At 41.5% G+C, this 576,716-nt stretch overlaps 7 protein-coding genes across 8 annotated transcripts; 4 read left to right on the top strand and 3 right to left on the bottom strand.

Annotated features, from left to right (window-relative positions):
- Positions 1-22,253: 22,253 nt before the first annotated feature.
- Positions 22,254-102,626, bottom strand: Lrrc69 (leucine rich repeat containing 69). Its single transcript, XM_041656728.1, has 8 exons — positions 102,444-102,626; positions 92,952-93,078; positions 91,857-91,929; positions 84,811-85,006; positions 82,181-82,252; positions 53,188-53,289; positions 46,887-47,066; positions 22,254-22,364 (listed from the first exon to the last, which is right to left on the bottom strand). The coding sequence occupies exons 1-8, from the start codon at positions 102,624-102,626 to the stop codon at positions 22,254-22,256; spliced, it is 1,044 nt and encodes a 347-aa protein (XP_041512662.1).
- A 9,606-nt stretch (positions 102,627-112,232) lies between these two features.
- Positions 112,233-128,373, bottom strand: Otud6b (OTU deubiquitinase 6B). Of its 2 annotated transcripts, XM_041657556.1 has the most exons (7): positions 128,182-128,364; positions 127,463-127,614; positions 124,959-125,039; positions 119,774-120,086; positions 118,045-118,106; positions 115,177-115,283; positions 112,233-114,485 (listed from the first exon to the last, which is right to left on the bottom strand). In XM_041657556.1, the coding sequence occupies exons 1-7, from the start codon at positions 128,261-128,263 to the stop codon at positions 114,401-114,403; spliced, it is 882 nt and encodes a 293-aa protein (XP_041513490.1). In that variant the 5' UTR covers positions 128,264-128,364; the 3' UTR covers positions 112,233-114,400. The 2 variants fall into 2 exon arrangements, with proteins under 2 accessions (XP_041513490.1, XP_041513491.1); XM_041657557.1 differs by lacking the exons at positions 112,233-114,485; positions 115,177-115,283 and adding an exon at positions 115,301-115,828 and having other exon boundaries at positions 128,182-128,373.
- Positions 128,374-150,221: 21,848 nt separating this feature from the next.
- Pip4p2 (phosphatidylinositol-4,5-bisphosphate 4-phosphatase 2) lies at positions 150,222-199,823 on the top strand. Its single transcript, XM_041656726.1, has 7 exons — positions 150,222-150,484; positions 173,142-173,290; positions 178,477-178,583; positions 179,590-179,713; positions 190,832-190,884; positions 196,694-196,784; positions 198,306-199,823. The coding sequence occupies exons 1-7, from the start codon at positions 150,379-150,381 to the stop codon at positions 198,447-198,449; spliced, it is 774 nt and encodes a 257-aa protein (XP_041512660.1). The 5' UTR covers positions 150,222-150,378; the 3' UTR covers positions 198,450-199,823.
- A 5,158-nt stretch (positions 199,824-204,981) lies between these two features.
- On the top strand, positions 204,982-205,329 carry LOC121451916 (60S ribosomal protein L35a-like). The gene has a single exon (XM_041657726.1). The coding sequence runs from the start codon at positions 204,982-204,984 to the stop codon at positions 205,312-205,314; it is 333 nt and encodes a 110-aa protein (XP_041513660.1). The 3' UTR covers positions 205,315-205,329.
- Positions 205,330-210,171: 4,842 nt separating this feature from the next.
- CUNH8orf88 (chromosome unknown C8orf88 homolog) lies at positions 210,172-237,208 on the top strand. The gene is made up of 6 exons (XM_041657583.1): positions 210,172-210,186; positions 216,139-216,237; positions 220,326-220,399; positions 223,764-223,839; positions 233,235-233,341; positions 237,176-237,208. The coding sequence occupies exons 2-6, from the start codon at positions 216,159-216,161 to the stop codon at positions 237,197-237,199; spliced, it is 360 nt and encodes a 119-aa protein (XP_041513517.1). The 5' UTR covers positions 210,172-210,186; positions 216,139-216,158; the 3' UTR covers positions 237,200-237,208.
- Positions 236,805-379,120, bottom strand: Necab1 (N-terminal EF-hand calcium binding protein 1). The gene is made up of 13 exons (XM_041657582.1): positions 378,888-379,120; positions 370,811-370,835; positions 350,952-351,060; positions 315,999-316,024; positions 310,853-310,950; positions 272,055-272,191; positions 261,185-261,306; positions 258,363-258,439; positions 253,362-253,415; positions 249,217-249,329; positions 244,062-244,139; positions 242,551-242,642; positions 236,805-239,284 (listed from the first exon to the last, which is right to left on the bottom strand). The coding sequence occupies exons 1-13, from the start codon at positions 378,984-378,986 to the stop codon at positions 239,256-239,258; spliced, it is 1,059 nt and encodes a 352-aa protein (XP_041513516.1). The 5' UTR covers positions 378,987-379,120; the 3' UTR covers positions 236,805-239,255.
- An 82,687-nt stretch (positions 379,121-461,807) lies between these two features.
- Positions 461,808-481,944, top strand: Tmem64 (transmembrane protein 64). Its single transcript, XM_041657682.1, has 3 exons — positions 461,808-462,778; positions 477,677-477,832; positions 479,828-481,944. The coding sequence occupies exons 1-3, from the start codon at positions 461,963-461,965 to the stop codon at positions 480,017-480,019; spliced, it is 1,164 nt and encodes a 387-aa protein (XP_041513616.1). The 5' UTR covers positions 461,808-461,962; the 3' UTR covers positions 480,020-481,944.
- Positions 481,945-576,716: the final 94,772 nt, after the last annotated feature.

The raw sequence follows: 576,716 nt of genomic DNA on the forward strand, positions 1-576,716 counted from the left end.
TCTGTGCATGTGTGGTGTGCGTGTGTGTGTGTGTATCTGTAATACTATCTTTAGTTGGCATAACTTTTAGTAGAGTGTTGTCCTTTTAAGAATGAGTGTTACGTTTTATAACAAAATAGACTGTCAAAGATTTTATGATATTGTTATTTCCCACTGCCTCCAGAAGAATAAGCTAGCATTATGATCTGAACCATTGGAACTCACCCAAAAAGCCAATATTCTAAGTAAAACCGTAGAGCCAAAAAAAAAAAAAAGAAGAAGAAGAAGAAAAAGAAGAGCATGTGTGTGGTTTGCTGCAGTGCTTTCTAACGTGTTTGTCCAGAGACATCAGATGCTGGAGGTTGCTAGAGCCATACAGAGTTAGAGCCGTGGATTCTCTAAAGGACCCTGCTACGCTTTCTCCCATTACTTAAAATATGTGGAAGAGCCACTTTCTCAGCTTCAAAAGTACAATATCCCTTGTTTTATATCTACTTGGCAATACTTTTTTCATATCTAGTGAGTTCTAAATATATAGAGTGATATGCATTTTATATGAATGTATGGAATTTGTTCTGTTTTGTCGAATATCTACATCACTTCAGTTTCTAATACTTTAAGACATTTCTAGCTCAGGATGAAGTTAAAGGTTTATAAAGAAGGAGTCTTATCAGGACTGAGATGAAGCTCAGTGGTATGGTTTTTGCTTAGCAGGCATGAGGCCCTTGGTGCAGTCCCTAATAAAAGAAAAAGAGGGAGAAGGAGAGAGAAGGAGAAGTCTCAATCAGAGAGGATGCCGCAAATGGTAGCCTTTTAACTTGTTATTGAATATTCAAGTTTTTCAGAATACAGATGGAAATCAACACACTGGGTTGGCTCTCCTTTGCCATGGAGATCTCTCCCTTTGCGGCATGTGTTCTACCAGCACGTGTGCACAGTGAATATCAGAAGCTATGTGCACACTCGTTGTGTATCACTTTCCTGCTTAAGATAAACATGAAGTTTTAAAAATAAATCTAGACAATAAATTCAAACCTAGGCTGCAAAACAAATGAGAAGAAAAAATCATTGAAAAGTTCACTGAAGTCACCAATCTCTTACTTTCTGCTAAGTCCTAGAAACAAATCATTCACCTGAGCAGAACTTCTGTGAAGAAAAGTGAGTAAAAGAATCCACTCAGAACTACCTGTCCTGCATCAGGGCCAGTGACTGTGCTAAGTGATTCCTGCTCTCAAGGGTTTGGATTTGTATGAGAGATTAGTTCTTAGAAGTCTCATCAGACTGTCCCTAAGAGAATAAACCCTTCCAAAAAACCTTTTCTAAAGCTTAAACCTATCGCTCCACTTCCATTTTTTCCAATCCTGTGTGTAGACACGCTATGTAAAGCCTGCCAAAGCTCCACTCCACAGCGAGCTATCAGTCTTATTTGTAATCAGCAATGCCGAACAAAGAAAGCTTTATGCGGAATTTCTTCACACGCATGAAACCCTCAAAGTGATTTGGCCAGCCCCTAACGTTCTGTTAGACTAGTAACATTTATTTGAAAGTTCAGTGCCTAGGGTAATTAAGGTTCTGTCGTATATACCACCTATAGGGGCCATCTCTTCCCTGAATGTCCAGTGAGCACTGACAAACATTGAAAGATTCTCTGATTGTCTTCCTCTTCAGATATGGACCCAGGGGAAGCTTCTTCTTCCTGAAATATCACTTTGATCACATTACTGACATGTTGAAATTTCTGTCCTATCCAACATTAAACTCAAACTTATTAATGAAAGCAGCGTGAGTCTTCTGTTCCCCACTGCCCCCAACTACCTTAGCATAGACTCTAATTCAACAAGTTATGTCTGACACAATCACTGCAGAGGAGGAGAGGGGTGGAGAGAGGAGCTATTGTCTATACTTCAGGACTTAAAGAGATATTTAATGTAGGGGATAGGAAAAGGTATAACTAACATTCTCCCAGCCAAAAAAATATAGATAAATTAATAATGAAGTCACACAGGATGAGCTGTATGCTCAGGAATGGGGGGGTTTCATTATCACTGGGGATAAATTCCTCCCATTCCATCCAGACCCTATTTTCCAGCAAGTAACAGTTCTCAGGCTACAACACACTGACTCCCTAGTCACGTGATCTTCTCCTTCACATCTTCAAACTATTTAGTAAAAGCTACATCTTCCATGAACACTTTCCTGGACCCCTAGCAATCTGGTCATGCACTATGTTTAGTATTCAGGTAGCCTTCAGATATAGACCTCGAGTCTTTCTCATGATATGTTTTTTTTTCTTCCCTCACATCTTTTCTACATGATTTTCTTCTCTCTCACTCACATTAAATTCCTTATGAGTAGGGCTGATTCCTTTTCTCGCGATTTTGTAGGACACACTGTAGACATCGCGTCCACTAGATAAACACGCACACAGTCACTCTGGGGCTCAAGGATCACTGAGCCTGCTGCGGCATAATTGCCACCCTGTGCTCCAAGAGAGTGCGGATAGCGTACGGAGAGAAAACAAGCAGAGGTCGTAGGGGGAAAATAGAGAGAGCATTTGTCTTCTCTTGCTCAGCTTCTCCATGCCCTTTCCAAACCTAAGAACTGTCCTTGGTTTTTTAACAGAAGTCCTTTTCTTTATATGATAGGATCTGAACTATGGAGTGAGGAAATCCCAGATAGGATGTGCAGAAAAGAGTGAGATACCACAAGAGAGGTAGCCACCCTCCTGCTGGAGACTTCACAGAAGCATGGTGTTGGCCTTGAGCGTACTCAAGGTGATCATGAAGCACATGGGAACCGGGCCAGGCATGAGTGAACTCGGAGTCTTTGGGAAGTATGAAGCTTGTTATAGACAGGTTCACATTTACCGGGTTTTGAGAGATGCAAGTAAAGACTGGCATATGACTTTTGGTTTGGGTGTGAGGTGCAGGGACCAGGCACCTAAAGCACTGAAATGTATCCAAGTTGTACTGGAAATACAGACTCACAAGCCATGGGTAGCATCCTTTTCTAACTCATATCTACTACACAAAGTTGGTCTACAGCATTTCTAATAAAAAGACACTGCAGAAAAGCTCCATCTGAAGGGCAGAGGGGAAGCCAGGATGCAAGTTTTTCTCTGCTTACCAAACCACACAACAGGTATTGAGATGCATCCACAAAGAGGGGTCAGCTTTTCTTAAGTCATCTAAACATGGTACCATCTTCTAATCAAGGCAAATTTTTAGATAGACCGGCATAGCCCTTAATCCAAATTCAGTTTTAGTTTTTCTAATGACTGAAGTTAACAAGCTTAGAAAAACAGCCCCTTCCAATTTCTGGACCTGATTATTAGAACATTCTTTCCTAATTGGTAAGCCAAGACCCACTATTTAATATTTCTACTCTGGTCTTTGCCCTAGCCTCTGTACTATATTACAGACTCTCAGCTTCCAGCCTAATTCATTCAGAGCTACAATTTCTGAAAATAGTTCTTTGTTTTCCCCGGAACTGTTCATTTCCTAAATACCATTACACATGGAAGTCAATTGCAGTACTGAATTCCACAAGGTTGTCTCATAACAAGCCAGTCAGCCCAATGGTGAGCTCACCAACAGTGAGCGAGGTTGATATCAATAATGTGCTTAACTTCCTGCCTTTGATTGAACAGAGCTCTCCAGGCTCTTGCTTCACCCTCGTTCTGTGATTTTTGATACTATGAGATAATATCAACTGACAGCCCCAGCGCCGTAGTAAGGAATATACAGGAAGAACACTGGGGTTTTCTCACCACCGGCCTACTTTTAAGCCTGGGGGAGACCCTGTAACACAGGACATGTGACATTCTCCTCCAGCCACTGCTTGCGAAAAAAGACCATGCGGCATATTTACTAGCACCTATACTATAGAATAAAATTTCCTCAGAAAGAATTGAGAATGGTCAAATATGATAGATTTTTTTTTATTGTCTCTAAAATGAATTTTAAGAATTCATATTAAGTCAAGGATACTGTCTTCATCAGTCATGAAATTTTGATTGAGAAAAAAGAAAAGAGAGTGAAATTGGTTCCCCAGTTTCATTGGTTCTACCTCTGGATACGTAGCCACCATTTTAGTGAATAACAATCATAAAAAAAGAGAGATTATTTGGAACTTAATATTACTCAGAAAGGGAATCTCTAAAATACTCCATAAGCTTTGTGCTTTCACATAATGATCAGTCCCCAACAAAAATTTCCAGCATATAAGAGTGTTTGACTTACTTTTAAGGGAAATTCAAAATCAATATGAACCTTGCCCCATTAGCACATGAACTTGAAATAGCACCTTGTGGCCACCCCTAATTAAAAGATTCAAACAGTGCAGTAGTCATAGTTACAGTATTCTGGAAGGTGATCATTTAGGTTTTAATACAAAAGGTATAAAGCAGTACTAACACCCAGGACTTGAAATTCTTTTAAAAGCCTTCCTTCCGTTATGAAGTTTCATCAGAAGACAGAGAAGTACACAGAAAGGTGGCTTACAAAGTCTACACTGACCAAATCGTTCTCATATATGTCTAACACTAGGTCCCAGTATCAAAGGCAAACCTCAAGGTGGGCCTGGTGGTTAGGCTTCTAACCAAAATCGTGAAGACACTGAAACAGGAGGGATACTACAAGTTCATATTCAGTCTGGACAACTTCTGGAGGCAGACCCTCTCTGACAACAGAAAAGGGAAGAGAGCCAAGGACACAGCTGAGCAGTGGGCTGTCGTTAGGGTGTGAGGCCCCGAATTGAGCCCCGTACTGCAATCAATCAATCAATAAAAATGAAAATGGAAAGCTAACTTTCCTTTTTTGACTTTAAATCTTCAAGCCTTTGTACTCTTTGGGTCAAGATAAATGGAAAAGCACAGAGGGCTGGCGTTTGGATAAGAATTTTGATAATTTTGCCAATATTTTTCATTTTTCCAATAAGTCATCAAATTACTATTCTAAAATAAATTTTTGAAAGCACAGAAAAGTGTTTAATAAGCAAATATGTATACTCATACTGCTAGTTTCAATTTTTGCATTGATATCCCTATTTTTCTATGACATGTTTTACTTTGCACAGTTTAGGCATGATGGTCCATTGTGTGCATCTGCAGGGATATATGAGATTAACAACCCCCTCCTCAAAGGTGGACCAAAGTGCGCATGCTACATAAGCTTCGCTGTCAAGGAATGGACGCGCTGGGTACCTCCAAGATTTTCATTACTACAAATAACACTGAGGAAACATCTTGGTGAGAGCTTTAAACCCATATTTCCAATTACTTCCTTATAAGTAAATAGTTAGAGTCCCAGTGCCAAAGAGCCATTCTTAATTGTGCCTTTTTATTGGCAGCTATTTTTCCCATGATCCAAAGAGGGTTTTTTTTCTGGATCAAGTTTTACACAAGCCCAGGTCTACAATAAATCCATCTTGCAGTGCTGTCTGTTGACTTAACATTTCATGATGTCTAGCTTTCTGATCATTTAGCAAATAGCTCAAGTATTCATAGACTTTCCTGAGACCTTTAAGTCACAAACTATATTTTCGCTTTTGAGCTTATTTTTACTTGGCGGTATCTATTCCATGACTGACACATAAATCAGACATGAGCTATAAGTAGTGCCCAATTCCCAAAACAATACTTAAAACAATAACCAGAAGTTCTCAGCACTCATATTTGTCTACGAAAGCCAAATTCGCTGTCAGTGAGATAAAGGTAATATAAAAAGAGAACATGAATGATTATAGTAGTTATTTAAACATGGACAAACAAAGAGAGAGACAGACAGAGAGAGAGAGAGAGAGAGAGAGAGAGAGAGAGACAAAGACAGAGACAGAGACAGAGACAGAGACAGAGGCTGGAAAGATGGTTTCGCAGTTAAAAGAATATGCTGGTCTTTTATTCCCTAGCACACATATGGAGCCTTTCATAATTGCCCTAACCCCACCCCAAAAGGACTCAATGCCCTTTCCTGACGTCCACAGGCAGCACCATGCATGTGGTGCACACACCTTATATAAGCACATACACAGCTACATAAAATAAGAATGAGTGGATGAATAAATAATAAATAAATACACTTTAAAATATAGAAAAGTCCTCAAGCCATTTTAATTCAATAAAAATTCAGGACATTAAGGGAATTTTTTGGATCTTGAACAAAGAATTTTATTCAGTTCTGGAAACAGCAAACAGACAAAGCACAGATATTTTATTTCCCTCACTAATTAGTGGCACAACCGAAATTTACCCTAGAAATTTCAACGTTTACACTGCATATGGGCTGCAATATTCATTGCAATATCCTATATATTACTGGTAGTAAAAAAAAAATTCATCTGCTCAAGCAATAAATCAACCTGCAGGGAATATTGCTGTTTATTCATGTCAAAAGAAACATCTGAAGTGGTGCGCTGTGGAGCCAGACAACCAACGAGCACAACTTCGCCAAGCAAAGCTGAAACTAAATGCCAGCTTCTCAAGGTCTTTGAAAGGAACATTTAGATAAGTGGGCACCAAGGACAATGCTTGGCACACGGGAGAGGCACTGATAAATTCTAATTGTTAGCTCTCACAAATTTCCTTGACCATTTGCTAAGATAATTTGAACCATGTTTGAGACTTTCGACAGTTTTGAGCTGAGGTTTTGATATGCCTTTAAACATTAATATGTAAAGGTACAAAACCTTAAATGTCTCATTTTCCATTATTATTCAATTTGAATGAATTATTTTCTTCTCCTGAGGTGAACAATTGGACCGAGATTGTAATTTTCTGTAAATCTATCTACTTAGTCCCTGAGCTAATGACAACACAGATCTATTTCCATCTGAGTCAATGCAGATGAATTTGTTCTCAAACTGGAAAGCTGAAATATATGATGTCAAGATGAATACTAAAGCAATCAATCATTTCAGTAAAAAATTTGCATAAATCTATTAAAGGTGTGTGGCATAGGTATTAGGGGGAGTGCCCATGAGCACGGTGTGAATTTATGGCAATTATTCTGGGAGTTTTAATTTAAACAAAGGCCTTAGCAGAAATATTTTCCCTCATTTGATCTATACATCACGCCTAACAAATTGTGATTCTCTGTACAATCTGTGAAAATGACACTTTAGTATACTTTGAGACTAGTGTCAAAGTGAGAAAAAATTAATGTGTTCAGTAGCCTATTGTTCACAAACCTGTCAATCCTAGATACCAAAAAAAAAAATTTATTGAGTATGTACTAACATGTGCTCAAATTAATATTATTCTTAATATTTCCTATTCCATGATCATTCTTACTACTTTAACCCACTGCTCTGATAGGCTGCTTTATCAGTTTCCTGGATGATCAGAATGTTTTATAACACATCAGCTCTCCATGAACTTCTACAGACTAGGCAAACCTACAAAAGCCCCAAGAATGAGGAGACATTATAACTAGTAAATCTAACACAATTGAGATTTTAAGAGTCCTAAAACCAAGAGCTCAAAACATAAACCAACCCTCAAAAAATTGATGTCTGCATGACGCTTACTAGATTCTAGTCAGTACATTGAACAGAAAATGCTCCAAAATGAGAAAGAGAGTGACTATACCCCAATCCTCACTAGCGCCCTCTGTCGACTATACCCCAATCCTCACTAGCGCCCTCTGTCGACTATACCCCAATCCTCACTAGCGCCCTCTATGGACTATACCCCAATCCTCACTAACGCCCTCTGTGAACATGTGGACCCACTCTGCATATAAGGTAAGGAAAGCATTTCTTTCATGCATTCTCCATTCTCACAGGCACACCCCTGTTGGGAGCAGTGAGACCCCAGATCCTGAATTTCTTGTAATCCCCTGATCTGAGTGCCTACAGCTGCTCTGAGCATGAGACCTTCAGGAGTTCCTGATGGCAGAAGAGTGGTTTCTGGTGGGTTTGGCTGGGGCGTGGCTATCTCTATATAATCTACCCCTGAACACAATAAAGGGGGCATTCTTGGGGAATTCAAGGATGACCCGTGTCTCTGTCTGTCTGTGTGTGTCTTTATTTTAACCTCCAGCTCCCTTGCCTGAAGCTCGTGAACTGGGTGCCAGCGCACTGAGCGCAGACACGGGGGCGCGGTGCACAGCACTGCCCAATACCAATATGGTGATCAAAGTTTAGCAGATGAGTTGTAAATCCAAGAAGGAATGGCTAACCTCACAATGAAGATATACCTTTTTTTTTCTAGTCCCATGATGATCAATTCAAGAAACCGAGATAGGAAAATGGAATACAGTTCTTTTTCTATTTATCTCCAGGTCTCTGAAGAAATGTATTCCTTCAATTGATCAAACGATCAGATTGAAAAGCAAAAGTAGAGAGATTCACAAACAGAGCAGAGACCAAATCACAGGACGAAACATTTGCCATCAAAGAATGTTAATGAGGACTGTTGCCCTGCGATTGGTTTTGATGATACTGTCAGGAGAGAAATCAGAAATCGTGCAATTCACGATAAACATCATCAAGAAAAACAATATGAGTAAGGGCTTTGATATGGAACACGTTTAAAAGGGAAGGATTAGGGAAGAGAAGATGTGTGATTGAAGCAGCATGGAATTTAACAGCTGAGAAGTTGCTAGGTGACCTTGGGGAAACCAGTTTTACTGTAGTAATGGGGAAAGAAGACAGACTGGTTTGGCTGAAGAGAAATGGGTGCTAAGAAACATAGTGACTATTTTTTCCGTAAGTGTAATGAAGCTGGAAGATCTTCAAGACAGAAATCTGGAATTGTTATTTCAGATGTGAGAGAGTGACGGAGAAAAGAGTAAAAATGCTGAAGTATGTGAGGGATGGGCAGAGCCAGCTGCAGAGCCAGAAAGAAGTGTAAAAGACAGAGCTGCAGCAGCATCCTTTAAGACGCCAGGCAGTATGCCGACATGGGAAAGGAAGAGGGACTCTCTGGGACAGAAAAGAGAGAGAGGGAACTTGGTTAAACCTCCCAGATGACTTAGAAAACAGTTAAGGTGGCACTGTCAGATAATGTGAGATACATGCCTGGTAAAATCTGAAGAACACAAGGAATATGCTTGTGTCAGGAATGTCTAATAAAAGGTGGAGATGTATTTACACAAAAACCAAATGCACTCATTGCTTATCTGAAATTCAAATATTTGTACTGAGCATGCGATTTTGAAGTCATTTATCTGAGGCACAAATTTAAATGTGTATCCCCAGTATCATCATACAGTGAACTGAATCTGAGATACATTTGCAAAGTACAGGTTTTCTCCTGGCCACTAGTATGCTTTGTAACCAGATACCACTTCTCCCAGTGATGCGGCATAGTATCAATGATGGTTTGAATTCCAGTTCTGCCACTTCTCGGCTCTGTGATCTTCAGCAAATGTGTCTGGAAGAACAAAATGAAACCTTTGAAAGGGTACTGGTGCTTCCAACACTAACTCTTGAAGCAACAGTGCCACCTAGTGGTCGTGAAGCCAATGAGGAGCAACCACGATCACCTGTGAAGGATGCTAGGCTTTATCCACAAAGGACTTGTTGAGTGTAGGTCAGTAGCGATCTCAACAGTGAGCAATCGCTCCCAACGCCTGTGGCACACACTCATTTCATTGTCTCATCGAGGTAACTCATAGCTTAGCAACACAGGGACACAACGCCTCCTGCATTACCTACTTCCCCCTTTCTGTCTAGCTTACTCTTGAATAAAACTACTTCTGCTACCTGGGATATTTTAACTATGAAACTAGCCGCACGGACTTCAAATTTTTTCCATTTTTACTAACTGTATTATTCTCTAAAAACTGGCAGAAAGGACGAGAGGCACGGGCAGAGCTGGAGACATGAAGCTTGAGGATTTTCTCATTTACTAACTTCAATTTTTCCCTTCTGTTTAGGTTAGCAGTTTCTATTTTCTTTCTCACACTGTCAAGAGAAGACTATGTGATTTGGAAGTGGGTGGAACCCAGAACCTAAATTAATATATAAATATTCCAGTAAAAATTTTGCTTCTGGGTTAATTTAAGACCAATGTCTACCCTCAGCATTATATTGTGACTTCTGTCCTGAAGGCATCTCAATGAAAACAGAAATTTTGTGTTTTCAGAAAGGAATGAATCGGGCCGAGTTTTTGCACTTCTGGAAATATAAATAGTGGCTAACGATGCCAAGGAGCCTCTGGGGAAAGTTGTGCTTACGCTCAACTTAGATGGATTCCTTCCGTGAGAATATTCTAGTTGAGAATCCCATGGGCTAGTAAACTTTGCATTGAAACTGGTAATATGTCAACTCTGATATGGCTTGGCTTGAGACTGATTAATCAATGACTGGCAGAAGTATTTCCTGAGTTTGCTTTTGAGAAATATAAATATATCAAAAACGGGCAAGGAACATTCCTTTTAAAGGGCCAGTCTTTTTTTTTAAGTAAGTTTCTAAATTCTCAATGATTTTCAATTGCCACATATTTCTATGTCTCACAGCCCTCGTGTGTTTTTATTTTCCATCATAGTCTTCCCTTCACCCAAACCTTTCATAAGTTTCCCACAGGTGACATTGTTTTTTAATGTTCCCTAGGCTGCTGGGAATTCCAAGCCCTCCTGACAGGAAAGAATGAGGAGGTGAACATGCATAGCTTACTAGAAAAGGCACGTGAGCATTTAAATCAGACCTCCATATGAGCAAGGATATCCCTCCAAGAACACTTCTTTCCATCTCTTGAAGGCCTCTTTCCTCTCAGTGTCCATGTTTAAGGCTTGAGGAACTCCTGCAAGACTAGAGACAGGAAACATTGACACAGTCCCTCCATATGGAAGCCCCAGGCCCCTTGAATGAGCCAGTGTTCTTAGCACCCAAAGGAGCTGTGAGAAAGCAGGTCATGGGCACATGCCGTGCCTACGTGCAAGGCATCAGTGAACACCATGAGAAGAACTCAGGCTTAAGAAGATGCAACACGAGGCAGCGCCTCTTGACCTTGTCTGTGAATTAGCTGCTGAAAATAATGGCTCCATTAGAGTGAGCTTCAGGATGAATATATCTGGGGAAAGAATTGAGAAACGGCACGATGCTGCTTAGCAATGTCAACAGGTCTAGTCACTGAGTGGAAGACTGCTTTCAAACATGATCATTTCCCAGCTGAGAAAAGAAAACACCCTTCTCATTCAGGTTTGACTGTTTCTTTGAAGAGCATTCAACGTTTCGAAACTTAATGTCTCTGTTTCCTCGTGAGGCTTGAGAATGAGTGAGGTGTTTAACGAATCTGAAAAGGAGGTGAACCTGGGTGCCCGTCACTGACAGATCTGTGCAGAACTTGCACAGAACACGACGGCAGGGTTACAGAATGTATGGACACACAAGGACACAGGGACACAGAGAGGTCCCTAGCACAGAAGCCCATCAATCAGTGAAGCTTTTAAAAGTCCATCCTAAAAATAGCGGGTTTGACACTTTGAGAAACCATTTCAGAGGAAAGTTTGCCTCATCAGCAGCAGGTCTCGTTAAACCATATGAAGTCATGGAGTTCATGAGCTCCAAAGGAAAACTCTGTGTGAGTTAGACGTCATTTTTTGGAAAGAACAATTATGAGAACTTTTGGAGAACTGCAGATTGCATTGAAGGACACAAAATTCAAGAAGGTTAAACAAACATGAAAGAAAATCCAAAATTTTTAGCAAATCGCCATTAAATCCATTCTCATTGTATGGCTTTTTATGTATTTAAATAAGAAGTTGTTTGTAAAAATGTGTTCTTGACTGATGGAAAAGGGAAGAGTTAGGATACGGGAGGGCAAGCTCTTTGGAAAGATTGGTGCTGTAACAGTACTTCTGAGACGACAATAATGGCTCAAAGAGCTGTAGTGCCCCGGGAACTAACTCATTACATCCCAGAACGCCAAATGGGAGGCTTCTGCTTTGCTACCAGCATGTGCTGCGATTCGGGGAAAGTGCTTTGCCTTTGAAATTCCAGGAACACATTAGCAGAAAGGGGGAAGACCAAGGGTTTCAGGGTGCTCAACCCCATGCCCCAAGGGGGAGCTGCCTACTATCCTTTCACACTCTCTCATCAACCGCCATTTCCCCTGGACGATCCCTGTTCTCCCTTCTGGGCTCATCCCGTGTTAAGTTATTGCAAGAAGCATTTGATGAATCCTAACGAGGCTGAAATGAATTAGCCTCTGTTTGATGGTTTCTTCTTCATTAGAGTCCCTCCAGGATAGCAAAAGGAGCATTTTTAATTAAATAAAACCAGGCCAGACTGAGGAAATAGCTTGCAAACCTCAGGTCCTCTCCACCAACTTGGACTCATTCACAATATACTTCAGTTCCTCCCTGAGAACACGAAGCAGCATTCTTGGCCTAGAACTGCCAAGCTGTAATTTGCTGGTAATGGCCGGTTTTCTTGGAATCACACAACTAAAGAGTCCCAGGAGATCACCTCGCTCAATCATCAGTATTCTCTAAATGATTTTTTTTCCTTTAAAAAAACATGAGCATTTCATTCAGAATGAAGCTTCTCTGGGAGTCTTCTGGCACAGGAGTGCCTGCCTCTCTCATGTACTTCTTGGAGACACGTGCATGTCTCGTCAGCAGATGCATGCTTCTCAGGACAGGCCAAGGAAGCACAGCTGGCGACGTCTTCACCAGCTCTTCCAGGTGCTTGCTTCCTCGAGCATGCCAGCTCTCTGTGCTCCTCCATTTCTTTCCTTTCTTTCCTTCTTTCTTTCTTTTTATTTTATTTTTTGTTGTTTTTTGGGGGGGTATTGTTTTGTTTTTTTGTTCGTTTGTTTTTCGAGACAGGGTTTCTTCAAGCATTTTGGTACCTGGAACTCGCTCTGTAGACCAGGCTGGCCCTGAACTCACTGAGATCCGCCGGCCTCTGCCTCCCAAGAGCTGGGATAAAAGGCGTGCACCACCACCAGTGGCTCAGCTTATCTTGGTTTCTTGAATGATGCTCAGGATTAGTAAAATATGTTCAACCAAAATTAATGATCGCACAGCATTTGCCTAGAAAATTCAACACTGTGAGCAGAAAGGATGGCATGACATCATGAAAAGGAACATTTGAAACAATGAATACCCCCTTTTATGAAAAAGTAGTTTTCAACCAATGTAAAATACCTGTTGTCTATTTCGTAACAAACTGAGTTGACATAAATAACTATGCCAAGAGTCAATGAACCATAACTCTTGCTCCTGATACAAACTGTCATATTCAAGAAACTAAAAAAGAACACGTTCCTTTGATTAGAATAATTAGCCCCTAAAATGCACATATTCAAAGCATTTGGTTCTATAAATATTTTCAACAGATAGGTGTCCGTCTGTTCATTGTCCAGCTTTTAAAATGCATTCAGAGAAACCAAATTAACTCGAGATCAATTTATTTCTCCTAATGAGTAATTCTAGTCTGAAAATAATTTCTCAGCTTGGAAATCTTAGATAATTTTGTTATACTCTGTAACAAAATTATGCAACATAGCTGATGATGATTAAATATGCCTAATTTTGTAAAAGATGATACAAAGCCCCAATACTATATGACGAAGAAATTTTAATGAGATTTGAGAAGTCCGTGGTGCTGGGGGTACCAGATGCTTTTCTGGTCTCCAGGTCCTGCCTAGCAGTGAAAAGGAAAGAATTAGGGTGCACTAGTGGGTGTTTCCAACAATATCCTACTAGCATCCTTAATTTTTCATATCTAAAACTAACTCTACATGTTCCACCAAAGCCAATCTATTTCTGAACCCTTTACCAAACTATGTGGCACCCATGGTCAGTGATATGTTTTATTTCTCTTAGATAATCATTCATGCCCTTGCTTCTAAAATATGGCCCATTGAATTTATCCCCCATGCTCATTTCCTACCAGTATCATCTCAACTCGTGGAAATATTGCTAGGCTCTTTTCCTCTTTCCTTACATTCTCCCCTTTATTATCTCCCCCTGTGTTGCTGTTAAGATCAGTTTTTCCTCTTCTTAGTATTCATTATAAATCAACTAGTATAAGCTTCTAGAAATCCAAGACACTCCCAGAGACAGGATCGTGTATCTATTCCCTTAATCTTTACAATAACTACCTCAGAAAAGTTATACTGTGCCACAGAGGTGACAGAGACAAGCCCAGAGAGGTTAGGGAAATGTTTATGGCCCCATTACAGTAAGCAGAGAAAAGTATGTCAGAAATGAGCAGGAAGAAACAATGCTCCACTGAGCTCAAAGAACTCCAGTGAGCATTGCGTGGAAATTTCAGGACCCAAAAGGGATGGTGTGATTTGAATGGGAAATGTCCCATACAGGTTTATATGTCTTCCAACCCTTTGTTCCCCAAAGATGGTGGGTGCTCTTTGGTAGCTTGGAGCGTACTTGGGAGGTGAAGCCTTACTGAAGAAGTGGGGCAGACCTTCAAATGTCACAGCCCAGCTCCACTTCCTGTCCACTTTCTGCTTCCTGACCTCAGATGCTCATGGCTCTGCGCACTCCCTACTATGATGAACAGAATCAGTCCGAACTGTAAGCCAAGCTAACCAATTCTCCCCTCGTACACTTCTTTCCATGGACTTAGCACAGAAATGCGACTGATGCAGAATGTGACTCCATAAATGGGGCCATGACGAAAGAATGGCAGGAGGCAGACCAGAGATCTGCAAGGAAAGGCATATTAAGAAATTTAGGCTTCAGATCAACCAAAATTTTGTTAGAATAATAAAAATATGGTCTATGCATCTGTACTTGTGGAAGGCATAAAGGGTGGTGAGAGACAATTCCAAGGTAGTGAAAATACTGCCCACCCAAATGAGAGCTTCAGACTTCGTCTGTGAAGGCCATGGAGGCTTAGGAGTGCAAGCACACAAATGTAAGAAGGACAATGGAGAAAATCACTGAACTCTAGTTAGTGACGCACTTGCTGAACTATGGAAAGGGAGTAAGGTAAAGCCTCAAAGTTACTTCCACAGGCATCAAAATAAGATTTATTGGAAAACCAATGATCAGTGGCAACCGTGCATAGAGAGCTGGAATCTCTGCAAATGGACTAGTTCAGGAGCAGCTCTCCTGTGAAGTGGAAATGAGGGAAAACATTTCAGTGGCAAAGTCAAATAGCAACCTAGCAGACTTCACAAGAAAGATTCTTAGAACTGGTAAATACTTGAATCAAAGAAGCAAGATACAAAATCGACATTTACAACTCAATAGCTTTTCTAGATATCATTTGTCATATGTTAAATCAAGAAAACAATGCCATTCACAGCACCTTTTTAATTGCCTTGGTATAATCTGTGTCAATGAAATCAAGGAATTCGGTAATAAAAAAATCTTTAAAACTGTAAAAAAGAAACAAAAGAAGATACTAAGAATAATATTATTAATTTTGCAGATCCCACACTCATGGATATGCAGAATAATATGGAAATGGTTTCATTACCAAAAGCAACTTTGAGAGGCAATGAAACTGCCATCAAACACGATCTTCTTCACAAAAAAAGCTTAAAATTTACATGCATACACACATATATACATGTACACAAATACACATACAAACACACATATATGCACATGCACACAAATACACATACAAACATGAGAACACATGCACACATACACACATATGTGCACACATGTACATAAATACATACACATATGCAAAAGCACACGCACACACAATACACCTTAAGGCTTGCTGCAGCGATGAACTCACAGTAGCTACAGTCCCCCGCAGAAGACAGCCAGCAAAGCAGAGCGTGAGGAGCTCCTAAGGCTCCACACCTAGCCGAGCAGATACTGGAATGTAATGGCTACTGGGGAAAAGTGCAATCATCTTTCTTCATGGATGCAGGCTCATGCAAACACTTAGACTCAGTGGGTGATAAAGGAAAACGTAGAAGGTGACATGAAGATATAGGGGACACTTGCTGAAAAAATCCTGTGTGGGGGTAAATAAGAAAAGGGGGTTGTGGGATAGATATGACCAAGCTTGGTCATTTTTAAAAATGTTAGAATCATTAACAGTGTATGAAAACGTCATAAGGAATTGTTTTAAATTTACCAAAATTTCATATAAATATATGAGTCTAAATATATAAGTAGTTTCAATCAAGTTATGTTGCTTGGACTGACAAACTCCAGAGTGATGTAGATGAAGAAAAGGAATAGGGGAACAGAAGGGAAGGACTTCCGTGTTTGCAGGTGGGACCTATGGTTTTAACACGGAGGCTGGGAGGGCTTGCTGAACAATGTGGGGAAGCTGACTCAGCTGACATCAGTCCAGGCAGGGCATACCGCATTCCGAAACATGTACACCTGACAGGTGCGAGCCAAGGGAGACAGAGCGGGAGTCTTGGTTTTGAACAGAGAAAAGCTGTTCTGACTTAGTGCGAAGCACCTGCCAAGCAGGCAGCAGAACCCACCCACATCCTCGTTAGGGTAACATCTTTCCTATGGAGGTATCAATATATATTTCTTGGAGGTAGAATTGTTGGCACAAACTAGAAACACTTCAGAAGAGGATGTCCTTTAAATTCCTATACCCAGTATTACTTAATAAATATGTTGATCAAACAATTTTAATGTCTTGTAACACATTTTGTCTTCAATATACAATGATAAAGTGAGCTAATTTCCTTGGTTATGCCCAAAGAAATGACAGCCTTTATTATAAGTACAGTGAGCAGAAGAAAGCTTTGCCCAACTTTACTAGAAGAAAGGTGGCTACAATTCGCTTTCACCACTCCCAAGTGCACTTCATTTCTTCCTCTCCCTAAACATTTACCAGCCCACAGAAATAAAAGGGAACGTCCCTTAAGATGTCCTTGTGAGCAGGTCTGTGCCTGCTCTGGCTGGAAACCCACAATTTGTCCTCTGCCCTTCACCTTGAGTCTACAGTGATGCTCAGAAGCCCTCTCTCTGTGTGCAACTCAAAGCGCTGCCTCTCCATGTGTTCTGATCCCTCAGCAGCCCTCCATCCATCCCTCTGTGGCAGGATCCTCAAGGTTTTTTTTTTTTAATTTATTTCTTTGGGTGCATATGTGCGCATGGGTATTTTGCCTACATTTAAGTCTGGGTGAGGGTGCTGGATCCCCTGGAACTACAGTGAGAGTTGTGAGCTGCCATGTGGGTGCTGGGACCTCTGAGCCATTTCTTCAGCCCCAAGGTTATTTTTTCAAAGTGGGTCTTTCACCCTGAGAGTCCTGTGGCCTGAGAAGGCCCCCAGTGTTCCAGTGGTGGGTTTGAAGGGTAAACTACCCTGGGACTTTCTCTGAGCCAAGAAATGAAAGTTATTTAGCAAGACCAAATAACTTCTGGTCATTTATTTTTCTCACAGAAAAATACCCTAGACAAGGTCCATCCAAAGAGGTATTTTAGCAAGACATACCAAGAATATTTGCAATTATTATTTTATAGCTTTTATAAGCTTTATCAAGAGGCAAAAAATCTATCTTCATTAATGCTTCTTAGCTTAAAATGAAAACTCCAGCTTAATAAATATATTAGTACAAGACAGAGTTTATACATAAAAATTTCCAGCTAATGTTGTAATATGAGCAGCGGGGCTGCGTCCCCAGCACCCCGGCCGCCTCACTAGCTTATGTCCAAAATAACAACACACAAACTGTATTCATTTTAACACTGCTTGGCCCATTTCTATCTAGCCTCTTCTAGGTTAATTCTCACATATTAATTTAGCCCATTTCCAATCATCTGTGTAATACCCCAAGGTGCGCTTACCAGGAAGAATCTAACCTACGTCCATCCTGGGTTGGAGCTGAATAGCGTCTGCCCGGGAGAGGCGAACATGCGTCTCTGAGCTCACTTCCTCTTCCTCCCAGCATTCTGTTCTGTTTACTCCTCCCACCTATGTTTTAACCTATGAGGGCCAAGCAGTTTCTTTATTGCTTAACCAATGAAATCAACAGATTGATATATGACACTCCCACATCAAGCTAATACCCTAAAAGGGTTATTGCTTTGATTATAGAAAAATAATACTTTCATCAAATTAATTGGGTCTCTGATCTCTGAATCATCGTATACTATTTCGTAAACATGTAGACATGCTGAAGAGACATGTTTTTAGACTGCGCAGTGCTCTGCATGTCAGATTTGGTTGTAACTTGGATAAAAAGAGTTTCTGGGCTGCACGCTCAGTCTCAAAATTAAACTGCTGAGTGTGGCTCCAATGTGGACTTGCTGTGTGCCTGGAACTGTGCTCAGCTCAGGGGCACCAATGGATCAGAGGCAGGAGCAACTGCTCCATGCTGAACTGTGCTGACCTCAGGCAGGAACTGCCGTAATTACCATAATAACAGCGCAGTTAAGGTTTAGACTTGGCAGTAAACCAGCAGTACTGTATAACCCCTACATGGTGCAACTTAAGTTTTTAAGAACTGCTTAACATTTTAAGAAATGCTCCTAGGTAGTAAAAAAATGTTACAGATTCACAATAAAACAGATTCAGACATAAAAGACCACAGTGTTGGATGAGTGTACGTAGGCTTGAGAGAGAGAAGAAAAGAATATAGAGAATAAAGTTAATGGTTTAAAAAAAAAGGTAAAGTCTTTAAAGAGACAGAGTACAGATAGTGGATTAAAAGAAATAAAGAAAAATAAGCCACATAAAAATGGAAAATTCACAGAGAGTCTGGATTATGTACATTGTGTTTTCTTTAAAATTTTTGACTGTGAAGGAGCTAAGTACAGAGAGACATTTCATTACATGGGCTGCCAAGCTAAACAAGAATGGATATAAGGATATTACGATTTCAAAATTTGGGTCTAAGGATATGATGCTTTGGAGAGGGCCTTCTTTTGTTTTCACAGAGGACCAGACCCTGTGGATTTCTTCTATCCCAATTTGGTATGATAGACCATGACCTCCCGAAAAGTTGCTGTGAACATCTTCAAAAAATAACTTCACTCAACTGCCAACTGAGATAAACCTGGCACACAGGTTACACCCTAAATGATCTGATTAACAGCGCCCCCATTCAGCAGGAAGCAGTTTGGAGAGAAAAACTGCGCCCATGTTCCCAAAATATTGTTTGTAAATGGTCTTTTACATTTAAAGGGGGAAATGATATAGGTATGAATAATTTGCATTGGTATGGATTTTAAGGTCAATTTTGTTATACATATATATATGTATGTATTTCTGATCTTGAATAAGGTGTTATGATTGTGTAGTTCATTTTTAAAATGTAATGTATAACTAGGAAATATAGGTTGTTGATGGATAATCATACATAATAGTCAAGTTTGTAGTCATGTTACTTAGATTTTCTAGATATATAGTGATATATTTCAGTTAAATAGGCATTCTTCATATCTTTCAAAGACTGCAGAATATGGCATTTTAAATGTTTTAATAACTTAGGGCTTTTCATGACAATGAGACACATCTGCTCCTGGCAGCACCAATCTACTTCGAGAGGAAGATGGGCATCGAAGAGGATCCTTATGGAGCTTGATAGCCATTTGGGCAAGAAACTGCTCTTGCCTGGACTGATGCATAAACTGGACACAAAGAACCCGCAGAGAGAGGACTGCTAAACTTGCCTAAAGGTGAGATGGTCTTTTGGTGTTCCTGACTCATGAAAGAGTCTGCGAGACATTCTGCAGGACATAGCAGAAAGTGACTGAACTGTCTTTGGAATTTCCTGCTTGATGAAAATGTCTGCTGGATACTATGGGCCTGAAGGCTGAAGATGGATGCCCCAATGGTGCAAAAGAACTTTGGGTGACTGTCCAGGCAGCGAGATGTCTCTGTCATTTCTAGAGTTTTCTTATTTCTTGTTTACTTAGGTAGTATTATATCCTTCTGGAGTCTTTGATGGAGTTGAAGAATGAATAGATAGTTATAGTTTTCCTTAGTTATGATAAAAGATAAAATAGATATAAATATTGTAACTATAATTCTTGCTTGATAACTTTTTGTTATATGTAATTTTACTATGTTAAAGTTAAAGCCTTTCTTTTTTTGTTTAAACAGAAAAAGGGGAAGTGATGTGGGAGTGTCATATATCAATCTGTTGATTTCATTGGTTAAGCAATAAAGAAACTGCTTGGCCCTCATAGGTTAAAACATAGGTGGGTGGAATAAACAGAACAGAATGCTGGGAGAAAGAAGCTGAGTCAGGGAGTTGCCATGATTCTCCCATTCCAGGCAGATGCAGGTTAAGATCATTCTTGGTAAGCCAGCTCATGGGCTACAGCAGATTATTAGAAATGGGCTACTCCAGGTGCGAGAGCTAGCCTAGAAGAGGCTAGATAGAAATGGGCCAAGCGGTGTTTAAAATAATACAGTTTCCGTGTAATTATTTCCGGTAAAGCTAGCCGTGGGGGCGGCCGGGTGCCGGGGACGCAGCCCGCCACTCCTATTTCAACAAATATCCATTTAATCAATAAATAAATAGAAAAAGAACAGTCTGTATAGAAGAACTTCTGCTCTTATTAGGTATGTTGGAACTAAAGGACTTGGAAATACAGGTCAAAGGTAAAGAGAAAGAGTCACTGACGGCCCTGTTGCTGTGAGCGAAAGTAACTGATTGAGTAGGAGTGGGTGGACTCATTCATTAAACAAAAGGTGCTTGGAGAGAAGAGACTGAAACCTGACCAAGAATTTCACAGAACACCTGTTTTTAATGAAAAGCACAGAAAATAATTTAATTAAATGAGTAGGGAAGAAGGATTAATTTAAGGCTGTAATTCCAGGGAGATAGGTGCTAAGTGGAGCCTAACTCTGCAGGAACAACAGCCTCTGAGAGAAGCAGGGGGACCAGAGGAAATCGGCACTGACCCGATAAGGACAGACGCTGTGGAATGGTGAGGAGAGGCACGGCTGTAGTGACTTCACATATGAATTAAACATGACAGCAGGGGTAGAAAGGGTGTGCCCACGCCCACCCGTGTGGCACCTGAACCTCAAGAAAATGCCCGAACCGTTTGTTGAATAAACAGTATAGATGGGTGGGTAGACAGAGTTTTCTATTCAGGACCAAGATGAAGAGTTATAGCTGAAGTCATAGGACTGGAATGATAAACAGGCCATGTATAAACAGTCTAAACTGGGTAAAAAGTACTTCCCTAATCAAATACAGTTTGCTGAGTGATTTTTCTCTCAATAAGCATATATATTGTGTTTCTGGTGACTCGTGTTTAGTGAGCCCTGTGTTGTGCCCAGTTTATTTTTGTTTAAGGTACATTCTTATTTAATCGAGCATTTTCGATCTTACCTTGATATAACTTCGTTTGTGTGGAACCTGGGACTTGTTCCTTGGATCTGAGAGCTTTTGCTGTGCACCGTGAATCTCACTTGCCAATTATACCAGAGGTGACTTGGATGCACCAAGGAAGGACGACCTCACAAGGAAGTGGCATAGGATAAGGATAAGAGCGGAAGAGGCTCCACTCTGCCCTCTGGCAGGTGAACCATCAAATAGGTACATAAAATAATGTGATTTTTAAGGGAATTTAAGCATAAAATTATGATTAGGTTTCCTATAAACGCCACTCATTTGTGGTTCTCAAAATCAAAAACACAGACAGAAGGCGATGGCCACAGGAAAGACCTGGCCATCCTCACAGCTTCCGGTTCAGTGGTCTGAGAACAGCACCAGATAATTTGCTGGGTGGTGTTGAGTGAAAGTCATACTTTAAGAACCACTGATCTAGGCAAAATGTAACATATATTTTCATAACTTCTTTTCCTAGTTTTCCCTTTTTCCTCACAGGAAATGAACCAAATTCTCATTGCAGCAATTTTCCTTGCACAGATAAGTGTCTCCTGACCAAAAACTTACAAATAAAATAAAACTAAAAAAATCAAACTCTGTAGACAGTAATTGTGTTAGGAGACACTAACCTTGACTTTCTATCCTTCTACTTATTTTTAAGGTGAACGAAGATTCTAGATCTTATCAACGATATTACTGGCTCAAATGAAATTCTACAAATACAGTATAGCTACTTCACCGTAATGAGTACTTCTCTTTCAACTGCAAAAGGCTCATCAATGAAACAAGCTTCTCCGTTAAATTCTCTCAGAATTTTCTAGAAAAGAGAAGTGGAACTCATAAAGGTCAACATTCAGGTGCCATGCAGATTAATTTTCCCCACTTTGAAATTTGTTCTAAGCCAATAGAAACATCTAGAAACAGAGGCATCCTAGAGGCCAACTGCAGTGCTTATAGTGTGAGTTTAACAACTCATCTTCCTTTGTTTAATGACTTGGAAGGGAGCAGAGTGAGAATGACATTAGCAGTGGAACACGAGCTGCCCTTGAGGCTGTGAAGGAATATCTCAACTGCTCTACTCTTGAGCAATTCCAAAGAGATTAGGACCACGCTGGTTGAAGCATTGGTAGGAACAAAGCAATATCCGCAGAGGTATCAGATGTAGGTTTCTGCTTATCTTGCAGTTCTGAAAAGAAAGATGGACGGTCAAATTAAGATATTCCCAAGAAGTATGGTTAGGGGTGGGGTTATTTCGCTCAGTGTTTGAGAAAGATGAGTAATGCCCTTGCTCTCCTGGTTCTACTGCATCTACCTCCTAAATTCCAGGATTACAGAACCTGGTATCAGAGAGCGTGGTTGGTCTACTATTTTTGAGTAAAATATTCATTTTATCAGAAGTTTCAAAACACTGACTTCTAAATGACATGCTGTTCTATTTACAGGAAACTGTTCTTCTATCACACATAAACAAGAGTAACCATCTGACAAAGGCATATTTAACACTAAACAAAATCTAAATGATAAAACTTTATTTGTGCTTTTACCAAAACACTAACACATAATCTATAATCTGACTATACAGTGCTAGAGATGTCAATAAAACCTTACACTCTACATGAGAAAGAGTTTTAACCAGCAAGTATTTACTAAATAGCGTCTTGATTCTGCCTGTCTTGCATGCACTTGCTATATAAAAATTCTAAATTTATTTGTTCATTTTCTGTAATGTTCTTTAAGATCAACATGGGCTGAGTTTTAATCAAGCTATTCAATACATGAATTAAGGGACCTTCAAGTATTTCTCATCTTATTTCTCCATGCACAAAACAGGTAGTTAAAAACTGCCTGCCAACTTAGTGTACATATCATAATCCCAGCCTCGACCTCTGCAAGGCCTCGTATGACCCCATCATCTTAATCCCAGCCACAACCACAGCAAGGCCTCATATGACTCTATCATGACCAAAAGGGGAGAGAACAAATCCTCTAGACTCAACACAGCTCTCACTGAAGAAACCCAAAGCAGAGGTAAATGGCATGAGATTTAATTGGTTGATTCTACTCACTTTCATCATAAAATCCTCTGGCCAACATCATCCCAAACCACAGGAGAGATGAGATGGCTATTGTGTTCACTCTTTTACAGAATACGTTGAAATCCTATTTAGATGTTTGAAAATTTACCATCCACTCTGAGAGTAACAGCCTTCTAATGCTGGCAATGTCTGGTGGGAAACTGAACGCAAAGGTCATCCCATCGCCCAGCCTCACAGTGACTGGGAAGTGCTATCCTGCCCATATAGCATTCCGGATGCAGAAAGCTAAAGGTTTCCCACATGCTAATCAATGAGCAGGCATTCCGCGGACGCCCTGGTAAGCAGGCATTCCGTGGACGCCCTGGTAAGCATCTCTGTTTTGCCTTTCTGGGGCTTATTGCTCACATGGATGGAAAAGAACTCGTTTACTTCTTGGAACCATTTGTCCCTCCTCCAACCTTGCAGCATCGACTGGGAGAGAGCCGTCCATTCCACTGGCTGGCTCAGTCACAGCTCAACCTTCTGATAATGTGATCAGTCTATAAGCACATAGCACAGAACTAGTCAGTAATACCAGAGAACGTCAACTCTGGGCTTTGGGACCACTGAAAAAGTAGCACGCCCTCTTCCAAAGGGCACTGTTTAGGAAGTTCCTACATGATAACAAAGACAAGATGAAGAACAAGCAAAAGTAATAACTAGAAAGGGACAGATAATAATCAATAGATGACAAATTTGGGGTCCTGATCTAGTCATAGGTAAATATTATATTCAGCCAAACCCACTCTTTGCTACTTGAATTAATATGTGAACTTTGTTTCTGTAACTTGCAACCAAGAATACAGATAAATTATAAGTAATCTAAAATTTACATGACACTAGGCACAGTGCCAGGAATATAAAAATATGTAGGGAATAATCTCTGTCTCCAAGAATTTTCTTGGGAATTGGTTGGAAAGATAAGAAATAAAGAGACACAAAATAACTAGAAACATATGAGGAAGCCAAGTAGTAAGTTCTATAAGAACATAGAGAAAGGAACAACCACAACAGGCTGTGTAATAAGCAAGAGTTTGCAGCCTAAAGGAAAGGTGATCTGGTTTCAGAAGAATTACTTAGTATGTGGTTACCTGCAGAGTAGACAAAGGACATATTTAAAACTTAAAATGTCCTTAGTGTATCTGAGAAACAAAACAAGGAAAGCAATAGATGAATCATAAAATATTAAATTATGTGCTATTGATACTAAATATACAAGATTAGAAATGAAAAGGATTCCTGTTGTGGCTTTTGTAATATTAGCTGTATAGAAGATTTTAGGTCTACTCTAGGATGAGATTATATCACTTTAGATCGTGTTAGCTAAATGATGAAATGATGGTGTGAAATCTAACGGCAAAAATCAAAACTAATGTGGCTTTCATAAACTAGATGAGCCTCTAGTCTAAAGGAAACAGTTATTTTCTGCTCCATTATGATATATTAAAAATAAACCATAACACATCTATTTTAATCAGCACTTATTTGATATGCCAAAATAATTAAGAGATCCATAAACCAAGAGATTGTCGGAGAGACAACATAAATCAAGGAAGCTATACTGTGAGACTAACTAAAGTACTTTGTTTGACTTTCTCTGTGAAATAAAAAGTTTATAATAGAAACTCCTAATGGTATTTCCTATTCCACTGTGGTTTTTTGCCATGTCCCTCATGTCATTAAGAAACTGCCTGGGAAGAGTTTGGGTTGGCTTTTGCCAAAAGCAGGAATGCAAACTTTCTTTACCCCTTCTCAGGGGAATGATCATTTATTGTTTATTTATTTACAATAAAATGGATTGTTTACACATTCATGGTGAAAATGCCACTGTCAGTTATAATGTGAACTTCGCTGCTTATTATTCTCTGGTAATTTCTATTCGTGGCACAATACTTCTCAGGGATATGAACTGGTTTCTGGAAATTATATGAGAAAAATGAGTTGACAAAATTTCTTGGTATTGCAATTTTTGTATAGAATCACCATCTTCTATACTGTTTTATGAAATATTGACGTGATCCACGGGCTTCCAATGAATGCTCATCTAAATTCTTATCTCTATTTTCAGCATCCCAGCAGCTATTTCTACTGGTCTGACATACGCCATCTGAAGTGACCACGTTACAGAAGAACAATGGCACTCCTTCCCAGAAAGCACCTCTCTTCACAAATGTAAATTAAGAAACCTTGTGACTCTGTCAAAAATAATTATCACTCTGGTGGATAGCTGATAAAAATTAAAACACAAAATGTTACCATACAATGGAGACGATACTCCAACTAGATAACGTATGCCACCAAGTAAAACCTCCAGTGGCAGGAATAGGTTACACATCTGTTGGGTCATCGGTTAAAGGGGTCCCAGGATCCTGCAAATATCACAGGCTATTTCCAAGGATATTGTTTCCTTTCACAACCTGATGATAAGGCCCTATTACTGAAGCCAACATGTACTTATGTCATTGAAGAATTAGCTCTGGTGTCTAACTAGAAGATTCCCCTGCCCACTGCATAGCATTCATGGTGCTAGCAGTAATTCAGCATACTACCAGAGGGCAAAGGTAGTCTTCCATTTTACCTTGTAAAACATGCAACCTACCTAGAAGATATATTAGTATAACAGTAGAATGAATGTTTGGAGGGCAACCATACCTGACACTGCTGAAATTGTCAAGAACTTAAGACTAGATGGGCCTAGTGAAAATTCTATTATTGCACCAAACTGCTATTATTGCACTAAAGGAACATAGCAATAAAGTGATTCCTAATAACATATTGATATACCCGAATATCAGTGTTTCACTCAACCCTTTTCTGAGACACTGCAAGGAAACAATGTCTTCCAGAAACAACAGGATTTATGCACAGATGAACTCACAGAGACTATGAGAGCAAGCCTAAGACCTGTATGGGTTTAAGCTAGATGGATTACTAGAACTGACATGAGAAAAAGACACTGGTTCCTTCTGCTAACCAAGAACCTTATGTAATTGATACCCACTGGGAAAGAGAAAATCCATTTTCTCTAATGGAGTGTCACTGGGTGTATCAACCACAAACCAGGGAAGGCCCCATGCCCAAGAGTAGTTGGCCAACACAAAACAAATTCCATGCTTTCCTAGTGAAATTTTTGTTTCATTTTGTTTGTTTTGTTTTGAATTTTTTCTTAGTCGTCGTTTGGTTGCTTTAATTTTTGTTTGTTTGTTTGTATTTGAGAGAGAAAGAACAAGAAGTTGAGTAGGTTGGGATGTGAAGAGGCTCCTGGAGGAGATGAAGGGAAAGATAAAACATAAAAATACATTGTATGAAAAATAATTTAAAAAATAAAACACAAAACAAAACAGTGTTTTGACAAATCAAAATCAGAGAAAAGTTTATGATTAGACATGATTTTATTTTGAAAGGAAATCATGTTAGCAGAAGAGTGAAATGTTATAATGATATCTAGTGTTCCAGTTCTCAGTATGTATAAGGGGAAGCATATTTCCTAAAGCAAATAAACACAATTATAACATCTTCCTATTTTAGAAAAAGTTAGTTTTCCACTTAAGTTCTATGTTCGTTAAGTGGTAGCGCTGGTTATACTTACCCTTTCAACATGGTTGGTGATAATCACTGCCACATTTAACTTTAGGAATTCCAAGCCTATTGACATATCCAATTATAAAATAAGTGCCAAGCTAAATGTGGGTTATTCAATCACAAGTGGCCAGCTCTAAACACATATACGTCTTAGTAGGTTTTGTGTGTGTTTGTGCTCACACACACATGAGCCCATGAGCTCATGTGGAAAGACAGACAATGATAGATAAATGAATAGATAGATGATAGATAGATAGATAGATAGATAGATAGATAGATAGATAGATGACAGATAAATCTAGCAATAATAATTAAGATATCGTGAATTTGGGGAGTAGATGAGATATGGGAAGAGATGAGTTGAAGGGAGGCAAGAGAGAATGTGCAAATGATGAAAATACAATACTACATATGAAATTCTTTAAAAAAAAATAAGTAGAAGAGGGATTCGGGAGATAAGGTCCAAATGATGTAATTTAAAATGAGAAGGTATACCAACATTGGCTTGAAGAGGAAGGAAGGGCCACGATCCAAGAAATGTGAAAATCCTCTAGAAGTTAAAAAGAGCAAAGCAGTAGACATTCTTCCTGAGTCACATAGCCTTTAGCTTTAGCTCAACAAGACCCATATTGTATTTCTAATATACTGGAATATAAAACAATCCATTTTGTTGTTAAGCTGCCAAGTTTGTGGTAAACTGATACGGAATAGAAACCAATAGTCTCATGTTCCAAATTAGCAGGACTTGCAAAATCATAAAGCCTCCCAACCCCCAGGGAATCCACATACTTTGAAGCTAGAAGATACTTTAATTGACTAGATGAGGAAAACAGTCCATATAGAAGGCAAATGTTCTAAGAAAGGCTCCTTGCTTCTGACACAGGACTAGAATCCAAGATCACTAAGTCGTAGATTTGTTTTAGGCATAGTGTGTCTCCAAGCATCCTTCACTAACAAGGAATTTTGAACACCCATATAGTATGGTCTGATGGCATAAACAGTTGGAGAAATGTCCAGATGATAGCTATTAAGATGCTGGTCCCAGCTTATGGGGAAGCACACTCTAATCACTTGGCTCTCAACGTGTCTAAGATGAAACACATTCATTGGGATTCTGTAGGTATCACTTGAAACATGACCTATCTTTGCTCAGATTTGGGCTGTGCTTACAGAATCGCTCCCCTCCAGATGAATCTTTCTTCTTTGTAACCCTCTCAGACATTTTCCATGCTCAATGACTGACTTCTGCCACCCTTTCTTCCCAGAATGCTGGAGACTATTATTCTCAGGTGTGTGACTTTTGTTTACCCTGCATTTCTTTAGCTCTGTGAAGCTGTGTTACTGTGCCTGTCTAAAGCACCTAATGGTCTAATAAAGAGGTGAATGGTCAATAGTGAGGCAGGAGCAAGGATAGGCAGGACTGGCAGGCAGAGTGTATAAATAGAAAAAGAAACAAGAGAAAGAGGAGCCAGAGAACAAGGAGAGGAAGACATCAGGGGTCAGTCATCCAGCTACAAAGCCAGTCATGGAAAAAGAAGTTAAGGAAGGCATACAGAAACAGAGAAAGGTAAAAGGCCAGAGGCAAAAGGTAGTCAGGATAATTTAAGAAGAGAAAAACTGGTGAGAAACAAGCCAAGTTAAGGCCAGGCATTTATAAGTAATAATAAGCCTCCATGTGATTTATTTCAGATCTGGGTGGCAGGCCCCTCAAAAAGTCAAAAGAGTAAAAGATCACCCCAATGTGGGGTGCCAATTATCCTCTTTTTTAATGTTTGCTGCCTTTTAAGCAACATCTATCCTGGTCAGCAACTGCAACTCCACCACTACCTAGGCCACAAGAGCCTGAAAAAATTCTGTTCCCTCAGGCACTGACTTTTTCAAGGCTACTAAGAGAACTTATCTAGATCTCTGTCCTGCTAAAGAACTCAAGATTCAAAGGTTTAGGTTGAACCCTGCTTCCCAGGGCAGCTGAATAGCAAGCAGCTCACCCAGCTCTCCTCCTAGCCTCTGTCAATTAGTCTTCGTGCCTTTTCTCGCCCCTCCTCCACCTCCCTAGTACTTCCTGTCAGCTACATGCTGACTCAGGCTCCAGACCACAGGTGAATTTTATTTAATTAAACACATCTTTGCATCAAAAAACAGATGTTCCAGAGGCTAAACAAAAGTCACATACTTTAGGGGCTGGAGTGATAGCTCGGTGGTTATGAGCACTGGCTGCTCTTCCAGAGGACATGGGTTCAATTCCCAGCATCCACATGGCAGCTCATGGCTGTCTGAAACCCCAAATGCAAGGGATATAACACTCTCTCTCACACACACACACATGCAGGCAAAATGCCAATCCACATAAAATAAAATAATTATTGAATACTGAAAGCTACAGAAAACATTTTAAAAAATAACACACTTTAATATTCTACAACACAGGGATTTTTCCAGGCAGACGCAGGTTAAGATCTTTCCTGGTAAGCCAGCTCGTGGGCTACACAGATTATTAAAAATGGGTTAGATCAATATGTAAGAGCTAGCCAATAAGAGGCTGAAACTAATGGGACAAGCAATGTTTAAAAGAATACAGTTTCCGTGTAATTATTTCGGGTATAAATAAAGCTAGCCGTGCGTGCGGCCGGTGCTGGTGCCAGGAACATAGCCCGCCACTCCGCTCAATCAACCCCGCCGCTCCTATCTCAACACTCCCTCCATTTTCACTTCTGGCCCTGATCCCTGCACAAGATAATCAATAACTTTTTTAGCACCTCTCCTCTCCAGCTTCAACTAACCCACCACCAAAATGATCCTAAAACATACCTTATCTTTCACCACTGACTCCACAGAGAGGACTACCCTTTGAGAGGTTTGTAGTATTTAGACAAATTCTTTACAATATCTCCTCCTCCAAAATCAACAAATGAACCTTATTGCCTCACTCCTCGCTCCTCTATGCTGTTCTCTTGTCCTAACCCCGCCTTCTTGCTTCCTTAATCATGTATCTGAATTCTACCTATCTTAAGAACAAGCTTTCCAGACACTTCCTAGGACAGACAACAGGAGTGACCTTTTCACCCACATTGAAGCTTCTACATGATTGATGTCTACTCCTTGTGTAATACTTAACTTTCAGTTCTGGGGCCTTATACATCTTTAGAGTTTAAGCTCAAATTTGAAACTATTTTCAATTTAGCAGTTCCCCCGCAAAGCTGTTTTACACGTACCATCAGGATCTTTAGGCTTAAAGAATGGTCTCACATATTTATGAAGTAATTAAAAATAATTTCTAAAATCCAAGATGTATATTCAGAACAGCAAATCCTCAAAACCAGTACTGACAACACCAGCATTGTGTACTGTTCTCAAGTTAACCACCCTACCCTAGGACCATACACATACGCCAAGGACAGGTGAGCACATGCCAAGGACAGGTCAGCATAGTCAAGGACAGGTCAGCATAGCCAAGGACAGGTCAGCATAGTCAAGGACAGGTCAGCATAGCCAAGGACAGGTCAGCATAGCCAAGGACAGGTCAGCATAATCAAGGACAGGTCAGCATAGCCAAGGACAGGTCAGCATAGTCAAGGACAGGTCAGCATAGCCAAAAATAGGTGAGCACAGTCAAGGACAGGTGAGCACACGTCAAGGACAAGTCAGCATAGTCAAGGACAGGTCAGCATAGTCAAGGACAGGTCAGCATAGTCAAGGACAGGTCAGCACACATCAAGGACAAGTCAGCATAGTCAAGGACAGGTCAGCATAGTCAAGGACAGGTCAGCATAGTCAAGGACAGGTGAGCATAGTCAAGGACAGGTGAGCATAGTCAAGGACAGGTCAGCATAGTCAAGGACAGGTCAGCATAGTTAAGGACAGGTCAGCATAGTCAAGGGCAGGTCAGCATAGTCAAGGACAGGTCAGCACACGTCAAGGACAGGTGAGCACACGTCAAGGACAGGTGAGCACACGTCAAGGACAGGTGAGCACACAACAAGGACAGGTGAGCACAGTCAAGGACAGGTCAGCACAGTCAAGGACAGGTGATCATAGTCAAGAACAGGTGAGCACACGTCAAGGGCAGGTGAGCATAGTCAAGGACAGGTCAGCATAGTCAAGGACAGGTCAGCACACATCAAGGACAGGTCAGCATAGTCAAGGACAGGTCAGCATAGTCAAGGACAGGTGAGCACACGTCAAGGGCAGGTGAGCATAGTCAAGGACAGGTCTGTCTTCCTGGTATTTTTCCAACAATTAACAATGTTCATTTTTACTCTCAAAATAGTCTTTCTCTGAGGACATTCTTTATGCTTATACTTTAAGACATTTAGGACTGTTGTCGGGACAGAAAGTGGAAACGAAAACAAGAGTCAGCCATGTCTTCTCTTCACGACATTCTGATCCTGCCTTCCACCATTCTCCCCTGCATAAAGTTTGGGGTGATGGAAAGTTTTGCATGAATAAACTAAGTTGACCACAACTTCAGACCTGTTACAAGAAACAAATCAATAACACAAATATAATTATAAGTCTGTGCTACCAGTTTAAAAGGAAAAGGGAGAAAGAAAGCTCTAGAAGGGAAAGGGGATTCAGAGTTCTCAGGAATGGGAGAGATCAAAGCACACTGTGAGGATTCACTTACACTGTGATTGTCTTTTGCTATTTTGTGACTAAAATAATATGGAATATGCATTATCCTTTTAATTTTCCTGAGCAAAAAATATATATTACTTTCATGACCACTTAGAATTTGAAATGGATACATTCTGATCTTTTTGGTGCCTAATGAACATTAGATTTACTAACCTCTGCACATTTGTATTAAATTGACTAACCACTGCACAGATGTATTAAAACCCACATTCATTTCCACACTTAACTAGTTGAAATGACCAGCTTCACAGAGGAATGTCAGTGGTATCTTAATAGTAATAACTTTTTAGAGCAGAGTAAGACTTTGCTCCATAAGTAATGAGCAAAGTTATTAAATGCAATTTTATATTATGCCTCATTACTGGTAAGTTGTCATAAAAAGGAATTAAGGTTTAAAAGTTTCATTTATTTTCGTAAAGTAGATGAACGTTTTCACTCATTTATGCTGAGAACCCCTCCTGCTAATCTCTTCTGAGGATAGTATAAATTACATTACATCATTCAATAGAGGGCTGAGAGTTCATATTCCAACCCATTCCTGCCCTAAACTGTTCAACTTTAAAAGAATCTGGGGAAACGTTAAGTCCAACTAACAAAACTGTACAAAATGAAAACCCTCATACTCATATTGTGGGCACAGGATCACTCAAGAGTTTGGGAAAACTTTACAGGAATATTTAGGTTACTTGATCAAATGTGGCCCAAATTAATAGTAACCAAAAGGCATTAAATTTTTGTTACTGGTTCAAAGATTGACGGTGTAAGAGCAATTAAGTTGAAATTTCTTTATTTCTAAGGGCTAACAATTCAGATGAATTACAACATTTTAACAAGCAAAAAGCGTGCTATGAATAAAGTTCAGTACTGAGGTCAGGGACATTTTTCATCCATTATTTTCAGTTTGCCAGCTCACAGTCTCACACGGCAAGCATGACGTCATTGTGTGTTCCCCTGAATAGAGTCCATTTCAATTTGGTATTTTGGGTTTGTCAGGGTTTCTTTTTCAGTTTTAAGAATAAAGACTCATCTTTCCATTCAATGTCTCCCCGCTTTAAACATAAACTCTGTTGGATACAGAACATTTGGTGTGCCATGACAGCTCCCAGATGCTGGCCTTAACAAATGGGCTCTCCAGTCTTCATGAAGTATTTACTGTAAAGCTCGGCACTCTCCAAGATTAGTTCCTGAGTAGTTAATTAAGGAACTGAATTTTAAACTGTGTGATAGTGGCACATTCTTTTAATTCCAGCACTCTCGAGGCAGAGGTAGACAGATTTGTTGTGAGTTCAAGGCCATCCTAGTCTACAAAGTTCCAGGACAGCCAGTGCTGCTAAGACAAACCCTGTCTCAAAAAAAAAAAAAAAGCTTCTAGGCAAACTAGTTTATATAGATTATCATTTCACTAAGGTGGAAAAGCAGCATAAACCCAGAGGCCATTGCAAGCAAGTGTTCACTGTCTTAGTCGGTATTCTATTGCTGGAAAGAGACACCATGACCACAGCAACTCTTATAAAGAAAACATTTAATTGGGGCTCACAGTTCAGAGGTTTAGTTCATTATCATTATGGTGGGAAACAGTGTCATCCATGCAGACAAGGTGCTGGAAAAGCAACTGAGAGTCTACATCTATATTGGCAGGTAGTAGGAAAAGAGACACTGGGACAACTTGTGCATTTGAAACCCTGAAGTCCTCCCTAAGTGACTCTCGTCCTCCAACAAGGCCACACCTCCTCATCCCTGCCCTGAAGTCCTCCCTAAGTGACTCTCGTCCTCCAACAAGGCCACACCTCCTCATCCCTGCCAAGTAGTGCCCTAAGGTCCAAGCATTCAACCACGTGAGCTTATGTGGGCCATTCCTATGCAAACCACCACATTCACCAATATGGTTAATGTCATTATCACTCTGCAAACAAACATCGAGGCACTAATAATACTTGTTCTAATTGTCCAACCAGCCAGGAGCATTCAAATCCCAATTAGCTTTTTCAACTTTAATGCTAAATACCCTAAAAATTATTTATAATGATTAATTAGTTCATAATAAAGATGTTAACTTAACCCTTTATCATATACTTTTTCACTGTTGTACACTTACTAAATATCATGAGTTTAATTTTTTTACATTTTATATGTCTTCTTTCTTTTGCTGTGATAGCTATTGAGATGACACACTAGGCAAGAGCTCCTTCACGAAGCTACATCATCAGCCAACTTCCTAATTTTTAATAGGATTAAAATGAATGGTTGTTTCATGGCAAAACTGTTTTCTTTTGCAAATTTTTTTCTCAAAACTTTCTGACAATCCTATGTCTTTTATTTATCAACTCATCTGGAGATCTACCTATATAACTCCAGAATTAGCTTAATGTGGGGATACGTTGAGGGTGAGGCAGAAGGATGGTAGGGGATTCCAGAACATCCTGGTCCATGTGGCAAATATAAGGTCAGCCATAGCTACACACTGAGACCTTGTCTCAAATAAACAAAAACCAATAGCAACAACACCATAGTTCTAGATTTTGAATTATTTTTCCATTTTGCTCTAAAAGCATCATTCCATATATGCCTTGGGATGTGTTACTGAGAAATCCTAGTTTATTGTCATTTCTTCATGATATTTTTATTTATAATAATCTCTTCTCATTTATCTCTGGTTATATATAATTTTACTAAAATATGATTATATATGGAACTGTACCCTTTTATTCTCCTAGGCACTCAGTATGAACACAATGTCTTTTTAAGTATTTGAATATTTTCTGCCATCAGCTAGAATCAGTCTCCAGTTTACTTTTTAATAATTATATGTTTGAGCTATACTATATTCTCATGCCACTCTGTTATTACTGTTGTAATATTTTATGATATCCTTAGGCATACTCATCTGGTGAAAATGAATTTGAAACATCTTTAAACTTTTTTTTTTCTTTTTTGGATTTTTTTCGAGACAGGGTTTCTCCATAGCTTTTTGGTTCCTGTCCTGGAACTAGCTCTTGTAGACCAGGCCGGCCTCTAACTCACAGAGATCCACCTGCCTCTGCCTCCCGAGTGCTGGGATTAAAGGTGTGCGCCATCACCGCCCAGCTAAACTTTTTAATGGAAATCATAAAATCCTACAAAATTATCTGGTCTATTTGTCATGGATACCCATGGTCCTGTATTCTACTTCCCAAGTCCACGGAAATCCTTCTTTCAGGAGACAGGGCTGTTCCTCTGTGATAGCGATTGGGGGTGGGGGGGGAGCAGACAGAGGCAGGCAGGCCTTCCCACTCTTTCACGTGATGCTCTTCTGTTTGTAGGAGAATCTGAGTTAAGGATTGTCTATATATGTTTGGCCAACAGGCATACCTGATTTTCTGGGTGGGAATGCTTGACATGGGAAGACCCAATCCACTCAGGGTAACATCGAACCCTGGGCAGGTGTTCCTGGATTGTTTAAGAGAAATCTAGGTGAGCGGTCATCAAGTAAGCTATAAAATACGCATGCATTTGTTTCTCTCTGCTCTTAACTATGGACGTGATGCGCAAAGCAATTGAAATTTCTGCCCTGACTTTCCCGAGTGATGGATTATAACCTGGAATTGTAAGCCAAATAAGCCCCATCTCTCCTGTGTATTGATTTTTCCCATCTGAGCCTCTGTCACAGCAAGGGAAGCGTAACTATGAGAGCATAGTAGAACAGACAGGAAAGAGCTGCTCAGTGCACACCTGTGCTTTGGAGCTGGGGACATGTGCTTCCCCAGCTAATCTGTCGCTGACTTTCCTCCCTCCCTCTTTCTAACTGCGCCCTACCTCAGCCCAGCCTATTACACGTTAAAAAAAATGGCCGCATGTCAAGCCTCCAACACATTGATCTCAGATTTTTAGCATCCAGCAATCTCAGAAAAGAAACTGCTGTTCACCAAGTCCCTAGGACTGTTGGGGAGCTTTCATTTTCTTTTATAGCAGTCATAGAAAACTAATACAATAGCTTGTGAAATTATTCGAACTTCATATGCAAGAGCCTGGTATTTCATGCTACTTCTCTACTGCGTCTTCCATCGCTTCCCTTGTGAGCTCTCAGGACTCAGTGAGTTAACTCTTTGAACAATTTCACCACTGGCCGAGCAGTTGCCCACTGCTGAAATTCTAATGCCTCCTTGATGGAGGAAGGTCATTGGTTAAATAAAAAGAAACTGCTTGGCCCTCATTGGTTAGAAGATAGGTGGGAGGAGTAAACAGAACAGAACACTGGGAGGAAGAGGAAGTGAGCTCAGATTCCACAGCTCTCCTCTTGGGAGCAGATGCCTCAGAAGAGACGCCATGCCCCGCTCCCGGGCAGACACTCCGACCCAGGATGGACATAGGCTAGAATCTTCCCGGTAAGACCGGTGCTCACAGATTATTAGAGATGGGTTGATCCAGATATCAGAATTAGCCAGTAAGGGCTAGAGCTAAAGGGCCAAGCAGTGCTTAAATGAATACAATTTGTGTGTTGTTATTTCGGGCATAAGCTAGCCGGGCAGGCGGCCGGGGTGCTGGGAACGCAGCCCCGTCACCCCTATTTCAACAAATGGCGCCCGACGTGATGGACTAAACCCACTTAAAAAACCTGAGAAGGCTTAAAAATAAGGAAGAAAGAGTTTAACACGGATTTTTGCTGTTTGTTGGTGGCGTGCTGTAGAGAGATTTCCTGATTCGGCAACAGCAGCAGAAAAAACGCTGTGTCATTTTGGGGCGCGGCTTCTTGGGGCTGTGCTGCCAGCGTGAACTCTGGCTTTGAAGCATTTGTGGCACTCTGCTTGCTAGAGGCAAGCAAGCGCTCTCATCTAAGAGAAGCTTCCTGACTCAGCTTTAGCTGCAAAACCCTGCGGCTCATTGGGAGGTCCTGCCACGAAACACTTAAATGGTGTTGACGAAAAGCTGAACGCATGCTTTTCGGTTTTCAGCCGTAGCAGGAAAAAAGCTGCGCCGTTTAAAAATGCCGGCTTTCCGGGCCATCCTGCCAGGGCAAACTCTGACTGTTTGAGGCAGGAGGGCCGACTACAGAGAGAGGACTTGTGTGTTGTCTGTGGACATAATGCTGCAACTTACTTGCTGGCAGGAACCTTGAAATGCCATAGAGTTGTGGCAGTAAACATGGCTACAGCCAGTACCTCAGCCATGAGGCTGGAAAGCTAAGGAATGGGCTACATCTAGCCAGCAAAGCCACGCCTTTAATCCTACTGATATTGCTTGGTAAATTAAAGACTCATGTGGTCAGAAAAAGAGACATATACAGTAAAGAGAGATTCAAAGACAAAGAAAATTTTTAAATTTAAAAATATATGCAGACTAAAAGTTGAAGTTCTTAAAGTAAAAAACAAAAAAAAAAGGAAGAGAGTTGTTGTGTGTGGTAGTACACACCTTTAATCCCAACACTTAGAAGGCAGAGGGAGATTGACCTCTGTGACTTCAAGGTGTGGTAGCACACGCCTTTAATCCCAGTGCCTAGAAGGCAGAGACAAACAGATCTCTGTGAGTTCAAGGTGTAGTAGTGTACACCTTTAATCCCGAATGTCTGGGAGGCAGAAACAGGCGGATCTCTGAGAGTTCAAAGACAGCCTAGTCTACAGAGTTACTTCAGGTCAAAGATACAGAGAACCTGTCTCAAAAAGCAAAGAGTTAAAAGTAAAAATAAACAAAATAGAGGTTAAAACAAAGCTGCACAAAGATGGAAAATACACAGAGAATTTTGATACTGTATGCTATTATGCTCTCTTTAAATTATTTAAATGCTGAGGAAGGAGCAACAGATGCTAAAAGATATTTATTTATAAATGCTGCTGAACTAATCCAACATAGATATTTTGATGCCTTGACTTTGAAATTTGGATCTAAGGACATGATGCTTTGGAAAGGAGTTTCTTATTTTGTTTTCACAGAGGACCAGACCCTGTGGATTGCATCTGTCCTGATATGGTATGATAGACCACGACCTACTGAAAAGTTCCTGTGAACACCCTCAAAAAATTACTTCACTCAACTGCCAACTGAGATAAACCTGGCACACAGGTTACACCCTAAATGATCTGATTAACAGCGCCCCCATTCAGCAGGAAGCAGTTTGGAGAGAAAAAACTGTGCCCATGTTCCCAAATATGGTTTATAAATGTTCTTTTACATTTAAAGGGGGATATGATATAGATATGAATAATTTGCATTAGTATAGATTTTGCTTTATTGATAGAGATTTAAGGTCAGTTTTGTTATATGTATATGTATTTCTGATCTTTATTAAGGTATTGTGATTGTGTAGTTCGTTTAAAAATGTAATGTATATAGGTAGTTAATAGACAATCATAATAGTCAAGTTTGTAGTCATGTTAGTTAAGATTTTCTAGATGTGCATAGATATATTTTAGATAGGCATTTTCATATTTTCAAAGATTATAGAATATGGCATTTTAAATGTTTTAATAACTTAGGACTTTTCATGACAATGAGACACTCTGTTCCTGGCAGCACCAATCTACTTCGAGAGGAAGATGGGCATCGAAGAGGATCCTTATGGAGTTTGATAGCTATTTGGGCAAGAAACTGCTCTTGCCTCGACTATTGCATAAACTGGACACAGAGAACCCACAGAGAGAGGACTACTGAACTTGCCTAAGGTGAGATGATCTTTCGGGGTTCCTGATTCATGAAAGAGTCTGCAAGACATTCTGCAGGACACAACAGATAGTGACTGAACTGACTTTGAAATTTCCTGCTTTGTGGAAATGAAATGTCTGCTGGAAACTATGGGCCTGTAGGCCGAAGATGGATGCCCCAACAGTACAGAGGAACTTTGGGTGACTGTCCAGGCAGCGAGATGTCTCTGTCATTTCTAGAGTTTTAAAAGTTGCTTTTTTCTCGTTTGCTTAGGTAGTATTGTATCTTTCTGGAGTCTTTGATGGAGTTAAGAATAGTTACTTATAGTTATAGTTTTCCTTAGTTATGATAAAGATTATTGTAACTTTTACTTGATAACTGTTTCGTTATATGTAATTTTGCTATGTTAAAGTTAAAGCCTTTTTTTGTTGTTGTTGTTTAAACCGAAAAAGGGGAAATGATGGAGGAAGGTCATTGGTTAAATAAAAAGAAACTGCTTGGCCCTCATTGGTTAGAAGATAGGTGGGAGGAGTAAACAGAACAGAACACTGGGAGGAAGAGGAAGTGAGCTCAGATTCCACAGCTCTCCTCTTGGGAGCAGATGCCTCAGAAGAGACGCCATGCCCCGCTCCCGGGCAGACACTCCGACCCAGGATGGACATAGGCTAGAATCTTCCCGGTAAGACCGGTGCTCACAGATTATTAGAGATGGGTTGATCCGGATATCAGAATTAGCCAGTAAGGGCTAGAGCTAAAGGGCCAAGCAGTGTTTAAATAAATACAATTTGTGTGTTGTTATTTCGGGCATAAGCTAGCCGGGCAGGCGGCCGGGGTGCTGGGAACGCAGCCCCGTCGCCCCTATTTCAACACCTCCTTTTCCTTCAACACACATTTTCAAGTAGTGTACCTTAAGGTAAGTTTATCATCTTTATTATTATATTGATTCCCCATGTCCCAAACACTATGCTAGGCACCCAAATTGAAAACAATAACTCTAGTTGAGATGTCATCTTCTTGTAGGACTCTACACATTTACTAATTACAAGAATGCAACCAACCACCCTGTCTTGTCTTTCTCAGCCATTTACATAGAATTCCATTACTATGTACTTGCTATGCTAAGCAATACCTGCATAGCCCCTGAAGCCTTCTCCTCCATGGGCTGTGAGATGGGAGCTATTAATATTGCCACTTAACAAAGAGCTTTAAAGAGAAAATTAAGATGATTGCTAGTAATCTTTGAGGCTCGTCATCAAATCTAGATTGTGAGTTCCTGATATTCCTGGGAATATATGACTTCCTTTGGGACCAGGGTCCTACATTCCTGGCTGCTAATGGAAGATCTGGAATACCACAGAGAAAATTGAATTTGAGTGGATAAAGAAAGGATGAGCAAAGACACTTCAACATGAATGTCTTAAAGTCAGTTGAATAAACGAGGACTGGCTAGGTTGAACGAGCTAGTATCATGTCAGGATGAACAATGGTTGACACACATGGTTTCCTCCCCCGGTCTCCAGTTGCAAGCTTTGAGAACTTGGCAAAGTTACCTAACTTTTGTAAGTTTAGGGTTTCTCATCAGTGTCCTGGGGTGTTTTAGACATTAACTGTGGGATTCCAGGTGACAGCAAAGAGTTGGTTGTGGGTTTTTTTATTAGTTGGCAGTTTCTCCAAAAGGACCTGAAATGAAACTAGCAGTTCATCGGATGATTTTGCAAAGGAATCTGTCCAAGTGAAAAATGAACACGGCAAGTTGTACCAGGTGTTCTGGATGTGGCCAAAGGAAAGCAGGCTTTTTTGGCAACTTTTGCCGAGGAATTTGGCAAGTTTTTCTCTTTATAGTTCTTTTGACAGAAGTTATCCATTCCAGACGATGCTGTGAACTCCTCCAAATAGGTCACAGACATGCTTAGGATTTTATTCTCATCTCAAGCAACAGGACACATTTCTATCCTTTTTTTCCCAATTAGGATATCTTTTTTCCTCTCGGTGTCTGAAATGTTAGGCTACTTTGAGCTTCTACTTTTTTCCTAGTAATTACTTCATTCAGTGTTCTTTTCTTGCCTGTTACGATATTTTCAAAATCTTAAGCATATCCCTCATTAGCAGCAACTCAGGTATATTTCTCTCATGATACATTGGATGTAAATTCATTGGTAACCAATTAAAAAGAATAAGAAGGATCAATATTCAAACCCAGACTTTGATTCAGTAAAAATAAAATAGGTAGACAGCACTGCGCTATGCACTTTCTCCATAATAGTCAATAGAGAAAGCAGTTTGAATCCATTATGCTTACGTTTGGTGGTAGAAAGAGACAGCTAACATCAAGTAAATAAATAACTGCAAATTTTTTAAATGCCATGAAAACTCTAAAACTTTCTCGTACAAATGCTGACTTAACTGGACAAACTACAATGGTTGTTACCAATCACAGACTTGTGTGAACATGGATATTTTACAGGCATATTAGAGCACACTAGAAATGCAGATTGACTGAGAATCCATCTCTGAGTAAACATTTCCTTTTGTTTGTTTTTCTTAAACACAAGTGGATGTATCTAGTACAAGTGGAATTTGTTCACAGATGGACCATAAAGGAAAATATTATCCAGTTTGCTTCAAATTACTCCTGAAAAGGCCTTTTAAACACTTTCTCGAAAACTTCATGATGGCAGTAGTATTTCTTAGAGAAAATTTATGCAAGGAAAGTGATCGTCCTGAATTATGTGTCTTCGCACCTTTGTAGTATGATAAATGTTATCTGTGAAGAAACAAGTGACCATGTGTAACAATATCAAATATTTTCTGTCCAATACTGGCCAAAGATATGTGTGGTGGTTTGCACAAGAATGGGTCCTCATAGGTTCATATACCAGGGATTGGCACTATCTGAAAGGATTAGAAATACGAGGAGATGGGTGTGGTCTTGTGAGCTTTGAGGTCTCAAAAGCCCATGCCAACTCCAGTGCTCACAGTCCCCCTCTACCTGTGGATCGGGATGCAGCTCTCGGCTACTGCTCCAGCACTTTCCTGCATGCTGCCATGCTTCCCACCATGATGATAATGGACTAAATATCCGAAACTATAAGCAAGCTACCTTAGTTAGGGTTTCTGTTGCTGTGAAGAGACACCATGACCATGGCTACTCTTATAATGGAAAACGTTTGATTGAGATGTCAGTTCAGTTCAGATGTTCACTCCAGTATCATCATGGCAACAGCATGGAGGCATTAAGGTAGACATGCTGCTGGCTACAACTTGACCAGAAGGCAAAAGGAAGCAGACTGTCTCACTGGGAGTAGCTTGAGCATTGGAGACCTCAAAGCCCACCCCAACAGTGACACACTTCCTCCAACAAGGCCACACCACCTAACAGTGCCACTCCCTTTGGCAGCCATTTTCTTTCAAACCACTATACAAGCCCCCGATTAAATGTTTTTTTCCTTAAGAGTTGCCTGGGTAATGGTATGTCTTTGAAGCAATAGAACAGTGACTAATTGACAACATGAGAAAATTTTAAGACATTCTACACCACAAGTGTAGCTGGTTTATAGCACTGACTCATTGCTCTGTTGACGTTGGTAGCCTTTTGGATCAACATGTAGGCATGTCAGTATTGTGCAATCGCCAGTAACCATGCTCTGACTTCAGGTTACAGGACTAGAAGAAACCAACTTAAAGGGACCAGGTGAAAGGCTGTGCTGGAGCACAAATAATAAAAACCCAAAGATGAAAATTGGGATTCAACCTGAAGGTCAGAAAAGCAAAACAGCCAGCCATTGACTCTTACTTCTACCTCAGACTGAAGTGGAGATCCTGCCTCCAGGAATCTCAGAGTGAGATTGAGAGCTGTCTCCTCCCACCTCATCTTCCTCTCCAGTGCTCAGATAAAGTGCCTGCACCACCACCGCCTGGTTTCTACGGCAAACTATTGTGGTTACTGGGACTAAAGGTGTGTGCCACCACAGCCTGGTCTGGTCTGTAAGGCTGATCATGTGGCTGTTTTACTCTCTGAACTTCAGGCAAGCTTATTTATTAAAATACAAATGAAATATCACTACACTGCCTCCAAACATAAACAGAGAAATATCAGGAACTTCTTCAAGGTAAGTATATTTTAAATAACTATATATTTTCTGAACAAGAAGTACTTTGCCATCTGTGGATATCATAGATAAAAGCTGTTGCTGATTTAAAAAAATGCAACAAACTGCATTTGTTGTTGTTTTTTTTTTCAGTTACTCAAATACTCACAATCACATGCCACCAAGCTAAATTCTAGGTTCTAGACTCCTCAGAATTCCTAACAAGTCAGGAGAGCATTCAGGAGCTTTGTGTTCCTGCTTCCCTACAGGAACCGCACAGTTACCCTGGCCGAACAGAACTCTATCTGCCCCCACAGAATGGTTTCTCCTGCAATCATCCCAATTGTAGAAAACAAAAAGCACCGTGTCATGATTTAAGTCAGAAAACTGGAAGTCTTTCTTCTTCCTCCAAACACATCTCAAATGCGTCAGTTTTCTCTGCAGTCACTGACATGAGCTTTCACCACCATTGTTCCTCACCTGATTCTGACAGAACAGCCACCTGGCTCGTTGCCTTACTTTTGTGACTCTCTCTAATCCAGTCCCCATTCAGAAGTGACCTTTTAAAATACAAACCAGTATTGCTATAGGATAGGGTCATTTCAGGTTCCCTATCCTCAGCTGCCCAAGGAACTAACTGGGGACATCGGCTTGGGCACCTGGGAGCCACTCTAGGTTCAAGTCTCTTGCCAACCCTAAAGTGGCTCCCTTAACTAAGAATTGTGCTTCCGTGCTCCCCTATCCAACCTTCCTTTATCCCAATCCTCCTTTTTCCCCAAGTTCCCCCCATTCCCCCTTCTCCCTTTTCTCTCCCCATCTCCCCTTACCCCCTCCCACCCCACCCCAAGATCTCAATTTTCTCCCCAGCAACTTTGTCTACTTCCCATAGCCAAGAGGACAACTATATGTTTTTCCTTTGGTTCACCTTCTTACTTAGCTTCTTTGGGATCACCGATTGTAGACTCCGTGACCCTTGTTTATGGCTAGAAACCAATTATGAGTGAGTACATCCCATATTCATCTTTTTGGTTCTGGGTTACCTCACTCAGGATAGTGTTTTCTATTTCCATCCATTTGCACGCAAAATTTGAAAAGTCATTGTTTTTTACCGCAGCGTAGCAATACTGACGAATATCTTGCATATCATCATAGAACCTTCATCTGGTGATGGATGGAGATAGAGACAGAGACCCACACTGGAGCACTGGACTGAGCTCCCAAGGTCCCAATGAGGAGCAGAAGGAGGGAGAACATGAGCAAAGAAGTCGGGACCACGAGGGGTGCACCCACCCACTGAGACAGTGGAGCTGATCTACTGGGAGCTCACCAAGGCCAGCTGGACTGTGACTGAAAAAGCATGGGATAAAACCGGACTCTCTGAACATGGCGAACAATGAGGGCTGATGAGAACCCAAGGACAATGGCACGGGGTTTTGAACCTATGTAATGTGCTGGCTTTGTGGGAGCCTAGCCAGTTTGGATGTTCACCTTCCTAGAAATGGACAGAGGGGGGAAGACCTAGGACTTATCACAGGGCAGGGAACCCTGACTGCTCTTTGGACTAGAGAGGGAGGGGGAGAGGAGTAGGGGGAGGAGTAGAAGGGTGGGAGGAGGGGGAGAAGGGTGGGAGGAGGGGGAGGGAAATGGGAGGCTGGGAGGAGGTGGAAACTTGGTGTTTTTTTTTCTCCTTTTCTCAATAAAAAAAAGTTAAAAAAATAAATAAATAATAAAATAAAATAAAATACAAACCAGGACATTTCTTTCCCTTAAAAGCCCAAATGCTGGCAGTGGTGGCGCACGCCTTTAATCCCAGCACTTGGGAGGCAGAGGCAGGCGGATCTTTGTGAGTTCGAGACCAGCCTGGTCTACAAGAGCTAGTTCCAGGACAGGCTCCAAAACCACAGAGAAACCCTGTCTCGAAAAACCAAAAAAAAAAAAAAAAAAAAAAAAAAAAGCCCAAATGGTGCCTCATTGTTCACTACCTAGAAACCAAACCCATTTACTAGGACTGTGTCATACATTGCAATCCAGTTCCTGACGGCATCGGCCTTGCCTAGCAATGGGTACTGAAAACTGACCTGTTTTCCGTCCCTCAAATCATACGGGAATTCCCATTGGCCAAGTCTTAGCATGCTCTTCTCTAACCCTTCACCTGACCAGCTCCTTCTTGTCTTTTAACCATTGGTCAGACACCCTTTCCTCAGGGAGGACCTCCGACACCTCAGATTTCTAAACACGAGCTGTTGTGGGATATTATAGTTTTAACTATGTAAGGATGAGGATGTGTTACATTTGTTTATGCTCTGGAATATTGTTTTAACTGTGTAAGGATGTGTTACATTTGTTTATGCTCTGGAATATTGTTTTAACTGTGTAAGGATGTGTTACATTTGTTTATGTTCTGGAATATTACTTTAACTGTGTAAAGATGGGTTAAATTTGTTTATGCTCTGGAATATTTAACTGTGTAAAGGTGTGTTACATGTAGGTACGCTGTATTTGTATATGGGTGTAAAGATGTGTCACATTTGTTTGTGCGGTATTTGTTTAATTGTAAATGATGTGCTGCTATCAAGATTTGGGATGCTGGGTGGCATATTAAAAATAAAAGCCTAGTACAATGATCTTTCCTGTTACTTTGTGGATTGAACTGCATCTCATCCAGATTCACATGAGAAAAGCTTCAGTGCCTCCAAAAGAGGTCCTCTTTGGATAAAAGTGTTTGGTCAGTGATCAACTGAATATGAAGTCATTACTTTGGACCTTAACCTGGTTTGATGGTTCTGCTCAAAGGGGAGATTTGATTATAGATCCATAAGAAAGGAAGGCAACATGAAAGGATACAGCAAGATGGCTGTTGCCTTGGTTATCTTTATGATTGCTACAATAAAATACCCAACAAAACCAGTTTAGGAGAGAATGGGTTTACTTTGACAGTCCATCACGGTGTGTACTGGGGGGTCACATCACATAGCACTCAGAGTCAGCCAGCAGAGAATGGTAATGCCTGTGCTCATCTAGATTTTTTTTTTGTATACGATATTTTATGACACCAGCCAAGGAAATGAGGACACCCATTTCTAGAGTGTCTTCCAATCTCAATTAATCCAGTCAACATGACCCCCACAGGCATGGCCAGAGGCTAAAAAAATTCCTCAAGGGTGTGTCAGAAAGTTTATCTTCTGGGTAATCCCAGCTCCAAACCGGTAATTAAAACTAAAAGGGCAACAGGACTGGAGTGGAACAGAATACACCACAATTCAGAAAAAGCCTGGTCCTGCCAGTAACTTGACATTGGAGCCCCAAGCTTCCCAAGCCACAAAAACAAAAAAAAAATGTGTTGTTTAAATTACTCAATAGTCACATAAGTCCCAACACACTAATGCGTCACCCTTTTACATCATAATATGCCATGATTTACAGTTACATGCGTGTTCATTGGGTTTGGGTTTTGCTTTGCTGCTTTAACCAGATGATCATCCGTAGACCAGCAGGGAATGCATCTGCCCTCTGCTTAACATGGTCAAGTATGATACTCTTTTTCCCAGGAACAGCCCACTGCTAACCAACCCTAGATAAGAAACGAGTGTGTCAAGAAGGAATTCTGGGTGGGCTAGAACAGATGTTCTAGCAAACTGAGGTTCCCCAGGCACTGCCTGTCCCACATCCTGTTCTCATAATATATGAGTTACAGATGCTTTAATATTTTTAAGTGGTTGAACAAAAGAAATACATCTCACAATCTGAGAACATTATGTGTTATTTAAACATGAGGTTCACACTCATTTACATGTTGCCTACAGAGGTCTTCCGGCTACAACACAGTTACACATGTGACAGAGACAACAGCGAGTGCCTAACGCATTTGCTGTGTGGTCATCTGGAGTGAGAGAAGTCTTCAAAACCTTGTATAAAACTTGCTTCATGAGCTATGTGAACTGCCCAGTGACAACTGCCTCAGGTGACATGGTCCAAGAAAAGAATCATTCGAGGACAATTCTGAGTGCTTGTGAGAACACCCAACAAGACAAGAGTCCTGTGACTTCAGTTTCTTCAAAACAGACTTGTTCTTGGAACATGTTTTCGTGCTCCTACAAGGTGTAGCAGATGGTTGTTAGTTAAATTCAGATTACTCATTCTGCTTGCTGCTTTTAATCAATTAAATGTCTAAGCCATCCTTTCTAAGCCTCTATGGAAAAACATGTTTTTGCCATGTGCAGTTTGTCCTTGTGAATGTATATGGCTTGAACTCATGAGAACTTTATTCATGGGACCTTTCTTAACCCTCGGTATAAACAGTCTGAGGCAATGAATGAAGCCAGCTAAGGTCTTTAGCTTTAGTCTACCTTACTTATCACCTTCATTACCCCTGGTCCCACTGCCTCTACAGTGGTGACCTTTAAGAATGGTAAGATTTCAAAAATCTCCATTGAAACGTAAACTTGAACATGTGGATTTTCAACCTATGATTCCCATGTGCTGAAGAAAAAGTACGTGTGACCATGCCCAGTATTCGTGGAATTTGGATGGAATGTATGTAACATGATAAAGACTTTAAATTCAAATGGAATAAGAAATGATTATTATAAGACAGTTATCTGGATTTGTTTATCATCAACACTATCAAAGAAGTCTATCTTTAGTACAAATATCATTAGTAAGGACATAAATAGGTACTTTTATGCTCATATTCGCACAAAAAAAAACACTGTTTACCTTTGATGGGGAAACAAACTGGACACATTCCAGCCATTCGGATAAAAAGGGTTTTCCGCACAGTGCACACCGCCTTGCCTTGGAGAGTTTGTCTTCGGTCTCTGGATAACGCTCTATGGCATTCATAATCAAAGGATTCTTTTCGTCTAACTGATCGAGGACAAATCTTGCTGCTATTTCCTGAATTGAAAAAAAAAATGTTCTTCAAATTAATTCAAAATTTATATATTAAAGTAATTCCTATTTAATTCAAAAATCATGTCTAATTCCTTATTGTTTATTAATCTAAGATTCGAAAACACATATACATTGCATGAGGCTGCCATTGTAAAAAAAAATTTATCTTTCACAAATGTAGGATAAGTGGGTACCTTCCACCATATTTATATCCCTTACAAATAGGGCTCCAAGTCATAATAAATTTACATGATCTGTTTAATAAAATTAGCTGTCATTTTGCTCAGGTTTTGTACCTTTAATTATGATAAACAGGGACTACACACATATGCAAACTGGACTCAGAAAGATTCAGTCATATTCACTGAGATATAAGTTCACAGCCCAGTCAACTCTGCATCCCTTAAGGAGCATTGGCATCTGTGAGCCAAGCCCTACTTTCAATCTGCATTAAACTTAGTCATGTTGATTCAGACTTTGTTCAACAAAATAATAAATAATACAAAAGCAAAGAAGGAAAAGAAGTTGCCTTTCACCAGTATCTTCAGCTTCATCATCTTAATATAAAACACAGAATATGATGATACAATTTAATCTTCACTGACCCAGCAAAGAAAACAAACATTTGCCTAACTCCCCCAAAGCACCTACATCCAGTATTGCCAGCATGGCATAAACAATGCTTATGATTATGAAGCAACATATGTTTATATAGCATGAAGTCCCTCCTACACAAACACTGATTGAAATTTAAATCATGGATGGGGACAGTTGACATGGGACTTATTTTCCTGCCCAAAATGAAGGTTTTCTAATAGTCCATATCAGGCTCTGATCGTCATTTAAATACATATGATTATGTATATAAAAATCTCTCCCTAATTCATGCTACTTTAAGTCTTTAAAATTTTCAAGGAATTCCCATGAATTGGTGCGGGCCTGCTCCTTGCTGTGCCCATGCTTCTCAGTCAACGACCATCATTGCACAGCGAAGCACCTTGGGCGCATGCTCCTTGTGTGACTCATCCTTCACCAGACAGCCTTCTGAGTGAGGGGAAATATACCTGCTCAGTGCATGCTCCTTGTGACACTCATCCTTCACCAGACAGCCATCTGAGCGGGGAAATATACCTGCTCAGTGCATGCTCCTTGTGACACTCATCCTTCACCAGACAGCCTTCTGAGTGAGGGGAAATACACCTGCTCAGTGCATGTTCCTTGTGAGACTCATCCTTCACCAGACAGCCTTCTGAGTGGGAAAATATACCTGCTCAGCGCATGCTCCTTGTGACACTCATCCTTCACCAGACAGCCTTCTGAGCGGGGAATGGCCCTCTCAGCAGAAGGAAGAAGTCTGGAAGCACTATTGTGACTCCAACCATCAGATACTTAGTGTCACCTTTTCTCTGACTGTTTTCACAGAACATGGTTTGTGATTCAAAACAAAATGCTTATTTTAGAGGTATATATTAGCTAATTAAACAAATTGGGAGGATAGTCCTTAGTATGCTGAAAATACACAGACAAGGGTTCACTTTCCAAGCAGAAATGGAAGAATTTTCTTAAACATACAGACGTATAATTCATACAGACTACTTTTAACATTTATGATTTCTGGACCCATGAGTGTTGATTTCAATATATCACTTGACGGCTAATATATTAGTCATTATTTATATTCTTTTTGAAGCAAAAATATTACTTTGGAAGAATAATATACGTTATCAAAACTTAAATTTTTTTCTTGGAATGTAAATATACACAAAGCAAGATAACTGTTGATGTAACCAATACTATCTTTTTTTTCTTTTTTAGTTTTCTTTTCTTCTGAGACAGAGTTTCTCTGTGTAGCCCTGGACATCCTGGAATTTGTTCTGTAGATCAGACTGGACTCAAACTCAGAGATCCACCTGCCTCTGCCTCCCAAGTAGTAAGATTAAAAACACGTGCCGCCACCACCTGGTTAACAGTATCTTTTAGGACACCTCTTACAGAAAAATTGTGTGAATTTTCTGAAACTATACCAACTAAATATGAGATCATCCCAGTGTTATTTTAAATCTAAGAAATCTTTTACAAATAAGTAAGTTGTTTATTTTCAATCAGTTGTATGCTATTTTGTTAGAATATTTTATATAGGTCATGTGATATTCCTATTTCTAATCCACTATAAATTGAAAGCATATTCATGTGTATAAATTTTCTTACATACAGTCATTTGAACTATAATAGTATATAACCACAAATTATAAACTATAAAAAGAAGTACAAATCCTTAGGAGGAAGGATAGATTGGAAATAACGTGGAATGAGCTGCTATCGTGAGCACAGGAGGCAGGACACACAGCATCCTAAGCAAAGGCTCTGGCTCTGTTATTTGCAGAATTTCACACACTGGCTCAATAAGGCATTTGCTGCTTGGCCTTATTTGGACAAATTCTTAATTCACCTGGTCCCAAATATCTCATGTGCAAAATGAGAGCTTTTCCAGCACTGTGACAGAGATGATAGAGCTATAATAGCAAAGCACTGAGCCTGCATCTGCTGATGCACTAAATTGTCAGGATTGGGTTCTAGTTAGTGAATTTCTGAGGTGAGGAAGGTTCTCAAACCTTTTGTTGGTACTGCCAGCTACAGTGCATGCCTAACCTTCACTTCACTTTTAATTGTAACATAGTCTCACTAAGTTATTCAAGCTTGCTTAGAAATCACTTGGTACCTCAGGCCTTGAACTTGGGATGCTTCTGCCCTTAGCCTTCCATGTAGCTAGGATTTCGGACCTAAACAACAATGTATCTTTTAGAAATTCTCTACTAAGGCAGATACAGTTTCAAAGCCCTATGAACCACTGAAACCCAAAGGAATTTAATTGCTAATAGTAACCAAATGTCTACTAGAAATGCCTTTGAGTCCAAATATATTGTCAGCTTGAGCCACCATTCTGAGAAAAAAAATTATAGCAGGACTTTCAAAACTGCCTAAATCATTTATATGAGCAAAACTAATCATTTCTACTGTGTAATCTATTATATATATATATATATATATATATATATATATACATATACATGCATATACTCATTATGAATATAGCATTAAATTAACTCTAAACTCTTGGACCTTACAGTTTAAAAATTAAAAGGAAATGTTCTAATCTTCTTATGATACCACATCAGATTAAATATTCTTGCAGCCTCCTCCACAACCAAGAATCTCTTGTGCTCGAGCCCAGGACAATAAGCTTACCTTTCTGCACCCCAGCTGTTAGCAACACTGTAAGGTGGGGTCTGGAGGCCAACTGGAGAAGTTGGCATCAAGTCCAGCATGAACTCTGCCACTATGAACAAGTTAGCCTCTCCGGGTCTTAGTTTCTCTATCCATAAAAGGAGGTGCAATAAAGACACCTACCTCTTGATGGTAATCAAACAGCTTGTGTTCATAAGCACAGTACCTGCCCATAGAAACCTTAAAATAAGTAGTAGCTAGAATTATTACTCGGATATGCTTGATGCAGGAGAAAAAAAAGAACAAGTTATTGGGGCTTAAATGAGATACGGCAGTTTTAAATGTTTGATCAATTTAAGTTTCCCACACATGAGCAGGAAATAATGCCGCTTTTGGAACAATCTCCAGTAGAAAATTTGAAAAGAGCTGACTTTCAAAGAAAGCAGTTCTTACACCCTACTATTTTATTCATTGAGATACCATGGACATGAGAGCAATTCTCTGTGACTACAGTCGGTTTAGCCTCATTTGTAAAGACAAAATTGGGTGAGTATTAATGATCTAAACATCTAACAATGAGAAAACAGTTAAAACATTATGATGCAACAAAATAACATATGTTATCTAAAAAGATATCTTAATGTTTTTAATCTGATTAAAAAGACATTCACAATAATTGGAGTAAAAACCTGAATCTCTAAGTAGCATATAAAGTATTAATTCATCTTAAATTTAAAATATATTCTAAATGTACAAGATAGTCAGAGTGGAGAGTAGTGACACCTAATTAGATTTCTGTATTCTTTTCACCGTCATTGGCTTCTTTCTATTCATGCATCTATATTGCTTTCATGATAAGAAAACAATTTTTAAAGCATTATAACTAAATCTATGTTCTTGTATGTTCAGCCTTAGATTCAAATAAGTCTGGTAAATCAAAATTTGTGATAGAGAATCATATTCAACTCTAGAGAACCTGTGGGTTTTATCTTGTCTGGCAGTAAAGGCATCTTTCAACATGTTTCCCTAGTACTTCTTTTGATATCATTAACTAGTTTCACCAAACTGAACTCTGTGATTTCCGGATCACAACCATGCACAAGTAGAAATGAAACAGAAGCAGAAAAGAGCCCACTGGCAGCAAAAAGATGCTTAGAAGGCTAAAGTAAAAGTAAATTCCTCTTTTCTTTTCATCCAATGAAAAACGTTCCAGACATTAAGGGCAACATTGAATAATTGGGACCTACTTAAACTGAGAAGCTTCTGTAAAGCAAAGGACATAGTCAATAAGACACAAAGGCAACCTACTGATTGGGAGAAGATCTTCACCAACCCCACAACAGACAAAGGTCTGATCTCCAAAATATATAAGGAACTCAAGAAACTAGACTTTAAAATGCTAATTAACCCAATTAAAAAATGGGGCACTGAACTGAACAGAGAATTCTCAGCAGAGGAAGTTCAAATGGCCAAAAGACACTTAAAGTCGTGCTCAACTTCCTTAGCAATCAGGGAAATGCAAATCAAAACAACTTTGAGATATCATCTTACACCTGTCAGAATGGCTAAAGTCAAAAACACCAAGGATAACCTTTGCTGGAGAGGCTGTGGAGGAACGGGTACCCTCATCCATTGCTGGTGGGAATGCCATCTTGTGCAACCACTGTGGAAGTCAGTGTTTCGGTTTCTCAGGAAATTCGGGATCAACTTACCCCTGGACCCAGCAATACCACTCCTGGGAATATACCCAAGAGATGCTCTATCATATGACAAAAGCATTTGTTCAACTATGTTCATAGCTGTATTATTTGTAATAGCCAGAACCTGGAAACAACCTAGATGCCCTTCAATGGAAGAATGGATGAAGAAAGTATGGAATATATACACGCTAGAGTACTACGCTGCGGTAAAAAACAATGACTTCTCGAATTTTGCAGGCAAATGGATGGAAATAGAAAACACTATCCTGAGTGAGGTGTCCCAGACCCAAAAAGATGAACATGGGATGTACTCGCTCATAATTGGTTTCTAGCCATAAATTAGCGCCACGGAGTCTACAATAGGTGAACCTAAAGAAGCTAAGTAAGAAGAACCTTCATCTGGTGATGGATGGAGACAGAGACAGACCCACACTGGAGCACTGGACTGAGCTCCCAAGGTCCCAATGAGGAGCAGAAGGAGGGAGAACATGAGCAAAGAAGTCGGGACCACGAGGCGTGCACCCACCCACTGAGACAGTGGAGCTGATCTACTGGGAGCTCACCAAGGCCAGCTGGACTGTGACCGAAAAAGCATGGGATAAAACCGGACTCTCTGAACATGGCGAACAATGAGGGCTGATGAGACGCCAAGGACAATGGCACGGGGTTTTGATCCTACTTAATGTGCTGGCTTTGTGGAAGCCTAGCCAGTTTGGATGTTCACCTTCCTAGATATGGACGGAGGGGGGAGGACCTAGGACTTACCACAGGGCAGGGAACCTGGACTGCTCTGTGGACTGGAGAGGGAGGGGGAGAGGAGTGGGGGGAGGGGTAGAAGGGTGGGAGGAGGGGGAGAAGGGTGGGAGGAGGGGGAGGGAAATGGGAGGCTGGGAGGAGGTGGAAACTTGTTTTTTGTTTATGTTTTTTTTTCTTCTTTTCTTAATAAAAAAAAATTATTTAAAAAAAAAAAAAAGAAAAAAAAAAAAAAAACAGAGAAACATAAAAAAAAAAAAAAAAAAAAAAAAAAGAAAAACGTTCACTTCTCTGTGTCAAGTCAGTCTGAAAATCAGACAGATTGCTCTGAATTCTGTGATCAAGTCAAAAATGACGTGAAGAATCCACATTCTTAATGGACCAGTGCTACATATCTGCTGAATTGTCAGGAATGCTTTACGTCTTAAACCATGCGTATGAGTCACCCGTAGAGTCCAGACGTCTTTAGGTTGTGTGGCGGTGATTGGCCGCTTCAGGAAGAGTGGGTTTCCCTCACAGTAGAACTCCCTCAGTTTTAGATTCTGAAACTGCAAACAAAACAACAGACTTTACTTCTAAAGGCTGATTATAGTTTAGGATGTGCATACTATGCTAGTATTTTAACAATAGTAGATATTCTACTTGTTAGGAGCATTACGAGGTTTACCAATGGCGTGAATAGCCATGATCTAAGAAGACACTGCTCATATCTCCCATACTGAATAGCTAAGGAAGCCTGTTTAGGGTCACAGAAAGAGTCAGCAGCAGAAGAAGCTTTACTAAGTCAAATTCTGGAAACATTTGTAAATCTGTGTTAGGAAAAACCAAGCATGATGAAAACATTCTAAAACATGCCATATTGAACATATCAATGACTTTCTGAAAGTCAATTCATGTTTAACAAAGATAAGAGAAGCACAGAAACCTCAAAATCTCATTTTAAACTATTATAAACAGAAAAATGAAAATAAATAGCTGTGGCTATGTGTCAGTAGTACAGGACTGCATAGTACATGCAAAATCCTGAGACTAAGCAAAATAAAACAGCATGAAGCAGTGGGAAAATGGACAGTTGGCAGTGATACTTAACCCATGACGGAAATCCAAATCCTACTAGAATCTGCCAGTTAAACAGCAAATAAGGAATACCACTGTCTTCATATTCTGCTTAGCATGCCTCTGTGGGACCTATACAACTGCTGATACAGCTGAAATCACATGAGGGGCTACTTCTCTGAGACTAAATTCCTAGTGGAAAAAAAAGCAAGAAAACAAGAGCATAGCTTTCAGAGGTCTGCTAGAAAATATAAAGTCAACGAAGAGAGAGAAGGGAAGAGGGGCAGTGCTGAGCTTGGGGGTGAGTGGGGGGAACTGAGGGGAGAGAGCGATGATAATGATGTGTGTCAATTCTAAATATGGCTGATTCAATTCACTGACTGTGGAGTAAGACAGATATGAAAAATCAGCTCTTGTGAGCCACAATAAGCTGGCCTAGTCACACCACAGCATCTCACAGAAGTTATGAAGAACTAGAGATTTGCCATTTCAGCCAAGGATTTGAAAGAGCAATGATTAGTCTAAAAATAATTGACTTATGACATACTTTGGGGCATTATGATATTAGATTTACAAATTTACAGTAAAGCTTATATAACATATATACAATTTTTAAATGAAGAACTCAAGGCTACTTTGAATTGTCCTCTTCCCTGACCCAGATACTCCCCACCTCAGCCTTGAAGGATGTTTCCTCTTGGGTAGATTATTAGAATAGTAATCTGGAATTAGTACAAGTTTTTGTTCCTAAGCAAGTTTTTAAAATTAATATATGATTATAATGCAACCCTGGTTGAGATGTTAATGATTCCCTTTTATTCAGAATATATTCAAAAGTCCTAACATGTAATATTTGACTCCCTTCAGCCTTCTTCCCCAAGGTAACCTGGTGAGCACTCCTCACACCGAGGCTTTTAGACATTTCACACCAGCTCTGTCTTACTTGTTGTGACTCTCCAGTTGTGTGTTCCACCCGCCTAAGACTAAAACATCACCTATCTGTGTGTCCCCAGCCTTCACTCCATGTCCTTATTTGTTGTGACTCTCCAGTTGTGTGTTCCACCCGCCTAAGATTAAAACATCACCTATCTGTGTCCCCAGCCTTCACTCCATGTCCTTGCCCTGTGCATAAGTCAGCCCTATAAAGAGCAGGGACAGCCACTATAGAAAACTCCCCAGGCTTTGTTGCCTTTAAGAATGATGTCTTAAATAACAGCCTACTGCAGGCTCTAAAGGCGGTGTCAAATACACAGTAATTATTGATTACGTGGTAATTGATTACTGATACTCAGTAAACAACTGATATATAAATGAATAGCAAAGAAATACAGGCTTTCAAGATTTGCAGTCCTTGCTCAGAGTTGGTAAATGAAGACGGGGACTCCGGCAAGCGACAAGCTGCAGCAGCACTGTTCATGTCCGCCAAGTCCTGCCGTCACTTCAGACTGGCCTGACGTCACTGGGGGCTCAGCAGGGACAGAGTGCAGAAACAGTTTAAACAAAAGTGGGAGAAAAGAAGGCTGAGGCTTCACATGGACTCAAAGATAGAATTGATAAGCAATCTTAAATCACTATGAGCTCTTCAGACCATCCCGGCGCTCCTGGGGCTACGTTGCAATAAGATCTAGGATTTCTTAATAGACTCAGGATAGAGAAGGATAAAATTTTAAATACAGGAACTATGACATCCAACAATTAGACCCAAGGAACAATTCTTTTTTAAAGAATGAGTAAGATTTAGCAGCTAATGGAAAATTAAACACAGAATAATATGCCTGATTTATATTATATATTATATATATATTTGATTATATATAATCAAAAGTGTAGGGTGATGTGGCTGATGACATCATTTATGCATAAGGAATCCCAGAAAAGTCTATACTGAAACCCCTCTCTCACACCTTCCATAAGTAGTAGAAGGAAAAACAGGCAGAGAGTAATGTAAAGTCTTAATTTTTCATATCTGCCAAATATATGCCCCAAGAGAGGATCCTGAGAGAGAGTAAAGGGAGGAGGCTAAGAGCCAAGCCTGGCAGAAAGGAAACATCTGCATTTGCACATAGCGAGGGCAGGGAGGAGACTTTCTTCAGACCACAGAGATGCTGCTCAAAGTGCCGAAGCCCAGTTTCTCCCTGGGCTTCAATATTGTGGGCCTTGAAGAGTACACAGTAATTTAATACAGTTTATCAGTTTTGTCTTTGAGACACTCCCATAGTGTTTTCAGCAATCTCTCTCAACAGCACTGAAGCAGTAATTGCTACTGAAGGCCTGCTTCCATCACTGCACAGGCTCCAATCACAGGCCTTCTTCAGACCCCACTTTAGCCCTTGAACTACCCGAGAACTAAGAGCTCTACTCCCTCTCTGCGCTATCAATGCGCTCACAAAGGTATTTAGATCACCATTCCTTCCTCAGAACTGTCTGGCAGCAACCCACGTCACTAGAAATCACTCATGGCCTTCTGGCTGTCACTATGTGTACCCTCAGCCCTTATGTACTGGGCTTTGCTTTTACTCTTTCTGTATTTCTTCTCCCTCCACTGTGCTAAGATTGTTTTTTTTTCCTAAGCATTTCCCCCTTTTTGTGACACTTTGGCCCCAAAGTTATCCACTCCTTCAAGATAAGAATATATGGAAAAAGGTCTTAATACTTTGAAAAAGGAAACTTCTTTTTGTTCTCAAATGGAAAAACCAAACAAGTTCTCACTAATCTGGCAAAGAACAAGAGTGTCTTCTCCTATGGGCCTTAACCGTGGAAAATTATTCAAGAGATAGAGCAGCTGAAAGAGTTTGCATCGTAAGAACTGAATGTGTGCATTCTCTTTCCTGTCAAAATGCAAAGAACAAAGTTTAGAGCATCTACTGCCACAGTGAAAAAAAAAAAGATTAGGGAAACATCTTTGAAAAAATTAAGTGTCAGGGAAAAGCCTGAAAGCTCTTCCTGTGAGAGAACAGCTCTTCCGGGAGGTCATCCAAAAGCAACACTGGGAATGAGAACAGATGTTTATGAGTAAAATGTACATCCCGGATTGAAAAGAGCATCTTTTACATGAACAATAGTATGGTCGCTTACATTGTGTGTCCAAATCCTCCTGCTCTCTTTCACTTCATCTGCCTCGAAAACCTAAGCCTGGGTCATCCAGGCTGCAGCCTCGCCTGTCCCTGCACGCAACTGAGCAGGTGTCCTTTGCAGGGCTGCTCCTCAGAGCTCGCAGATTGTCCATAAATTCATCACCACCACCTTCCAGGTGCCCTTAGTGGTCTCTGGAAAGCTTGCAGCAGCCAACACTGACTTTAATTACTCAGGGTTCTTTTCCCAACTATGACCTAGTTCTCCCCAGAGTCACATCCTCTTTCCACTTGATCTTCACCCAGGGTAATTTCATCCACACCTAGGACTGTCTTGTAGAAATAATTATAACTCCGCATCTTACAACCAACCGTACACTCAAACATCCACTAGGTTGAAGCACAATTAATAAAAACTCAGAGATAGAAATTGGGGCTCAACCTGAAGACCAGAAAAGCAAAGCAGCCAAACACTGGCTTTTACCTCCACCTCAATTCAAAAATGGCGATCCTGCCTCCAGGAATCTCAGAATGAAACCAAAGACTGAGAGCTGTCTCCTCCAGGCCTATAATCCTCTCTAATGCTGGGATTAAGGCTGGGCACCACTACTGCCTGGTTTCTATAGCAAAGTAGTATGGCTACTAGGATTAAAGGTGTGTGCCATTGCTGCCTGATCAGTAAGGCTGGTCTGTGTGGCTGTTTTACTTTTCTGGTCCTCCAGCAAGCTTTATTTATTAAAACACAAATAAAATGTCACTACATTAGTATGCATCAACTCCCCCGCTCCAGAGAGAAAATAGGGCCTTGTTGGTGTTGATCTTATGTTGCTTTCTATCTCAACTCATAGGAATCTCACATCATAAGTTATATCGCTGTAGTTGTTTTAATGAGATGCCCTATAAGTCTCTGGCATCTGAATATTTGATAACCAGTTGGTAGAGGTTTGAGGAAGAAGGAAGAAATTTTATGAAGTACAAATCTATTACATCTCCTCTTATTTGAAACCCTTGAGAGTCCTGTTCTCCTTGAAGTAAAGATAAAAATACCCAGGATACCCTGAAGACTTTCCCACAGCTTCATCCCATCTGGGCATAACAAGATATGGAGCTCCATTTAGTGCCAGAAGATACCCGGTCCTCCCACCCAAAGGCCTTGCTAGTGTTTCCCCTCCTCAGAACAAATCTCAGCTTGTCTACCACTTCTAGGAAGCCTTACCCAACCTGTCTAGACTGTACCTGACAGACCGGAGTCATCGACTGTGAATACACTGGTTTCAGGATATAAATCCATGGCACTAATTGTTTGGTATCTGTTTCATTACCACACTATAGCTCAGAGGGAGCAGAGACCCTGGCAGGCTTCTTTATCGTGTTTCTTCTTTCCCAGTGCATGGCTTGGCATACAATGTTAGACGTGTGAAATAAAGAAGGTAGACTTGGGGGTCGGTTGCCTTGTGTAAATTCCAGTTCCATACTTAGTACCTAGGAGACCTTGTGCTGTTTCTCAATGGATAAATAAAAGAGCAATAATAATAGGCTACTTGTATGGTAAGCGTGGTTACTAGGTAATATAATCTATGTAAAGTGCTCAGAACAATTTCTGTGATCAAATAAATAAGCATAGAAAGCAGTGAGCAAACACTGTAACTATTAAAAATTTCAGCATGTATTATCCATTTTACAGTGTATTATACTAAAAGGTAGTAGATAGTTATGGTATATATCAATACTCTTTAGAATTCATTCAAAATTCAAGCTAATCAAATTAATGATGCTCACAAAAGATCACAAGAAAATCATGCTAAAATATTCAATAAGGGGAGCAGTATGCAAAGTTACTTTTAAAGGGTCTATTTTAAAGGTATCTCATAAATATTAAAGCATAAATATGTTAAAATGTCAATTGTGACAGTGTGGTTTTCTAGTTGTTTGGTGTTTGTGTTAACTGGGAACTGAACTCGGGGCCACACACATGATAGGCAAGCATCATTAGCTCTGGGTGGTGTCAGCAGCCCCATCGTTCCTCATACAATGTTACATTTTCCGAATTTTTAAATGTATAATTTTTATAATCAAAAGAAAGACTCCCTTCTTCATTTTCATGTTGGAAAGTAGACCAAAATTTGGCCTGCTGGTATAAGAAAATAAATAAGTAGAACTTCTCCTGTAGCCAGGTGACAGTGGCGCACACCTTTAATCCCAGCACTCGGGAGGCAGAAGCATGTGGATCTCTGTGAGTTCGAGACCAGCCTGGTCTACAAGAGCTAGTTCCAGGACAGGCTCCAAAACCACAGAGAAACCCTATCTCGAAAAACAAAACAACAACAAAAACTTCCCTGTAAACTTCAACTTTCATTGTTTTGTTGGCTTTTGGGTTTGGTTTTGGGGGCTGGAGGGCTGTTCATTTGATTTTGGTTTTGGGTTTGGTTTTGGGGGCTGGAGGACTGTTCGTTTGCTCTGTGCTTTCTGAAAAGCCGTCAGCGTTCTCTACCTCTAAGTTCAAACTGGAGAGTAAAGCGAGACTCCCACTCAGGGCCTCCACAAACTCTCGTTAATGTCTGTATTCGGCCTTTCACACTATCTGCATATTTTAATTTCCCTTCGTGATTACCCCAGCTAATTTTACATGAGGCTCCACTCACTGGCTTGATGAAATGTCTCTATGTGTTTATTCTAGAAGAGGGACTTCAGCAGTAAGAGAGGGAGAGAAATACCATATCAGTGCTGTCTTCTTTGGTATTGAACATTCATATTCTACTTTTTAAAGGCTTCTTCTGTACATAACTTGATCAGTAATGACTTTTTAGTGATATACTTTATCCCTACAAACTATTTTTTTCTGAATAGTTCATGTTAAAAACCTAGCAATTGTTTTTCTCTGGCTGTTTAGTCATGAATTACTCAGTCTGTAATCTTAACTCATTCTATTCCACACTTGAGCCCCTATTTAAAAAGGCCTCATAATAATCATATTCCCAAATTATACTACTGAGAGTTTGAAAATGCTTCCTTTTCCCACTTCCTAATGAATTCACTGCATTCATAATTTGGCAGCCAATTGACTGGTTTCAAGGGTGGTCCTCAGGGGTATTTTCCTTTCTTTCCTTTTCTTGTCCTCCTGCTTTTTACACAAAGATCTTTAAAATATCATTTAATTTTTCTCTTTTCTTCTTTTTCCCTTCATTATTTTTCTGATATCACCCTCCAATATGAAACTCTTTGGTCTCTCCGATTACTAAGAACATCAGCACAAAACATCTGCAGGCTGTGGATGCTCTTACCTTACCCCAAACTCCGGCTTCTAAACTTCACACATCCCCCAATTCGTACTGTTACCCTTTTCCTTACTTCCCATGCCTTTTTTGAAGTTGCTCTGTCAGTCTAGAAAGCTCACACAACATGACGGAACACACTCTGTGCTGTCAGTGCGTGGTGGAGAATGTATACGATATATCAATTCTTTTCTACTTTAATGGGTTCTAATCTAAGAGGGTCTAATTGTCCTCCCTTGATGACATGCTGGGCACCACGACTTGCTTCTAATGAATACAATATAGCACCAGCAATGTGTACAACTTCAGAGATTAAACCATTGCAATTCCTCCTAGTCTTCTCATTCTTAGATCACCTACTCTGAAGGAAGCCAGCTGCCATGAATAGAGGACACTTACGCAGTACACATAGTAACAAACCTAGGTTTTGTGCCAAAAGCCTTTTGAAGGCACCATCTTGGAAACAGATTTTCCAGCCCCAGGCTGCAGTCCCAGATGACTTGATTCCAGCTCATGAACAACAGAACACACAGCTGACTCCTTTCAACTCTGCAATCAGCAGACCTCATGTAAAATCGTCCACACGTGCTGACTTAAGTGACTGCATCTTCTGGGGCATCGTCATAATGATGCACGAATAATCAAAACTCAGAGGGAGAAGTGGGGTTCAACCTGGAGATCTGGGGAAAGGAGGGGCCGTGTTTCAGCTTGCAGACAGAAATAACAAAGGTCTCTAGTCCTGAGCTCTTTTCAACACATTTACTCCTCCATCCACCGTATTTCAACACTGTTTTGCTCTATCACAGAAATATCATGAATTCATGGAATGATAAAGGGGGATGAGAAACAAAAAAATCTTTCATTCTAGAAGATGGCAAAGCCTACAATGTTTGCAAACAGGTGGGAATTCACAGAGAAAGCAACTAACATTCCATTTGAATTAATAAGATGCCACATTGCTCTGCATAGGAAAAGTAAATGGAAATAAAGCTAAAACTTTCCCTCATCTGAGACTTCTAGGCATGTTCAAAAATAATTATTCAAGCATAATTTTCAGTAAATAATCAAAGCTAATGAACCTTATAAGAAATGGTATGCTGAGTTGAATATCACTTTTGTAGCTAGCCATGACTGACAGGGGTGAATGAACCTGAACTAACAACAGAGAAGCCAAGTGTAACCAATATGTACCCCAAATATTCTCCTCCATTATTGCATTTATTAGGCTTAGACGTTAAAGTCTGCAATTGCCATGTTTAACAAGTAAAGCCCATTTAAAATGTAAATAGCAGCACAGTAGATTTGAAAAAGAACCAACAAGAAATTGCCTACTGAATAAAGTTGAGGGGGAACAAATAAACATTAAAAATTTTAAATATAACTAAAAGTAAATTATACAATTATAAAAATGAGGATAATATAGAACGAAACACGAAGAGGAAAAGAATGAAACAGAAGGGGGCTAAGATCCAAAGTAGAGACAAGGAAAAGTTGTAAAATAGATGAAATTAAATTATAGTCAGAGAAAAGTCTATGCTAGAAGGAAGAGGACTGCAAACTTATCTGAATAATGAAAAACATCATTTCCTAGTTGGGTTTCTATTGCTTTGGTACATGCCATAACCAAAAGGAACTGGGGTAGGAAAGGGCGCATTTGGCTGGCAGGTTATAGTCCGTCACCGAGAGAAGCCACGGTAGGAGCCGTAAGACCTGGAGATGGTACGTTGCCTACTGGCTCCCTCTGCATGCCGCCCAGAGCCACCTGTCCAGGAATGGCGCTGTCTACAGTGTTTGGGGCCTCCTGTATCAATCAAGAAAAGGCCCCCACAGACTTGCCAATGGATTAATACGATGGAGGCAATTCCTCAACTGATGTTTGTATCAAGCTGATAAAATCTCACCAGCACAAAATTCATCCATGCGTTTAAGCAGCCTAATAAATTCCAGGCAGGGAGAACAAAATGAAATAAACATATAGAAACATCATAATTGAAATTAATAATAAAACTATGAGAAAAATCTTAGAAGTTGCCAGGAAAAGAAAAACAGATGTGTTTTTCTCCTGAGGAGAAGCATCGTGCCTGTGCTTTGAGCCTGGACCAGGCAAGCAGCCTCTGGGCCTTGCAGTGAAAGCTAGGAAACCCTGGAGAGACGTGAAACGCTGACATGGTGCAAGCCAGCATGCTAATTTGGATCCTACACACAGTAAAGGTTATTCCTCAAGAATAAATCTAGGATTGACGTTAAAGCTGAGACAATGTAAACTCATTGCCAAGGAAAGACATGGAGGTGTTTGGAGCTGGAGGTAAACAGGATTCCTCTCTAAGACCAGAGATGGGGAGAAATGGTTGCGATGAAAAGGTTCAGTCTGAAGGCATCCCACCTTCATGTAGAACAAAGGCGGAAAGCCTGGGAGGTACAGACGCAGTTAGGATTCCCAACAGAACATTCTGAAACAAGGGTGGGAAAAGAAACTTGCGGACCTTACACTCCCCAGAAGTGTAAATTAATAATCCCCATAAAGCAAGGGAATTTTTAATGTGTAGTCAGTTATAACAGTAAAATTTTATAAAACTTTATTATTAAAATTGCCAAATGGAATTATAAAAATCTCCGTATCTTAAAAAGGAAAGAAAGAAAAGTGGGAAAGGAGCACAGAAGAAATAGAAATCAGAATAAGATGCTGATTAAGCCCAGATTAATTCAGCAATACATCAAGATGAACTAAATGCTTGCTACTGCTTGAAGACAGAGCCTTTTACAATGGCTGCTTTAAAGTGAATCTCTATGCCTGTAGGGCCTCAGAGAGATGGGAAGGAATGAAAACCAGCATATCATGCAAACATGAACCCAGGGGAAACTGGTGTAGTGGTAGGAACAGCAGAAAAATCAAGCTTTATGTCTATATCTCAGAATATGTGAGCATGAGCCTGAGACATGAGAATTTAGCATCATCACTGATTATTCCTCTGCACTCTGGAATCGATTTGACAATTATGTAGTTTGTAATAAATAGATTTATTAATTTCTAGGATGAAAGTTTGGAAAACAGAAATGAAAATTAAGTAACAAATCCCTTCAACCAGGACTTCTTAACTTCAACATGAACGGTCTAGTCAGATGACATTTTGGGGGACTGTCCTACATTCTACAAATGTTTGACAGTATCTCTGGCCTCCAGCCCAGGATACCAATGGTACCCATCCCTGTATTCATGCAAATAAAATTGTCTCCAGCCAGGTTTTATTGTCTACTGCGTGCCAGGGGACTGTTCTAGGTGTTGGAAATACATCATTGAAAAGACAAAATATGCTTGTAATCATTGAGTTTTCTTGAGGAGGTGCAGCAGATGGGTAGAAAGGGTTCACCACCTAAGGAAGGGTAATAAGGTTTCAGGAGAGCCACTTACTGGATCTGACCAGAGCCTTTCTTTGCGGGATTTTGTTTCCTTATTTTATGCTGTCCTGGGGATCACACCCTGAGACATACAAATGTGAGCAAAGTGCTCTATATGTGAGCTAAACGCAGGCACGCTGGCCAGCTCGGGCATGGTGAGCACGGCTCTGGCAGGCCTTGCCTTCTCCCTACTTTTCTCTGCCTGGTTCACAACCATGACGACACATTCCTAGAGCTGGCCAGCAAGGTCTGCTCCCTTTAGCCAATAAATCCCTTCTCCTGAGGCTGATTACCAAAGTACAGCAATCAAAAGCCCCCTTTGACTCAACTAATTAACATGCCCAGTTAAAATTGAACACCTCATCCTAACACAGGGTTTTCCCAGTACCATTGTAAACTGCCCGCTGTGCCGTTGTAAACCAACATTTTCCTACGTGCCACCTCTGCCTCCTCTCTATCCAGAGGCAGCCCTTTGTTTCTCCAGGATAAATACCTCTCCCTTGCTGTCTTCCCCTTCTCCCGCATCCTCTGTCTCGTCTCCTGTCTTTGTCTTATTCCCTCCTCTTATTCCTCTGGGGCAAGTAAATCTCCCATGTGCCGAGCACCTGTTCTTGCAGGTTCTGAGCCTGTTCCATTCATTTCACTACACCGGGTCCCAGAGCCTCTCTTTAAAAAGCTTTTTATTTATGATCAGGGTTGGTCTCCAAAGCATACTGACCCTGAATTTCAGTCACCAAACTTCACTTTTATGGCAAGGAGATAAGCGAGACATCATTTTACTCTTCTGAGTCAGATCATTACATCCTAGTGAGAAAACTCAAATTCTCAAGCGTTTAACTGATGGATAAACATGGCTCTTCAACCACCAGGTCCCACGAGGCAGGGTCGTTTCAGAGATTTCTATCTTACCGGCATCCAGTATCAGCCTGTCTTTAATGCCAATAAAATCGCGTAGATATAAAAGGTCAGAATCCAGACTATTAAGTTCAGCCGAGCAGAGAAAAGTCAGCCATAACACCAAACTTAATTGGGCACTCCGTGTTTCAACTTGAGTTCTCACAAAATGATCACTGCCTCCGGAGTGAGGTATTATGAATTTTCTCTAATGCTTTCATCTCAGAAAGGCTATCTCATGAAACTTCAGAACTGGAGTAGTAAAAGCAGCAACAGCAAGTAACCCAGCGCACTTCTCGTCGCCGCCCCCACACGAGGAGCAGCGGGGCATGAGCTCAGGCTCGTAAAAGCGGTGACAGGAAAAGTGTCCAGTCAGGCTTTGGAACTCACGAGTCCTACATCACTTAGCTAAGCTTACATCACTCGCATAAAGCCTGATCCCACGAGGGCTTTGCGTCAGTAAAGCGCTGGCTCATGTCCCGCTTCTTTAAAGGTCACAGATTTTAAATGTATATCTCCTAATAAATCCGGCCGTGGGAGAGAGCGTTGGCAACTCGAGAAAAACACAATCACTTTCAAATCAAAGTCAAATTTTGTAAAGGCGCTTAAAGAGATTCAAGGACAGGATACAGCTTTCTTTAGTATTCAAGAGGCAAAAATAAATAAGCAAATACTCTCAGCATGGAGGCCAAATACCAAATATATCCCTAGAGTCGCTGTTGCAGAGGCAGAACAGCTAAGGGACAAGGTGCATGACTGGAGCCCCTCACAGCCCAGGACAAACTGGAGGCTCAGGCAAGCTACCACCTTATGGAAATATCTAACCGTTCTTGATCACAGCTCTATGAATATATCCTTGTGTGTAGATTTTTATTTACCACGGCTATTTTTTATACTTTAAAAAAAGTTTTTAAGCTTCAGATAGGAGTTTGGCTATGAAGTAAACACTTCAATTTCATTCTCTGAATGAGTTTCTTTCCCCTAACTCAGTTATACTTTCTTTCTTTCTTTCTTTTTTTTTGGGGGGGGGGATTTTTCGAGGCAGGGTTTCTCCGTAGTTTTTGGTTCCTGTCCTGGAACTAGCTCTTGTAGACCAGGCTGGCCTCTCTGCCTCCCGAGTGCTGGGATTAAAGGCATGTGCCACCACCACCCGGCTTCAGTTATACTTTCTAGACTACTTTATGAGATGTTCGATCACGGACATGGAAATATTTGTAATATAACAGCCATTCTCTGAGCACTTCAGTTCACAGTTCCTTATAGACTTATAAACTAAAACTAAATGGTCTTCCTAAGAATAAATGCGTGTACGTATGTCTTTATAACTGGTCATATAAACTAAATTGCTCTATTAAAGGCACATGAGCTCATTTTGAAATGATAAGAGTTATTCAAAAATAAAATGGGGATGCGGTGTTGAAGATGGCTCAGCAGGTAAACAGCTTGTAAAACAAGGGTGAGAAGGATCCCCAGCACCACCTCTATGCCTCCCTGTAATGCCAGCATGGAGAAGGCAGAGACAGGGGCTCCTCAGAGTACGCTGGCTGGCTAGACTAGCCAAACTTGTGTGAGTTCCTGATGCAGATGACATACCTTGACTCACATAAGGTTGGAATCATAGAGGAAGACATCTGACTTCAAGCTCTGGCCTCCACACACAAGCATGCACAGATGTATAAACACACACGTGTACACATACATACACAAATGCATTAGTTAAGAAGTCAGATTTCTTGACTTTGTAAAAGCACAAAAGTATAAAGTGACTAAAGGTACAAATCGCAATCCCAGAGAACCTAGACAACAATGAGGACTCCAAGAGAGACATGTATGGATCTAATCTACATGGAAAATAGAAAAAGACAAGATCTCCTGAGTAAATTGGGAGCATGGGGTCCTTGGGAGAGGGTTGAATGGGAGGGAAGAGGCAGGGAGGGGAGCAGAGAAAAATGTAGAGCTGAATAAAAATCAATTTAGAAAAAACAAAAAAAGAATGTGTTTAAGAAGACAGAGTCAGAGCTAACACACTTTCCCACAGCTGCAGCTGCGGCTTGTTTTCAGTTTCTAAGTCTTGACTTAACGCTCAGCCAGATCTGGAGCTTCCAGAAGCAGTTTGTGTCATAGTTAACAATTTTCAGAGTTAGTGCTTTCCCAAGGTTTTCAGGGACATGTTTTATTGTATGTGGGCAGGGGATGGGGAGGAAGGGGAGGAGGGAGGGAGGGACAGAGGGAGGGAGGGAGGGAGGGAGGGAGGGAGGAGAGAGGGAGGGAGGGAGGAGGGAGGGAGGGGGAGGGAGGGGGAGGGAGGGAGGGAGGAGGGGGGAGGGAGGGAGGGAGGGAGGAGGGGGGGAGGGAGGGAGGGAGGGGAGAGGGGGAGGAGGAGGAGGGAGGGGAGAGGGGGGAGGAGGGAGGGAGGGAGGAGGGAGGGAGGGGGAGGGGGGAGGGAGGGGGGAGGGGGGAGGGAGGGAAATGCTGTAGGCTCTAGCACCGACATGAGAAAAATAATACTTGGACTATTTGTGGTTATGTATTGATGGAGGAAGGTCATTGGTTAATTAATAAAGAAACTGCTTGGCCCTGAAAGGTTAGAACATAGGTGTGTGGAGTAAACAGAACAGAATGCTGGGAGGAAGAGGAAGTGAGGTAAGATGCCTCAGACAGACGCCATTTCCTCTCCTCTCTGGAGCAGACGTGATGAAGCTCCAACCCTTAATGGACGTAGGCTAGAATCTTCCTGGTAAGCGCACCTCTTGGTGCTACACACATTAATAGAAATCGGCCAAGCAATGTTTATATGAATACAGTTTGTGTGTTGTTATTTCGGGGCATAAGCTAGCCAGGCTGTAGTAATAAGGGCGGCGGGGCTGCATTCCCAGAACCCCAGCCGCCTGCCCGGCTAGCTTATGCCCCGAAATAATTACACAGACACTGTATTCTTTCAAGCACTGCTTGGCCCTTTAGCTCCAGCACTTACAGGCTAATTCTCACATCCCGATCAACCCATCTCTAACAATCTGTGAGAACCGGTCTTACCGGGAAGATTCTAGCCTAGTCCATCCTGGGTTGGAGCTTCATGCCGGGAGCGGGGCATGGCGTCTCTCTCAGGCGTCTTCTAGCCTATGTCCATACTGGGTCGGAGCTTCATCCCGGGAGTGGGGCATGGCGTCTCTCTCAGGCGTCTGCTCCCGAGAGGAGAGCTGTGTAGTCTCTGAGCTCACTTCCTCTTCCTCCCAGCATTTTGTTCTGTTTACTCCTCCCACCTATCCTCTAACCAATAAAATGGGCCAGGGCAGTGCCTTTATTAGCCAATTACCTTCCTCCATCATTTCCCCTTTTTCGGTTTAAACCAAAAAAAAGCTTTAACTTTCACATAGCAAAATTACATATAACAAAACAGTTATCAAGTAAAAGTTACAATAATCTTTATCATAACTAAGGAAAACTATAACTATAACCAACTATTTTTTAATTCCATCAAAGACTCCAGAAAGATACAATACTACATAAGCAAACAGGAAAAAAGCAACTTTTAAAACTCTAGAAATGATAGAGACATCTCGCTGCCTGGACAGTCACCCAAAGTTCCTCTGTACCGTTGGGGCATCCATCTTCAGCCTTCAGACCCATGGTATCCAGCAGACATTTCCATAAAGCAGGAAAATTCAAAGTCAGTTCAGTCACTATCTGTTGTGTCCTGCAGAATGTCTCGCAGACTCTTTCATGAATCAAGAACCCCGAAAGATCATCTCACCTTAGGCAAGTTCAGTAGTCCTCTCTCTGCGGGTTCTCTGTGTCCAGTTTATGCAATAGTCCAGGCAAGAGCAGTTTCTTGCCCAAATGGCTATCAAACTCCATAACGAGCCTCTTCGATGCCCATCTTCCTCTTGAAGTAGATTGGTGCTGCCAGGAGCAGAGCGTCTCATTGTCATGAAAAGTCCTCAGTTATTAAAACATTAAATGTCCTATTCTGTAATCTTTGAAAGACATGAAGAATGTCTATCTAAAATATATCTCTATATATCTAGAAAATCTAATTAACATGACTACAAGCTTTACTATTATCGATGATTATCTATTAACAACCTATATTTCTTAATTATACAGTACATATTTAAATGAACTACACAATCACAATACCTTAATCAAAATCAGAAACACTTATATATATAACAAAATTGACCTTAAATCTCTATCAATAAAGCAAAATCTATACTATTGTAAATTATTCATACCTATATCATATCCCCCTTTAAATGTAAAAGAACATTTATAAACATTTTTTGGGAATATGGGCGCAGTTATTTCTCTCCAAACTGCTTCCTGCTGAATGGGGGCGTCGTTAATTAGGTCTTTCATGTTATAACCTGTGTGTTAGTTTCATCTAAGTTGGCAGTTGAGCAAAGCAATTTTCTGAAGGCGTGCACAGGAACCATTCAGGAGGACGTGGTCCATCATACCAAATCGGAATAGAAGAAATAAACAGCGTCTCATCCTCTGTGAAAACAAAATAAGGAACTCTTTTCCAAAGTATCATATCCTTAGATCCAAATTTAAGATATCTATGTTGGATTAGTTCAGCAGTATTTATAAATAAATATCTTTTAGCAGCTGTTGCTCCTTCCTCAGCATTCAAATAATTCAAAGAGAGCATAATAGCATACAGTATCAAGATTCTCTGTGTATTTTCCATCTTTGTACAGCTTTGTTTTAACCTCTATTTCGTTTATTTTTACTTTTAACTTTTTGCTTTTTGAGACAGGTTCTCTGTATCTTTGACTTGAAGTAACTCTGTAGACCAGGCTGTCTTTGAACTCTCAGAGATCCGCCTGTCTCTGCCTCCCAGGCATTTGGATTAAAGGTGTAAACTACTACACCTTGAACTCACAGAGATCTGTTTGCCTCTGCCTTCTAGGCACTGGGATTAAAGGCGTGTGCTACCCCACACAACTCTCTTCCTTTTTTTTTTTTTTTACTTTAAGAATTTTGACTTTTAGTCTGCATATATTTTTAACACGCTGTAAATCATTTAGAAATTTTCTCTGTCTTTGAATCTCTCTTTACTGTATATCTCTCTTTTTCTGACCACACGAGTCTTTAATTTACCAAGCAATATCAGTAGGATTAAAGGCGTGGCTTTGCCGGCTGGATCCAGCCCATTCCTTAGCTTTCCAGCCTCATGGCTGAGGTTCTGGCTGTAGCCAGCAAGCGAGCTTCAGCAGCCTGTGCTTGCAAACCGCAGAATCGCCTGTGTAAAAGAGTCAGAGTTTGTCCTGGCAGGGCAGCCCAGAAAGCCGGCATTTTTAAACGGCACAGCTTTTTTCCTGGTACGGCTGAAAACCAAAAAGCATGTGTTCAGCTTTTCGTCAACACCGTTTAAGTGTTTCGTGGCAGGACCTCTTAATGAGCTGCAGGCTTTGCAGCTAAAGCTGAGTCAGGAAGCCTCTCTTAGATGAAAGCGCATGCTTGCCTCTAACAAGCAGAGCAGGCCCGAGAACACAGCGAGTCTAGTTGCCATCAAACAAATCGTAGCACTTTACTCCAAATGCTCTATTCAAAAGCTCTGTCCCCCACAGGAGCCAGACAGAGATCGCAATGGCGGCACAGCCCCAGGAAGTCGCGCTTTAAAATGACACAGCGTTTTTTCTGCTACTGTTGCCAAATCAGGAAATCTCTCTACAGCATGCCACCAACAAACAGCAAAAATCTGTGTTAAACTCTCTCTCCCTTATTTTTAAGCCTTCTCAGGTTTTTTAAATGGGTTTAGTTGTCCACACGTCTGGGCGCCAACTGTAGTAATAAGGGCGGTGGGGCTGCATTCCCAGAACCCCAGCCGCCTGCCCGGCTAGCTTATGCCCCGAAATAATTACACAGACACTGTATTCTTTCAAGCACTGCTTGGCCCTTTAGCTCCAGCACTTACAGGCTAATTCTCACATCCCAATCAACCCATCTCTAAAAATCTGTGAGAACCGGTCTTACCGGGAAGATTCTAGCCTAGTCCATCCTGGGTTGGAGCTTCATGCCGGGAGCGGGGCATGGCGTCTCTCTCAGGTGTCTGCTCCCGAGAGGAGAGCTGTGTAGTCTCTGAGCTCACTTCCTCTTCCTCCCAGCATTTTGTTCTGTTTACTCCTCCCACCTATCCTCTAACCAATAAAATGGGCCAGGGCAGTGCCTTTATTAGCCAATTACCTTCCTCCATCACCAGGCGGCCGGGAGCTGGGTGGCAGGAAGTGGCCGGCAACTCCTTCAACAGTGTATTCTGCTGTATGTGTGCAGAGATGAACACACACAAGTACAGAAGCTCTCAGAGACCAGCAACATCAGACTTGTCTAATATGGGCCTGGGAACCTTCCGATGGTAGGAATTTCTTTAATAATTAAGAGCAACACTTGGGAGGAAGTGGCCAGAGGAGACATTCAACAAAGTTTAGCTGGACTGAACTCTCTTCACACAGGACAGTTAGATCTGTTACAGAACAATACTAAGTTTTACACTCTATAAAAGTATCCTGGGGGGGGGGGGGTTGGAGAGACGGCTCAGTGGTTAAGAGCATTGCCTGCTCTTCCAAAGGTCCTGAGTTCAATTCCCAGCAACCACATGGTGGCTCACAACCATCTGTAATGAGGTCTGGTGCCCTCTTCTGGCCTGCAGACATACACACAGACAGAATATTGTATACATAATAAATAAATAAATATTTAAAAAAAGTATCCTGGGTTGAGAAGTAGCACCCACCTCAAAAAGTGTGTCTCAGAGTTGTGAAGATACAGTGAGCTAGGATTAAGTCACACTGAATCAGAGTGGATAAAAGTCCAAGGACTGCCCTTCTAAGAGGAAACAGCAGCAACATGTGACCTTTAGTTCACGCCATGGCGTGCACAGGGAACCACTATACCAACCATTACTGTGATTGCCAGTGTTCCACAGGTTGTCCATTGTGCATCACGGGTCACATTTTGGAGTCTCACTCCCTCAAAGAAAGATTAGCATAAAAGACACCCAGTTTCAGATAATCTTTAACCAGAGGCTTACTCATTCTGATCTATTCCAATAAATGAAAGTATATTAAAAAAGACCCAATGATTAAAATCAAATATCTTAAATATAGTATTTGAAGGGACGTATTCAAAATAACATATTCAATATTAAGTGAAAAGATACATCCTTTCATAAAGTATAATTTCAATTTTATTCATAAGTGAATATGTCAAAATTAAATACTGAAAGAAAACAACATATTGTCTCTGGAAGATAAAATTAAAGGTACCTTATACTTTGTATATACAATCTTATATACCTTTTTTAAATTATTTCTATTTTTGAGATTATAATATGATTACAACATTTTCCCCTTCTCCTGTCCTTCCTCCAAAGTCTCCCTTATTCCCTTGTTGCTCTCTTTCAAATGCACAGCCTCTGTTTTCATACAGATACGGATATACCTTTTATATGAGAAATGCTTCCATTATGTTTTACTTCTTGTTTTGTGTTTGTTTGACAATATCTCTTGCGTTCTAGGCTGGCCTAAGCTTGCTATGCAGCCAAGGATGATCTCAAATGTTTGATTGTCCTTGCCCCACTAGCATGACAGGTATGTGCCACTACACAAGCTTGGAAGTGCTGGGGATCAAACCGAGGCTTCAAGCCTGTTAGATGAGCACTCTACCAAGTGTACAACCTCCTCGGTCCCGAATTACTTCTAGAACCAGAAAAATGCTAAGCAGATTATGATGGCACACACTTGTCATATGGTTTTCAGTTAACATTCTTATTTATATAATTCTTGATTTAGAATAAAAGCTTTGGGGTGTGAGGAACTGGAAGACAGATAAAAGCACTTGTTGTTAGAGGACACAGGATCGATTCCCAGCACCCACACGGTTGCTCACAGATGTTCATATCTCCAGTTCCAGGAGATCTGGTGCCCTCTTCTGACCTCCACAGACACCAGGTGTGCACACAGGCCACACAGACAGACAAGCAGGCCAAACACTCACATACACAAATAGATAAATCTAACCAAGTCAGCTTCCAGGATTTAAAAGCTACCTCAATAAAGATCACACCCTACTGAAAACTAAGTATATTCTAGGTTGTGCCCCAAATTTTAGAACATGAAACAGCATAAAGCTCAAATAAAGACCATCTCTAAAAGAACAGCAGTAAAAGAAACCGAGTCTATTCTACAGGATGCAGTTACAGTGTTGTGGGAGTTCACGGTGTGCTTAAAAATAACATGTATACAACTCTCACTTTTCTCTTCCATTGTTCATACTTTTCAACATCTTATAGTAAAATCCTGTTCTAAAACACACCTTTTAGAAACTGCTTCCTATTACTACCTGGAGATTGTGAATGATCACTATAATTGAGGTGACTCGCATTGCCAATCATTTCAATATTACCACATATTTCACATATAATTCATTGTCAAAGTAATTTCTAGTCTTTTGACACTCCCTATAAAACAGTTGATAAACATTTACCAGCTTTGTACGCTCATGAGGTTAGTGGTTTTAAGCATCAACTCCAGAAACTTGTCTGAAATCATAGTTTTGTAAATAAGAATTTGGGGATTACGCTAATGTATAATGACTCCAAACAAGGTCTATATCCTTCATCCTTACACTGCTCAGTCTTCATTGTGGGTAATGTTCACGTGCCTTACTTTGAAACTGAACTCTATGACACTTAGGACCGTACTCCAGCCAGCAATTTATCTCTGCGTTTGTCATGTGTTCCATTAGTTTGCCCCATCTCTCAATCGTGGAAAACCAATCACACACCAATAATTTGTAGAAAATTATTACTGTCTTTGAAAATTCTGAAGCAAATAATTGGGAACAAAGATCAGATGGGTTTGTATATTATCTTATTTCAGAGGCTAATGGGAATGTCTGAAGCTGGATCTGGCATGTCAAAGACATGCTAAAATCATTGGAAGCAATGGTGTTTAAATACAACAGCAGATACAGAATCTCTTTTTAGAAGAAACTGTGAATTAACAGCAATACCAAGGTGGATGTTGAGTGCTGTTGAAGAACATTATAGGTTTGTTCACTTAGTAAATATATTAAGTTGAAATTCAAGGTATGTCTGATGGGAAAGTTCACATTCTAGCATCAACACAGACTTGAAAGGGTTATTCCTTTACATAGTCTATGCTATAGTAGTAGAAGTGACATTGGAAGGGGTTTTGGGAGTTAGGGTTGTACCACATTGTGCACAGAGTTAAATCAATACCCACAATATGAATAAAATTATGGAGTCTTTGCTGAAAACATTTATTCTTTCCTATAATTTGAAACCATAAATTTTTAACAACACAGTAAATCTTTAAAAAATAAAATGTGAGCTATAATGGTTAATATTTATTGCTAATTTATTAGGCTGTAGAATCATCCAGAAGGCAAGCTTTAGATGTCTGTGTCGGGTCACTTAGACAAGGCTACTTTGTAGACATGTTGGGAGGGGTTACTTAGTCGAGAGAGGCGAGAAGTGCCACTCTGAAGACGGGCAGCCCCATTCCGTGGGCTGGGTCCCAGATGCATAAAAGAATGAGCACGAGAATTCAATTACAGACACCTATAATCAGACACTTCGCCCTCCTGATGCCATGACTTAGCCACCATGATGGACTATACCCTTGGCCTGTGAATCAACAAACCCTTCCTTCCGTAAGATGCTGTGTCACGGCAACAAGATAACATAGGAAAGGATGATCTAATTCAGTGATTCCATTTCTGAATATGCATTCAGAGAAACTGAAAGTAAAAACTAAAACTTAGTGAACAAATCTTCTACAATAGTGGCAGCAGTCCTGCTCACAGTAAGCAAGAGACAGAAACATGCTCATGTGTTCATCCACGGAGAAACGGAGAGAAACGAACTGCATGCACACATGTGGTCTGAGAGACTATGATTCAGCCTGGAATGAACAAGGAAAACCCAACTCTTTATAGCAGGGACAAACTTGAGTGACATTGTGCAAAATAAGCCAGTTACAAAAGGACAAGTGTGAGCTAATTCTATCTCTGTGGACTACACGAAGCAATCAAATTCATAGAGACAGAAAGTAGAAAGAAGGAGAAATGCCTCATTTTAAAATGCTGTGGTAGATGTCAATAAGAGATAAGAAATTATCTGATTGGGAATTTGTCTAAAGACATCATTTCAGTTGGTAAGGTAACTAAATAAGTTCTAGAGGTAGGTGGTGGTGATGGACCATATCAAAGTACTGTGTCAAGACTGCTCTATTAGAAGATAAGGCTTTCTGCCCTTTTCTGAAGAGGAAGAAGGAGGAGTGGATGGTGGAGACAGAGGAGGTTGTGGGGAGAGACTGGAAGGAGGGGAGGGATTGACAGAAAACTGTGATCAAGCTGGAAAATAATTAGCTAATTAAGTAATTAATTAATACTTAAAAGATAAGCCTTTTATAATATATATTTTACCACAGAGTATTGCACACAGTTTTCTAAGGCATATTTTAACTCCTTTCATATATTTTTCCTTTTCAACATAAAACACTGTTTTTCCTAGATTAAAATGTCTGAAAACTACATTTTGAATAAATCAGTAAGAAAAAAAAGTAATGGGTTTCTATGGCCTGCCTGCACCAAGCAGGGTAGGCGCTTTGTTTGCGACCTGCCCACCAGCACGGAGGCCTGATCTCTCGGCGCCAGGAGACCCAGTGTTGGGGTGAGTCTCTGGCCCCGCGGCGCCAGCCCGGGAAGGGGAGTTCAGAGGTTCCTTGGTCTCCTATCCTTCTTGAGCTCTCGGCAGGGCCCCCACTCCCTGCGTACCTCCTCCTTCTTCCTAGCCCACCCAGCTTCCAGCCAGAACCCTCCCCACTTTGCCCCACCGCCCTCTTTCTGCACATAACATCACCCAGCCCAGCCTGTCTGGGCACTGGGTCCGAATCCTCAGGGCACCCAAGCGGGCAGGAGTTTCTTTGTTACTTTGGCCTGCCTGCACCAAGCAGGGTAGGCGCTTTGTTTGCGACCTGCCCACCAACACGGAGGCCTGATCTCTCGGCGCCAGGAGACCCAGCGTTGGGGAGACCGAGTGTTGGGGAGACCCAGCGTTGGGGAGAGACAACGTTGGGGAGAGCCAGCATTGGGTAGGCAAGGAGACCTGATCCGGTAAAGAAGATCCATAAGGGAGCATTTGGAAGAAGAGATGGGTAGACGCCAAGGCAAGAATTCACCCAACAAGCTGAAAAGCAACATGAAGCCACCAGAAACCAGCGACCTCACAACGGGAGGACATGAACACCTTAATCAAGAAGAAGTAGAAAAGATTGACTTCATGAAAGCGATTGACGCCCTTAAACAGCATGTAAAAAACGCCCTTATAGAAATGGATGAGAAATATAACAGAAAGTTTGAAGAACTGAATAAATCAGTGAATGATACCCTAGAAAACCAAGGAAAAACAATCAAACAGATAATGGAAACGTTGCAAGACTTGAAAACTGAAATGGAGGCAAAGAAGAAAACACAAACAGAGGGCCGGCTGGACATGGAAAATTTAAGTAAACAAACAGAGTCTACAGAAACAAGCATAACCAACAGAATACAAGAGATAGAAGAAAGAATCTCAGATTCTGAAGATACCATAGAGAAAATAAACACTCTGATCAAAGAAAACAACAAGTCCAACAAACTCTCATCACAAAATATTCAGGAAATATGGGACACAATAAAAAGACCAAACCTAAGAATAATAGGAGTAGAAGAAGGAGAAGAAGTGCAGCTCAATGGTCCAGAAAATATATTTAATAAAATTATAGAAGAAAACTTTTCCAACCTAAAGAAAGATATACCTATGAAGGTTCAAGAAGCATACAGAACACCGAATAGGTTGGATCAAAAAAGAACATCCCCTCGCCATATAATTATCAAAACACAAAGCATACAGAATAAGGAAAGAATATTAAGAGCTGCAAAGGAAAAAGTCCAAATTACTTATAAAGGTAAACCTATCAGACTTACACCTGACTTCTCCATGGAAACCATGAAAGCCAGAAGGTCCTGGATAGATGTACTTCAGAAACTAAGAGACCATGGATGCAAGCCCAGATTACTATACCCAGCCAAGCTTTCGTTCACTATAAATGGAGAAAATAAAATTTTCCAGGATAAAAACAAATTTAAACAATACGCAGCCACAAATCCAGCCTTACAGAAAGTAATAGAAGGAAAATCACTAACCAAGGAGTCCAACAATGACCACAATAACTCAGACATCTAGAGACCCTTCACCAACACAAATCAAAGAAGGGAAACACACAAACTCTACGACTAAAAAAGTGACCAGAGTTAACAACCACTGGTCATTAATATCACTTAATGTCAATGGACTCAACTCACCTATTAAAAGGCACAGGCTAAGAGATTGGATACGAAAACAGGATCCAACATTCTGCTGTTTACAAGAAACACACCTCAACCACAAAGACAGGCACCTACTCAGAGTAAAGGGCTGGGAAAAGGCAAATCAAGCAAATGGACCTAAGAAACAAGCAGGTGTGGCCATACTAATCTCTAACAAAGTTGACTTCAAACTTAAATCAATCAGAAGAGATGGAGAGGGGCATTTTATACTCATAACAGGAACAGTTCAGCAGGATGAAGTCTCAATTCTGAACATCTATGCCCCTAATATAAAAGCACCCACGTACATAAAAGAAACATTGCTAAAACTCAAGGCAGCCATCAAACCGCACACACTAATAGTAGGAGACTTCAACACCCCTCTCTCACCAATGGACAGGTCAATCAGACAGAAACCTAACAGAGAAATAAGAGAATTAATGGAGGTAATGAATCAAATGGACTTAACAGACATCTATAGAACATTCCACCCAAATAGGAAAGAATATACCTTCTTCTCTGCAGCTCATGGAACCTTCTCAAAAATCGACCACATAGTCGGTAACAAAGCAAACATCCACAGTTACAAAAAAATATTAGTAACCACCTGTGTCTTATCAGATCACCATGGATTAAAGTTAGAATTCAACAACAATGCTACCCCCAAAAAGCCTACAAACTCATGGAAACTGAACAGTCAACTACTGAACCATACCTGGATTAAGGAAGAAATTAAGAAAGAAATTAAAGTCTTCCTGGAATTCAATGAAAATAAAGAAACAACATACTTAAACTTATGGGACACTATGAAAGCAGTCCTAAGAGGAATGTTCATAGCACTAAGTGCCCACTTAAAGAAAACAGAGAAAGCTCACATTGGAGACTTAACAGCCCAACTGAAAACTCTAGAAAAAAAAAGAAGCAGACTCACCTAGGAGGAGTAGAAGACTGGAAATAATCAAACTGAGGGCTGAAATCAACAAAATAGAAACACAGAAAACAATACAAAGAATCAATGAAACAAAAAGCTGGTTCCTGGAGAAAATCAACAAGATTGACAAACCCCTATCCAAACTAATCAAACGGCAGAGAGAGAATTTGCAAATCAATAAGATCAGAAATGAAAAGGGGGACATAACCACAGACACAGAGGAAATTCAGAGAATCATTAGATCTTACTACAAAAGCCTATATGCCACAAAACTGGAAAATGTAAAGGAAATGGACACTTTTTTAGATAAATACCATATACCAAAGTTAAACCAGGACCAGGTGAACAATCTAAATAGACCTGTTAGTCGCAAAGAATTAGAAGAGGTTATCAAATTCCTCCCTACCAAAAAAAAGCCCAGGACCAGATGGTTTCAATGCGGAATTCTACCAGAACTTCCAAGAAGACCTAATACCTATACTCCTTAATGTATTTCACAATATAGAAACAGAAGAGTCATTGCCAAATTCCTTTTATGAAGCTACAGTTACTCTGATACCAAAACCGCACAAAGACTCAACCAAGAAAGAAAATTATAGACCAATCTCACTCATGAACATCGATGCAAAAATCCTCAACAAAATACTGGCAAACCGAATCCAAGAACACATTAGGAAAATTATCCATTATGATCAAGTAGGCTTCATCCCAGGGATGCAGGGCTGGTTCAACATACGAAAATCTATCAATGTAATCCAGCATATAAATAAACTGAAAGAAAAAAACCATATGATCATTTCATTAGATGCTGAAAAAGCATTTGACAAAATTCAACACCCCTTTGTGATAAAAGTATTGGAGAGATTAGGGATACAAGGGTCATACCTAAATATAATAAAAGCTATATACAGCAAGCCGACAGCTAACATTAAATTAAATGGAGAGAAACTTAAAGCCATCCCACTAAACTCAGGAACACGACAAGGCTGTCCACTCTCGCCATACCTCTTCAATATAGTACTTGAAGTTCTAGCAATAGCAATAAGACAACATAAGGGGATCAAGGGGATTCGAATTGGAAAGGAAGAAGTTAAACTTTCGCTATTTGCAGATGATATGATAGTGTATATAAGCGACCCCCAAAACTCCACCAAAGAACTTTTACAGCTGATAAACACCTTTAGTAATGTGGCAGGATACAAGATCAACTCCAAAAAATCAGTCGCCCTCTTATACACAAAGGATATGGAAGCAGAGAGGGAAATCAGAGAAGCTTCACCTTTCACAATAGCCACAAACAGCATAAAATATCTTGGGGTAACTCTAACCAAGGAAGTGAAAGATCTATTTGACAAGAACTTTAAGGCATTGAAGAAAGAAATTGAGGAGTATACCAGGAAATGGAAGGACCTCCCTTGCTCCTGGATTGGGAGGATCAACATAGTAAAAATGGCAATTCTACCAAAGGCAATTTATAGATTCAATGCAATCCCCATCAGGGTCCCATCAAAATTCTTCACAGATCTTGAGAGGACAATAATCAACTTTATATGGAAAAACAAAAAACCCAGGATAGCCAAAACAATCCTATACAATAAAGGATTGTCTGGAGGCATTACCATCCCTGACTTCAAACTCTATTACAGAGCTACAGTGATGAAATCAGTGTGGTACCGGCATAAAAACAGAGAAGTCGACCAATGGAATCGGATAGAAGACTCGAATTTTAACCCACAAACCTATGAACACCTCATTTTTGATAAAGGAGCCAAAAGTATACAATGGAAGAAAGAAAGCATCTTTAACAAATGGTGCTGGCATAACTGGATGTCAACCTGTAGAAGAATGAAAATAGACCCATATCTATCACCGTGCACAAAACTCAAGTCCAAATGGATTAAAGACCTCACTATCAGTCAGAACACATTGAACCTGATAGAAGAGAAAGTGGGAAGTACCCTACAGGAGATGGGCACAGGAGATCGCTTCCTATGTGTAACCCCAACAGCACAGACTTTAAGGGCAACATTGAATAAATGGGACCTACTAAAACTGAGAAGCTTCTGTAAAGCAAAGGACACTGTCACCAAGACAAAAAGGCAACCTACTGACTGGGAGAAGATCTTCACCAACCCGGCAACAGACAAAGGTCTGATCTCCAAAATATATAGAGAACTCAGGAAACTAGACTTTAAAATGCTAATTAACCCAATTAAAAAATGGGGCACTGAAATGAACAGAGAATTCTCAGCAGAGGAAGTTCAAATGGCCAAAAGACACTGAAGGTCATGCTCAACCTCCTTAGCAATCAGGGAAATGCAAATCAAAACAACTTTGAGATACCATCTTACACCTGTCAGAATGGCTAAAATCAAAAACACCAATGATAGCCTTTGCTGGAGAGGCTGTGGAGGAAGGGGAACCCTCATCCATTGCTGGTGGGAATGCAATCTTGTGCAACCACTTTGGAAATTGGTGTTTCGGTTTCTCAGGAAATTCGGGATCAACTTACCCCTGGACCCAGCAATACCACTCTTGGGAATATACCCAAGAGATGCCCTATCATATGACAAGAGCATTTGTTCAACTATGTTCATAGCAGTATTATTTGTAATAGCTAGAACCTGGAAACAACCTAGATGCCCTTCAATGGAAGAATGGATGAAGAAAGTGTGGAATATCTACACATTAGAGTACTATGCTGCGGTAAAAAACAATGACTTCTCAAATTTTGCATGCAAATGGATGGAAATAGAAAACACTATCCTGAGTGAGGTAACCCAGACCCATAAAGATGAACATGGGATGTACTCACTCATAATTGGCTTCTAGCCATAAACAAGGGTCACGGAGTCTACAATTGGTGATCCCAAAGAAGCTAAGTAAGAAGGTGAACCAAAGGAAAAGCATATAGTTGTCCTCTTGGCTATGGGAAGTAGACAAAATTGCCGGGGAGAAAATTGAGATCTTGGGGGTGGGGTGGGATGGGGGTAAGTGGAGATGGGGAGAGAGGGGGGATAGGGGAAGAATGGGGGGAGCTTGGGGAAGGGGGAGGATTGGAATGAAGGAAGGTTGGATGGGGGAGCACGGAAGCACGGTTCTTAGTTAAGGGAGCCACCTTAGGGTTGGCAAGAGACTTGAACCTAGAGTGGCTCCCAGGAGCCCAAGCCGAGGTCCCCAGTTAGTTCCTTGGGCAGCTGAGGATGGGGAACCTGAAATGACCCTATCCTATAGCAATACTGACGAATATCTTGCATATCATCATAGAACCTTCCTCTGGTGATGGATGGAGACAGAGACAGAGACCCACACTGGAGCACTGGACTGAGCTCCCAAGGTCCCGATGAGGAGCAAAAGGAGGGAGAACATGAGCAAAGAAGTCGGGACCACAAGGGGAGCACCCACCCACTGAGACAGTGGAGCTGATCTATTTGGAGCTCACCAAGGCCAGCTGAACTGTGACTGAAAAAGCATGGGATAAAACTGGACTCTGAGCATGTTGAACAATGAGGGCTGATGAGAACCCAAGGACAATGGCACGGGGTTTTGAACCTACGTAATATGCTGGCTTTGGGGGAGCCTAGCCAGTTTGGATGTTCACCTTCCTAGAAATAGACGGAGGGGGGAGGACCTAGGACTTACCACAGGGCAGGGAAATCTGACTGCTCTTTGGGCTGGAGAGGGAGGGGGAGAGGAGTGGGGGGAGGGGGAGAAGGGTGGGAGGAGGGGGAGAAGGGTGGGAAGGGTGGGAGGAGGGGGAGGGAAATGGGAGGCTGGGAGGAGGAGGAAATTTGTTTTTTTTTCTTTTCTCAATAAAAAAATGGAAAAGAAAAAAAAAGAAAAAAGTAATGGATCCACAGGTATTTGCTGAATTTTTCTGGATTAATGACTTGTAATTATTTATCTAAATATTCCAGCATGTTCACGTGGATATAAAAATGCAATATAAAAACAGCTATTTTCTTTCCCAAAGTTAGAAACTGACAAAATGAACTATCTCTATTATTTGAAATAAAGTCAAAACTCACTTCCAAATTAAAAGAAAAGTACATTTTCACAGCTGATGACTTTAAAACAATTAACAAAAGGGTCGCCTCTAGATTAATTATATGGAATAAAATTTTTGTCCAGGAAAGTAGTCTCTTCAAAAAATCAGAGGTGACCAAAAGCAGTATGCAATAACCAAGGAATCTAATGCTAACTGATAGATTAAATACTTTGATAACCATCATAATTCATTTAGTTCATGCAAGTTCAGCAGACACAGAACACAAGAGAAAGGATGAGAAAGAATGGGTTTTGAAATTCTAAAGCAAAGATAAAGATTGAGTCATTGTACAAGTCAAGGCTCAAATCCTGCACTTTTTACTGGCTGCTACATTTCCTATTCCCAACAGTATAAACAGAATATTTTTTAATTAGAGTAAAAATTAACTATACTTACACCTGCTGGAAATATCTGAATAATGTTTCCAGCTATGTCCAGGATTCTTAGTTTTTTAAGACGACAAAGTCCCTGTGTCAGAAGACAAAAGAGAGTTTTGAATATAAAGCTGTAAGTGTTAGCTTTTACTTCAGGGTGGATGGAGGTGTCCCTCCATCAAGACAGCCTTCCCCAGGGAAATCCCAATGGACTGTCAATAACTGTGACCTCTTGTCCCCTGGGCGCTCCAGAGCGGCATATTCTGAGTTACCGTCTCTAGCCCTAAACCCGCTTCTCACTCTTACTAAGTGTAGTCATAAGCCAGTTCCGAAGCGTCTCTCTGTCTTTTAATTTCTCCACTTCTTCAGACAGAAATGATACGTGTGTGGCATTGTTAAGTGGATTCACTGAGTTACCAAACTCACACAGCCTAATAGTCAATGAGAACTCTTAGACACTCTGTTATTAAAGTAGAACGCCTGTGAAGGAGAAAGCAGCTATAATCCTGAAATAGTCTCTGCAATGATAATTTCACCAGAACTTACAGTAAACCTAGCTTTTTATTAGTGCTTTGATGACCTTTCTTCATAAAAGAAATAAAACCCATGATTATATCTACGTGGTCAACACACTGTGCATCACCACAGTGACCACACGGTTGCCATGGTGCATCACCACAGTGACCACATGGTTGCCATGCTGCATCTTCTTTCTAGTATTTCTGTTAACCAGCACATGAAAACTAGGGCTTTAAAACCAACATTTTAAATTGAAAATTGGGGGTATAATTTATTAAATGACATCAACTATGGTAAAAATGTATCTGCCACACTATCATTTTGGTGGCAGCTTCTCCCTAGGGAAATGGTATGTATGAAGCCATATCCATTAGTCTTCATCTTTTATTGTTTGCTAGCACAAGTTGCATTCTCTGGGAGAAGATGATGAGTCTGCAGTACTGAGTGTACTTTAGATTTCCATCTTTGTAAATGCCAGGTCAGGAAACAGACTTGGACAAAAACTCTTCCATGAAGAGAACACTGTGCCCGGGATAGAACTATAGAAGGAAAAGAGTTAAAACAACAGAAAATAACCAAAAAAAAGACTGACAGAGGAGATGTCAGGTTACGAAAATTCTTTTAGATTATTATATATATATATGTGTGTATAAGTATATGTGTGTGTGTGTGTGTGTGTGTGAGTTTTGCTTGCATGCATATAAACCATATGTGCATTCAGTGTCCACAGAGAGCATAAGAAGACATCAGGTCCCCTGTAACTGGAGTTATGGATAGTTGTGAACTACAATGCGTGTGCTGGGAATTGAACCCGGGTCCTCTGCAAGAACAGCAACCGCTCTGAACCCCTGAGCCATCTCTCCAGTCCCTAGATGTGCATCTTCACTTCCTGTTTTGCAGACAGAAAGACTATATCTATTCCCATATATCCATCAAACTTATCACAGTTACCTAGTTTAAAAGCCTTATGTTGATCCCTGGGCAAATCACTACATCCGGTGTGAAGGACTATTCTGATGCAAGATGAGCTGAGTAGTGGGACAAGACAACACGAGGCAAACCTCAAAGACTCACAGGGAAGGGAACTTAGAAGGCTATAACACAACCTCAGTAGGAAAACAAAAAGAAATAGGTTCTAGACACAGAAAAGCAAACACAGTCCAAACTACACAGAAGGAACAAAGCTAAAGACTGGCATTCCTTATGACTAAGGAGAGAACATGAATGACATTGAAATTTTAAACTGTTTGTATTTGTCCACTGTGACCAGGCAAATGTCAAAATATTGCGTCAGGAAATTTTAATTTTACAAAGTTAAGAAGCTTGACTTCAGGACCTGTCAGTACTTTTAATATGTGAATATATTTTGTAAAGTTCCAGAAGACATAAATTGGTCTTCTGTGATGGAAAACTACAGATTGTAGCTGGGTCATGGTGGCACATGCCTTTAATCCCTGCACTCGTGGAGGCAGAGACAGGCAGGCAGATCTCTGTGAGTTCGAGGCCAACCTGGTCTACAAGAGCTAGTTCCAGGATAGCTAGGGCTTCACAGAGAACCCCTGTCTCAAAGAAAAGCAAAACAAAACAAAAACTATAGACTGAAAATCTTACAAACAATAGAATGTAGAAGAATAAGGTCAGGATGCCAGCATGGTAGGGCTATGACGGACTCTCTTCTCTATAAACTCAAAGCCGTCTCATACTGCTTGTGTCCATTTGTCTGCTTATCCCTACACACACTCAGATCCAAAGAGACTATTTTTTGTCTTCAACTATCACAAAGGCAGTTAAAGTTTTATGCTACAACTATATTTCAAAAGTCCTAGGTCCATCTTTTACTCAAAGGGCTCTTTTCATATACCCCAGACCTCTTCAGAGGAATTAAAATCGAGCCTAAGAGGAACATAACACAAATATAAACAGAAATTATACATTCATATGCATGTGTACATATACACGTAATCCAAATGTATTAGAAAAGGATTCACACTTTTTCTTTAAATGAACTTTGAAGTGCTTTATCATTTATAACACAGGCTAAAAAGAACGATGATATGGTTTAGCTTATAACCGCTTCCCGTCATGTTAAACGAGTTCTTCTCCAACAAAAATGAGTGGAGCTTTTTTCTTTACCTCTGGCAAAGCTTCAATGTTGTTCCTGACCAGAAAAAGCTTCTGAAGATTCTGCAAGAGCTTAATCTCTTCAGGGATGCTCATGAGCTGATTGTAGTTGAGGTGCAGTTCAGAAAGACTCTGAATGGAGCAAAGCTCTGTCGGGATCCCAGTGAGCTGGTTATGATTGATGCTTAGGTAGGTAAGATTCCTTAGCCTAAGACAGCAAACAAACAAGGCGTGTGACTGCAGCTCACCGGCCAGGAAAGCCCGCTGTGAAAATGTCACTCATGATTTTCATTTTCCATGGCGCCCCGCTGAATCTCATTAAGTCAAGTGTTTGCAACTACTGTAAAGGTCTTTAGTATGACTTAATTTTTAAAAATGATTTGGGGCTGGAGAGATGGCTCAGCAGTTAAGAGCATCGCCTGCTCTTTCAAAGGTCCTGAGTTCAATTCCCAGCAACCACATGGTGGCTCACAACCATCTGTAATGAGGTCTGGTGCCCTCTTCTGGCCTGCAGGCATACAGACAGACAGAACATTGTAAACATAGTAAGTAAATAAATTTAAAAAAATGATTTATAATCAGAAAGCTACGTAATATATAGTTTTAACCAAAAGAGAATTCAACCAGATGTGGTAGTGCATGTCTGTATTCCCAAAAACTCAGGAGGCAGAAACACGTGGACTCTTCTTAGTTTGAGGCCAGCCTGGTCTACATGGTGAATTCCTGGCCAGCCAAGGCTACATTGTCAGCTCAACAACAACTACAAAGTAAAAGAAAAAAGAGAGAAAAAACAGTAACAGGCTTAATGCTTAATTGCTGCAGAAGATGAAAAGATGGGTGGACCACAGATTTGCACTCTTTGTAGGAGACCCTAGGTAGAGACCAAAAGTAAAGGCAAAGACTGTTCCTCGGGTGTAAAGGCATCTAGGAGGAGGGAGATACAGAAAACATTGGGGGAAAACAACAAAACTAAATTTTACTTGAAAAATTTCCATAATGAAATGTAATTCACTGTAAGATCATAACCATTAGATTGTTTTCTATAAAAACATTAGCCCCTTCAAGAATAAAATTACATTTTAAAACTTTTCAAGTAATAAATTAGTGAGAGAACATACAAAATCAGCATTTTTTAAATCTATTGTATCTCTATATGTAGCAATAAATAATTGGATGAAAAAGGCTTAATAAATGTCATTTATGATGACATAATAATAAAAAATATATAAAATAAGACATTTAACAAAAGACATGAGAGACCTAACTGCGAACATGTAAAAGGCTGTATTGAAAATAATTATACCATGCTCATGTGAAGAAAAAATATTTATAGTACCAATAGACAGGAGGATTCAAGAAGAAAACTTAATTTTTGTACAGGAGAAATCAATTTTAAAATGTACACAGATAGTTAAAGAATCAAACAGCCAAAAATTCTTACTAAAAAGAATAATATACTAAAAAAAAAAAAAGAAACTCACACTTCTTGATTCAAATCTGACACAGGGACAGTGGCTTGAGTTTGGAATACTGGCAGTGCTAAGACTTGGAAGCCTGTGTCTGCCTGTCCATAAATGTATAAATGTATTAGATAGATTCTAACGACCAGTGTCTAAGCTATGAAACTGGGCCTGTAGGACGTCATGTGGGTGGCGTCTTCTTAAACGAGATCATCACCTTGATCAAAGAAGCCCCTTCATAACTATTCAATATAGTACTTGAGGTTCTAGAGAGAGCAATAAGACAACAAAAGGAGATCAAGGAGATACAAATTGGAAAAGAAGAAATCAAACTCACTATTTGCTGGTGATATGATAGTTTACGTAAGTGACCCCAAAAAATCTACCAAGGAACTCCTACAACTCATAAACACCTTCAGTAATGTAGCGGGATACAAGTTTAACTTAGAAGCCAGCACCTTCAAGTAGGAGCAGGCCGGAGTTAGAGAATATGTGCACGTGTTTGCAACAACAATGAATGGAAAAGAGGCCAGGAATTTGAGAGAGAATAAGAAGGGGTGTACGGGAAGACTTGAGACGAAGAAAGGGAAGGGGGGAATGATGTAATTATACTTTAATCACAAAAATAAAACAAAACCAAAAATAGGGAGGAAATTAAGTTGCTGAAGAGTAGAGTCAAAGGGGAATAACTAGACATTGAAAAGGAATGGAGAGAGGAGTGGTCTGGATGGGGGCTGGAGAAGGTGGAACCAGGTTGAGGGAGGATGGCAGAAGAGAGTACTGCAAGAGACGACTGGTGTCTGGAGGCATCTCTGGGATGAGTTAAAAGCATAGTGAAGGGGAAACTCCCAGGAATCGATGAGGGTGAGCCTCGCTAACACTCCTGGCAATGCTACAGAGCCTGAGCCAGCCACCTCCTGTAACCAAGCAAGACTTTCAGTGGAGGCTTTGGGACCCCCAACCAAACCACAAGCCCTTTGACCTACAATTTGTCCTGCCTACAAGCTAAGCTGGGGTAAAGATGGCACAGAAATTGTGGAAGTGACCAACTAAGGGCTGTCTCAGCTTGAGACCCATACCATGAGAGGGAGCTCACCTCTGTGGGCCAGGACACAGAGGCAAGATACCCCAGAGACCTAGGATAGAAACAAACACAACTGGCAAAAGGTAAGTCACTGAAATGATTCCTAATGCTAATCTTCTACTCATAGATTGATTGGTGTCTAGCCCAACTGTCATTAAAAGGCTACACCCAGAAACTGGTAGAAATTGATGCAGAGACCCACAGCCAAACATTAGGCAGAGCTCAGGAATCCTGCTGAAGAGGGAAGACAGATTGGAAGAGCCAGCGGGGTCAAGGACATCACAAGAAAACCCACAGAACCAACTAACCTGGGCTCAGAGGGGCTCATAAACACTGAACTAACAGCCAGGGAGCCTACATGGGACTGACCTAGGCCCTCTGCATTTATGTTACAGTTGTGTAAGTTAGTATTTTTGTGAGATGCCTAACAGTGGGAGCAGGGACTGTCTCTGACTCTGTGGCCTGCTTTTGCGACCCTTTCCTTCTGCTGGATTGTCTCATCCAGCCTTAATAGGGGAGGAGGTGCCTTGTCTCACTGCAAATTGATACCATGGCTGGTTGATGTCCATGGGAGGCTTGCCCATTTCTGAAGAGAAAAGAGGAGGAGTAGACGGTGGTGGGAAGGAGAGATGGAGAAAGGACTGGAAGGAGAGGAGGGAGAGGAAACTTTGGGATATAAAAACAAAAAGATAAATAAATAAGGAATGAAAATGTATAGATACGTCCTACAGCGAAAGTCATGGAGCACCTTCCGCACTGTTCAGTTACGGTGGCTGTTTCAGCTGAGCGCATTGGCTTTCCTCTGCTATTGTTTTCCCCCAATAACGCGCTCGGGCTTATTGCAAATGTGTCTGTTGTATGTTTAGGTGATCCAGGAGTCTAACACCCTTCTCCTTTCATGACAGCAGGAAGAGCACTTGGTAAAGTGAACCGGGAGAAGGGCTGCCCTTGCAGCTCCTCCTTGCTCTCCTCCTCCACAGAGTTGACAAAAAAACTTCACGAAGTAGCTTTGATGGGTGAAGCAGGGTGCTGCGCCATGCCCAGAAAGTCTAGTGTGTGGGATGCTGGAGCACAACTGAGCCGCCTGCAGCACAAGCTGCGTCACAAATAAAATTACTGAGGGGCAGGCTGCAGATGGAAGGATCCAAAAATTCTGGGCTGATCAAGTAGGATAAAGTGCACGTTTGCTGGAAAGGTGAGCACAATGAGAACCACAACCAACAAAAACCTTTACGGAATATTTCAGAAAAACTGAGTTCTGACTGGATATTTCAAGATGCTAAGGATGCTAAGATTCTGTTCTTTTCTGGAAAGGAAATGGAGTAGTAGATGTGGGGAAGAAAGGAGGTGGAGGGGACCTAGGAGGATTGGACGGAGGGGAATATATGGTTGTAATACATTGTATTAGAGAAGAATCTATTTCAATAAAAAAATTAAAAAGGAAAAAGTGGCTTTGCTGGGGGGCAAGTGAGAAGGGGGTCTTTGATCCCTTCCCCTCTCCCTCTTTCCGTTTCAGAGAGTCTGTGTGCAGGAGGCTTCTGTGGTCTTCTTTGCAGCTGTGCAGTTGTGCAGCCATGCAGCTATGCAGCTGTGCATTGCCACTCACAACAGTTATCTGAACTCTAAGCCCATGGTCTGTGAAGCTGAAGATATCTTAACAAACAAACTCTTCTCTGCCCTCCTGGGTCAATGAACAGAAGCCAGGCGTCAGCAGAGTTGACACACCCACTCCCTACCTCCCCTTCACTTAACTAAGCTTATTAACTCATAGCCTTTATTGATGAAGCAGGTGCTTAATTTCCAGACGGGCAAGAGAATGCCACACTACACGGGCCTAATGCTCTTCCAAAATTCATAGAAAAGATAGTCAATCTTTCACCTCTGGGAAGAGTGAGTGGGAAAAACATAAAACAGCTACAATAAAAAGCAACTCATAATAATAATAGCAAAAATCTTATTGAGAAATTAATTTTTTAAACTTTTTCTCATTTTTCTTCTTTAAGATTTATTTGTTTTTATTTTTATTTGAGTAGTGTGTGTGTTTGTGTGTGTGTGTGTGTTGCATGCAAGGGCGCACACATGCATACACTTGGCTGTATGCTTCTGTATCACATGCATTTGGCTACCCATAGAGGCCAGAAGAAGGCAAATCACCTGCTCTGAAGATACAGATTGCTGTGAGCTGCTGCACGTGGGTGCTGGGATAGGAACCCACATCTCTCTAGCTCCCAAGAACTTACTGAATCATACAAAGCCTTTATAGATACTGTTCAACCACCAAACCTTATAAAGTAAATACTATTATCACCTTCCTTGTGAAAATGGAGAGCTCTGAGGTATGGAAAGGCAAAGAGATTCTCCCACGGGATCCAGACAGATAGCTTGGCCATTAAGACTCACAAACTGCTCTTGCAGGTGATCCAGATTGTGTACCCAGTCAGCATCATCAGGTGGCTCACAGATGCCTGTAACTCCAGCTCCAGAGAATCCCATACCATCTACTGGCTTCCCAGGCACCTTAACTCATATGCACAAATCCACACAAATACACGTGTCTCAATGCTGGCCTATGGTCTCTAAACATACTGCTATACGCATGTGGATACACAATTTAAAAAGAAAATAAAACCTTTAAAATAAAAGGAACTTCTCCAGGATGAGCAAATGAAATTCTACTTGAAAAGATAGCCAATTAGCTTGTATCTTCAGCCTGCTCAGAACACAGATGGCCTAGAGCTTGCTATAAAAAAACACACGGACCCACAGGCCTGGGATCCACGTCGCTAATGCCTTCAGTGCTTTCATTTCCTTGTACATCACCTCTTGTTCACACGCGTCTTTAAGGAGTGCACACCCCACGTCAAACACAGACAGCTTCTCAAACTGCGGTCATAACACCACTGCAATGGCTCAGAAGTTCAGCCGTTAAAACTTCTCATATTACAGGGGGAGAACGTGAGATCTGGGGCAGTGAACTGACTAGTCCGAGGTCACAAGGCTAGATGTACAAAGATACATCCTAAACCTGAGTCGCCAGATCTCTTCAGCAGGTCTCATTTCTGTTCACTGTATCAACATCAGTACAGACAGCAATCGATGGGAAAGTTAGAACCTTGGAAGAGCAAGCAACTATTGGCATTTTAGTTATTGTGAAGTGTTTCACGATTGTTGATTTTTTTCAAATCTTATTTATTTATATTTTAGGTATGAGTGATCTGCATGTATACCTGCATGCCAGAAGAGGGAATCAGATCATATAATAGATAGTTGTGAGCCACCATGTGGGTGCTGGGAATTGAACTCAGATCCTCTGGAAGAGCAGCCAGTGCTCTTAACTCCTGAGCCATCTCTCCAGCACCCATTCATCTTTTTTTTTTTTAATTCCACTTAAAGTACTGCTTCCCCTATAAAAGGATTTGGGAAGAAGTATAGACAAGTGAGTTGGAACACAGTAGACTCTGAAGACAGACAGACAGACAGACAAGCCCTATGCTGAGGTGAGGACTGCTCCCCTTGTCATATTCTCTGAAGCCTCTAGCTGCTCTCTGTAATGTGTATGTTGCTGTACAATATGCAATCGAGATCTCCCAAGTCAACCTGACCAGAGTTCTCTCCATCTGTCAGAGAAACAGCTCAAGAGTAGACACTGCCTCGGAAGGACAGGGCTTCATCTGAGTCCAGAAACACTAGAATGATGGCCTGTCTGCACAGATGTTCTGGACAAGGGAAAACAACTTGTTTTGATTGTTGCTCATGATAATAAAATGTGCCAGATTTTATTTAATGAAAATGACTTCATAATTTTAAATCCTTTGCTTTTATACGACTTTTCCTCATCGAACTCAAAATGGTTTATGACAGCCATGAAATAAAATTTAATGTGCCCAACCTGGGTTTGAGCAAGCTCCAAGAACCGAGCTGGTTTATCAATAACATCACCTTAAGGCCTCCTATTTTACACCCCAACTTTTACTCTTATGTCACCCACTATTTCTCATTTCTCTCATGTAACTTAAGAATTATTTGCTTAAACTTAGTGAACAATGGATCTGTGGATAAAATGCTGAGGACCTGAGTGTGGACCCCCTTCAGTCTGGCATGGTGGCACACGTCTGTAATCCCAGAGCTAGGGGGCAGAGACAGGCAGATTTCTGGTGCTTGCTGCCACACAGTTAAGCATAAAGGATGAGCTCCAAGTTCAGTGAGAAACCCTCTCTCAATAAATAAAGAGGAAAGAGACTGAGGAAGACATCCCAACGTCAGACTGTGGTCTCCACACATACGACCATAACACATGTGTACACACATGCATATGCCTTACACACACAAAAGAGAAAGAAAGAGTCTGCAGTGCCTTGATTCACATTTCGGATCTCCCTGTGCTATTTGTAACCACCACCACCCCTACTCCTGACTACTGGACGCTAGGCCTAAGACCTTCAAAGGAATGGGATGGAGTCTGGGCATGGAGGGGAATGTCATGTTTAACCAAGCTTCACTATAAATAAATTTACCTGCCAATTTCTTGAGGAAGACTCTTAAGTCGGTTGTCGTTTAGATTAAGCAGAACCAACTCTTGCAAGCCATCTGTCAGAAAACAATAGCCATTTTAGCCACCTGGCAAGAAATAAGTTTTCTACACATCTTTGAATTCCTCTTGGATTCTCGCCTTGGTTCCGGTTCTGTTGGTTGCTGAAGACAGATACTCTCATAAGCTAGCTAAGGCAAAAAGAGGAAATGGGTCACATCATTACAGATATAAGCCATGGCATCTGAGGACAAAGAATAGAAGCAGGCTCACCACAAACTGGAGCTAAGAGCTAAAAGGCAGAACAATCGGGATGTAGCTCCCTTTCTTCTCAAGCTTCCCTCAGCTGTCGCACACAGCCCATCTGTCTGCCTCTGTCTTGCCACAACCTTTCTTTCTTTTGAACCAACTTTCTCTATATTCCACTCAAGTATAGTCACCTACACAACCCCTGCCATGTGACAGAGTCAATGACAAATTCCTCCACTAATCATGATATCCCTAAGCTTCATCACCCAGGGCTACCACTGTGCAATCAGCTCCTAAAAAGGGTTAGCCTTTAAGGATGAAACTACATTTCACCTTAATCTCTATTTGAAACAGCAAATAACAGGGCCAGAGATCAGGACGTCTGCTTTCCAACGCTCCAACTTGAGAATTATGACAGCCAACTCAAAACATTAAAAATACCAACAGAAAAAAGCAGTTTATTCACGAACTAGATATCCTATGGGTAAAAAAAAACAAATTAAACCATTTTAGTCTATAACAATCCTAAAAGAAGCTTACAGTTGACTTAGTTGTGGGATTGGCTGAATCTGCTCTGCTCAGTGGGGATATGGTTGTAAAACACAAGGGTTGGGGGAGAGGGCATGGAGGATGGATTTGATGAAATTATATTATATTCATGTATGGACTTTACAAAAAGTGTTGTAAAACAAAAAAGTTTTTTAAACACTGAAAAGTGTTGCTTCAGAAATTCCTTAATTTCTGCACAGTGGAATTCTTTTTTCATTTCTGTATCAAATTATTAAACTCTGGGGGTTAAATACAATGCTATAATGTTTCTTAACTAACTTACCACAGACTCCAGTAGCAATACTACAAATCCTGTTCCCAAATAAATGAAGTTTCTTCAGAGAGGTAAGGTATTTCATCTCTTCAGGAATTTCTTCGAAAAGGTTGTTTCCCAGATTAAGCAATGTCAACTGTAAACACACAGAGATTTAAAGTATTTGCACAGTATCTCCCACCAAATTGGGAAAGCAGTAAGACTCTGCTGAGATCTATAGAACCTAAGAAAACAAAGATATTATTTTTATCCAATTCCTTAAGTTAGCACACAAAGTATTTCATTATGGCATTTTCATTCATGTACGCCATATTAATTAGTTCTTCCTCATCCCCCTTCCCCACAGCCCTGCGCCTTCCTCTCTCCTCTCACTCTCCTGCTATCTCAATGCTGGCACATCTTCCCTTCCCTTCTAGAAACATGCACTCTTCTACCTTATTCCAACCCCAGCTGCTCCTCCTTAGAATTCTCTCTCTCTCTCTCTCTCTCTCTCTCTCTCTCTCTCTCTCTCTCTCTCACACACACACACACACACACACACACACACACACACACACAACTGAAGCCTATATTCTGCAGGTGAAATAAAATGTGGTATGTCATTCATAGGACAACTCATTTCATTTAAATGACCTCTAGTTTCACTTACGTCCCTGAAAATGTCGTGTTTCCTTGTTTCTTTATGGTTAAATAAAACTGCATTGTGTATGCAACACATTTTCTTTATCCATTCATCCGCTGAGGACACCCAGGACAGTTCCACTTTTTAAACTATGATTACTAATGCAGCAGTCACCACGCATGTGCAGTTCCTCTGTGCAGTTCCTTCACAGGCCTGGCAGGTGGAGATCATGCAGTGACAGAGCGGAGACATCTGCTACTTATCTTTGCACTTCCTGGAAAACCCTCCATACTCATTTCCATCAATGGCTACATTGTTTTATACTCCACCAACACTGAGTCGGTGCTCCTTTCTCCCACACCTTTGCCAGCAGTTAGTCCTGTTCTCTTAGTGACAGCCATTCAGAGTGAGATAAGCTGAACTCAAAAAGCAGCCTTCATTTCCATACTTTTTGAAGACTTTCCAAATATCTATATTGATTGATCATTTGGGTTTGTTCTTTTGAGAGGTGTCTGCTCAGTTCATTAGTTACTCACTGGTTAGATTAGCTGCTTCTGTGCTTCGTTTTACAGTTCTTTATACATGTTAGATGTCATCCTATGTTCAATGGAAGTAGTGAAGGGTTCTTCACAGTAGCTGTCTCTTCACTGATGATTAGTTCCTTAACCGTAATTATCAGCTCCTACGAGGCTTCTGGAGGAGTCAGTTATGTCGTGAAAATAAGAAAACTTTGACTTCTTCCTTTGCTTCTGTTTCTATCTCATTGATTTCTTTCTCTTGTTTCACTGCTCTGTTAATATTCCAAGCACTGGGCTGAGAATGGTAGCCCTTTAATCCCAGCACTTGGGAAGCTGAGGCGTGGATCACTGTGAGTTTGAGGCCAGCCTAGTCTACATAGTGAGTTCCAGGCCAGTGAAATCCTGTGTCAATAATTCATTCCTGAATTTAGAAGAAATTCCATTTCTCTTTTCATAATATCAGGTATAATTTTTTGCCTATAACTCTTAATATGTTAAGATACGTTCCTTGTAGTCCTGAATTTTTCAGAGCATTTAACATGAAGGATATTGAATTTTGTCAAAGGCCTTCCCTGCATCTACTGACATGGTCATGTGATTTCTGTGTTTATGTGTTGTGCTGTATTTACTGATTTGAATAATTTTTGAACCAATATTGCATTCCTAGGATAAAACCAACTTGGCCATGGTATATAATCTTTTGAATGTGTTCATGAATACAATGTGCAAAAGTATTATTGAAAATATTATTGCCATATTAGCAAACTTATTTTGAAGGTAGGGTTAAAATATAATAGCAATTTGAGGGAAATGATGTAATACAATTAATCCTTTAGAGTGTTAGTTTTATATTACTAATGTAACTCATTGTCACCACATATCTTTGCCTGGACTCTTCCCTGCCTTAGCAACACATTCTCTCCATGTCTCTGTGTGTGTGTGAATTGTGTGTGTGCACGTATGTGCATGTATCTATATGTGTGTGTGCGTGTGTGTGTGTGTGTATACACGGCTTTGGAAAGTGTGGGTTTATATCTGTACATATATACACACATATATACACATCTACACATCTACACACACACACACACACACACACACAATGCTTTCAAAAATACAGTGTCCCAGAATTCAGGAGGAAGGAAAATAAAAATTCTTCTAAAATGGAAGGTGTGAGTTAAACCACAGGAGAAGGTTAAATGAAATCCAAGCACAAGAAATAACCCCTGGATTTAGCAACACAAACGTCATTAGTAACTGTGATAGTAGGGGGAGAATTGAGGAAGAAAGTCTGTAGGAGTGGCCTGTGGAGAAAGCAAAAGAGCAAAGACAATGACTAATCAACTTTTGAGACACTTTTGCAATTGCAAGAAACAAGCGCCAATAAGATGGTTCTGGAAAGGCACTTGCTGGAAAGCGTGCCAAGCTGAGCTCAGCTTCCAAGACCACGGGGTGGTAGGGGAGAGGACTCCCGCTAGTTGCCTTCTACAATACACGGTGTACTCTGTGTGTGTGTGTGTGTGTGTGTGTGTGTGTGTGTGTGTGTGTGTAATAACAAAGAAAAAGAGGACAGGAAGCTAAGAGAGAGCAAAGGGGTAGTTGGTGGGGTTGAAGGGAGGAAAGAGAAAAAATAATTATGACCTCAAAAGTAGATTATTGTTTAAAAAGAAAGTTTTTTTCTTTTGTTTTTGGAGACATTTCAATTCTGTAGCCCAGAGTGACCTATAAAAATGTAGACTAGGCTGATCTCAAATTCATTGCAGCTGCTTCAGATGCCCACATCTAGAATTTCATGTGTGCACCACCATGCCTGCCCAAAAGGATGACAGTAGTTGTTTTTAAATATGTAACCATCTCCTGAATGCCAGGTAGCAACAAACTCTGTCTCCACGAAAATATGCCAAGGTTTGGCATAAATTAGTAAAATTATGTATCAAATTCCAAAGACGAAGTCAAGGATTGAATTATGGTTGAAAATTAACTCCTTGCCTAGATGTTTCATTAGTTCACTTGTATTTATTTTAGATTTTTACCTACTTGTCACTCTCTTGAAGGCTAGCAGTGATGTCATGAATAAGATAGCCAAGAACGTTGGAAAGCAGGACAGACAACAAGTTAAGAACTGATGTGGGAGTCCCCTCTGCATGCTGTGATTACCATTAGTGAATAAAGAAACTGCTTTGGACCTATAGCAGGGCAGATCTTAGGTAGGCAAGGAAAGCTAGGCTGAATGCTGGGAGAAAGAAGGGAGACACCATGGAGCCACTGCCAGAGATAGATGGAAACTTTGCTGGTAGGCCACAACCTCGTGGTGAGGCACAGATTAATGGGGATGGGTTAAATTAATATGTAAGAGTTAGCCAATAAGAAGGTAGAGCTGATGGGCCAAGCAGTGATTTAAATAATATGGCTTCTGTGTGATTATTTGAGGTCTAAGCTAGCAGGGTGGCCGTGAAGAACAAACAAGCGGCCTCCTTTCAAAAAAAACTAACTCATCTCTTTTGGTATAAGAAGAACACGGTAATGTAAAGGTGAATCTCTGGGAGTTGGATTAGAATCATTGTGGAGGTCTCTTTGTAAGGGAGTTGTCTGAGGTGAAAAATTGGGGGTTCCTTTTCAAAGCTGATCCTAGCAAGGGTTTCAGTAACACACCACAGTTACACATGGTTCCTAAAGAAGCATTTTAGGCAAACAATTTTAAGTTCTTTGGCTTGCATTCCTTCAATAATTCTCTCCAGAAGGAAGTTCTGATCTGGGTCCAAACCCCAAGGGACAGCACTGCCAATTTCATATTTCTTGTTAGGACATTATGAAGAAATCAGTGCATCCAAGAATTAGAACTGTGTAAGCCACCTAGTCTCCCATACACGCAGGTGAGCACCATATACCTCCTGATGAAGACAACATGCAGCAGCGATCCCTGTCATTCATATCTCTCTTCCATCCATCGTTTGTAATTGTGTATTATATTTAATTAATCGGGGGAGGGTGCACACGCCACAGAGTCACTGTGGAAGTCATAGGGGAACTAGCTGGAGCCATTTCTCTCCGTCTACTACATGAATCCCTGAGGCCAAACTTGGGCCATCGACTTCCACAAGTTCCAATTCGTAGATGCACTAACTCCTATATGATGTGCTAACAAGAAATATGAAATTGGCAGTGCTGTCACTTGGGGCTTGGACCCAGGTGGGACTGCAGAGAGGATACCAGTGGAACTTCCTTCTGGAGAGAACTACTGAAGTAAGGCAAGCCGATGCAGCAGGCTTGGTGGCAGGCACCTTCACTCTCTGAACCATCACTGGCCCATCTGTTTTTGTTTTATGATTAAACTCTAGCTCTCTGCACCTCTCACCCAGTTCTGCCCACAGCAACCATAAACAATCGTCTTGTTCCCACTCCTCTTACATAATATTTAAATTTCTGGAGGAATTGTTATTGTTATTCTCTGAATTTGATCCATCTTTCCCTTAACCATTTATTTTCCTTGGGACATAGTTTTCAGACCCTTTGACCACAATGGCCACTTTCTAATCACAGAGAATGCTCCTCTCAGGAAACACAGTGCCTAGGTGACAAAGACAATTAATTCATAACACGAATGCTGGGAATGGTAGAACCTCTGGGCAGATGAGTACACTTTCAATAATGTTGTCTAACACGTCATATATTCTCAGCAATGAGGCACATTACTTGTGCATAAACCACCCCCCATAGCCAAGAATAGCAACGACAAGCCTATGTTAACTCTCAAGCACATAACCCACATCCTGGGCTTGTGCAATGAATTCTTTTCTTAACCCAAATGTAGGAATTTACATTTATCCATGTAAAAGCTCTATCTTTTTCGTTTGGGCTCCTAAGACATCTCCAGTGGATGTCTTAGATCAGATTTTAAAACTTGGTGATACCCATGTCCATCAAAAGCTATGTTTCCGAACACAGAGACCCAGAGGCAGACATTATGCACAGAGTGACCTTGGAACACTCAGCCTGAAATGGGATGTCTCCATCAAATTTCTCCCCTCAGAGCTCAAGGAACCCCATGAAAGAGGAGATAGAAAGAGTAAGAGACAGAGGAGATACCATAAAAAAAAAACCACCAAGGGCCTCTGAACCAGTATGAGCAAGGCTCATATGCATTCACAGAGATTGAGGTAGCGTGTACAGGGATTGCATGGGTCTGCACCAGGTCCTCTGAGCTTATAGCATGCCTCCCATTCAGTGTTTTATGGGATTCCTGAGTCTGAGAACAAATGTGTCTCTGCTTCTTGACCCTTCTCTTGGACTCCTTGTAATCTAGGGCAAGTCACTCAAATTTCCAAGCCTCTATTTCTTCTAAAATTGGAGATGATTATGTCCATTATTCATCTTGTGTTGTGTTCAAGGATTACAGATAGTGCAGTGAGAGGCTTGGCAAACCAGAGCAATTATTTAACATTAACTATAATTTGTCAGGCTCAGAAAACAATGCATGGTATTAGAAAAGCAGCAGGCGATTAGTAAATATATACATACACGGTGACAGCTCAGTGACTCAGTTTTTAATCTTATTTATTGTCAACAATTTGTAAGTCTAACTCATCTTTTCATGAATTTCTGTAGCCACAGTCACTCTTTTATAAGACATTGTGACATTGAGTTTAATTAGGTTAGAAGTATGATTAGATTACAAACATGTGTTCGTTGTCCGTGAAGGTGAGCATCAGGAGTCCTACGTATGAGGGCTCAGCCAGCAGCAGAACTCTCATGTCCAGCTCAACCACGCGCTCCAGGACACAGGCAGTCTTGAGGTTATTTGCTACTCCACCATCAGCTTACTTGTGCCAACCCTAACCATAGAGACAGTAACTGGGACACGGTTAATAAAAGCTGCCCTAGTTTCTCCTAAGGTTTGGCAAATTCACAAGTCACACTGTTCTATAAGTTTTAAAAAGGAAAATATCTGATTGACACTAAGAGATACTTAAATTATTTTTGAAATGGACTACTTTAGAGCAGTGGTTCTCAACCTTCCTAGTGCTCCAATCCTTTAAAATAATTCCTCCTGTGTGGTGACCCCCAATCATAAAGCTATTTCAATGCTACTACACAACTGTAATTTTGCTACTGTTATGAGTCATAATGTAAATATCTGATATGCAACCCCCAAAGGGCCACTGCTTTAGAGGAACATTCTTGCATGCTTTAATCCTTATAAAGAAGTGGATTCCATCTACTGAATTATACCTAGAATTAAAGAATAAAAGTTGGATGTGGCTAACAGATACAATATGTTTTTAAAAGTGTCACTTGTGCCAGGCGGTGGCGCACACCTTTAATCCCAGCACTTGGGAAGCAGGGGCAGGCGGATCTCTATGAGTTCAAGGCCAGTCTGGTCTACAAGAGCTAGTTCCAGGACAGATTCTAAAGCTACAGAAAGCTTAAAAACAAACAAAAGAAAAATTGTCAGTTGTAACACTTTAAATACATAATTTTTATGGAACAACCATCCATTAGAGCCAGGTACTGTCTCGACTGACTAGATGGTCTCTATCAAAGATGTATAAACATATTCTCTCTCTCTCTCTCTCTCTCTCTCTCTCTCTCTCTCTCTCTCTTCCCCCTTTCTCTCTCGTCTCTCTGCTCTAAGAATGGCATTAGATCTGCTCGTAGGTTTCAAGTCTCTCCTCTCCCCCTCAATCTCTGCCCCGCTGCTTCCTTCCTGCCCTGCCTTCCCTTCCTTTCCCTCCACTCTCCTGTCCCTTCCTTGCTTCTCTCTTCTCTCCTCTCCCTCACTTTCATCTGCCCCTTCTATTAACAACTGTGAGATTGAGCAGTATTTTAAGAGAGCCATATATATATCCATTCCTTGGAAGTTTCCTGCACACTTTGCCTGCTTCTATCACTCCTCTTACAAAGGAGATAGAGACTTTTGGTAATTTCCTAACCTTGCACCTTTATATAAGAAACATTGCTACTTTATGAACAGCAAAACTACATAAAGCCATTAACCTAAAATACATAGAAAGCACTTAAAGACAGACCATAAGAACCTAGGATCAAGTCAGTTGACTTTAGAACAGTATGGTTTCTTCTTAAATAATAAGCACTAAGCTAAGCTGGTTCCCGAGTGAAAGAAATTGAAGAAAGTAACAAAAGTCAAAACATAGTCTCTCCTAAAGAATAAGGCAAATATAAGAGCACTTCAAATGTTGTGACATCTTGTCATGGTCTCTGCTCTGGAGGTTTCTTTCCTGAGGAAGTATGTTTTGTAACATGTGACTTTCTATCAATGTTTTTGTTTTTATTGCGCTATACATTTTTCTCTGCTCCCCTTCCTTCCTCCCCTCTCCCCTTCTAACATCTTCAGTGACCCCCATACTCCCAATTTACTCAGGAGAACTAGTGTTTTCATCCTTCGTATTAACATGTGACATTTCAGCTATACAATTACCACTCAAATATGAAGACATAATACAGATATTTGCAGAAATGCGAGGGACCTAAGTATTAACTATAATATACTCAGACCAGGATGGCATAGGTGGAGAAGAATGATAACCTGCTGGTGATGCAGGCACATGGCTGTAACTCTAGCAGCCAGGAGTAGCAGCAGAGGCGGAGGTAAAAAGGGAGACAGAATGGTGAAGCGGGGGGGAGGGGGGGACAGTGAAGAGGAAAATATGGGTTGCAGAAAACAGTGACTTCACTTCAGGATGACAGTAAATGATGTCCTGGACTGACAGCACCCAGCGAAACCAGAGGACAGTCAGCTTTCCTGAAGGAAAATGCCACAGAGAACAGGAGAGGTGAAAATTATATAGCACCACTTTGAAATAAAATGAAGCCATGTTAGCGCAGATGCAAGAATTAAGGGATTAAATATGGAAGCATAAAAATAGAGGGGTCTGATTTTTTAAGTATAAAGAAAAAACCATGTGAAGGACCAAGTGGACAAAAACACACTAACCGATTCTCTCTCAGTGACACTCATTAAGGGTGGACATTGTAGAATTCCCTGAGAGGTCGGGGCAATAACTAAACAAGTTGTAAATGCCATAAAGCTTATAAAGGTGGTGAGGCCACCAAAGCCAGGCCAGAGCGGACTGCACATGTCAGCTTACGCAGTGGGGAGCAAGGTGAGGCTGTGTAATCACACAAGTTAACAGGATAACTGCAGAGACTAAGCTTCTCATATACAAGCAATTGGTAGCTGAAGACTAGTAGTCAAAATGGACAACCCAAGAAAAAGAGCAAATTGAAAATAATTATATATGGAAATGAGGACTGGGACTAAAATTGTCACAAAAGATAGTTCAGTATAAGCTTCTAAACAATTGGGTTTTTTTGTAACAACATAAAACGTTATTTCAGTACAAAGAAGTTCAAGCAGGAAAACAAATCGGTTCATGATTTTTAGTGAAAGCTTGCATTCTTTTGAGCAGAAACTCATGTGTGCCATTAGAAGAGTGTGAGTTCTTGTCTTAGAGCCAAAACTACACCTTCTGAAGCAACTATTAACTAGTACTGCTACTAAATACTCGTCCATTTCTCCACAGGGTATTGTTAAGATCACAAGTGTAATTTATAAAGCGTAGAGGAGGCGTGGAGATGATAATTTATACTAACTTTTAATAAGCTGCAATTGTAAGTTGTTTATAGGTTTTTCCAATGTTGATGGCTGTGAAGCCAACAGAAAGAAAACTGCATGGCTTGCCTTCTCTTAACCTCAAGATTTTTAGCAGCTGGAATCAGACATTACCAGGCAGAAATGTTTACAGTAAGCATCTGGGACCCATCCAGGTCAGCTGCCTCTCTTTTAGATGGGTATTCTTTATTTTAAATATTAACCAACTTCTAAAGGCTGCTCTGTGGGGAGAGAGATTCCTTTCCTTCCTATTCCTATCAGTCCTGCACTTGAAGTTCCAGCCAGTTCTAGGAAATGAAAGAGTAATTCCCTCCCCAACATGCTAAATGTGTCCTAATTCCATATGTAAAGACTTCAGGATAGCGTGCCCAGGGGGGTGGGCACAGTCTTGCCTGGAACCTGAAAGCCTTCTTCCAGATGTGAGCCCCAAGGTAGACAGACTACCAGATCCAGCTTCCAACCTCTTTCCAGATGACAGCCTGAAGGAGGATGAGCATAGCAAAGATCTCATTCTGATTCCAGATGTGGGCCAAAGGGCACAGGAGTAAATTGCAACATCTTTCCTAGCACGTGTAATGCCCTAAGCAAGCCCTGCTACCCATGCTCCTCCAACAGCACTCCATACTGCCTCCAGAGGGCTAAGTCTCTGGAGATCAAAGGGCCATGGCTCCGACACTCACGGCTCTCATTTATTTTCTATCATCAACCCCAGCAAGAGCTGAGGTCCTCACCTTGGTCAAGGTTCTTAGCTCTGGGCACACTTTGTGGATGAGATTATTTTGAAGGTTCAGAGTCCTCAGACCGGGCAGCTTTTCTACTGCTGAGGGCATCCTTGTCATCCTCTTCCCGTTCAAAGTGATGATCTTCGTGTTACTACCGCCCTTCAGTGCTGTTAACAACAACCTCTCAGACATGATTTTTTTGAAGAGGAGACCATGATGGAGGAGAGTTACTTATTATATATCTTTTGAACATCTAATTGCAGAATTGTTGTGTCATAAAAGCAAAACCTCTCCCCATTATGATGAAGGTAGGAGGTAGAAGATGACTTCCTAGGTAGAGAGGAAAACAGACACAATACTGCAGGCTGGGCCAGAGAGCATACAAGACAGGGCTTGCGTATCTTACATCAGACACATGGAAATTAGCAAATACTGAAACCAGTCAGGAAGCAGGGCCAGCTTTAGGGGTCGTCTTCCACTAGTTTGAGTGACAAACGCTAAACATCCAGAGAGGAAAAAGTATCTTGAGTGAACTGAAACGTTTCCTTTGTAATAGCATTTTTAAAAAGAAAACGAAAACTCCTTAATCATACTTGGAGAGGGTGAGACATCGGCTCAGTCTGAAAACTAATAAAGGGGAAATGAGTCAAGCATTAATTACATCATCCTAGTACAAACTGCATGTCACCATATTCAAATAGCATCGTTTTCATTCATACAGAAATTGAAGCTAATAAATTATGAAAAAAATTTAGAAAAGTCATCATTTCTCCAAGTTCTAATGAAATAAGAACCTATGCAAAAATTATATTTGGCTGTTAGGTGGATAGGAATGAGGTCGATAACCCCATTAACCAGTTGTCCATTTACAACTGAAAACGCCATGTGGGATGAAAGCAGCTAAAGGGAGGCAGCGAAGAATCCTGATGACATACAACAAATCTGCATCTAACCATGGCTTTGTGGTGTAGCCAACACCTACAGACAAGTGAGGAAGGCAGAGCAAGCAGAAGGTACCCTCGGGGACTCATTTAGTCACACCAACAACATGGCAAGTCCTGAGTTTGCATTTGCATTAATTAACCAAAATTAACCTTGGGTCAGGAGGCTGAGTCAGCAACTAGTGACAGCAACTAGTTGACAGAAAGTAATCACGAAGCCTCAGAGAGCATTTGGGAGAGATGGAAAGACGTAGCAAGTTATAGGATGCGGTTTGGAGTGGCACAGCTTTCTCTGGTTTGGGGAAGCAGAAGCAGGTGTCCTCCATGGATGCCGGCGAGGAGAAAGGTTAGGTAGTAGTTACTCAGCTTCTCTGAGCTCAGTGTTTCCTCCAGTCTATCACTTGATGGGAAGTGAGAAAAATAAGAGTTGTCATATGTAGAAAATCAAACATAACCCAGCCTAATCTATTTTTTCAATAAAGATTTGCTTGCTTTGAATACTATATACAGATAAGATCATATGACCAGCTTCAGAGGATAACATCAGCATAGCTCATCATGTAAAAGCACACACCAATACTTAGCTGCTTTAGAATATTCTTTATTCTTAGAATATATAAAGAATATTCTTTAGAATATTCCATCCACATATCACTTTTTACTCATCTGTGCATCGGCTTGAAAGGCATTTGGGCTGTTTGAGCTTTTTGGATCTTCTAGGTAAAAGCATTGACAATGGAGATGGTCCTTCTGCGAGGGTCTGTGCACTAGGAGTGGAATCAGCAGCTGCCACGCTGTAGTCCTCAGTAGCTGCACCAGTTTGACAACCCTGCCAACGGGACAGTAAGGCTTATCTTTTGCATTGTTTCATTTCTATCCAAACTGACACAAATACTTTAAAAAAAAAAACTTCAGAAGGCCTTTCAAAAGTTTACAATATACTCTGTCCAGCAAGAGCTACATCACACTTGCCTCTGGCATGGGCACTCTCTATTTTTGACTTCCTGTAAAAAAAATTTTTTTCAATGACATTTAGTGGGGGATGAGGAGTGCCACAGCATACACGTGAGTGTCGGAGTCAACTCGTAGGAGCCAGTTCTCGCCCACTACGTGAGATGCAAGGACAATCCAGGCGACGGATGGTGGCAACACCTTTACTTGCTGAGTCTCGCAGTCCTCTACCTTGGGTTTCCATGGGAAACTGCCATGGAACTCTACCTTGAAGATTCCCTATTTTGTTGGGATTGTTAATCGTCCTGGGTGACACCAGCTTCATCCTCACACGTCCTCTTGAGTTTCCCGTATATGCTCTCTCTGGAAGGAGGCTCGCACTTGGAGCATCCTGTACGATCTGGAACTAGTTGTATCAGAGTTCTCTACAGAAACAGAACAGATGGAATGACACATGGGATGTATTTGGGTGGCTCACACGCTGTGGTCTGACTACTCCAACAACGGCTGTCTCCAAAAAGGAAGGCCAAGAATCCAACAGTTGTTTGGTCACTCCAGCATGAGGCTGGACGTCTTAGCTGCTCTTCCGTGTATGTGGGAATCCTTCAGAAGCAGACTCTACCACAAGTGAAGGAACGTCCTTGACAGAAAGAGCTCAGGCGAGCAGGGGAAGAGCAAACACTTCTTCCCTACCTTTCATACAGGCTGCCACCAGGAGGTGAGGCACAGATTTAAGGTGGGGATTCCTACCTCAAATGATCCTATCAAGAAATCCCTTACGGGTGTGCCCAGCAGCCTGGGCTTTAATTATCCCCAGATGGAGTCCATGTGACAACCAACCACAGCCGTCACATGAAATGTGACATTGTTCAACCTCTCAAAGCCAAGCTTCTGGGTATTTAGCATTTCTTCCTGCTCATCTCTCATCTTTTGATATCATCCTGAAGGCATTTCTGACAGAATACTTAGAAAGCCCCTTAGCTAGAGCATCCAGGAGGTGACAGAGGTTCATTTCTCACTGTCAATGCAAGTAGCCTTACTAAACCCTCTGCTGCACAACAGACATTACCTTTGTCTGAGCTTGACGTCTTCCTCACCTCTTTAATCCTCACCAATAGCCTCCTGGAATGACATGAGTCCTGCACACATGGCCTATTCTAGACTTCCTAACATACACCAAGGTCCACTTCGAAAACTCACTCAGGCGTTTTTGTTAAAGCAGCAAAAGAATTTAAATCAGAAAATGAGACAATATAGAGACAATAAGCATCATACAGAAAATGGGATTTGTTGTGTACACCTGAACTCATGTAATTTAGGAGCCATTGGGGGCTATTACTTGATGTCCAGTGCTGTATCTGTCCTGAGAGGCTGAAGGAGATCTGGGGGAAGTTACAGAAAATGCAAGCTCAGCATGAACAGACTGCAGTGGGTAAGCCGGCCAAACTGCAAGTGATGCCCTGCTTTACCAGACAGGCTTCTCTAGAGACTCAAAACCAAGCAACTAGATGTGAGTGTTACCAACAAGGATTTAATGGATTGGCTTACACATTAGGGACAAGGATTGTCTTCAAGATGAAGAGGCGGAGGCCAGGAGGCCACTCAGTTTATGGAAGAGGTTGCCTCAGCTGTCCCAGGCTGGTAATGAAAGCCTGGAAGCTCCCAAGAGAGTTGCTGGTATAGAGTTCACACAGGAAGGTCAAAACAGCTGGGATCTGATGGCAGCAGTGGTGGCAGTGACAGCAGCAATAGGTTCACAAAAGCAGGCAAGAGCTGCAAAGAAAGACAGGCGCAGCTTTTCCCTGTGTCTTCACTCTCAGAAGATGCCACCCTTTTAGAGGACAAGGCCAGAAGCATGCATCTAAGGTAGTTCTGCACCTGGTCAAGCTAACACTACAGATAAACCATAACACCCCTGCGAGAACTGTGCTGTTTCCTGAGCTGTAACTTGAGACTTCTAAATTTTGTGTGGAATGTCTTGTAGCCAGAACTAGCCTAAAACTACACAGGATTCTGTGCTAATATCTTAGCCTTGCAGAGGTAATTCAGTACCTTATCAAGCCCTACCTGTCTACTTCTCCTCCTAGTGCTAACAACAGAAGGCCACATAACTTCTCTCCTGGGCTGCTTTATATTTGCGCTGCACGCTCTCTCTCACACGTCTTCTTCCATTCTTTCTCTGGCTTCACACAGACTAGGCAAACACTCTACCAGGAGTCTACATCCCCAGCAACAGCTACCTTTCTGTTATAAAACCGGCAGGTCTGCTGTAAAACCTCCCCACTAGCGGACGAAAGATGGCTAACTGTGACACCATGCGCATCACGTGTAAGGCAGGCCATTCCTTTCGCAGCCCTTTGGAAGCCACCAGCAAGGGCACACCTCCCCTACTCATGCTGTTCATTTTGCTTAGGAAGCCTCTGTACTAAGCAGAAGCATTTCCATAAAGCAGACTTAAAATTTCACCTAGCAGGTTATACCTTCTAATTTTTGTTCTCTTTCTATTTCCCCCTTGCCATTAAAAACTAAGCCACATTTGAATGACAGTCTCTAACAGCATACATAATGGACAGAGAACACACTCAACAGATGTTCATTAAGCTTAGGTGAACAGGCAGAGAGTGGCAGTGGGGGGGGGGGGCGCACGCCTTTAACCCCAGCACTCAGAAGGCAGAGGCAGGGGAATCTCTGAGTTTGAAGCCAGCCTGATCCACAAAGGAAGTTCCAGGACACAGAGAAACCTATCTTGAAAACAAACAAACAAAAAAAAAAGTTTACATGAACAAAGAGAAATGAGGGTCCAGGGTCCACACATTTAAAGCATCCTGGGTCCACCCAGGCATTGTTCAAAGCACAGAGCGCAATCTCCCGCTGTTGCTCCCAGCCCTCCGTGGGGGCTTCTGCACCATTCAGGAGACAAAAGGAGATGGAGATGAGAAGTTATGAATGTGGGTAAGACTGACTGCAACTGGTCTTTGGCAGGTACATCAGAAAACAATGAGGGTATGAGGGAGAGTTCCGTAGCTGACAAGGTAGGACAGGTGTGGGAGTCCAGGTTTACAGACATGAGAAACCTAGGAAATGGAGGGGGAAGTGAGAGATGGAACAGATCATTACGGTAGTGCCATATTTAAACCAGTAAACCTCTCTAAAAATCAATTAAGACTTCTAAAAGTACATGAAAATTTGAGGTATCAGCTAAGAAAACAGAACAGCTGTAATTTTTACCTTGTATTACTCATCCTGACCACCTTCATTCCCCTGGCCTCTCAAAGTTACGATTTGTAAACTATCTTGAGTTTAGTTTTCCAAGAGATTACAGTTGTGCCTCACTTCCCAATGATCAAAACACAAACAAAAGTCGTTTTCATAAATATAAATCTCACAAAATATGCTAAAATGCTAGGTATATTACCTTCATCTTTTCTTTCCAGAAATGATAGTTTCCCAGGAAACCTTGAGGCTCTATGATCACTTATTTTAAAATTATGCAAATGTATGCACACCCATGTGAAAACATGAGGACAGCTGCTCTTTGAGGCCAGAAGAGGACCAAGACCCTTGAGCTGAGTTACAGGCAGTTAGGAGCTGGGAAGGAAACTTGGTCCTCTCCAAGAAGAGTGAGTTTGATTTTTTGTTGTTGATAATTTATTAGACTTTTTTTTAAAAAAAATACCAATCTAAATTCCCACTCCCTCCCCTCCTCCTATCCCTCCACACATCCTCCCACCCCACCACCATCTAATCCTGAGAGAGGGTAAGGTCCATTGCTTAGTGGAAGGTCCAAGGCCCTCCCTACTATATCTAGGCTGAGCAAGGTATCCATCCAAAGAGAATAGGATCCCAAAAAGCCAGTACGTGCAGTAGGGATAAATTCTGGTGCCACTGCCCGTGGCCCCGCAGTCTGCCCCAGCCATGCAACTGTCAACCACATTCCGAGGGACTAGTTGTGTCCTATGCTTGTTCCTTCCCAGTCCAACTGGAGTTGGTGAGCTCCTATTAGCTCAGGTAAACTGTTTCAGTGGGTGAACCCATCATGGTCATGACCTCTTTGTTCATATTTTTATTCCATCTTCAACTGGACTTTGGCAGCTCAGTCCAGTGCTCTGATGTGGGTCTCTGCCTCTGTTTCTATCAGTTGCTGGATGAAAGTTCTATGGTGATATTTAAGATATTCATCAGTCTGACTACAGGGCAAGTCAAGATGGGGCCCCCTCTCCTCTATTGCTTAGGGTCTTAGCTTTTTTTAAAGATTTATTTATTATGTGTTGACTGTGGTTTTTGTCCTGCCTGGTTCCCACAGTTAAGTCCCAAAGAGGTCTACATTAGTTATAAACTGATTGGCCCATTAGCTCAGACTTATTAACCCTAACAACTTATATTAACCCATTATACTTTTCTTTTTTTTTAATTTATTAAAGATTTCTGTCTCTTCCCCGCCACCGCCTCCTATTTCCCTCCCCTTCCCCCAATTAAGTCCCCCCCCCCCTCAGCCCGAAAAGCAATCAGGGTTCCCTGTCCTATGGGAAGTCCAAGGAACCCCCACTTCCATCCAGGTCTAGTAAGTTGAGCATCCAAACTGCCTAGGCTCCCACAAAGCCAGTGCGTGCAGTAGGATCAGAAACCCATTGCCATTGTTCTTGAGTTCTCAGTAGTCCTCATTGTCCGCTATGTTCAGAGAGTCCGGTTTTACCCCAGGCTTTTCCAGACCCAGGCCAGCTGGCCTTGGTGAGTTCCCAGTAGAACATCCCCATTGTCTCAGTGTGTGGGTGCACCCCTTGTGGTCCTGAGTTCCTTGCTCCTGCTCTCTCTCCTTCTGCTCCTGATTTGGACCTTGAGGTTTATGTCCAGTGCTCCAATGTGGGTCTGTGTCTCCTTTCATCGCGACATTGAGCCTATAATTAGGGATCCTAGAGAAGCTAAATAAGGAGAACCCAAAGAAAAACATATAGGCATCCTCCTGAATATTAACCCATTATACTTTTCTATGTTTGCCCTGTGGCTCGCTACCTTATTTGGCAAGGCAGTCATATCTTGCTTCTTCTGTGGCCCGGTCACAACTGCGGACTGCGTCCTCTTCCCAGAATTCTCCTGTTCTCATTGCCCTGATTTTACTTCCAGCCTGGTTGCCCCGCCTATACTTCCTGCCTGGCTATTTATTGGCCAATCAGTGTTTATTTAAAATATAATTGACAGGATACAGACCATTGTCCCACAGAAAGTATGTATAGAACATTCTGCCTCCATATATTTCTGCATGCCAGAAGAGGGCACTAGATCTCATTATAGTTGTGAGCCATCATGTGGTTGCCGGGAATTGAACTCAAAACCTCTGGAAGAGCAGCCAGTGCTCTTAACCTTTGAGCCATCTCTTTACCCACACTTAAGTTTTTACAGTTCTTGTGATAATGTCAACTTGACAAAATCCAGGATTACCCAGGAGACAAATCTTTGAGCACGCTTCTAGGGAAACTTCTAGAGTAACTGAGGTGGGGAAGCAGGGGTGGCACCATTCCACAGGTTAGGGGCTTCGAATCATAAACCAAGCTGGTCACAAGCCGTCATCCTCTTCCTTACTGTAGAGCAATGTTACCCACTGCCCCATGCTCCAGTCACCCCGGTATCTTGCAGTTGCCAACGTCATGAAGAGCAAAAAAGTGGCTAAGTGCTCAACTTTTGTTCCAGATTCCCTTAGGTTTTACAATATCAATGGCAGCATTTGTGACAGAGTGTGTGACTCTGGGCAGGCAGAGATTTTGTTCCCAGTGAGAACTTTTTGGTTCTTACAACTCAAGAGAAGGTTCAATTAGTATTTGATGCCTAGAGGCCAGGCATGCTCATAAACATCCTAAGTGCACAAGGGAACCCCTATAACAAAGAATTGGCCAGTTCAAACACCAAGAGGTCACTGCCAAGTAAATAAATGCTTCCTAGTTTCTAGCAATGATCGAGGGGTACGGAATAAAGAACACAAATTGAAAAGCAACTAACCTCTTAACACGGTCGTTTTATTTCTTACAAACTCACACTCTGGAGTTCCTATTTATCCCCACAGCAGTATTGTGTTTGCGGAAACTACAAACAAGGGTGACACAGAAAAATCACAAGAGACCGACTGGTAAATGACCCTAATTTAGCACATTACTAATCGGTCTTCCAGAAAGGCAATGATGTTCTTCAGCTGAAATAATTATTTTAAACTCGTGTGGCACACATGAAGCCAGAGGACAACCTGTGGAAATCCGTTTCTTCTTTCTAGCATGTGAGATCAAACTCAACTCTTCAGACTTGTGGCAAGCACTGTGACCAATGAGCCAACTCACTGGCCTCTAATCTTTTCTATGTGCAATCAAAAAAGCTTTAATAACTTAATATATTTGATCTGGACACTTTAAACTGTGAAGATTCATTAAAATCAGGCACTGTCTTCATTAGTAGAGTAATAGGTACATGTTTCAGGTTGAGGCTTCTTTTGAAATTTTGGATATCAGGCTCTTCAGAATTATGCACTGTTGGCCCATACATAGTCAGCTTGAGAATGAGTCCTGTGTGCACGTATGAATTCACCTATGCTTCATATCTATCATACAGACCTTCTGTAGTCTTCAAGTTTGTGTGCATGAAACCTAAAGTGTAATGGGTAGCTTGTTCTACCTATGGCATCAATGCTCAAAGCTTTAAATTTTGGATTTTCAGGGTAGGGATACCTGAAAAAGGCAAATAGAAATTATGTTGTTCCTTTTTCCCTTCCAAATGACCAAAAGACCAAAGAAAAATAAGTAAGGCAGAAAGCACTCTTTGTGAGCGAGCACAATTACACATTATCTCTACTCACAACTAGTTCTCAGTGTGCAGGCACTAGAAAGTCAACATCAGACAACCTAGTAACTAGTTCTGAGTGCAGGCACTAGAAAGTCAATATCAGACAACCTAGTAAATAGTTCTCAGTGTGCAGGCACTAGGAGGAGTCAACATCAGACAACCTAGTAACTAGTTCTCAGTGTGCAGTTACTAGAAAGAGTCAATATCAGCCAACCTAGTAACTAGTTCTCAGTGGGCAGGCACTAGAAAGAGTCCACATCAGTCAACCTAGTAACTAGTTCTGTGTGCCCTCACTAGAGTCAACATCAGCCAACCTAGTCCTGGTGTGAGGTCTAGGAACATGGCCAAAGGAGGGTCCATGTAACTTAGGAAAGCAGGTGAAGCAGGTAGAGCATTCAGGGAAGTGAGAACAAGGTTATTCAGTCAGGAGAAAACATGAGTGGATTCAAGGGAAAGAAACGATGCTACCGGAGTTTAAAGATGAAGAGGATTTTTAAATAAGATTTAAATCAGGACAGAATAAATGCATTAAACAAATAGAAAAAAAAACCACATTTGCTCAACTAATGGTAAAAACTCAAGTTAAAGTTATGAAACCATGAGTTACATTCCCAACAGTCAGCTGATCTGCCCTTCACTGGTTCATGCCAATCAGATCAATGTACTAGCAATTATGTGCAGGAACCAGTTTGCACAGACACCAGCCAGCACACAAGTGCCTCTTGCTGATTCCCATTCTTAGGAATTTTCTTATTAATTTGTTATGAATGAAAATCCCTTTTTAAAAAAAACACTCATGAATCTTCCAGTGTTCTTAGAAGCTACGACCCAAAGTACCCTCCATTGACCAGCGTGTCCTAAGCCCCCCCCACCTCTAACAGTAGCTCAGCTGGCCGTCACTCTCTTTACTTTAGGTAAAGTAATATGCTCATATATTTATAAAGCCCCTTAAATACAAAAATCTGACGGTATTACTCTCAGTATATAAAAATAAAGGTTGGGTAAAGATCTAAAACAGAATGAGTTTCATTCTAAATTTCAAAACTATTTAAAAAAAATGACAATGTGAACATAGACAAGTTGATTCAACTCCTTTATCATTTATTCTTTTGGCAAATACCAGATAACATGAGCAAAGCTACCTTGCTCATAATAGTTACACATTCTTTGTTTTACTTTTTATATTTTTATAGGCTGTAAACATATGTAAGTGGACAAAACTCTTGGCTGAAGACAAATTCCAGAATTCTGACATACACGTTTCCAATGAGGACTACAGAAAGCTTGTGGGATTCCCGTTAGACCAGCAGCAGCAGCAGACGTAATTCTCACATTGCTTTTACATTAGCATCTGCCATTCTTAAAAGACTTTTTTTTTTATTTAAAGCTACAATGGTAGAAGGTGGCCATACACTTTATTCATAAATACAATGGCCATTTTAAAATAAAACATATACACAAAAACCAGAAATACATAATTAAGTACATTTAAATTCTTATCAAAACAACAAAACATTAATGAGTTATTTTAGACTATCTTTGTTGAAAATGGAATTTGCAATAACTAAGTTTCACAATATTTTGCTTTGTTAATTGTCAATGCTGATATTTTAGCATGAAGATATTATTTCAGATAAACTCAAAGCATCAATTTACAACTTCATTCTTTTGTAAATTTCAAAGGAAAAAAACAGATCAGCAGTTACAAAGCAGGCACTGTGCAGGAGGCAGACGATGTCTTGTCGGCTGGAATGAACTCAGAGTCCTGACTTGCCTGCTGCCAAGCCTGCTAGTGTTTCCTGCTTTTAACATCATAAGCCCATTTTATTTACTCAGACAGTATACACTGATTGATCAAAAGCCCAAATATTATAAACGTGATGCTCAATCTTCTTATAGTTCTAACTGGGAAAAAAAAAAAAACAGATAAAACCAAAAAGTTTCATTTTCATAAATTTGTTTGTTGGTGCAAGAAATTGAGCCTTGAGCCTCATGCACTCTAAGCAAGGGCTCTACTGGAGCTGTGCCCCAGGCCGTGGCGCTGGGCTACAGCACAGCAGACACGTGTGTGGTACAACTCTCGCACAGAGAACTCTGTTAGAAGAGAGCTGCAACCCTAGTTACCTAAGTCAGTCCACAGAGAACTGTGCTGCACTGGTTTTCAGCTCGGCTCCCCAACAGTGGCCTCAGCTTTACCTGCACACACAATATAATAATCACACATTTGAGCGAAAAAAAGTGACACAACCTGGAGCAAGAAAACCTTCAGCCAAGGCTTTCTCTGAATCCTAGAGAGCGAGCACAGCGGAGATCTTGTTAGGACAAACTGGGGCAGGGACAACGGGAGGAGAATGTGACTGTGACCCTTCTGCACAGTGAGGAAGGAGAGGCCACTGGGTACTTCCCAGGGGAAAAGGGCTCTAGGAAAAGTAGAGCCACTGAGAAGGAGAAAATGTAAAAATTACCAGTTGTGAAGAGAATAAAGGTATGAATAACTCCAGCCTCAAGCTGGAAAAACAGCAATGTAGAAGTCATTGTTTTTAAAGCTATACACATAGCAAAGGAAAATCTCCTATTTGTTAAAAAGAAGTTCCAGAACAGGCTCCAAAGCTACAGAGAAACCCCGTCTCAAGAAAAAAAAAGATTGAAAATGGACACAGTGAACACCTATTTACAACTAATTTTCTTTAATCCCTTTGAATTCAACTGATTCTCATGTAAGGATTCAAAAATCCCTAAGTCGTTTCTCCTTAGCTGCAGAGATGTGCTACGTAAACAAGCTTCACCTTGCTGATCTAGGATACCAAAATTACTATGATCACGCTCATTCACAAGCATTAATAAACTTGCTGACATCACAATACAGTCCTACCATGACAGAAAAGGCATCTCCATACTTTAAGAAAAATTATATCAAATACTCACTTTGGAAATATAAATATGTAGGGCCAAAATTTAAAAAAAATTTATTCAAAATCAGAATGTCCTGGATAACTAATACTCACTAGTGAGAAGGTTAACACCTTGTTCTATGATGTTCTCCACGATTTACTTTAAGTTCTAGAAATGCCACTAAGAGGGCACTGGTTAAAATCAATCCAACGGATTTCTAAAAAGCCTGTTAGCAAGCTTATTCACTCATAAAACTGACTTAAGGTAGCTGTGTTTTTCAGAGACATTGCAACAATCTAGCACTTGATAGGAATATGCAGATTGGCACACTCTATAAAACATAGTGTTATATTTTGTAAACTAGTTGCAATTTTCAGTAGCCGAGTTCACCAACCGTGTGACAGAATTATAATGTTCTCCTAAGCCATATGCATGTCTCATGTACCTAAAATGGGGAAAAAAAAATGAGTCATTTTCAGGAGGTATTTACTACGTGCAAATGTATACAGCATACAGACATCCGTAACTAAGCACCCTGAATGTCCCAATCCAAAGGTATCATTAGCTGATATATGAGCATAATCACGGAGCACAACATCGTGTCCCAAGTGCTGCCAGTTAGCAAGTAGTCGTCCAATCACCGAGATGGCAGCTTGATGAGCTTAAAGTTTCACTGAAGTTGAAACCATTACTGCTAAGAATAGCAAATACACACACACACACACACACACACACACACACACACACACGAAACTGGAGAAATAAACCCTCCATACTGAATGTGAGGAGCCAATTCTCGATCATACAAATACATTCACAACATGATCCCACACTTTGTGCTAATTAAAACCTAGTTGACATCAATCAGGGCAAACACACAAAACTAGTGCTGAAATTTTATAGCCTTTTGAAAGGACTTTATTCTTAGTGCATACAAAAAATAGATAAATAGTATAAGCGATTATGTAAATTATACATTCTGATGCTTTCTAGTTCTGACTGCCTTTAACATAAGCAGATTTAATTTAGCTAATTATAGCATTTTGATTAGTCAGTATAGACAACCTAAAATCTTTTCACATCCCTTTTTGTCTTAATTATGAAAAATACAGTAGTAAACTTTCCTAGGTACTTACACTAGTACTAAAGGATTCCTCGAATATTCTTCACCAACTACAATAGGAGGAGCGTCTGCTTGTAGTACCTCGATTGGTGTTTGTAGAATGTGAGACAGAGCTCTTAACTATAGGGGAAACAATGGATTAGTAAGGGAAACAGAACTGGAAGTACAAACAGAACACAGCAGACAGAGCAAGGGTGAGCTGCTCTGTTCACAACAGTACCAGGGCCTCGGGTGAGCGGGTACTTAGCATTTGCTGAAGTGATGAAAATCTAAAAGTAAATACATACATAAGTAAGAAAAAGATTATATCAAAGGCAGAAGTTTCTCAAGCCTGGGATACACAACAGTTCTGTAAAAACACCAATGTCAAACGTGGTGAAGCAGGTGAAGGGTGGACTGATTATTACACCATCTCTGGGTTTGAAAACATTCCATTTTCATCATGATACAATTTTTAAGTACTAGTGGCTAAGCATCAGACCAAACCATTACCAGCCAAAGGACAGGGAATAGGATCTGGAAAAACACAAGGTTCACTTTTCAAAGCTTCTCGGACGAGGCTGAAGCGGTCAGCATCAAGAACAGCTGCTCTGGAACCTCAGCAGGAACAGGTGTGCATGAGAATGACGGTGGTGAAATCTCCTCTGGTCAGCATGCTGTACTGTCTTAATTTATAACACACAATATAACCTTGAATTTAAAGTCTAATGAATAATAGCCACTAATAAAAACGCTAATGGCCATTGACACATTACGACTAAACACTACAATCATGCATATACTTTATGGGAATTAATTAATCTGGTCTTCATAGTAACTTCATGAAGCTGATACTAGTGAGTTGGTTTTGGTTCTGTTGCCGGGAGGGTGGGGGATGTTGTCTCTTGATGTTGCTCTGACAGGTCTCACCATGCAGCCCAGCTGGTTGATAATTTGCTATGTAAACCAGGCTGGCCTCTGCCGCAGGAGAACTAGTGTTACAGGTGTGAGCGGTCACACCCACAGCCCTTACTGTTACTTAACACGTGGAATCTGAAGTGAAAGGATTCTGAAAGACTTCTCTGGGCCGAACAGAACTTGTGGAGCTGAGGAAGCTGATTCCATCACTGCCAGCCTTCCAACGTGGACTCCTAATGTATGCATCTGCCCAATTACAAAGGCTACACCAAGAACACACAGACCCTTTAGGAGGTTTCTAACCAATGTTAAAAATCACTTCAGGAACATGAAAAGGATTCTGTTACATAAAAAAATAAAAAAAAATCCCATATTCTTTTGAAAATATTCCTTTGAAAGATATTATCTTTATTTTTTTTAAACTAGCACAGAATAGTGCACAAAGCAATGTCTTCAAAAAGCCATGCAACAGGGACAGCGAGAAGGCACCAGCCCGACAGCCTGAGTCTTCCTCTGACTGAAAAGCGGTGAGGTGGCATCATGTGCACACACTACAGTATTTTCTCTCGGCTTCGGTCAACAATATATATTTATCCCACTGTGAGAACAACGTGTACTTCAAAGGAATTCACAGGCAATGAATGAGCAAAGAGCCTTCCAAAGACATTTTTAAAAACTGTCAATTTAATTATCTCAATTTAACAAGTCTCCAATACCATCAAATTACTTCGTGAACCTTTTAAAGTAGTTCAAGTCTCTTTATTCCTGTCATCAGAGTTGGTGCAACATTTGCAGAATGCCTAATCAGAAGAAGCGAATGGGGACAGTTCCCTCTGGTGGAGAGGTCCAACTACAGCACCATGTCTGTGTCTCGCCCTCAAATAGCAGCCGAGGGGTGAGAACCAGTCACCTTCACACAACACTAACACTGCTGGCGTCACTCATCCGGCACCTTAGCTCACAAACTCTCGTGAATCATGTACTCCCTACCTTAATGTCACAGCATTCGACTAAGTATGAGGGCTCTTACTGAGTCGTTTAAAACCAGAGGTCAGGAAGCTGGGTGGCCCACCCAAGGCACAAGGGAAAGTGTGGCCATAAGCCCAGGACTGGCCGCCTCACCCTTTCTCTACACCTCGCACTGGCGTCACTACCAGGCCTAACTGCATGCTTTATGTAAAGCAAGGTTAATAGTAACTTCAAACATCAGATCTTAAGGAAGTCATATTAAGCTTCTATGTGTGTCTGAATATTTGTTTCCTTATACAACAATGTAAAAACATCAATTTACTGCCTTCAAGTAATATACTAACAAACAGAATTCAACAGATAATTTTAACAAATGTGTTATACTAAGTTTTATACAAAATAAAACTTTTACTTTGCATATCCCAGGCTGGTCTTAACTCTTCATCCTCTGGCCTCAGCCTCCCTAGTGATGGGATTCCAGGCACTTAATAAGCCTGACCCCCTGGTTCATTTCTATTTCTGTTGTCAAGAAGCTATTTTTCCAACATGATCTACTAGATTAAAATTCACTTTTATGGAATAAAATGTACAATTTTTGTTTTTGGTGAAGTAGGATCTCTCTGTCCATGTAACTCGGGCTAGCATCTCAAGTGCTTGTATTACACGTGTGTACCACCACATCAAGTAAGTCTGCATTTTAGTGTTTTCTTTTTTTAAGATACAGGAAAATCAAACACGTTGGCTGTAGAAACATTTGAATAAAAACACTCAATGCGACATCAGCCTCTGTAAGTCACACATCCCACACTGGGCTATGTAAGATGAAACAGAGCTTCACTTACTCAAAGTGCATGGTCTAATCTCACACACAAGAATGTCAGTAGAGAAATAGCAAATGTAGAAAGGAAAAGGCATCTTCAAATAGAAACTGGCTTTATTTGAAAGCCTGTGAAACCTACCGGTGGGGTTCACAAACAATTTAGCACCCACCAGCACTGTGACAATACGCACTTACCTCAAGCTGACCTCCCCACGCCGCGGTGTTCACAATGTCATCACAGTACTTTCCAAATTCCTCTGTAGAGAAGACATCGGAATATCACTATCATCTCCCTTCTGTATCCCCTCCTTTCAAAGTGAAATCTACTCCCCAGTAGTACATGAAATATACCACCCCAACTTCCCACCATCTTTCTATCCAAGAGTGAAACAGTTCTACTTCTCACCTCAATCTGGGACCCAGAGAAACACGTTCTTAACTGACTTCTCTCATCATCTAAAGCAAGGACTCCTCAGAGTCAGCCAATTCACTATTCTGACAAGCGTTCTAAAGCCAAAGTTGCATGCAAAATGCCATACAAGATTAAAACAAGAAGCCTTTCTATAACTAGGCTACCATAAGAGCCTACAGAGCGTGGAAGTCCGATCGAGTCCGACCTCCCGGGGTTTCTCAGCTTGTCGTCTTACATGTCTCTATCTGTGTCACTTTCAGCACAGGGAAGAGAGCTTTCTCAGTCTCTGAAGAAGTAGAAGACCCAATCTCTGAGTTTACAAGAGGCACACTAGTGTGCACACCCACTTTTAAATGCAGCACAGTAAAACGGCTACATGAGGTGGAAAGATGGCTCAGGTGGCTCTCTTCCAGAGAACCTGGGATTAAATTCCCAGCATCCATGAGAGAGCTCAATCTGCCTGTAATTCTAGTTACAAATGATCTGATACCTTATCTTCTGGTCTTAACTATGCCAAGGACATAAGGCTCACACAAGGGGCACAGACATACATGTAGGCAAAACATACATACACACAAAATTGGGCCAAGCATACTTCCTGTCCAAGGAAGGGAACAAAAGTTATGAGAACTAAAGGAAAAATATGCCCCATGTGATAATCTCTTGTTATTAAGTCTGCATTTTTAAAAAAACAAAAACCTAAATACCATGCCTTTCAGTAAAAATGAAGTCACACTGGGGACCTAACTCAGGCCTCAGTCACCACAGACGGCCAGCTCCACTGCCCATGCTCACCCGTCCGTTCTGTCCGTTCTACTTTCCTCCATGGAGGACAGACTCCCTTTAAAGGGAAGTCAGCCTGCATCACCCTCCTGGCCACAGCCACAGACAGTGCCACAACTATGATCTTCCGTATTAACAGCCCTGAGTCCCTTTCAGATTCTGACTTGTTCTCACCCTTGTTTGTAAACTGTGCTGTGAATTTTATTTACTTTATCTTAAAAACTTGTTTCTTAATTATCAATTTATTTTTTAAAAAGGAAATATTGTTCAAGAAGGGTTGTGAAATCAAATTTTCCTTAAGCAGTAACCTTCCTAGCTACAGCTTATTGAAAGCAACATGCTACTTCCCTGAGCATGACTGGGTTTTCCAGTCACTGTTTACTCATGGCCTTGAAGCCCTGCACCTGCGCTCACAAACACTGATCAAAACTCACCTCCCTCTAACTCTGTTAAACATGAATTAACACACCTTTCAGTAATGACTAATTCTACTACTATTTTATTTTTTTAATGACTTACATATAGCAATTAACATATTTTAACTACAAAATTAAGTACTTAGGAGATAAAGTAAGATATAATTGCATCTACTCAAATTATAGAAAATAATTTTGCCTACATTTAAATGATCGTTATTCTTCACAAGAAAGGTCTTACATGCCATACCCAAGAAGCACTTGATTTGAAAACCAGAACCACGAGAAAATGTAGGGCAGAAAACTGAACTACCTGGAGTATACACGTTCCCAGTACTGGGGTTTGTTAAGAAGGGCAGGAAGTCTTCTGAATGGCTCTGCATGTACTCAGCAGTGCGTTTCCGGAGGGCAGCCACAGTCAGGGCACAGTCCTGCTCTCTCAGCTGATCCTCCAGCGCTCCATACATGCAATGGCCGTCAGATGGAATATGCTTGATTTCCAATTCTCTGGCAGCCAGTATCTGAGCGAGTTTTTCACTCTCTACATGCCTGGCTCCAGCTAGGTTCTCAATTTCAGCCTCAGCTATCCTTTCCTCCCGCTCCTTTTCCAGTGCAGCCTTTTTCTCCTAGGACAAGAATATAGGACAGTTAATTGATAATTATCAGGAATTCACATTTTGAAACATTTTGCCATTTTCTTTCTCCTACAGCATTGCCATTTTAATCATCTATTTGCAGAATTTTTTGACTACAACCATTAGAGGAAAAATCACCTCGTTCATTTGGCCCATGTTTCCAGCACCTCACTCTATACCAGCACATAAAACAGCCCGTCTTAAGCCAGCTACAGTGGCACGGGTCTACAATTCCAACTAGGGAAGCTGATCAGAAGGATCACATGTTTGAGGACAGCTTGGACTGGCCTGCATGTGACAGACGGCCTGTCCCACAAAACAAAACAAAACGGGAGGGGGGGAGCAAAGACCAGAAAGGACCAGAGAAGCGACGAGGGGAAGGGAGAGAAAAGGAAAAAGCAAAAGGAGACCCTCTTATGGACTCTGCTTATCTTCTGTTCACTTATTTGAGGCACTGTCTTACTATGGTAGCTGAGGCTAGGCTATACTCTCCATCATCCTATCTCAGTCTTCCAAGTGTTAGGATTACTGGCATTTGCATAAAGTCTATTTAAAAACATGTCAACATGGGCTGAAGGGATGGCGCAGAGGTTAACAGCACTGCCTGCTTTTCCAGAGGATCTGGGTTCAATTCCCAGCACCCACATGGCGGCTCACAGCTGTCTGTAACTCCAATTCCAGGACTTCTAACACCCTTGCACAGATAGAAATGCACATTAAAAAAAATAAAATAAAACATGTCAACAACTTGACTAGTTGATTTCAAATTACAATCTTAGGATTTAGTTATCTATTGAGTGTAACAGTGCATGTCCATGAGTTCAAGGCCTGCCTGGTCTACAGAGTGAGTTCCAGGACAGCCAGGGTTACCGAATAAAATCCTATCTCAAAAACATAAAAAGGTCCAACTGTTCTCAGCCTTAAAGTACAGAATCTTATTTAAACCCAGAATAACCCAAGGTTGTATGACTCTGCCAACACTACTTTGATCTGTTTTTTTAAAGTAGATATAACACCCATACATAGAGTTAATAAGCTCAAAGATCTTTTAAAAGCTTGCTTACATATAATTCAAGTACTACAGGTAGACTAAAATCCTCTAAATCCTAGCGCTCTTTAAAGTTCTGGGTACATATCATCCCAGATTATTCTTCTATGCACTGTAATAAACATAATACAATTACAGAAAATATGGCGTATCCTCTATAACAGAAATGACATTATTTTTTATACAGTATAATTTGCTTTCTTAAACAAGGAAATAGGAATTCTTGAGGTTTTCCCATGACTGAATATCTTGGCATGTTGTAGGGTTCAGCGACATCAACAAGACGTCTTACAGAGTGCAGTGGGAAATTGGGGGGAAGGAAAACACCCCAATAGTTGAACTAGTAAGAATCACAAGACAGAGAGCACCCATGTTTCACGGCGAAGAACAATTCACAGAACTAGGATATGAGAGGAAAGCATCAAGAGGTGAGACTGCTGGCTAGAGACAGGTCTGTCATTAACAAATACTGTAGGCGCTAAAACAGCACTAAACCTGAGACACAATCCCAGCGTCTGTGCTTCCTTCTGGACGGGAGGACAGGGTGTCTGGAGGCTATCACTGTGCTCTTACTACGTCCTAATCTCAACCACGGGTGGATTTATGCACTTGGAGGAAAACTGTCCTTCAAGAGAAAAAAAAAAAACTCACTAAATTTTTGCAATGTTTTTTTTTAATTTGCCTTATTGTATTGTATAGTATCATACTTGTGCCCATGTATGTCTACACACCAAATGCATGTAGTTCCCAGAAACCAAAAGGGTTGGGGTGGTGTGTGTGAACGAGTGTGTGTGTGTGTGTGTGTGTGTGTGTGTGTGTGTGAGAGAGAGAGAGAGAGAGAGAGAGAGAGAGAGAGAGAGATCCCTAGAACTAAAGTTACAGATGATTGATCCCTGGATTGGGAATCAAACCCAGGTCCTCAGGAAGAGCAGCTAGTGCTCTTGACTACTAAATCATCTTTCAAAACCCTAAACAAATCTTAATTTGGTAAATTACAGAGGGGAAAAAATGGTAAAGCAATCTTAACAAAAGGTATGGACTTGCACGCTGTCTTCGATCCCGAGGCAGAACAGAAGCACAAGTCCATAAACTGAATGACTGCCATGGTGTGCCAGCTAGTTCAAATCAAACAAGAGCAGTAACAGCTCACTAACAAAACATGAACCAGCACGCTTTAAACATAACAAGAACAGCATGCTTACCGCAGCGTGCACCTGGGTATAAAAACTTACACAAGGGGGCACTGTCACTTTATAAAAGACTAAAACCAGTGTGGGGAGAGGAAGAACAAGCACCTTAGACATCATCTAATCCGAACCCCCATTTTCCTCTTCTGAGGAAACAGCACACAGAAAGATTTCCAAAGGCCATACAGCTGCTCAGAGCACAGTGGGGACGGGGGACAACACCTGCTACGCAGGCCCCTGAACCAGAATCAAGGTGGGAGCAGATGGCACCTGAGTCATTCACTTTTATTTACTGACAGAATGAAACTTCAACCTATCTTCCAAGTTTTAAGTCTCTACAATACTAATTTCTATCATTATCTTCTCTTGCATAATGATCTGCTTCATAACTAAAAAGCAAATGGAAATCCATTGAATTCTTGTCTCTGTGGGAGTTTCCAACATTAGGTACTTTTCTACAAAGGCAGTACTTGAGACAGAATGGAAATAAAGTCTTAATTTTAAAAAAAAAAAAAAGAGAGATGGAAGACAAGAGCATGAAACTCAAGCACGCCGAGAAAAACTAGAGCCTCGCTGATGTGGGCTCTAGCCCACGTTTGCATCATACTTCCCCTCTCACTGAGATAACCGAGGTCTGATCTTATTTGTAAAATAAAGAAACTAGATTTCATCCTACCTCTCAAACTCCTTATTTTGGAAGCCAATTATTTTATTTCTACCTTTATTTTTGTTTTTTTTTTTTTGGCGGCGGGGGGGGGGGGGTGATTTGGTGGGGGGGGCAGTGATTTGGTGGGTGTGGGGGGTGGTGATTTGGTGTGGGGAAGGCAGTGATCTGAAGCAGCTTCTCTACTTCCACCATGTGGGACCCAGGGACTGAACTCACATCCTCAGGGTAGGCAGCAAGCAACACTATCCGCCATCCACAAATTCCTGAGTTTAATAAAATGCCCCTATGTTTCCCCAAATTAAAAGAGAGTCCAAGAGTCTTACGATAATCACCATAAAATTGCTGTGCTTTTCTTCCAGAATTGTCTCTCTACCAAAAAGGACCACCAGTGGTTAACTGGCACCTTTACCCTTGGTGCTTTGTCATAAGAACAATTCTAAAGAACCCGATGTAAAGTTTGCCCATTCTGAACTCAGGGTCCATTCCATTAAGCACTGTGAATGTGTAGAGCTCTCTGCTCCAAACGTCCAAAGACTAACAACGTAATAAACTGGGACAATTTTCTCTGCCAAGTGATAAAGCAGTAAACGATCAGTATTACTAAACTGCTCAGAGTATAATTGGAAAATGTACTAAGTTCAGACAGGAGAGACATAACCAATTTTTAAGGACAATAAATCTAGGTAGGGATAAACAGGTATTGACAAACAGAGGAGTTACAGCTTTGGCTTTTACAATTAAACAGGCTAATAAATGAAGCAATTAATAAATACAAATAATTTTTTAAAATTGTTCCTGGCACACAGAACACCTGTGTTGACGTACAGCAGGAAAGTGACAGAAAGAACGGCTATCAGAAAGGAAGCTGACCTAGAGCGACCCTTCGAGACAGCACGTGCACTAAGACATTCCTCAAAAATCCACAACGGCAACATCAATCAAGAGTAAATTCCATACAAATATGGTATGTTTGACTATTTGCAACATAGCTTTCATGATCGGGCCTAACTTTTTAAGACTATGATATACTTAAAATGGTAAACACACACACACACACAAAAGGTGAACACGCTACCATTTGCTAACATGAGTTCTCCAGGCCTTGTATTAATGGCCCTGGCCCCAAGCTATTCCTTAACACCCATAACAGTTCCATAACGTAGGTACTATTTTCCCCTATGTACTATTGAAACTGAATGCAAAGTCATGAGAATAGGAGAAGTTTCCCTTCTCTGAATTTTTAGTATAATTAACCATTACATAAATAACAACATAATTCTCTGAGAACTCTGGGTCTCTGCATGTTTTATTGTATTTCTAAGTTCAAATCTTCACTTCACCCCGAGCACTAACTTTTTAAATATTTTTTAAAGTTTATTTTTTAATTATGCGTATGTTGGGGTATGTGCATGTGAGTGCAAGTTCACATGGAGACCAGAGGCAGCAAGTCTCCCTGGAGCTGGACTTAGAGATGGTTGTGGGCAGCCTCACAAAGAAGCTGGGAATGGAACTCAGGTTGCCTAAGAGTGGTCTGAGGCTTATCCATTGAGCCATCTGTCCAGCCCTCTGAGCACTAATTTTTAAAAAGGGTTGTGCATCAGTCATATGACCTCAGTCTCTTAAACATCTAAATTAAGCTCACAATAATGTATTTGTCTAAGAAAAAAACAATCAATCCTCCCCTTCTAGAAGAACTACAAACTAGACATTCTTATTTTCACTGTCTTATACCTGTCTTCTTTAGAAGGGAAGGAAATGAAATCCGACCTCACAGGATTGTTGTCAGGACTAAATGAGATATCAATATAAATAGCTTAGAAGCTGCTATATGACAAGCACTTATTAGACACTAGTTCAGGTCCCTAGACAAGGAACTCCCATGTTTTTCTAATCTTTTCTCATACACCATCGAAGAAAGTATTGATCACTAGCTTATGTACTTGGTGATATGACTTTCATACCCGTCTCTTTTGTGCTTTGGAAATCCGAGGTGGCTGGTTCTCAAGTACCAAGTCTGAAATGTTAACAGCGACAGAATCTATCTGAAGGAAAAAACATTGGAAAAAAAAAGAAGAAAGATTAATAAAGAAAAGTTTAACTTATTTCAAGTGTTAGGCTATAAATTATTTCTGAAAATTTAAAGTGGTCCCAATCCCTTACTTCCAGTTTGAGCAGCAACACTAGACACAGTATTAGATAGCATGGTTTTGTCATGTTTCTCCATTTCCACAGATGAATTTGTAAAATGGCCGAGATTCTTCATAGCTCTCCAAAGACAAGGCTATTCCTACATACCTCTGTCCTTCATGAACCTACTCCCTTACTCTAAATACCTTACTCTCACTTCAGAGCACCTGTCATGAATGCTGACATATAAAATATAATTTGAGCTCATCACTACCTTTATGTTCTTAAAGGTGACTATAGAGTCACTTCCCCATGTCAGTTAGACAAAACATAATGAGCGCTAAATCTTGAGACTACACCTGGACAATTTCTAGCTATTTCTAGCTACAGACCGTCAACATCATAAACAATTATACTCAACCCTAAAATTCAAATGCTAACATTGCTAAAGAAAAGGTCTTCTACTTGAATAACCACGAGTACTTCACTACTGGAAGTCAAGCTAGCTTCTAGTATGATAAATATCTAAAACTCAAAGCATCGGAAACAGATGCACAAGTCTCCAAAGACTATGCCCAAGTGATAAAATTATCAACATCTGATAAACTTCAAGTAGCTGAACAACTTCACTGACTCTATCCTTTCTTCACTAGTTTATTTTTGATTTGTTGATTCTGCCAAAATTCACACCATATTAAAAAAAAACAGAATTTGGATTTGAGGAGACGAAACAAGTTTAAGTTAATGAAAAGGAGGGCAGTTAAGGCAGACTGAAGAATTTGTATCTTGGCAGGTAGTGATGGTCAAGAATCAAACTTTTCTGTCTCTTTGGAAATCTTGGAATTGAAGGCCTAAGAGAGCAAACAAAACACCCTGCTTCTAGAAAGCACAGGGAGACAATCAGGAACAGCACAATGCTCCCGTGACAGAGCACTTAAAATAGCACGTTTGTTTTTAACACTTACTTGTGTGCGTATGTGCACCTAAGCCAAAACAGCATGTGGCTGTCAGAGGACAACCTACGGGAGTCGGTTTTCTTTCTTCCATGTAGGGTGGGTTCTAGGGACAGAACTCAGATGATCCGGCCTAACAGCAAGCACCCCAACGCCCAACCTGGTGAGCTATACTGGCAGCCCCGACAAAAGTTTTCTTGTCACGTTCTGTTGCTGTTGATGGTTTTTGAGATAGGGGTCTTGCTGTGAGGCTGGCCTCAAACTCACAACCTCCTTGTTTCTGTGTACTCAGTGCTGGGACTATAGAAATGTATCACCATGCCAGGCTGGAGATAAAAGTATTTTAACAGTAAGGAATGCCAGGAACATGACTGGGTAACGCATTTAAAGACTTTGACACTGTACTTAATACCCTGTGTAAATGGACACACAGAAACTCCTCTCTTGTCAACGCAACAAAAATGAATGAAAACTTACACAAGATGAGATCGTACATAGAGCTGAGAAATTCCTATAGAGACTGCAGAATATATGACTCTTCATATTCAGAACCCACACAACAGATTACTATTATCACATAAAGTCTAAAAAGGGCCTGGTTTTGTTTGTATTCTCGAGAAAGGGTTTCCCTGTGTAGCCCTGGCTGTCCCGGTAACAGTTAACAGCATACTGACATATACTGGGTGTAGGATGACAGGCACTGAAGAGATGCATGTTAGCATGCTCCCATTTACACAAGAAGCATCTGTAAAACTCCATTCCTTACAACTGGTTCATAAAGCACTTCTTATAACTTAAATATGACTTCCCATCTGTTGGCCCGTTTGGTTTCTATAGGAACCTGTAACCATATACAAAAGCATTTGTGTCACTGTGCCGTATGTGGAGAAATCTATTCTCAGGTTGAGTAAGTAACTTTTCAGAGGTTACAATCTTATCCAGCAGTGATCCTGGGCAGGCAGTCTAGTCCTCCAGCTTTGACTCAAGAGAAACCGTCTCTAGCACACTTTATACATCACTGGGTTCAGTAAGTAGGTGCTTCTTTGCTGCTCTCCCTTAAAAAAATAAATAAACCAATCCGGTCACAAAATACTAAGAAAACAGAGCCAGCTGTGGTGGTGCATGCCTGTAATCCCAGGGCTTGTGAGGCCCAGCCAGTAGGAGCTGAAGTTCAAGGTTATCCTCCTCCTCTGCTGCAAAGCCAGATGGTCGGCAGCCTGAACTACACAACATTTTGTCTCAAAAACTAATAATGATGAACTGTGATGGGTGGGTGTGGCTGCATATCTGGATTCCACCATCAGTCTTGTGGATGCACAAAGTAAGCTGTTCGCCAAGTTCAGGCAGCTTTCCTAAGGCTCAGAGACAAGCGGCGTTCCCCATACCTTACTGTCCGCGAAAGCCAGTTTCAACTGCTCCAGCTCTTCCCTGTGTCTCTGCTCCATTTCTCTCTCCAACTTAGCTACATCTTCAACGAGCTGCTTGCGCCTCTTTTTGTCGTTTTTGGGAACAGCGTTCTTCATTCCCTGAATCTTGGCTAAAAAGTTACCAAAACCATCGTGTCAGAGTCCCGGGAAGGTAAAGAGGTGTCATTATAGAACGCAATGTAATTACAGAAGCAATCAGTCATGACACAACAATCAACCATAGAGAAAGGCCCGGATGCGGCTTGAGACCCAACACACACCTCATAAACAAAACTCTGAATCGATTTCGTTTGACAGGACAAAATGAAGTTAAAAAAAAAACATTATTCATATTCAGCTGTGGATTATAAAATCTCCACCTCTCTACTGTCTCTTCTGTGGCCGTCTGGACAAAGTGAAGCGATTCAGATCACATCACTGAGGCCAAGTGTCAGGAGTGGGAAGGGGACAGAGGAGGTCCAAGACCTCGGTCTCCGGGCGCATCACACAGCAGCACAGGCCGGCACCGGCTCGGGGTCCGCTGCAGGCCGCCCAGGGGGCGCCTCCGAGGACCGCACATGGGGGCCCGAGCGAGGCGGGGGGGAAGCCGGAGAAGCCCGGGCTCCGTGCCGGCGGCCCCTCCGGGCGCACGAAGACCGACGCCAAGCTCCTTTTAGCTCCCGGCCCTCTCCCATCACCTTGCAGCTCCTTCTTCTCCTTGCGATGCCGTCGCAGCAGCTGCTCCTCATCGTCCAGCTCCTCCGCCGAGATCTCCTCCATGACGACCGGGCACAAGCGCAGCACCAGCCGCGTACGGCAGGCGGCCCGGCACCTCCCACGCCTCCACCCTCACTAGGGGCGCCATTGGCCGCCGCCGAGGCCCAGCCCCGCCTCGAGGCGGCTCCGGATCCCGGGCTAAACCACTGAAACCCGGGAGAAGCCGGCTCGGCTCAGGGCGCCTGCGCGCGCCGAGCGCGCCGGAAGCCGCGCTGCCGCGACTGAGCATGCGCCGAGCTCCGGGGTCGCGTCAACGTCGAGCAGCGCGCCCGGTGATTGGCCCCGAGGAGAGGCGCGCGGAGATGGCGTCACGAGGTTTCTCCTCAGTTTTCAATTTGTGCTTTGAAACAAATGTTTGTACTCTTTGCGAAAACATTCTGAATTTTTTTTTTAAGTTTTTAATAAAAGCCTGAGGTGAGCTACGCCGTGGTGGCGCAGGCTTTTAATCCCAGCACTCGGGAGGCAGCGGCAGGGGGATCTCTGTGAGTTCCAGGTCTGCAGAGCGAGTTCCAGGACAGCCAGGGTTGTTACTCACAGAAACCCTGCCTCGAAAAAGCAAAATAAATAAAAGCGTGGATTGTTTTCAATAAGGGCTCTTACGTTGCATCGATCGTACTGTAGAGAATTGAGGTTTTTGTTCGTTTGCAACGTCATAAAAAAGGGAAAAGCCGAGGAATTTAAGAAATTCCTACTGTTGAAACGGACAAACTGGTGGCCGAGAGATATAAAAAGGATTAAGTGTTGTAAAATGCAGGGGCCACGTTTAATGATAAGACTTTAATTCAGTGATTAAGGTCAGATGATGTGCAGATAAGCAGACACATTGCCAATGGAGTACAACTGTAGTAAGACAGTCAGGTATGTTAATATTCTCTGGTGGTCTCTCCTGAAGATGATGCTACCTTTGATTAGCATGCACTCAATTGGGAAATAGGGCAGTGGTGGAGCACCCGTTAGTCCCAGCACTTAGGAGGCAGTAGCAGTGGATTAAAGCCAGCCTGGTCTACAGAGCAAGTTACAGGCCAGCCAGGGCTACACAGAGAAACCCTGTCTCAAAAAACCCAAAGAGGAATTTCTGTTGAAAGTCAACACCAACACCGTTTTTTTGTGGTAGTAATTACTTCTTTTCTACAGCAAGTACAATAGTAAGGACGAGGCACTAACTAATATAATTTTATGTTGCGCTTTTATTACCTGTGTAGAGTGTCATGTGACACTCTAATTTCATTTTGCTGAAAAATAATTCAACTGAAATTGTAAAAATAATGTGATTGTTATACTGAGTTTTTGAAGCCTTAAGGGCCCTAATTAAGATACTTCACTCATAGCTTTTCACCCAGACTGAAACTGGGTCATTAGTGGTGTTTAGAGTAACATGGCAAATGGAGTAAAGAATGAAAGCTCTGGAGAAAGGCGGGGGGGGGGGGGATGAAAACAACTTCAATTTTATTAAATTTATTTTATTTTACAAAAACAAGCAACAAATTTCCATATTTAATTTTAAAGATGATTTACAAATTACTGAACAGAAGAGTAAAGATTAAGTCACTTTAAACTATTAGTTTTATTTATAATCACTTGTCTAGTATTGTTCTTATTCGCTTATTTCTTTAGACCATTTCTGTATTTTATCCTTGTATAGTAGCTATTCTAACTCTTTAATATTAAGATGTTTATCAAATACTACTTTGAGATTCCCTGGGAATCCACCAGCCACACTAGCCAGAGAAGGTGATAATTAGATAGAACTAGAAAAAAAATCATCCTGAGTGAGTTAACACAGACCCAGAAAGAGAAGTATGGTAAGTACTCAGTTACATGTGTGTGTTAGCTTTTAGGTCAATGATAACTAAGTTACAATGCATAGAATCATAGAGTAGTTATAGAATAAGGGACTAAGAGTGAACAGATAGATCCCCGAGGGAAGAGAAATAAATAGATAGTTACGGATGGGTGATTGGGGAGGGACTGGAATTGAAGGACCAGATAGGAAGAGGAAGGGAACAGAGGTTGAGGAGGGAAATACAAAGAATGACGATAAAATAAAGGACCATTTGAGAGGTTGTCAATAGGAAAGCCAATATAGTAGAAACTTCTTAAAATATATACATATATGAAGGGAATCTAAATGAAATCTCCAAATAGCAAAGCCCCAACTGACATCTCGTCACCAAATAAAGCTTCCAGTACTGGAAACAGGTTACATCTAATTGAGTTATTGGGCAAAAGGGTCCAATGTAAAGCCCCAAACAGCCCAGGCTGTTTTCAAGACCATATGTTGCTCTTCACAAACTGACAGCAAGTTCCCTATAGCCAATGGCAATACCTACACAATGAATTGACCATGGAGAAGTTGAGCTGGTGCCTCCCTAGAACCTTCATTCCTACAGGGCTCATGTTTTCGGTACCTGAAGGTACTCTGTGTACTACCAGAGGAGAAATGTAAAGACCAACAGCTACAAACCCTTCCATCTACAATGGTGACCTCCCTGCAAGATAAGCTAGTGCAATAGTGGTACAAAGCTTTGGGTGCAGCCAACCAATATCTGAGTCAACTTAAGGTCCACTCCATGAAACACATATGCTGCTTTGTTTACCAAGAACCTGAGACTAGATAGTCTGGGGATGTAAAATAAAATTAAATAAGTCTGTTCTCCTACAGGAATACTGGAAAAAGATGACCCCTAATGACATTCTTCTGTACTTACTGATTACCCAGTCATCATCAGAGAAGATGGGAACACAGAGAGACGTCCACAGACAATCAATAATCTGAAAGTAGGAGACTCCTGAATACTCCACCCTAAATGGGATGTCTCCATCAAAGTCGTCTCCTCAAGGCTCAGACACCCTGAAGAAGAGGCAGGAAGAGTGTAAGAGCCGGAGTGGATAATGACACCGAGGAACCAGGCCTTCTAACACAACAGGACTAACACACGTGAACACACAGAGACAACACACACATGAACACACAGCCTTCACAGGGCCTGCATGGGTCTGGATGAGGTCGGGGTCCTGGAACTGAAAGGAGAAATGGACCCACATGCTCTCATCTGTAACTCAGAAAGTATCTCCAATTGACAAAACTTGCAAATGAAAATTACGTTTCTCCAGGGAAGTCTCACTGGGGAAGTAAACGACTCTCAAGGGTAAGACTCATGCCCAGCCTTAGACAGCCAATGGAAAATGAACTCAACAGCATCTTCGGAGGCTCCTTGCCTCATGAAGTCATGTTAAGAATTTTTCCTTTTCTAATTTTTTAACTTTTAATTAATTCTCATTCATATTCTCTCTCTCTCTCCCTCCCTCCCTCTCTCCCTCCCTCCTTTCCTTCCTCCCTCCTTCCCCTACAGGTCCTTTGCATATATACTATGACTTCTAGTTTTGTGTTTCTATGGGATTCCTGGATATGAGAAAGAATGGGTCTCTGCATGTATAGCTCTTTCTTGTGCCTTTTCTTGAGCTGTTTTCCTTCTTGCTTTGGTAGTTTTGTCCTTTTCCAGTGTGTGTGTGTTTGTTTTTGCTGACTTCATTTTATTAGTACCCTTGGAAGCCAGTTTGTTTTCTACCGAGAGACAGAAAGGGAGTGAATCCAGATGGGAGGAGAGTTGGGGAGAAACTTGGTGGAATCGAGGGAGGGGAACCCATAATTGGGATATATTATATGAAAAATAATCAATTTCTGACAAAGAAAAAATACTACATTGAAACTTCCATTGAATAGTACTTTTTAAAATAAGATCATTTGTAAATAAAGTTTGTATAGGTGGTTCACACTCCTTTTTTCTAATTTTAGTTCCAGACTGATCAGTACAAAACCACTTATAATTAATGTGTAGTAGAAATAGTAGCATTTTGATCTCACCAGCTCTATTTTTATATATTGGTTTGGCCTGCAAAAATAGAATGCTGAAAACTGGATGGTTTAAATGTAAAAAAAGAAATGTATTATCTCATGATTATGAAGACCAAAGTCCAAAATCAAGGTTTTAGGAATACTGTGCTCCCTCTGAAAACACTAGGACTGAAATTTATTATTTACTTTCAGTTTTTTTTATCCCTTTATATCTAGTCTCTTAAAGTAGAAGCTGTGGGTATTGATTTAGGACATTTTTTTCTAATATATAATGTTTCATAGGAATTTTTTCCCTAGAGTTGCTTAAACTATTCCAGAAATGATTCTATGTGTTTCATTTTGGGGCAAGGGAGTATGGTGCTTTATTTAGGATGAAGGTACTGTGAGGGTAGGGGGGAGGAAGGGAGAGATACAGAGAGACAGAGACAAATAGAGACAGAGAGGAGAGAGAAAGAGAGAAGGGGCAGAGAGACAAGAGAGCTGCCTCTTCAGAAGAACAGTAAGGGGAGAGAGAGAAGAGAGGAGGCCATGTAGTAATTAGGGCGGCGGGGCTGCGTCCCCAACACCCCAGCCGCCTGCCCGACTAGCTTATGCCCCGAAATAATTACACGGACATTGTATTCTTTTAAACACTGCTTGGCCCATTCTCTTCTAGGCTAATTCTCACATATTAATTTAGCCCATTTCTAATCATCTGTGTGTAGCACCCCAAGGTGCGCTTACCGGGAAGCTTCTAGCCTATGTCCATCCTGGGTCGGACCTTCATCGCGTGTGTCTGCCAGGGAGCAGGGCATGGCGTCTCTGCTGAGGCATCTGCTCCGGAGAGCTGTCGAGACTGAGCTCACTTCCTCTTCCTCCCAGCATTCTGTTCTGTCTACTCCTCCCACCTATCCTCTAACCAATAAAATGGGCCAAGGCAGTTCCTTTATTAGCCAATGACCTTCCTCCATCATTTCCCCTTTTTCGGTTTAAACAAACAAAAAAAAGGCTTTAACTTTAACATAGCAAAATTACATATAACAAAACAGTTATCAAGTAAAAGTTACAATATTCTTTATCATAACTAAGGAAAACTATAACTAACTATTCTTAACTCCATCAAAGACTCCAGAAAGATACAATACTACCTAAGCAAACAAGAAAAAAGCAACTTTTAAAACTCTAGAAATGACAGAGACATCTCGCTGCCTGGACAGTCACCCATAGTTCCTCTGTACCGTTGGGGCATCCATCTTCAGCCTTCAGGCCCATGGTATCCAGCAGACATTTCCATAAAGCAGGAAAATTCAAAGTCAGTTCAGTCACTATCTGTTGTGTCCTGCAGAATGTCTCACAGACTCTTTCATGAATCAGGAACCCCAAAAGATCATCTCACCTTAGGCAAGTTCAGTAGTCCTCTCTCTGTGGGTTCTGTGTCCAGATCTTTGACTGAGTTGAAGATTATATAATTGTAGTTACTCTTTACATTATTTGGACTCCTTGAGATAGAATGTTTAGCAAAACTTTTGTTCTCAATATTGTTTGTTATATTTATTATTTGTTGTTATTGTATGTAGTTGTATTTGGTTTAGTTCTGTCTTATTTAGACAAAAAGGGGAGATGTAGGGATAAGTCCCGCCCCTTAGGGGGCGTGTTCGCCTCGGGCTAATGTCTGCCTATAAATTTGGCGAGCGTGCTCCGAGCTGTCTCTTCTGCTTTCCTGGTCTCCGCGGGAACGGTGGTTCTGTAAGTCTATTTATACATTAAAACTATATATATATTTTTACAATCTGTCTGCATTCGTTTACGCCGCTACAAGGCTGAGTCGAGCTTGCCTCAGCAGGATGTGTTTCATTTTAATTTCTATTTTACTTTCTCTTAAGGCCAAACAGATAAGCCCTAAGCACCCGAAAAAGGAAGGCTTGCAGATTCAGTCCAAGATGGCATTGTGGCCTCAGCTGAGAGCTTCCAGTACTCTGAATGGTAAGCCCAGCATTCCCTGGAAATCTTATAAAGTGGGTTTCTGTGTCCAGGGAAAGCCATTAATTTCTTATACACTCCTATACTGCCCACCCTCTGGAAAGGGCGTCTAGTTCTCTATTAACTCAGACAAACTTCCCACAGACCAACGCCTGGTGCTGGTTCACAGGCTGCTGCAGCCGGTTTACCTTCCAGCCTCTACAACATAACTGGCAAAGCGCTCCCCTGCCCCAGGTGTGCCATCATTCTCTCTGAGCCCACGAGAGAGCCGCGAATTTCCCTAAATAAACCTGCCTTCTCGCCCATGGAGTGGTCCAGTTCGATGGTCTCACTGAGCCCTCGCTTACATCTGGTGCTGAAACCTGAAAACAAGCAATGTTTGTTTAAAATTGGGTCTACTTAATAGATTAGATGATGGCCCTCAAACCCCTCAGAGAGCTGCTGGATACGGTATTTAAGGTGTTTAGAGAGAAAGGCTGCCTTTGATAGACATAAATATCAACTTCTGGCCACAGCCATCTCCAAAGAAGCTGTCCTGTGGCTATCTCCCAAGAGGTGTGGCACCTGTGGACACCACCCAGCGATTGCTTCAGGTGTGGTAACACTGACTGCTGGACAAAACCTTGCTTGCTGCCAGGGTTTTGCTCCAACTGTAGACGCTATGGTTTGATTGCCCCATTTGCCACATCACGGGGTCAGTGTTAAGAATAAGAGCAGCTCCTCCGGCGCAAGAAATCCAATTAGGTCAAATCAAAATGTTATGGATTTGCAGCTGGCTGGGGCAGCGGGTCCCAAGAGATTCTGACACCTCAAAGTCCACCCCCTAGTGGCACACCTCCTCCAACAGAGCCACACCTATTCCAACAAGGACATATTCCCTAATGGTGCCACTCCCTCTAGCCAAGCATTTAAACACATGAGACCATGGGGGTCATTCCTATTTAAACCACAAGTACTTTCATAGTTGTTAATCTATGCACCACTCACTGAAGAAAAGAATTTTCTTGACCAAGGATGACAGCAAGAATAGTCTGTGAGCATAAGCAAGATTGCTAGAAGGTGAAGACAGACACGTCACACACGTGTAGCAAACAACCACAATGCTTACCCATTGGGACCTATGAGTTCCTATCCTCAGGCCTTTGCCCTGGTTTATAGGACCAGGTGGGAATTCCCTCTTGTGGAGCTGACTTTAAATCTTAGTAGAACTGGGTGTATTGGCACACACCTTTAATCCCAGCACTTGGGAGGCAGAGGTAGGCGGGTGGATCTCTGTGAGTTTGAGGTCAGGCTGGTCTACATAGCAAATTTCAAGACAGCCAGGACTACATAGAGAAACCCTGTCTCAAAAAAAAAAAATAGAAAGCAATTTATTGTACCCATATGAACTGTGCCATAGATATATTCCTATTTCACCAGTGGGCACATCTAGCCATTCGTGTTTGGAGTATAGCGCACAGGGTTCACAGGTGAGTAGGGTTATTGATGGCAATTTTCCCCATCTGATTATACACATTTTCTGGCACTATGAAGGCAGGCCAATAGGAAGTAAGAGTCCAGCCAAATTCCAGCTTGATTTCTTCATGTTCTGTAGCCAGAACGTGCATTATCTTCAGCAGTGTGGTCTTCATGCCTAGTTCTGTCGGGTAGCTCATACAAGTGACAAGAGCCTGTATTGTTTCAGGAATTACAGCATCCTCTGTGGCCAAAACCTCTTAAGAAGATAGCCCATCCTTGGCACTGGTACTTTTAGTAATAACCTTGTAGTTTCTGGGAGCATCTTTTTCTATCCACACAAGGTTCCTTCTTTCTGTTCTTTAACCATTGGTTTAATATTTTCAGTCACAGGCCCTTGGATGACTTTTCTGGCTCACCTTATTTCATATGCTCTGTGCCTTATTCAACCACAAAGTTCCCAAGGATTTTGCAGCTATGCCTGGTCCTTACAGCCTGTGTGCCTGGATTTCACTTCCTTTCAGATACTTCTCTAAGTCCACGAAACACCCAGAGTTCAGAGATGTGGGATTCTCCTCTTTATGCTGTGAATACCATTGGTTAATAAACTGTCCTGGCCTGTGATAGGGCAAAAGAGTAGAGCTTGAAGGAGAAAACTAAATTGAATGCTGGGAGAAGGAAGGCAGAGTTTGCAGAAGCCATGGAGCTGCTACCAGAGACAGATGTGCCAAAACTTTGCCAGTAAGGCACAGCCAAATGGTGATACACAGATTGTTAGTTAGGATATAAGAATGGTTAGTTTAGAATATAAGAGGTAGCCAGAAATACACTTACGCTACTGGCCAAACAGTGTTGCAAATAATATAGCTTCTGTGTGCTTATTTCGCGTCTGAGCAGTCGGGGACACACAAGCGTCCTTCCCACTACAGTCCAGTGTCATATCTATGAGATGAAACCATTCTGGGTGACAGTGAGGTGGTTTAGCAGACAAAAGCGTTTACCACACACGCCTGGTGACCTGTATTCAGTCCCTAGAACACACTAAAAAGCCGGATGTGGTGATTTATGTCTGAAAGCCCAGGCCTCCATTGATTACCTGCCCTCTCAGAGGACCCTGGGCTAGGCAAACAATTTCCACATGCAGCCCACTTTCCTGCTAGAGAGAAATGTACACAGTTTCCTGTGTGGGGGAGGGGAAGGGGAGGGGAGGAGCTGAGCATCTCTGCCTGGCCCTGGAAGGCGCTTAGTCTTTCCCATGCTCTGTGCTCTATGTTAGCACTTGCACCTTCGATAAAACTGGCTCAGGACTGAAGCCTTCCAGAGGCTGACATACTGAATTTGCTTTCTGCCAGCTTTTCCCTGAGAAAGTTGGAAGTGGTTCTGCCTTTGCTTTCACGTGACCTACACAGGACATTCTATCTGCACTTTCTCATGCTTGTCACCTCCTGATGATGTTAGCACTTTATAAACTTGATTACATGCCAGTCTAATTCATTCAGCTCTATCAGAATCTCTCCTACCTCGTCAGGATCTTGTCACAGGCTGGGGCTCAGCTGTACCCCTTCTGAACTCAGCGCTAAAGCAATCTCTTTCCTAAGTCGCCTGTGGACGATTCTGTCTGGTGTAGGGAACTGGCCATCAGATGCCACCTCTTGCATGTCTGATTCTCTGTTCTTCCTCTAATATCAGCATTTTATATTCGTGGAGACTTTAGCCAGCAGTGACTGAGTGTCCCTGACAGCTTTTATGAGGCGGTCCATAAGGCACTCATTTCTCTCATATTGTTTCAGATTACTTGTCTTGGATTTAACAAGGGCTGGGAAGATCCTTCTGTTGAATTATCTATGGGATCTGCTTTTGTTATTTAAAAATTTGTTCTATTTTCCATATTGTTATATTTAGAAAAAATAACTTTAATAGCTGTACTTGTTACTTTTTAAAGAGTGCTCTGTGATTTATTGACCTAATTTCATAATGTTAGAAACTAGGACTATTTCAAATATTCTGCTATTAAGAGGTTGCAAGGATTATGTTGCAGTAATTATGTAAAATGTAATTTGGGATATATAATTTCTATTAAGAAAGTAAAATGTTGGGGCTGGAGAGATGACTCAGCAGTTAAGAGCAGTAGCTGCTATTCCAGAGCTCTGGGGTTCAATTCCCAGCACCCACATGGCAGCTTGCAACTGTCTGCAACTCCAGTTCCAGGGGATCCAACACAGTCACACAGACATGCATACAGGCAAAACACCAACGCACAGGAGCTGGAGAGATGACTCTGGAGAGAGAGCACATTGACTGCTCTTCCAGAGGACCTGAGTTCAATTCTCAGCAACCACATGGGGGCACATCCATAATGAGATCGGATGCCCTTTTCTGCTATGCAGGCAAATATGCAGACAAAACACTACATATATTATAAATAAATAAATCTTAAAAGAAAAATGCACATAAAATAAATAATTTTTTAAAAAAGTGCAATTTCTGGATCTAACTCTTATGTTTGTGGTACTCAGATAATAAAACTCTTTAAAAGCTCTTCAAGAAATTATTTGTTTACTGTAGTCTGTGTCAAACAAATCAATAAGGTTTGTGTATATTTAATTTTACGTAAATTGGATAATTCTATCACGTTTTTCTGTATCATGTTTTTCCTAATTATTATGGAGGTTTTCAATATCGGCATATGATGGTCAGTGTCATTCTCTTTGGATCTGTGTCACATTCTATAAATATATTTAATATGTATGCCTCCAGTGTTGATACATCAAGTCTTTTCATTGTCCAAACATTGAAATACAAAAATACAGAATTGTGTAATAATAGTGTAATAAAATGTTAATGGATTTGTGTGTGATTATATATGCCATATATATGCATATATATATATATATATATGTCTCAAGGAGTTAAGGGAATTTTATTTTTAAAGTCATATTGGGGCTAGGGATGGAGGTTATTGTTAGAATTGCCTAGAATACATAAGGTTTTGGGTTTGATCCCCAGGACGTGTAAAAAAATATTTGTAATGTTAATCTTACCTTTGAGTATTTGTTGTTCATTTTGAGCTGCCATAAAAAAAAATATGATGCAATTCAGAGTGTAGAAAGTTCCAAGATAAAAGGCAGCAGGTTTGTGTGTAGGTAAAAGCTCTCCTCCTGACTTGAACGTGATCCCAGTTACATTACCATGTCTTTAAGAGGCATTCCCCTGGCATACTTGATGAGAGAGTAAGCTAATTAGTGCCCCCGTGCCTCTTCTTAAAGATCGCTAATTCAAGCCAGAGCGAAGGCCCAGCAGTTAAGACAGGAGGCTAGGAGGCAGAGGACCCGAGTTTGATTCCTAAACCTCTCATGGTGGACAGAGAGAATTGATTCCTGAACAGTGTCCTCTTACACACATGTGTACCCACAAATAGGTAGATGTAACTAACTCTTCACCACACACACGCACACATACGTACAAATACACACACACACACACACACACACAAAAATTTTGTTCAATTAGGGCTCCAACTTATCAACTCATCAGCCTCACCACATCCTAAAGGTCCTTTTTTCTGAATATATGCACCATGGGGTTGAGGCAATTTGGAGGAGAAAGCATTATTCAGTCATAGCTACATTAGCTCATTCTTTTTTTATACAAAATAAAACCTGTTTTTAATGGTGTCCAAGGGAAGTTTTAAAAAGCTTTCTTTGTTAGGTTTTCAACATCAGTCAACTCCATATGACAAGTGAAAATTCAAATCAAATTCTGCATTAACGTGAAGCGTATTATTACAGTCACTCGGATGGTATGCATGATGCAGTCAAGGTAAAGTACCAGTTTTCTGGGCTTTGTTGTTTCTGGCTTTGGGTTTTTTGTTTGTTGACAGGGTCTCATATAACTCAACTGGCATTGGATTCTCTATGGGGCTAAGGATGACCTTAAACTCCTCATCTACCTCCCTCTGCCTCTCCAGTGCTGAGATTATAGGTACAGGACAGTATATGTTTTGTTTAATGTCAAAATAGTACAGTTTTTTAGTACTGTATTTGGGTGGGTTAAAAGTAAAGAAATGTATTTCTATCTCCTTGACTAGCATTGTACTTTTTATTAGCTTAATTCCCAAGTATTTCTAAAGATTTTGAGAACACAATAAAGTAAACTAATACTCAACAAGAATGCTATTCAAATTGAAAGCATTTATTTGGTGACACTAACAAGAGGCCAAGTGGTTAACAAATAAACATCAAAAGCAATTTGTGAATAAGAAAAATCTACTGTTCAGAAAGTTAAATACTTCCATAAGTAAAAACATTTCTTCCTACCGATTCTTTTAAGATAGGTATGGTGGTTCATGTCTACAATCCTAGCATTTAACTATCAGAAACAGACACAGATATACCATTTACTAATTGGGATTCTCTAAAGAAACAGAAGCAATAGAAATAAAAAAGCAGTGAAATAAACCTCAAACAACAAACAACTTGAAACCTCAAACAAAAATCTCTTATAATTATAAAGCATAAACACAAATTTCTCAGAGAAACATATTTGAGAGGGAAGTTGATAAAAATCCACGAAGCCAGAAAGAAAGAAAGAGAAAAAGAAAAAAAAATCCTTCAAGTCAAGAGTTATAGTCATAATAATTACATATAAAACTGGTAGTTTAATTGCTTTTTGGTTTTGGTTTTTGACATAACATCCTATGATGTAGCCCAAGCTGGCCTTCAACTTACTGTACATCCATGGTAGACCTTGACCTCCTTAATTTTCTGTCTTCACCTCCCAAGCCCTGGAATTAGAAATGTATGCCACCATCCTGGACTAGCCCCTCAGGTTCTTGAAATGAGGTCCTTTTCTCTGAATTGTGGCTGCCTTTTAAGCCGTGGCTATCAGATCAGCAACTGCAACTCTGCTACCACCAGCAGTGGTTATGCCACAAGGAATTCTGTTCCCTCGGGCACTGACTCTTTCAAAGCTACAAAGAGAACTTATCTCATTCTCTCTTCTAAAAAACTAAAGATCCAAAGGTGAGGTGGAATCCTGCTCCTCAGAAGGGCTGAATAGCAAGTAGATCACCTGTCTCTCCAGAAACAATGCTTCTCCTCGTCTCTCCTTGAAAAACCCTTCCCCACCTATCCCCCCCCCTTCAACTAGGTGGTGACCTTCTGACTGCAGTTGAATGTTATTTAATCAAACACATCTTTGCATCATTAAACAAATGTTCCAGAGTGTAAACAAAAGTAACACACCTTAAAATAATATTGTACAACATTGAAACATCACTGTCAAGACACCATGGTGCTATTGTGTTGAAGATTTGTTCCTCATAAGAAAGCAAATAATTTTGTTACCTTAGCTCCTTATGGCTGTTGATCTTCTTGGAGTGACAAATATCTGGCAGAAGTAACCTAAGGGGAAAATGGTTTATTCCGACTCAAAGTTGGGGAGGCAGTCTCCCCAGCCTCTATTGCGACTATAGTGATCTCCATGATGCGAAGTGATTTGGTTTCCGTGTTGGCCTATGAATAGAAAGGTGAATATTGAGAAAGTGGTTTGACAGTGTCTCCTCTTTTAGCAAGATAATAGTGTTAGGGCCTATGATCCCTCCCCTATCCACAGGATCTTAGTCAAGTTTTTAGAGTATCAGGCATCCATTCCCTCTTGGGGTGTGAGCCTAGCAACCGACCAGAAAGCTTTGTTCATCCCATAATAATCAGGCCTCTACTAAGCCAGTGGGCTTATCTTGCCAAGCCAGTCACAGTAGCTCGCAGGATTAACCCTGCTCACGCCATTTCTCCCCCAGCTCTCTGCAAAACACCTTCTGCCACGGCGAGAGCTCATCACAGCCACCTCTTGAAGAAAATTGTATATAGCTTGCTGTCAAAAGTCCTCAAAGTTTTTCACAGTCCCAACACTATTTAAAAATCTATTCTCTTCTGAAATGCAAGACAATTTCTTAACTCTGATCCCCTTTAAGAAATTTACACATTTTCAACACACAATGAAACAGAACATACCTTATTGTTCCTAGAGGGAAGAACGGGCACAACAGTGAATCTGGATCATAACAAGACCAAAATCTGGCAGTGGAAAGACCAAATCCTGCACGTTCTTGTCTGACATCTAGTGCTCATAAGACAATCATTTCAGTTTCAAAAGGCTTGGGTGGGTGGTCCTGCCTTTCCAACTCTGCTTCCAGAGGACACAAAGCTCCTCTTCTTGGGTTGCTTCCACTGCATGTTTAGAGCTCTCTTTAGGAGATAGACCATAATTCTACTATCTTGAACATCTGTAGTCTCCAGTGAAGATTAAGAGTTCACTCCCAGTGTCACAAGGTGGCCTCTTCTGGCCTCAACCCCTTCAATATTGTATCATTGTATCTTTTATTCCTGCAGAACCTGAAACACACACACACACACACACACACACACACACACACACACACAATCACCAAGTTCTTCTGCTACCTTAAGATGGAATCTGGTTCCCTTGGGCCACAGTTTCATCAGCTTCTGTATGCTGATCCTGGGGAAACAATCCTCTAGGCAATTGCTTTCCAGAATCAGGAAACCTCACCTGCATTCTGAGTTTAGGGTCCTTTCCTTTCAAATAAATCTGCACATTTTAAATTTCTTTTTGTTGCCCATTTCCTGGATCTATAGCATTGAGCAATAACTATTTCACAGTTTGAAAGATGTCCTGCTTTGAGATTTCCTCTGCCATGCAACTCAGTCCAGTCCCTTCCTCCTGAACATCAGCCTCACTCCTGCTCTCGTGACACTGCAGAGGGATGGTCTATGCGACTTCCTGATCAAGTCTGTTCCTGCTCTGCATTCATCCTTTGCGGCCTTCAGGTATAAACAGAAGGGGCACTTTCTCTTCTCAGCCACCCAATCCCGAAATAATCACACAGAAGCTTAATATGAATTATAAACTCTTTGACTGTTAGCTCAAGCCTATTACTAACTAGCTCTTACAACTTAAATTAACACATTTTTCTACCTATACTTTGTGGTGTGGCTCGTGGCTTGTTAGTTTACTTTTTACACATCTTGCTTGCTTGGCTGCTGGCTTGTGTCTCCTCAGACTCCATCCATCTCCTTACCACCATCCTTAGTCTGGTTGTGTCTCCTCAGACTCCATCCATCTCCTTACCACCATCCTTAGTCTGGTTGTGTCTCCTCAGACTCCATCCATCTCCTTACCACCATCCTTAGTCTGGTTGTGTCTCCTCAGACTCCATCCATCTCCTTACCACCATCCTTAGTTTGGTTGTGTCTCCTCAGACTCCATCCATCTCCTTACCACCATCCTTAGTCTGGTTGTGTCTCCTCAGACTCCATCCATCTTACCACCATCCTTAGTCTGGTTGTGTCTCCTCAGACTCCATCCATCTTACCACCATCCTTAGTCTGGTTGCCCCACCTATAATTCCTGCCTGGCTACTGGCAGGAAATTGGTTTTATTAAACCAATTCGAGTGACAAATCTTTACAGTGTACAAGAGGATTATTCAACAGCATTCAGGCCTTTCAAATTCCAATGATGACATCCCATTAAACTTAGCTGACAGCATTTTTCTTTTTTAGCAATAAGTTCAAAACTCTTCTACATTTCTCTCCAAAACTGGTTCCAAATCCCGAAGACCAGATATTTAGGTCTATCACAACAATGATCCAACTCTTGGTAATACTTTCTGTATTCAGCTACTTTTCTCATTAGTCTGACAAAAATGTCTGACAAGAAGCAGCTTAAGAGAGGGAGGGGTTACTTAGACTGACAGTTCAAAGGGATACAGTTTATCCGAACAGAGAAAGCATGCCAGCAGAGGCAGGAGGCTTCTAGTCATAAGGCATGGAAGTCAAAGGATGTGAACTTTGGGAGTCTGATGCCAGGCAGTTTATTGGCAGCATATTTAAATACAGTAAAATTTGGAGAAAAAATTCCTTACGTAATAGAATCCCTGGTGCTCAAGAAGATATAATTAAATTGAAACTCCACTCAGGGTATATTTTATGTCTTCCAAGAAGATGGGTTCTAAAGATAGAGTGCCTCTATTAGCTTAAGGTTCTAGGGAAGGATCTGGTGTGGTCTCAGTGATAAGATAACACAGAGGTCATTTGGGCTATTAGTCCTGGTTGTGGGAGCTTGAGGACGTCACTGGCTATCCAGATAATGTAAGGTCATTTGGCTACGAGCCACCTCTGGTCCTGGTTGTGGGAGCTTGATATGGCCTGGCTCTACTGATAAAGTAGATTTCCAGGCGATTAATCACCCCCAATTCCCAGCCTTCTGGATGAAAAAAACCAGTTATACCTCTTTTTCTTTGAAAGGACAATCCCGCATACCTAACATTCCTGGTTTCCTTGGTGATCTGTGGGCTCAAGGACCTTCATGCACCCAACAGCAGGATGAACAGGAAGTAGGATAAGTTTATGAAATATCACGTTCTACCCCAAGTAACCCCCTTCCTCCAAGACAGCACCACCCCGTAAATGTTCAGCAGCATTCTCCAAAAGCACCACCAGCTGGGGACCATGTTTGAACACATGAGCTTATAGAGGGTATTTCACATTCAACAGGGAATTATTTAAAGGGACAGTATCAAATAAAAACTGTCCTTTTTGAGTCCAATTCTCTTTTGGCAGTAGGCAGGCTGAAAAGTCCACTCAGTTGTCCACAGGGCATATCGTAAAGGAAAGAATGGATTCAGTGAGAGGCCAAGAGAGATGACGAGCAGTAGACAGAAAACAGAACAGCAGAGGTGGCAGAGTTGTGTGCTAATGAAGGCGATCCTGTTCTGATCCACACAAGTGACCAGGAACACGCTCCCCAGTACATTTCAGAATTCTGCTCTATCCCAAGGGGCTGAACATGCGGAATCATATCAAAGAGCTTTGTGCGAACCTAGACTTGACACAGAAGGCAAGATACATGAAGTTGATTTGGGTTATTTTCTTAGTTTATTTTCTGTTTCTATAACAGAATACCAAAGAATGAAACATTGGCAACAAACAAATAAACAAAAATAAATACCAAAACTAAACAAAACAAAGTTTATTTTGGCTCATGTTTCCGAGGCTGGAAAGTCCAAAGTTGAGGTTCGGTAAAGATAACCTTGCCTGTGGGAACTTACAGAGGCCTAAGCTAAACTGCTTCTATACTAGATCAAATCTGGGATGGCACTAACCTTTAATTCATAAGTGGATTCTTGCATAGGCTCATAAATATTGAACTCCTTATACCTCTCTACCTCACAATGGGGACTGATTAAATCGCCACATTAATTTCTGTAATGTCTTGCAAAACATAGTAGGGGTACAACAAAATTTTTAAGTTGGAATCTAGTTGCCTTTTCCTGAAGAGGATGTAAACCTTTGGAAAAGAGAACAAACTGCACAATGGCTTCAAACAATCCTGTTGTCTTATACTCCACACCCCTTTGCCATGTGGTTGCGGGTCCTCCCACGAAGAAACAGTGTCAATTCCTCCACAGGCCTTGTAGCTTCGAAGGCGAGGACAGACCTCCTGGTGTCCAACGGTAAGCCCAAGGCAAGCTGAGAAAGCAACCAATGGTGGAGGCATGTTACAGAAGCGACATTGTCTTGATTTTCCGCGCTCTTTGGCTTCCTCTTGGAATACCAGCAGGCACATGAGAAAGTCTGGGACAAGAGTTATGTGGAGATTCCCAACAGCCTCAGAGAGCCCAGTGAAACCAGCCACCAGCAAGCTGGCAGGCTTCGCTCAGCTGTCTCGGTTCAAGCAAGTCTGACCAGATAACTACCAATGACGCTACAGAAAGTCATGAAAACAAGTCCTGTTGTCTAAAGCCACCAGCTTTTGATACAGTTATTATGTAACAAATAATTAGGGTAGTAGCCTCGTGCCATAACATCTCACATGTGGACAAAACCTTTTATCCTGACAGATAGATTAACTTTTCTTATGAACAAAGATAACACATGTCATAAAAATGAAATACCGTCAATTTGTGAGTTATTTAACCTTTTTGAGTAACCATAAACCACAGTGTTATCTTAAAACCAGAATGAAGTGACACACATATAAGAAATCTTTTGATGTCTGATTTGGCATTACCGTAAATCCAACCTCTATGTATCTACTAACTTTTACAGTGTAAGAGTAACTGCCATTAGCTTCAAATGAGTTTAATGGGGAAACTGTATGACAAAATAAAGAAAGATAACCATTTCGATTGATTTATGATGAAGTAAAAGGGGAAACATTCTTCAGACATCACTCTTCTAGGTGCAACTGTAGTTGTAGAGGCATATTGTAACAATAGAAAATATTTAATTAAATGGCAACACTGTCATCTTCATTAAAAAGCCATGAAGGATCTGCAAAGATAGCTCAGCACTTTAAGAGCCCATACTACTCTTGCAAAGGACCCAAGCTCCATTCCCTGACAGGCATATTGATAATATTGATAACTCCCACTCCCGGGGATCCGACGCTTCGGGACTTTTCCGGCACTTGCCTGCATGCACATATGCCCATGTAGATACAGAATTTTTTAAGTCATAAAATGAGCTGGGCACAGTGGTACACACATGTAGTTTCAGATACTTCAAAAGTTGAGTCAGGATATAGAAGGATTGCTGGATCCTAAGACCTCTCAACCACTTTTGCACAGGGGATGCCTCAACCCTTACCCTGAGACAGGATCTCATCACATAGTTCAGGTTGGCCTGCAACTTGTTATGTACTTGAGGCTGGCCTTGAACCTCCTAAGTGCTGGGATTACAGCCCTGTACAAATGCACCCAGTTTATGTGGTACTGTGGATTGAACCCAGAGCTTTGCATACGGTGAGCGAGAACTCCATCAACTAAGCTACGTCCCCAGGTCTCTCTGTTCTTGACTCTTTCATGTTGAAGAATTCTATTAAGATTCTGGGATTATACAGTATTTGTTTATTCAATCATTTTCATATTTATTTGGTAAGAAACATATGCTAATTTATGCGCTAGTCATTGTGTTGGTCATCGGAGATATATTGTGAATAAAAGATACACAGCTCGCTGAACATAGCGGACAATGAGGAATACTGAGAACTCAAGAACAATGGCAATGGGTTTCTGATCCTACTGCACGTACTGGCTTTGTGGGAGCCTAGGCAGTTTGGATGCTCACCTTACTAGACCTGGATGGAGGTGGGTGGTCCTTCGACTTCCCACAGGGCAGGGAATCCTGATTGCTCTTTGAGCTGGTGAGGGAGGGGGACTTGATTGGGGGAGGGGGAGGAAAATGGGAGGCGGTGGCAGGGAAGAGACAGAAATCTTTAATAAATAAATTAATTAATTAATAAAAAAAGATACACGGCTTCTTCCTCCTCAAGGACTAGCTTTCGTAGTACTAGGAGGTGCTCGCTATGCAAGCTGCCAAGTGGGGGGAACAATCAATAGCAATACCCAGAGAAGACATCTCGGACCTACAACAATGACCAGCATGGTTAGAAGTTTCAAGACTACAGTTGTAGTGCTCATATCTTGGTGGTAAGCAGTAGAAGTCTGACTGGACTTAAGGTACGTTCAACAAGAGGGAAATAAGGCTTGGTACTGGAAACTACCCTACTACCTGAGGCTAGTGAGTTTCATGGACCTTAGTGGAAACCGTACATCTCCACTTTATTAGACCAGTATGATTTCACGCTTTGTTCTAAATAATAATCCTTATATACACATATGAAAGGGATTCTCAGTCCTCATCAAAGAAGCTTCCCGTGCAGCCTACAGAGACTGACCACCACAACAAACCACCAACGGTCACAATACAGAGAACTGATGGTGGGTGCCCAGCCCTGAGGGATACAACTACATAACTCCTGTACCCTGGGCTCAGGGAACATCTCAGAAGAGGAGGTAAGCAGACTGCAAGACCCAGAGGACAAGTGAGATTATATATCTTAGAAATGACAGAGAACCTACACCCATGATACTTCAGCAATATGTCTGTCTAAACAAGATCCAATCAACGACACTAGTAGATATATTAACATGGAAGGGTAAAACCCAGCGGGCCCTATTCCTAGACAAAGAACCACAGTCAATTCTGAGAGGGAGAATTAGTCTTCCCCAGGGATGAGCCACTAACTGACTATATAATACCAATTGGTTGGCCCCCAAATCATGTACATACAAATAGTAAACAGACTCAGCTAGTTGTATTTATAAGTTATGCATATATGCAGTAATAATAATAAAAGAAAAAAGGACCATGGATTTGAGATGAAGAGACGGAGGGTATGGGAGGGACTTGAAGGAAGAAAGGAAAGAGGGAATGATGTCATTACCATTTTAAAAAGATACATATCTTCTGACTGCATTTGTCAGCTGGGGACAGAGTAGGAGGATAATACAAATGCGAATATACGATTAAAATGGAGTTTGAGGTGGGTGGAGATGGTGCACGCCTTTATTCCCAGCTCTCAGGAGGCAGAGGCATGGGGATCTCTGTGAGTTTGAGGCCAACCTGGTCTACAGAGTGATTTCCAGGACAGCCAGAGCTGTTACACGGAGAAACCCTGTTTCAAAAATCAAAACAAAACAAAAATTGTGTTTGTGGAACGACATGACAGAACATTAGACTTTTTGGTCATCTTTGTTTCACTGCAACCGAATTCCTGTGACAATTAACTTACAAAATACACTTAAGTGTATTTTGCTCATTTTGGAAATTCAAATACAAGGCATTAGTCGTCCTCTGGTGAAGGCTGCGGACGGCAGTAGAAAAACCCACGTTGGGAGTAACTGTCTATCATCACATAGGAAGCAGAGTGTGGAGACCAGTAATTTATAACTCAGCAAAGCAATTTCTTTAAAGGGTACATGTAAAACTCCACCTCCCAATACTGCTACTGTGGAGAACCTGTCATTTACAAAGGAGCCTTAGTAGGACAATCCAAAGTAGGGTAAAGGTAGGGTCCTGTGGATTAGTTTTGTGATTTTCTTCAACTCAGTAGTCTTCAGACTCCAACTATGAAGTACTACCACTCATTGCATGGGATTTTTTTTTTTCAGGGAGTGCTACATCTTGAGTGTTCACATCCTAGGCTACTAGAGACCCATCTACACCCATAGGGATCGTACCGTATGGGGATCCTTATATCGTATTGTATCTTCTTGTTATTGGCCATCCAGAGATGCTGCATGAAGAAAGCATCATTCTTTATCTTCCCTTCAGGTTTCCAGCAGGTACTCAATAGACTAAGCTAGAAAGAGTGCGTCTTCAGAGAGCAATTTGAGGATTGTAAGTGTGATTTGAGTAGTTTCAAGTGTCTGATAGCTGCAGCTTATACCCGTGCAGCTACCAGTCCTCTCCATAGCTGTTTGACTGAGGAGCCTTTCAGCCACTTTGAACACAGAGACCACTGAGTAAGTGACTCTTCCCAAGTGACTCAGAACCATAGCAGGAAAGCTATCATCCCAGGATACATTTTTTTATTCCTCTTGAACTTTTATTTGGATGTGTTCTAAATATTGATTCGCTTTTTTGTATCCTAAATTTTGATGGTTTGCCTTTTTTTTTTGTAAAAGTAAACCACACTGGAATCATACGGCAAACCATCAAAAGAAGAAAAGAAGGTAACAAAAATGCAAATAGAAAATAGGACAATAAGTTCACTGAGTATTTTTAAAAGATTATGATTCAGGTAGGTGAATCATACCAGGTCCGAGCACTTAGGAGGCAGAGGCAGGTGGATCTCTGTGAGATCGAAGCCAGCCGGGTCTACAAAGTGAGTTTCAGGACAGCCAGAGCTGTTACAGTGAGAAACCCTGTCTCAACAGCCCTCCCCTCAGCCCCCAATTATGTGTGTTTGTGTTTGTGTGTGTGTGTGTGTGTGTGTGTGTGTGTGTGTAGGACATTGCATTCCGTGCACTGGAGTTACAGGTGTTTGTGAGCCACTTCATGTGGGTGCTGAGAACTGGATTTCTGTTCTAAGCAAGACCAGTGGGCACCTTAACCATCGAGCCATGTCTTCGGTCCAATGGCTTAAAAAAAATTATCTTTCGTGAGAAAAAGATTGACTTGTCTTACATTATACATAAGCCTCATTATTGTAAAAACTAAAATCACAGTCTATTTTGTAAAACGGAAGTTGCGAAAGTCAACACCGATGCTTAAAGTGCCAAAATCAAATGCCAGCACTCACACTGCTAAAAACTCATCAAGGAAAAGAGGAAATCCCAACGTGTGCGCACAAATCGTCCTTAGCCAACTGGACCGTGATTCATAACAAAGAAGAAACGTCCAAGGAGGAATTGGTACCCAAGAATAAACTTTCTTTACCCAACTGCAAAGTTTATCTGCAAAGTTAGGCCCTCCTCTTTCCCGGAGAAGCAGAACTTGATAGCTCTAATTTCCCTGTAATCAAGTACAGGCCTTTTCTTTTGGTGCCTTTCAAAGCTGCTCTTTATCCTTTCTCTTAGTTTAAAAGATTCCTCACTCTCTCTTGCCATTGGCCCCTCCTCGTGCTCACTTGACCTCTTCCCCTCCCCCATTTCCTAAACAGTCCTAATCTATTCCCCCTTTTCTCAGACTGGCTGGGTGCCCCTCCATCCCTTCCCTTCCTCCTCCTCCTCCTGGGCTCTTCCTCTCCTCTCCCCTCCCCTCCCCCAGCATGCTTCCCGGCGTGCTGCCCTTCCCCCCCCACCCCGCCTCTCGGTCCCGCACCCTCCCCTCCCCCGCCTCCTGCCTTGTGACACATCCTGGGCCCTCCCGGAGGCCGTAGCCGCGGCTCGGCGGCGGCAGCGCCGGCCACCACCTCCTCCCGAGCCGCAGCCCAGCTCAACCTGCGGCGGCCCTGCTCTTGCTGCTGCAGCTGCTGCAGTCATGGCTGCTGACGGGGTGGACGAGCGTTCGCCTCTGCTGTCAGCATCCCACTCGGGAAATGTCACTCCCACAGCCCCGCCGTACTTGCAAGAAAGCAGCCCAAGAGGTAAGGCCCGCATTGAGCTTTCTGCTTCTCACGAAAATGTCTGGAAGGAGGAATGCCGGGGAGCCCTAGCGCCGAGGCGGAGGAGAGCCTCTCACTTGGGCCGGGGGGTGGGGGGGAGAAGGATGCTGCCTGCTGCCTTCCCAGGCGGTGCCTGCGTGCCCGAGAGCCCCTCTGCAGGGCTTCGCTACTGCTGCTGCTACTGTGGAGAGTGTGTGTTTGAGCACTTCTTACCCGGGTTTAGGATCTGACGTGAATTTCCCAAGCTCTGTGCTGCTCTTTCCAAAGCAGCCCCTAAGTGTAGCTGGGCGGTGGTGCAGATCTCCAGTCATTCACAACTGCTTTGGGTGGCTGAAAAACCCGGGGTACTGCTCACCTTGGCATCCGTCCTTGAGAGGACTAGAGCACCAAACATCTTTGTCTCCTACACTCACCCCAGAGCCCAGTGCAAGAAGGGAAGTGCCTAACCAGGAGGGACAGAGTTGATCAATATTCGTAATATGTCTGAAATCCCTAAGCTTTGAGTAATAGTCCTGCCTCTAAGTGTGTGTCGCAGCCTCAGTGCTGAATGAAGAACTTGCAGATAAAGGGGAGTTGGCATATTTTTAATGCATATGTGGCTGAGGTTGAAATTAACTTCCAAAAAGTTACCCAAGTTTATACTGTCTATATTTTTATTTTTGTTTTCAGTGTAGAACATACAATAATTTGGGTAAATGCTATGGTGAAGGAAAAGAAGTCTGTTTACCAAAGGGTTCGATTTTTTTTTTTCAAAGATCTGCCTTTGTTCACAGCCTTTTGGGTGACTGCTACAGCAGTCTGGAAGGCTACCCTTGCAGAGGTCATCAAATACGGCACGTGCAAGCGTAGCTTACTTCCTCTTCCTCTTTTGGCTGAATACGAATGAAGTCTAAGAACACAAGGAGGCAGAAGTTAACGCTTTTGAAAGCGTCAGCAGGTCATAGGTCTTGCCACACAACTTTCCCTAAGTTCACATCTGAAACTGGAGAGACACTGAGCAGTTTGGAGTTGTCTGGCGTTTCTGTTTAACACTTTATAACTAGAATATCAGCTGTGTGGGTCTCAGTCCACCGGTAAACAGAAGCAGGACAAAGGAAAACTGTGGCTAGCTGGATGTGATTCATTGTGATTGACAGCTTGCTTGCAAGGAAGGTGGCGAAGTCCATCAGAACTTGTAATGACCTGTCCTGTGTTTGTGGTATGGAAATGTCTGCTTTACCACTACAGAACTCCCCACAGGAAACCTACGTGGTATACTTGTTGGTCAGAATTCACCAGACACCAAGTTGGGGGGTTCCCTTAGTGGGCCAGCTCAGTATTAATATTGTACTATCAACATTCATTCATTGGTTCCTTAATCAATGTTTTAATTTCATTAACTTAGTTGTTTAAGACAAAATATTTGACAGTTAGGGGGCTGAGTTTGGACTTAAATAACTAAGGGAGAACATGTTTTCATGCTCTTTCATGGAGTCAACTTTTCCTACTTTTAGTCAGTTCGTGGTTACAACAAACACAAGATTGATACTCATACGCACAGACCTGTATAGACCGTCATTGATTTCTATAGATTTCCTTCATTGATCAGTTTTCTCATACTTATAAATCAACCAATGAAAAGAAGTAATTTCACTCTGGAGAACTTTTTAACAACCACTTTTTAAAAAATTATTTATTTATTTTGGTTGTTCGAGACAGGGTTTCTCTGTAGCTTTGGAGCCTGTCTTAGAACTCTCTCTGTAGACCAGGCTGGCCTCTGCCTCCCGAGTGCTGGGATTAAAGGTGTGCATCACCAGTGCCTGGCCTTGACAAACACTTTTAAGGGTGTGTTTAATTAAAAAGCTCATTTGGCCTTATAGTAGAATAATGATTTTGGTGCTAATGAAGGAGACAGGTAGGATATTTAAAATACTAATTTCATATGTGTAATTCTTATGAAGCAAGGAACGTAAGTGAGAAATAAAGTCATTTTGTTTGCATCTTGACTGTATTTTTTGTTGATTAGTAACAAATAATTATTTGCACACATTCTAAATCTTGAACACCATCGGCATTCATTCATTCCACAACTTAATGGGGTACCACAGTGTGCTCCATGCTATATGGCTCTGAGTAAGGCTGACCCAGAGTGTGCCTTCATGGAGCTCATAGAGTGGGAGAAAGAATACATCAACTTCTGGCTGTGGCAGTTCAGAGTTTTAAGACTTCTGTTATCACCAGATTCTGTTAAGAGTTGCAAACAGTAAAATTCTTAGTTGGAATCCAGAGAATAAAATTGAATGCACGTTTTGATGATTCACTTTATGATAGCATTTATAGTTATTCAGACTGCGTGTGTGTACGGTATGTGTTTGTGTGTGTAAGTGCCGCACGTCCACATCATGTGATTCTGACACTCTGCTCGTCAGTTATGGAGACAGAGCTTTCACTGAGCCTGGAGCTCATTGGTTTAGCAAGACTAGACAGCTAACAAAGGCTGAGTCCTCTTGCCTCTGACTCCTCTTGACTGGGGTTACAGTGTGCACTCCTCCCCCCTGCTTTATGTGTGGGTCCTAGGGATCCAGTTTCAGGGCCTCATGCTTTCACAGCCAACTCTTTACCAGATTTACTGTCTTCCCACCCTAACTACTCAGCCGTGTAGTAGGCTAAGAAGAAGAAAAAGGAGGAGGAGGAGGAAGAAGAAAAATCTTTATAAGGATTTCTAATATTTTCTAATCCCTTGCTTTTTGTCACCTCCTTTTAAAGATTTATTTATTTTTGTTTTATGTGTACTTACGTGTATGTGTATGAGTGTATATGCACCATATCTGTGCAAGTGCTTGGCTGTAGACGGACACTGCTTGTTCATTTCCCAGCCACCCAGACCTGAATAGTAACACAGAAACTATATTAATTACAACACTGTTTGGCGAATGACTCAGGTGTATTTCTAGCTATCTCTTACATCTTAAATTAACCTTTTTTCTATTAATTTGTTTATTGCCATGAGGCTATGGCCTACCGGCAAGGTTCCAGCATCCTTCTTCAGCAGCTACGTGGCGTCTCCTTGACTCCACCTATTCTCTCTCTATATCTCTTCCAGACTGGCTATATTCTGTCCTGCCATAGGCCAAAGTAGCTTTATTCATTAACCAATAAGAACAGCAAATATACAGAAGGACCTCCCCCATCAGTTGACAATGCCAGAATAGAGTACTGGATGCCCTGGAACTGGAATTCCAGTTGATTGTGGGTAGAAGTAACCAAACTTGGGCCCTCTGCACGAACAGGATGTGCTCTTGGCCACTGGGCCATTTCTTCAGCTTTTCCTTTCATCACTTTCTTTCTTCCTCTTCTTCTTCCTCTTCTTTTTTAAGATTTGTTTATTATGTATACAATGTTCTATCTGCCTGTAAGCCTGCATAACAGAAGAGAACATCAGATCTCATTACAGATGGTTGTGAGCCACCATGTGGTTGCTGGGAATTGTGCTCAGGACCTCTGGAAGAGCAGCCAGTACTCTTGACCTTTGAGCCATCTCCCCAGCCCTTCCTCACTTTCTAAGGAACATATATTTTAGTTCCTATCTCAAAAAATAGTGCGTTTGGGATTGAAAATTATGGTGTGTTTGTTTCTAGGTAGGCTATTGATAATGCAGAGGAAGGCATTTATCATTAGGTTAAATTAGGTTTTGCCCAAGAAGAAAAATCACATATAGTTCTTGAAACTATGCACCTGGGTTTCTGAGCAGAAAGCTGGTGGCCTCCACGATCAGTACTGGATAGCCACAGAGTGTGACTCCTCTCCTGTCTACAATATTCCTTGTATATCAGCCAGCTTTTGTCCATGCATAGAAACTCAAGTCAAAGGCAACCTTAGTCTCGTTTGAAAGGACAGAAGGAAAAAAATACCACAAACTTGAATAGTTTGGATAGATTAATTGATTCTCCTCCAGATCTAATATTTCAGACGATAGATGGGGGAATGGAATAACGTTTACATTTGCATCCTAGTTTGCCTCTCTGTTGATGGAATAAAATACCACGACCGAAAGAAATTTGGGAGGAAAGGGTTATTTCTAGTTTACAAGGTACAGCTTGAGGTAGGAATCAGGAGGCAGAGTCTGAAGCAGAGGCCATGGAGGAATGTTGCTCATTGACTTGTTTTTCATGGCTTGCTTGACTTGCTTCCTTTTACAACCCAGAACCACCTGCCCAAAGGCGGCAATGCCTGCAGTGGGCTGGAGACGGAGGCTGCTCGTTCGTTTCTCGGCTGCCCAGACCCGAAATAATTACACAGAAATTGTACTAATTACAACAATAGCTTAGGCTTCTTATGAACTAACCCATTTCAATTATTCTGTGTATCACCACAAGGCTTGTGGTTTACAGGATCTGTCTCCTTTTGTAGTTACATGGCATCTCTGACTGCCTTCTTTTCTCCTCTATCTCTGTTTGGAATTCCTGCCATTCTCTATTCTGCGCTGCCATAGACCAAAGCAGCTTTTTTATTACCCAAAGGTAATAAAACATATTCACAGCAAAGGGAAATTCCACATTAGTGGGCTGCTACTTCCCATATCAGTTATTAATTAGGAAAATGCCCAACAAACCTGGCCATAGGCCAGTCTTGGGGAGGCAGTTCCTCAGCTGAGGTTCCCTCTGCCAGGTCAAGCTGGCAGAAATGAATCAATTCACTTTGCAAAATCTGTGAAAATGTTTTGAATTCCAGGTTGTCGAGTTGTGCAAGGTATGGACAATGGGAAGGTGACTTATGGCTTGAGGGTTGTTCAGAAAGGGAGGCGATTGTTGGTTCTGTGCAGAGGGACAGGTTTAGTAGGTCTACTTCTTTCCTTTATTCCTGAACAAATCCTGCCATGTTAGCCAAGCTGTGGTAGGAAAGGGAAAATGGACTAGTTTCCTTTTCTCTTATGATGGGACGGAGGATAAATCGCACAATCGTTGACAGAAACATAAAATGCAACGGGGACATAGACCGTGTTAGAAACATGTCTAGGTCCTTGACCACAAGTGTTGTGCTTTAGCCTGGTTAAGGGAGACTTGGAAAGGCTTTCCTGAACCTTGCTTAAGATCTAAAGGTGGAACAGAGGTAATCTAGATGAAAAGCAGAACTGGGAAGGGCAAATCCAAGTGGGGAAGGAAGTTCAGTGTTGGAAGTGGAGATAGATGTAGGCTACAAGCTGTAAAATGAGCTTAGAGAGGAAGGTGTGGTTGACATTTTCCATAGGCTCTCTCTCCTCCCTTTAACTTTGTTTTCAAATATCCAAGCCCTGTGGAGTCTCTCTGCTTCACTGTGGACTGACCCTCTGACTTGTTTTTGACCTCCAGAATAAGGTAGAAGATTTGCTGAATGAGTTTAGATGTTAAATGAGAAGAGATTATACAGTTTTTGCTTTGGATATTACAGAAATATACCATGGGGAAAAGTAACTTGTCATGTAAGAAATGGGATGTCTAGAGACAGTCATGAGTAGAGAGAGCCGAAACCATGTAGAAAGGCTACATATGTCTGACCAGCCCTTAGACATGCCAGCGAGAATCTTGAATACGCCAAAGAGATGGGTCTTCAAATGACACCAACGCAAGCCAAACTATTGTTATATCTACCTAAGAGACAGTAAGAAACAACAAACCAGCTGATGCTGACCAAGTCACAGAATTGCTGGCACTAACCTTTTTTTGTTGTTGTTTAAGATATAATTTTGAGTGATCTGTTTTTCTGCACCAAGGGACCTTACAAAGGATATGAGTTAATTTTAGGGCAATACAGGTCATGGGAAAGAAATTTTGTTTAAACCAAAAGCTACTGTGTCAATCATTATTATAAATCACTCTACAGAAGAAATGAATTAAATGATCGACCAGAGCACATAAGGATAACTGTCTTATGAACTGCAGCAGTAATTCAGGCAAATTTGATTTAGGTTATTTTAGAGATAGAAAGCCCGGGGATGAGGTTTAGGAGGGAAGCTAGAGCCAAGCATTGGGGCACAGACTTGATATCCCAACCACTCAGGAGAATTGCAACATTGGGGCTACCCAAATCAGTTTAATCAAATTAGACTGATTTGTCTCAAAATATGTTGTCTCAAAAATATATTGTCTCAAAATAATTAAAAAAAATAGCAACAGTGAAAAAAGAGATGGAAATCAAGCCCAGTGGCAGAGCATTTGAGTAGGAGACAAAAGTCCATAGGTTTAATTCCCAGCCCTGTCAAGGGCCAAAGCAAATCAAAGACTATATTGAATTGAACTTGTTGATGGATTGCTCGTGGGGGTGATTTCAAAGATTTCTAAGAATTCTGCTTCTACAACTCTATGTTTATTGCTTGCACTAAAACAGAGAACACCAGAGACCATGTTTTGGAGAAGACAGATCCCAAACTTGGCTTTAGATGTGAGGTATTTTGGATGCTTCCAATTATCTAAAAAGAGATGAGATGACTTTATCTATAGGATCTGTGAACCTGGAACTAAGAGGCCTGATCTGGAAACCAAAGTGTGCCATTTGTGTATTGGTCAGAGCTAAATGGTTGAACCTCGATTCGGAGCTCCGCAGGGCTCTATGAGTGTGCCAGGGCATATGTGTGTATCCACAAAGAGAAGATATGCCATGTGAAAAAATTTCCCATTGCTTGAGTGTTTACAGCTGTAGTTGGTGGCATGTGGGGACCTAAAAATGAGGCGTACAGAAGTCTCCAGCAATAGTCAGCTTTATCCAGAGAATCCAGCAGTACTCTGGGATGAAGGGCATTGGTGATGCTCGCCTTGATCTCTGCAATGGGGAGGCAAAGGCAGGAGGATCTCAGAGCCTGAGGCTAGCACAGTCTCCAGATTGAGTCCAGGACAGCAGGGCTCTTACAAAGAGAAACCCTGTATCAAAGAACAAACAAATAGAAAACAACAACAACAAAAATCACACAAGTAAAGCATTCAATGGCAAGGATAGCCCACACATGGCAAAATGTGTTTTTCTGTAGAAGCATATGAATAACAACAGCTGCAGTCAGCTCACTCCTATCTGATACCCTGGGAGGGGCCCAAAAGCACATTCCAAGAACTGAAGAAACTGAAATCACAAGACTCTTTTTTTTTTTTCTCTTGGAGCTTCCTCATAAGCTCTCAGAAGTTCCCTCACAGGCGCCATTCCTGAGCTGAGGTCTGACAGTTGAGGCCATGGTTTCAGTGATACAATGGAAAGTTTATTAATCTCTCTAGTGAGAGTAAGACCACGACCACCATCTTGAGCCCAGTTTGAAACGAGTTTTCATTAAACACTGACCAGGATGGTGGACTCTGGCCATGTCCACTCCAGGATTCCCAGAAAATGGTGAAAAGTCACTTTTCAGAGGCTCAGAAAGACAAGCACGTAAGGCATATATCTCCCACCAGATCCAATCGGGCAAGCATATGCCTGTTATACTTCCTGCTGAATACCTCCTGTCCACATGTGATCAAGCATGCCTGGTGTAGTTGGGTCAAACAAGCTTGTTTAGGGGATTGAAAACATGTGATTGGTTATCTTATGTAAAACAGCTTCCGTCATCTCAGGAAGTCCCATCCTTGGGCAAGCTCACTGGTTAGAGACATTTTTGGTTTATGAGTCTTTAGCTCTCACAAGTTGTCATTTAATGCATTACTGTGATCTTTTGGAAATACCGCTTGGTTAGGAACTATGTCTTTAGTAACCCTCTTATGGCTTATCCTCAGAGACATCTGAATTTGGAGATTGTGCCTTAGTTAAAACTGGATGTGTAATTTTGGTCCTTCCTGCACTACATTTTTCTGTATTTCAGTAGACTGAGCGATCGTCTTTAGATGCTTTTGTCAGTCTTAGATTTCTGAATCTCCTTACATACTTGAAGAGCCGGGACTGGTTATGTGTTGGTAAGAAGAAATGATTTTGACACAAGGATCTTTTCTTCACGCAACCCTGGTAAAGTTTATTTAAATGTCCATGTTATTAGCCAACGATTCTGAGACCCACCGGAAGTCACATTGTCATGATGAGCAGGAGAGCTGCCAGGATGCTTCTTCAGTGTTCCGGCAGAGCACATACCTTCTGTGGTGCTGAACAGATAGAGTCTGGATGAACACGAAAACTTGATTTTAGTGTTAATATGATCGACTTACTCCATTTAAGGAATGTCTTCCATATTGTCCCTTAAGTCATACTTTGCTTCACTGAGGTCAAATCTTCCTTAAGGATGAAGTGTCTCTGCTTCTGTCACTCCAGTGGAATGCCAAGCCCACTTCCTGTTAGATTCCTTTCCCCTTGTTCTCTAAGCACTGGCCTTCAAGGTTCTTTTATTCTGTTTTTTTATAATCCTTGCGTTTCACTCAGGTTCTTTCCAGTATCTTTAAAATGTTAAATCACGGCCCCCTCCTGCTCCCGTCCATTCCGCCTTCCTTTCAAATATTTAAGTGCCTACTTTGCTATTCATATACCGAAGAACTTCCATTCATTTGAGCTATGTACTGCAAGCCCTGTAATTTCAGAATAATAAGGAAGGAACAAAAGACGGAAAGTATTTCAGATGGGCGATCAGGAAAGACATTTCAGAGGTGACAATCAGAGTCCTGAAAAATGATTCAGAATCAGCCCTTGAAATTTTAGGGTCGAGAAGAGTTTTCTATCCAGTGGGACAGCAAATGTAATAGCTGCAGTTTTGCAGAGCTGGGGATCCTATAGGTTAGAGCATGGAGATTGGGGAAGAACAGTAGAAGAGATTACAGCTATAGGCTGAGAGAGACCAGGAGGCAGGAGACTGCGTGGGTTACCATCCAGAGAAGAATTACACAATGAAGCTAATGAGAGTAAAGGAGAGACCTAAAACTTTCACTTTTTAAGACTGTCCTGATTTGCATATGAAAAATGAGTACTTAGAGAAGATGAGAAGAAACTAATAAGATGCTATCAGTTGTGGAGTGGTGTTCTGAACTGCGGTGGGAGTGAGGAAAATTGAAAATACTGAAATGAGGTTGAATTCAGTATCGATCATTCACTCGTGTTTCGTTGGAGACAGGGTCTCACTAGATAGTGTAGGCTATCTTGGAGCTCGTGCTTTTCCTGCCTCAGCCTCCACACCTGTCTCAGGAGCTATGAGCACCAGGCGCTGGCACTTGGTGAGGGTGCCGGCGGGTGGAGCGGATAGAGAGCGGTGGTTCGGAAGAGAGCTAGCACAGTAGAAGGTCGTAACTGTCTTCCAGGGTAGTTGGTCCTGGGAAACGATCAGGGAACTTCTCCAAATGAAAACTGTGATCCTACTCTGGGGGGTATATGCAATTCTGGAGAAGACTTGGGCTCAGCTCTTTTGCACTGTATTTTCATAATCACTGAGAGTGTCTTATAGAACATTCTTAGTTCTCGGTATAGACACTTTGCTAAGCTCAGCATAAGTTGGATTTGCGACCAATCTCTAATGAGGACAAACGTCATAAAATCTCTAAGACATGCTTCAATATAGGATGCTCCAAGTGGAAGCCAGATAGTTTGTATGATTGAGTCCAAAAGTCAAATGATCATCCTATCTGCCAACTTATTGTTGAAGCAATTATAAATCACCTGGATTCAAAGTGGAGGAGCTTCATCTTTTCATGCTAAGAGTGACGGGTAACTCATAGCCTTGTTATCAAACCCCCATGACATACATGCAGAACGGTATGCTATGCAGCTGGAAAATGAAGAAGTTTTTGTTTTGTTTTTCAAGACAGGATTTCTCTGTCTAACAGCCCTCGCTGTCCTGGACCATGCTTTGTAGACCAGGCTGGCCTCAAACTCGGAGATCTGCCTGCCTCTGCCTTCTGTGCTGGGATCACCACACCTGGCTTGCAGCTGGACGTGTAAATGAGGCATGTGTATATACCATTAGAATACTAGTGGGGAAAGATTGCCAGAATATACTATAAGGTCAAAAAACACATGATGAAGAAAATGTAAGGCACACTGTCTTGTGTGTAAAAATATAGGGCAAATAAGAATATGCAGACGTGCATATTATATACAATAGCCTAGAGAAACAAGGGAAGGGTTTAAGAGGTGTGGCCCCTGTGATCTCCATGAGAAGCTTCTCATATTAGTATAATAAGTGACATTGATATGATTTCATACAGTACAGTTTTCTTTTTCTCAAAATAAAAGTTATGGCCATATAAAAATCATAAAAATATAAAAATTTTCGTGGCAAGGAAAACCCATCGTTACTTATAAGCACATGATAATATATGATAATACTGACTCTCAGCATCAGAGGGATACTTCATCACTGTAACTTAACAGACATTAACTTTAAGGTATTTGCACTATCCCCCCATAATTATGAATTATAACAAGTTCAGAAGTTCGTGACGTTTTCCCTTCTCATCTTCTTCAGGTTGAGATTTACACTTTCCTTCCTGCAGATAGACAAATGGGAAGGCAGCTTTGGAACTGTTAAAACTAAACCTGCAGCTGCCCAGGTTTCTGTTTTGTAAATACATGTTCAGAGGATACGTGTCCCCTCAGCAGTGTGCGTCCAGTTTGTATCATAACACGTGTGTGTGTGTGTGATCCTACAGAGACAAGGCGGGACGTAGGAGTCCTGTGTCTGCCATCTGCTGCATGTGACCTACATCTTCCCATCGAGACACTCAGCCACCAGTCTCCATCACTAACGTGTATCGTCATGTGAATAAATGGATGCTAGACTGAGGTGTTGTGTTGACACTGGCTTCTCTAGGGAAGTGAAGCTGCAGGGAGTGAGAGGAGTGTGAGAGCAAAAGGCAGTGTACCCAGTGGAACCTGTGGTCACATTGGTTGCTTCCCCAGAAACCTCCACAGGGCGGAGGAAGGCACTCCGAGGCTGTCACTGCTACCGTCAGTAGTGAAGAATTGCCACTTTAATTGCTTCATTTCTTTGGCAATTTTTATATTTGGAAATGAAATTTAGTTAATCCATTAGCTAAACATGGGATTTGCTCACTGATATGTTTTGGCAATTACCGTATGCCTAAACAATAAATATTGATCCTGAGGGTCTTATCAGCTCTCATGTGTCCATCTGATTTTTCTAAGATGCAGAGTCAATGTCTCAAATTCTAAAGTTATCTAATTATTGATTTTTTTAAATCTAAAACTGGTTAACCATTGATTCACTTAAAAATCATGAAAGGTAATAATTCGTAATTAGAAAAATGCAGAGTAATATATTAATTTATATATTCATACTTTCTAATACCATGAGAGCCTAATAGAATGCCATCTTTAAGCAAACAAAACCAGTTTGGCTGTTTCCTTTTCCTACATACTTACTTTATATCTCCCCTTCCCCATATCCTCTCTTGGTCTAACACGTCTGTAAACAAACCTGGGATAGATAGACTTTATTAGTAGTGACTTATGAACGCCTGTGGTTAGTTAATATATATATTATATATATTATAATATATAATATATATATATTACATTAGGTATATACATATACCTAATGTCGTAGGGTTTCTACTGCTGTGAAGAGACCATTCCCATGTTAGCTCTTATAAAGGAAAACATTTAATTGTGATGTCTTATAGTTTAGGCTAGGTCCATTATCATCATGGCAGGACACGATAGCTTGCAGGCAGACATGGTGCTGGAGGAGCCGAGAGTTCTACATCTTGATCTGCAGGCAACAGGAAGTGGTCTGTCCACACTGGGTGTAGTTTGAGCCAAGGAGACCTTTGAGGTCTCCCACCCACACAGTGACAAATTCCCTACTCCAACAAGGCCACACCTTCTCAGAGTGCCACTCCCTTTGGGACCTGTTCTCTTTAGAACCACCTCGTCCAGTTATATACAAAGGGCTGTCATAGTTTCTCTTGGAAAACGCAGTTTGTGATCGTCAGTGAAATGCAGTTGGTGAGAACAAGAGCAGAGGAGCCCTTCACCTGATTAGGCTGTAAGAGAAATTTCTTTTTGGTCATGGAAGCAATTATTTGTTCTGTACGATAAAGGAGCACCTTTGGATTTTTTTTTGAGACCTGTATTCTGAAAGCAATATTACAAATGTCAAACTGAGAACAGAGCCATACAAATAATCAGTGTGATTTCGCATTAATCAATGCCAGAAAATTTTGTATCTGGAAATAGCAGCAAAGGAAATCATTGAAAAGTAAGATAAAAATAAATCATCAGCCATTACGCCCTGGGAGCAGTAGCAATGCCCAGGTGAAAGGCCTTACTCAGGGCAGGCCTTGCTGGCCTTACAAGGGAAGGAGAGGTCAGAGCAGAAGCCATTGTCCTCTAGGAGTTGGTCATTGCAGGTCATTAATGTTTCTTGCCAGGGTCTCCAATTATGTGGCCGTTCTTTGACATAGTCTGTATATCGGTCTGAGGCCCTGTGTGAGACAGATGATAAGGGTTGATAGAGAAATTTCATATTCATTGTTGACTGATGGAAATACCTGGCTTGTTGGTGCCTCGTGGTCTCCCCTGGCATCGTGTGAGCGCCTGTACGGAGGATTAAGCCCTGGGATGTAAACTGATGTTGGTCTCAAGCTGATATTGCAGTTGCACATAAGATGTGGCTGTTCTTCTAGAGATGTTGATTGGAGGAAGACGTCGATGGTAAAATTATATGGAAGTGTTGCAGCAGTTAAAGAAATAAATAAGTTTTGCTCAAAGATTGGACCCACATCCTTTTCCCCTTCATTATAACCCTGGCACACACTCTGTCTTCATCAGAGTTTTCTTTGTTAAAAATAATTATATTTCTGTTATCATACAAAGTAATGGTTGCCATTGTGGCGTTGTTACACATATATAATCATGCCTTGCTCTTGTGTGTTCTCTTACTGCCTTCAGCCAGCCTTCCTTTCCCAAGTGCTTTAATGACACATACGTTCTATTAGCTTCTCTTGATCTCTTACCTTCTCCATTTAGACCTTCTCTACCTCTTCCATTGGCCTGTTTCTGTCCCCAGCTCATCTGTGTGTGTGTACATGTATGTGCATAGATACACATATATTTAAAAGCTAAATTCTGTAAATGAAAGAACATTTGTCTTTCTGAATCTGCTTTATGTCACTCAACATAATGATCTCTAATACAGCCCATCATTCTGCAAATGCCAGAATTTCATTTGCTTTATGGCTACAAAAAATTTGTTTTGTACATGTGCATTTTCTTTATTCATTCTTCTATTCAAGGACAACTAGACTGATTCTGTATCATATCCAGAATACTGTGAACAGTATAGCAGTAAACATGAATATCCAAGTACCTCTTTGTACTAAGCTGACTTAGGATCATTCAGGTACATACCCAGGAGCTAAATAGCTGGGCCATATAGCCATTTTAGTTTTAGTTTTAAAGAACCAACTGATTTCCACAGTGGCTGCACCAGTTAGTGATATTCCCACCAACAGTGAATGAGGTTTCTCTTTCTCTAGATCCTCACCAGCCATGCTGTTGCTTTCTTCCTTCCTTCCTTCCTTCCTTCCTTCTTTCCTTCCTTCTTTCCTTCCTCCCTCCCTCCCTTTCTCCTTCCCTTCCTTCTTTCCTTTCTTTCATATTTTTATTTCATCACCACCTCTTCAACTTTCAAGCCTACTGTAATGGCTTTCATGCCTGCTATCTTACAAAAATGTGGTATTGCTTTCTGTGAAAATTCCAGAAATTTCCATTAAGCCTTCTTCATGAGCCAGAGAATAACGTTGACAATTAAGTGGTTGTCAAGATGTTTGTTTAAATTTTGTTTTCAAGAATTAGTAAAATACCTTTAGAATGGGTCCCAAGATTGGAGCCCCTGTGAGCTGTGTCCAGTAAAGACTCCACTATCACTTGAAGGCCATTTTGAGTCTGTTCACAGTGAACATTATCTGAAAGTGAGTTTAATTGCATTTTCTTTCCTCAGTAAACAGACTGGTTACTTTAGCTTTCTTTGCAGAAGTTCGTAGGGAGACTCACAGTGTATAGATGAAGGCAGGTGCTCCCTCTCAAGCTCGCGTCACCCTGCCCATGCAGACGCTCTGATTCTGTGAACCCACTCTTACTGGATACTGGCTGAAGGACTGTGGTTCTGCAGTAGCCACTCAGGTTACATTGCTGGTTAAAATACCTAGACTTCCTTTTCTATACAGCCAAGCAAAATTTTTGCAGGTTACCTAGCCTTTTCAACCCCAGCCTAATCTCAGTTACTCATTGCCAAAGGTCCCTGTGAGTCAGTATTTGAGAACACAGTGGTTTAGGAATAGTGTTGAGTTCTGCTAGTGTACTAGTCACTCTATAGTCTTGTCTCCCTACTGACACTGGACATCTCATTTCCGAGGGTCAGTGTTAACTGTCAACGTTATGAAATCTAGACTCACCTCTAACACTCTGGACATATCTCAGGGGATTATTTTGCTATCATGAATTAAAGTAGGAAGACCCACCCACTGTGGGTGGCACTGTGGCCTGGATAGACCCTGACTCTCTCCATGGGAAAAAGGAACTGGGCTGCAGGACTGACTCATTGCTCTCTGATTCCTGATGTTGATACTATGTAACCAGCTGCTTCAACACCTGCTGTCTGTTCTTCCCTTCCACGCTGTCGCTATTCTTGAACTTAAAGTCAGAGTAATAAACCTTTTCCCCTTATGGTACCTTCACCACAGCACACACAGCTAAGACATATTCTAAGTGCATTGTGCCATGTAATGTTTGAATGTTTTCTCTGTATTGAAGAGCAAATGCAGGAGGATGCTCAATTTTTATAAATAATATTTGTTTGTTTATCTATCTATCTATTATCTATCTTCATCTATCCATCATCTATATTTAGCTGTCTGTCTGCCTGTTTATCATCTATCTATCTATCTATCTATCTATCTATCTATCTATCCATCCATCCATCTATCTATCTATCTATCTATCTATCATCTATATTTACCTACCTACCTATCTATCTATCTGTCTGTCTGTTCAACGTAGGGTTTCTCTGTGTAGCAGCCCTGGCTGTCCCAGAACTTGCTCTGTGGACCAGGCCAGCCTCAGACTCACAGAGATCCACCTGCCTCTGCCTCTGGAGTGCTGGTTTTAAGGCATGCACCACCACTGCCTGGCAAATGATTTTTGATGTCATAGTGGAGGGAGCATGCTGTGAGCCGTCTTAGGAGATGTAGCAATGCGCAGCTTTAAGAATACTTAACATGTACAACTTTCCTGTGAGAAATCCACTTTAATGTCCTCAACTCTCCAAATCTGTGGTTGCTTCTTCAGAATCATAGTAGGAATATTTTGGAATCATATCAACAGCAAAGTAAACTCTTAGAGCCAATTCTAGTGATACACATATATATATATGTATATATGTATATACATATATATATATTTAAAATTGAAAATAAATTCTTTTTCTTACAGTATGTTCTGATCACAGTTTTCCTTCATCCCAGATCCTCTCCACTTCTCCACCACTCAACTCCACAATGTTTCTTTCTCTCTTTAGAAAACAGGCAACAAAACAAATAAAAACCAAACAAACCAGAATAAAAAACAACAAAAACAAAGAACAAGAAATGAGTGAACACACACACACGTGTGCACACCGTAAAAGCACAAAATTGGAAACCAGAAGGTACAAACAAAAGGCCAAGAAGACAATAAAATACTCAAACAAAATCACATGAGACCAAAAGTCTACAGAAATAATATTGAGTTTATTTTGTATTGGCCAGCTACTGCTGGGGCCTGCCTTTGAGTGTGGTTAATTTACTCAGTGACACTCCATTGGCGTAAACTAAATTTTTATTTGCAGGTGGTTGTCAGTTGGAGAGAACTTCTCGGTGAGGGGTGGGAGTTATGTCTGCTTCCCTCTCTCAGTTCTGGGAACCCATCTGGGTTGAACTTACACAGGCCCTGTACATGCTGCTACAGTCTCTGTGAGCTCATATGTACCTTAGTTAATTCTGACTTTAAAGCAAGGAGCGAGCCTAGAAAATCTGGCTCAGTTCAGCATTATGTTTTATCTTTTGCTTGTTCCTTGAAGATGTATTCAAAAATATTTTTAGGCTTGAGGTGATACATATTATCCGAAATCTTGCAGTTCTTTTAATGCGTAAGTCAATTCTGTTTTAGAGTTTGTATTTGTTTATTAAATTATTTTTAAGACTCATTTAATTTTATGAGCATCAATGTCTTCAATATTAACATACATATATGCATATTCGTGTGTGTGTGTGTGTGTTTTGCCTCTGGAGGCCAGAAGAAGGTGTCGGGTCCCCAGAACTTGAGTCACAAATGCTTGTGAGCCACTATGTAGATGCTGAGAACTAAACCCGGTCCTCTGCAGGAGCAGCAGTGTTCTCAGTCACAGAGACATCTCTCCAGCCCCGATTTCATTCTTTTGAAGCATCCTGAGATTTTGCCCTCATCCTGGATCCTGAGGCAATAAGGGGTCTTAGTGGTTGATCATAGGGAAAATGTCCAGCCATGTCTTTGTAGGCTACTGCCTCAAGGGAGGTATTTATAAAGGAAAGGCTGATCTCCACAGATAAGGAGAAAGCTATTTTGTACTTGTGAGGGTCTTAGGGTAAGGGGTGTAATCTCAGCTCTGCTTGCATACATTCCAAGTCCCAGAATCTCACTCCCTCGTAACTAGCACTCTTCCTGGCCATCAATGGCAGATTCAGGCTGACGTGGTCTTCCATCACCACAGCTAAATTCTGTGTTTAGTTTCTAATAACAGCCTCAAACTTGCTTGCTTTTTTTTTTTTTTTTTTTGAGACAGGGTTTCTCTGTGTTGCCCTGCCTGTCCTGGAATTCACCATTCTGTAGACCAGACTGGCCTTGTACTCAGAGAACTAGCCACCCGCCTCTGCCTCCCAAGTGTTAGACTTAAAGGTGTGCGCCACCAACGCCCAGCCCCAGGAATCCGTTGAAATGACACAATTTCTTTGGTTTCTGAAAAGGGGAGGAACAGGAGTGGCCGTTCCTCTTCTCTGCACTGAGCCGTGTTGGAGAGAGTTGACACCACAAGCAGATATCCCACAACAGCTGAGCTGACTTTAACCCACATTCTCCCGAGGACCGCGAGGAATGCCGGGGAGAATAGTGCAGGCCTTCCGGTCCGGCAGCTCCTTCTATAGTGGGATCCTAGCCCATCTCAGATTTTACTCTGATGTCATTTTTCTGTTAATGTTGCATTTTTGTCAGGGGCCTGCAGGGCTGGTTACAGCGAGCGTCTGGGTGAAGTCGGTGAGTTCGATGGACAGGCATTGAGGAGGCTTACAGAGAAGTGGTTGAGACGCCACAGGTCAGACAGCCGCGAGACAAAGCCAACCTTTAAAACGCAGAGAGATGAAGCTCTAAACAGAGAGTGCAGATTAATACGCTGGGATGAATTAGCTGGCACAGAATCCATGAACGACGCTGACGCCCGTGACGGGAAACTGTAATCTGATCACCCGTGGGTCTGCAGGGTGGTTCCGCTTCCTCCTGCCTGTTTCAGGAGCAGCACGATTCGTGTCTGTCCTTTGATCCCAGGAATCCCGGTTTTGCTATGAAGTTTTTATTACCATGAAATGATTGCTCCATACTGTTCGATTTTCAACAGCTCTTTCATCTGTTTCTTTATCCAGTGAAGCTCAGCTCTGATTCTTCAGAAGCCTTCACTCATAGGTTCTTGCCTGCTTCCATCATCCCCCTTGTCTTTACATCTTTCCCCCCACATACAGTCTTTGCCTATTGAACCGTGACTGTGTTCCGGGAGTGGCAGATCTCCAGATCCTGCAGTGGTCAGCCTCTCTAGGCTTTGGCTTCTTTTAAGAGGAAACCTTAGACTTCATAGATTGATTTCAATTCTGATATGGCGTAGTCCTGAAGATTTGACAGGGCTGTCTAGAATTAAGGATACATACATAGCAAGAAATAATTTTTCATCTAATAGAACCCCACAGAGGAAATGCTCATTATTTAAGAGTCTACCAACACTCTTAAAAACAAAGAGATTTTTTTACTTAATAATGAGCGGCAATTCTGAGATCACTGTAGCTTTTGTCTAGAAATTTCCCTGAGCTACGAGTGGTTTCTTGGCTGTTTAAACAGTGATAATAGATGATGTGAGAAATCTAAATCATAATTATTATGGGAGTAACTGACTAAATTTCCAAAATTGCAGGTCTCTTACAGAGGAGATAGAGCTGTGGGCGAAGTTTTCCTCGCGCGGGGTGGGGGTGGGGTAAATTCTGAATGAGAGCCTCCAAGAGTACAAGAAGTGTTCTAAATGGCCGTAGGACATGAATGATGGGCAGACAATTGGAATGAAAGGCCGGAAAGTGGATGTGGGGTAGCTGTAGAATGAGCTAACAAGTTGGCTATAGCTTTGTGGGAGAATCTGGATACCTTTTACTGTTAAACTGACATTATACCTGCCCTAGCCATCAATACTATCAGATCCTAAAAGGATAAAGTGTATCTGAGTACAGACCAAGTAGTTTCTGAATCTATTAAAAATGAGCCCATATACAGTTAGTCATACCCAGCTCTCCATAGCATTGGAGGCAGAAATATTTAGAACAGCAGTCTTACTGTCTAAGCCAGGCCCATAAGGTGAATTTTTCTTTTTCTGTGGAAGAGGGTCATGGAAAAGACTGACCTTATTTTTTCTAGGAAAAAGTGGTACAGTCAATTCTCCAAGGTCCTGCTGTTTGTCCACGGTCTGGACCGGGTCCTGGCAGCAGGTGTTGCACTGGGACATCTAGCCCAGTGGTTAGCGCCTTCGTAATCCAGGTGGAGACATCATTGTGTCTCATAATCTTCTTTGGGGACCTTGGGTTACTGCTAGGATCTTGGAGTCTCTGTCTAATATAATAAGCTTTTAAATCATTATTTTAAATGCCATATTCTGCAGATCTCTGAAGTATGAGGGGTGTACAGATATGTCTGATTAGACAAACTTTGTTTCTCATTACTTGTTAAGTTTGACTTTGAAAACATATACAGGGAACTAAGTAAGGCTTATTCCTGTAATTAATTATATCAGTACTTTAAGGATGACTGACTTCTATTTCCTAACAGTCTATAATAAGTTATCAGCTTTCACAAGACTAGAACTTCATACTCTGTAATAATTTTGAATTAAAGCTAATAAAGAAACTGAATTAGTCATTCTGAGGGTAAACATAGAACAAGTTTATATCTAGCTGTGAATGCTGTCTCCTGCAAAGGCAAGAAATGGATCCCAGGGTGAAATGGGAACAGGAGGGAGTTTAGAGCTAGCATTGCCCTAGGGCAAACTGAGACTCAGGTCTACCTTCCTGCTGATCTATAGAACCAACCCATCTTGGCAGGTGTGTACAAAGTTGCCCTGGGAAAGCTGCCCTGGGCCCTACATTTTCCCCCTTCACAATTACCGATGACAGGACTCAATCAAGGGTCCTGTCTGTCCAGGGTCTCAATTGGGTGATACTGGAACCTCAATACCATCAGTCGAACAGTATTGACTCGTTTTTAAACAAAAGCCATCAGTCTGTCAATAAGAAAAAGCAAGATCATTAGGGGCCTGTTAGAGCTGAAAGTAAGGTTGTTAACCAAGGAGACCAGTTGAACAAGTTTTTATCCAGCTTTTGTTTGAGTGTTTTGTTTTCTATCTTTAGCAAGGCCATTGAATCTCTAATTACCCCAGAGTAATTGACACAGAAACAACATTCTTTCCCCAGAGCAGGAGGTCCAAAACTCTTAGTATCAATACAACAAGTTATGGCTCAGTTTATCCAAATAGCTCAAACCCAACAAAGTTATCAAAGACAAGGAAGCTAAACATACATTTTTAAGCCTGAATAGACCTTAAACAAGGAAAAATACTTTTAAACAATTAGTTAACCAGGCCATTTTTGTCTCAGCTCTATGCTTGCAAGAAAACTTACATAGACTTTTCAACTTTTCAACAAAACAAGCATACTTAGTACATGTGTGTTTAATGACGTTGTTAAAAGTTTCTCAAGCCACGTACCACGCCCCCGTGTCTGCGCTCTGTGCGCTATTACCCAGTTCGCGAACTTTGGGCCAAGGGCCTGGAGGTTAAAATACACAAACACACAGAGAGAGAGAAACACGGGTCATCCTTGAATTCCCCAAGAATGCTCCTTAATTGTGTTCAGGGACGGCTTACATAGGGATAGCCACGCCCCAGCCAAACCCACCAGAAACCACTCTCCTGCCATCAGGAACTCCTGAAGGTCTCGTGCTCAGAGCAGCTGTAGGCACTCAGATCAGGGAAAAACAAGTTGCTTACAAGAAATTCAGGATCTGGGGTTTCACTGCTCCCAACATCCTTAAATTTCTGTGTAGAAGGAGACCCGAGTTTATGGGAGAATTGCTTTCTGTAACTTTATAACTCAAGGGAAGGCACAAGCAGAAATCTGCTTTTACTATTGCTCCTCTAATGCCCATTAAAACAGCTGTGCATCTTGAATTTGTAGGGAAGTGTGCGTTCTTTTCCTCAGACCAATGTCTCCTTCCTTCAGATCTCACAAAACCACCTGTAAATTACAAGGCCTTAAGTATCTTCTACACTTACTGCCGCTTTACCCTGCTTTGTCTTCTTCAAGCTGGATGGGTTACTCGAGACCAACCTTAACGTTCTTCCAAGGATTTCAAGCTATTTTTATGATTTAAGACATGTACAGTTCCCTTTCATGCTTAGTGTTGGCAATGCTCTCTTACAAGCTTCCCAGAAACGTAAGCAGTAGTGTCATTTCGAAATGGCCACTTATTTAGAACCGTGGCTGCTTCAGGAATCCAGCTCATGAATCACTGGACTGCATGGCACTTGCTGCTAAATGTCTGAAAAATTCAGAGTAATAAGGCTGTGTAATAAAGAGACCGTGTGTGGATTTTAAATGTGCCAACCGTGTTGTCCTCTTGAGACTTTGAAGAGTGTCACGTGATTCTGAATAGGAATTTCAGAACTATGTCATGATCAGCTGTCGTTGTGCATGCCAGTTCTCTTTGCTGGCACTCTGGTCATGTGCTGGGTGAATCTTTGTAGAAGTCCTAAGATAGTCCCTAACATCACAAGGGCTTTCGATCCTAGAGGAGAGTAACTCAGGGATAGAGTGCTGGCCTAGTGCAAAGCCTTGTGCAAGGCTTTGATCTCCAGCACTGTTAAAACCTAATTATGTAGTTAGAACCAATTTGATGGTATTGTAATCCCAGAATTTGAAAGGCTAAGGAAAGAGTCCTGAGTTCAAGGCCAACTTGGGCTAAATAATGAGTTGACTCTTGGGTCTAACAAACATGCTAAGGCGCAAACAGAAAACACACAGAATGGGGCCAGTTACTTCCTATGGAGCCCCTGTCTTAGAGAGCTGGGTCAGGACCCCTTCTGCACCTGATTTTTTAAAAGTGATGTGTATTTTGATTGCTTTAAATTAAAATACAATTGTATTATTCTCCTTCCTCCCTTCAACTCCTTCTATATACACCCTCTAACTACCAACCTCTGTTCAAATTCATGATCTCTTTTCTTTGTTCTTTGTTACATATATTTATACACACACACACACACACACACACACACACACGGACTGCTAAGTTCATTTAGTGTTGCTTGTATGTGTATGATTACAGGGCTGACCACTTGGAACAGGATGACCAATCAGGGCCTCCCTTTTCCTAGGGACGACTCTTTCTTATGTTCTCAGAAGCTCTCAGTTGCCTGTTGTTCTTTGTCTAGGGGTGTGGTCCCGTGAGATTTATTTCTAGTATATCAGGTAATTTTAAAGTAAGCGTAAAGTTGACTTTTCACAGAGCCAAACTAAACAGCAAGAATAAGCTATGTGTCTGCTTGTGTGTGTCTTTGAGGTATGTGGATCTTCAAAGCTTTTACTTTGGTGGGTACTTAGGTTTTTAAACCTGCCGCCTTCTTTCCTCTGTGTTTGGAAAGAAATTGGACAACAAAATTTGGTAAAGGGGAAGGGATGTGTTTGCAGTTTGTCCATCGGTAGGTAGGGATGGCTAATTGCCTCCTTATCTCACCTTGAGCATCTTGCCATTTATAAGAAGCCTTGAGAAAAGGGTAGATTTATCCATGAGATGGGCTCATCAGTTCCTGGAGGATGGGACCCAGACCCCAGACTCTCTCAGTTTTCTATAATGAGATCAGCTTTTTATTTAATCCAGGGTCAAAGAAAATGGGATCCTAAAGATGCTTCAGTTTGAGGGAGTAAAGAATCTAGGGCCTTTGGCGTTCATAAGATCCCTGTCTATTCCCAGAGCACCCATGTTTTTCAGCTTGGCAGAATTCTTTGTCTTGTCCCTTCCTTCCCCATGCCTCCATTCACATGGAGAAAAACAAAGAAAGACAGGCGATGACTTTTGATAGCAGAAGGGAGGGGCACAGGTCTGTCTTTAGAGTGTCTTCTTCCCTGCCAAGTCTTTCATGTAAGATCAAGCTTCAAAAAGTATGTATGACGCATGTCATGTGCTCCTCTGTGTCATTCTGTCCATCAGCTGCCATTTGTCACCCACCCATTTCCCAACATTTTCCAACATTTACTCTCTGCAACTAGGACAAGGCAGCTAGTGTTAAATCTGAAATATGGAGGAAATATTTTCAAAGTTTCTCCTCCATGTCTAATGCTTCTGTACCCAGACAAACCACAGTGATTCTGAAGACTGATTCAGTGTAAAATCTTTTCAGCTGAACTCCCGCCTCCGTACACCGCCATCGCCAGTCCAGGAGCCAGTGGTGTTCCTGTGATCAACTGTCGCGTGTGCCAATCGCTAATCAACTTGGACGGTAAACTTCACCAGCACGTGGTTAAGTGCACGGTTTGCAATGAAGCTACGGTAAGTTTCCCATTAAAAAGCAGAGCTCACTAATGGAGGTCTTGTTTCTAAAGGAAGTTCTTTAATGGTGTTATTAAGTGCCAATGTAGACTGTGTACGAATATGATGATTCTTTTCAATTTTTCTTCTGCCTATCTTTCTTTTATTATATAAGGATACCTCTACATGTCTAGAATAACCCCAATACAAATTTTTCTTGGTTAGCTTAACTATAATGTCCTTTTGTTCTTTACATATGGTAGGTATTTATATTTCTCTTTAGTATCTGTCCATTATTATTTTACTGGACTTTACTGCAAATGTGGTCTTTATTATGTAGAAAACTATTTAATATCCATATAATGTCAGCATTCCTTTTCTTTGATTATAAATTTATTATTGCTTTCAAATAGCTTAGCATTTAATGTGCTTGTTAGATATTATACAATGAAAATTTTATCTTATTTTATACTTATTTTTATTTAAATTATTTCATGCCATATATTGTGATCATGTTCTTTCCTTTTATTTTAAGAATGATTAGACACAGGAGAGAAAAGTGTAGATAAAGCACTTGCTGTACAAAACTGAAGACCTGAGTCCAATCCCTGAATTCCCACCAATGACCCAGTTGTCCTCTGATCTCTGGAATCTATACACACACGCACACAAACACACACATGCACAGACAATAATAACAATAATGCTTAGCCCCATATATATGAACTTGCAACTGTTGTTTAGAATGCAACTTTTAAAATGAAGAGAAAAAAATTATAACCAGGATAAATATCATAAAATTTCAAGCTGCTTATTCTCAAATGGCTTAGCATTTAATATGCTTGTTAGATATTATGCAATGAAAATTTTAGATAGTTGAAGGGCACTTTTAATAAACTGATCTTTGGGAAGAATAACTAAATCTAAGCAAGATTTTCACAGTTTCAAATAATAGCTGTTAAGAAATGTACTGCTTAGTTGATATCTGTTCCTACTTGTATAGTTAGACTTTAAATCTTTTCAGTCCCTTTTGAAATCTACAGTTAAACATGAATCCAATATTGGTGTTTCTGTTTTCTCTTGTTTTGGAAAATGGTAAAGAAGTCTGATAGTGATCATTGCCTATAAGAATCACAAGTCATAGATACTGGGCTTCCTATATCTGAGGGAGAGTTGTAAAATAAAACTCTAATTCATAAAGCAATTTTTTTCCCCCACAAGGGATAGCCCATCATTTAGATAAGTCTGTCATTATGCACAGCCATAACTATGGATCTGGCTACCACGTAAGTTGATCAATGACTCGTGATTTAATTAGGATCGTCTTCTATTGGGCTCTTTGTAGACGGTAAGGCATAAGTTCTGATTTTAAGAGGCAGAGCTTTGAAGCTTTCCTTGGATTTAATAATATCTTCTCCCATTCTGCTGTATCTATTCATGTATATTTGTTGGGAAGAGACACCATGACCACAGCAACTCTTCAATTATTTAATTGGGGTGACTCACTTACTGTTTTGGAGATTCAGTCTATTATCATCATGATATGGAGCAAGCAGTAGTTCAGGCAGACGTGGTATTGGAGAAATAGAGTGTCCTACACTTTGCCGGCAACAGGAAGTTAACTGGTCGTCATACTGAGGGAAGCTTGAGTAAAAGAGACCCCAGAGCCTGCCCCCACAGTGACGCACTTCCTCCAACCGGGCCACACCTCCTAATAGTGCCACTCCATTTGTGAGCTGTTTTCTTTCAAACCACCAGTGTCTTTGTGGGTGTGTAGTGGGGAGGGGGCACATGTACATGTGGAAGCCAGAGGGGGATTTAAGGTGTCTTCCTCTATTTCTCTTGGTCTTATTTCTTTAAGACAGTATCTCTCACTGAAGCAGAAGCTCAGCCTTTCAGCTAGGCTGACAGTTTAGAGAACCCTTTACCACTGCTATCTGTCCCTACACCCCGCAATGCTGGGGTTACCGGCGTATGCAGTCACACCTATCTTTTGATGTAGATGTTGGGAATTTGAACTCAGGTTTGGATTCTTGCACTACAAGTACTTCCCATGAGCCATCTCCCCTGTCCCTTTAGGCACATCATCTTATTGCATAGTCCAGGCTGCCCTCAAGGTCATGATTCTTCTGCCTCAGCTCCTGGGAATGCTGGGATTGCAAGATGTATCACCAAGCCTGGCTTTTGTTAATGAATAGGAACACACACACACACACACACACACACACACACACACACATTTTTAGGCTTTGTGTTTACTCTTTGGAAGTATACAGAACAAAGTAGGTCATTTATGCTGAAACGAAGCTTCTGAAGTTCCAGCAAACAGGGTCATTCAGTCAGTAATTCATCTGTACAGGAAGGACCAGTGCAGTTTGCTGTAAGAAAACAACTTTGGGGCCTAAAGGAAACGATGGCGATTTTTTTCATGGTTCTTTTCCCCATAGAGTAAAGAAATGTAAATAATTATGGAGACATTAGACTAGCTGATAGCATTTACTCAGATTGCCTTGTATCCTAACTCTAACTTTACAAAGGAGGAAAGCTGTGAAAAGGAAATTTTGAGGAGTGTTGTGACATGTGACTTGATAATATCTCAGCTCTGGCTGTCCTGGAACTCATTGTGTTGACCAGGATGACCATAGAGATTCACCTGCTTCTGGCTTCTGAGTGCTAGGATTAGAGGCATGCATCACCCAGCTAGGCAACTTTGTTTTGCCAAATACTGATTTTAAAACATGTGCTTGGGCTGGAGAAATGGCTCAAAGGTTAAGAGCACTTGTTGCTTTAGCAGAGGACCTGGGTTCAGTTCCCAGGACCCATTTGGCAGCTACTAACGCAATATTGTAACTGCAGGTCCACGGGACCAATTGCTGTCTTCTGGCCACAGGCACTGCAGACGTGTGGTGCACAGACAAACCCGCAGGCAAATGAGCCATATACATAAAATAAAAATGAATAGGTCTTAAAACAACACATAAAAAATAGGCTCCCGGGATCGTCTCTTCCCCTTTTCCCTTGCAGACCAAGCAGGACTTGAAGAGGGTAGCACCGAGGAGCGGTGCTCAGAATCTGGCTTAGTTGCCTGGTGTTATGAGTGAAGGGACTGACGTCTAGAAGTGAGAAAGGAATAAATGTGTGTGGAAGATCTTAGCCATTGTCAAACAGACATTTATTTCATGGTAAACTTTGAATAACATAAATCAGTAACAAATATAAATAAGGCCCAGTTCTGTTTTCCTGGGTGCTTTTTATACTATAGCCATATACCCTTGACGCTTGTGAATTTGAACATTCAGATTTAGTTACCTCCAATATAATTTGATAAAGTATAGATTTTTTACTAACATTTATGTATTTCTATCACAGATATTTACTTAATATATTTGGAATTCTTTTTTGTCTTTTAAAGAATGTGTTAAAAAATTACGCATGGATGCTTCTCGATTTCCATGGGTTATGTAACGAAATGCTCTTAAGAAACATTTAGCGCACCTAGCATACTGAGCATCACAGGCGGCCAGCACAGTAGGCTCACTGTGCAGTGTAGCGCATTTCCCCTGCTGATCAAGGGGCTGCGAGCTGTGGCTTGCTGCTGATGCCCAAGAACTCCTTCCGAGACTTGCATACTTCATATTGCTAGCCCGAAGAAGAAGAAAAAACCCCCAACATTCTAAGTATGCTTTTTACTGAACACAGATGTCTTTCTTCTCATCACCCAGTAACTGAAAAACTGGAAGTGGGGCTATTGTAATTTAAAGACTCCCTGCAGATAAATATGAAGCATTCCCAAATGCCTGTCACCCTTCCTCTACAAATGTTAATACAGATGCTTTCTTTTATAAATAAATTTTGCTAGTATAAATTTATCAAGTGCAGAAAGTTAATGTCGACATCCTACTGATGTCTAATCTTTTTAATTTTTTGAATTTTATTTATTTTCTTTTTCTTTCTTCCTTATTTTTTTTTTAAATGCGTGTGAGAGTTTTGCCTTCTTGGGTCATTTGTATAGTGCCTGTACAGGCTAAAAGCGGGAGTCAGATCCTCTAGAACTGAAGTTCTCTCCTCTATTTCTCTTCTCTCTCTCTCTCTCTCCCCCACCCCCTGTCTGTCTGTCTGTCTCTCTTTGATTCTCTAGAACTGGAGTTCTCTCTCTTCCCCTCCCTCCTCTCATAACTAGAGTTCTCTCTCTCTCTCTCTCTCTCTCTCTCTCTCTCTCTCTTACACACACACACACACACACACACACACACTCACAGTTTTTTTGAAGAGTAGCTATTGCTCCTAAGTACTGAGCATCTCCCTGACCCCTGCATCTAATCTTATGTCCAAATTCATGTTTCCCAACTGTCTCATTATTGTCTGTAGAAAAGAAAAACTTCAACTGCAGAAGTAAAGCCGGAATCACATGTTGCCTAAGGTTGCCATACTGTTTTAACATTCTTGTATCTGTGATTTGCTCCTTTTTGTCTTTCTGTTGCTTTTATGTTCTGGTCAGTATATACAAGATATTTTGAAGACTGTCTCCCAGGTCATGCTGTCTCCTGTTTCCCCATGCTTGGTCTCAAGTCATGTGTTTTGGAAGGAGTGCCTCAGACGAGCTCTGTTCTTTTCAGTGTGACTATCTAGTTTGGCAGGCTTACGTTCTCATATTGCAAGGAGTGTTATTTATTCTCATTTTAAATTTACTGTAAATTAAGAAATATATACTATTATTGGTACGATTGCAAATGTTTAAGTTAGATATACCATTAAAATGAATCACTTCTATGCTATTGAGTAGTTGAAGGTAAAAGGAGCTCACTCTTCTCTAATGTTGCTTCTGTTGAGCTTGGGCCAGGTCTGAGAGTCCTGTGTATGCTTCTACATAAGTGGTCAGGTATATGACCTTATTTTGTGAACTTTAAGGAGAAAACAACGGGCATGCAATAACTATTCTCACCCTATGAAAGTACAAACGCACTTTGAAATGGGTTCTTTACTATCAAATCCTCACAGTCCCTGAAATTCCGAGTGCTCTCCAGTCAGCGTCTTCCACCTTTGGAGCCATGTGTGTGCACTTGTGTGCACTCTTTCTTGGGCTGAACCTTGATAGCACAGTGGGGCCTTCCGGTTTCAACTCATCATTTCCTCCTTAAGCATAAACAATTTTTGACAGTTTGTATTTTGGTTGACTTCCTGTGTTTGCATTTTCTTCTATTATCTAGCCAATCAAAACCCCCCCGACAGGGAAGAAATATGTTAGATGCCCTTGTAATTGTCTCCTCATATGTAAGGACACATCTCGGCGAATAGGATGCCCGAGACCCAACTGGTAAGACATGAAGATTCCTTCCTTCATTTATTTGTTCATTCAACAAGTGTTTATCAAGAATCATTGCGTGCTAGGCTTTGCTCCAGACAGTCTTTGTCCTCAGTCACTACAGAGCATAGATTTTCTTGTTATTGTTATTAAGCTTGTAGACTTAGAACTTGACAGTCAGGAGTTTTGGTAGATTTGTAGAATATAATGTTTTTGAATGGACAATGGCAATTTTCTTTTTCTTATGGGGGTATTTAATGAACTGTAATAAATCGGTGGTTCACTTACTTAAAAATAATTACTTAGGTTACCTTTGACTTAATTAATTTTAACCCAGGAAGCTTATTGTGAATCTCCTTGCATGCTACACGAATATCTGTGTATTTATGATAATGCCTGGGGTTCTTTGCCCATACCAGATGCTATTATGCGTGTGCTGACATGCAAAGATATAAACACCTTTACTGTTTCCTTTTCCCTGCAACGTCTCCGGCTGTTTGACCATCAAATACATCATCTGATGATTGGCTGGAGAACAGAAAGGAAACATGGACCCTCCACTTTACTTTTGTTCCATTTCCGAGTGAACAATTATCAAGGAATACTAGGCTTTTAGAGAAATTCAGTTTCACCTCAGCACTTGGTACTTTCACGACAGACATATTTATTAGTGTGGAAAATATTTTGTGCATTCCAACTCCTACCAAATTCAAGTTGCCTGTTAGATTAAGAAAAGAAATGACCTTTGTGATTTGAAATTATAAAAGTTTGGAAATGGCAGTTCAGTGGTTCCCAAGATCACTGATCAGAACTGATGCCATAATATGAATTGTATCTGAAAAACATACTTTTGGCTTTACCTTTGAATGATTGCTGATGCTTTCCGTGATTTGAGGTCCAGGGTTTGATGCTTGATTCAGTTCGTTGACCTTACTGTGGTCTGTTTCTGACCACATGTTCCAGTTGGCTCTCAGTCTGCCTGTGGGTTCATGGGTTTGCCTGCCTTCTCTTTCCACAGTCGACGCATTATTAACCTTGGTCCGGTAATGCTCATTTGTGAGGAACAGCCGACTCAGCCTGCATTGCCAGTCCAGCCAGAAGGCACAAGAGTGGTGTGTGGGCACTGCGGAAACACATTCCTGGTAAGTAGCTCTGCTGTGGTCATTGGACACTAATCTGTAAGTCTAGGTCATGATCTCATGGATTTGAGAACTGTTTGTAATTGTATAGTTTTAATCCAAGTGTACATTGGTTAAAATAGAGTCTTATTTGTGAAGCTAATGAGTTCAGTGTATAGCAGGGATATATAACATCCTTTGTACATTAGACAAAAGATGCATCCACTTTTAGCTCTGTGGGTATCGGTGAGCAAATAAATCTTAGCTCTCTCACCTTACTTAGTGGCAAAGTGCACATGTTCAAACCCAGTTTATGGCTTCTATATTTAAGAACAATTCATATTATGATTTATAAAAAATTTTCTGACCTTAAAAAGTATACTTGATGCCATGCAGTGATGGTGTACACCTTTAATTCCAGCAATTGGGAGGCAGAGGCAGGCAGATCTCTGTGGGTTTGAGACGAGCCTGGTCTACAGAGTGAGTTTCATGACAGCCACAGCTACACACAGAGAAACTCTGTCTTGGAAAATAAAACAAAACAATATAATAACAACAAAAAGTTTATTTGGAGTTAAGGAAATTAATTCTGATACCCATGATTAGGCAAACTGATAGTGAAAGTTTTCCCATCCAGCAACCTTTTTGCAAATAACCAACTCAGAGACTTAATATAAATTATGAATGCTTGGCCAATAGCTCAGACTTATTACTAGCTAACTCTTACATTTCAATAAGCCCATATTTCTTGTCTATTCTCTGCCACATGGCTTGGTACCTTTTCTCAGTATTGTCTGTCCATCTTGCTTCTCCCTTCATCCCCATTCTACCTCTCTAAGTCTTCCCTTCCTCATCCCATCATCCTCAGTTTGGCTTTCCTGCCTAACTTCATCTCATTCAGCTATTGGCCTGTCAACTGGTTTATTAAACCAATCATAGCAACATGTATTTGCACAGTGTACAGAAAAAATTATTCCATAGCAACAAACCATTGGACAAAATCTAAAATAGAAGGATTCGACATGAACAAATCTATAGAAGTAGTTTTAATACTTCTGACTTCACCTCACAGTTGATTTTTAAAAAAATTAATTTCATAAAGACCCACTCAATCTAGAAAGGTAAGAGAGGATTTCTATTGTTATTCAACACCTAGGAGAATACAGTTATTTTATGTCCTTAGTATTAGATACTTTCAGAGTCTTAGCATAACAAGGATGTCTATGAATGCCTCCATGGCAGGAACAAGCTTTAGAAGTGTAATTGGCTCTTTGCCTTTGGTTTATTGTAGGAAAGCAATTTTATGCATATGTTCTAAATATCAAATCAGGCTTGGAACCTCCTCATCTACCTGATTACCAGCTAGTGTCCCTCAAATGCTTTAAATTCAGCCAGCTACTTGACTGAGGATGGATTTCTGTGTTCAAATTGTTTCATTGTTACATTATTCTGTAGTAGATGTAAGACACAACGTGAACATCTACACTCACACCTTCTTAGTATTTCCGCCCTCAATTCCTTTCCCTCTTCCTAGCGGATTTATTGTATAACTTAGTGTTTGATACGTTATAGGATTAGGGCAGTGGTGTTCATGGCTGAACTACGTGATGCAGTACATCTTCCTCACGCGACTCTCAGCATTTTGTTTAATGTGTAAATATTTGCCCCTCTGCTGTGGTTTCTTTAGTTTTCTATGTATACATTCTTATTTCTTTACAGGGTGTTTTGGATCTATATAATTTCTATTTCTAGTCAGTTGTGGCTAATTTCTCCTATTTGAGCTCTCTGCTCTGTAGCTGTCACCTTGGGACCTCCTTTACCACCATCCGAAAGGTGTTTTTCAGACTTCAGATTTGCATTTCATGCTGCCTTTGAGACTGTGGACTTTGTCCTGAGAAGAGACAAGGAATAGCATTTATTTCTTAGGTGCTTTTTAATCTAACATTAAATTTGCATAATGATTTCTTAGATATTGAATTTGAAGTTTCCAATTGCTCTTTCAGAAAATTGCAGAGTTTTCCCACTGATGATGAGATGTTTAGTGCTTTAATTCCAGGTCCTACGTATTTGACCTATTCTTTTCTATTTCTCCTTGTTTTTCCTTCTTTTTTTTATTGATTTTATTGAGCTATATATTTTTCTCCACTCCTCTTCCTCCCCCCTCTCCTTCTGCCCTCTCCCATGATCCCCACGCTCCCAATTTACTCAGGAGATCTTGTCTTTTTCTACTTCCCCTGTAGATTAGTGTTTTCCCTCCTTTTTTTTCATTTTCTTCATTGATCTGAAATTTCATGAGGACATGTCCCAGGGAGAGTATTTAATGGGCCTTTGGAGTTATTTCAGATGATCTAGGATTCTCTAACTTCAGAGCTTTTCAAATCCTGTTTCCTTTTGATTGTAATCTCTCCCCCATGACTTTGTCCAGAGAATGCAAATCACGGTTTCTATGAGGTGTTATTTTCTCAATGACTTCTTTCTGCTTCTTCTTCACTTTTCTTTGCGTTTCTTTCATCACAGAAATTTTACTCAAGTGTTTATTTAAGTCTTCTCCTCCCCCCATTAGACTCTACATATAGTTAGAGGCTAGGTGATTTCTTTTCCATTTTCTCTGAAAACTTGTCCTTCATTAATACTTGTAAATCTTCCGAGGGGCCAGTTTCTCTGGAGGAAGACTCTCTGTTCTCCTGGGGAAGCTGGATCTGGGCTCCACCATTCTAGGCACTGATAGTAAGGTGTTCACCTCCTGTTCGGGCTGCAGACTGTAACTCCTTTCTTTTTAGAGCTTCACGGCTTTCCTAGGATTGACAGCTCAATGCCTTTTCAAAAGAATTCACTCAACTCTTGCCTGTGGTGAGGGAGGAGTGCTTCTGGCTTTGTAGCATGGAGAGAGAGCTTACCAGAAACACTTGGGTATTTGGTTTTCAGCCTGTGGTATTAGTGACAAGAAAGCATATATTTAGTGTACACAATTATACACATGTGTACACTAAAATCATCACACTCAAACAAGTGAACGTCTAGATCACTTGGTATATATCCCCCTGATTAGTATAAGTATCTTAAAAACAACACTTCAGCACTTCATATCTGCTTTCTTCATAATTTCAAGAAGACAGGAAAGTACCATTAGCTGTAGTTCCTTAGCAGACTGTTCGCAATTCTTGCTTATCCGTCTTGAGCCACTGGAACAAGGCTTGTCCTCTCTGCCTCCACAAGTTTCGCTGTTTTTGGTTCTGGATAGATATCATGCAGTGTTACTCTCTCTGCGTCTGGCTCGTGTTTAACATCCTCCACGTTCACTTACGTTGCTATAATGTGCCGCAGTTGCCTTCCTTCTTAAGTCTGAATTATTCCATTTCATGTGTGTACCACCTTTTCTTGGTCTGTCAGTGAGTTGACGAGTGGCTTCTGCATTTTGGCTACGGTGACTTCAGCGAGCATGAAAGTGATGCTCCTTGCTTTTACCACACCCTCTAACATCTGACTTCGAAAGTAGTTCAAGTACCTGAACTGAGAAAAGATTCTTCAGTGGAAACCCGCCTGCTTTCTCTGGCAATTCCCTCTTTCAGCATCTGGTTCACCAGGTCACTTGCTAAGACTTTGGTTTCTACTGTACACACATTGGAAGCCATTTTCCTTCTGCTTTTGTTGTTGTTATTTTCCCTTACAGTGTCTTGCATTTTTTAATATTAATTTTATTTTATGTACATTGGTGTGAGGGCTTCAGATCCCCTGGAACTGGAGTTACAGACAGTTGTGAACTGACATGTGGGTGCTGGGAATTGAACCCAGGTCCTGTAGAAGAGCAGCCAATGTTCTTAAGCGTTGAGAGAGAGACTGCTCTTCAGCCCCATGTATCTTACATCTGTAAATTTCACATACTGTTACTAGAGTGATGGTTGGAGAAGAAAATAGAAATTTCTTCACTCATCTATTTATGTATATTTCATCATAATCACTTGGATTTTTCTGATCTAGGATGAAATATAAATTTCTTTCTTTAAATTGTATTTTATTAATAAGAACAATGCTTCCATAAATTATGGAATATTCTTGGGATAAGCCACAGATTTCTGTTTACAGTCACTTCATATTGACTTAGTACAGATTAGTATACTTTACAAATGTCAACAGATAAAGTAAATTGACTTGGCTAAATATATATTAAGCACATTTATTGCTCTTTGTCTCACATGAAGAAACTTGTTTGAATGTAATACATTTAAAACTGCAGAACAGACTTTGTTCCAACTTACTCAGGAATCTCCTTGCATTCTTTATATTTTATATTCCTACTCTTTCTATGAATTATCTTTGCAGCTACCCTACAAAAGAGCTAATGTGATTTTGTAACCCGAAGCCTCTCTCTGGCCCACCAGTTCCCAAATAATCACTTTCAGGCTTATATTAATTATAAATGTTTGAGCAGTGGCTCAGACTTATTACTAACTAGCTCTTACATTTATTAACCCATTTTTATTAATCTGTGTATCACCACGTGGCCCATGGCTTACTGGATGCTCCTTCAGTGGCTGCTGGTGTCTCCTAGACTCTACCCTCCTCACTCTATCTCCGTTTGACTTTTCTGCCCAGCCTTATTTTACTTGACTATAGGCGAAATCGGCTTTATTCGTCAACTAATGAGAGCAACGCATATTCAACGTACTGAAAGACATCCCACAGTATAATTTATTTAACAATATTGAGAGCGTGTGTACCAGGTACTGGGCAAATCCCCTGGAAATCGTGGCAAACAAGAAAGCCATCTCTATTTTCATAGAGTTTTCTAACCTATTAGGAAGGGAAAGATAATTAAAAATCAAATGAAAAGTGGGGTGTAATGGTGTATGGCTTTAATCCCAGCACTTGGGAGGTAGAGGCAGGCAGATCTCTGTGACTTCAAGACTACCCTTGTCCTCAAAGTGAGTACCAGGACAGCCATAGCTGGTACACAGAGAAACCCTGTCTGGGAGAAAAAGAAGAAAAAGGAAAGAAAAGAAAGAAAAAGTATCATGTGGCATAGAGCATGGGAATGCATTGTTTGAGTGCAGAGATGTACCTAGCCTAGAAGGCATGGCCCTACTCCAGGAGAAATGCAGAACTAGAGAATGCTTTCTGTCAGGTGACAAGGTGGTTGAGCAGGGAAGGGCATTTGCTGTTGCTAAGTCAGAAAACCCAGGTTCATGGGCTGGAGAGATGGCTCAGTGGTTAAGAGCACTGCCTGCTCTTCCAAAGGTCCTGAGTTCAATTCCCAGCAACCACATGGTGGCTCACAACCACCTGTAATGAGATCTGGTGCCCTCTTCTGGCCTGTATACTTAATAAATAAATAAATCTTAAAAAAAAAAAAAAGAAAAGAAAACCCAGGTTCAATCTTAGGAAGCCACACAGTAGAAGGAAAGGATCGATTCCCACAAGTTGTCTTCTGACCACTACAATGTCAGTGCACAGAAACACACGCACACACACACACAGACACACACACACACACACACACACACACACAGTGAAACAATTTTAAACAATGTGAAAGACTAATAAAACAAAGGTGCTTTACACTTTAGATCTATGGATGTCACACATAGAGCAGGCTGTACAGGGGTGAACAGGTGTTCAACTTTCTTTATTCAGAAAGGTAACGATGTTGATTAGAAAAGTGTTAAGAATTTAAGTGTTAAGAATACATATATAGATATAGATATTTAAATTTAAATCATGATGTAATATGTTAGCTATCATTATAGCGTTTTCAAACAAAGTTTTTGTTTGAAAAACTATGTGGTTCTTCCTGTCATCTCTCCATGTCCCTGTTACTCCTGCCCCCTACCAGTGACTCCCCTCCCCCTAATCTTTATTCTTTTCCTTCTTAATGTCCTCGATTTAGCACTAAGGTGATCATCTGACAGTGAATTCTAAAGAAATGATCCAAATTGAGAATTTAAATAGATGTGTAGGAGGGGAGTTTTCATAATCTTAAAATATAATTTATGCATTTAGGTATTTGGCTATCATAGACACCATCTACGGCTAAATCTTCTCCTTAATATTTAGGCTAGGCACCTGCGTCAGATGACCAAACTAGCATATCTTGCACAATAACAATAATTAAAAACTTTAAGGTGCAGAATGTAAAGATGATTTCAGAATTTCTGGAAAGTTATTTTTGGTAATATGGGAGGACATTATTGGCATTTACAGGATGGGAGTTGATTTTTATAGTTTCAGGTTAATAAGAGAAGCCAGGGGGCCGAGAGCTGAGAGACAATTTGTTATATTCCCTTACTGGGGCTTTCTGTGGTCGTGGGGCCTTGCCTGAAAGTTAGGAGCCTTTAGTTCCATCCCCAGCACGCCAGGGATTGGGGGAGGAAAGATCGCTCAACGTTCATAAGAGAACATGGACTTCCTAACTCTCCTTCCTGCTTGTGGCCTCAGCATTATTGTGCTAGACATGAATAATCTTGGCTCTTTTCTACTCATTCTTTGTCCTGAGTGGAGAAAATCAAGAGGAGAAAAATGTGTCAGGCAAGTACGTGGAGTCATGTTTAGAAATAAAATTATGCAGATATTTAATCCTGAAGAGATGAAAAGCTAGGCTGAACTGTAGTTGAGTTTTCTAGAGACAAACAAAAGAAAAAGAAAAAATATTACCTTAGAAGAGAGCTATGACCTTTTAAGCCAATAGATAATAACAACATTGAAAAAAATAAGGCTGTTTTTGGCCTCCTGAGGCCAGAGGGCCCATCCCTTTTGTGGATTAAATTTCGGTATGATGAATCTGTTAAACAGCATCCTTCTGTTTATAGTGTCATCTTTTAATAGGGTTATAATTCCTAGGTTAACTTGCTTAGGAGTTTACTATTTGACACTGCTTCAAGACCTGCCTGAACTCATTGACACAGTTTAGGAAAATGAGAGTTGTGTTTGCAAAGTATATTTAATGCCATATTTATGTAATGGACCATCAGTTATTAGTCCATAAATACCTTTATAACTATAGGTTAGAAAAATTGGGCAGAAGTTTTTGTATTCTTTAGTGTATTCTTTAGTATGTTTCATGCGCATTGCTGTTAACATCTGAAATGGAGTTTTTATGTTGCATGTCCAAATACTGTTGGTCATCCAAACTATTTTGAGAGAATCCTGTGGTCAGAGAATAGTGATTATTTTGAGGAACATCTTCAGATAACAATTTCCTAGAAGAATAAAGTGAATAAGCAGGGTTAAACCAGTCGACCAGCCTGCTTGAATTCATTCTGAAGTCTGAAATTAGCTGTCTGTGTGAAAGACTGCCTTTGTGACTGAGAATTCTTCTATCTCAGTCTCAGTTATGAAAAGTATTCTAGTATTCATCAGAATTATACAGCAGAAGCAGAAGCTATCTTCCTGACCATCCACAGCTGTGTGTGTCCAGGAGCTTGAATATATACATGTGATAAACTCACAAGCAGTAGGAAGAAACCATAAACAGCTCATAGGGAAGAAATGCAGTTCTTAGGGATGAAGTGGCACATGGCAGAAATGACAGAGAACAAGCAGTTTCCACAGCCAGTAACCCCACGGACCTTGCCTAGTGGGCCTCCCCAGCAGAGACTTGCCCATCTGGTGGGTTGGCCTGTTGAACACTAGTTGTCACCTACTGTATACCCCCATGGCAGCTTTCAGCAGGAAATGATGGTTTCAATGTAAACCTATTTCCAGGTGCTTCTCATTGTCTATTGTATCCACTAAAATATATCCCAGCGGGGAAATAGTAAGTGATTGATTTTACACAATAAAGCCGTGTTTATGAGCTTTCTTAGAAAAACATACCATGGGGCCCCTGTGTTTATCTGATCAGTAGAATGGGTTAGAAACAAATGCAATAATTGAAAGGTGTCTAAAAATGATGACGTTTTGGACTTGAATCCTGGGAAGAAATGCTATACAATGGACTCTTCTGTGCAGCACAAAAGAGAACAAATAAGCATCCCTTTATAGAGACCTTGGCTGTGTTGTTATCTTAGGGTACAGTCAGGCCAGAGGAAGAAGCAAGGGCAGGGGACAGTCTGAGCATCTCTCAGGATTAACACAGAGCCCGTGGTTGCCATCACAAAGGCGATGACATCCAAAGAGGCATGGGCCTGGACTGGCTAGGCTGCAAGTTTTTCTCAAGTGTTTAAGTTTGAGATTAAGGGCTGCTTAAAGTCCTTTCTTCTATTCCCTACATGTCACTTTTAGCTTATAGATTGTGGATTGGGAGCTCCTGCTTGGGAACATATGCAGTTCCCTCATAATTTCATAATTCTCTCATCTTCCATCAGGCAGGGAGTGGAGCGTCTCTCTGTCTGTGCACGCCTGTGCCTACAGGATGTCAGACAGAGAGTTCTCTTGACCAGGTCCCTCGCCAGGCCGCGAACCTCGTCCACCAATTTGATGATCTCAAACTCTCTCGGGAGCAACACTTGAGAGCCCTCACAGAGTAGTGTGATTGAGGTTGCAGGAGTTTGATCACAGATATAGATATGTTGCTATAGTGTTTTCTCCTTACAAATTGATAACATCAAACTTGGAGTCAAAGTCTACCACATGCCCTTTCCCATCCACCACTGGCAATGCTGGGACTGGGCACTATACAAGACGCCAGCACCATGGAGATGAGGATGATGGTAAAGACTGTACCATGTGGACATAGGTGCCAAGCTGTAGCTTTTCTAAAGATGGAGTCATGAATTCTAGCATGAGAACTGAGTGGTTGGGAATTCGAGGAACTGAGGATGAGCTTTGAGTAAGGCATTCCTTGATCCTGGTCCAGTTGCCATACATCTTGTTTTAATTAATGAAGAAATAGCATCAAGCAAGCTTGTCTTCTGGCTTCTGTGCTGTGTTTTCCCAGCTCATGGATGGAACCCATGATGGTTTAGCTGCAGCAGTGCAGCATCTATAGGAAACCATGACGGTCGGCAGGCACACCAGACCTTGCTTCTTACCGTTGCACAAACACTATTCGTCATCAGGAAAGATGTTCTCTTCTCCACCCAGGAGCACTGAGGAGTCAGGTCAGAGCAGGGCTAGGTATTCATGAAGGAGGTAGACATGCTAGTTTTTAGATTCTGGGGTCTCTTGCAGGTGTCTTACCCTAACTAGGGAAGAAGTGACCAAGATACTGGAACAAAAGTTTGCTTATTTGTTTGTTTTCTATCAGGACTTCAAGGTCTAGCCATTTGAAGAATACAGACTCAACATTTTAGATAGTGAAATTGCAGAAAGTCAAACTTTTGCAAAAAAAAAAAAATTAACACAAAATCAACCCCAGCTCTGAAGTTTTTTCTTGTTTGAATTTGCTGCATCTGAGAGACCGTACTCGGAGACAACACCTCTCATGTCAGGCTGTTGACCGTACACTTTACGGTCTCAGCAAGTCTCAGGTGTTGGTTATAAATGAATTTGCCAAGGTTAATCTACACTGAAATGTACACTTTAAGATAATGATGCTGAGATAAATGATCCTCTTTGGCCCATCACCTATAATTCATATCCTGCAATGTGTCAATCTCAAGTTGTAGGCTTGGCCTTGACGGGAGGGTTTTTAAATTGCCATCTCATGCCGCTGTCTTGTTTCATTTATAGAAATCATTTATGAAAAGCTGTTTATAAATAGCATCTGAAATGATATTGCAAGCTCAGCAACTCATCTAACTTTGCTATGAAAATACAAAAGAACACTTAATTTTGTGTTCTGTTCTGGCTTCTGTGTAAATCTGTGTAAATGTCTGTTTGGCACATTAATACAGTAATCTTTTACAGATAAGAATAACGGAAATAAACTAACATGTGACAAAGTGTAAGAATTGAGGGGAAGTTGGTTGCTGCTTGAAAATGACGCGTTTGGTTGACGTTCTCAAACGTGGAAAATAATCTCTCCAAAAATCCTGAACATTCTTGTGGCGTCATTCCAAGTTTATTTCCCTCGGGGCTGGGTGCCCTGTGGTAAGGGATGAGTATGTGGAGGTTCTGATAGGTTCGCAGGGCTTCATGAAGTTTGAGTTAAAATGAAGAAACACAGCACAGGAAATCCACACACCCCTTCACTCATTTCCTAAACCTAAGGATGAGAGAAAATGTAGAAAGGAAAACAAGTAAGATACTTCATTAAAATTACCTTTTGTTCTCTGGAAAACATTGGAACATGCACAAGTTATTGAAAACACAACAATTAGAAATTGGATGCCTAGAATCCTAAACAAAAATTATTATTTTTTTTATATGGGAAACTTGTTTGGGGACAAATTAGTGACATATTTATGTAAAACCATGAAAGAAATATACTGTCATCTTATTTACAGCGAGAGGAGCCACTAGAAGCCTTTGTTGGGGTATCACAGAGAACCCCGGGCCCCACGCCTGTTCAGCATTCACAGAAAGCCAGAGCAACGGCCACACCCCTTGAGAAAGGCATCTGAAAAGACTTTCATGCAGCAAAGGTTTTAGCTTAAGTGTACGGGAACTTTCCTTGAAAGAGTTTGTCTTAAGATCTGTGTGCTATTTTGAATGTCTGAATGATGGTTTTATGAGAAAAGTTGCGCATTCTCTTACCCCATTTACCGGCGGATGGAGGAGAAAATTGTACCACTGTGTTTTTGTCACATTTCACACACAGGGAGGGAGGAGGGTAGTTTCCTTGCTGCATTTCTGTTAGGGGCTCCTCTGGTTAGGTTATTATGTATGCCATGGTCTCTCACACAAGTAAAAAGAAAGGCGAAGGAAGTTATCAATCAAAATATCCAACTATTTACAAGTTGGTCCTCGGGGCTTAAAGGAAAATAAAGCTTGAAGGTACCCGATAGACTTCATCCGTGAGCCGAGAGCACAGAGGAAAAGAGCTGACGAGAGTACAGGATTGCCTTCTGTTTTCCTGGTGAGGCAGATCTAGCTGGCGTCAGAGCCCTGACAGAGTCATGGGAACCGGTTCAGACTGGGATCTCAAAATACGTTCTCAAGGGATGGGAAAACCGCTCGAGGTGAAAAACTGTGGAACCACGAGAAGGCAATTGATGGCTGCTGTCGTGATTCCTGCTGACATTTAGACTAAAATAAACATTCTCTCAGATTGGCTGGTTTTTAGTTGTTTTTCTTTTCAAATCCCTCTCTTTATTTATTTTACAGTGGATGGAACTGAGGTTCAACACTCTGGCAAAATGTCCACACTGCAAAAAAATGTAAGTTCTCTACTGCTGGAAATACCGTGGAGAAATCTACAGTTTGGAATCCTCACTTAAGTAGATTTGAATTTTAATATGTGCTATGAAGAGAGTGAATGCCTAATATATTTATCATTCTCAAGACAAAGCCAAGTCATCTTTAGGCTAATATAGTCGATTTCTAAACTAAAATGATTGGGCTTGATTGTCTTTAAAGGGAAATCCATTTCTAGGAGAGTAAAGTTAATAGATTGTCAGTTACCTGGAGAGTTTTCCAGTGTTATAAAGGTTATAATCTCTTGCAGCTAATCTACAGTTTGTAAGAAATCTTGTAATCAAGGAGAAAAACCTATTGTTGGTGAGTCTGTAATTAGTTGATGGTTAGTTTTTCCACTCCCTTCCTAATGAGATTATTACTGTGACAAAGTTTATGGAACTCTCTGCTTTATCTGTAAAGTCTGTTTATTTATGTTTCTAACTGGTTTGCCTAGGGAAAGGGTAAAAAGCAATATGACCATGGGAAACCACAAAGATATTTTGATTAAAAAATATGTTCTACGGCTTACGTGTTGGGGGTTCTGAGGACCAAGATTCTGTCCCAAGGAGCATACTAGGAATCAGTGAGACTGCAGATAGGAGTGTATTCTAGCTGAGGAATATTAAATACTCAGCCAAGGGGGAAGACAAACGGGAGCAGACCTTGGAGACGTCAAGCAGAAGCTTCAAAGAGGCCTTTCCTTTGAGTCCTCGGTGAAAGAATTGTTAGTGCATCTGCAATGTGTGTCTGCCAAGGGCAGTCACTTGAGACTTGGTGGGGGATCATAGGCACCTATTGCCAGCACATACCCACATTCCAGGTGCCCAACAGGACAGTTCGTATTTGGTGTAGCCAGTATCACTTACAGAGAGAATTTATACCCTTACACTCTTAGTACTTATGGAAAGCTAGCAACGTTTTAAAAACCAGAGTGTCCAGACAGCAGCTGAGGACCAATCTCGTGAGAAGGGCTTTTTAATGAGAGTAGTCTTAGGTTGATGTGTTAGCCTTGCTGCACAACATTAACTTTGACAAGGAAAATTTAATTAAAAGTAATCATCCACTTACATGTGTGAATTGTAATGTAAGCAAAGTCAACTGGACTGGAATGTTTTGACAACTTGATTTTTAAGACAGAAAATATGGATTCATACTTTATATGTCTTTTTAGTGTGATCTAATTAACTTTGTCTGTTTTGAAAGTAGAAGAATCCCATGAATGGTTTCTCAGAGAAAATAATTAAAAAGTATCTGTAAAATTGAGAATACATAATGAAATGTCTCCATTCCTTACTGCTAAATGATTTCAATTAACTATAATCCCGGGATAATTTTCTTTATCATTCATTTTTAACTTTAAAAGAAGAGATACTTAAAATTCATGAAATAATTCACCTAAGCCCTTTGTTTTATTGAATTTGGTGGAAGTCCATGCATGGAGAAGGAAAGTAGACAACCCCAAATACATACATGGAAAAAAAGTCATGTTGGGGAGGCCACAACTCCTGAAACATGAATATGCATGCTCTCGATCCATGTCTGTGCATGTATCACGATATACACAAAATTATGTGGGACATACTTTAGCCAAGGACATCAAGTAGTATTAAAAAGCCACAGAAAATAAGAAGCAGAGGGTTAGATACTCTGAGCACAGCAAAGAGTGGTCTTGTAGACCCCAGTGCACGTTAGCCAGAGCTTTTGCAGGAACCTGAGAATGCAGAGATTGTTGGAATAGTTTTACAAGTTAGAAACCGCTGCGAGGGGTAAGGGTTGTGCTTAAGGAACTTGTTTAACTACTTTAGAACAATGTCTCTATTTTTCTGGTAAGAATGTCAAGATTCTGACTGTATTTCTGGCTGTATTGATATGAGGCAGTGTTTGTATCAATACCTTAGGGAATAGTGTGCATAGAAGTTCACGTGGACGGAAGCAGCTTAACCATCGTTCTAAGAAGATGGTCTCTAGAACTGGAATCGTACGCTGAGCATGGGAGAGTCAGGGCGTTTGTTGCTTGTGGGCAGAAGCTGTCATCATATGGGCACCCATAGCTGCTTTCCAGATCTCTTTGGGCACATTTTTCTTCCTAGCAGCATGACGGGTCTCTTAGGAAGCTGAGATAGCGTTTTGTTTCATCAAACATAACTATCCTAGAATTCCTTTTTGTTTATAGGAGTTATGACATCATTACTACAACTCTTGTTTGCCGTGTGTTAATCTCACAAGCATTTGAGGACAGCTTTACCCGTGGCTCCCCAGTCAAGGAAATGTATTCCCCTATTCCGTTTCCTTGTTAATGCAGAAGTGGGGGCTGTTGTAGCTGAGGATGTGTTTTCCTTTCCTTGCAGATGGTGGTTGCCACCCGGATGTTCAATTCTAGCATTCTGAAAGTACAGTTGGGGCTGTAGTCCCCAGCTGAGATGCTATGGTGGATCTATGACTAAGAGAGACATGGGCTTTTCATCTAAATTCTCATTGGATGTCAATTCGACATCACCAGGAACTCCTTGGGAATACCTTTCTACTGTTTTAAGTTATTACAGACTTTTCTTCTTGGCTGCCGCCCTTTAGATTTTCTGAGTTAGCCCTCTTACTTCAGCCAACACTCCGGTGTTACTGGGAACTTCAAAGATAAACGTCTTAACGGTGATGCCCAGTAGCTTGGTAGGCGGAAGGTGGGGAAGGAGCAAGAGAGAAAAGTACATTAAGACTTCTCAGTGCTACCATGGCAATGTGTGCTGTGCTTTGCAGGTTGGTGGGAAAGTGATCGTGAGCGGTGCCTTCAGGAGAGGGTGAATTGTGGTCGCAAAGAAGCCAGTGTGGTTCAGTGCAGAAGCAGTCACTTGTATAGAGACCCCGGGGAGGCAAAGCATTGCCATGATGTCAGGACCCAACTGAGAGCACTGGGCATCGATGCAGGCAGGCCGGGGCCAATGATGACCGTCCTTCCTAGATGCTCTGGAGACTTTTAGGAGGAGCCTGGGATCTACACAAGATGCAGCTCGCAGGAGATAGTAATTCTAGCATCTAGATGACATCACATACACCTTAAACAACTTCCTGACCCCACTCCACACACCAGTATTCCTTATGGAGAATGCATATGTCAATGAGTCTTACCTCACCTCTCTAGTGCAGCCAGAATTCTGATTGTATCTTTTCTTTCTAATCCATATATGGATGCTGATATTGTAACAATTATGTCCCTTGCCATTTTACTTTCCCTCCAAGTTCTTCCTATTTCACCTTCACTCCACCCATTCAGCATCCTGTGTTAGTGCTGTGATGGAGGCTTTCAAAAATTACCCTTTGGCCCCAGCCTTAAAGTTTTCAACTAGCTTCCTAGAAAAACAGGCCCATATGATTTTATAGTCTGACTTCAGATCTTCTAGTGGTTCCCAGAGCATGGAAATATGTGAGTTACCTGCTGTGTGGCTCAAGAAGATGCCATGGCCCTTCTTCTCCTTTCTCCTCCTCGTCCTCCTCCTCCTCCTCCTCCTCCTCCTCCTCCTCCTCCTCCTTCTCCTCCTCCTTCTTCTTTTGTTTTGGAGACAGGGTTTCTCTTAACCACTAAGCTTACTAAGTTTGTAGGAAACTTTATATGGTCCCTAGATTTAAAACTCTGCCTACGTTCTAGAGCTTTCATTGTTTCCTCCGGTACATACAAACAACCCCTTTGTGCTACAACAACACATTCTTTACTTCTATAAGCACCCTGTACAGTTCCTTGATTCTTTCCTGTATCCTTGTGTGTGAGCCGTGGGATGGCCTGTCTGCTTCACGTCCTTTCTCCTGGCTGCCTCAGACATACCCAGTAAACCCCTCAAACTAACTGAAATCTCTTTTGCTTCTCTTGTTTGCTTGTGCAAACTTCCTGTGGGAGAACGGCTAGAGTATTGTTTTTCTCTCATTCTTGAGCCACACTTCTATTATAAACTAGAATGGCCCATCCTTCTACCTATTTACATCTCCAATGCCTTCAAACCTCCCTGTATTGGTTCATTATATATTGCAGTAATGAAATATTAAAGACTTCAGCATTTTAAAAAATTAAATAAGGCTTGTCACAGCTCCTATGATCCAGAAGCCTGTATGTGGCCTTCTTGCTGACCGGATTTTGAGGTGGTACAGAGTTTTACATAGCTAGTGATGAGGAATGTATAAACTCTCTGGTCTTTCTGCCTGCATAAGATTCACTCGTGGGGTATCGCCCTGGTGACCATATCTAGTCCGAATTACTTGGCACCAGCCACACATCTCTACACTCTTCCTGTTAAATCCCCATCCTCTTAAGACTTCTCGGTGAAGATTGTACTCCAATGTGAGTTTCAGAGGGGAGAAGCAAATGTTCAGACCATGGCACTTCCATTCCCCCATTGCCTCTTCTGAAGTTATAAAGAACATTGCTTGGTTTCCCATGCATGGTAAGTCAGAAACCTCCAGATTGCTATACAGGTGGTAATGAGAAACAAGACCCAGCTGTGAGCTCTAAGCAGGACACCTATAACAGGTTATATAAGAGTTAAAACCAAGAAACAGGCAAAACAAAGTATTAAGGCATTGGACTACACATGTCCTGGAGACTGCAGACAGCCGTCTGCACAGTGGCACAATGCGGTGTCTATTGTCCCCAACACACCAGGATGTTTGTTAATGTTTAGTTCAGGAAAATCGATGTACCTATATTTGCAGCAAAATTCATTAACTCATGGGAAGATTTGGGCACTGAAGGAAATTATTATGCAGAATTAACCTCTTTAGGGTAGCATGCTTATAAATTATGTTTAATAAGTGGCCTGTTCCTCTCTTTCACTCATTCAGTAGACAGTCATTGAAAGAGTCTACGTGCTCTCGATACTGGCCATGCCGAGGTGACACCTCTTTCTGTCATCTCACTAACGGTGCCTTGCATATGGTGTGTGTAATAAATATGCACATATTAGCAAACGCTGCCCGCTGGCCTTGGGCTTCTTGTTCTCTGCTATACTTGCATCATTTAGAAAATTACCAGAATTGGAAGTGGAGAGAAGTAAATATCGGATTTTGGGTTTCACTTGAGAAACCAGTCACAGTATGTGCTCTGATGAATTTCCTGCAGGCTTTCGACAGTGCTGAGAAACCTTAATATTTTAATCCCTACAGTGTCATACTTCTAATTGTAAAAAGCTTAAGACAAAGATGAGAAATAAGCACAGTGCTTTAAGTAACGCTTAGCTGCCAGTGTTTGGAACAATGAAAACCCTCAAGTGTGAATGAGGGGAGGTGGTTGAGTTTGTCGATTACATCATAGAGCTCCATTTTGAGAATGCTTGATAACAGGGAAATATTCACGCTGCCTTTGGGTCAGGGTAAAGACTGGCAGGAGAGAGTAAGCGAGGGCCCTGGGAGACTTTCAGGGCAGGAGAATCACACGTGCTTTCTCTTTTCATTCATTTCTCCGTTTTCCAAATTTTTCACACAAAGCATAAACCATAAGCAAGCCAAAGGCTGCTTTTAATCTGGTATTTCTCTTCTGGATAAGACCTGTGGATATGGACATCTGAAGGATGATCAAGGACCATAGTGATTTATTGTTGTTGTTATTATTTATTTATAAATGTATATTGTCAGTGAGCAGGGCACCATTTACCTTTGTCATTTGTTGAAAAATGTCATTTATGCATACTGTTTGTCATCGTGAAGAAGCAAATGAGCCAGTATGTTAGTGAAGGTGGACATAACAAGTCATGAAGATGTGATGAAAAGTCTTGACATAAATATTAATGTGTCCCTCTGCTCTGCCCCTTACAGCTCTTCGGTTGGTAGTGCACTTCCCCGGAGACGCTGCTGTGCCTATATCACCATCGGAATGATATGTATTTTCATTGGAGTTGGACTAACAGTGAGTACTGCCTTTGTTTGTTTCTTTGAAGGGTCTCACATAGCAGAGGGTGGCCTTTGAGCTTGTGATCCTCTTGTCTACTGTAATCCCAAACCCTGGGATTACAGGTGTATCCTACCACGCCAAGAGACTGAAAACTACTATTAGATGTTTTTTCTCCATCTTTAGTCTGTTGTGAGATTTGGGACAGTTATCAGAGATCCCCAAGAGGGTGACCACTCAGCCTGACAGGTTCTAGAGCTTCTGAAGGACTATGGTAAACCAGATGTCCAATCCTTGGATATGTATTTTTTAAGTAGTTAATTTTTTAAATATCTTAAAAAAAAACTTTTTAATTTTATTTTTTGTGCACAGGTGTTTTGTCTGCATCCCTGTTTGTGCACTACTTGAATGGCTGATGCCCATGAAGGCCAGCAGGAGGTTCCAGAGAATTTGGAACTGGGGTTACAGATGGTTATGAGCCCTGGTGTGGGAGGTGGAAGTCTAATCTAGGTCCTCTGGATGAGCAGTCAGTGCTTCTAACCTCTGAGCCATTTCTTCAGCCCATTGACAAAGATTTCATGACATTATATTAATTACATAAAGTCAAAATTTCATTGTGCCTGAACTGTTTTTGATGGAGTCTGCCTACCCAGGAAAAGGTTGTGATTGTGCCACTCTGAAAGTCTTTAGCATTGAGAAATTCATTATTCGTTTTTCAAAAGCCTTTTTTACTTTTGTTGAGTGGGCAGAACCAACTTTGCATGATCATGGAGTATCTTTTTTTTTATTATTTTAAATATTTATTTATTATGTATACAATATTCTGTGTGTATGCCTGCTGGCCAGAAGAGGGCACCACACCTCATTACAGATGGTTGTGAGCCACCATTTGGTTGCTGGGAATTGAACTCAGGACCTTTGGAAGAGCAGGCAATGCTCTTAACCTCTGAGCCATCTCTCCAGCCCCGATCATGGAGTATCTTATATCCAAATCAACACTTGCTCATTTATAGAGATTTGAAAAATCAATCTCTTTATCTATGCCAAGCAGAGATTTATGTTTGCTCTGAGGATGTGTTGATTTCAGAGAGACTGAAGTTGAACGGTTGGCACTGGGATTAGGCCAGGAGAAGGGAGTAGGGAGTTGATCTGTTTTGCTTTCCGTGCTGTGTTCTTTGGTCAGTACACCTGGTCCCATCTTATGAGCAAAGTTTACTGTGCCATTAAGAGATAACAATGTGAATTTTCATCTTCATTGTTATTTTTTTCCCTCTTTTGGTACTGGGCCCTAGGATGCACAGGTTTTCACCACTATGCCGGGCAGTGTACTTTTCTATTTACTTCATAAAATATGGAGTTAATGCAAGTACCATTGTTGTATGTTAATCAGTCAAGAGCCACGTGTAATCTTAGAAGGCCTAATTGGCTTCAGTTTGCGGACGTGTTTCATATAATCCCAAAGAGGGAGGGCCAAGCCAAGTTTTCCCAGCAGACATTTCCTTAAAGTTTCTAATCTCTTGTTTTTGTTTTTTGTTTCAGGTTGGCACACAAGACTTTTCAAGGCGATTTCATGCAACCTACGTGTCTTGGGCAATTGCTTATCTCTTAGGTTTGATTTGCCTTATCCGAGCTTGTTACTGGGGTGCAATAAGAGTCAGTTATCCAGAACACAGTTTTGCTTAAAGCTACCCCTGAATCGTTGATGCAGGTGAGAGTGTCCAGTAGCTCTTGATAAGCTCTTTTGGACGCCTTCAGATCATTTATCCTCGTGGATTCCATCCTGCTTTGTATAGTAGTTTCAAGACTTTGAGTCTTTTCTCAACAGATGCTCACTACAGTACAGTATATGCAAGTTCATTTTGCTGCTAGGTTATCAGACGTGGAAAAATAAAGTGCATCTTTGTTCTTTTAAATCATTTAGAGGTATTTTTGTGTTTGTCATCACATGTTACATCTAACACCAGTCTTTTATTATGTTTAAACCAGTAATGTCATTACTCGCTGATCTGTGGCTATTCCCAAGAAGTGTTTATAAATGTTTCTACAATAGGTTCACGTTTATACTTACATTTTCAACAGAATCGCTTGCTTTAAAATCTAAGCAATATGCATTTTTGCTTGAACTGCTTACTGTAATTTTAACCTAAGATTATAGTTACCTTATTCAGGAAAAAAAAATTGAGTGTACTTTCAAAAACTTGACATTCTTGTCAGAGAAACATTTCTAGATATTATATGCTTGTTTTTTTGTTGTTTGTAGAAAGATACAATATTTTGGTAGTAAATTAAAATACTTAGGATGAACATGTTTGTCCACAGTTGGATATGTTGGATAAATGTCTTTTCTCTAAGATTACAGAAACTTTTGCCTTTTATTTTTGTCTTTTTATTTAGCATTTACAAAAATCTGGTTTATGGAACTTAGTGTTAGTCTGCTGGATGTATTCCGTTGTAGGCTGGAGGAGGTATTACGGAAAACATGCTTTATAAGGCTTCATCATCTCATCACAGACACATTTACACTGGGCTGCTTTCCCTCTCCTTAGATCATGGCAAACTTTTCTTTGTGAGATCCCTGTGTGCCCGCTTCCCTGTGCAGAGAACCTATGGCATCTTGCCTTAGCTGAAACACTAAAGTTAAAGATTCTCTTACTGTCTCTCAGCTGACCAGATAAGGAATGAGTCAGCTTACTCCAGGAAATGGATCAGAGGTAACGAGCTTCACGGCTTTCTAAGATTCACCCGGGGGTCTGTGGAGTCAGCTCGTGCACTGCCCACGTGTGCAGCCTCGATGTAATTATTTGAGAGTTAATGGCTTAAACTCTTTCAAATTGTTGATCAGACAATTGAGTGACCTGAGTAAATTAGTAGGTGGTTCCGAGGGACACGACTAATATTTTAAGTCATTTATGTTCCTGGTTAATATACAAATGCACTTAGCGCGAAGTTTGAAGTGAAATACATGTAAACCTCAAAGAGAAAATGATAAATGTATAAATGCAGTAGCTCAGGATTATATGTATCTTTGAAAATACACTAATAAAGATGATTATTCAAGAATGGCCTTGTTTAATTCATCTTAAAAAATAAGATTTAATTTCTAAAATTTACTTTGAGATCTTGCTCTGAAATACTCATATTAAAGAAGACATGTAACTTTTATAATGTTCTTTTATTGGCTTGTGCTATTTTTATAACTGTTTTCCAAGACTTCTTTGCATGCCATGGTGTTGGCAGCACCCTTGATGTGCAGTATAAAATAATCTCCTTCGTCTTGCACCCTTGACGTGCAGTATAAAATAATCTCCTTCGTCTTGCCTTCGTGGTAGTTTTGTAGCAGCGCTGGGTGGTGATTGTCCCCGCTGGTGGGACCTCTCACATTGCGTTATATGCTATTTGACAAGATCCTTCTGAAATACAGCTCTGGGAGATGCATGATGGCTTGTTCACATGTTCACCCCATGTAGATCCTGCTCCTGGTGCCTGTGTGCTCTGTCTAAGTGAAAGAATGAAGGTGGGTGACAGATAGGTGACCGGGTTATTCTTAGTCCTTATGTGTACTTGGGTCAGTACTTAGTATTCTGAGCTACAATCATTATCTAAACATTATAATGGTAGGCTAAAGAGAAAAAATACTACCTAGAAGGAAAACATGTCAAAGACTGGTGTAGTAAGTAATGAAAACCAGGAGAGATACCTTAAGAGCTCGCACAGAAAAAAATAAAATTTACAGATAAAAGCAAAAGACAATTTGGTGAAGATATTTTCAAAACAGTTGAATCAATTTCTGAAATACGGAGAGGATCTAAGGGCAGGAAGAAGCAGTTTATAAGAGGAGAAGTAAAGGCAAGCATGATGGCACACGCCTTTAATCCCTGCACTCGGGAGGCAGAGGCGGGTGGATCTTTCAGAGTTCAAGGCCAGCCAGGTCTACAGAGAGTTCCAGGACAGCCAGGGCTGTGACACAGAGAAAATTAGTTTTGAAAATCCAAATAAATAAATAAGATTATCAAGTAAATAAATAAAAATACAATAGAGATGAAGCGAACTCAGTCACAAAGTAATGCCTGCATTTTGATCCCGTTTGGGGGAAAGTGTGTGTATGCACACCGACCACTAGGGGGAGCAACACAATGTTACCTGTGGACGGTGAGAGACAAAAGGTTCAAATATTTTTTAACTACATTAATAGTTGGAAATTTTGCTCTTGACAAATATGGCATGATCACACCAATATTTGTTACATTTTCACTGAGATTTTAATACATATTAAAGCTTAGTCTTAAGTGAATTATCACAAGTTTACTATCAGTTTTACGTTTTGAGACTTCATGCAATACTTTTATGTGTGCAGCAGCACAGTTCTCTGTGCCCTGCGTGTCTGTGGCTAGGTTTAGAAGTCCTCATCACAGTGACGAATCACAGCACAAAGAATTTGTCTCCTGGTGCCCAAACTGCTAAAAATTCCACTTGTGTTTCAGAGGGGAAATGAACCTATGATTAGATACTTTCTCTTTCAAAGTGTACAATGTAAGTTTCTCTTACATTGTTGTGTGTATGTTGTGTGTGTTTGTTAGTTCATGCGCCTTGATGTATATGGTGGATTCAGAGGATAACTTTTGGGAGTCGATTCTTGCCTTCATTATTCTGTGGATCGAGTCGGGTGATCTGGTTTCTGCAAGCAAGCGTTTCTACCCACGGAGCCATCTCACCAGCCCTGATTGGGTATCTCTGACCATTGTTTGTGATTGTCCTTGTTATTTTGGAACAAAGGAATCTAACAACAACTCGGGCCAGGTGCTGTGCTAATGTCACAGAACATGTTGTGTATTTACAGGCGCCAAGGAGGGGACCGAGCTTCTCTTTTACACAGAACAGGGGCATGCTCTTCCAGAGTCCTTCAGAGACGGATTTTGTCAGACAGTTCTGCATTCAAAAGAATCATTGCTAAGTAGTTCTGATATGTTTCCAGATTACTCTGTTTAAAATACTGTACACCAGATTGAACCCCCTCCCAATTTCCTAATAAGTAAAAACTTCTAATTGCATTTGAGTAACTAATATAATATCCTTAGTTTTGGCATGGCTGTTCTTGACTGCCTAGACCATCATGAAATGCTATGGCCATTTTCATAGTCATAATCCACATAATTGCTCCAAAAAAGTCGACATTTTCAGTTACTGTTTGTAAGCTCTGGCATGTGCATAGCTATATGTGTAAGAAGCAATAAAGAAAGGCCTAGTGCTGAGGGTTACATATGCATGTGTGTCTGTATGTGTCTGTATACACACATTAAATGCCCGCCATACCCATGACTCTGAAGGGGTTGAGTTGTTTAAGATAGCTAAGTGATAATCCCAGCTGGCATTGGTCGGGCTGCTTTCAAAGCACACCTGTTTTCTACTGTAGATTTCTTTTTTTGTGGGGGTGGTCAGTGGGTTTCAAGACATGGTTTCTCTGTAGAGCCTTAGCTGCCCTTGATCTCTCTCGTTAGACCAGGCTGGCCTCAAACTCAGACATCCGCCTGCCTCATCCCAAATGCTGGCATTAAAGGCGTGCGCTGCCACCGCCCAGTTACTGAATGTGATTTTTACTGTGCTTCCCTTTGTAGCTAAAGACGTTTGGGCTGTGTGCTTTTTATCACAATTAATAGGCATGTTTAATGGAAGTAGCTATTCCAGAATAATTAAAAATCTATGAATTTGAAATATACATCAATTTAAAATTATTTAATTTATATTTTTATTTTAATAAATAATGGAAAGACTGAGTTGAAACCTGAGAAAACTGGTGTGGATTGAGCCTTAAATAATATAACTAAGTTTTATTCTTGTAATGCTAGCTAAAATGGTTATCGAATAGTACAAAATGCTTAAAAATGAGTCTGTAAAAGGTTTTCAATTTACATTTTATCCTTTATGTTTTGCTAAATGTGAATGACTTGAAGTGAAATACTCTTAAAAAATGTGCAAAAACAAAACCAAGTCTATTCTTGAAGGCTTCCTCTCTGTACTGTGTCAGACGCATCTGAAGACCATGAAGGTCAGGCAGCTCGCCCCCTGCAGGCCAGCGGTTTCATCTCCTGGAACCTTGATTTGTCAAGGCTTGCTGGGTAGCTTTCTAGACAGAATCTGCTTATGTTGAGGTTTTGAGCAATTCCCAGAGGTCTATTGCCAGTTGTGTGTTTGGATTTAAACTGTAGAAAGAAATCGAAGGAGTGCTTGGTGGTTAAGAGTGTTGTTTTGTGTTTTTGAGACAGGGTTTCTCTGTGTAACATTCTTGGCTCTCCTGGAACTCACTCTAGAGTAGGCTGGTGTTGAACTCAGATAGCCACCTGCTTCTGCCTCCCGAGTGCTGGGATTAAAGGTGTGCGCCACCACGCCTGACAATTAATTCTTAATGGCCTGGCATTCATTTTCCAGCTCTCATGATTGCTAGCTCACCCAGGTTGAGCAACTCATAAGCACCTGTGGTTACAGCTAGAAGGAATCCAGCACCCCTTTCTGCCTTCTGAGGACACACACACACAAATTTTAAAAAGTCTTAAAAATATTCAAAGTTTTCTAGTGTATTAATAAAATTTTCTTCAAACCTTGGGATGTCTGGTATTTCCATGTGTCTTTGGTGTAAGGTTTTGGGCGTTTGAGCAATCCGGAGACTTTTCAGACTTAGGTCTGTAATAGCACACGTGTGGAGAACTCCTGAGGCTATGTAAGGCTTTTCTTCTGGTCTCTTCAGTCACACCCGCTTCCTCTCTGCCAACCACTTGCCATCCACAAGTCCGTTCACATCGTCATAGTTAGTAGAGAGTTCGAATGTGGCCTTCGCCCTTGTCACATGGCACCATGTCATCTGTGGGTGCTCCAGTCATCTGTGGGTGCTCCAGTCATCTGTGGGTGCTCTAGTCATCTGTGGGTGCTTGTTGTAATAGTGGCGGCGGGGCTGCGTTCCCAGCACCCTGGCCGCCTGGCTAGCTTATGCCCGAAATAACAACACACAAACTGTATTCATTTAAACACTGCTTGGCCCATGTCTATCTAGCCTTTTCTAGGCTAACTCTCTAGCCCATGTCTAATATTCTATGTAGCACAGCTAGGTGCGCTTACCGGGAAGATTCTAGCCTACATCCATCCTGGGTCGGAGCTTCATCACGTGTCTGCCCAGGAGCCGGGAGCATGGCGTCTCTCTGAGGCGTCTGCTCCCTAGAGGAGAGCTGTCTGTCGAGTCTGAGCTCACTTCCTCTTCCTCCCAGCATTCTGTTCTGCTTACTCCACCCACCTATATTCTAACCTATGAGGGCCAGCCAAGCAGTTTCTTTATTTTTTTAACCAATGACCTTCCTCCATCAGGTGCTTCAGTCATCTGTGGGTGCTCCAGTCGTCTGTGGGTGCTCTAGTTGTGTTGTGGTCTAGACCGGCGCCTCTCACAGTTTTCCACTCATGAATCCTTTTCTCCTGAGAGGCTTTCATGACACAATATATAGACATATAAAATAGACATACAAATAAAACAATAAAATATGAAAAATTTGATTTTGGTGCGCATAAAAACTTACCATGTATTAATGAATAAATAAAGAAAATTTACATATGAATGAGATCGATGTGCTTATTTTTACATAAAAAAACTTGGATATTTGTTAGTGCATGGCAGAGAACACTCAGGATTTCAGCTGATTTGACTCTATAATTGTCAATACTGATAGCAGAATGCTGCTTTCCCAAATATATGCTCCAGCATGGTGGAAGTATGTTTAGAGTATTCTCAAAAAATGTCAATTCTGTCCTAATATGAAGACAAAATGTTGATTTGTATGTGTGTGTGTGGTGTGCATGTATACAGGTGTGTGTACCCCTCTACACACAGGAGAGAATGGTGTCAGGTGTCTTGCTCTCTCATTCCCCACCTTACCCTTTGAGAAAGGGCCTCCCACTGTATTTTTTGGTTAAGAGCCAGCAAGTGCCAGGCGTCTTCTACCCAACCATCACCCTGTGCAGAGGTTAAAGAGCCCTTGGCAACTCCTGGCTTCTATGTAACCGTAGTGTTTACCAAACATGAGCTTTTGACTACTAAGTCACCTCCCTAGTCTGTGAATAATCTATGCAACTCGACTCAGCAACTTAAAACTGAAAATCAGAGGAGGACCGTTCGTGCTGCTGCGCTTTGGGGTGCCGTTTTTGGGGCCTGCTGGGAACAGGACTTCTAAAGGACAGTATGTCTGGAAGGCTGTGGTGCAAGGTCACTTTTGCTGGCTATAAGCGAGGTCTCCGGAACCAGAGAGAGCACACGGCTCTCCTTAAAATTGAAGGCGTTTATGCCCGAGATGAAACTGAATTCTACTTGGGCAAGAGATGCGCTTATGTGTATAAAGCAAAGAACAAAACAGTGACACCTGGAGGCAAACCAAACAAAACCAGAGTGATCTGGGGGAAAGTAACTCGGGCCCATGGAAACAGTGGCATGGTCCGGGCCAAATTCCGAAGCAACCTTCCTGCAAAAGTCATTGGACACAGAATCCGTGTGATGCTGTACCCATCTCGGATTTAAACCAATGAAAAGTAAATAAATAAAAGTGGATTTGTGCTCTTGTATTTTTTTTTTTCACCAGAACTGTCCTAAAAGTTTTCCCTGTATTTAAGGTAGTGGGAGTTGTCTGGTATTTTCAGAGTGGAAGGAAATTCTATATAATGGTCAGTATTGGGCAAATGCGTATGTTTAGAAGATAAGTTTTCACCAGGTGGTGGCAATCCAACAGACGGACTAAAGGGGAGGCAGCGGCAGATGGATCTCTGACTTGGCCAGCCTGGTCTACAAGAGTGAGTTTCAGGGCAACCAAGGCTACACAGAGGAACCCTGTCTCGAAAAATATAAAAAACGAAAAGTTTTGCTGGGTGAAGTGGTGTACTCGTTTGATGCCAGAACTGTGTAGTGAGAGCCTGTTTCAAAGTTTTATATGCTTAAATGTTGGGCATGCTGGGTGAATAAACTGGGGAAGTAACTTCAAAAAAAAAAACTGAAAATCAGATATATAATGCAGTAGATTACAATATACGAATATGATACATGTTGAGGAATGGTAGTAGAAAAATATTAAACAGTCTTTGTTTTCTGCAGTCCAACTATTGTTTACATAAGAACAGAAAACTTTAATATTACTTTTATGTGTATGTGTTTGTGTATAGACTTGTGCATATGAGTGCCAGTGCTTGCCAAGGCCAGAAGCGTCAGATACGGATCTGGAGACGCTGGCAACTGTGAATCGCTGCTGCGGGTGGTGGGTGATGGGAACTGAGCCGGGTCACCTGCAAAAGCAGAGCACATTAACTGCTGAACTGTCTCTCCAGCCCCCAAAGCCGGGAGCTTTTCCATATGTTAAAAGAATACAACTCAAAGCATACTACATGGACATGTGGCTTGAGGACATGCAGAGTGTGGCGTGCACTTGCTGTGTGTTCAGCGCTAAGGCTAACATAAAGTTACGTATTCAACATGGCCGAGTCCCAGCAGATATGCCTCAGGGTATGCTCCGTTATAAGGGGTTTTTGGCCATCGTGCGTTAGAAAACCTTCCGTTGCTGTCACTTGTTTTCAAGTCTGTGTGAGACTGTGTGGGTCCTCAGCCCATGGCTTAAGTCTCTGGCTCTAGACTCACAGGTCTTTGCTTCTGTTGGAACAGCAATCTTATTCCCTTTATCATATGTATGCATATTTATCATTTGCAACAATATTCTGGTAACATTACTTTAATATGAACAAAATTTGATAGCCCTTGCAAACATTTTTTAAAAATTATTGAAATTTCATTTCAGTTCTACAGCCGTTTACTGTAATTTAATTTTTACTACTGCTACATTTGGTGAAACCTGTTGTGAGCTTTTTGAGCTCTGCGATTTCAGGGCAAGGCAATTCTATGGTTTCTCTTGGAGATAGAATCTCACTTCGCAGCCCCAGCTGGGCTCAAAGTCAGGGTCATCTTGCTTCAGTCTCCTAAATGTTCCGATTATAGGTCTGTGCCTCCGTACCTGGCTCGTTCAAACTCGGGACAAACTAAACTTTGCTCCTTTAGTTGGAGCCATCTGTTTATTGTCTAAGTTTCATGGTGGATATTTGAATGTTAGACTATAGATGTTTATCTCTCGTGCTGAAGCAATAAGGGTTTCTAAGGGTCCACAGCATTGCATGGCTCATTTTTATTAATTATAAAAAATTCAGGAGTCTCTTAGTGGAATTTAAAAATTAATCTTTCCATAAATTCCTGATCTTAGTTTTATGTGAAAATGGTTTCCAATTAACATTTTTGTCATAACAATTTCTATGGCTTTTATGTAGTATAATTAAAACAATTTTAATGTAAAGTTATACATTGTTCACTGTATTTATGAAAACATGTTTTGAGTAGATGCTGAAAGTTGACAAGCTAGTTGTCTACACAGGGCTTGGAAGATATTCTGATTGTGCTGCCCACAGCTTCTTGTGCTGTCTTCACAAGTCACACTTTTATCATGGTAAATCCATCACCTGACCTGAACTTTGACCTTTGATGTCAAGTGAGTTATGTCAGTGGCTGGTAAAGAGTGTCTCAAAGCTATTTCTACATCAAGATAACTAGCGATACATCGGTTCTACATAGAAGTGTGTACCAGACTTTTTCTTTTTGGGCCATCAACCAGTTCTCAAATCATGAGAGGGAGATGTGGTATTCGTTATAAAAAATCATGAGAGGGAGATGTGGTATTAGTTATAAAAAATAATGAGAGGGAGATGTGGTATTAGTTATAAAAAATCATGAGAGGGAGATGTGGTATTAGTTATAAAAAATCATGAGAGGGAGATGTGGTATTAGTTATAAAAGCTTAGCCTTATCTTCGCTCTCATTTTTTGTTAGCTCTTATAACTAACCGGTTTCTCCTTATTTATGTTTTTCCTCAGGACTTTTTAACTCTATGTCTTACTTTCCTGCTGTCTCTACATTTGTCTGTCTGGTAGCTGCCTGGCTGGCCCCGGGCACCTTCAATTCCCTTCTTCTCTTCTTCGTCTTGTTCCCTTGAGCCTAGATTTCTCCTACTTATTCTGACTGCTGGCCCTGCCTATCCTTTTTCTGCCTAGCCAGTGGCCATTCAGCTCTTTATTAGGCCAGTCTGGTGTCTTAGGCAAGCAAGGTAAAACAGCAATACATCTTTTCAACATTAAACAAATGCAGTATAAACAAATCTTATGCTGTTAAATAAATGCAGCATAAAAATGTAGCACGTTTGCACAGTTAAAGTAATATTTCACAGCATAAACAAATGCAACAGATCTTTACACAGTTAAATATTCCACAGCATAAACAAATGCAACAGATCTTTACATAGTTAGTCCACAGCATAAACAAATTCAACACATCTTTACACAGTTAAAGCAACATTCCACAGCATAACAAATGTAACACATCTATACATAGTTAAATAGTCCACAGCAAAAACAAGTGTAACACATCTATACATAGTTAAATAGTCCACAGCATAAACTAATGTTAACACATCTTTACATAGTTAAATTTCTAAAACAAGAGTTTTATGAGCAAAGGGGTCAAGACCATGATGGGGAACCCACAGAAACACCTGACCTGTGCTGGTGGACGCTGACTCTGGACTGACAGCAGGAGAACCTGCATAGGTCCAAATTAGTCCCTGTAAATGTGGGTGACAGTTGTGTGGCTGGGGAGCCACTGGCAGAGGGGCCAGGATTTATCCCTAGTATAAGCACTGTAGTTCAGATGGGAAAGTATTCTGGCAGTTGGGAGCTGGGGAATACTGAGTGTTACAGCTTGGGTGGAGTATTCTGGCAGTTGGGAGGCAGTAATCAGCACAGGTCACAGTAAGCATAGCAGCTTACAGCCCTCAAAGTCACAGCTCTGCTTGGTTCCCTACCGAAGTTGTTACAGTTCGACTCTAGGGCCCCAGGAACTCCGCTCTGCTAGGGGAAGATTTCCCCAGCCAAAGTTACAGCCCCACTGGGCTCCAATCCTCTATCTCTGGCTTCCCCAGCAAAGTTGTAACAACTCACATGGCTAGATTTCCCCAGAGGAAGTGTTTACAGCCCTGCACGGCTCTGCTCTGTTCAGGCGAAAAAAGTTCTTCACACAAACCTCATTCGAGAGAGATTTATTGGGAAGGAAGAATCCAGGAGTGGCTGCCTCTCTCAGGGTGGAAGACAGCAGCAAACAGAACAGGCACAGGATTTATACAGGGCTTCTTAGGGGCAGAGTTTTTCCATGGAGTCTAAGAGGTTAGTTTAGTTGGTCAGGGGCAGAGATGGCTGATTTCAGGGCCAGACTGTGTTTCTTTCACTAGCCTGTTTTAGCTTTTAGGGTCTAGTTTTGGGAACAGGGCATATTCTTTTACTGTCTCGAATTCTCGGGCCAAAGTGGGCTTGGGGCTAAAGTATTTCTTTCGCTGGCGGTGGTCTCAGAGCCAGGGTGGGTTTCTTTGGCAGGCCCTTTGCCCTACACCTAGTGTTTGAGCAGGCTTTTTGGAGCCCATTCCTATGAAGGGATACCTTTCTCAGCCTAGATGTAGTAGGGAGGGCCTTGGTCCTGCCACAAAGCAATGTGCTAGACTTTATTGACTCCCCATGGGAAGCCTAACCCTCTCTGAGGAGTGGATGGGGGGGGGTGGGAGAAGGGGAGGGAGAGGGAACTGGGATTGTCATGTAAAATGAGAAAAGCTTGTTTTAAAAAAGAAAAAAAGGTAGAAAAATAATATCCAAAACAGAAGTGTCACAGATTTATCTTTTCAAAAGGTAAGCCACGTATTACTGTAGAACTCGGGCGTCGCTCTCCTATACTCCTGACCTAACTATTCCAGAACTTACCTGGCTCCTCTCAGGTGTTGCTTATGTCAAGTCCTGTGAGGGCGCGGACACACACACACACACACACACACACACACACACACACACACTGTGTCCATCAGCGCAGGTCTATGGACAGCCTGAGACGACAGTGAGAAATATTTCACAAGAGAATGAAAACGAAGGTAGGAAATAATGGATTTGGAGTCAACAGAGTTTCCTGAACTAATCTTGATCTTTTTCAGGACTGTAATCTGCTGAGGGTGATATTGTCAACTCTATTAGATCTACAATCGTCTAGGCAACAAACCTCACAGCACGCCCTGAGGGAATTTCTAGACTGGGTTGAGGTAGAAAAGGAGCTGTAAGCGCATTGGGCTTGTAGGACTGAATGGGTGGGGCGAAGAGCGCTGGGCACCTAAAGTCACCTCTGCCTCTGACAATAGATGGAATAGGAGCAGCTACCTCAGGCTCCCGCCACGCCGTCTTCACCTTGACAGACTATACCCTCATGCTGGGAGTCCAAAGAGACCTGCCTTTTAGTTTTTGCCACTTTTGGGGGTCACAACAACAGAAAAGGAATACGGTGAGCATTTGTATTCCGGCTGGATGGACACGATCCTGGTGGATAGCTGGAATCCAGACCTACCAGGTCAGAAAAAAGGCTTTGGGTGCCGGCAGCAGAGCTCGGGTCACAGCCCTGGGACTCCGCGCAGCGCAGACCGCGTCCCCGGGTGACCAAGCGGGCGCGCCCCGCAGGGGGCCAGCACCTGCTCGGGGTCGCCGCTCGCCCTGCGCGCATCGATCGCGCGCCGCCCCAGGGGCCTGGCCCGCCGCGTGCCGCCGGTTTAACGGTCCCGGCCCCGGGGCCCTGCCCGCCCGGACCCCGCCCCCGCCCCGCCCCCCGCCCGCTGCGCCGCCGACTTAAGCCGCGAGGCGACGCGCGGCGGGAGCCGTTCTCCGACGGCAGCCGGGCGCTCGGCCGTGGCCGCCGTGTCTGGGCTGAGCGCCGCGACGCCGCGCCGGAAACCCTCCCGGGTCTTGAGGCGGTAGGTGACGGGCGGCCGGCGCCGAGTGGGCGGCGGGCACTGCGGGGCGAGCGGGCAGGGCGAGCGGAGGCACCGAACCCCCTGGCGGCTCCGCGCTCGCCCGCTGGCCCGCTGGGGCTAGCTAGGGAGAAGGTCCAGACTGCTCGCCACCCACCTGTTGCCTGGGCAGCTTGTCTCAGCGAATCGTTAAACTGTGTCTTTTATCGAAAGATGTTAAAACAGATAAAACTTAAAAAACAACAACAACAAAAAAACTCTTTCTAGGCCCCCACTCCCCGGAATTTTTAGACAAGGTGAGAAAAATATGCTACGTGTTGATGCTGTTGGATACGTTTTTTGAGTTTTGAAAAACAGAACAGGCCAAATAGATGTATGGAATATGAAATTCTTTTGACTACCTAGTAATAGACTATCTCCTGTTCGTATTTATTTTGTTACTTTTCGTTTATTATTCTTATCAGGACTGGTTGTCTTCTTAACAAGCAGCGTTTAATTTTAAGGAATACTTTGAAGTGTAGAATTTTGAAGCAGGAAGTTGAGTTTAAATCTTAACGAGTTTTCACGTGGGAAATATACGGAAAGTAAATAAAAGTGATGTTGTTTTTTAAATTATACTAGAACTCTCCGCATCTGTATTTTGGCGGTGCTGAGAAGAGAACCGAAGACCTCACATATCCTAGGGTCGCGCTTTTCCACCGGGTACATCCTTAGCCCCAAGAAGCCCAGAATTTAAAAGGGAGATTTTAATTTTAGTACTTAGCGTGTCTAGCCCTGGCTGACCTCTAATTCACTTAGAAGCCCAGGGTGGGTTTAAATTCCTGATCCCTAGTGCTGGGATTACAGGTGTGAGCCATCATACCAGGCTTTATGCAGGGCTGGGGACCAAACCCAGTGCTTCGTACGTGATGGGGCTACCTACCCAGCCCTATTTATCTTAAACACTGAATTATCATTACTATGAAAAAAGTATTCTAAATATTCTAAAAAAAATTGTAAATTGAGGAAATGGAAAGTGTTAGCGTCTACAATCTATCCACCAAGGCGTTATACATAAATGTGCCTTCTCCAGTTAAGGTTTTCATCAACACAGAATACTTATGACAGCGGATGTCTGAACAAGTAAGCAAGTTTAGAGACGGATGGACTTCGCGGTCAAATTTACACTATGTAGATGAGGTTTCTGAACCCCATGTTTCCCACCTGTAAGGCGGGGCTAATCATTTCAACAGTTAGTATATAGCTCAATGTTAAATGAAGTAACATTTGTAAGGTGTTTAGGACGTCATAACATCTAAAGAAATGGTGTTCTAATTTAAAGATCTATACTCAATACAGATTGCATCCACATTTATCAGTTTATGTGCGTATCTATTATATTTTAGAAAATTCTAGTTAATTTGTAATTTCAGAATGAGAACAGTTTCAGCAAAACACACTGAGGATGTGTTTAGCCTCGGCACACGTGGAATAGTGGGATAGCAGCTGCAGGTTCCTGACGGACGGCCCTGAGAGTAATTTACCCATTTCATTCACCTGCCCTTGTCGTTCAGGATGATTGATACGTTTTCAAAACTTGAAACTTTGTTTAGCAAACTTTCTGAGGACTGTGTTAATAGAATGAATATTTCTAGGTATTATGCCAAATAAGATCTTGGTCATAAACTGTACATTTGCATTTTAAGAGAGAACTCTGCCATGGGCCTGCCCGGTGCTCCTCATTGATAGCAGTGAGGCCGTTTCTCTGGCAACTTCTGTCCTTTGTGAAAGTTGAGGAGTGCTCTGGGCGACACTGGCAGCGTCAGGGAAATGGTCAGGCTTTCCGATGACACAGGCATAAAAACTGATGTTATTTAATGCAACAACTAACTAGTTCAGCTAACCTGTTATTTTAACTAAATGGAGATTTGGATTACAGTTTGATTAGCGTCTGTAGCTCAGGTGTGTTATCGCGTAAATATGCAGTCCTCTAGGAAATGATGGTGGTGTGAACTCTGCACCCTGATTTCTAACTCGTCCACTACCGTGTCAGGGTTTCTGTGCAAGCAGAGTTTGGTTTTAAAAGAAAACATGAAAAGTCTGTGGGCACCTGCATTGTCTAATTTCTTGACTGATGTGAATTTACAAATGGGAAGTCCTGGGTACTCTCTTCCTCTGCCCACTGGAAGGGAGGTGGCCCCCAAAGAGCTTTCAGCTTCTGTTTATTGTTTTGCAAATGTAACTCCAACTCTTGGAATTGACCAGTGTGAATACTAGGGATTTGCCTTGCTCAGCAGCTGGAGGAGACCGTCCCTCAGTTTCAGCTGAGCAATGGAAAACAAGGAGCTGTGTGCCAAGGTCTTCTGTTCTTTTGTGTCCCAATTCACTAGTTTCATATGGAAACAGGGAGGACAGTTGCTGTATGGTATTGGGGTTCGCATCAAAAATTGTTAGGATAACCATTAAGTAAAGAAACATGTATTATAGTTAATTCATATTACACATTAGATGACTTTTCCTTTATTTTAAATATTCCATATAGAAAACAGTCAAATATTTGAGGGCTGTTTTTTCTTCCTGGTATATCAGTGTTGTATCATGAACAAATGTAGCATTGGTTTGTTCAGAAAGCTCCTTGCTGTGTTAAGTCAGCACCAGTTAACATAAGGAAGCAAGGCGGGCACCAGCACGGGTGCTGGTTGGCTCATCCCCACACGTCAGGAAAAATTAACTCTGAGGTGAGTTAGCATGGCTAACACAGAGGAAGTATACTTATTACTGTAATTCTGAAGTATCTCCAGACCTTTAAATAAGAGAAAGCATCTCTTAGAACAAAACAGTAATTGGTAATCATACTGAGGAAATATTACTTATGATCACAATTAACTTATGATCACAATTAACTTTTGGTGCTTGGTATAAAGCTAAGCAAGGGCTGCACACAGGAATTTAGGAGCCGTGCACCATGAAGATGTCAGGAGACTTTAGTTACAATGAGGAAGCCTTTTTGGCTTACTTATTAAAACTAATTATGCTGTAGATAATAAGATGAGAAGATAATTGAATTCTAGTTTCTGTGGCCTCAGCCAATTAATGGTACATTCAAATTAGCATGTAATAATATATTTACATGCTATACTTTATAAAAAAGAGTAGATGAAATCAGTGGGAACCAATGGAGAAGGTAAGGAAAGGAGATTGTTATGATTTTACTTCTGAAGACTTAATGAAAACTGCTTTGCTTTAAGGTATGTTCTGAGACTTGAAGATATTCTGTAAGAAAATAGCAACACCTTGCCTTTGGCCCAGAAAGATGAATAACCATTTGGTTTAAGAGTAGCAGGTAGTGTGGAAAGTCTGAGACGTACTGTATTTCTCTCATGTGAAACAGTAGCGTTCATTCAGCAGCTTGGTGGATATCCACTATCACTGAGGGGCTGCTCACAGCAGAGGCGCTCCTGGAAGGAAAATTGGAATCTAGTAGTTGGTGGAGGACTAGGAGTGGATGGGGAGTAGAGAGTTGATATGATCAAAGACCTTTAAACACTGATTAGTAGGTAGTTGCAATGTGTGTAATAAGTACTGGATTGGAAGAGATTGCAGAAGTGTTTTGTAAAAACAGTAAAAGGCTTCTTATTGATAACTGGAACAGTTTAGCCTAAGTGTCAGAAGGATACAAGGTTGTCCTCTGCATGGGTAAAGTCTAGCCATCACTTCCTGATCAGCTGAACTTTGGTGAACATTATCTTTCTATACCTGAAATATAAAATGAGAACACACATTAACTTCTACTGACTTATGTAACAGAAGTGTTCCTAGATGATTTATGTAAGTTATACGATTTGGTGTTTGCATCAAGCCTAGGAAGTAAGATGGCTGTTATCTACCGTCATGTAGGGTTCTACGAATGGTAAAGAGTTATCTATAATAATAATACATACATAAGCTGTTGGTTATGCCACGGGTGTAACCTGCTTCTATTATGATTAGTGCAGAAGATTTTGAACTGGTGGGCAGTATTTTTGTTTTGTTTTGATCATGTTGGGGAATTAATCTTGATCCTTGCACATGGTAGGCAATATGTCTAACCTTGAGATATATTCCAAGGTATTTCTAACGTTTTTATTTTTCAGACAGGATCTTGTTAAGTAGCTTCGACTGGCCTTCTGGCCTTGCAATTTTCCTGTAGTGATTATAGCCTTCAGGCCTGTACCGCTAATCACATGTTTAAAGTTTAGGTGTATACAAAAGGAGCATGGTTCAAAAGATGACAGTATGTATCCAGTTGCTCAAGGAATGGTTTGCTTTATCCATATTTTATATTTTTCAGGAGATAGCAGGTGAATAAAGTTTTCTTCATTAAGAACCTGTTTTCCACTTTCGTCTAGTATAAAAAAAGTATATTGTCCTCTAAATGTCATAATGTAGACATATTCTTGGCATCACAAGGTCAGATGTAGGGATCATTTACATCTATTTCAAAGATGATCAGAGAGAGGAATTAAGATCTTCTGTGAATAGTGGGGGCGTACACCTTTAAGTCCCAGCACTCAGAAAGCAGAGGCAGTTTGAGGTCATTCTGGTCCACAGAGAGAGTTCAAGGATAGCCAGAGCTGTGAAGTTAAGAGAGTACTGGAGAGTTGATGAAAATACATGAGGTATCGTTTGGCGGAAAAATAGACAGCAACCAGGGTGACTAAAGCCACCGAACTGAAGGTGTGTTTAGTAAAGGGGAGTTTTAAGAGAGTTGGTGATTAAAGAATTCGGGGGAAGAACATTTTTGATACCACAGCTCTTAACTCCATTTTTGGAGATGTTTAATTGACATCCAATGATAACGCAGAACTGGAAATAACAGTTAATAAGCCCCACTTCAATAATAAGAAGTGGGGCTAGCACTTAGTACACAAAGGCTAAGTACACATTACATTGTATTTTCATGTGTCTAGATAGCTAGGCTAAGGTATACATTACATTGTATTTTCATGTGTCTGTGGATAGTTAGGCTAACGTACACATTACATCATATTTTCATGTGTCTGTGGATAGCTAGGCTAAGGTACACATTACATCATATTTTCATGTGTCTGGGTAGCTAGGCTAAGGTATACATTACATTGTATTTTCATGTGTCTGTGGATAGCTGTAGACATGAACATTGATGTGCTAGCTAAAAAGGACTAGAGCTAAAGTTAGTCATCCTGAAATTTGTAATTGAAGAACAGAAGAGGGATCAGTTAATGTAGTTAGAAGAGGCAGCCAAAGACACAGGAAACAATACACGATAATAGAGCCACATAAACTGAAGGAGGAAAACTTCTGAAAGAAGCATTATGTAACTGTGGTGAAGGCTATACAGAGGCCCAATCGTTGAATATTTTAAATGGGTTTCATGTGTGTCTTCACTTTAATGTTTTCAAATGAGTATTGTGGTTGTTTGCATACATAGAAAAGGTCTAAATGGTCTTTATTATTTTGTCTAAAAGATGAAAATGTGTTTTTCCCCATTAAAGTATGGAACCTCAAGGTCTTTATGACAATGGAAACCAAGAAGTTGATTGGCAAACCGCTTCAACCAGCAAGACCTGTTCGTCATCTCTCTTCTCCTCCAGGTAAGTAATGGAGTTATTTAATTCTTTTAAGTAAATTTATTAATGGATAATTAGCACTTGGAAGATTTAATCATTTATAAAGTAATTACTTGAGGTGGATTTAAAAGAAGTAATAAAAATTAATGATCCCTTTTGTTGGTAGAGTTTACAAATGCTATCTAAAGGTAAAGAGACTTTCACGATCTACTGGCCCTGAGTCTTCCATATCAGTCAGGAAAAGGAGAATATGCCCTTTCCTCGAAAGTAGTTGTTATATTTTTGTTTATTTTTTTGTGATTTTTTTTAAATGCCTCATTGTATAGTTAATTGATCTCTGGTCAGAAAGACACCTTCCATATAAATAATTTGTCCTTGTGATGATTGTCCGTGCAGAGTAGTCATGTTGTAGGATGTCTTTTACAAACCCATGAGAGAATGACCATTGTTGCAAACAGTGTGCATGTGATGCCAACAGGAGCTGGGGACATGCTTGAGCTATCAGGTAGCTACATTTGGCAGTCAGACAACAATAAAGATGTCAAAGTAAGCCAGGCCTCATGGCTCAGGCATGTACTCCAACTATCCTAGTGGTTAAGGCAATAAGATAGCAAAGCCAAGGCTTATTTGGGCCACAGAGACATACAGGTCTGACTGGACAGCTTAGTGATAACCTATTTCAAAATAAAAACACAGGGCTGCCAAATGGTGCAAAGGTCAGGGTGCTGCCCCCAAGCCTGAGTGCCCAGCTTTGGTCCTGGGCCCAATATGGCAGAAGGGAGAAGTGGCTCCTGCAAGTTGTTCTGACCTATACATGTGTACTGTGGCACATGCGTGTGGAAACACATGGAATAAATAAATGCATGTAATAAAAAATACAAAACTGGCTAGAGATACAACTCATTCTTAGAATGCTTGCCTGGAATATGCAAGGTCCTGGGTTTAATCCCTGGCAACCCCCCCATCTTAAATATTTTTCTTTCTGTCCATAAAAATGTTCTTTGGACACAGTTTTGAAACGTGTGCCTCCTTGCTGCTAAATTGGCTTCTGTGGTCTAAATTACGTGGCACATGTATAAACCACACCAACATTTCCTTAGTCGATTTTGCCCCACTGACTCCATGGATTGTTTAATAAAGGAAAGAATGCCCCCTTTATTTTGTATAAAAGTGAAGCAGGAGATGTAGACATGCAACGGACTGCTCCCATCCTTGGCTTCTCCAAGTCATGCTCCCTTTCAAGAGAGCTGTGCCTTAGCACAGACAGGTAACTGAGTGGATCTCCTGGAACATAGCACCAGAGTGTGGATCCCGTGTTCTCTGTTCTGGAAGCTGCTGGGTAGAGTAGATGTTCAATTCATCATAGAGTGAGTGGCAGCTCTTCCTTCTGTGATCAGCTTTTTTTTAATTATTTATTTTACATCCTGACTGCAGTTTTCCTTCCCTCCTCTCTCGCCCTCCCCACCCCTTCAATTCTCTTCTCCTGTGTTCAGAAAGAGGCAAGCCTCCCATCGATGTTAACAAAGCATGGTATATCAAGTTGGAGTAAAACTAAGCACTTCCCCTTGTATTAAGGCTATGTAAGGCAGCCCAGTATGAGGACTGGTTCCCAAGAGCCGGCCAATGCATTAGGGACAGTCCTGCTCCCATCGCCAGGAGTCCTACAAGTAAACCAAGCTACACAACTGTCACATATATGTAGAGGGTTTAGGTCTCTCCTTTGCAGGCTCCCTGGCTGTTGGTTCAGACTCTGAGTTCCTATGAGCCAGACTAGTTGTTGCTGTGGCTTTTCTTGTGATGTTCTTGAACCCCTCTGGCTCCTAAAATCCATCCTCGCTCTCTTCTGCTGGATTCCCCAAGCTTGGCCTAATGCTTGTCTGTGGGTCTCTCCACCTGTTTCCGTCGGTTACTGGATGAAAATTCTCTGGTGACTATTGGGGTAGTCACCAACCTGGTCACAGGAGATGGCTAGTTCAGGCTGTGTATCTACTATTGCTAGGAGTCTTAGCTGGGGTCGTCTTTGTAGATTCCTGGGAGTTTCCCTTGCATCAAGTTTCTACCTGATGCCACATTGTCGTTCCCCCCACCCCCACCGCTTCCATCATGACATTGCTTTTAGTATTCTTCCCCCCCATCCACCCGCCAACCCAATCCTTCAAGTTCCCATTTCCACCTGTCCCCAGTGCACCCAGGAGATCTCTTCTATTTTTCTTCCCAGGGAAGTCCATGTGTTTCCCCCACCCCCACCCCTTTGAGCATCTTTATTACCTAGCCTCTCCAGGTCTGTGGATTGTAGCATGGTTATCTTTTACTTTATAGCTAATATCAGCTATATGATATAATCACATATATGTGGTAAATGTATATGATATATATGACACACAAATATGGTATATATTATTATATATATTACTTAGGATTGAGTACAGTTGTCTTTCGGGTCTGGGTTATCTCGCTCAGCATGATTTTTTCTAGTTCCACCATTTCTCTTCAGATTTTCTGATGTCATTGTTTTTAACAGCTGAGTAACACTCCATTTTCTTTGTCAATTCTTTGATTGAGGGGCAGTTAGCTTGCTTCACGTTCTGACTATTACAGATAAAGTTGCTATGAACATAGATGAACAAGTGTGCTTGTGTTATGATTGAGCATCCTTTAGGTATATGCCCAAGAGTGGTATGGCTGGGTCTTGAGTTAAATTTATTTCCTAATTTTCTAAGGAGCTGCCATATTGATTTCCAAAGTGACTGTACGAGTTTGCACTCCACCAGAAATGGAGGAGTGATCCCTTTGCTTCAAATCCTTTCCACCATGAGCTGTCATTTGTGTTTTTGATCTTAGCCATTCTGATAAGTGTAAGATGAAATCTTACAGTTGTTTTGGCTTACATTTCCCTGATGGCAAAGGATGTCAAACATTTCTTTAAGTGATTATCTGTTATTTGAGATTCTTCTGCCATCTGAATAAGTACCCCATTTTAAATATTCTTATTTTTTTATTTTTGATGTCTAGTTTCTTGAGTTCTTTATATATTTTGGAGATCATCCTTCTGTCAGATGTGGGGCTTTCCCCCACATCTTTTCCCATTTCGTAGGCTGCTGTTTTTTTCTATTAACTGTGTCCTTTGCCTTACATAAACTTTTCAGTTTCATGAGGTGCCGTTTATCAATTGTTGCTTTCAGTGTCTGTGCTGCTCGTGCTCTGTTCAGGAAGCTGTCTCCTGTGCTCTTGCATGCAAGGCTATTCTCCACTTTCTCTGTCAGATTCAGTGTAACTGGATTTATGTTGAGATCATTGACAGACTTGGTCTTGAGTTTTACGCAGGGTGATAGATATGGATCTATTTTTATTCTTCTATATGCCAACATTCAGCTATGCCAGCACCATTTGTTGAAGATGTTTTCTTTTTTCCATTGTATAATTTTGGCTTCTTTGTCAACAATCGGATGTCCATAGGTGTGTGGGTTTACATCTGGGTCTTCGATTCGCACGCATTGACCTTGTCCCTGTGATTGGCTTTTGCCAGAACTCTTTCCCATCGCGATTCTGCAGGCCTTCCTTTTAAGGCCGTGACATAGGTGGGTGGAAGGAATGCTGGGTGATCCTGGTCCAACTGAAGTATAATACTTTTAAGATACAGTGAAGTAGAGCTTGTTAGAGAGAACACCAAAGTAAAATAAACATCAATCTGGGGCTTTCTCAACACATTTCCAGTCTTGGCCAGCTCAAGGTCCTCAGAAGAATTTTCTTTTCCTTCAAATGCAGATTAAATTACTTCTTTTGTGAAGCCTTCCTGGTACCTTCAATCAACTATGGCAACCCCATGATTTCTCTCAAGCTCACAGTGAGAGAGTAGTTTACTGTATATGAAATTATACTATTACTTATGAGCTTGTTTTTAGACTGTGACATCTTCTAGATGCTCGTTACCTACCCATCTCCTAACGAGCTATGGCGTCAGAGGGTGGAGCAAGTATTTGTTGGATAATTAACTTATCATAAATATTTTGTAACAATGCCAAAGATGTCACAGACATGCTTGCTTGTTAGACTATGGTATAACATTTATTGACCATGTGAATATTTAGAATAGTTTTTCCCTCTTCTTACAGGACCAGTGTTCCCTTTTAACTTTCAGAATGAATATCCATGTAACACTCAGTGCTTACAAAGTGGAGTTGGCAGAGTAAGTCATAATAACAGACGGGGCTGGGGAGTAGCTCAAGGCACAGCACATGCTTATCCAGGGTTTCTGTTAGCTTGTGTGTCTATGTAAGATATATATACACATTATAGACTGTAAATGACATTGCTAAGTGGTGTATGCTTTGTTTTTTTAAAATGTTAAGGTATATTTCATGATACATTAAAGACTGCATGCTACCTGTATTCTTCTCACTCAGCATTTTAAAATGTAAATTTTTTTCTATATTTGTTTAAAAAATTTAAAGTTAAAAGCTTGACAATTCAAAACCTTGTGTATATCATTCTAAAATTAATTCTCTTTTCTTGCTGCCCTCCCAAGAACTAACTATCCTAGTTGTTATTTTTTTCCTTAAATGTATTTTGAATTTTTGACATAATAGAATTATTTTAATTACTTTATTTTTAAAAAAATTTTTCTTTCCCATTAATGTTGATGTTAAAAAATACTTAGTGAAGGTTTCCTTCTGGCCCGAGTCCTTTCCCTGCTGGCCCCTTTCCTAGTAACATAAGTAGATATTCTGGTCAGATCTTCCGGAATCAAGCTGTGAGACACAAGCATTAACATGACTGGAATACGAGGCAACTGATTAACAAATGGAGCAGCCCTGTGGGTGCCGATAAAGACAGCACATAACAATGTAGCCGTGACTGTCCAGGGCACTTTTCACTTTTTCAAGATTGAAAGGCTTTCTGTGAGAAAAACAACAAACAAACGACACCAGGATAGGAACTGCTGTGAACAACAATGTTCTTGCAGGCGGTGGTGGTGCACATCTTTAACCCTAGCACTCAGGAGGCAGAGGCAGGTGGATCTCTGTGTGTTTGAGGTCAGCCTGGTGTTTCAGGACAGCCAGGGCTATGCAAAGAAACCCTATCTCAAAAAACAAATCAAAACAAAGCTGAAAGCAATGTTCTCCCCCTCAGCTCTGTTGCTGCTCAGGTCACGCACTGAGGTGAGCTCTCTGAGTAGAGCATGGGACTATGTGCCCCACCAAGGCCTTCCTTCCTTGTTATTATCAGGTGTCACATTAGTTTCTTACTAAGTAGTTGTAAATTCTTATGTTGCTTTTAGTTTTTGTTCTCTGTAGCTTGAGAATTGGTATCTTTCATGAGTTTAGTTAGATGTGGTTTTATAGAGAGAGAATTGCCAATTCACACCATTGCCCATTTTCTCTTATGTTGTTCTCTTTGAAAAAAAATATTCCTTTGAAATATATTTTGGGTTTTGGTTTTCTTATATACACAGCAAATATTTTAAGAATATGGTCTATGAGAGTTGCTTCTTCATATTTGGGAATTTGCAAGTTTCCAAGAAGAGATACATGTTTTTCTTTGTATTTCCAATTCAAACACAGTACACCTGTTTTATGGGTAACCCTGTGTTTCTTAAGTGGCCGTGTTCATTAGGGCTACTGCTAACTAACTAGTATCTTTGTTAGAATCAGAAGAAAACTAAAAATACTATTGAAAAATTACAGGTTTGTCATATTTTGTTCCTAGTCGTTAAAAGTCGACATCACTATGGCGAAGGCTCTCCGTTAGGTGCACACTTTTCATAGCTGTTACAGCAGCAGCAAACCTCAAACCCAGCCCAGCCGGCTCTGCTCTGCACATTGGGCTTAGTCACAAAACTCTGGTCTGTACTCAGATTGTAAACATAATCATGCTTACCTTTGCATGATTATGACAGTTAAGTCACAGAACATCTAATCACTTTGCAAAACTTTTAGCATATTTTTTCTGTCATTATCATTTTATTTTTATTTAAAAACAATCTTTTCTCATTTTACATACCAATCCTAGTTCCCACTCCCTCCCTTCCTCCTGCTCCACCCACCTTTCCCTTACCCCCCCCCCAATTTACTCCTCAGGGTAATTTTTGCATGTATGAAATATTTTAGATAATGGTTATTTTAATATAACAAGGCATGAAAAAGTATAACTTTACCTTTGATGTTAGGCCTTGCTTTGAAGTAGCAGTTGTCGAGTTAATCATCTACTACAATTTTAGATGTGAGAAATACACTTTTTACATGTATTTATTTGTGCAAAGTGTGTGTGTGTTTTACAACTCCCTGAGTGTGCTAGTGGGGTTGCTTAGTGGGTCATAAACACCGTACCAGTGTCTGCGCCTCTGAAGGAAAAGAACTCCTCTTCCAGCTCCTATTAATGCTATCTGGCATATTCCCCTCTGCTTCCCATGTTAGAATGTTGAAGGGCTCAGTGGTGTGCAGGTCTTGGGCTGGTAACCTTAGCCTCTGTGAGTTCAATGCCCATGCTGTATCCAAAAGAATTTCAGAGCAATCCTCCCTACCTTATATTCTTTCACCCCCACTTTGGGGCTATTCCCTGAGTTCAGAGGGGTGAGAGAGGTACTGGTGTTCCATATAGGGTTGAGAAGTCAACATTCACTTTGACCATTGTGAACCTTTGAATTAACTACCCCCCATACTAACAGAATATGGCTAATTAACGGCATGACATACATGTCTCTGTTCCACTACTGGTCACACCTTGATTGGCAAGTTAGCACCACATAACACACGGGTTTTCATTTGTCACCAAGATAGAAGCAACACTCCTGTGACCAAGGATGGAGTGTAGGCATACATATTTAGGAAGCACGTAGACATATCCATTTAGCAAGGCAGCAGTAGTAAATCATTCTTAGAATTTATTACCTCACAATCCGTGGGCTTTGGCCAGGTTTACAGCACCAGGCCTGAATTCCCTTCTGTGAAATGGGCTTGAATCCTCAGTAGAATGAGATTCCTTAGCTGGGTAGCATGCATGCCCGAGTCACTGCTCATCCCACCTTGAGAGGCAGGTACTATTGTGCAGCATACAGCATTTATCAATGGGTAAGATCATTGATGCTTTGCTCCATGGTGGCCTGTATAGCATCTTTTGGCACTATAAAAACCAGCCAGAGGGAGGAAATTTTCAGGTTAGTTCCAGTTTGATGTCTTGGTATCCTACAACCTTACCTTCTAGTCGCGTTGGGTAACCAAGGGCAACGGCAATACCTATTTGGTTTTGGGGAATTCTGCCCCCAGTCCCCATGCAGCGCTCATAGGGAGTAGTGAGCTGAGATGGACTTGGAATGCTGTCTCCCTGTGTAGCCCAAACTGACCTTGAATTCACAGCCCTCCCTACCCCTGCTGCCTGAGTGCCGGGGCAGTAATACAGCAGAATACCAGTTTCTGCTGCTCAGGGTTTATCAGTTAGCTCCAAGTATTCCTTGATTAATATTTTAGACCTTATAAAAATACTTCTGAATGTTAAAAAAAAGTTACATAGACTTTTCAGATCCAAGTTTAAAAGTTTGTTTCCTTACTCAACAGTGCAAGACGAATGGGATGCAAGCCTTTTCTCAAGGTCTGACGGAGCAGCAGCAGCACCAGTCTCCAGTAAAGAAAGGTACTCAGTCATCACAGTAGCCCAGTACTCACAGGAGGGGGCGCTCTTTGTTGTTTGCCTCCAGGGTGATTTGTTTGTGTCAGTCATTATGCTGGTTTCTCTGCTCTCGTGGAGACACCAGAAGAACAATGATTTCAGTGAGATGGAAGGGTGCACATTTTATCAAATTTTCCATTGGGTTGTTTGATTGACTTGTACTGTACATACATACATACATCATAATACATACATACATCATATATACTACATACTCATTCTTGTTCCCTCCCTCTGTCTCCTTCCCTGCCCTTCCCCTTCCTTTTCATTTTGGATATTTGACTCCTATCAGATACCAGATATCTGATGTTCCGTTGTTTGCCCCAATGCTGGGACACATGTGTTCTTTCAGTGCTCAGCATTTTAATTGGATGACTCTGGAATTGTGTGTTTCTCTTTTGTTGCTGTATTTTAGGATTAGATGTAAAAAATGAGTGTCAGCTTTTATGAGTATTTGCCCTTGTTCCCTTCGGGGCTTCATACTTTTATAAAGTTTGGTCTTTTGATGCACTTTGAGTTAATTTATGGATATATTTGGAGATTTTGAGATGTACAGCTTTATTCTTTTATAATGTAGTTATTACTAAAGAAAGACACCTTTTCCTCATTGAAGGTCCTTGGAAGGTTTATTGGGAGTTGGGTGATGTGGACACTGGTATTTGTCTATGAACACTGAGTTCTAACCCTTTATGCTGACAACTGTAGCTTGTAGAAAGTATTGATATTTGGAAGCATAAACTCTCTAATGCTATTCACTTTCAAGATAGTTTAAGATATTTGGGGTTCATTGAAATTTCATATTTTTAGGATCAGATTTTCCATTTATGTTATAGAGGATATTAAAATTTTGATAGTTATGGCATTGAATCTATAGATTATTCGGTAGGAATATTACCATGTTGAAATATCATGTCTTGTAATCAGTGAACAGGCACATGCTTGTTGGAAATGCCAGCTCTTGTCCTGGGAGTGTTTGTCAGATTAAGCTTATATGAAATTATAGAGTTCAGAGAATGTTGATTCTTCCAGTTGTTCACCAGCTTGTCATTCTGATGGGGGAAAACTTCCAGGTCCCAACTTGGCTCTTTCCCACGACGTCACTCAGGCTCCTCCAGATGGTCACCTTGTTCTCACTCACTTCCTGTCTTTGCTCAAGCACAGTCTCCAGAAACTTAGGAAGAAGGATGTGGAATCAGTGACTTTTTCAAGTCTATCAGTTTGAAAATGGTGTTCTTTCATGTTCCCACTTGACTGATAGTCTGGCCAGACAGAAAATTTCAGCTGAAGATGAGCTTTCCAAACATGCATGCTTTAAATAAGGAAGACGCAAAACCTGAGCTATTTTAGGTTCTCATGTCCACGAAAGAGCTAGAAAGACAAGGCTGTAGATCAGACAGACGACAGTGAGCTTCCTCAACATGGAGCTGTAGGTCAGACAGACGACAGTGAGCTTCCTCAACACGGAGCTGTGGATCAGACAGATGACAGTGAGCTTCCTCAACACGGAGCTGTGGATCAGACAGACGATCGTGAGCTTCCTTTGGTGTGGAAAGCTTTTGTGCATTTCTTTGGTAGTTTTCTCTCCTTTATTTTTCTCTCTGTTCCTTTTCTAAAGCCCCTATTTGAGTCTGTTATTAAAAACATTGGCTCGCTAGTTTTTTATATTTCCATGGTCATTCTTTACCCTCTGAACAGCCTCTCACCCCTCTGTGTGCACGGGCTCATTTTGCTAATATCTTTTTAAAAAATTTATCTATCTATCTATCTATCTATCTATCTATCTATCTATCTATCTATCCTGTTACAGCGTGGTCCAATCTGAAGTTAGAAATTTTTAGTTTTCAGCCCTTCCCATCAGGGAGATTGGTCCATCTTATTAGCTGCTTCTTTCTACACAGCACTGTTTACAGCAGAAGCTGTCACTTTCTTCCTCTCTCGGACAGGATAGATCTATTCCTTAGGAGTTTTATCGAGAGACACAATGTATTTATTACAGAGATCATCTTTGTGGGTGTGTGGCTTGTCTACTTGCTAAAATGCAGAATTGTGTGAGCATTGCTACATTTTCATCACAAAACACGCTCACTTCTTTCCCACTTGCCTATTCTCGCAATCAAGCAGTTAATCACTTTCTTGTGAATTACTTTTTTCTTGATAAGTGGTTGGTAGGAATTCCACTGTATGGTTATATACATTTTATTTATCCTTTTGCAATACAACTTTTTGATTATGGTTGATATTGATTATTCATATAAGAAGTTATTGTTCGGATCTTTTTATTTCTCTGTAGTAGAAGTTAGATTGTTTTACCATAGACTAGGTAAATGTATGATTCCATCATACTGTTTTAGAGTATCCTTGTAGGTAGATGTATCTGTGAATCTACTTGTTTGATAGAACTTGGAATTCATAGTTCATCATTATTATTTAATTATAGTAATTCTATTGTATAGACTCTAATTTTCAAATTGCCATATCAAAGAAATTCAAAATCTGTGTTCAAATATTTATGTAGCCATTTCATCCATGTTGAGTGTTGTCAAGAAGTTGCTCATTCTATCTTATTTTATAACTAATGTCTGATAAGAACTCCACTATTCTTCCAGAGAATGGTCATTTGGGTTGTTTTGTGTTGATTAATCAATCTACTTAGATAATAGAAAATTTTGTTTTTATTCTTCAGAGAACCAGCTTTGTCTTTGTTTTGTCTTTGGTGATTGTAAATTCCTTTTTCTAACTTTGGGTTTAGTTTGCCGCCCAACCCTAGCATTTTAGTATAGCTTATTCGGTCATTGCTTGTATATATTTATTTTATTATTCGTATGGTTCATGATAAGAGTCATATGATTTGTCTCTACAAACCTCTTGTTGATGCTTAATTCCCCCGTTATAATGGCAGCAGTGGAGACTGAGTCTTTATACTAGGTTAAAGCCAGTCTCTAACGTGTTCATGCCTCCTGTGCTAAATGCGTCCGGCATGTTAAGATGAAGTCAGGGTTCTTTACTTCCCAGATGCCGTGTTGTTTGGATTTTCCAGTCACCAGAATTATAAACTTTTCTTTCTATATTAGCTAGAATACTGTTCTAAGAACACAAACAGAACAACACATCTCCTTATATGCACATTTTATTAGTTGAGAATTTTTCACAGTGTGCTTCCATCATGCATATCTTCCTCTCACAACTCCCTCCAGACCCCCGCTTCCCCACCAATCCAATTCTGTGTCTTTTTACTTTGTGAAATCCATCAAGACAAATTTCTGCTCCTCAGTTATTCCTAGATGTGTGGTGTTCCACTGGATTGTGGTCAATTATCAAGAGCTGTAATCGTGGAGAACACCGACCTTCCCTCTCCTAGCAGCTAACAGTTGCCAACAGCTCCTTTGCTAGGGAAGGGATTTCATGCACAAGTCCCCTCTCCATATTGCGATTTGTGTGACTGGGGCTTGTATTGGTTTTGTGTATGCTCTCATAGCCTCTGTGAGTTCATACAAGCCTCTGCCCTTCTGTGACAAGGAGACGCTTTCCTAATAGCTAAACTTCTGGCTTTTACTTTTCTGTTACTTCTTCTTCAATGATCTCTGAGCCTCTGGAGGAGGGGTGGAGTATGGCTGTTCCATTTAGGGTTGATAACTTTGCAGTGCCTTATTTTCTGCACCATGGTCAGTTGTGAGTCTCTTTGTTCATCATTTACTGAGAATGGAAGCTTCTTGGTTAAAAGTGAGAGATGCATTAATCTTAGTCATTAGCCGTCACTTTAATACTTTGTTTACTTAGCAGAGTAAAAGTAGTAATTTTTAGGGATGGCTACTTGGTTTCTCAGAACCAATTGAAATGTTCTTCTCTGGGAAGATGACTCCAGCTCTCAGCATGTTCTTTGTCTAGAGTCAAAGCCTTGCGTGCTTTCTTCTGCTAGTGTAGCATGTCTCTGGGTATTTTTCTTCAAAACATTTTTTTTTTAAAAAGTAGTAACTTCTCCCCTGTAGCTCATGACTTATGGTGCAAGTGTAGGTTTCATGTTGTGGAACTGACGGTGTCTGCTGTGTTTCTGTGGAACTGACGGTGTCTGCTGTGTTTCTGTGGAACTGACGGTGTCGGCTGTGTTTCTGTGGAACTGACGGTGTCGGCTGTGTTTCTGTGGAACTGATGGTGTCTGCTGTGTTTCTGTGGAACTGACGGTGTCTGCTGTGTTTCTGTGGAACTGACGGTGTCTGCTGTGTTTATGGTACTACTGCTACAGTGGGCATGGCTTACCAGCCTCGTCATTGCTGTAACTCCCGAGGTTCGAAATTAGTGGGGTAAAAGTGATGGTTGCTTTTCTCCTCTGGTAGTGTTCTTAGCACCTAGTGTAGTAAGGAGGTTGCTTGTTCATTTCCTGGTGGTTCAGACTCCCAAAATACCACACAGAAACTGTATTAATTAAATCATTGCTTGGCCAATTACTTAAGTGTATTGTTAGCTAGCTCTTACATCTAGAATTAACCCATCTCCCTTATTTTATATTTTACCATGAGGCTCATGGCCTACCAGCAAGGTTTCAATGTGTCTGTCTCTGGCAGCCGCTCCATGGCTTCTCCCTGACTTTGCCTTCATTCTCCCAGCATTCAATTTAGTTTTTTTCTGCCTAGTTCTGTTCTACCCTATCAGGCCAAACCAGTCATTTTTATTAACCAATAAAATTCACAGCATACAGAGGGGAATCCCACATCAAGCTAGCCAGTGGGGAAAATCTTGCAGGTCAGCACCAGCTAGATTTTTCCATGGTCTATGACTCAAATATGTGATGTAATCAGCCATAGTGTTGCCCAAAACCTTTGAAATAAGAATTTGGTTGAAATGAAGCTACATTTCAGTCACATTTTACATATTTGAGAAACATTCATGTGTTTTAAATTTGTGTATGTGTATTTTGTGCCCCAAATGTGTGCCTGATGCCTGTGGAGGCAAGAAGATGTGGACAGCCTTGTCTAATTCCTGATTTTAGTGGAATCGCTTTGAGTTTCTCTCCATTTAATTTGATGTTAGCTGTCGGCTTGCTGTATATTGTTTTATTATATTTAGATATGATCCTTGTATCCCTAATCTCTCTAAGACCTTTATCATGAAGGGGTGTTGGATTTTGTCAATGCTTTTTCAGCATCTAATGAAATGATCATGCAGTTTTTTTCTTTCAGTTTATTTATATGATGGTTTACATTAATAGATTTTCATATGTTGAACCAGCCCTCCATCTCTGCGATGAAGCCTACTTGATCATGATGGATGATTTTTTTTTAATGTGTTCTTGGATTTGGTTTGCCACTATTTTATTCAGAATTTTTACATCCATGTTCATGAGTGAGATTGGTCTGTAATTCTTTCTTGGTTGAGTCTTTGTGTGGTTTTTGTATCAGGATAACTGTAGCCTCATAAAAAGAGTTTGTTTCTATTGTGTGGAACACTTTGAGGAGTATTAGTTCTTGAAAGTTCTGGTAGAATTCTGCACTAAAATCATCCAGCCCTGGGCATTTTTGTTTGGGAAGTTCTTGATGACAGCTTCTATTTCCTGGCAGTTTATAGGTCTATCTGAATTGTTCACCTAGTCTTGATTTAATTTTGGTATATGGTATCTATATAAAAAACTGTTCAATTCTTTTACATTTTCCAATTTTGTGGAGTACAGGTTTTTGTAGTAAGACCTAATGATTCTCTGAATTTCCTCAGTGTCTGTTATGTCCCCCTTTTCATTTCTGATTTTGTTAATTTGGATGTTCTCTCTCTGTATTTTGATTAGCTTGGATAAAGATTGTCAATCTTGTTGATTTTCTCCAAGAATCAGCTCTGTTTCATTGATTCTTTGTATTCTTTTCTGTGTTTCTATTTTGTTGATTTCAGCCCTCAATTTGATTATTTCCTCTCTTCTACTCCTCCTGGGTGAGTCTGCATCTTTTTTTTTTCTCGAACTTTCAGGTGTGCTGTTAATTCGCTAATATGAGCTATCTCTGGGGGCTGGAGAAATGGCTCAGTGGTTAAGAGCATTGCCTGCTCTTCCAAAGGTCCTGAGTTCAATTCCTGGCAACCACATGGTGGCTCACAACCATCTGTAATGAGATCTGATGCCCTCTTCTGGCCTGCAGGCATACATGCAGACAGAATATTGTATACATAATAAATAAATAAATATTTTTTAAAAAAGAGCTTTCTCTGATTTATGTGGGCTCTTAGTGCTATGAACTTTCCTCTTAGCACTCCTTTCATAGTGTCCCATAGGTTAGCTATGTTGTGCCTCCATTTTCATTAAATTCAAGGAAGACTTTAATCTCTTTCTTGACCCAGGTGTGGTTCAGTAGTTGACTGTTAAGTTTCCACAAGTTTGTAGGTTTTCTGGGAGTAGTATTGGTATTAAATTCTAACTACTCCATGGTGATCTGATTAGACACAGGGTTACTCCAATTTTTTTGTATCTGTTGATGTTTGCTTTGTTACTGAGTATGTGATCAATTTTAGGTTCCATGAGTGCTAAGAAAAAGGTATATTCTTTTTTGTTTGGGTGGAATGTTCTATAGCTGTCTGTTAAGTCTATTTGATTCATTACATCTGTTCTCTTGTTTCTCTGTTAAGTTTCTGTCTGGTTGACCTGTCCATTGGCAAGAGAGGAGTGTTGAAATCTACTCTTAGTGTGTGGGGTTTGATGTGTGATTTAAGTTTTAGTAATGTTTCTTTTACATATGTGGGTGCTCTTGAATTCAGAATTGAGACTTTATCTTGATGAATTGTTCCTATCAGGAGTATAAAGTGTCCTTCTCTATTTCTTCTGATTTAGTTTGAAATCAATTTTGTTAGATATTAGGATAACCACACCCACTTGTTTCTTAGGTCCATTTGATTGGAAAACCTTTTCCCAACCCTTTACTCTGAGGGTAGAGTCTGTCTTTGAGGTTGAGGTATGTTTTTTGTAAACAGCAGAATGTTGGATCCTGTTTTTGTATCCAATCTCTTAGCCTGTGCCTTTTTATAGGTGAGTTGAGCCCATTGACATTAAGTAATATTAATGACCAGTGGTTGTTAACTGCGGTTATTTTTCTGGTGGTAGTTTGTGTGTTTCCCTTCTTTGAGTTGTGCTGGTGGAGGTTTGTCAGATGCTTGTGTGTATTGTTTAAATCTGTTTTTGTCCTGGGATATCTTGTTTTTTCCATCGATGGTGAATGCAAGCTTTGCTGGGTATAGTAGTCTGGGCTTGCATCCATGGTCTCTTAGTGTCTGTAGCACATCTATCCAAGACCTTCTGGCTTTCATGGTTTCCATTGAGAAGTCAGGTGTAATTCTGATAGGTTTACCTTGATGTTACTTGACCTTTTTCCTTTGCAGCTCTTAATATTCTTTCTTCTGTATGTTTTGTGTTTTATTATATGGTGAGGTTTTTTTGATCCAGTCTATTTGGTGTTCTGTATGCTTCTTGTACCTTCATAGGGATATACTTCTTTGCGAAAGTTTTCTTCTATAATTTTGTTGAATATATTTTCTGGGCCTTTGAGCTGTAATTCTTCTCCATCTACCCCTATTATTCTCAAGTTTGGTCTTTTCATGGTTTCCCAGATTTCCTGAATGTTTTAAGAATTTGTTAGATTTAATGTTTTCTTTGACCAATGAGTCAATTTCCTCTATAGTATTTTCAGTGCCTGAGATTCTTTTATCTCTTATATTCTGTTGGCTATACTTATTTCTGTAGTTCCTCTTCACTTACCCAGATTTTCCATATCTAGAATTCCCTCAGTTTGTTTTATTACCTCTATTTCAGTTTTCAAATCTTGAACCTGTTGCCTTCAACTGTTTGTTTTTTTCTTGGTTTTCTTTGAGGGATTTATTAATTTCTTCCAACTTTTTGTCTTCTCTTCCATTTCTTTAAGGGAGTTTTTTACTTCCTCTTTAAAGGTCTCCATCATTTTCATAAAGTTACATTTAAAGTCATTTTCTTTTACTTCTTCTGGGTTAGAATGATCAAGTCTTCCTTTTGTGTGTCCTCTGGGTTCTGGTGTTACCATGTTGCTTTTTAGGATGTTGGAAGAATTCTTGCATTGGCGCCTACCGAGCTCTTCCGTCAAATGAGGCCAACAAATGTCTTGGCATCTTAGTCCAATCCTTGCTGTGGCTGTTTCTTAGGTGGTCTCAGTATTGGAGCAAGCTGTGTTCCAGGGTTCCTCTGAGCTTGCAGGTGAACAGGTGGGGGTGGGGTAGGTTGGGGAATAGCCCAGCCACAGGAATACTCCCTGTTGGCTGTCTAGAAAAGCTGAGGGGGTTGTGGCAGGGCCCCTAGTTTTTGTCCCACTGGAGAGGTCCTAGAGAGTGGGGCATCCGACTGTTCAGCCCTGTGGCTGTTGACTTACCTCCCAGTTCCCCTCAGTATTGGAGCAATCTGTTTTCCAGGGTTCCTAGTATTGTACTATTTCAAGCCTATGGTGTTGATACATTTCTGGGCATATTTGCAGGCTACACTATATACATCTATACCCTAGAAACATACCAGACCATATTGGAACTTTAGCTTTTAACAGTGACACACGTTTTGATACAATTTAGAGGAAAGAGCAGGAGTCTGTTATTCTTGGCCAGCTCTTTGATTTTGAAGAAAGTTTTCATCTAGGGTCATTTCACTTCAACTTGAATGACCTCCTTTTAGCATTTCTTGTTCATTAGGTCTGATAGTGAGTTCTTTTAGCTTTCCTTTGAGAGAGTAGTAGTAGAATTCTTGTGGGGTTTTCTCCCCATACTGATAAGAAATTTGTCAGTTATTTTCTTTTAGTTCTTTTAGAATATTACAGCCATTGCTCTCAACATCAGCATATAGTCAGTATTGAGGATAGTTTCTGGATGATTCCTGATGAGAAATTGGCAGATACCTGAATAGGTGGTTGCCTGAAGATAGGGACCCCATCTCGGAACTCCTTACAATCACCTTGTGTAGTTCTTGATGTACAGCAGGCATATAATGTTTTTGAATTTGATTGTATTAAAATTACAGTACTGAGATTAGATAGGCCCACTGTGATTCCATTTTATTGTGATCTGAATATTACAATAGGTATTAATATCTGTTGGGATAGTCAATATATATTGCTGCTGTTACACACTTTATAATGTTAGGTCATCTTGCTATACCCGAGTAAGCCCTGTATTACCCATTTTTTTCATACAGTTCTTTTTTCCTTTCTTGTCTTCCTTTCCATGTGAAAGGAAGATTTGATGAGCTTCCCCCATCTTTTCAGCAGATAGTGCATGCCCATTCAAAACAATAGTGGGCAATTTAGAGACCTCCAAAGTAGAGTCAAAAAGCTATCTAGGATAGTATTTTTATAATTATGTTTAAATCTTACTATCTACAGAGAGAATTAAATACAGCAGAGATTTCTTGTTGAAGCTTTCAAGTGTTTCCATCTGCAGAAAAAAACCAGACTTTCTGCCTGATCATCCTATTGTACTTCAAAACCCAGTGAGTCATTTGCTGATCTTTTATTGCACAATTGTATTCAGGTGTTTTTAACATTTGATTTTTATAAATTAAGAATTTTAACATTCTGTATCATAAGGTAATGGTGGTACAAAGAGCACAAAATTCTAAATGTACTCATATAAACAATCATAAAATGATTATTATTCTACTTAAGAGTTATAACAAAATAATTCTGATTTTCTGTATGCTAAAACTCTTCAGCCAAAAGATTATGAAAATACAATTCACCTTGCAGCCAAAAAATTCTTAGTTTTCAACTATGTTCTATAATCTGCCTGAAATTTACTTTATAGCAATATGAAGTGGGTGTTGCTTTCATTTTTTTTCCTTGTGTGGATATCTAGTCATCCTAGCAATATCTAAAGAACGGATAATGTGCTGACACCTTGTGGTAATGTGTACCTGGCTTATTTGTAGGCTTATTATATTCTGTTCAGTGTCTTTTATACAGACCACTCATGTTAATCTTTACTTTGCTACTTAGCCCCTTACATTTCCATACCAAACCATCAAATGTATGAAAATATACACAGTAGTGTGCGCTGCACCCTGCTCAATGCTTACAGGAAAGGCCATGGGTTCCCTACTACACCTGTGATAGACACTTCAATTCCTGTTTCTCTCTGTATATTGCTAGTTCAAACTTGGGCACTAACTTACCTTGAACCCCCCTTTTGCTTTGAAGATGAGGACTTCTGTGTGGGTAGGATGAGATAACATAAGAACACAAGTAACGTGCCTTCCCATCAGTCACTTTGCATTCACTTTTTCTGCTCTTTTTGGTCTCGACTTGACTTTTTTGTTTATTTTATTTAGGTAAAAGTATTTTTTCTTTTTTTCATTTTTTAAAGTTTTTTTTTCATATATTACATCCCAACTACAGTTTCCCTCCACCCACTCCTACCAATCCCCAGCAACTCTTCCCCTCCTCCACTTCCCTTACAAAAATAGAGCAGGCTCCCAGTAATACCAACCAAACATGGCACAACCAAACATGGCATAACAAGTTACAATAAGATTAGGTACAAACCCTCATATCAAGACTGGATGGGGGAACTAAATAGGAAGAAAAGGATCCCAAGTGCAGGCAAGAGTCAGAGACGCCCCCTTAGCTGGGCCACCAGTACACCAGGCAAGTGTCCTTGGAGGATGAAGAGTCCTTTGGGTATATGTATACCTGGGTCTTGAGGTGGATGGATTCAGTTTTCTGAGGAACCACCAAATTGATTTCCATAGTGGTTTTACAAGTTTGTACTCCCACCAGCAATGAGGAGTGTTCCCCATAAACCACATCTTCACCAGTATGAGCTGTCACTTGTGCTTTGGTCTTAGTCTTTCTGACTGGTATAAGATGGGATCTCAGAGTTGTTTTGATTTGCATTTCCCTGATGGCTAAGGATGTTGAGCATTTTTTTTTAAAAAGCATTTATCAGCCACTTGAGAGTCTTTTGTTGAGAAATCTTTAGAGCTGCACCGTACCTTTTAATTGGTTTATTTATGTCTAGTTGACTTCTTTATATATTTTGGATATTAGCTGTCAGATGTGCAGTTGCTGGAATCCTTTCCCATTTTATAGGCTGCCATTTTGTCCAGTTGATGTTGTCCTTTGCCTTATGGGAGATTTTCAGTTTCATGAGTGTTTCCTTAGTGTCTGCGCAATTGGTGTTCTGTTCAGGAAGTTGTCTCCTGTGCACATTGAGGGCTATTCCCCACTTTCTCTTTTATTAGGTTCAGTGTATCTGGTTTTATGTTGAGGTCTTTGATCCACCTGGACTTCAGTTTTGTGCAGGGTGGTGGATAAGGATCTAGTTCCACTATTCTGTGTGCTGGCAGCCAGACAGCACCATTTGCTGAAGATGTTTTCTTTTTTCCATTGTGTATTTATAGCTTCTTTATAAAAAAGAATCTTAGGTGTATAGATTTGTGTGGGGTTTTTTTTTTTTTGATTCCACTGATGAGCCTGTATGTTTCTATGCCAATACCATGTGGTTTTTATTACTAAAGCTCTGTAGTATAACTTTAAATAAGGGCTGGTGATACCTCTGTAAGTTCTATTTATTGTACAGGATTGTTTTAGCTATCCTGGGATTTTTTGTTTTTCCATATTGAGTATTGTCCTTCCAAGGTCTGTAAAGAATTGTTGGAATTTTAATTGGGTTTGTATTAGATCTGTAGATTGCTTTTGGTAAGATGGTCATTTTTACTATGTTAATGCTACTGATCCATGAACATGGGAGATCTAATATTTTCAATTTCTTTCATCAAAGATTTTAAGTTTTTGTCATACAAGTCTTTCACTTCTATGGGTAGAGCTACCCCAAGGTAGCTTATATTATTTGTGGCTTTTGTGAAGGGTGGTGTTTCTCTGATTTCTTTCTTAGCCTGTTTGTTTGTATATAGGAGGGCTACTGATTGTTTTTTAAAAATTGTATCCAACCCACTCATGAAAATGTTTATCAGCTGTAGGAGTTCCATGGTAGTTTTTGGGATCACTTATATACACTATCATGTCACCTTCAAATAGCGATATTTTGACTTCTTTCTAATTTGTATCCTCTTAATCCTTCAGATATCTTATAATTTTAAGATGAGACTCAGCACTGTAAGTTTGCTGAGCAGAGCTCCACTATGGTATAGAATACACTCTCCTATGGGTATAGAATACAATCTCCTATGGGTATAGAATATAATTTCTTTTTCCTCTTTTTTGGAATTTTAAGTTTTGAAAAATCTCTACAATTTCCACAGTCATGGGGCTGGAATAATGTTTCACTGGGCAGGAGCGCTGGCCACAGAGGTATAAGGACCTGAAGTTTGAATCCCCAGAACCCATATAAAAAGTTGGGTGTGGGTACTTACGGAAACAGGAGGGTCATTGGGGCTCTCTGACCGTCATCTGAGTTCCAAGTTCAATGACACACCCTACACCTCAAGAGAATATGTGAAAGTCATAGAACAAGAAACGTGACATTCCCACTTGGCCTCCATGCATGTGTTATCTGTGCTTCAGTTGGCACACATATATACATTATAAATAAATTTCCTTGGTCAGATGTTAAAATTGTTTATATAAATACATTTCACAATTGAAGCTTCCTAACAACTTAGGTGCCTCCATCAGTTAGACACCTTTAGTAGGTTTTTCTTTTGGTTGTTGTGTATGTATGTGTGCGTGCCTGACACTGCATATGTTCAGAAGTCGCAGTAACTTTGCAGGAGTCACTATTCTCCCATCTCGGAGGTCCCAGGGATCACACCCAGGTTGTCAAGGTTAGCGGCAGGCCTTCACTAGCTCGGTAGCCATTTCTTTTTCAAATTAAATCAGGAAGTAAATTTTTAATAACACTTTTATGAAATATTTGATAAAAAAGGAATTAAATACTTGAATTTTCTCACTTGTTTGAAGAATTCTTGGTTTGTAAGAATATAAATTTTAGTTTTACATAAAACACAATCACTTTTTATTTCCAAGCTTAAATGATTCATTAACACTTTATTTTGTTAATAAAAGCCTGACAAACTTATTTCGGATAAATATACATGAAAATTGTATACTTTTGCTTTATGCATTAGCAACATTTATAAAACTAGGTACCACAGAAACGTAACAGATTTAGAATACAATTTACTATATTTAAAAATGGATAACTTAGGTTTAGTGAAACAAATGTATTTGATAGTTTGTTATTTTAATAGTTTCTATAGTAACATGCATTTACATTTAAGTAGGTTCATAGTATTTGGTTGATAAGCTAATTTGTGAAAACTATTTCGTTAGTCTAATTGATAAATTATCTTTCTTCTATATTACAGGAAAACAACCAAAGTTTTAAGTAGCATTTTAAGAACAGATGAACTTGAAGATAAAGAATTATTCATATTATATTTTGGACACCTGCAAATGAAGTGAACCTAGTAATAATAACTGATGGACTGTGACGATTCAATTTATTTTTACTTTTGATGGTTGGCTATTTGGCTTCTCATAAAATGAGGAAGAGATATTGTAAACTATAAAAATTTTTCTAATCAATTTCAGCTTTGCAGGCAGTTCCTGCAGATATTGGGAGGTGGCACTGGAAAGTGGTGATGCCATGGGTGAGGTGGGAAACGACTAATTTGCATGCTCCTTGCAGCTCTTGTTTTTCACCGCTTGTAATAATGGAATGAAAATGTAAGCTGTAAAGATTCTCAGATATAAACTATTTGCTACAATGTATTCATGGTGCATAATTTTGTTGCCCTTAAAGTCAGTGTCACTTAGTCTCTCTCCCAAAGATCTCCCACCAGCACTTGAACGGGTCACTGTGTCGTCTCCTGCAATGATTCAGGTGTTCAAAGCATTGATAGACATCTCAAACATGTGATTGATTGTACCTAGGTTGTTAATAATAACTACGAGTAGAGATAAACATTTTGAAAACAGGGGTAGTAAAACCGAAGTGGAAAAGTAGCTGATACTTAATGTCGCTCATCAGACTGTATGACCCAGAGTCACAGTCGGAAAGTAAAATTGAGATTGTTTCAAAGGAGGAGTACAAATTCAGGCATTAGCAGATAAACTGAGGTACGTTACGTTTCCGCTCTGTAATTTTTCATAATACGAATATATATGGATAAAGAACTGAGGATTAAGCTTTTGATTCCTAGGAATTTAGTGCACTGAAGTGCATGTGATGTGTGAGAAAGGTGTGCACGAGCCCGCTCCAGGAGGAGCACAGCCTTGTTTCTCCTGAGCATGAAGGGCTAAACCAGCTTCTGCCACTAGATTTCCCAGGTTGGTCTGGGGACAAAGTACCTTTGTTTTCATTGCTTTTCACCTCAGAGAAAGGATTTTTTTTTAAACTAGAAAGACAGAAACAAAACCCCAAACTCATTCATTAAGCATAAATGTATTGCTTTTTAAGAATGAGATGTTTATGCTACGGCATCATTGTTGTGTGTCACCTACCAGTTTCCTTTTTGTCATAGGATCCAGTCTGGATGTATGCATTTTCACACTTTCTCACACCCAGGAAAGTCTATAAAATAGGTGTATTTAGTACTAAAGTTTTGTGCTTGTTTTAAATTTCTTTACTCTGTTGAGTTGAAATTTGATTTGAAATTTGATTTAAAGTATGGATTTTTAAAATCTTCTAAATGCAAGTGTTCACTTTTCATAATAATGAGCTAATCAGCTATTTTGATTATATACCGAAGCCTTCTGCCATAAACTTTAATTTCCCCAAAGTTTGATCAGTAATGTTTAGCTTATATATAAGAATCATGATACTAACAAACAAAGGTGTCACATAAGTAAATGCCATAAGTTACTATGGAATGTTCACTCGCAAAATACCAGATTACAACATGACACATGGGCAGAGCTTCTACAGGCTACAGCCAAGTTTGTTTTCTGCATTTATGTTAATATTAAAGGGAATATTTGGAGGACCATGTGATGGACATGTGAACCTTACTGAGGAATGTCTCTCTCACAGAACAATGTGTTACTGAAAAAGTCATGAACCACAGATGTAATGATTTAGAGCATGTGACAGTGTACAAACCTGTCATGTTATGATGCTCCAGTGTACAATCCTGCACATGCTATGATGCTCCAGAAGGTCTCGGCTAGATTTTACCATAGCTCTCACAGTTTCATGGCTTTATCTCTATACCATTTTTATCTATTAGGATTTTGCTATAATGACTGACAATGTAGCAAATCAATTAGCATCAATTATCAAGAGTAACAATAAACTTTGAAAATAGTTCCAGAATACACTTCAGAATAGCGTACTTACAGTAAACACATTGAACAAAAGTGAGCCAATTGTCAGCCACAGAGAACTTTCCAGTTTGCATTTTAGATTAGAACACTTGTACTTGGGACCATAATGTGTAGAGACATCTAATTGTTGTTCAGGATCCACCATGAAGCTGAAAGAAGAAAAAAAAATAATGAAAATAAGTCCAAACTGTAAAGAGATCATTCCCTTCTTCAGTCTGCACAATTGCTTTTCTAGTTTTCAATTCTAGACTCTTTGGGATATTGACTTATTCCTGTGTAATTATACTGTAGGTTTTTGAATCTTGTCGCTGAAGACTTTATAGATGAGTAACACTTGTCATAGGAAGGTTACCAACACCCCGATGAGCCATGTTGCTCATCATTTAGTGTTAACTGTATTACACTAGCAGCTGTTAGGCACTGACATCAGGTACTACATACATGCTTCAGTCAGTTTCAGTCTGAATATATATAATATAAGCAATGCTTTTAATACATTTATATTCCAGCACTAATGTGTTCCCCAATAAATATAAACCCCTAAACACAACCTATGACAAAGAAGTACGGCTGCTGGCACGCCGTGGTAAAGGTAGATGGGGTAGGCTCCGTTTAAAGTCATTATCTCGCTTGCCCTCAGACCTTACTTTCTTGTGCCGTCTTCCCTTTGTAGAAAGGATACTCTAGCTCCTGAGCTGAGTCCCCAGCTCCTGGTGTCTGCATCGTTTATGATTAGTGGGCCTGCATCGCTGTATTTCAGTATGCTTCGGTTGACTTTTGTATTTAATTGCTTATAGGGATATAACTTTGGTTTGTATACTTATGTCTAGATGTTGTTCAGCTTATTTGAGTTGCATCGTCGTCTGTGTTTCTAAACATCATCGGTCCTGCTTTCAGTTTCTAGACTTAAATTTGTGCAGTGACGATGGTTTTGTTTTCATTTCTAACCTTCATTGTGGTATAAGATGCAAAATGCACAAATCTGGTCCAATGTTAAAACTCTAATGTCTAGGTTCCAGATTGCTGTTCAGGGTTGTGTTCCTGCAACCACACCTGGGAAACTTTAAAATAGGTTGAGCTGTTCCAATGGACGAATGGATATTAAAATTTTATTTGAGGGAAGTTTCTCTCTGTCTCTCTCTCCTCTGTCTGTCTCTCTCTTGATAGGCTTTCTCTATGCAGTTTTGGAGCCTGTCCAGGAACTCGCTCTGTAGAGCAGGCTGGCTTTGAACTCAGATCTGAGTGCTGAGATTAAAGGAGCTCCCATTTGTGTTAGAAGCCAAGACTAACTTTTTCCTTATGTTAAGGTTCTATTTATCATTGTCGAGATTAGGTGTGATATAGAAATGAAGGCAAAGCTGGACATAAATGAAACTGCATGAACTTCAGCCTCTGAGGATGAGAGTTGATCCAGTTTTATTTGTGCCCAGTTTTCTTTGATTTAGGGACCACTGAGACAGTGGAGCGGAGTAATACATGTATCAGTGATGGAAGAGTTCATGACATTACATCCAAAATAATGGTGATGCTGGATCAGAAAACTCATTAGGTTATTTTATGTTTACAGTGCTTACTATGCTATTTCTCCTGCCCTTCTTGCTAACTCATGACCTTCCACTTACTCGGTCTATCCAGGTCAGAAAACCTATAAGAACAAACAGTACTTTCACCCTTTAAGCCAACAAGCTTAGTTTTGGGAGAACTGAAAATAGATCTGATGGCAAACACAAAAATATTAATATTAGCCCTTGGAGATCTGCATGTCTAATACCAGTGTTTGACTGTTTGTCGTATAGCACCAGTACAGCCTTAAAGAAAAGATGAGCAGATAAATGCTAGCCCCGTTTTTTGTGCATTCTATTGACAAAGGCTGTAGTCAGTGATATTTACATCATATTAGAACAGCAAGTTCAAGCTTGCTATAATAGTGAAGCTAAAACCTTGCTAGATAAACAGAATGTGGCCTCCTCAGTCTCTTCCTTCATAGCCTGTCAAGCACACTTTTCTGGTACCTTGAGATACCAACCGAGTCAAACTGCAAATCCCATGAGCCCAACTGTGTTCATGGCTTTTTGTTTGAGGATTAAACCAGCTGTGCAGTGAGAGATTCTGAACTCGTGTCCCCAGAAGCTCTACTGGCACACCAAGCTCTGCCTTAGATTGTGGGTGTCAGTTAAACTGGAAGCTCTCTCCCCCAGCCGCCTGTCTTCTCCTCCAGCTGCAGCACCATCTCCCACCTGGTCCCCAGTGCATCAGATCCCCACCACTCCATTACGACTCTTCTCTTCAGTAGTGGTCTTGTCAAAGTCAGTTTTCTGTGTCATTTTCCCCAATCACTTCACCACGAATGGATGCCCCAAGGTGCGTGGCCTCCATGCATTCACTCTGATACTGTCTTATCCTGCCTGTCCTGGTTCTCCAGAGTAAACGAGATCCTCTCCAGATCTTTTACAGAAAGACATTTCCTCCCCGGCCTCGCACAGATGACCCGTCTTGTCTGCACATGTCCTCACTCAGAGTTGATCTTGCTGTTCTTGTGTAGCTGGAATCCCAGCAGGCTCCTGGTGTAGGTCATTGTCCTGCTCGGTCAGTCCGAACTCATGCTGACTACTCTTGTCCACCCTGTCAGTTGATACTGATTGGACCATGTGGTCATCCATGTCATCAAAGTCTCTAAACTGTTGTTCATCTACCTAATTGAGATATTCTCCACCTTAACTTGAAGTAAGTCTACAAAGCCCTTGTTGTCTCCAGGGATAACTACTTTGTGCCTTGATCTGTCTTTTGTTTTTATGTAAATGTGTGCCCTTTGTAAACAGCTTTTTGCCATACTGGGTGGACAGCACTTTACCCTTAGAGACTCTTTTTATTTTGTACATCAGTTAGCCCCTAGCAAAATACTTGGTCAGAACAGACTCGCAGCCGGTGCAGGAAATGGCTAAAAGTATCCCAGGACTCCAGTGCCACACACACATTACTCAGTAAATATATGCACCAGTAATAACTGAGTACATGGGTAGACAGCGAGTGGATTTTCTCAGTAACATTAACCTTTCTTCAGACTTCTTAGACTATCCCAAATCTCTCTCCTCCTGTTATTTCTCCCAGCTATAAGAACTTCATTGCATTCAATGTACTAGTTGTAAAATAGTAAAGAACATGAATTTTTTTAAGTATATGAGTTGACTTAAATTTTTCTAAAATTGTGATAACCAAGCAACTACCAGTACTAGGTTTAATGCAGCTAGAAACAAAATGTCATTAAGGACAGACGACAATATTTATTCCACCCCCACCCCAAATTTTAAATAAGCTGTAAAGAACGCTCCATTGGTAGTGCGGGAGACCCTGCTGCCTTAAAGGAAAGTGTGGTAGAAGAGCATAGAGAAGCAAGGGCAGGCACAAGAGTGCTTACCGGGAACGAGCATCGTAGATGTGAGTTCCGGAGTTTCCAGGAAGTCCACGTTGCTTCTTTGGAAGGTCTTGCTGTAGTTTGTCTGGAGGTGGCTGTGAAGTGATTGTAGGTTAAAGCCGTGCATCTTTGTTTCAAGCCTTCCCAAGTAGAGTACAGCAGAGACCAAATTCAACCAAGATGGCAAGATTTGGGGTGGTTTGAACTAAATGACCAGACAGTCTGCTCTTAATGCTTATCTAACTTTAACACAACCTGAAGAGTAATAATTATCAGAAATTTAGAAGAAAGGGCCATTTAAGATAAGCATACAAAACATGCAACAACAGGATGTATGCTGAGTTCCAGGAGAAATGACAGAATTTTAATACTTGCTTGAAGGACAGGCTAAGAACAGAAACTGTAAATCTTCTAACAGAGAATACAATTCTCATCCTTAAAATGGCCAATGTGCTTGGAGCTAAGTTTCATTCCAGACTCTGCCTGAAATAAATTGTTGCCACTGTGTCCTTATTATAGCACAAAGCACTTCAATTATTTATTACTGGACAAGCGCTCTGCCATTGAACTGCACACCAAGACTGCTTCTTGAAGCCACAAAAATAACAATTTGAGGTGAAATATGAATCAGTTCAATTTCCCAGCATTCTTTTGTTTCCATATTTAGCCCCCTAAAATACTGATTATTGGAGAGCTATATTTTCTGTGCTAACTAAAACCATCAGGAACTCTTTGTGATAGAACAAAAAGTTCCTTCATCACATATTTTAAAATTGTATATTTCTCCCCCCCCCCAATTTTAAATAAACAGTAAAGCAGCTCCATTGATAGTGTGGTGATCATTTTTCACTTTCCATTGACAGTGTGGTAATCATTTTGACTTTCAAAGCTGACTTGTAAGCTTTTCCAATGTCCTTCTTATATTTGTAATCTTTAAGGGCATTTTGAAAAGTTGTATTAACCACTGTTTTAAATGTAAACACAATGATGTCCACAGAACTCATTTTATAAAATCTCACACCCACTCATCACTTGTTCCTGAGATACCTGTGGCCCTGTCTAATTCTGCTTTACCAAGACAATCAGCAAAGGGCAAAAGCTCAGAGTGGGATCATCATCCAAAGGTATGACATAAATTCCAAAGATGGCAGGATTCATGGAACAGGGTAGGCACGATTTAAGAGGAAGGAAATAAATACCTCAGATGTGGTGGCACAGGCCTGAATCCCAGATGCTCGAGGCTAAAGCAAAAGCATTTTAAATTCAAGACCTGCCTGGGCTACAGAGTACTTGCAAGATCATTCTGGAAACTTTTCCACCTGATTTCACAGCATAAACTTAGAGGGAAACTGGGAGGCACCAGTGACAGTGCTTGCCGCGCATGCTCAGAGCCCTTGGTTCAGTCTGTAGCACCACAAAAATAAGCAAAAACAACTGTACCAACAGTGAAAGTCTCCCCATGTGACCGCCACACCCACGTTTAATGAAACAAGTCATTTTGCCTTGCAACTTACCGGTTCCACACGCTGCTGTTCTCCCAGAACTCATAAATCATGTAGCGAGATTCATTTGCAAGCTTCTGTATAGAAATACTGAAATAGAAAAGGCATGATTGGGCCCTGGAAATTAAAGCAGCAAAGAAGGGATGGGAGAAATGGCTCAGGCCAAGCAAAAATGACAAGTTGCCCAGTTCTCAGTGCTAAGTCTGCCTCCAGCTGTGCACCTGTGCACACACATCAATAACCACGCTGAGTGCACACACGGACAAAAGTGAACCAAATTTTCTAATCTCTGTATGGAGCATGCAGCAATGTTACCTGTATGTATAGGAAACAAAGTAACTTAAGCCTGGCAGAATATCAAGTGCATTTATCAATAACTGAGTGGCCCACTGCATCAATTTTGTTATATAATTTTTAGGTTGATATTATCTTTGCACACTTTTATTTAAAAAGTTCTTAGCTTATTATTTGTGTTTTGCTTGTACGTATGTTTGTGTACCACTTACATGTCTTGTGCCATGGAGGCCAGAAAGAGTATTGTGGTCTCCTGAAATGGGCTGCAGTTGTGAGTCAAACCTGGGTCCTCTGGAAGACCAGCCAGTGCTCTTAACCACTGAGCCATCTCCCTAGTCCCCATTCAAAAGTTTTACTAAGCATCTTTTATACCAAAATGTATTAAAATTGTTTTAATATATTCTGCTCACAGCAGTGTGGAGCATAGTAGAGGACAGTTGTGTAAACCAGAGGGGAGAGTTGAACAAGTTACAGAACCGATGAGGAAGAGCCAACCCAACCCTGAGGCAGAACGGAGGGGCGTGCTCGCGAAGCTCACGGGTTTGTTCAAGAAAAGAAAGTGCAATACATCTAAAAATTGAATTCTTAAAGGATATCTTTTTAGTCTCATGTTTCATAATATATTTAAATTAGGAAGCAAAATGAAGGATCAAAAAATAAGGATTTATCTGTGAAATATTTGGGGTTTATCTATTGATGACCAGCAGGTGGCAGTAACTACACAAAGGAATTTTAATATATTTTTATTTTAAAAGATACTGCTTATGGCAGTGTGGAGCATGAATAAAGGACATTTTATTTTTGTTATATGGTATTTTCATAATTTTAAAAATATAATTTTCTTTATTAGGTATGATGTACTAATATACTAGCTCAACTTAAAATTCTTCTCAGTATTATCTTCATGATGATAATACAATCAGTGTTTTGTGTTCCTACCTCAGAAATTCCTGGGTAAGCTTTGTGACTTTCTCCACAATCCTTCAAAGTGACCTGCAAATTAATGTGCAAATATACTTTTTCCTGGGAAGAGAATCTACAGCTGATTTAGTATCTTGAAGGTGTCACTAATGCTCAAATATATTGCAAATTTCAACTCTTTTTCTTAGAATAAAGATTAAACCACGCAGCCTAGCATTTCAGGCCCTCATTAATGGCTTCCTGCAGACGAGTTATTAATATTACTCAGCTATTGTACTGTGAGAACGTTACATTTTCTGGAGTAGCACAGAAAGGCCTGTAAACCTATAACTCCAGCATTTGGAAGACAGATGCAGGAGGGCCTGGAGTTTGAGGCCAGCTTTGGCTGTGTGGTGGGATAGCCCTCAAGACATCAAGCATTGGAGATGTACTCATTGGTGGAGCACTTGTGTAGCGGGTGAGAGACCCTGCATGTGATCTCCAGCATTGCCCTTCCAATGAGACTCACCTGTCAGCACAACGCCCTAGCTCGGGAAAGACTGGTAGAGGATTAAAGAGGAAAGATGTCGTGGTGAGATGGAACTGCCACTCGTTAAGGGGGCCCCTTTGGCCCATCAATCAACCTCAGTTTCCCCCTCTGTGAAATGGTTCTCTGAGGACTGTAGAGGACACCTTCTTACTCTGTTTGCTTTCTTCTCCTGAAGCCTGTTCTGCCTCGCCCACAGGGCCAAACCGATGAATAGATGAAACGTACTCCCCACATTTCTCTCGGTTTGGCCACCATATTTTATCCATACAGATTGATGTTGATGCTCCAGTGCGTATCATTAATTCTTAAGGGGGTCTCGAGTGGTTTTTGCAATATAATTGACAGTCACGTTTCCTGGGCCCTTGACATTGGAAATATGAACATATCAATTTCTAGAGTTTTGTAGCTGAGTAAGTAGCTTCAGAGATCACTTAGTTCTATTTAAAAACTGTAGAATTTTGGAACAAGAATATGATTGGAATTGCTTTCTACCTTTATGAGTAAGGATCCTGCTTCCAAAGTTAGATCTCAGGAAGTAGCTTCTGCCTTTGGTGATTCTGTCTGGGGTCAAGGCTGATTCTACGAGCACACTGCGTATGCCATTTACTCAACTGGTGATTCTCTCCCAGGAGTTGGGGACTCACAATGGCAGAGAAAGTAATGAGCTGCATACATCATGATATATCCACTTGCATGAAAGATATATAAAGAGTGTGAGTGTGTGTGTGTGTATGTGAAGTGTGCACACCAGGGTGGGTATATGGAGGTCAGAGATAAGCAGTAGAAGCCAGTTCTCTCCAGCATGGAGAACTCAAAGATCAAACTGAGATCATTGGCCTTGGTGGCAAGCACCTTTACCTCCTCAAACATCTTGTCAGCCCTCCGCAAAGTCTTTAAACACCATTGACAGAATTCTATAACCAAACCTCTGTCAGTCCTCAAACTTCCAAATGTCTTAGTGAATACACAGAGCAAAAGTTCTAATTCAGTTCCACCCCTACTTAGCCACAAAAAGTTCAGGAAATTCAACTGTGATTAAGTCCAGACAAGGAAATTTAAAACACGGACAAGTTTTTAACACATCGGAGCCTGCTTTTTTTCTAAGCTGGATGTAATATATGCCTGCAGCAATTCTCATGAAAACTAAATAAGAAAATGGATGAAAGTTGCTAGTCTTGTATCACTCATGGCAGCACTCTGTGTCTTGCATGGGGAGGCTAGCTAAGCATCATGGGAAACATATAAAACCTTTGCTAATTCATAGCTTCATCAGCCCAGCACTAGGCAGCTGCGGAAGGTACCCAGGATGACAACGGCTGACGTGAGTGGCATTTGATGATTAGTCAACAAGGAGAGAGTTGGGACTGATTAACTAACACGTTAGAAACATTGAATGGAGACGGGAGATGTCTCTTGCACAAGGCGTTCCACCTGTGTGGTCATTTTCTGATACTCCTTACATCTGGTAAGATTTACATTCTGACAATTCCTGCCCTGGAAGTGAGCTGAAGAATCAGCAAGTGGATGAAGAGCCACTAAGAAACAGACCAGTGATGCAGAGGAAAAGGCAAGACTTGGAGTTTCCCCCAGCAAATGGTCCTCTCCTCACCTCTGCTCCCATCACACATATTGCCTCTCTGACCTGCCACAGCATGCTCCTCCTCTCTGGGGCTATTTTGGTGCCCAACGTGGTTTCAGAAATTTAAAAACTTTTAACAAATATAAAACATCTAACAAATCCCCGGGAATTTGGCAGACTTCCTTGCTATTTCAAAAAGTTTACTGAGTTCAATGTTCTGCAATTGCACAGGTTCCTTTTGTGTTTTCCAAGTAGTTTTATTTTTAAATGAGTGGGTTTTTAAGAAACTACATATGTCCCTGCCTTGGCAAATCTCTAATTCTTCCAAGGGTGAAAATGCTTTTGTCTGTGCTCTTCTGATCCTGATATGAGGTAGAATGGCAGGCATGGAAGTGCGACATTTCCTAGGGTCTCTTACAAAGGCTGCACCGGGCGGTGAGGAGTTGCTGATACTCATACTGCAGAGATGCCAGGTCAGCCAAGGAGAAAGAATTGATGAATTTAGCTCAGATTTCATGGTCTTCGGTTCACACATAAACATTCCATAAGGGGCTGGAAAGATGGCTCAGCGGTTAAGAGCATTGCCTGCTCTTCCAAAGGTTCTGAGTTCTATTCCCAGCAACCACATGGTGGCTCACAACCATGTGTAATGAGGTCTGGTGCCCTCTTCTGGCCTGCAGACATACACGCAGACAGAATATTGTATACTAAATAAATAAATATTTTTAAAAAAACATTCCATAAGATTGTGTGTGTGTGTGTGTGTGTGTGTGTGTGTGTGTGTGTGTGTGACTAGGGATACATGCTAGGCAACTGTTCTACTTCTGAAGTACATTCTTAATACTTTTCTGTGTTTGGGACAAGATCCTCACTACAGTTGCCAGGTTGAACTTCAACTCATCTCTGAACTAGTTATCTTCCTACCTCATGAACGTTGAAAGAGCATTAGGGATGCAGTAAAACAAGCTCACAGGTAGAGGGACATGGCTGTGGATGTTTTCTGAACATAGATAAGTTTGTCTGTGCTGTGGACTTATGGTATGGCGTGAGAGACTGCCTGGGTGTGTATCTATGGAAGAGCCTGGTCAGGTCTGAGGCACGGTAAGAAGGGACAGATAGTGCTCCTTGTAGATGGCTGTGCCTATGGGCTTCTGTCTGAAGCCAGCAAACTCAAAGTCTAGGCAAATGCCCAGAATTCGACAGGATGCCCCTGGGAGAGGTACCGCAGAGTCCTCGTGATATTTGGAACCCTACAACTGTTTGGGGACAATTATTCTAGTATTGGTTTATTGGACAGGATGTACTGAAAAACTATGGATAAGGTGTAGCATGTTTTATGAGTCTTGACAACAGTGGAGAGAAGGCCATGGAGTTTAGGGAGGAAAGAGATGCTGCCACTGCTTTTATGAAGCAATCAAGGTCTGAAATGTTCATTTTGGAGAGCCCCATTATTCTCATAATAGTGGAATGGTCATTAGTCCACAGGGTAGAGGTAAGACATCCACGAGTGGGAGTCTTGTCTACACAACAGATTATTTCTATTGGGTGCTGGTGGCCTGTGTGCAAAAGGGGAGATTACAATCTATTTGAAAACCTTCTTATTCGATGACTTTCCACTTTATTTCCCTCGGTATGCCTAATGTTTAAATCAACTCCGTTTCAGAGATCAAACAGAAAATACCTTGCTAAACTCTGCAAATGCCATACCCCAGAGGGCTGGACTGCTCTGCAGAATTGAACATGAGGATCTGGAGATGCCTGTGCTCTGGCACCCTCTGCGCCCTCACCTAAGCTCCCACGCTCACCATCTGTGTAGATGTGGAGGCTGGTATGCAAGCACTTACCGCAGGCACCCGCTTTGGGCCGAGGCGCTCTCCACGTAGTGTTTCAGAGCAAGCTGGAACTCTTCCAGATCGTCTTCTGTCACGGACATCTGGCGCTGCACGAGCATGATGTGCTGCGGAAGAAAGGGAGCTTGCCGTCACACACACGCGACTGCCAACCAGAAACCGGCCCGGAAAAGCCGTGACTATTCTATCACGCGAGAAACACAAAAGCCCAGAAATTTAGAGCAGCAAAAGCTAAAGAAAGTGCCCTCTGCACTGAGACGTTTCCTCTTTAAAATTAAGCAAGAGATGCAATTAGAATCATGGAGGAGCTTTAAAGTCTCAGTTGGCCGGAGGTGGCTGACCCAGGCAACTGCATCTTAAAAACTTCCCGAAGCGCCTCTGATGTGCCACTGAGTCATGGCCACCACCCTAGAGATACCAAGGTTTAAAGAGAAGTTCTATCGGAATCTGCATCGCTTCAGTTTCTTGGCTATTTTCTGATATCAGATACTGTGACGATCATTACAATCAAGTTTGCTTTTAGAAACGTGGGCTTACTGATGCATTCCCAATGCTGTGTCGGTGACCAAAGGGCTATCATAGATTACCCATTCGCAACATGTGCTATTCAGAATGCTCTAACCCCGTGTGATGCTCCATACTGCCAATTGGGACAGATCTAGAATCATCTAAGGGACAAAGCTCTGGGTATGGTCTGTGAGGGAGGTTCTATTATCGGGCTCATTTAGCTGGTAAGATCCGGCTTAACTGGGGCGCTTCATCCCCTGAGCTGGGTGCTGGACTGAGTAAGGAAAGTGAAAGCTGGGTACCAGCCTTCATGTGTGTTTGCTTCCGGACTGTGGACATAATAGAGCCAGCTGCCTCCTGTTACTTCTCTGTCATGATGGAGTGTACCCTCAAAACATTAAGGTCAAATAAATAGTAAGACCCTCATTAAGTTGCTTTTGTACAATATTTTGCCATAAGCAACGAGAGAAAAGTTGCTACTATACCCGATTTAATGGCTCACAGTAGGTTGGCTACTGTTTTTTCTAAAAAATATTATTACAATTATAACAATTGTCATTTATACTCCCCAGAGAATTGCCTGGAGACCTGCCTGTGTAGTCTCACTATTAAGCCTATCTTCTTCTGCAAGGATTGAGGGAAAACTTTAAAAGTATGAAAATAAGCCTTATAAAAATGCAAGAGTAAATTTAAGACACACTCACAAGGATTGTATGGAACACAAAACTTGCACAGGATTGCTTGCCGGGTAGCATAGAGGCTACGGTTAACCCTGAGCTTCTGTTCTTTGTGCTGCCCAGTTTCTCAGTGCTTGTTAAATAGCTGTTACTGTCAAACACCGATTGCATTGCAAGAACCACGAGAGGCACTAAACACATAAACACATACAGCTGTGGTGGTTTGAATATACATTGCCCTTGTAGGCTCATTTGGAGTCACCAAGGGAGTGGCACCATTTGAAAGGAATAGAAGAACTAGGAAGTCTGTCATTGTTGAAGTAGGTGTGACCTTTTGGGTAGAAGTGTGTCACTGGTGATAGGTAGGCTTTGACCCAGTCTGTCTCCCCCTCCCTCTCTCCCCTGCCTCTTTCTCTGCCTGCAGATCAGGATATAGATTTCACTGCTTCAACACCATTCGTGCCACCATGCATGTGCCTGGGCTCCCTGTCACATGAAACTGTAAGCAAGCCTCCATTATCCCCATTAAATGCTTTCTTTTATAAAAGTTGGCTTGGTCATGGTGTCTATTCTTAGACAGACACCATGCCTTTTTATTTTGTCACAGTAAATACCACATGCAGGGCTCTGGGCATGCAGTGATAAAGACAGACCTCTAGGGCTGGGGATTGATTTCACTGGCAGAGCACCTGCCTAGCATGCATGAGTCCTAGCTCAATTCCTAGGATTACATGCACGCACACACAAAGGTTCTTTGTTTTCAAAGGGCTTAGCAAAATCAGGCTAAAGTCTGTGTCCAGGCAATGATATCAGCTCACACATGAAGCTGACTCTATGTAAGCTGATCATAAGGATCAGTTTTCTGAGGAAACAGCGTTGCGTTGCCACTGACATACAAAGCCCCATAACAAATTCCTCAGCCATTCAGCCATCAGAAGCATGTTTCTGTCCACACACGAGCACTCAGCAGGCTATGAATAGTGTATGATCTTCCCCCACTCCCCAGAAGGGGATACTCTTCAGTTGACTTTTACAGACGATCACAGAGGTTAATGGACCAGGGGAAAAAATTTCACAAAAACAATTGGGTGGCAAGGTTCTTCCAAGAACTGAGACCCAGTGTCAAATCATAGAATTCCTAGCTGAAAACGTCTCTCAGCTTGAATTCATTGTTATTATCAAGCACTGAGGGCTGCGTGTTTCTCGTCTACTCACCCCATTTATGCCTTACGGCCTAGCTTCATCACTGTGTTCTCTCTCTCTCTCTCTCTCTCTCTCTCTCTCTCTCTTTCTCTCTCTCTCTATCAGTTTATCTAAAATTCATGTTTTTCAGACCTCCAGAGACCAATTCCTAACAAGTAGAATTTAGAAATATCCGTAGATCCCAGATTTTGAGCTAAAGCGGTCACTATAGAGAGTTTTGGGTGGTAGAGATCCCTTGTAGAGGGGTAGAGAGGTCTATGTGTGTTCTACAGGGGGTTCCTGTGGGGATTAGATAGATGGTCAGACCCCACATTGTCATTCCTCATTTTCCAGGTACTCTTGGGACTCTCTTCCCTTGCATTTAGGCACAATCTCTTGATTTTTTTTTTACAAAAATATTCAAACAGGAGCTCCAGATAACATATTTGAGCCTAATATGAAGGACACGAGCCATCGTATCTTTCTGTTTCTTTTCTCTTAGTAGGAGGAAGCCTATCTTGGGGATAAGAGAGATTCGAAAAGAGAGGACTATGTGCCTCAGAATCACTGTGTGGGCTTTTTACTGGAAAAAAATTTTTTAAAATAGTATTGGAAGCATTTTATAAATTTGACCCATTTATTTACATAAATAGCCACCTTGAGTTCAACAACCCAATTGACCCTTGCTTTATTTCCTCTCAGGGTCAGAGAGGAAGAATCAGATGATGCAAACCTGGGACTAGCTCCCAAGGCTGTGTGGTCTATCAGGTCGTTGTGGGATTCTCTCAGGAACTTGGTGCAGTACTGACAACCAAAGGGAACTGATTTCCTACATATATATGATATATGAGCCCTAGCCCTCCACACCTGTTTCTCTGTCACTCTCTCAGTTTGAAAGCAACACTTCCATGATTCAGGAAGATGAATACTGAAAAGGGCCAGAGACCTTTACGACCCCACAAGAGACAGGTCCATTGGAATTTACCTTTTCTGTTCCTCCTACAAGGTCCCCATTTCTGTTTCCCTCACCTGGGACCTGGGTTAGCTTTCTAACTGGCTTCGAATCTCTGAATGCTGCATAAGTGATCATGTGTATTTCCAATAAGGGCCCGAGGGACTGTCAGTCCCCACCCCAACTTCACTCAGGTCCCCAAGATTGTCATGTGCACAAGACCTGATGGAGCAGGGTCACCAAGGGGTTTCTGTAAACAGACAGCAGATAGGTCAGGCTTTGAGTGCTACTTGGTTCCCATAGCAACTCCTCAGCTCTGTTACTGAGTGACCCCAGGTACTACATAAATGGAGGAGGGCCCAATTTCAATACAACTTTATGCAAAAAAATAGGTGGTAGAGTGTGAATTACTCCCACAAAGAGCAGTTCTGAGCTTCTAATATGTATGACAGGCTTGGCCAACACCAGCTAAGCTGATTCAGAGCTGGGCATAGACACCTTTAAACAAAGAGCAAAATAATTTGGAAAATTGATGAAATTGTGATTTTTTTTCTAAAATCTCTCTATATACTGTATTCCTGGGCTTATAAATTAATAACTTGTATGATGTACTTGCTTTTTTGCATGCCATGAAATTTTTATTGGTGTCGAAACAAGAAATAATACATATGATAACAAATGCCATTGTAAATCTAAATGAGTGAAATAAATTCATTCATTACTTAAGTTTTTGACTTATCATTGGGGCACTAGATATTGAGGGCAGTGAGTCTTGTCTTCAGAGTATGAATTTTTGAAATTTTGATATGGAAATCACTCACCGGTTTAGTACTCTCTTCAATAACTTCTTCTTCCAGGGGTTCAAGTTTCAGATCCTTCAGACAGAGGAAGTAAAGGCAGAGAAAAAGAAAAAATGCCCAGTTACCTAACTAATCAACATAAACCCATACTGCAGTTTGTTTTTATGGCTAATTTTGAATCCAAAGTACTTTATTGTTTGAAAGGAGATGAACCAATTCTCATTTTAAAAATTGATTTGTTTCAACAAAGAGATATTGTATCTTTATTAAAAATCAATGTTAAGGCACTATTTACAATAAGTTTAAATTACTGCTTACTTCACTGTAGCCCCAGAGAGCAAAGGGGCGACTAGAACTGCAGTCACAGGGGAAGCAGGCTGGGAGGACCAGACTCACAGGCAGATGCCTTTGTTCTCATGTCCTTCCTCCCGCCCCAAGCTCGCCCTAGATATCCTAGATATCCGTCTCTTGTTACAATGTTTCTGTGCTCCAGCACCGAGTTTGCTTTACTAAAGCTAGTGAATTGAAAAATAAAGGAAAATGACTAATATTTTTTTAAAACAAAACAAAGTTTTTTTTTCAAATGTTTAGAACTGCTCTGTGTGTGTGTGTGTGTGTGTGTGTGTGTGTGTGTGTGTGTGTGTAGTTCAGATGAGAACCTCTGTCCGTCTTCATGAATGCAAGACTCTTATATAAAGACCTTCAGATTTTATCAGGGGTTAACACCAATACACCCAGCAAAACCAAGTGAGTAAACCTTCAATACGTGTGAAGAAACACATATTCCAAGTGAGGAATACATGAAATATTTCCCTGAAATAACTAAGTAAAAATTAGCAGTTCTAGCTGTCCAGTTTATGCTACACAGTGTGAAACTGGGCATGGCAGACCAGGTCAGCTCTGGCTCAGCTGCGTGGTGTAGAGCTCCAGGTAAGTTAGCTTTTTATTATCTCTGAATGATCAAAACTTTCAGGTCCCTTCTGCTGTAGATTTATTTCCCCTCAGACCTCCCTCTAGATGGCTCCTTTCTTGTCTTTCACATCCAGTTTTAATCCAGCATTCTTAACACAGTCTTCCAGCCCACTCCCCTTAAGCATGGAACCCCTCCATCCACTCCCACTGCCCAGCCCACTCCCCTTAAGAATGGAACCCTCCATCCACTCCCACTGCTGACTTTAGGAGCTCAGCTGTAGCTCATGATTTGATTTCATGCTTTTTCTTAGATTCTTTCTCATATTTTTGTCTGTCTTTGTAGAGACAAAATATTTTGCATCTTTTAAGTATGTCTACACGGCTATTACCAGAATGCTGCTAGGCACACAGACATTGCAGAATCGGCGAGTGGCTGGATGAAGGTCCCACCAAACCATGGCTTTTCCATAAAGTAAAATTACGCAGTGAGTTAGAATGTGAGTGGAATATTAGCAGCACAGTGCTGACTAGTGGTCTCTGTGTTTCTCTCACTCTTCGGTTCTACATTGTCTGACGGAAGGGAAGAAAAGCTTGAGGGTGACAACCTCAGTTATCCATCCTCTGGTGACCAGATAATACACCAGGGAATGGACGGTCTTTATCATTGTCTTTGTTTCATTTAACACTAAAGATTTTTCCTTTTTATTCCCATTCAATTTTTTAAAAATGGTGTGTCTTGTGTGTGTGTACTGCAGTGTATGTGTGGAGGTCAGATGAAGGCCTTGAACATCAGGCTTCACATGTTCTATCTTCGTGAGCTGGAGTCTCTTTATTGCTTGCCACTTTACACAACAGGATAGACGGCTGTGAGCTTCCGAGAATCCTCTGCTCTCTACCTCCCATGGGTCTCCCCAGAGAAGCACAGGATTGTCGATGGGTGCTACTGCACCCAGCTTTTCTGTGACTCTGCGTATTAGAACTGAGGATCTCTTGCTTGCATGGCAAACATTTCATACCTAGAGCCATCTCCCCAGCCCTGAAGGTGTTTTGTACGGACTCACTATAGCACGGTTATAACTTCAGTACACCCCTCCCCCATTACTACTCGTGGAGACTGGAAAGAACATATCCCGAAAAACTCATAGGAATCCTGAATGTTCTTAACCACCAACCTCTTGAATGGAGTCATGTTTAGTTTACTGTCTAGGAAGGATTATCATAAATATTCAATAGACAAAAAAAAAACAATTTATGTTCTGCCTCAAGTATAATTTCTTTTAATAGGGCGATCAAATCTAATAAAAACCATAGGGAACAAGAGAGTCAGCAGGGAAACGACATGCACAGAGCCACTGTTTGGCCATTGTATCGTTTTCCTCTGGAAACCTAATTCAGCACAGCACAGAATAAGCCAGACAAGAAAACCTAGCCCACACTGTGCGCGCTCATCAGACAGCTCATGCTGAGCGCCACACTGCGGGAGCCCAGGCTGAACACCATCACCCTGTGCTTTCAGCAAGCCTCTCAGATGCTGCTCTCACAGTAAAACCGTCTCATAGGAAGGGAGGGAGACAAAAGTCCAGGAGAGAAAGGGATGTGACAATACTTTAATTTAAAACAGGCTAGAGAGATGTTACTAAAGTTTAAGCCATTCCAGAAAAAAAGAACTATATGCATTTCATACACCAAGGGGAGACATTTTCCCTGGGAATGTCACAACCCCTTCACAAAGAGATATTTTGTTCTTTAAAAGAATCTAAACTTACTTATCACAGGAACCCTTATGTTTCCATTGGGTTTTCTTTTCAAAACAGGGGCTCAGATTCCCGGGACTTTCAACATCAGAAAGCTAATTTTCATAGACACTGTTTTTCCTTTAGTCCCAGCTGAAATTCAGGTCTCAGGGAACGAGAGAGGGAAAGTTAATTTGCAACAATCTTACAGTTCTTGTGTTTGCTCCAGGAGGAGCAGACATCAATGAAGACGCCCTGGCTAAAGGGCTGGAGTTATCCAGATTGCTTCCCTCTGATTTGACTCTGCTTGCACAGAGAGAATCTTGTCTTCAGCATCCTTGCCCATCTTCAGGCCTCGAGGTTTCACCTCAGTTGGTTTAGGTGTAAGACCCAGCCTGCCAGGCTGACCTCATTACTGACATTTAAAGGGGTACCTTTGCCCTATTGTACCCTGAAATTGATGAACCTTGAAAGCCTTCTTTCTTCACTGCACCTCAAAGTAGGCTACCACTTGTCTCCCCCACTTCTATGAGACAGTATGTACGGATTCTGATAGGCTGAGATCCTCAGCTGTTCCTGGGTTCCCAGCATACCCATCTGGTGGTGTTGTTAGTTCTACTTCTAATCTTGGAAGCCTTTCGTTTCCACTCACTTAGGATGGACCCATCTTGGGCTCTAGTATACAAACTGGAAATTGATGCCATCATTGGAGCTGGCTTCTTCAGCTTTCAGTCTAGTACTTCTATTTTTTAATCTATTTTGATTTAATGCGATTTGTAAATTACCACCTGATTTTCTATCAAAACATCTTATGCTTTTAATTGCCTGTGTAGAAAAATAATAAATGTGTCTGATTGTTCCCAGGACCAAGTTCAAATCTCTTAATCTGTTACAAATGGCTTTATGATCAGGTAGCAATTCACCACGTAAGCCTAATCCTCAGTGCTTTCCTAAATAAAAGACAAAGCCACTCTACTTCCAGACATTCACTGTCCCCTCCAGTCAACTTTTTCTTTGTTTTCTAAAGCTTTACTTCTTCAGTGTGCTAGCTGGTCAGCATTTACTCCAACTTTCACGCCAACACGTTTTCTTTCCCATGAATTCTGCTTCTCGTTGCACTGCGGTGGTCTGAGATTTAGAATGTTCCCTCACCCTAAGAAGCCGGCATGCAATGATCTGAGACTGTTAGACGGCCCCCCACTCTTAAGAAGCTAGCATGTGACCCTCACAACACCCCTCCTGGGAACAGGATGATGAATAGCACATAAACAGATTGGAAATTGTTTGAACTCATTAATTCTAGTGCACATAGCCCAAGAGACAACGGCTCTTGATAGCTAGACACCTGGAGTGACCGTATCCCCTGAGTTCCTGAATTCATGTCTTAGAAGGAATATCTGTTGATTTCATGAGCATTGCCATACCCTTCCAGAAATTTCTCAGTTTTATTAAATTAGCAAGATGATTTCTATTGCTTGTAATCAAATTCTTAATTGACTTGGCATAAGTTTTAATAAAACTTACATACTTTCTGAATGTGAAATGTTTCCAAGTATCCAGCTCGTGGAGACCATTCCTCCAGGGAAATGTCTGCATAGTCCAACTTTGGGCACACGTCCAGACCTACTGATCATCAGCTATGAGTCCAGTTCTGACTACCAGTCATTGAAGCAACAAAAACCCTTCCCCTACCCCTCCCCGTTTATTTGTACAATTATACATGGGTTCTTCAAAAGTTAGGTTTTCTGTCAAGCAAAAATAGTCATTCTTTATTGTCCAGAAGTCACCAAAACAAGCTCTCTTACTCATTGACAAAGGTCACCTTTACCGTCCAAGCTGTATAAGCATAATGCCAGCATACCGTTAGAACACTTGAGACAAGCTCAATCGCTCCTAAAAGGTATGATAATTAAGAACATATAATGTAGCTCCAAAGAAGTCTTCATCATATTCCTTCTCGTCTGCTTACTAGGCAGGTTTAACACTAAAATTATCAGTTAATATGTCAATCTCTAGAAGTTGAGCATAGAATAACCCTTTTCTCTAAATACATTGGAAGATTCATAAGACCTTACTTGTATCTATCTCTCTGAGATGTCATTAACATCAATTCAAGTATAACCTACAAGTTCATTTAATTCTCAGCCCCCGGACCTTATTTTAAATGTAACTTTGAGCTTTTGTATTTGCTTTAACAAACAACAAACAATCAGAAAACATGCCCTTGAAGCTACCAACCAGCCATTCAGAGAGCTACATGAATGTTGAGCATTATTCTGTTCACAGGGCAGCCATGGATGGACATCCAGGCAGTGAGGAAGCTGAGGCAGAAGGCCTTGCAACAGAGGAGGGAGAGAAAAGGAAAGGGAGTACCTACCTTCTTTTCCAGTCTATCAATTAATTTCTGGAGCCTGTTTATCTGGGTCATCCACTGGTTGTCTTCTTCTAACAGTGCTTGGGAAGAAACCACAAAGACAGAATATTAGATTTTTAGCAGTGCAGAATGCTCAGACATCTCTCCTTCCACCCTGAAGGAAGAATGCAGTGTCACTGGCTTTTAAACAGATTCCTAAAAATGTATTCATGACTGACATCTAAGTAGCCAATTCAGAGATGTCTGCACCACTGACTTTTTTCACAAGCCTGTTTTCTTCTTCCTTTTTTTTTTTTAAATAGTATTTCTGCACTGGCCTGTGAAGCTCGAGAGAACACATCCTGCTGAGCCAGTTTTTCTTTCCTATAAGATAGTTTTCTTTTGAAACGAAAAAAAGCACTGATTCTTAGCTTGCATATGAGGCAGGGGCAGGAATGGATAAAACCAGATCCTTGGTCTGGAGCTGTGATAGGAGACAAGTGTAAGGTAAGGTAGCTGTGCTGTCTTTCCCACTGACTAGCCTGGGACTATGAACCCCTTAGCCATGGCTTAGAGGTAGAGTGTGCACACTGGAGCCCGCTGCACTGTATCCACGCATATGAAATACACTCATGTATGTATGTGGATGTAGCAGATCCTACGTGTGGATACACATGTAAATGTGTGTAGCTATGCACACACATATTGAATATTTATTATTTACTGCATATCTGGTATCATGTAATATGTATGTCAATGCAAATGCCTTGTGCTGTCTTAGCTCCGTGGAAGCTGACTTTAGAAGGAGGACTGCCCTCCTTCCTCATTTCAGACCCAAGCGTGTTTGTTTTCAAGTGTCCTCCAAAGCTCCTTATCTCTCTAACTCTACAGCAGGGAGGGGTAGACCAGCAGGACAACTCAAGAGTCAACACATTATGCCACCAAGAGGAGCGAGCATGTAAACTATTTCCAACAAGTGTTACTACTGTTTTCGCATGGAATAAGACTGTCCATAGCTGGGGAGAGAAGTGGAAATTTCAGACTCAGGGAGCTTATCCATGAAGAGAAAGCTCAATTGTAAATTCCATTTGACTGCCTCAGCTTCCCAACTTTATGATGTCATCTTTAGGTGTTGCTATTTATTTATTTATTTGGAAGCCTTGGCAAAGTGGGGAAGGGTACTCTTCTGGGACTATCCATGAAGAAATGTACCAACAAATTATAAAGTCAACACAAACATTAACATTGCAACAAATAAGTGCTATCAGAAATGAGTGTTCAAAGAAAATACTTTAAATGTAGAAAACAATATTCATTTTTAATGTTTAATTTACAAATTAGGCAACCTATTTCTAAGCTTGGTTGTTCCCTACAAGGATCTGAGAAAAATCGAAGTCCTTGGGAACTGTAGTTTTGGCTATGTCTTCCCATCAAAGTACGAGTCAGGCCTCCTTCTACTTCACTTCTAGGGTCAAGTCTGATGGGTACGTTCAGGGTAGCATGACTGAAACCGACTATTTTCTATATTTCCCCCCAATGCATCACATTTATATTTTATTTATTGTGTGTGCACATGTATGTTTGTGCATGTGCGTATGTGCACACTCATGCATTCCAAGGCATGTGTGTAACACTCAGCTGACAACCTGTGGGAGTTGGCTCAGTCATGGAGTCTGATTTTCTACCATGTGGGTTCTGGGGGTCAAGTTTGGGTTGCCAGGCTTGGCAGCAAGTTCCTTTACTTGTGGGGATATCTCCCTGGCTCTGTGTTTTCTAAATGGTTAAAATGGAAATCTAAGCTTGGCCTTGGGAACCCGGCACTGCTGTTTTTCAGCCATGAGAGCAGTTTGTAGTTTGCTTGCCGATTCCTTGCTCTTCCTATAGTTCCATTGGAAGACCCCCTGGGTGGTGGAGGACTTTATAGCCTCTTGCTACAGTAAGGGACACAATGTCTTTCTCCAAGACTGGTAGGCTTGACATGTGATTTATTTGGCAAATGAGAGTTAGGTGGCAAGAATAACATTATAGTTTCAATCTATTTTATGATTTTGGCCTGGCTGCTTATGCTTCTGACACTTAACAGGAGGCAAAAATGTTCTTTCTGGCTGTCATTTATTCTGGAAGAAGCTACCAGGAGCAGAGAACTCAGCCTATAGCTAGAGCCACATCTGGCTGACACTGTCCAAACCTCCACCAACCACAAACAATGATTTGTAGCTGTAATTGTAGAAAGTTTCGGTTTCCTTGAAATGAACCAGTAGTTCAGATGACCTTACACAATTATTTCGTATTCTGAGTGAGCTAGAATATGGGGAAACACATATCCACTGTGTAAGAATCTGGGGTACGATAAGATAGCCATGGCTAACCCTCAGATTCTCCTGGATGAATTTCAGGGGACCTGGCGAGGGAGAAGGTATTGGGTGGAGGAGCAGTTTCAGAGCTAGGGTACTGGCACAGGGTCCATTTCTTGGGAACTGACTGCTGGAATGTTTTTGTTTGCATCCATCCCTCTGAGTTGTCCAGACCCAATCCTAGGATCTGATGGGCCGGGCAGTTGGTCGATCACCTCCTCACTTCCTAACACTCTGACTGCTTACGTTCCACTTGCATTTGGTACAAGGATAGTGTTCCAGGCGGCTGTTTGAGACAGGGTTTCTCTGTGTAACAGCCCTAACTGTCCTGGAACTAGCTCTTGGAGACCAAGCTGGCCTCGAAATCACAGAGCTCTGCCTGCCTCTGCCTCCCGAGTGCTGGGTTTAAAGGTGTGCACCACCACCGCCTGGCACAGGTCACTGTTTTTAAATCCTCCATGGGATGAAGCAGAGCATCGAAGTCTGCCTTACCTGGACTGCTGACATTGAACTGTGGGCTGTTGGGGGAGAAGCTGTTGTGCCTCTGGACTCGGCGGCTAGATCTCTTTCCGGGCCACTGGATAGACAGAACCTCTGGTTTGGCGGGGCCTTGCCTGAAACAAGAGCCAACACAGAACTTTCCTGTCAGACCTTCGGTGGGTTGCTTTTAGGATCAGATGCTAAGGGATCAGCCACCAGGGGTTTCTGGAGTATTTAGTGGAGACACTGGGGAAATACTGCGTGCAAACATGTTCTGGAGAGCCGATCTGATTGTTACTACACTGTACAGATGCAGGGGTGGGAATGTTCTAGACTTTCATTATTCTCAAAATCAAGACCAAGTAAAATTTAATTTGTAATCTAATCCTTCTTTCTATCATTGGCCAAGTCTTTAATAAAAACAAAATTCATGTGAGTGATCTGTTGTGTTTTGCTTAATTTGAGAACAACCATGGAATTTTCTTCGCTTACTGTTTTAAATTTTTGTTCCAATCTACCAACATTTCATATATTTTAAAAGGCCAAGTAATCCTAAAGTTCTTACTTCAGCAAACTGAAGCTCCCCTCCCATGCCTGATGTACCTCTGCAGTGGATCACAGGGATCTGCTCCTCTAAACGTCCTTCCCCAGACTCTTGGCTTTATCTCAGGCTTTATTGCCTTCAGGCTCTCCCTGGGAAACCACAGGCCACTCAGGCCATCCAAACAGTTAGGCTAACTGCTAAGCTTCACCTCTCCCTCCCTTTCTCCAAGTCCAGTCCCCCAGTCTCACTCCTAGTTCTATAGCAAACCACCGGAGGCAGCCTGTCCTCCCTCTCTGGCTCGTTACTAAGGCACTAAGCAGATCCTAGTGGAGAAACCTGCTTTTCTCCTTCTGTAGACAGCCTCAGCTCCCCCTCCTATCCCAACCCTGTTCCTAAGAGTCAGCTCTCAATGCTTAGAAACACATTTTACATGGAATCCTCAGGGGTCACATCTATCAGAATCCCAGATGAAGAGGATCCCGCAATACTCTTCAAAGCACCAGAGAGATCAATCAAAACCAAGGAACAAAAAACTTATCCAACAAAGACCAGACCAGATATCAGCACCAAGAATTACAATCTTTCCAATCCCAGATGCAGAGACACCAGCACAAAAACTCAGTAACAACCAGGACACTGTCTCTACTACAACCCAGCAATCTCACAGCAGGCTCTGAGCTTTGCAAAATCACTTAAACACAAGGAAAAGGCATTAAAATAGCCTTTATGAAAATAGAGGTCTGTAAAGAAGAAATGAATAAATTCCCCAAAGAAATCTATGAAAACACAAACAAACAGTGGAAGGAAATAAATAAAACAGTTGAAAACCTGAGAGTGGAAACAGAATCCATAAAGAAAATTCAAATGGAAGGAAATCTGGAAGAGAAAAATTTAGGAACTCAAACAGGAACCTCAGAGACAAGTCTCTGCAGCAGAATACAAGAGAAGGAAGAGAGATTCTCACGCACTGAAGACACAATGGAAGAAATGGATACTTCTATCAAATAAAACGTTAAATTTAAAATATTTCTGGCACAAAACATACAGAAAATCTTGGACACCATGAAAAGAAAAATCTAAGAATAATTGGAATAGAGGAAGAAGAAACCAAGGCTGTAGGCCCAGAAATTATTTTCAACAAAATCATAGAATTTTTTTCTAAACAAAAGAATGTGACACCCATCAAGGCACAAGAAGCACACAGATCACCAAATGGACTGAACCAGAAAGGCCAGTCCACATGACACATGACAATGAAAACACTAAACAGTGCAGCACACCACGCCTGTCTGCGCTCTATGCGCTACCATACAGTTCGCGAGCTTCGGGCAAGGGGCTGGAGGTTGAAACACACAAAGACACACAGACAGAGAGACAGAGACACGGACCTCTAGTCACTGGTAAGAAGCCCTCTATTTAATAGCACCATGGAGGCTTATATACCCAACAGTCAGGTGGGCCAACAGGTGAAAACCTTATCCTTTGATCCTCAAGGCCAAGGCAACACGTGCTCGTGAAGCAGAGCTGGTAAACAACTTTGACACAGCTTTCAGTAACTCAAATCAGAAGGAAAGTAAAGATCTCTAGCAGGAAAGAGCAGCTGGAGGCCAGGACTCCAAATGGTCCCAACGATTCAGAGCAAAGGAAAAAATAAAAAACTGGAAAGGACCATGTAACATACAAAGGCAGATGTATTAGAATAACACCTGACTTTTTAATAGAGACTTTAAAAGCCAGAAGGGCCTGGAAAGATATGCTATAAATTCTAAAAGACCACATATTCTAGTCCAGACTACTATATTCAACAAAACTTTCAATAACCATAGATGGAGAAAAAAATAAAAGGCATTCTATGATAAAACCAAATTTAAGCACTATCTACTACTCCAGCCCTCCAGAAGGTGCTAGAAGGTAAATTCCAACCTAAAGAGGCTAATCATACACAAGAAAAAAAGCACAAACAATCCCAGACCACCAAATCAAAAGAAGGGACACAGACACACACAACCGCAAAGTAACAGGAATCACCGAACACTGGTCATTGATATTTCTCAACATCACTAGTTTCAATTTTCCAATAAAAAGACAGACTAACAGAATGGATGCAAAACCAGAATCCATCCTTCTGCAGCAACCAAGAAACACACCTTAAAATCAAGGGTGGACACCATCTATGGGTAAGAGAATGGGAAACGATATTCCAAGCAAACAGACCTAAGAAGCAAGCTAGTATAATCTTTTATCTATCTATCTATCTATCTATCTATCTATCTATCTATCTAAACATTTATAGGACATTCTGTTTTATTGTTGCATTAACAATATAAGATCAATAAAATTCCAATATCGTTCTACACAAAAATTGAAAAATACCCAAAATGTGCATGTTTAATCAAAAACCTCTAGTACTTTTTTTCTTTTTCGAGACAAGGTTTCTCTGTAGCTATGGTGTCTTGTCCTGGAATTTGGTCTATAGACCAGGCTGACCTCGAACTCACAGAGATCCACCTGCCTCTGCCTCATGAGTGCTGGGATTAAGAGCATGTGCCACCACCGGGAAAAGATATCTCAAGCAAAAGGACCTAAGAAGCAAGCTGGTGTAACCATATTAATATCCAGCAAAACAGACTCCAACCAAAACCAGCTGAAAGAGATAGGAAAGGAGATTACATACCCTCCAAAGGAAAAATCCAGCAAGAGAACATTTCAAATTTTAACATCTATGCCCTAAATGCAAGGGGCACTCAAGTTAGTAAAAGAAACACTACTGCAGCTAAAATCACATACTGACCCTCACACACTGACTTGGGTAACTCCATACCTAACTCACCAACAGACAGGTCATGCAGACAAAACTAAACAGAGAGATGACAGAGTTAGCTGACTTATAAACCAAATAGACCTGTCCGATATTTATAGAACATTCCACCCTAGCAAAAAGAATATACCTCCTTCTCAGCACATCATGGAACTCTCTCCAAAATTGATGACATAACTTGGGCACAAAGCACATTTCAACATGCGCAAGAAATGCATTAAAACTGGGTATACACAAAACAGAAGCAACAGAAAGCTTACGAACTCATGGAAACTGAACAACTCAATACTGAATGATAAATGGGTTAGAGAGATAATTAAGAAATTAAAGATTTTCTAAAATTAAATGAAAAAATATACATCAAACCCAAATTTATGAGACATAATGAAGGCAGTTCCAAGAGGAAACTCCATGTCATGAAAAGCACACATAAAAAATTGCAGATATCTCTTATGGTATCTTAGCAGCACACCTAAAAGCTCTAGAACAAAGGAAAAAAAATCACAACCAAAAGGAGTAGATGGCAAGAAATAATAAAACTCAGGGCTAAAATAAACTGGAAGCAAGCCACAAACAGAAAAACCCAAAGAATCAGTGAAACAGAGTTGGTTCTCTGAGAAAATCAGGAAGATTGGTATATCATGTGTTGCTTTCACTCTTTGTCCTTTTGAGGGGGCCCGCCACCTAGCTCCCAAATAAATCACACACGGGGGCTTATTCTTAAATGTAAACTTGCTCCCTCAGCTCGGCTTGTTTCTAGCCAGCTTTTCTTAAATTATCCCACCTACCTTTTCCCTCTGGGCTTTTGTCTTTCTTACTTCTGTATATCTTACTTCTTACTCCTCGGCTGGCTGTGTAGCTGGGTTGTTGGCCCTTGACGTCCCCCTCTCCTCGTTCTTTTGCTCCTCTTTCTCCTCCTCCCAGATTTCTCCTTCTGATTATTCTCTCTGCCTGCCAGACCCACCTATCTTTGCTCCTGCCTTGCTATTGGCTATTCAGCTCATCAGGTGTTTTAGACAGGCATAGAAACACAGCTTCATAGAGTTTAACAAATACAGTATAAACAAAAGTCATACACCTGAAAATAATATTCCCCCCCAAAGATTGACAAAGCCCTATCCAAATTAACTGAGAGGTAAAAAGAGACTACGCAAATTAACAAAATCAAAAATGAAAAAGGGGACATAATAACAGTCACTAGGAAAATTCAGAGAATCATAAGGACATACTTTAAAAAAACTGTACTTCACAAAATTGAAAAATCTGAAAGAAGTTGATAATTTTCTTGATAGGAATAGGAATATATTATGGCTTCCAGTTTAGTGTTTTTATAAGATTCCTGAAGGTACAAAGAAGTGATCTCTGTTTCTAGTGCCTTCTGTTAGGCTCTTCCCTTTTGTCCAATGTGCTAGTTTTTGTTTTATTTTATTTTAGTGTGTGTGTATGAGAGAGAGAGAGAGAGAGAGAGAGAGAGAGAGAGAGAGAGAGAAACAGACAGAGATACAGAGAGAGACAGAAACAGAGATGCAGAGAGAGACTGAGAAAGAGAGACAAGAGGGGGCAGGAGATTTCTTTCTTTCCAGTTCCCAGAGTCCTTTGTCCTTTCCAGATGTCCTGGCTTCTCCCATGTTATAATTGCATGCCTTAGTGTTAGATAACAAACAAAACATTATAGTGAGTTCTTAGTCTAAGCTATCAGGCTGAGAACTCATACTTCTGTTCTGAAAGCTTTCCTTGAATTATTCTTTTGGTAGTTATTCTCCTTTGTTCTTTTTCTGGGATTTCTATTTTACAAAAGTAGATCGTTTAGGCTTGTTCTCTAGTTTTCTTCTTATGTTTTTCCTTTCTTGCTACTTTGTAGACATTTTGCTGCAATTTTAAAATATTCCTCAAAGAATTTCACTTTTATAATAACATGTTTGGGCATACGAGACAAGAGCTCTCTTGTCGGCTGTGGATTCCTTTTCTTTCAGCATCATCTTTACCTTCTGATGGTTTTGGTTCTTGAGATATATTTTTCTGCTCTCTGAATCATTTTGTGATAGCTAAAGAAAACCCATTTTGTGTGAGAGATTCATCTTGGTACTAAGAGCTCTTTGTCTCTGACTTCTTGACACCCCCCCCCTACAAAAACGTAAGGTCATGATGACCTGCTTGCTATGAAATGACTAACTGCTTGGTTTGGATTCTGTAACTTAGCTTATATGGTTGTTCAAGGAGTATTTTGAGGCCACCTTCAGCATCTAACCTTTCAGAGCAAAGCAGTTCTCGTGGTTTTGCTTTCAAACTCCTTCCTTTACATCAGGTAGTGATGACACACACCTTTAATCTCAGCACTCAGCAGGCGGCAGAGGCAGGTGGTTCTTCAAATTCCAGACCAGCCTGGCCTACAGAGTGAGTTCCAGGACAGTCAGGGCTACACAGAGAAACCCCATATTGAGGTCCTTCATTCTCCTGCCTCTGCACTGCTTGTTTCTCGCTGCTTTGGATTAGAGACTGTGCGGCCCCGCTAGCCGTTTTCATAAGCCTGGCTCGTTGTAGTCTGAATTGAGTCTGATGGTCTTTCTCCAGGGCTCTCGCATCCACAACAATCCTTGTTTCTTCTGCTTTTGTATGGTGTTTGCTTTGCTCTTTCTGTCGCGCCTCCCCTCCCTTTCCATTCCAGCCGGAGGACACACAAGGCAGGTTGGCATTTTTTTGTGTGCTCTGTACGTTAGCCATGTCACACCTTCCCATCGGAGTCTTGAAGCCTTTCTTAGGTTTGATGAGGACTCTCTCTTAGGTTAACCAGATCTTTCACTCCAGTGTCCCGTAACTGGACCCTTCGAGCCCTGAGCTCAGTGATCTGGAAACACGGGACCCTAAAGGGGTCAGGATGAGTGCGTCAGGATGAAGGCCTCTGTCTGGCGTCTCATCTTCAGCTTTCTGCCCTGCCCCCATTGTACTTCTAAGATTCTCCAGACTGGGAAGAGTCAGACCCTGAAAGCCCATGGTGGGGATTTCCACAACGCGTCAGGCTCCCTTTGACCCCACCGTCAGTTCCACACGGCTCCGACAACTCTTTAGCACTCCAAGGTTCTTCGGGCTCTTTGCTGTGAACACATCTTCCTCTCGCACAGCCTGTGTGAGCTGCTTCCCTGGAGCATTGAAATCACTCAGCATTCTTCTTTTCAGATTTCCAATTTCTAGTTTGGGGCTTGGCTTTAGGGCACGCTCTTTCTTTTTTACTGTTTCTGTGTTAATGGCTATTTTATCCAGGCATTTTTAATGTCGATTTTGAAAGTTTAGGCAAAGAACAACAAAAACAAAAATTCACATATATCTAGTCTCCAAAATTCACATTTATCTAGTCTTGAATTTCCCCTATGGATCTCCACACAGCATGAGCCCCGTGCTTTGGTGACACAGGCAATCACAAGCCACGCGAGGATTTGTAATCACTTGTCAGTGAAATTAAAGCCTTTTCTTTCTTCTATAACAGACAACTTTCAAAAGGCAAAAGAATGACTTCCAAACCCAGGAGGACTCATTTGTATTCCTGCCTATAGAAGAAATTTGGGAAACAGTTCAAACTTAGAGATTCCATTACACAAAGGAAATCCACGTCTAATTGAACTGTGTTCTGGCAATGCAGCTCGTGAAGAGGAGGGTTTATGCCTCAGAACAGGGGTCCCCTTGAGGGGAGCTTCCACATCACATAGTGATCATTCTTGCCACTGGCTATTAGGTTCTTTCAACAGGCAGGGAATTAAAGTGACTCCCACTTAGCCAGTTAGCCAGGGCAGACACAAAGATGGCATGAAATGCCATCTGAGGATCTCACCTCTGTGACATTCCAGCTGTGCATATCCCCTTCTCTGAAATTGCTGTTTTCACATGAATGGGCACAGACATTACACCCAGCCCAGCACATCTGACTCATTATTGCAGGATGAGTGATGCTCTGTGATTCTGCCTGGGGCTGCCAGGAGGAGATGTTCTCTCTGGATTTCCTCCTTCCCAACCAGTCTGTGTCCCTTGGTTTCACGACTATTAAATCCTAAAGTAATGTTGATACTGAAGGGGAAGAGAGTTGTTATGACCCAGGGAATGTTAATGAAAATGAAGCATACAACCCTTGACTTTGTAAAGCATCATGGAACCCTCATTTGTGATATTAAAAACTGAGGAGTTTTATAATTTGTTTTTGCTTCTCCTCACTCTTCTCTTCATCAAATATGTACTATACAGAGTTGCAAGATGAATTTTTCTCTGTGGTTTCTTTAGATTGCTCTTTTGTAATCACTAACAGCAAACTATTCTAGAAATAACTTGTAATGCACTTCCCTAGCTTTTAAGATCTTCCAGGTAGCAATGGATTGTCCTCCTTGCTGTCCCTAACGTGCTGCTCTTCTCAAAGGCTCAATCTCATTCATTCAGTTCCCACCCACTCAACCTGTCGATGGGAGAAATGCAAAGATGGACGGAGAGGATGAGGATGTACAAGGCTGAGTTAAGTGAGAAAACGCGGCACAGCTAGAGTACTTGGAATGGGATGTGGAGATGGGAGAGCCTGTTCGGCATGAGGCTTTATGGAAAGAGAATTGTGGAGGGAGAAAACAAACTTAGGAAAGCTAGCCGGATGACAGGTTATCCAGCTTGCGGTGGGTCAGAGCACAGGAGAGAATATCAACCTGCCTCTTGAAGTCTTTCCAGTGATCCAGTTCAAGGATGCTCAACCTAGGAAGCTTTCCCAAGGCTGTTTTAATTGATATTTTGGAACAGGACAGCCTTTGTCTTACTGTCAGTCACTGGTTTTGGTCCTGGGGGGTCTCTGTTCATGCTGGCCTTTGTAGCAACAGGTAGGAAAGGAGATGCAACCTTCCAGGTTAGGGCTAATGAATGCTTCCTTCTGAGTCACCAGAAACTTCATAATGGGTATAGCGGACACAAGCTGATAGTGGTGTAATTTTCTACTTATTTTAAAAATTAATGTATTCAGAAACCCCTGAGAGTATGGTTTAGTCACATTCCATATCACAACAACAAAAGACCTGTGGTAGTTCCCATTATTCAAGCCGTTTTGGGCGCTGTAAATCTAGAAGTAAAAGGTTCATTAATCTTTGCTGTCTCCTATTTTTTTCTTAAACTCTGAATTACTTTGTTCCTTCTCATTAAACACAGCTGCTTTGCAACTTCTGGTTGCAAGCACAAGTTGAAAGCAAGCCTAAACACCACACAATTGTTCGTTAAACATTTGCTCTGTGTGTGTGTATATTGCTATGTGTGCCCTGTGTTTGTAGGCAAGAACCATAAGAGGGGGTGGGAATAGAACCCAAAGAATGGAGGCGAAGAGGCTGTGCAGAGGCCTTTCTAAGTCTCTTCAGGTGGCAAATGACTGGTTCTAAGAGGAATGACTTTGAATCCACACGATCCAAACCAAAGAAACAATAAGGATCATCATTTTCTCACCAAGAACATGGGGTCAGCTTTATTGTGTCTTAGTACATTCCTTTATCTTCTGGCACTGGAGGAGGTGGTGTGCTGACTTCCTGAAGTGAATTTCTATGCCTTGCTATTTGATGTGGAATCACTCAACACAGTGAGAAGAAAGTGTGAGTGTGAAGAGAGACCCAGCAAAGGATGCATTCCAATGTTCATCTGCTCTACCCCAAGTCTTTCATCTATCGGCACAGGCTCACTGTATTCTGAAGTTATGATGTGGGAGTTTCCTCTGTGTTCTGTGATTACCATTAATGAATAAAGAAACTGCCTTGGCCTGGTAATAGGGCAGAACTTAGGTAGGCAGGGAAGACAGAACTGAATGCTGGGAAAAAGAAGGGCAGAGTCAAAGAGACACTATGGAGTTGCCAGAGTCAGACATGCCAGAACTTTGCTGGTAGGCCACAACCTCGTGGTGATATATAGATTAGTAGAAATGAGTTAAATTAAGATGTAAGAGTTAGCCAATAAGAAGCTAGAGCTAATAGGCCTAGCAGTGATTTAATTAATACAGTTTCTGTGTGGTTATTTCGGGGCTAAGCTAGCTGGGCGGCAGGAAAGCACCCGCGGCCAGCCTCCTGAAATAAAGTTATAGGCTTTCTTTTGCTGGACCTTGGCAGTGCTCATTCATCCATTGATACTACAGAGACGTCTTGATAATCATATACCCATTAATTTGCTTAGAAAAATTGGTCTTACTGAATGAGTTATTGCCACCTAGTGCTAAAACCTTACTGCATGGTCCCAAGATGTGCATGTTAGAGAAGTCATATTGAGAGGCTTAAAGTTATGTGTTAACCAGTGTATGTCAGAAGAACGAGAGTTTGCCCTTATACATTTTGCAAGGCACCCACAATGTTAATTCAGTAACAAACCCAATGGCTTGGATTATTCTGACACCACGTCACAAGACAGGCTCCTTGTCAGCACTACTGTCTTCACCATGTTGTTACTTTTCTTATTAGTGGTGCAAACTGGTAGCATCAGCTTTTAAGTTGTTCACTATTCTGCATCTTAAAAATAATCCAACCTGTTTAATTAATGCCCACTCATTCCAACATAACCAAGATCACTTGATCTAGTAAGGCCTTTCTTATCGGCACCCTGTTTCCAGGCTATACTGATTTTGAAGGCCAGACCATGGCTTTGAATTCCACTCTGCCATATTTAATATTTCACCGTTCAGAAACTCAGTCACAAGCTATTTTCCTTTCTCTTCATTTATCTTATTGTGCCTTACAGTTTAGTTTTAGTAACCATGTTTTATGTATGTAATAGGCTTTAGCCCCTTCAGGGGTAATATTTTGTTAAATATATATTAATATCATCTATACTGCCTTTTAAAATCTTCTCTAGTTACTAAATTCTAAATTCACATTTGCTGACAACATAATAAAAGGTGATTTTTTTTCCAAACCAGGTTCACTAGAAAGGTCCCTGGCATTGCTTTAAAACCTGTTAGTTCATGTGATTAGCTTTCTCTAGAATAAGCAGAACAACCCTCGACTGCCTTACCAGAAGGATAGCATCCAAACACTAGGTGAAGTCAGACTAATCATGCAGAAGAGGGGAGGACAGAGGTTATTGCGAACATGGTTCACAGAAGCAACTCAGCAGGTCTCATAGGGGACGCACAGAGGCTGAAAAGACAAGAGGGAGCTTGCACAGGTCTGCACTAGGACCTCTGCATGTGTCATGGTTGTGTAGCTTGGTGTTCTTGTGGGACTCCTGACAATGGGTGTGGAGATGTCTCTGACTCTTTTGCCTGCTCTTGGGATCCATTTCCATCTACTGGGTTGCCTTGTCCAGCTTTGATATGAGGGTTTGTTCCTATTTTTATTGTGTCTTGCTATGCTATGTTTAGCTGATATCCATGGGAGACCTGCTCTTTTTTATTCTTATTTCTGAAGAGAAAGGAGGAGTGAATTTGGGGGAGGGGGAGGAATACTGGGAGGAGTGAAGGGAGAGGAGGCTGCAGTCAAGATGTGATAGATGAGAGAATAATAATAAAGTATAACAATAAAGAAAACACTAGTTGCCTTTCTTGACGGGTTTGCTCCTCAGTCGTTTCCATGGCACATTCCAGAGAGTTCTGGAGAGACTGCAGCTGGTTTAAGGTCTCCTTCAGCAAAAACCGAGTGACAAATTGTTCCAAGTTGGAGGCTTCCTGGTAGTCCTATGGGTTATAAAACAAACATAATTAGAAATTCAGTAGCGATAAACGCTCAGGAAAAGATTTTTTTCCCAAGTACCCACTTTGAGACTAATCCTCGGAAGTGGAGCAGAGAAAGAAAAGAGGTGTTGTGTGGAAGGATTGAACTGGCCAGAGACTGAATTTGATTACGGACTCCACTATATCAGTTCTCATTGCACACATCATTATGACATGAGAAGCTTCTGCCAGACACTCACTGTGCCATGGACTTGCTTCTTGACTGTCTTCCCTTCTCTGTCATGAGCCAAAATAAATCCCCCCCCCCCTTTCATCGTCTCTGTCGGACATTTCGATCACTGTGACATAGAAGTGACTGACTTGGTGAGAAGGGTTTTGCTCAGTTCAATCAATGAAAAGATTTACTTGCTTCTATCCCTCGACAAAATGGTATTTCCATGATGGTAAATACAGAACCAGAGGAAATGTCAGTGCTGAGAAGCCATCATGAACCATGGCATTCTGGGAAATGAGAAGATGCAGCTGCAAATCAAAGCAGATGAAAAAGAGCTAACCTTCGGGGACCTCACTCTTCTCACGTGCCAATCAGGCTGAGTAACCCTGGCACACACTGCAAACTAAGAAACCCTCTGCTTCTATCAATTCTAAATTGTAAAGTATTTGCCGGTGTCCTTCTGATAGAGTTTTTTTTCCCTGTCCACAGAATAACATCATAGAAAATTTCATTTAGCAAAATTTTCAGTCATCGGCCTTTAAAAAAGTTCATTCCTTAGAGTTGAAAACCCAAGAAATTTTCTTATCCACAAGCCTAACAACTTTACCTAAGAATTCAAAACTGTCCTTAAACTTTACTTAAAAATATTAACCATAAAATAAAAGTCCCATGCTTATGGTAGATATAAGAACCTTGGGTTAAATTGAACCGAGTTAAAACACACAAAATCCTTTGCTTGATCTCAGAGGTTCATAATTTCTGGCAGCCAAAGCTTCCCAGAATTATTTCTCAGTATTTTCTTTACAACCAAAGACAGCTTTTATCGAGCTTGAGTGTGTTGACAGAACAAAGGCTGCGTTTGATTCTTACCCTGCAGTTGTCCCCATTTTACCAGCATGTTTTAAAAATGAAATTTATTAAGATGAACACAAGGCACAATTGCACAGCCAGAAATTTTGCCAGCTCATCTGCATCCCAGGATAAACTATGACTAATCCCAAACAGGAGGGTAACTCCTGGGCCCGCTTGCAGACGGCATTGAAAAGCGAGCAGACAATGCACTCAGTGAGCAATGACTACAGTGCTGGCTTTAGGTTTTTCCCATTTAAATGGTAAATATTTGTTACTATTATATCAGACTAGAAAGGGGATTTTTCCATTGCTTTTTTGATGATGACTTTGCAGATACATGAAATGACACATTACATATACATATATGTAAATGTATATGACCAAGTTAAATATTCATTTGATATTTAAGTGCCTTGTTTTACAGATAAATGTCTATCCTAAACATTTTATTATGTTGATATTGTGTTTCTATATGTAAAGACTTTAGCCAACTTAGATACTTTAAAAATAATTAATTTTATTTGATAATTTCATACGTCTATAATGCATCTTTGTCAGTTCCAATTTTCCTCACTTATCTGCCGGGCACGCCATTTGGACCAACGAATCTGCTTTCTACTTTTGTGCCTTTAAAACACTCCATTGAGTTTAACTGAGCTGGCTTTTGTGTGCAGAGGTATGGGGTTTTTGTTGAATCACGGTCAACTTGTCAGCGGCTGTTGACTTTGAAGAAAAGTGACTCCCTCTCCTCTACCAAACATTCACTGCTAACATGTTGTCTCTTCCATTAGGGATGGGGCCTTGCATGCTCTTCCCCCACCAAGCAGAATGCAGACACACTGGGTCATGCAGGCACGCACAGTGATGATGAATCATGAACGCAATGGCCATGCTGTGCTGAGAAGATAAAGCTTCAGAGACATTCTTCCGATTCCCCTGTTCTCACAGTCTTTCTGCCCATCTTCCAGGATGTTCCCTGACCCTTGGGCAGACAGTGCAATATGGATGTCCTGTCTAAAGCTGACCATGAAGTGAGACATTCAAGGAAAATTAAAATCAGCCTGGTTCTTCTGTCTTGGTTCCCCCATAGCAACACAGGCGTTATCTTATTCTCAATCTTCTAGGCATTCTGGAGGGTTTGTGATAACGTTGATGAAATGCTCTGCCCAGCTGGGAGAGAATATTGAACAGGAATATTGAGAGCTTGACATTGACAAAGATGGAAAGATGGGAAGTGAGATGAGGCTTTGGGACACTAAGAGTTTTTAATCAGTTCCTAAGGGTTGCTGTCAAGTGCTGCTCATAGGTATGAGGAGAATAAATAACTTTTCTTCTTCTTCTTCTTCTTCTTCTTCTTCTTCTTCTTCTTCCTCTTCCTCTTCTTCCTCTTCTAAATGTTTTCTTTATTATTTATTATCTATACAGTATTCTGCCTGCATGTACACCTGCCGACCAGAAGAGGGCATCAGATCTCATTACAGATGGTTGTGAGCCACCATGTGGTTGCTGAGAATTGAACTCAGGACCTTTGGAAGAGCAGTCAGTGATCTTAACCTCTGAGCCATTTTTCCAGCCCATAACTTTTCATCTTTAAAACAAAATTTAAACTATTTTTGTTAGCATACAAAGTAATGCATTTCATGATGGCATTTTCAGATTCCATCTCCCGCTGCTATCTCCCCTCAGTACCCTCCCTTCTGATTTCATGTCACATAGAATTCTATTATCCTCTCTTTTCCACCTTCTCAGTCGCTTGATATTCCACTCTCTCCTCCATGGTTCCCTTTCTAGTCTCTCTCTCTCTCTCTCTCTCTCTCTCTCTCTCTCTCTCTCTCACACACACACACACACACAGCTCTATCCCCTCTGCATGGGGATAGAAATGCAGTTATTCGACTTAAAATAGGACCACCTGTGACCACTCCTGGGCTTCTACCCAAGTGATTCTGAGTCCTGACAGGATGCTGCGCTATCGACAATAGTCAGAAAACAAGACGGGTTGAGGTGCTCATCGAAAGATGAATGTGTAGAGAATGCAATATACACACACACTGGGATTTCATACAGCCACGAGAAATAAATGGAGTTATAGATGCAGCAGGAGATCATTACTCCACTGGAAAGAAGACTGGATTCTCACATTCCCGTTCATTCTTCCATGCTGACTTCAGGGCGCAGACTTCTCAACCCTTACTGACCTGAAACCATCTTTTATTTCCACACAGCCCCTTTCCTTCTCTGTGTTCCTGGAACATCTTTTCTCTACTTGGGGAAGAGGATTTGGCATTTTACACTGTAATCTTGGGTCACATCCGTAGGTGTCAAGATTGTATCTTTTTCATCTCTGTTTCCTGAGTGTTCAGAATAGCTCCTGGCCCACACCAGCTGCCCTCAAAGTGATTAAAGAGTGTGTGAGGGACAGGACACCACATAAAGACATGGGGGCCAGGGGTCTGAGCCCTGGGTGCTCGCGATGCGTGCAGTCACCCGCTGCCCCCTGTGTGTAGCTCTTGTAGTCTGTGCATGCCGCTGCCTGCTTTGCCTGGCTGTGCTGTTCTGCTGCAAAGGGGACAGAGCTTTGCTCTCAGCAGACTGTTTGTCTTTATTTCATTTTCCTGGACCATTTGTTAGTCTTCTCTCCTTTCTTCCCACCGGATCCGTGCTCTGAGATGGCAGACCCAGGTGGCACAGATCCAGCCTTCTTCCCTGCTTCCCCCCCCCCCCCCCCACGCAGATGTTCCTTTGGAAGGCAATGGCAGAGAAGCAGATGGAAAATTAAATAGATAGCAAGCTGGGAAATGTCAAAGCCTGGCCCTTTCATCCTCAACAAATGAATTGATGGAGAAATACAAAGAGCGATCTTGCATTCCCGTCTCTCTGGAACGCTGCTGTGTTGGTATTTGACACATGCTCATTTGAGCAAAGCCCAGTGCTTAGGAACATGTAGGGAAGAACTTCCTAGAATCTAGAAAGCATTGGGTAGCAAATGCATGGATGGCGCTGGGTGTTTCGGTTCTTCTTATTCAGACATTGTTCAGTCTTCCTGTCTCTTAGGAAGGTGATGGAGAAACGAGAGCTGGCACTATTTCTCAGACCCAAATGATGTTTACTCAACTCATTGGTATTCAAACCATTAGGTAGAAATTATTAGCCATATGCCCTTAATATTTTCATTTTTTACTTTGGAAAGTCAAAATGCCAGCATCTCAGTCTCAACTCTAGGTATTTTTTGTTGTTTTTTTAAATTTTGTTTTATTTATTTTTGTATTTATTTATTTATTATTTTGTGAATCTAAAACAGGGCTTGCATTCATTCAAGTAAAAAAGTCCCACACTTGATGCTAACTTGAAAATTGTGCTTCTCAGGGGACTGCCTGTACATCTTAATTGCATTTCTCCGCAAGTGAGCATAGCACATCTGCATGTTAGAAGAGTAGAGAACTTGGTTGTTAACCCAGTATGAGTCATCTCAGTTAATCAGGATGTTAGAGCATCAGGCTTGCTTGTTCGTCTTTGCCGTATGGGAGGTGTAATCAAGTCAGTGAAACCCAGTCACAACGTCTCCTTGCTGGGGACATCAGATGCTGTCACAGTTGAGTTGGCAGGGCTACTGCTTCTGTCTGCCTGAAACTTTCTCTGGTGTGAGACGTCATTCCAAATATTATTCAATCTTCCTGTCTATTAGAAAGGTAAGAAGAAATGAAACCTGACACTGTTTCTCAGATCCAAATAATGCTTACCAAAGTCATTGATAAAGGACACATACATTGAATTATGAAGCGGAAATTGCTAGCCATCCATATGCCTTTGGAGGGAGAAAAGGGAAGCGAGAAATGATGTCATTATATTATAACCTCAAAAATAAAATTAAAAATTCAGGAAAAGCCTCTGAAGGCGTCTACATGACTGTTCTTCTGTGCTTGGGCCATTTGACGGCGGTGAGAACTTGCAGCATTCTCTTAACTCTTCAGGAGGCTTATCACCACGTTGCTTCAAGGGCCAAATGAAGAAAGTCATGTGAATGCACAGTACGTTTTCTAACTCAGAGATTTTGATAAATGTTTGTTATCTCTAGGAATGTCATGAGGGAGGATGTCATGAAGTATAATCAGTATCTCAAAATAAAAAAAGACCTAAATTTATCTGCCACAATAATACAATATACCAGAATATATTTACCCAAGATAAATGAACAGTTGGCATTTGATGGGCAGTGGGTTCCCTACATAAATTACATTTTTAGAATTATTTATGCCCGTATTTTCATTTTAAAAGTTTTATTTTCAAAAATCTTTTGCGATATAATTATTTCATTTCCTCCTCCCCTCTCCTCCCTCCCAAACCGCGCATTTATCCCTCTTGCTTTCTTTCAAATTCATGGCCTTTTTCAATTGATTGTTGTTGCACACACACATGCATGCACACACACGTTAAATAAAGCCTCTTCAGTTTGCATAATATTAGTTTACTATCACTTGCACATATGTTTTCAGGGCTGCACACGTGTATTTCTCCACTGTGTGCGTGCTACCTTGCTTTCTCTAAGATACAGGCATTTCATGTATAGTTGTGGTGCTGTATTTAAGTTATGATTCATGTAATTGTCTTGAGGAGTATGAAGCTCAAAATGTAGCACTCTGCAACAGGGCCAAAGTCTTTACACCCTCGATTTGCTTCTCACTAAGGATGGGGCACAATTGATCATTCTAGCCATTCTTGTAGTATTTACTTTTGCTCCCTCTGAACATCGCCTTCCTTCCTTCCAATGAATGCCTCATCATCCGGGATCTTTCTACAAATTCCTTTCTGTCTCTGAAGTTACTGTTTTCTTCATTTCTTTCCAGATTGTTAGACATGCAGTTAAACTTTTTTTTTCCTGCCTTGTTAAGCCTGTGTGGGCCTAACTCTCAGCATCTAGGCTGTCACCTGCTCAGTATCACAGGAGTTAGACAGCAGAGCAATGACTGTGAGAACTGGGGACAAAGGGGAATCTAAGCTAGGAGAAATAAAAACAAGTAACGGTATGTAATACCTGAATATGAAAGAGGGAAAGAGAAATACTTGAGCAATGAGAAGTAGCCAAGAAAAGGAACAAAGGGTTAGGAGCAGAAGAGACGAATAAGGAAGGCAGAGCATAGTCAGCCTACTGACAATGTAATTCAGAAGAAGGAAGTCTGAATCTTCCAGAAGAATGGAGCACCATGATCGAGTATTTAAGAATGCGTCCCTGAAATAAAAGAGATTTCCTATTAAATACCTGCATGCTGCAAGTAAGGGCTATCAGTTTAGGACAGCACAGTATTTGACTTGAAAGGACAAAGCAAAAATCAGGTGTGGAGGTGCATACCATTGAGGCTGAGGCAGGAGGATAGTGAGTTCTCAGACAGACTGGGCCACATAGCAAGAGCCTGTACTCTGCCCTCCAAAGAGGAGTAAAATTTCTTCCTGTACACAGAGGCAACTTAAGAGGTAAACTGAATATCAAACAAAACATCATGGCTTTTAAAAAGCCATACTTTTATGTTACAACAATAAAGCTAAAAATTTGTTTTTGTGCGCACGCTTTTAATCCCAGCACTCGGGAGGCAGAGGCAGGCGGATCTCTGTGAGTTCGAGACCAGCCTGGTCTACAAGAGCTAGTTCCAGGAGAGGCTCCAAAACCACAGAGAAACCCTGTCTCGAAAAACCAAAATAAATAAATAAATAAATAAAATGATCGAAGAATTTCAGAAAAATTTGACTTCTATCATGAAGTCTTCCTGTGTCCCATGGCCCAACAAATTGTCAAGGTTTGAGAACTGTGGTATAAGGACATTGCTGTGACCCTTTCTCAGGAATCTACAGATCACACCTATAGACAGCCAGAATGAACAGAGATCTCTAAACAGTGCTGACTCGGGTTCCAAGTCTAGGCAAACTGCATAGGTTGTAGGCAGTGTGGATTTTATACTCTGGGAACAAGGAGTCATGTTTCCTGCTACTGGAATATGCAAGTAGCAGGACCTTTTCAAATGAGAAGTCTGGCTGTGTTCATAGACCACATAAAAAGAGTAGTTGGCAGAATCTGGCCAGGCCTGGACCTTGCTCACCCTGATTCGGGCATTTGGTGTAAAGGTTGTCACTACTAAAACTCTGTCTGTGAGTGTCCATGAAAAGGTGCTTGAAAGCCCAGTCTTACCAAGTTGACGCTGAACTCAGCCGAGAATTTGAAGTAAACACTGAGCTAGTTCCGAGGTCCTTGCCACCACAGGCAGGTAAACCGTGATGCCTGAGCTGCGGCTACAGTTAGGTGCTCTGCTGTAGATACATTGAAAAGTAAGTAAAGAAAGCAGACTTGGGCAACCTGCAATGTAAAAGTGAGGTAACAGAAAATTCAGCATGGTTCTGGGTTCTCGGACTGAACACCGGCTTGATAAAGCCACAGGGAAAGGCAAGGTAGAGACAATTGTGGCAAGCCGCTTGCTGATTATGCTCAGGGAAGGCTGGACCACGGCTCCGCCAGAGCCCGCATGTCAAAAGGTGCCCGGGTCACTGGTTGCTTTTCGTTTATTGATCCGGGGAAGGGAGGGGTGATTGCTGGAGTGTTTGTGTTGAAATCACCAGGCTCTCCACTTATTAGTGCTGTTTCCCTCTTGTTGCTTCATTCCACAATAAAAAGGTCAAGGCGTGCGTAAGAACCAGTCTGGTAGAGATAAGCTATCTACATATATTTGAACAGCTGTGGGAATAGACAGATATAGGCTGTAAAACATGGAACTCCTTGGCAGGCAGTCGGGCCAGAAAAAGGGGTAAACACTTGCCAACGGGTGATTTCTATCACCCTCAATCGCTATCCCTTCAACGGCTAGCCTGCACTGCTTTGAAGTGTAAGGCAGTACCAAATGGTGCATTTTTCTGTGAGAAGACTGCTGGCCTGCATTCATACATAAATTATGCTCAACTTACAGTTGTTGATTATAAAATATTACCATTTCTTTTCTGATAAATACAGTGCTTTATACCTTACTGCTCACACATTTTTTTGTATCATTTTAAGCTCACAGAACAAGCTTGAGACAGCGCTGAAGCAAACACAACCCCAAGGGCGACAACCTCTTATTTGACGCCTGCTAATCGGCCCTCTGTCAGATGGATACTGCTATTTTAATCATGCTGCTACAGTGTCTCCAGTTAGCATCTCCAAGTCACTGAATTCCCAGACAGAAATGCGTTTTCAAAACACCATATTTAAGTTTTGTGCCTTCGACATAAATTGTCCTTCTCTTTGATTTGAACAAATTTTGAGACTGAACAAATAATTGAATATTAAAACGGTGTGGACATTCTCCAGCAGCATGGTGTATGGGGAAGAGTGGATACATTTTGATCATGTAAGCACCTGCCAAGTTTTGAAATCCATTTGCCCCTATGGCCCATCTCTGGCTACAATACTCATGTATTCCACTAAGTTTTATTCACAAAATTAACAGCCCCAAGAATGATTAGCGTCTTCAAACGAAAAAAGAATTTGGCCCAGTGGAACTTTGTAGAAAACAAAATGCTGCAATACCTTAAATACAAAGCAACCTTAGTTCTAAGGTGCAGTGTTACTTTGGTCTGTTTAGATAGTGGTAGTATACAGTCTGTTGAAATGGAAGACAAGATTTCAAATCAGAAAGTGGAAGTCTTCATATTCCACTGGTTACCAGCCCGAGAGAACTACATACAAACCCTTCATTTCCCAGGCGACGCGCACACAGATGGAAGACACTTGCTCGGGACAGGAGTGCATGGGCACGCCTTCTGTTGCCTACTTTCACAGGGCTTTTAAAACACAGCAGCTTAGTGAACGTTTCGCAGACTCCAGTCTCAAGAGTCAATGCAAGCCAAAGGGTCTTGATCACCACACCACCAGCAAGGGCATCCCTGCAAGAAAGGCTTTTGAGGACTGTAAGCAAGCAATTAAAATGGAAGGGAAGCATTTTCTAGACTGCAGTGGAACTTTGATTTAAGCAGAGGGGTGCGAGAAGGCAGCATCATTTTCCAAACACATTGCTCTTCTGTAGTGGGACTTAAGTCATAGCAGTCTCGGAGTTTTTTTTTTTTTCTTAGAAATCATATTTATTTAGGCAAGGGCTTACCAGAGTCTGTCCTATGATAAGTGTTTCCAGGCCTTCGTGCATTTGTTTAATATTTTTACTTCCTAGTTTCGTATTTGATGCAGACTTTCTGTGTTGAAGCAAGCAACTGAAAACCTTATTGCTAAAGGCAAACCTCAGACTCTAAAAGAGGCAAATGCAATGCTTGCCACTCTTGCCTCCAGGTATGTTTTCCACCACAGAAATCAAACTTTAAAATTATTGAGAATTATTAAAGCACATTTGTACTATTGGAAAACTTCAGGAAACTGATGATACATAATTAATTCAGTTATTATATAAGCAACAAAAACCACATTTCAAGTTTGTACATTGAGGTCCAGGCTCAGAGAATAAAGGATAGGAAAGATTGTGAGACAATGAGGAAACCTCATGGGTAGCTTGACTGTTTCTCGCAAAATTACTCATTTTAATGAGAGGCTTACATCTGGCTCTTTTACCATGGCAACAGGTAGAGAACCTGTACCCAGAAGGTTACAGTATAATCTTCCTTATGCGCAGAAGAGGCCCTGATGCACCTTAGTGATTGGGCTGCAATGAACTAATTTGAGTGTTTTTTACTCAGCCCTGAATAACATTTTCTGACATTAATGGGGGATAGAATATCAAGCTGGGTGACACACTTGACCGTTGGTTTCTCAAATCTATGAAATGGGAACGTCTGGCTTGGTTATTTATTTATTATTTATTTATTAACCAGAATGAGTTCCCCTATATCTGAGTAGGAAAACGGGAATCATTTCTCTTTTCATCCCACAGCACAATGTACTTATCTTTGTCCAGTCTATTTTCTCTTGTTATAAGCCCTCAACAGATCAGCAAAAGGTATGTATCCCATAGGGTGTGGCACACTGCCATTTTACATGAGTCTGAATCTTATTTCCATGTTTGAGGAACTACTCATTTGCTTAATGAAATGAAGATAATAATTCTAATAATGAAAATGTAGCAATGCCAAACAAACTCCTAGAGAAAGACAGGTAAAAAGTTTAATTAAGGTGTTCAGAGAGGAAGATGGCTTTAGAACATCATGATAAACACCACCCAACATCCCTGAATCTTCAGCGTATTTTTAGCAACACTTTGTGTGTGTGCTTGTATATTCTTAAGTGTATATGTGTACATGTTTGTGTGCAGGCATACATGTATGTGTATGTATGTGCATAGATACGCTTGAATGTGAAGAAGGCCAGAGGGTGATGTTGAGTGTTTTCCTCAATTGCTTTTCTATTTTTTTTTTTTTTAGGGTAGGGAGAGGTCTTTCACTAAGCCTATAGCTCACTGATTTAGCTAGACTGGATAGCCAGAAAGCCCTAGGGATCCTTCTGCCTCTGCTGCCCCTGAGCTGGAATTACAGGCATAGGCCTTTGCGTTCAGCTTTCTTTGTGGATGTTGGGACTCTGAACCCATGTCTTTGTGCTTCTGTGGCAATACCGACTGGCCTATACCCCCAGGGATTAGCAATGTTTGCTGTCATACTCGGGGTGTATCTGATTTACATGCCGTCATACTCGGGGTGAATCTGACATCCCTGCCATCATCCTCAGGGTGTATCTGGCTTATGTGCCATCATAATCAGGGTGTATCTGAATTACATGCTTTCCATCATTGGCTCAAGAATACTTCTAGAACTTTTTGAGGGCACTCACATTTAGCCTTAGCACAATATTGGTATTGAGCATAAAAACTGACTTGAATTGTGAGTTGAGTTGAGGGACTTTCTGCATCATAGCAGGGCACAAGACAAGGGTATGTAGAAGTCAAACATCTCAATAAGATTATAAACATCAAGGATAAGACTTGAGACTCTCCGGCCACACAGGCCCACATCTTGGTTTTGGTTTGGGTCTAGCTCTGTCCCTTTCTGTGCCCCTTTCTGTCTCAGCATTTCTTACCTTCCTCCAATTTAGTTTAATCCCATGTTCCCATACTTAGCAAGCTTCCCTCCACCTCCTGTGACATGCTAGCAGTGAATTCCCCAGAGGCTCATATGTTGGGAATTTTATTTCCAGAGCCCTATGTCAGTGGTCTTGGAGGTGTGGACTTTGGAAGGAACAGGATTAAAGGGATTACAGGGGTCAGACCTTCATGACGACATTAGTGACTTTGGAGGAAATGCAAGCCATGTATTTGGTTCCCTCTGCCAGGTTATGGTATAGCCAGAAGGCCCTTCCTTGTCAGGCATAGGGCATCATGCTCTTGGCTGCCCTGGTCTTCAGAAGAACATGCCAAACAATGTTCTGTTTTTAAAAGTTATTAAGATGTGGGTACGTTGTCATAAAAAAAACAAAGAATATGACAAATCATTCTATAACTAGTACTTCAGTTATTTTTCTTTTGGGGGTTATTTATTTCCATAAGGACTTGAAGAAGAGAGTATCAGGGTCTAAAAAAATCTTTAGAGGAAATGAAATGAGTCTATAAAGGTGAGTTCCCAAAATTCTTGAGTCTTTCTTATGCTCCCTGTGATAGCTAAGCTTGGCTGTCAGTTTGATCGGATTTAGACTCCCAGGAAATTCTTTACTGGGTCAGTAAGGTTGGGAGGAACCATCCTGAACATGAGTACCACCTGTCCATGGTCCAGCACCAAATCAAAAGGAGAGAGAGAGAGATCCGAATTCCAGCATCTCTCAGTCTCTGCCCCTCAATCGTGTATTTCATGTGAGCTGTTGCCTCAACTTCCTCCTGGCTTAGTGCTCTGTACTCTCAAGCCACTAGCCAAAATAAACTTGTTCTTTTCCTTAAGTTACTTTTGTAAGGTATTTTATCACAGCAACAAGATAACTAACTAATCCTCCTCTCAAACCACGTTCTGGTACGTCACAGGCACTGCGCAGCCGTCCACGTACTTCAAGAGACGTCAGAAGCGTTCTCAGAGCTAGCTCTTCCCAGTAGCTGAGGTGTGGTGGAGGCTTCCGCCCAGGGTCACTGCTGCCTGGCTTGCGCTCCTCTGGTGGTCTGGGCGGATTTCCCTGAGGCTCTTCCTCCCTGCACAGCCCATCCCTGTTCCACTCTCAGGTGGCAGGCTTGCACTCCAGTTTGCATCCTCTGCCCTGTCCACGGTTCCTCTGCCCTGTCCACGGTTCCCGTTTCCTCTCCTTTTCCTTCCCAAAGGCGGTCAGGCGTTTCTTTCTGCAAATCTCACACATTCATAACTCTATCTTGGATTCACCTTCCCACAAGATTGGGGCAGACCAGGTACTCCATGCGCGTTGCTCCATGAGCTGAAGAGATCACAGTTCCGATGAGAGGAATGAAATACCGTGCAGGTGACCAGAGAGAGCTGAGGAAACTAGGCTGTACCCAGTCCTTGAGGAGGAAGTGACTTGGCAGGGTTGGGTTGACGTGTGTTAAACACTCAGTAAATAACAGCTATTTTATGGAGTACATTTGATTATGTGTACTGAGGCATGAGGTATGGAAGTGAAGGTCACAGCAGAGGCAAAGAATAAGGCAAGAAGAGAGAGCAGGAGTTTGGGACCAGGGGGCATGGTCCACTCATCCCGCTCAGTCAGGAACTCTCTGGGAGCTGCCATTTCTTTTGAAGTTATAGGACTTCTGGGGACTTTCAGTCCTACATGGTGTCAAATGTTGAATTTGTTTATCTTTTTAGGCTCTGTGGTTTTACAGATATTTAAGTGGTTAATATAATTTCAGTAAAATTGAAGAATATTGATAACTATCCATCTTCATCTTTAATAATAGGCTCTGCTTTTCACTTGTATATGGGGCTTAAGTGAGGGCGGATTAAGACGGGTGGCAAGAGTCATCAGGGCTGTACCTTGTGGAGTGGTACCTTGAGTTCCCTCCAATTTAAAGTTATTCTCACAGAGAAAAAAACCGGCTAGGCAGTTAGCTTCCCATGTAGTGAGTCGTGATTATGAGAGTCCCTTCATTAGATGAGAAACTATCTGTACAGAGCACACATTGTTTACCTGCCAAGAAGAAACAGGCTAGAACTAGGAAATTTACAGAGGATCAGGAATTTAATGATACGAGATGAAAAGCTAGGAGTGGGCTGCACGCCTCTAATTCCAGCACTTGGGAGGTAGAGGCAGGTATATCTCTGAGTTCAAGGCTAGCCTGGTCTACAGTGAGTTCCAGGACAGCCGTGGGTACACAGAGAAACCCTGTCTTGAAAAAAACCAAACCAAATCAAATCAAACCAAACCAAACGAAGACTCCCCAAAATTGTAATGGGATGACAACAAACAAACCAAACAAAAGACCCCCCCAAATTGCAATGGGATGCTGATATACAACAGCAAACGTAAAATAAATTATTCTTTAAACTATCTGGTTATCTGCAAAGCTGTCTGAATGACCTATCACACATTACTTCTGGGAAGCAACTACTGATTTCTCTTGGTGCACTAAGTCAGCGAATGGAAGCATTCCTAATCCATTACCTGTCAGTGTGTCAGTAAGCCTAGCAGAAACATAATTGGTTGTTTCCTAAGGGTGCCATTTTTGAAAGGTCAGTGAACCCATCCACATTTCCCCCAGAGCCATAGGGGAATTTTATCTTGACTGTACGGACATAATGTAATTCTGATGCTCTTTGAAATGGGGTACAATTCCCAAAGAATCAATAGTTTTCTTTTATTTGTTTTACTTTTTAAACATCAGACAGTACACCTTTCTATACCACTGAGTAACATAATCTGATAGCTAAAAATTTTATTAGAAGACCTATTACTGAACCATATATAATGAGATGGCCATTAACAAAACCCCACTGGGTCCAAGTGTATGTCAAAGTTCAGAACCTTTCATATTCTGCAGAGGCAATACCTAAAGCATATCATGTGATCTGTAATACAAGATGTGGAGACTCACCATGTAAGTACAATATAGATATTTTCCTCACCGAAATTCTCTATGTTAATATAGGTTTTGTCTCCAGATGGATTTGAAGTCTATGTTTATCAAGCATCAGCCAAATTAAAGCTTTATGTTTTCAGCAGTCTTGGACAGGGAGTGTTGGGACTGGAGTGAATGCTATTCTAAATACACTCTTGGGGAGCCCCTACTAAGATAATGAGGGGATAGAGAAGCAGACAATATAGCCTGGAATCACAGCTGGGGGCTCTCAGTGCTGCTTTCTATCTGTGTGTTACATATGTGGATGAAACCATCTACAAAGTATCTCTCAAGCTCTAGAAACCTGAAGCCATCTACAAAGTATCTCTCAGGCTCTAGAAGCTAGATCGGAGAGAGCTTCGTTTAAAATGAGCAGTGGGGGAATCTCCCTCCCACTAGAGAGCCATTAGCTCACAGAGATCTAAATGTGTGTCTGATTTGAAGGAGCCAAATACACCTGGAGTGGAGAATATGAATCAGAGGAAGAAAACAGCTCCTTTCCATCATGCTACATTCTTATTCCTCACACACCTGCCCTTTAAAGTGGCGATTTTGCATCAGCTCTTATAGGGCCGCTGAGGGGCCCCCATAAGCTCCAACTCCAATTTCTTTTTATCAAATCAGTAATCGATTGTTATATCAGCTGAAACAATTCTGCTACAAATGATGAAGACAGAGGTATTTAAAGTACATTTGTCATCATAGACACTTGATTAGAAAACAGGTCTGTTTACTGTTACATTGATGGCTAGCATCAGGCACTATCTAGAACATGAAGATTTCCCTTGTGAGCTAAACAGTTTGGGTTAAGGAAGTTCTCAGTCACCACACACAAGATACTCAGTTGTTTGATTATTGCTCTTCAGAAGTCATCTGTGCTTCCTCCAAGTTGAGTCTGGTTTGGCTGGTTTTTTTTTTTTTTTTTTGAATTTGGAGGCATAGGGTTCTGCTTAAGGAGCTCTGTATAGCTTGGGTATCTGGGTCCCACCTACTGCCTTCGTGCTTCCGAGCGCGCTGTGGGAGTGCATGTTCTGTCATTCAGATGATCTGTTTTGATCCCCTTAATAAGAAAGTGGCTGCCTAGCAGTTGTGCTTTCATCAAAATTTCCCTATATTTTTGTGAATTAATTTCTGTTGAGTTTGATAATTTTGTTATTGATAGACATCTGTGCCTCCACACAATTCTTTTATCTCTGCCTGTAGATAACGGTTTGGTCCATCATTCAGGGAAAATCCTCAGTCTTTATCAGAGAGGCTTCCATTTGCATTAGATGCTGATTAATACAGAGACCCACAACTGGTCAACGTGCCTAGAATAAGGGACTGCGGGGTGCTCCTTCCAACGCCGCACCTTTTCCTCCCAAGGCTCAGGGCTCACTGCAGAAGAAGGGGTTGGAGTACCATAAGAGTCAGAGGTGTGGGTAACTATAACAACAATCTCTCCTAGACACAGCAGGATCACACATGACCTGACCGGGGTTGTGGCTGAATGCACAGACTGACACATGGTCAAGCCGGACAGAATTCTAGCATGAAAGGGTGGAAGGACAGGAAGTCTAACTCCCAGCTGAGGGGCAGGACAAATGATGGCTGAGGAGGGGAAGGCAGTTTTCTTCCTGGACGAGGTTCCTGAGCAGCTACTCATTGTACCGTGGATGACCCTACACCATGCCCACGCTAGTGGCACCAAATGGGTTCCATGAGCTTTAAGATAAAGAGAAGACTGAAAGGGGATGAAGTAGTGGTGGTGGGGATGGAGGAAGAATGGGAAGGGAGGGAATGAGGGGCGGACTTGACTGAGGCATATTATAAACCTGTATGAAATTCCCAGTTAATAAAAAAGATATAACGCCATCTTTATAAAACACCAACTGTTTTCAGTAGTGAAACTTGGAAGCTGGAAATTATCTTAACATTAAAAAGATAATCTGTGTTGGGTCTAATATGGGATGCATGCAGTCCTAGACATCATATATATACTGTCTCCTTTTATTTTCCCAGTATCTCTGAGAAGGAAGTAGAATTGTCCAGATGTAGTAAAAAAAAGAAATGGAGGCTAGGAATTGAACATAGGTGTAGATTAACAAGCATTGGACCTAGGAATCAAATCAAGTTTTTTTTTAAAATGTAGAATATTTTTAAATGTTTTTCCTGGAGGCATGACTACACGTGTGTTCTGTGTACTATTTATATAGATGGTTTGGAACTATTTTTCCATATGTTGCTGTACAGGAATAGGAAGCTATGTGGAACTCAAAGGATGAAGAGAGGATGGAAAGGAGGTCTCATCCTGCATAATGACACACATTTCCTCACACACGAAAAGAACTAGGCTCTGTTCAGCATCATCATTATCAAAAACTTCATTGGGGAAGAAAAGACAAAACTCTTAAGAATATATAACTCAGCCCACGGCACGATTTGATGCCACATGCACTTCTGTTGTTTCGCTTTCACTCTTTGGGTGATCAGCGTGAGAATGAGGAGTGTAAAAATATTGTTCACCTGCACCTTCCAGAATCTGCCACATCACAATCCTAGCTGCAGCTCTCAAAATGTCAGAGCAGAAGATCGTAAACTGTCAGAGTCAAAATCTGCTCAAAGTCAAGTTCAACATAATGGACTAAGGGAAAAAAATCCAACTGTGAGAAAACTTGATGGTGACCTACAATTTTTAAAAATAGCATCCTTTAGAAAAATACCAAATTGTATGAGCACTATGATTAAAATGGCAAAGCCAAATTTGTTTCCCAGCTCCTCGAAGCTCTCTGCTAAATGCACCTCATCTCTTCCTTGCAGGTGTACTGTGGGCCCTGCCCCAGTGGAATCCAGACAGATGGCAGCGAACACAGTTTCTATTTCTTGAATTGTTAAATTCAGAAAGAGTAATTTGTTGCTTCAGGAGAACAATCATTCCAAAGATTCCAAGCAGTCATGGATGAAAATTCTTGACTCTGTTCCCTTTTCACCAGTTTCTTGGAATTCATACCCCTTTGGCTCCCCAGACTTCCCAGAATTGGAATATGATCACGGAACCCTTCTTTTTCCTTCCAAATTATTCATAACCAGCAGTGAGGTGCAACACATCCTTTGTACTTGTAGGAGCCAACACATGTTTTTAAGATTACAGACCACCTTACCAGCCCCAGCAGTAATTGTCGACGAGATATGACAGTTTGTATTAGTCACATAATACACACCTGAGATAATCAGCCAATAAGTAGAAAAAGTTAATTTTAGAGGCCCTGTCTGATTGGGCAGATGCTTTCAGATCTTTTCTAGGGGAGGGGGATATCATGGCAGGAGCACCCCGAAGAACAAAGCCAGCAAATTGGTGGCTGGAGACAAAAGACAGGAAGAGACAGGGGCTGGGATCCCACTGTTACCTGAAAGTCGTACCCCAAAGACGTAAAGACCTTTCATAAGGTTCACTACATTCTAGTAGGCTGGGTACCAAACCTTTACTGTCTAGGCATTTAGGGGGTCATTCCAAGTCTAAATTACAGTACACTTCAATTGAAAGGACAGAGATTAAGAAACAATAGTGAAAATATGAGGACCTTCAAGAATAAACACTCTTCCTTCAGAAGATAAGAAATATTCCCCAGATGTGCTGGATAGTCTTGGTTGTCGATTCGACTACAGCTGGAACCAACTAAAACCTAAGTGGCTGGATATGACTGGGAGGGATGTTTTCTTCATTAGGTGATTGGAAGTGAGAAGACCTACTTTTAGCCTGGATCTTTTGAGGTGGGAAGAGCGCCTTTAATCTGCCTACACCTTCTGGTGGTTGCCTACATAGAGAACATGGAAGAAGGAAGTTTTAGCTCCTTGCCAGCTTGTTCTGACTGTCACTGCCAAATCCATTTCTTCCCTAGCATTAGAGCCTACTTCTTTGGGATCCCTGCATATTCTGATCACCAGCTGAGACATCTAGCCTCAAGGACTGAACAACTCTTAAATTCTTGCACTTTCCTTTTGTAGACAGCCATTGTTGAACTAGCTGGACCACAGCCTGTAAACCACTGTAATGCATCAGATGCACACGTGTGTACACACACATACACACACACACACACACACACACACGTATGCTTGCATGTATGTATGTATGTATACATCTTCCATTCTATCAATTCTCCTCCTTTATAGAACCTTGGATAATGTACCGGGGGAATCAATATTTATATTATTTCATAGTATTGCCAAGACTATTACAGGACCAGGTGGAAGAGAAGCAAGTGGAATCGTGAGGAAGGTTCTGAGGAAGGCAGAGGAGTGCCATCCACAAAGAAGGATCATTGAGGTACAAAGGAACTGAAGCTAAATAACGTGGAACGGATTGGCCAGAGTGGGGGCCGACGTGTAAGCCGGGGTCAGACATCAATGAAAGGCTCAGGACTGAGTGTCCCTCCTGTGCTCTAAGAAAAGAATCTCCACCGAGAGTGCTGGAGAACCATTGCAGGCCTGAGAGAGATGAACATAAACCCTACTCTTGGAAGGATTTCTTGCTCCAATGGTATATGCACAGCACCGGAAGAAAAGTAACATACTAATGTCTGCAAGGAATCTAATGACAGTTGGGCTGTTCTGTGAAATACAGCCTGTGTAGCAGGTCAAGAGGACAGAGGATGGAGAGGAGTGTTTTTTAAAAAGACTCACCCATTAGTTCTGAATGGTTGATCCAACATCAAGAAAGAAACAAATATGACAAAGACCCGAAGTGAACACAAACACGGAAACAGCCCTTTTATTAGAGTGCTGTTCATGAGTTATTTCTAGAATTGAAGTAATTTTGTATTATAAAGTCATTGTGAAGAAAAATTTGGTAGGTGGGCTATTTATTGGCTGAATGTTTCTAATAAGATAGAAATTATAATCTCAAATATTTATTCTTCTTTTTTTTTTTTGTTTTTCGAGACAGGGTTTCTCTGTGGCTTTGGAGCCTGTCCTGGAACTAGCTCTGTAGACCAGGCTGGTCTCGAACTCACAGAGATCCACCTGCCTCTGCCTCCCGAGTGCTGGGATTAAAGGCGTGCGCCACCACTGCCCGGCTCAAATATTTATTCTTGATAGTTATTATTGCCCATAGTTGAATCCAAAGATGCTTAGTTAGATTTTGCATTGGTATGACCAAAATCCCCAAGACAAACAGCCAAAGAGAGAAAGAGTTTCAGTTCATCATGACAGGGAAGGTACGGCATAGTATACAGTCTATATCACAGTGGACCAGAAAGGGGTATGGGTGGAATAGAGGGAGGGAGGGAAGAGGGAGGGAGGGAGGGAGGGAGGGGAGGAGGGAGAGAGGGCGAGGGAGGAAGAGAAACAGAGAGACTATATATTCCTTCCCCCCCCCCAGTGACTTACTTTCTCCAGCTCTGCTGTACTTCCATTTTCCAGAACCACCTTAAATAGTTTTTCCAGCTGGGAACTAAGCACTCAGAATTGAGCCTGTGGTGGACATTCATACTTAGATCGTAATAGTCTGCCCTTAGCCCCAGAGAGCCTTAACCTAGTTTACCTTCAAAAGTCCCCCAAAGTCTTATTAGTTTCAACATCATTTAAACTTCTAAATTCAAAGTTTCCTCTGAGACTCAAGGTAAACTATTTGATGGAAGCACAATGAGATTAACAGAAATAGTTACATATTTCCAAGGTACAATGGCACATACATTGCAAAAGTGAGGAATGGAGGCAAATAAAGGAGACACATAATAAAAAATAAGTTGACCTGAGAGCAGCAAACACTGAATTGTGCAGCTCCATCCTGGTGCCCAGAGCATGCAGTGGTAAGGTGTGACTTCTTCGTTTAAACAACCCTGTCCCCATGACTTTACTGTTGTTATGACAGCCTCTCTCTTAGGAGACAGAGAAAACAAAATATTCCATGACAAAAACCAGACTTAAACAATTCTTATACACAAATCCAGCTCTACAAAAAGTAATAGAAGTAAAACTCCAATCCAAGGAAGTTAGCTGCATCCACCAAAACACAGGCAGCAAATAACCTCACGCCAGCAAATCCCAAAGAAAGGAAACATACAGACACTATCACCACCACCAACAAAACAAAAAAATAACAGGAATTAACAACCACTGGTCATTAATATCTCTTAATATCAATAGTCTCAATTTTCCTATAAAAAGAGACAGGCTATCGCAATGGATACAAAAACAGGACCCATCCTTCTGCTGCATACAAGTAGTACACCTCAACTTCAAAGACAGAGTAAAGGGTTGGGAATAAATTTTCCAATCGAATGGACCTAAGAAACAAGTAAGGGTAGCTTTCCTAACATCTAACAAAGTAGACTTCAAATCAAAATTGATCAAAAGAGACAGAGAAAGACATTTCATATTCATTGCAGGGAAAAACCATCAAAAGGAAGTCTCAATTGTAAACATCTAGGCCCCAAACACAAGGGAAACCACATTTGTAAAAGAAACATTACTAAAACTTAAAGTAGGTATCAAACCCAACACACTAATAGTGGGAGGCTTCAACACCCCACTCTCTCCAATGGACAGGTCTGCCAGACAGAAATTTAACAGAGAAACAAGGGAATCGGCATGTTATGACTCAAATGGACATAATAGACATCTACAGAACATTCTACCCAAACACAAAAGAATACACCTTCTTTCAGCACCTCATGCAACCTTCTCTAAAATCACCCACATACTTGGTAACAAAGCAAATCTCAATAGATACAAAAAAAAAAAATCAGAGTAACTCCCTGTGTCTTATCAGATCACCATGGTTTAAAGTTAGAATTCAACAACAGCACTAATTGTAGAAAGCCTATGAACTCATGGAAACTGAACAATGCTCAACTGAACCTTCACTGAGACAAGGAATAAATAAAAAAAGAAATTAAAGACTACCCAGAATTCAATGAAAATGAAAGCACAACATATCCAAACTTATGGAACACTATGAAAGCAGTACTAAGAGGAAAGTTCATAGTACTAAGTGCCTACATAAAGAACATGGAGAAATCTCACATTAGCAACTTAATTGCACAACTGAAGGGTCTAGAACAAAAAGAAGCAAACTCACTCAACAGGAGTAGATGACAGTAAATAACCAAATCAAGGGCTGAAATCAATAAAATAGAAACAAACAGAACAATATAAAGAATCAATTAAACAAAGAGTTGGTTCTTTGAGAAAATCAACAAAATAGACAAACCATTATCCAAACTAGCCAAAAGACAGAGTGAGAATATCCAAATTAACAAAATCAGAAATGAAAAGAAGGACATAATGAGAGACACTGAGGAAATCCAGAAAAATATTAGGTCATACTTCGAAAAATTGTACTCCCCCAAATTGGAAAACTTAAAAGAAATGGACAATTTTTCTGGATAGGCAACACATATCAAAATTAAATCAAGATCAAATAAACAAACTAAATAGAACTATGGCCCCCAAGGAATAGAACCAGTCATCAAAAGCCCCCCAACCAAAAAAAGCCCAGTTTCAAGATACCCAAGAAATATTCTTTTCTCAAGAACTCTTTAAAATATTCTATATAAAATATATTTAGAACATTTAAAAATATTTTTGATATTTTTAATACTTTTAAATATATTTAAAGGATTTAAAAAAGTATTTAAAATGCTTTTCATCCTGAAGCCTCTAAGGGGAGGGGTCTGGACAGCCTCCTCAAAGGCAGCTTCCCTATTATTTCAGTGCAAAGTTCTAGGATTTTTTTCACAGAGTTCATTTATAACAACCACAGGCTCTTTTACCTTAACTTTCACCCATTGCATATTTTTCATGCCCTTCTCCTCTGAACCTTGCTCCCTGCAGCGTTCACTGCAACCCTAGATAAAAGCCATCAGCAATCTCCACACAGCCTGAATGCCATGCTGCCTTGAAACACGCTGGACCTTCTGAATTAGCCCAGTGCTTTCTAATTCAACCTCATTTAAATTCTCAGGCGGTGGGCAAGAGGCAGATCGTCTGTTTGACAGAATGTAAGGTGAAGGAAGCACCCATAACCTATTTTAAACACAGTATTTATTCCCATCAGAAACCTCAAACATGCGTTACTATCAGTATTCTAGTCTTCGGAGCACCCATCAAAATCATCTATTAAGCTGGGCATACAGAATTCTAAAACTTCTTTGACTTACATCTCCAAACTCCCTCAGGTTTCCTCCATAACCCAATTCTAAAGTCCTAAGAATCACATAGCCAGGTTTAGTTACAGCAATGACTTTATTTCTCTGCTGCTAATTCTGTATATTAGTTAGCTTGTGCGCCACTCTGGTAAAAATACACGCCAGAGAACTCCAAAAAAGAAAATGGCTCATGAGTTTCCGTATATCATGGTGGGGATGGCATGGCCAAGTAGAGCAGTTCACATCACTGCCAGACCAGGATGGAAGCTTAAAGCATGTCCCAAGAAGGAATAGATGCCACCAAAGACTCACTGACCTTCTCCCTCTAGGTTCTTTATCCAAAGATTCTAGAATTTGTCAACATGGCAACACCAGCTGGGGCTATGAGCCCTTAGGAATATTTCAGAGTCAAATCACAGCAGAAGGTAGCATGTTTCTCTAAAACAACAGAGAAAACACATGTGCACTAACCCTCCCTCCCAGCTAAATTCCCTGCAGATGAAATATCAGCAGCCAAAATAATACAGAAGAGCACATGATGACATGAGAAAAAGGTTAGAGAAAATATTTTAGCTGGTGTTCCTGAATAAACAAAGAAAGGTCTTTCCACAAACATTCTCTAAGCATGTAATGAAATTGCGTCTGTTTGTTTACAGCAAGTGTTCTTGGGTTTTATCTACACGCTGAGCCTGGATCGTGTGAGAACACACTCTAAGAGGGAAACAGTCTTGCAGCCTTGGCTTCACGCTTCTTGATTTACTCAGGGTTCTAATAACCTGAAATAAATCATATCAAGAGTAATAGTTTTCATTAAAGTTTTTCTACAAACCTCTCTAGTATTCATAGTACCACCTAGACTAACACATCCATAAACATAAGGATATGCTATATCATGCTAATAAGTCTTCCTGAGAAGAAAGGGATTACGGCTGATGTCAACACCCTCACTTTTAGATATGACAGGAAACAAATAAGGACCTCTGAGAGGAGCAGAAATGTGCCTACTTATGTACACACACACTGAGTAAATAAATAGCTTTCTAAAATTAATAAAGCATATCTTTCTTTTAACAATAATTGACGCCTGTCAAGTCTGAGAAATACAGTGCTGAGCAATGTTGAATCTCTCTCCGTACTTTTCCTCTTCAGGCAAAATAAACGAGTCACATTAAATGTGACTATTGTGACAGGGGAATGATATGTTTTGTTGTGTGGTCCCATGACAGGTCTGTTCACTTTTTATTCAAAGATCAGTTCTGTAGAAAAAAGAATTCACTCCAGTAACTGTAGGTCCGAACTATAGCCTCAGGCAAAATTAGCCAGATTGTATATTAAAACCACGTCTTTGCACACATCACCTTACTGAGCAACAAATTCACTCACTGTCTATTAATAGCATGTGTTCTAGTTAGTGGTTTAGGATAGACACAGTTTTAAAAAAACCACATAAAAGAAATCATTATTCAAAAACTGTAAGTACATGATATAAAATAAAAATTTTCTTTAGTTTCCTGTTCCTGACTGAGGTTGAGGGAGGAAGCAAAGGGTTGGGAAATCTGGGGAGACTGTCAACAAACAGAATGCAATCACAGAACATAATTAATGGGGTCCCCTGCTTCAGTGGGGCTTCTCTCACAGTTCTAGCAATTGGTTAACCATTTGTTTTTCTTTGTCCTTTACAGGCTAGGGATCAAATTTTGAATGCTAGAAAGCTCTGCCACTGAGCTGTACCCTCGAGGACTCTTGAATTATTCTAAATCATTTCAACTCAAGATGACTTGCAAGCTCACCGCTTGCCTGTTATATACTCATTGAAGAAACAGTAAATAGAACCGAACTTGGAAAATTGCACCTTTGTGTGCTTTGATTCCATCCACTCAAAGTGACTACTTTTCTGTTCACGAGAGAGTGCTTCTAGCAGAACCAGCCTTGAGTAGTGTCTCTTCAAAAGGTCAAAGAAATGTCATCACTGACTGGCTCTTCTAGCCTTTCTTGATTAAAATTCTACACCTCCTTAGGTTCTCATGCCAGACTTACTCATTCATGACCACTCGGGCGACTCTGATCTCTCCCTTTATTTAACAGCAACTATATTTATTGTTTGTGTAGATTATTACTAATTAGTTTAATTCACGTTTTTATTTTGTTCATGTTTTCTTATTTTGTATATTTTGAATTAAAGTATATAAAGGATCCATTGAAGTTTTAAACATGTGTGGATATGTAATATTTTGTAGCTTAACTTAAAACTATACCTGGCTTGTACAACATTCTGAGAGAGAGAGAGAGAGAGAGAGAGAGAGAGAGAGAGAGAGAGAAATTGATTGCCTCCTTCAGGCACTGGCACTGAAGTAGGATTGACACCTTATAGAATAACAATGATGTAAACTTGCAAGTTTCTGATTAGAAACAAGGGGGAAGACGTGAGAAAAAGTGAAGACCATGATTTGTGGAAGATTTGTCAGTTTTCCTGAAAGATGCACAAGATTTATAGTGGCAACAGATGTCAGGGCTAAAGCCCACATCACTAGCTACTCCACAGAGTGGCTGGTGGAGCTAGGCACATCTGTTGCAATTAGTCACTTCCCAATATCACAGCAGTGCTAAGCTGTAAAGATGGAGAAAAACACCATTTATAACAGAGACCAAAACATAAAATCAATGGGTTGATTGAAGAGAAAATGTCTGAACCTGTATTAAGTATTATAAAAAATTTACTAAGAGATAAAAGGAAGATTGACTAAATAAAAAATAATGCGTGTACTTTAAAGACAAGGGGAATAAATTCTACATAGTTCTTTCAAAATTTAATAAAAATGTAACGATGTTAATGAAATGTATTTGTAGAGACTAAAAAAACCCCGGAAAATTTATATAAAAATGGCATAACAGAGGGGAAAATCTTAGGAATAGAAAATCAACGGGGGGGGGGGGGTCCTCAGTCTACATTTCAGAATGTGCTACATATCTGGAAGTGAGAATATTGTTCTGTAATTTTAGGAGATGCAGGTTTGTGAGGGAACAATACTGTCACTTCTGACACAAAGCCAGTGGAGTAGAAACATCCACTGATCCACACACATGCAGCACCACATGTATGTTCTCACACCCCTACACAACAATATTCACACAAACAAACAAATGTAAAAAAATGTATATTAAAAAGTAAATGAAAATTTCCTGGTTTAAATGTTCCCCTTTGGGCTCAATAAACCTATTAAAAATCAAGTGACTTCTATGAGGTTCAGTGTGGTTGGTTTTATGTTGAGGTCTTTGTTCCATTTGGACTTGAGTTTTGTACATGGCAATAGATAGGGATCTGTTTTCATTCTTCTACATGTTGGTATTTAGTTATGCCAGCAACATTTGTTGAAGATGCTTTTTTTGTCATTTTATATTTTTTGCTTCTTTGTCAAAAATCAGGTGTTCGTAGGAGTGTGGATTGATATTTGGGTTTTTGATTTGGTTCCATTGGTCCTCCTATTTGTTTTTATGTCAATACCAGGCTGTTTTCAGTATTGTAGCTTTGTAGTAGAGGTTGAAGTCAGGGTTTGTGATGCCTCCAGAAGTTCCTTTATTCTATATTTATTTATAGTATTTATATGTATTTATAATACAGTATCGTTTTGGATATCCTAAGTTTTTTGCCTTTCCATATGAAGCTGAGTATAGTTCTTTCAAGGTTTGTGAAGAATTTTGATGGGCATTGCATTGAATGTGTAGATTGCTTTTGGTAAGATTGCCATTTTTACTATGTTAATTCGACATATTCCAAAGTATGGGAGATCTTTCCATTTTCTGGTGTCTTTTTTCAATTTCTTTCTTCAAAGATTTAAAGTTCTTGTTATACAGGTCTTCCACTTGTTTGGCTAGAGTTACTCTAAGACATTTTATGTTATTTGTGGCTATTGTGAAGGGTGATGTTTCATACACTTAAACACACTGGCACAGAAGACTACTTCCTAAATATAACCCCAGTAGCACAGACACTGAGAGCAATGATTAGTATAAATGGGACCTCCTGAAACTAAGAAGCTTCTGTAAAACAAAGGACACAGTCAACAAGACAAAATGGCAGCCTATCCACATTGGACAGAGGGCTCATCTCCAAAATATACAAAGAACTCAAGAAATTGGTCATCAAAAGAACGAATAATCCAATAAAAAATGGGGTACAGACCTAAACAGAGAACTCTCAACAGATGAATCTAAAATGGCTGAAAGGCACTTAAGGAAATGCTCAACATCCTTAGACATCAGAGAAATGCAAATCAAAACAGCTCAGATTCCATCTTACACCTGTAAGAATGGCCAAGATCAAAAACACTGATGACAACTTATTTTGGAGAGAATGTGGGATAAAGGGAACACTCCTCCACTGCTGGTGGGAGTGCAAACTTGTACGATCACATTGGAAACCAGTATTGTGATTTCTCTGAAAATTAGGAAACATTCCAGCTCAAGACCCAACACATTTGGGTATATATCCAAAGGGTGCTCAATCATACCACAAGGACATTTGCTTGACTATATTCACAGAAACATTATTTATAACAGCCAGAACCTGGAAACAGCCTAAATGTCTCTTGATCCAAAAATGAATAAAGAAAACGTGGTATATTTACACAATGGAGTACTACTCAGCAGAAAAATAATGACATCTTAAAATTTGCAGGCAAATGGATGGATCTAGAAAACACCATATTGAGTGAGGTAACTCAGACATAGAAAGATAAATATAATATGTACTCATCCATAAATGGCTTTTAAACATAAAGCAAAGAAAAACAAACCTACAGTCCACAACCCCAAACAACCTAGACAACAAAGTACCTTAAGAGAGACATACATGGATCAATCTCCATGGGAAGTAAAAAAAGATAGCATCTTCTGAGTAATTGGGAGAGGGAAGAATGGGAGGGGGAAGGCAGGAGAGTAGAGAAAAGTACATAGCTCAATAAAAACAAACAAACAACAAATACGTGCCCGTTTCTACATTCCTGAAATGGGAATATTACCACTTGTGTAGCGTGCCTCACTAAGAGAGAACCAAGAACAACTAAAACTTGTGAGGAAGGTGAGGGAATAGAAGTTACTTCCAAGTGATAGGGTTAAAGAGAGTCAGTAAAAAAAGAAGGGCCTCATTTCCATGAGAAAGTCTCCAGAAACCCACAAAGGCAGTGAAAAGTGTTGAGAGAGGACAGGTTAGGTTACCTGATATGGGAGGTCCTTCTGTATATGTGTTGCTTTTATTGGTAAATGAATAAAGAAGCTGCTTGGGCCTATAACAGGGTAGAATAGAATTAGAAGAGAAAACTAAACTGAATGCTGGGAGAAATAAGGTGGAGTAAGAGAGTCGCCATGTATCTGCCACAGGAGACAGATATGCTGGATGGAAACTTACTGGTAGGTCACAGCCACGTGGTGATACACAAATCAATACAAATGTGTTAATTTAAGATGTAAGAGCTAGCTAGAAATATGCATAAGCTAATAGGCCAAACGGTGTTGTAATTAGTACAATTTCTTTGTGATTATTTCAGGTCTGGGTGGTTGGGAACAAATAAGCAGCCTCTATCTACAGTGACCCACTGAAGGAAGACAACCAATCCAAACATGGCTCTAGACCCATGGTTGCCCAGTGGAAAGGATGGAGTAGGAACCGTATCCAAAGCTGCAGACGATGGAGAGAAAACAATGAACAGTGGAGAGGATCTCTCTGTGGGATTGCAGGGCAGTGGCTGCATGCTATGCTTAGAAAGAATCTGTTGTTATGAACTATGCTCTAGAGGGGACCAGAAATGTGGAAGGATCTTGCGTTACAGAGTCTGACCTTTCCCTGCTGCAGTTCCAGGATAAGGCAGAAGTCAAGGAGACAGTTGAAAGCACCTGTGGTAGGAAGCTAGGCTGAGGCAGCAAGGGGAATTCTTTCTTGAATTCAGACCTCAACAACTGAAACAAACTCTGGGTTTGATAGGCCTGAATTTGCTGTCAGTGGAGTGATGGGCTCCTAGGCCAACTGTCCCTCACTACTGTAGTCTGAAACCTTTGCAGCTCCAGTGGAGAACTGGACACTCACCGCTGCATCCCTCCACTAGGAAGACCAACAGTTAGCAGACACAGAAGTAAAAACTAATTCTTTCACCTGTATAGCTTGTAGTGCTTGTTTTTTCCTACTTCCAATGCACCTGGAAGACACTTCCCAGCTAGAATACCAGCCACTCAATGGGGGTACAATCTGGAGTTATAGGAAGGTGGAGAAATCATAGGCTTCAAACTAAGTGAAGACAGCAAGGCCCTTGGTTTGCACAGGAGGTAATCACTGAAGTGGAGAGAGCTCAGGCAGGCAGTGGAGAGGTGTCCAATCCGGGCTCAATATCAGCATAAACCACAGAAAAGATAAGCCACCGCCATCAGGCTGTCCTACCCCCATCTGACCTGACAACCTCTTTCTCTGTTTCTAGCCCCACCCACCACCCAGGCTTCCATTCTTGTTCTTTCTTTTGCTGCATAAAAGTAGCATTTTAACCCTATTATATTTTTTTTGTTTTAATATTTCACCCCTCCTTATATATACATCTAATTTTTCTTATGCCTTTCCAACTATTGTGTAATCTTTCTTCTCTTCTCTTTTTTTCATCCCATGTGTTTTCAGTTTATAAATTTTTGGTCATGTTTTTCATAGTATTGACTTTATTTGTGATTATTCATTTAACAGATGCTCTTGTTTTTATGTTTTATTCATTTTACATATATCTAATTTTGTTTTTGACATTTCTTAGTACTGGAAGGTTCTAGAGAATTTTCTATCCAACAAACTCAGAATCCCCTGGAAGATTTTTAAACCATGCCATATTCTTGACCGTCGAGGAAGATTAATGTTCTACAAAAGCATTAAAACACTTGTTGTATCTTCTCAGATCACCCTGCACAAAAATCAATTCAAAATAGGTCAATGACTTTAATGTAAGACCTGAGACCTTGAAACTGGAAAAATACTTCAAGACATATGTATAACCACAGTCTTTTTGGAAAGGACTGCAGAAGCTTAGGAAACAACATGAGAATTGACAAATAGGATCCTGTGACATTAAAATCTTCTGTACCACAAAAGAAACATTCTTCATAGCAAAGAAACAATCTAAAGAATGGAAAATAATCCTCCTAACTAACTGTATATCAGACATATTACTATATAAACTACATAAAGAATCTCAATAGTCAGTAAATTGTCCAATCAAAGAATAAGGAACTACCTAGGCATCTTTTAAAAGAAGATTTGCAAATGGCCAATGAATATTTAAAAAGATATTATTATCCTTAGCCATCAAGAAAATGTAAATTAAAATGGCTTTGAGATCCTGTCTTATCCAGTTTGGAAGGCCTTATATCAAGACATTGAATGACAAGAATGCCAACAAATGTTGGCGAGGATGTGGGGGAAGAGGAACCATTTATTCATTGCTGGTGGCAATGTAAACTTGTACAGTCACCATAGAAATCCTTGTGGAGATTTCTAAGAAACCTAAAGATAGAAATACCATATAACCAAGTCTATACCACTCTTGGTATACAAGTAAAGGTACTCTAAGTCCATATTACTTGTGGATCTCCTTTAATTATGTTACATTCTGGCACCCAAAGGAAAACAGTCATAGATTAAAGGAGTAAGATAATAGAATAAATATTAAAAAGTAATAGAGTGAAAAAATAAGTCACATAAAGATGGAATACACATGTAGCATCTAGATTATATATACTATTGTGTTTTCTTTGAAATTTTTCACTGTGAATGAGTTATCTGCTGAAAAACACTTGATCCTGGGGGCTGCTAAGCAAAAACCAACATATTTTAAGGATATGTTGCTTTGAAAAAAAAGATCTGCTTTTGTTTCCACAGAAGATGAGAACCTGTGGATTCCTTCCAGGCTAATGTGATCTAATGGAACTTGACCTTGCAAACAGTTTCTGAACCCTAAAAATCTTTGCCCAATAAACAGCAGGACACAATTTAGAGAAACAATACGAAAATTCCTAAAATGACTGTTTATAAATGTTTATTTTCATTTAAACGGGGTTGATTTTAAGTGGTTGATGGTCACAGTCAATCTCTTTCTAAATAAGGGGAGAAATATGATATAGAAATGAATATTTTACATTGGTATGGATCTTGGTCTATTGATACGAATTTAAGGTCAATTTTGTTTTATGTATATTTCTATTCTTGTTTAAGGTATTATGTTTATACAGTTTATTTAGAAATGTAATGTAAAATTAAATTTACAGATTAACAGATAAGTATTTATAATAGTCAAACTTATAGTCCTATTAGCTATTCTAGATATACAGAGATATATTTCAGTTAGAGAGATACTCTTCAATACTTCAAAGACCTACAAAATATGGCATTTAAAGAATTTTAAAAACTTAGATTTTTCTTGACAATGAGACATGTCTGCTGCTGGCAGCACCAATTACTTCAGGGAGGTTGATGGGTACTAAAGAATCTCGTTATGCAATTTGCCTTCAATTTACAAGGCTAGCCATTTGGGCAAGAAACTGCTTTTGCCTGTACTGCTTGATGGTATACTGTATGAATTGGACATGCAGGACCCACAGAAAAATGGCTGCTAAATTTGCTTAAAGAAGATGAGACAGTCCTTCAGGGTTCCTGCTTCATCAAAGAGTCTGCCAGACATTCTGCAGGACAAAGAAGAAAGTGATTGACAAACTGCCAATATAGTTGAAATAGTCTTTCAAATTTCCTGCTTCATGAAAAAGTCTGCCAGCTACTATGGGCCTGTAGGCTGAAGAAGGATAATCCAACATTACAGAAGAACTTAGGGTGACTGTCAGGGCAGCAAGTTGTCTTTATCAATTCTAGGGTTTTGGAAGTTTCTTACAATGTATTTCCTGTTTTCTTAGGTAATATTATATCCTTCTGGGGTCTTTGATGAAGTTAAAGACAGATAGTTACAGTTTTCCATGGTTATAATAAAAGATAGATATAAAATTTAAGACTCAAAAAGATAAAATAGATGATACTTTTCTTTAATTTTGCCAGACACAAATAGACTAAATATTGTAACTGTGATTTGTAGTTGTATATCATTTGTATTTTAATAAATAAAGCTTGCCTGAAGATCAGAGAGTAAAACAGCCCCACTGGTCACAGACCAGGCAGTGGTGACACACACCTTTAATCCCAGGAGTCACACTAGTTTGTCATAGAAACTGGGTGGGAGTGGTGTACAACTTTAAACACAGCCCTAGAAAGGAATATTAGGTGGGAGGAGATAGCTCTCAAGTACAGTCTCATTCTGGGATTTCTGTAGGCAGAATCACCATTTCAGACAAAGGTAGAGTTAAGAGCCAGTGGTTGGCATTTTTGCTTTTCTGGCCTTCAAGTTGAACCCCAATATCTGTTTCTGTGTTTTTATTAATTGTGCTATAGTAATTCTTGTTTGATATGTGTTTTGTTGTATGTAATTATGCAATGTTAAAGTTAAAGCCTTCCTTTTTATTTAGACAGAAAATGGGAGATGATGTGAGATTTCCTTCTGTATGGTATGATTTTTTTTTATTACCACTGGTTAATAAAGAAGCTGCTTTGACCTATGACAGGGCAGAATATAGGTAGGCAGGAAAACTAAACTGAATGCAAGGAGAAAGAAGAAACTATGTACCCACCAAAGAAGAAAGATACCAGAACATTACCCTTAAGTCACAGCCTCATGGCAATATATAGATTAATAGAAAGATTAATAGAAATGGGATAATTTAATATATAAGAGCTAGCTAGAAATACACCTAAGCCATTGGCCAAACAGTGTTGTAATTAATATAGTTTCTGTGTGATTATTCAGGTCTGGGTGGCAGGGAAACAAACGTGCAGTCTCCATTTACTTGTGGTGAGGATGGAGATCATCAAGACCAGGACAGGAATGATGAGGAAGGCAGGGATGAATGAATGAAAGGTAGAGTATAATACAATACATATATAAAAATCATTACTTTTATGCTAACAAAATATTAATTATAAAGAAGAGAAAACAAATTAATGCACATTAAAGAATACTAAAAACTCCTAATACTTATGTAAATGATAACTGGTATAGACCACTATTCCTAAACTCCGTTTTTTTTAGACTTTATTCCTTATCTTAGTTTCTAAGTATATTTAAGTGTGTGCAGGTACGACTGCTTGTTTGTGTACTGCCTCTGCAACGATGCCTGTGGAGACCAGAAGAGGATGCTGGGACCCCTGGTACTAGAGTGACAGGCATTTGTGAGCTGCCTCACTTGGGTGCTGTGAGCTGAACCTGGGTCCTCAGCAGGAGTTGTGAGTGCTCTTAGCCTTGGAGTCATCTCTCCAGCACCCTCATTGCCCTTTTCTCGCAGGTTCTCAAGCACTGTGCTGGCAACAAAGAAGAGCACGTGGTGTAGGAAGTCACAGCAGCCACCAGGAGTAAGGTGGGCTTTGGCAATGGCAAGAAAGTCCCGGTGCCAGGGTTGTCAAAGGAGAAGCAATCCAAGTCCTGAGTCAGCCTAGCCTTTACAGTGAGGTCTGCTCTTGATCCCTTCAGCCAACACCTTGCTGATGATCCTTGCATGAATTAACACCCACATCACCTCATGAATAATATCAGTAAGCCCAATGCTCTTCTCACCTTTACATCATCTTAAAAGTCACATTCACTGGTTGCTCCCATGGGTTCTTTCCCTCTTGCCCAGGCAGAGGCAGTGGGGTCTTCTGCCTAGGACAGCTTAGTTTCTGAGTCAGCAGTATGTGGAGCTCTTTGCAAGGGTCTTCAAGGAGAGGACTGTGCTCTGCTTTAATTCAGTGATCTCTCTAGGAGCCTAGTGTTTCCCTTTGCCAAGTACTGGGCAGAAGTCTGCATAGAAGGTTCTAAAGCTAGGACCTGGGTCAGAGCTTCTCTCCTGCTGGTCTATGTATGTGGTTTCAAGACCCTCCATGTTAACAGTGGCCTCCTCATTACACACACACACACACACATACACACACACACACACACACCATGTCTGTGCTGTCCATAGCCTCACTATACAAACGAGCGTTTCCCATGTGTGTGCTATCTGTGGCCCCTGCACTACACACATTTCCCAGGCCTGTGCTATCTGTATCCCCTCAATGCACACATTTCCCAAGTCTGTGCTATCTGTATCCCCTCAATACACACATTTCCCAGGCCTGTGCTATCCGTGGCCTCCTCAATACACACACCTACTTAGAAGTGCCACGGAACAAACTGAATAGCAGATAAGCTGTTTGGAAAATATTTTATCAAGAGTTGATTTCCATCTTATTTTAGAGAACATGTAAAAGATAATTATGAAACAAGAAGGATGAAATGCCTGTCTTCTGTGAGCCTCAACGGGCGCTTCAGTATCTGACACATCACTTCACTGCTCACACTTTGAGTGAAAGAGGGATATTTTTCTTTCATGAGAAATCCTAGCACCACTGTAGTAATTATCATATATTCCTCATACTGAAAAAAGAATCATGAATATTTATTCACTTTGTATTAATAATAAAACTTAGAAACCACTGTATTATTAAAATAGTGCAAGAAATAGAGGCCTCAGAAGCTTAGATGCTAAGTACTAGGAAAATGGAGATACTGAGATACAGAAAGTTTGAGACGAAGGGGTCTAGAGTTGCCAGAGAAAAAGGCAGCAGTGACCCCAAAGGCAGGTAGAACTAAGAATGACAGCTGTCCAACAGCTCTAGAAAATGACCATTTTTCCTAAACACTGAAGACGTTCTTGCTTAAAGTTCAATTCTAGATTAAATATTATAGAAGCATATTTTAAATTTGGGAATTCCCATAGAAACATTCAATATGATAACTGCCACATTCCAAATATCACTTCAAAACCACTATTCTTCATTTTAGTTTATGATAATCTTCTAAGCTTTAATAATCAGCATGCAGGAATATCACATATTTGCATAACAACAGCTAATAAGCTTTGGCTGCATAAGAATTCTACATTTTCATTTTAGAGTTACACTCATACTACAAATTGATATTATAAGGTAGCTTATCACTTTCTCTATCAAAAGAAAAAAGATGAATTGACAAAGTTTGTCAAGATTGGATGAGGGTTCTAGTTTTCCCTACCTTGACACCTGTCAATGACCGTGTAGGGTTTTACCTTATTTCTTCTGTCCCAGATAAGGAAGCACAGGGGAAGAAGAGAAAAAGGGCACTATCCACGCTACACTGTAACTGTCCAGAGTCATTTCCTGGGGGTCTGAGTTAAACAGGTAGAATCCACTTTATCTCGCTCTGATATGGGAAACAGATATGCTGCCAGTCAAGATATCACACATAGCCTGGAATGTCAGCCCTGCCGACTGAGAAGTACTTTTCATCTGGATAAAAATATACCAAGTTTCTCAAAGAGAAATGCTGGCTGCCTGTCAGTAGGCTTCTTCATGCCGGCAGCACACAGAGGATAACAGGTCACCAGCGGCTTAAAAGGTGTCGGGACCCTGAATTTCATCTGTCTTTAAGCTGCCATAATAAGCTATAGCTTCTAAATTTATTTTCTACTGTTTCATTTTTTCTTTTATAAAAAATGCTTTCATAGATTAAGCTGTATTACATAAATCAAACACATTCTAAGGGTCAATGCCAAGAAAAAATGCAACTTAATAAAAATAAAAGATTGACCATGGTTTAAATGTCACAAAGTTTCATTGTATTGGCACAGGGGAAAAACAGGATTCTAGTGTATATTTGTATGAACATACAAAAGGTTATGTATCTGGTTTACCTTCCTAGTCAATGAAACTTGAAAGCTTCTAGAATTTAGATTTTTTTTCTCAAAGGAATTAAATTTTTTTCATTTTTAGTGTACAAATGCTCATTTAACCAAAACATTTATTTAATACAGCAATAAAATTTAAATCATAAGGATCTGTTCAGGGCTTAAGGTAAGTGTGACAGGTAAAATAAGTAAATAAAATAAATGCATTGCTTTTATTTCCTACAGAAACACTTTGTCATTACATAGTTTCTGATAACTACTTCACTGAGTTAGTCAATAGTAACAAACAAGTAATTTTGTAACAGTTGAGACTTTGTAGACAGAGCAGCAGGACAAGTTCTGTGTGAGGCCATTAAAGATAAGACCTAAAGAATGAAGAGGAGAGCCATGTAGTGCTAGCTGATTTTCTCATTGCTGTTTCCACCTACATAACATGGAGCAACGTAAGAAGGGATGGATCTGTCTTGGCTCACAGTTTGAAGTGACATAGTCTGCCATGCAGGAAAAGGCACAGTGGTGCTTGATGTCATGGTGACAGAAGTGGGCTGAGGGACCCTTGGCTCTTGGCAGAACAGACATAAAGAGCAGGTAGGAAGAGGAACAGGGCTATAAAACCTCAGGGTGTTCATCTGGTGACCAACATCTCCAGGGAGGCTTTACCTCCTAAAAATTCAACAACTTCCCAAAGCAGGGAAGCCAGCTGCGAATCACATGTTAAAACACATAACTCTGTAGGGTACATTTCACATCAAAATCAACTCACAAAGCAGATTTTTTTTAAAGTAATTATTTATTTATTATGTATACAATATTCTGTCTGTATGTCTGCAGGCCAGAAGATGGCACCAGACCTCATTACAGATGGTTGTGAGCCACCATGTGGTTGCCAGGAATTGAACTCAGAACCTTTGGAAGAGCAGGCAATGCTCTTAACCACTGAGCCATCTCTCCAGCCCACCAAGCATATTTTTATTTGTTTAATGGTAATACTGGGAATTGAACTTGAATACTAAGGAAGTGCTCTAGAGATATACTCTAACTATTGCCTTTTTATTCTTTCTTGTTTTAGTTTTCATGAGACAGAGTCTTGCTATGTTGCTCAAGCTGGCATAGTGTGTACCCCAGGCAAGCATCAATCTTGCCAACTGCTTGTTACTACCTTTCAAGTAGCCCACACTATGGATTCAGCATAGCTTTTTAAATGACCACTTCTGGAGAGAAATTACCAAGAGCTAAAGTTGGTTGCAGCTCTCAGTCTCTTAAGGAAGGCAAGTTAAAATGCTTTAGGTTCCACCTCTGTCCTCTTTGTGCTGTTGGCCTTCTGCACCATTAGTTATAGGTAAAAACATCATTGGGTGATACTTAAAATTTCTACTTTGCTTTGCATTTGGGGAGACTTTCTAAACTTTTTCTAAAAAAATCTGCTAGTATTATTTCTGCTCTCTTAATTTACTTTCTTGCTTTGGGTTGTCTGTTATTTCTTCATAAGTGTAGAATTGTCTACTCTTTTTATAAGGAGGTTAAAGATAATATTTTTGAAATTTCATTTTTATGTTTAATTTCCATGTTAACTCTTTTCTGTCTCCAAGTGCTCTTCTTTTCTTTCCCTCCTATGTGTATCTCTGCCCTCTAGATAAGAAGCCTAGTGATTCTACTTGACAGATTGCACATTTAGTATCTAGTAGGTTAGGGACATGTTGACCAGTATTAGAGAAGAGTATACCTCCTCATGAGTCTTTAGTTTTGTCATTTTGTACTGTCGGGATTTTCAAAAGAAGAGTCTCCCTATCTGCCCTTGAGGGTATATTGCCAAAACTCCCCGAGTTTAGTGAGAAGAAAACTGGATGCCTTTCACTTACCATGCAAATGTTTACTTAATCCCTCAATTACGTCTAATACTGCCTCAGACCAGAGATAGCATCTGAACCTTGAAATAGCTACAGTTTTCAGTCTCTGTAGACAAGAAGTCATTGCTGCACAGAGGCTGTGATCTGAGAACCAAGTGCTTCTTATATGAATTCCCTACAGGTGGCTGCCTCAGCCCTGCCACGAATCACCCTCCCCGCTGTGGTGGTGGCAACTACTACAGCAGATCCTTTAGTCTCTCTTTACCTATGTAAACCTAAGGCTCTCTTTCCCAGTGGGTCAAGTAGAGCAGTGTCTGTCCTGCTAGCACCTTGTCCTCATGTCCATCTACTGCGCTGTTTCCAAATTGTGTTGCTGTAGACGTGGCCATTTTAAAGGATCTCATTTCAGTGTTGTTCATATGACATCAGGATTTGCTATAGATTTGTTGGTATAGATTTGGTGTGGATTTGTTGTCTTTACCCAGGAATTCCATATGTGCTTCATAAACATTTTACCTGTCAAGCATCTTAAATGTTAAGGTGCCACTTGATTCACTGAATGAAAAATTTAATTCTAGCCTCTTAACTTCTACATAGCAATCAACATTGAACCACTCTCGACACCTTCAAATACTCTTTTTAACTTGTGGGTACTGTGTGATCCTACTCAGTCCCCAATCCTGGATCACTCTTTTCCTAACACCATCAGGAGCTGTAATGTCTGACTGAACAGTGCTGGATTCTCACCTCATTTTAGTTATTCCCTTCTGTCTCGATGACATCGCTCAGGTTCTTTATTGCAACCCAAGCTCTAGATGGCATTTATGAGAAACAGATTTCTTTCTCCAGTGTTCAATTGTATCCTTCTAGACACTACTAAAGCAGTTTAGAGTCAATAAAAGCTTATGTTCTTACATCCTCACACCTGGTCCTCTTTCAACATTTTGTCTAGGTAAAGTCACTACCCAGGTATCCAAGCCAAAGATTCGATTTATCCCGAATACACCCTCATTTTATCCCCTGGATTCACACTTCTCCAAATTCCACAGTCACTGTGCCAAACCCAAGTGCACTTCATTTTTTTTTCCCTCCAAAGTTCCCACCAATTGGTTCTCCTCATACCATTATCTCTCACCAGAACTGGTTAACTAGCCTCCTTATCCATCTTCCTAATTCTATTCTTACCTCAACCTCAGCCTAGTTTTCTCACATGCTCTTCCTGAAGGATTGCCTATCTCTACTTGAAATACTGTTTACTTGTATTTCGTGTGTCGGCTTATGTTCTTAGCTTTGGTGGCAATCACAAAAGATGCAGCCCTTCCCTAATTCGGCTTCATCTCATGTTGTGTGAATCCTTCCTGTTCCCGAACCTTATTCTTACTATTCATTTCTATGTCCTTGAGTGCCCTGGGTCCTTCCTGATACAGAATTTCTGTAGTGCTGTTTCCTTTCCTTTGTCTAATGACTATTATCTTAATTGCTATATGTTCAGGTGTTACTTCCTTCAGTGAGAATTAAGTATTCCACCTTGGGGTCCTCTGTTACATAACAACGCATTTGTTTACATATCTTGTACTTCCACCATATTAAGAATTGCTGGAATAGCTAGGGTATCTTTGTATTCTCAGTACAAAATAGTCTCTGGTTCCTAGTGGATGCTTGCAATTGTCCTGTGAGCTAATAATACAGTCAATATAAAAAAAAATCATCACTGATAAAAGCAATCTGTATTTTCAATTTACACTGAGAAATGCATATGATTTAAAAATATTTTTCAAGGAAGATATTGTTTTGGAGAGCAATCACTGACATGTCCTTACTTTCTTGGTTTTGCCCATTGCCTTCAGGATGGAGAGATTCAGGTCTTCAAGTGCGGCCAGTACATTCTCGTATTCTCCCAGGTGCTGAGAAAAATATTCTGTAAAGTAAAAGCATTAAAATCAATTTATGTTGGAGTCTAGATAATCATAAGACAAAAGTCTCAGTTGGTAATCTACTTTATAAATTCAGCAAGCAAAATGTTGGCTATAAATGAAAAACAGAAATCTTTCAGACGAGATTACGGTAGCAGTATACTAATTTCATTAGAAAGGTAAATCAGAAAAAGAAAAATAGCCTAGCTGGTCATAATTATCCACAAAAGTGTTCTTTCTCACATAAAAAACAAACCCTCAGGGAAACATGAATCTGGGCGTGATGACAAGGTTGATTCAGTCAAACGCTATTCTCAATAGTATATTATTATAGATCACAATAGGACAGCAATTTGAGAAAAAATGTAAAAATGTTATTGCTCCTTCTAGGAAACGTTTCTGAAGGACAGCTTTCCCTAAACGCTTGGCTCCGCCCACCACAGGGAGGTCTGCTGTGGCTCTACTCATGGATACGCTTCTGCCAGGAGGGGTTTTTGATAATTTCAGCGGAGCAATGTTTATCATATTTTTCCATTGCTAGGAATAAGTAATGCCTCAAAAACCATGATTAAACTGAAAACATGGAACAGAAAATAATTTCAAATCAGTTGAAATGTAATACAGATACTAACTACTATTTATTACTTTATTTCTGTAATGTATCATATTTAAAAATTACAGTAAAATGCTATAAACTCACATGCAGACTTAATTCTTTGCTCTATTGTAATATGTTCGATGAAAACTGATTTGTTAATCTATTTAATTCTACAGATAGAACCTTTGCTGACATTGGTATTAACAAACGTGGATCTGGAGATGTTAATGAGTTGGCTAGTACACTTGTTCAAGATGCACAAAGCCCTGGGTTTCATTCACAGTACCACAGAAGCCATGTGTCATGGTGCACGTCTGTAATCCCAGCACTCAGAGTTGGAAACAGTAGGATTAGAGAGTCAAGGTCATCTCCAGGTACTTAGGAAGTCCAAGTCATGCCTGGAATACTTGTGACTTTGTTCAAAAATACTGGACAGTTAACTGATATCATACCCAATGTATAAGTTTTTCTGAGAATAAAAACAATGAACTATAATCATTCTTGATTCTTGCCAAAAGGCAGCCTATACATACATAGATAAACAAATCAAATATTTTTCCTAAAAGCAAAATACTCATTGATTCCCCTGTCTCTAACACTATAGAAATCCTTTTAGGGAAGGATCAGTGAAATAAGAAAGGAGGAAAAGCTATTTTAAGTCTTGGTTATGCATTTTCCTCTTACACACTTGTTCATCTCAGCTCCCCATGTAGTTAGAGAGGGAGCAACCACTCTGTTGTTGACCAATTCTGAGAATGAAGGGAACTATAACGCCGTCCCTGAAGAACAGCTTGAGCTAAGTGAGATGGTGAAGTTCAGGGTCCTAGGACCATTGGTGAGAGAGGAAGCTGGGCAAGCCGTAAACATCCCTCTGGTAGTATTCCGCCTTCCATTCTGAAGTTTAGGTTAGTGTACTTGACTGTGTCAGAGTCTGCTAGAGCCTCACTGGTTTTGCTTCTCAGTGGACCAGCAGTTGGAACTTGTTACAACACACCATCTCAGGCCCATGGGACTGTCAATTCACAAATATGTTTTAAATAGGACACAAGATGATTTACGGGTACATTTGAGTTTGGGAAGCATCAATTTAGGGAACTTGCTACAAGTTCAGATTATTATTAAAGCCTCATCTGCTAAAACAAAATCTTGGGGTTATGGTTCAGTGTCGTGGTATTTCAGTTGTATTTAAGTAAATAAAGACTGCCTGAAGATCAGAGAAACAGTCCCACTGCTTAGCATTACAGACTGGGTTATGGAAACACACCTTTAATCCCAGTAGCCACAATGACACGCACCATGCTTCCAGGAAGCACGGTGTCTTCCTGTGCATATTTACAATAACTTTCACAAATACAATGCCAACAAGGGGCTGGTTTCTCTCTTCCCCACTGCACAGAATTAGTAGTGTTGGACTTGGTATTTTATTCTGCAAGTCAATCTTCCAAATTGAACTTTCAGGTCTGGCTTACGAACACCAAGTCAGAACAAAAGAACCCCCAGCCAGATAGGAAATAATCCCAGGAAGTATTCTCATAAATCTAAATGACTTCCTCAGCATGTAAACAAGACAGAAAAAAAAACCCTAAGTGAAAGACAGAGCTTTATCCCCTGTAGTCTGAACAACATAGTCAGATAGAAATTTCTGCTGAGAGACAGAGACCCACATTGGAGCACAGGACTGAATTCTCAAGGTCCAAATCAGGAGCAGAAGGAGAGAGAGCACGAGCAAGGAACTCAGGACCATGAGGGGTGCACCCACACACTGAGACAATGGGGATGTTCTACTGGGAACTCACCAAGACCAGCTGGCCTGGGTCTGGAAAAGCCTGGGATAAAACCGGACTCTCTGAACATAATGGACAATGAGGACTACTGAGAACTCAAGAACAATGGCACTGGGTTTCTGATCCTACTGCACGTACTGGCTTTGTGGGAGCCTAGGCAGTTTGGATGCTCAACTTACTAGACCTGGATGGAGGTGGGGGGTTCCTTGGACTTCCCACAGGACAGGGAACCCTGATTGCTTTTCAGGCTGAGGGGGGGGACTTAATTAGGGGAGGGAGAAGGAAATGGAAGGCGGTGGCTGGGAAGAGACAGAAATCTTTAATAAATAAATAAATTTAAAAACAATGCTTAAAAAAAAAAGAAATTTCTGCTGAAGATTTTTCTAAGGGGGTTGATAAGTCTGGGTGATCAGCCCAGAAAAACTTTAACAGGAAAAATACACCATGAAGAACCTTACATAATCAAAATTTCCTTGTCCATCGTGGTGGTACTACCCACATTCTCCAATCCTGCTTCAGTTTATATCCTCAGACGATAAAACATTATTAGTTAAAATATTATTTATATGTTACTCTCATTAGTTAGATTGCAAAGGTATTTTAAAGTAATATTTTAATAGATTTTGAGTTTAGGTCCATAATTGAATTAACTAATGAATTAAGCAAAGGTTTAATGAAGCTAAGATCTAGATGCTTAGAATCTGCAATTGGTTTCTAGGAGAAAGTGCACGAAACCTCTGTTCTATGTCAATCAAACCCCACCCCCCCAACACCCACAGGGAACTTGTATGAGATGTGACTCCTCATAATTCTCTTGCTGGCACTGAAACCCTGGCTCTCATTAAAATTCAACTTAAATATTTATTTTAAATTCAAAAGGTAATGTGAAATGAAGCTGCAATCTAGAAATAAAGTGCGTATTCTACAGCAGAGAAAAGGATTCTAAGAAGATTGTGAATATAATCACTGGATTTCAAAAATAGGAAGAAATTCTGTTGAATTAAAGTCCAATCAGTTTTCTTGCTGAAACTATGGGGGACGGGGAAGCGTTCAAATCCTCCAGCATATACAGAGTAGATGATTAATCACGTTTCATTATTATAGAGAAAGGCAAACAAAATTTCATGTGGGTGATTGAGTGGAGAATCACAGTTATGCTTTAACATGTAGTAGTTTTAGGAGAAGACAGATTTGCGAGATACTCCTTAAGGACAGACAGACAACAGAGCAGACAGACAATAGCCACTAAATGTTTTTACTCGTAAAGATATTAATAATTTCATTTTTCAATGAGCTTTTCTTATGCAGACAAGTTGGTTGAGTATAAAAGGAATTTTGTGAACAATTGGAGAGAATTGTAGGTTGGCCTGCCGTACCTAGACGTCTAAGAGAAATGGGTCTCCAGTGTTTCACTCCTTCCCTTTCTCATCCCTCTCTGACGGAGTTGTGTATCCATGAGAATGGACGACAACATGACCTTCATGGGCTTTGCTGCTCATCACATGTCCTGGTGTCATGGTCTTGTGAATGCTTTTGTCTGTTCAGCACAGCAATTCTCATGTGTAGCTGAAGCTACCATGACTGTGTAGGGTTTCCCCATATCTCCCGAAACTTAGCTCCCTGTGCTATCAGAACGCCTGGCTTCTGCACCACATATTGTTTCTTCAGCTGGATTCTTGTCCCTGAACTGGGAGGGAAATTGTGCAGGTGTTATGCAGGAAGCCTAGAGTCCAACGGCTACTGAAATATCTGAAAGCTCTGGCCAGTGATTATCATTTGTTTGGTTCAGTTGCTGCCTTGAAACTGCACTATGATACATTATCCTGGTGAAGCCTCTCAGTGATGATCTGTCAGATTTCTGAACGGTTATCAATCTTTAATGACAGAAAATGTCCATTTGGATGATTGTGGTGAGCGCTAAAATTGTAAAATGTCTAGAGTATCTAGGAAATATCTGTGATTTCAATGAGAAGTTTCCAAAACCTTTCTTCTAGCTACTTAAATGTTTCAGGCTGCCTAGACAGTAAAACCATTCTTGAGCAAAAACATTATTTGATACATTTATCTTAAAATATAAAACATTCCCACATGTAGAGACATATATAACTGTTTCAAGTCTGGTCATTTCATAATGTTCCATTTTCGTAACAAAGAATAATTTTCAGATTCTTTACTTTTCCCATTTTTAATCTATGACCTCAGTTCCCAGTCACAAAGACAACAGAAATAAATGAAGAAGCAGGTAGACTATGCATTTGAAAATACTTCTCTCTCCCCACTTGTATATTCTTAATAAAGGCATTTAAGTTTCTAGAATAGCTGCAGAGATATGGACCTAAGCTACTTTTATATGTCAAGGGCACAGCGTTGGAGAGGCTGTGCGGTGACTAGGAGGCAATCAGAGGCTGCAGCTGGCACACACAGAATTTGTTTCCCTGAAACTGCTGTACAGCCCAGTTCTCTTGTCTCGAGCAAACGAACCAGGCCCAAGTGTTTAAGTAACAAGCACACCGGGGACAAATTTCAAGACAAGAAAACCCCAGACCACTCTGCCCAATGGTTTGCTTTCCTTCCAGGCTTTTAACCCCAACGTGTGATAAGTTTATCACCTTACAGCCTCCTTTTTCTGAATCAAAGTTACAGCAGTTTGGTTGGTCTTGAAGATACTCACCACACAGTTCTTCTGTGTCAAGATTGCTGAAAGAGAGAAAGAAAAACGTTATTTCCTTGGTAATGTTCTGTTTGTTTATTTGTTTATCTTTTATTCTTCCAGGACTGAGGACTGGTAAATTTAAAATACTGGGATAAAATGTTAATAAATATAATACATTACTGTCAAAGGAATAATGCCAAGGACCCTGTGGTACAGAAATGAAAAGTTACTTCAGTATTAGTCAATTAACCTCACACGTTATGCAAATGTTCTTCCACTGTTACATCCGTAGCCCTTCATTTAAGTTTCTAAACATTTAAATACAGTTACTCTCCAATCCACATAATTGTTTAATAAATGTGTGTGGTTAGGATAGTTCTTCAGCCATTCTACATTGTTGAGTGCTTGCACATCAGCAACCATTATTGCATCAGAGTCCGTCGTGAACAAATAATTCCATATTGGTGTTTTTCCTTTCAACTGTCTAGAAAAATAACACACAGTAGCAAAGGGCATGAGTTCTGGGGCCGGAATGCTGAGTCCAAATCTTAACTCCACAATTTACTGTCTCTGTGATCTTAGATACTTCGCCTCACTGGGTCTTAGCGGCTCTGTCTCAGTACTGTTTCAGTGTTAAGTGAGTGGCTGGGCACAGAGACCTTTGGGTCACTAGTGCAATGTAGTCATCTAATAAAGCATCATGACTGCTGACCTAGCAGAACTAGAGCTGACATACCTGTGAGACAAATGTGATTCGATGCTTATTTCAAGTGATCTCCAAGATGTTATTGTTACATGGCTCAAAATTCAGAGGTAAGCAATAGAAAATCATTACAATTGTGAAGATAAATTCAAAACACTGGGGTGAAATGCTAATAAGTATATGTTTTTTTTTCAGAAGAATAATGCCATGGCATGGGCCCAGAAGGGTATGGTATAGGAATAAAAATAGACTTCAGTACTAGTCAACAAATCATTATAACTAATCACATTATGATGGAAAGAAGAAGCATAAAATATTAGCAAAGGTAAATAAGAATTTAACAATAATTTCAATTATAATTCCTACTTTTCAAAATTAAGATACAAGGACAAGAAACATACCTCCTAAAGATCTAAAATATATGAGGATCTGCAAGGAACATGAGTTTGAAAAATCTTAGAATATGCATTTGTCACATGCCAGAGTTCAATGACACCTTTCTAGACGAGTCTTCCTTTAGTCAGAGGAGAGACACTGCTGTAGCCTTCTATCACCAGCCCTGTCATTCTCTGTTATGCAATCAAACTCAAAATGTCCTTATATAACACTGGATATTCTTTCTGGTTTCTGAATATTTTGATACTTCGATGCATGGTTTTGTCACTAGACAGAATGTGTAAGGTCTGTTTTGTTGGTTTTGGTGTGTGTTCCTCAGTATTCATCTGTTTATTCCACATACATGTATTGCTACATATCAGACATGATTCTAAAAGCCATTGATACCTGAGGCTGCAATAGATATCAAAATGAATATACTAGATTTCTAGTCTCTTGGAGCTTAGTTCAAAAGTAGACTCAGAGGTCAGACATGGTGGCACATACCTTTAACTCCAACACTCAAAAGGCACAGGCAGGCAGATCTCTGTGCATTCAAGGTCAGCCTGGTCTACATAGAGAGTTCTAGGACAGTCAGAGCTACACAGTGATACCTTGTCTCAAACATACAGAAAAAGACTCGTATAGCCAATAAATGAAAATAAACCAGTTGATGTAGGAGAACTGGTGAGCTTTTCTGAGGTGTCAAAGAGTGTATCTCAGGGTAATACAGCTAAGCTAAAGTCCAAAGGTTAAATACAAATAGAAAAAGTAGATGAACAATGGATATTCTATTAAAAATAATTTTGGCAATAAAAATTAAAAGTGTGACTAGGAATTCATTCAATTTCAGGGAACAAGGCTATTCCTTTGATTGGAATGTGCATCATCCAACACAGCAGGAAGTTCCTCCTTGCTCTCTTGTCAGTTTGGAATCACAGAAAAATCTGAAGGTAAGTAGCTTGACTCGATTAGATTGACAGTGGTGGGAGGAAAGCGAGGCAGAGAGCCTCATTTCCAGGCTACTGAAGTAGCCGGGGGCTTGCGGATCTGGGTGGAGCACACAACTCAGTGGGTATGCGGTCTGCATGGGGTGGGGAAGAGGATAGCCTTGTTTTTACATTTAATACCAACCTTTACTTTGGATATACTTGTTTAACATATAAAAATATTCTATAAATCTACATTTAGTTTATAATCTAGCAGTACAGTATTCTTTAAGATGCATTTCTCCACTTTCCAGTTTTTTGCTTTCCCTGCATAAACTAATAAGTGAGTGTGGTCAGCAGCATTCAGTCCGCTAGTGAGAGACAGAGAGGAGGAGATGGGCAGGAAGAAACTGACTTGTGAAAAGTTTTGAAGAGAAACCAACAGAATGTTTTTAAGCATATAGGATTCAGGGTTAGCTAGCTCAGGCATTTTGTTGTACCACTGTAAGATGTAAGATCTTTTTTTTCTGAGTCTTACTGATTTTATAGAACTTCAGGCTTGAAAGGGACATTAAAGGGCACAGGTTGTGTACTTATTTTCTGCAATGGTTCATAGTTCATAATGAGACTTATTTTGAATTTCCAAAAGAATAAACAGCTCCAGTCTGCTATTGAAAGTGAAGTGACTTGAATATAGCATGAAATAGAACGGTTAGGAATGATGAACACAGGAGCCCTGCTTGTTGGCTACTACAAATGATGCCTGTCAAGAGCTGCAGTGTTCGTGGCTCCTGTGCTCAGTGGTTTTTGTGCCATGCTGTTGGTAGTGGGCAGGAAGCCATAGTTCTCTTTACAGAAGACTCGCCTGGATAAGTTACAGTAGGACTCATTTCATGCTGTGATCTATCACATCCTGTAGCAGTGCAAGATTTTACAGGACACATAAACCACAGAAGAGACTAGAGTGTTTCTGATAACGTAGGATTTTCATGTTTTTTTCCATGTTTATAGCAAAAGGTCCAATGGTATTTTACCAAAAGCAGCATATTAAAATGAGGAAAAGAAAGGGAAAGGGGAAGAGAGAGAAAGCCAAGTGAAGAGAATGAATGCTGGTAAACAGCTCACATTCCTACAAAAACAGAATGAGAGAGGTGTTAAAAGGAGAACCCCTTCTCATCTTGCTGCCAGAAAGGGGTAGAAACCAAACACGAAGCTGTTCATAGCCACCTGACTGGTAATAATGGAAATAAAGACGAAGACAAACGTGAAGTAGACGGGTTGCTGTGTGAACTGCGTGCCATCATGGACCACTGAATGTACCTGAAGAGTTCTCGTCATCATGGGAGAAATGCATATTCAAAAATAACACAAATGTCAAACCAGAGGTAGATTGGCTATATACATTTGTATTGGCCAAAGGTTTGGAAGCAGCGGATGAATACGCACTAGTGAGCCCACATGGCTCCTGGGTGTCAGGATGTCAGGAAGGTTTGCTTCTTCCTTTCTAAGACATCTCTGTCTATGATCATTACATTGCCCCTTGAATGGAAATAATGAAGTTTTTAGTTGGACTGACAGAAATCAGTAAAAGAAAGAAATTGAGGTTAACAGGAGAGGCTCATGGTTTCTCTGCATATACTGTGCAATGTGAGATTGTTTAGTAGAGATTACATTCGGTCTGTCTATTTGAACCTGACACTCTATTTTGCAAACTCCACCATTTGACATTCTGTGTATAAGAAAGAGTAAAGAGTGAATATTTAACAGCATTCACATCCAACCATGAAGGTACTGGAAGTTGTATTCTATGTGTTGTGTTGGGCTCCCTAAACTCTGAGGAAATCAATCTTCTGTCTTGAGAAGTATGTTTGCTATTCAGCCCAAGAGAGAACACCAGAGCTCTGTGGTCTGGGAACTCAAGATCCCCAGCTGTCAGCTTAGCTTGCACCTCAGAGCAATTTTATATTCAACCTCTTATCTCTCGTAGGTGTTTTCCTACAGATTTACCTGCATTTCAGCTCAAAAATACTAACATAGGATTGTGCCTTTCTCATTGAAAGACCACCATTCTAAACTCCTCCTTTGCTGCTTCTGTTTATATTCATTTCATCTCCTTTTCAAAACTACAACTTCCACATCCTAGGTATCTTTGTTGCAATCATTAAACCTTAGCTTCATGCAAGAATCTGAACTCTTCTAATATTGAGGCAAATTAAAATTAGATTGTTTTTCACACATAAACACGTTTCCTATATGGGAGATCAGCTAGAGTTAGAAAATCACATTTTTCTTGAGCTACAAGTTATTGATTTACTCAGCCATGATATCCTAATTATTTCCTCTGGGCCTTGCAGTGAGCTGCTTTGTGTACTCAAAATATTGATGTCTTAGACTCTGCATGAGAAATAATGTCTTTGTAGATATAAGGAAATTAAAATGGAGGTAATGTTGCATTAGTGTGTATGCTAAATGATTTCCTCTTCAGATGAGAAAAGGAAGGAAATTTTGGGTATTGAGACACAGACGGAAGAGTAGGGAAGCACAGGCAGAAACTGGAACTCTTCTTCCACAATCCAAGAAATCCTAGAATTTGCCAGCTACCATGGGAAGCTGGGGGAAATGAAGAAAGGTTCCCCACTTAAGACTCGAGAGTGTAAGGTCTTGCTGAGCCTGTATACTGGACTTCCAGTCTTCAGAACTGTAAGAGACTAAATTCCTGTTGCTTTCAGCCACTCGGTTTATGACATTTTCCAGAGTAGTTCTAGGAAATGGTTAAACCTGCTCTAACATCCTGTGTGAGGCTCAAATAGGCATGTACACCAAATAGCATCATGGTTGGGTCTCTGTGTCACTTCACGGTCCTTTGAGCACTCTCTAAACTCAAGAGCTAGCTTCAAAATCAGGAGTTACCACACTGCATTATGATGAAAACTGTAAACAGATAGAGCTGGCTAACCACAGCTAACCTGCAGGGAGTGTTGAGCGTGAACTGGACACCCACTGAGCATCTCCCGAAGCATTCCACTCCATGTAAGGACTCTACTACTTGCCTATCACTTTCTCACTGTACAAATACCCATCGTATTCATTAGTTAGGGGTGGGGCCCAGCTTCAAACCCGGGCACATCTAACTTGAGAGTCTTGTCTTCTCATGCAGGAATCTAGACTCCACGATAGAGTCAGCTGCATATAGAGTAGTCAGTTACAGGAAGGAAAGGTGAGGATCCCAGGAGCTCTTTGAGAATATGCACTGAGATGCTTCATGCCAATGCAGCAGTCTTCAGACTTCCCAAGGAGAGGCTGGGGAGTCCTCCACTTTCATCTTCCTTGTGGGACTCTATGCTACTCCACAGCAAGGACTAGGCACCATTCACTGAATATACAAATCCTGAACAGAGTAACTTCCACTATGCAGACTCTTATTGCTCTGTAACTCTACAGAGATCTAAACGATGGTTTCTGGGTGGAATCCATCATTTTAGAACAAATGGAGGGAGAGGGATTGCAAAGGAACAGGATGGTTGGAAGAACAGCCAGGAGGAACCAATGGTTCAGAAGACAAGGAGTGGAGAGTAACTAAACTCTGACACAAAAGAGAAAGTATAGGAAGATATGGAGAGGGCCAATTCTCAATTCACATTTAGAACTTTTGGCAATGGTCAGAACCAAAGTTTTAGTCCTTCTCTGAAATCTGGAGCCTTAGAAATAAGAAAACTACAATCCTGAGAAATGAGGCATGAGAGTGTTACCAATGAACACAGTACAGTGTCTTTGTGTCCAGAGGAGCACAGAGCCCAAACAAGCACATAGATAACACAGAAGAGTGGAGTGAGGAAAGATGGGTTCCAGGCTTCTCTCCAAACAAAGGGAACACAAGGATTTGTTTTTTAGGGCTGCTATACTCACTCATGTAGCATAGTTTGCGATTGTTCAGTTTAAAGTCATCATTTTAAAGAGAGAGATAGTAGGCACAATTCAGGACACAATTAGCTCATGAATATTCATGGAATTCATCTTGCAATGATCCACATACTGGACAGGTATGTTTCCAGGTGTACTCAGAACATAAAGTTCATCTGAAAATAAGGAGGGTACTTCGCGGTTACTCTAATAAAGTTTGCCCTGAAAGGTGCCTGCATTTGGAAGGAGACTGGGGAGGAGGGGCCATAGGAAAGACAGGAGTTATATTTACAAAAGCCTGGAACTGTAACCTGAAAAATGAGAAAAGATGAGGCAACTGGAGGGGAGAGGCCACAGCAGAGATTAAAGAACTGGAGGAGCAGAGGCGGAGATCTGGTTTGGGAGAGTGGGAAGCATTTTTCTTTCTGACTTTGTTTTTCTTAGGGCAGATATCTAATTGGCTTATGCTCCAGTCTCAATCTGACTGAACTGAGGAACTGCCTGAGGAATTTTCAGAAATACAGATTTCCAGATCAGGCCCCCAGACAATGGGCTTCAGGGACTTATGCACAGGGACGCAGCCTGTCAAAGTAATGTTTTAGCACCAGCCTTCACCTCTCAAAACTCTCCCAAGGTAAATGAAGCATTTGCCAACCTTTGAACATAATCTGCAAAGAATACTCCTTGCTGTAGGAAATCCTACATCAGGTAGCCTTTAAGTTACCCGCCCACTTGGGTATGATCTCTTATACTATTTATGCCAATGAAAAGCTCTCACCCAGGCCCTCTTTTCTGGCTGTGAGATTCGGTTGCTCTCCCATTCTAGCAGAGGATTCTGATTTGTGAGTCTACCCCTAAATAAATAACCTTCTATTATTTTCAATTCTGAGCTAGTGTGTGATTTCTTTTAAGCATCCTTCTTCAATTCCTTGCTCTGCAAGCAGGGCTTAAGTTTATTATAATTATATACTCTGTTAATCTAGGTCCAATAATTATAGACACAGCAATACAGTCTGTCACTCTTTGTTTGGAGCCACAGAGAACTCAATTATGTCCAGCAGGGTGAGAGACCTGCTTGTTTAAAGGGTCGCCCTACATGTCAACAGGCCATTTGGCATTGCAGTCTCTTAAACTGATCTCAGTGCCTAACAGAGAAACCTGGCTTTCCTGGATATTGGAGGACTGAGGACGTTAAGGTCCCTCCTTCCACATCTTTTATTTTGTGTGTAGGGCTCTTATTATCTTCATTTCCTCAGGTGTCATTGCTAGTGATAACTTACTTCCTTGGCCTGGGATTCTGTTTTCTCACTCAGACTCTGGCTGTGTTTGTGTAGCCAGCCGCCTTCTGGGCCTTTCCACTTGGATATTCTACTGCTACACATACCCCTGCTTCTCAAACTTCAGTGAATGCTCGTCACTCTAAGAGCTTATTAGTGTAAGCTCCTGAGCTCGAGGCCCAGAACTTCCCTACGGGGAAGTTGATCTCAAGCTTCCCACAATTGTGCGGCTGATCCTGGAATCACAATTTAAGCAGCAGCGATTGATGTCAATAGGTGTGTTTGAGCTCAGCATCTCCTTCACTTGGTCCAAGTGGGATGCTCTAAAAAGTCAGGCACTCTGAACCACAAGGGCCACCTCTCAGACTGCATTGTCTCTGTGTCACTAACTTATTCTCAGCATGTGAGCAAGTATTCTCAACTTATTCAATTATTCACAAACAGACCGACTTTAGACCCTACCTCTAAAACATCAGAAAAGAACTCAAGACTCTCTTCTTTAAGACTATGAACAGACTCCTAGGCACAATGTTAAAAGCTGCGTCTCCACTGTCATTTAAAAATTGTGGATGGGTATGGTATAATGGGCCTGGAAATTGATGATTTCTTCTGTAGTATTATCCCACAATCAGAAACCCATATAGAAAACAGTCTGAATTTACAATTGTACAATAAGTTAACAAAAAATGGAGAGGAAGCCAAGAGAAAGAGACAAGAAAAAACTTGCCAGGCATTAGTTTTACTAAAATGTGCTGTCCAAGTGCCAAAACATACACTAACTGACAAGCTAAGGCTCACCACTGGACTCTTAAGGACTTGAGGAGGCTTGAGCTCTAATTGGCTGATTGACAGTTATTGCCTTCCAGGCTGACAAAGCTGTCCCTGGCTGATGTCTTCAGAGCACACAGACATGCAGCTCCCCACCCACTCTCCACTTCTCTTCTGTTTTGTTTCAATGCTTTTTCGATGGCGCTCACCGCCTCCCACATCCACCCTGCATCAGCTTCCAGACTCTCCGGGGACCTCAGCTCTGCTTTCTGACTTTCCATTTCCTGACTGTCTCCTTTATTATCTCTTCTACCTCCTGCCACTTCCAATACGCCATTGTTTTCAGTGGGGAAGATCCATCTGTAAGCTGCAGCAAACATCTCTTACTACTTCTACTTTCCCCCATTTATTCTGAAACACACTTTTCCTGTCTTTGTTGGGGGGAAGACTTACGCTCATCTGTATATTCCTGAAGGGGCTTCTTGTCTTAGTACCCTGACTTAGCTAACTTTTTTGCTACTGTGACAGACAGGATGTCTGATATAAGCAACTTGAAAAAAGGGAATATCTTGACCCCTTTGCTTGTAATAATACTCCTCCCTTTCTATGGCTGGACTCCAGAAGTTCTGCCCAGTGTTTAGCTGTGGATCTCTGAATCTGCTTCCATCAGATACTGGATGAAGGTTCTACAATGACAATTAAGGTAGTCATCAATCCAGTCATAGAGAGGGAGGAGTGATATTAATATTAAAAGAGCCAAGACCATGATGGGAAAACACACAGAAACAGCTGACCCGAGCTATTGGGATTGACAGCTGGGGAACCGGCAAAAGATCAAACTAGGCCCTCTGAATGTGGGTGATAGTTGTGTGGCTTGGGCATTTTGTGGGGCCACTAGCAATGGAACCAGTATTTATCCCTAGTGCATGACCTGGCTCTTTGGATCCCATTTCCTATGGAGGGATACCTTGCTCAGTCTAGAAACAGGTGGAGGATCTTGGTCCTGCCTCAGTGATGTGACAGACTGTTTGACTCCCCATGGAGGCCTTACACTCTCTGAGGAGTGGATGGGGCGTTGGGTGGGAAGAAGATAGAGGAAATGGAAGGATGGGAGGGAGAGGGAACTGGAAAATAAGATTCTTTTAAAAATAAAATTAAAAGAAGAAAAAAAGAGGGAAGATTTGTATTGCTCAGAGATTTCAACCCATCACCGTGGGATAGAGTGTGTCTTAGTCACTTTGCTTGTTGAAAAATAAGAAAATACCTGGCAATAAGTAACTTAAAGGATGAAAGGCTTACTTTGTCTTACAGTGCAGAAGGATTCAGTCCACCACTGCATCAATACAGTGTGGAAGGATACAGTCCACCACTGCATCAATACAGTGCAGAAGGATACAGTCCACCACTGCATCAGTATAGTGTGGAAGAATACAGTCCATCACTGCATCAATACAGTGCAGAAGGATTCAGTCCACCACTGCATCAATACAGTGTGGAAGAATACAGTCCATCACTGCATCAATACAGTGTGGAAGGATACAGTCCACCACTGCATCAATACAGTGTGGAAGAATACAGTCCATCACTGCATCAATACAGTGTGGAAGGATACAGTCCACCACTGCATCAATACAGTGCAGAAGGATACAGTCCACCACTGCATCAATACAGTGTGGAAGGATACAGTCCACCACTGCATCAATACAGTGTGGAAGGATACAGTCCACCACTGCATCAATACAGTGTGAAGGATACAGTCCATCACTGCATCAATACAGTGTGGAAGGATACAGTCCACCACTGCATCAATACAGTGCAGAAGGATACAGTCCACCACTGCATCAATACAGTGCAGAAGGATACAGTCCACCACTGCATCAATACAGTGCAGAAGGATACAGTCCACCACTGCATCAATACAGTGCAGAAGGATACAGTCCACCACTGCATCAATACAGTGTGAAGGATACAGTCCATCACTGCATCAATACAGTGTGAAGGATACAGTCTACCCTATCATCAATACAGTGTGGAAGGATACAGTCCATCACTGCATTAGTACAGTGTAGAAGGATACAATCCATCACTGCATCAATACAGTGTGAAGGATACAGTCTACCCTATCATCAATACAGTGTGGAAGGATACAGTCCACTACTGCATTAGTACAGTGTAGAAGGATACAATCCATCACTGCATCAGTACGGTGTGGAAGGATACAGTCTAGCCTGTCATCAATATGGTGTGGAAGAATACAGTCCATCACTGCATTAGTACAGTGTAGAAGGATACAATCCATCACTGCATCAGTACGGTGTGGAAGGATACAGTCTAGCCTGTCATCAATATGGTGTGGAAGGATACAGTCCACCACTGCATTAGTACAGTGTAGAAGGATACAATCCATCACTGCATCAGTACGGTGTGGAAGGATACAGTCTAGCCTGTCATCAATATGGTGTGGAAGGATACAGTCCACCCCAGCACCAAGACATGGAGGTAGGTAGAAAAGCATGGGAATGAAAGTGAGGGGTTGACTGGTCCTTGCTCATCTACAGCCGGGAAGCACAGAGTGAAGAAGAGTATGGGCTGTATGTTAAAAACTCAGGATATGTTCCCAGTATCCCTACTGGGTGTGATAAATGGTCCCAGACTGCACAGTACTAGCCCACTGATTACTCCTTTAGCATTTTATATATGACTGTCAGAGGAGAATCATTAAAGTAGCTAAGGGAGGATATAACTGCACACTGAATAAAACCAATCTCCCTCTGCCCCACATGGCACAGCCCTCTTTGTGGGTGAGTAGAGCAATCATAAGCCATGTGAGAGCTGAGATAAGGAGGGGTCCAGGATAAACAGATACATAAGAAAGGCGACTCGGTGACTCCCAGTTCATTGACTCTCTATGATTAGCTTCACATTAAAAGCGTTGAGTCCAGGGAGTCATTTCCCACCATCCTTCACGCATACCTCTCTGTCCTATCCAAGCTATTTTGAGTTGGGCTTCTGTCTTCTGTATCTAAAAGAAGACTAAACTGAAAATTCTTAATCACTGGGGACAACAAAAAGTTAAGTTAATTTTTCCTAGGAATGTGAGTTTGAGGTCTTCTGTTTGTTTAGCTTTTTCTGTGGCTTGGTGTTTAAGTTCTGTCTGTCTCCATTCTCTCTTTCTTCACCCCTCCACAGAGTATCTACTACTACCCTCTCACCCTGAAGTCTTCAGCAGCCACACACAGCACCAGAGGAGAGCTGCCCATGCTCTCTGGTGAGGTGTGGGAGGCTCACGTTTCCAGTTCCTGCCAGACTGACATCTTTGTAGGAAACTATACAAATAAACGACTAGATCATGCATTTGGACATGAGAGTGACAAACTGCTTCAAGACGCCGGCAGAACTCTTAGACTGTCTGCTTGTGGACAAATAACAGTCAGCGAATTGGCATCAGCCCATGGCTTCTGCCTTGGGTGGCATCCGCACGAGGAGCTGCAGCAGTTCAGCTGGGTTTGAATACTGTTCTAAATTATGTTTAAGAAAGTGGTTTGTATTAGCACACTGTGGAATAAAAATCTGTTTCTGTTTGGGGGACTGTCATGAATAAGTCGCTTCTCCCTTGCTTAATTTCCTAAACTAAATAAATACTTAAGATGTCCAATTTTAACAAAAAAATGAAAAGCATATAACTCTAGGTCTTAAAGACCAAAGAAACAATCAGGAAAGTATTTATCGTATTAATAATATTCATTTCTTTGTACCATCCATAAATTATTGCACAGTATCATCAGTATTGATGTCATGGAATGTTGCACTAATAAGAAGGTTCAACAAAATGGGTGAGTCTAAGAATTAAATGTCAGGAACCTCATACACAGCTCTGTGGATATACACAAAGCTTGAGAAAATTGTTCTCATTTGCTGTCACTGGGAATGTTCAAAGCTTTTCAAAAAATAAAAAGAACTACATAATTCTGAGCCTGGCATACCTCATAAAATGCTTGATTTTTTTATTGTTCCTAATAGTTCAAAAATCTAATTTTCTGGGCTTAATGCAAAATGCCAGTTTCCTTTTGAGTATGTAGTCTTTGTCATTAGGCAGATACTACAAGAAAGTCAAGTAGAAATCTTCCAGGAAAAAAAACAAAAACTGTTTAGCATGATTGAGAAAGGCAGGATAAGGAGTAAGAAATGAATTTCCCCTTTCAATCTTTCATAAAACTGGCAACAAGTTTGTATCAAATTTCATTCAAGATTTTGATGAAGACACAAGGGGGTTGAAATTTTATATAAACTTTGATGTTATTAATAAAGGTCAAAGTGACCAATTTGAAACACAAAGTTAAGCTAAAAAGCACAAAATGTCATTTATAAATTAATGGGAGGGAAGTTATCACAGGGAACCAAGATATGTTTCTTCTGTTTTCTCATGGGCTAATTAGCCAATTTTCAGATAACTGGGTTTTGTACATGGGATGAGAGAGAAGGGCTGAAGAAAATTCCACATTGAGACTTTATGTTTATCTTTATAATTCTAAATAGAATTTTACTTTACCAATTAATTTATCTGCCTAAGATACTTTGGATTGTAATTTTATATTAAAAGTTCTTCCTCAAAGAAAAACAGAAGTAATTATGTCTGTATACATATGCTAAACAATATGTTCCTTCAACAACCTATGCACTATTAACTTATGAAGGATCTGACTCACTGGTTTGCCCTCAGTCCTATGTTACTGAGATTTCTAAGTCTATTACTTAAAGTTTCTGTTCTCTATTGCCATTTCTGTCTCTGTTCATCGTGCAGTTGGCCTGACTGTCAGAACAGATAGTAGGTGTGCAGGGCATGATATCCACGGAACAAAGTCACCTTCAGTGGAAAGAATGCTTCTCCACTTTCTCTACCCTGGGTGGAGTAGAGAAAGCTGTTTTCCAAGGGATACATAGAAAATTATACCTTAACTGTCATAGAAGGTGAGGCTTCTCAGTCAATTGTCATGTGGCAGCCTTGTCTTTACTCTTAACCCTATGGAACAGCTACCTCTCATCAGGAGGGGCTGGTATGGCAGGGCCTACGCCATTCTATTTCTAACTGGTAATTTATACATATGACAGGAAAGACGATAAAAGTATGAGCTGATTATAGTCATTATATCTTTATCCTGCCTCACAAAAATTCTCCAAGTTTTCCCCTTTCCAGGGAGCTCAAGTAGAAGATGGAGTTGTTTGTCACTGTGTTCACAAGGTTGCTTACCTAAAGGGCCGGGGGGCTGCTTCTTACAGAGCATCCCAGTACAGCCACCTTGCCGTGCTTTCCCTCCCTAGACTAGCTAAGCTCTTCGTGGTGAGTGTTTCTGACTTCAGAAACAGCTCTGACTAAAACTTTATATCCCCCAAATCTAGGAAGATGATAGAAATGAAATCTGACTGTTATTGTATGTTATAACTTAAACCAAACTAAAGGAATCTGGAGAAACACCTCCAGACGGACGAGTGACATATTCTAAGAATACCAAACATGCCACCTACTAGCTTATAAGAGCAATGTATAATTATTCTGAGCCTGGGAAGGAAGAAACATTTCCCTCTGATGGCCAGTGAAAGAGTGTTTTCCAAGGAAGCCAGCTCTATGGTGCCTACCTATATATATCACCTGCATTTGGGGAGGGCCGCGGGACAGTTGGTCATCAAGAGTTTGAACCCATTCCGGCTACAGCATAAGTTTGAGGCCGGAGTAGGCTACGTGAGACCCTTTCTTAAATTAACAAGACAACCTCCCTGAAAGCCTAAAGGGTAAACGCTTTTCCTTAATGCTAGTGGGCTTCTTTTTACCCCCCAAACTTAGCTCCTACTCTACTCTGGTCCTCTCTCCTCTTCACTGCTTCCCAGGAACTTTTCTCCCACATAGTAATTCTCCAACAGTCTGGATACACCTGGACTTCTGCAGTTTAGCTATGGCTCCATGAGACGCTAGGGTGAATCCATGAAATAAGGACACAATGCCAATGAATGTCTTTACTTCAGGTACCAATTATAAGGTGTCTGCCTTTATCCCCACGTGTTCACCAATCTGGAAGTTCTCTTTATGTGTTTTTTTTTTGGGGGGGGGGGCTCACCTTTAAGCATGTCTTGGAGCCCACAGACCTTGACTAAAGGTCAGAGAGTTCAGGCCTATTCTTGTTTCTTCAGGGTTATTGACAGGACGTTTGACCCAGGGTGTGGCTACTAACAGGATGTTTTAACCTAGGGTGTGGTTACTTGATGTCTTCCCCCTCCTCTTTGGACTCTTTAAAACTTAGGAGAAGTAAACATGAGTGGATTCAGAATTCACTGGGTTGCCCTCCAAACTCTATCCTGTGTCTCTGTCTTTTCTTTAGGGTCTCTGTTTTTTCTGCCTAGCATTTCTAACCCACATGACAGATGATGTCATTGATCACTAGTTATTAATCCAACATCCAGTCCTTTCCCCTACCAGGATGAAGAGTCTCAGAGTTAAAAGTTCTAATCTTATCACAGGGTGGTTCTTTCGCTACCTGGTCCCCATTTACTGAGAATTATTCTTTTGAATAATTATTAGTATGGTAGAAAGGGGCTTATTATGAATAACAGAAGACAGGAGTCTGGAGACTACCTCTCAGGACATTTAGGAGCTCTGGGACAGGAACCACAGAAATTGAACACATACAGATTTCTTGTTTTTCTACAATATCACATGAGTTCAGTGGACACACAAAGAGGAGATTTGAAACCACTAATTAGAAAGAGGCCACGTTTCCTCCTTCCTCTTCCCAGTGCAGTGTTTCCTTTCCAGCTGTCAGCAGAGCGTGTTCTCTGTGTTTTCCCTGGATGATGCCTCTCACCTCTACCAGGTTCTACAGAGATGGAAGCAGCTTCTTCGATTCGCCTGCTTCTCCCCAGGCTTTGCTGTTTTACATTGTTTGTTTCTCGGGTCTCTTTCTATTGTGTGATAGCTCTTCTATGCCAAATCTTTCTGTTCACCACTAATTTTACTGTTTCTTTATACAATGCCAGTGAAAAAATACAGTGCCTATGACCATTTCTAAGCTGTGGAATTGGACACTAAGGGTAAGGGAAATTCCTACCAAGAAGGCAATTTTTTTCCTCCATGTAGAGCGACTTCACTGATCCTATTGAATTACTCGATATTCAAGACATAATACATTAAAATCAAGCCATTGTCTTTTCCAGTGAACACACAGACACGGGGGGGGGGAGGAAAGAGAGGGGGAGAAGGAGAGAGAGAGAGGGAGAAAGAGAGACAGACAGACAGACTCTACCTAATTTCATTTACCACATCTCTATCTTTATTTTCTTCCCTCTGCTTCATGAAGAGAACTAGAGGTTTAAGTGTTTTCAAAAGTTAATTGGCAACCATTCTGACAGGTAATATTTAGTTATTCTTGCCTCTATTAATATTGGCACATTAAGTTAATGCTGTTCCACTGTCCTTCCCTTTCTAACTTGGAGAGTCCAGGTACAAAAGCAAATTCATGTAGTATAGAAACAGAAAAGATAACTCAACATAATCATCAACCATAGTGATGTCATTGGTAATTCTGCTAAAAGTAATTCTGGAAATTTTCAAGATAAAAGTATATGTATTTTAAAATCTTCTATTATTTCAATGCTAAATTAGAGAAATAATTTAAACAGTGCTGTATCTTCACTCTTGGTCTGTCATTTTCTCTACAGTCTGGCATCTTAGAGAAAAATGCGTAAAAACTAACAAAATAAAACAAAAAAAAAATAACCCCTATGACTTGTTTCTTACCCATGGTGCAGGCCTATTTCTAAAACATTTGAAGCTAAGAATTGTGGTTCTGTGCTCCCCTGTCCAACCTTCCTTTATCCCAATCCTCCTGTTTTCCCAAGGCCCGACCTCCTTCCCTTCTAACTTTTCTCTCCCCATCTCCCCTTACCCCCATCCCACCCCACCCCCAAGATCCCAATTTTCTCCCCGGCAATTTTGTCTACTTCCCTTAGCCAAGAGGATAACTATATGTTTTTCCTTGGGTTCCCCTTCTTACTTAGCTTCTTTAGATTCACCTATTGTAGACTCCGTGACCCTTATTTATGGCTAGAAACCAATTATGAGTGAGTACATCCCATGTTCATCTTTTTGGGTCTGGGATACCTCACTCAGGATAGTGTTTTCTATTTCCATCCATTTGCATGCAAAATTCGAGAACCACAATTCTTAGTTAAGGGAGCCACTTTAGGGTTGGCAAGAGACCTGACCCTAGAGGGGCTCCCAGGTGCCCAAGCTGAGGTCTCCAGTTAGTTCCTTGGGCAGTTGAGGATAGGGAACCTGAAATGACCCTATCCTAGAGCAATACTGACGAATATCTTGCATATCATCATAGAACCTTCATCTGGTGATGGATGGAGATAGAGACAGAGACCCACACTGGAGCACTGGACTGAGCTCCCAAGGTCCCAATGAGGAGCAGAAGGAGGGAGAACATGAGCAAAGAAGTTGGGACCACGAGGGATGCACCCATCCACTGAGACAGTGGGGCTGATCTATTGGGAGCTCACCAAGGCCAGCTGGACTGTGACTGAAAAAGCATGGGATAAAACTGGACTCTCTGAACATGGCGAACAATGAGGGCTGATGAGACGCAAAGGACAATGGCACGGGGTTTTGATCCTACGTAATGTGATGGCTTTGTGGGAGCCTAGCCAGTTTGGATGTTCACCTTCCTAGATATGGACGGAGGTGGGAGGTCCTAGGTCTTACCACAGGGCAGAAAACCCTGACTACTCTTTGGACTGGAGAGGGAGGGGGAAAGGAGTGGGGGGAGGGGGAGAAGGGTGGGAGGAGGGGGAGGGAAATGGGAGGCTGGGAGGAGGTGGAAACTTGTTTTTTTTTTCTCCTTTTCTCAATAAAAAAAGAAAAAAATATATATTTAAAAAAAAAAACCATTTGAAGCTAACCTCCCTTTCTTGACAAAGAGTAGATTTCAAAATCTCTATTGAGGCAGTTTTTGAGGCCGGTAAAACTATTGAATTTTAATAAAACAAGAGATCAAGTTGAGTTCACAGATTGAAACTATTATGACATAAGTGCTTCACTTTCCATTTTGATGACACAGCCGAGTCTGGTACCTTTTGTCTCCTCCTGGAGTATTGAGTTTAAGGGCAGTCTCTGGGGAACAGTGGCTCCTGCCATTGCAATATTAAGAGCAGCTGTGTTGGAATATCAGGCCAGGGAAGACACTACATGTCAAAACACACACAGCTACACTGAGAGCCCAGGAGCCCGAAAGATCTCCATCAGAGTGCAGGCTGACAACGTTGGGGCAGTCTGTCATCCCAGCGCTGAGAGGTTGGCTTATGTAACCCACTTGAAAATCAAATGCCATCTCCCTGGTCTGCGGTACGGTAAAGCTGGCAGGAAAGCAATTAGGCCCCATTCTGTGGTAATTAAGGATCTGCCACTTTATTCACTTAGCCCAGCTTGCTCTATGCTTGACAGAATTTAGGATGGACCAGGTGGCATCCGTTCTGGAAAAGCCCCGAGGTATCGCAGCAACTCAAAGAAAGATGCAAGTGTTGCTTTGCTTGCAAAAACTACTTAAAGAAAAATCCACTTCAAAATTTCAGAAAACAGATGATACTCAGGAAACAGAAACATCCAGCTGTTCAGAGAATCCCACTGCTCACTTACAAAACTTTTCACCGGATTAAGGAGAGGTTACTTCTTGTACAAAGACAAAAAAAAAATTTAAGAAAAAAAGTTTTTTAATGTTTGTAAGAACCATTAATAAAAAGAGAGGTCTTGGATTTGAGAGAGAGCTGGTGAGGTATATTTTGAGGCTTGGGGGGAATGAAGAGAATAGACAAATTATGTAATTATATTATACTAATAAAAAAAAGGGCAATTTTTTGAAAATCCAGTTCTCTGAATATAGCTATGGTATGATTATTTGGTGACCAATGTCTTTTTGGCACGTGGTGTTTAGCTTTAATTGCTGACTAGAAGCAATCTAGAATCACCTATGAAGAACCACAAAGAACGATTGTCTAGATCAGACGGACCTGTGGGTTTGTCTGTTGGGGATTCTCTTGATCACATTGACTGGAGAGGGAAGACCCCCTGGGTGGCATTGTTTCCTGGGCAGAGAATCCTGACTGTATAATGCATGAATTTGTTAATTCCCTGCTCTCTGCTCTTGATGGCCATATCCTGTTCTTCCACGGTTCTGCTAAGGTGACTTTCCTGACACAATAGACTATCACCTGGAACTGTGATCTGAAAAAAAAAAAAAAAAAAAAAAAACATTTCTCCTCCGAAGTGGCTTTTCAGGGTTTTCTACTACAGAAAACAGGAAATAAAACTAAGTGTCAAATGCTCCTTTCGGGTTATATGGCTTTGATTTAGATATGTAGCGTTGCATCTTCTGGTCTAAAAATCAACCTTTTCAGTTAAAAGAATGTGTGGTCTAATTGTACAGAATAATGCAATCTGCGGAGCATGAACCAATGCCTTCTTGAGGACACACACACACAACTGCGCTGTATATAGGAAGTAGTTTAAGAGTATGATTTATATACCCCAGACTTATACAAAACCCCCAAGGGAGAATGAGAGTGACCCTGAATTGACTGGTAATCAATTTGCACTCCCCGGTAGAATGAAAGCTCAAAACAAAACCAAGCTGAATTGTAGAAGGAAAACGTTCTATTTAAACCCAAGTGCTGTGCTCTGCTCTACTCTGCTGTAAATCAGTACAGTGTACAGAGTCAGAAGACACAGTTTCTCGACAACGCTCGGTCAATCATGATTGTCAGAAATCACCTAACCCCTTCAAACTCAGCTTATTTAATATAGCGGAGAAGAGCTGGAACGAAAATCCCCTTCCCAAGCAGGGCTCTTTCCTTAGTGACCTCGGTCAGTGTCCTGCTCTGCTTCTCTCCTGCTGTGATGGGCATCTGGTCCTTCCTAGCTCAAAGCTGATGCCAGGGTTCAACAGGCACTTGCTGAAGTGAAATGAAGCCAATTCCAGAGCTCAGTGTGGACTCTGTCCCTGTGGCTGGGCCAGCGCCCCACACCCCAGCATAGTGTGGATGCACGAAGCAAGCAGCCCATTCTCTAACACATAAAGCAGCTTGTGAGAACTCATCCAACAAGTTTCTATGCCACATGATAAGCAATATTGAAAATCTTGTTTGTGGTCTTGCTCATCAGAGTTGTTTGGGGACTTAAAGAGGACAGAAGGAGAAAGTATGAAGAGACCCCCACCTCTTTGCTAAGGAAAGTGTTTATCCACAACCCTGTTGCATATCAATAGGAAAGGGATTGATAATCCCATCTATCAAAGAAATGCTACTGGAGAGACACTGAACATCAGGGCACACTTTCCGCGAATGCTGACCCTTTCCCCACAGCCAAGGCTACTTTTCTGTATCTGCCATCTATATCAACTTTAATAAAACTCACACTGGAAACACTTCATTAAAAAAATAGATAATGTCCCAAGATCTATCAAGAAAGACAATGAAAAGTCCTCTGGCCATCTAAATGGCAGCCTTGTCTTTGTGCTGTTTGGTGTTATGGAAAACGCGCTGTGTCAGAGAAGCCTCTAGGTATGGTTAAAAAGTAGCGACAGTCCACAGAGAAGAGAAAGCCCAGAACTTAACTTGATGAGCAAAAAGCTCTAAAAGACAAGCTGTTCCAGTCCCCAGAAAACAAACAGGGAACAGCCACCAAAGAGCCCTCCCACACAGTCTCTTGAGGCCTGTTGAGAGTTTTCCTCTATTTTCCATGATGTTAAGGTGTAGCTAAGTCAATCCACCCTCTGTCCTACACTTGCCTCTTAGTGTAGGTTCAAGAAGATCATCATCACATTTATTTGTTACACGTATAGATTTTGTCTTCGATACAACTTCAAGGCTCAGGACAAAGTTATCCTTTGAAGTTGGAGCTAAATAAACCTCTTAGTGGGTTGGAATCAGCTTGTAGAACTCCCAGTGTAGCTCTAGGGAAGCCACAGGCACTGCTGGCTGCACAGTCCGTCAACTGCCTGCTCAGGATAGCAGTGGATTCAGACCTCCCTGTTCCCCACTACCAACCAGGAAGGATCTTTTCTTCCACGCTTGAAAGCCAACTTGTTCAGCTCCTTTCCTTCCTTGATGTCCTTGGAAATAAGTCTCAGGATGCTGTCACTGTTGCCCAACCAAACCCTAGGAGTGGACAGGGAATCTCAAACAGGAAAACCAGCTCTTAGCTCCCCTATCAGAGGAGTTCCGTGAGATAGTTTCAGTCTTCTCCCTCTCTACTGTGCGAATCTACACCCTGGAAGAAAGCTCATTTTACAAGGTGTTGTTGCATCTAGAAGACATAATGGGGGTGGTGGTAGAGTCATTTTCTGTCAACTGCTTCTCATTTGTAAAGGTCTTTAGAAAAGAAGAGATTAATCCTACAGGACTCTCTGCCTAAACTAGGCTATTGGTCTCTTTTTGTTGTCCTTTATAGCACCTCTTGAAACAAAAGATTTCTATTGATTGGGCATAGCAGTGAACTCCCAAATATCATGCGTATTCCCAAACGGGGAGCTACTGTGCAGAAATCAGTCAAGGGCTTGAGTTCACAGTCACCACACTTTCCCCTGCCCAACCCAAGAGGCAGCAGCAAGCAATTAATTAATCCTCGTACCGCGTGGCTCTGTATTCACAAGTACTACCGACTCTAGTTAAACAAACTCCATCTATTTATGTGGCACCTTCTTGGCTGCTAGAACAAACTGCTTAACATTGTCTCCGAGCTTTCACAATCTCCCTTCCAGCACATATCATTAGCTCCACTTAATATTCACAGAGAGTAAAGCACCGCAAAGTCTTCTTGGCCAGAAACAGAATGAAGATTGCTCTTCCAGACAACACGGCAGTGTCCAAGGCAAAATCACTGAGCAGTGGGGCAGGATATGATGCGACTTTGGGACAGTTCTCCACTTCATCGTGACTCAGTTCCCTCATGTGCAAAGTGGAATCTACCTGGAGTGTGCTTTCAAGAATGAATTAATTTTTTTTTGATACAGGTTCTCGCCATGTTTCTCTGGCTGGCCTGAAGGTCCAAATGTGTAGAGCAGACTGGCCTTGAACTCACAGAGATCTGCCTGCCTCTGCCTCCCACGTGCTGAGATTAAAGGTATGAATGAATCACACCATACCTGACTCTCAAGATTGAACAAATTAACGACTAAAATATGCTTAGACCTGAACATAGTAAACAGTTCATAAATGCTGACCATTAGTAGTTTTCTACACCCCGGGGTAATTATCAAGATTGTTCTAGATCAGAAATGTTTAAACTGACTCAGGAAGACAAGGGGTACAGACCTACAAGAGGGTGCTACAGACGGCATTTGGTCAAGAACAGCTGTAGGAACCTCGTAATTGGCACGCTACCCCTAGGCTTGTCACCTGTTGTCAATTCTCTTCAGTTTGTGTATCTGCTCTTCACTCCAGCCAGCATCAGGTTTGAGACTCGCCTGTCTCTGCCCTGAACAAAGGGCAGAACTCTGAAAGCCACGCTGGTTCCTAAGCTTGTCCACAGCCAAGGCTCGCCTGGCAAGCATCTCCTCTTAGTTTCAGCTAGAGGCTTCAGGCATGCAGCATGTCTGAGTCCAACATACTGCGTTCTCTCACCTAAGGGTGTTCACACATGCCCTTCTATCTGATTGAGCCCTCCTCTCCTCTCCTCTCCTCTCCTCTCCTCTCCTCTCCTCTCCTCTCCTCTCCCCTCCCCTCCCCTCCCCTCCCCTCCCCTTCCCTCCCCTCCCCCCTCCCCTCCCCTCCCCCCCTCCCCTCCCCTCCCCTCCCCTTTCCCCTCCCCTCCTCTTCCTTCCCCTCCCCTCCTCTCCTCTTTTCCTTTCCTACCATATCTATTTCTTTGCCTTTCTTTATTAATATGCCATGAAAACTCAACCATCAGCCTGAGATTTTGAGAAGCTCTTTAGACCAGGTCAGTGTGCCAACTCCCTCCAACACTGCATTTCCCTGTTATTAGAAACCATTTTTTTGCTTTGTTTTTATAAAAATATTTTCATATAATATATTCTGGTTGTGTTCTTTGCCCTCTCCAGCTCCTCCCACACACCCCTACCTTTCTATTTACCCAACTTCAAGTTCTCCCTCCCTCTCTCTTTCTCAAACAAAAACGAAAATAAAACCAACAAAAGCTAATAAGACAAAAATACTAAATCAAACCAAAACAAGCAATGCAGGAAAACAACAACAACATGGAGTCCACTTTGTGTTGGCCAACTGTTCCTTGGCACAGGGCTTTCCCTGAGGTGTGGTTGATAATCTAAAACTGATTTTTTTCTTTCCCAGCAGGAATCAATTACAAATAGTTTCTAGGTTAGCAATGGTACTTTGTGTCCACTTTCCCTTCTCCAAGCTTGGAGAAACCACACTGTGTGCCTGCTTTCTCTACTAAAGGATAAAATTCTAGTTCACGGATACACCCCCAGGACCAAACAGAATATCCAGCACTTAGTAAATGCTCAGTAACTCCTTGCTGAAAGACGTTTGGATGGGCAAGACAGAGCCGAGTTCATGATTGTGTCTCATACAACAATTTAACCATTCTTTTTTCAGCTCCCGTCAAATGAAAACTGCAATATTTATTATATTTTATCTTAGATTTCAAGGATCAATGTTGCTCAGGTTAAAATTTTGTTTGTTTTATTTGTCTTAATGACGTAAAATCATAAATCGGGCAAACATTTCCTGTGTGGTCTGTTCCTGTGGAAAGGATATTCCTGTCACAAGCTTTAAAATTAAGATAGCCCTTTTCACTTCACAGGGAAAAAAATTACAATTCAATGAAGATGAATCCCAGAAAAAATAAATTAAAAGCATAACCTGATATCTGAGTCACAGCTCCTCCTGAGGCCCAGAAACCATCACGGAAGATAAAGACTGTAGTGGCATAGTGTTTCCGAGACACAACGTGATGTTTGCACATGTGAGTTCTCAGGGGCTGTGGCAGCACAAGACCAGGGAAAGATCAAGCCAGCCAAAACGCTAGAGGAGAGAAATGAGCTCAAAGTCCCAAAGCTACAGACAACTGATGACTCACTGGAGAGGGAGGCTCAATTTCTTTTCTGAGACTCTATCCATGCTCCAATAGACAGTCCTACATCCCTACAAGCACGGGTAATGATAAGTGGACTTGTGTTTGTTCAGGGAAGTGGGGGCGGCATACCCTAGTTTTTTCATTGGAATATATATATATATATATATATATATATATATATATATATATATGGAGATATCTTTTTAAACACATTATTTCTATAATGATGAGTGGGCTTGTGTTTGTTCAGGGAAGGTGGAGGCGGCATACCCTAGTTTTTTTCATTGGAATATATATCTCTGGAGATATCTTTTTAAATACATTATTTCTATGCATTTTCATGAATCATCCAAGGTATAAATACAATTAATGGACAATAGAAAACAATGAAACTTAAAATATATTGGCCTAAAATCCAATATGGAGAATGCAGAATACAGGTAGGAAATCATAGTAATTAGATAAAATAACAAGCAACAAATTTGATTTTGGATACTGCTTTTCAGTTTTTCTCATTTAAACAAATCCAGTAGACATATAATTTCTTTCCATGAAGTTGGAAAAGGTTGGATGTGTTACAAAAGATAATTTAATATACCAGGCACAGTTTTAAGATTATTATTTATGGTTCTGAAAAATATAAAATGATAATAAGTAGTAATTCTCTCTGTTTATTTCCTAATCCATAGAAAAGAGTTTGATAATATTCAAGTAATGGTATTCTATTTCCCTGTCCCTAGTCTTTTCTTCAACAAATGACCTTTGGACACAGTAAGGCAGGAGACCTCCCTGAGATCAATGCATTATACAAGCATCTCTGGCTGCCTAGAAACATTCCTTAACAGTTAGCTGCCTGTAAATAACTTCCAGACATAATGTTGTTTAAAGGATAGTTTATTTGAACATAGCAATTATTTATAATAAAGTAATTCGCAGCCATGATAAATTATATTTTATCATCAAAATTAAACACTGTGAAGATTGTGGGCTACAGTCAAATACGGATGGGAATATCAAGAGGTGAGGGTCTTGCCTTACTTCTCAGTCATGGGGAGTAGAAGACATCATGTATATTGGAACAAAAGTTTGTTTCTATAAGTTATTTGGAAAACAATTTCCTATCCATGAATATGTCAGCTTTTCTTGAATATGAAGAAACTATTCATATCTAAGAGACGGCATGTGTTCCATCTGTTGCAGGTGACGAATGAGCACTTAATGGAGAAATAACCGAATATGTAGGGGAATAAATGACTGATTTCATGAGATCTGCGAACTCAGCCAGAATAATTGTTATCAAAATTGACTGTCTGGATTTTCACAGTGAAAAAAAAACCTCAGCAGAAAGAAATTCTTCATTGTGGTTTCAAGTGAGCCTTTATGCTTTTCAACCCCATGCAACCAGGATGGGAGGATAGAGAAAATCAGTTGTGCAAACCCTCAGCCCTATGGTCTAATAGAGGTAGGTTTCTAATCATTCTGAATCACTATGCTTAATCTGAAGCTGATTAAAAATAGAATCCTTGAAAATCATAAAAACAAAATGAAACCCCTAAAGCCATTAGTGAATGAGACAAGAACACCAATGTTCTCTCGAGGCTGGTGCTCAGCCTCACCCTATTAGATTTTGGGATAAGTGCTAAATGCCTTTGTTATTTAGTCTATCTTCTTCTTACTGAGAAACCTTTTAAGGCCAGAGAAGAGCATAATATTCTATGTAGTTAGCACTTCTTCCTAAGCAATAGAAACCATTTTACATATAAATGAAGAACTATTAATATTGGGAAAAATAAATTACTCATTTGTACCTATCTGTGTCTGTTAAAATAGGGAATTAATTCACATTTATACTTTAAATTACATTTTAAAGGTTTTGGTTCACAAGAACAAAGTATTATTTTAAAAGAAATATCCTTTGATACTAATTTGCATTCAGTCTTAAACCAAATTAAGCATCTACTGGGTTCCAAATAAAAGAGCCAATTAAAGAATTTATATGATAGATCCTGTCAGTGGCGTTACTTCTTCTCTGCAATCTATAGGGTCTTAAGTTGTTATAAATATACCTCTGCAAAAATACCTTACATCTAATCAATATACCGTATCTATGTGTCAACCAATCAGTTAACTATTTAAAGTTTAGTACAGTGATCGCAAGTAAACAACAGTTCTTGTTTCAGAAATTATAATTAGATCTGGAGACAAGATTAACAAGATAATAAAACAACTATTTAAAATGACATTATATAATTAGATGGTGCTTTAAGAAGGCATAGATTGTAATTACAACACCTAAAAGAAAGATGATCAAGAGAAGCTGGAAAGGTTAATGAATACATCTTAATCATCTTTGTTTTGTTCTTGTTTGGGGCAGCTATTTACATACTGTTGGTAAGTTTTGTAAAAATGGGCTATTATATTGGTTTCCTTCTTTTAGCAAAGAAATGAAGATCCAATGCAGAGAATAATCTCAATGTGACTATGAAGCGATTCAAGCCCGAGGCTGCCGAATTTGTGAGTCTTACGCATACATTGCGGCATTCCTGCATAGGGACTTTGATAAACTTTCATGACTGGCAACTTTACCACACATGGGAGCAAGGGTATTCAAGAAAAGAGCACGGCAGGAGGTACAAAAGAGGAGGAATGTGTTTTTCTTCTCATCTCAAATATTTATCAAGCTCACGATATGGGCTGGATATAATGGTAGAAAAAAAATCAATGAAAAACAAAGTAGTCAGGATGTCTGCCTGCATGGAGTTCATACTTGGGGAGGAGAGCTTCAAACAATGAGTACAATAGAGCTACAACTGCAACTGATATAGTTACTGCAGAGAAAAGCTTATGTTCCCAAGAAAATGCAGAAAAGGCAATCTAATAACGAAACTTAGAAACGGGTGTATGTAATAAAACACATAACATACATTGTTGAGCAATACACATAAAGCCATATTTCAGGTGGTAAAGATTGGCTACAGGGTAGAATAAGGGTAAATAGTAGAAGAAAAGAAAGACAAAAGAAAACAGTTTTCCATCATCAAACTAGAATATATAAATAGAAGCCATTTTAAGCAGACACTCCTGTGATTATGTCAAAGTGACAGGGATCCAGGTGTTCTATGCTCTGACCTGGGAATTTCTGCATTATTTCAGTTCATTTTACAACAACCATGCTATTTTTATTCTCTTATTCATGGGTGACTTAATCTCTCTCAGCGATCTAAAAGAATATTTTGGGCTGAGTAATTAATAAATGACAAAAATTTTATTATCCTAGTTCTTGAGGCTTTGATGGTCAAGATCAATATGCCAGTGGGTTGGAAGGGGTAACAAGCTCCCAAGGCTGTATTCTATAAACGTCCTCATCCCACTGAAGAGGACTCCCAACTGAACCACCTCTCCAGGCCCTCGCTGCCTCAAGACATCGGCTGGGAGATTTGAACGCAGGGAGATACAGACAGCTGGGGAAATGTTTTCAGAGGAGTTGTTTTTGAAAATCCTTCACTTTAAAAATTATGATTTCAGGTTTTTGAAATAACTCCTGCCTTAATAACATTTTTTTTAAGAATAATGTGGTTTTAAAAATAGAAACTTTGTACTGAGATAGTTGTGGTGGTAATTTCCTAAGAGCAGATTTTGCTGGTGTGTTGGGTGTGCGGGAAGAAACAGTCTAAGAGGTGAGTACCGTGTGCTTTAGAGAGATGGTTGTTCCACTTTTACTGATTTATTTCATTCATTTGGTTAATAATAGTAAAGTTAGAAAGAAGACAATACTTATGGATAAATAATTTACCCTATGAAATTTTATTTTGAGTAGCGGTTTATTGCACTACACCTTTAGCAATGCCCATGGCTTCTCATGCTTTCAGTGAGGGAGTTCACTTAAGGCTAAGGGAAGTTCACGTTCTTCATGGGGACGAATGGATTGCAACCCAAAGGTAGCATCATACTGAAAATGTTTGAACTGCAGCCTCTAATATAGATGATTTAAGAAAACAGTGAAGCTCGGAGGCTTCCGAAGAACAGTGAGAAAATAAAGCGAAGTGAGCGAAGGCGGCCGGGAGAGGGCTAAAAGTAGAAGCTGCCTTCCAGGTATGAAGGAGGAAAATGGGAGAAGAATGGAATTAATGTCCACAGAAAAAAAGAATAACTTTTCTACAATGTAGCAACTCCCACTTTAAGAACCGAACACAATAGACATAAAAAGAGAGGAGATAAAGGCAGCAATTAAAATAATTGCCTCTCTACTGTATATCCAAATATATCCTATGGCTGGGGAGCTAGCCATCTTTTCATCAGAATAAGACACTTGAATGTGACTTTTAAGAAAGGCCTTGAAATATTTTGATTTTTGGTATATAAAACAGCTAAAAATATGAAACGTTCTTGAGATGGCATGACAATGAAGGGAGTTTAGATGTTTTTTAACTAGACCTTGGGAAATCCTATACCTCTGCACAAGCTATGCGAGCAACTTCAGCACACCGGTTGACCGGCACTGATGAACTGCGGGCTGTGAATTTGTAATGCATTCTTACAAAGTCTCTGTGAAGATTACACAAAGTGATACAAATAAATGCCCAGACTGTAGCTGTCTAATCATTGAGTCTCTCTATTCTGTTATTAATTGCACATTTCCCTTAGAAATTAATTTTTTTGGAAAAATTTATGTGATACAAAATTTTTGCTTCACTGCTATCTTTATCAGAGAAAATTAGAACCAATTTATTTCTTAAATTATAACTAAGGATAAATCATTTCCCCATAAAATTATCTCTGTTGTACAATTATCTCTGTAGCTCCCAAGGTATGATAATCTTTTTGATTGTAAAGTTGAATTTGGCTTATTAATTTTCTACTCTTCCATGTGGGTTGAGGATAGCTCTGTCCCTATCCACACTAGAGGTTGTGGAGCGACTTGATTTAGGAAAAAATCAAGATGCTGTTGACAAAATTCCTTCATGAGAAAGAACAGAGCTTCAAACCAATACTCAAAAATGCATATATTTATTTTTCTTCATTTCTTTGTTAGAGAAAATGATGTTCCAAGTAAGTAATTAGGCTTATCTAATTACTGAAGTGAAAACACATCTTAAAAATAGATGAATAATAAAAAAATTCTGTGGTCCTGGGTTAGCTCTAAGACAAATAGAACAAATAACTGGAGATTTGCTAGCAAATTAAAGTGAGTCAGGGCTTTTCAGCTTCTGTGGGCAAAACTATACCTGCAAAGGATAAAGGATGTGATGATGAAGGATTTCTTTCATGAGTTTCTTTCTTTCTTTCTTTCTTTCTCTCTCTCTCTCTCTCCCCCTCCCTCCCTCCCTCCATTCCTCCCTCCCTTCCTTCCTTCTTTTCTTTCTTTTTTTGAGACAGGGTTTCTCTGTGTAGCTTTGGTGTCCTTCCTGGAACTCGCTCTGTAGACCAGGCTGGCCTCAAACTCACAGAGGTCTTCCTGCTCTGGCTTCTGAGTGCTGGGATTAAAGGCATACAACACCACCTCCCAGCTGACACAAGTCTTCCTATTCTCTAAATTCTCAAGGAGTTAAACTGGTATGAAATCAACACTTTAAGATCTATAGGAGGTGGGATTGTGAAGGAGTAAGTGAATAAATACCAGATGTTACTACATCCAAATGTTGGCAATCATCCTAAATACACAAAGGACACAGGATGGACCCCAAGGCTCAAAGGAGTGGTGTGACAAGCATGGTTCTAGAAGACTGTAGAGAGGAAGGGACTGGTCAGACAAATGGATGGGTAAGTCAAGGGCAAAGGGGCTACTGGGAAGGGGAGGACCATGATACCTTAGCGAGACCAGGATGCCTGTTAGAGCGCAGAGATTTTCCTGACTTCAGGATTTCTCACTATAAGTAACTTCAGGTTTTTCTGCTGACCCTATTATTAGAATTTTAGCTTCTCTGAGTCTCTTTTGCTCTTCAAAAGGGGATGGTTTTATTTCTTTAAATTATGAGATGATAAAGATTTTTGAGGCAGAGTAAGAAATCCTTTAAACTGTGAGAAATTCAAGTTGTGTCTGCCCAGAATCTATACTTCTCTATTCAGATGCAGCATCCTGGTTTCAGTTCAAACTCTCCTTCTTCCCCTGGAAAAGGGATAAATTGTTCACGTGTGCTCATAATACCAAAGTAGGGTAATGATTCAAAGCCAGGAGTTTGCTTTAGTGGTGCTAAAGAACGCAGTCTCTCTGATAGTTTTCCGGGCTGTCTCCCAGCCATCCTGACCTCTCAGTCCCTCTGAAATAAGAACTGATAGAGCTGCAGGAACAGGTAAACAAAAACAGGGAGGAGTCTGAGCACCAGCATACCAGTGCCTGCTGTGCACACACACTTAAAAGTCACCTATGGGTTCATCTAGCACGTGATCAAGGTTATAATTTCTTTAAGTTGTCCTTAATTTAGGCTTATGCCACTCACAAAGAAGTCCTTCTTTTTTATAGTATCATTTTCCTTATTGTGACCTTTTACCAAGTTGAGCAAGGGAGAGAATTGTAGGGTTAAGCCAGCCCCTTAGGGGGCGGGCTTGCCTCAGGCGAATGTTTACTTATAAATCAGGCACCTGCTTGCTGTTCTCTGCGGGAACCATGGTACTGTAAGTCTAATTTCCCCATTAAACTGTGTATATATTTTACAATCTATTTTGCATTCATTTACACCGCTACATTTTTGGCGCCCAACGTGGGGGTAGATTAGGCTACCGGAGCTCAGGAAGCGCACTTTCAATCGCTTAGCCCGCTAGCTAACACAGCACGCTCCCGGGTGCCGCTTTTTAGTTCGTGACTCGTGACTCGGGCCCCAGTGCCGAGTCTAAGATACATTCCACACATGCCCAAAGAATGAGGAATATCTGTTCAAAAACTGATTCTCCCTAGCTCTGCAGCATTGAGAATCCTTCATCCAAATCATACTAAATACCATGTCTCTTAAAAGCAGTTTCCATATGCGGCTGTCTCAAAACTGGAGCCTTTGGGTTTGGACAAAGGATCAACAAACCCTTTACCTAGTTTCTACAGGTAAACTTTAGTCATGCGTCAAAACAGACTGTGTTTGATGCTGACTTCTGTTGGCCAGTTTGAGTTGCAAGTACCTTTCTGCCAGGGCTCCTCATCTTAACTATCAAAACTCAACCCTGGCTTGCCCAGGCTGACCACTCTGTTATGAACTTTTCTGGTCATTTGTTCCTTTGGCCTATAGCTCTATCACTTCCCACTCTCTGTATTCTTACTTATGCACTTTTAGCCACTCCATATTTGTAACTGACATCTGGAATCGTGGACTACTCTACTTTTCCAGGTACTAAATTTGTGGTTTTACTTCCCATATCCTCAGTGCCAGTTGAAGGAGATCTGTCTCACTCATGGTTAGAATGGCAATGAGCTTTCTAATCACAATGCCACGCACAACTAGACTGCACACCCTCTCAGAGAGCCCCGGTGTTTACATCTCCCCTTAAGCAGTGTGATGAATAACTCAAGGAAGGCAGTAGCATTATCAACCAACTCATCATACTTTAGGAATTAACAGTCATGCATAAATGTAGGCTAAAACCCTTTTTCTATTTCAGATGAAGCATATCTCTGCCATTTGAAACAAAGTCTTTGATGTAATTACTCTCTAATTATTATGGGATTCTAATCTCATCATTTGTGCATAAAAACTGCTTTCAAATGTTGAAGAGACATGAAATAAAATATTCATATTCCAGATGACCCCAAGGAGCAGACTAAGTAGAAATGAGAGAGAGAGAGAGAGAGAGAGAGAGAGAGAAGAAGAAGAAGAAGAAGAGAAGAGAAGAGAAGAGGAGAGGAGAGAGAGAGAGAGGGAGAGAGGGGGGGGGGGAGCGGGAGAGAGAGAGGGAGAGAGGGAGAGAGAGAGAATCAGTTTAGTATAAGAAAGAATATTTTCAATTCCAGAACTAACTCGTTTTAGTAGTCAGTGATATTTCTGTCACTCTGGTGAGCGTCAGTGAGTCGACAAGCACAGGATTGAAATATCAGTGCTCAGTATCCAAAAAAACCTATTTTAGTCTGGAACAAAGAATCTTCTGTTTGAACGTATGAGTCTCTAGTCATGAGCCCCTCTCTGAGAGTTTGGGATGCTTTTCTTTATGTTCACTTTCTGCATCATGAGCAAAACTTCCATCTGGTCTACCATTTGGTCTAGCCCGACAATCTGGAGCTCCTAAGTGCAGCTCACTGGCAGAATTGCTTTAGGTCTCTAGGGAGATTTTCCCCTGCTTCTGCTATGACTAATACCATAAGGATTTTTGCTAAATTTTCTTATTTTCATCTAACTGATTGCAAAATGTAGCTATGCTGGCTTTCTAGGGAGAGAAAGTACTTTCTGTGTGCTTTGACAGTTTCTCCCCGACCTAACAATTTTACCTCTATTCTTGACTTTTTCCAGGGTGCTGGCCCTCATTTATGAACATCTAGCTATAAATTTAGTTTTTTTCTAGTATTATTTTCTCAAAATTTAAATATTCATAACATTGTGAGTATTCTTTTCTGAATAGGTTTTATTTTCTTTGTTGGGAAGACAAATATGTGTCTAGGAGACATACTCTGCGGCTGGGAGGATTGCAGTAAAGAAGGCTAACTGAAATCGTTGGGAGGCTAACGTTTTTTCTCTTCTTAAAAAAGAAAAAAATAGGCATGTTTCCCTAGAAAGAAGACAATTAATACGGATACTAAAGCTATAAAGTGTTAATAAGACGAAGGGGAAATTTTCAATTTATTTTGAAATATTAGCTTGTTCACAGTTACTAAATTTAAGTTAGTCTTTAATAATGCCATTCTTCGTGAACAACGTCTTTAATTTCACAATCTTGTCTTCATCAGACCATCTAATTCAAGTATCATATTGTTACAGAAAAACTTTCTGAGTGCTCCTGCCTAATGAATAAAGCCCCTATCAATTAAAATATTAATTTAAAAAGATGATAGAGAGTTGAACAAATGTTGCCTTCAAATTTCTCTCCTTCCACTGAGGGGTCTTTTCATTTTTAAAAACTCTGCGTTGAGCAAAATGTTGGGGTTAGATGTGCGGGGAATGCAAGTTCTGAGAAACCGTTCGCCACACTCAAAAAGAAACACAGCATTGAGCAAGAGATGCTGCGGGGATTCACCTTAGGGCGAGATTTCTCAGCACGGAGCTCGAGCTCCTGCTGCATCACGGACGGTGACTGTGAGACGCTTTTGTTAAAAACAAGGGGCAGTGTTCATAGGCTGGCTTGGAAATGAATGAAAAAGTTATCTCAACCAGGGCATCCCTTTTTGTAAGAAATAATTTGCCTAGCTTTGATACTTAATGTGCATGAAGTTTACTGCATTGTAGATACAAGCCATAATTAAACTTCTCTAAAAGACTGATTTTACGGCCAAGTAAATATTCCACCACCAGACATTGGGAGGGACAAGGACCAGGGAGTTGCGAAAAGTGAAGAGAGAGTTAATTGGTGTGGTTCCACCTCACCAATGTTAATTGGCTTCTGGTGGGCCAGGCTGTACTCATGGCTACATTAGAGCACTTTGGTTGTTGGGTAGCATCAGTATTTGAGAGGATAGCATATGTTCTGAGAAAGTGAGTAGAAAAAGAGAAATAATTGGCATATAGAGCACAAACTTGGCTCATGCAAGATGAAAGTTGTTTTTTATAAGCTTAAAATAAAGCTCTGGGATTTCTATGCTGAAGACTGAATTAATGTTTGTAAGAGATCAAAGCTTGACACTGACAACCCGTTCTAAGGATGAATTTCATGAATATAATTCAGAGGTCCCCAACTAATATTTTTAATTTTAAATTGATTAAAATTATGCCAGAAAACATGGTTGTTGCTAATGCATATAAGAACAAGCAATAAAAATATACACTTCTTTAGGCTTGTATAAATCATTACTCATCTCAGTTTTTGGTACTCAGTAATCTTAAATGTATGCAAAGTAATGCAAACTATTAAAAACATAAATACAAGTCAAAATCAAACAAGCAAAACCAAGTGAAAACTTTCTCCTTAACTTGAGTAAATATGCAATAGAAAGATATTAGTGACACCAAATTCTAAAGCCAGAAGCCTCAATAAATGTTCCAAATCCAGATACTTTTAAAACTTGACACATTAAGGAGGAAACCACCAGCATCCTGATGGAGTGTGAGCATACCAACTTCCAACAGGATTCGGATTCCTAAGACAAAAATGGAGCCTTTGCCTCCTCTGAATCCCTTTCTCCTGATGGCTTCCTTCCATGCACGAATGTTCTATTTCCTCAGAATCCATCCAAGTTTTACCTAAGAGCTATTGTCTTCTTCCATCCCGATCATATTAGCTGGGTCCTCACTGGAACCACAGCGACCTATAAGACATTGCTAGACTTCTTGACTAGGTCACCTTCGCCTTGCATAAAGTTGAAGTACTTTTAAAAACTCAGAATATATTATTTCTCATCCAGCCCATTCTTTACTCTGTTCCTTCCCTTCCTTTTAGATATATAAATGACACTTTAAGAATCAGAACTAACTCTTCCTCATCTCATGCACCCAGAACTTTATCCATGCCCTTTTTTTTTATTTTGTGAACATCTATTTTATTTCTAACATATTATTTTTATTTGTTATTTAGAATTTCACACAATGGAATTACCTGTGGAGTTTTTTTGTTTTGTTTTGTTTTTTATTGATTATTTGGGAATTTCATCCCAAACTCAACAGCTTCCCAGTCCTCCCAGGCCCACTCCATCAACTCTTGTGTCCTCCCTTCCCTGACCAAAAAAAAAAAAAAACCCCACACCAAGTCCATTATGTATTTCCCAAATGCTTATTGCATCATGCCTTCTCTTGACTGAAATGTTCTCTCCACTTTCCTATACTTCTATGCCTAAGTTTCTACTTTCTCTTATCTCAGTTTCTGAGCCACACTGATCTATCCCTTCTTTGGGATTCGCAAATGTCCTGCTGCAACATCCTGCGAATACACCAATCGCAGCAGTTTCGATAGTATACTGAAGTTATCAGTTCCTAAATCTAATCCTATTTCTGACAATGAAAGACTTAAGGCATTGCCAATTTAAATTAAAATCTCATTGGAGTCTAGATATTTATTCTTTTAAAAATATTCAACCACTTGAATAAAGGGAATTTAATTTTTAATTTTTTAAATCATTTGCCTCAAGAAAAATGTCTGTTCATAGGTAAAGAGCTCCGGAGCATTGTGTCAGCAGACTGGCTTACTGCCTGGAACCAAGTCAGGGCTTTGCCTACAGCAAAATGAGATCGTTCAGGCAGTAGGTATCGTGGCACGTCTCCAGGCACGTTTGAGTCCATGCTCTTTCCTGTTAGATTTGTTTAATTGTTACTGTGAAAAATAATATGATTTGGCTCAGTAATCTTAAACAAGCAGTACATTTATGCTGCTATATTCCTAAAGTCCTCATTATCTCAGCTTGGGGGGGGACACAAACAGAATCTTCCTACTCCAAAAGAGGGGTCCACATGGCCCCCCTCATGCACCAAGTCTCCAGAGCTATCCTGTGCCTGACTTTGCCTGTAGCTCTCAAGGAGCAGTCATTTCATCTCAGCATGCCAGTATAATGCCCAGAAGACAATTTTCAAACAAGGAAGTTTAGATTATACCAAAGATGAACAGATGGATTTCTCTTATCTATTAATGATGGACTATATTTATCATGCCCTCTTTGTTTTTTATTCTATAAAGAGGATGCAATCTAAAATTAATACATAAGAATTATTTGAAAGGTTCTGAAGGGTTTTAGAGCATTTGCATTTTTAGGAAAGGCTATTTCAGAGTCGAACACTACAGAATGTAACCTCGACGTGTCTGAGTGACTCATTCACACCCTCTCCACCTCATTTACGGAGTCCGCCGATGGGAAATATTTCTTACTTGGTGTTGTGTGTGTCGATGGTGTGGAAGAGATCATGTAGTTCTTCTCCACTGAGAACTCCATCTGCAAAATATGCTTTAAATTCCTCAAAGGAAAGTTTCCCGTCATCTGAAATAAGAACACACAGAAAAGAAGCAAATCACTTCAACCTCATGTGCTTGCTGGTCTACTCGTGGATTTCAAACTTAGTCCAAGTGTCCATTCTTGTTTATCTATGTATGGCACACATAATACACACACACACAAACACACATATATACATACATACATATATACACACATACATATATACACATACACATGTATGCACACCTAGAAGGAAGGAAGGAAGAAGGAAGGAAGGAAGGAAGGAAGGAAGGAAGGAAAAAGAGCTTGAAGTATTAAAAGGAAAACAATGAACACCCTTCACTGGACAAAGCTCACCGATGAGTGCATTGATGTATGTCTTTTCTTTTTTGAGTCTTCTTGGTTGGTTTATTGCCATCCCAAACATTTAACCTTTAGGAGGACATTTGCCTAACCATAGATAATGATATCCGCACAGCAGCATGAAGGGCCAAGCAGACATTTTACTTTCATGACACCAAGCCTACACAGACTCTAGCAGACCACAGGTTAGGTACCGAATGCTTAACAAGTAAATGATTGAACATTTACAAAAGATATGAGTTAACACAATTTTAAAAAACTCTGTTCATCGCTGTACTCATTAAACTAGTGAGTTCTTTTAAAGCAAAACACATATTTCTTATCTGGGACACAACAGCAAAACACAATCAGAATCTAACGGAAGATAAAATGTACAGTCATAAGCATAAGTATTTCTGCACAGCTGGAAACAGTAAATTCAATAAGAGACGACACACTTTAAATATATGGGAATTCGGGTGATGGGTGCCTTTCATTTCTAAGCAGGGGGCAGGGTTAGTACCATTTACACCTGACTTTGAATAAAATCTCTAGACAAGCATAGATGGAAAACCCCACATTACCAACGTGCAAAATATCTGTGCAGGACACGGAAGCAACTGAAGGCATGAAGAGTGCCCAAGGGAGGGGGAGCATCCTTCCTATGCGGTTATTTCTCAGATTTTTCAGAGAGGCTGCCAAACGACTCTAAGCAATGGAATAAGCCTTTGCATTTATAGCAGGAACTCAGACCAGAAAAACAAGTTGCCCAGAATCGCAAAACTCCTCACTGAGACAAACCAACAATCCTGCAATGAACAAAATAGAGTCCTATCATTAAATAAAGAGTCTGATTTCACAGGACCAGAACATCAAGAGTATTTGGAGCACTTTCCCAACAGAGGGCCCCAGACTGCCTGAAGTACTATCTAAATGCTGGCTCCTGGGTGCTGTTCAAGCATCAGAATCTCCCAAAGAGCTCGGAGTGTAGGTGAGCAAGATGGGTAGTTTGTAACAGCCTGGACAGCCTCTCCTTGCATCACCCCCGGGAGGTATTATTCTAAAGGAAACAGCAGGCCGCAATTACTTAATTCTTCAGTAAAGACCTATCGGCTGGGATATTTTTAAGATCCTGGTTTGTGAGACACAGATCCTTGAGATATTTTAATTTCATTTTGTTTTCTCATTTAACAGGCACAACATACAAAGCTTCTGCTTCACTCTTGCTAAGAGCAGAGCAGATGTGGTCATCCCGGTGATAAGAATCTATGTCTGGATCCAGCTTACAAAGCATCCTTGACCTGAGTGACCTCCTGGACCAGTCAACCCCATGCAGCCCCAGAGCAGCTCAGCGCACTGGCTTCCCTATTGTCCAATCCATGCTTATTTCTAAGTGAGTTATGGGAATTTAGCCCCATACAGACTATTGTATACCTGCATGTGCATCTTTTTATTTTGACAAAGAAATAAATAAGCCAGTAGAAGGAGAAACTGTTCATAAACTAGATCTAGAGCCAGCTGCGGAAGTTCACACCTGAAATGCTAGCACTCAGGAGGTTAAGGCAGGAAAACCTAGATCCCAATGCTACAAAGTAAGGCCTTGGTATAAGCAAACACACGAATTAGTCAAGAAGATAAGAAACACTAGAGTGAACATGCCATTTTCTCTGTTGTTGCTGTGCTGTGCAGAAATACGACCTTGTAAACTGACTGTGGGATATTTCCTATGGTGACCCTTTAATAGTTCTCGGGCAGTTTGAGTCAGGTGCACCAGTTCAATTAGAACTGGGGTTTCCTGTGCTTCCCATGGGTGAGGCCGGCCTCTAAGGTATGCTTTAGAACTAGGGGGAAAGATTTCAAGCAGTAATGCACGTTCTATAAAATAAAAGCTTTGGCTAGCAAGTGCCCTGGTAAGAGAGAGAGAGAGAGAGAGAGAGAGAGAGAGAGAGAGAGAGATCTCCTATTAGCAAAAAACCATATAGAATAAGAGAATGTAAGCATTAAATTGCAGCCCTGGCTTGAGGAGTGGAAAATATGTGTTGAAAACTGTTTTTATCACATGCAGGATTCTTGAAAGTCCTCATGACAGGCTGCCACACTGTAAAACAAGCAATTGCAAAGAATCCCTTTCGAGTAGTTCTAGACTAGTACTAAAACGTTAAACAAAAGCTTAATAGAAAGGGTGAAAAATCCCCTGTGTGATTCAGTATTAATAAGGCAATTATATTTTATTAATATATTTTATTTCAACTTCAGTATTTCTGCTGAAATCTTCTTTTGAAGTGGAGCAAAACAGTAAGAACTTGGCTCCAATTAGCTTGGCTCACGAAATAGGCATGCCTTCAGAGGCCACCTTCCTCCAGTGACAAGGCTTCACTTTTACCACCAGGGCTTCTCAACTTTGCTTTTAGAATTATGTTCTTCATCTCAGCTTGTCCTGAACATTTTGACCTTCTCGGCTTCATTTATTTTAATTTTTAATTGAATTTGTCCTTTGGCATCTTTACACGTGCATATAGTGAATTCTGATTTTTCTCATTCCAACTGTCTCCCATCTTTTCTCTTCCCTACCAAACTCCCTCTTCCTGGGTACTTTCTTTCTGACATTTATGTCTTCTCATTTTGTTCATGTCCCTCTGGGTTTTGCCAGGGCCATCTGTGTAACTTTGGGATTGGAACTATCCAATGGAGTCTGGTGAGTACACCGTGGTCACACAATGGAAGACAGTGGCTACCAGTGGCCCACAATTCAGCAGTAAAAAGTACGGGCCCTGGAAGCCCCTCCCCAGTACATGACTGACAGCTGAGAATTGCCTTGTGCAGGCCCAGAGCAGGTGATCTCAACTGCTGGGAGTTAGGACCACACTGAGTGCTGTGTCTAGAGGATGGGACTTTGCTTCCCTCCCGCTATCTTTTCGCCTCTTATGTTATGTTCTTTTCATCCCCTCTTCTGCCCTGTTCCAGGAGCCTTGCAAGAATTAGGATAAATGGCATGCTTAGGGCCAAGCCCTATTTCTATTTCTATTCTCAGCATCTTGGGCAGCCGCGAAGTCTATGCATTCACTGCCATTCCCTGCATATAAAAGCTTCTCTTATTAGACTTGGGAGTATAAACAGACATTTTGAAGGCACATTGACACTTTGTCTATTTAGCTAACTGTCAGTAGTACTTTCCTTCATATGATCTATGAACTTCTAAGACATGGGCTTTCCTTATTTATTAGCATGTCTCATACAATCTATTTTGATCATACTTTCTCCTCCCCCAACTCGTCTCAGATCCTCCCTACCCCTACCTACTTGCAAGACTTCGCTCTCTCTCAAAAACCCAGAAAAAAGTGAAAATTAAAAACAAACAAAAATGCCAAACAATAACAAAAAGTTCACAAAAATGTAGAGGTTTTCATTGTTGTTGTTTGTTGGGTGTTGTTGTTGATGTTGTGTGTATATGTGTGTGTGTGTGTTGGGGACCATCTCAGCGATACTGCATTGGAAAAAAACTCATTTTGCCTCTGTCAGTGGCTATCATTGGCAAATAGCTACTTGGTTAGGGGAAGGACCCTATGTCTACTTCCCCCTTGGTGCTGGGACCCCATCTGACTCGTGTCCATGTTCTTGTGTATGCTACCACAGTGCTGTGAGCTCATACGTGCAGCCTTGTTCTGGAATACACTCATTTACTGGAGCTACTCATTGGGTCTGATAGCTACAGTCTTTGCCGCCCAACATGTGCGGATCTTCCTCCCCTCCACAAGAGTCTTTATATCATAGCCAGTTAATGCATTTAAAATTTCAAGGTACCAATACTATGTAGGAAGTTCCCATGTACCCAACACCCCAACTTCTGATACTATTACTATCTTACATTACTATGATATGTTTGTTTCAATTAATGAACCAGCATTAATACATTAATTTTAGCTAAAGGCTGTACTTCATTCTGACTTCTTTAGTTTCTTTCTAGTGTTTTCTTCCTATCCCAGGGTTCCACCCAAGGTAGACTATTCCATTCTGACATCCTTAAGCTTCACTTAGCTGGAAATGTATCATACTTTCCTTGATACTGACAATCTTTTTCATTCCATTTATTTATTACATGCCAATTCCCATTCCCCCTGTGTCCCCTCCTCCCACTCCACATTGGTAATCCTAACAGCTTAGGGAACACCAGGTCTGCTACTTTGGAGAAAACCCTCCCTTGGGGTTATTCTGATGTTCTCCCATGACTGGATGAGGAGTGTTTGTTTGGGGTAAGAGGACCACGTGGTACAATACCATCATGTCATTTCAAGATTTTATTATATGCTGTAAATTATAATATAAAGACACTCAATTTATTTCATTGCCATTTTATTTAAATTACTCTATTTTATTCATTGGCTCCTTTGTGCTGTATTTTTTGTTGTTTTTCTTTCTCACCTTTTATGCATTTTGTAGTCTTAATCAGTATTTTGTATAATTTTATAGATTTCTATTTAATATCTTCCTTTAACAAATCTATTGTACTGTATTCTTTTTCTCACAATTTTATTGAGACTATAAATATTTTATAATATTTACTCATGTAAGTTTGCAATATGTGTTTCTGTTTATTTTTGAACTCTTGGGGCTGTGTCTGGCTCTCCAGCTCAGGCTGGCCTCCAGCTTCCTGTGTAGCTAATGTTGGCCTTGTCTTCCATTGCCTGAACCCTTTGAATCCGGCATTAGAGTTTCGCCACACCACATCTAGCTCACCATTTACATTATAGTTTTTCACTGAGAGTGTTCTTTTGTTTCCTGTTTTCTTTTTTAAATCGTTCTTTGATAAGGTCATACAATGTATGGTCGTCATCTTCACCACCTCCCTCAACTCCTCCCTGATCCATCCCCCTTCCCTACTCACCCACCCACATTTGTCTAATTCTTTTCTCCTTTTAGTCCATCTTTTCTGTTTTGTACTTCCCAGGTATTCTTGGACTTATGGATTAAGCCTAGCCCGATAGGGGGCGTGTTCGCCTCGGGCGAATGTTCACTTATAAATCCGGCAAGCGGGAGCCCGTGTGCCCCTTCTGCTTTCCTGGTCTCTGCAGGAATGGTGGTTCTGTAAGTCTATTTCCCCATTGAAGCTGTATATATTTTTACAATCTGTCTGCATTCATTTACGCCGTTACATGGATTTCCATGGGAGCATGGTCAACTTACCAGGAACCACACAGGAACCATTTTTTAAAAAAATGGACTCTCCCTGTCCTAGCAGCTTTCGGTTGTCTGCAGCTTCTTGTCTAGGGGTGGGATTCATGCTCATCTCTCCTCACCACCTGAGATTTCTGTCTGGCTTGAACTTGTGCAGATCTTGTGGATGCTGTCACAACTGCTGTGGGTTTATCTCTGCAACTGCCCTGCTGTTTGGGGAAACCCTGCTTTACTGCAGGCATCCGCCACCTCTAGCTCTACAGTTTTTCTGCTGGTCCTGTACAATCGTCTGTGAGTGTTGGCCCGAGGGAATGTGATACAGACATCCCATTTAGAGAAAAGCATTCTGAAATCTCCTATTCTCTGCTACTTGACCAGTGTAGCTTTCTGTGACAATCTCCATCCTGGTTAGTTTTATGCCAGCTTGACACAGACTAAAGTAATGGTTCTCAACTTGTCGATAGCTCTATCAGCAGGGCTATCTCCTAGCCTCAAGAATTTTTACTACATATTTTATTGACTGTACTCATTATAATACGTTCATAGAATAGTTATTCTTTTGTATTCTTTTCAGGAAGAAGAAAAAGAACCCAGAAATCATAAGGAGGTAAAATGGCTGACATGAGGTCAGGGCACATCTGGGATACACTCCTGGAAGCCAGTCATTAAAGCTGAGAAGTCAGAGGGCCCATGCACCTCTGTAGACAGACCCTGCTTCTTTCCTGAATGGCCAATATACTGACTGGTTTTTATTGACCACTTGTGTGTCCTCTGAGCTGAGGGAACCTCAACCAAGAAATTGCTTCCATCAGATTAGCCTGTGGGCATGTCTGCGGGAATTGTCTTGATGGATGACTGATGTGGGAAGGACCAGTCCACTGTGGGTGGCACCATCCCTAAGCAGGTAGGCCTGGGCTATAGGAGAAGGTAGCAGAGACCAAGAAAGAAAGTGAGCTAGTCAGCCGTATTCCTCCGTAGTTCTTGTCTCTGTTCCTGCTTGAGTTCCTATCTGGCTTTCCTCAAAGATAGTCTATAACCTGAAAAGTGTGAGATAAAATAAACTCTTTCCTTCCCAAGTTGCTTTTGGTTCTTTATCATAGTAACAGAAAGCAAATTAGGAAAGCTACCAAATATTTAGACACTTACCAGGAAATAGATCTGTTATATAAGAATATTTTTATTATGCTAGGATTGTGCTGGGAATATTCAAGAAAAACTGAGAGAATGAGTGCATATTACTGAAAAATTAAGAAGACTTTTAATGTCACTTCTGTTGAGAACTAACAATAACATTTTATGTGGGATTAGAAGTTAAAGAAACCAAATACACCCCCAGTTCCTGAGGCTTTCAGATAATGACAAATAAAGCACTTGTTAGAGGAACATTTAATCATTCGTAGACGACGTAGATTTAAAATTAACAGCATAAAGCATACTCCATTTATCTACAGATTTCACAAGTGAAAAACAAATTTCATACAGCCATAAGAGAGGGGAGTTCAACCCCCAGTTGGCTTGCTTCTCTTTCCCTTCCTCCTCACAGGCATTCCTAGTTGATCGTCTCTGCTTTTTCTCCAGGAGAAGTAAAGCTGTCTGTTTTCTCCTGGGAGATCAATAGTCCTTCTCTCACTAGAATGTAGCTTTATACATCCCACTCCATCCTCTCTGTCTGTCTGTGTCTCTCTGTCTCTCTGTCTCTCTCTCTCTTTCTCTGTCTCTCTGTCTCTGTCTCTCTCTCTCTCTCTCTCTCTCTCTCTCTCTCTCTCTCTCTCTCTCTCAGTGCTGGTGGAGGCACATGTGGTCATGTGACTAGCAGGTCAATCAGAGAAAACTTCCAGATTTTTACCGAATCATCCCGGGGGAAAGTCCTCTCCTTTTTGTCCTACTGAGCTGGTGGCACCCGGTTCAGGAGCTAGCTTGGCACTGCTGGTAAGAAAGCCTGCCTACCAGAAGACCAGCGAGAGGAAAACCACAACTGCGAAGCAGAGATAAAGATACAGAATAGTTTCTGAAGATTTGGATATGGCTGAGCCTGAGGTCATACCAGCTCCTGGGTGTTTCCATGTTAAAAACTGGCAATTTCCTAACTTCAATTAAACTATTTTTTTAAACTGAATTGGTCCTAACTGAAGATCCATTCTTGTTTTCCTAACCTCTACCCTTCTTCAGAGAATTAATGCAGAACAATTATTACATTAGCCTTCTTAGGCCACTCTGTGCCTGGGGACCTTTCTTCTCTAATGGTTTCTACAGCCACAGGCTTATTAGTCACTTGGTTCTGGATGTCTTTGCATCATTGAAGACAAAGTTCTTCAGTCTTCCGCAGGCTTATGACTCACTCACCCATGAGACACTGAGTTCCCACAGGGAACATCAACCCTCAGTCAGCCCTTCTCACATCATTAAAGGTTTATTATTGATTAGCTCCATTTTCTCAAATCCATGCAGAAAATGAAAGAGGAATCCGTTGCACTGCACAGATACATAGTGTGCTCTATGAATAGGAAGTCTAGCAGGAGTTCCGTGTTGGTACAATCCACCTTTCATGGTGAATCTACAGCTGAAGAATCGTATCTTTAGGACATACCTACAGGGAATTAATGAAGGAAGCTGACATATTTTGATTATTCATAATATTAAGCACCATTCATGGGGATTTATCTTTCTTATTCTTCCCAATTACTGCAAATTTTCTATCCTTACTTAAAAGCAGGGAAATAAGCTCAGGGAGATTAATTCTCCAACAACATCACAGCCTCATAAATGAATCCTAAAATATCCTTTCCTCTTTGTATCCTCAAACACTAGGATGCTTTCTGGCACACAAAGGATGAATCAAAATATCTGGTGTATATGAAAATGAAAAAAACTAGAAAACCCAAGGCTGGCATTTGACCTCTGTGGTTCCAGATCTCCATCATACTGTGCATCTTCAAACATGATCATAGAATAATTCCACATTTCCTTTCTTTTGTTCTCAAACTGCTTTGACTATGTCAGTATTGTTTTTTTATTATAGAAGAACAATAGAAATAAAGATGAGTAGAAACTCTGAGCAGAGCAACACTCTGCAGAGCTGTACCAAATGAGGTGCCCTAGTTAGGTGCTGAGCCCCTTAGTTAGAAGGGACTCTAGATACACACTCTAGTTACAACCTCTGTGCTCTTGAGTTTTGTCTTAGGTTACTCGAGGATAAGTACAATGGATGGAACAAAGATACCATCCTGTCTGTGGAATCTCATGAAGACCGTCTAGCATGTGGTAGGAAGAAATGTTTTACTAAGTTAGTTAGTTCTATTAGGTACAACAATACTGTGGGACAATGGTCTTGTTCTCTGTACAGATTTGTCATTTGTATTGCTTTAATAAAATGCTGACTGGCCAGCAGCCAGGCAGGAAGTATAGGTGGGGGCGACCAGTCAAGAGAATTCTGGGAAGAGGAAAGACTCAGTCTGCAGTCATCACCCAGACACAGAGGACTCAAGATGAAAATGCCTTGCTGATAAAAGTACCAAGCCAAGTGGCTAGCACAGACAAGAATTATGGACTAATATAAGATGTAATAATTAGTTAATGAGAAAGCCTGAGCTAACAGGCCAACTAGTTTATAATTAATATAGACCTCTGTGTATTTCTTTGGGACTGAATGTCTGTAGAACTAGGTGGGACAGAAATCTCCGTCAACATGACAATTTCATTTCATGCATAAACTAATACCCTCAAGATTATATAAAACTTGGTAATTTGCAGATTATCATATTTCAGAGGTTTATAAAACCATTCATGTGTGATGTAAAATGTCATAAGAAACATGGAAACATTACAGACGTTTGTAGCAACTTACATAAATAAAAGTGATACAAGCATTGCAAAGAATGAAGCTCTTACTATGAGGCTTTTGCTAGGTTTTTTTTTTTTTTCTTTTTGCTAGGCTTTCTCAGAAGTCAGGCCACGAACTCAAGCAGGACTGGAACTTGGAGGCAGGAGCTGATGTAGAGGCCATGGAGAGGAGCTGCTTACTGGTTTGTTCCCATGGCTTGATCAGCCTGCTTTGTTATAGAACCCAGGACCACCTGCCGAGGGATGGCAACACCCACCATGGGCTTGACCTCCCCCATCAACCACTAATTAAGAAAATACCCTACAGCTGGATCTTATGGAGGCATTTTTCTCAATGGACATTCCCTCCTTTCACATGACCCTAGCTTGTATCAAGTTGACATAAAACTAGCCAGCATATTCTCCCACATAGAATTCAGAGATGTCTGAATGGGAGGGACCAACTTTACTGGAAACCCATGGCTTGAAAGTTGTTTCAAGCAGACAGAGCTCTGCTTATTCATATACAGAGAGATGGGTGATCTGGAGCTGAGTGTCCTACAGACACAAATGGAGGGAGGTTAGGTAGGTAGGTAGGTAGGTAGGTAGGGAGGTAGTAGGTAGTAGGTAGGTAGGTAGATAGGTAGGTAAGCCCTGTAAAAGAGCCTGTGCTTTATCCTGAGGACAACAAGTAGCAAACACAGGTTTTTGAACAACACACAAACAGGAAGATTACTCCAGGATAGCCCCCATTGAAGACTTCTATCATGGCATTCCTTACAATGTAGAATTAATATCTAACTCAAATTTACTTCCACCTCAAAAACATGAACTTTAACTATGCAATCAGCTGTCTGTCACCCCAGACCCTTGCCTAGGGATCAAATGACTGGAGAAGTCAATTGAAGATGTTGTCTCATTGGCCATGCCTTTCCAGCAGCAGAAGCCTCTGCCCATGGGTCAGGTGTAACGTCCAATGGGAGTGGACACTATGGGCCAAGCTTGAGTAAAATCCAGAGTCTGTTTGCTGAAACCATGATAAAATATAAAGATCTAATTAACAATGTAAAGGAGAAATACATACAATCCCTCCAGATTTGTTTGTTTGTCTGTTTGTTTTTTCTAGGCTTGCCTAGCAAAGTCTCAGGGACAGCACTTGGTAAATAATTTCCCCAAACCTGTGAGTTTGACAAGTGGGTACCTCGCTGGAAAAGCGTCCTCGGAGGATGCACAATGTCATCAAATGGCCATCTTAATGTTCTGTATCTTTGTCATCTGCTAAATGTTATCACGGTCTCTTATGACCCTCCTCTGAGTCGTTCAAACTGCTACCCTTTCTCCCTCAACTTTTGGCCAGATTGACTCACTAGCAGCAGTTGGGGTGACTTCTGGGCAGCAGAGGGGTGAGGAACTAGGAGTTAGATTTTCTGATAGGCAGACAGACAGGGAGAGTGGATGTAACTAGGTAATAAAAGCAGTGAATTTAAAAGATGGCTGACTTCTTCCCCAACCTTCTTTTTTTTTTTAAATATTTATTTATTTACTTGTTATGTATACAGTGTTCTGTCTGCCTGTATGCCTGCAGGCCAGAAGAGGGCACCAGACCTCATTACAGATGGTTGTGAGCCACCATGTGGTTGCCGGGAATTGAACTCAGGACCTTTGGAAGAGCAGGCAATGCGCTTAACCGCTGAGCCATCTCTCCAGCCCCCCTTCCCCAACCTTCTAAGCTGAGGATTTAAAGCAAAGAACTGTGGGCTTCATCTCCTGCCAGGACTGGCTCAGCAAGTTCAAGGCTGGATCCTGTTTCAACTGGCTTGTTTACATAACAGTTGGGAGCCATCCTTTCTTTCTCCAAAAGTAGCCAACCCTAAATTACAGAAGAACCACCCCTCAGAGACTTTAAAAGCTCCAGACCCCAGGGAGAAGTTGAGCTCAGCTCCCCAAGTGTCTTCCCACCCAGCAGAAAGTCTTTTCTTTCCTTTCTTTCTGCTTACCTGATGTATGTGTGTGACTCCTCAGTCATTACTGGCAAAACAAACAAACACACCAAAAACAAAATAGAACAAAACAAAAATCTGCTCTGTTCCCTGATGTTTCTCTGTCTCTCTCACTCTTCCCCCCATGTGTATGAGAGAGAGAGAGAGAGAGAGAGAGAGAGAGAGAGAGAGACTTGAATTTAGTGCCTTTATAGGGTGGCACACAAGATCAATGTACAGTAGCAGATGAATGAATGAATAAATGAATGAATGATTGCATATAAACAGGAAAGAGATGGAGGTCTGAGACTAGCACTTAAAACCTCCACTCCAACCCTAGCTACACATAATTCTCATCAGCTTCAATAAAAAAAAAAAATCATCATTTTTAAAAGATCTGCATATGGCTGCGTGAAACCATATTGTAGGATAATATCATTATATTTAAAGAAGTATATTGATCACAGGATACTTTGGTATCATTTACGAAATTGCATGGCAAACTGGGGTGGTGCACGCCTTTAACCCCAGCACTTGCGAGGCAGAGGCAGGAAGATCTTAGCTAGGTTGAGGCCTGCCTGGAACAAAGTGAGTTCCAGGCTAGCCAGGGCTGTTATACAGAGAAACCCTGTCTCAAAAAGAGAAAAATAAAATAAAATAAAATTTGCATGGCATAAATTTTTAATGAGAAGTCTTACACACATGACACATCCCATATTCCTTTAATTCTTTCAAAAGCTACAAATAAAGGTCAATTCAATTTCTTTAGTTTTCAACATGGAACAGCGACAGTAACACAAAATCTGAAAGACTGCTTTGTCATGTGTGAAGCACCAATGCCAAGCATGCAGAACGTAAACTAGGGTTGTCGTCAGGTCATCTTGGACGACCCTCTGGGTGCTGTGCTGGTAACTGCCCCCATCAGATGGAGGGGGGTAAGGTGTCGAGAGGGACAGGCTCACAACCAAGAGGGAGTAGGACAAAGAATAATAATACTTGACAATATTTACCAAGGACTTCCCAAGGGTCAGCCACCATCCTGACCAGCTTCCGTGCGTTATCTCAGTCTCTCACGGGCACATAGCAGAGCCACAACCTTTGCTCCATTTTATGGATAAAGAAGCTAAGCAAGCTATGCAGGTCACATAAGACAATGGAACAAAGATAGGAATTCAGTTCATTTGACTGCAGGTCATGATCTTAACACCATGCTGCTTTCCTCTGGGCTCTAGAATGAAGAAAGCCAACAGCTAACGTGACTTTCACATGCATATAAGGTTGGGTTCAGGTTTGGGGGTAAATGCTATGCCCGGAGTACTCCAGGGTCTGATGTCATAGCCAGGACTGACTGCTGAGCAGTTAATGGCCATTTATTGGTTCAGAAGTTTGAATCTGGATTTCCTTCTGTGATACCCATTAAGCCCTGCTATGTAAAAATCAGAATCTTCATGATTTTCTACTTCTGCAAGAAAAGTAACACATTTGTGAGTGTGAAACTGCTTTACATATCAGAAAGAAAGTACTAAAGAAATAGAAAATGTGTTTTCCCTTGTTTTGTTAAAAATAAGTCATTAGAGTCAGAATCTGTACTAGAGTTCTTCTCACACTCTCTGGATGGTGAGCCGCTCCTAACAGGGTCCTTCTTCGGGCACAGACTAAATGACTCATTGCTCATAGATCTGGCTTCCAGGGTGGCAGGTGTCTATCTGACTTTTCATCAAACCTAAGAAAAATCGCAGCACGGGCTACTTGAGAGTCCTTCAAACTGTCTTACTCTTCTTCATGTCCATTTTAAGAAACAAGTGAGAAACTATGAAATAAATATCAACCTTATACCAATTATATCAATTTCTGGGCATATATCTCAATCTCTCCATTTTATTTGGGGCCACATCCTTGATTACAAGTAGGAAGGGTTTGCAGGCTCCTTAGGGTTGAAGGATAACTGTCAGGGAAGCTCACACCTCTCTGAAGACATAGACCTCTCTCAGGTTCTGAGGACGGTATGCAAACACCTCACCTCTCTGTAAAGAAGCCCCACCTACTGAACCCTTGAACACCTTTAGTCTCTACCTAGCTTATTTTCATGAGAGGATCAAATGAACCAAGCTTTGGAGGATAAACTTGAAAGGCTATTTATTTTTTAATCAATTTTCATACAGTTAATTCCGTATTACTCCAACCCAATGCAGTCATCAGAATATACAAATAGTATGTGAACCGTTGCCCAGGATTTTCTTAGCCAATGCTGTTTTCTGGAGATTTGCTAGCCATACATTTATACCTTTTTCAGCTTTCCTATAAAATACTTAACACATTAAATAAATGTAACGATCATGTATTGCAAAAACAGAACACGAGACTTCTGTAGATTGGTGTTACAACAACTAAGAGTCATGCATTTGCACACTAGGATATATACAAACACGTATGTATATAGACCAGAAGAAGCCAATTTAGAGTAAGAAAGGTCTTGATTTACTATGCTGGTTCTGCTAATTGCATAAGATACAACTCAAAGACAGTTACCTAATGCTTCTAGCGTCATTTGGTCCATCAAAAATGAAACGATGGCTACAAATACACGCTATTATTACCTAGATTGAAATTAATACGGCACTGCCAGGGGAGGATTGACATCAATAATAACAGCATACTAACCAAGCTGTGGACCTTGCATGAAACAGTACTGAGATAGGCAAAATGCGCTGATTGGTCAAACAGTGGCAAGTCTATCACAGAGGTCACCTATCACTTTCTGATTGGGTTTGGATTGGGTTTCACACACGGTACGATAGATATGATCCATAGCCCATGGCTGGGACAGGGAGTCACAGGCCTTAGTAAGGAAGCTACTGCTGCTGTTTTGCTGTAGAGATGCGGTGTGTCTATCAAATTACCTTCTAAATAACAATGTCAGGCACACAGAAGAGTTCTGCCATCAACTGTGGTCAAGGAAGCATCTTTGTCTTTTGTCAGCAGTGGCTGAATGGGTCAAAGTATGGAGAAGAAATGACTTTTGCAGCCCATTCCTAAGTAAGGCATCCACATTTTGCTCCTCCTCCACTTTGCTCCTTCCCAAGGCTCAGGGAACATTAGTGAGCAAGTGGAAAGAAAAAGAACGAGAAGAATTAGAGGAAGATGGGGGAGGGACAACACTGAACTCTGACTCTTGAGAGTTGCATGTCTAACTCTACTCCTGACCTCGCAGCTGGTGTGGCGATACCCACAAGTCTGCACAAGATTGGACCTGCCAATACCTTGCTGCGGAACTGGGAAGGCAGGGCTTTGCTTTTCCTTGAAAATGTGTAGGCAGTTAATAATTGATGGAGGAAAAACATTTTCTTCATGAATGCTCCTGTGAGCAATCCTAATGAAACACATTATGTCACCAAAGGTAAGGAAAAGGGTGCAAAAGAAGAAGAGGGGGAAACTGGGAAGAGGGAGAGAAAGGGTGAGCGAGGGAGGCGAGGGTGTGTGTGTGTGTGTGAATATGAAATTCAATATAATGAAATCCATTACTGTGTATACATAATGTGTAATGATAAAAGTAAAATGCTTCAAAAGCATAATCTCATTTAGTTCTCAAGGCAACTTGGTGACAGAATGCTATCATTCACCCATTTCACAGACGAGGAAACACAGGGAGCGTGAGTGCCTTGTTCAATATCATGCGGCGAGAGTAGGAAACAAGGCACTGAATCTCTAGTTCTCAAATTCTTGTTTTCCTACGACTTTAAACAGCCTATGGTGGACTTTCAGACTGATTTAAGACAATGTATATGAAGAACTTAGGGCTGGTCCTAGACTGTAATAGTCAACCATACATTTTAGTCACTATTAATAATTGGTAAAAAAAATAGCTTTAAGCAGGGTGAATCTTGATTAAATAAATCCATATGATTCCATTTCTTATTCAGGCTTCAAGGTCAAATTGTTGATGACGCCCTTCTCACAATTCTTCATAGGTTTACTGAGCACCTATGTCACAGCAGGCACTTTGCTCAGACTCTTGGACCTCAGACAGCTCTGCCCTCACAGACTAGAATAACTAAAAGCCAGAGAATGACAGGGCTGTTCGGTGGGAGGCAGGCATCACACTGGGTCACAAATGCTGTTTATCTACCCTATTAGCTGACGGGCACTGACGGGCACTGACAGGCACAGTCGTGGGTCTTGCGTGTCCCCAAAAGAGGAACTGGATGTCACCTCTCACCACTAGGAGCCTTTTTACTTTGCTTTTTACTGAGCTAAAGAAAATCTCTTGGCCCAGACACAAAGAAATAAACACTGTATGATCTTAGTTATATGTAGAATCTGAGAAATGTCAAACCCATAGAGACAGAGAGTAGAGTGGCAATTGCCAGCTGCTGGGTGTAGGAGAAATGGGGTGATGTTCTTAGAAGGATACAAGCTTCCCGTCATAAAACCAGCAAGTTCTGGGGACCTGCTGTGTGACGAATGTGTTGATCAGTTTGTGGTAACTATTGCACAATGAATGCATACAGCCCAACATCATGTTATATACCATTAATACACACAATCAACTATTTTGTTAATTAAATATCATTAAGTAAAGATTAGATGTAAAATAATTTTTAGAAGATTGAAAAATGTCAGTATACTGTTTCCATTTTCTTTCCGGCCGTGGGTGAGGAAGCTCCTCCAGAGTTGCGCATTTCCGAGTTTAATTTTGGGCTTTAGTGATCAAAGCCCTGGTGTCTCCCCTAAGCAACACTACTTTCAAGTCTATCTCTCTGCTTAGGATCCTAGCCTGTGATTTCAAAACAACAACCAGACCAAAAACTCTCTCTCCAAGACACCATCATTACAGCTAATCCCTAATCATGTACTTTCTCCCATTTACCCAGCAACTTCTCTTTTATGTCAGAAGGCGTCCAAATGCTAATTCTGTCCTCGGGCAGCTGACTCATTCTGCTTACTGCTTCTCATTCCTTTCATTATCTCAGCACCAATTAAGCTGTCCACAAGGGTCTCCATCACATGAGTCTGTTACCAAGAGAGTAGATACACAGAATAAATAGCTGCTGATTTCCAACGAGAGATCTTATGATACAAAAAGATGGCTATATTTTTCTTTTTTTTTATTGAGAAAAGGAAAAAAAAAAACAAGTTTCTGCCTCCTCCCAGCCTCCCATTTCCCTCCCCCTCCTCCCACCCTTCTCCCCCTCCCCCTACTCCTCTCCCCCTCCCTCTCCAGTCCAAAGAGCAGTCAGGGTTCCCTGCCCTGTGGTAAGTCCTAGGTCCTCCCCCCTCCGTCCATATCTAGGAAGGTGAACATCCAAACTGGCTAGGCTCCCACAAAGCCAGCACATTAGGTAGGATCAAAACCCCGTGCCATTGTCCTTGGCTTCTCATCAACCCTCATTGTTCGCCATGTTCAGAGAGTCCGGTTTTATCCCATGCTTTTTCAGTCATAGTCCAGCTGGCCTTGGTGAGCTCCCAATAGATCAGCCCCACTGTCTCAGTGGGTGGGTGCACCCCTCGTGGTCCCAACTTCTTTGCTCATGTTCTCCCTCCTTCTGCTCCTCATTGGGACCGAAGATGGCTATTTTTTTATCTCCTTATTTACACCAGACCCCCCCCCCCCTTTCTTTTCTTTTTCAATTCAGCATGACTGGTAAAGAGCCTTATGTTGCTTCCCCACCAAGTCCTGCTACAGGAGACAATACTGCAATGTCACCAGTTGCTTCATTCGGCCAAAGCATCGCGACACAACAGAGCTCACAACTTGGAAACTGAGTTGCTACTGTGTATGAGGCACCACCCCAGAGGTTTGACATTGTCTCATGTGCTATTGACAGTGATTCCTGGCATCAATGGAGTCATGAGGTAGGATAACTGTGATTTAGGCCCAGAGCTGCTAGACTCCAAGCATGCCCCGACTTTATACCAAGAGTCAGGGTGAAGAATAAGGTAGAGAGAAGGCAGAGAGGAGTGGGCGGATCAAAGCAGCGTATCCTGGCAGAGTATCTTCACTAGTAACTTATCAAACAAATACCAACTAGTGTAAAGGTGAGTGCTAGGCATAGTGTTGATGCAGAAGACAGAGTTTTGCCCTAGGGAAGCAAGTTTGGCTAAGCAAACTGGAATCTTGATCAACTTTAGCCCTCCTCTAAAATGATCTATATATGCAGAAGCGTTAGGAACTCAGAGAGAGGGTGAGGCCCTGCAGCATAGAGAAGAGTTAGGAACTCAGAGAGAGGGTGGGGTTCTGCAGCATAGGGAAGAGTTAGAAACTCAGAGAGAGGGTGGGGTCCTGCAGCATAGGGAAGAGTTAGGAACTCAGAGAGAGGGTGGGGTCCTGCAGCATAGTGAAAAGTTAGGAACTCAGAGAGAGGGTGAGGCCTTGCAGCATAGTGAAAAGTTAGGAAATCAGAGAGAGGATGGGGTCCTGCAGCATAGAGACGAGTTAGGAACTCAGAGAGAGGGTGAGGCCCTGCAGCATAGGGAAGAGTTAGGAACTCAGAGAGAGGGTGGGGTCCTGCAGCATAGTGAAAAGTTAGGAACTCAGAGAGAGGGTGGGGTCCTGCAGCATAGTGAAAAGTTAGGAACTCAGAGAGAGGGTGGGGTCCCTGCAGCACAGGGAAGAGTTAGGAACTCAGAGAGAGGGTGAGGCCCTGCAGCATAGGGAAGAGTTAGGAACTCAGAGAGAGGGTGGGGTCCTGCAGCACAGGGAAGAGTTAGGAACTCAGAGAGAGGGCGGGGTCCTGCAGTGTAGGAAAGAGTTAGATAGGAGGCCTTTTGTGCAAGACCGTATGCAAGACGTGGACATTCTCAAGGTCCCTGGAGTGGAAAGTCGCAGTAACCATGATTACTCAAGCCTGTGTCATGGAGCTGTGAGTAAGGAGAAACACTCAGGAAACTGTATATTTCAGAGGACTGCAGGATAAACGCAGTCTTTGCCTGCGAGAGATAAGATCAGGGAGAAGGAGGTCTCATCACATGCTAAAAGCAGACATGAGAAAGGAGTAGGGAACAGAAAGGAATCATGTTAGTGGGAGGAACTTGTGGGAGTAAGGGATGGGTGGAACAGGTAACTCCTCTGTGTACCATAAAATATGGGGGCACCATCAGCCTCTAAAGTCATTCATGTGAATTGATTTGTCGGGTGGTTTATGTCACGAATATGGGTTGTGGTAACTGGGTTTTACCATGATTGTGGAGTATGATAGTTTTGATAGAGAGTGGGAAGATGGATACAAAGGTAAAATTACCAGGCCTTACCAGAATCTGGAGATCCAAGAAAACAAAGGCACAACCTGAGAGAGAAGGGGCTTCAGGTGAGAGGGGCCAGGTGTATCTGTCAGAACAGCAGGTCGGTGCTGAAATACACAGCAGCAGCATAGACGAGTGTGCTACCTGACCCCGGCACCCCGGCACCCCGGCACCCCGGCACCCCGGCAGAGGGTTAAAGAGTCAGATAAGAAAGCCTCCTCACTTCCATGCTCAAGAGTAATGAGATCGCACAAGTGAATAAAGATGCCCTGAACTGGTGATATAACAATCGCTGCAACATCGCTTGAATAAAGTGATTAATGCTCTCAGACTTGGGGTGCTCCCCCAGAGCTCCCTGGATGGACCATTAGGTGCTGAGGACTAAGGTGCACAGTGTCAGAAAAGCTCTTCTGGTTCTGGATGCTTAAGGGAGATGTATATAACATGATTTAACGGTCAGGTCTGTCAGCGCTCTTTTCTTGGAGATAAGAAGTGAGATTCCCAGAAAGCTAAAGAAGCCTTTGTACTCTAAAACCATCAAGCCACTCTTACCAGTAATGTAACTCCAGTATAGTACTTCCCTAGAACAAACTTAACAAGCTCTGCTTCTGTGGAAGGAGACTTCTAGTGAAATCAAGGAGTGAAATCTACCTATGAGCTCATAGTTGAACTTAGCAGAGCCGCCTCTAGATTTTCAGGGCAGACTTTTATATCTGGTTTGCCAACTCTTCCTTCTCTGTCTCTGTGGATGAGAGTTTCCCATGCCTCAGATACAGGAGTAAGCCGTACTGTTTCCAGGCAGCCGTCCCACAGTGCCCTTGGAACGCCTTAGGCCACAATGAGATTAGTGCGCCTAGATGCTGGTACCAAGCAGATTTATGTTCAAGTTCTCTAGCTTAGAACTCTTAAGACACAACAGACAAAGCCCACAGCTCAGCACACTCAGTCAATCGATGCAATTATTGCTTTATTTCCTCCCCAAGCATTACAGGGGGAAAAATCCTAGCCCATATATGACAGGACTCCTTACTTCAAGAGCATAAATTCCATCTTGTTGTCAAATGTGAATTCACCTGCCTCTTCTCATGAGTATCTGGAGCCATAACTTGATGAAAATGATAACTATTGATGAATTATATTTTATAGGTCAATTTCAAGGACTTTCAACATCTTTGTTCTTTATAAGATAGTCTAAAATATAATGAATTAATTAAATAGAAATTGTATAAATTTGGTCTTACCATTTTTGTCTGCTCTCCTCAGTATCTGGAAAGAAAAGAAGAAAACATTTATTATCTTTTTTTCTCCTATGCTGAGACTCTAACTCAGTGGTAAAGTACTTGCCTAGCATATGTGAGGCTCTAGATTCAATCCCCAGGATTGGCAGGGGGAAGAAAGAACATCTTTAGTTCCTAAATAATGAAATGCATGCTATATTCACACACAATTAATCTATCACTAAGCAAATGAAACTGTAATGTTAATGAATATTTTCCAACCGAGATTTTCATTTTTAAATATTCCCCTACCTGGAAGCAGCTCAAATGTCCATCTGTAGGTAAACTGATGAACCAAAATATATGATCAGTACAAAAAAAGAGCTAGTGGGCAATTTAAAAAGAATCCACTAACAAAAATATCTTGCATATAAAAATGTGGATGAATCTCAAAGTAATTATGTTGAATAGAAAACCGAGACATAAAAAATGCCTGGGTATAAGTCCAGTTTTTAAATGAATGATATTACTTAGTGACATAAAGTAGATCCAAAGCTGTCTAACAGTAGTCAAGGCCGAGAGCTATGGATTATAAAAGTATGTGAGAAAACCACTGAGGATACAAATATTAAATTATCTCAAATGTGATTGTTTCATTGCAGAGAGCAGGAGTGCTCACACATAAGCACTAGAGAAACCAGGAATGTTAATCAGGTTGTTTCCTCAATGGAGGAAAGGTCTACCTGTTTTCCACCCAGAAGATTGGGAGTGGATGTCATTAATGACCTGGTGATCTTTGCTACCTGTAGAGCCAGACCTCACCCAAATCCCTAGACTGTTTATCCCAGGCTCTCCCTCCCTAGACCTCTATATTTGGCTTAGTTTCTTAGTCAAGGGAACCCATAGTTAGAGGAGATATCACCTGTTCTTCTCAGGCTGCTCACCACTGATGCTATGTCTGTAGGAGACCACACCAGATCCTAAGCTCTTAGGCTATATATAGGTCTCCATGGGAGAGGTCACAAGTGCTTTTCAAAGATGTAGTCACGTCTTAAGCTTTATTGTATATGTGGGATTGGAATATTGTTACCAGAAAACGTTTATCCAAAATTGTGCTGCACTTAAATATCTCTAAAATAAACTGCCCTGATGAACTCTGGAAGTTCAAACCAGCTTGGCTAAATCACGCTGAACCGAGTTTTCATTCTTGCCTCTCTGCAGAACATTTTGCTGCCAACCGTGATGCTCACAGGGACTCACAGGGACTCACACATTTTATTGTTAAAGCTCAACACACCTATATCTTAAATGTATACACATTAATGTCAGTTAATTGTTATCTCAGTAAAATGGGACATAAAACCAGAAAAGTAACAAGTGGTTGGCAAATAGGAGCCCCACATATCTATACTGATTCTTACTTGGATATAGTGATAGTGTTATCTTATACCCTCTCTAAAGTGTTTTGATGCACTGCAATTGTTTGGCCATCTGGTATCCAATACTCAATGGTAAAGATTTCTAATTATTCCCTGAGAAACTAGTCTTTCCTCTACTCTTGGTGTCTGTGTTTAAGGGCTGGGTAGAGTGTGCAGGCCTGAATATATCTCTCTGCCAATGCCATTTGATGGGTGCGGAGCACCTTAGGGCTAAACACTAGTACATGCATGGGCAGTTAGGAGAAAGATACTCTTTAATTGCTTTTGGATTTAAACCTGGAAAGATACAGGCAAGGTGCTGCCCTTGGACAGTGTGTCATCAAATACGCTGCGGCTTGAACTGTCTTCTCCTGAAAACAGGTGTTGAAGTTCTAGCTTCTTAGTGCCTGTGAATGTAACCTCATTTGGAATTGGGTCCTTCATGAGGTATGGGCCCTGATGGATGACCTTATAAAGAGACAGAGATTCAGAGACACAGACATGGAAGAGGGCTCATGACAGCGAGGTCCTGGATTCTAGATGATGGGAGCCCACAGCTGCCATCAAAAGCTAACAGAGTGACACAGAAGATCTGCACTCTGCAGCCTGGGGAGGAGCCACTTCCTGCCGCACCTTCTCTATACCCTACTGGGCCTCACAACCCTGAGGTCTTAGGAGTTCTTACGTGCGAGCCACCCCATCTGTGGGAGTTGCTATGGCCCCCTGATGGAGAAAGGTCATTGGCTAATAAAGGAACTGCCCTGGCCCATTTTATTGGTTAGAGGATAGGTGGGAGGAGTAAACAGAACAGAACGCTGGGAGGAAGAGGAAGTGAGCTCAGAGACTCCACAGCTCTCTCGGGAGCAGACGCCTGAGAGAGACGCCATGCCCCGCTCCTGGGATGAAGCTCCGACCCAGGATGGACTAGGCTAGAATCTTCCCGGTAAGACCGGTTCTCACAGATTATTAGAGATGAGTTGATCAGGATGTGAGAATTAGCCTGTAAGTGCTAGAGCTAAAGGGCCAAGCAGTGCTTAAAAGAATACAGTGTCTGTGTAATTATTTTGGGGCATAAGCTAGCCGAGCAGGCGGCCGGGGTGCTGGGAATGCAGCCCTGCCGCCCATATTACTACAGCCCCCTTTTGAAATGAATATAATTTATAACTTGAAATGAATCAACACTCCAGAAAATTGTGTTGTGAGGTTTAGAAAAACCAGTGGCACTCTCTGTACCCCTGGCTAGATCCTAAGGAGATAACCCCAGCTACATTGTAAGAGATCAACACACTATAAACATTAAAACCCGAAACAGGTGTTGTTTCCCTCTATTAGGAGCAATTAAATGAGCCCCATGTGATGTAGGTACCTGCAGAAAACCAACTGGAAGACATAATTTACTTCATACACAGCTGCAGAAAATGATCATCTATGGTACTGCAAACGCAAAGTTTAATTATATGGAAAGAGCCCTTGAGGATCTTGTTTTTCCTGAGTAAGCTTAAATTATTGTTAAATGACTGGAGCTACCCTTAGTTTTAGATGGGCACTTCTTAGCGAGCAGTTTAAGAACACAAGCTCCTGTTTACCACTGCTGTGTGCACACTATTAAACTTGCCCTCATCCTATTGTAGGAAAAGCATCCTCCCTTCATTCTTCCCAGCTCACAGAAGTGAGGTATGGCTAAACCTAATCTTTACTAAGATGGTTTCTACTATAAAATGCCAATGTTACTTCTCACGAGTCTCTCTCATGAAACTTTCCCAGCAACAGATGGTCAGATGCCACACATCAGACATAAACTGCTCCTCCATTTAATAAACTTCATGACTAAAAGAAGATGACTTCATGGCAAGAAGTAAGACCGACCGAGGCATATTCTTTTTACTGCTTGGAGTAGTTGCTGGTGGAGACTTTAATGATCAACTCTTCCAGTGGACAGCGTCTTCCTGTCTTCCAAAATTGAAAAGCTACAGCCAAGCACATCCCGTCTCTTAACTATGATTGGCTCTAATGTTTGACTTTTGAATCTTATTGTGTCCACAAGAATGGGAAATGACGGGAATAGAATCAACCGCATGCCAAGGAGTTGGACTCGGGAATTCCATCATTTCATTGCATAAATAACAACCAGAGGTGGCACTTGGGCGAGATGAAATTAAGACAGTAGCTCATGGTATTAAATTCTTGTAATTAAGTATGGATAGAAACGCCTCTTCTGCAAATTTTGCCTCAGAGCTCACAAAGTAATGAGTAAAAAATGCTCTGCCAATTAGAACGGAGCTCAGTCAGCTACTCTTAGCAGCTGCCCGCACTAGAGGCATGGTAAATAAATTTAAATATGCTCAGGCTTGAATACGAGGGACAAATACAGGCTTAAATACAAGCTTAAATACAAGGGATACTGGACTTTGTACAGAGTCTTCTTTTTATTTAACCTCCAAAGATACTCTTTGGCACCTATACCTGGAATTCCTTATTTCTTACTTTAAGTTATTGGGGACAGACTTTAAACATAATGTTATCTTGCAAGCACAGAGAAGTCACCATTTACTGAACTAACAAGTGCCTCAGACCAGGATGCATGTTAAGATTCAAGATAAGATGGGCTCTCAGTCTCTGGGCAGGACCCAGGGAAACTGGGATGTTAAGCAGGAGATTAGTGCTCATACAGAGCATAGACTGATGTATAGGGAAGAGCTAGGGGATGAGTAGCAATGCACAGGCCTGGGCACTCAGTTGTGTTCGGTACTACAGCAATGGTTGCCCTCAGGCTGCAGGGAAGTTGACCGTGGAAAACAGGTCTAAAATGTAATTATTACATCTTACTCCATTCTTCTCAGCTTTGCCAGGGTAAATCCTTTGTGGAAAAAAATATAGCAAAAGCCGGTGTTGTCTAGTCTTTCACTTTCGGCATTTTCCAAAATGGACAATCTCCAAGTAATTCGGTGTGGTGTGCACAGGTGACAGGAAAAGACAGGAGATGTGAGACTATAGCAGGATTCAATCCTAGAATCGTGGTGTCAGAAAACCTTGACTGCTTTGACCCCCCCCCCCCCCATCTCACCTCTCACACAAACGAGTACTTGCCGAGCATCAGATAAAACAGTGTTTAGAGGGGGAAGCTGGTGCTAATTTTTCACCAAGTTCTGACCTTCCAGGCCATGTCCCTTGCATGAATTTATACACCAAGATGGAGGGGAAACAATGGAGAGCCGTAACTCTTTTCTGACTTTCTAGCTTCAATCCCACTTCGCTAGTAAAATGGAGAAGGCCCTCTTCCTTCTCAATTAAAAGCAAGGAAAGGCTAGAGTTGTGCTTCAGAGGTAGAACACCTGCCTAACACACACAAGGCCCAGCTCTGAACAAAAGAAGAATCAAGGGGAATCCATCTGTTTGAAGCGGACAACACCACTGGATGAGTGGAGATGCAGCTCATTTCTTTTGGAATTTCTCCTGTGTCAGGAGCAGCGCTGGAGGTTCTCCCGCTGCACAGAAGCAGAGTAGATTAACCAAAAGAGCACCTCACTGCTTCAGGGACTCACATCTTAAATAGGGCTTTATTCTCCATTCTCTGGAATGAGGAAACGTGGGGACGTGCGGTACAGCAGTAGAAAAGACAAGTAATTGTCAGCCTTCTGATTCTCGGGTCAGTTCTGGTCCTGGCCCACGACTGGCAGGCATGCGCTGTGTCAATGTGCCCAGCCGTAGTGTGCCAGCCTGTCTGGGTGCTGGCACTTCTAATTTGCCCTCAGTAGGTATTCACAAGTAGTTACGATAAAGTGATCTGTAATTCTGCCACATTGGAGGAAACAATGTGGATTATACTTATGCAGTTCCTGTATTAGTTTGTGAATTTAGCTATAACTGTTTATTAATTTAACATGAAACCTTGACATATCACAATACTTCAAATGTGTGTTGTATGTGTTCTCTTTACCCCTTTGTTTCTAGACCACACCCATAATGACAACAATCTTAGGTAGTGTCAGAGTCATGGCTACTTCTGTGTATGAGATAAGAAAATTCAATGAAAGGCAATGACTTATGAAATCTGATTTTCATGTTCACGCCAACCATTTATCTCTTGGTTCTAACCAGCTGGCTGAGTCTAATCATGTCATCAACAGGATTCTCAAATGATGTGAAAGTAACTTCTCGAAGAAGTCTAAAGACTGACTGTTTCACTGACACTTGAGTGCAAATGTTAGAATTCGGTTCTCCCCAGATTTGCAAATTAGTCTGTGAGGCGGCTTCATGCCTTTGCTGCCCTAGCACAGGTAATGGCCACCACATTTTCCTTGTGCAGACAGCAACCATTCCTAGCAATGCTACTAGAATATACTGAATCTAAGCAAATCGAGTGATGTATTTATGTTTCACATTTTGTTTTTGCTAAAAGCAACACGATCCAGAGATGAATAATTCAGAGATCCCTAAATAACCAATCCTTTTTCATGCCACACACCGTTCACCAGAGTGTTAGATTTTTTTCACAAAATAACTCAGAAATGTGTAAACAACATATTTTCTATCCAAGAAAAAAAAATTCAACTGCAGTGAAACTTTTTTTTTTTTTTGAGACTACATTTCACTGAAAAACAAGCTTGTTCACACGTTTCCTGTAGAATCAGGTGGGGCTTTTTCTTTTTTTCTTCAATTCTAGAAACAGACTTAAGAAGCCAGGGGAGCTCTGTCGGAAGATGAAAGTTTCTTCAGGGCAGAGCCCTTGCACCATTTGTAGAACTGGGGAGCAGCCGTGCATATGTAATAAATGAGCTTTATTTATTCATTTATTTACTTACTTATTTTTAGAAAACTGAAGTTAACTTCAGCTGAGAATGGTCTGGTCTGTCTGCCTGCCTCTCCCCTTATGTAGTTTTGATATGTCCCTCACCAGAGCAGAGTATCACCAGGACTTGTTAGATGCATAGGATAAAAATCACAAGGTAGCACTCTGTATCCTTGGAGGGTGGAGCAGAACTCAGGCCCAGAGTGATGCGGGTCCCACTTGCCCTCAGAATGCATGCCTTACATAAGTTTCCTTCCCCCTCCTCCCGCTCTGGATGAGTAAGGCCCTGACTTCCTCCTGGTCTGGAGGTTAAGGAGGGGTGGAGTGGTGGGGGGCGGTGATTGGCTTCCCATGTCTTCTCTTTACACACTCTGCTTGGTCCCTCAAGGGCTATGTCCTGAATTGCAAGGCATGAAGAAATAATACTATCTAATGAAAGCATCGACTGAACCCGTGTAAAGATCGTTTTTTCCCCCCTCCCAAGAAAAATAAACTATAACAATTTGGTGCTGCCAAAAGTGAAAATCAGAGATTTGTGTTTTCGAGGGAAGAAAATTCCTGGCCCCCATACCCCAAATCTTGCGTTGGAACTGCACGATGATAAAGGGAGGTTTCCAGGAACTGGGACTGAACCTTCAATCAAGTGTCTTATACAAGATTTAATTATTGTTACGTATTTCTAGATTATTCAAGACAAATTGAGGACTCCTTGCTTCTCTGACACCCCCCCCCCCCCATTATCGTCAAAATCTCTGCCTGGCCATTATGATACTAGTATTTGATTTCCCCATATTTTCATTTTTTTTTTCACAATCAAGTGCATTTGGCTTCTGGCCCACCTCCTACTTGCTTGGACTGTAATAAGAAATTATGGTTTGGAGAGGGGACGGGCAGGGACCAACAGGGCTCCTGGGCGGCGAGCTATGCCCGTTTTCCAGCATGCTCACCAGAAGCTGAATCTGCCCCCACTGAGCCTGACACTACTACCTGCTGGAAGAGAGTGAATCTGACAAGTGAGCTGCCGTGGGGAGAGCCAGAACCCAGAAGGCATGTGACCCCCGGGAACAGGAGAGCCAGGGAAGCTAACAAGGCAGCGGGGGTGAGAAACACAGAGAACTGAACCAGCAAAGGACACATCGGAGCAGAATCCAGGAGCAAATAAGATCTAAAATTGCCATAGAGAGAGAAATCACAGCGCAAGGGTAGAAAAACAGCACAGAAAGAAAAGAATGATCTTGTTAGAGACTCGGAAGACGGAAGTCAATTCCCCAGCAAGTGGGACCAAAGGGGAAACAGTCCAAAGCCAGAAGAGAAGGCATTGAGAACCATTACAATTTAGACTCTCAGGGGAAGAGAATGATGGGGAAGGGAGGGAGCACCAAAAGGAAAACAATCATCACATAAAAGAGACCTTGGCTACCGTTGTAAAACGAAAAACAAATATGTTCAATGAATTTGTTTTTGGAAGCAGCTGGGAGAGGCGGGGGGCGGGGGGGGTGAGTACAACACAGTTTCTAAGGCTTCCATCAGCGCTCGCTAGCACAAACGGAGGTGCCTATTAGCAATGAGCCAGGAATCAAGTCCTATACCGACCAATGCAGATTCCTGTTCCCCCTCCATCCCTGGCAGAAGCCCAGGCTGCTGGGACATTGAACTTTTTGGTCTCCTGAAGGCTTGTAATCAAAGCCGCAAGCCTGGGATAGCTCTTTTTGCAAGTTGGGCGGCAGTCTTTTCTCTGACATTAGCCTAGGGTCCCCTGGGGGACAACGGACAGGAGATAGTTTGGGTGGAGGTCTGAGCGCACAACACCAGCAGCCAGCGGCTGCGCCCGACCCTCCCTCTCTCCCAGGGGTGATGTCCAAGGCGCCCACCTAACTGCTTCATCTATACTTACGTCGAGGAAGATGGACATGCCCTTGGACAGCTGCAGGGCAGAGCTGAGCTCTTCGGAGGAGTTGTTGGAGGACGGCGAGGTCTCCCGGGAATCCTCCATCCTCTGGAGCCCCAAAGTGGACTGGCAGAGACCAACTGGGCGGGATGCAGCAGCTCCGACCTGGCGCTGTCTCAGCTGCTGCCTCCCCGCGCTTGGATGCGAGTGGGTGTTCGCTCCGCGTGCCCCGCCTTCCGCTCAGCAGGGACTCCCCTCCCTCTCCCGCCCCTCGACTTCAGCACACTGGCTCTCGCCGCCCCCTTCGCCTCACTGGGGATCCGACTCATCCCTGCACTTAGCAACGATGCAGCTCCCCTTGCCTGGGAGCATTTCCTGGCTCTGGCACGCCCTTAGCCTCATGCCAAAGGGACCATGGCACCACAAGACACCTTACAGGACAGACCAGTCAAGGCTTTGTCCGTACAGGCGAGGGGCGAGGTCAGAAGCTGGGGCGGGGAGCACAAGTAGAAAGAAGGAATCTTAAGGGGTGAAAGCAGAATTCTGCTTGAACACCCCCAATCCCCACCTGCCACCCCAGTTCCTGGACTCCTCATAGGAAGGAATTAATAGTTCAGTTTGGAATGAAAGCGCTGGGTTTGGCGATCTGCCCAAGACTGCTTAGTTACTTTGTTATCTTGTGACCTAGTGAGTGGCTAAACCTTCAAACATTAGTTTTCCTAAGCGGTACAATGATCCTCCTGGTGGTACTTAGCTCATAGTTCTGGTGCTTACACACGGTGGCACTATCAGAAACATCCCAGACAAAATGTCGGGAGATTGCCCAGCTCCAGCCCTGCTCTGTCTCTAGTGCTTACAAAGAATGAGTTTGGTTGGTCTCAGCTCCGGCTGCAGGTTGTATACGTCAGGATATGTCAACTTCAAAATGTCACCACAGGTGAACTGTCATTTTTCTTTCAGGTTTTCTTTATTCCTGGACCTCAAAGATTGTGCTTCCTTAGGCCCGGTGCAGAAAAGGTCTTACAGTGGCGCCTTTCCAACGGTGTTTATTTGTTCCGGAGTTAGGAGCTTTTACAGAGGAAGCTTGGTGATCTTGGGCTACCATCCTCTAAGAAAGCCCATATTATTCTGAAAGGGACGAGTAAAGAGGTGTCTGACTGAGGTCCAATTGAGCAGGGCCCTGACATCAACCCAGTCTAATTATTAATATCAGGATGGTCAGGAAGAACTCCACCAGATGACTCCAGCCCCCAGTTCCTTGAGACACCCCTAGCAGTCTCAGCTCAAACCCCAGATATCACAGATATCCAGAAGAATTCCAAGACAGTAAGTGCCATTCCTTACAGAACTTGGAAGCATGATAAACTATTCACTACAGGTTGCAAATAAGTTTCGGAATCAGTCTGGAGCAGGTAGCCCAAATAATAAAGTACCCCACACACACAAAATTAAAATATATATATAAAGGCCTATACTTCATGTTCAGATTCAAATTCAGCTAGCATGTGGTTATAAATCTATATATAGTATATATATATATACACACACACACATACACACAATATATATGTAAAGTGTGTGTGGGTGTATGGGTGTGGAGAGAAAAGGAGAGACAGAGAGAGAGAGAGAGAGAGAGAGAGAGAGAGAGAGACTGATTTAAAGCCTCTCATGCAATCCCGAAGAGCCCGAGAGAGAGAGAGAGAGAGAGAGAGAGAGAGAGAGATTTAAAGCCTCTCATGTAATTCCGATGAGCTCCAGATTAATAAGCACCTAAAGAAAGAAGAGCTGTAGAAACCAGGCAGATGCAGTGAACTCAGACCTGTGAAGTCCAGGGATCGAGTCCTGAACTTCATTAAGTCTAAGGCCAGAAGCATGAGACTTGATTAGGGGAGGTATTGATTGAAGCTGTGCTTTGCTGACTGTTAATATTGCATCTTTCTGTATTTATACCTTATGAACTGTGAATTTCCTTATCTGAACAACTGGAATAGAGTCTTTCCTTTGACAGTTGCATATCAAAAAGATATTGAAAATCATTAGAAAGTTTAGCCAACCCTTCAAAGAAATCCTGGTCTTTGAAATCGCACAGCAGCAAGCGAGGTGATAGAGATGAATAATACTGAGTTTACAAAAAAAATAATTGTCCTATTTGTGCTCCGTATTGGCGGAGGAATATATTCTTTTGTCAGTAAGTACAGCCTAAGACTGGTCTCTCTCGTGTGGGTCTCTCTGCCCTCATATTCAGCCCTGTGAATATAATATGCTTATGCTAATCCTATGGGAACAAGTATGGGTGATAAAGAATTTCTTTAGATTATAAATGAAAACAGGAAAGTAATCCAACACTATTGTTGGAAACTAGAACTATCTGTACCACTTGAGTAAAAGCATCCCTGCCCCTTTACTATCAAGACATGGCATTTTATGTACCAGTGCCTCTCCTTATTTCGTCTAAGGGGTTATCAAGAGGGAACACAGGCAGGCTGGAGTGATGACTGAGTGGCCAAGAGCCCTGACTGCTCTTGAGAGGACCTGAGTTCAGTTCCCAGCATCCACAAGCTGACTCATAACTGGACATAACTCCAGTCCCTACATGATGCACATGCATGCGTTCAGACAGAACACTCATACACATAAAATAACAATAAATAAAAAGTATAGGGAATGTAGGGCTGATGATGTGGTTCTTCCAGTAAAGGGACCGCATGAAATCCTGGCTGAGTTTAATCAGAAAACCCATGTAAAGGTGGAGGAAAGAATGGATTCCACAACTGGCCTCTGACATCTACAGGGTGTTCACAGCACACGTGCCTGAACATAAACCACACACGCACACACACATGCACACGTGGACACACACACACACACACTCACATGCACACACACTCTTGTACACACATGATTTTAAAAGATGACATGTAAATTATTAAACAAGCTGCAGGTCTGTGTTTCTTTTAATGATTTCCACATGAATTATATTATGCTATTGATGACTTATTTTCATGACGGTGTAATGTTCAAGGAAGGCTCCACTAGAAACATGACAGTTAGGTACTCATTCACAGCCAAATGCAATAGGCTTTACAAAGTAGTAACCAAACACATTTTTAGCTTTCTTTTTATCTAGACAGCGAGCATTTTGAAAACTGTTTCCCACACTGTATTCCTGCAACACAGGCTCTGTGCCACTGTGCATAGTGTCAGGTTGCAGACAGCTGAAGGGAGGGAGGAGATGTATTTTCCTTCCAACTTATCTGTAGTGAAGGCCAGGAAGAGAGAAAGCAAAGGGGAAAGGAATGTAATTTTAGATGCTAGCGCTCAGACTTGCTGCAAAACTGACATGAAGGTATTTGGAGCATTTCAGCAGCTGCTGGCCACGTGGGAGAGTATTGAATTCCAATCCATCTCTGCCTTACGGAGGAACTATTATCTAAACCATTTTAGAATGCCAGGGATCTATTTTATTTATACGTTAAATGCGATCCTTCAGAGCAATGACTCAGGATCCTTCCAGTCTGGTTAATGGACATTCTGTTGCTTTGGCAACCTCAGATTCAAACCCACTTTTTAATCTGGAGACCTGAGCCCAGGGTGTGGCTTCTGAAAACAGGCAGGGCTCATATCCTCTGCTTAATGGAAGATGATTCCACTGATAGAATCTAGAGAAGGGATTGAAGAAGGGATTGAAATGTAGGCTTGGCTTTATCCTTATATAATATAGGGAGAGACATTTGTTGATTGCAATGGGTACATAGATGTGAGTGTGGAGGGATCATAATGGTGGAACAACCCTATAGACAATCAATTTAAAGAAGGAATTTCATGGATGAGATTTTCCCCCTGATTTATTTCCTGGAAATTGAATTACCGGTAGTTAGAAAACCCACAGGTCTTACTGCGCTGATTTAGTATCCGCCAACATAAAATTAAACATCTTCTGTACAAAAAAGGAAGTAGTTATGAGAGTGAAGAGGCAGCCTTCAGAATAAGTAAAAAACTTTCATAGCTGTACAGCAAACAGGGGATTAATCTTGATTGTAACTACTGAAAAATTAGATACCAGAATAAACCATGCAGCCAGTGAACATAGTGATGAGCTGAAGAGATGGATATCAAGGAGAGAGATGCAAAAGAGATGTGGGATTCCTCTCTGTATCCTGTGAATATGTTTTATTACCATTGATTAGTAAAGAAGCTGCTTCAGGCCTACGGCAGCACAGAATAGAACAAGGCAGGAATTCCAAGCAGAGATGGAGGAGAAAAGAAGGCAGAGTCAGGGAGATGCCATGTAGCTGCCAAAGGAGACAGACACCCCAGAACCTTACTGGTAAAGCACTAGCCTCATGGCAATACATAGAAAATAGAAATAGGTTAATGTAAGATGTAAAGGTTAGTTCATAAGAAGTCTAAGCTATTGGCCAAGCAGCATTGTAATTTATACAACTTCTGTGTGACTATTTCAAATCTGGGTGGCCAGGAAATGAACAAACAGCCTCTGTCTATACAAATGGCAAAGGAATGTTCTTTAAAAGTGTTCAACTGCCTTAACAGAGAAATAAATTAAAACTACTGTAAGATCCTACCTCACCCCAAAAGAGTATGGCAAAGACAAGAGATAAGGGGTGCTTGTGGGGGTGTGGGGAATGAACCTATTTACTGCTGTAGAGAATACAAACTCATGCATCCAATGTTGAAATAGCTATGGTGGTTTCCAAAAGGCTAAACAAGAGAATTGGAATGTGAACCCAGTCTTTAGTACGTATCTGAAAGAAATCTGAGCCAACATGCCAGGGATTTTGCACAGTCAAGCTTATTGAAGCACTATTCAAATAACTAAGAAACAGGATTTTTATCAATCAATAATAAAATAAAGAAAATGTGGTGCATATAAATATGCAGTGGAATTTAATTCAGCTGTGAAGAAAAATTGAATCTTGATACTTGCAGCAAGATGCATGTAACTCGAGATCATATGTGGAGCAAAATAAAGCAGACTCTGAAAGGCTAATGCTACATCCTTTCTCTCTACAAGTCTGGATTCGTGTGTGTGCATGTGTGGTGTGTGAGTGTGTGTGGTATGCATGATGTTTTTATCTGTGAATGTGTGTGGTGTGTGAATGTGTGTATGTGGTGTGTGAATGCATGTGTGTGTATGATGTGTGATTGGTGTGATGTGTGAGCGTGTGTATGGGTGTTGTGTGTGTGGTATGTGGTATGTGTGAGTGTATGTGGTGTGTGTGTGCACACACATGAATGTGAATATTGTCAAGAATATGAGAGGGAAGGCAGAGTTCTATTAAGGGAGATGGGAAGAGGAAAACAGAGAGTAATGGACTATTTGTGGCATGGATGGAGAAAAGAGGACCACATACAGGGGAGGAGCACCCCGTACAGGGGAGGAGCACCCCGTACAGGGGAGGAGCACCATGCACAGGGAAGGAGGATCATGTACAGGGAAGGAGGAACATGTACAGGGGGAGGATCAAGTACAGGAGAGGAGCACCATATACAGGGGAGAGGAGGACCACGTACAGGGGAGGAGCACCACGTATGGGGGGAGGATCATGTACAGGAGAGGAGCATCACATACAGGGGAGGAACACCATGTACAGGGGAGGAGGACCAGATACAGGGGGGAGGACCATGTACAGGAGAGGAACACCACGTAGAGAGAAGAAGGAACTCCAACAGAAAGGCAGAGCGGCTGGAGGACTGCAAGGAAGAAGAGTACAAATTTTAACAAAGGATAATGATGCATATGCAAGAAAATGCACGGCTAAACAAAATGCTTTATGGTCTAACTTAAAGAATAATTCAAAGAAGTTGTTCATGTAAGTTATAAGGAGAGAATAGGAAAGATGAAGTCAGCAGCGCGGTCTCTAAGCAATCCTTCCTACAGCCTTCCTGACAAACCTAAGCTCTTTCCTAAACTTTCTTTTCATTTGACTTTTGTCTCTTAGTTTTTAAAAAAATAACGATAGCTTGAATTTTGCAGGAAAATGGATGGAGCTAGAAAACATTATTTTGAGTGAGGTAACCCAGTCACAGAAAGACAATTATCACATGTACTCACTCAGAGGTGGTTTTTAAACATAAAGCAAAGAAAGCCAGCCTACAAACCATAATCCCAGAGAACTTAGGCAACAATGAGGACACTAAGAATGGCATACATAGATATAATCTACACGGGAAGTAGAAAGTATAAAAAGACAAGATCTCCTGAGTAAATTGGGATCAGGGGAACCTTGGGAGAGAGTTGAAGGGAAGGGGAAAGGCAGGGAGGAGAGCAGAGAAAAATGTAGAGCTCAATAAATATCAATAAAAAATGTAAACAAAGAGAATTCAATTGCATGTACGTGTATGTAGGGTACACATGAGCACAGTGCCTGTGGAGACCATGGAAGGTGCTGACTCCCTGGCTCTGGAGTTACAGGTAATTGGGAGTCTCCTGATATGGATGTTGGAAACCATATTTTACTCCTCTGCAAAAAGCAGTTCATGCTCTTAAACTCCGAGGCCTCTCTCCAACCCCTCAGGTATTCTTTTTGCAACCTTTTTACTGGAGCACATTAATTCTGCAAAATGAAAGATTTCTGGGCTACAGAGATGACTCAGTAAGGGGCCTGTTACACAAGCAGGAGGACTGTGCTCAGGTCCCCAGAATTCACGTAATGAAGCTGCGCACAGCAGCATGTCTGTGATTCCAGCTTCAAGGAGGAACAGAGATAGGCGATCCCTGGAGTTCCCTGGCTGCTAACCAGCTTAGCCAAATGCATGAACTCCAGGTTCAGTGAGAGAACCTGCCTCAAACAAAACCAAGGCAGAGAGTGAATAAGGAAGACATGTAAAATTAACCTCTGGTCTTTACACATATAGACATATTTACACCCCTACGTGAACATGTACATGTACACAAAATGGATGGATATAATTAGAAGTTTCATTGTGATATTTTCGTACATGCTTTGGGGATATTTAATTGGTCATTTAGTATTTTTGCTTTTAAACTCTGAATAATAAACTCTGTTTCAATTTTTCCTGCTAAAGTGAGCCACAGCTTACACTACAAATTGGGGGAAAAAATGCTTTGGGAAACGAGTTCCCTCTGAATACACATTGATGCTCATTTCCTTCCAGGCAGCTGACAGCTATGGATGAAGAATGGTGGAAAAACGATCCTTATCGAAGCCCACAAGTTAGGGAGACACCTTTGAGTAGACAGTTGCAATGCACTGTACGGGAGTACTGCTGGAGGGCTGTGGGAAGGGCAGAGAGAGGACCAGAGAAGGCACTTCCTCCCACCGGGGTCTGTGCAGACATCCACCTGGATGCAAACAGCAGGAGCAGGACTAGGGAGCTGCAAGTGCCTGGGGCTTTTTAAACCATTAACCACTGATGGCTACTTTGTTATAAGCCATTTCGTGCTGGGGATACAATTTTTCTTTTTCTGCCACTTTGTGCATAAATTAAGCTTACATTTTATTGGTTTATTTGGTTTGGGCTTCTACCTTAGTAAAATCATGGGACCCTAAGCATTGATTCTATGTTGCAAGTCAGAACACTCTTGTCTTCATTCAGCTCATCTATGGGTATTGCAGTTTGAGCCTGAAATGCCCCCCCTCGTCAAATCTTGTTGCTCTGAATGGTCAGTCCCCAGCTGGCGGGGCTATTCTGGTGGTCTTGGAACCTTTAGGAGCGAGTAGGTCACCAGAAGCAGACTTTGACTGTTAAACTGTCCCTGATTCTAGCCTGCTCCCCTGGTTTTCACCACCATGTGGGCATCTGCTGCCATCCACTTGGTCCAGCATGAACTGACTTGCTCTGCCATGCCACAGAACTGCCACATGGTGAAACTTCTGAAATCAAAACAAACCTTTCCCTACCTTATGCTGGGAGGTGTTTTGTTACAGGGGTGAGGAGGCAGCAATAGAATGAGCAAGCTTCCCTGTTTGTAAAAATGGTAATGAGGTATTATGTGTACAAGGTTCAGACAAGAGGAATGTGCTCCACAAAGACCATCATTGCCAGCCCCAACCTTGAGAGGACGATTAATCTTCACATGAAATTAGCAGAGCAGTGTTTGCACCCTGGGGTGAGGAAGCAGTGGTGGTCACCACTAGTGGACAGCGCTGTTTGTTGTTCTGGGCACTACTGGTTGCTCCCTCGCTCTTGAACTCTGAGCCAGCCTGTGTTTCTAAATTACAATGCCGTTTTTCTCAGCCTTCTTCACAGAATTCTCTAGCTATTCTCGCCTTCTAAATGCCGTTCTCCGGATGATGATCCTGGTTCACCTCTCATGATCACTCTTTCCCATATGCTAATAGTATCCATATGTGGCATTATTTAATGCTACAATTTCTATGGGTCTGTAGGCTGATGACTATAGATTTTTATTTTCATCTGGCTGCTTCACATCTTCTTGTGAATATTTCTTAGACATTTTGAGTTGAGAACATTTGGAAATAGCATCATTTTCCTGTTGAAGGAGATTTATTTGTGTTGCCACTCAAAGATTGCCAATGGCGTCGGGCCTTGGGGCCTAGGGCAGAGTCCACACTAAGCTAGCTGGAATGAACCGTAGAGTTGTCTGATATACTCAAAGGAAGCTAGGAGTGCACACAGGAGGAGTAAGGAGGGGCCCAAATATTGGGTAGAAAGGAGAAGGTGGATTCCAAAGAAAATGTTTGGAACTGATTATGGGTAAAAATGGGGCAGAGGAAGGGTAGAGGAAAAAGTCTAAGATGAGTCCTGGCTTTCTCCTTTGGACAAATTGGGAAGAATGACAATATTTGGGGAGGTTGGGATTAGAACAGGAGGAATCAGGCAGGGGTGATGGTAGAGGGACAAACTACTGGGAGAGAAGACTGGAACTGGGGAGCATTTGGGGATCAATGTGGAAACCTAGTGCAAGAAAACTCCCTAGAATCTTTGAGAGTGTCCCTAGCAAAGACTTCTAGTAATCAGGAATATGGAGCCTAAACTGGCCATCTTCTATAACCAGGCAAAACTTCCAGCAGTGGGGCTGGGACACCAATCCAGCCACAAAACCTTTAACCTGCAACCTGTCTTGCCTCCAAGATGTGCTGGGGTAAAGGAAGTGCAGAACTTGTGGGAGTGACCAACCAATGATTGGTTCAACTTGAGGTCCAACATCCTGAGAGAGAGCACACTTGACACTTTCGGATTGTCAAGGAACCAGAGGCTGTACAGCCCAGAGACCCAAAATAGAACCAAACAAAACTTGGAAACAATTATATTTTGCTATACTCATAGATCTGTGCCTAGCCCAAATACCATCAGAGAAGTGTCACCAGAAACCAGCAACTGATATGGAGACCCACAGCCAAACATCAAATGGAGTCAGGGCAACCCCATGGAAGGGCAGGCACATCTGTAGGCATGCCCAACAAGCTGAGGCACATCTGTAGACATGCCTGACAAGCTGAAGCACATAAATAGGCATGCCCAACAAGCTGAGGCACATCTGTAGACATGCCTGACAAGCTGAAGCACATAAATAGGCATGCCCAACAAGCTGAGGCACATCTGTAGGCAAGCCAAACAAGCTGAGGCACATCTGTAGACATGCCTGACAAGCTGAAGCAGATCTGTAAACATGCCCAACAAGCTGAGGCACATCTGTAGGCAAGTCAAACAAGTTAGGGCACATCTGTAGACATGCCCAACAAGCTGAGGCACATCTGTAGACATTCCTGACAAGCTGAGGCACATCTGTAGGCAAGCCAAACAAGCTGAGTCACATCTGTAGGCATGCCCAACAAGCTGAGGCACATCTGTAGACATGCTCAACAGCTGAGGCATCTGTAGGTATGTACACAAGGTGAGGCACATCCATAGACATGCCCAACAAGCTGAAGCACAACTGTAGGCATGCCCAACAAGCTGAGGTACATCTGTAGGCATGCCCAACAAGCTGAAGCACATCTGTAGATGCCTAACAAGCTGAAGCACGTCTGTAGATGCCCAGCAAGCTGAGGCACATCTGTAGGCATGCCCAACAAGCTGAGACACATCTGTAGGCATGCCCAACAAGCTGAAGCACATCTGTAGCCATCCCAGCAAGCTGAAGCACATCTGTAGGCATGCCCACCATTACCCACAGAGCCAGACCTTTGACTATGTTCCAGGTCAGTTAGTAGAGACCCCTCACATCATCCCTGTCCTCTCCCTCTCTGGCTCTTCTCCCTGCATCCATTCACCGGTGTGTCTAATTGCTCCCTCCCTCTCAGAATCCACTCAGAATTTGCATCACCATCATCACGTCTCCAACTCACACATCAGTCCTCCCAGAAAGCCTTGCCAGACCTAGGAACCCACTTTGCAACTTTCTGTGTATGATTCTTAAAATTCCTTGGCCTTGTCAATATTTCAATAAAATTCATATCATTAAATATTGTCAGTAATCCTAAAGAAAATTTTATGTGCCTACACAAAACCTCAATAATTATATGTGCAGTTTGAAATCTTCAAACTTACAATTTCTGTGACAGGAATAAATCATGTTTAAAATGATACTTATTTGTAGATGAAGATAGTTATACAATAAAAGTAGACTTCGAAGCACCAGAATTAAAGAAATAGAAGGACAGAGGTTTTGAAGACAGACTCAGATGCCATTTGGGGTTACTTTCCTGTCACTGTGAGCAAATACAGAGAAAACCTGCTGGCTCACAGGTTCAGAGATCCCGTTCCCTGCTCAGTTGTTCCCGTTGCCTCTGGCTGCACAGGGCTCTGTGGCAGATCTGTGAGTGGAAGAATCGCCTCCTGACAGCCAAGAAGCACAGTGAGAGGAAGAAGAGGCCAGGGTCATTCCCTTCCCCAGAGATTCCCTCCAGGACATGCTCCCTGTGGCAGAATCTCTCCACTAGACCTCGCCTTTGGAAAGACCCCCAGTTTGTGCAATGTATAAAAGGCTTGATCTCAGCCAGATGACCCCAGCCACATGATTCTGTCTGTGGAGTCAGTGGAGGTTGCTGCTCTCCCCAGAGGCCTACACCATGTCAGAAGCACAATAGTTTGACCCTGAGGACTGTTGCCACAGCACTGCGTGTGCTCATTGGAAGAATTGGCAAATTCTCCTGCATTCAGTTTGTCAGTTTTTTCCAGACAGCACCCTTAAAACTTCTGTTCAGTGCACCCACATCCCTCCTTTGCAGGCTTCTCAGTCATCCCTACAGAAATTGACTCATAAATTCTGCTGCAATATCAGCCAATCATTGACTATGGGGCCAAAGGACAGGAAATACAGTCCTGTGCTTTCCTGTGGCTCTGGTAATCCTCTGAGAGGAAAGAAAGCCAGCACCAACTCTCCCTGCAGCTGGAAATGAGTAACACAGCTTGGTCAAGGGGACCTGATGTCCCAGCCAATCTCCTGCTTCCAGAACTGTGTGTAGATGGATGTAAGTCCGAGTTTAATAACCTGCCCAAGGAAATTAGGATGTTACACAACACATAACAGAGCTTGAATGCTGCTTCCTAAGGAGGTGAGATGATAAAGCACTAAAGGAGACCAGACCGATCAGACTGCAGAAGATTCAGAGCAATGAGTATGTCATCTATGTAACCAACAGGACACACACACAAACACACACACAGCCACAAATTGAAAACAAGCCCAGTTATCATACCTGATATGATTCTCACATTCATTAATTAAAAGAGAGGGTAAATCTCCTAGAATAAAGAATTCAACTATACCATAGAAAATCGTAGTTTCCAATCATTCCCCCAAGGAGACCATCAGATACTTACATCATAAAAGAGAAAGCTCAAGCTGGGCGGTGGTGGCACATGCCTTTAATCCCAGCACTTGGGAGGCAGAGGCAGGCGGATCTCTGTGAGTTCGGGGCCAGGCTGGTCTTCAAGAGCTAGTTCCTAGGACTGTTACACAGAGAAACCTTGTCTGGAAAAACAAAACAATCGAAGAGAGTTTTGACACAGGGAGACTCTACACACACTCATGTTCCCTCCACTGACCCTGTGCAAGCAATGAATGGTAGTCAGAAAATAAGCAGAGAACTGTCTTGCAGTCATGGTTGAGCCCGTGGCTTTACAGACTCACACACCGCTCATCTTTCCAATTCTGGAGAATAAAATAGGAAGAGCATATTTCGTGGCTGAAAGAATCTTCACAGATTTTCTGCTTTGCCTAGGGAAGAAGTGTTACTAGGACAGAAAAGGCTACATGGAATTCCTGACCACTTTCCTCTTAGATTCAAAACACATCACTTGGGTAATTATGCACCCCCATGCTCCAAACCATAGAGTATCTAACAAACCCCACAGTTAGACTCAGGAAACATTGTTTTGAGCCCCTGACCTTCTGAGTGTATGTTTACCCATAAATTATGATTGAATACAGGCCAGAAGGAGCTGTGCATGTCTTGGAAACAGCATAAGAAGCAAGTGCATTTGCGTGGTGCAAGGGAGGGCTGTAGAAGTCTTGATTCTGTCCCTAGATGCCCCTTGCCATGCCATTGTACCAGACTCCGGGCACTGGAGTTGCTGGCTGCTGATAAACTCTGCCAATGAGAGAAACCTAAGCCCCACCCAGAGATGCCTTGTTGTGGACATGGTCTCTCATTGGAAAGTCTCTCATAAGTCAAGTCCAAGAATCGACATATGTGGACATATAATAGGTAACATCTATGCCATAGGCTGTATATAAATCTCTCCAATAAAAACTCGTATGCTGCAATTTTGGTTTCTAGATAGTAAATTTAATTGCTGAGGCGTGATTGGATCACGACGGCTCTAATGCTACCAATGGATGATCTACCAATGGATGATCTACCAATGGACTCATAATTTGATGGGGTTATGGTTAGGTGATAGAAAATTGGAGGTGAAAAAAAAGATTTAGGATCAGGATTTCAGAAATACAATTTTTAAACATAAAATACAAATTTTGTCTAGATGTGAGGTAATTTTTTTTATCTTTATATGTGACTGGAACGTTTTCAGATTCAGTCTGGCTTTACAGCTTCCTTCCGTTCATTAATCAACAGGGAAGAGTCAGCATTAACTGGGGACCATGAACTTATGATTTAGGAGGTCTTCCCCAGTCTTAGCTTCTTGCTGTTGTTATTTAGTTTGTGGTGAGATCAATGCATTGATCAAAAATGGAGGTACTAAAATTCAGGTTTTTATATTACTGTTGGCTAAGTTACTAAATGTGAAAGAATATTATCATACTCTTTAAATTCTAAAGAAAATCAAAAGTTAGTAGTAAAAACCTCTCAGAACATCTAAAAATAAGAAAGAAATTAGAGGTGGGGCTTATTTGGAGCAAGTATACCACTGATGCATGCCCATTGGGCATATGTCTTGTTCCCAGACCCTTCCTGTGTCTGTTTTTTGTGTGGTGGTTACCATGAAGTAACGAGATGACCCTAGACTGAAATCACCAGAGCATTCCTTTTGTAAGTCATTGGCACAAATGTCCCCTTGAAGACTCTGTGCCTAGGTAACGTCAGCAAAGATAAGGCACAATCACGGTTTTCAACAATTCGTTAGGACTCTGGTACCAGAAAACTTTTCAGAGTCTGGGTGAGATGTTTCATTCTTTGCTGAGACTGGAACAGGACTGAAGGCGAATGGGAGCTTTACAATGGGCAGTGTCACAAGCTCTGAAGACCACAGGACTGCAAACACTGAGGGCTACACAACTTCAAGGCAGCCAAGTGTCTCCTTGTACTTGGAGAAACAGCTTTATAAGACAAATTGTATAGTTGGATAAAGGAGTCAAGAAGGATTAGTAGTCCTTCCTAAAGACCTCCCTGCTTATCCACTCCACTGCCTTCAATCAGGAAGAGGCAGTCTCTTCTCCTGGGGCATCAGCTCCATGATTATAGATTTTCAGTAATGACACTAAATAAACATTTGCACAATGCATGAGTGAATTTTAATATCCCCGATGTCAGCTAGTATCTGAAGTGCCTGGAGCCTGCTTATCACCATATATAATATTCATAAAGCATTTAGAATCCCTTGACAGAAGCTCTCTGCAGAAAGGATACACTTATCTCTCTCTAAAGGATATGGTGAAGATTAATTAGCTAATTTCTTAAAAAGCTTCAGGGATGAAATTCTTTGCTCTGGCTAATTATAAATATCATAATGTGTTCATGCTATAAAGTCATACCTCTGGAGTTGAATAGAACTTGTTTTTTATTTATATGAGAACTACTTAGATATGCCATTACTATTTTGTGCAGTAAGATTACTTTGCAGTTCAAATGTAGACTTGTGGAGGATGTTAGATCATTGAGGCGATTTGAGTCTGGTTATGCAGTCAGACAATTTGCACAAACGTCTCACTTGGGGCCCATTCAACAACTCAGACATAGTCTATTATCATTTAAAACATATTGAATGTAGAAGTTAATATCCTTGCTTATATACCTGCTAGGAATCTTTGCAAAAAATATCATTTAACAAATAATAGGACCCAGCTCATGAAATTAAATCATATCCTGCACAAGTAGGCTTCGCAAAGCACCTGCCTTCCTGTTGGTACTCAGTACTTGTTTACCTACCCGAGTTGAACATGAATGATCAGAAACTTGAAGCTAAAATAGTTTATATTTGTCTCCAACTATTCCACTCCACTTTATTCATTGGAGGCATGCCTTACTGTCCTGCACAAAACTCCTAACAAGTCTCCAAACTTCTCATCTCATCTGCTCTTGAGTTACTTTGATCACAATGTCGTCTCGATGTGGCAACTCAAATTGATCTGCAAGTTCCAGCAATGAACTTGGAGATAAATCATTTCTTCCACCTCAAGCGTAAGTGTAGTTGCTCTTCTTGTTTCTGGACAATAGACCTGGTCTTTATATTATAAAACAAGACAACCTGGCCTTTCAGCTACCCTCAGGTTTGGAAAGGGATTTCCATTCATAGGAAACTGGTATTTGAGCCATGGAATCTGACCCTGTAGGCATTAAATGAGGCCCTCCCTTACTAAACAGAAAAGCTGGCCCCACAAATTTTGATTCTGTGAATAAGGAATTTCAACTGCCAATATGGAATACCACTCTAAAGAAATGGAACCTGGCCCACTGTAGTAATATGGGGCGGCAGGGCTGCGTCCCCCACACCCGGCCGCCCACATGGCTAGCTTATGCTCCGAAATAACAACACACAAACTGTATTCTTTTAATCACTGCTTGGCCCATACTCTTCTAGGCTAATTCTCACATATTAATTTAGCCCATTCCTAATCATCTGTGTGTAGCACCCCAAGGTGCGCTTACCGGGGAGATTCTAGCCTAGTCCATCCTGGGTCCGAGCTTCATCCCGGGAGCAGGGCATGGCGTCTCTCTCAGGCGTCTGCTCCCGAGAGCTGTGGAGTCTCTGACCTCACTTCCTCTTCCTCCCAGCGTTCTGTTCTGTTTACTCCTCCCACCTATCCTCTAACCAATAAAATGGGCCAGGGCAGTGCCTTTATTAGCCAATGACCTTCCTCCATCATTTCCCCTTTTTCGGTTTAAACAAAAACAAGGCTTTAACATAGCAAAATTACATATAACAAAACAGTTATCAAGTAAAAGTTACAATAATCTTTATCATAACTAAGGAAAACTATAACTAACTATTTTTAACTCCATCAAAGACTCCAGAAAGATATATTACCTAAGTAAACAAGAACTAAGAAACTTCAAACTCTAGAAATGACAAAGACATCTCGCTGCCTGGACAGTCACCCAAAGTTCTTTTGTACCTTTGGGGCATCCATCTTCAGCCTTCAGGCCCATGCTATCCAGCAGACATTTCCATAAAGCAGGAAAATTCAAAGTCAGTTCAGTCACTATCTGTTGTGTCCTGCAGAATGTCTCGCAGACTCTTTCATGAATCAGGAACCCCGAAAGATCATCTCACCTTAGGCAAGTTCAGTAGTCCTCTCTCTGCGGGTTCTCTGTGTCCAGTTTACGCAATAGTCCAGGCAAGAGCAGTTTCTTGCCCAAATGGCTATCAAACTCCATAACGAGCCTCTTCGATGCCCATCTTCCTCTTGAAGTAGATTGGTGCTGCCAGGAGCAGAGTGTCTCATTGTCATGAAAAGTCCTCAGTTATTAAAACATTAAATGTCCTATTCTGTAATCTTTGAAAGACATGAAGAATGTCTATCTAAAATATATCTCTATATATCTAGAAAATCTAACTAACATGACTACAAGCTTTACTATTATCGATGATTATCCATTAACAACCTATATTTCTTAATTATACAGTACATATTTAAATGAACTACACAATCACAATACCTTAATCAAAATCAGAAACACTTATACATATAACAAAATTGACCTTAAATCTCTATCAATAAAGCAAAATCTATACTAATGCAAATTATTCATATCTATATCATATCCCCCTTTAAATGTAAAAGAACATTTATAAACCATATTTGGGAACATGGGCGCAGTTTTTTTCTCTCCAAACTGCTTCCTGCTGAATGGGGGCGTCGTTAATTAGGTCTTTCACGGTATAACCTGTGTGCTAGTTTCATCTCAGTTGGCAGTTGAGTGAAGCAATTTTTTGAAGGCGTGCACAGGAACCATTCAGGAGGACGTGGTCCATCATACCAAATCGGAATAGAAGAAATGAACAGCGTCTCATCCTCTGTGAAAACAAAATAAGAAACTCCTTTCCAAAGTATCATATCCTTAGATCCAAATTGAAAATATCTATGTTGGATTAGTTCAGCAGCATTTATAAATAAATATCTTTTAGCAGCTGTTGCTCCTTCCTCAGCATTCAAATAATTCAAAGAGAGCATAATAGCATACAGTATCAAGATTCTCTGTGTATTTTCCATCTTTGTACAGCTTTGTTTTAACCTCTATTTCGTTTATTTTTACTTTTAACTTTTTGCTTTTTGAGACAGGTTTTCTGTATCTTTGACCTGAAGTAACTCTGTAGACCAGGCTGTCTTTGAACTCTCAGAGATCCGCCTGTCTCTGCCTCCCAGGCATTTGGGATTAAAGGTGTACACTAGTACACCTTGAACTCACAGAGATCTGCCTGCCTCTGCCTTCTAGGCACTGGGATTAAAGGCGTGTGCTACCACACACAACAACTCTCTTCCTTTTTTTGTTTTTTACTTTAAAAACTTCAACTTTTAGTCTGCATATATTTTTAACACACTTCAAACCATTTAGAAATTTTCTTTGTCTTTGAATCTCTCTTTACTGTATATCTCTCTTTTTCTGACCACATGAGTCTTTAATTTACCAAGCAATATCAGTAGGATTAAAGGCGTGGCTTTGCCAGCTAGATCCAGTCCATTTCTTAGCTTTCCAGCCTCATGGCGGATATACAGGCTGTAGCTATGTTTACTGCAACAACTGTATGGCATTTCAAGGTCCCTACCAGCAAGTGAGCTACAACAGACAACACACAAGTCCTCTCTTGGTAGCCGGCCCTCCTGCCTCAAACAGTCAGAGTTTGCCCAGGCAGGATGGCCCAGAAAGCCGGCATTTTTGAACAGCGCAGCTTTTTTCCTGCTATGGCTGAAAACCGAAAAGCATGCGTTCAGCTTTTCGTCAACACTGTTTAAGTGTTTCGTGGCAGGACCTCTTAATGAGCTGCAGGCTTTGCAGCTAAAGCTGAGTCAGGAAGCCTCTCTTAGATGAGGTGCTTGCTTGCCTCTGGCAAGCAGAGCAGACCGGAGAACACAGCGAGTCTAGTTGCCATCAAACTAATCGTAGCACTTTACTCCATTTATGCTCTATTCAAAAGCTCTGTCTCCCGCAGGAGCCAGACAGAGATCACAATGGTGGCACAGCCCCAGGAAGTCGCGCATTAAAATGACACAGCGTTTTTTCTGCTACTGTTGCCAAATCAGGAAATCTCTCTACAGCATGCCACCAACAAACGGCAAAAATCTGTGTTAAACTCTCTCTCCCTTATTTTTAAGCCTTCTCAGGTTTTTTAAGTGGGTTTAGTCCATCACGTGGGGCGCCAACTGAAGTAGTGGGGGCGACGGGGTTGCGTCCCCCACACCCGGCCGCCCACATGGCTAGCTTATGCTCTGAAATAACAACACACAAACTGTATTCTTTTAATCACTGCTTGGCCCATACTCTTCTAGGCTAATTCTCACATATTAATTTAGCCCATTCCTAATCATCTGTGTGTAGCACCCCAAGGTGCGCTTACCGGGGAGATTCTAGCCTAGTCCATCCTGGGTCCGAGCTTCATCCCGGGAGCAGGGCATGGCGTCTCTCTCAGGCGTCTGCTCCCGAGAGCTGTGGAGTCTCTGACCTCACTTCCTCTTCCTCCCAGCGTTCTGTTCTGTTTACTCCTCCCACCTATCCTCTAACCAATAAAATGGGCCAGGGCAGTGCCTTTATTAGCCAATGACCTTCCTCCATCAGCCCACCAAACACAAAATCTGTTTTTCCAGAGATTGACTTATTCTGCAAAGGCTGCCATGATCTCATGTATATCACAAGAAAGCGAAACTATTTTTCTCATAGTTCCAGTTCAAAAGTCCAAGATAAAGGTATCAGTAAGTTCAGTATCTGGGGTGCTTTCTCCCCATCTCACAATGGGAATGGAACCTAGAGTCAGGCGTGCGTTACACAATTGTTCTACCACTAGCTCCATCTTCAGAGTTTTTCTCTTTGAGACAAGGTCCCCTACCTATTCAGGCTTGTTTTGTTTTTGTTTTTTTTTTTTTTTTTTTTGGTTTTTCGAGATAGGGTTTCTCTGTGGCTTTGGAGCCTGTCCTGGAACTAGCTCTGTAGACCAGGCTGGTCTCGAACTCACAGAGATCCACCTACCTCTGCCTCCCGAGTGCTGGGATTAAAGGCGTGCGCCTTGAACTTGATCTTTGCTGTCTAATAGACCATGTAAGGACTCTAAGAAGTCTCCAAGCATTTATTTAAGTCATAAAGTTGGCTTTCCCAGACATAAAAACTGATCAAGTTGGGATTCCATGGTATGTATGCCTTGAACCATGAAAACATCACATAGCATTGGATACTAAGCCAAGAATAAACATGGTCTTAAAGGTCTCTAACTTTGATAGCAAAAAAAAAACAAATCCTAAATGTATGATGTATTAACTACATTTCTCATCACCGTGACAAAATCCCTGACCAAAAGCAGCATAAGTGAGGGGTATTTATTTTGGCTTACAGTATGAGGACACCCAGTCCATTGTGGCAGGAAGGCAGGGTAGCAGGTGTCTCTATGGCTACAGGAATACAAAGAGATTTGCTCACCTCTCAGTGCACAAGACAGATTCCTCTGGTACAGGGGCTGAACTATAACCCATATGACTCACCCTCTGGTGAGCCTCCTCTTCCAGCCAGACCCCTCTTCCTGAAGACTTCCCAAGGCATCAACACAAGGTGGGGACTAAATGTTAAAACACTTGGGTTTGTGTTTACATCCAAACTCTAATGCATGAAAAATTTCTTTCTGTAGAGGAACGTTCTCAGAGAGATCAATAAATCAGTAAGCATAAGTAGGCAAAATTATGTGAGAATTTTTAGAAAAATGCTCTAGTCTTGTGACTAGGAGCAAAATGTAATAGACATACATGTATGCAAATGTAATGATGAAGGCTATCACTTTCAATGATCACTTTAAAATGAATATAAGAGTTTTAAAGTAGAAACTTGAATTAAGTTAATTTTTATCATGCCTTTGGAACGAGTCTGGTTTAGGCTAATCACTTAGAAAGTACTGGATGATGAAGCTATTATCACTGATGAATTTAGCACATGTGGTCAGGACACTAGCACACATTTGCTGTTTTATTTCACAAAATCCTCATCAACTATTCTAAACACACTTTCTAACGACCTTTAGTAAGAATTCTCTTTGCCAATTTTGTGTCTACCCATAAAGATAAGAACTGTGTAATGAACTTCTTAGCAGATTATATTTTAGAAATTGTTATCAGGGTGCTGGAGGAGGCTGCTTGTTGGTCCTCAGCTCACTAAAAGTGCTGCCCCAAAGCTCAGAACAGTCGTTAATTCAGGTAAGACCACGTTGTCATGGGAGTGAAGCCGACTCCTGACTCTTTCCTGCTTCCTGCTGGGTGGTGTGCTGTGGGCTCTCATCTGTGCTCTGGCCATCAGCCAAGAGGCCCTCATCAGGATCAAGACGACACTGTGCCATTGCATTTGAATCTTCCAAATCATGAGCTAATGAATCCACTTTCCCTTACAGAGTTAGTTTACACAGGAGTTTTATTACGCTAGTTAAAAAATGGGCTAATATCCAGGGTACAGCGTAAAATGTAAGGCTGATACAGAAGTTGAGAGGGTGGGGCCTTTGTGTACTAATGAAAAAAACTAAAGTCTTCATGGAGGGACATTTGATAATAAATCAAAGTCATTTCAAAACTCCAATTTTTAAACCCCTGTTTCTAGAATAAATCCCAGAAAATTTATATAAGGAAGATGAAAAATGTAGGTGAACAGATATATATGTTATTTTAAGAACTCTGTAGCCCAGTAAAGCATTGGACACAATTTACTTATCTATCAGGAAGAGAGCAATGAAGTAAATTATGCTACATATTACAAAGGAGCTCTTCTCTGCCACTCAGTGGGTATATGAAACCATTTTAAGTCAAAACGCCCATTACGCATTGCTAAAGAAGATGGGCAGCTGGCATATAGCAGTTCATGGTTGATCCTACTAGATAAAGTATGGAGCTATATGCACCATTATATTTCTTCAGTTGTGCCTATACCTCAAGATTTGAATAGATTAGCATTTTGTTTTGTACGAGGCTATTACATTTTTGGCTATCATTGTGTAATTTTAAATGAAGAAAAAAATCTTACTAATATTCTTCAATACATCCTTATTTTTCTCAGACTAAAAGAGAATTGTGTCTAAGAATGTAGATCCTGGTGTACAATATGATCCTTTATGGAAGTTCACGGCCATTGTGAATAATCTCCCATTACTATAACTCTTATGCCATCTTCTGGTCTAAATATAATTCACCTAGCTGCAGCTGCCGAGCATTGCCTGTGTGTGCTTTCATGAGATTCCCTCCAGCTTCCTCTTTCTCTCTATGATCCCAGTGCTTCTTTGCATATCAAACGCAGTGTAAAACTTAAACTGGAACTGTACAATTTATGATCATGTAAAAACAAATACAACTCAACAAGATAGAGCACTGGCAAATCTTCCAAAATGGAAGCGTGGAGAAAATCCTTTAATGAACAAGTCATAATTCTAGCAGATAATATTAATATAGTTTTAAATACTGATTTACGGACCTCATAGAAAGGCGAAGGACTGGGAATCGAAGTCTCGATTTGAATGCCAGGTCAGTGACCTACTCACTCTGTGGTCTTCCCTAGGCAGTTTATCTTCTCATTCACCTTTTATTATCTCTACTCAATGAAAAGTAGGATTTCCGCCTTTATTAGCTACCTCCAAACTCTCTCCTCTCCTTGGTTACTTTTAATTAAAATCCTATATCGTTATGCATCATTGGCCATGCGTGAAGGGTATAAGGAAGTATTTCAGTTGAGGAAAAGATAAGCTTATATTCTTTCTAAGAAAGAAAATAAAATAGCTGTTTGGAGTCCTTTGAAAATTTAAAGTCCATATTCTGCAAACAAACAAAACATATGACTTCTCTCCATACACTGTGGCATACAGGATGCGAGTTGGCACAGCAACAGTGTCTTATCCGGTGCACATGGAAAGGCAGCACAGGCTTGGGAAGCACGGTGCTTCGGAAGTGGCAAGGCTGCGAGAGTTTAAGAAGGTAAAATTCTGAAGGTTAGATTTCCTGATAATCAGAACAAAGGATGCTGTTTCCTGGTGATAGTGGTTTTTTTTTTTTTTTTTTTATCAAAGCCTATGGGCACACAGGCAACTCCTCATCGTTTTTTCTGTGCCTCAAAACCTAGAAATCTGCTCAGTCATTCATCTCCCTTGGTACCTAGATCCTGACTCCCCGAAACGCTGAAATAGTTTACACCTGTGACTAGCTGATGAAATAGTGGTCATTCTACACTGACTTTGGAATGTATTTTCCAATAGATTAATATTTTATCATCAGCTTAAACACCATCAGCTCTCCTTAGTATCAGAGCAGACTCCAAATTTTGGCTAGGACCTCAGTGCATATAACACGCTATGCCCTCAGCTAACAGTCTGAATCAGTGACGTAATGAATATAAAGAGTGAAGTGAAACAGAGGTTATGCAGATTTGAGTGAAACAAGTGTCTAAACCCATTTTAGTTATCATATAGAATATCTAGGTGGAGTGCTTAGATAGAAGAGATTTAATTAGTTCATTGTTCTGGAGACCTCAAGCCCCCAAGCAGCAGAGGTCTCTGGAAGGAGCGCTTAGGCTGCGTTCCTTCTTGGAGGACAGCATCCTGGAGTGTGATGAAGAGATTACATGGATGAAAGGAAACTGGGATGGTAGAGACCAATATTACTATCTCACATTTTACCCTACTACGAGGCCTGGGAGCAAGCTGTGATGCTACCCCATGCATGAGCACTCAGAGGACACACTCAGATCATGGGCAAGCCATAGCAACAGCAAAGGCAATGGACCCCCCTACATTTTATCCATAGGAGCCTTGACACTACCAATGTCTTGTTGTACTCTTCTTTTGTTACAAAAAAATAGGAGTCATTTTAAACAAAAATCCTTCATAGGGGAAGATTAAGATACAAGCAGTATTTAACAAATATAACACTGTCACTCTGAAAAATAATGTTCCAAATATTTTTCCTCATCCCCACTATGTTCCATACACATATGCTTATACAGTAACACTGTATAAGCATGACATTCCTTTCAAGTATCATAGAAATACATAATTATTAAAATAACATGCCCAAAATATAAGAAGAAATACTTTACATCTATAAAGCCCGTTGACAACACAGTCACCAATATTCTGCTTCAGCTCCAGCAGAGAAGAAGAGCCAGGACCTTCCAGTACAGTCATGGTGAGAGCACTCAATCAGAAAAGGGTTGTGATCTCTGTTCTGCCTCCTCTGAGAAAAAAGCTATAGAGAACTTTATATAAGAAAGTATGTGAGGATGATCACACTTAACCTCCTTTATGGGAAAGGTGATCTGGGAGAGATTCTCAACTGTACCAGGTAGAAGGTGGCCTGAAATACAGGTCCATGGATCATGTGGGCTCAGAAGAAAGATTGCCCATGCTCTCTTGCTTTCATTCACTACTAGCAAGATTTTTACTCTTCTCCGTAGGACCCAGTTCTTCTGATTCATCATCGTTTTTTAATTTTTTTTTTATTGAGAAAAGGAAAAAAAAAGTTTCCCCCTCTTCCCAGCCTCCCATTTCCCTCCCCCTCCTCCCACCTTTCTCCCCCTCCCCGAACCCTGACTGATTCATCATCTTTAAAATAGTTCCAGGCACATTGTTAGCACTTAATAAATATTGTCCTTTCTAGTCTAGTGGAGAAAGGCAGTGTCCTTTAGTCTTTATGGCACTACAGTTGTGAACGTCTAATCCAGGATATTGAGGAAGTAGACTTCTCCAGCTGTGGATGTCTATCGGTATTTGAGGAGAGGGCACAGAGTAAATAAAAATTTTAAAAATGTGTTATTTACCTCATTCTTGGTTGCCTAATTGAATCATTATGAATTCGTTATGGTCTATTTTATACCCCTCATCTTCTGCTAGATGTTTTCTTCCTCACTCTTTTTCATTTTGTTCCTAAGTTTAAAAGCTGCTTTCTCCTGTTTATAATGTCTGGGGGACCCTCCCTGTTTCAGCTCTGTAATGCCCATCCCTCAGGGTACTACATCCATCCACCAGCTCCAATCAACTCGCAGTTTTACCTTGTTAACAGTGCACAGCTTCAGGTTGATGGTCCCAAGTATGAGCCCTATCAGCATTGAAAAAATTCAAAAGATTCACAAGATAGTAGTTGTTCTCCCAGTATTCCAGAGAAAATAATGATACTCATTAATAAGTAAACCCATAAAGCTCTGTAAATAGTTATGTTGTGCTTCAGAGTCCTGGGACTATTGGTTGGAAAAGGATGTAAACCCATTATTCATTTATCTTTCTATCGTTTTTCTGTGAAAATATAATTTTTCAACTGTATCGTATTTTCATAAACTAAATACTTTACTTTGAACTACTTTAAAATTTATATTTCAAGTACAGCATTGATGCTAATTAATTATTTGCTGAACAGGGAAATAAATGACTTAATTGAACTGAGGTTTTGAAATCACTTTTAACTAATTAGGAAAAGAAATAAGACCAGTGTGTGTGTGTGTGTGTGTGTGTGTGTGTGTGTGTGTGTACAAGCGTGTGTGCAAATTCAATCACAATAATGATGTCTGAGACTTTTTCTGGGAAAATCTGAATAAATGTTTATTCATCCCAGACACAGAACCAATGACAATGTTCCAAGGAAGTACAACTTGAAGAGTCAGCCGATGAATTGGGCTTTCTTAAAGGGTTGCAGTTTCTGACAAGGGCCTGGGCAACTCAAATGCAGGTGCATAATGAAAACTATTACTCCAGGACGAGTCACTACTCACGAAACATGAAGCTCTCCAGTCCTGAAACTTCTGCAGAATGCACAGGCAGATCAACACGCTGGAGAGTCTCCTCCCTGAAGCTTGGCTGATTGGAATGACTCCCTATCACCGACCCACTGCTTGTATTACCTTGGGGGGGGGTCTTGTAATCTTATTTCAGCTTTTGCAGACTAGGTGGCTTGTTTACTTGCTGAGTCTTATGATGCTGCCTCTTCTCTCTGGTTCAGCTCTATCGATGCTGGATGCTTCTTTAGTATCGTTGCTGCTCATATTTGTCATTACTTTGCTCACATAATATAGCTTAGGAGCATGCAGCAGGGAGAGGAAGCTCTCTCGTCTGCATTCACACAACATGCTGTGGTTTATTCTGTGCACTCTACTTAGCATTCCATGTTGACATTTTCTGCTAATTATACATTTCTTCACAAATGTACTATAATATGGCACATTATCCCATGCTACAAAAGGACTACAATTATTTTGTAATTGGCCTCAGATAAATACGTGGTCACTGGAGTTTTTTTTTTTTTAAGAAACAAAACAAGTCAAATATATTACTCTTATCTTGATTATCTGTAGTTTTTGGAGCCTTTAGCAAATAATCAAAAAAATCAAGAAAAAATTTTAACTTTGTGGAACATTTTTCAATAAAAAAAATCCACACAATGGATTAAAAAACAAATTTATTTCCCTAGCCATTGTCTTCCATATCTCTTCTACCACTAGCTGACTGTTTTATATTGACTAACCATAAACCATTTTTAGCCTTCTACACTCTCTTCCAGTCCAGGTTCATCTAGTCACTAGTGAAACTCCGTGGTAATGGTTCCTAGCTCTTTGGTCCAGAATGTTAGGTCTCACACCTAGAACAAGTAGTTAACTGAGGTGTCCATTCACGTATCAAAGTGGACTTTGACCACCTATTTCTCCAGGCATCTCTCAGTATCTGTTGGAGTCAGCCTATCTGGCACACCCAGCTCCCTACCCTGAAGTCTCCACCCCAGGGCCTGGGCTGTCGTCCTCCCAGCTTCTCTTCTTCCTATGTAACCCAGTCATTTCGGCCACCCTGGTCCTTTTTGGTCTCTTTGCCTTTGGCTGCTGCTTTTGGCTCCTGACTATCTATCTCTTCTCCCTTCTTGCCTCTTCTCACATGGCCTGGCTCAGTTTACCCGTCATGTTTACTCTGGACTTTTCCAGATGTCTCTGCCTCTGCCTGGGCTCTCCCTTACATCTGCGATAAAAACCAAGAGAGGTCATGCCCTCCTTTTATTTTCTTTTAAATTCACGTATCACCTTGTTGCATCCTGGCCTTTATATGCCCGCTAGTCAGTCCTGTCTTCAGACACCTTATTCACAGCAGATAAAACACGCTCAACTGCTGAAAAAATGGGTTTCCATAACCTCCAGTGTGACCAGTGAATACTTCCTGACAGTTTTTCATAATTTTTGTATGCTTCACATTTGGTACCTAATTAATAATTAAGTTTTTACAAAGGATTCCTAAATCTTTCTAAATTTAATCTTTTTTTTTCTTCAAATACTTTAACCCAGACACCAATCATTTTTTTCCTGGGCTTCTAGATGCCCTCGTCAATGGTTTATCTACTTTGGGGGTTAACAATTTTTAATCCAACTTCCTACAGTGGTCTTTCTAAATTCCCAGTAATTTTATCACCAGCTTCCTGTCAGTCATGGAACAGCTCCCGATAGCTTATGTTGACATCTAAGTGGGACATCATTTTGTCTTGGTCATTCTCTGGAGTCTCATCCCCGATTCCTTTCCAATCTATGTTTTCTCATCTCGTTTTTGATAGACTTCCTTTCTCTTGTGTTCAATCCTATGACATCCTGGGAAACGTCAAACGCTAAGACTGCTTAATTTTTACATTTTCTAGGGAGAAGAGCAGGGCTCTTACAGCCACATGATTCCATCTGTGCAATTCTGTTAGGACGCCACACTACTACAAGATCACTGTGCATTTCTCACCAGACCAGAAATACTTAGCTTCATGTGCTGCCTGGCATAATAAAGACCTCAAAAATAGTCACCTGCTTGTTTGCAGGGTCCATTTTAGCAGCTATTTTCTGTACCACATGTATCTTACATCTATGTAAGTGACTTCTGAATAGGGCCCCGTACCAGGTATTTTTTTTCCCCATTTTAGCATCTCCTAAACCATTGGTTTGTTGCTGAATGAAAAATAATTGTTTATGGTACTGTCAATTTTGAAACTGATTTTACTTTGCTCTTTGCTTCTACATTAAAGAAATTCCATGTCTAATACATGAGTGCCTCTAGAAAGCTGTCAAAAACTGACATCAAGGATTTCATATGTGAATCTGATCATTTCCTTTGTCTTTTATCAGATATTCTAATCAATTTATCATTTCTATATGATGTGTTTTAAAACATATATGAATATATTAATTAATATTTACCTCTCAAATATCTCAAAATGGTTCATGTTATAGTATGCAAACTACCTTATCTTAGTTCTTGTGGGGGCATGTTTTGAATAATATAATCACTTTTTTCATTCCTTTGAATTATTCATAGTATATGCTTACTTTAAGTCTTGATCAGTTAATTAATTTCTGAATATTCTTATTTGCTGTCTTCTAAAAAGATTTGTACTATACTTGGAATCACTAAATTTCTTGGGATAAATGTCGTATAACTTCTTTGTATGCAACACTAATAGCCTTCAGTTTCTGTGTGTCTACCATGGAAATTAAGAGTTCTATATTCAACTGGACAATAAAAATCATTGTTGAGAATATCAATAAAATTTTAAATAGGACATTTTTCTTAAAATTCTTTATCTTGTTAATAATTGTATTGAATAGTCAATATGTAATAATTGTTGAGTCTTTATCTTTGTTTTCTATCTTTGTGATAAAACACCACAACCAAAAGCGACTTGGAAGATAAAGATTTGTTTTATCTCTTTTCCCCCCCTTTTTTTTTTTTTTTTTTTTTTTTGAGACAGGATTTCTCTGTGTAACTGCCCTGGCTGTCCTGGAATTCACTCTGTAGACCAGGTTGACCTTGAACTCATTGAGGTCCTCCTCCCGACTCCCAAGAGCTGAGATTAATGGCATGTGCCATCACCACTGTGTGAAATATTTCATCTTAATTTCCACTAAACAGTTCATCACTGAGGGAACTCGGGCAAAAATGTGGAGGCAGGAACTGAAGCAGAGACCCTAGGGACGCTGCATTCAGGTCTGCTCATGTTCGGCTACCTCGTTTATGCACCCTAGGTGTGGCACTGCCCACAGCACCTGGCCACTCTCACATCACACTTAGTCAAGAAAATACCACCACTGCCTTGCCTACAGGGCAGTATAGTAGTGGCTTTTTCTCATTTGAGATTTCTCTTCCCAGGTAACTCCAGTTGTGTCAAATTGACAAAAAACAAAACAGAAAACACATCAGGACACCATCTATGTATGACTTTTACAAATGCATCATATTTCAAAACTAAAAAAAATTAAACTAAACTCTATAAGTCTAGGTAGATATAAAATTAATTGGAAATATAACCTAGGGAGATATATAAGCCAATTTTAAATGATGAAAATACATACTTTGCTTTGTCAGTTAGGTTATTTGAGCTAACTTTACAGCTGAGAACACCTAGGAAATCTTTGCAAACTATTGGTTTAACAGGTGCAAGCAGAGAACTATGACAAGAAAGAATTCCCTAGACAAAGTTCCTGTCAACGAAAGTCCAAAAGAGCAAACTGAATTTTTTTTTTTCCTTCGAGGAACATTAGCTAATCAGCAATGGTTCAGCGGCTGAGGAAGTTAAGTGAGCTCCCAGCAACAACTTAAGTTTAAGATGATAAACACTGGTATACAGAGTCGTCCAAGGAGAGGTGTCTCCTACCCCAGGCTTTATACTGAAGCCCCCAATGGCTGGACTTGAAAAGGTGGTTGAACAGAAAATCCTAGGCCTTAGCAGGCCTGAGGATCCTTCTTAAATCCCCTCAACCCTTGATTGGATTAAGGTTAGCTAATGGTGCTTTTGCCTCAGCTATCTGGCAGACACAAATGTAAATTTTATTTTGGAAAGAGATAACTTTGTTTTAGACCTCAAATTGCCATGGTAATTTTTCAAATGCAGCAACTGGCACTGAATTTAAAAGATTAGGTACACAGACAGACAAAACAATGCTATAAAACCCAGGAAGAAACAGCAGGCAATACAACATATAACCCCAACATGCAGCCAGTGATATTTTAGACACAGGCTATCTAAGCATAAAAAATAACGGTGCTATATACAATCTTATAACATGTAGAAGTTAAAAATACAATAATTTCACAAAATGCAGCATGTTTGGAAAATTCTCACAGTATAAGTCAGTGCTTTAATTCTCATTTAAAACAGACACTAGGAGTTAAGGGAGCTTATAATAAAGGAACTTATAATAATAAAGCAGAATAAAAACCAAAACTAAATTCAAAGAAGGAGAAAAATTGGAGTACAAAAATATGGTAGTCAGAAAAGAGCTAGGAAAACAACAGTGGGACCTCTAAATCAAGACAAAACCGAAATAAGAAACAAGATGAGTGTCTTGAAACCAACAATGATGATCGTCATCTGAGAGGTAAATGAAACAGACTCTCCAGCAAACAAGTAGAGATTGTTGGAAAAGAATAAGAACAGTGACTAAATACATGGTTGTTGCATGGAAACAGCTTAACTATAAAAACATAGATATTTAATTCAAGAGTCTGGGGGAAATATGAAGTCTAAGAAAGACATATTAATATGATAAAACAGATAAACAGTATACTAAAGCTATCTTTCTATATTGATAAAGATTATTTTCATCCAGAAACCTTATAAAGTTTATCAAGACCCAAATGTAAAGTTTGAGTTTGCTTTTCTTTTAAGAGTTCTTCTAGGGCTGTATTACATTGTATCTACCCCTCCTTCTCCCTCCTCCACTTTGTCTATGCTTTCTGATACTGTGGAATCTTTTTGCACACTGTGCCTGTGAAGAAGTGTCTGATTGGTCTAATAAAAAGGTAAACAGCCAATAGCTGGGCAGGATTTCCAGGTGCAGAGGATGCTGGGTGTAGGGATGAGCCCAGTCCATTAGGGGGCATGTTCGCCTCGGGCTAATGTTTACTTATAAATCTAGCGAGCGTGAGCCCGCCGTGCTCTCTGCTTCCCTGTTCTCCGTGGGAACCGGTGGTTCTGTAAGTCTATTTCCCCATTAAAACTGTATATATTATTACAATCTGTCTGAATTCATTTACGCGGTTACATTTTGGCTCCCAACGAGGATCTCTGTGAGTTCGAGACCAGCCTGCCTCTGTCTCCCAAGTGCTGGGATTAAAGGCGTGCGCCACCATCGCCTGGCTAGCTCAGTCGGTAGAGCATGAGACTCTTAATCTCAGGGTCGTGGGTTCGTGTCCCACGTTGGGTGCCACTCTGTTGTAGTAGCGGCAGGGCTGTGCCCCACCACCCAGCTAGCTTTGCCCGAAATATTTACACGGAAACTGTATTCTTTTAAACACTGCCTGGCCCATTAGTTCCAGCCTTTTACTGGCTAGCTCTTACATATTGATCTAACCCATTTCTAATAATCTGTGTAGCCCACTAGGTGGCTTACCAGGGAAGATCTTAACCTGCGTCTGTCTGGAGTGGGAGAATCATGGCGACTCACTGATTTAGTTTCTTTCTCCCAGCATTCTGTTCTGTTTACTCTGCCTACCTAAGGGTTGGCCTATCAAATGGGTCTAGGCAGTTTCTTTATTAATAAGAAATCATTCCCACATAAGCTGGGAAGATGGGTAGATCACAAAGAGATGCAGAAGAAACATGACATGTAGGAGATGAGGTAACAAGCCATGACCTCATGTAGCATATAAATTAATAGAAATGAGTTGATTTATGTTATAAGAGCTCATTAGAAATAAGTCTAAAGTACAGGCCAAACTTTCATAACTAGTAAGAAGTCCCTGTGTCATGATTTGGGAGCTGATTGGCAGGACAGGGAAAGGACACGCGATAATGAGGAGCCTAAGAAGCGTCACAACTGTCTGGAGACAACTCACATGAGGTGAAGAAAGAAACTTGAGGCAGTACCATCTTTGAAGGCACTGGGCCAAAAACCATTCAGAGTCTGACCTCATGGTTTATTCTTCTTACACATTCAAACACAGTAGAACTTTGGGAAAGGGTTTCCACGTGACAGTTATCCAAACACAACTTTAGGCAAAGCTACGCAGGAACTCCCTAGTAATGTCCCTGGGACCTTTGCAGTAAGACTACATTATGGCTAGCTGATAAACAGAGTTCAGGGCTAGGGCCCAGAGGAAAGATGTGTAATAAGCCTAACGATAGATTCTATCGACAGGGGATACAAAGTACAGGGGATCTCTCTCATAGGGATGAGGTCTATTTACTGAGAGACAAAACTCAGGATTCGGGCCTCCACAATGTTCAGGATGTTGGGGGATTCAGGTGGAGATTGGCTCCTAATAGAACAGCAAAGGATCATGTGGTTGTTTGACCACTTTCACTGGCATTTGGGCGACCAGGCGTTATTCATTTTCTTCCTTTGAAGAAAAATAAGCCTGTGACTGACATCCTGGTTCTCCAATGTTTACTCTAAACTGTGCTTCCTACATCATGCCTCCCCCAATCCCTTTCAAATTCATAACTTTTTAAAAATTAACTTGTATGGACTCTTTTCTGATTTCACAACATGTATCCCAACTTCACCATTCTCCCCCTCCCCTGCATCTGCCCTCCACCCTTGCACTTCCCCTCCAAGGAAAACAAAATTTAAAAGGATAAAATGAAAATCAAAACAAACATAACAAAATGAAATAAGATAAAAAAAGAAGGGGAAGGAAGAGAAGGAGAAGAAGAAGAAAAAGGAAGAGGGGGAGTGGAGGGGGGAGGAGGAGGAGAAGGAGGAGGAATCATGGAAGCTGTGGTGTGGCCCAGTGAGTCTCATATTTTACCCTTCACTCATTTTGTCTTTGCTTGTGAGTGTTCACTGACAGGAGTCATTGGTATTGGTGTGAGGTGTCTGTCTCTGCCACACCACTGACAATGGCCTCTCACAGCGGGTCCCCCAGAAGATCCACTGTTGTCCTGTGTCTTGGGGATTTTGCAGTTTGGGATCTATAGGTTCGCCACTTTTCCAACCTCTAACAGCTCATTGATGAGATGGATGTTGGGCACCGACTCACAGTCTCAGTCCTGAGATGGGTGACAGCTGGACTGGTCAACCCACAAGCTTTCCCCCATTGTTACCTCCCAGCCTCACTCTCCAGGACTGCCTCGGCCAGCCTACCCAAAGCAGCCTGCAGCAAGGAGTGGGGCTAGTTCTCCCATTCTCAGGCCCTCTGGTCTGGCTCCCTCACACTCAGATCATCAGGGTCAGCTCCATGGACTTGCTCAGGTGAGGTGAGGACGTTCTCTCCCGATTGCTGGAGGGGGCATACAGGAGTGTGGTTGGGTGAGATGGAGGGTCAGCTCTCCTGTTCTCATGCCCTCAGGACTGACTTGCCTGCACCCCTGACAACAGGGTCAGTTCTAGTGTGCTGCCCAGGTGAGATTCAAGCCCATGGTGAGGGGTGGGGCCATCATTACTGTGTGTGGGGTCTAGCTCTCCTGCTGTAGTACCCAGCAACCAGCAGGGTCAGTGAGAAGTATGGCCAGCATGGCCCTTGGATTTCAATACATGTGGTTCTTATGATCCCTTTGGTAATACAGGCCATGGACACCAACACAGGCTCCAGCTGCAATAGACCGCGCACCCAGACCTTCAACAGCAACACGGGCTGGAGTCTCCATGGCCCCAGAAGACAGACAGGTTCCCCAGATTAGTATAACCTTAGCAGCAACATGGCCCTCAGACAGCAACTTGGTCTCAGGCGACTGACCACACCCTAGATTTCTGCACAAGCTTTGGTGCCAACAGGAGCCATCAACATCAACTCAGATCCTGACTGCTGACCTACAGACCCCCCATGGCCCTCAGCAACAGTCCTGACTCACATGATACCATAGCTCTCGATGACAGTGCAAGCCATTCAGATCAGGTTGGCTCTCACAATGGCATGGCCCTCAGGCACCCACATGGCCATAGGTTGGCCACATCCCTGGCATCTGTGTGGTTTTTGGGTCATGGACATCAACATAAACCCCAGCTGTGGTAGGGCCATGGACTCAGACATGGTCCTAGGAAGCAGTCTGGGGTCAGATGGGATGTCACCCAGGTGAGAGTGTTAGCCACTCGGATTGGTATGGCCCCATGGCAGTAGGTCCCTTGGATAGCAACATGGCTCCAGGTAGTGGTCCAGAGTCCCAGCATTAGCATGGCCTCGATGGCATCAGGAGCCATGGACATCAACTCAGATCCTGGCTGCAGCAGGACCATGGACTCGGACATGTCTTTTGGCAGCATCCCTGGCCCGGATGGTGCCATGGCTCCAGGTGACAGTGCTGGGCACTTAAATTGGCACAGTCCTCAGACACCAAAATGATCTCAGGTTGCAGTCTAGACCCTGGGCATCCTATGGCCATTGGTGGCAACATGGGCCACTGGACATTAACAGACCCCAGCTGTGGTAGAATCATTGACCTAGATCCTTGGCGGTAGCCCGGATGTCGATATCATCATGGCCCAGGTGGCAGTGCAAGTCACTCAGAGCAGCATGGCCCCATGACAGTGAGGCCCTTGGACGCCAACGTGGCTCCAGGTGATGGGCAGTACCACAGACCTCTACTTATCCCTCAGTGGTGACAGGGACCATAGATTTCCTCTCAGGCCCCCTTGACTGCTTCATGGCCTTGGATCAAGACTTGGCTCGTGGCCCAGACAACGTCTTGGCCTTGGGAGGCAGGCGGGCCATTCATGGTGGCTTGTTCTTAGCATTCTCACTTCTTCAGACTCATCTCTCCCCAGTTCAGGAACTATTGCACGCCACGATCTTCCATCTCTGGACCCTGCATGTGCTCACCACAATGGATCCCGTTTAGTAAGAAATACCACACCTGGATTCGCCTGCGTCTTTGGTGATAACCCTGTGACATGGACATGTGACATGTGACACACATGGAAGCTCAAAAAGTGCCTCTCTGTTAGCCAATGTCTGGAAGACATGATGCAGTGAGAAAAGACAAGAGCCCTGACTGCATGTCTCCCTGCTAGTCCCTCCATATCCACACACTGCAGCTACGGAAGTTTAAATAAATAAAAGGTTTGGTATACAAATATGAAGAGCAAATTCCAAGGAAGAAGAAGTCTAAGAATATGGGTATAAAATTTCAGGGACTTTAACTCCAGCCCTCTGGGAAGCAGAGACAAACAGATCTCTGTGCTGGTGGCCATAATGAGGTTTTTATAATGAAGTTTTCATAATGAGATCCAGAGCAGCCAGGGCTACATAGTGAGACCTTGTCTCAACACACAAGCAAATAAACAAAAATCTGGGGCCTGGAGAGATGGATAAGCAGCTCAAAACACACAGTGCTTTTACGGAGGACCCAAAGTCCACACCAAATAGCTCTCAACTGCCAAATTTCCTCCAGCAAAGAAATGAGTCCATTACTTTCAAATGTTGTTTCAGGAAAACGGGCAGTAAACAGCCAGATAGATTCTTTGCCAAAATAGCAGGAATGGTCTACAGCTCAGCTGCTGTTGAGGTCCTTGTGTTCCTCTGAAACCTCGTTTGGTACCCTTCTACAGTCTGTTTCTCCCTGCTACCACTCAACATTACTTTCCTCCAGGTCTCTACAAGGACAGCCTACTAAGTGTGAAGGCCCAAAAAGGCCAAAGGTCAGAGAGTTGGGCTTGTTTCTAGTTCCTGCAAGGTTAGGATGCTTCTACCTCAGACAAAATTGTAATACAGAGAGTTCTGTTCTCTCAAGGTTATTGTCAACAGGCGGGGCTAATAGCCAGGTCTTGTGCTTCAGGAATAGAGAAGTAGTTTGTTCCTACCTCAAACAAGAGTCTAAGGATCCAACTAATCTCCAGTTCCCTTTACAGAAATAAATTGGGACTCCACCCAGGGAGTGGTTTACCAACAGAACGTTTTGGTCTAGGGTGTAAGTGTGACTTGTTTTGTCCTAGCAACAGAATGTTTAACTATGAATGTGGCCCATGACCTTCAATTGGTCTGTTCATTTCCTTGTATCATGTTAATGCAGTCTTTTGTCTTACTCCTACCTTTTAGGCAGTTGAAAATTAAACAAGGGCAAATTTTCAGTACTCACTGAAAAATTCCTTCCCGATGCTATCCTATATGTTTCTCCGTTTTATTATTTTCATTCGCGTCTTCATATTCTTTACTATATTTCTAATCCCCAAGCCCTTCCCGTGGAGAGAGGTATTTTTGCAGAGGCTGGCCCCCAACAACTAAGCCCTGCACATGCATTCAATCACTGATTTTTCTAGTTCAAGCTTTGCCTTCTACATTCCTGCAAAGCAACCAACATGATCAAGTTCCTTACAGCAACAACCTACTTTGTAGTACCTGCTTCAGTATTACTTTTCTGTTGGTGGGATTAAGCACCATGACCAGGGAACAGTTTATATAGGCTTACTGTGCCAGGAGGATGAGTGTGTCACGGCATGTAGACTTCCTGTCCCAGGAGGATGAGTGTGTCACAGCATGGCGGCAAGCATACAAAGCTAAGAGTTTACACTTTCAAAAGCAAGCTTGAAGTGGGAGAGGGAATAGGAGTGGAATGAGGCCATTTAAATCGCCAAGCCTCTTTCAGTGATGTGCTTCCTCTGGCAAGACTGGACCACCCAAACCTCTCCAGACAGTTCCACCCACTGGGAACAAGAGTGCTGAACCCAAACCTACTATCAATGTTTCTCATTACACACCTATAACACCACCCCGTTTTTCACTGTCCCATTGCTTTGTGGCTCTGATGCTCTTCCAGGATTTCTTTCTTTGAAGTGCACTCTGTTGCCCTGCCTCCCCAATTCACTGAATCACGCAGAGGCAACTCCCTATCCTTCATTTACCTACAGAAAGGAGCTGGCTTCTGGTAGAGAAACTGCAAGAAAGTTGTAAGCAAAAATCTGTGGTAAATTATTTAGCCTTGGATTCAGGCTAAATTCTACACTTAGGAATTTAAACTAAGAAAATAAATCCTTGAAGTTGGATGTCAATAGCCCCGTTGTATAATAATAGGGGTAAATGAATAAACAGAACATTCAATAGAGATGGATTTTTATATTAACTGCAGCATATGTAAACACTAGATATAATGTAGCAAAAATGTTATCACTTATTTGACTGATAACACCATTTATTTTAGAGATAAGGAAAAGTTGTATTAGTAAAGTATCTTAGTGAGTCTATACCTAAATGCAAATGCAGTTTATAGATATATAGATAGCCTTTGTTTCTTTTTATTTAGATGGTATTTGCCATTTTTTTTACGGTGGATATGCAGTAGTAATATAAAAGATGATCCCAATTTAAAAAAGCAAATCAGCAACGCACTTTGATTATGCCTATGCTTCAGAGCCATGGAAGACATTTGCTTCTGTGCTCAGATTTATGAGAGTAAGGCAAACTTAAAGTGATATTTAAATTAATGTGAAAATAAAAATTTCTTTAAGTGCTTGGCATAATACAAAGCTCATTTACATTTTAATGTCAGGACTTGAGATAGTAATAAAAGTTTATTTAATGGATATATCTTTTCGCTATTCCTAAATTTTATGGTACTATAATAGGATCGTATTAGCAACAGGCACATAATTAGAAGAGACTTGAAAGGAATATAAAATGGTTAAAATAGGAAAATAAAGAAAAGTTCATAGTTTGAGAACAGCATCCATCGAACTGTGTCAAGGAACTACAATGGACTTTGTCTCAATACTGTAAAGTTAGTATGCTGCAAATACTTCCTCTTTTAATCTTTATGACTGACTGCTAGCATGGTGGGTGGTTTTATCTACGTCATGACAAGGACAGAACGAAGATCAAAGAGGATGGTTGTCTGGGGAAGTTTTAGAGACCTACTCTACCTGACTTCAGCTTTTGCTGTTTCCTCAAATTTCTGATTTTTTCACAGACTCAATGAAAAAATAAGAGGATTTTTCCCTTTCTGAACAAGAGTTAAAGCTTCTATATTAATAACTAGAAACTTTTTAAATTAAATATGCACTGGTCGATAAATTGTATCATATCAGTATCCCTTATCTATTCAGGGTCCACTTGTAATTTGAGTATCATTTTATCTATAATAAAGGGAATCAATCCTAGGTCACATGTCAAATTTAGAATATTGTATCTCACCCAACCACGACTTTATTTTCACTGTACTCTAAGATTATACTAGCAAAGTTATAGCATCAAGAGTTAAGAGCACAGGAAAGAGAGTAGAATTCAGGATTAATATCTATTCTTTTGGCAAAAGTAGCTTTAATATTAAGTAAAGCCTCAGGCCCAAAATATGACTTCAGCAAATTATCATTTCCTCACTGAGGTACCACATTTTTTAGAAACAACATTTTTGTGCGTAACATGTGTTAATAAGTGATATCCTGTTTTATACTCATAAGCTTAGATTGAATACAAGATGTAACATTTTATATACATATAATTAAAGTACATCTTTGGTCATCGAAGGATAATAAAATCTAGCAGTAAGCAAACTAGGTTGTTTGCTGCTATGGGAATTCTGGGACTGAACTTCAGCATTTGTTCTAATTTTGTCTCAGAGCTGCCTTCAGATATGGGAGGACAATCCCACTGTGTCTGCATCCCACGGCAAAGAATCAGGGCCTCTTGTTTCTTATTACTGGATCTGAGTGACACATGTATCATAGTGATAGAACTCTTAGTAACTGTGTTATGAAGGCACCACACCTACGGATAAACAAATGTTCTACAGCCTACAGTCTGCTTTACGAGGGCAGAAAGCTTCTCAGGTCATCTGTAATGTCACTCTAGGTTTAATGCCAAGATTCTAAGATTAGCATTCTTTATGAAGAATTCAAGGAGAATACCCTGTTGTGATCACCATAAAACTCATATTCAATGCTACTAAGAAGTTATCATTCAAATGTCTGTGCCTTTAGGGAATAAAAAAAATATGTAAACCCATTTAATGTTTACTTAAAAACCAAAACATAAAGAATGTTCTAAGAACAACAAAGAATATTTCTTTTTTCACCCAAAGGGAAAAAAATAATCAAAATGTGACGAATGATTCCTTGCTGTGGTGCTTCTTTCATAGATGGACCCATAATCGCTTTCCTGACGTGCTCAGACCAACGTCCCCCCATGAGCCCAACGCACAATGAGAGCCCCATTCTCCAATGAAGTAGGGGGCTAATGAGAGCCTGTGGACACTACACTGCTCCTCTCCGATGAGAGCCTGGAGACACTGCTCCTCTCTGATGAGAGCCTGTGGACACTGCTCCTCTCCTAGCCTGTGGACTCTGCTCCTCTCCGATGAGAGCTTGGAGACACTGGCTCCTCTCTGATGAGAGCCTGGAGACACTGCTCCTCTCTTCCGCACTTTCTATTCTCACAGCTCAGTGCTCCAAAAACTCCTCAAACACCGTAAGTTTGCAGTTTCCCAAAATCCAAGATGTCTGCCTGGGATTTGGGTTTTATGGTGCAGCATTTGCCACTAAACTTCTCCTCTCAGTAACATGGTTGCTTAAGTTAGGCTGGTCAGTTAAAAGTTCTCTAAATGAGGTATGTATGAATACCTTACCTTTAATGATACAAAAATTCTGAAATAGATCGACACATTTCAATTTTTTTCCCTACTAATCAAGAGTCATCAAAATATGATTCACAGGCCAAATCCATCCAGTCACTTGCCTGATTTGTCAAGGTTCCTTTGGACAGAGGCCCCATTATTCATTTCCTGTCGTTTATGACTGCTATTAGCGGTGCAATGATGTAGTTGAATGGTTGTGAAAGATGTGGGATGATTTACAAAGCCTCAACTATTTCTATCCAGTTCTTTACCATTGTTGTTTGATGGATATCAAAGTCCCACTTGTTTCTAAACCCGGAGCTCTCATCATTTCTTTTACAAGAGGCTCAATTGTCCCTCACTAAGAAGGTGGTGTTTGTAACCTGCTAAGGTCATTCACACCCATCTCTGTATATCTATTTTTACAAAACGGCTTGTGAAATTCAAGGACATGGCAGCTGTCACCAAGAGGGCAAAACATGCTCTGGACTGGAGATGTTCACCTGTGTGAACTCAGTGGCCAAGAGCAGAGACCGAAATCACCTGGAGGTGACGCTCAGAGTAGCCACCCACCCGTCACTAACATGCTTGCTTTGCTTCCTCTTTTCTCAGTTTTAAGATTTCCACAGCAAGTCTAGCCAATCCACTGGCCGCTTTGTACCAGTCAGCCTTTGTTGGGTTGTTCCCACACGGAAAGTGTCTCCCACAACATAGCGCTGCGGCAACAAAGCCTCGCTTCACATTTAGGTTCCAATCAGTCATGGAGAATTTCCAAGGGCTGCACCCAGAACCGAACCGGAGTGCACTTCCTCCTTGGTATCTGTCGCTTCGTAAGCAAGTTAAAATGAGACTATGCTCTTAAATCTCTGCTCAGAAAGCTCACGTGCGTCTCAGTCTTTCTCTAATAACAGACACCTGTCACTGGACTCGCCCTGATAAACGTGGAAGGGGGAGGTGTGCCCTCCCCTGGAGAAAGCCTGGCAGAAGGCGCTCATAGGGGAGAGGATTATAATCTTACAGGGAGCGTGATGAAACTTTTGGGATGGTAGCACAGCTTATGGCGTGAGCTTGTTTATGCTCTTTCCGCTCCTCCCTATGTCTTCTTGTGGGGGCTCGGAACTTAATTTGGCCTCCGTCACCCTTCAATCCCTGAATCTGATTTGAACACAGCCTGTACTAATAGATGTGGCCTGGGGCCTTGCACCTGTGAGGCCAGTGTTTGCCCACTGTGTCTACTTCTCTATCCGTATCTCTCCCGGGAGCCAAATGAATTCTGAAGCTACGCGAAGTTAGTGTTCCCTGCCCGCCCAGGTACTGCAAGTTCCTGTTCAGAATCACAACCCCAAGTAGAAGAACATCGTTGGTTTTGCTTTTGATCATTTTCAAAGATATGTTTTTGTAAATTAGACAACTGTTCCAAGTTCTGATGAAAAATTAGAAAACCCTATTCTCATCTCTATACCCACTTTGTGGAGCTTTTTGTATTATTGATGGATTTTAAGCAAATAGTTTTTCCTAAAGCATTCTGGGATTTAAAGACAGGTTTCTTGACACTGATGAAAAATACATATCACCATTGTGTATAACGTGGGCAGTGTTTCTATCTGGACATTAATTCCATAGGTGCACGCAAAGCTTAGAACTATGCTCGGTCCACACATGCCGGTGTGGGTGGGAAACATGGCTGGGACATACAATGTATTGGACGTGGTGTTTAGTAGCTGAAGCCGAACATATTGAAAGGCCCGAAGGAAACAAGGAGGATGGAATATTAGAAATGGAAGGTGGCCTAACCTAACCAACCACTCGGCTGACTTCAGGTCTCACAATAAGTTTCTGCTAACACCTGGCTTCAGCCACGCGTCAGTCATCATAAGCCGTGGTCAGAACACCAGACAACCGGAAGTTCCCAGAGAAACAGCGGACCTTATCCAATGCCTTCTTATTACGATTTCCTGTAAAATTAACCGTTCCTTGAATAACTCTCTATTTGTATATCACCGGACAACTCCTGGAATTGAGAAAAGTGGTCCAAATCCAAATGGCTATTTTCTTCAATATTTTAGAAAGTATATTTCTAGCATAAATTGAGAGAAGACCATATGATGAAAACAATTCTCTAGGATGAAATTAGGGAGCTTTGCTAGTTGGTGTTGTGTTAGATAAACATGTGTAGGACCTTATTCTCAAAGGAGCAAGAAGAAATTTCCTAGCAGAATGTTTTCCCAGGAAGACAGTGGCCTTCCCCTCTCCCACCCAGGAGATTCCGAGCACAAGGTCACTTAGCCCAGCCAGCCACCTGGTGATGACGAGAAAACAAGGACAAAGCTGACTTAGCAGGATGAGAGGGAGAAAAAGTCCTTGTAGCTGTGCCAAGGCAGCTTAAAAAAGCCTCTTTGTAGTTATGCCTTTAAAAGCTTACCCCACAGAGGAGATCCAACTCCTCTCTCTACCTCGCTGTGACGGGGTTTTGGAGACAGGGATTCCAAACGTGTTTGTATTATGCTGATTAAACCTTGCTTATTACAGTCTGGCCCTCTCTGGTGGTCTTGAAAGACCCTACAGACCCCCTCCTCAAAACCCGCAGCTAGCATGCTCCCGGGGGAATGTCCTGTTTGCTTTAAAAAAATTCTCCTGGCTTGCGGGCATACATGGAGGCAGAATGTTGTATACATAATAAATAAATCTAAAAAAAAAAAAAAAAAAAAAAAAAAAAAAAAAAAAAAAAATAAAAAAATTCTCCGGATCAGCAGCCAGCCTGTTCTCGTAAGAACATCCCATGTGCTTGAGAGAGCAGGATGTCTATGAGATAGGAAGACTATAAGGCAGGATGTCAATAAGATAGGACATCAACAAAGCAGGTTGACTGCAAAACAGGATATCTATAAGATAGGCCAGGCATCCATGCTGAGAGAGAAAACCATTGATGCCCCCGCCTCATTCCGATCAACCGATAACCACACTTTTGCTTCTGTAAACTTGCTTTTTGCTCTTCCCTATAAAAAGACCTCCCCCCAGTCTGCAGGCGCGCAAGTCCTCCGAAAGACTTTGCTGCCCGCAGGTACCTGTGTTTAGTCAATAAACCTCTTGCTAATTGCATCCTGTGGCCTGGTCTCGGAGTGTCCTGGTTCTGGGGTTTTCATCAGAGAGGAAAGGTCCTCTCTGAGGGTCTTTCAGTCTCTCTCTGGGGGTTGTAATCTGGGCACAACACATGGCGTAAGGTATTATCTGAATGGGTAGATTTTCAGCGGTAATATCTGAATGACTTCAGAGTTGACTATTTGTTCTAAACAAAAGTGTGTTTTTGTTTTACCCTCAAAGCAGAGTAAACAATCCTCTGAAGGCAGACAAGATGCATCATTGGGAAAGACTGAGAAATAACTCAAATGTACAGGACAGCGCAACCAGGAAACTGTGAGGGGGGTTTTGTAGTTGGTAGCTGACAGCTGACAACTTACTTCCTCATTCCCAGCATCAAGTGAGTTTGGCCTCCACCTGAATGTGAAAGCTTGGTCTCTCTCTGGCATTGTTCATCTCTCAAATGGGTAAACCCGTGGGTGCTGGGAGGAGTGGAAACTTCCCATGGCTTCTCCATTGCCTGGAAACCTACTAGATGTTCTCAAAAAATTTCCAAAACGTAAGTCTGCCCTCTACAGCAGCATCTGTTTGAGTATGATCTAAGGACGGCCTGCACCAGTCATTCTATTTTTTCACGGACAAAGCCATGGCCTCTAACCCATATCTACTAAAAGCAGGATATTGGAGGGTGGATCCTGGGAATTTCTTAATAGGCAGGCTGAGTGGTTGTTATCCACACAAATATTTGAGCAGCACAACTGGGTAATTTAAGCAAATTACTCCCCAAGTGTGACAAGTTATAAATAGATTCATTTTTCTAGGAAAGCTTTGAACTCCTCTATCTGTTCTGCAACATGATGCCCAAGTCTCAGAAAATTGCAGAACGTCGTTACAATCTAGCAGAACTGAATGTCCTTCATTAAAGTAATTTGTGGTCTAATTTCGGTTCTCCAAAGACCAGAAAATAAAAGCCAGAATCAATCTTAACAGGCAAGTTAATTAGCTGCATTGTTATCTTTTCCAGCAGAGGGAAAAGTTGTGTAGGAAGTTAAAAAGAGAGGAGTCACTGAGGATAAACAACAACCAAGGTTAATGCTGAAAAACGGGTACAGAAATCCTGCTGTCAGCTACAGTATATATGAGACGAAATTCGAGCTTACTTTTAAGGTACTAGAAAAAAAGAGAAAAGTGTAAGCACCATTATAAGACAAACTCTGAGTGTTTCTCTCTAGGCTCTTTACTGTCAGCTGCTGGTGTACTGGAGTAGTAAACACCTTTAATTAAATGAATACCCATGATGGGCCATCATATTGATGACAAAACTGCACCAGGTAAAACTCACTCCTTGACTGGTGGGAGGACAGGAAGCAGTTTCTGGTTGCAGTATTTTCAAGTTGAAATCAAACTGAGCCCCAAGTTTGGGCTCTCAAAGGCCCTGGTCAGTGCTCAGATTCTGACAGGAGTAGGCTAGCATGGCAGTTAGTCTCCACATCCATGAGGCTGCACCCTCTCCTTCCATAGGCAGAGTGAATGTGACCCTCTTATGTGGCCCACTCACACGGCTTCTACTTTGAGCTTCCGAGAAGATAGGCGTCTTCAGATGGAAATCGGTGCAGAGAGGAGGAAGGAGCCAAATGCCCAGACTCTTGCTCGGTCCCCAGCGCAGCATTTCCACTTCGATGAGAGCATCTCGGGACTCTTCCGGGGATATCGTTTACAGGATGAATCCTGCAGTGAGCTCTAGCTCAGAGTGGGAAGGAGCTGGAAAGAGAAGGGACTCATGAGTCTAGAGTGTTGCTATTTCTAATTCCTATGCGTCTCTTCTTTTTACCATCTTTTTAAAAGCAATAGCTTTCTGGGGACTCATTCTACTGCTTTCTATACTCACGCAACCGCTCGCCGCTGGAGAAGCATCCAGCCATATTGTCCCTCTCTAGGCTGTAACTGCAACTATTGTGTATCTGTGAGCAGTCCAGGAAACGCCGCACGGAGAACTCGGATAACTCAGATCACCTGTTCAAGGTCACCTTCAGAGCCCTTGAGAGGCAGAGCTGCTTGCAAAGCCACTTCAGCTCAAGGCTCTAACTTCGTACACCTGTTGCCCGGATTCTTTTCCATGCCAAATTATTATCTGTTTGTAGATACTTTGGACTGTAAAATCCTGACATTCCATCAAACTGACATTTCTACAAGTGTTTTCTTCAGGAAGGAAAAACTTTCAATTTTATATTTGTACTCTGGAGTGCCTCCCCCCTTTTTTGGTCTCCAAACTTAAGTTGAAAAGAAACAAGTCCAATACAAACGCTGCCAACTCCGATTTTGGTCTACAGCAGCGACTCTCAACCTTCCTAATGCTGTGACCCTCACGTTGTGATGACCCCTAGCCATGATGATTTCACTGCTACACCATAACTGTAGTTCTGCTTCTGTTACTGCAGGTATCTGACATGCAGGGTATCGGATATGCAACCCAAAGTGGTCAAGACCAACAGGAGGAGAAAGTGCTCTAGAAGATGACTGCCTTCTGTCTCTGCGATCACTTTCATTCTGAAGCTGCTCCATGTCTGGGTTACAGTATTTCTTATCACTGTCTCCCAACCCTGACAAGCTTTCCTAGAACACAGATTCATGGATCCCACCCCTCCACAGCTGCTCTCCTCACCCAGGGCCAACCTCCCTGTATGTGTCAAAACAGTTCATTGTTTTTTCTAAACTGCAATCTTGAGAATGTGTGTGCAAGGGTAGAGATGGGAGCTGAGGACAGCAAAGTGATTGTTATATTTATTTGGAGAGAAGACAAGCCAAACTGGACCTTGGTATTTTGTACAAAACAGGCGTGGGTCCAGGAACTCCCATAAACAAAATAATATGAAGGAAGTCAATAAAACACAGCTGATGTTGTATTTTAAAACCCTCTGTAAATAAGTCATACAAATAGAGGTTGAATTATTTAACAAATGAAATTATTAAATTTGGGGCATTCCCTAGAATTCACTCATGGGACCCCTATAATGGAGCCTCCATAAAAACACAGTGCAAGCCACAGAGAGCTGTGAAGTTATGAACTCTGGCACAATTGTGCAGACCCTGAGTCAGAGTCTGAAGCAGGTCCCTTCTGCCTCGGGGACACAGACTCCGTCTTAACACTGATAGATTCCATACCAATTATACAGAAAAATGAACTCATGTTGTTTAATTTATCCACAGAAATAAGACTAGGAAGAAGACAACCAGAATGTTCTTGGTGAGAAAAAGCTTTAATATAGAACACAAAGGAATCATTTTCAGTTAAATGCTATTTTAAGAATGTGTGGGTGTCATGGGATAATTTTAAATTTCTTAATCCAGCACTTAATCGTTTAAGGGACAGTGTCTGCCCTTTCCTAGAAGAGCACTGTCCCCTAAAGCAGCAGCCACAGCATCTCCTCATTGTTTCCAAACACGAGACCTGTCCCTGCCTGCCATCGTGGTATCTGTCTTTCATCTTGCTCTTACCATGTTCATGTTTCAGTGCCCAGTCTTGGCTTCCTTCCCATGCAGCATCTTCCAAACTCTTTAGGACAGGACCTTTCTTCCCCCTCCAGTTTTTACACTGTGTCCAGATTATTTACTTATTTATTTTACCTTCCACTGTGCCTGAAAGAGCAAATATTACCCATTCCTCTCAACCTAACCCAACTGTCCTCACTTCATTCTTTGTTCACAATGTTCTTATTAAATGTGCTTGTCACGAGGGAGGTAAAAAGACCAATCTTGAAGTCGCACAGGGCAGTAAAAAGATCAACCCTTGAAGTCACACTATTCTGGGCAGAGCTAAGTTTGAATTCATGGACTCCATTCTCCTCTGTAAGAATAATTATATTCTTTTTTAATAATTACATTCTCTAAGATGAGGTGAAATGTGAAATTCATGTAAGTGGTATAAATTACAGTTTTGTCTCTCATAAAAGAAGGAACTCGATAAATTGTAGCTGCTTGTCACCACCACCATCGTCATCATGAATTTACATAGTCCTTCAGATCAGGGGTCACAGCTGCCATTAGCTCTACATTACTTATTCATAAAGTACTTGTCGTAAGCCTGCTGCATGCCAGTCATGGCATGCTGTTGAACACAGAAGGTAAATTCTTGTCCTCTGTGTCTACAGTTTCCTGGGAACTGGTCTTCCTAGAATCAAATCTTAAACAATCGGGCAAGAAAGTTCTTTCCCAAACTAACAATGTTAATTAAATCATAGTTTTCTGTTATGAAAATAACGCATTTTAACTTTTAGGTGATTCAAATTTTATTGTTTAGCTGATTTACTTATTTGCAGAGAAGTCATGAACAACTTCACATTTGTACACGGCTACTAACCTTGACTGAACTGTTTTGAATGTGACATGACCTCAAGTAATTTTTGTCATACCTCTGTGCTCATAATCTAACGATAGAATCGGTTGTGACATCAGAGAGGAAGAATGCTGGTGTGCGGGCTCTCCTTCACATTGTCCCACGCTGGGCCCACGCACTGTCCACAGCATTTTAGTGGTGTTTGGTGGATCGGGTAACCGGCACCACCGTGAAACGAAATGACTTCCTTTTCTTTCATTTCCAAAACCCCTACACACCAAAGCTCATTCCAGAGTAGCCCACGTGGCGGTTAACAGCTGTTGCTGAAGTGTCTCCTGACTACCAGCTGAGTAAACATTTCAAAAATACAATAAAAAGTCCAATCCGTCAAACACTGGTTAAACTTGTTCTTGGGGCTATGTCCTATAAATCTAAGGTCTCTTTGTCCATAGCACCTGTTAGCCTCTTGGGTAACCAGTCAGCTAGTAGACTAATATTTTCCATATAAATCAGTGTTGTGAATAGCCTGGTATGTGACCTTCTGCGCAGCCCTGAAGGACAAGTCGCGAGAGTGAAATGAATATGGCCAGGAAGAGAAGAGCGGTCACAGAATGGGAAAAGGACAAGGGAGAGGGATCCTTCTTCTTGTCCCTTATACCTGGGGGAAGAAAAGAACATTTTCATTTCATTTGCTTATCGTTTGCCCATTCTAATCATGACAAATAGGACCTCTGCCATGTCTCAATCCAGGGAGAGTGAGTGCCTGTGGATTTGCCTGGGTGCCCTTTTGGTTGTGTCCAGCTCTTTGTGGGACGTTGACAAATTTGAAATCTTATATAAAGAAGTTATGGGGGAGAGGGGCAGGAATTTTATTGACACAGCTGGGGGAAGTTTTCTGGAAGAGGAGAGTTATTTGATAGCTTTCATAGGAGTGGAATCTCGGAGCAAGAGAGAGACATTGAGATAGTTCTCAGGGAGTTTTGCTAAGTGTTGCGGGACTGAACTCTAGTCTCTCAGTTCTTCCCAGGGAGCTCTTCAGAGCCCTCACTGTGTGAAGGGGGAATGAGGCCTCTGCTGGCTGAGAAAGAGCAGCAGGAGAACTGCGCTGCTTCAAGGGGAATTACGACATTCTTCCACCTAAGATCTACTTCATTTTCCTTTGGCATAAAGGACTCCTAAGATGCTAACAAAAAACCTTGGAGTACCTTATCATCTCAAACCAATTTCCTAAACACATGGCTCACCTCAATGTAAGAATACACTATCGAGCAAACAGCTCACTGTTATAATATTAAATGTAATATCGATCTGTGTCATTTTCCGTATTTGTGCCTCTTTATTTTCTGAAATCAAAGTATCTAGTGGTCGTTGTACATAAAGTAAAATTCACGACAGAACTCCGAGTTTTAAAAGTTCTTTCTTATACGCATTATTGCAAGGCATCCAGTTCTTGAGTTCAGGAAACATTTTAAAGTCTCTTTTGGTTTCTCTTTACAAGCTCTCTATTTGAAAAATCACTCCCCAGCCCATCTTGGCAACCTGCTCTGAGCTCTGTGAAAACATAAGTGTGCGTCGCTGGGAATCTTTTCAAGACGACATCACAGAGTCCTGTGCACTGATGTGCACCAACACACTAAATAAAGTTTTAAAGTTTGAAAACCAAGACATTGGACTTTCTCTTATTTCCTCTGAGGCTGCATGAATATCTGAGACTCCATCATAGTCACATTTAAAATGACTTTGGCCTCATACTTATCTGAGAAGAATTAATATCTAATCCTGACTAGTAATAAAAAGAAGGAACCTAAAATGAAAGTGGAGAGTCCTAAAAGCCAGGAAGAGAAGCTAATTACCCGTCTGTTCTTTTCATATCCTCCATGGTTTCTGAATGAGGAGGCAGCCTTCCCTCCCTGGGTTTGTCTCTCTGTGAATCTCCTGCTTGGTGCTGAGGTCAGTCCCTCCTCCAGACTGTGGGTTAGGAAAACCGCCTTGGTTCCCACTTCCTGTTTTTTGGTTTTCGCAACATCTTGATCAGGGCAAAAAACTGTATGTAGCTAAATAATAATAATAAAAGGTTCAACAAGCCTTTCACTGTTGCTTAAAAAAGGCTACCCCTGCCCACTGACCCCTCAGTGCTTTCGGCACCACACAAACAGAACCTCCCCGAACAGGTGTGAAACCCTTTCCTTCTGCCTCTGCACTTTCTATTCAGAGCCGTCTTCAGGACCTTTCATTTCCTTGTCTCCGTCAGTATATTTATATATTTTATATTTATATGCATAATCTCTTCCTCTTACAACCTTTCAATCGGTTTTTAAAATTCCACTCCAAAACTAAAAATTTCTCTTAAAATGTATTTCTGTTTCTACAAGCGGCTTATCCTGAATACCCTAGTCAATTTCAGCGCATGCAAGCCCTGCCCTCTTCTATGCTTTTGACTCCCAGGAAATGTTTTGTTCATTCACAATTTGTCCATTCATCTATTCATTAAAATCTTTATTATGTAGCCAAAATTAGAAACAAACATGAATGCCAAAATGATCCAAATTTGGGCTTGGGTCTGGACCCTAGAGCTCTTCCCTTTGCCAAATGTGTGACTGGTAAATTACTAACCCTCCCATCCCTCAGTCTTCTCATGAGCCACATAGACAAGAAAATACTAACCCCCTAATTCATTATGAAGATTAAAAAAATAATCTATGCAGAGTACTGTAGCCTGTTTGCAATGATCTAGAGATAGTGTCACACTGGTCAGCATGAGCTGGACATACTTTTATTCTAATTTCTGTGCTCATACTTCAAGTTCATTCTTCGGAGTGAGGGCACCATATCTGGGCTCTACTCTCCTTCTGAGTCTTCAGGGTAATGAACCCAAGGGGAGACATGTCAACAGTTCTTATGTAGTAGACGCATGAGCTTCTCAGAATTAGGTCCATTCTGACGGAAGGATCCTAAGTCTGGGGATGCGATCACGAAGGGAGAAGGGGCTCTAAGGCACAAAAGGATTCCAGAGAGGTTGTGTTGACTTCTGTGAAGAAACTGCCTGGACTAGCGGTGTGCTTAGATAGAATCCCACCTTTTAGACACAGAGTGCATACTGAACGGAACTGCTCATACTTAAGAAATCTCATGCAAAGGCAGGCATTGTCCCTAAGCATGGCTACGGTGGCCTAAAGGACACCCGCCTGTCACGATGTTCTACACTGAGCCAGAAGAATGGAAACTCGAAAGTAGGGCTGCTGGCCTTTCCCTTTCTTACCCACAATGCCTTTGCTATGCAGATCTGTGGGTAGAGGGAGGCAGGGATTTGATTGGCTCTTTCCTCTTTGCACTAAGAAGCCCTCTAGGCTACTCAGAGTCCATTATGACCATGTCAACTTAGAAAATTAATAGTACATACACTTTGAATATGTATTACACAGAGCAAGCTGCCACAACACTTAAATAGACACTCTCAAAGAGAGGAAAGAGAAGAGATTCCTGGTAATAGTTAAAATCAGAGATTCGTTTGAGGGGGCAGAAAGGCAGACAAAAACCGCAGCAGGAATCAAATTTATCTCCTTCTTTGCTTAGTTGTTGCCTGATGAGAACTTTCTTGCTGTTCAAATTGAAATGAAAGGTTGTTTACAACTGTCATTTCAGAGTTAATTAAATGTGGGAAGTGGGTGCAAAGCAACTACCTCTGACCCCTTCATTCAAAAGCAATGCAGATAAATGTTAATGAAATAATTACATAGAAGTAAAAGATTATATAATTAATTCTATTCTGACTGCCTTCTCCACCAAAGAAAGGGGAAAAAGAATTTGAATGTTTGACATTACATAGTGATTTTAATCAATTATAGCATAATACAAACAAAAAATATTATGTAGGTTTTTACTCTAAAATCATAACTGCATGAATACTGGGAACTCATAAGTACATGGAGGGTAGTGAAATAGCAAATATAGTCAACAGACACAAACACATAAAAGGAAGTGCATATGTAGGGTAGGAACCTTAGAAGAGAAAGACGCGTCCCTTACCTGCACACAGAACCAGCTGTCTTATAGTTTACACTTATAAAATAAGTGTGTTTTAAAAAAAAGTTTGTCAAGTTAAAGAAATAAAAAGCACATGGAACCCTTCTCAGCCTAAACATGCTGGCCAGGACCAGTTCCCATACATCAGGTCTCGACTTCTGCAGACCCTGGCCCCCTTTAGGCTTCCTTTTGAAAACAGAGAACAGCAATCTGAAGGTACGGAGGAGAGAGCTGTCTTTGCTTCGATATATATCTATATCTGTCCTGTGTTATTTGCTCCAGAATTGCTTTTGTGTTCCATCCTATTCATTCCCTGCTGAATTAAGGTTCGCTGCTCTCAGTTAAACAGAAGCTGGTCTCCCACTTGCTCAGCTGTGTTCATAGCAGCATTATTTGTCATAGCCAGAACCTGGAAACAACGTAGATGGCCCTCAACTGAAAAGTGGATAAAGAAAATGTGGTATAATTACACAATGGAGTATTACTCAGTAGTAAAAAAACAAAACAATGACATCAAGAAACTTGCAGGCAAATGGATGAAACTAGAAAAAAAATCATCCTGAGTGAGGGAACCCAGACCCAGAAAGACAAACACAGTATGTACTTGCTTATAAGTGGATATTAGCTGTAAAGCAAAGGATAATCAGGCTGCAATTCACAGCTTCAGAGAAGCTAGGTAACAAGAAGAACCCTAAGAGAGAGAGAGAGACAGAGAGAAATGAATCCCCCTGGGAAGGGGAAATAGATAGAATCTCCTGGGTAAACTGTGGGGGGAAGGGGGCGGGACAGGAAGGAGTACAAGAACATGAGGGAGCAGGATGGTTGAGGTGGGGGAGGGACGGAAAGGGAGGGCTATGAGAAAGATATATTGACAGAGGAAGCCATTATGGGGTTAGGGAGAAATCTGGGGCTAGGGAAATACCCAGAAACCCACAAGGATGACCCCAGCTAAGACTCCTAGCAATAGTGGAGGGGATGCCTAAAGTGGCCTTCTCCTGTAATCAGACTAGTGACTACCCTAAATGACATCATAGAACCTTCATCCAGTAACTGGTGGAAGCAGATGCAGAGGCCCACAGCCAGCCAAGCCCTGGGCTAAGAGAGGGAGGAGGGATTATATGAGCATGGGGGGTCGGGGTCAAGATCATGATGGGGAAATCCACAGAGACAACTGACCCGAGCTAGTGGGAGCTCATGATCTCTGGACTGACAGCTGGGGAGCCCTCTGAATGTGGGTGGCAGTTGTATGGCTTGGTCTTTCTATGGGTGCCCTGGCGGTGTGGCAGGATCTATCCCTTTGCATTTGCTGGCTTTGTGGAGCCCTTTCCCTATGGTGGGAGGACAAGGTCAGACTTGATGCAGGGCTAGAGGCTTGGTCCTGACTCAACTTGATATACCAGGCTTAGCTGACCCCCCCCCCATGAGAGGCCTTACCCTCTCTGAGGAGTAGATGTGAGGGGGGAGGAGGAAGGGCAAGAGGGGAGGGAGAAGGGACTATGCTTGGTATATAAAATGAATAAAAATTTAAAGAAAAGCTTGTCTCCAATAGAGGCCGAAGCCATGCTCTCCCACGCTACCTCTTCTCTTATTGCTTTTATAAGTGGAAGTAAAAATCTAGCCACCAGCAATGTACAGAAATAAGTAAAAATTTAGTTATTTTAAAATGAAACCTTTAGGAGTTTTATTATTTTCCCCTCTCACTGGTTTTACTAGAGAGCTTCCATGCTGACACATTCGTGTTCCTCATTAATAACATCGTAAAATTGTTCGTGTAGCATACTTACAGAGAGAGAGAAATTCTGAACTGTAAATTCCTGTCCCTGTGCTTTGGAAACTACGATTCATAACTTATTACAGAGTTCGTTTTGAGCTGAGTTGATTTCCTTGGCTTACTATTTCCCTTTATCTCCTTTTGGGGAAGAGCAAAGTCAAGGATGCTTGTTCTTGTTTACATGTTAAACAGACATAAAAATAAAAGAACATAACGAACAAAGGTTTTAAATACTCCTTCAAAGACTGTCCTTGTCACACAGCTACTGTCCTTTCAGGTTTTGGCTGACTTTTTGTTCTTTCTAGAAAGGGGCAGATTCTGAGAACAAAGTGGTGACTGATAGTGAATTGGCTGTTTTGATGGATGCTGTAGTTTGCAGCAGTTTAATGTTTGGATTTGGTGAAGGTTGAAAAAAATTACAAGTTGAGACTCAGTATTTTATGAAAATAAAAAAAAAATCAGTTTTTTTTTTCTTTCTGATTTTCTTGAAAGGGAGAAATAGGGTCTCACTCACTCTAAATTCAGATTTTAGGACAGAGTGACCTCAATTCTGTGATTTCTCCACTCTTACGTCTTGCTCTGTTTGAAACTCCCTTTTCCTCCTGTGCACAGTGCCTGCACCAGGCCTTCCTGCTACCTCACACTCATCTGTCCCCACACAGTACTGTTTGCATAACACAGAACCTGGCATCACCTAAATCTGGCAGGTGAAGAGGACATTTAGAGTCAACCTAATAGTGATGACCCCAAACATCGGCAAGAAAGTAACCCAAGAAGTACCTCTTTTCTGTCTTCCCTTAATTATTCATGGAACAGATCCCATAACCTCACCTGGCATCCTAGTTCCCATGGGCAGGAAACACTGGGTATATAGCCTAAGATTTTTCCACTTCTCATGCATGGCTACCACCTTATGAAGCAGGGTGTAGTCGGAATAGGTGGCTGCTCATCTCTTTCTCCTAGAGTCTTTATGACATACTATAGCAGGCATTAATGATGCCTAAAATGCTTGGAGGTTATTATTGCCAGATGATCCAGTAACTGCATTCCTTGATGACCCAAAGGTACTGAAGAATGTTCATACAGAAACCTGCACCCTGATGTATATAGCAACTTTGTTCACAACTGTCAAAATCTAAAGCAACAAAGATGTTCTTTGCAGGCAAATGGATAAATGGTGATGTATACAGATAGTTGTTGTAGGAGGACACTTGTTTGTTCCCCGGCTGCCCAGACTCCAGAAACAACCACACAGAAACTGTATTAATTAAATCACTGCTTGGCCCATTAGTTGTAGCTTTTTATTGGTTAACTCTTACATCTTAATTTAACCCTTTTCTATTAATCTGTGTATTACCATGAGGCTGTAGCTTACCAGGTAACGTTCTAGTGTCTCTCTCTGTGGGGCTCCATGGCTTCTCTCTGACTCTGCCTTCCTTCTCCCAGCATTCAGTTTAGTTTTCCCCACCTAGCTCTGGTCTGCCCTGCTCTGCTATAGGCTCAAAACAGTTTCTTTATTAACCAATGGTGTTCATAGCGTACAGAGGGGAATCCCACATCAGGTAATGGAATATTTTGAGTGCTAAAATGATATGAAGTATCAACCTCTGAAAAGAACATGAAGAGAACTTAAACATAGGTTACTAAGTGAGAAAATCCAACCTGAAGTGAAGAGACTCCATACTGCAGGAATGACTTTTGAGAGTGACATTTTAGAAAAGGCAAAACTATGGGGATGGTGAAAGATCAGGGACGGAGCAAAGGAAGGATAGAATACTTGAGGGACAGTAAAAATTACACATACTGACAGATATGTGCCATTATGTGCCTATAGAACACATATGTGCCTATAGCGCACACACAGCACATAGTGTAGGTCCAACCATAGACCATGAACAGTGGGTACTGTCTGCATATGGTGGCCAGTGAACTATCACAGAGACACTCACACGGTAAGTGAGTGCTCATGGCAGGTTGTAAACATCTGGACATAGGAGGGCTCCCCGTACTGCAAATTTGTTATTAGGACAAAACTGTTCTAAAAAACAATCAAGTCTTAAATAATTTCACGGACTTACTAATGTGAAGTCTCCTGTTGGTTTCTTCTTTTTTCCAAACCTAGGACATTCCTTTGATTTGTATTTAATGTCTCTGTGACAACCAATAGACTTTGCCTTGTCCTGATTAACAACTCAAAATCTTATGTCTCACCTTAATTATAAGCACCGGTATTATAAACTTCTAATTTAGGGTTTTCCTTGCTGTGCCATTTGATAGTAGCAGTACAAATTCACAATCTATACTGTGCAGGAGTTAGGGCTGTGTGCTGACATGTTATGTGTGAGCAATAAAAGGTTGTTGGGAAGGCCATCATTGTGACTCCTATCTCATTCCTATGTCCCTAAATTATCTGTTAAAGATGCTGTCTGTAGTAATGAGATTTGTGTCTTAAATGTCTCCAAAGGCCATATGAAGAGGGCTTGATCACTCCGACAGTGCTGTTAGGTGGTGGCTGAACATCTAGGAGATAGGCCTCATGGTGATTTGATGGAGATAGGCCCCAGTAGACTCCTACATTTGAATGCTTGGTCCTCGGTTAGTGGAAGTATTTGAGAAGGATTAGGAGATATGGCCTTGTTTAGGAAGGTTTGTCCTGTGGGTGTCTTTGGAGTTTCAAAAGACCATAGCAGGCCCAGTTAGTTCTCTTTGCCTGCTTCTGGATTAGATGTAAACTCTTAGCTACTGCTTCTGTGCCATGCCTGTCTTCCTGCTGCCATGTTCGTCCCATGATAATCATGTACCTATTTAAAACCCTCAATGAACTCTTCTATAAGTTTTCTTGGTCATGGTGTCTCTTTGTAGCAATAGAAAAGGAACTGAGACAGGGTCTAATAATAGAATTATTATGGAATTATTATTACATGAATAATAATGGAAATACATTAAATTATTGAAGGCTTATTGGACCCTTCCTTCCTGTACATCTTGGCACCATGGAGAATCAGCTTTTCTTCAGCACACCTTTCTGCCACGATCTTCTGCTTTACCCTAGACCAGAGTAAGAAGACTAAGTAACCGTGAACTGAAAACCTTGGAACCCTGAGCCAAAATTGATCTTTCCTCTTGATAAGTTGATGTTCTCAGCCTTTGCCACAGTGGTTGAAATTTAACACAATAATCTTTAACAACACAATTTTTGTTGGTAATATTAATATAATAATTATGTGTAGGAGAAAAGGTCTGTAGTTATAACATATATTATGGGGAGTAAGTATCCGGTGGGTCACTCAGATTATGTGTGATTCTGAGGTATGGAACATCTCGTATCCTGGGAGATCGGATAAGTTGATGCTTGTAAGAATGTCTAAGCACAGCAATTGCCAAATGGCAAGCGTTTGTCAGTTCGGAGGATCGGAGACATTTTCTGACTTATAAACAAATCGGAAGAGCCTTCAGATAGATCACATCTTGCTTCTTGACTAGAAGAGAATGCATGTCCAGGTGACTGTTCCTTCCCTAATACCAGGCCCTCCTGCTCGCTCTCGCTTCACCTGTCCTTTGGAACCATGACGTCAGTGAGGAAGCCTACAGATACCTGTAATTCTCTGATCTCATCTCCCTGCTGCCAGTCTAAGCCGCTTTGTCTGTAGCTAGGAATGTACAGATACCAGTGAACTGTGTCATTGTTACCTCAAAGTCTTGGAGAGCCACAATCCTTCAGTTCCTTACTCTGGGAAGGTGTGAAGGCAGGGCTGACTCCACCAGAGGCAGGGAGTGCTCATGGCAGAGAAGATAAGAGACAGAGGCGGGTATAGCATCCCAAGTCCGATCCCTACTCACCTACTGTGACCATCCAGCCTCAGTCTTTAAAATAGGGTCACTAGTAGGAACAAAGAATTCAAAACAGTCTGTGAGGAACTCTTCAGGTTGAAACCATGGCAACAAACACCTACTTTCTCTTGCCTTATTAAAGAAGACTGCAGGATGCTGTGGGAGAAAGTTAAAAAAAAAACAGCATAGATCATAACAGTGTGTTCTTGAATTTGCTCTTGTCACCTGAGTGCCTGAGGCCTTTCAGTAATTCACGTTTAGTAAACTGTCTCTTCAGTTCTACACAGAATCATCTCAGCCACACACTTGTTTTCCACAACCCTGGCATTCCTTTACTGTCCTCATTTGTAACTGATAACTAACTTTGCTTCAAGGAAGTGTGAACATGCACTCACACACACACACACACACACAGACACACACACTGCCATAGTTCTATTATATGTAGACCTTTCCATCGAGCCTGTCAGAACACGGCGGTAAGACTGTTTCTTGGTGGTCCACCCCTGATACTGCTGCAACATCGTGCAGCAGGGAGGGGTCACATCCCCAAAGAAACCTGCCAACGAGCTCGGAAGCTACAACGGGTAAAGAGAGGAGACTAAAACTATGGGGAAAACCATTAGCTCTCAGTGTAGGGATCCTCTCTTAGGGCACCTTCCACCTGCTCCAGTGTCTCATCTACTCTACTTTCCTTGCTGGTCACTTGTCAGTTTCTCTATCTCCTTCCTTCCAGCGCACTGGATCAACAAACAAGATGCTCTCCCATGTGTGAGCTGGCGATATCCTCACGACCAGATGTCTTGTGAGGACCACACAGCTGCCGAAGTCTCTGTCCAAACAACTGAGAACCCTGGCTGGGGTTTGCAGCAACTTTGAAAGCACTGATCCAAGGTTGGCGGCCGGCGTTTGATTTGACTGACTAAAACCCAGATATTCGTTTTGCTGACTGAGTTCCCACGGGCCAGCAGATGTGCTTGCGGCCCCTGTTCTGGGTGGTTGAGCTGAGAGACAAGAGGCCCACTTCCTAACAACAAAGGCGTGCCGGACAGCCAGGGGCAGTATCAGCGCTGGAGAGAGAAGTATTCTGGCTGATGCGGTCCAGATGAAAGAAAAATCTTTGATGTTTTAATGTGTTCTTTTAGTTTCAGCGAATATGTTTATTTTTGCTGCTGATTAGGGGGCCTGTTTTCGAAATCCCCAAATTGTTCAAAAGGACTGAGTCCCTCGCTGTGTGATTCGCTGCCTTTGTCAGGGATCTTACGCCACACTGCCTTCCTGTCTTTGTGCTTCCATTTTGGCGTGGGAGAGCATTGCCAAAAGGCAACTTTATTTATGTCATTCATGCTTGAAGGTTGTCTGTCATCTCTGGAATAAAGTCCAAAATTCCAACTCAGATTCACCAGAATTTATTTTATCTGACTGTTGCCCTCTCTCCAAGTTCACTTCCCACGCCACCTCCTCAACCCACGGTGCACCGGGCACAGTGTTCTCCTTAATCCAAACATGCCAATTGCACTATGACTTTAGGACCTTTATGGTCTTTCCTCCTGAAAAGCCTGAAAAACTTGCTCAGTTAAGCTTTCCCGGTGTATTTGATAACTGCTTGGTTCACATGATCAGGATTGTGGCAAGACTTTATTTATTTAGCACTCCTGAGCCTGTCTTGCTTACCACCCTTGGAACGAACTGAAACATATGCCTATGGTTGTCATATTTTATATTACAAATGGCACCATGCATTTCTCTAAGAATTTCTATAGAAATAGTGTATTACCTATACCCTATAAGTCTACTGTTTAAGTTGAAAAGTTTTCTGTCAGGTGCAGCACTGGTAGCCCTGGGGTCCCTGACTTCTCTATTGGGACTTTCAATAATTCAAATTCCATGGATATTTCTGCTCTAGAAACCCTGAATAGTCCTCCTTTGCATAGCCAACCTAGCCTGCAGCCATATATATATATATATATATATATATATATATATATATATATATATAAAATCTTATACACAGGAGAAACAGAGAGAGCAGCTGATTCTAAGCCAGGGCAGTGGAATTTTCACTCATGACTTGTGGTCATTTTCTTGGCTCAGTGAGGCTAACAAATTATCTCTGTATATTCATCAATGCCTGTGGAAATTGGGGGATGCACTGTAAATCTTCCATGTCCATGGAATCAATGCTATATTTGAACAAATAATTAATTGATAAGCAAGATGACATTTTCCTCTCTCATCCTGTATGGATCTAATGGAGAAACAAAAGAATGTCAGAATTTTAGCTCAATAATATCAAGTTTCAGAATAAGACAGAGATAATCAAATTCACAGCAGCATTGGACCGAAGTGACCCTTTCCATGTGGGTGGACAGAGCGTGCTCTTGGAGGGACAGAATGCTTGTTCTGTGCAGGCAGATCGTTCCCAAAAGGAGGGTAGCTGAGACTCAGCTAGCTGGGTTCAGATATTCTAATCTCATTTACAAAACATGCCATTTGCTCCCTATCTCCCGAGGTAAGGTGTGTGAAGGAGGGGAGAGAGCCTGACACAGGCTCCGTCCTAACAGCAAGAATGAGGTCATCGAATTGTTGACTGAAATGGAGACAGCAGATGCCAGCACATCTCTACACCCCAATTCTCCAGCAGCCCTTCCACTGGGTCTGATGAGGATCATTCTGTTTCTCTTCTTGTACTAATTTCAGTGGCTTTCATTTTCCTCATTTCCTTACCTTTAAGGTTTTTCTCTATTGATTTCCACAGATAAACATAGCTGCATCTTTCCACCTTAGAGATTCTCACTGCCTTTGGACTTGACTACTTTCTACAGGCCCAGTTCTTGTTTGGAAGCGAGAGCCTTTTGAGAGACATAGGAATCCATGTCTTCATCCTCTATTCTTCAGCCCACTGAAACTGACTTCTGCCATCTCCCTTACTGGAAAATGCTCTTATTATTCAAAAATTAAACAAATATTTGTTAGTCCATTTCTTTCCCCACCCCTCAGCAGTGATTACTACTCATGCCTACTCTCTATATGTTTTAAATCTTCTCTCCTTGGAGTTTCTATGACAACCCTCTCTGGTTTATGTTTTTAAGAAGGGTCTTCACTCCTTAAGGAAGCATTTAAATTACCAATACATGATAATTTTGAAATTACAACTTGACAAATGTTTACCTGAGTATGATATTTGCCTCGATATATAATCTGTACATTTATATAGATATACCCATTAAGGTCTATTGGTAACTAAGTTGGCCATCTTCCACCTCTAATGAGGACATCAATATGCCCAGTTGCGATGATCCAGACACTGGAAATCATCTTTTATTTTCTCTATCTTTTCAAACCTCTCATTCAGTTCTATATAAAAGTTATATTCAAATCAATCCCTTTTGGAGCTTGCCCGTCTGTAGCTCCGTCCACTGTCCTCACTCAGCTCTGATAGGGTCGGCGTCTCTCATGTTGCTGACAGGATGGGTGTTCTGAACTTAGCACACTGGGCCAGGTGAACCTGAACACTGGACATTAGTGAGGAGCCATTCAGTGACTGCTCTGTAAGACTTTTGTTCGGCTGTTTGCTTCGGGTTCTTCTAGGGACGTTGTTGTACCAAAAGCCAATCTTTTCCAAAGTCTCTGCTCTGCTCTGTAACCACTCAGGGCTCCTGAGGAAGACTCATGCTGTGTGTGGCCTTCCGAATTCATAGCCCAACTCTGAGTCCTTCCTTGTCTTCACCTGTCACCGAGAGAATTCACCTGGAACATTCGGTACCATGTTTCGGCACAGTGTTCTTGCCAGGAAGCAGACAGGAAATGTGAAGAAGGGGCCAGACAAAATACAACCTTCAGGGCACACACCCCACTTAGTGACCCACTTCCTTAGCCTTAACCCTACCTCCAAAAATTTGTGTTAACTTTTATTAGCCAGTTACACTATACATTCATCAATATGTCAGTCTGTGGATGAGGTTGGTATCCCAGTGGTCCAAATACCTCCCAGAGGTATCTCTAAACACTACTGTATTGGAAATGAAGACTTGAGGTGGGGCACACGTCATACACAAACTGTAAACATACTTAGTTAGACATCAGGATCCATTTCCAAGTCTCTACCAGACTGAGAATTACAAACTGTACAGAGAACAATTCTGTTCACCACAAAATCTGATTTTCTTTATATGACATAAAATATACTTTATGATTGGCTCCAGGCTCTCTTCCTCTCTCAGCGTGTTCACCTCTGATTATCTGCCAAATTGAAACCATAAGTGAGATCTTGTGGAGTGGTCTTGGCATAGACTCTTTGCTCAGCTGAAGTCCTAACTTACCTCACAGTGATACGAAGCTTTTGAAGTATCCAGAACTTTGGACCCAAAGTAGTCACCATGTGATCATCTGCACAAGCAGAGGCACCTGTGTGGTATTTGGTGCTGCGGTTACCTTCAGCAACACTGCTATGTTCTTCATGTGCTTCATGCACTACTCCAGGCTCCAAAATTCTCAGGGGCACATCATGGAAGTCACTACCTAACTACATTCTAAAGCCAGAACTTAAATTTCAAACTCACTGTTTCCCATCCTCCAACATTTGCTCTAACACACACGCTATAAAATGTTAACTCTGGTTGAGGTCACTCTGCCCAAACATTCAGAGTTTTCCTAAATTTGGATTTAGTATGAGTGAGACCCTGTTTCTCCCTTTCAAGAAAATCAGAAAGAACTGGATCTTTTTTTTCTAATCTTCACAAAATACTGAGCCTCAACTTGTAATTTTTTTTCAACCTTCACTAAATCCAAACATTACACTACTGCAAACTACAATATCCCTCAAAACAGCCATGGAAATATATGTCTGTAGTAAACTCTGTATTCCCTGAAGGGAAATAGTCATCTCTGCATCTCTAATATGGAAAGTTTGAGTCCCATGAATAATGAATAAATAAAAGTAATTAGCACTTCGAAAGTCATGGGCTAAGAATCTGGAAACAACCTAGGTGCTTCCCAACCAAACAATGGGTAAAGAAAATGTGGTACATTTACATAATGGAGTACTACTCAGCTGTAAATAACAACGACATCATGAAATTTACAGGCAAATGGACAGAACTAGAAAAAAAAATCACCCTGACTGAGGGAACCCAGACCCAGAAAGACGAACACAGTATGTACTCATTCATAAGTGGATATTAGACGTAAAGCAAGGGATAATCAGGTTCCAATCCACAGCCTTAGAGAAGCTAGGTAACAAGGAGGACCCTAACAGGGTCATACATTGATCACCCTAGAAGGGGAAACAGCTAAGAGCGCTTAAACTGGGAGTAGGGTGGGGAGAGGATGGGAGATGAGACCATGAGGGAACAGAATGGTTGAATTGGGGGAGGGACAGAGGGATGATAGAGGGAGCCATTCTGGGGTTAGGAGAAACCTGGTGATAGAGAAATTCCTAGGCATCCACAAGGATGACCCCAGCTTAAGACTCCTAGCAATAGTGGAGAGGGTGCCTGAACTGGCCTTCTCCTGTATTCAGATTGGTGACTACCCTAATTGACATCATAGAACCTTCATCCAGTAACTGATGAAATCAGATGTAGAGATTCACAGTCAAGCACTGGTTTAAGCTCCTATAGTCCAGCTGAAGAGAGGGAAAAATGATTATAAGAACAGGGGGGCAGGGTCGAGATCATGATGGGGAAACCCATAGAGACAACTCACCTGAGCTAGTGGGTGCTCATGGACCCTGGACTGACAGCTGGGGAGCCTGCATGGGACCCCTGAATGTGGGTAACAGGTCTGTGACTTGAGCAATCTGTGGGGCCCCTGGCAGTGGGACCAAGATCTATCCCTGGTATATGAACTGGCTTTTTGAAGTCAATTCCCTGTGGAAGAATACCCTGCTTTCCCCTGATGCAGGGGGCAGGGACTTGGCCTGCCTCAACTTGATATGCCAGGCTTAGTTGACTCCCCATGGGAGTAAGGCCTTACCCTTTCAGGCGTGGATGGGAGGTGGGGGAGAAGTGGCAGGAAAGCAGGAGGAGGGGGAACTATGGTTGGTGTGTAAAATGAATAAAAAATTTAAAATAAAAAAATGAAAATCAAAGAAAGAAAGAAGGAAGAAAGAAAGGGAAGGAAGGAAGGAAGGAAGGAAGGATGAAAAAAAGAAAGAAAGTCATTCATGGGTACATACTGTTGCCCAACTGACTAAAACAGTGTAGCAAGAATGTTTCACTCACCGGGCTGTGGTGGCACATACCTTTAATCCCAGGACACGGGAGGCAGAGACAGGTGGATCTCTGTGAGTTTGAGGCCAGCCTGGTCTACAAGAGCTAGTTCCAGGACAGGAACCAAAAAAGCTACAGAGAAACCCTGTCTCGAAAATAAAAAAAAATAAATAAAAAAAATATTTCACTCATACCTCGGTTTTTCACCTTCTGTCTCTAATTCTTTGTAAATTGCACTAATTTGGGTCTGATGTTTCCATTTTCCCTCCACAGGTCAGCCATCCTCCATGCAAGTGAGCTATCAGGGACATAATAAACTCTGTTTAGATGCTTATGGAAAAAGTTGAAGTTTAATTCTGTATTATATTAATAAGATTTTCTCAAAACAACTTCAAGTTTGGATTGCTTTGACTTCCAAAGAACCTATTAATATGATACAGTTTATTGAACAACATGGAAAGGGGGAACTTTTTAAAAAGAGATCTTTAAGTTGAGTTTTAATGCATTTTTGTGTTCTTTCCAGTTTCCCAGGAAAAGAGAGTTCCATATCACTCAGAAGGACTAGAAAATAAAACTGAATATTTCTAGAGTTAATTCTGCCTAAAAACCACACTTTAGGAGAACTGAAAGAGCTGTGCCTAAGAAATCCCTCTTTCCCCACTGGTGTTTTTAACAAAGGTTCCAGTCCCAGGGTATGATGAAATGTCATCCAGGTAGAAAAACCTACCAAGTTAAGTCATAAACAAGACAGGCATGCTTTGGGCTTTGCAGAGCTACCAATCTAGGAAGGAGCAGCTGCTGAAGAGTAAAAGGCTATGTGTGTCTAAGAGGAGAAACCCAGAGTGCCTAGGAAGGCCCTAGAGAAGAGGCCTGGTGGGCGAGCCATTGACCTTAGCACCAGACAGTCCACAGTGCTGACTCTGGCACTGTTGAGTTGCTTCACAAGAATCTTGATTGGGCTGTACTTTGTCTCATCACGTGTCTTCTGTATTGAAAAGCTCCCCATGTCAAATGTCCTAAGGCCGCAACATATGTCAATTCTAAGCCTAGAAGAGGATATAGTTTTTGTTAATCCTGTCAAAATCTGATCCATCTCCATTCCAGTCTACACGAAAACAACGAGAGCCTAAACACAAACACCTGAAGGCCAGGCTAAGGAAGAGGAGTCAAGAGGTCTGCTTTCTTTTCATCTAGGCTTTGGGTCAAGGACAGAGAAGGAGCCTTGGAGAGCGGCGTGAGTCAGCAGATCTCACTGGGCCCTGCTTTCGAGCCAGGGGCCTGCTGAGAGGAATGTCTGTGCAGGCCAACCTTGCAGTGGTCCCAAGAAAGCAAAAGATGGACTGCTTTTCCAGGACTCAGAGGTCTCAGAAAAGCTTTCTTCTCACCGAGCTCTTAAGAAATCCGACACATAACAGAAAGAAAGCAGGCCCTGCATTTCCCTTTGGGAGATGCACTCCACTATTTGAAGTGTTTTTTACCTGCTCTTTTAGATGTGGGTGTCCACAGTCACACTTCCCATCCTTCGGACGGTGCTTGGGTTATTCTGTCAGCATCATGGGTCAAGGCCAAGCTGTACCCGACCCTGTCCTTCCACATTCCCCAGAACAGAGTTTTAGCAGCTGAGCCTTGCCTCAGGAGACTGCATTTTAAAGTCATTTTTTGCTTTCATTTTCAGAGAGAAGGCTGACTGCAACTCCTGGGTTCACTATCTGCCAAGCACAGTCTCTGTTGACAACTGAGACTGTAGGGCACGTCAGTATGCTCAAATCAGAGAAACCATGGCCAAGAACCTGGAAATGATGTGGCTCCCTTGCCTGGACCCTAGAAAATAATGGACACCTAATACAGCCATGGCACAGCCTCCCACCAACCTATCGTCTAAAAGTTGGTTTAGACAGGGAGGGTTGAGAATCCTGGACTGATGGTAGGTCCCCTGCTACTGATGCAGCCCATTCAACTGCCTCTCTGTCCACCTGTTTCACGTGTCTATACCTGTCCCTTGTCCAGCTCTGACTGGTTCCAGACTTTTCACAACACAGCTGAATTCTGCAGCTTTGCTCTCAAGCCCAACTCCCACAGCTCCTCCGATAGCAACACCACCAACAGTTCCCCGCCAGCCGGGGCTGGCTCAGTTCCTTATCTACACAGACGCTCTCAGGCGACTTCTGAAACCTTGCCACATACCTTTAAAGCTTGTAGTCAGCGTTCTAGGCCCAGGCGTGGATAGCTACCTGTATTTACTGTGTGCTAAGTGAAATGTGGTGTGAGAATATTTGTAAATAAGATTGGAATGAAGAACTTGTGTTTGCCTTTCCCAAGGTGCCGAGGTATGCAGATTTTAGAGCAAAGGGCTAAACTTGTAAATTTGTTGTTATTCAATAAATTCTGGACATTGTGGAAAGGCATGCTGCGTTCATGCATGTTTCTGGCATAGCATGGTCATGCCGTCACAGGGGTTAATTGGGCTACCTTTCCTAGGGTCAAAGCTGTATCTGGGTCGAAGCGTAGGTCACCACAGCCTTGCTTCCTTCCCTGCTTCCCAGCAACCAGCTGGCAGGATGGTATGGGGGTAGAGTCTGGGGCCAAAGGCTGAGCTTCCTTTTTTCCCACCCCCTTGCTGAGTTTGTAGCACAGCCTTGGAGTCTTCATCCAAAGGCAGGCAAACTAAAGAAGAGTCCCCTGATGGGGAAAAGGCTTTGAATTTCTTAAGGATCTTATTGGAGTCCCAGGGGGAAATTAAATAAAGGGTGACAGAGGGACCTTAAAAGCAAGCCCTCCAATCTGAGACTGCTCCGGCCAATAGGCTCAGCATAAGAAGAAACCCTTTCACATGCTCAGTCATTTTAACCAGAGCTCTGGACGGTGGCCAGAAGCCTAGTCCCAGCTAATACAATCTTTACTATCGTTCTTTTATTTTCTCCCTTGCTCAGTTGCTTATGAGACTGGACCTCTCAGAGAAAATAGGAGCTTGTAGAAATTAGAGCGATATTCTTAAAACTCCTGGGAAAAAGCATTGTTCAATGGTGTTTTAGATGAGATCTGATGTGATCTTCTGTAAACAGGCAAGGCTCCCAGTGGTAGGACTGGGACACTAACCCAAGCACAAAACCTACGACCCATACCTCTCCTGCCTGCAAGCAAGACTAGACGCACTGGGGCAATGTTGGCTTAGAGCTTGTGTGAGTGGCCAAACAATGATTGGTCTAACTTGAAGCTCAGAACACAAGAGTCCATACCTGACCCTGCCTGGATGGCCAGGACCTGGAATCTGGATGACTCAGCATCCTAGGGAAGAACCAATCATGCCCCCTAAAAGGCCAAAATGATATTCTGCTATACTCAGAGATCAGTGCCTAGACCAAGCATCAGAGAAGCTTCCTCTAGCAACTGCTGGGAACAGATGCAGAGACCACAGCCAAACATTAGGCAGAGCCCAGGGAACCCCTGCAGAAGAGGGGGAGGAAAGATTTTAGGAGCTTGTAGGAGCCAAAGGATTTAAGGACGCTAGGAGAACACAGCCGGGCTTCACAGATACTGAAGCAGCAACCACAGCGCCTGCATTGGTCTGCCTCAGGCCCTCTACCTACAGGTTGTTAATGCTTTAGCTGGGGGATTTTGTGGGATCCTTACAGTCAGCAGGGTGCTGCCCCTGACCCTTTGCCTGCTTTGGGAACCCTTTTCCTCCTTCTGGGTTGCCTCATCCTTGATGTGAGAGCTACTGCCTTGTCTTATTGCATAGCATTGGGCCACAGTCAGTTGCTATCCCATGGGGGCTAGTTCTTTCTAAGGGAAAGAGAGGAGCGGCAGATGGCAGGGACTAAAAGAAGGGGGAGAGAGGGGAGGCTGAGGTCAGTATGTATCATATGAGAGAAGAATAAAGACAGAGAGAAGAAATAGTATTTTAGTCTTTACAAATTTACTTAAAAATATCTGATCCTACCTGTGGTGGTGGTGGTGTAAAAAAAAAAAAAAAAAAAAAAAAAAAAAAACGGCCGCCAAACAGAGTGGCGCTGTTAGGAGGTGTGACCTTGATGGAGTAGGTGTGGGAGGAAGTGTGTCACTGTGTGGTGGGCTCTGAGGTCTTTTTCTCAATCCTCACTTACTGTGACAGTCAGCTTCCTGCTGCCTTCTGGTCAAGAAGTAGCCTACTCCATGTCTGGCTGCATGCTGCCATGTTCCCCATTATGATGATAAAGGACTGAACCTCGAAACTATAAGAAAGTCTCCTCAATTAAATGTTTGCTTTGTAAGTGTTACCGTGCTCATGCTGTCTCTTCAAAGCAATAGAAGCCCTAACTAAGACACTGCCGATATTCACTTGTCTCAGTGTTTAGTCTTCCGTGATTGGAAACCTAGTAGGCCAGAGGAGCAGCAGCAGGACCAGGGGGACCATTTGTTAAAGGGGTCAGTCTCTGGTTCATGGTCACGGTGTTTTTGTCCTCCACAACTCTTTTTGTAAGCACCTGGTTCTGCTGTATGCTGTACTGTTTACAGTGAAGGCCAGGGTTTTTCCTGATGCCTATATTAGTATCACAGATTCTACAACAAAATAGCATTTTTGCTTTAAGGATTTTAGTAGGTGTGTGCACATGTGTGTGTGTGTGCGCACGTGTGTGTATCTATGTGTGTGTGAAAGGACAGCCTTCAGTGTTGTTTCTCAGCTGCTACCTTTGTTCTTGATACCACACCCCTCACTGGCCTGCGGCTCACCAATCAGGCTAGGCTGACTGGTGGGCCCTTGATATTTGACTGTCTCTGCTCCTTCAGTGCTAGGATTATGAGTGCAAGCCACCATGCCCGGCTTTTTCACAGGTCCCGGGGCATCAGACTCAGGTCTGTGTGCTTGCAAAGCAAACACTGAACAATGGAGTCACACGTTCAACCTTTCTAATCCTTTAATACTAAACTTTCAGGCTTTTTTAAAGTAAATTTGTAAAGACTAAAATACTATTTCTTCTCTCTGTCTTTATTCTTCTCTCATATGATACATACTGACCTCAGCCTCCCCTCTCTCCCCCTTCTTTTAGTCCCTGCCATCTGCCGCTCCTCTCTTTCCCTTAGAAAGAACTAGCCCCCATGGGATAGCAACTGACTGTGGCCTAATGCTATGCAATAAGACAAGGCAGTAGCTCTCACATCAAGGATGAGGCAACCCAGAAGGAGGAAAAGGGTTCCCAAAGCAGGCAAAGGGTCAGGGGCAGCACCCTGCCGTGAATCAGAGTGTAGTCAAGGCTCTCAAGCTGTGCCATGAAAGGTAACGTACCAGAGGGTAATAAACATAAAGACTTCCCATTGCACAGGGTAACGTGTATTATCTCTTCCTAGCAACAGTATCATATAAATTCTCATTTTCTGAGGCTCAGAGATCTCCACCTAGAAAGCTTTTTCGGCAAGGTGGGCGGACCAGCGGTGGATCTTCCCTTCACAGAGTTCACACGGTCAACTGGGGCCCTTTATTCTTCTTTAGAGGCTTTACATGCATGGTACTTTAAAGTGCACATGAGAGTTTCCAGCACAGCCTCATGGTGCTCAACATCTGGGCTACTCTGCAGTATTAGATAACTCAGCCTGTCTGCAGCATAGTGTCCTTGAAGAAATCTAGATGATGTACAGGTGGTATAACACTCCATGTGACCTCTTGACAAGATCAGGAGATACACTGTAAGGAATGAGAGGGTGTGTGTTGTTGGCATGGGCACAGTCATGTCAGGAACCCCAGTGCCTCAGGCCCACAGGAAAAGCAAAGCCTTTGCCAGTTGAGGCTCCAAAGGGTGTGAATTCTTGACAGTGTGTAAGGAAAATGTTCACCCTTGCTTTTGTTTTTCTCAGATGCTTACAGACTAAAGTCTGCTCCCCTACAGAGCCTGTTCCGAATGAGATTAGCCAAGTCCTTGTTCAGTTGTATACAACAAACTGAACTGTGAACTGTAGCGAATAGCCTCACCTCCATGTTCAAATGAGTGTACGCCACCTGAGTTCCTGGGATGCTGCACTTCTCCATCAGAGAGCTCGGACCACGGTTAAAGCTCTTCTGTGTCTGTGTGTCTGTCTGTGCTTCCTACACTTATTCACCTTGAAGCAGGGTTCCTGGACCCACGCTATGCAAGGAAATGGCAATGCAGGAAATGCTCCAAACTGCTTCGCAGAAGACTCTTATTAGCAGAAGGAACAGATGCTAAGACGATGATTCAATAGCATAGCACGGTAAGTACAGCAGCTGGGAACGTTGTTGTTTATTATTACCAGTTGTCGTGCACTGTACATAATAGTATGTGCTCCACTTGTATAACTGGCCACGCGGTAGCTGTGTTGACACAGCATCACCACAGACACGTGACATCAGGTGTTCAATACAGTCACCTGGGGACAAAAGTGTGTCTGCTGCACTATAATCTTGGGGAGCCACTGTTGTGTGGGTGGCCCACTATTGACAAAACCAGTATGCTGCACATGACTTTAACTTGAAAACAAAGCCATTTTTTTTATTATTATTTTTAGCTTTGGATCAGGACTTCTCACATTTCTCTCATGGTGATGCGTTTTCATCTGAGAAACTTGTATAGAACCTTGGGAGTAAGCATATATAAACAAGGTGTATAAATCAAGTATTTACTGATAAAAACATAGAGTTTTATTTTAAAGCATTTTTGATATATACATATCAAAATTACCAATCATTTGCAATAAAAGAATATTTGCATATTGGTAAATGATGTTCTTATTAATTTTGCATAAATAATAAAACCTTGCCAGAATATTTTATATTGCAGGAAAGTAGATCTTTCCTTAACAGTTCTCAGAGTTTTGATGATGTCATCATCAGTGTAAGAATATAAGCTTGCTTTGCAAAATATCACAGTTATGTTTAGGAAAATTTCAGAAATTGACTTAATTCTAAACAACAATCATTTAATACTTTTTTATGATGCCCAATTCAGCAACTCGACCAGCAAGCTTTAAAATAAAATATTCTAGCATAATACAATCCAAAGATATAGTTATTTAATATATGCCAGGGATGGTGGTAGAAAAATATTGTCTTTTTTTTCTCCCATAATTAAAGCACTATGTTTCTCAAAAACTACAAAAGCTTTGTATGTACAAGAATGTGCAATAGTCTTATACCTAAGACTGGTTCCAGCTGGTGTTCGTTGGCGTTGTGTGAACTGAGGGCTGTGCAGGGTGAAGGTATGTATTTTATGTTCAGAACCAAGGATACAAGGGTCACACAGTGTAGCACTGACAGGAATGCCTTGGGGGAGATGGAGGAGGGAGGGAGGAAAGGGAGAGACAAACACAGAGCGGGAGGGGCACAGTGAAGAGCAGATGTTAAAGTTTTCCACAGGGAAGGGAAGGTCTTGAGTTTGTTCACAGGAGGTCGCCTGTGGAGCAAAGAGCAGCAGGGATCACACCAAGGTCCTTGTGTGTGCTGGGCATTACCAGGGAGCTATAGTCCCAGCGTATGTTCTTTTCTCCCTAGCAAATCTCATCCACTTCCGTGGATTAATGAAGCATTAAATCACTCGCACCCTCAAAACTGGATCTCTAGGCTGAACTTCTCTCCCACTTTCTGAGTGAGATGTTGGCTTGCTTAGGAACTCCCTGAAAAATACCCAGGCTCAACTTGCCCCGTGCAGCATGAATGGGGCTGCTGCTGCAATAGGGAGTTTCCTCGGCCACATCTATAGATAGACAGGCTAAAAAGAAGGCAGGTTATGCAGGGACCAAAGGCAGATGGGCACCCTCAAGTCTGAAGTGTTAAAACCACTTCCTTCTCTGCTCTAGAACACATTTTCTGTGTCTGTGGAATGTTAACACATTTCATTTTAATTCCAAATAATTTTTGTTCTTCAACAACCACCCGAAGTCTGTCAAAAAAAAAGAAAGAAAGAAAGAAAAACAAAACCACTGGTCTGATTCCAGCAGACAAGCATGAGGTACAAGTGGGTTGATCTATGATCATTCCACAGTTGCAATGTCTGTATCAGTCAAACAGAACTAGGGCTTATCTGGGAATCTGCTGCTCTGCAAATGTTTACACAATATTTGTAAGGCAGAGTTGTAAGAGCAAACATTACCTGATAATCTTACAACAGAAATAGCAATCACACTGATTTTTACAAAAATGAGTCTCAAAAAACATAAGTCAGAGGATAAGTAGAACCTGGAAACAGGAATTCCCTACCAAAAGCAACCTGTAGATTCAATGCAATCCCCATCAAAATTCCAACACAGTTCTTCACAGATCTTGAAAGTACCATTTCCAGCTCGCAAGGAAGGGGAAGTAGAACACAGTATCATGGGGAGATAAAGGGGAAAACTGGTATAGGAGGATAAATAGGGAGGGAGATGGGAGAAGAGGGTAAAAGAGGGAATATGGGGAGCAGCAATTAAGGCTAAAGGCCTTAAAGTTATATGGAAACTTAGCACTGTAGACGCTTCCTGAGTTTTTACATGCATAAAAGGCATCTGAAAGGAGTCACCCCCAAAATGGGAGAGACAATGCCTCAACTTGGCATCTTAAACCACTCCATAAAACCTCCAGGGCCAGGAACGAGTTCCATGTTGTTGAGTCATCGGCCGAAGGTGTCCTAGAGAACCCCCCAAACATCACAGGCCTTTGTCAAGGCTCTCAGTTGCTCTCCACAACCTGATGATGAGGTCCTGTTGATAAAGACAACTCTGTTTATGCCAATGAACACAGAGAAACTTCATTCCTACTGACCAGCATCCAGGTTACTGGACGGCACCCTGCACGCCACTGTAGAAGAAAGGCCATCTCCAATATCATCCAATATCATCACCCAGCTACACACCCTGTGAAAGACAACATCAGCCTGCTTGGAAGACACACTGCTGCGATAGTGGCACGAATGGATGGGAGAAACAAACCATTTTTTTGAAATCGGACTTAAGACCTTCTTTCTGAGATGGAACCCCTATCTGTCATTGCCTAGACGAAAAACACTACTATTATTATTTTGCTAAGGGAAATGACTCCTAATGACATGTTGCTGTCTTCCAGACACAACAGGAACTGACACACACGTGAACTTCCAGAGACTGTGGCAGCAAGCATAAAGTCTGCACCAGGTCAAGCCAGAAAGGTTCCTAACACTAGAAGGCGGGGGGTGGAGGGTGGGAGTGAACACAATGTCTCACTCCTAACCAAGAAGCTATTTGCAATGTGTACCCACTGGCAAAAATAAAATCAGTTTTCACCAATGGAGTGTCACTGGGCTTACCTACCACACTTCAGGGTTGGCCCCATGTCTAGGAGGAGCTGACCAACACAAAATGTACCCAGAATTATTTTTGTGAAGTTTTTGTTTTCTTTTGCTTTGTTTTGGAGTTTCTTGACTTATTGGGGTTTTTTGCATATTTATTTTGGGGGGGCTGTTTTGTTTTTCTGTGAAGAAGAGCGAGAGTCAGAGACAGAGGGACAGAGAGAGGTGGGGGGGATTGAGAGAGGACATAAAGTTGGGTGGGCAGAGATGTAAGAAGTTCCAGGAAGAGTTGGAGGGGGAGGAAATCAAGATAAAATATAAAATAAATAAAAATAATAAAATAAAACAAAAGATAAGAAGTCAACTTTATGTGAGCAATCACTAAAGATGCCCGTTTTGGTAGAAATGCAGATGTGTATAATCCCACACACTTAACATCCAACATCTTTGTATAAATTTGGCAGAAATATTTTTACAGAGGAAAGAATGTTTTCCAGGATTATTTGGGAGGGCATTTGAAGAATTAAGCTTTTCTTTAGCATTTTTTATCTTATCTATTTATGTATATATCACACAAGAGCAAACATTATTTAACTAAGGAGGAAATGTATTCACTTGTCAGAAAGTATGAATATATTTATTAAAGGGTAAGTCTTAAAACACAGTGAGTACAATACTAGCATCCTGAATGAGTTGTTCCTTTCTCATCTTACAGCCTAGTTGTGCTAGGCTGGTAGACCGGCTCTGTCAAGTCAGTATCCCAGCTTAGCAGAGAGAAAGACAGCAGAGAAGGAGATGGTTCTTTTTCAGCATGCTGGGTTGGAGTTGCACACATCACTTCTGCAGCTTCAGTTTATTGGTGAGAGCACATTTGTATAGATTCCTTACTATGGGTGGGGCTGGGCAGTAGCATTTCTAGCTAGGTGAGTACAGCTTCAGATGCTACTAGCATGCCAGAAAAAAAGACTGATTGGAGGACAAAGAAGAGTAAAGAGTAACTTCCTAAGGCTTGAGTTCTCCCTTAACAGCTTTGGATGATTAAACACAGTTTAGGCAAAGGCAATATCAATTATACATTTGATTACAGCACCACTTATCTTCATAGCTTACAAAAACACTCAGGGCTGCGATGGTATTCACTACCTTTAAAGGCAGCAGCTCTTTTTCTGTACTACCTTAGTCCAGCTCAATACTGCAGGGATGAAACATCTTCATGAAAAGGAAGGTTGGGAGAAAGGGGTTTATTTGGCTTACATGTCCTGACTCTCGGTCCCCTGAGCGAAGACAAGTCTAGTTTTATTTTTCCTCAAATGATGCAGATCCATCTACTCTTTCTCCTGGACTTGAGGAATAATTCACTAGGCAGTTTCCTTCTCCGAGTCTCCTCATTAGTGTCTAGTAAATTTTCTAAATTCAAACCTATTCAATTATTTCTTGAATTTCAAAATTTGCATGTAGCACCGTAAGACAGCATCCAAAAACTGAGGAATGTTTCTTAAAATGTACTTCAAAGGCCAGCTGCACCTGGCGATCTGTAAGCAATGCAAATTCATACCCACCCTCCTCAGTCACAGACCTGCAAAATCAAAGTCTCTGGGGATGAGGTCCAGTGGAGTGTGCTTTTCAAAGCTCCCCAGGGAAGCGTGATGCACACTCAGGTTTGAAACACTACTGTAAGGCCAGTGTCCACTGGTGCTGGTCCCGTCCTGTGCTGCAGGCTCATTTTCAGAATATCTCATCCCATCTCAACCCTGTCTTGCCCTTTGTGTATACATCACTTGGCTTGGCACTTTTTAGGACTTAAAGATTTACTCTACTCTTCTATGGCATGGGTTGATCCCATAGGCGATCTTAAATCCTCACATAGGATATAACACAATAGAAAACGGACACCTGAGGTCTGCCCTGGGATCGTAGTATTTCATTTGTTACTTTTGCTCATTTTCACTCTTTCCCCCCCTTTTTTTTTTCCACTGAGATAAATCACCTTCCAGAGAAGATTCCTCTTCAACTAAGGGCATAATTTGACTATCAGTTATCAATAACATTAAACCTAAAGGCCAGCAGCAGCTATTAAGTCCCAAATTCATAACTAACAAACTGGCAATTTTGAAACAAACCTAGTTCAAATCCCTAAACTTCTTTTTACTCTTAGATTTATTTGTTACTTTATAAAAGAGTTTAAAATTTATATATTTTTGAACTGTTAGAAAATGTGTAATTCCCTTTCTGTAAGTGAGGCGAACAAGTGACTGAGTGGCCTGCTGAGAAGGTTTAGTGAGGAAAGACACTCGCTCCAGAGACTGACGATCTGCTTCCATCCCTGAAACCCACGTAAAAGTGGAAGGAGAACATAAATTCCACGTAGTCTGCTGTCTTCCACGCTCTGCCACATCATGCACGTGCTGGTACACACACATCATGCACACAAAATACAGATTGAAAGTAAAGAGATTTTTATTTAAGAAGTGATATATTTGTCTTGTAGGAGTTTTATACATCAGTCTTTCCTGTACTAGAAAATGAAGTCTTGTTGATAATAGGATATTCCGAGTTTTTCCTTTTTGTACATCTTTAAACAAGAACTTAACATACATAGTGTTAGCGTGGTAGCTAGACCAAACAGCACCTTGTGTGAACATGACTTTGTACAATAACAGAAATGAACTAATGAAATAATGAAAAAATCTGGCATTTTCATTCATTATAAGTGATCAACAGTTTTCTCTTTGGAATCTGAGATTCCTTTCCCTCAGAGTTTGGACTAGAGAATCTGCAAACATCAAGTCATATGACCGCTCTGGACTAGAGATTGCATCTGTAGAGTCAAGCCTGTATGTCTTCATTCTCTTCCTGTGAATAACGGTTAGGTAAACATTTACATGGAGGATGTGAATCTGTCCCTCCGTCACGCTCTCCTTCAGGGTCGAGCGAATGTGTTGTGAGGTGTGGTGTGTGAGGTGGGAGAGACTGGAGACACTCAGGAGGCTGTGCACTTTCTCAAGTGTGGCCAGACATGCAAATGATGGTGTCAGATCAAGCCTGGGTGAAACTGCAGTGTTTTTGCCTGGAAGAGAAGCAGCAGCTGAGGCTGGCTGCTTTCCCGATCAGCTCAAGTGCCGAGGAAAGCCTTCAGTTTGAAGTGTCTAGTGAGAAAACTATTGGAAAGCAGGCACCCTATCAGGACAGTCTCCGGATGCCTGCTATCCGAAACCCTCAAGTGGCACTTTGATGTTGTCACAAGGGCTTTGCAATGGAATTGTTGTTCTCCTTCGTATAATAGGATTGCATTCCCCGATGGTAGACGTGCCTTCAATTCATCCTTCTGCTCTCAGAGGAGTCTGCCACAGGATATATCCTCAATGCATTCCTGTTGAACAAATAAGCTGAAAGTCCATCATTTAGAAAGAATTAGTGATTAGCTTAGAAAGGCAGTGTTATTCAGGATCGGGGTATATTTGTGCGTATTTAAATTATATAGCTTCAGTGAGCCTGAAAAGAAAGACACTTGTCTCCTACAAAATGAACCCAAACTGTTTCCCTCAGTAGAGCCACTGAAGAGTCGCATTGTCATCCCAAGTCCACCTGCTTGTGTGTGTATGTTTGACTGTGTGGAAGGGGGAGAGATCTCACGTATCCCACGATGACTATATACTTGTTATATAGCTAAGGATGACTTTGAACTTCTGCCACTAATTCCCCAAGTGCTAAGACTACATGCATTCCCCAGCCCTGGTTTATGAGGTGTTGGGGGTCAGGCCAGTGCTTTGCACATACTAGAAAAGCATTTCATCAACTAAGCCATGCCCTCAGTCCACAAGGGCACCAACTGATGGAGAACTGTATACTCACCCAGCTGTAGTCTTGTCTAGCACATGTGTTTACTTGATAGAAAGGTGAGCAGAAGAACTCAAGACTTCTGGAGCTTTTTAACAAATAAACCAAGTCCTAATTTGAGCCCAGAATCCTAAAATCTCTTCAAAACTACTATTTTAAAGGGCAGCGGAGGAAGGCAAATACACCCCAGAACACCATGCCAAAGCAAAGGGTTACCTAATTCCACTTGAGAGACGATTGGCTGAGTAACACCAAACCACAGTGAATTGTTATCAACAGTTTCAATATCCACATGTCAAAATTATTATGGATTTACCTACCTTTATGTAAGTATATAGAAAATACAGCACATAGAAAACCACAGTTTAGATCCTTTGGAGAGTGGGGAGTAATTTGCCATTCAATTTGTTTTTAATAGCACCTTACATTTGGCATTTAAACAAGATTAGTTAACAGTGTTCTTCCATCTACAAGGAACTTGAAAACCTTTGCCTGTTGTATGATTGACAAAAAGCTGGGACCATAAATCAGCTCTCCTTAATGTTCAAGAAAATTTATGAATACCGCCCCAGCTTATCAAAGAAAAAACAAAACTATCTGCATTTTCCCAACCACAGCCAAATAAAACCTCAAATGACAGAGCCCATCTGTGTTATACAGGATGGAAAACAGGAGAAATGACTCCTCTGTGATTCTCAGAGGAAATGCCTTGTCTCCTGTAATCTACCCCGTATCTTAATCTCCTGCTCAACCTGTCCCAGCCCTTACACCCTCTCTTGTGAGCTTTGGTGTGGGAGAATGGTCTGTATTCTGTCAATTATATTTTAAATAAATGCTGATTGGCCAGTAGCCAGGCAGGAAATATAGGTGGGTCAATGAGAACAGGAGAATTCTGGGAAAGAGGAAGTGTCTATCAAGGCAGGAAAGAATGGAGGATGAACCTTGGTGGGGCATTAGCAGAGGATGGGCAGCACATGGGCACACTGTCCAACTCTCCTTGATGCATGTAAAAATATTTATTCTGTCACTTCTGCATAAACGGCAGATCAGAAGTTGTTCCCATGTGGCCTGGTAGAAGAAGAAAGTTTGAATAAAAATAGGACTCTATTTCTGTGGGAAACAAATGAATAATTAATAAGTTTATCTCAGTGAAATGTACCAATTTTCTCTATGGATCAGAATTCAGGAGAAACTGCCCATTGTCCCCCAGGACAATCAGGCCTGTGCTACCGAGCTAGGTCAGGAGAGAATGTGAAGGTGATATGACTCCCTATTAATGTGAGCACTAAAGAAAGAGAGACCAGAGAAGACAGACACGGATGGACATGGCATCCCGTGGGTGGAGGCATGGCCAGAGAAGACAGACACGGATGGACATGGCATCCCATGGGTGGAGGCGTGGCCAGAGAAGCTCTGCCTTGAAGACTATAGCTGAAGTGCGGCTTGGGAACATGAAGGTGAGCATCTAGAAGTGGGTCCAGACTGAATTTTAAGAATATGCCACCTTTGACAATGCCTACGTGAGTGAAAAGAAAATCAGAAATGAGGCCAGGAAGAGAATGCAGGTATTATCGGCCCTGATACTAAACCTGGATAAAGATACACAGCTAAAGAAAAGTATACTAATTTCCCTTATATAGGTGCCAGGTGTAAGGAAACATCAAACAGCTGACGTATTAAGATGAACTTGGTTGTATCCTAGGTATACAAGACTGATTCAACATAGGCAAATTAAAAATGTAATATAAAACATAGTTTAAAGGAAGAAACCATATGATTAGCACAATAGAGAAAATCCAACATCCTTTCATGATGAATAATCAGAAGAAACTCAAATATAAGGGGTATATTTCAGGTCAATAAAGGGGTCTATACAACAAACCTATAGCCAATATGATACTAATTGGAGAAAAATTGAAGCATCTGCTCAAACTTGGAAAGAGACAAGAGTGCTCACTCTCTCCACCTTTATTTATGGTAGTGTCTGAAGTCTTAGCTATGGCAACAAATCAAGAGAAAGAAATAAAGGGGATACAAATATGAAAGGAAGAAGTCAAATATCACAATTTGTCATTGGCATGATCCTCTACTTAAAGATTCTATAATAAAAAAGATCTGATAAACACTTTAAGAAAGTAGAATACAAAATCAATATATAAAGGTCTGTAACCTTTCCATATGCCAATAAAAAACACTTACTAGAGAAAAATATCCTATTTGACTTAACAAAACAAAACAAGAAAATGCTAGAACTAAGCCCAAAGTGATGGTTGTTAGTATTGATTGTCAGCCTGACAGATAGTAGACAGGGGTCCATGATCATATCTGTGAAGGGTTATCTGGAGCACATTCATTAGGGGGAGAATACCTGTGTCCTGGCTAGGACTCTGGACTCTGTAAGAGGAGAGGAGGAGCTGAGCAGCAGCTGGCATTCATTCACTGCTCTCTGCTTTCTGATTGTGGACGTCATGTGACTAGCTGTTTCAAGCTCCTGCGGATACACTGTGAGACAGAATAAACCCCTTCTCCCCGAGTTACTTTTGTCAAGGGTATTTTATCTTAACGGGAAGGCAAATAGATACCTAACCAAGGATGTAAAAGATACATCCTACAAAAACTTTAAAACATTAAAAACAGCAATGGGAAAAAAATGTTAGGGATAGAATTTCATTGCTTGTGGTTTGGCAGAATTAATATTTTGAAAAGGCTACAGCAAAAATGATCTATAGATTCAATGCTATTCTTAGCAAAATTCCAAAGATGTTCTTCATAGAACCAGAAAAAAAATTTTAGTTCACAGGAAAGCACAAAAGGCTCTCATATAGCCAAAGCAGCCTTCAACAGAAAGAATAATAGACACATGTTTCCACACAAGACCTAGGAAAGCTTAAAAAAAAACAAAAAGGTTTCAAACACACACACACACACACACACACACACACGGAACTGAAGGCAGCTTCCTAGTCTTGCAGTCTCTCATGTGGGCTGCAGTACATAAATTGTGTGGTGGTTTAAGTTTTGCTCATGGAAACAGAAAACGTTACAGATACACAGTAACGCAGGTTCAGACAGAAAAAATCTTCTAAACAGGTTACACTGTGTTTAAATAATGTGTGTAGGTTTTAAAAAGAAAAGAAAATGGGTATAGACAGTCATAGAAAAAATAGTTTATAAATAATAAGATAAAGTCTTTAAAGAGAAAATAAAATAATATCAAAAGGACAAGTAGAGATGAGAACTACATGGGAAATCTGGATGCTGTGTGGTGTTGCATTGACTTTAAATGTTTTGATTGTTGATGAGTGAACAATAGCTGCTGAGGGACATTGGATTATGGAAAATGCTAAATTAAACCAACACACACACACACACACACACACACACACATATATATATATATATATATATTAAAATGTCTTAATTTCAAAATAAAACTGAAAAATCATTTTGAGTTGGGGAAAGGTTATGTTTTTGTTTCCACAGACAATGAAAGGCTGTATATTTATTCAAAGTTGATGGAGATCAGATTTGATTGGCAGACACCCCCTGAAAATCCTGGCTATAGACATAAACAAATAAACCTAGAAAAAACACAAGACAGGTGATGCATATTTTAATTGCTCCAACATAAAACGAAAAAAATCATCTTTGGCTGGTTTATATACAATATAGAGTCCGGACTTGTATTAATACATATATGTACATTACCTTTAAAACCTTGTGTGTTTTGCTCTCATTTGAGGCCAGATCTTATAAACTTATCAATCTAGGAAATAAAGCTAGGCTTACATAGGGCTAATATGATATATAATCTTATCTTCCTAGAAGCAAATGATGCCTCTCATAAATCCACCTTGTTTACTGACAGTGCTTCTTTGTCCTTTAATTTTACTACAGATTATACGCTCAGGGGAAGGCTAGGAAGTGGGGGTGTTTTCTCTAACAATCTTTGGGAAAGTAACTAAAGAGTCACCCAAGCCCCATATAATCTGTTGTTTTTCCATTGTTTATGGGCTGCACCTTGACCTACGGATACTGTAACTACTGTCTGCATCTCTGAGGCCCCACATAGCACCTCACCGTTCAGATCACAGCCTGGCAGGACGTCTGGTTCTGCTAGCACAAATTCTGCCACTGTGTGCCTTCCGTTTTGGCCAGAGACCCAGCAAGAGACTGGCTCTCCAGCTGGCCCAATTCAAAAAAGCCTGCGAAACCCCAAGACCCTCCCCACTCCTTTTCATATGTGTCTCTGTTTTCTTAGCTCTTCTGTACTCTCTATGGCTAATTCCTGTTAATGAGTTGCTGGCTCCACCATCTGATCCAAGGCTTATTTTATTAACACAATCTTAGGTTTCACCGGGTGATCAAATATCCCATAACACATACCCATTGTATTGAAACCCAATTGTGACTTTTTCTCAGAGAAACCCATACTTTTCCTATTTGGGTGTGCTTACTCCTTCCCTCTTGGAGAATCTTTCTATTCTTAATAATTCCAATTTTGCTTCATATTTTTGTTGCCTTGAAAATTGTTTCTTTATAGAACCATCAATCCAAGCTTTGCATGGGTAGAGGTCTTTTGAAGAGAACTTTTAAAATAGTTGCTACTGTGGTGTGGAGATGTGCTCCATTTGCCAGTGAGGGCATCACAATATCTAATGTGCCAAATTATGATGCAGACATTGTGGCAATTAGAACTCCACAGCACGGTGCATGGACACTCCTGCGCTGTGTGTGCGTGCACATACACACACACACACTTACACACACACACACACACACACACACACACACACACACACCACATATGTAGGAAAAAAGACCAGAATGGAGGACCTATAAGCAAACACACACACAAACACAGCTATATCCACCTAGTTTTTAATAGAAGTGCCAAGAACATACATTGGAAAATGACAACCTCTTCAATAAACGGTGCCAAGAAAAACTGGATATGAAATTAGATCCATGTTTCTCACCCTGCAGAAAAATCTATTCAAAATGGATCAAAGATCTTCACATCAGATCAGAGGCTTTGAAACTCTCAGGGGAAAACATCTGACTATGTGAGCATAGTCAAGAGCTCTCTGGAAAGGACTCTAACAGCACAGGAAATAACTCTAAGGCCTGACAAGTGGGACTGTGCAAAACATAAGGAGCTTCTACAGAGAGAATGAACAGAAATCCTATAGAATAGGGGGAAATATCATTGCCAACTGGGTGCCACTCAAAGCTTAATCTCTGGAGCATACCAAGGTTTAATAAACAGTCCCAAATCTTCTGATCAATAAGTGAAGTAATGATTTGAATGGACAGTTCCCTAAGGAAGAACTGTCAGTGGCCAATAAATTGCTTTGCCATTCGTGAAATGTAAATTAGAATCATTCTGAGATTCTCCGTCCAGTCAGAAAGGTGACCATGAAGAAAGCAGAGCCAGCGCTGGGGAGGACATGGGGAAGAGAAACCCCTACGGAATCCTTACTGCTGGGGTAACAGCTAATAGCATACTGCCAGCCACTATGGAAATCAGAATGCAGGGTTCTCCAAAAATAAAGAAAAAACGAAACACAACAAAAAACAACCAAAATCAAAACAAAAGACTGAACCAAGCAAACAAAAACCTCTATGCCATAAACAAAAAAACCGAAGAAACTCCTGGGTGTATATACCCGAAGGGCCCTGAGGTACTTGCGTATTCATGTTTATGGCTGCTAAGAAATGGAACCACCCTGGAAAATACCTGGATTAAAAAAAAAGTGATAATGTGTGATACGTATTCATAGGGAATTTTACTCAGATTTAACAGAATCTGAAGTTATGACATTGTAGAATAAAGAAAGATGGAACACACTGTATAACGTTAAATAAGCCAGACTCAGAGTGTGAGAGGCTCAGGAAAGTGGGGAGGGGTGAAAGAGAGATGATTATTGGATACATGAATTGTACCATGAATGCAGAAGGGAATTATTGAGGGGTGGCGGGGAAGGAGACTGTTAAAAGTGGGTCAGGGGGCAGAGAAAGACATTAGGAGAGGTGGCAAATTAAGAACTAATTATTAAAATTCCACAATGAAATTCATTCCTTTGGCTCTTAACTATTAACGGCAATAAACTAAATAAGTTAAAGACAAAAACCTTATCAGGTATCCTAGAAAGCTAGGTTATTGGGGTTCACAAGACAGTAAAAACGATCTTCAAAGTGTCTTCACTTGAGGGACAGGCAACAAAGGGCAAACACACAAGGCAATGCCAGGTGGAGATTGTGCTACCAGGAAGGCAGGGAGCACCCCACTCTTTGGTAGGCAAAGTCATCAGGAATGCCACCTCTGAGTGAGGCCTGCAGAGCTTAACATGAGTAAAAAAAAAATAAAAGGGGGCAGGGCTGGGCTTTCTAAGTGACAAGGGTGGCTTCTTCACCCAAGAAAGATCCACAAGAATAGAACGTGAACAATTTTAAGTAGGAAACGTGTCCATGCAGGAGAGGAGGAGGCCAGTGGGCCAGTGGGTGAAAGGGCAAGGATGAGGTAGGAATGGCAGTGGACGGTGATGTCATAAGCACCTTTGTAGGTCAGGGAAAGATTTTTATATTTTCCTATGAGGGGTTTAGGCTGATCATGATGGGCTGCTGTGTATGGATCGAGGCATGCCTTATCTCCTCTTGTGAAGTTTTCACAATGCTATGAAAAAAATTATGGCCAGGGAAGAGTGGAAACACTCCATTACTTCGGTGGCCAAAGCACTATGTTCCATGGCCACAGATAATAGCTTGGGTAGGCACGGCCCTGTGTAGATAAGGACTCATGATCCGAGATTGGCACATCTAGGTCGGCCAGCAGCCCACGAGCTGGCTGAGAACCAAGGGCTCTGCATCTGGATTATAGTCTCCTGTAAAATGTGAACTGGAGACTAACTCAAGGCTTACTTATGGAGTTGGTGTCATGGTAGTAAACCATGGGTAGAGAACTCAGTGGAAAATATTCCTGGGTTCCCAACAATAATAGTAACAATAATAATAATAATTTAATATCGAGGCAGTCTTTCAGATTCTTCTCACAAGAGTCTAAGCAGCACAATACTGTCTCAGTTTTCATTTCTTAGAACTATTCTCACATCGCTGAGAAGTGAAAAAGACCTGCCCTGGTAATAACACTCTCATGTCGGTTGTTTTCCTTCCCACTCACAAAGTAATTGAAATTCTTATTCCTCAGTATCTTTCTTCTGAAGATGAAGAACCGTAGGGCTCACGGTCTGGAACACTGATAGTTGACATACCATAGAGGGAAAGTATTTTGGAAAGTCTTTGCATCCGCATCTAGAAGCTAGTCACAATTCACTGGCAAACTATGTCGTGAAGATGGACCCAGAGACAAGGCCTGGACAGACAAGCCAGCCTACCACGCACTGAGAACAGGGAGTGTTTGGTGCACCTATCACCAATTACTTGCCCATAACCGTGGTTTTAACTGCTGTCTGTACCCCAATGCCAACTTTACTAGGAGTGATAGATAACTCGTGTCAATGCCATATTCGTATTTTCCACCATCTACTGGAATGCCACATTTTGGATGGTATTTTGGGCATCTCAACTCTTACGCGTCCACCTCATTTTTTTTTTTTTTGCATAGTTATATTTTCCTTTGGTCAATGGCTCCTTATCTACTACCTCAAATAAGAACTCTAAATAGAATTTTTGGCTCCTCACCCTGCTATAGCTGCGTCAGACATCAACCAGTTTACAGCCAATGAAAAGGGGTCCCCTGGTAAGAGGAGCCCTTAACAGAGATCTTCCAAGGATCTTTTCCTCTGTCGCCAGCACAGAGCCTGACACTCAGCAAAGGACTAGGGACTGAGAAGACACATTCTCAGTCAATTCTCACAACCAGTGCCCTGGGGTCCTAAAAGGCAGAGTTGTGGAGCAACACTGGGAGGGACCTGGCTTTTTGGAAAGGCACGTCTGCCCTTTTCTCAAGTCGCCAGACAGCCTCGGGTGTGAGCGACAGCAGGAGAGTTCACTTCGGGAACCGCTAGGCAGGCACCAGAAAGAGGGCCAGCCGCTGTGGCCAAGGGTCTGTGACACGCAGGCACGGGCGCGCCCGGGGGAGCGGGGAGCGCGCAGCCCGGGGTCCCCCATTCCGCTTCCCGTGGCTTCCCCTCCGCCCCATCCTCCGCCCCGGCCACTCGCAGAGGCCCCCGTTGCCCTAGAGACCCAGGCCGGGCGTCACGGAGGCGTGGCCGGCAGCCCAGAGATGGCCCCGCCCATAAATGGCCCCGCCCCTCATCTCGCCCCGCCCTCTCGGGCCAACGGGGCGGGCTCTGCTGGCCGCCCAGTCCGGACTCGACCGACTCCCGGCGGGATCGTGTCTTCGCCACCCCGGGCCGTTCCCTCCCCGCCAGCGGACGCAGGCAGCCGAGGCCGGGCGTGCGGGGTTGCCATGGAAGGCCGCCGAGCGGCGGACGCGGCGGGAGCGGAGACCCTGGCCGGCTGAGGCCCAGGCATGCGGAGTCCCGGCGGGAGCCTGCTCCACTCGCTGACCCGGGCCTTGCAGCACGCCGGTCGGCTGGGCGGCGCGGAGCAGCCGGGCCGCCGGGCACCGGAACGGACGGTGGGCGGGGACCGCCCTGAGGACCGCCTTCCCCGCGGGGGCGGGGCCAGCGCGGCGGCGGCAGCAGTAGCGGCGGCGGCGGCTTCGGGCGCCCTGCTCGGCGCCTATCTGGAGCGCCACGGTCCGCCCGCGGCCTCGGGCTTGCCGGCGCCTGCCGGGGCGTTGGCGGGCGGCCCCGGGAGCAGCAGCGGCAGCGGCGGCGGCGGCGTGGTGGTCGGGGTGGCCGAGGTGAGAAACTGGCGGTGCTGCTGCTTCGGCAGCACCTGTTGGTGCCGGAGCCTCGTGCTGGTGTGCGTGCTGGCCGCCCTGTGCTTCGCTTCCCTGGCCCTGGTCCGCCGCTACCTGCAGCACCTCCTGCTCTGGGTGGAGAGCCTCGACTCGCTGCTCGGGGTCCTGCTCTTCGTCGTGGGCTTCATCGTGGTCTCCTTCCCCTGCGGCTGGGGCTACATCGTGCTCAATGTGGCGGCCGGCTACCTGTATGGCTTCGTGCTAGGCATGGGGCTCATGGTGGTGGGCGTCCTCATCGGCACCTTCATCGCTCATGTGGTTTGCAAGAGGCTGCTCACCGCCTGGGTGGCCGCCAGGATCCAGAGCAGCGACAAGCTGAGCGCCGTTATCCGAGTCGTGGAGGGAGGAAGCGGCCTGAAGGTGGTGGCGTTGGCCCGGTTGACTCCCATACCTTTTGGGCTTCAGAATGCAGTGTTTTCGGTAAGTGGGGACCCCCTCGCCGGCCTCTCTCCCCAGATCTGTCTTTTAGCGGCCTTGTGGCCACCCTGGGAGGCCCTCCATCAGATAGATACCCAGCAGAGGAGTCATTGACATTTTCATGGTACCCTGAGAAATGTATCCTATAAATGCATATAACACAGCCCCTCAGAAGACCTGATAAAAAACTGTTTTTCAGGGTGCGTGTGTTTGTGTATGAGTTTGATAAAAAATGAAGTATCCTTTTCACTTGGGCCAGGGGAGGCGGGCAAAGGTAAGTGTCCCATTGCCGTTGCGTGTCTGAAGCAGCTTTGGCAGCTCATGGGCACTTGACCGCCCAAGCTTACTCTCTGCCCTGCTTAAAGGCATCCAGGTTTTGATTCAAGTATCTGATTACATGGGGCTGAGGGCCGCTTTTGTTTTAACAGTGCAGGAGACAGCAGTAGACTCCAGTTTTTGGAGTTTCCTAGATTTGTTATTCTTAAAAGTAATTTGCTGTAACGCTATGTAAAAGCTAAGAGTTCTGTTTTGAAATCAGTCGGGCGGGTTAATAAAACAAAATGAGCTTCTACTTTTCTTACACCATCTTAAGACTCCCTCTTGCCCAGTTTACATACGTTCTGCTTATTCTGTGTAGATCTCTCTAGTAGCTAGCGTGCACCCGATTTCAGGTAGAAACACGGCTGGTGAGGTCGGGACTAATAGATGGGAAACTTTATGGCTTTAGGACAAATTATTAAACCTATCTGACCTTGTTTTGTCTTAAGACAGGGTGTAACTCTAGCCCAGGCTGTCTTAGAGAACTCACTGTGTAGCTCAGGCTGGCCTCAGACTGGCAGTGATTCTCCTGCCTCAGCTTCCTTAGTTGAGGAGAGCTGATTAAAAGCTTTGACTTCACTTTTACAGTAAAGGGACTAGATGACCGAGTTTCCAGTTTGGTGATTCTAAGCTAGAGTTCACATACGAGATTCCCAGGTATTCAGCCCCCAACTAAAAGGGAACCGCATGAAGTATTGAGAGTCAGCAGTAATTTGGCCTCGCCTTTCAACTTTTACCTTTTTGCATTGTGAAATATGACCATAGATTTCTGTCAACCTTAGACTACTGTTTAGTTTCCTTCTGATAGTGTGCTCTGTCTCTCGCACAGCCTGCATCTCCTCTCATCCCCACAGAAAGTGCTAACTGCCCTTCTAGGCTCTTTTCAGCCAGTAGCAGTGACTGTACACATCTCAAAGTTGTTGCCTGCAGCCGGTGAGAGAGCACCGGGCTGTCTAAGTGTCTGCTGACCTTGGCTATGTTGTCTGTTCTTTCTGTACCTCCGTTTGTGTGTAAATGAGGGAAGTATTGGACCGTGTTTGATAGAATACCAGGATTACATAAGATACATGTATGCAGCAGAGGCTGGCTTGCAGACCCAAGTTGCATTTTGTCTGCTGTGTGCTCCTTCTGCTGTTACTGTCTGTGGTCGCCTGGAATAAGTGGTGGAGCCAGACTTTGAACTCTGGCCTAGATAGAGCCTCAACCTATGGCCCTCTCTGTTTCTTCATGGAATATTTTTCAATTGTTCAATAAATCCATACACATTGAGGAAGATATTTATTGATTTACAGCGTTACTTTTTTCTGTCACAGTGTTAAATTTGTAAGAAGTACTTTACTACTGGAAATAGTTTAAGATTATTCGGTATGAGTTTTGGCATTCCTGGATCAGGAGAAAGAGACGACTTTGCTATTGAAAAGGGTAAGAGGGTTTTATTACCACAGAAAGAAAGAAAGGAAGCCGCTCTTACCCTGGAACTTGTAGAGTCACCTGCAGAGGCAGGGCTTCGGTTCAAACACGCCACCAGCTGCTGTGGTGTGTGCTGCCATAAAATTCTCACACACAAATGCGCAGGATGGCATAGGAAGCCACTAGACAAGGTCTGGTCATTAGCATCATCTAAGCTGGCTTATGGCAGGGGAGGCCTTTTGTTGTGTTTACTCAGGAGTATGAAGGATAGGGTAATGTTGCCTTTAACCTGATTTTCCCCTTTGCCTTCTAGAACTTCATTCTCAGCTTCATACCCATCCTACCTACCCAGGCATACTTCTTTTGTTTTCTACTCTTCTCCTTATTGACCTTTGAAAGCACCCCATTCCTCCCCCAAGTTGAAGCTGTTTTCTCATTTACTCGATGGGTAAAATATTTAGCTCAAAGAGGAAGTTAGGTTTAAAGGCCGTGCAAAGCACAGGTTTTGAAAATATCTTTGCTTGGTTCCTGCTGTGTGAACTCCTTGCTTCCTCAAACACGCTGTGGAGTCATGTGTGTTTATTAGGTAACGAGCTGAAGGCATTGTTTACCTGACCAAGCCAGTCATAAAAGTTGAGTATACTGAAGACGGAAAAGGGCTCTCTTTGCTTCTAGATCTTAACCAAATTCTCTAATTATCCTCGTGTGCTAGAAAGAGATTAGCAAGCTGACACACAACATTTGAAACTCTCAAACTAGAAAATAGCACTTTATAGAATTGGTACTTAAGCTTTAAGAAATATAATTCTCCAAGTCTGTATTTACATTTTTCTGTTCCATCATTTTTTCTTGCAAACCGTGAAGCATCTCCCTCCTCACAGCCTCTTTGGTGAGATCTTGTATAGGCAGGTCTTGCTGCCCATCGCTGTGGATCTCTGACCTTAGAGTTTGCGTGTTGCTAAGTACGGTTCCTGCCCAGACACACACCTGAGATGACTGTTTGCTCTTCTTACTGGATTGTCGATGGCAGGCTAAACTAGGCAGCAGTGACAGCCTCCATTTCTTTGTAGGCTAAAAGCAAAGGTTCACTTATTCTGCTTTATGCAGGTATAGGTCGAACTTTGTTTTGGGGAGGGACCCACAGCTTTATGTTGTTTTGACTCTGAGGTTTGATCTGGCAGAGCCATTACCTTGCACTTGGTGCTGTGAACATGGAACTGTGTTGTGTACTTTCAAGCGTCCCTAGTAGTGATCTCACTTTTCCCCCGGCCTTAGCAAGTTGCCTGCTTCATTGCGCGAGTCCCCATACCCAGCGTTGACTGCACTCTGAAAGGGACTGGATGGCTGTTCCCCACGTTTAATGATTCTAAGCTAGAATTTGCACTGAGATTTCCAGGTTCTCAGCCCTTCGACTCTTACCATTTCACAGTGTGAACTGTGAGCATAAACTCTGAGCAGCCTTGGGACAGCTGTGCCAGGACTTTGAAAGAGGACTAGATCCAAATACAAGTTACATTGCCTTGCACGTGGTTGCTGAGAACAGTGAATTAATTCTGGACTCTGACCTCTCTCGCAATGCTTCTCCCTTTTTGCTGGGTCCAAGTTGCCTGGTTGTAACTAACCTCACAGGAGCGGTGGATATGGTGGCAGGAGAGGGGTGGAGCACCTAGTGAAGTCTCAGTACTTCTGGTACTTGGCACACCTTCCCCATGCCAGGCATTGTTGTCCCTGTCCTGTGGGGGTTTGCGTCCTCACACTTCAGTCCAGCCCATTGCCTCTGCTCTGTCCAGGAACCTCTACCTCAGACCAGCTGTCCCTGCCTTTCACACTCTCCTATCTTTGTCTAAAAAATCACTGCAGCCCAAATGTGATCTGGTTAACACCATCTCTGAATTCCCCCACCCTGAGGATGACTTCATCTACCTTTGGGTTATTTCCTCTCTTATCCTCTATAGTTAAGAGTTGCTATATCTATAGTTGCTGTGCACCTTTTGATGTCATTATTTAACCCCCAGCACCCTTAGAAGCAGACACTATTTAAATTTAGCAAATGAAATCCCTCCTCTCCTAGAAACCTGAGGTCTCACTTTCCTCAGTCTAGTTAAAAAGGACTCAAATCAATAAGGAGGGATTGTTGGTAGTAGGAATAGGAACAAAATTCTTAGAGTGAAATCAGAAGAAATGCTTGGAGAAGTCTGTTCAGACTGCCTCCCCTTCTCCTAATAAACATTGAGCTGGCCTTGTAATAGCCACTCTGCGAGACCCCCCTTGGAGACCTGCATTTTAAAGTTACTTCCAGTAAATGGTGTTCTTGATCCCAGAAGACTCCATGATTGTGGGTTGTATGAGTAGTGAAATTCATAATAATATTTCCACACCAAGTGGCTCTGATGTAAAACTGTGCCACAGGGAGTTCCTAAACATCTTTTCTGCTTTAGTCGAAGAAAAAAATAATACAATGTCAAAAACTATATATTCTGTCTTGCAAACAAGTGTACATGGGAAATTTATTTTCACTAACCTTAAATATTTGAAACATATCCATTAACCTTAAATATTATAAGAACTGTCAATGGTAGCGTACATGCCTGATGTAGTTTTCCATCACAGCAGTGGAGACACATTGGTCTTAGGAGGTGGTGTTTCCTGAAGGACAAATGTCACAGACTTGAACCAGACTTGGCCCCAGCGTCTGCTTAGTCATCCGGGGAACTTAGAGTTACTCTTTCGAGATAGACTTTGTGTTGTAAATCATGTTTAGTAATATCTACTACAAAACTGTGATATGTTATGTTTGCTCATTATTTACTATTTCTTTCTGCTCTCTGCAGCCCCGAAATAGGACAAGAAGCTTATTTGTAAACGTTTAACTCTGTCTGCAGTCTGTAAGGAACACTGGGCACCAGTCTCTCAAGTACACATTACTTATTCAATACTCACACCTACATTTTAGAGTTGAGGCAGTTGAAGCACAGAGTGATAAAATAACTTGCCCTTAGCTAATGCCTGTTTCAGTTCCATGCAAGAAGCATTGGCTTTCTTAGAGGTTGCTGGCCTTAGCAACCCTGGGTATCAAGCATCTTCCTCCTGCTGTCAGGTGTTGTACAGGGTTCTGCAGAGCTGAGTAAGTTGTCAGACCAAACTCCACCACAGGGTGATTTCATGCGCATGAGCGTTCTGTGAGACTGAGATTCAGGCATCTGTATGTCATGTCTGTTCTTTGCATCTCTCCCTTTCTCTCTCCCTCCCTCCTTCCCTCCCTCCCTCCCTCCGTCCCTCCCTCCCTCCATTCCTCCCTCCGGACTCTCTCTCTCTTTCTGTCTCTTTTTGTTGAGCAAAGACTAAAGGTTCAGTTTTTGAGTCTACCCTATGCCTGCACAGTTAAATCTTTCCGACCTCACACTTGGTGGAAAGACTTTAGCCACCGCTGCTCTATATTCAGTGCAATAAAAGGCCCACCAAGCCTCAGCTACTCTGCTGCAGTGGGAGAGAGGCCTGTGAGTTTTCAAGTCCATCCCATCTTTTCAAGACAGAACTATTTAAGCAGAAGTAGTATGTCTTGTGTGTAAACAAAGTAAAACAAAGTAAAGGAAGCAAATGTAAAAACACCAAGCGTCCGCCGTCACGCAGCCTTCATCATTCAGTGTCTCCACGGGGCACCTTCAAGGGTTGACACTGCCAACTCTTCATTACTCCAGCTGTTAGCATGGAGTCTCAGACAGTCAGAAGCAGCCACTGAGAGACTCTGCTTCTTTATTTGATTTATTCTGAGTGAGAGACCAGAGAGCCTGTACTGACGGAACACTGACGGCCAAAGATGTCATTATAACTTAAAGCAGGCATAACGACCCTTGAGTATATTCCCCCGGAATTTGATTTATCAAGATGAGTTTCTTTTAGTAATTTTATTCACAGTTGAACTTTCATTTATTACAATTAGTTTATTAAAAATATGTTGGCAAGTTTGTCTAAAGCCATAAATGTGGTCATGTCATAGCCTGGGGACTCTAGGGACTTGTAGTTCTGTGCCAGCTACTGTGTGGCCATGACGAAGTCATTGAGTACGTCTGGACTCCAGTTCTCTTGCTGGTAAATGGTTAAGAGTAGGCACGATCTCCGAGTTTGATTCTTTAAAAGCAGGTATTTGAAGCAGTGGTATAACTTTTTCTAAAGGAATTTATTGGGAGCATGTTTTATAAAAAATGTCTTTTCATTTCCTTATGTATAAAGTCACAGACGAGTAAAGATTATGATACTGGTCCTGAGGTAATGTACCACATTATCGTTTATTTCCTGTGAAAATACACTGATTTGCTGCATGTGCGTTGCAGGCCAGAATAAGCGATGTTCCACTTTGGGAGAGTTGGTATCTGCTCTGAAGGGCTGGATAGGGTGAGCAGATTGACACACTGATAGTATCTTAGCCACATCCTCACCCTTCCTGTCTCACTGTAGACAGCAGCTGGCTGTTGATGGTTTCCTGGAAGCTCGTCTCTTTTGATGCTCAGCAGTTATCTAACCTACCCTCTGGTGTCTGTCATACACAGGCTTGAGTCCCAGGCATCTCCATCTGTAGCTCAGAGCAGTGTGTGAGGGTTAATAACCTTCCCGGAGTGAAGACGGACGAAAGTCAAAGTAGAGAGATATGAAGGCTGTTTTCACGTGGGTTTTCCCTTTACAAAGTGTGTTTGTTACCGAGAGCCTAAAACGGACAAATCAAGAAAACAGTGCTTAGCATTTTTGTGCTTACTTTGCTTTGTAGTTACTGCTCTGTTTTTCTAACGCGAGTTAGTGTTGTAAATGGTTTTTGTGACCTTCTTTTGCTCAGTGTGCTGCGATGTGACTTTTTGACCATACAGCTGGACCTTACACATAAACGTGTTGGACCAGTTTTTGTTGAATGCATAGGAAAAGTTATCAAACTATGTAAAGAATTTTCAGCTTGTGTCCTAGAGGTTATATTCAATAAGGTTGCATCCCCCCTCCCCCCGAAGAGCAGGTGCTATGTGTTAATCAGGCTCTCAAATGGCCATTGTTCTCCCCATCTCAGAAAGAGCCAGCGCTATGTGTTAATCAGCTCTCAAAAGCCCATTGTTCTCCAGATTGCTTGGGAGCCATTAGGAGCACTTCCCACTTTAGGTATGATTAGATTGTGATCAGAAGACCAAGCCATTTCTGTCAGTAGGATCCATTTGTCCTATCTGATAGAATGGGCTCCCCCGGAGTCCTACCTTTTTCTAGTAACAAGATTTTTCTCAGGAATATCAAGGTTGACACTTAATAGAGTATCTCAGTTTTGACGCAGAAGTTGCTGGAAATACTTTGTTTCCATTCAGTATCCATCCAGCATGCAATTAGTAGGCACCGACTATGTGCTCGCTGCTGCTCTCGGTGCTGTCCATGAATAACTGTAAGTCAAAGCCTAACGACCCGAGGCGTGAACATGGAAGACACGCATTCTAGTCATGTGTGTAAATTCTGCTGGTGGTGAGTTTCTAGGCAAAATGCTTTCTGTTGCTAGGGCAATGGTTTATTACAGTGATATTCCCAATAGTTTATTACAAGTAAACTTTTCTTTTTAAAAAATTCTCAGGCTGTTTGTAGATACCAACCTTTACTGTTTCGATATTTGTAAACAAACCAGTTTTGAGATTGATACAACTAGCCTCCAGTCAGTGTGTGTTTGTAGCTAATATTTATTTATTAGATATTTACATCCTAGTCTAGGAGAATAAAGAAAACCAGATAGATGGCTTTCTTCACTCAGATTAGTCTGGGCCAGGGACACACACATTGTGATACCTCAAGTTGCTTCTGGTGTGAGGGGCGAGGACTGTCCATACCTGCTGGGAGCACTTCTTAGTCTTCCAGTGTGAGGGGCAAGGACTGTCCATCCCACCTGCTGGGAGCACTTCTTAGTCTTCCAGTGTGATGGTGAGGACTGTCCACACCTGCTGGGAGCACTTCTTAGTCTTCCAGTGTGATGGTGAGGACTGTCCACACCTGCTGGGAGCACTTCTTAGTCTTCCAGTGTGAGGGGCAAGGACTGTCCATCCCACCTGCTGGGAGCACTTCTTAGTGCTGTGTTTGGGTGTCAGAATTCCTTCGAGGAATCTTTGACTGTGCAGCAAATGACGGTTGCCCTTGTCAAGGGAGTGGGAAGCTCCTGAGGAAGGAGCATGGGATGTTCTAGGAGCTAAGAGCATTTAGGTATGGCTGGAGCCAGGAGACCTGAAGCAGCTGATGGCCAAAGGCTAGCCTGTCGAGATGAGATGGAGATGACACTAAGGAATCCGTCCCTTCGGAGACCACAGGCCAGAACTGACTGAGGATTAGCTTTGCCTGTAAGGACCTTTCTGCGGGATTCAGTCCTCACTGTAGAGGAAGACACTGAGTGGGGGAATTTATGTTCAGAAGATGATTTAACAAGTCGTAGTAAATAGGAAAGGAGTGAAGAGGAGGGGTGACACCTAGGGTGTGTTTGCTTTCAGTGGGTTTTGTTTTGTTGTTTTGAGACAGGATCTCCTATATCAGTCTTGAATTCCTTGGTAGTGAAAGATGGCCCTGACTTCCTGAGAGCCTCAGGCCTCCACCTCTCTCTCTCTCTCTCTCTCTCTCTCTCTCCACACCTCTCTCTCTCTCTCTCTCTCTCTCTCTCTCTCTCTCTCACACACACACACACACACACACACACACACACACACACGCCTCCACTTCGTGGACGCCTCTGTGTGGATGATTCCAGAGCTCCATGCATACTGTGCAAGCATCTGGCTGACAGAGCTACACCCCAGTCCCTAGCCAGTTGGAATAGTTTTCTTTTTCCTGAGTGAAAACCACGTAATGCCTTTGAACTCTTTCTTCCTCTTCTCTGACCTTTCTGAAAAACCGCCAGTGAGAATTGGGGGTTGTCTGAGGAAGAACACATACTATGTCAGGAACTTAACGAAAAGTAGGAGCTATAGTCCTTGAACTTCTTTGGTCTTTGTAGAGATTCATGATTCCCTGTGTAGTACTGAGTATGTTGGACTTAGAATTCTTGCAATGCCTTAGTCGTAGCTGACAGTGAGCAGCAGTGCAGATGCGCACACCATGCACTGCACCGAGCCCAGCCAGTGTTGACTACAGAGTTACGGATGAAACTTGAGGCCTCTGAGCTCATTGCTGTATGCTCTTCAGTAATTCCATGTCGAGCTATTCTGTGCAAAAATGAGAGTTTGTAAAACCCTGTGTGAGAATGGTAATCTTATAAAATGATCTTATTTCTAGAGCAGAATTCTCAGGACTTATATTCTATAAGAATTCTTTTATTCTGAGAAGAATGCAGGGTCTCAGTTGCTCTCCAGGTGAGTCACAGAAACTCTGGCGAAGAGAAGACAAACGGCACTTGCTGCTCTTACAAAGGTCCTGGTTCCCAGTACCCTGGTGGGACTCCAGTTTAAACCTGATAGGCTTAGCCGGGCGAAGGTGGCATACGCCTTTAATCCCAGCACTCCGGAGGCAGAGGCAGGCGGATCTCTGAGTTTGAGACCAGCCTGGTTTACAGAGCTAGTTCCAGGACAGTCTCCAAAGCCACAGAGAAACCTTGTCTCGAAAAACCAAAAAAAAAAAAAAAAAAAAAACTGATAGGCTTTTCTGGCCTCTTCAGGTACCTGAGTACTTGTACGTCACAGCCATACACATACACATAAATAAAATGAATATTTTTGCAGTATGTATTTTTTATGTCATATGCATATATGTGTCTATCCGGTAGCACTCAGACTCTGAAAAATCTCAATAGATAGTTTCTGTCTCTGACCATAGCAACTCTCCAGCTCACACTGAGGTTCTGGGCTGACATTCCCATGGGCTGTTTGGACTTCGAGGATCCCTTGGCAGCTGAGACCCCAGGGTACTCTAGAAGGCAATCCCAGTGGCACTGAGCTCGGTGGATTCCTATCTCTGAAAATGAGGCAAGAGGATAGACACTTAACTTCTGTGTGGAGAACGTTAGGGGAGGTCTCTGTAGGAAACCGTGTTTGTCGAAGACTGGGGAAAGTGCAGGATCTGACTAGGGTTTGTCTACATTAAATAAGGGGGAATCTTATCTTCAGTAATGTTATTAATAGCTTAGAAACGGATTGAGTTGTGTTCCCTCTGACATAGCTGTTCAGACTGAGTGTCTGGTTCGCCATTTGCTTCTCTGAGATAACTCTATAGAAACAATACATGGAAGTGGCGGCTCTTTGCCATGATGAGGTTCATCCTGACATTTTGATAAACTTGGACTTGCTCATGGGCAGTAGTCGTGTTAGGGTTGAGGGTCCGAGTCTGTTCCAATTGCTGAAATCCGTTTAAATTCTTATTTGGATGTTTTTGATGCCCTTTGAATAGCAATTATGGCTTCTGTTCAGAGACAATCCATTCCATTGAAGACTGGTCTGAAGGTTTATATTAGAACATTTTGGCATGTAGCATCAGTATTTTTAAGATTTTTAACCTTTTAAATTATGTGAGTGTGTGTGTAAACTGGTATTTACACCTGAGTCCCCATTCCTCTGGAGGACCAGAGAGGACTTTGGGTTCCTGAGCTGCCCAGTGTGGGTGATGGAAACCAAACTAGGGTCCTCTGCACCAGCAGTAATACTCTAAACCACTGGTCTCTCTCTCCACACCCCCTTGTTGGAGGGTTTGTTTGTTTCTCGGCTGCCCAGACTCCCGAAATCATCACAAAGAAACTGTATTAATTAAATCACTGCTTGGCCCTTTAGCCCTAGCTTCTTATTGGCCAACTCTTACATCTTAACTTAACCCATTTCTATTAATCTATGTATTACCATGTGGCTGTGGCTTACCGGGAAAAGTTCCGGTGTAGATGGCGGGGGCTATATGGCTTCTCTCTGGCTCCATCTTCCTTTCTCCCAGCATTCAGTTTAGTTTTCCCTGCCTAGCTCTGTTCTCCTATAGCTTTGCTATAGGCCCAAAGCAGTTCCTTTATTAACCAATGGTATTCACAGCATACAGAGGGGAATCCCTCATCCCCCCCCTCCAATTGTTATGTTTCTATGTGTGTATGTGTATATGCTAAGCATGTATGTGTATGTGTATGTCATGGGGGGGGGCAGAAGAGGGCATTGGATTCCCAGAAACTGGAGCTACTGGAGTCACAGGCTTCCTCTCCAGCCCCCTCATATTTATTTTAAATATAATTTTGATAAATTTTATGTAAACCATTGAATAGGATTTTTATCACTCATTTTTGTCGTGTTTTTTCATTGTACACATTTAACACATTTATTCTAAAGAAGGACCCTCTTCTATGAATAAACTCCCTGGTTCTTTTTGCGTGTGTGTCTTGGTCCTCTTTGCCAAGTCTGCTAACAGGTTTCATCTTAGTGACTCTTAGCATCCTTAGTGCTCACAATTCTCTGGCATGTGTCTAAACAATCCAGAATGTCCTGCCAACTGCATTAATGTGTCTGTACTTTGCCTCCCACACTGTCTGTGTTCAGGCTTTTCCCAGAACACCTGCCTTCCTCATGGTACCCAAGTTTGCTTCTCAACCCATGCAGATTTTTGTGTCCATCCCTACTGCTGCATTTTCCGCAGAGTTGTCCCTTGGCCTAGACTCCCATACTGATTCTGATTCCTCTGTGCACTTCAGTGTTCTGCACTTAGTCCGTCTCAAGGCTCCTGTCCTGTCTGCGTCTGAGGTAGTCGTGTGTTATGTGTGTTTCCTTTAAGGATAATTGCTGTGTCTTACTCTGTATCTTTCAGCAAGTATCAGGGCATCTTGTGTGGACAGTTATAGGCTCAGTGATAAATGAAATGAATTAACAACTTGTCGCAGTAATGTTCTGTTCAACCGTCCAACCCAGTGCTGCATCTCCTGTTCATTTATGACCTCACAATTATTGTATGTGTTTATGATAGTCATAAAGCAACTGTCTATAGGTAGCTAAACTACTAGAGCTTAAAAATAGTTTTAAAAAGCCTAATATTTAAATAGGGGTATGATGATGTTACTCTCAAAATATAGGCGATTAGAATTAGACTAATAAATACATGACACATGGATTAATTAGCCAAACTTCAATAAAACATATTAAAGATTTGAGCACTTGTGTAAAAAATTCTGGATAAGGATAGGGAATATGTAGATCTTCCATCAATATCCAGATTTATTGTAAAATTTAATTTAGTTCTTTCAATAGCAGGACGATCAGTAAGAATAAGCAGCGAGAATGGATGTAAATAGAGTGAGTAGTGTTGACAGGAACAGGACATTTGTAGAGAAGCCTTGGTGGGCCAGTGTGTAACGCTAGCAAAATTAGCCACCGGGAAGAGAAAGGAATACATCCACACATTACCTTTAATGTGAATATATTCCAAAATTACATAATGGTGAATATTAAAAAGGAAAACTAATAAGAAAACAATTAAGAATACAAGCAAAAGACTCCGTAAAAGTAACAGAAATAGTGTTTTCCCACAGTGGTGTTTGGTTATATGTTTATGTTTCTCTAAGATGAACATGAACCAGGTACTGTGGTGCCAACTCCTTGGAAAAGTCTGGGACGGGAGGAAAGCTGGAGTCCAGCATTTGAGTCTGCCTGAACAACATCGTGAGACCTCATCTCAGAATTTAGGGTCTGGGGACAGCACCGTAAGAACGTGTGACACATAGGATAGATGGAAGCAGGTCCTCTCTGTGTAAAGGACACTATGAATTTGGGGTCTGGGGACAGCACCGTAAGAACATGTGACATATAGGATACATGGAAGCAGGTCTTCTCTGTGTAAAGGACACTATGAAGAAAAAAAAATTCCGAGAACAAGGGGCAAGTACAAACAAATAAAACCATCAAAGAACATTAAAAATAGTCAGTATAAAAAACCCACAGTGCAGATGGTGTCAAGTTAAGATATAAGTTTTCCTTATCTCCAAGATTGTCATTTATTACAGTTAATGAGCGTGAAGGACACATATTATGACACACATTATTACTTGCAGTGAGTATGTAAACCTCTGTGATTGATAAGCATCGGTAGGTGCTTTCCTTGTGATCTACCCTGAGGTAGCTGAGATGCGTATTTCTTTCTGTTTAACAGATCACTTCAGAACTTAGTAGTGTTGTCAGGGGGTGAGGGCTCTGCAGATTTGCTCTCCCATAGTTCTACAGTTGGTGTGAGCCAGGCCTATAACCATCTTGAGACTGAGAGCCCACTTCGGGCTGGACCTTTGCTAGCTCTGACTACAGATCCCCATTCCTTTTACACAGAGCTGCTTCTGCACTACAGCAGCTGGCCTGCTGAGGTGTGACAGGTGGAGACCTTCTCTTCATTTTATCTTAGAAGTGATTTCTCATTTTGTCTGCTAGAGTCTGTTTGCTAAGAAGTGAGCAGGAGGCAGCCCATATTTGAGGAAAGAATTGCCCAGGCCATAAACACTGTAAATTAGATTCTTTTTATTTTTTCTAAACTTTTATTCAAAAATTGTGAACATTAGGGTTAAAATTCTCAGCACCCACAACCAGGAAACTGGAGACTGGCCCCCTCAGACCAGAAGCCTGGAGGCTCCCACTGCAGACTTGGGGGGGGGGCGGGGCGGCACTGAAGGGTGCTCACAGGGGTAGATTCTTTTTCTTTTTCCCTGAGACAGGGTTTCTCTGTGAAACAGTCCTTGACTGTTCTGGAACTCAAGCTGTAGACCAGGCTGGCCTCGAGCTCACAGATCTGCCTGCCTCCACCTCCCAAATCCTGAGATTAAAGGTGTGCACCACCGCTGCCCAGCTGGGAATTAGATTCTTGGGAGTGTGCTGACTTCCACTTGTTAATATGCACATGCATTCACTGTGGCTTTGTGTAGTAGGCTCCCAAACCAGGACACGGAGACTTTGTATTAGTTATGAAGGCTTAGCCTTATCTTAGCTCTTATTTTAATCTTTCTCTTTATCCACATTTTGTCACGGGGCTTTTTAGTTGGAGACTGCTTGTTCATTTCTCAGCCTCGAATAATAACACAGAAAGTATATTAATTACAATATTGCTTGGCCAATAGCTTAGGTATATTTCTAGCTAACTCTTACATTTTAAATTAACCCATTTCTATTAATCTATGAATCAACACGAGGCTGTGGTGCCTACAGGTAAGATTCTGACTGGCTGCTGGTGGCTTTGTCCTTCAGCATCTACATGATGTCTCCCTGACTCCACGTACTTTCTATATCTGTTCAGATTTCCTGCTTGGCTTTACTCTACTAAGCCATTGTCTAAAAAATTTCTTTAATAACCAATGGTAATGAAACATATTCATAACATACAGAGAGGAATCCCACATCAGGGATCCTTCCTCCCTCCCTCCCTCCCTCCCTCCCTCCCTTCCTTCTGTCTCACTTTCCTGCTTCTTATGCCTGGTTGACTGACAGCTGCTTGGCCTCTGGTCCCAGGTGTGTCCTTTTCTCTTTTCTCTCCTTTTGCCTAGATTTCTCCTCCTACTTAACTTTCTGCCCACCAGCACCACCTGTCCGTCCTGCCTAGCTACTGGCTGATTAGTTTTTATTCGACAATCAGGTACCTTAGGCAGGCGAGGTAAAACAAATGCAACACATCTTTACATAACTAAACAAATGTAACACCCTTACATAGTTAAAGTAATATTCTGCAACATAAACAAATGTAACAGCCTTACGTAGTTAAAGTAATATTCTGCAACATAAACAAATGTGACACATCTTTGCCTAGTTAAACAAATATTCCACAACAGCTTTGTGGATTTATTTTTTAATAGCAAGAAAGCAGAAATTATCACAGACACCAAGGAATACACACTGCTGCTGTTTCTGCATTGAGAATGACGGAGACAGTAGCGACTCCTTGAGTTCTCAGCCCCGCATTAGACTGTTCCAACGTTCCTTGGCTTCAGAGTATGGTAACTCCATTGCCACTTACTAACTCCATTGATGCTTACTTACTAAGACAAGACGGACTCAGAGAAGTTTAGTGATCTGTGTGTGAATTTTATTTATAGGTAAGAAAAATGGGTTACTAAATGCTCTCTTTTAATAGTAGTAGAATAGAACAGCAAATCTTTGTTTATCATAAGTTTGGATGCTTCATCCATGCTCAGCTCTACTCTGATAGAGACTTGGAGAGGCCATGCTGTGACTTTGTACTTGGATCTGCTTCTAGATTGCTGATCTTTCCTTACCCAACTATCTGATGGCGTCTTCACTTGGACTGCTTCCAACTCAGCTTCTAAACTCGTACCTGGGCACCACCCTGCGGACAATGGAAGACGTCATTGCAGAACAAAGTGTTAGTGGATATTTTGTCTTTTGTTTACAGGTGAGTCTAAGGCCAGGGGTTGCCCGGCTCTCCCCTCTGCATTGATGATTTAAGCCTGGTGTTTCCTCACCACTGCTGAAGGATTGTTTCATTGTAGATAGTTTGATATTTGGATAATAGTTCCAATTTGTGGACTTCTAGAAGTACATAGATTTGGACAGATGTATTGGATATCTGTTTCAAAATGAGAAAAAAATCATAAAAATAAGATTTTTTTTACAAAGATTGTTTTTAAAATCACTGCAAGTCAAATGCTGTATCATGACTTTGTATGAAAGCTTTGCCTTCAAAAATTTTTGTAATATTTGACATTTAAGAGTTGGTTTTTATCTAAGTTTAGAAATTTTGTTTTGCTTGCTTTATTTACATGGATAAGAATGCTAATCACATAATGTTAAATTTTTTGTGTGTCATGCCTACAGTGTATTATGTGTAGTTTATTCATTTCAAAGTACAGTGAAGATTCTGGCATATAGTGCATTTTCAAGGTTCCTTAAGATAAATTAAGTATGTATCTTGTCGTCTTTCCTAGAAATTAGAAATATGTCTAAAATATTTTAAAAATTCCGTGTTAGAGTAAAATTCCTCACTAGTTTGCACATTTTCATTATTGAATTTTATATTTTTATGCTGTCTTTGTAGATTACTCAACTGCAATCATTAGTGCTTCCTAAAACTATAGAACCTCTCTTTCCCATAATTTGTTAACCCCTTTGAGTGGGCTTATTGAAACATAAAGTACATTACAGAAAGGAAAAGGCACGCAGTTCTTAGCTCAGGCATTTATAAAGACCACAGCAATGCTGTGGCTTGGCCTTGGTCTCAGCTGCAACTCAGGTTGTTTCAGCAAAGATTTCATGGGGAGCGGGGAGTGGTCATGGTGGTGCCATTGGCAAGGGAAAGGTGAAGCTTAGGGTACAATTAATAGAGCAAGTAAGCTTGACAGATTCTCTCCGTGCTAGAAATGAGCCACAAATAATTTGCTTTCTGGGTTTTACAGCCAACAGCCCGAGGAGAGCCAGCTCATTGCAAAACTGAAACATTCTCTATTCCTGTTCTCGTCTAGACTTCCAGCATCTCTCCCTTCTTGCTCACGTTATGTTTCTAGTCTCTCTTTCCAGAACTCCACTCCCACAGAAGTCCACGTTTGAACTGTTTTGTATGTGTTAATGTATGGTCAGAGGTACCACAAGCAGATGGCTAACACGGCTTCTCCCGTGTTCAGCTCCCCACACCTGAGCTGCTCCTTGTCAGCTTCCTCCTCTCACTTGTCCTCTCCCGACCTCTTCTCTGTCCTCAGTAGACCGCCTCTTCTTCCTGAGGGTCAGGAGCCTCCAGGAGAGCTGTTTCTCCTTAATCTTCTCCCATACCCAGCCTGCTTTCCTGTCAGTGACGGAAGAGGCGCTTGTGTTTCTGCAGAAGTCTTGTTCCTCTGCCTCCTTTCATTTAAAAAGAGAAACTTCAGAGAGCTTTTATATCCTGTTTGTTTCTTTTCTTTTTTCTTTTCTACTCCATGAGACAAAGAAAGTGCATGCCCGCTGAGAAAGCCAGTGTATGTGTTCCCTGCCCTGCACATTTGCCATTTCCTGTAGCTCCTGAGTCTGTTACTTAGCACAAATTCAGTGTGCCTTAAACAGATTTAGCATCTTACACAGCCTGTAACACAGATTCCGCTAACATTGTCTCCATTTCTTTACATGGCATTATAATCTACTAAAAGGTCTCAAAACTTTTAGTTTTGCAAAAATATATGATATTTCTTTAGGAGAAATAAAACAATTACAGTATTTAGAAACCTACTTTTCTAATGCCCAAATTAGCATTTTATTGAACAGTGGCTGCTCAGTGTTTGGCAAATAGCTATTTAAAACGTGACTTGCTACTCCCCCTCTTACTGACCGGCTCTGTGAAGCTCTGTTCATGCCACTATTTATTGAATCCATGGCCTTTACTTCTGTGCCTTGTTGGTAACGGCTGCTCTGTTTCTCCTTACAGATTGTTATAAGCATAGGCCTCATGTTTTATGTGGTCCATCGAGCTCAAGTGGAACTGAACGCAGCTATCGTAGCTTGTGAGATGGAACTGAAAACCTCTCTGGTTAAAAGCAGTCAGCCCGATGTCAGTGGCTCTTCCTTCTACAGCAAGAGGACACTCCCGTTTTCTGGAGGTGGAACCAATGTTGTATGAGTCTTACAAACTGTGGTTGTCAAGAGCCAGTGTGCTGTCCAGGCCTAGCGGTCACGTCCCTAGTGCGAGCACAGTGCTGCTTGCTCATTGTGGCACAAACAAAACTGACTAGTTTTTAAATTGCACAATTTTCTAAAAGCAAGAATCATTTTCTGGGTCTGCCAATGTAGAAGCCGCTCCGGCTGCCCCTTGTTAGGCCTGTAATGCCTATAGTGTGCACTTTAGTGTTGTCGAATTGCGTTATTGCTGGGACTTAGGGACAGAAATAACCAAGATAGTTCTTTCTGTTTAGTATCTTTATTTATAAAGCCCATGGATAGTTTTCTGCATCCGTCTTCAAAGGAGTAAAGTCTGCAGTCCTGCACAGATCATTGCTGGATGCTCTTGGCTTAGGTGGTCTTTCCAGAAGGAGGAAACTGATGTTTCTGTTTTTGTTTTATTTCTGTTGTTGTTTTAAGCAGGACAACTTTACTTCATTTTCTTTGCTTATGAGAAAATAAGTGTATTTCAGTTGAATGTATATTATCAAGCATTATATCATTGTGGGTCTTTACACCTTTTCATATAAGCTTAAATCCTACATTGTGGGACTGAAGTGCTCTTAAGATTCCTTTTTGTTTCCACTGTGTTATATGCAAAGCAAAAGGGAACTGATTTAGTGGGTGGTGGCTCGAAAGGAGAACCCACATGCTTATTTCTTTATGTTGTTCTCACCCGTTAGACCTCATCAAAGGGCTGTGTGATAAGCACTCTTACTAAACCATTTTCCCTTTTTATATTAATAATTAGGCTTTGAAATAAAAATTATCCCTACAAAATGATGGCTTACCATCTCTGAAGTTGTTGTTCTGGTGGCCTTGTTTAGTCAAAACGCCTTGTTAGAAAGAAACGAGCTTTAAAATCATGTATATAGTTCCATTAAAGTTCTTATATATTTGTCCCCATCGTCTTCAGCTTTAAAACTATAAACATAATTTTATCGCAATGCCCATGTTTGTGTTCTCTGCTGCATTATTGCTGTTTGATTTGGGGCTTTGGTATTCCTTTTCCCTGATACGACTCAGGAATTCTGAAATGTGAAATTCTCTGTTCTTTTTCTCGTAGCATGTGTGTTTACTGACAGCACTTAGGACTGTAGAACACAACAATCCACCATGGATTCGTACTGCGTGCATTCACTATTCAGCCTCATTTGAAAATAGTTTAATTATGAACTCAACCATTGGTTGATTTGGTTACAAATGAGATTGTAGAGATACAGGAACATTTTCTGTTAAGTATTTCATTTTTCTGACTTTTCCAGCTCTCTCCTCTGCCTTTTCTTTGCAGTAAACCTTTGCCCTGTTTTCTGCTGACCTACAGAGTAATCCGTTGTAAGCAGATTTTTGTAGTCTTATGCTAGAGATGAATTTGATCATGTTGATGTACAAGATTTTACCCTATTCAAGTTGTTTTCTCCCCTTACTTATGCCTCTCAGGAGCAAGTGGCCATGTTGGGAAGCACTGGTCTACGGCTCCCGACTGGTAGGAAAATAACTCTGTATACTTTGAGTCCCTGTTGCCCATTTTGGTTTTAAATTTTGTTTTAGTTTGACCATCCCAGTAAAGAAAATATTTAATTTATTCTTTTAGGGAAGACTTAGCAACATTGTGTTTACCATTAGTTATTTTTGTGTTAGAGGAATCTTTGTTTAAGATCGCTGTTTCCATACTGTGTTACTGTTCATGTATTTTGAAGTGCATTCTATTGACTTAGCGTCTGTGACTTGAACAACTTCACCAAATGAGTGTCCTTTGGTAATGAGTTCTTCCAGATGTTAACACTTTCCTTGGACTTTGTATTAAATATGTAAAGGTTAAAAATAGTTTTCTGTATTCTGCCAATCATAACTTTATATAATAAATCATCAACTTTTATAATACTATGGACTGACGGTTTCTAGGCTACCACGCTAACTGTACTTTCCCGGGGTCCAGTACTGCCCTGTCATTGGGACATGTGCAGCACAGCTCTGCCGTGGTTACTCTGTCCCTGACCTGTCGTCAGGCTGTGCTTTCCTGTTGGGTGCATACCTCCCGCCGTATGTCTGTGTGCAGTGCATATTCACAGGAAATGGAATGCTGCAGTCTGGAGTTGCTCTCTGTTCATCTGGAGTCCACCTAGTTTTCAAACTGGTGAGAGTTTTGTTCTCTTTTCCCTGAGATTGCCACTTTGACAAATTTGCATTACCTCTTTCTAAAACCAAGTTTATACTTACTGTGATTTTTATGTCATTTTTATTTGATCCTCTGATTTGTGAATTATTGAAATCTGTACTCTTGATGGAAAGTCCCACCATCAAGTCTGCCATTAGAATGCTCATTTCGAGTTTGTGTTTGGAAGTGGCTGGATTTGCAGAGTCAGCCGTACTCACTCGGATGCTCCGCAGCCATCTGCTCACGGCCACGGTGGCATCCCCCTTGTGTGTGACTGCCAACAGTTTCCTCCTGCGAAGCTGTGAAGGTCAGTGTTTGTTTGCCCTCCCTGTGAAGGAACTCAATGGTTGAGGTGCACACTTATCCCCAGCATCGTCTGTATTTACCTGTGGTGGCGATTTGGACCCTTCCTGGGGAAGTTACTAGGACTTAAATTTGTTGTTCGCGAGACTATATTTCCGGTTCTTGAAAGCCATTTGGCGTGTGCCACGTTGGTGCAATTAAATCCTTCCTGTGTGGCAGATGCCGCGCGCAGAGAAGGAACATTTGAGGAGAAGAGGTTTATTGTGAAGCTGGACAACTGTAACTGGTTGACGGCCTTGGTGCCGAGATTTTGTTCCAGCTGAAGGTTACTCCCAGGCTCTGAACGATACTCCGTGAAATTCTGTCCAGCTTCTCAGATTAGACTTTTCTGGTTTCTCTTATAATAAGATATTTAGCTTATATATTTTTAAAGGTCATTACTTCAAGCTGAAAAGTTGAAGTGGGGAGAGGAATTATTTTCATAGAATATTTACAACTCAGGAGTTAAATAAACTACTCACACATTGAGCAGACACTGTTGACTTTGCAACTGAATTATAACCTGGTACAAAGCCGTTCTCCAAGGTGGTCGGGATTTACAGCAGAGAGTTCTAACAGTGACGTAGTACAATGTCTTGAAAGTTGGTATCCCACATCACTTGTGTGCCTAAGAAAATAAAAGGAAATATATTTTTTCTCTCTTCTCTTTCTTTCTCATGGTCGTACAGACATATTTGTGGGAGGGAGCAATTCTGGGGGGCGGGGATCCACCCTGCTCCTAGCACACCGGCTAAACTGATGATCAGGCTCATGACCTCACGTTGGGAGTTAGGGTTGTAGGAAAGAAGCTGTGGACAAGTGATCCTGATTTCTCGTGTCAGCCTCGGCTCTTCAACTCCTGTCATAAAATGCCATCTGTATTAGTTCCTTGATGCTTTTTCATAAAGACTTGTCCTAATTTAATTATCTGTTGATTTGTGCCAAGTTTCTCTGACAGGTCCCTAGACAGCACATTGCAGCCACCATGATGATCTTGATGGCATCCAAAGTCTTGCCTGTGTTTCCTGTTACCTGATCCAATGCTGGTTTCATGTTTTGCTGTTAAAACTGCCTGCTGAAATAGAAAATAAAAGGTCCTCAAGGGAAGCCAAGTATGATGATGTATGCCTATAAGGTCAACACTCCTAAAAAGCTGAGGCAGTGAGTTCAAGGACAACCTGGGTCACGTGCGTGATCCTGTCTCAAAATCAAACAAAAAAAAATATCAAAATCAAAATACAGAAGCCACAGGGAAATAATCACATATTGCAGAGGCTCAAGACTGGGTGTCACATCAGTGTCCACATCAGATAAGCACCTGGCATTGGTGGTGCTTGTCACTCAAGTCTGTGCACCTCCAGACTGGCTCCTCTCCTGGTTGATACTAGAATATGTCCTAAGCTTAGAAAAATGTGTGTTTGCAGGGTATATACCGAACTGAGTTAAATATGAAGGCTTAGCATCGTGTCTGATATATTGATTCACCTGTCAGGCTCAAACAAACGTAGTTATCCAGGTTTAGTATTAACGAGATAATACTACTGCTTTAAAATGACTCAGAATTCCTCAAGGTAATATGCTGGATAGGAAACTTGAAAACTCGCAAAATATGCAGGAAAATTGAATAGGGACAGTGTGCGGCATATGGATAAGACCAAAAATAAACACTGTGAAAATCTTTTTGATTTCTCTGTGGCTTTGGTGCCTGGCCTGGAACTTACTCTGTATACCAGGCTGGCCTCAAACTCACAGAGATCTGCCTGCCTCCCGAGTGCTGGAATTAAAGGCCTGCGCCACCACTGCCCAGCATGAGTTCTTATAGAATGGAACACTTTAAGCATTTCACATGCATCAAGGTGGTGGCCAACATGAATGCTTGGAGCATGGTCTGTTGTTTATATCTGCAGTCTTCTCCAAAACCTTCCTTGGCAAGGGAGGTAGGGTACTAACTTGTTTTCCACTCAAGTTTTCAGTTTGTTACTTTGATTTCAAATTAATTATCTGGTTCTGCAGCGTCATGTTCCTGCTGTGAGCATGCAACCGCATGGCTTAGTGTGCAGCCAGTGTCTCCGTGGGCTGCCGGAGAGCGCCCTTTGGTTAGATAGGCGCCAGCCGGGTCTAGGAACACTGACTCTCAGGCCCACCGTTCCTCTCTTCCGCCCCTGGCTGCTGGCCGAAGATGAGCCTTTCTTAGTGGACATCTCAACAGAGAAACCAGGGCAGGGCTTTCTCTGGTACTTGCTTAGATCGTGACAGTGGGTGGAAAGACAAGAGCCAGAGGTCCTGGGAACATACTTGCTTTCAAATCTGTGAGCTTTTGCAAGGAAGTTTGATATTGCGCTGCCTTTTGGGTAGAACCATCCTCTGTCACACCCTGCTAGTGACAAAGGAGCTGCTGGGCCTGGGTGTCCCCTGCTATACAAGCAGGAGAAGATTCCGGAAGAGTAGGTGGAGAGAAGTTTCTCCCCAGGAACCCCACATCGATCCGCTTTCCATCCCCCCACTGGCATGCCTGACAGCGTGTTAATGGGATCATCATTGTTCCAGTGGTACCTGGAGGCGCAGCGAGCACAGCACCCAGGGATTGATACAGCCCATAGAGGAGATTTGGCATCGCTCAGACAGGCTCAACTAGCTGTGATACAGCCAATCTAGGAGATTTAGCATCGCTCAGACAGGCTCAACTAGCTGTGGTACAGCCAATCTAGGAGATTTAGCATCGCTCAGACAGGCTCAACTAGCCGATGCCAACCAGCGAGAGGGAGGTCGAGAAAGTTACTTCAGAAAGACGCAGATGACACACCTGCAAGAACAACCAACACATCTTGCTCCGAAGTCCCGTGGGTTTGTAATCATCCGAGGGCGCAATATCCACATCAGCCCGTGGGATGAAATGTAGTCGTGAAACTGCAGAAGGGCACTTTCTAGTTAATAATTCGGGTTCCTTAACTGATAGTGGAAAGCAGGGGCTGGCGTCCCAGGAGCGAATGGAGAACAGTGAAGACAAAGCTGAAAACAAAAGGGAGGAAGTCATACACGAAAAAAAAAATGGTCTGGCAGAAGTTATCCTGAAGTTAAAACGTGCCCATTGTGGGGCTTTCTGCCTGAGCCCTTGTGGTGACGCAGAACTTTGCTGAAGAGCGAACATACTCCAGGCCCACTAACAGCTCCTGAGTGAGTGCACGTTCTCGAGAAGTTGTGAAGTCTTTCACTACCTGGGAGGTAACAGTCAACCTTCTGGTCTTTGGGAAAGTAAGAGGCCTCGTGGAGAGAGAACTAAGCTTCAGAATCAGTGCCCAGAACTGTTGCTGCCAAACCTCCCTCCTTCAGAGCTGAGAGAACCCGCCAGTGTGTGGCTGTAAAGACTAAAGATGGCCCAGCCATTTATGAGCAAGGGCAGCGGAGTTGACAAAGTTCCTACCAGGAAGGCACAGTCACGACATGAAAACAAACCCTGCATGGTCCATACAGCATAGAAGAGCATGAACACCCATTGGCACGGCATGCGTAATTAAGGAAAGAGATGCTTAGACACGTCACTGCGTTGGGTGATGTTGGGGCTTCTATACTGTTTTTGGCAAGACAAGGGAGCCTCTAGCTGAAAAGATAAGAAGGTGAAAGTCCTCGAGAGGGAAAAACATCCTTTTGTTGTTTTGTTTTATGGAGTGATGAGTTTCCAAGTCAGAACTTCTTTCCCAGATAACCGCTGCCTCCACCTGCAGCTTTGTAGATGAGAATTTGTTACAGCTTTTGAGTTACACACTCTTCACGAGGCTACTGAGTTCATTCATCCTTGTTTATGGTGCCTGTCTGCCTTTTGTATCATGTCATTGTAGTTCTGTGAGTGATGAAAAGAAAATTTAAATTCTCTGACTTTGCATTTCAGCCAGTCCCTTTTTTTTTTTCTGTAGAAAGAAAAAATTGGATACATATTTGCTTGACCAGGGCTTACGGCGGTTAGAGTAATAGGAGCTGAACTCTATATGACCAGAGTTTATGGAGGTTAGAGTAATAGGAGCTGAACTCGCTCTATATGAGGGAGGTGGGGAGGGCAAACTGGCCTCATAGCTAGGACTGCAGAGGATGCGCCAGAAGACAGACCAGAGTTCATGATCATTGAATTGATGTCTGAAGGATGAATGCAGATTGTTAGGGAAAGCGGAGGGGTCTGGCAATCCAGAGTGTAGGAAAGTATCATAAATGTTTAAGAACAGCAAGAACGTGAAGGTCAGGAAGCAAAGTTTTAAACCAGCGCTGGAGTAATGCATACGCTGTTCCTGCTGTAAATGCAGAAACGGAGGCATATGTCGTACAGGAAGCATAGGTGTTATATTTATGGACCAGGAAAGCAATGAAGGAGAAAGAGTGAACTTTCAGTCTCACACAGTAGTTCAGGGAAATAGAAGAAGCCAGAACGATTAATCCAAAGATTTATCACATGAGACGTAAAGACCAGAAAGCAGACATGACGGTAAATATAGAATTTGTCAAGTGTAGGATGCAGATCGGCATATGGGGACGGAACTGGGATGACTCACACTTTCTGCAGTGGATGGTGGTATAAATTAAATAAGAACAGTTTAAGGCCAGATAACTAAAAGAGGAGGGTGGTGGTTGAAGTGCTTCTAGGGTATGGCGATCAACCAATATAGGTAAAGTAGATGCGGAGATCTGAAACTTAAGGCTTGGGAATCTACACAGAACATGTAACTGTAGAGGTAGCTTTGGTACCAAGTGAGGACAATAGTGAGCAAGGAGCGAACCAGAAATGAGGAGTGTAAGCCTGGTAGTGCAGCCTCGAGAGCCACCAGCAGTGGGACAGGGAAGGTCCCAGAAAGGACTCAGTGGACTACTTCAGAAAGCACTTAAATGTGTCCATTGAGCTTAACCGTGAAGAAGATGTTGGTATCTTGGTGACAGTCCATGGAGGCAGGAGACATGAAGTCTGAAGGTGTGTGTTGTGTGACCTGGAGATGAGGAAATGGGTGCTGAGTAACTATGGCAACTGAAGGAATAACAAAAACCCTAAGTTAAGGGAGACCTGCTTTTCAGAGACATGTGCATTGCCTACCGCCTTTCTCCAAGTTGTGTTTTCTTCTCCATGTGGTAGTGAGACTGATACCCTGCGCACTAGGTAAGTCCTCTACCAGTCAGAGATACTTAGTTTCTCTCTGTGAGACCAGAGTCTAGCTAAATTGCTCAGACTGGCCTCTTACTTGAGATCACACCGCTTCAGCCTCCTAGGATTATAAGCATGTACTCTCGGGCCTGTCTCTCTTTCCTCTGACTTCATGTGTCTTTTCAACTAACTGACAGTGTAAATTTCCAAAACAGACCGAATAGGAAGAGAAAGCACAGTCAGGGAGTAGGGAAAAGATGAGTTAGGACTAGGATTCCTCCATGTTGAAGACACCTGGGAACCCAAAGCGCTTGCCACACCTGGCCCTTCTCACCTTTTAGTTCTGATATCTGTGAGCAGGACCTAGGTGTGGAAACCTTTGAAGAGCCCAGCCAGTTCTGGTGCTCACTGCTGAGGAAACCACTGTTGAGATGGAAGGACTGGAGGGTGTTGAAACGGTGGGGAAAATTGCCATCCATAATTTATGTTAATAGATTAACTCAGTGGATTATGCCCTTAGTTTATTTATCTCACAAGATAGCAACATAGACTGACTAGAGCACTGGCCTGGAAGCTATGGCGTAATTTGCCTATTTCTGACTGTTGCCAATTAACTATATATTGCAGACTGTCGCCACAGCACACTGCTCTTTATGTGATGGAGTCGTTGATGTGTTTTATTCTTTCCGTTTAGCTAATGTTTCCAAGATCACCTGCTGTAGTGGTTGAAAATATGCCCAACAATTGTTTGAACTAGCAAAATTGACTTAAAATTCTCTTCTTGCAAAGGAGCGTGATCTAGAATAAGTAGCCTAGTTGTTTCTGTGGTTAAATTTAATGCCAGCTTCACTTGACCTTACAATGGCTTTCAAGTATTCTTTTTCTTCCATCTCTAAAATGAGGATATCAAGACTCACGGAAGCAGGCAGATCCAAGATCATCCTCACTAAAATTATCCTAAAGATTTCCTCTACTCGGTGTTTATAGTCCAGTGGCATTTATTATGTTAGTGTGAAATAAGGACAGAAACGGGAAAACAAATACCACGTCTTCCCACTATAGTTTGGAAACTAAAAAGTTGATCTCAGAGAATAACCCAGGTGAATCGTAGTTAGAGCTAACCACTCTTAGACTAGAGGAGGGTGGAGAGATGGGTGGAAGGAAGTTAATCAAGAGCTCTAAAATATCAGGAGGAACTGATTCACTCTCTCTGTAACAGGATTCGGTTAAGCCACTCCATGGTCTACTTTGGAGTAACTAGAAGACTACGTAGTTCCCAACACATAAAAAATGAGCTGTGTTAAAGGCGTAGAAATGCTCTTAGCCTGACTTGATCACTAGACACTGTATACATGTATCTACTTGGTATAACACACCCCATGAGTATGTGTAAACGTCATGTCACCATAAAAATGAGTTGAAAAACTTTTATTAAAAATTTGGTTAGTTTTAGGGAACTGTCTTTAAGGCAGAATGCTGTTCAGATTTCTCACGTCAGGAGGGGCGGTTGTTTTCTTAACATTGGAAAGTGGTTGGCAGAGTATCCTCTTGCCCTGTTGAGCTTTCCACAGTACATCAGACCTGGAGCATCACTGAGAGCGTGCCCCCTGAGTTGTCCACAGTAGGGACGTTACCTTCAATTAATGACATTAATCCCCTGCACTTCACCCTAGATACTGATTCTCTGAATATATCAAGTCCTATGAACCATAGAGTAATTACAAAGACTTTTGACACACATTTTTTTTTTTTTTAGTTTCAAATTTTTGAGATGAAGGAAAATGATTTGGGACTGGGGAGATGGATGAGTTGGTAAAGTGGGCAAGGCTAGCTGGTCACCAGAACCCATGTGAAAAAAAAAATCCACAGAGCTGAAGACAGAGATCCCTGGGGCTCACTGTCTCGCCATCCTAAGCCTATGGGGCGAGATCTATGCCAGCAAGAAGTTGTGTCTCCAAAAAGAGTGGGCAGCATATGTGTGGTGGCGCACATCTTTAATCCCAGCATGTGGGAGGCAGAGGCAGGCATATCTTTGTGAGTTCAAGGCCAGCCTGGTCTACATAGCAAGTTCTAGGACAGCCAACACTAAGTGAGAACCTGCCTCAAAAATATTTCAAAAAAGAAAAGAGTAGAAAGGTGGATAGTACCTGAGGAACAACACCCAAGGTTGTTATTCTGTTAGCCTACACCTAGCGAGAGATGGGGGAGAGGAGGGGCTAGCCCACGCCTAGAGAGAGATGGGAGAGAAGGGGTTAGCCCACACCTAGAGAGAGATGGGGGGAGAGGAATGGTTAGTTAGCCCACACCTAGAGAGAGATGGGGGAGAGGAGGGGCTAGCCTACACCTAGAGAGAGATGGGAGAGAGGAGGGGCTAGCCCATACCTAGAGAGAGATGGGGGAGAGGAGGGGCTAGCCTACACCTAGAGAGAGATGGGGGGAGAGGAGGGGTTAGCCCACACCTAGAGAGAGATGGGGGGAGAGGAGGGGTTAGCCCACACCTAGAGAGAGATGGGAGAGAAGGGGTTAGCCCACACCTAGAGAGAGATGGGGGGAGAGGAAGGGTTAGCCCACACCTAGAGAGAGATGGGAGAGAGAAGGGGTTAGCCCACACCTAGTGAGAGATGGGGGGAGAGGATGGGGAGAGGAGAAGTGATTTTTGTAGCACATAGTTAAGACAAAGGCAAAGTTATCTCAAAATAGGATTTTTTTTCACTGCAAAAAAAGAAAAGCAAAATCTGTGCAGATGCAGGGACATTTATAAGAACTGAAATTGCGGGGATTACTTATACGTTGTAGTTGCAAGCATTTTCTTCCCTCCCAGCCTTGTATGTGTGGCCTATGGTCAGATAGGGGCCAGACTTGAACTAAGAAGTGACAATGAATGTTCTGCTGCCTGTCATGATCCTGACATATATATGCAGGGATGAGAAGAAGAGAGGGGAGAAGGAGGAGGGTGGGAGAGGAGAGAAGGAGGAGGGTGGGAGAGGAGAGAATGAGGAGGGTGGGAGAGGAGAGAAGGAGGAGGGTGGGAGGGGAAGGGGAGAAGGGAATAGGAGGGTGGGAGGGGAGAGGAGAGGAGGAGGATAGAGGGAGAGGAGAGGAGGAGGGTGGGAGGGGAGAAGGAGGAGGGTGGGAGAGGAGAGAAGGAGGAGGGTGGGAGGGGAGAAGGAGGAGGGTGGGAGAGGAGAAGGAGGAGGGTGGGAGGGGAGAGGAGAGAAGGAGGAGGATAGGGGGAGAGGAGAGGAGGGGGGTGGGAGGGGAGAAGGAGGAGGGTGGGAGGGGAAGGGGAGAAGGGTGGAAAGGGAGAAGGAGGAGGGTGGGAGGGGAAAGGAAGAGAGAATGTGCTTTGAATACTCAGGAGCAGATTCATAATTAGGTGTTCTCTTAGCTGGAAGACCTTTTGAGCATGTTTGTTTGCTAGAGTCAGAACCAAAATGGGATTTTCTTTCCCCAAACATCCAAAGTGCCTATTTTCCCTATTATACCTTATTTGTAATTCTACAGAAAGATTATGGTGTTTTAGAAACTGTGTCTCAGCAGTTAAGGTAGCTCTTAGCTGTAGATGGGAGGGAATGCCTGGTAAGGTTCCTCATGGGTTGCATCCTTCCCAAGAGGCTGTGCAATGGTTGTAACTTCTGCAAGGTGTAAACCATGATAGACATGTGGAATGGGCGTTCTTCCTCACTGCCCCTCTTCATTTACCAGATTACCAGTTATCAGACTCATTACCAGTTCTGCAGAGCACAATGGAAAAAGAAAAGAGGCTCAATTATTTTCACTCAGGCTTGGCAACAAATTATTCGCAATCATGTTCCTGTTGAGTGTTTAGTGTCGGTGACTTGTCAGTCAGTCTGTTGAGGTGTAGGTGTTGCCATATAGCAACACTGTAGCCTGCGGTGGACTGGGCTTCTCTGATGCTAACAACAAATGAGCCCCACATTAACGTTAATGTAAAGTCCCGAGGTTAACATCAGGTTTAACTGCGTTACAGTTGCCTTTTCCCTTACGATTGATTTCCTCTTTCATGTTCCTCCTCAGGATTAAACAATGTTGAAATTATTAATTTGTAATAATGAAAGTATATACTTGCTAAGGATCGTGGAGGGGTTTTACTGTTTTTTTACTTTTATTCTTTTTCATTTTTTACATGTGAGTGTGTGGTGTGTATGCATGTTTGGAGGACAGGTGTGAGGGAGTCATATGTAATTGTGTGCGCATACATGTAAAGGTTTGAGGTAGATGCTGAATATCGTCTTTACTGATCTTCCATTGCATGCATTCTGTCACGGTCTCTCAATCAAACCCAGAGCTCATCAATATGGCTTGATCTTGTTCTGGGGGATCCCCTGTCTCGGCCACCTGGACTTGACGTGGGTTCTGGGGATCCAAACTGTGGTCCACATCTGTGCAGCATATTCTTTAACCCCTGACCCACTTCTCCAGCCCCTGGTTAAGTAGTGAGAAATGCTCACAGGGTCTTGGGCAGTGCTCTGTGTTCTTGTACTTTTCATTAGCCAAATGATAAACATTTTTTTTTCTCATTGGTTTGTTTTATCCTGTCTAGTAATTAGTCGTCCTTGTGTTTCTCTGAATATTTGTAATTGCTAGTTTCCATCAGTAATTATATAGATTCTAGTTGTAGAGTTGTTTTCCTCTTGCAGTTTGGCAGCTCTTTTCTATGTGTATTTTCTTGAAAGTTTCATATGATATATTTTGATCATATTCTTTTCCCTCCCCCAACTCAGCTCCTCTCCCACCCTTGATCCCATTGATAGAGTTTCCCTGAAAAGTCTAGACATTTTTACAAGCATATGCTTCAGCACTAAATGTTACATATATAAAATGCTTTTGTTTAACTTGACCTACTTAACAGCTACACTGAGCATAGACATCACCAGCTACAGACTCTTACAGCAATCTTCAATTTTAAGATCCTTGTCAATTTGCTGTGGTTGTAATAAGCAATGCAGAGAGACAGCATGTTCCCCAACAGGATCATCCTCCTGCACTTCTGGACTGTAGCCCAGCCAGCATGCTGACCTTGATACAGTAGAGAACATTTGCATAACAACAAGGAAAGACCCCCTTCTAAGCTCTATGACAGCTGTGTCCACTCCTTTCCCCAACCTCTCCTCTATCCCTGGCAGTTGGGAATGCACTCTCTAACTCTGCAATTTGTTACTTTAAACGTATTATATTAATGTTAGGATATAGTATGCAATCTTGGGGGAATGGTTTTTATTTACTAAATGTGCTTCTTTAGATATTCACTAAAATTGTTATATGTATCAATAGTTTATTACATTTTCCCCTAAAAGTCTATATAGTTTTATGGCCCATCCTTGATATTTAGTAATAGCCACAAAATACTTTTTGATCTGTTATTGTGCTGTGGGGATCTCTCTCTCTCTCTCTCTCTCTCTCTCTCTCTCTCTCTCTCTCTCTCTCTGTGTGTGTGTGTGTGTGTGTGTGTGTTTTGAGACAAGTTCTCACTATGTATTGTAATAAGCGGCTTGTTGGTTCCTGTCTAGTACATCTAGAAAATCTAACTAACATGACTACAAGCTTGATGATTACAGATGATTTTCTATTTACCTATATTTCTTAATTATACGTACACTGAAAATCTTGTCTAGCATCAATCTGGTTGACTGTGGAGAATGGACGGATTACCAGGACACAAGAAGAAATGTCTGGCCACCAGTTGAAAGGCTATTTTCAGTGTCTAGACAAGAGAGCAAAGGCCAGCAGTCAAAGTAAGCAAAGAGAAATCCCAAAGTGCACAGATCCCAGTGAAACAGTGACCAGAAATCTTTAACAAGCCGGATATGGCATTTTGGGAAAGGCGATTGCAGATAATGTTTGCCTTTGTTCTTGACTTGAGCAACTGAGTGGGTGGGTGTTCACAATTTAGTAAGGGAGATCGGAATGAATTTGGGAGAATAGTGAACAGCTCTGCTTTGGATGGGTTAGAGGGGAAAAGTTTGTTAGACGTCCAAGATGAAACCTCCTGGATGGAAAGCCTGCCATCAGACTCTGGCGACCTCCAACATTTACAGGTCACTTGGAAGTGGGACAGCAGAGACTCTGATGGGACAAATTTAAAGAATTATCATCCACCCTGGGCTTCTAAAGTGCTGGGAGAGTAGAACTGCATCCTGGGAGAGGAACGGGCAGAGCTGGTTTGCTGGCTCCTCTGAGTCGTGCAGGGGCCTTCAGTGAGGGCTCCATCCTGGTCTCCATTCCCGAATTATTCTGCTGTAAGGCAGCTGGAAGAGCGAAGATACACTGAGCAGGTTTTAAATGTGCACATAAATAGGCTCAGACCTTAAAAAAGCTTTGGGCATTAACTGTTTCTCAGGAGACTCATTAGAGGCTTCCTGGAGTTACAAACAGGCAACCATTTGCTTTATTACCTTCCTAAAGGGAGGCACGGTGTTCCTACACTCACCTCCTACCAACCGTCCAGGTAATCATGAATGGTTGTGGAAATTTTCGTAAGGGCACAACACGTATGAGGCCACTTAGGTTCTCTTTCACAAAATTCTTATTTTCAAAATTGTAAGTGGTCTTGAAAACGCAAAACAGTTGCACTGTTTTCAACTATTTTATGCTTGTCATTACACAAAGTTTTCTTACCTTTCATGAGAGAAACTGTGGGCCTCCGCTAGTGCTCCACAGAGACATATACGTGGAAGTAAAAACGTATGTTCGGGGCATCTTAAGAGATACCTCCCAACGCATACTCAATCCATTTACATCCTACCTTGCTCTCTCTGAAGCTTTTCTCTCTTGTCTTGCTTATCACTGTATGACTAGTTCCTAGTGGGTACGTTAGAAAAATGATTGACCTACTGAAGTAAATTTAATATCGCCTTCTATAAGAAGTATATGATTTAGTAAACATTCAGAAATGTTTACATTAAATCATGTCCACTTTTTATTTGTGGTGAAAATGTCAGGAGCTCTCAATGAATGCTTACAAGTATGCCGCACTAAGGGATTTGCTTTTTCTGCATTATTAAAAGCAAAACCCTTCACTTTCTTTTGAATGTATTAGAAGCTGATACTTTTAATGAACTCAACAAGGAATCTTAGAATTAAGTATAATGAATGTACTCGCTAGTGTTTAGAAATGAACTTTAAATGTGAAAGTCTAGTTTTATTTCATGTGTATGAGTGTTTTGCATATATGTGTAAGTGCACCATGTGCATGCCTGGCATCTTCAGAGGTCAGAAGAGGGTGTGGGATCTCCTAGAGCTGGAGTTACAAAGGGTCATGCGTGAGTGTTGGGAACCAAACCTCAGCTTTCTGCAAGAGCGTCAAGGGCTCTTAACCACTTTCCACCTGTTACATCTTTCTACTAGTGAAAATTAATCTTTTGAGGGAGCTGTGGAGATAGCTCAGTGGTTAAACGCTTGCCGTGCAAGCAAGAGCACTGGAGTTCTTTCCCTCCTTCCCCGACATAAATGCAGGGTAGAATGGAGGCCTGCCTGTAATTCCAGCTACGGAAGGCAGAGTCTGGATCCCTGGAGCAAGCTTGCCAATGAGACTAGCCATATCAATAGCTCTGGATTTGATTAAGATACCCTGCCTCAGATCATAAGGTAGAAGAATAATAGATGATTCTGCACATCAACTTCAGATCAATTTCAGGCATCTACACACACACACACACACCCACACACGTACCCACACACATGAATACACACGAAAATGCATATACACGCACATGACATCATACACATGAAAAACAAAAATGTGCTTGTATTTTTTAGTTTAAATGCTTATTTTCAAAAATTGATTTTTCATGCCAGACATTGTTATAGTTCACGAACAAAAGATTTCTGTCAGATATGTGGAGAGGTTTTCAAAATGAAGAGAAAATTACCACTTACCATAAAATCATATCTCACCAAGCAGTGTTTTAAAACTTGGGCATTTTTGAGGGAACTGGAAGCTTACATCACTTTAATGATTTTTAAATTTGTACAAATAACATACATAATTGATACTGAATATGTTAGTGCTTTCTTTTTCTTTCTTTGTGAATTAACCTTGGATCCCATACCAACTAGGGAAATCCTGAGCTCCTAATAATTTATACATTGTGTGTTGATTCTAGTATTAAAGTAAGAAATATTTCACTTGCTATTTCTTTTCTCTGCTAAAAGAATTCAGAAAAAACTGTTTAAAATTAGATTTTGGTTCCCCCCCCATTTGATTTCTGCATATGTAAAATGTTCCTCTTTAATTTTTAAGACTTTGACATGTATGTATGTATGTATGTATGTATGGAGGAGATTATGCGGTGGAATAAACACCACTGTTAGAATGCACAGCTTTGACTCTTACTAACCTGAAGTCACTGCTGTAGGAGCTCTCTGGCTTGTTGCCCTTGTGATTAAGATGACAACAGTGTGTTAATGTTCCCAGATGAAAGTGGACCAGTGAGCTGAATATCGTCTCTTATGTGTAGAGGAAACCATACAGTGGTTATCATTCAGTCAAAGCAGATTTGAATAAATCCCACTAAACGTTACTATCTCCTTCTCCAAGTCTATGAATTTACTTCTACCTTTCATTATAAGTAACGACAGCATGGGGGAGGGGGCAATGGGGACAGGAGGAGAGGTGGGGAAGTGGAAGGAAGGAGAAGGGTAAAAACACACCTTGTCAGAAAGGTTGTAATAGTACCTTTAAAAAAGCAAAAATTTTAAAAAGAAATGTTGATTGCCAATGTATTTTTAAAACATTTTTGGTTAAGTACCTTTATAAGTTATTCTTTAAAAAAATGTCATTTGAACCCTCTTTTGTATTTCTTGAGTTCTATATTATTGTAGAGTAGAATTACAATGAAATCACTTTGTGGCAAATTCCTTTTTGAAAATATTGTAAGCTCAAATCACAATAGAATTCATCTATCAGATATATGTTTCAGTTTTCTTTAGTAGGAAGTCATTTTCTAATTCAGCTTGTTGACTAAATATTGTTTGGTTATATCATAAATGCCTAGACAGTCAAGCTCCCACTAATACTAATGTAGATATTAAGCATTCTGTTTAATCTGTAAGTAAAATTCATACCTAACCTAATTAAATTCACATTAAAATATTACCAACTTTTCATGTTTTTTGCTATTGTAATGCAAATCCCATGTTAGTGTTCTGGTGATGGAAATACTGATATGGCCAAAATAATCATGAAAATGGCAGTTTGAATATAGAAAATGGCGTCATTTCTGGAATAGACATCTGTGTAAGTTGGATTCTATGTACCCATTGGAATTTTGTTTTATTTCTAGATTTACATTTGAAAAAAAAATGTCTGAGTGGAGCTGTGAAGCCGCTTTTAGCCACAGAGCATGGGCGTTTCCATAGTGACAGCTGCCCCCCATCTCCTGGGAAAAGGAATTCCTCCTTCCACTGCAGCTGATGAGGAGTTTGAAGACAGTGTAAAGTCTAACGTGTCTTGTGCTCCCACTGTGGGTCAGGCAGAGCTGCAAACACTTTCCAGGAATGGCACAATGCATCACGGCTAGGAGGGCTTTGAAAGACGGCTCTAAGCTGAGTTTAGGACCTCAGTGCTTTCCCGCTTCCCAGCCAGAGCGTCCTGACCCTGAGTGGGCTGTAAACACATCTCCAGGTGCAGCCCCTCAGCTTCTCTTCTGGGAGAAGCCGGAGGCCGGTACTTTAGGCCTGTGAGCAACATCACACGTTTAAATGCTGCTTCAGGTGCCTAAGCCACAATACAGAAGGGTCCAGATGTTCAGATCCAGGCATGCTCTTACAAGGGATGTCTTTCATTCTTACTGCATTCTTTGTTTTGCCTCTTGTCCAAGTGTTACCTATGGAAAATACATATGTACATTCCATGTGGCTCAAGAGCTGAGAGATCATTTCTTCACTGGTTTCTTGTTATGCTGCATGTCGGTCATTCTTAACTGATAGTCAGGATATTGATTATCTTACACACACACCCCATAGCTAGATTTCAACTAGAGTCTTTTTATCATGAAAACTGGGATTATATGTGCATATATAGTATTATTATTATTGTGAACAAATGCTTCCCAGTTCATCAGAACTGGTAAGTGTTCAGGTTTGAGTCCTGGGGATTGCAGGAGTGCATGAGGGAATGCTCTATAAAGAAGCAGTACCGGCATGCATAGTAAGAAGAATCATATGAGAAATGAATTGGATTGCTTCAGAGTCTTTGAGTAGCTAAGGAAGAGAAGTTAGGGACTTCACATCACACTAGTACCTGGGGTGGAAGACAGAATAGTGTGCAGTCCCTGGGCACTAGAGGAACAGCCCACAGGAACCCAGCTGAAAATCTCGAGTGGTTTAAGCAAACGCGGAGTGACGCACAAACATTTTCCTCTGGTGTTTTTTGTTGTGATAAAAAAAAAATGATATACTTGCAATGCAGAAACCGCTGAAGCTCATTTGGAAGCATGGTTTGTGGCTCTCCAGATTTTGACCTTAACAGAAGCTTCCTAATAAGAGGAGAACACATTGTAGATAAGTCCGAGGCAATAAATAATTAAATAAATAAATTTAAAAGTTGTCATAATAGACTTACTTTATCAGACAGAATGCTGCTCACTGAAACATGCCCAAGCTAGCGTCTTCCCCTGGCACGCAGCACCTCTGAGTGTTGGTCATTTGATATGCCGCCCAGAGCACTGCCTCAGTACTCTAGAAGGTAAAACGAACTTGTTGCTGAGGTTGTGAGCCTCGAGGTCTTGCTAACCAGGAGCTATGGTGAAAGAGAGCACCAGGGAAAGGAGCTGGAAGGGTGTGTTGAAGACGGGGAGCTTAAGTTAATGTTTTGCTGATGTGTGCATCTGTAAGAGGCAAGAGACAACTGGTTAACCTGATGATCTCCAACACACCCACTGCCCCCTCCCCCGGAACTTCCCTTCACAGCACCTCTGGACCATTGTGGTTTCTGTCTTGAGTACTGCTTATGGCAGTACGGCGCTGGCACTATTTTTCAGGCCCTTGGGTCATTTGCTGCAGAATACCCGCTGGATGAACAAAAAGTGGAACATGAAGATGTGAATAGGAGTCTCTGACAGTAGTTGAGTTCCGATAAATTAATGGGGACATGGCATTTCAAGAAAAATGTCACTAGACACCAGGCTTCCTGTGTGCTAGGACTTCTCGGAACAAAGACCAATGTTCTTAAGGTCAGAGGCGCTGTCTGTGTCCAGGAACTGGAATCCCATTCAAGTGAGCTTTCCCTCCGTGGCAAGAGAGCTGATTCCCATGCTTCTAGAGTGATTCTGTCCCTGGAGCTGCTCCTGCTTATCACGGGAGTAGAACCCTGACGGAATCACTTGAGAGAACAGTCCACAGTTTCAGAACAAGGGCAAACCCAAAATGTTACGGAAGGTCAATCAAAAAGTCACTAAATGCCACCAGGAGCTTAAAGGGGCAGCCATCTAGCCCACATCAGGTGACCACAGGAAAAGAGAATAAATTTACTCCTCGCTCCCTGGATTTGTTGTATTTTTATATTTGTTTGTTTTTGTGTGTGGCTATGTGTGAGGGCAGGCACGCACGTGTAACGTGTGCGGAGTCACAGGACGACTTCCCACCGTCAGTCCTGGGGGCCTCACTTGTTCAGCTCTCTGCAAGGCAAGCCCCTCCCTCGATGAGTCAGCCCCCAGCCCTACCTCAGAGGAGCACAGACATTCAGAAAATCTTCCTGAAAGACAATTTAAATTCCGCGATGCTTGCACTGAGGATGAAGACAGCCTTTCCCCATCAGAGCACAGCGGCCTCCTCTACTTAGCCTCTTTTCTGCTCTCCCAAAGTGCCAGAAATCTTGCGGCCAGGAAGCAAACAGAATAGCTGCCAACGAGGCACAAACGTTTCGTGTCTGCTATGAAAGCGAAATCAAGCGATCGAATTGATTATTCAGAAAAAGCTCCATTTAGAGTGCGCTTCTATCTGATGTATAATAATAGCATAATGTTTCTTTCTGTCGCGCGTCTGAGTTCAGAGAGTTGCTTCCCTGAACGTTCCTTTCCGGTGCCACACTGTGCTGTCAGGTCCGGGAAGGAAGCCAGGCCTGCAGTCAGACAGCATCCAGTACCTCCTAGTGGAACTTGTTTGTGTGGTAATGGATCACCTGCATAGCACCTCAGGGGTTCCACTCTTTTATCCCAGTGAGCTTTCAGCTGAAGCGGGGCTCTATGGGTCAGGTGGAGCACAGGGGCCACTTTAAATCCTAAGGTCAGACGCTCCCCTTAGCTCATCCTCTTGGCACCTCCTCTTTTCCATGCCCAGGACTCAGGTTGTGATAATTCTCCACTCATAAAAAAGTTTCCTTATCTGGTGTTTCTTTAAACAGTCTTAGATACGCAGCTTCTGACGTCTGAACCTTGAGGGCTTTATCTCTAAAACAGGAGGCTAAGGGGAGGTGGTGGAAAGGGCCTCACAGTGGGTGGCCTGCAGGAAAGCTGGACCAGCGGCAGCAGCCCTGAGTTCAGCAAAGTGGAGTGAGTGGTCACGTGCCTTTTTCTCCCACCTTAACCCCCTTCAGGCTGTTCTTTTCTGTCACTGCTTCTTGGTTCTGCACCAGGAAACTGATCTTTCCTCCTGATACAACCCACTTGCAGTTTGTAAGACTGGGCCAGACTCAGGCACACTGCCTGGCTTAAGCAAAACCTTCTGGTAGAAACCACTACCTCGCAATTCATGGATGCATTTTTAGCCTCCTTCTTGCCCCTTAGGATTCTGCCTACTGATGCAGGGTGGGGTTGATGACATTTTTACTAGCTTTGACTCTGAGAAATGACAATGACTCTTCAAAAAGACCATGAAAGGGAACTAGTCAGCAAGGAAGACAAACATCCTATAATATCTACAGCAAAAGAAAAAAAAAACCAATCAAACAAACAAACAAAATAGCACTCTAAGTTAGTCTTCTGCAACAAAATGTGATGATATTAAGGCCCTGCAGTCTTCGAGTCCACTATTCCCTTGAGTATTTATGATGGTTTCATCTACACTGTCATTATAGAACCACCGAAATCTGAATCTAATACACTATATTTAATTTAATACATTATATTTAAATGTACTTATAATATTTAAATATTAAAATATGTGCTTTTTTCGATACAGAGTTTCTCTGTAGCTTTGGAGCCTGTCCTGGAACTAGCTCTTGTAGACCAGGTTGGCCTCGAACTCACAGAGATCCGCCTGCCTCAGCCTCCCAGTGCTGGGATTAATGGCGTGCACCACCACCGCCCGGCTATGCATCTCTAACTTGCCCAAGAATCCTAGACTGTCGATGCTGATCTTAAGCATTTTATAAAGGACAAAAAATCAAGTTGAGTAATTGACTAACATCGTCCAGTAAGCGATAGAGCTAAGTCAAAACCCGTCCAATCTGACATCCACACTCCGCCTTCCACTCAAGATCAAGTGGTCTGTGCAGGTGCAGTTACCGAGTCTGGGAAAGATGATAGCTTGCGATCCCTTTCCATGACGGTTATCTCTGTTGTAGATTTCAACCTCTTAACCTTTTAATACTGCTTTCACTAGAGCCCTTGGGTTAGTTTCTAAGATACTAACCTCCCTGTTCTTCTGTGTTCCTTGCAGCGAGAAGCATAAGGCTTCGAGAAAGCCACAGCACTGTACACGTTTGAAAGCCTTGGGAAGGACACAGCAGCATAACCTGTTGAATCCACTCAGGAATAAATGGTGACTCAGTGAATCACGTGCTTGGGAGTTTTCTTTTGTGGTCTAAATAGTACAGACATTTGGTTAACTCCGTATGATGATGTTCCTATAGAGAGAGATAAGGAACTGGCTGCATAATTCATTGATGGACTTCATGCATGAGGCCCTCACTTACATCCTCAGCACCATACACAGAAAACAGCCAGTGTTCATTTCTCCATATCAGAAGTGAAATGGCTCCTCTCTGGAGCTTGTCCCTGAAATAGAGAATCAATAGGAATCACTTATATAAGATACCGTGAGTCTCTTCACTATGGTCCCAAGAGTCAACACACAATGCACCTTTCAAGGAGTTGCTGAGCCAGTCAGTGGTGCACGCCCTTAATGCTAGGGCTCAGGAGGCAGAGGCAGGTGGATCTCTGTGAGTTCGATGTACAGAGCGAGTTCCAAAGCTACGCAGAGAAACCCTGTGTTGAAAAACAACAACAAGAAAACATAAAGAACATAATTAAACACTTGTTTTATTATCACATTGTATGAGTGTTTGGCCAGCATGTTAAGTCTGTGTAATACACATGTTCCTGGTGCCCGTGAAAGCCAGAAGAGGAAATTAGGTCATCTGGAACTGGAGTTACAAACTTTATGAGTTGCCATGTGGGTGCTGGGAATCAAACCCATGTCTCCTGGAAGAGTAGCCAGTGCTCTTAGGTACTGAGCCTTCTCCGTGGCCCTCAAGATACTTGATTCATTACTATTATTTGGTATTTGGCAAATATTCATTGTACATTGGTCACTGACTATAGTGACCCTTCCAGGATGCCCACCCCGCTCCTCTTTGTCCTTCTCTAGAGGTGCTTCAGACTCGAATTGTCATTCTTGCATGGCGGACTCCTGCACCCACAGAGGTAGCTCCCCATATCTCTTCCCCCTAGCTTCTAAACTTTTCCCACCCACCTAAGCCAGAAAATGTATTCCTCTGTCTTTGCATTCTTTCCAGAGAAAAGCTGGAGACATCCTTCTATCAACAGGATATTTGATTATAAATGCAAAAGTACTTCTGAGTTTTATTTGTTTATGCCTTAATTCAAATACGATCCTGATTTGATTTAATTGCAACAGGTCATGTACTATAACCAGTCTTTGTCCATTTTTCTATGTCACAAACTCATATTTGCATTTTATTCCAGGTAGTTGATTCAAGGCCTACTTGGATATGTCTGAATCTCTTGTAGCTCTGTAATGTAGACTTGCTGGGACTCTCTGCCCATATAGACTTAAACAGACATTATTAAAACAGGCACCGTCTTCAAGATTTGTTTTTATAATCATTTTCTGTTGTCTCTAGTGCTCTTATTGTCTTTAAAGTCTTCTTAAGAATGCACCTTGCCAAAAAAATATTTCTTACTAAACAGAACATTAGGTTTAGCAACTTCTTAGCATTCAGATATTTATTTTAGATTTGCAATAAAGGGACTGGAGAGATGGCTCAGAGGTTAAGAGCAGTGACTGCTCTTCCAGAGGTCCTGAGTTCAATTCCCAGCAACCACATGATGCCTCACAACCATCTGTAATGAGATCTGGCACCCTCTTCTGGTATGTGGGAAGTTGCACACATAATAAATAAATTAAAAAAAATAGATTTGCAATAAATAGGAAAATTCTGACTGGAAATCAAAGTGTGATTTTTTTTATGTACATTGGTGTCTTGCCTCCATATATGTCTGTGTGAGGATGCCACATCCCCTGAACTGGATTTACAGACAGTTGTGAACGACCATGTGGGTCGGATGTGAAGCCGGATCTTGTCAGAGAGTGGCCAGAGTGGCCAGCGCTCTCAACCGTGGAACCATCTATCTAGCCCCAAATGTGGAATTCTTATTTAAAGGTATCAGTTGCCCTTTAAGGGTTTCTAAGTGAAGAAGTAAGCACCCCACTGGTTATGTTTCTAGAAATGTTGATAACTGATTTTAATTGGGGTACAAATGATTGCCTGGGGAACAGACGCAGAAGCATCTTTTGTTTGTCTACTGTTCCTTGCTTACATTCAGCTGTGCAGGAGTGCTACCTGTCCACCAGCCCGAGTGCTTTGAAGCAGAGACTTCAGCTTTGTGTTCTAGAGGTGGGCGGAGAGGAGGTGATCCGTGTATTCCTGACCACGGAAGGATGCTGAGGTTTCAGCGGCCTCGAGCTCTCCTTCTGATAGTTTGCTCAGAATAGGCTAATATTTTATGTGACCTATGACTGCTCCACAACAGAGAAACGAGGTGGGTTCCCAACACTCTTGGATGCTCTGGGAAACTCTTAGGACCAGGAAGTATTGGTAACACATTTTAAAGTAAATTAAGCACTAATTGAAAGCAAAGTAGGAAGTGGCATTGCGTTCTCAAAGGGCCAGCAGTGCCCGATTCACAGCCCTGGAGAAAACTGAAGTTATGCTTTTTGGTAAGGAAACTGAGGTTCGGCAAAACTCTTCCCCATAGTACCGCACCCACTGCCCCTTAGCTCTGATTACCAGGGCCTTCAGAAGACAAACAATCAGTCCTTCTTGCCACCTGCTATAAAATGCCCTCCCAAACGTTGCCTGTCATCTCAAGATGACTGCTTCTGTCCCCAGTGTGGCCCAGTGGGTGACACCCTTTTCAAACCCTGGAAGCCAGAATCACAACCACTTGTCCCATTTAAACTCTGACAGTGCTTGGCTCACACCGTGAAAAGTGATGGAACAGAGTGAGCTTCAGCGTTAGGGAGAAGCGTGAATTTAGCCACCACGCTGTTCCCTGTTCCTTCTTTGTCTTGGGTTACATTGTGGGTTTTAAATCACGTGGCTGCATTGACAGCACCGTAGAGCGACAACCGTGGCTATAGCATGATTGGCGCCTTGAAGGCACTGCCACGACTGTTTCAAACCAGCGTGCACAAAAGTGCGTTGCCATCATAGTCTCCCAGGCCAAAGGGGAAGTCCTTGCTCTCGTCGCCTAGCAACAGGGCTGTGCTTTGCAGAGCCAAAGAAGTCATGCCTTCATTGGTGTGAATGTCATATGAAGGTCTGCTGCGTTTGGCTTGAATACCCCTTTTGTGGTTGTGTTTGAGGAGGCCACCCTGTGAATGACAGACAGGCAGAGTGCCAGAAGCAGAGGAGCCATCGTCACTGGCAACGGTGGCAATGGCAGAGACAGAGCAAAGCCTCAGAGCAAGCATGGGTCAGTGGGACAGCACGGAAGCAGCCACAGCATCGACAATGGTAGTGCAAGAGCCATAGAGGCCTCAGAGCAAGCAAGGGTTGGTGGGACAGCCAAGGTAGCAGCCACAGCATCAACAAAGGGTGTGGAAGAGCAGTGGCCTCAGAGCAAGCAAGGGTCAGTGGGATAGCCAAGGTAGCAGCCACAGCATCGACAAAGGGTGTGGAAGAGCAGTGGCCTCAGAGCAAGCAAGGGTCAGTGGGACAGCCAAGATAACAGCCACAGCATCGACAAAGGGTGTGGAAGAGCAGTGGCCTCAGTGTCAAAGGTCTGAAGACATCCTTGGACCTGGGGCTATAACATTCTTTTTCGTCTCAGTCCTGGAAATTTTGACCAACTGTACTTGGAATTTGTAGTGAACGTACTGTCCAGAGCTGGGGAATTCTAAATTCTAAATAGGCAGAGCTCCTGCTGCATCCTTGATTTATACCCTGGTAGAAGAAAGGACACCAGTTACCCGACTGCTGATGCTTTTAGTAAAACAACGAGTTCATGTGACTCACAGACTGTGACTCTTGTTTCCTTAGCCGAGGATCGTGTTTTCAAGAAATGCCAAGAAAAGTGTTTGAGAGGCTTTGGGGTAGTTCCCCCCCCCCCCCCCCCCCCCGTCCTGAGACCATTCATGCCGAGAAATAGGCTGCAGGCTAGAAAATTCTTTGTGGAGAATTTGTGTTATTCCCTTCTGTACAGCAGGTCAGTATTAATTTCTCATTTCTAGGATCTGGGTCAAATTTTAGGGCTGGAAAATTGTCAAATGCCTCTGTCACAGGATGCAGCCAATCAAAGGCTATCAAATAGTACCCATAAGAGGTACGTATGCATTATAAGTAGTCTTTTGTGTTTATTAGGGAAACCAGTTAGAATATTGCTACTGTCCCTTGTCCTCCTCTGTGCTTACCTGAGTGTATATTTGAAGCATTTCTCAGACTTCAGGAAAGACCTTTTATATTCAGCTATTTCTTTCCCAGTTTCATTCTCAAGAGAGAGCAGCTGGTGACTGCAGATCAGTTTGGAGATGTCGGAAAGGTTCTCAGGCTGATGGCCCAGTTCTGCTTCTGCTCAGATTTCTGGATCCTATTTGGATCTCTGCCAGTGTCGCTTCAAAGCCACCTTGCACTCTGCCGCGGTGAATCCAGGGCCTGACGGTGCTGGCTCACTCCAGCGGGCTGCCTTGCATTCACACAGGCTCTCCCGAAAGAAGCGCAAGTGCTTTTCAAGGCTCAGATAAAAGGCCTAAGTCAAGATAGCACTTTGGTTTTTAGGGGATTTTATTTTTTGAGTGTATGGCACTGAGAATCGAACTCAGAGTTTTGCACGTTGTAATGAATTGACCTACTGCTGATCTAGATGCCCAAGCGTCCCGTTTTAACACGTCGTTTATTGTAATTCAAAAATTAATGATGTGATATATGAAAGTTTGTGGTAAGGGTTCTGGGGCAATCTACTTTCACCTCAAAATTCCTACTAGAAACATCTGAGACAAATGGAACGTTGACTATATTTGAGTCTGCTATCAGCTAAAGCTTTAATGATCCTATATGCCGAGAAATTGTTTTCATATCTCAATGTGAAAAACAGTTTTGGCCAGGTGTGTTGGTATCTGCACTTGGCAGACAAGGGTAAAATGGCGAGAGCAGACAAGTCTGAGTTCCACAGAGAGATCCGTCTTAACCAAAATAAACTAACACCCAAACAGCCGTTTTTTACAATGGAGCTGAAGTCACATCTTATGAGTAAGTGGAAAATCCTCTTCATGATTCCTTGGATGCACTCCAAGGCTCAGGAGACGTCTAGATGCATGAAGGAGTAAAGGGAAAACAAGAGACCTGGCCAGTGGCCATGGTGTTTGGGTGAGGTTAGCTGGGCTGGAGGAGGCGCGGACTTGGAAAAAGTGCTCAACTCAGAGAAGAAATGGGATGGACAAGGAATGGAGCAGGATAGCATCTTAGTTACTGTTCTGTTGTTGTGAAGAGGCACCGTGACAAAGGCGACTTACAAAGCATTTAACTGCAGGGCTTGCTTACAGTTTGGAGTGCGAGTTCATGATTATTTTGGAGAGCATGGCTGCAGGCAGGCATGGGGCTGGATTAGTAGCTAAGAGCTCACATCTGATCCACAAGTTGAAGTCAGAGAGGGACCTGGCAAAGGCTTTTGGAACCTTGAAGCCTACCCCCAGGGGCACACCTCCTCCAGCAAGGCCACAGCTCCTAATTTGTCCCCAAATAGTTACATCCACTAGAAACCAACCCTTCAAATCTGTGAACCCATGGGACCATTCTCATCCAAACTAACAAAGACACTGAGAGACACAAGAGAGGTGTGAGCTACAACTCTGGAGTGGATACTTGGAATCACAAGAGAAAAGGGAAAGGCGAAAATAAGAAGTTTCACTTTTGTGCTAAACGTTGAGATGGAAGTGTAGAAATACCAGATGCTATCTATTCAGTAAATAAAATAACAGCAAGATTAGAATTGGAATATTCAGTGTACGGCACTGTTTGTGAACAGTATGATAAGAAAGCGTATGTAAGATGAAGAAGATCACTGAGGAGAACAAGAACGCATATGCTAAGGTCGCAGATCACACATCTGTAGTCATAGAGAACAAGGCCAAGCTTCATACAATCAGGTATTAGCACCCTGGGCTCCATGCCCAGCAGGCACATAACAGTTCCCTCTGGTATCAATTTTATTTAACCCTTATAGTGAAATTTAAATTGTTTCACCGAATACTTTAAAGTTTATTGTAACAGAGAGCAGAATAAAAGTCTTGGTAAATTCTTCCAACAGCGTCGTTGGTGAGTTGATTATGATGCCCTGTCCATTCATAGGTATCTGTTGAATCCTTCAGTCGTGATGGAACATCTGTGGACAAGTTTGAGAAGTTAGAATGCTGATCTGTCCAATGTGTCGATGGCCCGGGCAGTAGAAGAAAAGAAATGGAGAAGTGGCCATGACCAGAGAGTTTAGACATTCCAGGACATTCCTATAAACACCGAAAGTGTTCTTCCCTCCACCCCCAGTATGCCTTGATTCTCACAGTCCTTCATATTTAGACATGGTATGGCTGCTGTTTCAGATCTGGAGAATAGGCCAGATCCGCAGACCATGTGAGTGCTATCAGCACAGGGACTGGGCACAGCTAGAATCATCAGGGCTTGGAGGACTTGGAGGCATTCAATGCAGGCTCACCATGAGGCAGAGTTTGGCCGGCACAGAGGGGAGCAAAGGGAGGTGCCACTGTTTATTGATTGTTTGATACTGAAGTGATTGTGTGGATTTTGTATAAAGTGTGATCAACACTGCTCCAAGGTGTGAGCGCTGGGAAGTAGAGGCCAGGACACCTCCTGGTCCTTCCCCTTCAAGTTGGTGGGTGCCCCACTTTAAATCTAAAGCAGTAGATCTCCACCTTCACTAAGCAGCTGACCTTTCTTGTAAATTTGTTCTAAATTTATACTCCATCAGCCTTACACTGGAGACTCAAGGTAGGGTTATAATAGCAACTGTTTAACATTTGTTAATCTCTGGCATTCAGAAAGAGAGGCTGCCTCCCTTGAGCAATTTGCCATCTAGAAAGGAGAAGGAAAAGTTAAATGGGAATGATATTTCAACATTTATACTAAAAAAAATTCTAAATGATATCATTTAACCATGCTGGATAGGGGAGGCAGGTGAGAGCCAATCCTCCTGGCTCTGCACCAGACTCCCCCCCAAGGCTCTTTAGAGGGGCTCACCTCCCAAGGTGTCCTACTGCGTGAATTTGCAGATGGGAGCCTGAGCTTCAAGGGCAAGTGTCTTGCTCAGTGACCTCCAGCTGAAGAAATGTGGAACCTGGTGAAGCTCAGGCCTGTGTATGCACCGCTCACCTGCTTGTCAGCACCCACCACCTGCTTGTCATTCAGTTTAAAGGTGGGGGAGGGGAGAGAATGATTGTAAAAAAAAAAAATGGAACAAAGATATCTAGGAAGCCAAGAGAAAGTCCAGGAATGGAGACACAGGGATGGGGGGCTGAGGAAAGAAAGAGGAAGTAAAGGAGAAGTAGGCAAGGGCAGGGAGAAGGCCACAGCCCAGGGCCCAGGACAGTAGGGAGCTTGCTGAGCTCCATTCCCTCTTCCTGCTCGCTTCCTCACAGGCAGCCAGCCCTTCACCTGGTTTCAAACCCTTCATTTCTTCATTTGTAAAACCAGCAGTAAAGATTAAAACACTATATTAAAACTTCTCGAACACACTCATAAGGGTGTGATTAGAAGGAAAATCATTCTTATATGAAAAAGGGAGTCTCGATGCTGGTGTTTTTAAGACTTAGAACACTAAGCCTGAGCAGAAATGCTCCGTGGATCACATATTATTTTAATTCCTGCCTCTCTCTTCTTTCCCTTCTTTTCCTTAAATCTTCCTTCCTAGCCCCAAAATTCCAGGGTCAAATTGGGACCTAAGTTAATGTTTTCAACCCTTTTCGTGTCTAACACTAAGGATCTGGCTCTGCCACCCCCTCCTTTGATACTTTTGTCCACAGCAAACCAGTTGGATATTTTAGCTTTAAGCGTAGACAATGCTGCCACTGCTTTTTTCCACAAAGGAAATATGGAAACAGACAGAAGTTCCATGCTGCCCATGCCTTCCAGTGGGAAGCTTTACTTCACTGACACCAGGATCCAATCCTTCTGTTTGGTCTGTTACTCAAAACTCAGGGTGGATTTTTGATGGGAATGAAATGGAAGATGCCCAAAACGTCAGTGGGAAGACGAACTTCACCAAAAGGCAAACAGAAGGAAGAAGGCAGAGAGGCTCTAGGTGAACACAAAGTCATTTATTCTGTGAGTGAATAGAAATGGCAGCCCAGTCTTGGCCCAATGTTGAAGCAAATAACATTCTGAGCTAAAGCTTAAATTGTCTTAATTTGCCAATTAAGTTCCTGAGCAAGATGTGGAAATGAACATTTTAATGTGTTGTAGCTGCCTTAAAACTGGGTGAGAGCAAACTAACTGGCTCCCGGGATGTTTCCAAAAATCCGGTGTTTGATGTCTGCCTGCCGGAACAAACACTAGGTCGGAAACTGAGCTGTTGTTTCTGCATCAGTGAAGGCGATTGGGTGAAGATCGCGGTTACCTGGCTGGTGGCATTGCCCACTGGAGGTGACCGCAGTGTACTTTCTTAATTGCTTTCCGCCGAGGGCAGCTTTCTGCTAGTCTTGAAGAAGATGAAGGGAGACAAAGGGACTAAATACATTTGGGAATAAACATGTGGGTGCCCTTGCCTATTATGTGCACGCTGCTGGGGTCTAATGAAGGGTCTGAGGCCCGCACGCTGTCTACATCACAATACAAACTTGCCGTCTGCCTGAGTACCAGCTCAGGCTGTGGGTGTGGGCAGAAGGTTGGGACAAGAGGCTCTGTACCTTGTGACTTCCGAGTTCAGGAGTTACCCGTTCTTTTCCTGATCCTTCTCACCTTTTCAAATAACATATCAAAGTCACAGGAAGTTCAGTGCTGTTGGTTTTTTTTACTCTGGTCTTTGGCACTGGGCACCCAGTTTTCAAATAATCACAGAGCCGTATGCTTTCTTGTGAATACCAGGCTTTAGCTTGGCTTGTTTCTAGCCAGCTTTTCTTAAATTATACCATTTATCTTTTGCCTCTGGGCTTTCACCTTTCTCTATTTCTGTATATCTTTTTGTTCTGTCTTATTCTGTGTCTGGCTGTGTGACTGTGTGGCTGTGTGACTGTGTGGCTGGGTGGCTGTGTGGCTGTCTGGCTGTGTGGCTGTCTGGCTGTGTGGCTGTGTGGCTGTCTGGCTGTGTGGCTGTCTGGCTGTCTGGCTGTGTGGCTGTCTGGCTGTCTGGCTGTCTGGCTGTCTGGCTGTCTGGCTGTCTGGCTGTCTGGCTGTGTGGCTGGCCCCTGGCATTCTCCTCTTATTTTCCTTTTCTCAATCCCCAATCTTCTCCGTTCTCCCATTTATCCCCCCTGCCTGCCAGCTCTGCCTATTTCTCTCCCATGCCTAGCTATTGGCTGTTCAGCTCGTTATTAGATCTTTATTAGCTCTTTATTAGGTGCTTTAGACAGGAAAAGTAACACAGTTTCACAGAGCTTAAAGTAAATAAGTAAATAAAATTTAAAAAATGCAACACATCTTTGCATCATTAAATAAATGTTCCACAGCGTAAATGAATGTAACACATCTTGAAATAATATTTCACAACAAACAGTGCTTATAATATTGAACTGGATTTCCTTTCTGTTGGTCTAATGTTTGCATTCATTCAACTAAAAAATATTTAGGTTAGTTGTCATTACTGGAATTTAATGACTGTGGAACTGTCTGACAATAATTTAAAATATCAAAGCATCTACACATACTTATACACATACACTTTTGCCTTTCGGGAGTCCTCACACTTTGGAATTCTTAAGGGGAAATTTTAAATGTCAGAATACTGTAGTACCACTGATAACCACTGAGTGGCAGGATGTTAACACTTTTGATTTGCAGTTTTTCTAAGGCCTGTACTCCCGCTGGAGATCATCTTCACAATCCTTTAGCCTTTTCTTCTTTGGTGAGGTGGGTGTTTAAAAAAAAAAAAAAATGGCATGGGTTTTTGATCCTACTGCGCGTACTGGCTTTGTGGGAGCCTAGGCAGTTTGGATGCTCACCTTACGAGACCTGGATAGAGGTGGGCAGTCCTTGGGCTTCCCACAGGACAGGGAACCCTGATTGCTCTTCGAGCAGATGAGGGAGGGGGACTTGATCGGGGGAGGGGGAGGGAAATGGGAAGCGGTTGTGGGGACGAGGCAGAAATCCTTAATAAATAAATAAATTTAAAAAAAATGAAAACCAAAACAAAACAAAAGAAACAAACAAATAAAACAAAACAAAACAAACAAACAAAAAAATGGCAATCATGTGTGCATCATAAGTGGGTAAATGTGAGGTCAATCAACCAAATATTTCAGTTGCAGAAATGTATTCTTACTGGACTTGACTCAATTAATAATCTATCTACCTAATAATTTTTATGCATATCAAGGCCAAAAAGATCTTTATTCTAAAAATCTACAGTTTAGACTACTGGGAATTATTTGCAAGTCAGTTAATTGTGGGTGAATATTGCTGCCTTCATCTGCAAAGGTAGATGAAGAAGCCAGCCTGCTCATTACCCCGAACCTCAGAGCTTCCTGGGGGAAGAAATGGAGGAAGAGCTCTGATTTCATTTCCAAAGGTGTTTGCAGAAGCACAGTGGAATCCACGCTACCAAGCTGACTGGACTCTGGAAAATAAGACACGTGGGTTTCAGAAATAAATCTCAGCTGAGCTTTCTGAAGCTCAGGATTAAAAAGCATCAATGAGCTCAACTTTAAATAGGATTTGAGGAAATCCTGGGTGAGAGTAGGGTCCTGTTTCTGTAGATCTCCACAACTATCCCTTGTGCATCTGGTTAGAGTTACAGTAGTTTCTAAGTTTGTGTTAGTTCTAAGATTTTAGGAATAGCTACTTGAAATGAGAGAATTTAGAAAAAGATGTTTAGAAAAAAAAGTATGAAGATCAAAGTTAGTTATCTGGAAACCGGTAAAATTCTAAGGCTTTTTATCATCACTTTTCCTTAAAAGATTTTTATTATTTTTGTTTCAAATATTATTTTTTGCTTTTAGAATTCTTTAAATATATAAATACCCTTTAAAATACAATGTTTGCAATCAATCCCAGGCTTTGAATTATAGTACTCAAATTTGCAGACTGCTCAGGAGCTGGGGATGCCTTGCCTGTTAGTACCAGAAGCTAGGCAAGCCAGGGAAGTTTGGGCAGGGGGCTCAGGGTCCAGGGTTCTCTCACTTGTCAGCATGCAGAGCTGGGACAATGAGGAAATTCAAGAGGGAGAATCACTTTTGTTTGGGAGGTGACTGATTCCACATCAATGCCAGTATGACACCACTAACTGGACTCCATGAGTTACTGTGTGTGTGTGTGTGTGTGTGTGTGTGTGTGTGTGTGTGTGAGAGAGAGAGAGAGAGAGAGAGAGAGAGAGAGAGAGAGAGATACAGAGAGAATATGAAGTTGGGAAAAGGATGTGGTTGAGGGAGGGAGGGGCCCAGAGGGAGTTGAGAACAGGATTGGAGTAGATATGACCAAGATACATTGCAAGCAATTGTAGTGGTTTGAATAAGAATGTCCCCCACAGGCTCATATATTTGATTGCATCGTCACCAGGGAGTGAACTTGCTGGAAAAAGTGTCTGCATACTGCCATGTCTGAATGATGATAAAGGACTAAGCCTCTGAAGTTGTAAGCCACCCCCCAGTTAAATGCTTTCTTCTATAAGAGTTGTTGTAGTCATGGTGTCTCTTCCCAGCAATAGAACAGTGTCTAAGATGACTAAGGTAACAAGTATGTAGATTTCAAAGAATGAAAAAGAAGTCAAGGTTTTGCCAAGAGGTAACACCTCCTTCAGCCCATGCATGTCAATGTTGAATTATTTCAATACTTTGTTTTCTCTCTGAAGGACACACATGCATGAACATTAATATACTAATCTAATCTATTTATAGGGTCTTATAAAAATAAAGGATTTTCAATAGAATTTCAGTATTTGATCACATCTTTAATTTTTCTAGAAATAGTCAGCAAAGTTCTCAAGCAGAGAAGGAAGCTAATGAATCCGGGTCCCTGCATGACCTGGAATGAGTGATCTTCTAAGAGTCTGTCGGTAGACTTTACATTTGCACATTTGCACAGCTGTTCATGTCTAATATAATAAACCTATGGTTTGATAGTGTCTGCATTGGGGTTAGAAGTTATCATAGGGAGTCAGAAGTTTCTTTTCATACAACCAAAGATAATGGTGTTTATAGCCCATCAATTCACCATGAAAACAAGGACAAGATCTAGAAGGTAATACTTCACTTCTGGAAATATTAATATGGCATTTTGAAGATAATATATTTAAAAGCTGCAGAGCTCTTCTGTCTTACAACTGTCTTTGATTGTTGACCTACAGAGCAGAGTTTGTCCTTAGTCACATGACAGACACCACACATCATTTGCAATGATCTGAAAATAGAAAGTACTTTTTTTCTATTTCCTGATTCTGTCTCTAGTTTTGCATATTTTCTGTGGTTATCTGAGTGTAGAGAAGAGATTTTGCAAAAGTGGGAAAAGAGTAACTGTTTACCAGTCATGACCTCAGACACTCATCACACTCTGTGGCCAGACATTCAGCCCTGTGGTCTGTCTGTTCCTTTTACTTAGCTATGAATCGTCTAAGACCAGAACCCCAGAACCATATCTATTTAGTTTACAGTTATATTGCCAGTGTCCAGTTTTATTAATCCCCTAGAGCTTAATAATAGACTCCAAAATATTTGATCCATACATTGGCTAAGATGGAGTCAACATAATTCACTTGTAAAACCTGGAGGCATAAACACCACCCCCACCCAGCCCTCTCCCTCATACCACAGACTCCACCCTTGCTGTGCTGTTCCAGGAGAAGATGGGGAGGTAGTCTTTTCAATAACAAAAATCCAAGAAGTAAGTGTTGCCCAGGGAATGAAAATCACATGGTCTCTGGACTAGAGGTCTCGTTCACCTCGTTCACTGCTGAATCATCACCATGGTTTAGAATGCCCAAACATTCCTTCATGCTCAGCAGCACTTGTGACCCAATGATTACACAGTAGGAGACAAGGTGGGATCCATGGATTAAGTGCTGTTAATTCTGCAGCAGCCCTAGTGGGAAGGTGTTAATATCCACAGTGGTCAATACCTTCAGGGTTTCTCAGGCTGGGGAGATAGCTCCATCAGTAAAGTGTTTGCCACAAAAGACTTGAGCCTGATGCTCAGAAAACACATTTGTAAAGACAGGTATGGCAGTCCTGAGCTTGTAGCTCTAACACACGGGAAGTGGAGGTGGACAGATTCCAGGGGCTCCTTGTTTGGTCAGATGAACGTATCTGGTGACTCTCTGGGCCTGTAAGACACCCTGTCCCCAAAACAAAGGTGGACAGTGCCTCCAGTACAGACACCCGAGCTTGGCTTCCATGTGTGCGTGCACACACCTGTAAACACACGCATGTGCATACACACAAACATACCAAAAGGAAAAGGATGTTTATAAAATTTCTTCTTCCCCTTGGATCAGGTGGGGATGAGTGTTGGTGGATTGTGATTGGTTGGTTATTTTCAAGGGGACTGCCAGGGATCTTTGTGGTCCTGTCCTTCCATGCTCAATGGAGTAGAATGCCTTTAGTTCAAAGAGTAGGACATTCCCAGGATTCTCTGGGAGATCTACGATAACATTGTAAGACAGAATACACTCTAACTGGAGAACTAAGTGGGGGTGTGGATAAGTGAGAACATTTTCTTGTTTTCCTTTTTGATTTTTATTTTCAAGACAGCGCTTGCACTGTAGCCCTCACTAGCCTTGAACTCATGATCCCTCCGCCTCAGCCTCCAGACTGCTACGATTGCTTGTATGCAGCACATTGTACTGGGAAGCAGCACTCTGGTTGCTAAGGAAACCTGGAATCTGAGAGAATGGGAGGATCATGCTGGCAAAAAGCAAGAAAGGAGACTGTGTGTGTGTGTGTGTGTGTGTGTTTGTGTGTGTGTGTGTGTCGGTCTCTTTGTCTCTCTGCCTCTGTGTGAGTCTATCTGTGTTGTGGTTTTATACTATAGTGGAGGCAGAGTGTCAGCTGCAGCCTACCTGCTTAGTGTCTTAGTTGAGTGTGGGGATTAAATTGACACAGATAATGGTAAACGAATGGGAAGAAGAAATACAAATTGAATACAAATTTCACATGACAGGGGAACTGTCATATGGAAAGGAAAGCCAAATGCTTGTGTTAGATTTGGCCAAAAGAGGCAGTATGGGGCTATAAATTGTGTGAGGAGGGCAAGAGAATACAAGGAGTGTTTTAGCCAGGTTTGGCTGTGTAGAACTCTCCACACGGAGATTTTCAGTCACAGAATGTTTCCACGCAAAATGTCCAGGAGGCATCCTTTTCACCGGAGTGCGTCTTTGCTAGTTTTAGGGGCAAAGGGGCAAGGTTAGAATGTTCTACTTTCATCCACTGTTCTCAGCTGCCTTTCTCACAAAGTGACCCCTGTGTCAGCGGGATGTTTTCTACCATTTCAGTAGCATCGCTCAAGGACTGAGTCAGAACACTGTACAGTGTTTGGAGGGCTCTCAGTCAGCACTTCTCAGAGAACCCTAACACGTTTAGCAAAAGAAAAAAAGTCTTTTCTAGTTTTCAGGGTTCTCCACCCAGCCTAACTTGTAAAGAACTAAGAATTTCCATATGAATTTTGGAAAGCAGAGTGGCTTCCGTCAGATCAGTGAGAGTAGGTGTGTTTTCTAGATCCTTAAGAGGGATGGGAGTCACCAGGGTCAGGTCCTGGAGAATGTCTGACTCTTTCAAACCTGCCATCCCTAGGTCCCCAAATGGGCTGACTTACAATCTCAACAAGTCAAGATACTTGCCAACTAACCTGTCTGAGCAAAAGTGGTTCAGGTGAAAGGTCAAATACAAATGCTAAACAATGACCATGGTGTTTATCCCAGGCCTTGCCTGCCACTGTTCTCTAGACGTACTTCACATGAAGAATGAACAACCATGAGCCCATGATGCCATGGCATACTGTATGGAAAATTTACCATCGACAGAACCATACCTGAGCTTGTGAAATATGACGGAGCATGGCTGTCAATGCCAGGAAGAGCAAAGGCTTCTGACAGGAACGAGGTGGCATCAGTTGGCTCTTTTCAAATTACTTATGGTAAAACATAGTTGGTCAGTACATCCAAACACTGAGTTCATTCCTCCTTTGTTGAGGAATGTGATTTTAGGGCATTAAGAGATGTGGTGAAGGCAGTAAAGTGGCTGCTACAAGCTGCAGCATGATACAGTAATTGCTCAGCCGTTTTTTCATGAGCGACTTATCAGAACCAAGGGATCTGGTTAAGACTAAACCAAAAGGCAAGACTTTTTGCGTTACTGCTTTGTGCATAAAATGCCAGTCCTTTGCTGAAGATTTTTCACCGTAGCTAACTCCCTTTCTGTTACATATCTGGAAATTAATTCCCACAGTTCAGAACTGTTTTGTGAGAAGAGTTTCCCACTCCCAGGCCTTGTTCCTCTCTCCTATCTATCTTCCTGCAGGTCAGAAGACAAATTTCCAGAGTTGAGTTTCTTCTCCCACCATGTGGGACCCAAGGATCTAACTCAGCTTGTCAGACGTCAGACTTGGCAGCAAGTGCCTCTGCCTCCTATGCTATTCCGCTGCTCCGGGATACAGATTTCTGTAAGAGCACGGATGCCTTGCAATGTCTGGGAAGAGAATGAAGAGGAGGATCAGCACAGTGGTCAGACTTTGCTAGAAGCAATTTGATAGAACATTTTTGTCAATGAACTTGAAGCTGTTGAATTCAACCAACTTAATTTTACACCTCAGAGATCTTTGTGACTCACTTCAGGTCAAACCCTAAAACTTCATGAAAGTAGATGATATGTCATTGCTTTTCTCAGTGAGTTGGAAATCTGGAGCCTATATGAAACCCCACTAAAGATAACCTGGGAATGGGATTGAGGAGACTGCTCATTCGACAAAATGCTTAGCTATGAACATTGACCTGAGTTTAACCCCAGGACCCCAATTTTAAAATAAGCCAGGCATGGTGGAGTCTGCTTTGATTCCTGTTTCTGGGGAGCTGGAGACTGGATGATCCCTGGACGTCACCGGTCAACAAGTCTAGCCCATGTGGTGAGTTCCAGGTGAGTGAGAGACCCTGTCTTGTAGTAAAAGGGGGATGTCACCTATGGAACAACATCCAAGGTTGTATTCCAGTATGCACTCAGACCCTCCCCACCTGCGTGTGTGTGTGCGCGCGCACACACACACACACACACACACACACACACACACATCCTGGCTGTTGAGAGGGAACTCTGAATACAGAGTTGCTGTAAAGAAAGTTTTTTTTTTTTTTCATGTTCAGCTCACTAAGGAAATCCCACCATTTGGTATCAACCGTCATGAATACATCCCTGGCAGCTTTGAAGAAACCAAAGTTAGAACCTTTGTATCAGCAGCCTGCATGCTGATGCTACTGTTCTCTAAATCCATTCTCTAAAGCAGTATGGTTCTCAACCTCCCCAAGGCTGCAGCCCTTTAATACATTTTCTTTTGTTGCGATGACCTCCAACCATGAAATTATTTTCTTTGCTACCCCATCACTGTAATTTTGAACCTGTTATTAATATTAATATAGATATCTGTGCTTTCTAATGGTCTTAGATGACCCTGTGACAGGCTCATTTGATCCTCCCGAAGGACTGCAACGTCACAGGTTGAGAGCCACTGCTGTAAAGATCCCTAGACTGTTTCTCCCTGACATTTGCATTCAATTCAGGAGTTTCTGTTCAGACCCCACTTCTCCTTTTACAGAAGCCTGTTTCCACCTGTGGTGCATTTGCAGCCCCTTCCAGGTTACTCACTGTCTAGCTTCTCCTTGCTCTGTCTCCCCACTCCTTAGTCTTCTGATCTATTCTATCCAGCATCCTCCCCTCTCCTCCGTGCTCCTTCGTAGCCATTTCTCGAAAGCAGCAGAGTAACGACTGCTCTAAGTAACTGCTCACAAACAATGTGTTGTCCACATTTTAAACAGTGGAAGTAAGTAGTTCCTTAGAAAACACCCTAGGCTGTGCCAAGTAACGGATGGAAGCAGGGCTAGCTGAACTGAGAGCATCTGTCAGTGTGACTAACCAGACCTCACAGCACCTGTGCAGGGGAGGGGTCGTAAATCCTTGCTGAGGCACTTGAACAAAACAATGGGCCAACACAGCTGAAACCAGAAACAAGATCCTTTGAAGCATTCCTATGTTCCTTTTAAGTAAGTGCTGAAGGAAGCTTCTGTCAGCTACTAGAACACAAGTTTTAAAGGTTTCCCACAAGCCTTGATTCCCTCACCACAGGGGGAAAAAAAAATCTTCAAAACATTTCAGAGGAATAAAGGCAAATGGTCTGTGAAGAAAGATTAAAAAACAAAACAGAACTGAAGGAATCAGGTTTGATGTGCTGACGGGGAGAGCAGAAGACATAGGAAGAGTGAACTTGGGAAGCAGAGCAGAAATCGATGTGAACAAGCAGAGGGAAGCGCACAGAAGTCGAGTGCTGTGGGACAATGGTCTTTTATCCTGTCACTTGTATTATCTTCAATAAAATGCTGATTGGCCAGTAGCCAGGCAGGAAGTATAGGTAGGCGACCAGGCAGGAAGTATAGGCAGGGCAACAAGAACAAGAGGATTCTGGGAAGAGGAAACAGTCAATCCGCAGTCGTGACCCAGTTTTAGAGGAAACAAAATGTGATTGCCTTGCCAAAAAAGGTACCAAGTTACATGGCTAACGCAGACAAGAATTATGGGCTAATATAAGTTATAAGAGTTAATAAGAAGTCTGAGATACTAGGCCAGTGTAGACCTCTGTGTGTTCCTTTGGGACTGAGTGACTGAAGGACTGGGTGGGACAGAAACTTCAGCCAAAACCTTAAAAAATGGTCACATTGGCGCGGGAAGACTAGCGAGCAGAGGACAAGGAGGAGGCCGTCAGAGAGCGGGCAGGGAAGAACTGAAGACCCTGTTTATACAGTCTTCAATTTCTGTTTCTCATAAATGTTTGCACTACAGGAAGCCATTCTTAGGGTTTGACTGGGCTCAGCTGGGGGCGTCCTTTTCGATTTCTGTGAAAATCTGTACCCGTCCCTGACTTACAACCCTTCTGTGAAACCTCGTACCCTGAATCAGAAGGCTACCTCATGACACTTGTGGGGGTCTTCAGACTGTGTCTCATTTGGCTCAGCTCTCTCCTTCTGAGGAACAGTAGTAGCCCCTCCAGGAGGCCACTTCCTTGTCATGTGTCACCTGCAGCAAGGTGTTTAGCATTTCCAGGTCCGGGTAGTATGTGTCAGATGTGGCTTCTATATGTTATAGTGAACATAAAAAGGATCACTCTTGGGTTGACGAGGGAACGGGACTTGATTGGGGGAGAGGAAGGGAAATGGGAGGCGGTGGCAGGGAAGAGACAGAAATCTTTAATAAATAAATAAAAATGGTAGTTTAAAATAAATAAATAAATAAATAAATAAATAAATGGAAAAAAGGATCACTCTCTCAGCCTTAAACATCATTCTAGGGGAGCGTGTCTATTTGGCTAGGATCAGTGATCTCAAGATGGAGTGTTCCTACAGCTCTGATTATAAAACTAATGTCAAGGGCAGACCTCTTGGCATTTTTACGTGCGGGTAAGAACAGTCATCTTTACAATGACTGCTGTCCTCTGGGAATTTATTACATGCCAAGTGAGCTTCAGATGTGCTGTTTTATCTGGTCTTCCATGCAGTAGGTATCAGTTGCTGCAGGGAGACCTATTTGATGGAAAGACTTAAACATGCCCAAGGCTGCTCAGGATTACCTTGGTGACCCTGACACTCAGACACCTCTAAGGTCATGACTTTTCAGTGGCTCTCTGCTCCTCTTCCTCAATTACTTAACCCAGAGAAACTGAAATTTCTGTTCACTGGCCACAGCATTCAACAGTAACAGCTACAAAGAGTAACACTTGGGATATTGGATCTGTAGTTTCTGTACACTTTGTGGTGGTGGTGGGGTTGATGTAAGAGAACTGGATGGTAAGGATACCAGGAAACCAAGCAGGATGGTTAGGAGGCCTCTGTGGCTTATCAGAAAGGAAAGATAATTCAGATGGAAATGCTGGGATCAAAGTAACACGCAGTGCTTTGGATATGAGCTGTGTCCTCTTTTGACTTCCCAAGGCACCAAGAATGCATGTTGTGCACATACATACATGAAGGCAAAAATTCTTACATGAAATAAAGTATGTAAATCAAATGCAAAGTATTTAACCATTTTTCTTTTCAAATGTGCATTGATGTCTCTCTGTTGTGATGTATGGGGAGCTATGACCCCTGTGATACAGGAGTTCACCGACAGATAGACCTTACTGAAGGATGACCAGGTACAGATCCTCCTCATTGTAGGGCTTTCTCAGCCTCAGCACTAGGAACACTTGGGATCAGGTGATTCTCTGTTGCATGGGGATATCTGCTGTACACTAGTATTATGGGATTGAAATATTACCCCAGAAAGGAGGAAAGAGGCTCGTGAGACCCAGGAAGTAAACAAATGTTGCTTATTTGAGAAATCCAAAGGGCCCCCTCCCTAAGGCGGTCGAAGCAGAGCTGGTTAGGAGACTAGAAAGAAAGAACTGCAGAGAAGCATTCTCTACTTTATAGGATGTGTAAGGACTGCAGAGCCTGCAGGTGCAGCTTCCGTGAGTCGTAGCCCATGCTGCAGTAGGTTTGACCCTGGTGGACGTGCCTGCGAGTTGTCCTTGCTCCCGTAAGCACACCTGGGGCTCACCAAATTGGCCGTCGGTAGAGCCATTTCTTTGTAGTCGGTGCCCTGTCTGGGTGGGTAGACATTCGTCCAGCAGCTTCCCAGGAAAAGCCTCTCACAGTGCTGTCCAGTTAGGGTAAGATGGTCAGCAGCACCGCTGGCCTCTGCCCACTAGATGCCACTCTCACCACTCAGCCCTGAAAACCAAAACTACCTTCTGAAATGGCCAGACGCCATTAGAGGTAAAAGTGCCCCTGGGATGAGTTTTGAGCCAGATGCTTGGGTATCACAGAAGAGAGCTGACTTTCTTTCTTTTTTTTTTTTCATTTTTTTTCTTTTTTTATTGAGAAAAGGAGAAAAAAAAAACAAGTTTCCACCTCCTCCCAGCCTCCCATTTCCCTCCCCCTCCACCCACCCTACGCCCCCTCCTCCCACCCTTCTCCCCCTCCCCCCACTCCTTTCCCCCTCCCTCTCCAGTCCAAAGAGCAGTCAGGGTTTTCTGCCCTGTGGTAAGACCTAGGACCTCCCACCTCCGTCCATATCTAGGAAGGTGAACATCCAGACTGGCTAGGCTCCCACAAAGCCAGCACATTACGTAGGATCAAACCCCCGTGCCATTGTCCTTTGCGTCTCATCAGCCCTCATTGTTCGCCATGTTCAGAGAGTCCAGTTTTATCCCATGCTTTTTCAGTCACAGTCCAGCTGGTCTTGGTGAGCTCTCAATAGATCAGCTCCACTGACTCAGTGGGTGGGTGCATCCCTCGTGGTCCCGACTTCTTTGCTCATGTTCTCCCTCCTTCTGCTCCTCATTGGGACCTTGGGAGCTCAATCCAGTGCTCCTGTGTGGGTCTCTGTCTCTATCTCCATCCATCACCAGATGAAGGTTCTATGATGATATGCAAGGTATTCGTCAGTATTGCTCTAGGATAGGGTCATTTCAGGTTCCCTATCCTCAACTGCCCAAGGAACTAACTGGGGACCTCAGCTTGGACACCTGGGAGCCCCTCTAGGGTCAGGTCTCTTGCCAACCCTAAAGTGGCTCCCTTAACTAAGAATTGTGGTTCCGTAGAGAGCTGACTTTCTGAAGTCTTGACTATACAAGGGGGCCAGTGTTCAATGCAAACTATTGACATGCCACGTGTCTTTGATGATTGAATGATTCTGCTGAAGACTGGAGAAATACTGAGGAAATTATCCTAAAAAAGTTACAGGTTAAATATAAAATGCTCCCGTAGGCTCAAGCATTTGGATACTTGGTACCCAGTGGGTGTCACTGTTTAGGAAGGTTCTGGAACCTTACGGAGGATGAGCCTAGCTGAAAGAGGTGAATTTCTTGGTGGGGAAAGGATGGGGTTTGTAAGATATGGTTCAACTCCTCTTCTGGTAAGAGTTCTCTGCTTCCTGGTAAGTGGGGCTGTGAACAAGCCATGCTGTGAGCCCCCATTGCTACGCTAAGCTACTCCCAGTGCCACGCCTTCCCACTGTGGTGGACTGTATCCCCTCAAACCATAAGCCACAATAAATCCTTCTTCCCTTAAGTTGTTCTGGTCAAATCTTCTCACAAAGCAAAAGGAAAAACAGCTAACCTAGGAGACAATGTTTGGATTGTAGGATGAGAAAATGAGAATAAGTCAGCCATTCTAGGTGAAGGGGTGGGGTAGGCACAGGGCAGAAGTAGGAATGTAGAACTCTCAGAGGGCATAGATCATCTTAATTGCTTACCCTTCTCAGGCCATCAGGGACACTCCGAAATGAGGTATAAAACAGAAGGATGCTTGGGGCTAGATTTTAAAGATTTTTTTTTTTATATCACCCATGTTTAGTAGGCACAGAGGCCAAATAGAAGAAGCAAAACTACATTCAACCTGGACTAAGGAGTTTCAGCACTGGGGCAAGATGAGTTTCTTATTCCTTAATTTTTCATTAAGCATTCTTATTATATAAGGGACAAGGGAGATTGCTCAGTGGGTATAGGACTTGATGCACAGACAGGGCAACATGAGTCTGGACCCCAGCACCTCATGGTCATGCATTTTTATTTGTCCATATCCCACATCCATTTGAACTTCAGTTTTACATCAAGAAACAGAGGCTGGATATAAGGGAAATGGACTCTGGACCTTGAAGAAGATATGGTCTGAGTGTGGATGAAGGTCACTAGTCCCTAGACTTCCAGAAATTCCTTCACACTCAGCGCACACAGCATGGTTCAACTAAGCATGCCGTTAAGGAAACAAAAACTGATATACCATGCAAGAATTCAAATAAGTGGTAGACTCTTTCTGGTTGGACTGGATGTGGAGTTGGCAGGACACTCACACAGCCTTGTTAGCCTTTGAGATTCTGCTTGATAGCAGTGGACAGGAAAGATGTGGAAACCATCACCACCCCTTTGCCCTGTGCAGTCTATACATAGAGAAATGTTGAACAAAACACATTAAAACTAGGAATGAATTAGAAGTGTGACAAGAGAAAACAGCACTGTGTGGTAAGTGGAGCTTGAAGCCCGGTGGTCATGGGCTGCACGTGGTATGGTCTGCTCACACCTATAAGGTATGGAAAGTTGACCCAACTCCCTAAATACTGGATCTCTGAAGGTATTGTCCAATGTATGAATTATGACGTTAGTCTGTCCACCAGTAGCAGCACTCAGCTAGGCATAGTTTGATGCCAAGTCACTGTAGTGGGTGAATAAAAAAAAAGCTTGCTCAGCTGAAGAAGGCTAAACAGTATGAATACAACTGTCTTCAAGTACACAGAATTGGCTAAGAAACCAAAAAAGAATAAACATAGCTCACAAATTCACAACAGACAGGATGCCACACTTCTGTATCTCTAGCTCAAAATGCTGGAAATATTTCAGTCAGAAGTGACCTCGGTTAAAACATTTTGAAACAGCAAAATTTATCACCAGTAGAAGTTTGAACATAAAACAACTCAACTGTTAAAAGCCAAAATATGAAGACTATAGAGTTAAAGAGATCCTTTAAAATATGTTTATAATAACCAGAGACATATGAGAAATTATGGAATGTGTGAAAACATTCAGCACACGAGAGAAAAGGGAAATCAGATTCATACAGAGAAAAAGAGTCACTGGCATTGAAGGTAGTTAATAGTGAAGCTATAGAGCAGATGAAGGAAGTGTCTGTGAAGGAAGTCAATCTGAAACTGATTCGGCATCTAATGCAGTGGGGAGGAGAGATGGAAAATAAAAGGAACAGGTTGTAGCCCAGAGAAGGTAATCAAACATTAGCATTAGTAGGAATTCCAAAGGTGAACATGAGGAGAGAATGGTCCAGATAATGGTGAAGGAGGTAGGTGTACGGTGCTCTACAAAAGAAAGGAAATTGGAAGCAAGGTGAAAGCCCCATCCAGGACTCACTTGCTGAAGACCCCAACTTGTCTGGGAGGACTCCAACAGTGGCTTGACTGCACTTAGTTTTTGGTTTTCAAGTTCTTGGGGATCAAGTGGACTTCACATTTAGTATGCATATAAATTGCCAGTTATATAAATAGCACATTATTGGAGCTTGTATGTGGGGGAAACAACAAAACAGAAGGTAGAAGAAGGGGAAAAGAGTAATGGAAATAGGGGGGAAGGTGGGAAGGAGAAGGCATAGACTGAAAGGAAAGAAACAGAGTCAGGGGTAACACATGGTCCTGGGAAATCTATGCATAAGTGTATGTATATGTGTATATAGGGTACACACATATATGTGTAAGGATATCTTGCTCTTAAACACAATCACACATATGCAATGTATTACATAATCAAACTACTTTACACATAACCTAATAATTGATACATAAAGTTTTTAAAGCAATTTCCCAAGTTGGAAAGAGTATGTGCGCAGCACCTTTTCAAGGTTATGATGAATAACCAACTGAATAAAATCAAGTAGAAAACCTAGGCACTTAGCGCTCAGTTGGAACCGACACAGTCTGACTTCTGAGTGCGTCATGTTGATTCAGGTGAATGAGGAACTTTAACTTATTTAAAATCTAAGCAGCCTGCATCTGCATGCTATTTAAAAGCTGGGTGACACATTCTACCCTAGAGACTGATTTTTTAGCAGCAGTTGATGTGATAAAGGCTGATGTTCGATTTATGTAATAATTTTGTGCTCTTTAGATGAGAAATAAGAACTATAAAACTCTTGAGAGAATGTTTCTGAAGTAATTTAAGCATTTGATATTAGAAATACTTTATCCTTTCAAAAAGATATGACAGACTTCCTAGAAGTCTTGGAGAAATATCTTCCTTCTGTTGGAGGTCTTTGTAAGGTGCTCTCTAATTGAAATTCTCAGACATTATATCCTTTATTCTCCATCTCTCCTTCTTAGAGGAGGAAAAGGCCAGGATGGACTTGTCTAAGGTCACGTTAGCAAAAGGAACAGTTGACATGGCTCTTGCTGTGTCCAAATCCCTTCCTCTACCAAGTGTAGGTGTTTTCAAAGATGACCGCCATTGAGTTTATAGTGCATGTGAGTGACCTTCCTTACATCTGATTTATTAGCCCCAAGACCAGGAGGAAATTATGCATTTTTAAGTATTACATCGTTAGTTTAAACCCCAAATTAGGAGTTCTATCCTGAGCTCACCAAAGAGTTGAAACCAGCGTTCTCAGCCCTGTTTGGAGAATTAGATGAGAACGAGCTGTAGATAGTGGTGGCCGTGGGAGTGAGGGGCAGACTGGATCCTTCATCAGATCTGTTGTGGAACTTATCTCAGGCAACCAGGCAGTGATACAGAGAGATCCCTCACACAGACAGGACTGTGCTCATGGGCAGTAGGCATCAGGACAGTGGGATGCCCAGAGCCCCTTCGGGACGAACGGAAGTCGGGTTCAACATTCAGCACTGCCTAGCTGCTTTGCTCATTTGGGTCCTGAATAGTTAAGATAACCAGATAGAATGGTATCATAGCAAACATTCTGGTTCTAAAAATCTTGGGCTCTCTCAAAATAACAGACACAGCAGTCTAGAGGCTGATCCTATCGGAAGACTATTTCCAGTTTGGGAATATTTTCACATTTTCCTTACAAGGAAAAATGATGCATGCAAGTGAAATACCATTCACTTGGTGTTTCTATGAGTTAATGTGCTCAACACTTAGAGGAATTCATTTACTGTGTCTCACAACTTGTGAGACAGAAGCTGTTAAAATTCTTTGTGATTTCAGAAAATTGGGATTCAGAGAGATTAACTTTTTTTAAACAGCTGTCAAATGGGGGGACAGACATTTCATCTGTTATTCATTCGGGTTTGTAACATGAACATTTAATCACTTTGTACTTGGATATATTAATGAGCAAAATGATTGTCAAAAATGTATAAACCCATGTAGTATAAAGGGAAGGGAGCTAGCTATAGGTCTGCTCATTGGGATAACTGAACAGAAAAAGTTCTGTTAGTTCAGTGAGACAGTGACTTTAGGAAAGCCACATAATTGCTCAGTGTTCCAGAATACAAAATCTCAGACAGTTAGCCAATCAAAGATTACATCTAAATGAACAAGGGGCCTACTTATTTAAGTTCAGTGTGGTAGGTGTCTTAACCAATAACTCTGAAACTGAAGAGCATCAGTTCAAACTGTTACCCTCATACTATAACATTGTTTAAAAGGTGAGATTGAATTGTGGGCTGACATTCTGTTCTCAGAAAGGTCTTCAAAGGTAATAAAGATGTTACGCTTTTGTAATGTTCACACATTTGTAGCCCGTGGAGAAAGATTACTTATGAGGTGTATTTGCAGCCTTATAACTGGCTTCTAAGAACCTTACCAGCTAGTCTACTGGATTGATTAGGGTTCTGGAGGGAATACATGACACTGCTCAGAAGTACACTCTAGTGAACTGACTTTTCTCATGGAGGACAGGTCTTTGATTGGTCAAAGGGAAGCTAATAGAAAGCACCAAACATTGTAATATTAGAAAGTACAGGAAGTCAGCATCACCAGCAGAAGGAGGAACAATTAAAGAGACTACAGAGAAACTGGAAGCTTAGAGGTCACCCTACCATACCAGTGTCCTTGTGAAGAGAGGTAAGTGACCTCAGGGGACTCCCAGGAAGGAAGCCAAATAGAAAAAGGAGCAGAACAGCCCCTTCTGATGATTATTTGTGCAGCCATAACCAAATCCTGTCACAATAATGTTAGTTCCGCGAGCACATAGGAAGGAAGGAAGAGCGGGGAATGGGTCTGGAGAGGCAAATGGAAGGACTGCAGTGACGTTTCGAATGTGGCCACTTAATATTTCTATTTCATCACATAACAGTAAATTGTGAGAAAAGTAAAGAGTAAAAGCTCTTCATTCTCTTTCTGATATAAAATTCAGGTCATTTCTAATAAAAAATATAGAAGAGGGGCAGGTAATAGTTTCTAGGGAAGTGAGAACACACAAGGATGAACGACAAGCAGGAAGGTGTTTGCTGTGGGCAGAAGATAACTCTCCTTGGGACTGCTGACGTGTAGCTTAATGACCTTGTGGAGTCGTCAGTGCTCACCAGGCTGTGACATTCACCAGCAGCCTCTGCCCAGGGGGAAGCAACGGAAGTGGAAATTTGTCTTCAGTGGCTGCTCGTATCATTTATTTAGGTCCTCTGTGGATCTCACACAATGTTCTCATGCTATACCAACTATTCATGATCCTCAAAGTGGCACCATAGCATATGCCTGTACTTATTAAATAACCTGTGATCGAATGTGTTCTTAAATTTGAGATTTCATTCCTTCCTAAACACTTTCCCCGTGACCCATTTTAATACAGCAGTTAGAGTCGGCATCATCACATGTATACACAAATGCTGAGAAACTGGTTCAACCGGGCTGTGTTTCACAGTCAATAGGTTTTCCATATAGGGTTCATTATACTAACAAAGGGATGGGAAACAACTGAACACAAACCAATGTGTGCAGTGGGGGGGGGGGTCTGCTCACACATGTCAAATCACTATGGAAACCATCTTGACTGTTCAATGGTAAAAAGTCAGGGTTGTTTAATGTCCTTAACAGCTATTCCTTTACCGAGAAGCTTTTGTTCTTCTTAGTCTGCTTTGTGGCGCTGTTAGGTATGTTGAAAACAAACCATTTGTCCTTAAGAAAGATACAATGAAGATATTCTGTGTCAAAGTGATACACGAGATGAGTGTGTTGTGCGGTAGAACAAGGAAGACTGTCTAAAACAACAGATTATATTTCCCTGCACTTTTATATACATTAAACCCTTAAGAATAAATTCATATGAGGGAAAATGGGAGCATTATAAGGGAACAAGTTACATACCCAGGGGATGCAGTTCCTTTGAATGTAGCATCTCAATAATAAAAAAAAATAGATACTATCTTTCACAGTGAGGAGCATTTTTAAAAATCAATTTCAATGTATTTTCTGCAGAAACTTTTGGAAGAAGAAAATACCAATCTGGCATTGTTACATTGATGCATTGCTACATTGTTATTTATACAGATAAATATAAAGAAGTAGAGAGATAGGTAATGTTGATGAAAGTGATTCTGTTATTTCTTATGAAATTGATGAAGTTTGAATGGAAACATTGAAAACAAAGGATAATGGTTAATACCAGGAAGATGGAATGTGTGAAGCAGAGGAGTGGGTATCAAGTCGGTTGGGAAGGACAGGCGTTTGTAGATGAGCTGTGAGGAAATGGGGGAGGGGTAAGTGAATGGAGGAAGAAATGTTTTCTTTGTTCCAACCAAAGGACATGGCAGCATAGCAGAACATCTGGAGAATAGTAGCACAGAGGCAAGAAATGCCTGAGAGAAACCACAAAGGCTGAAAGTGGACAATGAAGCAGGGGCAAAGTCTTAACATTGTAATAGATCCAGGACTTTGGACTAAAGACAGTAAGGCGAGAGTTTCCTGTTTCCAAAACCCAACAATCACACACATTAAGTTGTCTGTCAAATATTTGAGCAAATATTTGAATTGCAAGACAAAAACATGTGGTAGAGACAATGCTAACCACCACATCTGCCTTTCATTTTTTGGTTTGTCATAGCCAGAACCTGGAAACAACCTAAATGCCCTTTGACCGAAGAATGGATAAGGAAAATGTGGTACATTTACACAATGGAGTACTACACAGCAGAAAATATAACAACATCTTGAATTTTTTTAGGCAAATGGATGGAGCTAGAAAACATCACTTTGAGTGAGGTAACCAAGACCCAGAAAGACAATTATCACATGTATTCACTCATAAGTGGGTTTTAAACATAAAGCAAAGAAAACCAGTCCACAAATCACAGAGAACCTAGATAAAAATGATGACCCTAAGCGAAACATACATAGATCTTATCTACATGGAAGTAGAGAAAGACAAGATCTCCAGAGTAAATTGGGAGCATGGGGACCATGGGAGAGGGTTGAAGGGGAGGGGAGAGACAGGGAGGGGAGCAGAGAAAAATGTAGAGCTCAATAAAAATCAATAAAAAAGGGGAAAAAAGTAAGCGTTTAGATCATGTGTGACATCCTGCTTAAGTCACACGATTTTTTCTCACCAGTTAAATACATGCCAAGGGTGGGTCAAGCCCCTAAAATGTCTGGTATACCTCATAGTCTTTTAATTGATCTGTCTAGGGGAGCATTCTAAGGAAGCTTCAGAAGTCACACTGCTATGTGATAGAGAGGTGCTGTTACTTGAAGAGGAACTTCTGGGAAGAGTGGTTCCTGGACGATGGCATAAATGATGGCAAAGGAATCAACCTTTGGCATGGCCAGTTGCTGGGAACTGGTAACAGCCAGTTAGCATGAATAAGAGCAGATAGCATGAATTGCTCTGAGCAATACAAGCGGGTTCACTGGATGCTCAGCGGAGGAGCGATAGAATGAAGGGGTTATGCTAGCAAGATCCTCTAGCAGCTATCAGAAGATAAAGTAGGGCTGGCAGCCAGGAGGCCAGTCACATGACCAGTGCAATAATTGGAGCAGGAAATGAAGGTATCCTGGGTTTCAGAGCAGCAATGAAGATGAAAGGATTTGCTCTTGCTGGTGTTAACAGGCTGGGGCCACAAAGCTGGGTTTAGCTTTATGGAATGAGATCAGTGATTCCTGAAACTTGACTGCATCCTAAAATCTGCTGAAGAACTCTAAGTACTGCTGATATCCAGGCTGTGATTGGGATCAATTAGGGCAGAATGTACAGTGTGTGTGTGTACAAATTCAGAATCTTTTATCTCAGAACAGAATCCTTTGCTTTTGGTCTCACACTGGTTGGAGGTACCCAGGTTGGCTGTTACACTCTTCAAGATTCAAAATAAAAACCTGTGTTAACTTTTTCTAAGGGTGTTCTCTTAGGGTTTGGTTGTACTGTATTAACTGCTTGCCTGGGCACGAAGCCCAGTTAGAATTAGAATTAACTTACGTCTTTTTTTTAAAACAGTGCCTGAAACTTAATATATGTGTGGTCAATTTACAAATTATTATTACTGATAATTATTAATCTAAATTTCTGTTTTTTAAATTAAACATACATAAAAACAATTTTATGCTATCACACACCTGGCGGTCATGCCTACAGATTCTGCATTCAGATGCCTGGGACCACATCCTGGCTTTGTTAATCACTGGCTCAGTGATTTTAATTGTTCTGCAACTCAGTTTCTTCATTTGTAAAATAAAGAGGATGTGCATAATTCCTAGAATTTTTAAACCAAAATAAGCAAGAATATTTGCCACAGATTGTTAACCTGTCTAAGCAAGAAGTGCACATGGACTGCCCAGGATCACTGATGGTATCATGATCTCATTTGGGATAAGATACCTTACTCTTGACAGCAATTTTCCGTACAGAAAGAGTTAACCTGACCAGACAATGTTGTGTCTCTTGTGTGATATTAAAAGTCCATGACACAGTGGGAGAGGTACACTTGAGGGACTGCTGATTCCTAAGTAATGTAAATGGAAATGAACACAAGGAAAGCCTAAAATTTGCCCTCTGAGGGAACTGTCCCATTCCCATGGTGATGCATCTTTGGAACTTTAAGGTTTCAGCTTCTTCGGTGGCCTATAATTATATGATTTTGACAATAGTTTAAATTAAGGAGTATTTTTCTCAAAATGTGAAAACCGGGCTGGTGAGATGACTCAGGGCATAAGATGTTTTCTGTATAAGACCGAGGGCATGAATTTTATCCTCAGAACTCAAGTGAGCATGGAAGGAAAGAACCAATACCACAAAATTATCCTTTGATCTCTCTTTATGCTGTGGCATGCTGCCTCTTATATCATACACATATAATCAATAAAAAATAAAGTTAAAAATGTGGAAACATATATAGGGGATGTAGAGAATTATCTTAAAAGAATTTCATACACGCGAGCTCAATTTTACTGTTTTTTTTCCCATCAGTATATTAGGAAAAATGTACATTTATATCTAAACATTTTAGTTCTAAATAACAATTCTGTATGTTTAAGAGACACAATATAATATTTTTAGAATTATTAAATAAAATTAATTAACAAATTTATTGATTCATATGCATTTTGGGAAAACATATTTTTAATTATATTTTATTAGCAGTAGTCAACATTGTACTGATGGTTCACTAAATACTTTTTTTGCCTTGCTCACTGAAACTTCATGAGCTTTGACCAGCATCTTTTCCCATCTGTTCACCTTCCCACCACAGGCCATGGTTGCCCCTGTTCTACACATCATTTCTTTGAATTTGATTTTCTGAAATTCTGCATATGCATGCAATTCTTGTTGTGTTTGTCCTTCCAGCTCATTCCACTTGTCATAGTGACCGCCACGTCCTTCCACGGTGTCACCTTCTGAAAGGCTGACATTTTGCATTGCCCTTGCATGGAGTTTATGGAAATTTTGGGTATGTAAGTGGACATGGTAGAATGAAGAATACATCATTTTGGAACATGAAGCACTCATGGGGAAGACCAATTTCAAAAGTTTACTTAGGGGAGACATGGAGATTGGGGAGAGCAGTGATCCAAGAGAAGACTGTGCGAGACAAGGAAAGAAGTGTTAAAATCACAACTTCTCTTGGTTTCAGGAACTTTTCCTTGTAGAACCATGTTTATACAGTAAGGAGAAGAGAACTTTATGCCTTTGTCTTTTGTTCTTTCATTGATGTATGGAAAGAACTCGCCAAACAGTTCGAGAATGCTAAAGATGGCTTAGAAGCAATTCACAGACAGGGAGTAAGAAAAAGTGCACTTGGTGACACCCATTAAAGATGTCGCTAAGTGACTGTTATCACCAGAACTGTGTCAATCGAGGGAGACAGACATGCGGCACGGCAATCTCTCTAGCCCTTAGGCTTCATGAGGCCAAGGCTGAGTCTGACTGTGACCATATCACGTAGTCCAGTCAGGGGCTGATGAATGAGAGAATTTGACTTTAGAACCCAAAACCTGTCAGTAGCCTGATTAGTTTCCTTTTCCCGATTCCCCTTCTCTTCCTTCTTCTTGGCTGATCTCTAGTTTCTCCTTGCTTGCTTTTTGCTTTCCGGGGTAGATTATTCCAATGAAGGAGCAGCTGAATAACTGAATAACTGGAAGACTTCCCTATATTTTAGCTTGGCATTTTGCTTGCAATTTTTTTCTTTTTAGTCTTTTCTTGGACCATAGACAGTCAGTGTTTAAAGTCCCTGGATTAGGCTCACACCTCTGTGTACGGGGTACAGGAAGATAGTCTTCTAGGCTGAGGTGTTTCCATGTTGGATTGTCATGGGGATGCTGTATTAGTTTCTAGAGTTTCTGTAGCAGAGGATCCATACCATGGACGCTTATAGAAGAGACATACCAATTTCTCACATTTCTGAAAGCTAGAAGTCTAGGATTGAGGTGTCAGCAGTTGGTTAGTGGCAATCTGGCTCAGAGCAAGGATGGTGGCTCCTGGGGATGGCCAAGGACTGCTCCAGATGCCTCTTGGCCTGGAGATGGCTTCTCTCCACATCTTCATATCATGTTCCCTCTGTGCTTGTTTATGTTCAAACTTCCTTTTTTCTATGAAGACACTATTCATGCTGGGTTAGAGAATATGCTGTTGAGCTCTTTTCACATCTACAGATGGCTGTGGAGAACACCCTGCAACGCTACAGAGGAGGATGTGCACATGTGGATTTGGAAGAGAGCACAGAGAGTACACATTAGCTCACAGCAGACACGTTCTTTAAAACATCGATGGAAACTAACTCTATATGGATGCTCAGATAACAAAGAGCAGAGAACATCAGACTTAGGCTTGCTATCTCATTTTAAAATGAAAATATTTATTTTTCAAAACATTTGTCAGAGCAATTGGAGAAAACTTTTTCCTAAAAAAAAACCATAGAATTCTTTTTATTATTCTTGACATTTTAAGAGAGATTTAAAATTACCCCCAAAGTGATGTGAGAAGTCATCTGTGCCCCCGATAATTTTTTGAGGTAAGTGTTGCATATGAGATATATTAATTATTCCAGACAATACTAGCCTTTGATATTTAAGACAATGCAAAGCAAATCAGCATAAAATCAGGCTTAGAAGGCATACAAATTAAACTCATGCTCAGTTGTTAATTATTCATCATCCTCTGGGCAGGAGGAGAAGACACCAGAGTCAAAACAATGGGAACAAGCAGGAGAGGTGAGGACCCTAGTGTGGAGCTGTGCATGAGACAGCGGGCGCGGAATGAATATGCATCGCCAATAGTCACTGCTGTGGCTTTTGAGTCCTGCTAGGCAACAGCAGCCCCCATCTGCGGAGTCACACACCTCATAAACTATGCATCTGCACTGCAAGGGGGACAGAGATGAAAAGGGCATGAAGTAAAGAGCGGGGTGGAAAGGCTCAGCACTGAGAGGCTGCCTGAGCATCCCAAGTTGATGGGGGAATAATAAAACTGGATGCCTGCAGAAGGTCAAGTGGATCTACCACGCGCTCGGAAGATCTTAGTGCAGGGATGCTTTAATTTCAGAAACCAGAAAGCTGCCCCAAGGCACGGTCGTTGCTGTGTGTACATGTATCTCACCACCCACATCTATATTAAATGCTGTTTAGTTTACGTTAAGAGAAGAATGGTTTCTACATAATAGCAAAGCCGCGCCTGTGGCATCAGCAAGGTGGAGCGGATGGTAAAGCTGGCACCACCCTCCTGTTTTAGTGTAGCCATGACAAGTACCCACTAACAGAGTTAGCGTGGAAGCCTAACAGTCGCCCTCTGCCTGTAGTAAAGCAACATGCTTTCCATAAGGCTTACTATGTTTTTCTGGGGGAAGCAAAAAGCCAGTAGACTTTTCTTCCCCCTGGCATTATGGCACTAAAATTTCCTAAATCCCATCATCTCTTTTAAATCATATGAAAATATCTCAATGTATCTGTGCTGAAGTTTGGAAATTCCAAAGAAAAGAGAGTTAGGAAGTTCTGGGAGCAGAAGCAGTGTTGTATCAATATGTAGGCAGTGTAACAAAGCCCGTTTCTCAGTGAAGGTGTAGGAGGAAGAGGGCATTTTATTTAATGATTGCCTAGTAGTGAGAGTTTGTTCCAAGAGTATGAATTTCCCCATGAAACTCAAAACCACTCTCTGAAATGTGTGACCGTGGTGGCAGAACAGGGATGTCACTATTGTTTTGATATTCCCTCTGCTTTGATATTCCTTGCTACACGGGGAAGATGAGTGTATATATTTTCGGCTCTTTCCACCCCACCCCATCCTGGATTTGGGGATCACAGATTTCCAGTCCTCAATGAGAAAAAAATGAGATTTGTTGTTGCTTGATTTTCCTCGTCAAATGAGGTAATTAGGAAATAAAAACAGAGATTTCCCAAGGAAGTTGAACCATTGGAAGAGGAGGGAGGAATAAGAGTCCCATGATCTACTGACCTCTGAAGTAAAATAGAGACGTCCTTCATTGGATGGGATGGGGAGGTCTGAGGTACAAAGGGTTGGTACTGTCTCGGGCAGCACCATTCAGGAAACTCAACTATGACAGAAAGGAGGAGTCAGGAGAGGACTCAGATTGTAGGGGCCTTGACAAACACACCACTCTGGGCAGGATGTCTCTACTGCTCCAGCTTTCATGAACTTGAAACTAGTTAGTTGGCTGTTTAAAGGTTCCTCCATCTTAAAAGTGTATTTACTTTAGGGCTTAGTCATTGCAAATCCTTCCCTGTCCCCTTTTGAAGTGTTCACTTAGCCTCTTGACAGTTAGAGGTTTTTAAGGGGCCAATGTGGTCTTCCTTCCTTCCTTCCTTCCTTCCTTCCTTCCTTCCTTCTTTCCTTTCTAAACCTTTTATTACTTTATAAATAATACCATTCAAAATTTCCACTTCCTCCCCTCCTCCAGTGCTAAGCAGCATGAAACACCCATGCCGTTCCAACCGAGTGGAGCATCTTTTGATGTTACCAGGACCTATTATGGGATTCCTGGTGCTTCTCAGTGTCAGAGGCCATTTCTTCTATGGTCTCAATTGCGAAGTAACTCTTTAGCAGTGATCAGACCGAATGAGGAAGTGCCAGAGCCGAATCACATGATTCAGGCGTGAAATCTGTAGGGATGAGCATTCCAGGCAGAGGGAACGGAACGAGCAAAACCATGGAGAAAAAAGAGAGGATGTGCAATGTTCCAAATGGCCTGGGTCTTGGAACCTCTGGCTAGGGGTGACTAGGGAATGAAGAAAGAACAGCTATGTAGACAAGTCAATAGTGAAACAGGGATCAGGAGAGATTCCACCAAGGCTCCCACTATAACCAGAGCCTTTGCATGTTTACTGTGTACAGCACAAGGGGAGGGGCTACTTAGTCCTTCATAGGAGGCCTCTGTAGGCCGTCAGTCTCAGGCTGTAAAGGGAGGAAGCCACAGTTGCTAGTCTTTGCACACACTGAGTAATCATTTATAGACATTCATACTGGGACTCCCAATGGAAAGATTCCATTCTTCAGGAACCTAGCCCATATGAGTAACAACTTTGTCCAATTGTCCTATAGAACCTTGCTGTTCTCAACACAGTGTGAGAACTGTGTGTGCCCAAGCCCCGATACCATTCATTCAGGAGCCCCATCCCTGTGTCGGGATACTGTGCTCAGCCTTGACAGGGAGTAGGGTGGAGGGTCTTGGTCCTGCCTCAAGTTGGCATCCCAGACCTTGCTGACTCTCCAAGGAAGAAGGCCTTACTCCTTCTGAGGAATGGGTGGGGGATGAGAAGTGGGAGAAGGGGAGGGAGGGGCAACTGGGGTTGGTATGCAAAATGAAAAATAAATTTTTTTAATAAGAAAAGGAAAACCATTGTAGATGTAGACCTTGAAATAGCCTCACTGACTGAATTCCCTCTTCAAAAGACTTTTCTTCAGCCTCCATGCTGTATCCTCATCCAGTTTTCAGCTTAGTCTGTTCCCAGGTTAGTCTTCTTAACAAGCCTAGGAGCCATTCACTACTTTTTGATCAATACACTTTTCTGCTTCTGAAATTTCTTATTTATCATTTGCATGACTTTTTAAAAATTATTTTAACCCTCAAATCGTATGCAAGTGCATATGGTTTGCTTCTTATATTTTGATTTTTTTTTTTGACACCAGAGTAGGAGCTAGCACCTTGATCCAGGTCAAGTAAGGTTCTAATGAAGCATTGTGATTGTGCTCTACAACTCATGCTGTGGTACCCTTGTAGCATATCTCTATTCATGGACTTTACAGATATCCATGATGCCAAACCTTCCCCTTAGGATCAAGACTAATTCCCACTGGCTCTTGCAAAAAACTAGTTTCATTTCTTAGCCAGTCCTCTCCTGACCCTTTCTGCATATTTATGTGTTCATAACTGTCACCCAAATTCAAAATGTCTTGAGCCCTCTGGTTGGAAAGGTTTTGATCATGTTGAAAATGATGATACTTTATTCCCATGTCTTCTGGTTCCTGAGATCTAAAATTTAATTTCCAGGAAGTCCTTCCTGACTTCCACTTTGTCTATCAGGAACAGCTGTGAATCTGAGACTTCTGTACTAGACATCTCTGTGTTTTCAGATCTTAACATGACAGTACTTATCTGAGTTTTAGCAATTGGATGCCTGATGGCTTCTCACACTGTCTTTGCTTTCATACAAGAGAAGACTGCTGGGAATTAGTGTTCAGGCTGCTGGCTTAGGAGTGTACCCAACATTGTTACCCCAAGTTTCCTTATAGGTGCAAACCTTTGACTCATGATTGGAGCTTTTGATGGCTGATTTCTCTTTACTTTCCAGTTTCTGCTTCCCACTGAACATTTTCTTGCTTTCCCAAATGAATTATTTCCACCTACTCCACTGTGTTAAACTAAATGGAACCAAGGGAGTATTCCATCACACTTTTCACAGTTGGCTGGAGTGCTTGCTCTGGACAGTGAGACTTGCATTTTCTGTCTGTGCCTCACACCTCCAGGAGAGCGCTTTACCTAGTGAACGTGAGAAAGCCTTCGCCAAATCAGCAAGCAGTGCTTAACAGATGCTTGCTGAGCTATGCTAGCAAATCAGACTTCTCTATCTAAGAAGGAAAGGTGCAGGATGTCTCACAAAGCTTAGCTCTGGGATGCTTTCTTGTTCTTCCTTTTCATGTTCAGAGCTGCTATTTAGTAGTGAATGGGTATTTTGAAATTTATCTCAGATATCATGTTCTTTTATTGGGCAACTATGTGATTTCTGTGAAATAATAATTTTTGTATTCACTAGAATTTTGGTTATTGCTATGTCAACCTGTTTAGAAAAAGGCAGTATTATATAGCCATGGCACAGATAACACTAATGAATTATAATTGAAATCACATAGTAGATTTTAAGTGTTCTTACCACAAAATATTAGTTCAATTGAAATACTCTACAATATATACTTAAAGAGAATCACCATGTTATACATGATAAGCGTACATAGTTTTTATTCTTTTGAAAATAATATTTTTAATTAACACTTTCTTACTATGGCAATTTTTTTGTACTTTATTCTTTTTATGTTAGCAGTTTGTAGGCATAGCTTTTCCATTTATCTATGACCTTGACATAGCTTCTCATAAAAATAAGTCTAACAACTTAAATTCTAAGAAATGCTTTTCCTAAAGATTGTCCACTGGAGCAGAAATTCTTTTAAAATGCCCTGTCTGCTCCTTAGGTGATAAGCTCGGGCTGCACGCTGCGAAGATTGCACCTGCCCCTGCTGGGACAGGATGGGCTGTCTGATCCTGTTCTTTCTCTTTTTCTTTCTCTGGAGCTCTGGTCTTTGCTTATATCAAAGGTTTACCTATGTATATTATATATATAGTTCACATAATTACATATAAATATATACATATATATATTGTCACATAGAAAACATTCTCACACCTCAAAGTGAAACAATTTTTAGTATTCTTAGTCTATCTGCTAACTTTGAAATGGTTTTTCAGGACATTGTCATCAATTTGTTTTTGCTTCTCAGAGTACAAACAGCAAACAGTCTTGTTCTATTGATATTCTTGACTATATGCCTTGTATTGGGAAGAGAACGAATGTGGTTGCTTTATGCTCACATTTAAGGGTCACAGCTTCCATAGTTTGGCCTAGGTGTCTTAGTTAGGGTTTCTATTGCTGGGAAAAGAAACCATGACCTCACTCAACTCTTATAAAGGAAAACATTTAACTGAGGTAGCAGCTTACAGAGTCAGAGGTTTAGTCCACTATCATCATGATGGTGTGCAGGAAGACATGGTGCTGGAGAAAGAGCTGCCCCATGTTGGTAAGCAGGCACCAGGAAATAGACTGAGACACTGGGCAGTATCTTGAGCAGAGGAGACCTCAAACCCACCCTCACAGTGACACACTTGCTCTGACAAGGCCACACCCACTCTAACAAAGCCACACCTCCTAATATTGCCACTCCCTTTGGGAACCATTTTCTTCCAAACTACCAAAGTAGAACTCTTTCATTTCTTCTTCTGTGTGGAAGCTCAGGGACGGGTGCCTTTTAACATGGATCCCAGATGGGTGACAAAGGAAGCCAGCATAAATATAACAGCCTTAGTCACTTTTCTATGACAAAACACCATGCCCAAGACAAATTTAAAAGGAAAGCATTTAATTTGGGACTTGTGATTTCAGAAGATTAGAGTCCATGGCCATGATGTCGGGGAGCATGGTGGCAGGAAGGAAGGCCAAACAATTTTTACCAGAGAATCACAGTTCAATATGCTATCCCTTTAGTTGTTTGTTAAAGAGCACTGGCAAGTTAAGATAATTTGGGCACTTGTGTGTTAGTGTAGGAGACACGCTGCAGGAGGAGGCAGAATATTCACCTTTCCTTGTCTTCCTTGCATTTGCACTTTGACTGACACATGGCAGGTGATTTAATAGCATGTGATTAAGTTTAGCTACAGCTTCATGATGCCATTCTCTCTGTGGTTAACAACCAGAAGAGTCAGTACTTCAAGACGGCAACCATATTTCCACCATTCCTTCCTTGTCGTCTCTTGAAAATCTTTGTTCACATCTTGAGCATTCATAAATCCAAGCAGGCAAGTGTGGGTCTTCAGGGTGGCTTGTGCATCTATGTCCCGCCCCTGACAGATGTCACAGCCATGATCCCATCCAATAGAAATGTGCGTGTGAGTAGCAAGAGCGGTAAGGTACATTTTGTTACAGAGCACAGCGAGCAAAGCTGCTTGTTTGTTTTTGTTTTTCTTCAATGAGAGGGGAATCAATAGCATAGCAATTATGCTCATCAGAGGAAAGAAGAAATTCAACACAGAGCCTGATTCTTTCTAAGCTAATTATGAAGATAATTTCCTTGACCACCCATCCCCATTTTTATCTTCTAGCAATGGTGCCAGTAATCTTAACATCTGCTTGAAGAAAGGATATGAAAAAGTTTTATGAAATTATGAGATATTGAGCACATTTTACCAAGAAATTAGAATTGGGAATAGAGGCCTGTGGGATCTTGTTCTCTAAATGAAGAACACAGCATTGTGCTAGCTTTAGGTCTTACAGTTGGCTTAATCATGAAAGCAATCCTTTCTAAAGCTAATTAACTATGATCAAACCTTACATTTTATGTTGCTAGAAAGGCTTTATATTGAACAGTAGCATGACTGAAGCCCCACCAACTCTCAGAGGAAACCATCCCACTAGAACCTACTGTGTTCCAGAGATCAGCAAACTATGGCCTGCTGGACAAAGGCAGCCACTCTGTGTTGGGTAAATAAGGTTGATTGGAACATGGCCACACTCTTTAGTTTGTGTACTGCTCACAGTACAGAAAGAATGGCTAGAAATGCCTAACATTAATTCTGTGGGATCATTTACAGAAAAGGTTTATGAGTAAATTTTGTTTACTGATAATCTATCACTTTTCTGCATTATTACCCCGCCCACATCTAATTGACTCGGGGAACTGTCAATTTCCCATTGGATCTAAATTGGTGTATTTCTCACTTTCTGTTGCTATCACAAAATATCTGTGAAAATCAGGATAAAATTAAGGACAATTATTTTAGCTCCTGTAGCGGCGTAAACGAATGCAGACAGATTGTAAAAATATATATAGTTTTAATGTAGAAATAGATTTACAGAACCACCGTTCTCGCGGAGACCAGGAAAGCAGAAGAGAGGTTGGAGCATGCTTGCCAAATTTATAGGCAGACATTAGCCCGAGGCGAACACGCCCCCTAAGGGGCGGGACTTATCCCTACAAGCTCCAACTTTTGGAAGGCTATAGTTTCTGGTGGGCTTCCGTCATTGGTCTGGGTTTCATAGCGTCAGGAATGTGGAAGAGGGACCTCCTCAAAAACTTTAAAATGACAGGAAGTCCCAGGGGCAAGGATGCCTTCCAAGGCTCACCTCCAGAGGCCTACCTCCCCCACCTCTCAGTAATAGCATCAGATTATGAGTCCATCAGTGAATTAATGCATTGATGGAGCCAAATCTCTCATGAGTCAATTGCTTTGGAAAATTCTGTCAGTTGGTGACCAAGCCTTTAGCACCTTTGGGGACTTTTCAGATTCAGACCACAATAATTGGAAACAGATTAGAATAAAGTAAAATGTTGTATTTGAGACACCTTTTTGTGAATGGCCTAAAGGACATTAGCCAACGTTTTATTTCATCACTCCATTAAACAAGAGGTTTGAAGGGCTGTGTTTCCACTTTGAGAATATCTTGATGGGCAATGCTTGGTAGCCAGCACTTAAGTGCTGAGCCATCACACCAGGCTTCAGATAGCCTCCTTTTTTTTTCCAAATTATTTTCTATTGATTATTTGTAGATTTCACATTGTGCATCTCAATGCCATTCATCTCCCCATCTCCCTCACCCATGCGCCTTCCACCCATGCAACCCTCTCCAAACAAAACAATTTAAAAGAAGAGAAAAATCACACTGAGGAAGCTGTGGTATGACACAATGAGTCACACAGTGTACCTTTTAGTCCATATGTCTTTATTTTGTATGTGTTTAAGGCAATGAGTCCTTGGAGGGGGTTCAAGACCTCTAGTTTCTGCTACTCTATCAATACTGGGCCCTCACTAGGATTCCTCTTGTATATCCTACTGTTTTCCTGTGTCATGGAGATCTTGCAGCTTTGGGTCTGCAGCACCAGCCCGTTCAGGTGCTGCAGCAGATCATACATAGAGTGGATGTTGAGACTCAAAGCCGTGGTTCTGGTTGGGCTGGTTAGCTCATCAGCTCTCCCTCACACTCACTACCAGGTGAGTGCCCCAGCATCACCCAGCCTAGCTTATATGCAGTAAGCAGCAAGGGGTAGGGGCGGTTCTTTCACTCTGCTGATCTCACAAGCAACTTTCCTACCTGCCTCTGGGAACAAGGGATAGGGAGGTGGTTTCCTCTCATTTGCCCACACCACCATGTGTCAGATGAGGGGCAGGAACAGATCTTACACACACATTCTCAAGGCCAGCTCACCTGACTCCCACCCCCATCAATGGTCAGTTCCGTTGCTCTGTCCAGGGGAGGTGCAGGATGTACTCTGTCCAGTGCTGCAGCTGGTGAGGGGGCAGGTCAGTTCTGCCTACCAAAGGTGGTGAGGGGTGGGACCATGGGTGGGAAAGGGCATTTTCCCCTCACTCATATTACCACGCTGCAGACAAGGGGGGTGTGGAATCAGTTCTCCCACCTGCAAGCTCTCAGGGCTGGCCTGCCAGCACCTCCTCAGACAACAGAGCCAGCTTGGTCGTCATGCTGCCCAGATGAGGGAAGGAGCCACTCTCTCCAGCTCTGTACACTCTATTGTTTCAGCCTGTGAGGGCGGTGTCAACTCTGTGCATACCTATTGTCTCTGTCTTTGGTGATCACAGGAGCCATGGAAATCAATACATGCGGAAGCTGTGGCAGGGCCAAGGGCTCAGACATGTTCCTTGGGAGTAGCCAGGCCACCCAACTCAGCCAGCTCCTCACTGTCTTCACCTCTGCAGATGTGCCTCTCTCTATAGGACACGAACCATTCTCTCTCTCTCTTTCTCCGATATATTCGCTCATCATAATAACACTGCAAGGTAACACGCAGACCAATGTTTTCTGCTCCATGCCCAGGGTGGAGAGCCCTGGCTAGGCGTGTGGATTTTCTTTCACTCAGTCTTAATGGTCCTCATATTCTTTTTAAAGTGGAAGGAGATTGAATTCCTTTTTTAAAATCTGCAGTCCATGGGCTGGAGAGAGATGTCTCAGCAGTTAAAGTGTTTGCCACAGGAACAAGAGTGTCAGAGTTAGGATCCCTCTAGGACCTCATGGAAATTCTCTAAGTGGCTATAGAGACATGAATTCCAGCCTGGGAACATAAAGACATTCATGATACTCAATTTGAACGAAAGAGCAAGAATGATTTTTTTAAAAAAATTATTCTTTGCTCACATTCTAGTGTATAGTCACGGCAATGATTACTCAACAGATCTACAAAGCAAGCCACATCTGTTGGTTTGGGGCAGGCACAGCTGGGACTTCCTCAGCTTCTGTACTGAACTTTTTTATGTGGGTGTGATTTTTAGTTGCCTATTCTGTCTATATTTATGCAAATCGCAGTGTTATTTATAAGCAAGTGAAGGATCATTTTAAAGGCAACATCTGCACTTCTGTCTGAACGTCAGACACCTGGAAAGTCAGTTCACTTCGAATGGAAGACCACGTTCTGCTCGGATCCGACCCGTAGCTTGAAATAAATTTCAATCGCTTGCAGGCCTCTTAATCTCAACTCTCATTGAAGAACTTCATTTATTAGTGACAAATTTTAGATATACTGCTTACTGCAAAAACATTTTTAAGTCTTCCAAATTAAAAATCTCTGAAAGTATGAGCGGTGAGGAGAAATACAAAATTTAATTCTATACTCTCCCAAGTCATGTGCCAGCTACACGAGCCATCATGTGCCAGCTACACGAGCCCGTGACTGCTCTTTAACCTCATTTTTTCCTCCTTCATCTGCTCGGGGACAACGCTGCTTTCCCAAGCCCTGATGAGGGTGAGGTGAGAGCAGGCACCCCAGCCGCGGTCCACTCTCAGGACACAGTGATCATTGTTCTCTTTCCTCAGATCAGTTTTCCTCTGGTCCTTCTGAGAGCCTGTCTATCTCCACTCTAGTCCCTTTCCATCTCAAAATGAATGGAAATGGTTGCAGGAGGACTCTAGAGGCAGCAAAAGGCAATCTGGAGAGACACTAAGTAATGCCCTGGAGTATGTTGGCTGATTATTATTTTTCTCACAATGGTTTACTTTGGGAAACTTTAAGAATTAAACAGAAAGACACCAGGGTAGAAGTTATTTGCCAATATGTGAATATCTTAGATACAAGGAAGGAGTTATTTTCAAAAACCATTTCTATAAAAAAACTGCAATACTGTATCATGTATCTGAAGACTGTCAGACACTGAACATATTAGGAATCATATGGATTGTATACTACCTCTAGTACTAATATCTCTGCCAATAAAGCATGTCCACAAACATATATATAGTGTCAAAAGACTAAGACTATATGATAAAAGTTTTCTCTGTCCGTATCTGTACCATCTAATGAGACCGGTTTTATTTAATCTATTTCCTGCATTCATAGCTACCAGGCAATTACAACAAAATCATTAGTGCTTGTTTTCCTAACCATCCTATTGATCATCCTTCTAGCAGTGGGGCTCCCTCATCCACTCCATTTATTAATTTGCTTCTCTCTAGTCAATGCTGCTCTCCCTTCATTAGGGATGACATTTGTCGACTTTAAAGCAAAAGAGCTGGTTTTCATCTTCCTTCTACCTCTAATTAGCCCCATAACTCTAGAGAAACCACTTCTTTATTCCTAAACCTCCCAATTCCCTGTTTTATGGGCCTCTGAATCCACAGAGCGGTGGCTCTTTTTAAAGAAATACTGGATCAAACATCAGTAGAGTTGAAGTCTAGCTTTGTATAGTCCTTGGGCAATTTCATCAACCTTGCTGGGACTTCAATTTCTGCCGTTGTAAACCAGGGGATCTAATGGGTTGATAGACCTTGTAGTAGAAAACAGCAACGATAATATGGCTAAATGTTGTTAAAGGTTCATAGGTCATAAACATCGTCATAGAACAAACGATAACTTCTACTCCTCTTGGCGATAAGAGGAGAATCCAAATGTTTGAAGCAGCAGATTCCATCTCTTGATTTCTCTCTCGGTGTTCTGGGAAAGGAGTTCTGGTCGAAGAGAGACGCTGTGGTCAGTGGTTACAGAGGTCCAGAAATTAGATAGCTTCCAGCCACAGCGACATCCTCAGGTAATTTCTGCACCATTAGACATGGGATCTCTAGTTTCAGGTGGACGGCTCGAAGGATAAAACATAATTACACCCGTCTTCTCTGAATTCTATTTGTCTTAGGAGATCTGATATTCTTAGTTCACTGACTTCTATAGAGTGAATTAGAACATAGTGCAAGGGCGGGCAGAACCGTCTGAGTCAGCTGAGATCTGGAATCAAGGCTCACTCAACTGCTAGGAGATAAAAACCATTTCATTGGTTTTATGAGCAAATCATCCTTTCTGGAAAGAAGACTCCAAAGTACAATGCTACAGTCTCAAGTGTATGCTGGCTATTTCTTCACTTGTTTAATTCCAGGGCATTGACTTATGCTAACTACATTTCTCTTTTACGTATGGTAAGCCTGGGCTTAAAAAAGTTAAATTTATGGTGTTAGGTTAAAAAAAAAGTCCTCAAAGACAGAAGCAAGAATAGATTCCAGGTCTCCTTGTTTCATTAATTTTTCACTGTTTATCCAACTGTTCCACTCCAACTCGGAGGAAACCTGTTATAGAGAAGCAGAGGAAACACATACTTACTGTGGCTAGAGAGCCGACACCCCAGAAAGTGGTGCAGTAGAAGACAAAAAGAATCTTTAGACGTTCAGTGTTCGCTGGGTAGAAAAGAGTCAAACCTAGAACAAAGTTCCAGGCAGGAGACTCTGCAGCAATTTGTGAGCTCATCTCTCTCGGGGGTATGTTGGAATATGTTTTATCCACGGGAGTGTGACATTCTTTGCTACCGTTAAACAGTTGCAGAAATCCTAGCCCGTGTTATACAGGACAAGGCTGGGTAGCAATCGGGTTAACTCCTTCCCCATCTCTTCCTCTTTTCTCTTTGTACTAAGAATGTTGTCTGTCCTCATGGCCTCAGGAAGAAACTGAAGATTTTTTTTTTTTTTTGAGACAGGGTTTTTTTGGGTAGCCCTGGCTATCCTAGAACTAACTCTAGACCAGGCCAGCCTCAAACTCACAGAGATCTGTCTGCCTCTGCCTCTCAAGTGCTGGGATTAAAGGTGTGCAGCACCACTGCCCGGCCTGAGTATGAATGTTTATAAGATAGATCCCTACGCTTAACCACAGGGGTTCTGAGTCAGTTAATTTAGGAAAAACATTGGCTTTTCTCTACCTTAGAGAAATGAAGTCTTAGGGTTTGATATGATTTATCTCGATCGTGTGACCCATATGTAAAGATAACTATGAAAAGTAAGTTATCTCTGGCCTCAATGAACAAAGATTACTCTTGAAGGACTTAAAGCTTCTATAAAAGAAAAAGTAGACAGATTAAGGTTAAAAAGGCAATCTAGTGTGTTTTCATTGCCATTACAGTGCTGTTGTATACAGTGATAGACTCACAGGAAGCAGGTGGCGATGCCCTCACTGGCAAAGGTCCATTCCTTTATGAAAGGTTATCTTTCATTTGGTCTTTTTATTCCGGGCTTTAGAATTCTGGTTTCCAGTCATCTCTATCAATTCTTTGCAATAATGAATATGTAAAAACACCAAGAAGAATCAAAGAGTCACGGAAATAAGAATTGCGTGCGGTTGTTACATATGAATATGGAGATAGATAAGCAATGGATTGAGTGCAGGCGAACCCTTCCATTAATTCCCCAAGCTGCTCCCCAGAGAGGACTCCACCTCTCAGCAGGTGGAGCTGTGGTGTGACTTCGGCTCTGGTCTGCAGGTATGTCTTCTGTTTGTCCATTGCCCCCTTTACTGCCTTTAACTTCCCCTGTGTTAGTCTATGCTATGACGCTACTCATATGGACTAACTTCCCGGCTATAGCGATAAAGGATTCCTCATTCTCTGCCACTGCTCAGCGGCTAAATTGGAATAAGAAATTGCTTATAAAATGAGCCATTGAAGATGCTTACTTAAAAAAGAGGCTTGTTTCTGTATAGATACTACACACGGCTGTATTTCTGAACATTTTGGAGGGGCTTTCTGCTCTCTCCGTGTATCTCTAACTGTGCAGCAGGATCTAGGAAGGACCCATCGCACCTCAATTTAGTGGGGAGGCAGTTTGTTCAGCAAAGCCTGCATTCACTCTCCCGTTGGCAGACTGACTACCAATGGTCAGTTTTAAGAAACTTCCTCTGCCAGCACAGCCTGCAAATGTAGTATATCTACATTTGTTCTGCTATTACGTAATTACGATATCGTTTTTAAAATAGTTAATTTTCATGTATTTAGAGGCTGTCATAGCTGGTTTCAGAAGTCAACTTGAAATCCTTAAGAAGAGGGACACTCAGGTGAGGTATCACCTCTATTCCATTGGCCTGGGTCTGTCTACAGGGCGTTTTCTCTTTCTTTCTTTCTTTCTTTCTTTCTTTTTTGGTTGTTGGTATCTTTCTTCCCTCCTTTTTAAAATTTATTCTTTGTGTTTTTCACATCATGCATCCCCCATTCATCTCCCTGATTCTTCATATCCACCCTTTGCCCTTGCAACCCCCCCCATAAAAAAAAACAAAATTTAAGATGAAAAAGAAAAAAGAAAGCAAGAAGGAAAAAAAATCTTGTCATGAAAGCTGCAGTGTGGCACAGTGAGTCACGCAGTAAACCCTTTTATCCAAATATTTACGTGTAAATGTTCATTGCAGAGAGTCACTGGTCTCCTTTGAAGGCTCTGGTTTCTACTACACCATCGATGCTGGGCCCTCGCTGGGACTCCTCTTGGTTATCCTGCTCTTTCCCTGTACTGCACCAATGCACCTAACACCTAAACTTGCAAAGTTGCAGGTTTGTTTCAAGCCACTATAGCTCCTGTGCTTTTCAAACAGGAACCTATGATTCAAAGGTGGGACTCACTTCAGGCAAGTTGTGAGTTTGTTCCATCCCTGATATTCATCCAGGCCTTCATGATTCCAACAGTTTTTCGGCATATTATAATCTGAAGCAGAGTTGTCTTACATACATGAAAACATCTTCCCCGGCTCTGTGTACTCTCTAAACTTAGGAGTGAGGCAGAGTTGAGGAAATTTAAAGGAAGAATGGAAGGCGAGGCAGAGAGGGAGGCGATTTCCTGTTTGCTGCAGCATATTTAAAGTGATGACAAATAGGGGCCATTAGGTAAGGAAATCTACATGTCTGTAAGAATCTGGCATGCAAGAAATGGTATGTAATTACCATTTTGTATGAATATATACTCTTATTTAAAATAAGATTAAGAATGAAAATCCATTCTTTGATTAATTATTTCATTCCATTGCCTTTCCCCAGCAATTTCCCAAGAGTTTTAGCTTTGATCTCCCCTGTCTGTTGCTTAGATACTTACTGAGTACTGTGTGATGATTTGAACAAATTTACAAAGGGCTAATAATGTCAATAAACACACTACCATTCCATACTTCAAATTATACCTGGGAGAAATTATCCTTCAAAGGAATCACACTACCCTTAAAACTTGCCTAATAGGATCTGCCATTAAAAGCACCTGCTGATAAAGTACTTTTGATTTTTTTCAGGACTAATCTTGTCACTGCAGCGTTATGCACACCTGATGAACAATTCATCAATAATTAATCTATAAAAAGACTCCTGGTTGATGGATTCAAACTGAATTTCTCTCTCTAATTAATTCACTGTAGAAATGGGTATTTCCTACTGTCGTTATATCGTCTTGAATATGCATGAAAGGCTCTGATGAAAATTACATGACTTGCTTAGATGGCTTAACAATACTGAATGGTGCTAATTGGGCTAAATTCTCTCAGCCTGGATTCCTTCAATGAAGTCTTTCCTGCGTCTGGGAAATAAGACTCAGTTTCCGAGGCTCATGATGAACACGCTATTAAGCACCTCATACCTCAAGTATCTTTACTTAAAGACTGAGCCATATTTGCAAGAGCAAAAAGTTGATTAATTAATACATGTAGAGTATTTTATTTTAAGAGCTATACATATTTTTAATTTACTTGTATTAGTCAGGCTTCTCAAGAGGAACAGAAGTGATAGAACATCCTACAGTATATTCAGTACATGTCAGGATCCCAGAGAAGTAGGCTCTGATTCCAGTGAAGTAAAGAGCTCGTCAGTGAGGGTGGGGCCAAGCAGGCAAAGAGCAAGCACTCTCTTCTTTCTTGTCTTTTATATAAGCTGCCACCAAAGGGTGTGGCCCAGATTAAAGGCTGGTCTTTGCACCTAAAAAGATCCAGACTAATGCGGGGACTTCCCACTTCAAATGATTTAATTAAGAAACATCCCTCACAGGTGTACCCAGCTGCTTGTGTTTTAGGTAATTTGACATACAGTCAAGTTGGCAACCAAGAATAGCCATCGCCCTACCAAATGATATATGTGTGTGTAAATATGTATATATGCATTATATTAAACACATATATGAATACGCTATACAGTTATAATCAATAGATTCAGTCATGGACGTTTATGCATTATTTTCTGTAAGACTTATAAGACATTCTGCTCAGTGGTTGGTGCCTTGGGGCTCTCCTGCTAGATCCAGGTGTGGTTATGACCCGACAAGATTTGCTCTTCTTGCTTCTCCACATTGATCACAGTGCCTGTCTCTGTTTCCAACCCTCCTTCCACACTCTGACCATCTCACAATTCCTGCCATTCTTGTAAAATGATGCCTACCTGTGTGACTTGGTGTGAATTTGTTGACTAAGGTGCCTACCCCTGATCCAAACTGCTTAATATAGGGAAAGAGAACTGCAGAATATTAGCAGGAATGCTAGGGCATGCCCTGAGCAGTAGTGGGCAACTCCCAGGGAAGGAGAAACTCAAGTGCTCAGTCTAAGCTGCCCACAGAAAAGCAACAATTTCTTACCTCCCTGGAATCAGCTGCAGCAATCATTCTAGGTGAAGAAAGCGCCCTCAGCTTCCACTCAGACGGCAGCTGTGCCACAGATAACAAAGATGGGTGTTATGATGAATAGCAGATTGTCTGCATTACATCTGAAATAAAACTTCAAGTTTCCATGAAAGAAACTAGTTGGGTTTGCCTATCTAGGAACAACTTCTCTCTCTCTCTCTCTCTCTCTCTCTCTCTCTCTCTCTCTCTCTGCCAAGGATCAACTACTTGAACTTTTAAGGCGAGTTATCTATGACTGAGCTATAGCTCCCCACTATTTACCCTTTGAACCCGAGACTAGATTTAGGTCATGGACCTAGGGGAAAACCAAACACTACTGTTCTGCCTCCCAGTGAAATTAAGCTATATTCATAGGTCAGTACCTTGTCCAACCATCTCAGAGAAGCTTTTTCCTGCAGTCGATGGGAACAAATACATAGATTTAAAACAGGAAAATGTGCAAAAAGTGAGGGACTTTGGAACACTTGGCCCTAACTTGGATTTCTCCATCAAATCCCTCCCCCTCAGGGCTCAGGGAACCATATGGAAGAGGAGGCAGAAATAGTGGTAGCCAAATGGGAATGGAAGGCACCCAAAACTAGATACAATAGGGCTTCTAGATGCAACAGTACTGACACACACATAAACTCACAGAGACTGTGAGAGATACAAAGGGCGTAGAGAGATCTGGGCCAGATGGAGTTCCAGCCTGATAGAAGTGGACACACGTTTTCTTCCCTAACTCAAAAGCCATCTCCAAGTGACAGCAGCTCACAAAGAAAAAAAGGTAGTTTTCTCCAACTAAATCTCATTGGGTATACAAACCACACCTATGAACCCAAGCCCAGCAGCCATTGGTTAATATAAAACCATCTCAGTGGTTTTTTTTTTTTACTTTTGGAGATTTTTTTTTCTCATAATGCTTTTTTTCCCCTTACAGGTCTTTTACTTGTATATAATTGTTTCCAGATCTGTGTTTTCATGGGATTTCTGTGTGTGCCAATGTGTATGTTTCTAGATCAATAAGTTTTTCTTTGGTTATTTTTCTTTCTATTTGCTTAATTCCATTATGGTTTTTTTTATAATGGTTTGTTTGTTTTAATGATGATAAAACATTATCAGTATTACTTTTTTGGATTCTTATTTGTTTTCTAATGAGAGAGAGAGCAAGAAAAAATATTTATTTGAGAGGGTGGGAAGGTGGGGAGGATCTCGGAGGAGTTGGTGGAGAAGAAATCATAATCAGAATATACTGTATGAAAAAAAAATCAATTTCCAATTTAAAAAGCAGTTCCTTACCTAGAAGATTGTCTCCTCAGATACCCCATAGCTCCCTTTTTCATATCCTCCATGTCTCACTGCAAATGCAAAAACAATTCTTAGATAAATTATACCTCCTCCCCTTGGATCATCTTTCTCCCTCAGCTTCCTTAAGCTTTTTTATTTTTTCCTGACTGGCTTGATAAACTTACTTGGTATTTGTTTACTGTGGGTATCCACATATTCCACCAAGCTCCACAGGGCAAGAACAGCATCAGTTTTATTAGCTGCTCTGTTCCCCGCGCATAAAACAACGCTGGTATCTCGAGGTGCTAATATTGTCGGATGAATGGACTGTTTAAAGTTGAGCTGGGCAATAATCTACAACGAGCTTAATTTCCTCTATAATGGTCTGCTTTTGCGTTCCCACTGCTTGGCTTATTAGATTGTTTTTCTGTATATTTAATCAGCTTAGCCTAAGTTATGCTAATGCAATGAAAAACCAGTCGAATCAATACAAGCCTCCTTTTCGCTCTGTTCTCTGTGTTAGGGTGGAAACTCATGTCCTCTGGTGTCCTCTGTCTAGGGCCCAGGATGAATGAGCAGTCTTTGGCTGTGACCTACTGAACTCAGGAAAGAGAGAAAAGAAAGAATTGGAAAACCCTGTGATGGTTGCTAAGCCTTTCTGTACTTTGACTGAGCTACATTTGCTCTCATCCCACTGGGAGCAACAGATTGCACAGCATTGCTTATGTCAGTGTTTCCAGACATACACTTTCTTCCTGAAAATGTCGGGAAAGAAGTAAGTATACTGGAGTAGGCAGAATGATTTGTTAAAAAATTATTTACTATGTCTCTCTTATCCTCTGTGTCTTGTTTTGCTTCTTATTATGATAAAACACCATGCATGTGGGAATTTGAATGTAACTGGCCCCCATATCTCATAGGGAGTGGCACTAGGAGGTGGTGTGGTCTTGTTGGAGTGGGTATGGCCTTGTTGGAGGTAGTGTGTCCCTATGGGGGTGGGCTTTGAGGTTCTTGTGTCAAGAAAACTTCCTGTTGTCAGTTGGCTTCCTGTTGCCTGCAAGAGGTAGGACTCTCAGCTGCCTCTCCAGCACCATGTCTGCTTGCACAGCCCCCACCACGATGATAATGGACAAAACTCTGAACTGTAGGTGAACCACTTCAATTAAATGTTTCCCTTAAAGGAGTTGCCATGGTCATGGTGTCTCTTCTCTGAGGTAGAAACCCTAAGACAGATAGCTTCCGTCTTAGTCATTTCTCCTGTTCCTGTGGTAAAATGCCCCGGCAAAGCAACTTAAGGGAGAAAGTTTATTTTAGCTCCCATTTCAAAGCTCCATCCACATGGTGAGGCAGCCAAAGCCGCAGAAGCAGGAGGCATCCAGTCACATGGAATTCATGGTCAAGAAGCCGAGACTGATGCTTGGGTACTCCTGGTGCATCCTTTTCCCATGGAAGTCCTAGACTTTAAGCTCTGACTCCTAAGGTACCTTATGACTTTGTTGTCAGGAAGAGAAGTTTCTTTCTCATTTTCTACACTTGATTTTGGCTTCTAGCCATCTCTTTGTTGGAGTCGTCTTCAGCCTTGGAGAGACCTATTTTCTTCTTTCTGCAGAAAACAGTCCTTCATAGTAATTCATATTTGGGGAGTTTTATTTGGTTAATTTTTTAAATCTATAAATTTGATTAAATACTTATAGATTGTTTATGATTTTACCTTTAAGTAAGAATTATAATTTCTAGATTAGAAATCATTTTGCATTATTTCACTTACAAGGGTGTCAAGCACTAAATACTTAAAGACATTCTGATATTAATATTTTGGATGCTTTTTTCTCACTATCCCACAAGCTTATGAGCTTTTCTTTATCAACTTTTTCTCATTTAGAACTCTAGACCTACATAGATATAGAGAGATAGATACATAAGCATTTTCTCAAGCAGGGAGACTTTTAATGTAGTGAGTGCTAAGTTTGTGCAACCCTGGAATACTGGGGCATGAAGCTACATACTGGACCTTCTAAGGCTGCAGAGAGTTTATCTCAGCCTCCTGTAGCAGCACAGTGGGTGATCCTCATGAATGAGCCTAAACCGACAAACTCCACGTTTGTCACTGCGGGTGAGTCTCTCCAAAGCTGCTGCTGACCAGTAATTGGGTTTCTTTTTCTTCTGCATTCTGAATCTCTTATGAGTGCTTCTTATTTGTAAAAGGAATTGAAAAGTAACTGAAAGCCTGAGGAAAGAAGTATAGAAAATGCAGTTCCCAGCTTTTATGCCCACAGTGCAGGAATGAGCCCAGGCAAGCAGGACATCTGGTTCTGTGTAGACACACGTGCTTGCTGAAGTCTTCCCTCTGCATACACGTGGACATGTCCAGTCTTGAAAACTGTATGAGAAGAAACCCGATATTATTTTTCTTGGTTATCTCCTGGACATTGCTTCAATCTATTACTGAGATCATTAACATGTTTTTTATTTAACCTTAAGCATGCTCCTCTCTTCACCCTACATTTAAATCCTATTTTATTTTCTAAGATTTCTGTTAAATTTCTTGAATTTTCACTCTACTGAATTTTCATATTTTCTTGGGATATATTTAACTTCTTTTCATATAATATATTTAATATGCATTTTAAGATGCAAATAATTATTTATTATTCATAGAATTTATATTTGTAAGATAAGTAGAAATTTGGCAATATAAATACATTATGAGACATGTATTTGATTATATAATATATAAATCATTATATAACATATAAATCAATTGAAAATTGTACCTAATTTTCAAACAATTGTCTGCTTTTAGACATTATCTTTTTCCTTTAAAAATAAAAATGAATCCTATTCTAAAAGAAGTTTGCAAACAGGCTTCTGTATTTTCCATCCTTTTAAAATAAGAAATAGAGTTGAAAGCACAGAAAGTGGTCTTGTCTCTATAGTCAACAAAGACAGCAGACTCAGGGTAAGGAAGGTATTCTGTTAAGCTTAAAACCTAGAAATGATTAACGCTCATAGATATCCTTTCTTCTAAATAGCATTCACTTTTTACATTGCATACACATCTACTTTTATTTCTATTTTTTTAGAAATGAAGGGATTTACTATATTGCCAATGATTGCCCTGAACCCTCAGGGTCAATGATCCTCCTGCCTCATCTTTCCAAGCAGCTATACTACAGATGTGAGTGACTAGGCCTGGCACTATTTTGCATGTATGTTCTGTGTGTCTGTGTGTGTACATGTGCACAAACAGGAACACATATATGTGCATATGTGTATTCATTTGTAAAAGGCTGTCTGGTATATTTCCCAATGCTTGGCACCGTTTCTGTTTTTTTTGTTGTTGTTGTTGCTCTTGTCGTTGTTTGTTTGCTTGCTCATTTATCTTTGAGAGGGAGTCTCTCACTCCCCCTGGAGCTTGCTGAACTCGCTATATTAGTTGACCATGGGGCTCCAGGGATTCTCCAGTCTTCACCTCTCTGGTGCTGGGATCACAGATGCATAACCCCGTTTCCAGCCTTTCTACTTGCATGGCAAGCATTGTACCAGCTGATCTAATGCTCCAGCCTCAAAACAATATTTTTATACCTATCTAATAATGTTGTAGCTTTTCTTAAAGATTTGTGTTCTCTGTATTATCTATGTATGTTTTTCAGGTATTAGTCTTACCTTACAAAAGTATTTCTACTTTTCTGGGTATATGCTCTAGAGACTGGATACCCTTTGCCTTCATGGGCACCTACATGCAAGTGGTGCACATAAAAATGTGTGTCCAGCCGGGCGGTGGTGGCGCACGCCATTAATCCCAGCACTTGGGAGGCAGAGGCAGGCGGATCTCTGTGAGTTCGAGACCAGCCTGGTCTACAAGAGCTAGTTCCAGGACAGGCTCCAAAACCACAGAGAAACCCTGTCTCGAAAAACCAAAAAAAAAAAAAAAAAAAAGAAAAGAAAAAAAAAATGAAACAAAACAAAAAAAAATGTGTGTCCATACTTATATACATAAGTACCTGATAATATGATGTCTTGGGCTCTTCATTGTTGAATGCAGGCATATGACCACACTCAAGCTAATTGTAGGGAATAGATGGGGCCTATCTCTTTCAGGCTAGAGAATTTAAGGCCCCTCTCTGGTCTCACCAGAAAATTTTCCCTCACGTCCTGACATGGTGACTATTCAGTTACATAGGATGGCTACCTTTACCTTACCCGTGTAGGTCGTCACATCACTATGAATAATACTGTGGGATCTCCCTGGTTATCTTTGGTAAGCATGTAGAAGGAAGTTACAAAGTGATTGCTATTTTATACCCCTACAATCTTGAAGTTGTTTGCTTTACAGCAAATCCAACCTGATCTTCTGCAACCAGGCTTTCAGCTGGTTTACTTAAGCCTGCCTTAGGTTATAGAAATCTCTCAAACAGTTTTGCTCATTGGCTCTCGTTTTATATTTGATTAAAGCTCTGAAAGGGAATTCACATACTGAGTGGACATAGCCAAGCTTTCACTAGAAGGGCCACATGGAGATGTGACTGCCCGTGCTGACCATCAACTCCTGGTTTGATAGTAAATCTTGAGGAAACTCAGGTTATGATATCAACAAAGGAAAGATCAACATCAACAACAGGAAAGACTGAGTGAGCAAAAGGACAATGATCTTCCTTCTGCCATGCCCCCTTTGTGTCTGGGCTCTTACCAGAAGGTACGGCCCAGCTTTGGGATGAGTCTTTCCATATTACTTAAAGAAATTTAGACAATACCTCAGTTCAGGTATCTACTTTTCAAAAATGTAGCAAGTTGACATTAAAACCAACTTTCACACCAATCAAGAGACAATAAGTTCCTATCATGTTTCTGACTGTATCCTTAAGGCCTAACTTATTAGTTAAATTTCTCTGTTCAATTCTGTCAGGCAAAAATCACCTTCATTGTATTTTTACGTTTATGTTGAACTCTTTCTGATTCCTTACATTTGTGTCATTTGTGGTGGTTTGAAAAAAAAATGGCCCCCAAAGAGAGGACCTGGGAGGTTTGGCCCTATTGGAGTAGGTATGGCCGTGTGGGAGGAAGTGTGTTTCTGTGGGGTAGAATTCCAGCTCTCTTTTTTCAAGCTTCCCTCAGTGTGACTAGCAGTTGATTTCCTGTTGCCAGGAAGCGGCAGTAGCGCTCTCAGCCCTACATCTGCCTACATGCCACCATGCTTAAACTTCATAAAGGACTGAACCTCTAAAACTCTAAGTGGACCACCTTCAATTAAATATTCTTCTTTATAAGAGTTGTCATGATCGTGGTGTCTCTTCACAGCGATAAAAACCCTAAGACCTCATTGCATTTGATTCAAATGGATGTGATAAGAATTTCATTCTGGCACTAAGAAAAGCAAGTATATGCAAATTATAGAAAAAGGTAAAGCAGGCAAAAACTGTTTAATGGGGTCTCACGGCTCTGTTCTCTCCATTCCCGGAGGACCATAGGCCAGGTATCCTGTACTCTGTCAAGGAACCCATCTAAAACCATGCTGAGAGTAAAGAGATTTGATTCTGCTACAGAAGTTTGTGGACTGAAAGGTTTCTGAATATCATATTTATCATCTTTCCTCTGGTGATATCTGTTCATATTTTATGGATAATCCTCTGATATTACCTTCTGGAAGTTTTATTTCAAAAGCCCCATGTCCATTTGTTAGCCCGAGTTATTGAGGAAAAAGCTCATAATCCCAATGCTCATGTGAGCTGTGCTCAATTTCCTGAACATATTGCAGCCATGGAAACAGGAATTAGAAGTACCAATGCTGTATTCCCTGTACCTAATCTACAACCTGATTTCTCATTGGAAAGCTATTTATGCCATCACTATTACAAAAAAATGCCCACTAGGGAGAAGTCTACGATCTCTATGATGAGAAGCACTCCCGTTATCCATCGTCTTATCTTTACCAAAGTGAACGACAAGGGTAAATGTAATCAGTGAAAACAGATGATCGTCTGCCTTAAGAAAACAACAAGAACTGAACTGATTGATGTGCGACAGTGGCTGCTTTATTGTGATCCCTGAGCCAGCAGTGTCTGCATTATCAAGAATAGAAGTCTAAGTTCATTTCAAGGCTTAGCATTCAAAAGGATAGAAGTAGAACACAGCAATCTGATTCAACTATCTTTCCTGACTGCTCATTCTGATATTTGCTACCATTTTACGTATCTTCTAGAATGAAAAGATAACATTTATGAGATCATCAGATAGAGGCTATAATATATTCAGTTTCTTTGGAATACTATCTGATAATATCACGATACCAGCCTGAATATAAAATCCAGTTGGTCCCAGGTTTTGCATGAAGCCAGGAGGATGTCTAAACAAAAGGTAGTAAATGTCTGTTTTCTTACCGATGTGAAGTATGTACAAAGGCTGTTCATTGTTCCCATATCCACCTTATACTATGTATTTTGTAAAGCAGAAAAGCTTGATAGGATCATTTATAACTGAAGAAACTATAGACTTGAGACAAATTCAGAGCAAAGCAACAGTGCTAATATGACTGTTGTATTTCATGTTGTAGAGTCAATAACTTCTATCTGCTGCAATACCTTATATTTTAATTTATTCTTTTGTAGAACAATCATCACATCGGTCTGAAAATATTTCAAATGGGAGTGTCGGGACAAATGGCCCTCATTTTAGTGACTGGTGAAGTCAAACGTTGATTAAAAAAACTAAGCAGTCACCAAGAGGCAATCGAAACTGCCTATCATGCCGGCGCGCGTTGTTTGTGTTAAAGTATACTCATAAATGCATTTCAAACACATGTAGAAAATATGTGATGAATAAATTGCTTATAAAGTATTTGTAGCCATTATTAATATTTGTCCATAAAAGCCCCAGCTTTTCTTAATCATTGCTTGATACCATCACATGGTATGAGACCATAGACATAAACCAAACCTTACAGCCTGTGATAGTTAATCTTAATTGTCAACCTAAGAAGAAGAATCACACTGAAGATGTGTCCTGGTAGGGAGTTGTCTTGCTAGGGCTAATTGAGGGGAGGAGACACCACTGAGGGTGGTGCCATTCCCTGTGATGGCGCCCTGGATGCAATAAAAAGCAGAAAGGGAGCAGAGCACAAACATTATCATCCTCTGCCCCTGGGTGAGTAATAATGTCATGTGACCAGTCACTTCTGCCTCCTCCTGACTTTCCATCAGGAACTGTTGCACTGTGAGACTGTATGCTACAATAAACTCCTTCTTTGAGCTGCTTTTGTCTGGGTGTTTTATCACAGCAAGAGACCAGGTATCTACACTTAAACATTTACAGTTTGTTGGAGAATGAGAACTATTTGATTTTTCATTAATTGTTTTCGTTCTTCATCCTCTTCTTTCTTACATATTTGCTATTGCACAGAACTTTTTACTCAATATCTTGGCCTATGTCTGAAATTCTGCGGTCACTTAGTATATCTTTTCTTTGATGGTGCCGTTTATACGTCTCTTAGATAATGCTCCAATACTACCTTGATTGAGTTTTGTTTAAAACACTTCAAAATGTTAGCTACATTATCAAAACTAGCATTACTAGGCTTCAGACAGAGACTATTCTAACACATCTCCCTGGTTGTTCGTGGCTGTGTTGATTCAAAGCTCACCAGGTGTCACTAAAAGCCTTTCCCTTCATCGACTTTCACCAACTATGATTTTGCCTCATTTTTAACTACAAAGAAAATAGTCTATTTATAATTTTGTTAACTTCCTACAAACTTTTAAAAAAGTTCATATAAGTGTATATACAGATAATTATTCTCCGCTTATACTTACTTTCCTAAGAAATCTTTCCATAGTGCTGTCTATTTGTTTATTCACAGTTGAGTGTTTCTTACTGGCTTGGAGAAATGCTTTCTTAAGGATTTTTTTTTCTACAAGATATTGAAATTTGAATCTCTGTTAAATAGCCCTAATAAAAAATAAGAAAAATCAAGTATACGCCTAGGGAGAATTCAATACAAGGCCTTGCTTGTGGCACACATCTTTCCCAGACTGCTCATCCGAGTTCCCTCCCTGTATGCTGTGCTCAGATCAATACAGGTCTTCAACTGTGAAGCCCCCGCCCACTTCTTCTATAAATCTCCATCAAGACTGTTCCTATTGGTTCAATCACTTGCATCCCTCTATTCTAATCCATTATTTGCCATTAGTATCAGCCCTGAGTTGGGCTTTGGAGTAAGCATAAAGAATTTCAGTCTCTGCCTGCAATTGATGGAAGTCTATGCCACTGAAGAAAAGTCACTTCCCTAACAGGTCTTCCTGGTTTATGTGCCCTCAGATAGGGGTGGGGGCCCATATATCATTCACGACTGACTCCTGATTCCTCCCTCCATTCCCTGAAGGAGTGTTAATAAAGTTGATCTTATGTAGGTATATCTGTCCTGATTTTAAGATAGCAATATCTGTGTCATAGCTAGAGGACAGGGTTTTAACACCCTCTTCCTCATGTATTATAATAAACTTACCTATAGGTCTCCTAGTCTCCTGGGAAATTCAAGGTCCGACTTATTGTTTCTTCCTCCCTGATTTAGTCTCAAGCTCCTTTCTTCCCTCTACTTAACACAATTCATTTTTTTCAGTTTTCTCCTCAGTTCCCCCAGTGTTTCCTCTCATACTTCTGTGAAGGCCTCTGCTTCTTCTCTTCTGAGTGAAATTAGAAGTCTTTATGTCTTTACAGGTCTTCAGAGAACCACCTTCATACAGAGGAACTGAATGAGCTGCTCTCCAATCTCTGCTCTCTCTCTCTCTTGGGAGAGGCTCTTTCCCCAGCAAACCCCCTGCCTCTGCTACCATCCACGAGTCTTTCCAATTCCTGGTCCCAGGATTCCACAACCTGGAACTTCTCCAAATGGGTCCAACAAATCCTGATATCTGCTGATATCAATACATAAGGAAAATTGTTGAGCAAAAAGTAATCTATCATATTTCATTTCTATCTCCAGAGAAAAACTCTGTCGACAGTCTCTAAGCATACACAGAGCTTTGATTTCAACATGAATTGATGAGTTTGAATGTTTTAAATTTCATTAACACAGAATTTTCTTAAAAATAAAATACTGTTACTATCATTGCGTTTCTGTTTTATCTTTAATCCCTGCCTCATGCTGAGCCCTGAGCATCAAGGACCAAGGACAACATGTAAATCTTCCTGGGCTGATGCTACCACGGATGAACCCCTGGTCATACACAAGGGCAGGATACGAAAGAAGACGTTCAGAGCAAGGCTTCTAAATAGGCCTCAGCATTGTTGAGACTTGAGCCATAATTAAGTGAAATCAAAGAAGCGTCTGGAATATATCATATGAGATTATGAGCTAGATCAATTTCTAAATATCTATAATTTAAGAAATCTAATCAAGGATAATTAAAAAAGGAATTGTAAAAGTGATAAGTCACTTCTCTCTATATAAAATGGCAGTGGTTTTCTTGTCTCTGAATTTTAATGCAACAAGTATGTGTGATTTAGTGACTTGATAAGTATGTCATTATGTCTTACATGGGATTGTTCATCTGTAATCCTTCCTTACCAGTTCTTTTGCATAATCAGGTCACTAATTACTTGGTAGTGTTAGTGTATTTTTGTGGCTTGACTTAATAGACAGTGTATACACAATGCATAATCATTAATACAATTAGGGATTATAATACTATTTCTAGACCCCTGTCATCCAAGTTTACAAGCACATCTTCCGGGAAAATAATAATACATTTTAACTGCAATTAACCTTGACAGGTAAATTTGGCCTATTTTTTTCCCAGATGACAAGGGAATTGTAATATTTGACAGCTCTTCTCTCTGACAAAGTTAGTTTAATGTCTGTTCAATTTGCTAATACTATCTGGAAAGAAGGATAAAATAAAATGTTTCCTTTATTTGCACAGGGAGGAAAAGTGGTAAAAAGGATTTCAGACAGGCAAAAGCAGCTGATACCTCAGATCCACGTGGGTATTAGCTCGGTGCCAGAGGTGGACAGTATAGCCAATGTCAAACAAACTCACCCGTTCCTCACATATGCCAAAACCTTGCCTGGTGCCACCCTCTTTGCCTTCCAGACTTTGTCTTTCTCAGATTCTTCTTTAACATTGGTTTCAACCCCTCAGTATTTTCCTCTCTGCCTCCTGTTTGCTCTTGGTGAAAGTCACGTTCAGCAAATACTTCCTTTCAGTGGGGAAAACACAAGTATTTATTTTTGTGTAGAGCAACGTTTACAAAACCCATTTCATTAGAACTGTGTGAAACTTAATTTGGTTTAAGAAAAATAACCATTGTACTCTTGTAGCAGGTGGGGTTGGTTTAGTGTTAACTAGAAAAGCTCTGTTTTGTTTCATAAAACTTCTGGGCATCCAATTCTGGACTCTGGCCACATTAAGGCAATGTGCCTGAAGGAAAAATAAAGCTGAAAAAGCCCAGGCTTCCTTGGAGTTGAAAGCCCAGGCTTCCTTGGAGACCTCTAGAGTCAATTAGTCAATTGGATATCAGTGTCTTACAGTTGGTATCACCTGAACTGCTTAGAATGGTTGAAAGAGCAGAATGCTCCCCACTCCTGATGTCCTGCTTCACCTGCTCATTGTCTCTCAATTCTCCTGCCTCTGCTCTGCTGACCCTTTAACTCTTGCAAGCAGATCTTGGTGAGGTCTTGCACAACAGGTGACTCTGGGCACTCATGGGAGGGTCATCTCTTTGGCTCTCAGTGCTTGTCTGTGTTCTTTTTCTGTTTTTCTATTGTGTCCCAAGTGCTCCATGGAGGATGCAGAGTTCTTTGAACTATGCAAGTTAGGGGCATAGTTAGTGTTTCAGAATCTAACAGAGATGGAGATCTCACTGCTCTTTCTGACTGCAATATTTCTCTGGCCTACTAAATTACATTTAATAATTGCTTTGAAAGTAGATTTTAAACTGGGGTCTAGAATTTCATAATTTCGCTTAGTCTCTTAAATCATGTATTTTACAGACTTACTACTTATCCAGCTAGAATATTTTTCTCTTATATTCTCACTTGTGCTGAAATTGCTTTTCTCTAAGGCAACCAATCTCTACAGTTTAAAGATGTGCAATGTGGGTGGCATTAGCAAATAATTCTATTTTTGATATACATATTTTTACTTTATAGGAGTTAATTCGTTTTAGGTGGGGCATGATGTCTGACAGGCTGTGAGTCTATGTTCTAATGCCTGATTAGAGGTAAAGAACTTACTGTGGAGGAGCCCAAAAGTCAAGTAGACAGGTGTCCTTTTGAAAATAGGAAAAAGAACTGAGCTTTAGTGTGGTTCCTAGAATCTCAGAAAGACAACCTCTGTTCCCCAGATAATTGTTATCTACTTTTTGTGTGTGGTTTACAGATGCATTATGGGGGGGTGGTGGTAATGCAAGACTGTGTTTTCACGTGTGTGTGTGTTCACGTGTGTGTGTGTTCACGTGTGTGTGTGTGTTCACGTGTGTGTGGGGGTGCACGCATACTTGTGTATTTGTGCAATGGAAGCCAGTGGTCTGCTTCAGATATTTCCCTCAGTCATTCTTCACCTTGTTTTTTGAGACTAGGTCTGTGCACTAGAACTTGGGCTCACCAATTCAGCCAGGGTTGGTGGAATAAGCCACAGATATTCTCCTGCCTCTGTCCGCCAGCACTGGGGTAGCTGGTGCATATCACCATGACCAGTTTGGGGTGCTCAGCATTGAATCCAGGTCCTCATGCACATTACCGACTGAGCTTTCTCCCCAGCCTGTCATGAATATATAAACGTTTCATGAGTTACTTCACATGTATCCAGAGTTGAAAACTTCGTAGTTTAAGGTAATGAAAGGTGTTTTATAAGAAGCGACTTGCTCTTGCCGTGTCCCCAGAATGAGGTAACACGAAGGAGATGTACTCACGGCACATGGATTCCAGGACTAGCATCAGGTCTTGTGATGGCAACAATGGGTATTGTCAGTTCTGATCATTTGTATTGTAGCCTGAAAGCATCTGGACTTTCCACTAACCTTTCACTTTTGTCCTATATTTATGGAGTTTATATTTGTATGTTTGTGGAATTCTTAAAATTATTCTAAAAATTGGCTTTCAGTTTGTTTTGTGTAGAGCCCTATGATTTTAGGAATTAGGAGGGTAACTATAAATTTATCAGGAGGTCTACGGGTCCCCCTTCCTTTAATCAGAATAGTGGGGGCTCTCTTTCAATGTGTGTGTTTGTGTGTGTGTGTGTGTGTGTGTGTGTGTGCAAAAGAAATGTGTGCAACACAGAGAAGGATTAAGAGAATAAAAATTTATACAAATAAGTGAATGTTTTCTCTTCTGGTGTGATGGTTACTATTTCTGTGAAGAAACACAGGATCAAAGTTATGTGGTATGTGGGAAGGAAACACCTTATTTGGCTTATATTTCTACACCGCTGATTATCATCTGTTGCCGGGGGGGTTCTGTCCTACCTGGTCCTGCACTTGTTCAGTTCCAAAGAAAGACACAGAGGTCTACATTAATTACAAACCGATTGGCCTATTAGCTCAGGCTTCTTATTAACTCTTATAACTTAAATTAACCCATAATAGTTGTCTGTATTAGCCATGTGGCTTGGTACCTTTTTCAGCGAGGTGGTCACATCTTGCTTGCTCTGTGTCTGGATGATGACTACAGAATGAGTCTTCCCTCTTCCCGGAATTCTCCTGTTCTCGCCCCACCTATACTTCCTGACTCGTTGCCCAACCTATACTTCCTGACTGGCTGCCCCACCTATACTTCATTCCTGGATACTGGCCAATCAGTGTTTATTTAAAATTCAAGTGACAGTGTACAGACCATTGTCCCACAGCAATCATTAAAGGACATCAGTGCAGGAACCTGGAGGCAGGAGCTGATGCAGAGGCTCTGGAGGGGTGCTGCTTACTGGCTTGTTTCTCATGGTTTGCTCATCTGATTGAAGCCAGGACCACCAGCCCAGGGTTATCCCTGCTCACAGTGGCCTGGGCCCTCCCTTATCAATCACTAATTAAGAAAATGCCCTACCAGCTTGCCTACAGCCCGATCTTATGGAGGCATTTTATCAGTTGAGGTTCCCACCTCAGATGACTCTAGCTTGTGTCAAGTTGACATAAAATAGCATCCCCCCCCCCAAAGACTGGCTTTGAAACCTTATAAATATTTTAAAGGCATCATTTGGGCATTGAAAATGTATCTCTCCAAAATTCTTACGTTAAAAGCCCAGTTCTCGGTGTGTTAATATTTAACAAGTGGGGACATTGAAAAGCACAAGATTTTGAGTAGAATTAGTAAGTGAGATTAGTGCCCTCCATATAGAAGAGACAAGTTGCTCATTCTATCTCTCACTCTCTACCCCTCCCTCCCCTCCTCACTTCCATGCATGGCCTTCTGAAAACCTGGAAGTGACCACCCACAAGACACTAGGGTTTACAGTTTTTAAACACCCATCTGAGACTTCCCAGCTGAAGAACTTAAAAGGAAGTATTTGGTGTGCTTCATTCCAGGAAATTTGTGACAGCAACTCTAAATAACTCACAGTTTTTGGAATAATTATAAAATGCGAATAGAATCATGTTCTCAGAAAACTGATCTCTGCTGCTTAAAATTGAATATTTAACATGTAACGCACTAATTATTTTTTAAATTAACTTAATTTTTAATATATTTTATTTTTTTAAAAGAAAGCAAACTATCTTTTTTCATTTTATATACCAATCCCAGTTCCCACTCCCTCCCCTCCCATCCCTCCCACCTACCCCCATTCCACCCCCTATCCACTCCTCAGAGAGGATGAGGCATATTGCTTTTGGGAAGGTCCAAGGCCCTTCCTACTATATCTAGGTTGAGCAAAGTATCCATCCAAAGAGAATGGGTTTCCAAAAGTCCAGTACAAGCAGTAGGGATAAAACCTGGTGTCACTCACTGGTAATGACACCACAGTCTGCCCAGCCATACAACTGTCACCCACATTCAGAGGGTCTAGTTTGGTCCTATGCTGGTTCCTTCTCTGTCTGTCTGGAGTTGGTGAACTCTTATTAGCTCAGGTAAACTGTTTCAGCGGGTGTCCCCATCATGATCTTAACCTCTTTGCTCATATTCTCACTCCTTCTACTCTTCAACTAGACTTTGGAAGCTCAACCCAGTGCTCCACTGTGGGTCTCTGTCTCTGTTTCCATCAGTTGCTAGATGAAGGTTCAGTGGTGACATTTAAGATATTCATCAATCTGACTACAAGGCAAGGCCAGTTCGAGCACCCTCTCCTCTATTGCTTAGGGTCTTAGCTGGGGTCGTCCTTGTGGATACCTGGGAATTTCTCTAGAGCCAGGTTTCTTGCTGTCCCCATTATGGCTTCCTCAATCAAGATATCTCTTTCCTTGCCCTCACCTCTGTCCTTCCTCCACCTCGTCTATCCCATTCCCTCAAGTTCTCCCCTCCCTCCCTTTCTCCCCTCCTCTTCCCCTTCAACCCTCCTTTCTCCTCCCACCCCCATGCTCCCAATTTTGTCAGGAAATCTTATCTATGTCCCCTTTCCAGGAGAATCTATATATGTTTTTCTTAGGGTTCACTTTGTTACTTGGCTTCTCTAAGATCATGGACTATAGGTTCATTATCCTTTGCTTTACAGCTAGTATCCACTTATGAGTGAGTCCATGCCATGTTCATGTTTCTAGGTCTGGGTTACCTCACTCAGAATGTATTTTTCTAATTCTATCCATTTGCATGCAAATTTCAAGATGTCATTTTTTTCCTACCGAGTAGTACTCCATTGTGTACATTTTATCACATTTTTTTATCCATTCTTCAGTTGAGGGGCTTTTAGGTTGTTTCCAGCTTCTGGCTATTATGAATAATGCTGCTATGAACATAGTTGAACAAATGTCCTTGTAGTATGATTGATCAGCCTTTGGGTATATGCCCAAGAGTGGTATTGCTGGGTCCTGAGGTAGGCTGATTCCCAATTTTCTGAGAAACTGTCATACTGATTTTCAGTTGGCTGTACGAATTTGCTTTCCCACCAGCAATGGAAGACTGTTCCCCTTACTCTGTATCCTCTTCAGTGTAGCTATCATTGATGTTTTTGATCTTTGCCATTCTGAGTGGTGTAAGTTGGTATCTCAGAGTTGTTTTGATTTGCACTTCCCTGGCTAATAATTCTGAACATTTCTTTAAGTGTCTTTTGGCCATTTGAGATTCTTCTGTTGGGAATTTTAGTTCTGTACCCTATTTTTTAATTGGATAATTTGGAATTTTGATGTCTAACTTTTTGAGTTCTTTAAATATTTTGGAGATCAGTCCTCTGTCTGATGTGGGGTTGGTGAAGGTCTTTTCCCATTCAGTAGGCTGACTTTTTGTCTTATTGACTGTGTCCTTAAGTTTTTTTTAAAAAAGATTTATTTATTGTGTATACAGTGTTCTGCCTACATGTAGGCCTGCAGATCAGAAGAGGGTATCAGATCTCATTACAGATGGTTGTGAGCCACCATGTGGTTGCTGGGAATTGAACTCAGAACCTCTGGAAGGGCAATCAGTGCTCTTAACATCTGAGTCATCTCTCCAGCCCTTAAGTTTAAAATGTATGTGCTGTGCTCTGTGTGTGTGTGTGTGTGTGAGAGAGAGAGAGAGAGAGAGAGAGAGAGAGACAGAGACAGAGACAGACAGAGAGAGAGAGACAGAGAGAGAGACAGAGAGAGACAGAGAGAGAGAGAGAGAGAGAGAGAGAGAGAGAGAGAGAGAAAGGGAGAGAGAATGTCGATGTGTGATGGATGTCTCACTCTCAGAGGACAGAGGATGGGGTCAGATCCCTTACTGGAAGTTGTGAGCCTCCTGATATAGGTGCCAGGAAATAAACTTGGGTCCTTTGCAAAAGCGATAAGCATTCAACCACGGAGCTGTCGTCTAGCCCGCCATATTGATTCCTGAGGTACTTATAGAAAAAAAGAAAGAAGCTCTTGCTTTTGCCAACTCTGTCACCAAAAGTTACATGCCCCTGCACTTGTCCTTTGCAATGAAGGACAACCCAAGAAATTCCTGGGAGAGGGGATGAATGTCCTTCCAATCCTCTCTCTCTCTCTCTCTCTCTCTCTCTCTCTCTCCATCTATCTATCTCTATCTATCTATCTATCTATCTATCTATCTATCTGTCTGTCTTCCCTTTATTATTTCTTTATCTATCTTCTATTATCACCTATCAATCATTTATCCATGCATGTACATGCCAAATAATTTAATATTATTTAATATATATAATATATTTATATATATGCTAATGGCATTTATGCAGTGAAAAATATAAATGTATTTAATAATTACAGAAATTATCAGTTATTCTAAGGACAAACAGCCATAGCTGAAAAGAATTGCTTACATTTCTACTGTGGAAAATATGGTAACTACGGAATATAAAAATGAAAATCATTTGTCACAGGAGGTCTGGAGAAGGAAAGTAAAGAGACAACACAAATAACTAGAGACCTGACGAGAATTCATAGTGGGCTTATTGACCCAGGGCTGAGGAGACCTGTCCAGTGTGGGATCACTCTGGGTCCCTATGTCTCCATGGCAATGAGAAGGGAGAATGGAAAATGGTGGGCGGTAAGACATACATTGAAGATTCTAACACCGACAGAAACAATGCATGCATTTGAGCGAGATGGCTCAGCAGGTAAAAGGCTGCCTGGTATAAGTGTGATCCCTGGAATCCACACAGTGGAGGGACAAAGACTCCTGCATGTTGGTCTCTGACCTCCCCATCCGTGCCATGTACACTCCCTCATCACATACATGCACAGAATAAGGATAAAAATAAAATATTCTAAAAATGCCAAATTGCTGGGGTGCTTAAAACAAGTAATAGGGTGCATGTAAAATGTGCTTGCTGGTGGAAATGGACCACAATGCTGAAATTGCTGCCACCTCCTGGGATTGATTTTGCAACTGCATGTTGCCATGGTCACTTTTATTCTATGGGATAGATGTTTCCAGTAACAGTGACGAAAAAACAAGGCTGATTTTGCCGAGCTTGCAGACTGCCGTGACATTAGAGAAGATGTGGTTCTTCCTACGATCAGATAATAGATGTCAGCTATTTTTCACCAGAGTCTGTCAGCCACACAGTAAATATCTCATTAACTGGGGAAGAAAAACAGAATATATTCATAGCAAGGTTATTTAGAACAGGATTCAACTAAAGATAAATTGTAAAAGTAAGACAAATAATAGTTAAATAAGCGTTATTGATAAAATGTTTAAAATTAGGTTGCAAATTGGTTTAAAGCCGAATAGTTAAGAAAAACAATTCTAAAAGCTTTGATGTTTTTGCTAGTTTCATGAAACTTTTTGGAAAAAAATAATAAACTCCTCGCATTGAAACAGTAGTTAAAAAGCCTCTCCTCCATTGAGTTATGCAATTCAACTTTCATCCGAATTACAGCACAAAAGCCGGGCTGAGGACTCTAGCTCTTCAGTAATGACACATGAAGGAACTGGAGGACTCACACATGGAGGAGAATAGTGTGAAATCAGCCAGGAAAGATTTTTTTTCCAAGAAAACCTAAGTGCCTACTCAGAGAAAGGCTGGGACCTTGTTGATGAAGTATGGGGGTGGCCGTGGGGGGATGCATATGTGTGTGTGTGTGCAGGTTCCATTTTAGAAATAAAAGCTGAAGGCTTCTATCTGAACATTTGTGATTATTAAGTGTCCCTATTACATACCTAAATATGCCCCTGCAACCACCCTGCCCAGCGGAGATGGCTATGTGTGTGTGATTTGCCCTTACCTTCCCCTGCCTTACCCAGGCTCATGTTCACAAAACCCTCGGCCTTTTGAGGGGAAAGGTACCCTTGAGAAAAGAAAAGTCACACATTTTCTTTATGCTTTCTTGCTTTGAAAGAGCGAGAAATCTTCAGTAGGATGGTCAGTACGACGTCTAGTCGTGATCACCGGTTTACAGGCAGCAGATTAGCAGTGCTCCCTCCTGGGCCCATTCTGTGATGCTGTCTCCACCGAGAATTAACTACAAGGAAGACTCTCTCTAAAGCTGGGAGGCATCCTTACATTTACTCTTATCCAAATGTCATTAAAGGGGAGCGGAAGGAGAAGGGGAACATGACATGTTATATTCTTCATGTACGAAGGTTTTATTTTTCAATTATATGCCAATAAAACTGTAAGGAAAAAAAAAACTATGCTGAAGATTTGTACCAGTGATCTTAGCATTGTGAAATAAAAGGTATTATTTTCTGCGTACTAGGATTTCTGGGAAATGTGGTCCAGGCACTGAAAAGAAAGATGTGTTCATAACAAGGACATCACATTTGAGGAAATCCATGGCCTTCAGCTCCGGGTCAGCTGGGTGACTGAAGAAACAAGGACTCCATTGTGTGGAGAACAGTGAATTTCCCTGTGGCATTTTGGGCCGCTTCTCACCACCCAGCTCCCCAACTAGTTTACCCCTGAAATAATTACATGGAAACTGTATTCATTTAAACACTGTCTGGCCCATTAGCTCCATCCTCTTTCTGGCTAACCCTCACATCTTAATTAACCCATTTCTATTAAATCTGTGTATCACCACATGACTGTGGCTTATTGGAATGAGTCTAACCTACGTCCATCTCGAAGAGGAGAGCCATGTCGACTGCCTGACTCTGCTTTCTTTCTCCCAGCATTCTGTTGGGTCTACTCCTCCTATCTAAGTGTTGTCTTATCAAAAGGCCAAGGCAGTTTTTTTTTATTAGCCAATGTAATTAACACATAGACAGATGACCCTCCTACACCACTGCTGTGACATGAGCTTTGAAAAGATGAGACCCTAGGAAAATAAATGTGACTGATGCCTGAATCCCATAGATGCTACACGGAAAGAAAAGGTCAACAGTTATGACAAAGCCCGTGATGTGACCAAATACCTGAGACCGGAATCAGGGAGAGGAAGTGAAGAAGGGCTCAAGGTGCTATACAGCCCCTAGGGATGTGTTTCAACTGTCCCATTCTCTCCAGCTAGACCCACCTCCCAACAATGCCAGCCTCTCTTGATCCCTCATGGGGTTATTTCATATATTAGGCCAGACTCTTAATTGTCTGTTTACCTCTGGAAATGATCTCAAAGACAGACCCAGGGGTGTCTTTTACCAATTTGCTAAGTGTCACTAAATGCAATCAAGTTGATCATCAAAATTAATTCTGTGCGTCAGGGTCCTGCAGGTGGAACAGATAATTTTGACAGTTACGCTAGAGCCGACAGTTGGTGAATCTGAGCTCCAGGCTGAGGAAGTTGGATGTATCTTATGACTGCAGGTGGGTAGTAACTCAGGCCTCAACTACACAGTGGTACTGGCAGTGGGAGGAGAAAAGAATAAAGGAAGGCAAACAAGAATTTGGTGCCCTGAATTTTTGAAAAGTTAGTTTAGTCTTCCATTCTGGAACTGTTACTCATTTGAAATCCCACAAGGAAAATAAGAATTCATGCCTGGTACTACTAAGAGGGTCAACAATCCATGACTCAATATGCAATAGGGCCTATGGCAGAACCTGCTTCTATAATTCTGCTAAATGGACATAGTAATAAATGTCCCTCTAAGTTTGTATCTATACACTCAGAACATGCTCATTTCTCAACTCTCATTAGAGAAGTTTCTATTTATAGCTTATGTTTATTAATACAGAGAGACTCAACTGGCCAGCTTGCAGAGAATAAAAGACTCTGGAGTGCCCAGTACTAAATGGATCAGCTCGTTCATATCCCTTCCCCACAACGTTCAGAGTATCAGGGCAAAAGAGTATGCAGAAAGACTAGCCCAGTCAGAAATAGTGGATATCAACAGTGGAATTTTATTTACTGGACTCCATAACAGAGTCATCTCACAAACAAACCCACAACAGATAAGAATGTTTGAATAAAGATCTGCACAAGATGAAGTGAGCCAAATCCTAACTGGATGTGGGGGAGACTTGGGATGTCCCACCCATGGTTGAGAAGATATTGTCAGTTGATAACTGCTGGGAACATTCTGTTGTCTCCAAGGATGCAGCCTCTGAGAAGCTACCCATGCCCCAGCTGATGGTGGTCACACCCAAGCTCATACAGGCAACAATAAAACTCACTGAGTTTAGAAATAAATCAAGAAAGGAATGCATACTGTGATATTGCAATACATTTAGGATTTGTCACAAAGTATCATTTCAGCAACAAACTAGGCAACTCAAGAAACAGACCCAATTTTATTATAGTTGAGAGAAATTAAGAATACCCATTTGCTTTCACTGTGTTTGTGTGCAACACACAATGACAGTTATGACCAGAAACCAATCATTACAGACCAAACGAGTTTCTTGCCCAAGGTCTTTGCCCATCGTCGCAGCAGCCAATACCAGCTGCTGCCTGTTTGCAAAGGAAGCCTGTGGTACACAGAATGAGCTACAGGCACAGGGCATGAGGTGGCACTGTGGTGTGAAAAGCAGCATTTTGTAGGTGTCAGTCTCATCTTTACAACCAAGTCACTGGATAGCTTTGAGTTATGCTGAAGGATTGGTTGTACTCAACATATTTACCAAGTAGGAGATCTCAGCCCAATCAGAATGAATGTTGGCTATTATGTTACAATACAGAAAATAGCATCAGCTCTTCTGATGATCCTGGAAAGGCTTGGATTTCTCTGTCTCAGCAGCATTGATGCTTTGGATTGTATAGTTCTTTGGTGAAAGCTGTTCTGGGCATAAATGGTTTGCTTAGCAGTATGCTACATCCCCCATCCTTAACCTCTAGTTAGTACATGCTGGTACTATACAGACAAAGGAGCTATGCACACCAACATTTGTACATATTTACAACTACCCCCCAGCAAAGGTACAGAGTTCCTCAGGATTTAATCTCACTGAGGTAGATGTATTTAACCAATGAACTATTCCACTGACCAGCTGCTCTCTTCCTCCTCTGTGTCTTTCTCCCTACCCTTAAGTCTAAGTACTTTTTCCACTAACTTCAGCATAGATTATAACCTTCTGTTAAAACACAGTGAATTGGCATTTACTTGTGTCATTCTATAAAGAGGTTGATGTAGATATTTCTGTAAAGCTTATGATCAATTTTTAATAATAAGTTTCAGTGACTAAGATTTTATATAACATTTCTATTTACCAGTTTAAGAAAGTAGAAGACTTCGTTCTCACAAAATTAAAATGTTATTCATACTTACTTGATATCACAGGCAGGATATCATCTTGAAATTGAAAAATTGTACTCTTTTCTGTTTAGAAAGTAAATAATTTAATTGATATTGCCATATGATCCAGTATCTGTTGTGTCTGGGTTTTGTTATCAATTAACAACTGTTGAATTGTAAAGCACAATTTAAAACATCTTAAATTTTTCCGTTATTGACATCATGATCATCATTATTTATGGTAGGGATTGAATTAAAGGGTGGCACATGCTAGGTACATGCTCTACAGCTGGGTTATGCGGAACTTGTTTTAATAGAGAGAGCACAGAGTAGTAAGCAGCTATTGTTGAACCGGAAACATCAGTAGTGACTACCATTTAAGCCTGGACATTGATACATTGACATGAGTAATTTATCTGCTTCCATGTAGTCAACTAGGAACACATTCACACAACAAATGCTTATTTGTTGTACACTATGCTAAGACTGTTCAGAACAGAGCAGTGGACTAAGGTGAAAATGAAAAAAGAAAAATATTATTAAAGTCAAGATTAAATTACATCAGCAGAATGAAGCAGGAGAGAGGAATGCAGTAATGTTGGTGGGTAGAGTATTGTTGGTTTTCAAGGTGTTAATGAAGAAAAGTCTTTAAATGTTGACATTGGATCAGAGCATGAAGGTTTTGAAGTGTCCTCTTTTCGATCAAAGAGCTTTCTTGTTGGAGAAGTAGCAAGTATTGTGAAGGAAGTATTTTCTGGCAAACTCAAAGAAAATCAAGATGCCCAGTATGACAAGGATGGGCACGGCAAGAGAGAAAGTTGCAGTGATAACTCAACTGTCACAACAGACCTGTCAGTGAGACTATGGAGGATCCTGCCTTTCTTTAATATTTATACTGAAAATATTCTTTTCTTGCCTATGTAGGGGGAACGTATGCATGCATATATGTATATATGAGGAGTATATGTTTATGTGTGTTTGTATTGAGGTGTATATATGGATGTGTGTATCAAACGAATGTATATATATACACACATTATATATAATATATACATATATATATATATATTGCTGTATTCCTCTATGTATAAACTTGGGAAGGTCAAAGTTTGACTTCGTGTATCTTCCTCTATCATTTGTCTACCATAGTTTTTGAGCAAATATCGAATCTGTAGCTTGTTGTTTGGGTGGGACTGACTGGCCAGGAGGCCTCAGGAACCTGCCTGTCTCTGCCTCTCATTCCAGAACTATGGTTACAAATGAGTGCCACTTCATACATTTTTACATGGGTTCACATTTTACACACTAAGCCATTTTTCTATGCCCCATTTAAAATTTTCTGTTACTTGTATGCTTTGGCAATAAATGAAAAAAAATCACATGTATTTGCATGCATATATAGCACATATAGGCTTTAATATAAACATTCTAATATAAAATATGCCTATGTATTTCTGTAGTGAGTCTGGTTTCTTAGAATGCAGGATATAATTCATATTTTAATATTCATGTGAGTATTTTAATCTAAGGTATAATATGAGCTAATTAATAATCATTTAAAAACTTAAATTTATAAAAGAAAGACACATGCCATAATCATTTACTTGAATTTTTACTCTAAAACTTTTGCTTTTTCTTCATAGAGTTTTTCAAAACAAAGATTATTGTTTTACCAAAAAATATGTGCTTCAGAAAAGCTGCTTCTAGCATATTCTGGTTCATGAATTATAGCATTTCTTTGAGTTTCTTCCAACCTTACACATCTATGATTCTGTTAGCATTCTGCTGGTGAGAACACAAGGTCAACGAGAACAATACTATAGATTTGACACTCTCTAGACATAAGCACAAAATGGCTCCATGCATTATTTAGGATTCAGAGAAAGCAGTTCTAATGACTGCTGACTAGGAAGCTGCGTGCTGTCGCAATTAAAGAATTACAAAGATTGTACCATTCCATTTCCTTCACAGCGTTCTTGCTCTCCTAAACAGATTCTTTTAAGCATTTTAACGTATCCCACACATTTGAACAGTAGCACTCCAGTGGTGTATAAGAAGTGACATCATAGCAACATTGGCCATTAACTCACCATTACTGGTGTCTTACATCGTCTATAGAAACCTGCCCCTGGCACACCAGCTCTGGGGTTGGCCCCTTCAGCACCATGTGATTAGGACTTGTAACTTTCTACCTGAACTATTCTTCCTTGGACACTTCAGAGAGCCTTAGAGTCCACTGTGGCCCTGTCTTGACTTTTGCTATGTCTGCTTGACTCTCACAGTGCATGCAATTCTCCTGCCTGCAGTGTTTACTAAAGTAAGCATTTCTCTTGATCTGACGCTAACGAAACTTTACATAAACTCAAGAGTGAAAATAAATGTCACATAAGCAATTTAATGGTAAGCTGTGAAGCTTCCAGGGCATGCAGTTTGGCCACAGGTCACAACCATGCTAAAAGCTGGGGTAACTCTATCTTGGGTGCTGAGCCTTTAATGGCTGAACCATCCTCCAGTCCTCTGGAGTCACTCTACGTGGATATGTTGAAAAGTGCTTTGAGCAGTGATCTTTGGAAAAGCAAGCAGGTCTGTAACATGAGCAAGTCAGGTGGCTTGCTCTATATGCTGACTTACAAAGCAAGCATAAAAGGTCTTGGAGAAAGATACCAGCATTTTATAGAGTGGACCTTTAAAGGTTAGTGCTTCATCTATTGGGATCTTAGTCTTCTGATCATTCTCAAAAGAAAGAGAGTCAGAGTCTGATAGAAGTTAAGATGGAAGAAAGATTAAAGGTCTGGACAGTTCCTTATGTTGTGCTGACCCCCCCCCCCAACCATAACATTATTTTTCCCTGCTACTTCGTAAAAGCAATATTGGTAGTTATGGATCATAATGTAAATATCTGTGTTTTTCAATGATCTTAGCCAACCCTTGTGAAAGGGATAGCAACCCACAGGTTGAGAGTCACCATTTTAGAGTAAAAGCCGCAATTTGCTTGTTGTGATTTTACTTTTCTTATAACTCAGCCAATCATTTTTCTATTGTCATAGGCTTTGACAAATGCCCAGAATCGTAGTTCTGACAATGTAAAACACAAGCAGAATTCAGCTAACTTTAGCAACAACAGACTATCATCAGTTGCTAAGGCTTCACAGTGTCCCTTAACCTTAATGATCCTGAAACTGAGCCCAAAGTGGGACTGTTGAAACACTGAAACCTTTAAGAGGTTGACATCATAAATAACACGGTCATGATAGAACTATCATGTAAAGAACTAATGCCTGAATCACAGAATCAAAGAGTTCTCACAGAGTCACAGAGTAGATTGTTACAAATCAAAGATGGCCTAGGTCTCAGGCCCATCCTCGATCATGTTGTAGAGTTTTCACCATTTTGTCCGGGACTATCTACTCTTACAAAATATAAATGGGGAAATGGATAGTTGCAAAGTGCAGCGGACAAACACCATCAGGAAGAGGACAATCAGTAATGGTATTTACATATTTGTTCTTTATGTGTAATGAAAACACAATAAAAGAAAATTAACTTTCAAAAAAAAAAAAAAAAAAAAAAAAAAAAAAAGATGGAAGAAAGAGAAGTGCAAAAGACCAAGGCTAGAGGAGACTCTTCTGCACGGATACCATGGAAACACAGGGAGGTTGATTTTCTAAGGTAGGATGCTCTTATTCTAACAAACTGGAAGAAAAATGAATTCAGAGCTTACTGTAATGGCAAGCTTGACTTTTGTGTTATTTTGAAAACACAAAATCTTTTGTTAATTTGAAAAGTATCAAAAGTTCTTCAGTTTGGTCCTAGCCTTAAATACCTATTGTTGATACCAAGGTACTGCCTTGTATCATTGGCACTACTGATACCAATAGCTGCACTTTCTTATGTATAAACTTTAGTAAATATCAAACATAATTGAAAGTGTTCAGAAACTGTTTAAAAACCAAATATAAGTTCTAGAAAAATGTGGAGATAAAACTCCTTCATAAAATGAATTTTACATGAATAAAATGCCCAGTTGATCTCATCATAGCCAAGGATCCAGTACGTGAAATTTTGTGCAGCATACACTTTTAATCCCAGCAGTTGGCAGACAGCGGCAGGCAGATCTCTGGGAGTTCAAGGCCAGCCTGGTCTACAAAGCAAGTACTAGGATAGTCAAGGCTATCACATAGAGAAACCCCGTCTTGAAAAACTAAAGTAAACTAAACATGAATACAGCTGGATCCTAAAAGGTAAACTTCTTCTAAGATCGAGAGAACAGCATTTCAGTAGGTTTAAGAAAAACTTGGCCCTGACACCAAACAAATCTTCTTTTATAAATAAAGACATTGCGGTTATTTCAAGAATGCACTCTGACCACTTCTATTAACGTTAATGATTTAAACCACAGCGCAAGACCACAAAAGAGAGAAGACCAGCGTGGGAGAGTATTAATTCTCAGATACATCCTGGCACTCTCTGAAGTGTGCTTATCAGTTGGGGTCTCAAGAACAACATATGAGGCATGTGCGGTTAAAGTGGGTGGAGTTTAAGAAAAGAGAGAGTTAATTGGGAGGCCAGCAGTTCCTGGCAGGAGGAACTGTGATGAAGACAAAAGAATGCTCATGTTCTTAGCTTTTCTGGAATGCTCTTGTCTGTGGTTTTGCTTATGTGTGTGCTCAGGATGGAGCCCAGCGGTCACATTTGCATG

The sequence above is a fragment of the Microtus oregoni genome, unplaced genomic scaffold (assembly GCF_018167655.1).
Source record: "Microtus oregoni isolate MIOR12 unplaced genomic scaffold, Mior012 000008F_ref0000371, whole genome shotgun sequence".
NCBI classification, from domain to species: domain Eukaryota; kingdom Metazoa; phylum Chordata; class Mammalia; order Rodentia; family Cricetidae; genus Microtus; species Microtus oregoni.

What these genes read in the sequence shown, in the direction of transcription:
- LOC121451916 (XM_041657726.1), top strand. Translation starts at nt 204,982, where the DNA reads ATGTCTGGAAGGCTGTGGTGCAAGGTCACTTTTGCTGGCTATAAGCGA.
- Necab1 (XM_041657582.1), bottom strand. Translation starts at nt 378,986, where the DNA reads ATGGAGGATTCCCGGGAGACCTCGCCGTCCTCCAACAACTCCTCCGAA. An exon ending in GCATGTCCATCTTCCTCGAC is followed by an intron (nt 370,836 to 378,887) that starts GTAAGTATAGAT and finishes TTTTCTTTCCAG; the next exon opens with ATACTGAGGAGAGCAGACAA. An exon ending in GCCCAAAGCGGGTGCCTGCG is followed by an intron (nt 244,140 to 249,216) that starts GTAAGTGCTTGC and finishes TTTCTATTTCAG; the next exon opens with TATTTCTATACAGAAGCTTG.
- Pip4p2 (XM_041656726.1), top strand. Translation starts at nt 150,379, where the DNA reads ATGGCTGCTGACGGGGTGGACGAGCGTTCGCCTCTGCTGTCAGCATCC. An exon ending in TGTCCACACTGCAAAAAAAT is followed by an intron (nt 190,885 to 196,693) that starts GTAAGTTCTCTA and finishes TGCCCCTTACAG; the next exon opens with CTCTTCGGTTGGTAGTGCAC. An exon ending in TCATTGGAGTTGGACTAACA is followed by an intron (nt 196,785 to 198,305) that starts GTGAGTACTGCC and finishes TTTTTGTTTCAG; the next exon opens with GTTGGCACACAAGACTTTTC.
- Lrrc69 (XM_041656728.1), bottom strand. Translation starts at nt 102,626, where the DNA reads ATGTCTGAGAGGTTGTTGTTAACAGCACTGAAGGGCGGTAGTAACACG. An exon ending in AGCTAAGAACCTTGACCAAG is followed by an intron (nt 93,079 to 102,443) that starts GTGAGGACCTCA and finishes GTGTGTTTACAG; the next exon opens with TTGACATTGCTTAATCTGGG. An exon ending in TTCAGATATTTCCAGCAGGT is followed by an intron (nt 53,290 to 82,180) that starts GTAAGTATAGTT and finishes TTTTGTTTGCAG; the next exon opens with TTTCAGAATCTAAAACTGAG.
- CUNH8orf88 (XM_041657583.1), top strand. Translation starts at nt 216,159, where the DNA reads ATGACAATGGAAACCAAGAAGTTGATTGGCAAACCGCTTCAACCAGCA. An exon ending in TACAAAGTGGAGTTGGCAGA is followed by an intron (nt 220,400 to 223,763) that starts GTAAGTCATAAT and finishes CTTACTCAACAG; the next exon opens with TGCAAGACGAATGGGATGCA. An exon ending in CTATTGTACTTCAAAACCCA is followed by an intron (nt 233,342 to 237,175) that starts GTGAGTCATTTG and finishes TCTATATTACAG; the next exon opens with GAAAACAACCAAAGTTTTAA.
- Tmem64 (XM_041657682.1), top strand. Translation starts at nt 461,963, where the DNA reads ATGCGGAGTCCCGGCGGGAGCCTGCTCCACTCGCTGACCCGGGCCTTG. An exon ending in TTCAGAATGCAGTGTTTTCG is followed by an intron (nt 462,779 to 477,676) that starts GTAAGTGGGGAC and finishes ATCTGCTTCTAG; the next exon opens with ATTGCTGATCTTTCCTTACC. An exon ending in ATTTTGTCTTTTGTTTACAG is followed by an intron (nt 477,833 to 479,827) that starts GTGAGTCTAAGG and finishes TTCTCCTTACAG; the next exon opens with ATTGTTATAAGCATAGGCCT.
- Otud6b (XM_041657556.1), bottom strand. Translation starts at nt 128,263, where the DNA reads ATGGAGGAGATCTCGGCGGAGGAGCTGGACGATGAGGAGCAGCTGCTG. An exon ending in TGGCTTTCGCGGACAGTAAG is followed by an intron (nt 125,040 to 127,462) that starts GTATGGGGAACG and finishes TTTTTCCTTCAG; the next exon opens with ATAGATTCTGTCGCTGTTAA. An exon ending in AGGAATCCTTTAGTACTAGT is followed by an intron (nt 114,486 to 115,176) that starts GTAAGTACCTAG and finishes TCCCCATTTTAG; the next exon opens with GTACATGAGACATGCATATG.